The sequence below is a fragment of the Notolabrus celidotus genome, chromosome 3 (assembly GCF_009762535.1).
Source record: "Notolabrus celidotus isolate fNotCel1 chromosome 3, fNotCel1.pri, whole genome shotgun sequence".
Lineage (NCBI taxonomy): Eukaryota > Metazoa > Chordata > Actinopteri > Labriformes > Labridae > Notolabrus > Notolabrus celidotus.
In genome coordinates this window covers 10,355,702-10,830,701 of record NC_048274.1, presented here as the reverse complement: position 1 = coordinate 10,830,701, position 475,000 = coordinate 10,355,702, and the positions used below count along the sequence as shown (strand labels likewise).

Genomic DNA, 475,000 nt, shown 5'->3' with positions numbered 1-475,000 from the left:
GTTGTTGTTGTTTTTGTTGTTGTTGTTGTTGTGTACCGGTGTCCCAAACACCACGTCAAATTCCTTGTGTGTGTGAGCTCACTTGGCAATAAAGCTTTCTTGAATCTTGAATCTTCATGTGGTCATGTTCACCTTTTTAATTTACCATCAGTGGTGAAATGAACTGAGTAAAATAAATGAGGTGTAAGTAAGTAGTAAAGTAATTGAGATAATGTACAGCAAGCAGGTTGTTATAGTAGAGGAACCGCTTCAGGGTGAGACAAGACCCCTTTGCCCCCCCACCTGCCCACCCAGTCGAGGTTCCAGTCTGCTGTGACAACATGCCCACTATACATTATTCCTTATAGCTGCAACATATGCCTGACTAGATGTCAACAATCAAATAATTCACCAACTATTATGATGAAAACTCTCTGATTCAAGCTTCTTCAATCTGAAATGTACTGTTTCTTTACTCCTCCTCAGACTGGGGACAAAAACAGGATACTTGTGGATCAATGATATCCCCATTTTTCTCAATTTTCTAACATTTATTCACCAATTAATCAAGAAAATGATCAACATCTCATCAAACAAAGAAAATCGTCACTTGAAGCCTTTAAAGAAACACGCTGTTTTCTAATTGGAGGTTTGGAGGCTGTGGTTGACCTTCAGCAGCTCTGGTGTTTTGATATAAATTTAGCTTCCTCATCTGTCCCTGTTTTGGTCTCAGCTCCACTTCCAGCACAGGACTCAAATCTGAAATGTTTGGCTCTGAATAATTGATCACACATAAACCCAATTACAACACCTCGTAGTCTTGAGCTGGATCAAACGGTACAAAAAAATCCCTAACTCTTTGTAACGGCACTCTCCTTTTGTTGTTTTATTTAGGTTTATTTTGGAGGAGGAGGAGAACTAAGCCGATGTTTTGTGTTGGATGAAAGAGAAATCTTGTTGCGTTGGTTGTTGGCTCCACAGACGATGTGTTGGATTATGAAAGAGGAGATTGGGTTAATTTATGACTTCAGCGTTCATTTGGGTCCACGTGACGGCAGCAGCAGCAGCAGCCGGGTCTAACGAGATGGGACGGCTTCCCAGCAGCTCACAATTTAGGCTCTCTCCGCTGTTTCCATGGCAACACAATTACTTTGCCCTGGGTTGTGGGAGGTGAGGGTGATAATGCATGGAGGTTAAAGTGAGGAGAATGTGTAGTTTCTATGTTAGGAGAGCACAAGGAAAAAAATGTAGAGGGTGGATATATATTTTCATTTTACTTTTATTTATTTATTTATTTATCTATATATATATATATTTATTTATTTATCTATTTATTCATGTGTTTTGTTTATTTTATTTTATTTTTTTCATATATTTATTCATCTATCTATTTTATTGTATTTATTTATTTATTTTGTTCTATTTATTTATTTTATTTAATTTTTTCAGATATTTATTTATGTATCTATTTATTTGTGTTTTTTGTTTATTTTATTTTATTTTTTCATATATTCATTTATGTATTTTATTTATTTATACATTTTATTACATTCATTTATTTTATTCACTTATTTATCTAATTATTTATTATTTATTTATTTATTTATTTATTTATTTATTTATTTATTTATTTATTTATCTAATTATTTGTTATTTATTTATTTATCTAATTATTTATTTGTTTATTTATTTATTTTGCTCAAGTCTTTTGGTAAAAATCATGAAGACAGTTAATTTTGCTCCTCTGTTTGTGCTTGTGTTTCGACCACTATGTTAGGACTATGTGTGACTTTTACCATGACTATAGAGTCAGAGAGAGTGGTGCATAAGAACACAGTAACCTCATTGTAATCACACCCTATGAATTAATTAGATTAGACTCAGGTTAATTGATGGTGAGTGATGTTGAAATGGTTTTGCAGATCATAGCTGTTAATACTGAACTGAAAGAATGTGGAGACCATCTTTCATAAGTCCACATTGAAGCCTCCTGCGCCTCCTGCTCCTCTGATGTCTTATCAGATCAGAGCTAGTGCAGACTATAGTGTCACCTCTGTCGCTGTACTTCATCTTACCACCCGTGTATGTTGCCCTCTGTCAACAATGTCGGCTTCCTCGGTGCTGCAGGTGCACACAAAGATCTGTCTCTCTCACCTCTCCCTCCGTGCAGGCACCTCCAGGGGCTCTCATTTCACGTTTGACTTTTATTTTCCCTCTCGCCTGAATTGACCACCAGAAATGTGAAACTCTGTAAAGTGAACCGCCCTCAAGGGGGGAAGTCGTAATGCCAACCTGTGACCTGCCTTTGTGGCGTCTGTCTGCAGAGAGTGAGTAAAGAGAGTCAAAAACTGAACCAAAAAAAAAACAACAAGAGGAAATGGGTTAATCAGGGCCTGCGGGTGCTTGGAGATATGCGTGTGTGTGTTTGTGTGGGTGTGTGGGTGTGAGTGTGTGCATTCGTGTGTGTGTCTGTCACAGTGCGTGTGTCTGTCTTTGTGTGTGCATGCCTGAGGAGGAGAACTGCTTGCTCGGGGACAGGGGGGCTCTCAGGATGGATTCGTCAGGAGCCAGAGGCTGTGCTGTGCACCATTAGGATCAAGGTTGCTATTTCAGGACGCTACCTGCTGAGGGATGTACTCCGCTCACAGTTTTGATGGCCTCTCCGCCCAGGTCCATTAAACCGAGCTGAGGATGGCCTGTGCTGCTGCTGCTGAGTGACAAATACTGGACCTACTTTCAAGTTTCTGAACAGTTATTTCAGTCCAGATGGATGATAGTAGAAGCCAAATATTTCATGTTAAGAATGTTTTCATTTAGAGCTGAATTTATCAGCAACCTCCTGCGGGTCTGATTACAACATTTACGTGATAGTTCCCAAGGTCCTCAACTGAAACGACTGTTTTTGTTATGACCTTCAGTCTTTAATGTAGATAAGAGAACAAAAACACAGCAGAGAACATGACTCCATCTCTTGTAATAACTCTACGGTGACATTTTGCATTTTGGGGGGGACCTCTGATTTCAAGCATCCTCTAAGGGACGTGTGTGTGCATTTGTGTACGTGCATGCTTGTGTTTGTCTTTGAGGAAAATGAGTCAGCATTCTTTGCAGATTGTAGCCTACAGCACTGGGGTTTTAAGTGGTTTCTCTGGGGTCAAAGGTCACATGTAGCTGTATATAGGCTGCAAATATACCACGCATGAGCAGCTTGAATCCATATTGTTTTCATTTCGGCATCCAGGAGATACAGAAACGAGCATCATGTTGACAAAATTTACATAAGTTGAATGAATTCAAATGAATACAGGTATTAAATGATAATATCTAGCATCGCATTATGTTTCTATTCAGCTGTAACCCTTTAACCCTCCTGTTATGTTCGTTACTCAGGAACATCAATGATGCTCCTGGGTCAATTTATCGCTGGGCATATTTGATTATCCAAAAGTGTCAGAACCCCAAAAAATCCCAATAAACATGTTTTTAATCTCATTATTAACTCCATTACTAACCACTTAAATCAATATTTAGTGCAATTGTGTTCTTTAATTCTAACAGATCAGGGTTTAATGAGGATATCTCACTTGTTTTTAATGAAAATTAAAAATTAAAAGGGTGTGTGTGTGTGTGTGTGCGCGCATGTGTGTATGAGTGGGGTGAAATATGTCACACAGTTGTGATTTTATTATTTTTGAGATTTACAAATAATGACAGGTAGTCTCATCCACTGTTATAATCCCGTATGAGCCTCTTGAATTGATAACCTATATGTCAAAAGGATAGGCACAAAACAAGACCAGCACTATTTACCTGTATTTCCCTGACACTGCAGTACCCCTGTGTGGCCACTAGTAGTGCTTATGCCTTAGTAACAGCACTGGTAAGGAAACTGAATCTGTTTCCTGGTCAACCCGTCTTAAAAAAAGAAAGAAGTCAATGAGAGTGTTTGTCCTGCAGAGGGCAGAGTTTCACCACTAACCGTCTGACTCCTGTCAGCGGAGCAGTGACCTCCTCAGCTCTGGTCTCCATTTTAACCGTCTGAGCAGAAAAAGGAGGCTTTTGATCTTCAGCATGTCTGAGTATAATTTATATGTTACACATCTGACTGTAGAGCTTTGACATGTGTTTTGCAGGTGTTTGAATCCTCTCCATGCAGTTGTTGGTGATGTAATGTTCAGATGTGGATGCAGACAAGAGAGTCTTATTCAATGAACTGAGTATCTTTCAGACTCAAGAAGGATGGAGCTCTTGATTTGAATGGCTCTTTTAACCTCCACTCCTGTTATTGAGAACAGCAGAGGCTCAAGAGTTGAAGTGAGTTGTCTGCTCATCCTTAGGCAACACACCACACCTCTGATTACTCCTAATTGTCAGGCGAGCAGCTGCATCTGTGGAAACGACGTCCCCGAATCCATAGAGTGTGTGAAACTACTGTCTCTGAATCCACATAAACAACCACAGGAATTTAATTTGGGGGCTGCTTATGTGTATTCCTCTGACTGTAGAAGTTGTGACAGATCTTCTGCTGAGGCTTGTATTATTGTGGCTCCCTCTGTGACTTCATGGGCAATGCCAGAAAATTTAATTAACTGAAATTGACATTCCACAAAGGCCCACTGGGGATCTTGCAGCGAGGCAGAGTGGCAGATATGTAAAACATCAGAGAGGGGAAGAAGAGAGAGGATGGGCACAGATTCATCTGCACTGTCGTTATCTGAATATGTTGGCCAATAGAATGATTTCAACACCATGCCTTATCTACCAGCTGATGATAAGGAGTTAGAAAACACATTTTTCCTCTTAAGATTTAAAGAATAAGGATTAAGTTTGGATCTGTTGGAGCCAGACATCTACTTGACGCCCTAAAACAAAAGTTTAAGTGCAAGGAGCAGCTGAAGAAGACTGCAAAACGTTCAGGTTGTTTTGTTCTCGTTCATGAAGAGATAGAGATATGAACTTCCCTTGCACATGTTTATGAGGTGGTGTCGACTCTTAGCTGGACACATTTCATTAAGAATTAGAGCGGGGGAGGAGAGGAGAGCAGCAGGGGATGACTGATCAGTCAGGTGATAGGGATTTTATCATCCATGGGTCAGTGCCTTTTCTTGGAGCTTGCCAAAAATCTGTAAAACACACAAAAACAACTCTCTCTTTTTTTATTCTGATTTATTCTGTTCTCTTTCATTGCCCATTCCTCTCTGAGCTTCTCTGTTCCCTCTTTTAAACAACCTGAATGTAATCTGCCTGGTCTCACTTGTCCAAAGCTGGTTCTTCGGTCCAGCTGCAAAGAAAGTGTTAAATATTTTCCTCACCTTGCTTTTTTATTGAAAAGGGAAAACGTATTCTCCTGATTTGTTTTCACTGAAAGCTCCAGTGACGTTGCCAGCAGATTAACTGTCCTCATATCCCTGCATCCCCGCTTATTTCTCCTGCTTGTTTTCTTTTAATAAAGATGGCTCCCCTCCTTTGGCCTGAAGCAGGCAGACAGACAGACAGACGGACAGGCAGACAAGCTGGTGGGCAGAGATACAGGTGTAGAGGGTAGGGTGGTGGTGGGAGTCAAACAAGGATGTGAAGACGTGTTTGTGTGTGCGGGAGAAGGTCGGAGGAGAGGTTGAGGAACTTCAAACCCTGCTGTTTGCTGCAGACAGTCACAGTGAAAGTGACAACTGTGACAACTTTTGATCGTCTCTTCTTTGTGTGAGGCGCTGCATCCATGTCAGTGAGACTGGCAGCTGAACACACAGACACACACTGAGAGGCGTTGGTGTTGTCAGGAGGTAGAAGGAGAAAATCACCTGCTTTTGAACCAAAAAACAAACTTTAAGAATCACATCTTGAGACCATAAGTAAATGTTTGATGCAGTGATTGACAGGTTGTTGATTTATCGCCTGCCTGGTTGCAGAGAGATGATTTAAAGCATGCAACATGAAGTGCACTTGCTCATCCGATTCCCAAGGGGGGCAGCTGGATGTATTGGTGTCAAGCTCCACCTCTCGGTAACAGCAGCTCAGTCATCATAGCCGCTCATGGTCCATTCCTAATGGTGACCCATAAATAAAGCAGCAGCCAATGGAAAGAATTGATTTCCAGAAGCATGGAGGAGTGGTGGAGATTTATGCTCTGAGTCGGACTCAGCTGCAGCGCTGTATATCACTCTTTCTGATATGTTTTGCCCTTCATCTTTTTTTCCTGCCCATCGCTCTGCCCCAGCCAGAACACGGCGTACATGTGCCAACTATTTTTCTCCTTTCCTCTTTGATCTTCTCGTGGTTTATCTTCAGGTTTTTACTCACCCATGTGCAGCGCTCACCTGGCCTTTAGCGGCTTTATTTTTCTCTCTGCTCTGTCTCTCTTCCTCTCTTACACACATGTATGCCTTTTAGTTATCTAATTGACCAGGCTCTAATAGACCAGCTTCTGACTTTCTGGAATTTGCTCATTTTGATGATTTTCTGTTTGAGTGGCTTGGACAAAAGCTCAGAGAAGTCCAAGAGCTTCAGACTGCAGGTCATGCATCTAGAGAGGACTTCTGAAATGCCTCTCCTATGCATTATGTTTTATAAATCACAACTTTTTTCTAACTTGTTTTAGACATTGTAATCCTTGGATGCTAAGCACGTCTGATTGTGGCGGATCTGTTTCTCCTTAGATCCCATCATTTCCTCTAATCCAGCCCTCTCATTCATTTGCAGTGTAGTAATTAGTTAATCCAGCCACACAGCCACGTATAGATTAGCTTGCCCCAGATTTGCACATTATATGACAGATGTTAGCCTGCATGCATTAAAGAGTGTGTTCCTGTGCCTGCGTGCATGCATATGTCCATCCTACTGTGGGCATCAAGGTACTTCGAGCACAAGGAGCCATAACAAACCTGAGTTTATTAATGTTGTTCATTTCCTCTCGTCTGACCGCCTCCGGCCGCCTGGCTACTCAGCTCTCCAGTCCAACATTCCACACACTCCACTGGAATTAAGGGAGAGGCCTGTGGCGAGGCAGGGAGCGAGCTCAGGAATGTCTCTGTTATCACAGGGAGCGAGGATGGAGGGAGGAAGGGAACAGGAGGTCAGGGCAGAGGGCCCCAGCTTTGTGAGGTTGACTTCAGTCAGGTCTGCTGGACTTGTAGGGGCTGTCCATCACCACATCTTTGATCACTACACAGCTCTGCCCACAGCCTCATGTTCCTGCTGAGGTGCGTGCCCCGGGCCCAATCAGAATACATAGAATCTAATTTTAGAGCCACTGCTTTTTAAATCAATATCTCCTCTCCTATCAGTGACAGTGTCATGTAGATTATCTCATGGCTCTCACAGATGTCACACCAGGTTGGCTCTGCTCTCAGTCCGCAGTGTGCGCTGCTGAGGATCACCCCGTATACTCACTAGTGTGGGTCGTTGCATTCACTTGCATGCTGCTCGTGCATGCAGAGGGACACATACGTGGGCAGAAGCATCCGCCTGGGTTAACCGCTGCCAGGGCCAGACTGTGCGCCAGCATATGCATGCATGTGTGGTGAGTGATCATGAGAAATTGTTCGACATTGTAGGATGAGCACTCTGCATGTCTCATGGCAGATTTTGAAAGGCTCTTGTTAGGGGGTTGGTTTTGTTTTGGCGGCTTCGTATGTTAGATGTTAGTGTTTGGTGTCAATACACTTAACGTCTGAATGTTTGATCTCCTGGAGGAAGATGAGAGGACATACTTTCTGAAGGTTAATTGCAACATCAAAAGATTTATAGTTTTTGTTGTTGATGATTCTCTGCTCTGAACAAGTGTCACCCAGAGGTCAGCTGTCACTGCTCTGTGTTTGTACGAGGCGAAAAGTGTAAACAGACTTTGATTCAGAGTGTTGATGTTGAGTTTGCATTCTGCGCCGACTGATCTGGATCATCTGACAGGCATCTTGTCTGCGTTGAGGGATTAGGTGATGGCTGTAATTTAGATGTGGAGAAAAAGGATGGAGGAAGTGTGGAGCTGATTAATAACAGGGATGAGTCCAGTAAAAGTGAAGACGACATTCCAATCTGGTGAGAGAAAACCAAAATGTTTTCTAATTGTCTCACTAAAGGCCGGAGGAGAACAATTTTACACTTAAGGTCTTCTACAATTTTGAAGCAGAAGAAGAGTTTGTTGAAAAGATTAATGGATATAATCTTAATCTTTGACCTCTGACAGGGAGGAGAGCTCAGCTTCTCTGTGAGTCAACAGTTGGTCAGCAAAGTCTACTACAGTTCAAACACCTTGTTATGATCTGTTCATGGTTAAGTCCTTGTGTGTCTGCATGGGTTTCTTGCAGATGTACTTGATTCTCTCCACCGTTAAGATGTGCAGGTTGAGTTTAACATGAAGGCATAGATGCTCCGAGTGGTCTTGAGTCCTCATTGTTCAAGTCTGAGACAAGTCAGAGTCCAAAACGGGTCTCCATCACCTGAGTTCGAGTTAATTCCTTATTATTCATTATTAGAAAGATTGCTGTTTGACTGCAAAGTATTCACTGTAACAACTTTGATTGACTATGTAGTACAAAACTCATTTCAGTTATTAAGTAACAATGTTGTGCTTTATGTGAAAACACCTTAGGAGACTAACTCATTGATTCTTCTTTAGGTGTCTAATGAAATTAAAAGCACCTGCAGCCCACCTGCTGTTAATCAGAGCTTGAGCTAACCAGACGTCTTAGACCCAGATGACTGCTTGCTAACAGTAGCTTAATCAGCAGTCAAAATAAATCGAACATCTCACTTATATTTCTGACTTATGTCAAGTCAGACTTGAGTCAATCAATCAATCAATCAGTCTTTATTTATAAAGGGCCAAATTACAACAAATGTTATCTAAAGACTCTTTCCAAACAGAGCAGGTCTAGACCGTATTCTATGAACGACCAAACATCAAGACAGGATCAGATCCAGTCCCATCTTACAGACAGGACTAAGTCTGATCTCATCTTAATCCACCATGAGCAGAGCACTTTGGAGCATTTAGCAAGTTACAGTGGCAAGGACAAACTTCCAGCAGGACCAGACTCATGTTAGACACACATCTGCTGAGACCGAGTTTGAGAGAGGGATAGAGGGAGATGAAGAGAGAGAGAGATGATAGTAGTAGTAGTTGTAGCAGCTGGAGTCTGGCACGTCCACAGCAGCAGGCCGTCTACATCAGCGACTCAGTGGACGAGACAAGGGAGCTCAGGGACTCCAGAAAGGTCTATGGTTAGTAACTTTAATACATTGTGCTTGTTTCACATTTCTGCACTCATTTATTTCATGAAAAAGAATATCTTTTAGTTATTGACCATGACCCAAATGTTGGAGGACACTATCCTTGGCATGGGGAAACACTGACTGACAGTTTTCGACTTGACAGTTCAATTTAACATGAACATCAGTGGCAGCTTCATATAATGCCCCAGCAGCTCCAGTCACAGTGCTGTCCTATAAAGCTTGTATATAATGCCCATGATCCGGTGATTGAGTGTGAACTTCATGCAGGGATTTTAGGATGAAATCCATTTAATCTTGTTCGTGCATATAGAGTTGTGTAGTCTATATATAAATACATGGGGATTATTTCCATCTTTCCAGTATTGCTGCTGTTGAGACGAGGCTTACCATGTGAGATGTCAAGGATTTTTCCAGACCCCTGAATATGTGTAGTTTTATGTAAGGTAGATTACCCTACATTGTTCTTCATGTGGCTGAACTTTAGACAAAAATAATAAGCTTAGGTAACATTAGATATATTTGTTTCTCTGTGTTCAGAGTTAAGTGTTGTGATTCAAACACACTCTGGTATAAAATACTGTTGTTCTGCACAGTCCTATGTGTCATATAGTCTGACCTTCCCGCAGGACTGCTGCTCTTGCACATTACACTCTGACTAACAGCATGACAACAGACCTAATCACAGCCTGAGAGCTGTGCTCTGCATAAGGTCCCCTCTGTTACACTCTGTGATTAAAGATATACATGTTCCATTAGTTTCACATTAGGGATGGACATCGACAAATCCATATGGTTATTTGATCTCAGTTTGAACTTGGTATTTGTTTTTGTCGCTGGGAACCACATTAAAAAGATTCAAATCACAGTGATAATGTCACAGTGTGCTGGAATTGCTTGGAAATACTGTATTTATGTGGTTCTTTGACTTGTTGGAAGACAGATAAAACCTGAAACACATGACTTGTAATTTATTCCATGAATTAAAACTCAAAGAGGAATATTCTAATGTAGAGAAAAGATGATGAACATAACCTAAATGAATGACCGCCGGATATGGCTTACCGTTAATCTAGATCCAGAAATATATTTCAGTCATTTCCACCAGACAACAATATTTAGCACATCTTTATCCCTTCTTTCTTAGCAGCTCCAAGCAACAAGCCTCTCATTGTTTTGAACATTGCCATTAAACCTTCATTCATATCTTGCAGGCGTATCTCGGTGTAGTCGTGTATAAATCCTGGAATATACATGAAAGCAGAACTTTACTGCCTCAACTGTGCAGTATAAACTTTATTGCATTAAGTGTTTACTTTGTGTTGTTGTCTCTGCAGCGTTGCGTCCATACGCTTTGTTTACCGTACATGTCACATGGTCAGACCAGTGGCACTGGTTCAACTGAGGGGCCCCGGGTGATACAAAAAACTGCAGGCAAATAGAGGCAGATAACATCTACACAGAGCTCTGTTCCCTGTTGGTGGTGCAGCAAAACAAATGTAACATATCCGCTTTACATTATTTACTTTTTGGTCATTTTTCTTATATTTTATCTTTTTTTTTGCCCTTTTTTAAGACATAAAACGAGCATCACAGTTGAATGTGAACCGAGGATGTCGAAGTCGCACATTCCTGCTATTTTTAAAGTCAAACCAGCACCCTTGCAACTCACTGCCCAGCATGCGAGAAAAGTCCGGGTATGCACATTCAATCTCTCCTCACGTATGAGCTCACAGGAACTGTCTATATGCTGCAGGAAAGGTCACTGTAAATCCCTGCCCAGCGCCCATATCAGTCCGGGACCCCGCTCAGGCCCCACAGCACCCAGCCCCAGAGAGGTGGCTTAGACCGGCTTTTAGGTCGACTCCCTTTCTGCTGAGTTCATCAGGCTGGTCCTTTGAGCAGGGAGCCAGCCCCACTGCCTTGTGGCCCTTTCTCTCTTTTCAGGCAACAAATGTGCTAAAACAGCACTCCATAATCACTTGGCATTAGGGGTCGTTGTGTTGGGCATTAGTGGTTCGAATTGACCAGTGGGACGTTATAAAAATGAGTCTGACAAGAGAACACCAAAGCTGATGAGTCTGGATCCTGGCACTGGACGGCTCGAGGATTAGTCAGCTAACACAGAGGCTGGGGCTTCTGCGGGGTCGGGTCCCATCGCATCTCATCACCACCAGGCTTGAAGCGGCCCCTCTGGCTGCCGTGTCTCCATCCGCCTCTCTGGCTGGCTGGCTGGCTCTGGTTCCCATCCTCCACCGCATCTCCTTTCTCTGTTCTAGCAGAAAAACAACATCATCTCCTCTTGTAGGGTTGTGTTTTCATGGGAGGAGCGAGTGATGTCATAGACTTAGGACAGGGAGGGTTAGGGAAGTTGCAGCGGGGGGTTATTATGACTCTGTAACATAAAGGGAGTTACATAAAAGATAAGCATGCTTATCAAACACAAGCATCATGCACATATATTCATCACAAGTCCAGCTGCTTACACCCGATGACTCCACTTTGAACTCACACGGCAGTTTGATGAGATGACTGAATGAATAAAAGCTCTTCAGTTCTTATTTCTTGATCTACTGTCTTTTTATCCAGCACTACAAAAACTCGATTGAACACTGACAGAACTCAAGGGATGTTACCACCAATTGGCCCTTGTCTGATTTCATCGCTGTTATTATCTGCCAATCAGCGCAACAGTTACTATAAATCAATTTGTCTCATTATCGCTCAACCATTAAATCACATTTACTGCACAGCAGCTAACCGCTGCTTTGCTTGTGGAGTTAATTTAATCGATTTTTACAGAATATCTGCTGCTTTTGTGTGACAAGAGCTTCTCTCCAAGGGAGCCGAGTTCCTGCTGCTTTCACTCCTCTCCTCAGCGAGAGCAGCGTCATGCTGTTGGAATTCAGCAGTAACAGGCAGTACCATGGGAAGAATCAGGACCGGGCTGGGGGGGCGTAGGGGTGAGATGCATGTCCTTTCAGGCTGATGCCGAGTTCACTGGACTTGAAAACATTCCCTCATTTGTTGCTACTTTGTGAGTCAATATGGTGTAGTTTATCTCTCTCACTGTTTCTATTTTCTCTCCTCTTCTGCCTCTGCTGACTTCTCTGATCTTCTTTCCTGTCCTTTTCTTCACCCCAAACCTCTCCTTATTTTTTCTTCTTTACTTTTTCTATCATCTTATCACCCTACTGTATTTTCTTCCTCTTTCTTCTCCCTCACTCACACTTTTCCACCCCCTTTCCTTTGTCCTATAATCCCTTCACCTTCTGTTCTGCTCCTTTTCTGCCCCTGTCTTCCTGTTTTTCTTCTCCTTCATTTCCTTCCTTTTATCATCTCCTTTGCTTCTGTCATTACATCTCTTTATCATTTTAAGGCACTCTGTACACCACTGACTTCTGTGCTGTTATTTTTCGTCTCTTTTTCATTTTACTTTATACCTTTGAGGTTACAGACCTTGCCTAAAACACACAACGCCTGCAAACTGAAAAGCTGTTTGATACCGTAAAAGCCAATTCATAAGATGTGACGCTATTATTCTATTTACAAGAGCTGAACAAGGCCATCGTCTTTAGAATTTCACACTGTCCTGCAAAAAGAAAACATTTCTCACTGAATGGCTGAGCCTGCATTTTATATCTTCTCTTATCAAACCTGTCTGTTCCTCATAAGACAAACTGTAGCTCTGATTTGTTAAGGGGACAGTTTGAAACTCTGTTTGTCTTAATTATCCCGAGAAGAGATTGAAACGTCCCTGAGATGATTTATGAATATGTGTTGTCTTGAGGTGATTGTTTAAAATTCCAATGCGACATTTTCATGTGTGTTTTTATTATATATCCTTTCTTTAGTGGAAGACAGGTGTTCAACACACTGCTGGTCAAATATGAATAAATATGTAAAGTCCATTGGTGATGCAACCTGAGAGAGAACAGAAAACAGTCCTCTTCCTGGCTGTCATAACATATGCACTCACAATACTGCTCTCTCTCTTTCTCTCTCTCTCTCTCTCTCTCTCTCTCTCTCTCTCTCTCTCTCTCTCTCTCTCTCTCTCTCTCTCTTTTGTCTGAATGAGAATATGCCATATTTTTAACAGACAGATAAACTCAGCTATGTAACATATCCCATGCCTGTGAAGGGGCTTATCATTGCATGTGTAGGTGTGCTGACATCACGGCTAAACCTCTCACACATAGTAGACAGCAGAGTTGTTGTCACTGCAGTGTTTACACAGCAAACAGTGCAGATAACATTGTGTAACTGCACAGGATTCCTTTTCCTTTGGCTACCTAATAAAAGTGAATGTGAGTCATGTTAAACAGTTGTCCTGAATGAGTCAACATGTGTTGATCCACTCGTTGATGCTTGCATAAGTGCAGCATGAAAGGGTTGTTAGGATCCTGAACCGTATTATCATCACACTGACTCTGCAGGCTGTAGTTGTTGCAGTAAATGATAGCATTCTTTTTTTATGATTGTAACATCGTCCACCTCAGACTCACAGTTTCTCCTTCACCTTTGGACCTGGGCGGAGAGTTTTCTATAACATGGAATGAATTCACGTAAGGTGGAAGAAATATTTAATTTCCTTCACTGAAACACACTTTCATCTCTGTGCTTTCAGCACAAAGAAGCCTTTAAAATGTTGCATTAATAGTTTGGACAAGTCTAAGGTTTATTAAAATGGATATCATATGTCTTTTAAAACCTCACAAATATGAAAAGGGACATAGAGATGCAAAATAAAACAAGGGCTGTTGTAGTCAACCATTTGTTTTCTTATTAAAATTCCTTTTTCACATTTTTATACAATTAAAAAAATATGTATTTATTTATGTATCTATCAATTTTTTGATTATTATTATTATTGTTTATTTTATTTATTTATTTATTAATGTTAATTTGTTAGGGACAGATACAGCATACATAGACAAACTGAGAACAGCAGTCCCAAGCAAGTATCATAGTATTTGTAATGGATGCTAATTTGCAACATCTGTCCTAGGAGAGCTTTTGAGAGAGTAAAATATTAAAAAAGAAAATGTAATATAAGTACAGCAACAATAAAACACATATTTGGTAATGACAAAACATGCAGAAAATCAGACATGATTTACACATCTTGGGCGTTGCACCAGCTGAGATAGTGCCAACGTCAGCCTAAGTTACATCTTAATTCTTCGCACTTCGCTCCTAGTTAGTGTTAAGCCCTTGTTGCCATGGCACGTCGTTTTGAAAAGTCGGACGATTTGGAGGATGAGGAGATACAGAGAGTTCTCCCCGTTAGATTACGTCAGCAATGCGTCATCCACATAGACTGTAAAAATATGGACGTAGTATCCGTGACGTCACCCATCTGTTTCTGAAGAGCTGTTTTGAGACCAATCGGCTGCGGCAGCCATATTGCTTCTGTCGAGCCAGTGTGACGTAAAGAGGCGGGCTTTGAGCTTCCTAGCCAACAGCTGCAGTGTTCCCACAGGCAGCTGTGCCTCTCATTGGAAGACTGGTAATCTCAATATCTTCGAAATTGCCGAATTAGAAAAAAATTCACCCCCCTCACAGTGAGAGGACATCGAGAAATTAGCTATTCAGACTACACTCATCTTTTGTACCAGGCTGTAAACATGTTTATTAATGCTGCAAAGATCGTCTTTTCCCCATTCATGTGTATGTGACTTCCGGTACTTCCGGAGCCAGCCTCAAGCGGATCCTCGATGAACTGCAGCTTTTAACACTTCCGCATTGACTCATATTTTTAGACCGGAGGTTGCCGCTTGGTCATCCACAAGCGGTGAAGACCATTGTGTTGTGTGTTATTTTGTCACGGTTTCATTTGCCAAAAAGCAACTTACGCATACCTGGTGCAACAGGCTGCAGAACTACAAAACAGAGAACACAAGACAAGACTAAGAAACACAAGAAAGTACAAAAGAGACACGGATCACTAAACACACAAGGGAGACAAAGGATAGTTAATAAAGAATAAACACGGGGAGGAACCAAGGCATGAAACACAAGGAAAAAACTAAACTAATCAAACCGACTCAAATATACTTCAGGGTCTGTAAGTTCTCTGTGGCATCAGTGTGGGTGTGTTTACAGGTGCACAACGTCAAATGTCAATACACCTAACTCTTACAAATGATTCAGGTTATGGTTCATGGTAACGCTGTGGAGTACACTAAATCCCCTTTTAATCACAAAAGTTAAGAGCTAGATCTGATTCTTCTGTGTTGTTGGTACGCTGAACTCTTGAAATCATCAGTTAAACCGGGACCTGAAGTGAGTCCGGACTTCTGAGATGAGAAATGTTGCTGCACCACTGGACAACTGCAGAATGAATCTGCTCTTTGACAGAAGTAAATCGTGCTCACACAGCATGGCAGGCTGAGTGCTACAGTTGCTGTCTGTATTAGACTTGTAAATCCCCACTCTTCCCTGAAAATCAATTACATGCCACTTACATTATGTGTCAAATGGCATTTTAGAGCCTGCCGCATGCTGTCGACACTGTAACTCGAGCTGCAGCTGTTGGACTTACTGAGACATAATTCTGTCTCTCAGTGTGAGCGGGGCGGCTTTGGAGAGCTTGTGTCTGAAGCCTATTCATTAAGCTTTAGATTCACAACATGCCTGGACATTCACACATTGCCTGCACACAGAGGAAGTAACAGATTCACAGGAAGAGAGGTCATGCCCCGGAGAGTCCCCATCCTGGTTTTATCAGTTACTGTTAAATCAAAGTAAAAGGTATGCTGACCACAATACTTTATTTTATAGTTTAAGCTACACTAGGGGGGATAAAACATTGGATTTGACATTAAAGTCAATAACTACAAGGTGTGCATTTCAGCTTTAAGAGTGTTCACTTTTATATTTGCTTTACAGTCAGAACTCGAATGCTTTTTTACAGGATTTTGTTACAGACTGCCCCGAGTAGAGGTGTGAATTAAAGTTTAAGGGGATAGAGATTGGAGAGAAGGGACTGCTTCTCATTAATGGAAAATAGGAGACTGGGTCAGTTCACCTGCACACTGTTTTTTTTTTTTATTTGGTTGGGTTCAATTTAAAAGATGAAGACTGATTCTCTGAAAGTCATAGGTATGAATCAGTTGGTTGAGTCTTGTCTTAGTTATCCAAATCGTCATCATATTGAAGCATCAGCATCACCTCAGTCTTGTGACGTCATTTAAAGGAGAACAAGGACCTTCTCTGTGCGCACCTCAGGAAAGGTGCGTTTAAACCAAGCGGTAACCTCCGGTCTCAAACGATGAAGCCCATCCGGAAGTGTTATAAACTGCAGTTCATCGAGAATCCGCTTGAGGCTGGCTGCAGAAACACTGAAAACCACATAGACACCAATTCAAAAAAGACGATCTTTGCAGCAGAAATAAACTATAGTTTAAACTATCGGACAAACCAGACACGACTGAACCCATTCCTTGTTTCCCACGTGAGAACCAGCCTGAGTACAGAGAAGAAAAGACAAGATGAGGAGGCTTAAAGTACCCATCACTCCTAACAATATACTGTCATTTCTTTAATGTGAGATAATAATTCTACATTTTAATATCTTAGATAATCAAGGTGATTTTGGGACTTAATTAACATAAATATAACTGAGCATTTGTTAAATCTGTAGACGTGTGTGGACAGAAACATTCCTCTTCAGTTGAGCTCAAAAAGTAAAAAACATCTCTCTCCTGAACCTTCTGATTGAACTTCATTTCTACTTGACGTCCATCACTTTGGATTACAGCGCGTGATTGTGATTCATGATAACTTGGAAGATAAGCTGCGAGGTTTCATCTGCCAAAACGTATAGATTGTGTCTGCACTGTTATTATAGCCTCAGGTGGATATCTATTGTAAGTGCTGCCAGACAGTTTAACTGCTTCTTTTATTACAGCCTCTCACACTCTGTCTGAAACCTGGGAGAAGTAACAGCGCAGCATAATGGCTGTGTTTATTAAGGGGCTGGCTAATATGTGGAAAAATTACCCTTTTAATTACTGGTGACAGATTATAGATTCATGAAATTTGTGGAAAAATATCATGTATGTTTGATTCTGGCTGAAAGAGTTGGAAAACATCGTCCACATGTCAGTCTTCTTCTACAAGTTTTCAGACTGCTGCAGTAAAGCTTGCACTGCGTCCGGTTCTTGCAGCTGTGGTGGTTTTACAACATTCTTGATATCACTGACAAATACTTGGGCCATTTGCAATCACACATACTGCACATGCATGTTAGGTGACACTCTCAGTAACATGTGCATCACTCATCAATCAATCAATCAATCTTTATTTGTATAGCGCCAAATCACAACAAATTTTATCCCAAGACGCCTTACAAACAGAGCAGGTCTAGACCGTACTCTATGTTCTATTATCAACAAAGACCCAACATCAAGACAGGATCAGATCCAGTCCCATCTTACAGACAGGACTCAGTCTGATCTCATTTTAATCCACCATGAGCAGAGCACTTTGCAGCATTTAGCAAGTTACAGCGGCAAGGACAAACTTCCTTTAACAGGCAGAAACCTCCAGCAAGACCAGACTCATGCTAGACACACATCTGCTGCGACCGAGTTGGAAAGAGGGATAGAAGGAGATGAAGAGAGAGAGATGATAGTGGTGAGACAGGTAGTAGTAGTTGTAGCAGCTGGAGTCTGGCACCTCCACAGCAGTGACTCAGTGGAACCTACAAGACAAGGGAGGTCAGGGACTCCAGAAAGGTCTATGGTTAGTAGCTTTAATACATCGTGATTGTTTGCATGCAGAGTTCACAACCAGCATCTGTGTGTGCAGAGTCACATTAGTGAATACAGAACAGTGTATAATCATAACCTGCTCTCCCCCTCTGGATGCTCAGTGACATGTGACTGTTAACCTCTAATTAATTTGCCTTAAAGGGAGTTGATGGTCTTCCTTTTTCCTCTTTTTCCTCACAGCTCCTCAGTAAAACATAATCACAGCAATTCCCTGTCTCTTGACTTGTTTAAATGTAGCTCCTACTGTATATTGATTTCTTGTACTCACACGAAAACAGCTTAGCATTGCTCATCTGCTTACATGCACACGGTAAAAAAACTCAGTCAAATCAATAAGTTTTAATGAATACACCACAACAGCTTTGTTTCTGCTCTATGCTCTGACCTGTAGCCAAATTTTTACATCTTCTCATTATTTTTAGAAGAACAGAAACTCCTTAAAGTACTTATTATTTTATCTGTTTTTAAAAGAGGGCTGAATTGACACTGATTACAAAAAAGTAAATGTTGTTTAACTTTTTTTTTTCTTCACTTTCTTTGTATTGATTTTTAGCGAGAGATAAAACAAAAACAAGGCATACATGAAGGACGTAATAGAAATAAATAAGCAAATAAGAATAAAAGAAGGATGCTATAATGCTGACAGTAATTGTAGTGTGGAAATTTACAGCACAAATAAAGGAGTCATACACAAGCGTCAACCTATGGTCTCAAACTATGAAGCCCATGACGATCTTTACAGCAGAAATAAACATGTTTACAGCCTGGTTCAAAAAACGGCTTGGCTCTACGTAGCTAATTTCTCTATCGGCACACACTGTACAGGGGGTGAAATTTTTCAAGATTCAAGATTACGAGTTTTCACCCAGATGAGGACATGACTGACTTGACTGAACACATAGCTGTTGGCTAGGAGGCTCAAACCCTGCCTCTTTAAGTCACACTTTGATTGGTTGAGTTCCGCGTTAGCAATATGGCTGCCGCCGCCGATTGGCTTCAAAACAGCACTCAGGAACAGATGGGTGACGTCATGGATACTACGTCCATTATTTATACAGTTTATGGTCAGCGTGTTACAATGTGGGTTGGTGGCAGCTCTAAAAACATAAATGTCATCTGAGTTACCATTAGGAGAGTTCAAGCGCAATGCAAGGGGGCTTAAGAGGGAGGTATGTTGGAAGTGGTCGTCCATTTGTCCAAAAGGGGCTTCCATATTTTCATGAAAGTGTTTTCTCTGTTAGCCATTGTTATTTAACTTTCTATGCAGTCTGTACTTATTTCTCTCTTTTCTCAACTGCTTTAAGTGCAGTGAATTTAACAGATTAAAAGAGTGCACTTTGGTGTACCTGAATGATAGAAATCACACACAAGTGCAGCCTGGTCAGAAGTTATTTAACACGTCTCTGTGACCCCAGAAGTTTTCCCTCCTCCTGAGATTCCTTATTCTTTATTCCATGGGAGTTTTTCTTCGGTCTGTTTTTTGCAAAGGTTGCTGTATTTTGTTATCAGTTGTAGAAAATGGACCATTGCCACAGGGAGGAATAACATTATTATGCAAAAAGTTTGATGTGAAACTTTGGAGGACAGTCTGTACTTTCCTCTTTGTGTTTTGAGTTGGAGGACACTCGAGCAGAGCACAAACACATTTGTAATAACAAGTTTATCTTCATAACAAATACGACTGGGCAGTTACAAGATGCTGCTGAAGTTACATTTGCATTATGCGCCATTCAGTATGCAACAATAGAGGGAAAAGGTTGAATTGCTTTTCATGAAGTATTTACTGGAAAAGCACAAATGGGACCGTGCAAACACAGTAACACACAGCCACACAAACACACACACACACTAGATTGAGCTGAGTGCCATGTGTTTTGTAACTTGGGATTTGCATTATTTTTAGTTTACAGTTTCATTCTGCAGCAAACAATGGGTCGGTCATGTGGATGGAAAGCATGATGTAATGGCTACCTTTTCCCCCACCAGATTCATACAGTGTAGTGAGTGTTAATGGGTGTGGATCTTACACTACACACAAAAACCAGATTAAACACTCAGGACTCAGGTTTGGTTGGAGGGAACAGGCTGTTTTCTTTACTGAGAAATCACCAGACGAGTAGAAAAGTGGTGGAATTTCAAGTAGACCTGCTCATGGTGCTCTGCAGCCCGGGCCGTTCCTTGTTAAACTACTTGAGATAGTGCTCTGTGGAGTTCAGTCCGGTTCACAGCAGCAAAGTCTGTGTTCTGTTGCTGAAGCATGTGCAGAAATCCTTGTCTTTCGAGAAAGGAAAAGGGAGAGAACGAGGAAAGTGAGAGGTTTTATTTGGTTGGCTGATCACAGGCTGCCTCTTGGAGTAAATGTCCTCAGAAGATCAAAAGTAGCCGCTTCACTGAAGACACACGGCGGTAAATATAGCACACTAAAAGTTTTTTTCTTCATCACAGGAGCTAAATCGCCCTGATTGTCTACCAATAACAAGACTTCATGCTATTCCTGCAAGAGCTTCTTTTTCTTTTGTGGTAGTGAATGAATGAAGGCAAAACAAAGGTGAAAATAAAGGAGATTGTCAACTCCAATACTAACAAACCACTTTACACCGTGTGGAAAATCTATGTATTGCATGCAATTTTTAACTTTTAGCCAATAGTTGTCAGCTTCATCAGACTTTCAAAGTCATACATCAGCAACTCTTAAATGATTTCAACCATATGTTGTTCAGAAACACATGGTGTGTAAAGGATTACTGCTGCTGACTTTGATAAGGCCAAGATTTACCAAGAGTGCAACCAGCAAGTTCACATTTTCTTTTTTCTTTTTTTTTAAAAGGATGGATTGCTATATTATTTATACATGCATAATTCTCAAAAACAACTTCTCCAAGTTACCAAGAGATTTTGAGTTACCTCAATTGTTGTAGAATTTGGTTCACTCAGTCAGATCTCCTTTAGGATGACTTGTTCATGAACAACTGACCTTTTCCCATCGACATGTCATCAGGTAAAAATGTAAATGTTTCAAAAAACTTGCGTTGCATGCTAATATGCTAACTTATGATGAGTAAACAAGATAAACGTTATATCTGCCGAAAATCATCATGCTAGCACTTTAATTGTGAGTGAGTTAGCATGCTGGTGCGGGCATTTAGCTCAAAGAGCTTCAGCCTATTTAAAGCCTCTATGCCATTAGCACAGCTGCAGATATTCTTTTTAGGACCAGTAATTTAATCCATCCATATGTCGATCATGCAGCAGTTCTCAATTCACACAAAGATGCTAACCAAAGTTGTAGGTTAAAATCTTTGGACTGATTTAATGGTGTTGCTGGAACTTTTTAAGGGACTCTTTTTGTTACCTACAGTGTAGAATAAATACTTTTCTTAAATGTAGGGTTTTATTTTGAGGGCATTAATATCCTTTTAGAATTAGGATAGAGACCTTACAGTTTCCCAGAGTTCACGGGCGGATGAAACAAACCACAAAACTTAAATCTTGTGTGGGGTCTCTCACATGTTGAGTCCATGTTTCTTGAATTCCTGACACCACATTTGTGTTTACGGTTCAAGTCTCCACAAAAGCCTGAATAATACTGACCTGGAAAGTACAGGGTCGAATTTAAGAGATGGCTGCTAATCCGGTAATATGATACTAATCTGGTCACAAACCTCTTGGCCTCTTAAGCAGAGATGTGACTTTGTATACATATCATTAGTGGGTTATGGTGTGACCCTTTCATTTGTGGTTTCTACTGAACAGAAAGCAGAAAACTGTCCATCAGTGAATGTTTTTTTTTTAATCCCTGTGAAATATATTCAAAGTGTAATACTTAACATATTACTGACAGCGGATCCAAGTATTGAACCGAGGAATCCCTAGTAAAAGGTTTCAGTACCGTCCAAAAACATGTTTGAATATCATCACCTACATGACAACTCTAGTTCAGTCCATCAAGTCAAGCTTAAAGTGTTTCTACTTAAAGTATGACTGCTCTGAGTGTGTCTTAATCCTGTGATGAAAATGAGTCTTCAGTCCTGCTTCGCCTTTTTCTTTTTGGGGGTTTGAATAAATAGATTTTTAAAAGATGTGTGTTTTAAATGAGAACAAACTGGTAGGTAGAGAAAAGGGGTTAAAGGGTTAAGATGGACTTCTTGTTGTTCTTTTGGTCTGTTCCTAGGTTTTTTGATGGTTCAAAATATTAAAAACAGCAGACTCCATTTTTGAACAGGTGTAAAAATCTGCTAAATAATTCATCAATAACTTTTTCACGCTAAAGGACAAACTGTTATACCTCCTAACGAGTGGCTCTACCTGGTCTACAGATATGTGACAAGGACTGATGATTACTTTAGTCTCCAGAAGGTTTTTATTAGGATGTAGAAACAAAGAGCCCTTGGACCTGAGGGGCAGCCCTGAGTCAACAGATCACACCGCCCTTCACACCCCTAACTCAGGACAGATGTAACAAGAGAAAAACATCTGTTTAAGAACATTCACCAACGCAAAAGAAAGCGCTCACATCAAACCTCACATTCCTCTTTATACATCAGCACATAATTGTGTGTCAGTGAACGCCTTTCTGCGCATCAGAAGCCAGCTTCACTTTTTTAGGATGTGCGCATTATGCTGTTTCACTCTACATTAGCCTTTTCGCTGCAGGAGAAGCTAGGTTGACTGAACCTTGTGATGTGCTCCAAACCCTAATGTGGGCCTGCATGTTCGCCTTTGTTTTCCATGTGCCTGCTCTTCCATGAGCGCACCTGAGCTTTGAAGCTGTCCGCTGCATGAAAGAACGTTATCGCTTTGCTTGTGTGTGTGAGAGGGATAGAGAGAAAAAGAGAGATGGGAGCAGAGATGCAAGCGTAGAGGACAAAGATAGCTTTGATCACATTTGGAGTGTCACTAATGTCCTGCTCCTCTCTGTAAGAACATCTGAGGTACCATCACAGCTGTGGATGAGAGCGAGTGGCAAGCAGCAGCAGAGCAAATGCTTCTCTTTCTTGTCTGTTTTAACGGTGATAAGCAGTATTTTCTAGCTGAGTTTTGATTATTTTCATTGAATTTTTGAGCATTGAAACCTAAGCGATCATGTTAAACATCCTGCTGTCAGCTCTGATCGATCCTGATAGGCGTTTGAGGAGCTTCAGAAGGAGCGAGAGGCTTGCATCAATACTAGTATGTATCCTCCTCGAGGCATGTTTGACAATGTTGTGTCTGTGTATATATATTCGTTATACCTCTGCTCTTATACTACTAAGACTGCGGTGAACCCTTGTGGTGAAATCTGTATGTCCCAGTTTGTACTTTCCCCAGACACTCTTAAGAAAAGAGTGTTTCAACAACTGAAGTATGTCTGCAGGTTTTAGAGTTGTTCATCTGTTTTGATCCTCTTCTCGTCGTGACCTGGCCTTTCCTTGAGGTTATCCTCTGCTTGCAACCCTCAAAACAGGTCTGCTCCTCCTGACCGGCTGTATTTTAGTCTTTCAGGATTATGTCTGGTGGGAATTAACCCCTTAGACCACCTACGCTGCAGCCAAGCCAAGCCCTCTTTTGCACACAGAGAGGAAGTGATAATTAGGACAGCTAGATTGAGAGTATGAGATTGCTCAGTTTGTTTGTAAAAGATAGGGTAAAAAGATAAGATGTGTCTCTGTGTCACATGTAGGTGACTGTAACACTTGCAAATGAAAACTGTAATACTCTAACACTGCCTCCTCATTTAGTGCTTCTCCTGTGGCTCTCTTCAGTATTGCATGTATTGTTTGCTTAAAACAGAAGTAAATTGTAAAACAATACACGCTGAGATTGTTGCATCCTGTGGGTGGGGTCTGGTTTGGGAAGTCCTAGGAACTGCACTGAATGGCTTTTGTGGTTTCCTGTGAGGTGAATTATCAACCACAAGCACTGCCAATTTCTCTCTCCGGAGGAATGTTTTCAATTGAGGGATGTATGTTTAGTTTATTCTCTCATTTTGTAATCTACCAGGACACAACCACCTACAAAGAAGCCTCCTCACACACACTAAATAGTCTCAGTCATTTGTTATGCAACTAACTTTTTAAATATTCTGCTCACATACTGCTATTCTTTTGATTTGTTTTAAGGTCAGGCTTGGTGTAGCAAATTCTGTTTTCACTTGCGTTAAAGGGTATTTCGGCAGAATACAGAGAGAGGCTTTTATTTTTTTTAACCCTCCTGCTATGTTCGTTTCTCTGGAACAGCAATAATGTTCCTGGGTCAATTTGAATGTGGGAAATTAAATTACCCCAAAGTGTCAGAACCCCAAAAAATCCAAATACACATTTTTTTAAATCTAATTTTAATTCCATTACTAACCATTTAAATCAAGATTTAGTCCATTGGTGTTCTTTAATTCTCACAGATCATGGTTCAATGAGGATAACTCACTCGTTTTTCCTTAAAATTAATGTTAAAACTTTTTTTTAAGTACATCGGAAAGCCCAAAATATAAATACAGTGGTTTTACATGACATAGATTTTTGTTTATTTTATTTTACATTTTCATTTTTTTTTTTTTAAATGAAGTGATTTTGATAAATTAACACGAGACACTTCTACTGTCACATGCTGCTCAGATTTTTATACTGTATTTAGCTAGTTTGGAAGGCATATATTGCCTAAAATAGATTTTGAAAAGGGTCAAATTTGACCCGCAATATAACGGGAGGGTTAAAGTCTCCTGTAATCCTTGTGCAGCGACCAAATACAACATTCATCATCATCTCTCAGTGAAAGTGAGCATTCAGCATCAGTGGGGACAGCGGCGTCGCTTCTCCTTATTGTATCCCGGACGCTTTATTTCACGGGATGGCAGGGGTGGACGCTTTTTTAGCACTAATAGAATAAAATAGAAAAAAACAGCATCTTTTTAAAATTTTCTAATGTAGTGATTTGAATTAAGAGAAAGAGGAAGAAAAAAAAATCTGTTTTTTAAGATTAGTTTCTTGATAAGTGGACCATGCCCTCGTTTTTTCCCCCCGCCGTGCACCCCCGCATGCCTGTGATGGTTCAGTCCTCACAGAAACAACACGGCCGTTGCTCGCAGAGCGGAGAGCAGGGAGAGGTTTCCACAGCCTGCCATTGCTGTTAGAACACCGTCCGAGTGATGCCTGCTGTTCCCAACTTTTCATCCAGTGGTTAGCGACGAAACACAAGAGCAAAGGTGGCCTTCATTTGCCTTTTTTTTCAAGTCGAGTTTCTTCCATGACTCGATCCCTGAATGGACTAACGTGAGCTTTCCCAGGGCGACTCAGAGAAGATAATGAACTTTGGACTTTCCAAACGGCTTTCCGTGACATGTTTCCCGTCGTCCTGGATCAAATAAAATAACATCGTAGCCCGGCGTGGCGGCAGCTGGGCGAAAATACAACTGGGAGGGAAAAGAAGCGCACTAACCTGAGCGATTAACACAGCAGAGACCCCAGCAACTTTTAACCTGACACTTTCGAAGAGGAATAGCAGAGGGAAATGTCCTCCAAGGCTTTGAATAAGGTGGGTACCTGTCCGGGTTAGCACAGCCGCTGGTGTACGATATGGGTGTTATAAACTGAAATGCTAACCCTGGCTAAAATGGAAACACAAGGGAATTTCCTCTGCTTATATAACTTTGTAGACCTTTGGTAGCACCAACAGTACTACAGTATGTGTAATAGTGTGTTTATATATTTTGCTTTTAAGTCCTAAATAACACAGCAGAGTACTACTAAGCTAGCTTTAAATATATGTAGCTTTTAATGCTGATTAGCTTCCATACACAAGTACTCAAGTTGTGTTCATGCTGGGTCTCAGCTCAACTACCTGTTGATATCACCAGTTTTAATGGGTGGGTGAATCCATACGGCTGTGGAGGAAGGAGCATCCCCTTTCAGAGTACAGTAGATTACACTACATCTCATCAGATTAGCACAACTGAAGCTGATTTGAGGATATTTTGGACTCATGTTTTGATTACTTTGCAAACGATATGTTCATTTATGAGCTATTCTGCAAAGGTCTATCTAATGGAACACACACCTCTTTACTCCCTTATGAAGCCCCAGATGAGGTCCCTCCATCTCCCTAAGTTTACATCTATGTGTAACTTCAGTCCAATCATCAGTACCCACCAGAGTACTACTATGCTAGTTTTAAATATGTAATTTTTAATGCTGATTAGCTTCCATACATAAGTCCTCCTGTTGTGTTCATGCTGGGTCTCAGCTCAATTACCTGTTGATATCACCAGTTTTAATGGGTGGGGGAATCTATATGGCTGTGGAGGAAGGAGCATCCCCTTTCAGAGTACAGTAGATTACACTACATCTCATCAGATTAGCACAATTGAAGCTGATGAATATTTAATCTCCCAAGTTTACATCCAGCTATGTGTGATTTCAGTCCATTCACCAGTACCTGCCAGAGTACTACTATGCTAGCTTTAAATATGTAGCTTTTAATGCTGATTAGCTTCCATACATAATTCCTCGAGTTGTGTTCATGCTGGGTCTCAGTGATATCAACTACCTGTTGATATCACCAGTTTTAATGGGTAGGTGAATCCATATGGATGTGGAGGAAGGAGCTTCCCCTTACACTGTAGATTGCACTACTTCTGATCAGATTAGCACAGATTGAGAATATTTTGGACTCATGTTTTGATTAATTGTAGGCTTTGTTTGCAAAAGATATGTTCACTTAAGAGCTATTCTTTACTCCCTTATGAAGCCTCAGATGGGGTTCCTCCATCTCCCTAATTTTGTATTCAGCTATGTGTAATTTCAGTCCATTCACCAGTACCCGCCAAACAAAGCATACCTTTCTGAGTTTTATCTGATGTAGTCACATTTGAAGGTGTCAGATTAGCTGAAAAACTGGGTCAAATGTGAAAAGTAGCATTTGAACTTATATTAGGCTGTAAGAAATAGCTGAGCTCTACCTTTCCACACATGCACCATGCGGTCCCAACATATATAAGAAGAAGAATGAATTGAGAGTGAAAGTTTGATATGATTTAACTGGGTCAGTTCTTAGAGACCTGGATGTGTATGGACAGTTTATTCAGCAGTTGTGTCAGTGAGAGGATTTATTCTTTCTTTCAGTTTGACAAGCTAGGAATGTGCTCTGTTAGTCTAATAGAGGTTGTGCTATTCAGGTTTGGTAGGTTGTTCCAGTCAGACGAAACCAGCTCCGTCATGTCGATGACGTTATGAGGGCCTCGGTTACACCTTGACATAAGGCTTACTACTACACTATGGTCACAGCTGGGAGTGAGCCAAGAGTGTTACTTGTACTTAAATGTTGTTGTTTGTTTTTAACAGAACAGTGAAACTAAGAACTGGATGTTACTGTAAAAGCTTTTCCTTCGGGCAGTGAAGTTTTGCAGTCACACAAACAACAATGAACAGTGTGCTGAACAGTGAATCTATCTATCTATCTATCTATCTATCTATCTATCTATCTATCTATCTATCTATCTATCTATCTATCTATCTATCTATCTATCTATCTATCTATCTATCTATCTATCACATTTACAGGTCAACAATTTGAGTTTCTTTAAGCTGCAATGAAAAGAGACCTTATCCCTGACCTTCTCTTGTATGATCAGCAAAGTTAGTCAGAAGACTGCTTTTGTAAACAAACAACTTTAAACAATATTTGCGGTACAAACATCTCGTTCTGGTGCAAACAAGCGGTTGTGATGCAATGCTAAAATCATTGTTTTTTATCTGACAATTAGCATCCTGATACTAATATGACTGTTAGGTCAATATATACAAGCAATATTGGCAAATCAGCATATATGTCTGGCTTTACTATATAATAGTTTTTTTTTTAATATTCCACATCACAGAGACTGACATTTTTTGGTTTCAGTCAGATCAGTTGTCCTCTTATTTTATTTTTAACAATCTGGTAATAAGTCTTCATGGAGTGTGGACAGTTTTTGTATCGAGGAGGGAAGACAAAATCATGTTCAATTGATAGCTCAGTAAAAAAAACACACATTATATTATTGTTCATCTTTCTGGTGCTGATCATGAGAAGCAGACGGTTATCGGTTTTAGCTGAAAATCATGTACTGCTAACGGCCAAATTCCACCAGATCCGTGTCTGGTCCGTCTCCGCTCCGTCACAGCACCAGATCTGATAGGTTTGGTTTGCTGGATGCCGGAGCACGACGCATCGATCTCAACAGATTGGATCGAGTGGGACAGGAAGTCAGGCACCAAAACAAAATGAAAACATCCGGTTAATTTTCAGAATAAAACACTCACAGATCGTATTTCACTTAACTACAACAACAAACCGCCATGATGAGCGGAGCCAGGCCTGGAGTCAACAGGTCAGGTTTTCAGAGGACCATAAAGACAACATGGATGAGGAGAGGAGGAGGAGAATCCTTGATTCAGTGATTCAGTGAAACCTTGGTCACATGACTCCAGCTGCCCGGCGGTCCTGCTCTTTGCTATGTTCTGAAATGCAACCGGTGGGTGTTGACGGACGAGAGGGCACGGAGCAGGACCGCAGCAAATCTGGTGGAAGTCCTGTGTAAGTGAAAGCTTTCCTGCTGGATGACAGAGAGATGACAGCCGAGCAGAGGTATCAGTTTGGTTAAAAAGCAGGAATGTAGGAGTGGAAGAAGAAGTTATGTTGCCTGATAGTTGATGAGCAGGCGTGTTAATATGGTTGTGATATGTGCTTGCTGACAAGGGGAAGACATTTGGATGATGAATTATTGTATCATTCCTTTAAATGTGTTTTTTTTTTTTGTGGTTGGGGAAACCATATTATAGATATAACCAGATCATGGTGCACAGAGGGTTTCTTTGATCAGATCCTAAAAAGCAGTGTCTGAGGGTTGTTGCTCATATTCAGCTGAAGCACCCTAAGGCTTCTGGGGGATTTTCTTACATAAATGCATATCTTAAAAATGTCAATAACAGCAGAGAGCGCTCTTTGTTTTTGTTTTTGTGTCCCAAGCGTAACAGCCTGGTGAACTGTGTCTCCTTTAAAACAGAAAACCCAGTGACTTCTCTTTAGGGGTCAGTGCACCGATTAGCTAACAGTGCAAAGACAGTAGACACATGAAGAGCTGCTACCAGTGACAAAGATGTGCTTTTACTAAGTTTTGTGGCAACAGGTTCCACCGTGCTTCCTGTAAAACAAGTCCAGCCTCCTCTACGGTTTGTTGTTTATACTAATGTCTACCAGATGAGGTGAGACTCTCTGCTTGAACACCAGTATTAGTCACACACCAAGGGAAGCTTCGGTTAATGATAAATAGGAATAGAATGCGGTGGTGCCGTCTTTCAGGAATAGAGTAACAGCTGTGGGTGTGTTCTCCACTCCACTCCACTCCACGTCCCTCAGGTCAGTGGTGCTAATGTAGTGCAGCAGTGTCATAGTGTGTCATTAGGTTAGTGTGATGTGTTGGTAAGTATTAAACATTCACTCAGCTGTGACAACATTGGCTGGAACAGTAAAGCACTTGGTCTAACCAAACCGAAGTGAAGCGGGTGCAGCAGTCCGGGTTGTTATCATAGAGCTACATGCAGAATAACAGTTTGTGTTAATTGCTGTTTGGAGGAGAGTGTGTTTCTGCAAAGTCGGGAAAGGAAAGGATCTCTCTGTTTAGTGCCAAAGTTCCTGTTCTGGCACAGGGAGGGGTGGAAAAGAACAGGGTATTCAAAGTTTGGTTTAGTCCTGTTCCTGGACCGTTAGTCACAGCCTGGATTGAAAATAATGTCACGCTCTTCATGATTTGGGTACGTCCGGAAACATTCAAGATATCAGACTGTAGTTTTGCAAATCTGTATCACAGTCAGGTTACTCAAGAAATCTTCAATATATTTTTTGGCTTTTACACCTTTATTGATCGTGGAGAGGACAGCTGATAGAGTGGGACACAGGGAGAGTGGGGGAATGACATGCAGGAAAGGGGCCGCAGGCTGGAATCGATCCCAGGCCGCCTGCTACATGGGCGCGCAACTTAACCATCAGACCACGTCCGCGCCCTCTTCAACATTTTTAAAAGTGAAACACAGGACTTCCACCAGATCCACTCACTGCGGTCCGGCTCCATGCTCTCTCGGAGCAGCACCACCAGACAGCTTGAGTCATGTGACCGAGGTTTTCCCGCTGTAATTACTGAATCAAGGATTCTCTTCCTCCTCTCCTCATCCATGTTGTCTTTATGGTCCTCTGAAAACCTCTGACCTGTTGACACCAAGCCTGGCTCTGCTCATCATGACGGTTTGTTGTTGTAGTTAAGTGAAATATGATCTGGTGATAACACAGAGTGTTTTATTCTGAAAATTAACCAGATTTTTTCATTTGTTTCATTTTGCCTTCCTGTCCCGCTACATCTGCTCTGTTGAGATTGATGCGTCGTGCTCCGGCATTCGGCAAACCAGAAGTCTTGCGTATCTGATCCAGAGGGCTCTGACCTGCCGGATCAGAGGTGCAGTCGGATCCAGTGAGAGTTAACACATTGACTAGAATAGAAACCTATCAGAACCGGTGCCGTGACGGATCGGAGACAGACCGGACACGGATCTGGTGGAATTTGGCCGGAAGAAGACACAGAGAAGACAGACTGACAGTCATTGCTATGATGACACATGAGCAGAGAAATAAAGTATAGCTTAAGTTACATTGGTGCGCTCATCATCTTCAGACACTTAAATAAAACTGACATTTTTATTAACTGTAGTAATCACTGTGTCATGTTTTTCTCCATCAGTTCAGTTGTGAATTTGTAAAACATTTCATCCACCCTTTTTAAGAATTTCCTCATCATTTGTCTGATTTAAGACGAGCCGGGAAGATCTGAGTTAACTCTCCTCACTCTCTGTATTTGGCTTTCGGTTGTTCCTGCTCACTTCTGTGAAAGCAGCACAATTCAGAGCATCAGCAGTCCCTCCAGCCTTTTTCGACTCCTGTTTTGAGAAAGGAGGCTGGAATAAGTGGAAAACGCATTTGGATGAAGGAGGTTGTATTAATTAGAGCTGCACAGCGGGCCAAGAACTGCCTCTATTTTGCTTTGATGATTACACATAGCCATTTACATCAATGGAGGAGGGAAATGTAATTAGAGGAGCAAGTGCTACGGAGAGGAAAAGAGTGCGGGTGATGTTTTTGTTCTGTGTCCTAGGCTCCCCGTCCTTTTTGGAGAATCAGTGCTGATGTGGAAACTGATAAACGGAGTGTGGAGCAACTCATTTTTTGGCGTCTGTGACTCGAAGTTACACCACCGGTTTCTCAATCTTCTGTTGATACACCTCCCAAAGGCTTCACATGCCTACATTTCTATCCCCCGTGTGGATGCAGAAAGCACAAACAGGGCCAGAGAGGAATTCTTCTCCAGTTGGTCAGGCCAGCATGTTGGCAGTCTAAGGAGGAGTTATTGAGTGGAAAAAAGAAAGACTTAAGAACATAACAGCTGGGTGAAATGTCACATCAAACGCTTCTGGGAAGAATCAAGTTCATTTTAAGAACAGCACATGCGGTCTGTGCAGTCTGGGTCGCTTTAGACAGCATTTTACGTCCCGACAGTCTGAAGGATGAGGCGATCGGTTGTGCAAAGAATATGCGACTCAAGCACCTCTAACATATTCTGCACACAAGCTTCTTTAGTCACACAAACAGGGGAGTCTTTGATTGTAAGCTCTTGATGCAGCCCCTCAGGAGAGCAGGTGGAGGAGATCAGAGGGCTGCCAGTTGTCCATTTTGAAAACAGAAGCCGTGACCCTATTGGTTTGAAATAGGGATGGGCAATGATTTTCAAATATTCGTTCACTTTGTAAAAATCGAAGAGTTACTTTGAATATTTCCTCATTTTAAAAGTACAATTTTCCATCGTTTGTACCAGTGCCTGGTTGTTATACGGTATTCCCACCAGACGGTGGCTACAGAGCGTCTTAAAGCTGTTTGCTAACCGCATTAGCAAACAGAAGAAGAAAACATTTGCAACAGTCACAGCGATTTTCTCCGTTTCTGAATCTCACACAACTACACACGTATTTCCAGAGACTGAGCATGGCTATAAAATGTAAACACACACGGCGCGCTGCGTCACAAAAACACCGACATAAAGATCGAGACAGACGCGGTCAGTGCCCGCTACTAGCAGCACCTCGTCCTGTTCCTGGTTCACGCAACTGCCACACAAACGGGCTGTTAACGGAACAGGTGTGTGTGTTTGTGTGGTAGGGTAATTGTTCTGATAATAGACGAATAGATGCCAATGATTATCGAATAGTATTTTGGCTTGAAATGCCCATCCCTACCAAAGTATATGTTTATGCCAAGCGGCAACATCCGGTCTAAAAATATGATTCAAATGCGGAAGTGCTAAAAACTGCAGTTCATCGAGGACCCACTTGAGGCTGGCTCCGGAAGTACCGGAAACCACATACACACTAATTCAAAAAAGCCGATCTTTACAGCAGAAATAAACATGTTTACAGCCTGGTACAAAAGATGAGTGTAGTCTGGATAGCTAATTTCTCGATCGGCTCACACTGTGAGGGGGGGTGAACTTTTTTCTAACGTGGCAATTTTTAGATTACGAGTCTTCCAATGAGAGGCACAGCTGACTTGATTGACAGGCGGGAACACTGTTGCTGTTGGCGAGGAGGCTCAAAGCCCGCCTCTTTACGTCACAATCACTCAACAGCAGCAATATGGCTCCCGCCCTTCAGAAACAGACGGGTGACATCACAGATACTACATCCATATTTTATACAGTCTATGTGTTTATGCTTGTGTTGTTTTGGTCTAATAGAGGCTAACACTCAAAACAAACATGCAAAGTAAGTGTAATGTCTCTACAACACGATAGATTAGATGAGCACCTTGTTACCTTCGTATCACTTCCTGTCAGAGTCGAGATAAAAACACTGAGAGAAAGCAGCTGTTTGTGTTGTTTCACAGCCAGGAGGACTCTGGAGAGCGGCGGTTATCAAGGACATCTGACCCGCTTATCTTTTCATCCCCAGAGTGATATGCAGGGCAGACACACACAGCAGGAGGCAGGTGGAGAGCAGGGGGAGGAAAAAAGAAGGGAAAACAGAGGACGTCTTCTGAGTGAGGAGGGGTTATCGGAGGGATGCGATGCAGAGAGGAAGAGGTGGGAGGAGGGGATGTACCGGCTGTAATCTGAGTCACATGGCAGATCTTAAAAAGACAGCCTATCTTTCTTATAATCACAGCTTTATAGGTCTTTGGCTTCTTCATGTTATAAATCATATTCCAAAGCGCTATGTAATTCTATTTCATTCTAATGCAGCAGCAGGAATGTGTTGTGAATGACCTTGCCTTGTGTGGGTCAAGGAGTGTTTTTGGGCTCGGTTAGTGTTCAACAGAGCTAGCAGGAGGTATCTTGGTTGTGGTTGCTTCTTACACTTCATTGGTAAAGCACAACCCTTGCATGGAGGAGGTTGAATTGTTCTCATAGGTCTCAAAAAGGCACAAAGCTTGAATTATGTAATCATCTTTCCTGTCAAATCAGTCATCTTGAGTCGTTTCAAACAAATGCTTTTGTCGTATTTAAATCTGACTGAGATTAATCTGTTTTCAAAATCCGAGCTTTCTAGAAAGGGTGTAGCTGCTGGGACTCTAAAACCCAGACCTGATGGCATCTAAATATTGTATTGTGTTGGTTCCCTCAGGAAGACCTCACTGGGGTTATGCTTTTAAGTTTTACCCTTGCTTTGCAGAAAGAAACACATGGCTGCTGGCATGAAATGATCCAGCTCTTTGCCTAAGATGGATGCATTATAATAACGTGGAATAACCCTCAGTCTCGGTTTTGTCCCTCGCTCCTCGTCAAACAGTCACTACTTCAGCAAAGAGAGGACACTCCTCGCCAAGCCCTGCATCCTTTCTGTCAGGGCAGGGCCGGTCTCTGCAGGGATTTATCATTCCCACTGCAGGCACAGGGGATTTGACACAGGGTGTTTTGTGTGTATTAGACAGAGAGAGTGCACGAGATAGACGGTGAGAGAGAGAGGGGGCAAGCGGGGATGGACAAGAGAGAGTGCATGTGGCAGTCGTGGCTCAGCTGGTTAGGGAGGAGAGAAAGAGGCTGGAACAGATTCATCCCAAGGCTTGTTGCCCTACATGCCTTTACACACACATACTGACACTCACTCACACACACACTGCTGCATGTTCATTTGCTTATCTCTCCTTCGCTGTGTTGGGAGTGCAAAACTGTCTTTTCTGTCTGGGAAACAGAGTCATCAGCCTGTGGGAGACGTTGTCTGCTGCCTCAGATGATGTGAAGCAGAGTCATCTCTCACACTATATGGGTGTTATTTCTCAGAAGTCAGACTCCTGATAAGGGACTTTGCCTCTCTTAGAGACCTCTACAAGAAATGCAGAGTGTTTAGTTCATGATGTATAATCTTTTCTGATAATTGAATTCCTCCCCTGCTAAATATAAACCTACTTCACATGCACATGTTGCAGATAACACAGCACATCATGAGTTTCTAAGAGGTTGTCTTGATCTCCTATCTCTATCAGTTCAACACCTTTTCATCTGTGTAGCGTCTTCTTCACTTCTGACTCTGTTCCTCTTCTTTAGTTTTTAAGTTCTGTGTAAATATCAGCACATCAACATCAGGAGCTGTTTGTTTTCTCGCAGTGTACCAAAAACTGTCATCATCTTAGCAAATCTTTAATCTGCTGTTTTCTGCTTCGCACGATGGTTTGCTTAAGCCTGTAGAGTTGAAGCGTTGCCTGCAGGCTAATAAAGTGCAAGAGCTGTAATCCAGTGTGCAAATACTCTGCTTTTTTTCCCCTTTTTCTAAATCTGCTTTACTGTACCTCACCTAAATATAGTTGTGGATGTGCACTCAACTAACCTTTAGAGTTGATCACCAGAAACAGAACACTATACAACAGACGGAATAGAGGAGCACACACACAGTCATTATATGATTCTTTTAGTATTTTATTATAGAGCAGTGGTGTTCCCCAATGGAAACAGTACACTTCTTCTCATACTGTGTTGAAATTGGACTCTTTGATGTTGGTTCAAGAGTGCCAAGGATGAAACACATTATTTTTGACTTAGTCTGAATTCAGTTATTACAGACAGTGTGCTCTTATAAACAGTATGTAAATATCAAAATATAAATAGAAAGAGGGAATAAAATGAGATCCATAAATACAAATACAATAAAAAATAATTTAAAATAAAATACAAATAAATTTAAATTAAATTAAAATAAATTAAAAGTAAAATAAAAATAAACTATACACTGTAGAGCAGAATAATAAAAATTATCTATGAACAAAAGTGTTGGAAATGAAGGTGATAAAATTATTAGTGTGATTATTTTCTACGTTTTCAACATGTATTCAAGCATTTAGTAAAAAACGGCAAAACACATCCCCATCACAGAAGAGTTAACTTGAGCTATTGAGCCCAGACTGAATCTGGCACAACCAGAAAACTAAAATCACACTTAGGGCTTGGGAAAGACCAATATCCATAATTGTCCCCAAGTGTGTCAACCAGGACTTTTCAAATACACTTTGAACTGAGCCAGACTTGAGAACCAGGACCGGAAATCTTCAGAAGGAAATTTAAAATATTTGTCTCTGCTCTTGCTAAACACAAACTTATAGAAATGCAAATTAATGTAGCAAATTAGGAACGATTTGTGAATATTTTTCAGATTTGCAGTAGAACAGTTTTTGTCACATATTTGGTAGAAAATCTGACATGAATGCACAGTTATGCCGTATTAGTTTGGTCTGTGCATTCATCAACTGCTATAGGCATGACGTCTGCCTCTTTCAGTTCATCTAACAGCCTTTCAAAAACATCTGTAGCCAGATTCTCATCCCTGTCAGATGGGTCCATTTTTAACAGCAGATGCCACACTAACTTTAAGTCTGGAATCATCGTATAGCACTTCATCCACAACGGCCAGCACTCATTGTCTTGGTACTTTGGTCAGTGTATGGCCACTTAGTCTCTTTGAAAGTCCATAACACACAGGAGAAATGGTTGTGTCTCTCTGTTGGGCTGTGCAGGACGGCAGCGGGGTTATACGTCAGCGTACATTCGCTGTAGATAAACTCTGTACTTTCAAATTTGGTCTGGAAAGATAATACCCTCTCACTTTCCTATTCTTCACGTACCAGTCCCTCTAGACAATGTTCAAGCCCCTGATTATAATGCCTCCATACCTTCAATGTAAGACATGTCATCCCAGCAGCCACAATCTGCTTACTCGCATGTTCAAACCCCCAATGTCATGGATCTAATAAGCCTCTGCTTATGGCATACCAAGGCCCTCACTTCCTGAGGGTGTTTTTCAAAGGAATGCCTCCTAACATAACATTCTTTCATTACTGCAGGCACTCATTGCAAATCATACATCATGTTGTCCTTGCGTTTGGAGTTGGCAGTAAACAAATAAAAACTTGCAGTCCAGTCCACATCAACATTTTTTTAAATCAGGCCGCTAAGCATGGTTTGAAAGTTTTGAACACGACTACTTCTGTCAACCTGCGCTCTGATCGGGTATTGTGCATGTGCAGTTCTCGACAAAGATAAGAATGAAGTAGGAGGGCTCACTCGCAAGCTACTTTTGTGCAACTGGTCAGGTTGGGGCCACTTTGAAGTTGTCAGTGGGCCACATTCAGTCAGATTGCCACCAGTTGAATAGCGCAGGTGTAGACGGATAGGTATGGGTACGAATACTCAAGTACTCGGGTACTCTCCATTGACCCCATTATTCGAGTAGCATTGTGTTACTCGCGCACCTGGCAACATAACTTGAACTCATACAGCGTTACATGTGTGACCATGTGTTTTTTGTTTTCGCCTAACTGAATATACTAGGTAGGAAAATAATTAACGGGATATAAACGTATGACTTCTCCGGCCACGGCTTCAGCTTTAGTACACACCAAGCCAGATTTCAGCAAAAACAACTGTTTTACGGCAACTACGGCAACTCTCTAGGAATATGTTATTCCCATAGACTGTATAAAATATGGACGTAGTATCCGTGACGTCACCCATCTGTTCCTGAGAGCTGTTTTGAAGCAAATCGACGGCAGCAGCCATATTGATAATGCGGAACTGTGACGTAGTGTGAGCCTCTTAGCCAATGGATGTGCGTTCCCGACCGGGAGTCACGTCAGTCATATCCTTATTTGGGCAAAACTCGTAATCTTAATATCTTCTGAACCGTCACGTTACAAAAAAATTCACCCCCCGTACAGTGTGTGCCATTAGAGAGATTAGCTTTGTAGGGCCAAGCCGGTTTTTGAACCAGGCTGTAAACATATTTATTAATGCTGCAAAGATCGTCTTTTTCCCATTCCTATCAATGTGGTTTCCGGTGTTTCTGCAGCCAGCCTCAAGCGGATTTTCGATGTATTGCAGTTTATAGCACTTCCGCATTGGCTTCATCGTTTGAGACCGGAGTTTGCCGCTTGGTTATTCCACCGAAAACAAAAGCAAAACAAATACAGAACTGTATGCAACACCTGCGACATGTCAGTTAAAAAAAGTGATGTCTGGAAGTACTTTGAAAAAAAACGATGAAGTTCATGTGCAGTGCAAGATATGTGGCGTTTAACTTGCATACTATAGAAATACTAGTTCGATGCTTAACAACATACGCTTAAAGCACAAGGAGAAAACAGCGGGGACATTTAACAGGCAGTCTGGCATCACGTCTTTTGCTAGCTGTGTTAGCACACGTCATTGTGATGAAACCAGAGCAGAGAAGGTTAGCCTGCTAATAACCAAAATGGTAACTGGAGATATGCTCCCATTAAGCTTTGTGGAAGGAGAAGGCTTCAAAGAGCTGATCGCGTTTATCGAGCCAGAGTACAAGCTACCATCACAGAGAACAACAACTATGAGAATGGAAAAGATGGGAAAAAATTATAATTGTGAGTACTCGAGTAGTCGTTCATTAGGTAATTTGAGTAATCGAGTACAAGGATTACTTTAAATTCCCATCCCTAGTATAAAAGAGCCTCAATGTTTAAGGCCTATTTATAGTATGCTAGCTTGCAGGTGTTGATGTTGTGGCTCAAAAACAGACAGTGCAGACTTGTTTAGCTGTTAGCATTTTAGCTAGTTTGCAGGCCTATTTAAAAAGGATTTTACTTTACTGTTAGCATCATAAGCTACACTTTAAGGATTTTGACAATTAGAGGATCTGTTTCCACTTTAATGTATCCTAATGATTCCATCCTTTTGAAAACAATGTTAATGTTCAGTAATTTGCTATAGGTACACTGATATAAGAAGATAATAAAGCTACATTATAGCACAGCAGCATTCATTCACTGCTCATTGTAGTTCCTTCATTAGATGCACTGGAGTGTGTAAAGCTTCCTGTCTCGTATGGGTGCTGCGGATCCTGTTTTGGATGTCATTAGAAGTCATTTATGTATTATCTCTCTGTGCTTGTGTATCTGGTTGAAGAATGCATGCACCCCCCTCCCTGTCTCTCATCTCTTGGGGGGATTGGTAATTATGTCGCCGGTTAAGTGCTGGGAAAATGGTTGCTCCAACAGTAACTCATTAATTCACTATAGATTCTGTTCCACAACATGCCTATTGTAGCTAAGTCCTCAGAAGGCTTGGGAATGCCATTGAGTGGGTTTGGCCTCTTGTTTTATGGCACCACGTGACTCGGCAGACTATGAGTTGTGGTGCAGAGTTGCGTAGTTTGAAAGTTGTTGTGCAACTTGAAATGTGATAATGTTTTTACTCCAGTGGTAAATATCCCCACTGCGTGCTCTGACTGGAGCTTGAAAACTCACATGGTGTCGTCTCTTTCAGCAGAATCTTTGTATTTACAGTTTCATTGTGGCGCTGCGTTTGTCCTTGCTGGTTGTGGCTAATTTGGGCTCATCCTGTGTGTACTGTAGAGACAGGCAAACAGAATGCTGCTCAGAGACCCACTGCTGAATCCCCCCTTTGTTTAGCATGTATGTGTGTATACATACCTGCCTGTCCATGAGGTTCAGAGAGTTTCACCCCAGTCTAACTCACCAAGATCCATTGCTTTCTCTGCAAAACACACTTTTCTTTAACCTTTGGAACACTGCTTGTTTAGCTCACTTAGTGTGCAGCAGTGTATGTTTCAGTCAGAAGTCTGGTCCTTTCCATGTCTATACTTGCTCTAATTCATGTTTAAGGTAAAGTAAACCCCCAAAAAATACACATGAAGAGTTTTGCATGGACCATACTACAGCATTCTTTTATTTGCTTTGCTCTGAAAATTTTAAACCACATGTTCGTTCAATTCCAAAAACAGCATTTTATTGTTTAAAGAACATTTCTAGAGTGAGGCCATTTCTCTCTCTGCGCACCACAGAGAGACCAATACATGCCATAAAAACAACTGAAAATATGTTCAATTAAAAAAAAAGATATATATAGAAATACAAATGAAAAGACCCCCAGCCCTGATCCCAACCCCAGCCTAACCTCAACCCCACCCCACAATCCTAAGGGTAAGAACACAATATATGCAACAATAATAATAATAACAATACAAATAAAATGAATAAATAAATGAAAAATAAAAAAGAACACAATAAACAAACTGCAATGAATACAAATTGCAGCAGCAAGAGTTTTAATGAAGACCAGAAGGAGAGCACACATTACGCCTATTTTAAAATCTTTACACTAGCTCTCTGTTTCTTTTCATCTTAATTTTAAAATGATTTTACTAGTTTTTAAGGCGCTGCATGGCCTCGCATCAGACTACATCCCAGAGATGTTTTTAGCGTATAAACCAGGAAGTCCTCTCAGTTCCTTTGGCTCCTCTCTTTTAGCTGTTCCAACAAGCAGAACATAAACTTTCAGTGACGCTGCTTTCAGCCACGTCGCTCCTAGACGATAGAACAGCCTGTGAGGATCTGGGAGGAGTTGATAGATTTATTGAGACTTTTAAACGTGAACTAAAAACGTATTTGTTGGCTTTAATGTAAGGTTTAACAATTTTATTACTTAAAGTTTTAATTTTATGTGGATTTTAATGTTGTTTTATTATTTTATTTGTTTTTTATTTATCTACTTGGTTTTATTGATATTTTTATTTTATTAATTTTTCAATTTATTTATTTTAACTGTTTATATTCTTAATGTTAATCTGATGCTTTAACTTATTTTACTTACACACATTTTATTATTGTCCGTGTGCATTAGTGTCTTTTAAAATACTTTTTTCAAACATGTCTTGCCATTATTTTATTTCTGCTTCTTTCTTGTTTTCAATCGCTATAAAGCACTTTGAATTGCATTTGATTTGTACGAAAGGTGCTCTATAAATAAAGCTTGATTGATTGACTTATGTTAAAGGTGACATATCATGCAAAATTGACTTTTTAATGGTTCTTTACTTGAAATATGTGTCCCTGGCATGTCTACAAACCCCCCGAGAATGAAAAAAATCAATTCTGCCCCTGTTTTGATTTCTCCACCTTTCTGTAAATGTGTCTAAAACGAGCCGTTTCAGACTTCCGTGTTTTTGTTACGTCAAAACAATATCCGGTCTGTCACGGAGTCAGAGCTCGGAGCTTGTTCAGCCCATAGACTGTATAAACTAATACTGAATCCCCCCCCTGTTTTTCAATACCTGCACAAATGTGTGCTAACAAGGAGCTTAGGAGGGAGGCATGCTAGTTGTAGGCTGTCTTAATAAACACAAAGGTCGGTTTTACTCCCCATGTCTGCAGATTTGAAGATATAGTGGATGATTTTTATTTGTCATGGATAAGTGCTAGCGCTAATTAGCATAGCCACATAGCTATATGTTCATAGCTGTAGCTGTAGCTGTAGCTGTGTACCAAGACACACGTCGACATACTGACAAATAAAACAACAAGAAACACAGAATCTGTGACCAATCCTTCATAAAAGGTCCTGCTGCCTTTCTGGCAGAGGTCGGTTTTACTCCCCACGTCTGCAGATTTGAAGATCTAGTGGATGATTTTTATTTATCATGGATAAGTGCTAGCGCTAGTTAGCATAGCCACATAGCTACATGTTTGTAGCTGTGTACCAAGACACACGTCTACATACTGATAAATAAAACAACAAGAAACACTAAATCTATGACCAATCGTTCAGAAAGGTCCTGCTACAGGCGCCTCTCCGTCAGGATCAGATTCAGAGGGTTGAAGTAACGCGATCTCTGAGCAGCCGTGTATATTCAGCCAACATGTAAACATTAGATCAACGTGCTGGAGAGCCGAGGCACATCCACTTCCGGAGGGGGCGTGTTCAGAGGGAAAACAGAGTGTTCTGATGAGGAATGAAGAAGAGGACTTTTCAGGCAGACCAAAATCTGATTTCAAAGTGGGTTTTTTAGCATAAACTTTAAAGACATGTTTTGGGGACCTCTTAGACCAATATATATTGATGAAAAAAGCGTGATATGTCCCCTTTAAACGTAACTGTGTGGCTTGTCAGATATAAAACTGACTCACTGCAACGTTGTGGGTTGAAATTCTATGTGATCACAAGTACATTTAGTGCGTCTTTTTATCAGTAGTGTTGATAATTAAAGGAGAAAGCTGTTTGTGGTCCGTCCTGAGCTACATCTTCTCATGATTAGTGGAAAAGTGTTATACAGCACATAGTAAAATATGGCTTCTGTTAGTCGTTCCCTGTTATTTACACTGTGGTAATCTTTCTGGAATTTAATATACCGCATATATTAGTAATCGCTGTTAGTGGACCATAAATCTTTTCACATTGCCTGCACAGTCGAGAGTGATTCCAACTTATATCGCCTCTGACAGTTCGTATTTTACTTCTGTGAAACAACATCTCCCCACTCCCAGTCACCTCATATTATCTCTTTAAATGTGTTTGTGTCTGTGAGAAAGTAAACAACTAGAAACAGAGAGGGGGGATTAACATAGAAAGATCCAGAGTGTGAGCCGAGGAAAAGGTGAGGGAACTGTTTGGAATGAGAAACAGGCTGAGAGAGAGAGAGAGAGAGAGAGAGAGAGGGAGAGAGAGAGAGAGAGGGAGAGAGAGGGAGGGAGAGAGAGGGAGGGAGAGAGAGGGAGGGAGAGAGAGAGAGAGAGAGAGAGAGAGAGAGAGAGAGAGAGAGAGAGAGAGAGAGAGAGAGAGATCGTGCCTCCTTATCTGCACATTCCTGTCGAGTGTGTGTGTGTGATGGGAGGGGTAGGGTGGGAATACTGATAGTTATGTTTACAGTGATTGGCTGGATTCAAAAGTTCCAGGCCTGGTTCTGCTTATCATTCTCACTGCGCTGGCTTTTACAGTTTGTTTCTACAGACACAAAAACAGATCGAGCGTACACCTGCAAGTTCTTACAGCTTTCAGTAAACACTACCAGTCAAAAGTTTGGACACACCTTCTCATTCAATGGTTTTTATTTATTTTAATTATTTTCAACATTGTAGATTAATACTGAAGACATCAAAACTATGAAATAATCTGGTTTTGCCATAATATGGATTACAACAGTAGTCAAATAGGGCTATCCATTATGTACTAACCCTACCTCTGAACAAAACAACTGATGGTCTCAAACACATTAAGAAGGCAAGTCATTCTACAAATGAACTCTTGACAAGGCTCATGTTAATTAGAAACCATTCCAGGAGACCACTTCATGAAGCAGACTGAGAGAATACCAAGAGTGTGCAAAGCTGTCATGAAGGAAAAAGGGGGCTACTTTACAGAATCTAAAATATAAAACATATTCTGCTTTGTTTAACACTTTTTTGTTAATTAAATAATTCCATATATGTTATTTCATAGATTTGATGCATTCAGTGTTAATCTACAGTGTTTCAAATAATTGAAATAAATACAAACCATTGAATGAGAAGGCGTGTCCAAACTTTTGACTGGTAGTGTAAGTCAGCTTCTTCATATCAAACAACAGATATGCTGATACCAGTAGATAAGTAGAAGTGTGTTAAGCCAATAAATGCTGATAACAGTGGCTGACTCTCATCATGATGCAATTTCTTCCCACTCCCATTATACTCAATACAGAGTTATCACCTCATGTGATGCTTGTAGTTGAATTTAATCTATATATTTCTTTTGCGTTTTGCCCAAATAAGGGCATGGCTGACTTGATTGACAGACGGGAACACTGAAGCTGTTAGCGAGGAGGCTCAAAGCCCGCCTCTTTACCTCACACTAGCTTGATAGACGTTTGTTTGAGTTCAGCATTTCCAATATGGCACCCGACCATGATTTGCTTCAAACCAGCGCTTCAGAAACATATGGGTGAAGTCACGGATACTACATCTACAGTCTATGATCTGTACGTCAAATTAAAAAAAGAGCAGTGAACGTCTTCATAAAATATCCTCCCGTTCTTAAAAACACATCCCTCCAGTCCGGGGAGTGAGCCCCTCTTTCCGAGCGTCCCTTTGAAACTTTGATGCTTGTTTAAAACCCACAGCTCAAACTAAGCAGACAGGAAGGATCGGGGGAAAAGCAGAAAGTCAGTTTCTCCTCTCCTCTGTGACCTTAGTGCTGCCTGTCTCTCTAGGCACAGAACTCAACGTGTAGTTGAGCTGCAATGACTTTGCTGCTGGATAAGCTGCACATGAGATGCTTGCCTAGCTCAGATGTGTGTCTGGGTGAGAGAACAACCCGCCGCACAGCTCTGTGGTCAACATGGCCAGAGCCTGCTGCACCTGACTCAGAGGCTCCAGTGAAACGGATATTACTCACTGGATTAGAAGTTGATAGTGTAAACATTGATATCAGGTATCAAGTGTTTGCACTGTTAGAGACAATTCAGTCTTAAATGGAAGTCAAGAGAGCATGCTGAGTAAATGACTGTTCATTGGGTTTCAAAACGTAGAGCATCAAGTAGTTTTAGCCAATCATCTCCTTATAAGCCTCTTCCAAAGATCCTGGATGCACATTTCCTTTCATAGTTGCTTTTTATTCTAAACTCCAGAATCAGAATCAGAAATACAGTATTTATTCCGAAGGGGAAATTCAGTCATTACAGTTTTTCCTATACACATTAAGTAAGAATATCAAATAATATTAATATAAGGAAGTAATTAATAAGATATAAATACAAATACAATGAAAATAATGATGATAAAAGTATGTACAGAAGACACAATAAGTTATGTAGAAAATACATGGTTGAAGTCCCTGTAGATCAGGAAGAGGGCACCCTGGTGGTCTGTCTAGAGTCTGGCTATGGCAGCGTTGAGAACGTTGGCCGTCGTAGTCAGGTTGGCAGAGGGGGGATGTAAACAGCTACCGGTACGACATGTGAGATCTCCCTGGGCAGATTACATGGTCGGAGGCCCACAGCGATCTCAGTTCTATCCCGGTTCATTGGACAGTCTGGAAGCCGTCAATGGAGACATTGTGGGAATATCCCGATGCAGCCACGTTTTTGTAAAGGACACAATGCTACATTCCCGAAACTCTGTCTGACTCCTGGCTAGTCCTGTTAGCTCGTCCATCTTATTAGCCAGAGATCTCACGTTGCCCATGATGAGAGCTTACGATGCTAACAAAGTGAAAAAACAATTTTCATTCTACTTTCTCAATTAAAAATCTGCGTATCCCGCTGCGTGTTCCTGATTTGGATCAGCAATCCCTCAAAGGAGGCTAGTGCTGGATTAATTGATTAATGGAGTCACTTTAAGGCTTCTTTTGAAATTTTAATTTAAATGGCTTCTGTAGTAATCCATGTGAAGTCCTACAGGAGTCTCAAAGAGTCGTTTATCTTAAAGATAACTGGAAGGTTTTTCAGATTGTAAAGGTGCAGACCTGGTTTGGAACTTTGCATCTATTCGGGTTGGAAGTGATTGAATCAGGAGCTGTGAATAACTGCAGTCATGGCAGAACATTTTATTACAATAGCCCACATCTGTCTTTGAAGGTGTATTCATCCGTCCCTCTATCATTCCCCTCTGTCTGCTTTCATGAGACAGCAGCAGTAGTCTTCAGCGAGAAGCATGGCTCAGATTAACATTTTAATCCAAAAGCCTGGATTATAGGTTTTTTATTTTATTCCTACCCTCACTATTCCAGCAGTGACTCTGTGTCAGATAGTTTTCAGTGTGAGGTGTGTTTGTGTATCCTGTGTGTCACGGCGAGGAGAGCTGTGATGGAGATGTTTTCAGGGAGCCGTGTGAGAGAGTAGGGCTGCTGTTTGAGATTAATTAACTCAAGCATATTTGAGCATGTCAGCACAACCGTACATCGCTGCTGACTGAGGCTCTGCATCATCATCATCATCATCGTCATCTGCCTATTGGCTACTTGCCCTCATCTGCACAACCCATGTGTGTGCACACAGCCCTCTCTCCTCCCATCCCTGTGACAACCTGCCCTAAAAATGGCTCCTGCTGAATTCATCTGTTTGGTGTGGAAGGTGACAGCTGATGTTTTTGTAACATAGCTTGTGCTTGATGAGGTAGTACAGTACACATTCATCTGAGACGCTTGTCTCTGCATGTGTTTACTGTTGACTGCATGCCCTCCAGAAAGAGCATGTGCTTTTGTCTCTAATTATGTTTTGTTTGAGTGTACGGCTGCCCTGCTTTCCCCTTTGGGTCCAGTTAGAGATACAGTTGCCCCAGTGTTGAAGCGAGCCGGTACAGGATGGTGTTTCTATCAAATGTTGATTCTGAAATGTTGGCGTCACATTTTTGTGTCTTCCCTTACATGCAAATTGTTAATATTTGCAATAAAGGACTCAATTTCTATCTTTTACATCAAATTAAACATTTGTTGTCTAATGTGTCGGATTAAAATCGTCCAGGTAACAATGAAACTCGAAGAAATTGGGGAAAAACAAGAAAAACAAAGACTGATGACTGACCAGAGAAAACAGCGTGACCCTGGTGTTTTTATTTGTTATTGGTTTTTTTTATTTATATTTTTGGGCGTTCATGCCTTTATTTGATAGGACAGCTGAAGAGGGATAGGAAGTGTGGGGAGTAGAGAGTGGGGGAAGACATGCAGCAAATGGCCTTGGCTGGGAGTCGAACCGACGACCTCTGCGATGAGGACTGTGGCCTCTGAAAGTGGGGCGCTTAGACCACTAGGCCACCAGAGCCCCGACCTTTGTGTTTTTGAATAAATACACAACCATACCTTTGGAGGAGGGATCAGACATGATACAATATATTACTGCCTTCGAATGGAACTTGTGAAGTCGTGAAGTCGTGTGAATGAGTGGCTTGGCGTTCAAGTGGTAACACAGTTATCAGGCAACGGCTACATGAATGCCAAAAGTTTGATTGTTATACTCTTTGCTTTATAAGTTTGCTTTTTAAAAGCCATGCAGAGGAACAGCGAACTCCTCTTGGTCCTGTACGTGGCTAACTTTAATCAAATCATGTCGTACAAGCTGTGCTCTCGCAAGCTAATTTTGCTCCTCTAACTACAGACCCCACCAGTTACATAATAACTTCACGTATTTGCATGAAACTTGAGTCCATGGGCTCCATATTTCCTGTGGACGTCATCAGACAGACGATAGAGTGAAATCTTTTTAGAAGGCCTGTTTTTCATGAGAAATATCAACATTTAGGGCTTTACTGTATTAATGATGTCCCATCCCTTCTTTTGAGTGAGTCTTTCTTTGGGTTGGAGGATGCAAGGTGAAGCAAGCTGTACCAGCAGGTGAGCCGTTTAACACAAAGTTAACAGAAGGTTAACCCAGGTTGTTTCTCTGATGACTAAAATCCTTTGTCTGGATAAATCATATAATAATGATGATAATAATAAACACTGGACCTGGTCATACTGAGCATTAACATGTGTCGTGGGATATTCAGTCACTTTAAGTACACTTGTTGATGCACCAGGAATCAAATGTTGATACAGAACTTTGTGAATAAAGATCCTCTTAAAAAAGCAGGCTGAAAATGTGTAAGTGTCCATCTGGCATGCATTGAAAGCTCAGATTAAGAAGCCTTTAAGTTGTGAAACATTAGAACCACGTCGGCTCATATCTGGGTTTTATGTGGCACTCAACCTAAATAAATGACAGCATTGGATCTTTGGATGGAATAAGCTAAACTCATTCAACCGTTGAGATCCGTGGTTGGGTTCAGACTTCCAAGGAAGAATTTTTCAATAGTGTGCGCCGTGATTATTCTGGAAGCTTAAGCTATTTCCTGCAAACAGGAAGTGGAGTGTTTTCCTGTGGGTGCTGTGGCTGCTCTCGCTAACATCCTGCCTCAGGCTATCAGAGAGGAGCAGGCACACTGACCTAAAGCTTTGTCAGGGTTTTACCTCACACTAGTCGTCATCCAGACTCTGCTGCAGCTGCTGTTAGCCCTGCTGCTCAGTTTTTTCCCGCTTTAGCTGTGTGAACAATCAATCGCCCTCTCTCCAAAGAGAGAAATGTCAGTCCCCACCACTTTCTTTCATCTTTTCTCAACTTGCCCCATATTTTCCTCCTGTCTGTGTTTGTCAAAAACAGTATGTTGGATTGAGTTTTTAATACGCCCACTGTACTAACCGACCCCTCCACCAAGACGGATTCCTGTGGTTCAGATGAAGGGAAGCTGGATGAGGAGAGGTGGTGAGTAATGGACCGCTGGACAACAGTTTCATTGGTGAAGAACTGATAAAGAGCTCGTGTTGTTCTTCTTCAAAACCTCCTCAGAGCATGTAACATTACTCACAAGATGACCTCGGTGTCAGCTGTCATTTCATCAGCTTCCTTTTTTTGGATTTGATTTGAAAGTGTTTATTTCGAACATGTAAAAATAAACAAAAATACACCCTCCCAAAAAAAAGCAAACATTAAAACATGCAAAAAAATTTAAAAAACAAAGCTGTTTCATCACTAAAAGCATCTTTCGACCGCAGGAACTTTACCCCGGAACTAGGGACTTTACCCCTGAACTACGTGCGTTTCGACTGGAGGAACCAGGGTCTAAATTTAGTTCAGGGGTAGAACATCTCCCCCCTGCTTGGGGGGTGGTACTTTTCAAAGGTCCTGGGACTTTTGGTTGAACGTAACGGTGTTTGTGGAGTTTACACAGTTGTTGAAACACAGAGGGAGTTCCTGAGAATGCATACTAGTTTAGTTTTTTATTAAGATTTTATTTTCTCCATACGTCACTGGCCTGATTTTCACAATCAACCCGGGGCTTCAGCCCACGGTCAAAATGCAGACAACAAGGGGGGCACAGGAACCTTTTAGTCAGTGGGAAGTAGTTCTGGGGGCTAAAAGACCCCGGAACTCTTGATCGAAATGCACCTTTGATATGAATTCTGTATAGGGATGTACATTTAAAGTATTTTCCATGATCGATTTTTGGAAATGTTAACGATCAATTATCGATTAATTGATTAAAAAAACATTATTATTCTTACGTCAAAAACAATGCCAAATACGTTGTTTTACCCCTAATTTGTATTTTCTACAGCAACAAAATGCATATAACTGACGGGATTGAATACGGGTACATGTTTGACACGCAGAATATCAACGAACAGGCTCATTAAAATATTCTCCGCGGACATAGTCTTATAAAGTGAAGGCTGAGACTACTAACAGAAAAGTACTTTAGACTCACAGAGTCCAGTTTTCTGTCTACTCGTTCTTATTGAGAAAAATAAACATGTGTATTCGATCAGGTGTCAGGCAGGAGCGCAACCGGGTCATAATCAGTCCAGCTGCAGAAAAGCTCAGATGGCTCTGATGTTGCTGCTCTGCAAACATAGCGTACCTGAATTTCCCCCAAGTCTGTTGCCTTCGTATCCAAAGGTAGGAAATGTCCTGTGTAAAGTTGTCAACCTTCGTGTCCGTGTCGTTGTTGGAAGCAGTTTTGTATTGATCCACTTTAAAAAAGTGCTTGTGGAGACCTGACGCGCAGCCGCAGCCCCAAGCTGAGCGTCTCCGCTGTGCGCAACACCTTTAACAGCTGATTCACATCCAAACATGCTTTAAACTTAAAACACCTCCCTGATAGCTGAGTGTAATATGAGACCACATGATGTTTGTTCCACGTGATGGAAAATTGATAACAAAAATTCGTGTTTTGAGTAATTTCTTAACAATCAATTAATCAATACTCGATTAATTGTGGTCATCCCTAATTCTGTAACATCTCCAAAAAGGAGTGGGAAGAAGTAACACTTATTAAATCCCACCCCTGCTCCATAATTAATTAATTAGTCATTATTAATCAAGTAAGCTTCCCTTTTATATGCAAACATATCCAATATTCATCTCTTTTTAAATCTGATAAATGTACATTATTTGATGCTTTGACCGCATGTTTCTCTGCTGGATCATCATTGTCTACTTCGTGCTGCCTACTTGGGTATGTGACCCTGACACACATATTTCTGTTACCCAAAAGTTCAGTTAAGCTTATCAGCTTACTCTTCATTCTGCAGCAGAGTGGACGGGCTTACAGTGCACAGATTTCATCAAATGTTGGCAGTGTGTGCTCAGGTTGTGCCGTTTTCTGTGTAACATATTTGATGACTGCACAGAGTCGGAGGTATGTGTTGACAACTTGCATGCCTGAGCTAACCCTATTTAGCAAAGCTTTCTGCAGAGGGGTTATTATTGCTCATCTCATCACTCATTTATTCAGTCAATTCATCAGCATGCCCAAAAGAACAGGATTAGTTTCTGCCTTTGAAGAGCCTGAGCGAGCTGTTATCATTTGTGTGTTATGGTGGGCCAGGCAGGACCAAGCCAGGCTGGCTGTGGCCTGAACAAAGAGGGACTGTACTGGTAGATCATGGCTATGTTGTGTGTGTGTGTGTGTGTGTGTGTGTGCGTGTGCGTGTGCGGGGACAAGTGCACATGTGTGTGATTGGTGGCTGCTCTTTGTTTCCCAGCCCTGGGCCTAGCTGGCTGGAGCTCAAGCCTGACTAATATGGATGTATAAATACACTGTGCTGCCGTCAGTTTGTGCAACATCAAGCACTCCATTGTTTCCCACAACTCTGTGACTTCAGAGATAAACCTCATCCTTTGTTCCAATCAGTGTTTTTATTGTTTCTTTTAACACCAGAAAATAAGACACACTTGTGTTCTTGTTAGTTTTGGCCTTGGATGTTCTCTGATCTTTTCTTTGGCATCATCAGAAATCTTCCAGTAACAATGACGAACAGTGACCATCTGACGCCGAGCAACAACTTTCACACCCATTACATTTAAATGTTGTGGACTTTGGTCTACTAAAAGATGAGTCATCATAACCTCTCTAATCCACATCTTAATACACGGATTAAGTCGGCCAGCTTTTGTTGACTAAGTTGCTCAGTCTCAGTCAGACTAAGCTAGCAGCTAACTTCTGCTCTGTTACTGTCTTCTTTCTGCTCAGCTTGTAACTCACACTCAATCAGCCGGGCTGTTAATCATCACTCCACATTGCACTGATTAATTACAGTAATAATCTCATCTGAGACACTGAGCCGTAGTCCCAGTGGTGTGAATATCCAAGCAGCAGAAGAGAGAGACGCTTTGTAACCATGGCTGTCACCAGTTCACCAGATGTGTTTACAAGAAGAAGCCCAGAGTAATTTAATATCCGGACTAACTTCTGACCCAATGAACCCATAAACTACTAGTTCATTATGAATCGGTCAGGGGCAGGCTGGAGTTGTGGGTTAGCAAGGTATGTTTATGATGCTTTATAGGACTTGACTTAGAGAATAGAGTGTAACAGTTGTGTTGCATCTGGAGATCAATCTTCCACTAGTACTCCTGTTGAAATGCAGAAGCTGACTACACACATAGCCTACTAGAAATCCCAATTATGACACATATTGAAATGCTTGGTGTACATAACCAAATACTGTTCTTTATAGTAGCATATTAACTCAACTTCTCTTTATTTATAAAGCACATTTCATACATTAAATCATGCAGCACAAAGGGGTTCACAAATGAACAGAGAGACAGAAAACAACAGCAAGAGGTAAAATTATACAAGGCTAAGACAAGTTGGAGGAAAGTAAAATTAAATACTTAAAAAAAATGAAATAATTACAGTAAAAATCAATAAAATAAAAGCTGATAAATACCAGAAAAATAAAAATCAATTCCAGTAAAATCAATAAAATAAAGTCTGATAAATACCAGAAAAAAATAAAATAAAATCATTACAATAAGATCCATAAAATAAAATCTGAAAAATACCAGAAAAAGAATCATTACAATAGAATCAATAAAATCAAATCAGATAAATACCAGAAAAATAAAAAACAATTACAGTAAAATCAATCAAATAAAATCTGATAAATACCAGAAAAATAAAATAAATCATTACGATAAAATCAATAAAATAAAGTCTGATTAATACCAGAAAAATAAAATAACATACAATAAAATAGAATAAAATAAAATCTAATAAGATAGAATAAAAATAAAATTTAAAAAATACGTATAACAGTTATAATGGTTATAATGTAGTTCACGGCTAAAAATAAATTACTCCAAATAAAAAGGCAGATTAAAAAAGTTTGTTTTTGGTCTTCTTTTAAAAGCACCCAGAGAGTTCGCCATTTTATTGTCAATAGGCAGAGCGTTCACAGTTTAGGGGCATAAAGCAGAAAGCTCTCTGGCCGGCACTTGTGAGGGACACATGAGGAACATTTAAAACTTATCACATGTTTCCTTCATATTTAGTGCCCATATATTCAAACATATTATATTCTTTGAGTTATTGTTCCTCATGTTGGTGTTCTGCGTATTATAATAAACATGATCCACATCAGTGTTACTGCTCAGATGGACACTAAGCTGCTAACTACATGAGTTTCTGGGTCTTATGGATTCTTCGGCATAGCTATCAGCTCTGAAATATGGGCTCAACAAGATTCAACAGTGACCTGAAGGTGAAGAGTCAAATTAATTTGTAGAATTATGGGGCCCCTAAATCCAACAAATTTCCAGTCGCAGCGGGAGGAAGTGTGACTGTGTTCAGCATTTAAAAGAAAATTCCAGCTTCTCTAATCCAGCCACAAATCGAGTGTTAAAGAGAAATTCGATTGAAGCATAGCTGTTAATCTGTAAACCGCTCATTTGTCTTTTGACTCACTTTCCTGACCGTGGCGTCTTACTCATGGAAGCATGTCTACGCCCTGATGACTCATGCTGTATGCCCTCCACTGCAAGGCTAATGGTCAATGTGTGGGAGAGCAGTTAGAGGTGAGCAAGACTTAAGTGTTCAGATTTGGTGCAGTTTGTCTCGTTGATTTTTAGGGTAAGAATTAGAGAGGGAAGATAAAAAAGGATGCAGAGAATAAACAGGAACATGTCCCTCTCAGCAGCCAGGCACTCAGGTCAATACTGTACATGCAAGTTGTATAATCAACCCCCAGCCTCACTCCCTTCCTCCTCCTCCTCCTCCTCCTCCTCCTCCTCCTCATCTCCCCCTGCCATCAGTGCAATCCACAGTTCAAGGACAAGGCCACCTGCCCGCCTGACCGCCTGGTCACATGACCCCAGCATGTTGTTGTTTCTCATGGTGTAGCCCGCCTCTGGACTGTTGAGCAGATGAATGGATGGATGAATATATCACAAAACACTTTAGAGGAATGGATGTGTTTGGGAATGTCGGGGGGAGCCTCGGTTAAATGGGTCAGGTCTCTTCACACAATAGTGGCATTACTGTGGGAGTCGTAGGGGCAGACAGGGGAGGGGGGGAGAGATAGAGAGGGGGGAACACCCAAGCCCGCTGCGCCAATTATGGACATAAATAACATCCACACAGAGCTTCCATGGAAATTAGGGTCAAAGGGTTAACTGTGTATTCTTGAGGTTCAGGCTGACTGACGTGAACAGGGTGAAAGGAAAAGATTGAAGCACCACCCCAGATTAGGACCTACAGTAAGTGCAGTTTATGTGACTGCCCACTGTGCCAGAGGCCTGTACTTAAGTGGGGGATTTAGACCCAAGGAACTTGTGTGAAACAGTGCAGCAGGCTGTGCTGGTAGGGTGGTGCTGCTGAGGTACCATGAGACAATGAAATGCGATCCAGGAAATCCAGTTGCTCCAACAGACTGATGTGTTAAAGGATTATCAGATGTCAAACTGCTGCACTACAGTCTGAAATACTAACAGGATTTCAGATCCCTGGAATTCTCATTCGACTATTTTTTTTTATCATAAAGACCGTCATGAGGTAAAAAGGGGAAATACAGATTAAAAGTAATCTGCTAGGAATGTTGCTTGTGATTGGCCGGTGCAGCTGCCTTTTTTTGCACTACGCAATGTTTGAGCATGGTGCAATCTTTGTGGCTTGGGCAACCCTGTGTTGTTTACTCGATGGCACCCAGACTGCATCGATTCACTTGAAACAAACTTGGCATTTGAACTCTCTGGCACAGGTGTTACATCTCTGATGCTTGCTGTATTCTATCAAAAGTGACACGTTTCAGATTTTTCAAAAAGTCTATCTTTTAAGCAGAAATAAACATGTTTACAGCCTGGTTCAGAAGACGAGCGTAGTCTGGATAGCTCATTTCTGGATCAGCACACACTGTACAGGGGGGTGAACTTTTTCTAACGCAGCAATTTCAAAGATATTGAGATTATTCGTCTTCCAATGAGAGGCCCAGCTGACTTGATTGACAGGCGGGAACACTGTAGCTGTTGGCTAGGAGGCTCAAAGCCCGCCTCTTTATGTCACAATCGCTCGGCAGCAGCAATATGGCTGCCGCTGACGATTGGCCTCAAAACAGCGCTTCAGAAACAGATGGGTGACGTCACGGATACGACGTCCATATTTTGAAATGTCCATCCCTACTACTACTACTACTCGTCTCATCACTATCACCGCTATCTCTCTCTTACTTTCCTCTATCCCTCTTTCCAACCCCAACATGGTCTCAGTAGATGTGTGTCTAACATGAGTCTGGTCCTGCTGGAGGTTTCTGCCTGTTAAAGGAAGTTTGTCCTTGCCACTGTAACTTGCTAAATGCTGCAAAGTGCTCTGCTCATGGTGGATTAAGATGAGATCAGACTGAGTCCTGTCTGTAAGATGGGACTGGATCTTATCCTGTCATGATGTTGGGTCTTTGTTAATAATAGAACATAGAGTACGGTCTCGACCTGCTCTGTTTGTAAAAGCGTCTTGAGATAATGTTTGTTGTGATTTGGCGCTATATGAATAAAGATTGATTGATTGATTGATATTGCAAAAGACAACAAAATGCATGTTTTGTAAATTTTTGAAATTTCTTACATTAATTATTCATAACATACAAAAGTTTTTAAGGAAACTTCTTGTTTGAAAGTCAACAACACATTTTTTTTTAATGTTTATCTCCTCTTCTGTGTTCTGTTGTGTTTTTCGCAACACGCCTGCAGTACTGTGTGTCTGGGGAGGTCAACAAACACCAGACGCTCTTTCTCTCAGGTTGCTTTTTGCTCTGCGTCCCGATCATATGCAGCTGGCAGCATCACAGTATTAACCTTCCACTGTATACTTACTCTGAGGGAAGGTAATGACAGTAATGATCTGGTTGGTATTGAAGATGATGGGTGAAATGGTTTGGGGATTAGGTGTTAATGAAGGGGTGAGGGACTGAGATTATCCCAATGACAGGGTGGACGGATGATATGGTGTGTCATTTTCAAAAAGCTGATCTTAGAAGTGGTAGTAAAATGAGCACCCTGGCACGTGTAGTTGTGTTTATGTCTTCCTTTCGCTGCCACATTAGACTGTGCTCAGCAGTCTGCCACAGACAGCTGCAGCATCACATCCCCGCAGGCAGGCAGGCAGGCAGGCAGGCAGGCAGGCAGGCAGGCAAGCAAGCAGGCAGGCAGGCAGGCAGGCAGGCAGGCAGGCAGGCAGACAGACAGACAGACAGACAGGACAGCAGTATGGCTTCATCAGCTGGAGGGAAGCAGAGTGAAGCTGTGATCTAAATCTGGGTACACAGGACTATCAAAAACCCAGGCTTTGACACACAAAGGGGAGGCTGTCTGTTGAGGATAGTATTAAATGTAACATGTCCTCTTTGTTTAACATCTGGTGTTTCTGGCTCTTCTTGTGGATGAACCAGCAGAGAGGAATCAAACTCAGACAGACTTAAAGACGCATGAGTATAGTAGAATTACTTTCAGAGGAATCATGCGTAACTGAATGTAACTGAATTAGAGAACGAGTGATAGCGAAAGATGCCTCCCTGGCATCGCTTTAATCCATTGTGTTGTGGGTCAAAGCAACAGCTAAATACTGCCTTTGCTTCAGCTCTCTCAGATGACCCAGCGAGGAATGATATAGGCGTGCTGACTCCTGCTCGTCACTCAGCCTCCCTGCCGACTCTTACTCACGTCACTGTCATTCATAATCTTTTCACATGTGGACTTTTCAAACTACAGGACTCAGTCGAGCCTACCTGGCGAGGAGCCAAACAACAATCATGTCTGCTGAACCTGAAGAGACTATAGAAACACTGTACATGCAGTCTTTGTACTCAGTAACCTACATTGTGTTTGCAGTATTTTATGGATGGGGTACATTTTGTGTGAGTTATTGAAGTTCCTCCTTCAATATTTAAGTCTTTGTAGGAACAGAATGACACGCACTGAAATAAATACATGCAGAATAAAATCAGTCAGTGGTTTTGCCCTCACTTCTCATTGGTTGAATTATTATTATTTATTTTTTTTTTCAAAGATTTGTTTATTTTAATTTTTATCATATTCAGAATATCAACGTAAACAATTAAAGCATAAGAAAACAAAACAAGAGAAAGCATGGAAAAACAAATAATAATACTAAATGATAATAATTTTAGATAGAGAGAAATTATAAATGATAGAATAAATAATGGGGAAAATATAATAAAATACAATTAATAATAATAATAATAATAATAATAATAATAATAATAATAATAATAATAATACATTTTATTTGTTCTGCTCTTTACATTCAGAAACAAATCCCAAAGTGCTAGATAACACATTAATGAAACAAGCAAAAGTAAAAACAGTGTGGTTAAATATAACAGATCAAAGCAGCAGGTAGGTCAGATAAAAACTAGGGAAATGCCCTTCGAAAGAGAGGTTTTGAGTTGCTTTTCAAAGGAGTCCGTGGTTTGGGGCGCTCTCGGGTGGTTGGGGAGAGCTTTCCACAGTCGCGGGGCAGCAGAGTGAAAGGCCTGGTCTCCCATAGTGCAGAGTCTGGTTCGAGGGCAGCGGAGGAGGTTGGTGTTGGTTGAGAGGAGGGTTGTTGTGGTGGTCCGGGCAAAAGGTAAAAAAAACAATACAATAAAAATAAATAATATCGAAAACAAACACCCCGTGTGATAATCTACATCTACAGAACTGAACTAATTTCAAACCTTACTCAAACATGAAACATCCATAGCGAAGATGTTTCCTTCTTTTTTTAAACTTTTATTTTTGTACTTTTGTGCCGTTATTAAAAAAGAATGAAACGATGGATAGAGCAGGAAACTAGGAGAGACTGTGGGGAGAGACATGAGGCCATTGAACAGAGGCCACCTGCTTTGACGACTACAGCCTCTCCACACGGAGCGTGACAGTTCACCCATCAGGCCTTGTCACGTTTTCTTTACTCATTTGGAGAGTTGTTGAGCTCTTTTTGAGGCTGGCTTTTTCATGTGTGTAAATGGCAAGACATTAGACCATTCAGTCTAATGCAAACAAACACAAACTCAGACTCTCTTCCAAATTTCAAATCGTGCCTCAAAACCCACCTTTTTAGAACAGCCTATTCTCTGTAAACTCCTCACATGTACCTTTTTATTGCATTTCACCCTTCCATTCATTGTGTTCTTTTCATATTGTATATTTTTTTGTTTTATCGAGCACTATTTTCGTATTAAGTGTGTTTTTATTATTGTTACATTTGTAAGGTGACCTTGCGTGTCCTGAAAGGCGCCCATAAATAAAATGTATTTTTATTACAATACTACTAGCTGATCATTTGAAATCACCTGAGTTCTGTCTCAGAACTTTGAAGTCTCAAATCCCCCAAAAATAACATTCCTGATCACCATATTTGTTGCAGGCTCGTAGTGATGTATTGCGATGAACATGTACTTTAAAAATGTGTTCAAAGTCACTGATTCTCGCCCTTTTGTCTTACAGAGTGCAGCCATGGAGGAAACGGTTATATGGGAACAGCACACAGTGACTCTTCACAGGGTAAGTGTCTACGATTTTAAGAAACAACCCTCCACTTTTTACTTTTTTGTCTTCCCTCCTCACTGACAGTCTCTGGCATCCCAATCCTGAACCATGTCTTATACGGTCTTGATTTTTTTCCCCCTCAGTCCTGTGCCTATCTATCTTTTTTTTGCTTCTCTGTAATAAGCGGGCCAGCTGTAGCAGCAGGATGTGTGGTACTGAAACAATAGTCAGGGAATCCAGATGGCAGGAAACAAGGCCGAGGAAGACAGAAATCAGCATCCACTTCCTTACTACTTCATTTCACTTCCTTCCTGTTGGCAACACACTCCTCTCCTTAGCACAACTCGAGGGAGGAGCAGGACAATAGTTTCACTCCTTGTGCTTTTTTACCTGTGTGGCCACTTTAAGCTGCAGTAGATTGTGTGTCCAGAAAGGCCCATCTTTTGAAACACCATACAATTCAAACCCACAGTCCCAGTGTAGATGTCTGACCTGTGAATATTCACACTGTGTCCTGTACTGAATTTCTGAATGCGCTCTGCTCTGAGACAGTAAACTAGTTAGCTGATGGCGTTGTGCCGTGGGATTGTGGGGAGCACCTGTCTAGACTGGCCTGCTTGATGTAATCTAATTAGTAGCGGCTTTATTGAGGCTGAAGGAGCGGCCCAGGGTGCCTGCGGTCCTTAGTCTCTTGGTCTCTTGTGTTGTTGTGGTAGTAAGATTAGCCATTTACATCACATAGCTTTCTCTCTTGTGTTTAGCTTTTGCATAAAATAAATCCAACCCTCCATGGGAAACTCTTCAAAATGTTACAGAATAAGTATGCATGGCTTTGTTCTTATCTACAGTGAGTGTCCCCGTCTTTAAAAACCTTCATAAATTGCATATAGCACATTACAATATTTTACTTAATTAACAATTTACATTATAATCAGCCTGCAGAGAGCTTATTAGCCTGTTTTTGTTTACAGCAAAGCCTTGGAAAAGTTCAGGGTATCTACAATTTGTGCCATATGAATCAGTGCTGTGTGTCTCTCTCTGTGTGTGTGTGTAGGCCCCAGGTTTCGGGTTTGGAATTGCCATTTCAGGTGGGAGAGACAACCCTCATTTCCAGAGTGGGGAGACCTCCATCGTGATATCTGATGTGCTGAAAGGAGGCCCTGCCGAAGGACTCCTACAGTGAGTCTTTAAGCTTTTCACATCTCTTCATGTTATCATCACAGAGCAATGAGTTCAAAAGTCTACCATCTTATTGAGTGATGGAATAAATTCATGTAGAGTGCTACAACTTTTTTCATGAAAGCTCTTTGTTTTTTTTCAATCGCTACAGAGAAAATGATCGAGTGGTGATGGTCAATGCGGTCTCTATGGACAACGTGGAACATGCCTACGCTGTGCAGCAGCTCCGAAAGAGTGGCAAAAATGCAAAAATTGTGAGTTTACAATGAAGATATTTAACAAACATTGACTTATATTACCAGTCAAAAGTTTGGAAACACCTTCTCATTCAAGGGTTTGTATTTATTTTAATTATTTGAAACACTGTAGATTAATACCAAAGACATCAAAACTATGAAAGTACATATATGGAATTATTTAATTAACAAAAAAGTGTTAAACAAACCAGAATATGTTTTATATTTTAGATTCTGTAAAGTAAACCCCTTTTTCCTTCATGACAGCTTTGCACACTCTTGGTATTCTCTCAGTCTGCTTCATGAAGTGGTCTCCTGGAATGGTTTCTAATTAACATGAGCCTTGTCAAGAGTTCATTTGTAGAATGACTTGCCTTCTTAATGTGTTTGAGACCATCAGTTGTGTTGTTCAGAGGTAGGGTTAGTACACAATGGATAGCCCGATTTGACTACTGTTTTAATCCAGATTATGACAAAACCAGATTATTTCATAGTTTTGATGTCTTCAGTATTAAACTACAATGTTGAAATTAATTAAAATAATAAAAACCTTTGAATGAGAAGGTGTGTCCAAACGTTTGACTGGTAGTGTATGTGAACTGAATCACAGTGATCCCTGATGTCTGGATCAAAGATTGCAGTTCACTCGCCTTTAAATGAGAATATTTTTGTCTTGTTTACTTCAAATGTCAGATAAAACCTGATATTTTCCTCTAACGCTCAACCATCTTGTGTCTTTCAAAGACTATTCGTAGAAAAAGGAAAGTACAGCTCCCCGTATCTCGGCCAGGAGACAGGGAGACGATGTCAGAGCACGAGGAAGAGGACAGCGATGAGGACGATGGTTATGAGCCCCAGCATGGTCGTGGTGGGCAAAGTGCCTATGATGGAGCAAGCGCCGGCACGAGCTCAGGCAGGCGTCACGATCGCGAGCGTAGCAGCAGCGGAAGGCGGGATCACAGTGCCTCACGGGAGAGGAGCGTCTCTCCGCGCTCTGACCGCCGGTCACAAGCCTCCTCCGCTCCCGTAAGGCCTGCCAAGGTCACCCTGGTCAAGTCCCGCAAAAACGAAGGTGGGCAGCACAATGTCCGAGAACCCAAGAGGTCGTCTGTGCACATATTGGCTACATTAAGAAGACAATATGTGCTGTCTTGTCTGTTGGTGTCATCCACAACTTGAATTGATATGCCTCATTAATATTACATCCTTCTGTTTATTTACTCTGAAAGTAGAATATGGACTGCGGTTGGCCAGCCACATCTTTGTGAAGGACATCTCTCCTGAGAGCCTTGCAGCCAGAGATGGAAACATTCAGGAGGGGGATGTCGTACTTAAGGTGAGAGTGTTTTCATGAATGACAGTTTTTACAAGATGGTAAAACACTCTGATTGGATATCGGACTGATCAAATGTCAATGAGTAGAAACATTACAGTCCCATTCATAAAGAACAGCTGAGGTGACATGGAGGTGAAGAGAGGTTTAAGAGTGTTTTCTTCCAATGAAAACTTTTACTAGTCTGGTTAACAGTGAGCTGCTGAAAGCTGTTCTCAGAGTGAGGTCACAGTTCATTGTTATGCAGGCTCACCAATGGAAATACCACACATTCCATTATTCCTTTGAATTTTTATCCACTCCATCTCTGAAGAGGGATGAATCCTTTCTTCACAGCAAGGAGACGCATTCACAATCCAATTTAGTGTATCCATTTTTCTGAAGAGAGGCAGAGACATTTTCTAGTGCAAATGCAATTTCAGAGCAAAGACTTGTGGATATAAATGCTTGAACAATATGAAAGCACCAGAAGCCTAATTTTGATATGTTTACACTTCTTAATAACTTTTTGTTTATTTTAATTCTATTTATTTTTGTATTTACCTTTTCCATTATACATATATACACATAACAAACAAACAAACAAATGAAACAAAAACAGACAAATAAACATTTAAACAAAAGAAAACAGAACAAACAACACAAAAAAACAAGCCCTCTTTAAATAAAAGTAAGCTGATAGAAAATCAAAATAACATACATTTTTCATTCACAACTCAAATGATGCATCACTGCAACAATAATTTCATCAACAAATATGTGTATTTTAATATATAATTATTTCTTAGTCATTTTTCAAGAAGAACTGCATCATAACTTATATTATAGGGCCCTTTAATACAGATATTCTTTTTATTTTAATTTAATTTTTTTCCTTCTTTCCTTAATTTTTCCAAATTGAGGCAGCACACGTTCAGACACTCACAACAAAATTCTACAAGACAAAGACCGCAACAGAGCAATATGTGTCCCCAGACCAATGCATATCCATATCCACCACTATATGTTTCCTCTAGAAACCCTCCGCAAGGCTGGAGGGGAGCAAACACCAGAGGTCTTGAAAAATGTGCCCTCTGTTTTGTCTTCCTGTAGTCAGTTTTTCTAGGGGTAAAAATTGTGCCGATTGGTCGTGGAATATCTTAAAGATTGAGGGAGATTGACTTTTTCAAGATAAAAGAATACATCTTTTGGCAAAATATGTTATTGTAATTAGTAATCTGCGATGTTTTTAATCTAAATAAAGATTTGGCATATCATTTAATAAATAAACACAAGGTTTTTGATCAAGTTTCACTTTTAAAACTGATGAATTGAGTGAATTGAGTTCCAAAAATGTGTCAGCAGTTCACACTGCCCAAACAGATGCAAAAATGTTCCTACTTTAGTTTTGCATCTTGGATAATTTGGTGAGTTTTCTTTGGAGATGTTATGCATCTGTAAAGGAGTTAAATGCATTCTTTAAAAAAAATTTGAAGTTAGCCTCCTTCGTTTTACTGCTTGTAAATGGAAAATGTATCCTTTCAAAAATGTGTTTTCATTGAGGACCATCTCCCAGACCTTTACCAAGGGCGCTAAAGAAGACTGACACTTTTTTGAAAATATTTCATACAATTCTTTAATCTTACCTTAACTTAGTAACCTCTTTTCATTTTGCTGGTTTTAGACACAGGATTGTTTGTGTACACAAGAACAAGGTCACTCTTTCCTTGTGGTACAAAATGGTGCTGCATATTTAACCTGTCTGTTCAGTTGTTGTGCTGACATGCTCCTTTTGCCCTCGCAGATCAATGGCACAGTTACAGAGAATCTATCACTGATAGATGCAAAGAAGCTGATTGAGAGGTCAAAGGGTAAGTTGAAGATGGTAGTGCAGAGAGACGAGCGAGCCACACTGCTTAACATTCCAGACCTTGATGACAGCATCCCATCAGCCAACAACTCAGACAGAGATGGTGAGAGAACAACCCTGTATCATTTCAAGCAGTTAAGCTTCATCATTTAACTTAATCTTGACTAATATAAGTATTTCATTTAAATTCAACAGACATTTCAGAAATACACTCACTGACATCAGACCATTCCAATCGATCTCTTGGGAGAGGTAGTCGATCACGATCGCCTGACAGGCCTGAAACATCAGACCATCTCCGTCACTCACCTCGGCAGATCAGCAACGGCAGGTAAGCGAAGCACACACGCACACACCTCTGACCGCAAATCTGGTGACGGGACACAGCTGTCACACATGCCAAAGTCATACATCCACACACAACCCCCCATCTCTTAACTTCATACATCATGTTCACAGCCGCAGGTTAGTGGGTGCTGAGTAAGTACCTTGCACCACTAATGCATAAATCAATGGATAAAGACATTGCATGCATAAACCATTACACTCCCTGTGGAGCCATCTCTGAGTTCCAATAATGCCTCACTCTGGAGGGATTGATCCATCTCCTCCTGGGGGAGAATGAGGCCTTGTTGTTAGAGCATCTCAGATCTTTAAAGCATTTTCTGAACACAGAATCATCATCAAACTCCAGAACTGTGCCTCACTTTATACATGCAAAATATAGTCCTACTAAATAAGGTGTTATTGATTAATAAAGCACAAGAGGTCAACTCATCTGTACCTAATTATGTATACATGTAACTCTATCACGTATGTGCTATTCTTTCTATTGATTTCATGTCCATGCTGTCCCCCCTCCCCCTTTTTAATACCAGCTGGAGCTTTCCGTAAGTGATCATTCATGTAGCTAGCTTTTTATGTGCCTAGCTTGTTGTAGCTGAGAAACACATAGATGGTAGACGAGAGGAAAACATGCTGTAGATATAGTTCCCCTCTGTTTGAGCATTTCAATGTTTTCAGTGAAGAGCAAGGTTCTAGTTTTGCTGGATGAGTCTTCCAGGCTTGAGTCCAATTTGTAATCAGTCCCATCATCAGGGATAGGCCCATGGTGTATCTGTTATTAGCCTGAATGAGAGAAGACGCAGGGTAGGCTGCTGGTTTCTCTTCGCAGAGAAAGTTTCTGTTTGATGTGTGAAGTAGCGGTTGGTATGAAATGAGAGTCTCAGATCCGTGTTGTCTGTGCAGATTGTTCTGGATCAGCCTGTCAGGGTCTCACATAGCTAGACCTTTATTCTTCATGTAAGTGTGGGCCTTGAAGTGCAGACGGTGATCTGTCTTACTCCAAACAAACAAACAAACATAAACGACAGTGCTAAAGAGACAGGGTGGGGAATTAGCTCCAGACAGCAGGTCATAGATTTTACCCCACCAGCAGTAATGCTCTGCTGAGTGGCTGACTAGAATTTAATGTTAACATCAATGAATATTTGGATGTCGGACAAAAACAGGAACACAGTTCTCACCTTGTGTGTGAACTTGTGTATAAGCAGATAAGAGAACAGATCAGTGGAGGTGTTTCAGGAGGCTCTAATTTTCAGACACATCGTTAATCAGATGTTGTAATCTTTCCCCTGAGATCTTGATGAGATTAAACTCATACTATGCAGGATATAAGAGGCATTCATGGCTCACTCTATTCCAAAATCTTTCACTGGGACATAGGGATGTAAGGATACACTCAACTCACGATTCAATTCGAATCCGATTTTTGGTTCACGAAACAATTCTCTTAACGTTTTAAAAAAAAAACTGGTTGAACTTAAAATTTAAATAACTATTATTAACAAAGTAATCATTTTTCATTTTTAAGGTGTAACTCAAATAAAAGCACTGCACACTTTTTTTCAGCACCTTCCAAAAAAACTGAAAATGACCGTACAAAAATACATTGTTGAAAAATTTCAGAACAATTATAAAGAAATGGAAAGTGAACGATTCCCCAAATGATTAAATATTAAAACAAACAAGGTAAATCTCTATAAATAAACTGAAGTGCAGTTTTTGCTCCTGGCTTGGAATTGACATGTTTTCTTCAGGAATATCAGGGAAAGCCAAAATGCTGCCGTACCTCAGACTGTAAACACAAAGGTGCATCCTGAACTGCTCGGTCTTCACCTGCTGCCGCCATGTCTGTTCTGCTCGACTCAGCAAGTGACGAGAGAGCAGGGCAAGAGACTTAATGATGTTGAACAAGTGGAGTGAAATGCAGATAGCGCCTTCTACTGTTTGAAAATAATATCAAAATACAAATTTTGTTGAATCGATTTTAATCCACCCTCCATTTGTATCGATTTTTTACCATCTTGTCATATATCCTTACATCACTGGGACAGGTCGATAGCACTCAAATCTAGCAGCAATGCGTTCAGCCTTACTCGGATACGACTCACATTGCTTATTGTGCGTAGAGCCTTAGACTGAACCCAACAGCTTCTGTAGTTGATAGTATAGCACACTGCTGCTAGTCTAGTCTTGTGTCTCACTAGTTGCTTGTCCGTCATGACATAGGAGTAGATTAACCTCCAGTGATTCCACTTCTAGTGTCAGCGTGTGAAGTAACCATACTTGTTTCAATGCAGGATGAGGGCAGGTTCACTGTTGCAAAGATTACTCCCAATGTAAGTGAATGCATTCCTCTGATTACAGGCTGGTAAATGTGTCTCTTGAGTGTATCTCTGTGACTCTTGATGCCCATACTCTGATTCTTCTTTTCACACATTTGAATCAAATACATCCATAAATGAAAAAACTATCAGAGACATTCTTTTTGAACACCAGTGCACATTTTGGTCAAGCCCGCATGTAGGTGTGGTTTTAATTGTTAACTGTGCGACTGTCACTACACTCTGATGTCAGAGAAAGTTTTCATTATCTCCTGGTTTTGGAGGGGGGTGGAAGAATTTGACATACTTCCCACAGTGCTTTGCCCTGAGCCAGATGGTTCGCCAAACTTGATTGGCTGTAGGGCTTAGAGGAATTCCTCTGCCCTGGGCCCGATGCTGTTTTTGAATACAACAGATCTTGATGAGTTTTAGTACACTTAGTGCATTGAAATAAGACTGCTGCTGGTAGTGGTGTCTTTTAAGGGACTGGATTAAAAAGTCTTCCATTAAGATCATGGTTCAAGCTCAGGATGCATTTGTGTGAGTAATGTTTATACATCTTTTAAATCATAAGACTTTTAGTTTCTTGAAAGTCTTCTGTTGGACTTTTTTGCAAAACAATGCAAATGTATGTAGTCAGTTTTTATGTGACATGTTTTAAATAATCTTTAATTACAGAAATTGTAGCCACGAAATTGTAATTGTAACGATCTGACAGCCGTTTGTTGATGTCCGTGCAGCTACTCGCTCTCTCTCGCCCGAGCTGCAAGAATGTGTTAGAGAGGGAATTGAACAAAAGCTTCTGTCAAATGGTGTTTGTCAGTGCGAACCCTTTTTTTAGAACCATTCTGCAGCGAAGAACAGCAGATTTAGGCCACAACACTCTCTTTCTCACTTCTCTCTCTCTCTCTCTCTTTCCGTCCCTCGCTTTTTATTTTGTTTGACTCTGTCCTTTTTCACTCTATCTCACACTCTCGTCCCCATTCATCTTTAGCATCGCCTTTCTCTCTCTCAGACACACAGACGCACTGTCTCTCTCTCTCAGTCCCATTACAATTCTGTTATTTATTCTCACGCTGCAGCTCTCAAATACACGTCTCTCTTCATAACAAACCCTCGTACACTTCTTTCTGCTGACATAAGAAACAGCACGGATCAGATTCATGTGCCAAACTGAATTGTGGTCAGGAGAGCTCGAAAAAAATGATGATCACGCCTTAACCTCAGGGATTAGTCGTATGTGTAAGTCTGTGTACATTGTCTGTGTTTGCATTCTTGACTGTGTTTCAATGTTTGAATATGGGTGACTGACTACACTCTGTAGTTCCACAGTGCATGACCGAAAATAAATGAACGGACGTAGGAAAAGTTGCCTGCTCTGGGTGGCAAAGCCTGCACCTTCACATTCTTCTTGGAAAGCCTCTGAAAACAGCTCAAGTACTGTGCCAGCAGCCAGTCATGTGACCACATTGGAATTTAAGCATTGTTTTAAGCAGCAGAGCCCTTTCTAGTCTGTTAGACTTGGCCTTCTTGACTCAAACACACAGTTTCACTTGTATATTTTATCAAACGGGAACGGAGACGGTACAGTGTCTGAACTCAGAGGTTTATGTTTGAGGACTCGCTTTTCTTTGTTGGCTTTCAAAGGAGAGGTTTTTCAATGAAGTGGGAGTTTCACTTCACAGGAAAAATGTGATTCGGCAATGAAAACTGAAAGTCTTTCTTCTTCAATCAGATGAAATATTAGTCTCTAATTGTTGATTATGTGGTTTGTGATTGACACCACTGATTACAGGATAGAAAAAACATGAATATCTTTTAATCTTTTTCTAACTTTATTGTCCTCCCATGCATTTCCCTGTCCACATGTCCTCATCATGTAATAATGCTCCATGCTTTTTGTTTTGGGTTCTTTTGAGAGTCTATATTTTATTGGACATGTCAAAATTTTGCCCAAATAAGGACTTGACTGACTTCACTGACAGGCGGGAACACATAGCTGTTGGCTAGGAGGCTCAAACCCCGCCTCTTTACCTCACACTAAGTTTGGTTGAGTTCAGCGTTACCAATAGGCTTCAAAACAGCGCTCAGGAACAGATGGGTGACGTCATGGATACTACGTCAATTATTTCTTCAGTCTATGGCAGGGGTTCCCAAACTTTTCAGCCTGCGACCCCCAAAATATAGGTGCCAAAGACTTGCGACCCCCACCGTCTCTCAAAGTGATTTAATGTGGCTTCATTTAGCTGGTCTGCAGAAAAAATTAGCCTACCTATATGAGCATGTGGCTGTGTTTCCTGTGACGTTATGCATTGACCTACTGCTGCTCACTAACCCTAAACTTAGGAGTCATCTGGCAAAAAGAAAGGCAGAAAACTCATTACATTTTCTATTTTCAAGGTTTCATTTCAAGTTTAGCTACTATTTTTGTCCATATGTTTTATTATAATGGGTAAAATGTACTATTTTTAGATAACTTAAACAAAAATATTCTGAAAGACATTTCACGACCCCCTAAGGGGTCCCGACCCACACTGGTCTATGGTATGAACTCATCCAAGACATGTGGTCATACTGACATATTAATGAGCAAAGATGTTGCACTAATTAAATTCAATATGAATAGCATTAGCAGTGTCCTGATATTGTCTTGAACTTGAAGTGTTATTTTTGTTTATTTCAGCCATCGAAGCAGAGATGAGGAACGCATATCTAAACCTGGTGCCATGTCCACACCAGTCAAGAGCTCTGATGATGGCGTCCTGTCACAGGCCAGCGACCAGGCCAGCTCCAGAGATGACAAACTGTTACCTCCGCTGCCTGGTACAGAAACCTCAGCCGGTCATCCTTCAGCTGTTATACTGTAGTGTTATGAACTCAGCATCAAGATAGATCATTACAAAGACAAAGAGTGGCTTCATTCATGTCAGCCAGTGTTGTCAGGGGTTGGTTAATCTTTACACGAAACTCAAATGTTACTCCATAACCACGAAAAACAAACAGTGCAGTGTTGTGTATTGTGTAAATTCTAATCCACAAATTTGTGTTTATATGTAATTTTCAATTGCAAATATTTTTTAGTTTACTTTCATAGTTGGTTTCCCTCTAAGCCACCACTTGCCTCCTTTCTTTGCTGAACAAGATGCTGCTCTGTTCTGTTAAGTGTGTGTACTTGAGATTAACAGTGTTTTTCCTCTTCCTGTGTTTCTTTGTGTGTCAGAACCAAAGCCAGTTTATGCACAACCTGGTCAGCCTGACGTTGACCTGCCTGTTAGCCCCTCAGACGCCCCCGTACCCAGCGCTGCTCACGATGACAGCATCCTCAGGTAAACGTCCTCTGAGCCCGCTGTCCCAGCTGCATACCTGAAAACAAGCTGGGCAGAGGTTGTGGTCGGCGTTTGTTTGTCATGTTTGTTGCACCACACTGTGCTTGTGTTCCTTACAGGAGTGATGTTTTCTTGGATCCTGCTTTGCTGACCTTTTTGCTAGATTTGACCTGTCTACCTTTGTTTGTCTGCAGGCCAAGTATGAAGCTGGTCAAGTTCAAAAAGGGGGAGAGCGTGGGTCTGCGGTTAGCAGGAGGGAACGACGTGGGGATTTTTGTGGCCGGGGTTCTCGAGGACAGTCCTGCAGCCAAGGAGGGGCTGGAGGAGGGGGACCAGATTCTCAGGGTATGCTGCACTCTTTCACTAAAACAACTTGATTATCATTTTCCCTCTGGAGTAGGACAGCTTATTTTACAGTATGTTACATGAAATAAAGTTTACAGAATCCCAGTTTACTCAGCTGCGTGTTTACTGGAGAACCCTGACTCGTTGGTCATGCACAGTATATGCCTCACCAGGTTTAAGATGTGTGAATATACATGACAGATACATCTGAGAAGCAGAGCATCAAAAAGACATTAGAGCAGAGGGTTAAAATGAAGGAGCTTTATGCGTGTTGGGTTCAAGAAATAGAACTCAAAGTGTGTCTAAAAACAGAAACTGAGATAAGAATATCTGAGCTGGGTTTCACAGCTGAAGTGGACTATTTATAGCTGAGGCTGTCCTTTCTTTGCACCGTCAGTCAAAGCGCTCCAAGAAAAAAAGTCCTCAGGCTGCGCCATCATTTATCAAACATGCCAGCCTTGGTTGAGAAATGGGCATCGGTAGGAGAGGAATCTGCTGCATAGAAAACCCAGAGGTGTGAAAATGAGTTCTCTGGTTTCTTTTTTTGACCAGAATTCTTACAGACTTGAATTTTTTGCACTTGTGAATGTGTTTCTTGTAGATATCTGAACTGCTCCAGGCCAAAGTAGATTTTAAGCTTCTGTTTTGTCAGTTGCAGTTTGTTTTTCTGGTATTTTAGCAGCTTTTTAAGAAGATTTGAACTCATTGTCGCCTCAGTGAGTTAATTCAAGTTTTTGTGTTCAGAAAGTACATTTTTGTACATGTCACATGTGGGAAGAACATCTGGTGTTATTGTCAAAAAAGTCCTGCAGCAGCAGCCCACACTAACTTAGATAACCCGTGGTGAAAGTTTGCAAACCCATGACCACAATAGTTTTATTTCTGTGTATGAAGATCTTGGGAATACAGCACAATGTATCCGTCAGTCTGTGAGTCATCCCGGGATCAGCCTTGTGTCAAAACTCCCCTTGTTTCCAATGTGAAGACACAATAGAGGACGTTCTTGCTCTCTGACCTTGGAACAGTTGAGTGTCTGTTTTGTTGAACACTAGAGTAACATTGTTGGAGGGATGATGGAAACCCTCTTGATGTCAGTGTTGGATCCATTGTGACATGGTTGTTCACCAGCCAAGGATTACACCTGCTATGTTTAATGCTGCGACTGTGCAGCTTTGTAAAAGTGCTCTGTGTAGAACGGGGTGAATACTAAGCCACACACACACACACACACACACACACACACACACACACACACACACACACACACACACACACATAGTTTTCTTGTGACATTGAAATTTATGGACTTCATTGATCTGATAAACAAAGCTGTCCATTACCTTATCTCCTCCTCTAAATGAACACACTCTGTCTTGTGTCCCTCCCTCTCCACATCATATATCTCTTGTTTTCATGCCTGTGTGTTTTCTCTGCTGTACAAACACACCTAAAAGACTTCCAGGACATTGTTTTCCATCCTTAGAAGGTTTTCCTTTGGTCACGGTGTGCTGGTTCAGATAAAGACGTCAAAGCACTCCTGTTTCTGGGAAGGATAAAGGTGTCTTTCTTAGATTCAGTGATTCAGCCCATGTGTTTCTGGTTCCCCCGCTGCCCCTGAAGCAGAGTCAATAAACAGACATTATTGTGTTTGGGAAAGAAGCTGGAGACTAGTAGGAGGCTGCACATTGTAAGGGGAATAGATCGCCCTGCTCCTGTTTAGGAAAACTTTTCTTTCACTTTTCTTCTTATTCTGTAAGAAATAAAAAGACGTAAAAGACGCTTTTTAAATCAAGAAAATACAAAGAACATTGTTGAAGCCTTAGATTATTCTTCAGTTCAGTATTAACACAACATCAGATTATAATTTGCGGTATTAAAGCATCTTCTGTTCTGCATTTGTAGGTGAACAATGTGGATTTTGCAAACATCATCAGGGAGGAGGCTGTGCTGTTCCTGCTGGATCTCCCCCGAGGAGAAGAAGTTACTATTTTAGCCCAGAAGAAGAAGGATGGTGAGTGATAGCAGCAGTATGAAACACTGTACAAACTAGCACACTTTAAAAAGCTGCTGGACTCATCTCTTTTTTCCCCTTCTTTTCTTTAGTGTATCGGAGGATAGTGGAGTCAGACGTGGGTGACTCCTTCTACATTCGGACACATTTTGAGTATGAAAAGGAGTCGCCTTACGGGCTGAGCTTCAATAAGGGCGAGGTGTTCCGCGTAGTAGACACACTCTACAACGGCAAGTTAGGCTCCTGGCTCGCCATCCGTATCGGCAAGAACCATCAGGAAGTGGAAAGGGGAATCATCCCAAACAAGAACAGGTAAAAGAAGTTTCAGGTCACACCTTTTAATACCTGTGCAGCTTGTTCAGGCACTTTATGAATGAAAGAGGGCGGAGGTGAAGGAATACATGCATGCAGTTTATCCGGGAGTAGTAAGGAGAGTTTCATCTTCTGTTTGACACATTATCAACTTTAATTCACGTTCCTGCGATACAGTGAAAAGTTGGGTGTTTCTAAAGTAGGGCATATTTAATACATCCCATGTGTTTGGTTAAGTGTTTTATAAGGATCTACCGTGTGGGGTTTATGAGGACTTGGAGAAGCCTAGTGTGTTGGACCATATGTAGTACAGATCTCTTCAGCCTTCACTAGCCTCCAGCAGTGTTTACACAGAGATTCCTCACTGTCCTGTTGACAAAAAGACAGCTTTCCACATGCTGCAGGCGCTCTTATCACATACATTAACCATGGTGAAATATATCTCAGCTCCCTGGCCAAGTTAAACCGCCTCCCCAGATACTCCTATAAAACACTGAGCCATAAAATCACACTCGGGATTCAACAATATTTTTCATAAGCACACATCAAAGGGAGACTGTTATTATTCAAAACCACCAGGAATGAGTTGTTCCCCCTGTAGGCCCACTGCCTTACTTACTGACTGCCGTACTTACTTCTGTTTGTCTTTTTTTTCCAGGTATTTTAAGGCATTAGCAGGGATCTTAATAATAACAGCAATATTAATAATATTAATACAATGATAAAAATTATAAGAACAATATAATATTTTTATTTCTATAGCACGATTCTAAACAAAAAGATAGAATAAATAGAAAAATAGTAAAAACAAAGTAGTAGTTATAATGATAATAATAAAATAAAAATAAAAAAATAAAAATAACAATAATAATAAGAATAATGATGATGATAATAATACATAATAAAAAAATAACAATAATAACATACATACATACAAATAAAAATACCTCATAATAAAAAATAATTGTAATAATTTTGTGCTTAAAAAATAGTTTTAAAAAATGCAATAAAAGTAGAGAGGTAAAATGTAAAAATCAATCCACAGAATAAAATCTTTATTATAAAGGTTTGTCTTGAGTAGCGAAATAAAATTTGGGACTGATTCCGCGAGTCTGATCTCCTCTGGCAGGCTGTTCCATAATCGGGAGGCTTTGACAGCAAGGCCCTGTCCCCTTTAGTTTTCAGTCTAGACCCTAAAAGTCACCTGAGCACTGCCAGAGGACCTCAGACTGCGTCCTGGCTCATAGGAGGGTAAAAGCTCAGAGATATATGGAGGGGCCTTTAACGTAATTAAGAGTATCTTAAAATCAATCGTTAAAAACAACAGGTCGCCAATATAGGGATGCTTAGATTGGGGTGATGTGGGACATTTTTTAAGTTCTAGTTAAAAGCCCAGCTTCTGCATTTTGTACTGTCTGAAGGCGATGGACAGATGTCTGATTAGGACTGGTGTAAAGTTAATAACAGTAGTCAAGGTGAGAGGAAATAAAAGCATGAATGAGTGTTTCTAAATCTTTAGATGAAATGATGGACTTAACCTTTGTGATATTTCTGAGCTGTTGAAAACAGGACTGGACAACTTTCTTTACTTGTAGCTCAAAACATAAGTCTGGATTAGTCCTGATTATTAGCAACAGATGCTGCAATTATCGCCTTTCACACAAAATGACAGTGTGCAAAGCTGTAGAGATGACAGTAAGTGTATCTGCATGAAGAAAACCACAGCTTAAATGTGTTAATCATACAATCCTGGGTTATGTTGGAAAGTAACTGTGGAATCAAGATTATGACCCTTTTGCTTTACCACTTCTAATGAACATTTTGTACTCCATACTGCATGATACTGTTGCAGCTTTGCTGTGTTTTATACTTGTCATAGCATGGTAAGCTGAAGTGTCTTAAATCAGCCTTGCACGCTAGGCTAACAGAAGTCTTCTCTGTCCAGGGCTGAGCAGCTATCCAGTGTGCAGTACACCCTCCCCAAAACCCCAGGAGGCGACAGAGCAGACTTCTGGAGATTCAGAGGACTACGAAGCTCCAAGAGGAACTTACGGAAGAGCAGAGAGGACCTGTCCGCCCAACCAGTTCAGACCAAGTTCCCTGCTTATGAGAGGGTGGTGCTGAGGGAAGGTCAGTGGGCACGTGATGGCATGGACAGTGATAAACTGGAGAATCCCACTTATGTATACAGAATAGTCAAATGTTGTAATTTCATGACTACCTAACCTAACCTACCTTTAGTATTCTACCTGCTGTCACGTCACTCCTCTTCTATATACGCTCAGTGTAAGAGGTTTAAAGAAGCTACATGTGTGCTCTGCTTTTTAGCTTAAAAATAACGTATTTGTAAAGAATGAATGATGTGATTAAGTATTGGATTTTTGAGGGTTGCATAATGCTAACATTTTTGTGTAATCTCCATGACATGGTCTTGTTCTGGTGCAGCTGGGTTCCTGAGACCTGTGGTTATTTTTGGGCCAATCGCAGATGTGGCCAGAGAGAAACTGGCCAGGGAGGAGCCCGACGTTTTTGAACTAGCAAGTAAGTGAAAATGTACCCATCTGTTTTAATGTTTCATTCTCTGTGTGCGTCACGTCCTGCTGTGTGTCTAAACTCACAGGAGCCTCTGTTACTTTTTGTACATCTTTATTTAACCTCTCAGCTTCCTTCAGATATTCATGTTAGTGGGCAGCATCTTCTTCACATTTAGTTAACTCTTGCATCAGTTATTCTGTTCTGTGTCCTGCAGCTTTTAAATCATAAAGTAGTGCTACACCTCTGAGAATAACCTCATAGAGAACTCTTCAGAAGCTCTTACGGCCAAATTCCACCAGAATGCGTGTCCGGTCTGTCTCCGATCCGTCACTGCACCGGATCTGATAGGTTTCTATTCTAGTCAATGTGTTAAGTCCCACTGGAACCGCTCCGTTGCGTTCCGGCTGCGTCTCTGGTCTGGCAGGTCGGAACGCAACGGATCAGATACGCAAGACTTCTATTTTTGCAGGATGCCGGAGCACGACACATCAATATTTACAGAGCAGAAAGAGCGGGACAGGAAGTCAGGCACCAAAACAAAATGAAAACAGTCAGTTAATTTTCAGAATAAAATACTCTGTTTTATCGTTAGATCGTTTTTAAGTTAACTGTGACGACAAAAACTTCATTTTGAGTGGCGGCAGGCCTGGAGTCAACCGGTCAGAAGTTTTCATAGGACCATAAAGACAGCATGGAGGTGTAGAGGAGGAGGAGAATCCTTGATTCAGTGATTGCCCCGGGAAAACCTCGGTCACATGACTCCAGCTGTCCGGCGGTCCTGCTCCGTGCTGCGTTCTGAAAACGCAACCTGTGGGTGTTGACGGATGAGAGAGCACGGAGCCGGACCGCAGTGGATCAGAGACGAACCGGACAGGGATCTGGTGGAAGTCCCGTGTCAGTGAGGTTAGTGATACAGGGGGAGACTTCAGCTCATTGTTTACATCTTCACAGTCGAGCGAGCAGCCATCGTTCTCTGGTAGCCGAGCAGATTCCTTTAAAATATATTTTCCTTTGGCTTCCTTATTTATGGCATCCTGCTCCCCCCCCTGAATGTGACTTCTCTATAACTACTCCTACTTTTAAACATGTCAGGTTTATTTTAGTAAGTCAGTTATTTCCTCTGTTTGTTTACAACCCTTCTCTTCCCATTTCTCTGTTTATGTTTCTATTTTCCGAGCAGAGTTACAAGCTCCTCTTATCTCTGCTCTCTTCCACTGCGTCTCACTTCTTAATTCCTCAAGCCTCTTTAGTGTGTGTCTTTATTTTAACACTCAGTATTGAATTCCAATGACTTTAAGTGCTCAAACACACATACCAGCCGCAACCACACACATTTTCATTACACACCCATAGAAAACAAAGTGTTTCCAATCGATGATGTTTACTTGCATAACTCCAGTGCTGTTTGTGTAACTGTATTTTCTTTTCAGAAACACAGCAACAACAAGGAGGGGAAAGTATGTTACTTAGTGCATCAACATTATAACTGTATTCTTTGGTCCTGTGAATGGCAGATACTGTGAAAGTTAGTGGTTGTTGGCTACCTGAACTTCAAATGTACAATCCATGTGTATCGGGGAATAGCACTTGATTAATGAATTCACATTTGCCTTTAAAATTGGCAAAGAAACAAGACCAGTCAAAAGTTTGGACACACTTTCTCATTCAATGGGTTTCAATTATTTTAATTATTTTTGACATTGTTGAATAATACTGAAGACAACAAAACTAGGAAATAATATGGTATTACAATAGAGGTCAAATAGGGCTATCCATTGTGTTCTAACCCTACCTCTGAACAACACAACTGATGGTCTCAAACACATTAAGAAGGCAAGTCATTCTACAAATGAACTCTTGACAAGGCTCATGTTAATTAGAAACCATTCCAGGAGACCACTTCATGAAGCAGACTGAGAGAATACCAAGAGTGTGCAAAGCTGTCATGAAGGAAAAAGGGGACTACTTTACAGGATCTAAAATATAAAACATATTCTGGTTTGTTTAACACTTTTTTGTTAATTAAATAATTCCATATATGTTCTTTCATAGTTTTGATGTCTTTAGTATTAGTCTACAGTGTTTCAAATAATTAAAATAAATACAAACCCTTGAATCAGAAGGTGTTTCCATCTTTTGACTGGTAGTGTACATTCAGATTTGTTTGACAAATGAGTCTACCTTTGATTTTATTCTACAACTCCTGGCATTACAGATTAAATTCAGTGGTATTCCCCTATTAATGGCAGGTTGCATCCTTTTAGAAAGACAAATGCAAGGCAGCATGGGGAGCTGTGTAGTTAATATGCCATGAAAACTCAGGTGTAAGAGCTGCTGTCAAACAATTAAGTTTATAATAATGCAGAATTATCTGGGAGTGTTTAGTCTACTCAGGGTTCAGAAAGTTGGCACCAGTTATTACTTTTTTTGTACTCACGTTGTGCCCAACGCCACATGCCATCATGGAGGTTTTGCTCATTCACATGGATAGATTTCTATGACAAAATAAAAAGCCTGTTTAGCATCCATTTTAACACAAAGCACATAGTTTTCATGTAATGAAATCAAACAGCAGATAACCTCCTCAATCAGCTGACAAACTAATCATTCACACCTCAAATCAAATCCTAACATACATTTCACCACCATGCTCTCTGAAGCTCCTCTACATGACCATGAAACTTATTGTGCACAACACAAAGCTAACAGCGGTTTGTTTTAGAGTGCCTCTGTTTAACTTTTCATAATACAATGAAGCGCCTAAATTTTGTATAAACAGGGACAGCACTGAATCCCCAACTTTAAATTTTTTAAACCGCTGCTGCATACGCTTGAATCTTGACTTGTTGCATGGCTATATTTATCTGCTCCTAAAAATGTTTGTGGGGTAGTTTAAAGCAGAGTGATTTTAGATTATAGATCATGTCTGGGTGCTAGAAATGCAGCCTTGTCATATGATGGTTTTAGTTACCCTTACGCTAAACACCCTTGTGAGATGACTGTCTTCTTTCGTGTTTCTAGGCAGAAAACCTTTGCTTATCTTTATGTGAATCATAAACCCCCTCCGCACATCCTTGCTTAAATCCCTGAGGCTTATGATGACACTGTATTCTCATTGATGCCAAATGACGCCATGCTCTTGTTTGTGCAGATTCCATGTCAATGTTTCTCACATAACACGTTTTCTGCACCCAAATTTATATCCTCACTGGCAAGTGCACGCACACATTCTTCTTACACGGATTTGATTCCTAAATCGACCCAAAATACCTGATGATTACTGCATGAATTGGCTGCTGTCCTCATCTTGCCTTTACTATCTAGCTGTTGTAATGAACGTACACTTGTCCTCTTCTATATGGAGATCATTACTCTGTATTTAACTGCTCTATTTATGGGAGTCGACAACTGCACGCTGCAAGGATGTCTAATTGGGGCACTGCTTGTGTTTGTTGTTGTTTGTCTCGTGCTGATGTGATGCAGTAACCCCAGTTGTTTGTTTCCCACAGAGAGTGAACCGAGGGATGCAGGAACCGACCAGAAGAGCTCCGGCATCATTCGACTGCACACCATCAAACAGATCATTGATCGGGTGAGAGAAGCCGGAGATGCAATCTTGTTGAACATGCAGACAACATGAATATCTTCTGACTGATTTGTTATTGTAATGAAAAGATGGCAGCAAGCCACAGTGAGATAAACGGCTCACTGCTGCCCCCTGGTGTACTGCACTCTCTAATGCTGTTAGATCTGGCTTTAAGACTTGCTGCACACACCTGAAAAACTCAACTCAACTTTATTTATAAAGCACCTTTCATGCATTAAACTTGCAGCCCAAAGTGCTTAACAAAATAACAGAGAGACAGAAAACAACAGCAATGGTAATAAAAACAGAAAGCTATAATTTAAAAGGGAAGCATTCGAGGACCTCAGTGATCGAGCTGGGACATAAAATGACAGGAGATCAGTGATGTATAGAGGAGCGAGGCTGTTAAAAGCTTTAAAAACAAGTAAAATAACTTTAAAATCAATTCTAGAAGAAGCAGGGAGCCACTGCAGAGTTTAGAGAAGAGGGGTTATATGATCAGTTTTCTTTTTTCGTGTTAAAACTCTGGCAGCAGCGTTCTGATCAAGCTGCAGTTTTCTGAGAGATTTTTTGGGCAAACTGGTAAAAGGGGAGCCACAGTAGTCAATGTGGCTGGTAATAAAAGCATGTGGTAACATTTCGGCATCTTTCCAGGATAAAAAAAGGTCTGACTGCTATGTCTCTGAGATGATAAAATGAAGTACTTACGACCTTGTTAGAATGAACATTAGAATTAAAATCTGAATCTAAAACTACTCCCAGGTTTGTGACCTTTGATTTAATCTGCCTGTTAAAATCTCTCAAAGTAGTTTAGAGTTGTTGTCGCACATCATCATGTTGCAGCCAGACAAGCTTATACTCGCTCTCTAACAACAGATACCTGCTGTATGAAACTCACAGCTGTGTTCTTGTATGTTTTCTACACATTAGGACAAGCATGCAGTGCTGGACATCACCCCTAACGCAGTGGACCGTCTGAACTACGCCCAGTGGTATCCGATTGTGGTGTTCCTCAACCCAGATGCCAAGCAGGGCGTCAAAACCATGAGGACCCGCCTCTGCCCCGAGTCCAGGAAGAGCGCCAGGAAGCTCTACGAACGAGCGCTCAAACTGAGGAAGAACAACCACCACCTCTTCACCAGTGAGTCCGCAGGGAGAGAGGGAGGAAGGGAGGAAGGGAGGAAGGGAAGGATAGATGGATCTTTCTGTCAGATTTTTTTTTTTACAGATGCTTTTTCAGCACAAACTGTCACATGGGGGCACCCCAAGGTCCTTCTCTTATCAAGCAGTGTTCCTGTCAAAGGCTGCGGGGACAGCGGTTCAGGAGCATCGTTGGGAATAAAGATATTGAGCTTTGTCCTAGCTTCACATTGAGTCTCAGTCGCACCCATGAATTCTTAAAGCCTCTTGAAACGTATAAGGAATATTTAAAATTCACATAGAATATCAAAATTAAATGTGTAATTAAGTTTCAACAAAAATCGGATTGAAAATAAACATCCATAACTATGAAAAAACTCTGTTCAAAAACAGCTTATTTTCCAGGTCAGAGTATTTCTCAGGACTGTGTGGGCGTGTCCTAACTCTTTGATTGACAGGTCAAGAGAGAGTTAACAGCCTGCGTGTTTGAGCCGTCTGACTCTGAATCTGAAGACATAAAAACTTCAGAATCTGAAAATTATTCATTTCATACGGTCTCTGAGTGCTGAGTCACAAAATACTTCAGAATCAGAACTTATATCATTTATTAGTTTTATCACTTCGTAATCTCTGGAGCATTAGGACCATGGGACACCCGGCGCAGCGCAGGCTGAAATGTAGCAGGTGCACGCAGAGGAGCTCGGCTCCGGGTGTCAGACGGAGCTGTTTGTCTCTAACGCTGAGCTGTTTGGGGAAAGTTAGTGAACTGGTCCTGGGGAAAGTTAGTGAACCGGTCCTGGGGAAAGTTAGTGGACCGGTCCTGGGGAAATGAGCCGAGCATGTGAGGGACTGCCTTAGACCCTCGGCCGCACGAGCACAGCAGCGCAAAGAGCAGGGAGACAGCTCTACAGACAGATTACAGGCAGTACGTGATTAGCAAACAATGGAAAGGGGGAGCTGGCTGAGACGTCAGGAGACGGTCTGAGCAGGAGTGGAGTAGTTTTGTTGAACATGTGTGCATGTGACTCAGTGTTTCATTCTGATTGTGTGGATATTTATTACGTTATAACAATCAGGTTAAACCAGCCCCCTTAAAACCCAGTGTGCATACGTGTTATTAAACGGAATTGAACATATTTGAAAAATGGATCAAAGTTGAGTTCTAATATTTTTACATAGTTTTTAGTATTTACATATGGTCTGAAATATCATAGATAGAACGTTTTTATTGATTTGGGTTACCAGAGGCTTTAACGTTAACTACCTTTTAGAAATTACTCAGTTTGCTGTATCTGTACGTCTGTTACTTACTGGAATCTTTCTGAAAGTCAAATCGTATGTGAATGGAAAACTTGCGCAGTGATTGTATGACATTAGAGAAGAGAACACAGAAAGTCACAGCAGAGAAGACGAGGCCACTGAGCTGCTGTGTCATCTCCTTCTTGAGACTGATCGCAGGTATTCACTAACCTTGCATTCAGCCTGGTGTTCTTGATTTGTAGATTTTATGTGAAAAGAAGACGCTTGAGAACATTTAATCTTTGTGCCTCATCTGTCATTGTGGCTGCTGTTATTCACACTTGAGCAGCACTCATAACAGTTTCTGGGCCCCGAGCGGCAGGTTTGTAACGACTTGAAAATTACTGCTCAGTCCCCAAAGACATGATAGCGGAGTGTTTATGAGCTGAAGTTGATGTCTAGAAGGCATTCCTTGTCATGATTGTTGGTACCTCTCCGTTTGGACGGATATTTCTTATCCTCTTCTTTTTTTGTGTCCAGCAACCATTAACTTGAATAACATGAATGATGGTTGGTTTGGAGCGCTGAAAGAGTCGATCCAGCAGCAGCAGAACCAGCTGGTGTGGGTGTCAGAGGGCAAGGTAAGAGATGCAAATACACACACTCCACTCCATGATCCTAGAGTTATCAAGTCTAACTCTGTCATGCTTTACCTTTTGTTCTCCAGGCTGATGGGGCAGCTGAGGATGACCTGGATATCCACGACGACCGCCTGTCCTACCTGTCGGCGCCAGGCAGTGAGTATTCCATGTACAGCACCGACAGCCGCCACACCTCTGACTACGAGGACACGGACACGGAGGGCGGAGCCTACACCGACCAGGAGCTGGACGAGACACTGAACGACGATGTTGGTCCACCGGCGGAGCCTGCCATCACCCGCTCCTCCGAGCCTGTGCGCGAGGATCCGCCCGTCATCCAGGAGCCACCGGGCTACGCTGCCTACCAGCACACGGTGCAGCCAGACCCCCTGAACCGCATCGACCCGGCGGGATTCAAGGCCCCAGCGCCGCAGCAGGTAGCGTTTCTGAGAGCTGCACGTCTTCCCTGTTGTCTGGAGGACGTGGTGTGCGTTAGAAGGGTTTTCTGGAAGCGCTATTGAAGGCACTTTTATTTTTGCAGTAATTCTATCTACTGTTAAACAATATCGGTGGTAAAGTTACACCTTTCGTGGTCAGGTATTTATCGCAATACAGTATTATTCTACATATGAAATATAAATCTATATTTATTATAATATATCAATTTGCCTTATGTGTTTGTTGATTGATGTTTCTGAGTGTGTGTTTTTTATTTTTAACGACTAGAACAACTTGAGAAGTGTTGTTGTTACTCTTGTACTCTGTATTATCACAAGCTGTCTTATTGGTGTGACTGTTGCTGATGTCACTGGGAAAAGAAACTTATGTTGTCTTAAGTGTCTGTACCGGTACTCTACTACTCACCTATGTGCACTTCCTACCTTTGTTTCACCTGTGATTGGGACTTTGATGATACAACACCAAATAGTATTATTTGCATGTTTGAAATGCCAGTGTTAATCCAGTGTACCTGTGAAATGTATTTATCAAATCCGATTGGCTGTTGTTATTCCCCACTCCAAACATTTGTCGTCCACTGATGTGTTCCTGACCATAAAGGGGAAAAACGACTGTATTGTATCCATAGTATTAAAACAACTTAGTATCCTCTAACATGAAAACTTGTCCTGCTACTAATTCCTCACTCTCACACGCCACTGTTTGATCTACAGCTGTGGTTAACTGTAGAGGTGGGTGAGTGGCCGTTTAAATCCGTGTAAGCTGTAGGCACAAGTGAGGAGCAAACTGTTGTTGACGGGCTGTCGAGGAAGTAGCACTTGTAGGTACTGCACCATGGTGTGTCAGTCCCTGTTATTAAACATTTCTGAACCACTTCACAGAAAGCAGAGGCCGCTGCCGTCCCTAGCATCCCCCAGCAGCCTGAGCCCCTGGCTGAAACAGTGCCCCCTGCTGTCGACGTAACTGTAAAAACTGTAGGGGGTCTGAGCCCTGACGAGGCTCCTGCAACTCCCCAAAGGCAGCCAAGCCCCATCCCAGAGGCTGGCTCCCTTAGGAGACCCACCCCTGAGCTAGCCCCTCAGAGCGTCACGCCAGAACCTCTACAGTCCGGACCGGACAGTTCAGAACCAAAGGTATCCATCTGACCGTCACCGGATGCTCCGTGAGCCGGCCCAGCTCAGTTTGGTCTGACCTGGCTGACCTCCTGTGCTGCTGCTGCCGCTGCTGCTGCCTGTCTACCTACCTACCTCCTGCTGCCACGCTTCTCTCTCTCTCCTTCCGCCCTGCATGTCCGCTGACCACAGTGTTGCCCAGAGGAGACAGAGATGTTTGTGTGTGTGTGAGAGAGTGTGTGTGAGTGTGTGTGTGTGCACGTGCCAGGGTGTGACTAAATGCTGGTAAACAACAGTGAGCTTGGAACGTAATGGCTGCGATGATATGCCTTCATGTAGAGGAGCGGAGGAAACGCTGCGGCTCTCACTGTTGCTTATCTTCTTTGCATGGCTCTACATGTTTGCCTCATTCTCTGTTAACCTCTCGACCTAAATCTGTTGTTTTATTTATTAGTGCAGACTGAAGTGAACAGTTTCTTGTAAAAGCAGCCATTAATTCTCCACCCATTTTATTCACATGTGGGCCTCAGTCCCTCAGAATACTTAAACAGAACATTTCTTCACGTTTGGATGGACAGTTAATGGTTTCTTCTTAAATATAAAGATTTGTTTTTTTGTACAATGAGTATGTGCTTGTAAAGTGAAACATTATTTTGGATGTTTAAGTTGGCCTTCATGACTGCAACAAGACAGTGGGAGACATTTCCCCTTGTACAGCATTGACGAACGCAAATTAACGCCAGTTAAGGATAGATCCTCCAAACGTATTTGATTTATATTTTTGATTAGCGATACTTCCATTCGCTTGATCACAAGAAAAATGCATCCCATTGTGTTGTTGTACATTTTTTATCGACTCTGTTCTCCTTTATTAATGTAGTCATAGTGTTAGATTTTGGAGTTGCAGTGATGTAGTGTGGTTTTTTTGAAGCTGCAGTGGGTGTCTGGCTTTGCTGTTGTTTCTGTTTGATCTTCTTTATGATCTGACCAGTAACCCCTCCCTCTCAGTTTCTCTATTTCAGGTCTGTCCCTTCTCGTTTCCTCTTCTGCATTAATTTCACACACCTGTTTTAATATTCTCCTCTTCCGTGCTTTAACTGATTTCTGTGTGTCCAGTTTCTTAAATCACGTGTTTTATGTTTGTGTAGTTTCTAACCTGGTTCTGTTTCTCTGCCTTTTGTTCGGTAGATGTTTCAGAAGGATCCGTACAGCACAGAAATCACAGGAAGAATGGGACACAGCATGAAGCCTGTGACTTACAACCCCCAGCAGGGATACCACCCTGATCAGCCATACAGAGATTACGACCACCCACCCAGTCGGTATGATGTCAGCAGCAGTGGAGTCAGCAGCGGAGGTGGTTACCCAGATCCAAAGTACCGAAACTATGACTCTAACCCGCCCTTCGAGAACAGTGTGCCTCACTACGACCAGCAACAGTGGAACCCTTACAGCCAACCGCTCTCTACTGCCAACTCCCAGGGCTACGATCCCCGACTGCCATATGGTGACGGCCCTGACTCCCAGTACACCCCTCCGCTCCGCTACGACGAGCCCCCACCTCCGCACGGATTCGACGGCCGACCTCGCTACGGTAAACCGACCGGTCCAGGGCCAGTCCGTTATGATGACCCTCCGGCTCCTGCTCCAGGGCCTGACATGCACTACAACCAGGATTCTCATCTGAACACGTACCCCGTGGCCGCTCGCTCCCCCGACCCTGCTGCCCAGCGGCCTGCCTATAACCAGGGACCAACACAGCCACAGAAGAGCTACAAACCTCAGCAGTATGACCATATTCCTGTGAACTCTGAAACCAGCCCCACACCACCTCCCAAAGAGGCTCCTTCACCTTCCCCTGCAGACGCTCCAAAGCCTGTCGCAGCCAGAAACGAGGCAGACAAGGAGGACCCGGCTCTGAGGCCGCAGTCAGTCCTGACAAGGGTCAAAATGTTTGAGAACAAACGCTCTGTGTCCGTGGATCGAGCCAGAGATACAGTGGAGCCATCTGGAAACAGGGCAAGTGCTTACACTAACTGCATATACATTCCATTAGGCTGTTTATGCATTTACAGCAGCTATTAGATTACTTCTAAGTGCTCTTATTCTTCTTCAGAACTGAGCAGTGTAGAGGTGACAACTCCTACTAACAAGGTGTATTCTTCTGCATCTACAGGCAGCAGACTTGCCATTAAAATCAGGAGGAGTCATCCCTAAAGCAAACTCTCTGAGCAACCTGGATCAAGAGAAGACTTTTAGGTAAGACTACAATGCTGCTATCTTTTTATTTACCTGATCAAGATATCATTTTAGATACATTTGCCTTTAATAGTCTGTTTTAGTAAGGCATCAACAACGTGAACTTTGCTCAGCTCTCACCATCCCTGCCTTACATGTGACCTGCTTGTCTGTTTCTCACAGAGCTCCGGGCCCTCAGAAGCCTCACGCCGACGACATTGTACGCTCCAACCACTACGACCCAGACGAGGATGAGGACTACTACAGGAAGCAGCTTTCTTACTTTGACAAGCTCCAGACTGGTCCCAACAAACCACAGCCACAAGCACAAGCACCCCACAACTACCCCAGGTAACACTCGCCCACGTACACGATCTGTAGCACTCTAAATATAAAGTCATCCTCCGCAGTTTTTAAGATGACATCTTGGTGTCTCTACTGTTAATCTCAGAACTGATTGTTTTTGTGTCGTGATGCAGGACGGAGTCACTAGACAAACCTACTCCAGTGGAGAAAAAGTATGAACCAGTCCCCCAGGTGACGCCTTCTCTGCCACCAGCGACACTGCCCAAACCTGCACCTGAAGGTAAAGGTTATAATCCCACTGTAATCAAGTGAATATGCATCTATGTGTTGTTTACCAAGAGACACTCCTCTGCTGTTTTATCCAAAATGCTCTAAAAAATCATGCAGGCATCTGAAAACTCATTTTGTAGACGACTTTGACCGACCGCCATGTTTCTTCCACAGCCAAGCCTCCTGGGCGAGACGACACAATCCAGACCAACTTCCTGCCTCACAAGAGTTTCCCTGAGAAGTCTCCAGTCAACGGCACAAGTGAACAACCTCCAAAAACTAGCACTGGGGCACCACCAGCATCCACCTACAACCGCTATGCACCCAAACCTTACACAACGTCTGCCAAGCCTTTCGCGCGTATGTTTGACAGTCCCAAATTCAACCACAACCTTCTTCCCAACGACAAGGTGGACATCGCCCCCAAGGTAAGAAGTTTTTGGCATTAGATAAAGATGTTGTCAATGTTAACAAGGTTATCTAGGGGGGGGTTAAGTTATATTTTGGGGCTTTTACACCTTTATTGACAGAGGATAGGACAGTGGATAGAGTAGGAAACCAGGAGAGAGTGGGGGAATGACATGTGGGAAAGGGGCCGCAGGCTGGAATCAACCAGAGTCGCCTGCTATATGGGCACACAACCTAACCATTAGGCTAAATCCACGCTCCATATCCCACTTTTTGAATGCAGTGTTTATGCAATGAGCTGGGAAAGTTAAAATAATCTTTTTTAAAACCAGGTTCAGAATTTTGTTGATGTGTTCGTTACATACATATCTTTAAATCATTTTCTTCTGTTGCTGGAGGTGGTTGACTAAATCAATCCTGTAGCACTATGCAGCTGTTTTCATGCCCACAGTTACGATAAGATAATATACTACTTTATTGATCCCTGTGGGGAAAATTGGTTATTGCGGCAACCCAGACATAAGTACAATCAAGAATACGTTTAAATAAGTAAAATAAAATAAGTACAAATAAAGTAGATAAATAAAAGAAGACAGATTTAAGATATGTACAAATGTTACAAATGTTTTAAATAGTGGTAATTACAGGCAGTATTTGAAAAAATTGTACAATAATACAATACAATAATAATAACAATGATTATTACTTTTATTTATATAGCACCTTTAAAAACAAATGTTTACAAACGGCTTTGACAAACAAATCGTGGTAGAATTCAGGAGGATGACAGAATAAACCTTTAACAGACGGAGTGTGAAGTGTAGAGAATTCTAATGCAAAGAACAAAATACAAAGCAAAAGGTTAAAAAGAAGTGATGAAACAGTAGACTAATAAATCATTGTTAGAGGTTTTTAGAAAAGCATTAAAGGACAATAAAAAAAGGTTTTAAGATGAAGATGACATCACATCAGAGAAAAAGATAAATTAAGAGAATTAAAATAATGAATGAGAAAATAAATGATAAAAAATATATAATCAAATAAATAAATTCAAATTAATTTTAATTTTAATAAAATAAAAATAGATAGATAAATAGTTGTCTACCAGCTCTCTAAATTTCTGGTTGCACATTCAAGCAGAAAGCTGATCTACAACTTCTAACCAATCAGCACTGAGAGTTTTTCCATAGCCATCGTCTGAATTAGTGTATAACACTGAAGCCTCTTGTGTTTACAGCAGGTCCGAAGCACCAGCCCAGTGAAGTCTGTGATCCCCCCGCAGCCCCAGAACACAGACCACGACAGCGGTTTGGACACGTTTACCCGTACCATGGACAACCGCTCTAAACACCAGCACAACAACATCAACGCTATTCCCAAGGCCATCCCAGTGAGGTAAGAAAAAACATCACCCTGATTACAGATCACATCTAAAGTTTAGTGTTGAACGTGCAAAGTGTGACGGTCACGGTTTCTGCCTCCTAGCCCGAGTGCCCTGGATGATGACGAGGATGAAGACGAGGGTCACACAGTGGTTGCAACTGCTCGAGGTGTCTTCAACGCTAATGGTGGCGTCCTGAGCTCCATCGAGACAGGTGTCAGCATAATCATTCCACAGGGGGCCATCCCTGAAGGTGTGGAGCAGGAGATCTACTTCAAGGTCTGCAGAGACAACAGCATCCTGCCACCGCTCGACAAGGAGAAAGGTAACTTAGTAAAGACGGAGGGAGGAAGGTAACTTAGTAAAGACGGAGGGAGGAAGGTAACTTAGTAAAGATGGAGGGAGGAAGGTGACATAGTAAAGACGGAGGGAGGAAGGTAACTTAATAAAGACGGAGGGAGGAAGGTAACTTAGTAAAGACGGAGGGAGGAAGGTAACTTAGTAAAGACGGAGGGAGGAAGGTAACTTAGTAAAGACGGAGGGAGGAAGGTAACTTAGTAAAGATGGAGGGAGGGAGGTGACTTAGTAAAGACGGAGGGAGGGAGGTAACTTAGTAAAGATGGAGGGAGGGAGGTGACTTAGTAAAGACGGAGGGAGGGAGGTGACTTAGTAAAGACGGAGGGAGGGAGGTGACTTAGTAAAGATGGAGGGAGGAAGGTAACTTAGTAAAGACGGAGGGAGGAAGGTAACTTAGTAAAGATGGAGGGAGGGAGGTGACTTAGTAAAGACGGAGGGAGGGAGGTGACTTAGTAAAGACGGAGGGAGGGAGGTGACTTAGTAAAGACGGAGGGAGGAAGGTAACTTAATAAAGACGGAGGGAGGAAGGTAACTTAGTAAAGATGGAGGGAGGGAGGTGACTTAGTATAGATGGAGGGAGGGAGGTGACTTAGTAAAGACGGAGGGAGGAAGGTAACTTAGTAAAGATGGAGGGAGGGAGGTGACTTAGTAAAGATGGAGGGAGGGAGGTGACTTAGTAAAGACGGAGGGAGGGAGGTGACTTAGTAAAGATGGAGGGAGGGAGGTGACTTAGTAAAGACGGAGGGAGGGAGGTAACTTAGTAAAGATGGAGGGAGGGAGGTGACTTAGTAAAGACGGAGGGAGGGAGGTGACTTAGTAAAGACGGAGGGAGGGAGGTGACTTAGTAAAGATGGAGGGAGGGAGGTGACTTAGTAAAGATGGAGGGAGGGAGGTGACTTAGTAAAGACGGAGGGAGGGAGGTGACTTAGTAAAGACGGAGGGAGGGAGGTGACTTAGTAAAGACGGAGGGAGGGAGGTGACTTAGTAAAGACGGAGGGAGGGAGGTGACTTAGTAAAGACGGAGGGAGGGAGGTGACTTAGTAAAGACGGAGGGAGGGAGGTGACTTAGTAAAGATGGAGGGAGGGAGGTGACTTAGTAAAGACGGAGGGAGGGAGGTGACTTAGTAAAGACGGAGGGAGGGTGGTAACTATAAGTGCATTTCGACCAAGAGTTCTGGGGTCTTAGACACGTGATCGTTTAACTCAAAAAGCTGTGGCAGAGATCGGCCGATGTTTTGGTTTAAACAGCGACCCTGTTAACTGCCGACTTCAACTGGATGCATCCCTCATAAATGTCTTTAGACAATAATTAAATATCTGATAAGGATATTTTGAAATCTTAAAAACTAAACTAGTTTGCATTCCCAGGAACTCCCTCTGTGTTTCAGCTTCTGTGTAAACCCCACAAACACTGACACGTTCAGCTGAAGGTCTCCTGTTTACAGGGCCACTTTTGAAACTGTAACACCGGGAGAGACGCATTCGCGGTGGGTTTGGAGAAGACCACTGTTATAAGCTGCTAAATCAGGGAATCACAGCTTTTACAGCTTTGTACTATAAAAAGTACACACAAATACAAAAAAAGATAGAAAAAATAAAAAACAAAGAAAGAAAGAAAGAGAAATAAAGTGAATCACAGATGTGTGTGATTTTATTGTGGCCGGCGGGGCGGAATAAAAACACTGCAGGTAATCTACCAATCAGACACGTTCAGCATTGCAGGTTCCGCCCCTCAAAAATCTTGGGACCTTTGAAAAGTACTACCCCCCACGCAAGGGCATGGACTTTTCAGGGGGGACATTAACTACCCTGAACTAAATTTAGACCCTGGTTCCTCCGGTCGAAAGGCACGTAGTTCCGGGGTAAAGTTCCTGCAGTCAAAAAAACGCCTTTGGTAAAGCTGGAGGGAGGAAGGTAACTTAGTAAAGATGAAGTGAGGAAGAAAGTTGGAATTCATAACTGTGTGCCTTTTGCATGTTGACTTATTAGACTCGAAAGCATGATAGGGATGACTTTATGCTTGAAGATGATACGTTTGATTAGTCACTGATAAGAGATGCACAATTACTTCTCTAAAATGAACTGAGGCTTGTGTTTTTTTTACCAAACAAAAGTGACCAAATTTGCACTTTCAGGTGAATCAGCATTGCTAAAATATATTACAAGAAGAAGAATAACGACAGCCAATCAATGCTAGATGATAAATTCTTATATTTTCATTAAGCTCAAGTCTGCACCAGTTTACTCCAGCTGTCATGTGCAGGTTGTATTATTGTCAGCCTCTGTTGTTCTTAAAGAGACAGATCAAAACATGCAAAGTGCCACATGGTGCCATATTTCTGACAGTAACATTAGTGAGGATCATATAGACTCTGTGTGAGCATGCAAGCACACATTATAAAAGATTGCACAACCCTAATCCAGTGATTGAATCCACAAAGACTCTGCTCTGACGTGTTTCATGACATTCCCAGCAATACAACACATCAGCATTGTCTGGAGAACTGCTCGTGTGAGCTCACTTGTTATTGTCCTGCCTGAATGTATAACCACTCTGTTCTGTGTTCTGTTCTGTGTTGTGTTACAGGAGAGACTCTGCTCAGCCCTCTGGTGATGTGTGGACCTCATGGCCTCAAGTTTTTGAAGCCTGTGGAGCTACGCTTACCTCACTGTGCGTCTATGACCCCTGATGGTTGGTCTTTTGCTCTAAAATCCTCCGACTCCTCGTCGGGTATGCTGTGCTCTCTGTTCTTCCGGGGTCGTTTGGGCTGGCTGTGTGAAAATTTGAGGGTTGTGGGTCACTTTTTTAATCAGTTTTTTCACCTGGGATTGTTTCTCTTTGTTAGAAATCAATTGAGAAAACTTGAAAAAGAAATTGGTGTGAGAATCAATCCAGGGGGGAAACCTGTCTTTTTTCATGATTATGATTTTGATTTGTTCATTTTCATCATTTGTTTGGTTCATTCACTCACTCAGTCTCTCATTCACTGTATCACTCTTTGATTTATTCGGTGTGTAGATAAAAGTTCCTCTTCATTCTTCTTACATGCTTTAATTGCAGTTTTTCTTGATTTCACCTCTAAATCACCTCAATAGGTTTTTTTTCTGATTTCATCTAACACTCATGCACCAAATGCTTGGCTGAACACTTTAACTTCATGATGTAGACTCGTAGTGCATGCTGCTCTGCTCCATGAATTTTCTCACATGGCCGCCCAAATCCTGACCTGAAGAACAGCTTTAATTGAAGCTGCTCCTGGAGAGTGGAACGCTTGATGTCCGCCATTGTCCTGCAGAGAAGTTGTCACATGACAGCTTGAAAGCATGTCAAAACATTACTCTAAATTATCTTTCTCATTATGTCTTGAGGAAGCTCAGTTTTCCTTTAGACCTGATCTGAATTTTAGATTCAGGAACGCTTAAAGCTGAAACATGCAAAGCTCTCTGTGGCTGCAGGAAATGCTTCAGTTATTAATCTTTTACTCACCATTTGGTGTCTAACACTAATTCCTGTATTTGAGATGTGATATTCAGGGGGCGGGTCAAAAGGTACAAACAGAGAACCAGGTAACAAAGGAGCTCCTGTAAAGCCACAAACAGACCCTTGAGAATAGTGTTTGTGAAATCTAAGCTTATTTAGGGCATGAATGAGACAAAGAGAGAACACTGCACTTATCAGGTCAATGGAAATCAGATCTGCTATTGGATTGTCTCCACTCGACTCGATCTCATCCACTGAACAAGAATCCAACACAATAGAAATATCTAACTTTGAACTCCTGCCAGGAAAAAAGTGATTAAGAAAACAAACTGAGACAGAAGCTCCTCTCCTCTTTCCAGTTTCTAGAAGCAGGCTTTCTCACACCCTGTCTTCAAAGACAGTGGTAATTTTGGCAGTGGTCAGGATTAGCAGTTAATTAGCCTCATTTTAAGGATGAGACTTGCAGGGCTGAATGAGTAGGGAGCTCACTCCGTTGTCCGGCTGAATTGTGGGGGGATTATCAGGCTGTGTTGTAATCCTCTTATTGTAAAGCAAGGCCACTCTCTGGCCTCCGCCTCCTTTCCCCTCTCTGTGCTTTTCTTCTAACTCTGCTTTCCTGCTTCTCCTCTCTGCTCCGACATAGAGTTTGCTGCATTGTGTTGCTTCTCTCTCTCTCTCTCTGATTACATTAACTTATACATGGAAATAGGATCACTATAGCATGGATAAGCACTGTAAAGGGTGGATTTCTGCTCTCGTAGAAAATAATTTGATACAATATGAAACAACTCAAATAGTCCACACAGCATCTCAGATTTATTTTGAGGCTTTATCCTTGAGAGCTGGAACATTTATCTTTTAAAGGATCCCAGAGGACTTGCTGTTATGTTCTGATGAGAGGGGTCCTGGTCTTGTTTACATTGTGCACTCCATTTTATTATAATAATAATAATAATAATAATGTTTATTTACATAGCACTTATCAAAACAACCCAACTTAACTTTATTTATAGAGCACCTTTCATACATAAAAACATACACCCCAAAGTGCTTCACAGAATAACAGAGAGACAGAAAACAACAGCAATGGTAAAATTAAAGAAGGCGTGATTATAAATAAAATACTCAAAATAAAATAAAATCAATACAGTAAAATAAATAAAATAAAATCAATACAGTAAAATTATTAAAATAATAAATTGTGGAAAAAGAAGTTAAAAATAAAGTAGCGTTAACAAGATCAGATGAACACAAGAAATAAATAGATTAATAAATAAGATAAATGTATGTTAAAGCAATGGTTCAAATAATAGTGGTTCAAATAATAATAAAAACAATAAAATAATAAAAATAATAATAATGCAGTCCAGTGCTAAAAATAAATTACTCCAAATTAAAAACTAGATTAAAAAGGAAAGTCTTAAGTATACTCTTAAAAACACTCTTAATGTCCAAAGGCAGAGAGTTCCACAGCTTAGGGGCATAAAAACAGAAAGCTCTCTGGCCGGCGTTTGTGTGAGACACACGAGGAACATTTAAAAGGGAAGCATTCGAAAACCTCAGTGATCGGTTTGAAACAGACGTTACGAAGTGCTTTACATCATAAAAACCCACAATAATAAACACAGCAGGGGGGAGACGATATATAGAACGAGCAAGACAATTTAAGAGGAACAGCTGAATAAAAGAGAGACAAAAAGCAATTAAAACAATGAAATATTTAAAATCAGTAAAACAAATAAAAACAAGGAGTGAATAAAAGAAAATACATTAATAAAAGTAAATAAAAAACACTTGTAGCATCGTGGATAAAAACGATATTATAAGAAGGTCTTTCAATAAAAATAGATTTTCAGCAGTGATTTAAAAGAAGATACTGATGCACCCTTCCTGTGTCTCCAGGGGGCCACATTGTGCTCCATTTGCCCTCAAGAGGACACATATGTTCCCTCAAAACATGCAGATTCTGATAAAATGATGATTAAATTAAGCCGTTAGAGTCCTAGGATACAAAATGTTAACATCCCCTCAGGATAAATCACTACATTTAATATATACAAGAATATATTTCATTGTTATCATTCAGAGAACGCCAAATAAGTCTGCTTTACACTGAATACTCACCCTGTGACCTGTGCTCTCTGAACCTGAAGGACTGAAGGTAAATGTACACCTCTTCCTGCAAGCAGACATGAAAGAAAGGAGAGGAGAGCCTCACATTCATAATCTAGATTAGGGTTAATCTGTACTTCTGTCATTTGTTACCCTCTCAGGCTGTGTGTGTCTGTTTCTGTGAGAGAGGGAGAGGAGAGAGAATGTGGATGACTAAAAGGAAGCATTTGAAGTCTGGCTGGCAGTGGCTTGTTTTGGGCTTACCTCGAGGCGGCATCACTTGCTTGCTCATGCAAAAAGCCCCTGAGCGTCCGGCCAGAACTGTGTTCTTGTTCAAGTTTAGTTGTAATGTGGTTCTTCAAAAAAGGAAACAGGCCTCGGGGTGGATGGAGGTAGATGTGTTTAACTGGAGGGCCACACTGCCTTCCTCTACCTGTGCGTGACCACGACTTCCTCTTCGGCCTGCTGCAGTGATGTCATCGCACACATTGTTTCTACTGCAGTGCTGTTATAACCAAGCCTGTCTATGTTCCCATCAATGACCATCAGTACTTTGAAATTAGATCAACTTTCTATATGGTTGTTGATTTGGGGGTGCCGGTGGGCTAGTGGTCTAAGCGCCCCATTTACAGAGGCTGTAGCCCTCGTTGCAGAGGTCGCCGCGACCATGCCCTCCCTCACTCTCTACTCCCCATGTTTCCTCCCCCTCTCTTCAGTTGTCCTGTCATAAAGGCAAAAAGCCCCCCCCCTCAACAAAAAAAACCCCCATCACATTGATTTGATTTCATTTAGTTTAGACATAAATCCGGAAAGATAACAGGAAGTGTTGAGGTTAAAGTATGTATTTATTTATTCATTTTTGGGCTTTTTGCCTTTATGATAGGACAGTTGGAGAGACAGGAAATGTGGGGAGTAGAGAGCGGGGAAGACAAGCAGTACATGGTAGCGATCAAGAGTCGAGCCGATGACCTCTGCGACAAGGACTACAGCCTCTGTAATAGGGGCGCTTAGACCGCTAGGCCACCAGCGCCCCAAAATGTGTATTTCTCTCACGTCTGCTGCATTTTATAGACACTATAATAAAAGGCGTCAGATAGAGTTGAAGCAGCACTGTTCAACATCAAACATTGTTTGCGTTAGAACCACAAAAATTACGGCCTCTGAGTTATGATTTTGGCGTTCTCTGGTTATCCTCCGCTCTCCCTCTCACTCTCTCTCACTCTCTCTCTCTCTCTCTCTCTCTCTCTCTCTCTCTCTCTCTCACACTGTCACACTGTCTCTGCTGCAGTGCTGCTATAATCAGGCCTGTCTCTCTACTATGGGTTTGCATTATAGAAAATGACCATCAGTACTTGGATGCTAAACTAACTTTCTATATAGATGTTGATTTGATTGAGTTTAGACATAAATCCTGAGCGAATAGAGGAAGTGTTGAGGTTAAAAAAAAAAAATTTCTTATGTCTGCTTCATTTTACAGACATGGACGCTCTCACTGTAATGAGAGGCCTCAGATAGAGTTGAAGCAGCACTGTTCAACATCAAACATTGATCTTTAGAACGGCCTCTGAGTTGTTTTTGGCGTTCTTACCTGAACAAACAAAACATCGTCCTCTGGTTATCCTCCGCTCTTTCTCTCAGCGTTAAGCACCAGATTGACAGGAGGCTGTATTTATTCTGCCACATGTACAGTCCGCCCGTGGACGCTGGACCTCTGCCGCTCTGGCTTTGCTGATACTCTGATTGATTACTGGATTGCTCCTCTTGGCACAGACCTCTATGTTTATAATTGCAATTATACTCAGACCTCCCAGTGACTTGAGGTTTAATTTGCAGTCAACAAGAGGCCGGGGACATTCCATAAAAAATATTCAATTGCTTTTACTAGTGGGTGTGTGATTGTGCTTGGATAAAAGCCACAAAACCATGTGATACTTAATACAGCTTTACAAAACACACACAATCAACTCCTCTGCTTCATGCTGCTCTGGGATTGAATGAGTCGTTCATTGATTTGTTGTAGAATACATTTTGCATCGCTGAGAGGCTGTCGTAGGTAAATAATGCTTATGAAATGCGTAACAGCTTGACTCTGACGTGGAAAACATCTGTTCTCACTCACTCACTCACTCCCCGTCTGTCTGTCCGCAGGTGACCCTAAAAGCTGGCAGAACAAGTCTCTCCCTGGAGACCCCAACTACCTGGTGGGAGCCAACTGTGTCTCTGTGCTCATTGACCACTTTTAAGACGGACCAGCAGGTGTTACTGAATGTGGAATCACGTCAGGTTAAAAATGAAGACGATGGACACACACTGACACACACATGCATTTACACACACACACACACACACACACACACACACACACACACACACACACACACACACACACACACACACACACACACACACACACACACACACACACACACACACACACTAACACACTGACAGATGCACTCCAAACACATGTACACCACATCATGGAGTATGAAGAAGACCCAGTCAGTGCTGTTTACTGCACCCGCGGATGAAGGCGAGACACTGATGAAGGTTGCAAGCTGTTCTTTGAACTCTTCCCCCGATGTTGAAGTTTTGATGTGAAATGAAACCAATAATGCATGCAACGCCCCGTGCCACTAAGCATTGACACTATACGTCATAAGGCAATGTTTAATGTCGTTTTTTCATGAATATAGATGGATGGATTTTTGAGGCAGCGTAAAAGGCTTCAAAAATCTGTGTGGGTATATTTATGCTATATATGCATATGGTGTATATATAGTAGTATAGAGAAGATCTACTAAAAACTGAACTCATGAAGTCAACTACCGGTCAACATCTTGTTCTTTTTAAGTTGAAGTGACTTGAAACAAACATGTTTTCCACATTTGAATGAAGGTTTGAGAAAGACTTGATGTAATGATGTTTGCAGGAACCCGTTGAAGGAGCTGTCAGAAGCTGGATGTGAACCCAAGCAGCACACTTTTAGAGACGTTCTTCCTTCATTCCTTCCTTTTTATTCTTCCTTTTTCCAGAAGTGATATCTTGTAGCTTAATTTCTTACTGAGTCTCTCCTTCCAGCCTGAGGGAGATCTATGCATGTTCTTTACTCAGGTCCTCAGTTCCTTCCTCACTTATCTCTCTCTCTCTCCTCCTCCTCCTCCTCTCCCTCTCTTGCTCTTTCGGTGCAGTGTTGCACTCACACACAAATAAGCAGTGATGCCTTATCTACAGATTATTCACTTTTCATTACAAAGATAAAAAAATAAGTTATGATAAATTATGGTATAATGTCATTTGTTTTGCCATTTCTTTGTGAACCCACTGTATAAATGAACTTGGGTTTAGCACACAGTAACAGTTGATAAAGGATAACAAAGGTATGCTCTTCTTTTATCTGCTATGCATTACTGAAAAAAAAAAAAAGACGAGAAAAGAAGCAGCTGTAAATAAAGCTAGCATATTGCCTTGTTTCTTTTGTTTGTAAATGAACTTTTTGTATGTCTTTCTTTTTGTATAAAACTTAGAGAAAACATGTTTTAAAAAGTGGAAGAAAGTGACCGTGGTTATCTTTGTATTCTGGATATACCCTCGAGCCTTGGGAACTTGTAACCTGACATTAATACATCACACCTTTTCTACCGATAAATTCACATCATGTTGAGGTCACAAAAACGGTCTTTTTATGGCGCTTTAAGGATGAGGGATGTGCGCAGGCTGAAACAGATTTAAAACATGTTCTTTTGAAAGGGTGTGCTCTCAAAGTGTCCCCCTCACTGATTTGTGATACTGGATGCTGTATTGTGTGCCCTTAAATGTATTTTTGTACTAATAGACAATATATTATGTATGGCACACCAGTACCATTTTATTTTTTAGATATAACACGGCTTTAATTGGATATTAGCTCTTCACGTGTGGCTGACTTTTTTTTTTCTTCTGCAACACAATTTTAAGTATACCACTGTATTAATAAATAAAATCATTTTTAAAGTAAGGGTGTGACAAAGTTCTTTATTTCTTCTGTCTTTTTCTTAAGTAATAATCTATTGCTTTCAGATTATACAGCCTTTCTTGGGGCTGTACGTCATGGCTCAGGTGTCACAGCTAGGGGGAGCAGGTGAGCCAAAAATGACTCAAACAAGGGGATAAACATCAGACTCAGCTGATGTTTAAATTAGACTACTTTTATAACACCTCAGTGGTTCTGTTTTTAGTTCTAGTCCCTGATTATACTGACAGTCTTCATGTTGTCAAGTTAATTAATGTTAATATTTTATTCATCTTCAGAACCTTTAAGTGTTGGTCTTACATCACAAGCCCACAGTGTTACTTTTAAATACAGGTCTTCATAAAAGTGCATGATCACTGCCAGTTTAGAAATGATCCGAACACTAATGATGACATTTTTGTACAATTAAGCAGGCATCCAGAATGTAGACTGCTACTTCTCTTTTGAGATGTCCCAGGATGACTTGCAAACCCACAGGTTATTATAAAGAAAGGAGAAGTCTTCATAGTTCAGTTTCACTTGGGTATCTCTTGTGAAATATTAAAAACTTTCACCTCTTTAAACCTCCAAATATTCTTTAAATGTAACCCTGAGAAAGAAAAGTCCCTGTTTGAATACTCTCATCTTGTGTCCATCACTCATGAGCAGGAGGGTGAGAGGATGCCAGACAGGCCCTGAACTACTGAACCAGACAGTCCCACCCCTGTCAGGACACTCTCTAATGAGCATTATTATTTAACTAGAGTATTTGCATTTCAGAAGCAAAAGATGTGTGTTGCCAGCAGCAGGCTGTTGCTACCTCAGTTTTCCCAGTGCCTTTCATAGTTGTTTCTTAAAATTCCTCAGGATCCTCAGGTATAGGGGAAATTATGGAGGCCCATTTCTGTCAGGTTAATAAAAATAGAGACCTTAATAAAAAAAATCCCACATGTTAATTCATGACATTGAGGTTGTAAGTCATTATTTTGAGATACATGTTTAAAGGCTTCTCTCCAGAAGCCGTGAAACTTGTGAACTCTCAACCCAAGTCTGTCCTCTTTACCGCTGTGACAGCATGCAAATACTACTGCACTTATCTTTTTAATGTGCTGGGTTTTTTAAACTATTTTTTATTCATTTACAATGGGCTTTTAGGTTATGTATTTATTTTTTCATTTATTTATAGGGTCTATTTTTTAAGCTTGTTATTTATCTTGTACGTAACGTTTGTGTTCCTTCCTGTCATGATTCAATGACAGTAAAGTGAACCTTGAAATTATGAGAAAGTAAGTCATAATTATAAGATAAAAGACAAAATCATGAGATAATCATAGTGAAAGACATAATAATAATGATGGGAAAGTCATCATTATGAGATAAAAGTCATATAAGTCTACATTATGACATTATGAGTACGGCATAATAATGACTTTTTACTATCTCATTATTATATTCATGCTTGCTGCTTGTTGTACTACTGGATGGTGGGTTGAATGCATGGGACAACATAAACATTACTCTGACAGATTCTAGTCGATGAATTATTTAAGGTTCATAATCAATAATTTATAATACGTTTGTGTTAATTAGCTGACATCAGACACGTGTATGCCTTTTTTCAAAGAGACAACGCAGTGGCTACAATCACAGCTAGCTAATTCAAGCAACGGATGCTAACTGCTAATGTGGTGGAGACGAGCACATCTCACAGAAGTGATGCCAAAAATGCTTTGTATGTGTTCCAGAAAAGAGCAATTGGACTTATAAATAAGGTGAATATTAGAGAACATACTAACAGTTTGTTTACCAGCTCCAATTAGTTGAAATTTAAAGATCTAGTTAACTTTAAAACATTATTATTAATGTTTAAAACCAGAAACAGATTATAACCTGAGAACTTACAGAAGTTGTTTGTGAGTAAACAAATTTGATGTTTGGTGAACAGAGAATGTGATTACCAATGGGTTAGCTGTCTGGTTTAGTGGTAGATCATGGTGTGATTAAGGGGAGGGTCAGGTACTATAAGTTTTTCTTCTTCCTACTCCTGTTTGTTCATGGACAGTGTATACTGTATTTTGTGAAGATGTGTACCGAATATGTTGTGTTGTCAAACACTGAAGTGAGCAAATACAATTCTTATGAGTGAATGAATGAAAATATGCTACAATATTTGGATGATGAAGACGACTGCCAGATCAAGCAGCATTAATACTGTTGGTTAGTGTCTTAATTTTAAAATTAGCTTAAAATAAGCAACTTCACCGGAAGTGTTCTGTACTTCCGGTCTACTTTAGCCGGAAGTGTTCTCTACTTCCGGTTTACGTTAGCGACAGGTGGCAGTTGAATGGTTGTAGCTAGCATGAATTGTGTGCAGCTGTCACCAAAATAACTCAAGATAAGTATGCTTCTATGTTATTATTACCCTCAGATTAAATTTTCATGTTATAGCTATACATTTATACACTAGATTGTTGTTACATGTGCATTTTGTAACTTTCATAACACACGAAATAACCCATGCTAGCATTTGTAGTTCTTAAACATTAGCCTCTTTATAACAGTCCAGCTCCCTCATTGTAGTCTCAATTACATTTCCCTGCTGCTGCTGTTTGATGAACGACTTCAATTTGTAAACCTAAATCTCTCTCATGTCCAGATGGTGGGGCTATTGATGCTAACTAAGTGCCATAATATGTAAATCATAATGCTATAATTGTGAATCATAGCTATTTGCTGATATTGTGAAGCATGTCTGTAGTTTTAAAGCCTACAAGGTGTAGCGAAAATGAATCAGTTAAAAAAGTAATAATGATAGCAATGATAAGAATATGAAATAAAGGGGATAAGAGCAAAAAAAAAAGGGGAGTCCAACTTCACAGTGAAAATTAAAGAGAAAACAAACAATAATAACAACAATACAATACAAAACAAAAGAAAAACTATATATATATATTATTTAAAATAATTATATTCCTTTAGAGTTCTTTTAGGGGAATTTTCTGTCTTTTAAAAAACGTTTTGTTTCTTTATCTTGTGTGTTTTTATGATCTGCCTGTTTTATTTTGCTGCTCATGTAAAGCACTTTGTAACCTGGTTTTTGAAAAAGTGCTCTACAAATTAAATTATTATTATTATTATTATCATTATTATTATTATTATTATTATTATTATTATTATTATTATTATTATTATTATTATCTCACTCATACCTTCAGGACTCATATTTTAGATTATGGTGATGCTGGAGTCACCTGAACATAGCTGAACTGAACCCTGACTCTTCCTCAGAGATCATTGTAATTCTGATATAATAAAAGAAACCTCAGCCTGGAGCTTTCCAACCCCCCCCCCCCCCCCCCCCCAAAAAAAAGATCAGCCTCATTAAGTCCTCCTCCTCCACGCTCTCATCCAGAACTACATCACCAGCAGCGGTGACAAATCACGCGCAGGTTTGCAGCCCACCTCCCCTCCTCCACTCTCGTAGTAAAACACGCTCCGTCCGCGCAGCGCGTCGCCGAGCAGACGCGCAGAGTGGCACATCTCCAGCAGCAGGCCTACGCAGTGTGCGTCTCCTGTCCGGACTGTTGGATCTGCTGTCGTTTGTGAAAGCACGGCTTGTGCCTCACGCTGAACTGAACGGAGATCTTCATAGTGACGCGTTTTTCTTTCTGCACCCCCCCCCGAGGAGTGCTTGCGTACCTTTTCCCTTTCATACACCCTTTCTCATCTGTCGCTTTGAGTTGTTAGAGAGCCCGCAGAGGCGAACAGGACAGCATGGCAATGGTGCAAGGCTGTCTGACGGCAGGATGATGCGTTCCTTCCTATTCCCCCTCTCTGCGCTTTGACTTTGGAGGAATGGGCTTCTCTGTCGGAGCTTTACCTGAAGCGTTTTTTCTCTCATATTTGGACATGAGCATACCCCGGCTTTCTTTCTGTGTGTGTTATGGGCAGCATCTTGTGCCTTCTGGTCCAGCTCTCACCTTCCTCCTCTCATCCTCCTCCTCCTCCGCGCGTGTCTAATTGGAGCGACTGCGAGCATCTTAATTGAAGGGAATCACCCACGTCGGACACAGACCTCTCATCACGCTCTTTTTTGTATTGAATCAGCGACACACACACACACACACACACACACACACACACACAGACTCTGCTCTTTGTGGATGTTTTTGTCTACTATAGGTGCTGCTGTGTTTCTCGGTTCTACCCTTCAGTGACAATGCCGGTGCACGCGCTGCCCCGCGGTGGCGGCGTTGGCAGCAGCAGCCTCGGCGGCCCCGGGTCCCTGAGCCCGGCGTCGCTGTCCCGCAGCCTGTCCCGGCTCAGGGAGTACCGGACCCGGACGAGGATCATGCTGGCTCTGGGAGTCTCTCAGATGGTCCTGGGGAGTCTCATTCTGGCCGTCAGCTTCGCCGCTCTGGCTCTCACTACATCTCCCAGAGTCCGTCACTCCTGTCCTTTCTGGGCTGGCTTCTCTGTGAGTACACAGCTCAATGATGATTTATTGAGACAGCATGGTAATATAATGTGCTGATTATTAATTCATTGCTTTTATAGCATTCATAAACTGCAATATGTATCACTACAGAGGTCCCAGTGGAACTGCACTGTGCACAGTGACTGCTGACTCAACGAATATTCACTTGTTTAGTGATTTATGGATTTTAAAGGAGTCCAGGTTATTGATTCTGCTGCAGAGTTCATCTAATTATCATGAAAATATGTCTTTTTTTAATGAATGTTTGAATGCATGGCCAATCTAAGGCAATTAGTGGTGAGGATGGCACCACACACGCATACAGTAATCCACCCACTAACTAGGCTACGCTGTGCTCTTTCTGCTAGTACAGTGGGATGTGTTTTGAACAAACATCTTTATGATGCTGTTGTTTCTTCATGTGAAATTTTCATGGCTGTTCCTGTAAATATTCATGAATGCACACTTCCCTGATTTTTTCTTACCAGAGACCCAAAGTCCATGAATTATAGAAGCCTGAGGGCAGAGTGCAGGGGTTAGGGGAGGTCTGTGGCATGGGGGGGGGGTGATGTGTGTGTGTGTGAGAGAGAGAGAGAGAGAGGGGGGGAGGCAGGAGAGAGAGGATGCATGTTGGTGCCTGTTTGAGTAGGAGTGTATGGTTACAGGGGGGAATAGTAAGCAACCACAGGGGTCAGAGAGGTGAAAGGTCAGCGCACATTCACGGTCCACATCTTGAGCTTATCTCGACAGCATCAGGACTGCCAGGCTGCATCTTACCTGCGGTTTGCTTCCTGCAGCAGAATCTGATGCAGCCATCTGTGTGGCCTGATAGAGAACAACATCTGTGCACATTTGATTCAGTATGTTCATGCAGTGTTCAGTTTTACATTCTATCATGTTCATTCATATTGTTATCTAGCTCTCATGGACCCAGAACGACGAAACATGCAGCTGCAGCAGTTTTTTAGACAAGAATGGTTCGTGTGAGGTTTATTAAAAACAAGGTAACCTTCCTCAGAGTTGTTATCTAGAAGAAGCTCAAAAAGAAATGTCTTTCAGTCGTATATTTTCTTGGCATAAACTTAAAGCTGTTGATTCTTGTAGCTCTCAATAACGCTCCTCACTGTCAACAACATGTTTGTCTTTAGATTTGCACCATGAGTCAACAAAACTGGGACATAAGGAGTACATGAATCATTCAGAATAAAGGGTTTACTTTACTAATCCAGGGCTGTCATTGAACTCCTCCATGTCAGTGATACATAAACTGTAAACTAAGGCATGTTTAGAAAAGGCTTAGGGGAGACAGTAATGGTAAACTGAGGTTTAGTACAGATACCTGAGACTGAGTCAGGTGCTGCTAGACTGTCTTGCAGAGATGCTGAATCCCAGATAATGTGGAGTCCAGTTCTCCATCTGCAGAGGAGAGGAGAGGAGGAGTTTTGCCCTCGAGCAATCAGACCGTGGAAGTCACTTTCTGTAAAGTCACAGGCTGAAAAACTGCTGAACACATTTATCAAGTTCGGACAGAACGATGGAGTTTTTTGTGTTAAACATGGCCTGATAGAAAGATGGCGTCCTGGCACCTGAAGTCAGATTGTACTTCTGGTCTTAAATGGGGACATGAAGAAGCAGAAAAAGTAGCATCTCTGGTTATGTGGACAAAGCGACATTACCTTTTCTTCAGTGGTGTCCTTCACCTTCAGGAACGTAGTTAAGTTAAAAGAGACGTCTTTGAATGCTTTCTGCAGCTCCTCTCTGTGATTCAGTAGAATAAGAAGAGTGTATGGCCTTGTATAGCTTCACCAGCCTATTCTTTGCATTAACATAGTGTTTGTGTTCAAGTGGAAGCTCTGATTTCCTGCTGACAGATGTCCTTGAAGTATCCACCTCTTGACTCTGTTCTTCTCTGAGCTTTTAAACATAGTTAGAGTAGTAGCATTGAACCCTGAAGCTTTGGTGTTGAGCTCTCTGCATATTCATGAGCTCAGCTAATGAAGAAGGTGACAACATGTCCTCAGCCTACCTGCTCGTGCATGTGTTTGTTTCTATAGGTGTGTGTGTGTGTGTGTGTGTGTGTGTGTGTGTGTGTGTGTGTGTGTGTGTGTGTGTGTGTGTGTGTGTGTGTGTGTGTGTGTGTGTGTGTGTGTGTGTGTGTGTGTGTGTGTGTGTCGGCCACTGTGGGATGTCATTAAGGGTCTCTGTGTGATGACAGGTATTGTGGGATTTCATCACAGTCACAGCAAGAGTAGGTGTAATCTTTCCTTCCTATGCAGAGCATCACTGTTGAGCCCAGCCTGGTTCCTCCTCCTCCTCCTCCTCCTCCTCCTCCTCCTCTTCTTCTTCTTCCTCCTCCTCCTTTAAAAACACGCTCACGCACTTAGAAACACATCAATCAAGCTGTCTCCCCCATCTTGATTTTCCACAATTTTCTGCATTGATGTTCTGGATGTGTGTTTGGTAGCCAGTGTCAAAAACTGCAGTACCCAAAGTGTCCACTTGAGGCTGGATCCTAAAGCGAGTCAACCTCCAGTAGGTCCCATATTAATAAGGATAACTTTACAGGAGAGTCAAACAGGTTTACAGCCTCAGAGTTTTAGTCTCTTTAGCTTTTTACTCTATGTATGATGATTACCAGCTTGACTTTTTATATTGCCAACTATATTATATTAACACTAATAATCAGAAAGTTAAAGGGGTGAACCTTCAAACAGTCATTAATCTATAAAAAATCTAATTGTTCATTCGAATAATGATATTACCTTAAGAATGTATGTCCTCCATCAATTTCTCGTGTTTGTAATGATTTGAAACCCCAAGATGGTGGCTGCAGTTCATCTAAAAGCTGTTTGCCAACCACAATTAAATAGCAAAGGAAGAAGAAAGCACAAGTGCTGTTTTGAAGTTGGCGGGAGCCATATTGAAAATAATGAACTCAACCTAACTTCTGTCGAGCTAGTGTGAGGTAAAGAGGCGGGCCTTTAAGAAATCCCCCCCCTCCCCCGTACAGTGTGTTCCGATCGAGAAATGAGCTATCCAGACTAAACTCATCTTTTGTTCCAGGCTGTAAACATGTTTATTTCTGCTGTAAAGATTGTCTTTTTTGAATGGGTGTGTAAGTGGTTTCCGGTGTTTCTGCAGCCAGCCTCAAGTCAACGCTAGAGGAACTGCAGTTTTTAGCACTTGGGTAAAACCATAGACTGTATAAACAATGTAGTATCCGTGACGTCACCTATCTGTTTCTGAAGGGCTGTTCTGAAGTTAATCGTAGGTGGGAACCATATTGGATATACTGAATTCAACCTTACTTCTGTAGAGCTAGTGTGAGGTAAAGAGGCGGGCTTTGAGCCTCCTAGCCAACAGCTACAGTGCTCCCCGCCTGTCAATCAAGTCAGCTGTGCCTCTCATAATGGAAAACTCATAATCTTAATATCTTGAAATTGACGTTTTAGAAAAATAATCACACCCTGTACAGTGTGTGCCTATCGAGAAATGAGCTATCCAGACTACACTTGTTTTTTGTACCAGGCTGTAAACATGTTTATTTCTGCTGTAAAGATCGTCTTTTTTTAATTGGTGTGTATGTGGTTTCCAGTGTTTCTGCAGCCAGCCTTAAGTGGACACTAGAGGAACTGCAGTTTTTAACACTTGGGTAGAACCATAGACTGTATAAATAATGGACGTAGTATCGGTGACCTCACCCATCTGTTTCTGAAGCGCTGTTTTGAAGCCGAGCAGTGATGGGAACCATATTGGATACGCTGAACTCAACCTAACTTCTGTCGAGCGATTCTGACGTAAAGGGGCGGGCTTTGAGCCTCCACGCCAATAGCTACAGTGTTCTTGCCTGTCAATCAAGTCAACTGTACCTCTTATAATGAAAAACTCATAATCTTAATATCTTCAAAAATGACACGTTAGAAAAATATTCACACCCATACAGTGTGGGCCAATCGAGAAATGAGCTATCCAGACTACACTTGTTTTTTGTACCAGGCTGTAAACGTGTTTATTTCTGCTCAGAAGATCGTCTTTTTTTTAATTGGTGTGTATGTGTTTTCCAGTGTTTCTGCAGTCAGCCTTAAGTGGACACTAGAGGAACTGCAGTTTTTAACACTTGGGTAAAACCAGTATAGCCTAAGTCTACAACAATTAAAAATGCACCCTTGTGGTCAGTTTGAGGGAGATGTGGGACCTGCTGGCTGTCATTTATTCAGTCACTTCAATGACTCTCTTCTATATTTGTGCATGTTGGTGTTTGCTTTCATGCTAATATTGCACATTGCTGTTGGTTTGGTTGTACTAACGGGTGCTCAGAGAAAGCTCTGCTCCACCTGTTTCCCAGAGTGGAAACCTAGTGTTATATTATTTACATGTCGGCACTAATTAGCGGATATCAGTGTCTGCGCTGATTACCTGGCTCGTAGCTCGCTCACTGTTTTCACTGAATAACTTCTGTGTGAAGTAAGCGGTGAACAGGAGTGTTATTGTCTATTTTAGGTGACCCTGTTTGTGTTGCTCACCTATTACTTGTCATTCTTATGTAGATGGCAACAAGAGAGCCCACACAGTCTCTTAGCTCCTTTATCTGATATAAACACCTTCACGCCGCTGCCTCCACTAATAAAGTTTAATTCTGTGGAAAATACAAGACTTAGAAAGCTCATTAGCCGGCTAATGAATTAACAATAGACATAGATTGTATAGCTCTGAGAACTTGGTGTTTGCCAACCCCTCACTGCTCTCCAGCTCCAGCTCTAGTATACATAAGGTCTCCTCTGCACAGAAGAATAAAGATGCCAGACGTAAGGCTTCAGAACACAAGATGACCAATAGGTGAAGTCACGGTGGCTGCTGAAAAAAGAACAGTCATGTATTAAAGCGCTCACACCCTCATTTGCCATCATAGACGAGTATTGGCATCTCTCTCACACCTACCTGAGATCTGTCGTCATTCCAGAGCTCTTCTGTCGCACACGAGCCGGCCGCCTCCGGCTCTTTCTAGAGAGAGTTATAAATTAGGTGACCAAAGATGATGCAATGCTCTACCGCGGAGCCATGCAGACTCGGAGGCTGCAGACTGTTTTCGAGGCCTGCTGCACAGTCACTCTTACTTTGGTCCATTCAGCCAGGTTACCAGCAGGTTTGGCAGTGAGTCAAGCCGCACTGCTGGGTTTTATGGATGATAGATGAGGCATCGTGCCCGTGTCAGCCACAGGGCTGCAGCAGCTGTCAGCAGCTGACATGCAGAACAAATTACCGTTCACCTCACATCTCCACAAATTAAACTCGGAACTGATTCAAGTGTCCAAACACAAACACAAGACCGGCTCTCCTTCCTGTTCCCATTTCCTGTCACAGCGAATAAAAAGAAAATACGTGAATATGTAAATCCATCAGAAGGAGTTATTGCAGGCATCATTTACACATTCATATTAGTTTCTGATATCTGTATCAGTGTGATATTTCCTCTCCTCCTGATGCTCCAGAAATGGATTATTCCTCCTTTTTTCCCTCCCCCGCTCTCCTGGCTGTGTGGAAGAAGATGACTGTGGGTTTTTTTGTGTGTGCAGCCTCTCTAAAAGTAACACTCCCAACATCCCAAATCTTCAAACTGTGCCACAACAAAGACAGCTTAAGACCGTATTCTTGGTTGTTTGTTGTGAGGCAGCTCTCTCCAACGGATTTCCAGCACAAACTGTCAGCAAATTCTGCAGCGAGCGGAGTGTGTGTGCGTCTATGTGTGTTTGTACTCAGGACTCTACAGTGTTTAGTTTGAGGTTGTTGTTCTGTGGGGGCTCCTGTTGGATTGAGTGTGTGTGTGAGTGTTCAAGAAGCATTAAAGTCCAATTATTTTGGCAGAAAGTTGAAACACAAAAAGAAAACATGTGAAAAACTCTTGCATATTTGCATTGCATTCTTCTGGAGTGTGTGCAGCATCACTGTTAGGCAGGAAAGTGTAATTTAATTGTTCAGAGTCTTGGTTTTGCTGTTTTTGCTGCTTCTGCTGCCTTTTAGCAGTCAGAATGTGAACCATCATTAATTATAAAGAGCTTATTAGGCTTAGGTTGTATCCTGGCAACAGGTCTGGAGACAAACACAAACATGTACATACGTAAACTTCTAATTTAAGCTGCAGTCTGCAGCTCTGAGCAGACTCCCATCTGTTGAATATGAATGAAGTAAATAGAGATGTGCTTGTTGTGAGAGAAAAACGAGGCAGTTATCTCTGCTCTCAAGGTGAATATCAACACTTCTAATCCAGCCTCACGATAAACCGGCAGTGTTAGCTTTACTACACCAATATGCACATTCAGTCCTGTTGAAGTGGTTTACCATCACGTCCCTTTGTTTTCACTTTCGTTAGAATTTATTTTCTGCACAGTTCTTGAGAACATTTCTTCTCATAAAAGGTTTGAGTCAGAGGATTGTCATGGAGAGATCAGTGCAGGAGTCATCTCTTTTCTATTGATGCTACTCTTTTTATTTTACACATCTAGTGACTTAACTTGGAAGCTACCATCACAGAATCAAAATACCTTCTTTTTATTGTCCACCGTGTGTTTAAAGGTTTCTACATTTATAATTCAGCGCAGTTTTTCTAACAAAATCAATGACGGGCTCGGATTTTGAGATGTATGAAATATTCACAAGGCTGCCGGGAACCAATAAAGGGCCAGTTCTCCCCCAAAAATGCTGGATCTAGTGTTGTTTAGCTGCACAGACAGTTACAGTTGTATTCACCCAGGTTTTCAGCTCTATCCTTAAACTTAACCCTGATTGCTGGGAACAGCCTCATCAACACTTGTAGTACTGCAGTACTGGATTCAAGAGGGCATATTGGTTGTAGGATGCAACAACAACACCCTTGTCTTACACTGTGTAACCATAGACTGTATAAGCGTGACGTCACCCATCTGTTTTTGAAGCGCTGTTTTGAGGCCAATCGTTGGTGGCTGCCATATTGCTGCTGTCGAATGATCGTGACGTAAAGAGGCGGAGTTTGAGCCTCCTAGCCAACAGCTACAGTGTTCCCGCAGTCAGCTGTGCCTCTCATTGGAAGACTCGTAATCTCAGTATCTTGAAATTGCCGCATTAGAAAAAAATTCACCCCCCTCACAGTGAGAGCACATTGAGAAATGAGCTCTCTAGACTACACTCGTCTTTTGTACCAGGCTGTAAACATGTTTATTTCTGCTGTAAAGATCGACTTTTTCCCATTCATGTGTATGTGACTTCCGGTACTTCCGGAGCCAGCCTCAAGTGGATCCTCAATGAACTGCAGCTTTTAAAACTTCAGCATTGGACTCATATTTTTAGACCGGAGGTTGCCGCTTGTGTGTAACACATGTTGGAAATGAAGCTTGAATGCAATATAGCTTTGCTTTACTAACGCAAGAGATAGTGACCTTTGACCTTTGCTGCTTGTTCTGGGATTAGATTTTTTGTATTCATACCATTGCACATAGGACATTTGGAGATGTTGCTCCAGCAGTTTGAAGTTAAGTGTTACTACAAGATAAGATAAGGTAATCCTTCTTTGTACCACAACGGGGACATTTACAGTGTTACAGCAGCAAAGTGGAGAGTGCGAACATGACAAAAAAGAGCATATGAAAATAGTAATTAGTACAATTATTATTAATTAAAAAGTAAATAAGTGTGTCTTAAGAAAAATATGTATCAAACTATTAAGTAAATTGACAGTATTTACAAAACCAATGATACAAGTAAGAAATGAATTGCACATTAATTAATAGACAGAAGAGATTATTGCACTTGTGTCTGTTTTGGTGAGTGTCTATCGTCTGTTAGAAAGTCTGACCACTGCAGTATAGCTCTGTAAGTTCAATGATATGCTGTTATGGTGGAGGTTGGGTAATACCAAAGATGGAGTGAAATGACGACGAAATGAAGATTGTCCGACTCCGAACACGCTGTATGACTTGAATGCTGGAAGCTGGTGTCATCAGGGGCGGCTGTGGCTCAGTGCTAGGATCGATCATCTGCAATCAGAAGGTCCAGGTTCGATCCCAGTTTCTGCTGTCCCCATGCCGAAGTGTCCTTGAGCAAGACGCTGGTGGTGTGTGAATGGTATTAGTCAATGCTGATGGGCTCTTCATAGCAGCTTCTGCTATCTGTGAATGGATGAATGTGATGTGTGATGTGAGGCTGCTTTGAGTGGTCAGAAGACAAGAGGAAGCACTTTATAAACACAATCCATTTACCATTTACCATTAGCTGCAGCTACCCCTTAATCTGACTAACGTTAGCTGCAGCTGGCAGTCAGCTGCTAGCTAGCAGGAGTTGAGTTGTGCTGTTTTAGTTGAAATGTAAGATGAATCTGATGCTAGCAGTGCTACAGTCGATCAGTCAGATTTTAATCCGGATTGTTCGTGGTTGTTCCTTTTCGGATTTGTTTTTTGTGTTTTAAAGTAGATATGTACGTAATTAATTACGGTTGTGTTGTACGTTTAAAGACATCAATTTTAATCTGATACCTGTTGTAACTTAGTCTTAATTTCCTTGAGTATTTACCTGTTATTGAATTTGTGTCAAGACTCCGATAGAAGATGCCAATACCAATCCTCTTGTAGCTCCCTGAAGCACTATTCTCAGGCCCTGCTGTTGATCAAAACTGAACATTATGTCATTTCAACAGCCACAGTATCCCACTATCTGATGATCGTCCAGTAGCAAACCTTGTGACGATGCATCTCTTGGACTGAACACATCACTCTCCACCGGGCAGTGTGTTGTTTTGATGCAGCCATTCATTCCCAGCTGTCAATAGAAGCCGTGGCTCCTCAGCTGCTTCCCTCATCTCGTGAGTTTAGATTAAATGGACAGAATAGTCGGCGTGTCTTGGCCAGACCAGCCTGTCTTAAACCCTATATTGATCAGCTAATTAGATGGATTCCATCAATCATGAGCCTGGTGTTTACTTCAATTTTTAATCGACCCGCTGGTGCTTTTTTCTACTATCTGCACCGTGTCCTCTCTCTGGTGTTTAAAACAGACCTGCAGTGCGATGATGTCATGTAGTGTTCGGCGCTCGGTGCATCCCGAGGTGTCACTGAACAGTTGTAATTCACTTTCCTGCTTCACCTTTCATAATAAGTAAGTAGGCACTCAGCCTGCTGCTCCTCATTACTCTGAGGACCCTCCAGAGCATCCTGCCCCCACTCCAGTGCTACCAGTGAGCTCCAGAATGGTGGAGGGAACAGTTTGTCCTTGCTCACAAATACACACACACACACACACACACACACACACACACACACACACACACACACACACACACACACACACACACACACAGCATTCGGAGGAGGCTATAATATTTCAAGTTGTCCTCTCCACTTAATTCCCTGTCTCCGTGTGCTTTGCTGTTATGCGATGGATCCAGACTTTCTGCCTCATGTCGGTCCTCTGTCCACCCGTCTCTGGTATTTCTGGGTCTTTTCATGATCCGTGTTCAGCATCAGGAACAGAACGGTCCGGGCTTCATCTATGAAAGATTCCTTTTCTTATATGTCGTCCTCTCCTTATTCCCTGTCGCTTTGCTCTGACCTGATGCATCAACAAAGAAACATGGACAGAAAAAAAGGAAATGGTTGCACAGCTAATAGACAAACCCTTCATGGGTGAAATGAAAAATAAAAGACGGTTTTTGATTGTATTTCTGTGGAAGATCTGACCGAATGTTCTGTTCTTTATAGGACAGCTTAAGAGAGACAGGAAACATGATGAGTAGTGAGCGAACATGCAGTAAAAGGTCAAGGCTGGAATCGAACCTGCAACCTCTGTGACGAGGTCTATAGCTTCCATACATGGGGCGTGCACTTAGATCACAAGCTTCCCTTTTAGGATGTTTTTTTTTAATGCAAACAGAGTTCAACTCACTGCAAGTGTTGCCTTTATGCATCAAGATCCTGCAGAGTATTCTCCAATTTAACTGGTAGAGCATGTTTGTCTTAGATTTGGTCCATCAAACTTCAAAAATAATGAATCTCAGTAAAATCTTTATCTATATAGCGCCAATGCACAAAAAATAAAATGTCTAGACCCTACCTTATGTTCTATTATTAACAAAGACCCAACACCAAGACAGGATAATATCCAGTCCCATCTTACAGACAGGACTCAGTCTGATCTCATCTTAATCCACCATGAGCAGAGCACTTTGCAGCATTTAGCACGTTAGAGCGGCAAGGACAAACTTCCTTTAACACGCAGAAACCCTGAGTAGAACCAGACCATAGACTGTATAAATAATGGATGTAGTATCCGTGACGTCACCCATCTGTTCCTGAGCACTGTATTGAAGCCAATCGTCTGCGGCAGCCATATTGGAAATGCGGAACTCAACCAGGCAGAGTGTGACGTAAAGGGGCGGAGTTTGAGCCTCCTAGCCAACAGTTGTGTGTTCCCGACCGGGAGTTAAGTCAGTCATGTCCTTATTTGGGCAGAAACTTGCAATCTTAATATCTTCTGATCCGTCGCGTTAGAAAAAAATTCACCCCCTGTACAGTGTGTGACGATAGAGAAATTAGCTACGTAGAGCCAAGCCAGGCTGTAAACATGTTTATTAATGCTGCAAAGATCGTCTTTTTTGAATTGGTGTGTATGTGGTTTCCGGTGTTTCTGCAGCCAGCCTCAAGCGGATTTTCGATGAATTGCAGTTTATAACACTTCTGCAGGGGCTTCATAGTTTGAGACTGGAGGTTGACGCTTGAACCAGACTCATGTCAGACAGATATCTGCCTCCATTGTGTTGACAATAAAAACTACAAGAAAATTCAATTATTATATGATTGATCCCCTCTTGAACACTGCTAAACGTTGACGTCAGGCTCAAATATTGTCCATGAGAACTTTCTTGTGTCGTAAAGCGTCCTCTCATCAGCGTCTAAAGCAACATATCTGCGCTTAGACAGAGCAGCACTCATTATCACACTCTTTGCACTTTGCTGATGTGTTGAATCAGATGAGGATGTTCATGACTGAGGTGTTCATGTTGATGCATGAAATGTATAAATGGCTAAACACTGTGAAAGCTTTGTGGTGGTTTATTGTTAACTCATTTAAGATGTTCATCGTTCACATTATCTGTTGCTCTGGGCTCATGTTAAGTCTGAGTTTAAAATCAGTTTATACCTGTTTATGTATAAACCGGATGAAGTTCAGTTTTCTGCTTTTCAGCTTATCAACCAATCAAAGAACCAAAAAGAAAACAGGATTTAAAATCAAGTATTTAACAGTTATTGAAAAACCTGTTCAGACACAAATTGTCATTCCAAGCAGAAGTTCGTCTTTAAAAAATGTCTGGATAGGATGTTAAAATACGGCACAGTGATCAAACACGTACCAGTGCACATGAACATCTCTGTGCACTTTGCATTCAAAGACACTTTTATTCACGCTCTTACACACACACACACACACACACACACACACACACACACACACACACACACACACACACACACACACACACACACACACACACACAGATGCATCCACATCAAAAAACAAACAGCCTCTATTATACATCATTTTGATGTTTCAAGAGTAAAGCTGGTTGATGTGTGATGAAAGCTGCAGGTTTTCGTGTGTTTTCTTTGGACGTTTTCAGACCTGAACTCGCCCTGCGAAGCCGTTTGGGAGCACGCAGAGAAGAAAGGGACAGACAGGGTCATGTGTTTGGGGGGAAAGTTGTGAATTTTGAATGCATGATGTATATGCATGTGCATACATCATGGATCTCTTTCTCTTATAAAACCCTCTTTCTCTTTCCTCTGCCGGCTCTTGTTTGTAGTGCCGCTGTGTTAGTGTGACCCACGGCTCGGGACGTGTCTGACAGAATGCTTGATGCTGCACTTCTTTACAAACAGCCTCGACCCGGCCGCCAGGAGGTCTGCCTGCAGACTGTTGAATAGAAAAGGCCAACAGGGTTGAACTGAGCTCAGAGGGGAGGGATGACAACGAGAATGCAGAATATGGAAGACAACCACAATATCTGTGTTCAGGTTTACTTCCTCTGCAGTTTGATGTCACCGGAGCTGCGACTGTACAGCACATCACCTGTGTTTACATTCAGTCTGCTGCTCTGTTCTTCTTTAAACCAACAGGGAAGACAATGTGTGTGAATCAGACTCATCTTTTATTGGGACTGAATGGCGGCTTAGTGTTTCAGACAAAGTGACACCTGCTTCCTCCTCCTTGGCTTTGACCTGTGTGGAGATGTTTCTGCTTTTCATCAGCATGCTGCGACATGCCTTCATCAGAATAAAGGACTATATCGCAGACAGACAGACAGACAGAGCTTTGTTTATGTGTTTGACTTGCATCCTTTACCTGCCATTGAGCTGTATCTTCTTCCTGCATTAACAAAGCGACTGTCGACCCTCCCCGCTGCCTTCCACAGCTGATCAATGGGAGAGCCTGCTGACTGCAGCCTCCTCTTTGTTCTATGATTAGCAACTGTGTTGTGTTGGAGGGGGCTTTTATGTGTGTACACATGTGGGAGGGCAGGTCAGGGGGCTGTCACTGTGTGCTCTGTGCTTATTTGTCTATATGGAGCCAGTAGATGTATAGAGAAGCTGGTCGTGTACATCCTCCATCTTTATCTGTGTGAATGCAGACCACAGGGACATAAAGACAGCAGAGCGCCAAGGTGGTGATTTGTTTTATAAAGTCAGGCTCAGGCTTCAGATTCACCTCTGTAATATAAAGCAGTGGAAGCACAAAACACTTCTTTTATACTTTCTTTTGATCTCTCTGTGTTTGTCCTTTAGAAAGTAGCCACCACTCTGCTGAAAGCTGAGCTTAATCAGGCAGCGAGGAAGAGAAATCAAGAGCCTAAGGACGAATCTGAGAGGTGTTTAGCTCTTATATAAACACTGTTGGCTTTTCAACAATACAAGAAAGTTCCTTTTACTCTAAGCTGAAAAAAAAAAGAATGAAATAAAGCGCTGAAGTAAAAGTGGATCATTCAGGTAGGGAGAGGAAAGAACATTTAATCAACAATAGTCTGCTGTCTAGACTGCTTTTGTGATTCTCTTTAAAAAGGTTTTTAATCTCAGGTTTTGAATAAAGCCCTCAACAAAGACAACTCACATTAGTTTAACACTGTCCCCAGTCAAACGTCATCTTAACACACATCGAAGTGTTGGGGTAGAAAGCTTTGAGTTGAAGATATTACAGATTGAATCAAAACGCAGAAAGGAGAGCATCACTGTTACAAAGGAAGGAGAAACAACCACAATGAGAGCTGTAGCTTCCTGAATGCTAACAAATACAGTGTTGTTACTTACTGTGGTCATTATAGGCCAGTTCAACAAGATGTAACCTATGTACTTGTTTACATCCTGGTAGTAGAGCTATACAGCATCAGGACAGAGGCCATCAACCAGAACCACAGCTTTGGCAACATACACTGCCTGCCCCCCAAAAAAGTCTCCACTCTAATATTTCGTTGGACCGCCTTCAGCTTTGAATACGGCACGCATTTGCCATGCCATCGTTTCTATAAGCTTCTGCAATGTCCCAACATTTATTTCCATGCAGAGTTGCATTCATTTTCTGCTAAGATCTTGTATTGATGATGGGAGAGTCGCGCTGCTGCGCAAAGTCTTCACCAGCACATCCCAAAGATCCTCAATGGGGGTAAGGTCTGGACTCTGTGGTGGCCAATCTATGTGTAGAAATGATATCTCATGCCCCCTGACCCACTCGTTCACAATTTGTGTCAGATTAATCCTGGCATTGTTATCTTGGAATATGCCTGTGCAATCAAGGAAGGAAAAACTCCATTGATGGAAAGACCTGGGCCTGTATGCACGTCCTGCCATTACACAAACGGGACCGTTAGACTTGACGTACTGTTATGGAACGGCCTATTTGACTGTAGCGTTAGCCGCATGCACGACTGCAAATAATTGGCCAATTAACTAATTACGCCATGAAAGCGAGGCTGGTGCAAAACATCATATGTCCAGGGAACCTCCTGGAAAACCCCTGTCCAACAAATCCAAACTGTGCATGCTTACTAAACATAAAAAACAATAAACATGGCGAGCGGTACCAGTGGGATTCAGAGAAGATCAAGAAAAAACTAATTTTCAGCGGAAGAAGAAATGCACATTTTATTACAAGAATATAGAATGAACAAACCGCTATTATCAGCAAGTCAATCATCAAAGATAACAAACAAGGATGAAGGGAAAGTTTGGCTTCAGATCTTGAACCGGGCAAATGCGTGTGGTGTTTCTGAGCGCACAGTAGAAGACCTTAAAAAATAAAATAAGCAACATGAAAGCGGCTTTACGCAACAAGCACCGCCACCAACGTGGTACAGGTGGAGGACCGTAGCATAGCATCCCAAGCCTGTAGTCATGAAAATGTGAATAATGAGTTTAACTAACTAGTCATTTTGGTGCTGAGTAGTGATGGTGATGACATGAGGTCGTTTCACATCCCTAGTTTGGATGAATGAGCCGTGAGGATGAATTATCCGGGATAAAGGTCAGAGTTTTAACAGCACTTAATGGTGAACAAAAGGTCAGCAGATCAGCTGTCTAGCAGAACAAACACACACGCACATGCACACACAAACATACGCTATCATTCAACATCTGCTAGTGATCAGATTTGTCACCTGTAATGTAGTCCCAATTGTCTCCTGGTGGAGTCCAGCAGCATAATCTAAAAGCCATTTTTCACCGGTAATGGCCTGAATGATACATTTCCTCCTGCTTTTCCTGTTGTCGCATCAATACAGACGGGACAGGCAGGCCAAAGGATGCATCACTGGACCCTTTCCAAGGACTTAGAGTGTGTGTGTGTGTGTATTTATGCCCCTCACTGTGTGTGTATTTGAGTGAGAGCGAAGAGAAAGGAAGAAGGGGAGAATAAAGTACGGGACTGATTGATCTGGCTGTCTAACTCAGCTGCCTCACAGCAGCCTCAGTGGGAGTTTAATAAGAGCAAAAGCCTCCAAAAAAGATAAAGGGGGATTTTATTCTCTCTCTGCAGCTGAGGTTCATCTGTTAAAACATCATCCTGCTTCTTTACTTTACCTCTGGCTGAGTCTCTGTTAGCACCTCTCTGTGCAAAGCTAACGTGTTGATGTTTTTATAATGATTACTGAATCAACTGTGATTTAATTTCTGTTCTCTCAGATGAGGAAATATATCTTCTATCTATATTAGGGCACATTTTGCATCTTTCAGTGTCTTTGGTTGGAGCTGTAGTGCACTGGAATGACACTGCACATTCTGCAGTAAGAAAAATCAGTTTTCCTTCTCTGTTTCTTGCTGGAGGGAAGAGTACTAAACGCTCATTTATCTCTAACTGTCCCGGGGCTGAGAGGATTGTGGGAGTTGCTGTTTTTTCTCTTTGAAATCACAAGTAGGGTTTTCTCTGTTTTTATTCTGTTAAGTTATTTAACTTAGAGAGAGAGAAAGAGAACAAGAATATATACAGGAATTAGGAAAGGAAAGAAGTGTTAAGTAAGACACATTGCACACTTATTTGGATCCTTCCTGAGCTGCAGAGGATGAAGAGGAGAATCTGTTGGTGTTCGCTCAGTGCGAAGCAGGCCAACAACCCCCCAGGCCATCGCCTCCTCCCTCAGGTTGATATTTCATCCTCCCCCTCCTCTCCAGCTCTCACTGTTTTCTTTTTGCATGGCTTCAGCTTGGTAAGCATGCCTAGTCTTCCCCCACCCTACCTCTCATAATCGACACTCTTTTTGATCTGACTGGCTGCCTGTTTGTGTCTCTGGAGGTTACGTCTCTGTTGGATCCATGTTTCAGCTGTGGCTCCAGGAGAGCGAGCACCTCTGGGATTGCACTTAGATTTCAGGAGCATGCACATGTCCATCACAGAAAATAGGAAATGTATTTTCAGTGGTCGCGTGGTCCCCTCTGACTGTCTTAGAGGGCAAAACAAAGGGTAGATTTCAGACCTGAGACATCACCTCCTTAATAATGCAGTGTTTCCCTTCACATTCTGTACACAGGTTACGTTTATTGTCCATTATTTAACTTTTTCAGGACTCTTTAGCTTTATCCTTTCTGAAGGATTGGTCACAGATTTAGTGTTTCTTGTTGTTTTATTTGTCAGTATGTCGGCGTGTGTCTTGGTACACAGCTACAGCTACTAACATGTAGCTATGTGGCTATGCTAACTAGCGCTAGCTCTTTTCCATGAAAAATAAAAATCATCCACTAGATCTTCAAATCTGCAGATGTGGGGAGTAAAACCGACCTTTGTGTTTATTAAGACAGCCTACAACTATCATGCCTCTCTCCTAAGCTCCTTGTTAGCACACATTTGTGCAGGGAATGAAAAAAGGGAGGAGGAGTTGAGTTGTATTTTATACAGTCTATGGGCTGAACAAGCTCCGAGCTCTGACTCCGTGACAGACCGGATATTGTTGTGACGTAACAAAAACACGGAAGTCTGAAACGGCTCGTTTCACACACATTTACAGAAAGGTGGAGAAATCAAAACAGGGGCAGAATGGATTTTTTTCATTTTCGGGAGGTTTGTAGACATGTCAGGGAAACATATTTCAGGTAGAGAACCATTAAAAAGTGGATTTTGCATATGTCACCTTTAATTTAAAAAACTTATCTTATTATTATAAGTTATATATTATAATAATACATTATTATTACTATTATTAGTAAGGGAAGACCAGAACCAGGAAGCGCTCTGTTTGAAAACTGTTTGTGTCCAAAGACCGACCATTCTACAGAGATTTCATCTGCAACCATTAAGATAATTGATTCATCGTTTCAGTTGTTTCTTGAATGAACTGAGTATCTTTTTGGTTTTGAGCTGTTGGACTCTCAGAGCGTTTCGATGTGCTCGTTTTTTCTTAATTTCCTGGCGGTTTGCACACTCCAGGAGAATACACTCCGCAGATTAACGGTGATGAGAGGATCATTAGTTTCAGCTCTAATGCATTTATGTGTAACATTTCCTCACTACATGCTTCAGTCTTTGATCTCACCCAAACACAGAGAGAGAGAATATACGTTCCATAATAAGCACATTAATTATCAGTGCTGGGGAAAAAAATAGCGTTTGAGAAGCTATTGAATGTTTTCATTTTTATTCTCCAATTTGACTACGTGATAGTACGATGTAGACTCGGCTGTTACTACAAAGGAAGTTGTCAACATGTAATTGGAGTTTTCTGAGCTCACAGAATATTAGGTTATTTTAAACATGGCATGAAAATCATCTGACAATAGACTGAGATTCTTAATCAAGAACTCAAAATGTCAACTGTCTCTGAGGACAGCTTTCAGATAACAGGTTATTTTTTTGTGTTGCAAAAATAAGGATTTCTTAAGTTAACCTGGGGAATTTTGGAAATATTCCAAATTGGAAACTTTCCATGGGAATTATGGGGATTTATAGGAATGTATGGGAATTAACTGGGAAATGAGGGTAAATTCATGGAAAGGTATCATATCCAAGCATAAATAAGCAGACATCCATTGTTTTGTAAGCAGACATCCATCCAAAATAATACAATTAAAACAGATTTATTTGTAAGTAGAACTTTATTAAGTGTTACATATTTTATTGAACAATCAATTCTTTCATTGAAGAACAAAAACATGAATGTTGAGTTAAATATTACTCATCCCCCCAACCCAACCCATTCAAAAATTAACAAAAATGCAATCCCATCAAAGTCCCATTCAAAATGTTAAATGAAAAGAGCCCTTTCCCTCCAAAAAGTCCCAACATGCAAATAAAAAAGCATCTTCCCTCAAGCTTCTCAAGCCTAGCCTCTGCAGGATTCTAGAAATCATGTGTGCATGTGATGGAGGAATGCACAGTGCATGTAGGGGGCGTGGTCTCAATAGCCCTGCCGTAAGCAGTGTGCTTTGTGTATTTGATTGAGGAACAGCATAGATATTCAACTGTACTTGCATGAAATCTGGTTGTTTCAGTCAGGATTATGCTAAAATATATTTTCCCCAACTATATTTAAGTTCCATATTAAGAGCCAACCTTCAATTTAGTAAATTCCTGGTTTATTCCCATAAATTCCTGTTAATTCCCATGGAAAGTATCCAACATTGAAAATTCCCGGAATTTTGCAACCCTAATCAAAATGCAGATGAAACAGACCTTGCATATGTCTTTTTAAGGAGAGCTCTGATTAAGGAATTGAAACCTTTTTTCGTTTTCACCTGAAGAAGTCATTGATTGGATGGCAGCATATGTTTCTCCAAAACAGGAATGTATCATTCAGGATTAATGGTGCCTTCCGGATGTGAATAGGACACAGCGTCCATGATTTCCAAAAAGAAAGTCACATTTGTACTTATCAGACCACAGGACAGTTTTCCACTTCCCCTCAGTCTATCTTAAAAGGACTCAGGCCCAGAGAAGTTGCCGGCTGCAGTAGAAATGTAGTTTGGTGAGATCTGAAATAAAGACCTAAACACTGAATTGTCATTTTAGAGATTTATTCTTTGCAAAGAAAAACAGTCATCACAGAGTGCTACACAGCTCTGCAGAGTGTGACGCACATCAGATGAAATGAGCTTCTTTTTATAATGCAGAATGAGTCAATCAATAGTTATCGCTTCCTCTTTTAGAGAGGGTCAGGCGAGGACCAACTCGCCCACACCAGGTCTGCAGTCAGATTTAGACAGTGCTGTAGACATGATGATCCTGTAATCTGACTGAACATATGAAGAACAGAAAGTTAAAATGGTCAAAGCAGATATAGAAAAGTAAAAGTAAGGTCAGAGGAGCAAACTGCACTGAGCCATTGAACTTCCCATTACACCAGCGTCTCTGGATCATGTCTATAAATGACTTCCTCTTTGCATGGTACAGTTTGAACCTGCATTTATGGATGCAGTGACAAACTGTGTTCACATACTGATTTTTGGAAGTGATTTTGAGCCCATGCAGTGATTTCCACTACAGAATCATGTCTGTTGTTAATGCAGCGCAGCCTGAGGGCCTGAAGCTTACGTCCATCTCAGTATTGGTTTTATTGGTGTAGTAGAGAATTTCCCAGACTCTCTGAGGCTTTTAATGATGTTCATCACTGTTGGATGATAAAACCTCCCAAATCTTTTTGATTTCAAGCTGAGGGACATTATTTTGACGATTACAGTCCCTCACAGAATTTACATCTGAAACACTGAACCTCTCTGAAATGCCATTTTTATACCATGTAACGTTGCTAACCTGATTCAAACTATCCTAATCAGCTGGGAGATATTCCTCTAGGTGCTTTTTAGTATTACACAATTACTTCTCCTGTTTTTGTTATATTTTTGGGGATTCATTTACCTTTAATTGATAGGACAGCTGAAGAGAGACAGGAAATGTGGAGAGTAGAGAGTGAGGGAAGACGTGCAGCAAATGGTCGCAGCCGAGAGTCGAACCAGTGACCTCTGCAGCTAGGACTTAAGCCTAGTTGCTAAAATATGCGCAGTCATCACATTTATATATGTATATGGAGCGCCATTGGCCCTAGCGGTCTAAGCCCGGCCCACATACAGAGGCTACAGCCCTTGTCGCAGAGGTCCGAGGTTCGATTCCAGCCTCGACCATTTACTGCATGTCATCCCCCACTCTCTACTCCCCACATCTCCTGTCTCTCTTCAGCTGTCCTATCAATTAAAGGCAAAAATGCCCAAAAATATAACTTTTTAAAAAATGGGCATATATATTTTTCAATAAGACGTTTTTTTTTCTTTCAGTTTCAACATTTGATACGTTGTATTTAGCCTACTTTCAATTAAATACAGGGTTTCAATAATTTATGTATTTGTATTTATTTAGTTTTTGATTTGGGTTTTTACACCTTTATTAGAGAGAAGAGGTCAGTGGATAGAGCAGAAACCGGAAGAGAAAGTGGAGAATGACATGCGGGAAAGGGATCACAGGCTGGAATCAAATCCAGACCGCCCCCTTTTAATGATTTTAAAACCATCAAAATATGTTTTTATCAACATTTGACACAGCGTCTCAGCTGTTTTGGAAAAAGGGGATTGACTTGATGGTGGAGAACACCTCTCATCCTCCAAATTAACCCCGTCTTTCTAAAGGCAACCAGTATTTTACTGAGGACTTTACACCTGCTAAAGCTGGTGTAAGATGTAGGTTGTACCATCCTCAGCTGGTGCAACCCCCAAAATGTTGGTGGAGTGTAGACCCCGTCCTAAATTAGAAGCTACATTCAGACTAGGATACGTTTGAAGTCCTGCAGAGCTGGTGCAATCTCAACAAAAGTGGTGTTAAAACCTTGAAATCACCGGTTGCAGTCGTGGCGCACTGTAAGCCTCCAACTCCATATGATGATTTCACGCTTCCTCTTCGCCTCACTCGCTGCTTTACAGCCAGAACATACTGCAGTTCTCTGACAGACGACATCTTTGATCCAGGAGGGTAATGGAAGCATCTCCACTCCATCCATCACTGAGAAAATAAAAGCTGTGTTCTTAGTCAGTGTTGACTTTGATTAGTACCTCTTCAAGGTTGGTTACTATGGCAGCCAGAGACAGTTACTATGGCTTTGTGCCACTCAACATAATTTGAGGGGGGGGTTGGGGTGTGCTTTCCTCTTTCTGTCACCTTAAACGAGCTGTAAGGAGCACGTGTGTGAGAGAGAGGAAGAGCTTGCAGCACATGGAGTTCAGAGCGCTGAGAGGCTTATCGTGTGAAATGACAGACGGGCTGCAAGCGAGGGAACAAGAAGTATGAAAGCGAGGGAACAACAAAGGGTTGAGAAACTAGTGACTTCTATTAGCACAGCGAGGAGGGGGGGTGAAATGTTTTGGTTCAAGTCAATTACAGCTGCGGCTCCGAGGAGTAATGAGTCTGGCCTTGTCTCAGGCCTCTGTGTGCTTCTCATTAGCTGCTACGGGAGGACAGAAAGCTTGTTTTGACAACTGTAGTTTCTACGTGTGTTTGTGTACATAAAGGAGCAGAGGTGTGACGGGTTCACAGGCTGTACTTTGTGCAGATCATGGACAGCAGCGAGAGTGGACAGGATAATAAGTGTTAAGCCATGTCTGTGTTGTGAACCGTCTCCGGAGCGGCTTTTCCTCCCCGCTTTGACTCATTCTGCTGTTCTGTTCCCGCTGTCTTGTATCTGTGTCTCTCTGCTCATGTTCCTGCAGCACAACTGAGTCACCATTGTCAGCAGGGAGGGACTTGTTGGTTGCTCCCAGCAACACAATCAAACTGAGGGACATTTTGTTAGAAGCTGCACAGAAGAAGACTTTTAAGGAGCCGGGTTTGTGTGGTGCGTGATTTCAATCCAAGGTCTTTGTTTAGGAACAGATCAGGAAGTAGTGTTTCTACTGTTATTGTTGAAGCAAATAACAAGGGGTTAACATTTTTACGTTACACCAAGAATTTATTTTAAAGTATGTCAGCCATGAGGGCTCAATGCACTCTTAAAACCTAATTCGGCAATTTCGAAGATATTGAGATTACCAGTCTTCCAATGAGAGGCACAGCTGCCTGTGGGAACACTGCAGCTGTTGGCTAGGAGGCTCAAAGCCCGCCTCTTTACGTCACACTGGCTCGACAGAAGCAATATGGCTGCCGCAGCCGATTGGTTCTTCAGAAACAGATGGGTGACGTCACGGATACTACGTCCATATTTTTTACAGTCTATGCTTCTACCCAGAAGGTGATGCTTTAAAGCTGGGGTTGGCAGTCTCGGAAAACTAGCATGAATTTGAATGTAGCATTTCCTCAGGACTCCGTCTAACCCCTCCCTTCCTCCCTCAGAGCTCCGCCAAAACGACGCCCCCCAGGCACCAGTAAAAACGATGACACATTTTACTTTTAAAATGAAAAAATATTCAAAATAACTCTTTGATTTTTACTAAGTGAAAAATCATTGCCCATCCCTACAATTTACGTCTCTGTGAATTGTTTGCAGGCAGTGGGTCAGAACCCCAGAACTATCTACGATACCACAAAGGGCTCAAATACCATACTGGTAGCTAGCATGGTGATGAAAACAGATGGTAAAAGAAAGAGCTACACGGCTGCACATAAACTGCATGTTGCTGAACGCAAAGGAAATCATCACACAGGAAGAGTTTAACCAATTTTGCCCCTGGAGCCTTCAGAAACAAGATGATTCTTTTTTCCATCGAATGATAATAAGTTATTCCCCTTACCAACTGATCATTTATCTGTGCATCTCTAATCCAAGGTGATGAGTATCAGGAGGATGAATAGAAGACAGTTTGTCTGGCAGAACAAAAACAAGAGTAAAATACTTTGTCCAAAACATTACTGACTAATTTGGAAAATCATCCAACATTATCTTTGTGCAGAGGGAGAGTGCTGACCAGAACATATGAAAGGAGACCTCAGATTGTGTTTGATGAGTCTATGTGTGTGTTGAGATGACACAGCCGCTGTCTTTGAACAGCTGGTCTTATGAAACAACAGACCCAGCAGGCTTCAAACATGGCCAGGACACAGTCCTTTGAAACATGACAAGTGAGGATCTGATCAAAATGTCACTGAGTCAGAAAAAGCCAGAGTAAAGTTAAACCTCTGAGATGCAGGAGCAGTAACCCATAATGAACTTTGTGCAAGATGCAACCTGGAACAAAATAAACAAGAAGGAATCATAAAGATGCATCAGTGAGGAAATGATCATGATATTATTTTCTTCTTTTGCGTTGGATGATTACCTGATCAGAGTGATCGCTTCTGTCAGCACTGCAGTTCAAACCGCGCAGTAAAGACAGACCAGCTAGAACGAGCCAGTAGTGCCTCAACAGAGTCTTGATCCCACACCAGTGAACAGGAATAATTGTGTTTGATGAGGCTGGAAGCTTCACCGCTGAGAACTGAATCCCGGTCTCTGCAGTGCTCTCTGCAGTGATGCACCACCTCCTGGCCTTTCAGTCATTGAGCTACAACTAGTTCAAATGTCAACACTCTGTGAAGGTCCACAAGCTGCGTTACATATTCCTCACTGGATCCTGTTTGCTGTTAAGAGCTCCAGTTAAGCAAAGGTTCACCTCTTGTGCTTCAAAGTCACATCTGTGAAGGCTCCAAGTTTGTTTTCTCTCTGAGCGCTGCATTGTTTACAGTCCAGTTAGCAACTTGAGATGCAACTGTGTTTCCAGATCAATCCCCTGAGTTATGTCTGCATTAGGGATGTAAATTTCAAGTATTTTCCGTGATCGATCTTTGGAAATGTCAACGATAAATTATCGATCAATCATTAAAAAAAAACGTTTCCATGTCAAAAACAATGCCAAATGCATATTTTCCCCTGAATCAAACTTTCCTTCATGACACGATGTCCAGTTGTGCTCATAAGTTTACATACCCTGGCAGAATTTGTGATTTTTTTTGGCCATTTTTCAGAGAATATGAATGATATGAGAAAAAAATATTTTCACTTATGGTTAGTGGTTAGGAAAATGAAGGCTCAGACTTCAACATGTGGATATACTTCAACAAGAGAACCGAACAGAAACATATTTCAGACTCACAGTGTCCAGTTTTCTGTCTACTCGTTCTCATTGAGAATAATAAGCACGTGTAGGTGGTCAGGTGTTAGTCGGGAGCGCAACCGGGTCATAATCAGTCCGGCGGCAGAGAAATAAAGCGCTCGTGGAGACCTGTCACTCAGACACAGCCCCCAGCTGAGCGTCTCCACTGTGTGCAACACCTTCAGTCAGCTGATTCACATCAACACATGCTTTAAACTTAAAACACCTCCCTGATAGCTGAACGAAATATGAGACCACATTATGTTTCTTCCATATGATATAAAGTCGAAACAAAAAAATGTGTTTGAGTAAGTTCTTCACAATCAATTAATCGATACTTGATTAATTGTTTACATCCCTAGTCTGCATAGAAATCATTTTTTCATTACATGCCCAAGGTGCGTTTATTTGTAATAGGTCTCACTTTCACTGTTAATAGTGAGTTACACAGAGTATTCCCTCTGGCTTATTTTTGGTTATAAAGACAAAAATAAAACACATTTTGTTGTGGTTTACTTTTAATTTAGGGTTCTGAAGTTTGCCAAATAACAACATGCAGTTCAGGAAATCTAGACACTGATTGGCTTTCAAAAAGTCATCTTTACGCTGAGCTATTCAAGTCTGGAAACTGCAGCTCTGCTAGTTGGTGCAGATGTGCCGACATTACTCTTGTTTTTTCTGCTTAGTCGGAGAGAAGCCACATCTTGAAGAACAGATTTGTGTGCATCCTCAAACATCGTGCTCTGGTTTTAAATGAGCAGACAAAACAAGGAAACAAAAAAATTATAATTTTCCACAGCAGGTGTCTCTCTCTCTCTTAGTGCTGTCACATCCACTGAAAATATTCTTCATTAGAACTGTAACTGACTGTCAGGTGTGGAGTTACCACTGCGTGTTAATGTGAGGGATGAATAACAGGAGAGTACAACAAGTGTCGACAGATCCACCATCATTAGCATCCTCCTCTCATTGTGTGTGTGTCCGCCGCTCACGCTCCCCACTGGGTCACTGTCCAATGTCAGCCGATGATCGTACTCGCACACAAACATCAGAGCAGGAGTTTCAATTCCCAATTTGTGTTTGCCATGTTTGAAATTTTCCCTCCAGTGAGGAAAAAATGCCTTTCCTCCTTTTCTTCTCAGCCTCAGTGTGAGGAGTGTCAATGAGGAGCAGCGGGTCTCAAACATGAATGCTTGATGCATCGATTCTCTTCATGTGGCATCGACCTGTGTCTCATTCAAGGCTTTGCCATCGAGTTTAGCGCCGTGGTGGTGCTCCAGCATGATACAAGTCTGTGTTGTTTGTGTGAGGGAGTGAAAAACCAGGGCGAGGAATGTTTGAGTAGGCATACTGAATAATGTGGGCTCTAATGTGATCGATATTTCTAAAGAAGTAAAGAGAGGAGAGCAATTTTGTTTGTTCACGGTACCAGAGTAAAAAATATGTCCATTGGTTTTGTCAAATAAAATGAATGTGAGGAAAAGATTGCATCTGCCCAGTTAAATCTTCATCACTATCATTGCTCTCTCTCTCTCTCTCTTATTCTCCTCTATCCCTCTTTCCAACCCCACTCAGTCTCAGCAGATGTGTGTCTAACATGAGTCTGGTCCTGCTGGAGGTTTCTGCCTGTTAAAGGAAGTTTGTCCTTGCGGCTATAAGTTGCTAAATGCTGCAAAGTGCTCTGCTCATGGTGGATTAAGATGAGATCAGACTGATATCTCCCTTTTTCTCCCAGTACCATTAAAGACTTTTCTGGAGTCCCTGAGCTCCCTTGTCTTGTAGGTTCCTCTATATCTCTTCCATAGATGGCCTGCTGCTGGGGGCTTGCCAGACTCAAGCTGCCACAACTACTTCTTGTCACATCTCACCACTTTCATCTCTCTTTCTTCATCTCCCTCTATCCCTCTCTCCAACTCGGTCTCAGCAGATGTGTGTCTAACATGAGTCTGGTCCTGCTGGAGGTTTCTGCCTGTTAAAGGAAGTTTGTCCTTGCCACTGTAACTTGCTAAATGCTGCAAAGTGCTCTGCTCATGGTGGATTAAGATGAGATCAGACTGAGTCCTGTCTCTAAGAGGGGACTGGATCTTATCCTGTCTTGATGTTTGGACTTTGTTAATAATAGAACATAGAGTACAGTCTAGACCTGCTCTGTTTGGAAAGAGTATTCAGATAATGTTTGTTGTGATTTGGTGGTATACAAATAAAGATTGATTGATTGATTGAATGATTGATTGATTGATTGATTGATTGATTGATTGATTGATTGATTGATTGATTGATTGATTGATTGATTGATTGATTGATTGATTGATTGATTGATTACTACAAACTACAAACTTGGAGGGTGGCTTAAACTTCTGGTAAAGACAGATAAGAGGAACAAATCTGTACACTCAATGTGAAGCTAAAGTTAGCTTAGCCTCACGGGAGAAACAGCTGATGTGGCTCTAACAGGAGGTAAAAAAAGTCAGTCTAGCTCATTGCGACATTATGTTGCTTTTGTTAATTTGTACAATGACCAAAAGAGAAAAAGACTAAATTAAATGTTTGCACAGGGCCTAATCTGCCGGACTGCTTCTTGGCTGGGAGGAATCGATTCCTGGAGTCTCCAGTGCTTCTCTGGCACCCGCTCAAGATTTAGTTTGGCACACACGTCTCCCTAAAACAGTGTTTGGTTGGTTATAAACTGCAGCTTTTCTACTTGTAAAACAAATGCTACACAACGTTTTGGATGCCAGGCTGTGGAGGTGATTGTGGGGGTTATATTGTCTGACAAAGCAATCTGCTCATGAAACTGTCAGCCAGGAGTAAATAAGTACATTTCATAACATTTCCAACTTTTCCTTTCAGGCTTAAAAGCACACGTTTGGATTACTCATTTAATCTCAATTCAGAGGATGGTTGACGCTGTCACATTTCCCATCCCTGTAGCGTGGAGGCAGCTGCTCCGTCATGAGACAAGGTGACACCCACCGCTGTGTGGTAGGTGTTCACCGTTTGGATTACAGCGATAATCCCTTTATTATTTGACAATATGTTACCTGAGTCTGGTCTGACCTCTGCAGGGATGTGATTGTGTGATCAGTGTTTGTGTAAAGGTTGTGTGTGTGTGTTATTATCCACACAGAGACGATGGTTTTTCCTTTGCACTGTATTTGAGTTATAGCCTAAAGTAAGACACGCTTATCTGATCTTTGTCTGTGATTTGATCAATAGACAAAATTACCGCTGCCTCCCAATAGGCCAATATTGTTGTGTGGTAATGGAAATGCACTGACACATGAGCAATGCTTTCTCCCAAAGTAATCCACATTGATTTGTGGGGCCACTTTGATAAATTGAGGGGGGTTTTAGGTTTCGCGTTGGTCCGATGCACAGTGCACAGCTCCTTCTGTGCTGAGTGGCTGTTTGAATTGATGCCTATGGATCTGTCTACAATACGAACCAGTTTAGAGCCCTGTGAAGAAGAAGTAGATTAACATTTTTTTCGGGTTTTTGTTTTCTGAAAGTTTCGACAACCTCCAAACAAACAGAAAAAACCCCAACCCAAATTAAAGCCACAATCAGTGATGAACAGGTCTTTGCACCCTTCCAAGAATACCTGATGCACAGCAGGATCTGCATGTGAAACAGCCGTTAATGTGCTGCGGTAAGAGGTGCAATCAATAAATCCTCAACAATCCTCTATCCCTCTTCCCGATCTTAACTCAGCTGGTCCTGCTGGAGGTTTCTGCCTGTTAAAGGAAGTTTGTCCTTGCCACTGTATAGGCTGATTTATACTTCTGCGTCTCCCCTACGCAGCAGGGGCTGACGCGGACATGAGCCCCACATACTTGTGCGTCGGTGTGTCTGTGTCGCACAGCAATTGTCCGCCGAAACGCCTGAGGGCAGTGCGGTCTCTCTGATAGCTGGCCGCCTGCTTCCGGTCCCGCCACGATCTCTGTTTACTTTTCCACAGAGTTTTAGAGCATGTTATGTTAATCTACAGCAGATACATGTTGCTGTTTATCATACAGACATGATTACATGAAGAATAGAGAGGAGGAGATGAAACACACGGCCGATGTGCGGCCGATGTCCGGGATCCCGGAAGTGTTGTAAATGTGGGAAAGACAAAGCCGCCGAGCGGACCAATCACAGAGCTTGCGGTCCGCGTCGGCTCTACGGGGAGTTACATTTTGGAGGAGGTGCACGTCAGCTACGTGCGTAGGCCACGGCGTAGGTACGGGAGCTATGCGGACCCCCGGCGTAGGGTACGCCGTTGATTCAACGCAGAAGTATAAATCAGCCTTAACTTGCTAAATGCTGCAAAGTGCTCTGCTCATGGTGGATTAAGATGAGATCAGACTGAGTCCTGTCTGTAAGATGGGACTGGATCTTACCCTGTCTTGATGTTGGGTCTTTGTTAATAATAGAACATAGAGTACGGTCTAGACCTGCTCTGTTTGTAAAGAGTCTTCAGATAACATTTGTTGTGATTTGGCGATGTATAAATAGAGATTAATTGATTGAATCAACATGACCTTAATGTATACATCAATGAGGCCTTGACTCAAACTGTGACCATACTCATGCAGTTGTAAGTACATTGTAGTACTGCCTTTCACTAGTAGGTGGTGCTGTGACTTTTATGAAGGTATGATCTTAAGGATTGTTTATCACATATCATTTTAGAAGCAGTTCAGATTACAAGCATGTTAAAAAAAAAGCTGATGTGAGTAAATACCGCTTGTGTCCAATAGGTGGCACTATTCTTATGACCAACATGACCAATCACAAAATTTGGAACAGATTGGAGATTGTATGTAAAGGTCAGCAACATGTATTCCCAGTGAGTGGCGCTATGACTGTAGAAGGGGTGGACCTTGATCATGTATATGCAATATCAAACAGATTGAATACTGTATGAAGGAGCTGTAATTACTTCCTGTTTCATAGCGAGATGTCAAAGTTTGAAGCGTCGTCAGAGACACACCCTTCAACGACAGGTCACAGTCTGACCGGTAATGCTTCATGTAGGTGTGAAGGCCATTTTCTTAGCACATTTGAAAAATAATTGCATGTAGGTTAAAGTAGCTGGATGGGCTTCACCTTTAAATCCTTAGGGGGCGCTATGGAGCAGGTATTGGCACAAAACCAATGAATTCATACATTCTTCAGGACTACATTTTGGGCAAAGTTTGGTGATTTTTTTTTTTGCCAAGTTGAAGAAAATTTAGGATTCAATAAGCCGTCACCCTTATGTGACTGTTAACCAATTATTTCCATATTGTAAGGATTAGCCCGTGGGTGAAAATCCCCATTAATATTTATGAAAGTGTGGGGGTTCACTCCTGCATTCATTGAACAGACTGACAGTTAGCAACACTCAGGTCGTTACTCAGAGCAGCAGGATTAGAAGAAAACGCCCTTTATCTGTACAAGTAAGCAAGAAGGGGATGTGTGTTAGGGTGTTTGTTTACGTGCAAGCCTGTATCAGTCTCTTGGCAGCTTATCTCTGTATACTACTGAAACTGTATGCCGAATATTTTTATTACATATGTATTCCTGTGCACACAAGGACCTTCATTTAAAAAAGGGCTGCTCTGGTTGATGCAGTCATTAGCAGTTCTCTCTAAGTTGTGTCTAAATACTTCAGATAGGAAACTTCAGTGACACAGCAGTGAACATCATAGCCTGCCTTGACCTCGTGTTGTTGTATGAGGATACTTTTGTTGTCATTTGGCACCTTGTGTAATAAAGAAATCTCTGTTTGTATCACCTTTGCCATCGTCCTGTAGCTTGAAAGGACAATACAGTGAGATGTAAGTCGTCTTTGATTCAGGGAGGACAAGGAGGACGAGAAGATGCTGTTCCCTGTAGATATAACCTTCTTCTTCTTCCCCTTTTTTCCACAGAAGAAGTGAAGAGAAGAGATCTTTTCAGTTGGATACATTTCATCATGAGTGCAGGGAACGCTGAAGAATACTCCTTTCCATTAGCAGGAAGGTGTCACTAAAGATGAGGGGATTAGACTTCTCTCTAATGCAGAGTATGTGTACAAGTCACCTGGTGTTCACCTCATGCATTTTAATTCTTTATTCAGGTGTTTTGCAGACAACATTGCGGCGGGACAGAAATTAATTGGGGCACAAATGCCCTTGAAAGTTAAGCACACAGCCGTGAAATTAAAAAATGAGAGGGCAAACAAAGCAGAGCTGCACAGGGCCAGCAGTAGAATAAAACGCTGAGTCCACACTAAGCCACCCACTGCATCAACAGCAAACACAACAATTACTGCAACTCGAACTGGGGCTGAGCGAGGGAGGGGAACAGGGCCCATCTTTTCACATAACGAGTGAAATGTACAGATTAGATTACAGTTCTAAACATTACAAATAATATCCATACAAAGAATTAAACAAGAGTAAGTAATGAGGATCAAGCTGAATGAACAAGACTGATTACAAACAATAATATTATTTCACTGTCTGTTGGTCCGTAGCTTGAGTTTAATCACAGGGAAAACTGAGACACAGTCTAGATACTCACTGAGTTCATATTTATATACTTACTTCCTACAGAGGTGAGAGTAAACATGCTGTTTTAATCAATCAATCAATCAATCTTTATTTATATAGCACCAAATCACAAAAAAAATGTTATCTCAAGACGGTTTTACAAACAGAGCAGGTCTATACCGTACTCTGTTATATTATTAACATCAAGACAGGATAAGATCCAGTCCCCTCTTAGAGACAGGACTCAGTCTGATCTCATCTTAATCCACCATGAGCAGAGCACTTTGCAGCATTTAGCAAGTTACAGTGGCAAGGACAAACTTCCTTTAACAGGCAGAAACCTCCAGCAGGACCAGACTCATGTTACACACACATCTGTTGAGACCGAGTTGGAGAGAGGGATAGAGGGAGATGAAGAGAGAGAGATAAAAGCAGTGAGACAGATAGTAGTAGCAGCTGTAGTCTGGCACGTCTACAGCAGCAGGCCGTCTACAGCAGAGATCCAGAGGAACCTACGAGACAAGGGAGCTCAGGGATTCCGGAAAGGTTTATAGTTAGTAACTTTAATGGGACAGGGAGAGAGAGGGGATAGATTAGATTAGACTGGAGTAGATAGATCTTAGTCCACCATGAGCAGAGCACTGTGGAGCATTTAGCAAGTTAGAGCGAAAAGAACAAACTTCCTTTAACAGGCAGAAACCTCCAGCAGGACCAGACTAATATTAGACAGACATCTGCTGAGAGAGCGAGAGGGATAGAGGGAGATGAAGAGAGAGAGATAATAGTGGTGAGACAGATAGTCTGGAGCGTGCACAGCAGCATGCCGTCTTCAGCAGAGATCAAGAGGAACCTACGAGAAAAGGGAGCTCAGGGACTCCAGAAGGTCTTTGGTTAGTAACTTTAATGGGACAGGGAGAGAGAGGGGAGAGATAAGATCCCAGTGTGTCAGTTCCCCTGGCAGTCTAAGCCTATAGCAGCATAACTAAGAACTGGTCCAAGCCTGAGTTGTACACACAAGCTCACAAAATAAGTCAGTTTTCTCTTGTTAAAACAGCCTTTATGTCACATAATTTACAGTTTCAATAACCAATGACTAGCTAACGATAAAAACAGTCAGAGGTTGTGGCCCTACCAGTGATAATCTAAATCTTAATCTAAACTCTGTGTCACCCTCATCCCCTAAACTCTTGCTGTTCTCTTTGTTTACAGGTTTGTCTTGTTGTTGTAGCTCAATAAGTAATTAGCTGATATCGTGTATTTGCAGGATCATAACACTTAATTTACTGGCTCTAAAGTTTAACCAGGAAAACGAATATGAGTTCTATAAATGGAAAGTTTTATCTTCTACGTCTCTATAAAACCGAGAGTGGGAGAGAGGGATCATAGCCTTGGGGCACTCTTAGAGCAACATGATGTAGCAGAATTTTTTAGGAACGTTTCTCTTTGGTGAACTGAAACCTTTGCAGGAGGGTAAAACACCGGTAATTCAGTTATTCTCAGAGGACGTTTGAGATAACGCTCCTCCATCCCTAACATGCATTATAACTCTTCATCACGCCTCTACCTCCGAGCAGATTAAACACAGAAATAATTACGAGGCACTGATCTCACCTGCAGTCACTGAACACAGCGCTGAGGTTACACCGTGAATCTGCTCGTTTGGTTTCAGCTGCTCTCTTTGCTTTGTTTTAATCCTCCTTCTTCGTGTAATGCTGCATAATCACATATAAGGTGTAATTAGAGTTCTTGTGTGATAATTGCTCTCAGCCACACTGGAAATTTTCAGCTAGATGGGAGTCAGCGTGGCTCGTTTGTTTATGCTCTCCTTGATGAATTGATGAATGTGCTGCGGTCACATGTGTGTTCATTAGGTTGATGCATGCTTTTCTTGGGCGTTGTCGTACAGTCGTTCCAGTAATGAGCTGGGGAAACATCATCCCTCCTCTCTCAGAGGTTGCTGTTGAAACTAAGGGCTTCATTGTTGTGCCTTTTAAATATGAACTGTCCTGGATGGGGTGTCAAACTACTGCACGCCTTTGTGGGTATTTCCCTGTCTTATGTTGAGCAAATTGAACCGTGTTTGAGTAGATGATGGTATGACTTCAGACCATCAAAGTTTATGATTTGATATTTCCCTCCTGAGGAAAAAAACAGAACCAAACCCAGCGTCCTCCCAAACCCTCCATCACTTTGGGACAGTGATCTCATGCTGTGAGGTCAAGGTGTTTCTCCCTGTCTCTCCTTATCGCAGTGATCTGACTCAAATAAACAGCTTTAGTGTAGATATGCTGTATATATATATTTTTTTTTAAGGTATACTTTTGTGCATATTCGCCTTTATTGGATAGGAAAGCTGGCGATAGACAGGAAATGTGGGGAACAGAGAGTGGGCGAAGACATCAAGCAAAGGGTAGAGGCTGGGAGTCGAACCTGGTACTGCTGCAACGAGGACTAAATGGGGCCTCCACTGCTAGGTCAACGGCACCCCAGATATGTTGTATTTAAGTGATGCGCTCATAGACTGTATAAAATATGGACGTAGGATCCATGACGTCACCCATCTGTTTCTGAAGAGCTGTTTTGAGGCCAATCGGCGGCGGCAGCCATATTGCTTCTGTCGAGCCAGTGTGACATAAAGAGGTGGGCTTTGAGCCTCCTAGCCAACAGCTACAGTGTTCCCACAGTCAGCTGTGCCTCTCATTGGAAGACTTGTAATCTCAATATCTTCGAAATTGCCGCGTTAGAAAAACATCCACCCCCCTCACAGTGTGAGCAGATCGAGAAATGAGCTTTCCAGACTACACTTTTGTACCAGACTGTAAACATGTTTATTTCTGCTGTAAAGATCGTCTTTTTCCCATTCATGTGACTTCCGGTACTTCCGGAGCCAGCCTCAAGCGGATCCTTGATGAATTGCAGTTTTTAGCACTTCGGCATTGGACTCATATTTTTAGACCAGAGGTTGCCGCTTGGATGCACTCCATGATTGTATTTGTAATTGTTTGCCTTATTTTCCATCCATATTTTCTCAGTATATTCGAGCAATATGAATCAGGTCTAATCTCGTTTCATTAAAGTGTTAGGCTGCTTTGTCGTTTACCAACAAAGTTAACTTGATTGCAACCTTTGTTGTATGTCATTCGCCTATCAATCTTCAGTTTCCTACTTTGTCTGCTGTTCTGTGTGGCCCAAGAATGAATACAAAAATCAATCCATCCATTATCTTGACCGCTTATCCCATTTGGGGTCGCAGGGGACTGGAGCCGTTCCCAGCTGACTTTGCACGGACAGGTCACCAGCCTTTCACAGGGCAAACATAGAGATACATGACAACCATTCACGCACACACTCTAGGGCAATTTAGAGTGACCAGCGAACCCGATGAGCATGTCTTTAGACTGTGGGAGGAAGCCGGTGTACCTGGAGAGAACCCACCCATGCGTGGGGAGAACATGCAAACTCAACACAGAAAGGCACCAGCTCGACTGAGGATTCGAACCAGGAGCCTTCTTGCTGTGAGGCAACAGTGCTACCCACTGCACCACCTTTCACCCCTAATACAGAAATACAATTAAAAAAAAACCTTAAACATGAACAAAAAATCCAGATTCCTGAGGGCTGAACTCACCTGGACTTTTTCCTGCGAGCCGTCTTGTGAAATTTCTTCAAGATGTTGGGATAAACCAATGTTTGAACATTGCAGGTTAAAGTTAGGAAATGTGATCTCAAGTAAGTGGGCAGGGTTTTCAACAACAGCAGAGTTTAAAGGAGGAGAAATACTGAATAGTTTGTTTTGAAAGTTGAAGAAACCCCCACCTTTACATGGACATTTTAAAACCACATCTTTGAACCCTCTGCGGACGGCATGAGTGAGACATTGAAGTTCGTACAGCGGGCTGTGAGAGCTCTGAACAGTTGTGTCCATGGTATACCTGACATGAATTAAAGCTGACCCTCGCTGCTGTCAGCTGTAAAAGAGGAGGCTATAAAGTTTTAACATCCAGCTTTCAGGGGTTGAGAGTTTGATACACCAAAGATGGTTGAGCTTTAAATCACTCGGTCTTTATCCTGGAGAGGAGGTGGTGCAGTTAAGTCCTCATGGGTTCCTGGCCCTGTCTCTTCCACTCCCTTCAAACTTTGTAAAAGGTCGTATTGTATGAACTGCGCTCACCCCAGGCCTCAAGTCTCGGCTGATATGTAAGTGAGAGCATGAGCCAGCTGCAGGTCTGTGCAGGGGAGACCAGGCTTTACAGGAAATATTCAAACAACCAGAAAACTCTCTCTTTTATGAAGTGATTTACCCCAGCTGATTTAAGAAGGGAAGTTAGAGTCTGAAAATAAACCTGGAGGTTGTTGCACACAGTTTATATTTTATTTCTGTAATGTAGAGTTACCAACAGGCCACACACGTGCTGCTAAAGGATTGGTTAAATCACAGTCACAGTGGCAGTGAAGGCCATGGCTTTAATCATACTCACATAAACCAACAGATGCCAGCTGCCACAGCTCAGAACAGGCGTCACCGTTTAGATGCGTTTCCTCTTCAGTGGGAATGTGGGGCATCGAAATAAAGCATCTGAAACCCACCATCCGTCTCCGAGTGTCACCCAAAATAATTTCTTTAAAGTCACGGCTGATGACACTCAGAGAGGAGGCCTGCTTTAGATGAGCTTAAGGAAAGTCTGTGTTTCAGGGAGATCTTCGTGTCTGTGTGTGTGTTTTTGGTTGGTAAATTAGAAGGCTCTGACTGAAGCTTGTGGCTGTAATCATTCACAGAGGCCTGTCTCAGATTTAATTGCTTCTTGACATAAAAGTGTAGTTCAGTCGCCTCCCTGTGAATGACAGTTTGGTGTGTGTCTTAGTTTCTTCTAATGACTTGCAAAGTTTTGTGGCTGCAGAGATGGAAAGATTTCCCAGCAGATCTCAGAATAGAAGTGGAGTGTGTGATGAGACGGTCTCATTAGGGGGTTAAGACTCTGCAGCAGATGGAAAACTCTTTTTAGATCCTGTAGCGCATGGCTAGGACTGACCTTTTTCTGTTTCTAAAACCTGGAAATCCACGTGTGTTATTATGATTATTATATAAACAGGCACAAATTGGGGAGAATACAGCGATATCTCTCTCATCGTGGGTAACGTGAGATATCTGGCTAACAAGATGCACGAGCTAACAGGACTACCTTAAGATAAGATACTCCTTTATTCGTCCCACAACGGGGAAATTCATGGAGTTACAGCAGCAAACAAGAAGGTGTACAGTACAAGAATACATACAGAAAAAAAACGTCCATCAGAGACGACAGCTTGGCCATAATTCTCCTGTCAGCCACCACCTCCACAGGGTCCAGGACTGAGCTGGCCTTCTTCACCAGTTTGTTCAGTCTTGCTCTCCTGTATCCGCCCACAGCAGGTGAAATCCTTCTAATGTGGCGTTCGTGTCCGGTGTTAGCTCTGTTAGCATGATGCTACTCTGCCAGTATTTTACCTTGGAGTCAGAAGGAGTTTCAGGAATGTAGCATGGTGTGCTTTACGGAAACGCGGCTGCATCAGGATATTCCCGACTACGTCTCCATTGACGGCTTCCAGACTGTCCGATTGACCAGGAGAGCACCCAGAGCGTTGTGGGCCTCCGACCATATTATCTGCACAGGGAGATCTCACATGTCATACTGGTAGCTGTTTACACCCCCCCTCCGCCAACCCGACTACGGCGTCCAACGTTCTCAACGCTGCCATAGCCAGACTCCAGACAGACCACCGGAGTGCCCTCTTCCTGATCTCCGGGGACCTCAACCATGTATTTATTTTCTACATAGCTTATGTAACCTTTAATAGGAAAGACAGTTTGGAATTTGAGTTAAGATTAAAATATGTTTATATTATTTAGATGGTAACTAATTACATACAAGTTTATGTAAGTTATTATTGGTGTTGTACGTTGTTATAATTATTTCTACAGCATCTTCTAGTTGAGACCAAAACATGTCGAATGTACTTCTGTGGTTCTAATTACATTTACCTGGAGCTCGGTCATCTTGGCCTCTCATTGGTTGGTTCTGTGACATGTGATTGAGGGACAAGGAAGTGTTGTTATGCCGATCCAGTGTGCCTAAAGTAAAGTGCTTCGAGAAAGTTATCCGTCTCCGTCCTGCTGTTTCTTATTAATAGAGTTATCCAACTACCGCCCACGGAACCCTCACGTTACACTTGTTATTGTATTTGTAGAACTTATTGTATATAGAGCAACTATAATGACTGAATTTCCTTCCCCTGGGATAAATGAAGTATTTCTGATTCTGATTCTGAATGTGCAGATGATGTCATATTTTACAAACACATGCATTAAAAGAGTTAAATCCTGACCTCCCTTCCTGTGGATTAGAGGCAAAGATTTATCTTCTATCTTTTATCCCTCTGATACAGTCATATAAAGAACGTTTTCCAAGATCTAATCCTCCAGTTTTTATCATTCAACAGTCTTTATTATGACTCTTTTATATTTTGCTTCAGAAGGTTTTAATGAGTCATCATGAAGTCGAAAGACTTGTGGTTACATGCTGACACTGCCAATCATTCTCAGTGAGAAAGCAGGCTTTTATTTGGATCTGCAACTTTGCTGCAAAGACTACATGAGAGGTCGGAGACGTGCAGCCGCAACACTTTGGTTTATGTTCCTAACTTTAGTTTGAAATATTTAAAAAAAAAAAGCTTTAGGAGTATTTTGGTCAGATCCTGAGCCAGGCTTATGCAGATGAGTGGATACAATTAACACACCCACCAAACCTCAACTCGACCCACACACACTCACAAAAGGACACACACACACACTCTCTCTCTGTGTTCGCTGCACTCTCCTCTCAAATCTGGCCGGCTGCAGGGCGAGATTATCCTGTCAGCACAGGACTGAAAGCCTGATTCAGCTGTTGGTGTCACTGCAGCCGTATCCAGGATAGATGTATGGCTGCTCACTGCTGCACACTGCTGCAAAGTGAGGCCCTTTTAGCCCTGAATTATGACCGCTGAGGCCCGCAAGTGCCCATCAGAACTTTGAGCAAAAGTTTACGGTCAAAGTTTAGTCACCAGGTGTCATATTCAGGTGAATCGATACCTTCTGTTGTCTTATATCACACATAGAAGCACTGCAGTGTGAAACTGGTGGCTCTTTAAGAAAACCATGCTCCTGCATTAATAAGCGGTGTAATTTTCATGCATGGAAAACAGTTTAATGTGACCCCAGAGAGATGTTTGTAGTGGAAACCAGACTGGGGAAGTATAGCAGGAGTCAGACTTGTCACTGTTTCATAACAGGCACTCAAAGTGAAGTATAGATTACAGACCTCCTCCTGCAGCCAACCATGCATCAAGAGGGAAAATGTAGAGGTATCATCATCTGTCCGTCATTCAGAGCTCTTTTGTAGTCATGCAGTAAGTCCCCACGAGTCGATCTGTGTGAGTTTGTTGTGCGTCTTGGAGCTGATTTTCTCTGCCGGGGGAGGACTTAACATCCGAACGTAACACCGACTCTGTCATGCGTTGAATTTCATTCCAGGGATGCAGCCAGCAGGGTCCCACGGTGCAAACATATCTTTGTAATTGAAAGGAAAGCATTGATGTTTATTCCCTTTTTTCATACTTAATATTCATTTGTTGCAGCATCAACATATGCCTGTGAAATGAGAAGTGGCAACCCATGTGGAATGGTGTGTGTGTGTGTGTGTGTGTGTGTGTGTGTGTGTGTGTGTGTGTGTGTGTGTGTGTGTGTGTGTGTGTGTGTTTGTGTGTGTGTGTGTGTGTGTGTGTGTGTGTGTGTGTGTGTGTGTGTGTGTGTGTGTGTGTGTGTGTGTGTGTGTGTGTGTGTGTGTGTGTGTGTGTGTGTGTGTGTGTGTACAGGGAGTGTGATGGTGATCTAAATCAGAAAGAGAAGCCAGAGACACGCAGAGCTGCCTCTCCTCTTTTGTCTCTCTTCCTCCCTCTCGGCTTGCTCACAACCAATCAGACCTGCTGTGGAGTCACACCACGTTTGTGATGCACAGAAACAGGTCAAGAGGTTTCTCACCCTCACCAGTCGCTCCTTTCTCACTTCAGTAACTCCGTCTGAGGGGAACCTTTTACTGCAGTGACACTGTGGCTTACAATGCAGAGATGTACTTGAATCTCACGTCAGAAAGCGATGCAACATATCCATCATAGGTTTAAGACTATTCTTTATGCTGTTATAGATGTAAATGCATAAAAAAAGCAGCTGTAACCCAAGTGGTGATGTCCACACATTGCTGTATACCTCCTGTGTGTCTGAGAGGCATATCAGGGTTGCTCTCTGCTTGGCTTTCACATGCAAATCTGCCCTCTCTTTAACACGCATTGTTTATGCTGTAAGCATTTCACCATGTGACTGAAACTGAAAAAAGGCTTTCTACTCTTTGCCAGAGGAGCGCCTTGGTTTCGTCTTTTTTGAAATTTTGTGTTCTCCAACAAAGCGCACTTTCATCACATTTTCTTTGAACCTCCAACGCTCCTTTTTCCTTCTCTTCATATATGTTTCAGTGAGGATGAAAAACTACAAAAATTCCTTAGCTGGATGAAAGACAAAGAAGTGCTGGTTGCAAAATTAAATCCAGGACTTTTAGAAGCAGTGTTGGGCTGAGTGTTAAAACTTCTGAAAGATAAAGATATAAGGTTAAGATGAAGATTTGCTTTAGAATACCAAGTTAGTAGAGATCTTCTTTACCTATCCAATCTCAGTTTTAGTGATTTGATGATCTGAGAGAGATCTATATTAAGGCTTGAAGATCATGTAGGCTTTCTATTTCCCAGTATGAGATAGAAGAGATTTTTGTATTTGATCCAGGTATCTACTCGATCCAGAACCATGTTCATACCAATCTTGGAACCCATTTTCAATCATGGTCTATCATCCTCTGACAACGATGGGCTACATGCCTCTGTGAGTGGATGCCAACTTCTTGGTAACTGCGGCATAACCAGTAATTAGCGTCAAACAACTTCCAGTCAAGACTCCCTTTTCTGTGAAGTATTTAGGTTGCTTATGAATATATGAAAGTGTTGTCAATTCTAGGTTTATTTTATTCCCAGGAGACGCGCCCGCCTTTCTGTTTGTGGTGAGTCTCAGATAATAGATTACAGAGAGGCTTCTCTCTAGCTTATTGCAGCAGCAGGATACAAAGAAACAGATTTTCTTGAGATTTACTTATAATTAAATATTTTTGAATTTGCCAAAACGAGCATCATGATGCTGATTTGTAAAAATAAAAATGCAAAATGTGTCAGCTGTGTCCTCAAGGGGAGAAGAAAACACCTTTTAAAGCTGGAGTTGGTAGTCAGATTTAGATACACTTTTTGTTATACTGGTTAAAATTATCTTTCCCAATCCCTGCCATCAGGAGCCAAATTATGAAACTAATCAAATCCTGTCTTGTCGTTCTGCCCGCCTCCTGTGTGTACATTTCATGTTTGGGCACGTATAAGATTCTTCTGGTATGCTAACCGTAAGCAAAAAAGTATAATGGTAGCAGTACAAGCTAGTGGCTAATGATATACTAAAGTAACACTCTTGGTGCCCTGAAAAGTCACCAGGTACAGCGGTTTCTCTCTTTGTTCTCATACACTGCTTATTACTCTCTCCTCCTTGTAACAGCCCTACAAAGAGCTAAATGGACCTTCGTAGCGTGGCAGCCAACTGCAGCTAGCATGCTAACACACTTATTTCCTCATGGTTTCTCTGCAACATGCAAGTTCACTAACCTAACTAACCTACAAATGACTGATGGGGGCTGACCAAGAGTTTTACCCCAGGAACAGTAGCACGGAACATATAAGTGGTTTTGAAACTGATTTTTTTCAAGCCATGGCATACTTTGACACTGGGTACGGTTACATGATGTTTTTTAATTCTGAATTAATAATTCCGAATTAAATGATTCGGAATTAAAGTTTTCTCCTTCGTGTTTACATGAAAATATTAATTCCGAATTGAGGTTAACATGGAAAACACGTTTAATTGCTTGTATTCAGTTCCTCTGAAGGTCTGGGGGTTGGGAAGGGTTCTGATTGGACAGGGGCGGCGTGGCGTATTTACGTTTACCGGAAGAAAACAGACTCCAGTTCCTGCTTCTTTCATTTTCGGTTACAACATGGAAGACCACACAATAAGTTCAACTTTCGCTTTTGATTTTGATTATAGTTTTGAATAAGCAGCTCGACACAAACATACTGCTTCACTTTCATCAGCTGAGGAGGAGAAGAGAGATAGAGGACCAGAGAAGGGAGGCGGAAGACCGGACTTTGGGAAATCAAAGCCGGTTAGTGCAACAGCTGCTCTACCTCAGCCTGAAATATGTGCCCGCCAGCGCGGAATATGTGCGTCATCGCGACAGGACAAGGGAACGAGCATGCGCAGAACGACCGGAATTAATTTAAAGCGGAATGAACGTATACATGATCGAGGAATTATTCAATTCGGATTTAAAATCAGAATAAACCAGCCACATACATCAGATTTAAGTTTAATTCGGAATTATCATTTTCATTCGGAATTAGGTGTTTACATGGTAATTTTTAATCTTTTTAAAGAGGATTTAATCTTAATTTGGAATTAAAGAGGAATTAAAAGTCTCATGTAAACGTAGCCACTGGTAACCCACGCCTACTGGTTGATGATGGGTCAATGCTACTCGGACTACAAACATGTTGTAAACTAAGATCAGAACACTTCCCATCATGAAAATCTAGACCTTTGCGTAGAAAAAAAAGAGGGCCTAGATAAACATATCTAAATATTGAAGTTTACTTTCTCTTAACAACCATTTCATGCCATAAAATCACAAACAGATTTCTATCTTCAGACATTCTGCACTCCTACAGTTTTATGGCTGACAGTGGTCACAACTCCCTCTGTTGCAGTCTCACTGTCCCCCTTTATGGACCATCTGTTCATCCATAAAATGCAAAAAAACACACGTGGGTAATGTGGGCATATGCATCCATTACTTAGATTTGCACCGTCCAAAGAGGCCTTGCAGGAAAAAATGGAGGAAAGGTAGAAAATGGGTTGAAAAGGCTCTTGTGCATGCCTACAGTGCGAGTTAATGCAAGCTGTGATGCAGCCTGTGAAGACAGCTGCTTTGATCAAAAACAGGAGTGTAGCTGTTCCATTAGACTCGACTGAGATAAAAGGAGAAAAAATGCATCTGAACGTGTCCTGTGTTGACAAAGACGAGGATGATGAGGATGATGATGATGATGATAGTGATAGCAGTGCCTCCTCTGATGTAAGGGTTGTGATCCATGCAGTAGGACTGATTCAACTTGCGCTGACAAGCTTTTGGTGTAAACATAGATTAAACATTATGACACTGGGGTTGTTTATGTTTCTTAAAACCAGGGACTCATTCTTACTCGCCAAACCACAAATAAGCGTCTCTCTGTGCTTGAATCTTCGTAAATCTCGTCAATGGCTCTCTCCTTTCTTCTCTTGTTGTTGTGGCCGATTCACATTCAGACAAACATCTCCGTGTTGATTCATGGATTCAGAGGAGGTACTACAGACCTCCATGAGTGAGCCGAGAGGAGCAGAGGGTGGTTGAGATGCCACGCCTCCAGGCAGCAGCAGCCAACCTGCTGTTGTTCCCCTTGTTTCCATGGAAACACTAGCGAGGTGCTGCTGCTGCTGCTCTCAGCAAAGTGATGATACAGAAGATGGGGGAGGGGTTAGGAGGGAGGGGCAGGTAGTGGGTGGAGGGAGAGGGAAAGGGAGAGGGGGATTCTGTAGGAATCAGATGTTGTGGAAGAAAAAGGGGGATCTGGAGGAGGGCAAGTGCACACGCCTGTTAGCCGTGTCAGGATCAGCCTCAGTCAGGCAGCGACATCAAACACCTCATGATCCCTGTAGGGGGTTCACATGCACTGTTTGTGTTCCTGCACCTATACATTAATACACCAGGCTGCACACACTCATACACACGCTTCTTACTGTTCATTTCACAGCCAACAAAGGTTTCCTGAAGGTTACTTGAAGCTGAAATTGTCACACAAGCATTAGGAGATCAGCTCCCCCGATGCTACAGCTCACCTTCATTTGTCTTTCATCTCTATCTCTCTCCCTCACACACACACACACACACACACACACACACACACACACACACACACACACACACACACACACACACAGAGCTACAGAAAGAAGTCCTCTTTACGTTAATACACTGAGTGATTTTTCTGTCTTATCCACATTTAGAGCTCCCTTCAGAGTCGTTGCATTGATACTAAAAGAATGTCCTCAGGTTTTTTTTTTTTGGATGGGGATTTATTGTTACTTGACCAATTGAGTGGATAAAACTAACTGTCTTTAACTTTGTCATTAACAACCATTGTAAATGATTAACTTCTCTGCTTTCCAATTTCTAAAGGACAAGTATAAGGACATTGGCACAATCATAGCATAAATAATAACAAGGGATGTGTGTGTTTAGTCGTCTGAGCCCAGAACAACATCACTCTTGCTAGTCAGCACCAGAATTACTAACCCGTTAAATAAGCTAGTGATGATTTTATTATCATAACACTTAAAATCAGCTCTTGTTGTGTCTCAGCTGTAGCTCAGCCACCTTCCACAAGCCGGTGCTGCAGCTCCAGTTAACAGCTGCCGCCTTAATGCTAAATTGCTCTGTAACACCGATGTAAACAAGCACAGATGACAGATGGCATCTCGTATCTCGGCACACTTTGATAGTATTGGACATTAACAAGCAAGGCGGACTGAAGGCTGGTGGTGCTAGCTCTGCTAACCTTAGCCACACTCTGTAAATTAGTTTGATGTCTTTTACTTGCATGGATTTTAGAGGCCTTCCTGGTTCATACACCAAAAGTGTCTCTAAGATGTAGTCTGGTGTGAGTCCAAGCAGTGCGTTAGATAAAATAGACATAATGAGTGCTCTCCTTGGCATAATCGGACTTCTTTCTAGCTGCCAGTACCCTCTTCTGTCCTCTCCATGTTACACTTTGTCTTTGCAATTCTTAATACCTCCTATAACACATTACCCATGATTCATTACGTGACGCTGCCATCCTTTTGCAGGTGTCATATGACCCTCACCTGTCTGTATTCCCAAACAGCCACTGTCCTCTCTCATCCATGTCTGTCTCTGTTTTGAGATGGTAATGGAGGCAGCTTATTTCGTCGCTCTCCAGTGCAGTCAAAGATTTCTTTGTACCACTTTCCAAAGCTCTGAAGTTTATACACACGCCAATGAGTGAATAATGGGAGTACTGGCACCAATGTTTCAAACTTTAAGCACTGTTAGTACGTCGCTGTAGAGAAATAAGATTGATTGGCTTAAGTATTGGAGAGAAACTTTGAAGATGGAATGGGATGAAAAGTTAGGAGGAAACTTATCACAACTCAGTCTGAGCGCTGAGAGAGAGACGTGTTGAGACGTTTAACTCAAAAGTAAAAACATCAACACCACAGTGGCACTGGAAGAAAAATCCAAGGATTTCCAAAGTCTTAAGGATTTATCCCGCTGGGAGCCTTTATATCTGTTTGAAATGTAATGGAAAGGTGGAAAGACATTTGGAAGAAACAAAAAAAAAAAAGGCTAAGCTGATCAAGTAAGACTGAACAGTCACCGGCAAGACACCCTTCAAACCCGCTTTTTCATCGACATCCTTTTAATCAGCAGCTCCTCGTTCCACTGAAGGCCAGACGTGCGAGGCATCTTCTACAGATTTACATTCCTGCTCGTAGAGACGCGTATAGAGCAGATACATACACATGCACTCACATAAAGCCGTGCACACTTTATAACACGTGTCAGATTATTGAGCGCTGAGAGGCTTCAAGACGAGCTCAGAGAGAGTTGAGTTGACTGTGGAAAGACTTTCTTCTCGTGTCCAACGTAGAGCGAAAGTGAAAGGAAACAGAGAGAGATGTTTCACTTGGAGAACAGCAGGAGAGGAAGAGGGATTCGGGCAGTGTGTGTTTTGTGTACATGTGTCTGTTTGTGTTTGTGTGTGTTGGTGTGTGTGTATGTTTATTTTGGCTCCTGAGTTACGTTCCTCCATGTATGACAGGCTTTATGAGCGTGTGTGTGATGTTGTGGGGGATTCTGAGCCAGCGTGCCTCCATGCTCCTCTCAGCGAGGCAGCTGATGGGAAATCATTACGGCTCCTGGCAAATGGCCAGTTCAGGGTTACCACGGCAACCGCACTGGCTCCATCCATCTTGGCGGCGATGATGTTTGAGGAACGGACCGCTTTGCAGACCCTCGCTTCCAGTAATGGCTTCTTTGATTGGTGCCATGAATTTATGAATAAGAATAAGGTCAAGACTTTGATTTAGGCAGAACCTATAACACTTTCAGCAACCACATGTCTGTTTCTTTACACACACCTCCTCTGATACACAGTCAATTATTGAGATCCAACATGAAGAAGTTTCACCTGGAAATTGACTCTTTTTTTGGATCTGAAAAGAAGAGAAATGACGAAGGTTGGAATAAAAATGTACGGCATAGGAACAAAATGTTCGACTCTTCGGGAAAGAGTTCAATATTTCATACATTAACTATTTTCCATTATTGGTCAGTTTTGTTTGTATCTGAAGGAGACATCAGTCCCCAAGCTTCATTTTATTCATTTTCCACAAAGTTAAGTCCATTTCTGAGAGTATTGTTCTCCATATTGAGGGTCTGACATCAGACTTTCACCAGATCCGTCTCTGATCAGCTGCACTCTCGTCCATCAACCCCCAGCGGCTACATTTTCAGAACGTAGTACAGAGCAGGACCACGGACAGCTGGAGTCATGTGACTGAGGTTTTCCCACCATAATTACTGAATCAAGGATCTCCTCCTTCTCTCCTCATCCATGTTGTCTTTATGGTCCTCTGAAAACCTCTGACCTGTTTACTCCAGGCCTGGCTCTGCTCATCATGACGGTTTGTTGTTGTAGTTAAGTGAAATACGATCTGGTGATAACACAGAGTGTTTTATTCTGAAAATTACCAGATGTTTTCATGTTGTTTTGGTGCCTGACTTCCTGTCCTGCTCGATCTCTGTCGAGATTGATGCATCGTGCCCTGGCATCCGGCAAAAATAGAAGTCTTGTGTATCTGATCCGGAGGGCTCAGACCTGCCGGATCAGAGACACAGCCGAAACACAACAGAGCGGATCCAGTGGAAGTTAACACATTGACTAGAAAAGAAACCTATCAGATCTGGTACTGTGATGGATCGGAGTGAGACCGGACACATATCTGGTGGAATTTGGCCATTTGGGTTTCTTAAGCTACATTCATTTTAACCAATTTGTGTAAAAACTTACAATTATGGCAAGAAAAAACTTTCATTTCTGATAAAGGACTTCTGTCATCTTATCTAATCGGCAATGATTCCATCAGATTAACAAACCAGCCAGAGCATCAGAGCCCAGAAACCTTTTCCCCCAGGAGATACTGCAGGGGCTTTCTTAAGAGCTTTCCAGGCAAGCTGGAAGAAACAAACTCTCTGCTATGTCCTGAACCTGCCTCAGGGTCTCCCTCCAGTCAGCAGCTCCCAGAACATTTCAGTGAGAGGTGTCTGACCTAAAGCCTTAACAAGTGTCTGAGGCATCTCCACTAACTCCTGTTGAAGTCGCTGCAATGTCAACATCTTTCCACATCACGCAGCTCTCCACCATCACAATCACATAAACGAAGACGAGAGAAGCTCACCCGCTTATTTCTCTGATTTCAATCTTTCAGTCCGAAGTTTAAATCTGGATTCATGAAGCGCTTTATTTTACAGCCTAGCTTTCACCCTTTGATTTCTTCCTCACATGTGGTTCCTCTCATGATCTTTTAACTCTTGTTTCATGATGCCTAAACTTATTTTAAAATCAATATTGTTGTTTTAATCTGGACAAGCTTGAATATAAACCACTGCAGCGCCATGAAAGACAGCAAACAATGGTTCTTCATGGTGTACATTGGAGCGGCTGTGGCTCAGTGGTAGTTGGTCGTCTCTCAGTTGGAAAGTTGGCAGTTTGATCTAGACTTGAAAAGCTGTTTTAAACATAATATCCAGACTGGACTACTGCACCAGCATCCTTTACAGCCTTCCCTTACCGACCTCCAAAAACTACAATATGTTCAGAACTCAGCTGCCCGGTTACTCACCAACTCTTGCTCAAGAGCTCACATCACACCCATCCTACAGCAGCTTCACTGCCCCCCCATACAGCACCAAGTCCACTTCAAGATCCAAACCTCGCCCTCTCATACCCGACCAACCTCGCCACTCCCCATCTAGCCACCTCAGATCCTCAGATGCCAACCTTCCTGTCCCTCATTACCAAGACCAAACATCACACCTTGGGGGACAGAGTCTTCGCCATCGCTGCCCCAACTGTCTGGAGCTCCCTCTGGCCAAACATCCACAACTCTGACTCACTTCTCTCATTTAAAAAACAACTCAAAACCTACCTCTTCAAAAAAGCCTTCAACACGTGACCTCTACTCCCATCTCTGATCTGTCCTTCTGTGTCCCATACTTTGCTTGTTTTGCTCATCATGCAAATAGTCTTGGAGTAATTAGAAAAGCGCTTTATAAGTCTTATCAATTATTATCATTATTATATATATATTATATTTGCCATTCATCATCCACAAATAAGGGGCGCCGTTGGCCTAGCGGTCTAAGCACACGCCCCGTATACAGAGCCTATAGCCCTCGTCGCAGAGGTCACAGGTTCGATTCCAGCCTCGACCATTTATTGCATGTCCTCCCCCTCTCCTCTCCTCCCCACATTTCCTGTCTCTCTTCCGCTGTCCTATCCGATAAAGGCGGATAAAATGCCCCCCAAAAAATAAAAAAACAAAAAACATATCATCCATAAATGAATTAACACTTGTGCTGTCACTGAAGTCTCCAGTCAGGGAGCTGAGAGCAGCCAACGCTTTCAAAGGGTGAGATCAAACTTTAATTATAGTGCTAAGTCAGCAAATAATATGTGATAAGTAAAACTCGTTCCTTCCAAGCTTGCATAGATTTTTTTTGTTCACCCCTTTAAAAAGCTTTCATCTAGTTATTTCAGATCAGTGTGCGCCCATTATTGATCAGCCACTTCAATCACAGTACATTTATAAATCCTCTCTGACAGGAATCTCCATCGCTGAAATCATGTGTCACTGATTGAACCGGACAGCCATGCTCAAGTCCGTAATGATTACCCAAAGATTTGAAGAAAACTCATTACTTTCCAGGCTTATTTTAGCACTTATTATAAGGAACAACATTGTTGTCTTAATGATATGACCAACTCAGTGTCGAGGACAGAAATAATTTAATGTGAGAGAGAAAAACATGTTTTCTCCTTTGATTTTTTTTCCCTCGTGTGGGCTTCAGTTCTCACAGGACGGGAGAACAACAGCACGCTCATTCACACCAACGCCTACACAGCGTGTTGATTAGTATAATCAGTTTTAAATGCAAACAGTTTTTGTACATACTTCTAAAAAAGCACATCAAACATGTATTTTGTGTACAGTTGTGTGTAAGTGACTGGAATTTGCTGCTGCCGCTGCTCAGACTTACTGTTAACCTGTTAGCGATCCAGCGGGCTCACCTCTAATTTATTTTGCCACAAAGCAGTTTGTGTTCAATCTTTTCAAACTGACTTCAACAAAATTTAATGATTTGTACAAAATAATTCTTATCTCTGTGTATTTTTAAAATGTTAGCTTTGTGCTGGGCCTCTGATGACATGATACAAAACCTCTGGGTTTTTGTATTCATGAGTGTGTGTGTGTTTTTTTGTGTCCCTGTGTAGGTGTTGTTGTCCTTGTCAGAGTATCAGAGTAATGCATTCTTTCATGGCGATGACACTGGCTCCTCTAATCCAGCCCCGTGAAGAGCCAAATCCTTGCTTTTATCTCTCCATTCCCATTTACACTTGTCAGTACTCTGTCTCTCTGTGTGTGTGTGTGTGTGTGTGTGTGTGTGTGTGTGTGTGTGTGTGTGTGTGTGTGTGTGTGTGTGTGTGTGTGTGTGTGTGTGTGTGTGTGTGTGTGTGTGTGTGTGTGTGTTGTAGTGAATCTGCAAGTCAGAGTGTTGTGTTTGTATCAGAGGCACGCAGAGAAACCCTCGTACTTTCACATTAGTCAGAGAGAGTTGTAGTTTTAAAAATTAATGGGAATGTTTTTTGCTCCGTTTATCATATTATCTGTCATATTAAGTTGTTTTCATGTAGCTGTGTGTCACTTAAGCTGATTTGCTTAATGAAGTGAACATCCTGCTCTGCTAAGTTACAGCTGTCAGAGATTATATGTCTGGATATGTTATTTAACTCTACAAGTTTCTGCTTTTTCGCCAGAATACATTTTCCAGCTGCTATGTTGGGGATCCCTCCAGTGAATGAGAAAGTTTGAACCCTCCATTAGGTCAGTAGAGTCCTCGAAGGAGCGTGACTCGTAGGAACAGCCTGCCCAATCAGAACCAGAGTGATGCTTTGTCATTGGACTTATGTGCAATCTATGGATTTGGGAACACTTTGCAGGGGTCTCTCTATCCTTAAAGGTTTTCAAAATTGCTCTTGCATCCAGGGAAAGTTTCAGGACATGGAATCTGAGTGGGCCATGTTTAATGCCACCGTTGTGGTAGTGGCTTCCAGGAGTTATGACCATTGATGCCTGTCGTGGTAGCAACCTAACAATCTGCAGTGAAAGAAGTTTTTGAAGAAGGCCTTTTGCGCTTCTTGACAACGGTCTCATGAAGCAGCATAGAGGTACCAGGTGGCTAGAAGGGCCAAGGTTTCTCTGCTTGCAGAAGCAAAACCTGGGTGTGGAAGGAGTTCAAGTAGGCTTTAGAGAATACTTTAGGTTGGCCCCGAGGATGTTTTGACAAACCCCTTGATGGCTCAGGAAACAAAAGCATGGATTGGTTCAGGCTGATTTCAGCAGGGGTGAAGAACTCCTGACTCATACTGGAGATGTTGGTTCTTTAGATTGTGGAAGGACACATGGAGGAAAAACTTTAACACAACCGGCACATTCTCTGATGAGAAAGCAGAGTTTGAAGGTCTAGGGAAACACTTACCCATGTCTCTGACAGAGGTCCTCCAGGTTGTCAAGAAGCTTCTTGGTGACAGGGAACCAGGTATAGGTGAGAGTCGTCCTGAGATGTTGAAGATTTGGGACATTATTTGGCTCTCCTGGCTGATACCCTTTTTTTTTCGCCATATAGAGGTCTAGGACAATGCCTTTGGTACCACAGACTATGGCGGTGGTTCCCATTTTAAAAAGGGGGAACAGAGCATGTGCTATAGCAAATGGGGTATCACACTATTCAGCCTCCTGGGGGACATTGATTCCAGTGTGCTGGAAAAGAGATTACAGTTGATTGGGGTAATCTCCAAAACAGGAAGAACATTGCAGATTTTGTTTTGTTGTAGAACTGTGGATCAAGTCTTTACCCTTGAAGGACTACTGGGGAGGCATGGGAGTTTTCCCTTCCTGTTTAGATGTTTTATGTGGACCTTGAGAAGGCCTTTTATCAAGTTCCCTGGAGGGTCAAGTGGGGGATACTGGGGGAATAAGGAGTACATGACCATAGCTACAAACCATCCATTCCCTCTATAACCAAAGTGAGCACTGTCTTTGCATCCTTTGTACAAAGTCAGACATGCTCCCATTGTGTGTTGGCCTCCACTTGGATCTCGAGGCCCAGCGAGAAGGAGAGAGGTTTCCAATTTTGTGGGCTTTAGGATTTCATCTCTACTTTTTGCAGATGATGTGGTTCTGTTGGCTTCATCAAGCTGGGACCTCCAGCAGGCTTTAAGCCAGTTTGTAGAGTGTGAAGAGGCTTGTATGATGGTCAAATACTCCAAGTCTGAGGCCATGGTCCTCTCCTGGGAAATGATGGATTACTTGCTCCAGGTGGGGAGTGATTCTTTACCACAAGTGAGAGGAGTTCAAAGTATCTTGGGGTCTTGTTCACTAATGAAGGTAGAACGGATTGTAATTTGACAGACGGGTTGGTGCAGCATCAGCAGTATTGCAGGTGTTGTATCAGGCTGTTGCGGTGAAAAGGTAGCTGGCCTCAAGGCAAAGCTTTTGATTTACCTGGCAATCTAAGTACCAATCCTCACCTGTAGTCACAATTTTTGGTTTGTGACTGAAAGAATGAGTTCACAGAGAGAGAGGGGCTAAAATTAGTATCCTCTGACGGGTGGTTGGGCTCAGCCTTAGAGAAGAAGTACAAAGCTCATGCATTAGAGAACTAAGAGTAGAGCTGCTGCTCCTTTGCATCGAAAGGAGCCTGCTCAGATGGTTCAGGCATTTGATTAAACGCCTCCTGGGTGCCTCCATTTGGAGGTTTTCCCAGCACGTCCAACCGTGAGGAGACCCCGTGGTAGGCCAAGAGCTTGCTGGGGGGATTATATTATCCATCTGGCCTGGGAACGCCCCGGAATCTCCCAGGAGGAGCTTGAAAACGTTGCTGGGGAGAGGGACATCTGGGTCACCTTGCTCAGCCTGCTGCAAGTGCGATCCTCGCCCGGGGGGGTGGAAGAAAATGGATGGGTAGACATTTATCACACTAAACCTTGTTTCCTGGAGCCTTTGGCTGTAAATATAAAACCTACAGTGAGAGATATTTGCAGCTACTTCAAAGTTGCTTAAAGATAATACTGGATCAAAGTATTTGCTTTTCCATTTCAATGTTTATAATCCAGCATCTTAAAATGTCTCATCTCTCTAAATGCAAATCGTCTGATGCAATATTTCACTCACTTTTGACACAGAATTTTCTTGTAAATGTAAATTTTTTGGGAATCATTTAATACCATTTACTGCAGTGCACTGTGGTCCAGGCTGTGAAGATTTGAAGTGCCTGTTGAGAGGTTGTATCTCTTTTTAAAAACGTCCTGGAACAGACTTTTCGTTTCATAAATTGATGCTCTGCTACTCATGGTTTAATGTTTTTTTGTTGCTTTCACTGAGCTTTTTCATTGGTCCATGCCAGAAAAATATATTTAAAAGATGCTTCAGCATTTTTTTCAGTATGTTAGTGGGTGTGTGCTGCCCAGGTTTCAGTGACTAATGCTGCTAAGTATTGCATGTTAATCCTGTTCTGGCAGCAGCCGAGGGGAAAAGCCTCCAGTGACTGACAACCAGCAAAGCTCTCACATGGCTCCTGCTCTCACACCATTTCTACCCTGGAGGCACAGGCACAGACACACACATACGCACAGACCACAGGTACACACATAGTACTTCACACATGTATATATGGGCACAGAGACATGCAGTGCACAGTGGAGGAACAGGAAGGATGAGATAATGGGAAAAACAGGAAAGGACAACAGAGAGAAAGTGTATCCCAAATGTCTGCTGCAGTGAACTGTGTGAGTGTGTGAGTGTGTGTGTGTGTGTGTGTGTGTGTGTGTGTGTGTGTGTGTGTGTGTGTGTGTGTGTGTGTGTGTGTGTGTGTGTGTGTGTGTGTGTGTGTGTGTGTGTGTGTGTGTGTGTGTGTGTGTGTGTTTATTGTACCCTTGATATCTATAACAACACGACCTGAGTGTTATATAGGTGCCCTTGAATGTTACATTTGTTTCTCTACTTTTTAACGGTACACCAAAACACAGGGTCTCTGCTCTTACGTCTATTTTTGAACTCCATTTAAACACCATTTAAGACCCGTTTTCCCAAACTCGTTGGATTTTTGTGCACTTCTCCTAATTGATCAAACTCCGGTGCTCAACACTGAAGTGGTTGGAGAAGTGACTCGGAGCTGCATTATGATGGGGGGCTCAGTTCAACCTTGGTTGTGCATGTTGCAGTGCGCCTTCTGTCTGCTGCCAAGACTAGCACCGAGGCGAGAGGGAGAGAGGGAGAGAGAGAGAGAGGGAGAAGGAAAGGGAAAGAGAGGCTTGTAACAGAACACAACCTCTCTGGACACTTTGTCGCAGTGTCCTGACACCAGTATAAAGAGGGTGAATGTTACCTGCAGTATCACAGAGTAACACAAGCCTCAGTCCTCTGCAGCCGGTGTGTAGCAGCACTGAGCAGAGCAGACACAGTAGAGACATTATCAGACACTGTCAGCCTGATGTCTGCTTGATGTGGATGCTTTCCAGTTGTACATCTGCATCTTAGCTGTAATTCAATATTTCCAAACAGAGTGTATATCAACACATTTGCTTTTCTGTTTCAAATGTTTGGCTGTTTCCACCTCGGTCACATTGATTGAGCACCAGTTTTTTAAATTTACTAAGCAACAGTGAAATTAAAGCCTCTGGTAACCCAAATCAACCAAAACGTTCTACCTATGATATTTAGTCACATTTACATACAATTTTATTTATATTTAGAATATTAAAACTGAGCTTTAATCCATTTTTGAAGTATTATGGGTTACGTTTTTGATACCATTCTAACGCTAGGATAAAGAACGCGGGGTTAACTTGGATATTTATGATGAAATAAATATCTAACCAATTAGAAATGAAACACTGAGTCACGTGCACACATGATCAACAAAACTACTCCGCTCCTACTCAGACAGTCTCCTGACGTCTCAGCCAGCTCCCCTCAGTGTAGCCTTAGCTGTTAGCATGTTTGCTAATCAAGTACTGTCTATATTCTGTCCGTATATCTGTCTCCCTGCTCTTTGCGCCACTGTGCTCGTGTGTCCCTGTCTGCACATCCACCGGTGAAGATGACAGCTTGTTGTCATTCTTTTATTTCCCTAACTGCGTTGGATTTGAGGAAACTTTGGGATGCAGTTGAGTTGAGCTGCGTCCGAGTGGTTAAACAGTCCCGCACATGCTCGTCTCATTTCCCCAGGACCAGTTCACTAACTTTCCCCAGAACCGGTCCTCTAACTTTCCCCAGGACCGGTTCACTAACTTTACCTAGGACCGGTCCACTAACTTTCCCCAGGACCGGTTCACTAACTTTACCCAGGACCAGTCCACTAACTTTCCCAAGGACTGGTTCACTAACTTTCCCCAGGACCGGTTCACTAACTTTACCCAGGACCAGTCCACTAACTTTCCCAAGGACCGGTTCACTAACTTTCCCCAGGACTGGTTCACTAACTTTCCCCAGGACTGGTTCACTAACTTTCCCCAAACGGCTCAGAGTTTAGCCAAACAGCTCCGTCTGACACCCGGAGCCGTGCTCCTCTGCGTGCACCTACTACACTTCAGCCTCCGCTGCGCCGGGCGTCCCATGGTCCTAATGCTCGAGAGATTACGGAGTGATAAAACTAATAAATGATATAAGTTCTGATTCTAAAGTATTTTGTGACTCAGCACTCAGACTATTCTAAATGAACAGTTTTCAGATTCTGGAGTTTTAATGTCTTTAGATTCAGAGTCAGACGGCTCAAACATGCAGGCTGTTAACTCTCTCTTGACCTGTCAACCAAAGAGTTAGGCCACGCCCACACTATCCTGAGAAATACACTGAACTGGAAAATAAGCTGTTTTTGAGTTTTTTCATGGTTGTATTTTCACTCAGATTTTTGTTGAAACTTGATTACACATTTAATTTTGATATTCTATGTGAATTTTAAATATTCCAATTACATTTCCAGGAGTTTTAAAGTATCTTTTTTCCTGCTCAACTCAACATGCAAAGAGTTACAAGAAAAGATGAGTTGTTTTGCTTTAATTTAATCTAACGAAAGGCATCATTTGAATTCAATAATCTGTAAGTAAAGGCATCCATATACATTCATTAGGGGACATGACATTTCAGATGCAGGGGTTGCTTTGGCAACAATAAACTCAGTCTGTAAAAACAATGTAAAGATAAAGGTGACAGTAAACATCAGCACAGAGCTCAGAGTCGCTTCAAATTGTCTCTTGCAGTCACAACAGAGACAGGCAGGGACGTAATTGCGCCTGATGGACAATTGAGTTTACAGACTCTATTATGGTGTTATTAAAGCTCGACTGCAGATCAGACCACAACTGTAAACATCAGACAACCATGACAACCACAACAACATGAGAGAGGGGCAGAAAATGACTATGAAAGCAGAACATGATCGGCTGTTTGGCCTCTAATGTTAAATCAGCAACAAAGGAATCATTTTAATGCTTTTCAGTTGTGCGCTGTGTGAGAACATATACAGCGTGTGATTAATGTGTTCAATATTAGGATACTAATATAAATCATAATAACTACTCATATATTAAAAAATGCATATTTACTATAACTCACAGTTTCTATGTCCTAAAGGCATGATGATTATACTTGGGTAGAAATGAATTCATGCAGAGTGAAAACTCCATTCACTACAGTAAATTCAGAGCCTTAATGCTTCTCAGCTAAGTACGTTTGTGTAAACAATTATTGTTATCCTACCTTTTTTTAGTAGTCAAATTTCATTTAACGGTAAATGTGTTTTCAAAGTAACAAAAGTGCTGTCTTTGGAGGTTTCCTGTTTGCTTTAGTAATGGTGTTGTTGTCTTCAATATAATTATAGAACTCCTGTGAGGAGTTCTTGGTACCATAAAAGAATTAAACTTATCTTTGCTGTAGACGGCCTGCTGCTGTGGACGTGCCAGACTCCAGCTGCTGTTACCACTACAATCATCTCACCACTATCATCTCTCCGTCTTCATCTCCCTCTATCCCTCTCTCCAACATGGTCTCAGCAGATGTGTGTCTAACATGAGTCTGGTCCTGCTGGAGGTTTCTGCCTGTTAAAAGAAGTTTGTCCTTGCTCTGCTCATGTTGGATTAAGATGAGATCAGACTGAGTCCTGTCTGTAAGATGGGACTGGATCTTATCCTGTCATTTTTTTTTAATTTTTTTTTTATAGATATGTTTATTGATTTTTCTTATCCTTTCAAAAACAAGCAACAACACAGGGACAACTCCCTTAAAACAAACAAACATGACAAACAAAATATAAAACAAAACAAAACAAAACACTCGGCTCACAAATCCAGCACACAATTGACATTTGAGAGGAGACCCGGGTAAGACCTCACCCTACAAACATATGTACAGTCAAGAGAGACATATTCAAGGATTAACTCATGCCACTGTGTTTTATTAGGGACTTTGTCTGTTATCCAGTTCAAGAGTATGCACTACCTTGCACAAAATGTTAAAATATTATAAAGATTTTTTTTATATTTGTTAGTAATATTTCGATTGCGTGTTCCAAGGAGCATACATAATGGGTCATTTTCTAGATTGGTGGCTAAGATATTATTAATTTCTTGACCTATGAGGTGCCAGAATCTTTGTATTTTGGATCTTATCCTGTCTTGATGTTGGGTCTTTGATAGAACATAGTGTACGGTCTAGACCTGCTCTTTTTGGAAAGAGTCTTCAGATAACATTTGTTGTGATTTGGCAAGATCAGCAGAGATCAGTCATATGGTACATTTTGTCCACAGGGGTCACCAAAAATGTCATTACCTTAAAATAAAAAAAAAATCCACACTGAAGTTTTAAAATTAAAACTGTTGCATTTAAGTTCAGTCGGCAGGAGAATACGATTTTTTACTTTTATGTGTTTTTGTATATTTTTTTTTGCACAAAGATGAAATCAAGTGAGCATAGCTTGTTAGTTGGATACATCTATCATGGGTTTTGACAACAGACACACTCCAACCTATAACACTTTCATCCAGTTGTTGATCAGCCTTGCGTGTGTGAATGTGTGAGTGTGAGCTCGAATGAAATATTGACATCCCCTCGGCCAGGTCCTTTGGGTATCGAGGTGAGTGTAAAAGTGGAAGATATACCAGAGATGAGAGCAAGATGGACAGGGAAATAGAAATGAGGCTGGATCGAGAGTAGAAAAAGTGTGTAAGTGCAGAAATACACCGTGACTGTGTGGGCGCAGAGCTGGAGCAAGAAATACAGAGATGGAGGTTGATACAGAGAGAAATTGGAAGGGGAAGCATGGCAGAGCTAGAAGAGAGGGAGAGAGAAAGAGAGAGAGAGTAGATACCAAGAAAGTCAGAGGGGAGGGTAAAATGGGGAAATGGGGAGAGCATGTTGGTGTTTAATGGAGGGTGAAGAAAGGTGAAAGGCAGAGAGAGACCATGGAGGAAAAGAGCACCAGGGGCAATGAGTACCCTTTGTTCACACATATTTTGACGATAGGCTAGTTCACACCTACAGTAAAAAGCAACACCACACCCAGAGTGATGCATACTGAAAGAATCAATACGTGGTGCTTCTTTTAAAATTTACTTTTGATCCGGCAACTAATTAAAGAACATCTGCAGTTTACAGTGACGTCTTTATGAAAAACAGACATTCAGCTATAAAAAGAAGGACTTTGATTTATGATGAACAGATGGATAAATAACTCGATGGAAGTGATGAATATTCGAGGGAGCAGACATCACAACAGGATGCGTCCACAGAGCTTGGATTGTTTCATTAATGCCAAAGCATCAAGCTGCAGCGTGACTGGTTCCAGGTAGCTGGAGCACAAAATCACAAAGTAAATCAGGGCTAATGGAAAATCTGGAACACCAATAAATCCAGAGAGACGAAGGCCTGATGAAGTCCACATAATAGAAACATAAAATGTTGAAGTTCTCAAAGATAAATAACACAATTTGATCTTTTTTGATGCTCCAATCAGTGGGACGTTAATGCTTTGTGCCGTCCAAAATCTACAAAACACATCAGCCAATTAACGAGGTTATGATTAGAATTTATTAGGGTTGGGTTAATGATGATCTGCGTTAATGAAGCGACTAATTTCCTTTTCATTTAAATGGAAATTTGAATTCAAATTAACCAACTGGTCTAAAGATAATTAAGGGAACAATTAATTTATCATGACTTAATACAGGATCACAGAGTCTGCAGGGGAATTTGATAAAATTGGTTTGCAGAATGTGGCTATGGTTAGCAGAGTTAGCACCACCAGTCTTCAGTCCTCCATTGCAGTTAAAGCTGGGGTTGGTAGTAGGATTAAGATACACTTTTTGTTATACTGGTTAAAATGATCTTTATGTCCCGATGGCAATCAATACATTATTTGTTCTTAAAAAAGAGCAGCAACCTCCGGCCCTGAGAAGTGTAGCCAATACGAAAGTGTTAAAAACTGCAGTTCCTCGAGTGTCCACTTGAGGCTGGCTCCGGAAGTACCAGACCACATACACACCAGTTGAAAAAGTAGATCTTTACAGCAAAAATAAACATGTTTACAGCCTGGTACAAAAAATAAGTTAGCTCTGAATAGCTTACTTCTTGATCGGCACACACAGTACGTAAGGTGTTTTTTTTTTCATAAATCAGCAGTTTAGAAGATTATTAGTTTACGAGTTTTGCATAATTAGAGGCACAGCTGACTTGACTGGCAGGTGGGAACACTTTAGCTGTTAGCGAAGAGACTCAAAGTGTCACGACGGGGAAAAGACTTAAGGAGGACCAAAGTGCAGATTTTAAAATAAAATGGTTTTAATAAACAAAAGGTACCAACAAAACTTACTAAAACAACCAAGAATAAATCCAAATAAAACATAGGGATCACAAGAAAAGGAACACAAAGAGAACACAGGGAAGACATACAATGATCCAACAAGGGACAGGGGAAACAGGAGCTAAATACACGGAGTAATCAACACAGGTGTGGAACACAGGACAAACTGAAAACAGAGAACACAAGACTAAGAAAAACAAAAAGTACAAAAGGAGACATGGATCACAAAACACACAAGGGACATAAAGAATAACTAATACGGAATAAACACAGGATAAATCAAGGCATGAAACACATGGAAGAACTGAACTAAACATAGACTCATCACACAAAGCCCGCCTCTTTACCTCACACTAGCTTGACAGTAATTAGGCTGAGTCAGCATTTCCAATATGGCACCCACCAACGATAGGCTTCAGGAACAGATGGGTGACATCACAGATACTTTATCATACAGTCTATGGTTAAATCACATCTATGTTAAGTGGGCTTTCATCATCGTGGTTAAAAATAAATCCTTACATTGTCAGATGTAAATGTGGAACAAGCAACATTCTCCGGTGGTAAACACTGTTGTTTCTGTAACACATCCCTCCACCACCTACATGGACTCTGTACCTATAGAACAATCACACTTCCTCCTGTGTTTTCATCATCATTACCATAGCTGCTGGAGGCCTTTATCACTTCATTGTCAACATATGTTGTGTGTGGGCAAACGCTGGGACAAACAATGCTGTCATTTTTTTTATATGTTTAGTGCACAGAATTATCTTCACATTATAGCTGCAATGGAGCCAAATCAAATGTGTGCTGGATTTGGCACCAGCTCAGTGTGACTCTTCACATCATATGTGGTATAGAAAACTGATAGATGGATGAAGTGAAAGGGACGGAGGCCAAACAATAAGACAGGCGTAGCTGCTAGCCTGGGGGCGTAAACACAAGGAAGGTTTGATGCTTGCATGGCAACCCAAATGGCACTTTATTGCCCTCGATCATGTTGAATCAGCCAAACATGCATCTAAGAGAAGAGGGCGTATTGTAGATGACTGATAATATCAAAGTGCATCGTTTATGTAGTCGATGCAGAGCTTATCAATGCTTTAAACTCAACTTGCAGAATACCCACGGACTGTCAATCCAAATTGGATCATTTAGTAAGGAAGAATATTTTCCCTGTCATCCTGAGGATAACATTTGCAGTTGAAGCAGTCTTCAGAAGTCTGCACTCAGCAGCATTTGTATTATTTTTTAGTCAGTAGCAGTAGTTTGAGAAATAACCCACACTTAATAACGCCATAAGCACAAATGAAGAGCTACCAACTGTAGGAAGAAAGTGGCATCTCTCTTTCAGTTCACCACGCTCATTTTTCTACTACCTCCTCAGACAACAGGATCATGTCGTTCACTTGTTCTCGGCTTCTCGAAATGGAAAAGAATCAGTGTGAGAGTGAGCCTTTCAACACGATGATGCTGTTGACAAAGAAATCCACATCCATACCGACGCTCAGGCGAGAAATCTGATGACAGATGGGCACAGAATTGCCAAACAAGAGCGACAACTCCCACCTGATCCGTGTATTACTCAACCCAGCATGTAGAGGATGGCGCTACTGGCAGAGTGTATTTGCAAAAGAGCACTGCTGAAAAACATCCTAAATGGAAAGTCTGTTTTGTGTATCTGGGGGCAGTTTTGCTGTGGACAAAATGAGCAATTAAAACATTTTCCAAACTGCTTCAATTGGAGGTAAAAGAAAGTAATCATTTCTCATTTCAGCATAGTTGTAACGCTTAAAATGTTGAATACATGGGGGGCTAAGTGAGGTGGTTTATATTCCCTTCAAAACTTCAAACGTTTCAGTTCCACTTTATCTCAATCAGACCGAACTGAAAGATGCAAGTTAGCAGCTTTGCTAGCATGGCTATTTCCAATGTTGTCAAGATCACAGCCACATTAGAAACAATGAACAGACACATAGTCATTCACAAAACAAAAGATTACTGTTGTAGAACTCAAGACCAGTCTGGGTCTCGAGGCCGCTTATTTCAGGTCTCGTCTCGGAATCGACAGCATTTTTACTCTGTCTTGTATTTTATATCAAGACCGGTCGAGACCACCACTGATGCACTCTGTGTCCCTGTCATTACTGTGATAAGAGATAAAACTAAACTTAAGGAGTCAAAAGAAAGGCAACCAAGACAAAACCAAACCTTGTTTGTTGCTGTCAATAGTATTCAAAGCAAACTTAAATAAAATAAACAGAAGTCTTTTATTTTGTTAACTCATAAGGATTTTCCATTGATATATATGGTCTTGGTCTTGTCTCTGTCTTGGTCTTGACTCGGCCTCGACCCCTAAATGTCTTGGTCTTGTCTTGGTCTCGGTGTACTCTGGTCTCGGACATGTCTTGGTCTCGGTTAATGTGGTCTTGACTACAACAGTACAAAAGATGAATTAAAACAGATACAATTTGACACAGTGGTCAGAGATCAAATTCTTAAGAGGGATACATGTTGGAGGGTATTCCATGAGTTGGAGGTATCAATGGAAAATGCTAACAGAATTCAGTGTACTACAAACAAAGAACAAGTAATGTAGTATCCATAATGTCAATCCAACAAGTTTGCAATGTAAGAGGGTAGCTTTCCAGTGAGGGATTAAAAAATATACAAATACTAATGTTTGTTTTGCCTCTTCTCATTATGAAAAGATTTGTGCTCACCAATGTTACATAAATGTATCCCCCTGCAACCTTGAATGTGCCTACAAATACCATGACAGTCCATCCGGTTGTTGATATTTACCTGAAAGCGAAACATTCTACCACATGGTAGCAGAAGAGGAAATATGTGTAGCTCAATCAAGTCTGTTGCCCTTATCCCCAGGACCATGAATATCTGCACCGATACAATGACATTTGATGCAATTGATGATGAGATTTTTTCAGTCTGGACCAAGAAGTGGACTAACCTGTCAAATGAAGCTCAAATGAAAACAAGATATACAACCTGACGCAGGTGCAGTTGTGCCATTAGGCATGATTTTAGATATGTGGGCCACCTAGATGGGATATACAAAAGTGAAAGTCCAAGTGACAACTGTAAAACGTCAGCCATCATCACCTGTATCGTCATCTTGCTGCAGAGTACTTGCAAAATGTATTTTTAATAATATTATGTTTTTACAATACCCAGTTTTCCAGGTGTCATAATGAGTCAACATAACTGAAAGAAAGATGCTCAAATGTTCACAAAAATATACTTCCAACTAAATGGAATTGTGAATTTCTCATGAATCCGTCACCATGGTCAAGTCAAGTCAAGTCAACTTTATTTATATAGCACATTTAAAACAACCAGTGTTGGCCAAAGTGCTTTACAAGGTAAAAAGTAAAAATTACATGAAGACAACAATAAACAACAACATAACAGGATATTAATGTTGAGAGATGGGTCTTCAACAAAGATTTAAAACATTAAACAGTTGGGGCCGATCTTAATTGGAGTGGCAAGCCATTCCAGAGCTTGGGGGCCGCTGCTGCAAAGGCTCGGTCTCCCCGGGTTTTAAGGCGACTTTTAGGCACATCCAGGAGCAGCTGGTTTGTTGACCTCAGTGCTCGGGTTGGGTTGTGAGCATGGAGAAGATCAGCCAAGTAGGATGGTGCCAATCCATTTAGGGCCTTGTATGTTAAAAGTGCAACTTTAAAATCAATCCTGTGACAGACTGGGAGCCAGTGGAGAGCACGCAGCACAAGTGTGATGTGCTCCCTCTTTTTCCTGCCAGTCAGGAGGCGAGCTGCCGCATTTTGTAGAAGCTGCAGGCGCTGAATAGACGCCATGTCTAAGCCGACATACAAAGAATTACAGTAATCAAGCCTAGCCGTAATAAAGGCATGTACAACTCTCGTATCCGTCTTTGTCACCACGTCTCTGTCAGCATCACTCAACCTCTCCTATCCGTCTCCTCTCCCAGGTGCTGCTCTCTGGACTGATTGGAGTGGTGTCATGGAAGAGGCCTCTCTCTCTCGTGGTAAGTGCCTGAACGCCCACTCTCATCTGCTAATATGTCAACTCTGAACAAAGCAGTAATATACCCAAGAGGCTGCCTTTGTTGTGATGATGGGATGACGGAGATGTGACACACCAGACATGTACCTACAAACTGAAACAGATGCTGTGTTTCTCTCCTGCTGGGATCAACTCATGTCGACACACTGTACGAGAAGACGTAGGATGTTAGAGCATCAGACTTCATTAGTGTCTGTATGTGATCGACCTGAGATGAATGAGTTTTCAAAGTGTGCTATATTTATGGTATTTAAGATATATTTGGTTTTGAGAGTTCCAAACTTTGTCGCTGGTCTCAGTAGTTGTGGTTTAGCCGCAGTGAAAAGCTGTAGCTGTCTGTAAACACAGTTCAGGGCATGTTCAGGTTGTGTTAGAAACCCTGGGATCACAGCTGCAGTGTTTTGTTTTCACAGCAGCTGACCTGGAAACCACAGGACCAAAGTCAGTCAGAAGTCTCAATAGTTTCCACTTTTCTTTTCTCTGCTTGTACAAACAGAAATCATTCGACTGTTACTCTGTTCAAACACGGAAAACTTTGCAATGCTGAGTACACGAAACTCTCTGAACCCAGATCACAGGATGTTTGTCAGAGACTCATATTTATCAAACAAATCAAAGAGATCTTTATGGAGAGACTGATTTTATTTAATGATCTTGAAACTTCCGCATAGAAAGAAAAGTGACGCACGCTTTTTTTAAATGTTCATGACTTTGGTATTAGATTCCCCTTAATCTAATAATTACCCTCATATATTCCTTTGTGTATTCGTCAGCCAAAGTTCTCTGATATAATCCCTTTCCGGACATTGATATTATAAATGTTTCAGCATTTACCATAGTATTTACAAGTTCAGTTGATACAGGCACATAAAGTACAGGGGCGAATCCTTCGAACGCCTAACTTAATACTGAAATAATTTTTTTTGCAGAGTGAGTAACAAGGCACGTTTTGCTATTTAGCTTAAGCTGTGTTTGTAGTTCATAGCAAAAAATTTAGACTTGAAGCTGAATTCAAAAGTATCTCAAACCAAATCAACTGTTTAAACCCTTAATGAGAATATGATAAGAACAGGGTACAAATCTTATGAAAGGTTCAATTCACATGCAAACAACAGACTTTTCTGAAAAGAGAGCATATTGCTTCTTCTAATGTATTATTCATCATGACCAACAATGCTTTTGCAATCACTCCTAAACATGTTTCAGGGGCGCTGGTGGCCTAGTGGTCTAAGCGCCCCACATACAGAGGCTACAGTCCTCGTCGCAGGGGTTGCCGGTTCGATTCCCGGCCGGTCAACCATTTCCTGCATGTCGTCCCCCACTCTCTACTCCCCACATTTCCTGTCTCTCTTCAGCTGTCCTCTCAAATAAAGGCAAAAGGCCAAAAAAAAAATATATATAACATGTTTCAACAGAGAGTAAACTTTAATGAGATTTAACTCATAAAAAGAAGGGAAGAAAACTTTTGTGAGGATTAAAGACCCTGGTGTTGCCTCATATCTGAGTATTGAAATGTCTCTTCTTGTTGGGAGTTCCAGGAAACATCTTTCTGCTGTAATAGAGCCTGAAAACCTTTAATTGACTGTCATGTTGTGCACGCTGTAACCAGCTCTCCCCTTGCTTGAATGAGTGTTATTTCCCTCCTCTTTTGTTCCGCAGAGAGAAACACAGATGCATTATGGTTTTTACTTGTGACTGAGGACGATGACCTCTGTCTGCATGTCTTTCAGTCTTTCTGTCCGTACGGCACAGAAACGGTCCCCTATTCTGCTTCATGCTGTCTGACTGTCATAAATAATCTCATCGCATTTATGCGGCAGTCCCCCCCCCACCAGCTCTAACTGCAAATCACTTGTCTCGCTCCCTTTAGTTTTATCACCTTGCTTCCCTGCTGCACATTCCTGCTTCCTCTTTCTTCACATTTCTCTCCTCCCCCCACCTTTCTTTGCCTTTGTGTAATGTTAAACTAGAGAAAGAGATCTGAATCTTTTATAGCTCAAGGGGATCAAAGAAAATATCCCATCATTTGAGGTGTGAGCAGAAATTGGTCACACGTTCTGCACTTTAAAAGAGTGAAATCCTCTCACCTGTCTTTCCTGAGAAAGCAGGACTAATTTATTGGAATAGTGTGTTCCTACCAGGACAGTCTGCGGCCATTGAAAGTGAATATCTGCTGTGGTTTTTAGCTGTAGCATGTTATGTTTATTCCTCACTGTCAAGCTTTCCCTTTTCTGGAATCAACCCAGCTATGACTGGCAGGTGACTAATACACCGGCTGGACGCTCGCAGGCCTGGCAATGCAACACCAACCCATCTGTGAACTGTGGGTGTCCCTGATCTGCATCGTGATCCCAATAACTGGAGTCTCTCCAGACGGTTTAAGTTTGAATGTTAAAGACCTGTTTTTGTTTATTGCTGACTCAATCGAGATTTTTTTCTTCAGTAATAAAGTTTAAGGTTTAAAGGATATTAATTATGTCATTCAGACAGTTTTAGATTTCGATCAAAGCTACAGGGATTATCTTTTAACCAAAGCCTGGTTTATACTTCTGTGTTTACTCTGCACTGTAGCTACACCCCAATGGACTCCACCATTGTGAGCACCACATACTTCTGTGCTGGAGTGCCTGTGTCGCTCTGCAAAACTCTACTTAAACGCTAGTCAGCAGTGTGATTTCTAAACTATTGCCAGTTTCTGTTTCCAGTACATTCTCTGGTTATTTAAGCACAAGAGAATATGGCGACTCAGAATGTATTATCAATCAATCAATCTTTATTCATATAGCGCCAAATCACAGCAAACGTTATCTCAAGACACTTTACAAACAGAGCAGGTCTAGACCGTACTCTATGTTCTATTATTAACAAAGACCCAACATCAAGACAGGATAAGATCCAGTCCCATCTTACAGACAGGACTCGGTCTAATCTCTTCTTAATCCACCATGAGCAGAGCACTTTGCAGCATTTAGCAAGTTACAGTGGCAAGGACAAACTTCCTTTAACAGGCAGAAACCTCCAGCAGGACCAGACTCATGGTAGACAGACATCTGCTGAGACCATGTTTGAGAGAGAGAGAGAGAGAGCGATGACAGTGATGAGACGGATAGTAGCAGTAGTAGCTGTTGCCACTGGAGTCTGGCACGTCCATAGCAGCTGCAACATTATCAAATAATTATGTTAAGGGTTGTAATCTGCATCATCTCGTCATTTGAGGGGGGGCATGTCGGGCTAAGTAGACAGGGTTCTGTGTGAACACAGGGCTACATGGACCTACAACATATCAATTAAAACAACTGTATTAATCCCTCTATAGGGGAAATTAGTATGGAGCAGCTTGTACAAAAATAATACTAACATAAATACAAATACAGAGACATACAGACAACAATGAATTATACAGAGGAGCTACAGTATACTACTGGTATCAATCAGACTGATAAGTAAAAGATAGGCAGGATAAAATCAATAAAAGATCAGTGTAAGAACAGATAAAAGAGTCAGTCTGGTAAAAAAGATATCAAGTTCATAACAAATATCTAATGAATCTAAGGAGCATTTAACAATCTAATTGCAGAGGGGATGAAAGATTTAGAACAATGGTTATTTTTCTAAACAGGTAAAACATAGCGATGCCCTGAAGGCAGCAGAGAGAGTTCACACAAAAGAAAAAACATGACCGAAGAAACTAAAACACTTTAGGGGGGGCGCTGGTGGCCTAGCCGTCTAAGTGCCCCACATACAGAGGCTATAGTCCTCGGCGCAAAGGTCGCCGGTTTTATTCCCAGCCACGATCATTTGCTGCATGTCTTCCCCAACTCTCTACTCCCCATGTTTCCTGTCTCTCTTCAGCTGTCCCATCATAAAGGCAAAAATGCTCAAAAAACATAACTTAAAAAAAAAAATATATATATATATATACATATATATATATATATATATATATATTTTCAGGTTTCATTTTTAGTGTATGGCGTACATTCCACGCAGAAGTGACTCCCTCTTGAGAAACTTACAACAGAGTATTGACAAAACTTCTATGTGTATGCCGAGCTAAACAAAGCATGTCGTAGTATCTTGATATTGAGAGAAAATAAAAGAAGATTAGAGTCATTCTAAAAAGAAATACCTGTTTTTTAAAATTAATTTATTGTTTATTGAAGTTGAGATGTGCATTTTTTTATTAATTGCATTGTTTTTTAATCATTTCATCAACTACATCTTTATATGATAGTTCAAAGTTGTTACTGATGTTGGTGAAGAACTATTATTAAAGAGTTCAAAATGCCAGATGGAGATTCTCAACTTTAATTCTGCTTTATTCTGAAAATAAAGTTCTTTCTCTGAACTTTTAAAAGACAGATTTGAGTGATAAATAGAAAAGGCGAGACAGGTTTTAGAAAGTTAAACTTGATTTTGACACGTTTCAGTCAAGTCAGTGAATGACACCTCTTGCACTTTTTGCATGGATGGATGTGAAAATATATACCCGGTGTGGGGCGAGAAGAAGTGTTGAATATTTTTGAATCCTCTCAAACCCAAACTTTTCTTGTAAACTCCACACTTTAAAGATGCTCTGAATGAGAAAACACGCCGTGTGGAAGGAGGAAACCCCCGCTTTCCACCTTATCTAAAATAACTTCTAAACATTGTACTTTTTATCCAGTCAAGTTTGCTGTACTATTGCCCTGGCAGATTTACTCGGTATCATTCAGAGGCAGGAGAAGAGACAAGACTACCTGCAGTGCTGTGCTGTTTGTGGCTGTTTGTGGCTGTGATGGATTATGTGTTTAGAGAGAGAGACAGACAGAGAGAGAGAGAGAGAGAGAGAGAGTTGGAGGGCAGGAAGTCTGTGTTTGCTCCGCTGGAAACAAGATGGAGAGTCTGCAGCACAGCGTTTGTCTCAGAAACTATTGGTGCTGTTTGTTTGCTTACGAAGTTAGTAAATATAACACACACACAATACATATCTCTACTTATTATATTCAATATGTCTTTGTGTCAGTCATAGTCTGTGCAACTCCAATGCAGCTGTTTGCAGCACCTGAAGACTTTACCTGCACTTTATTTATATATATAGCGCCAAATTCCAACAAATGTTATCTGAAGATTCTTTCCAAACAGAGCAGATCTAGACCGTACTCTATGTTCTATTATTAACAAAGACCCAACATCAAGACAGGATGAGATCCAGTCCCATCTTACAGACAGGACTGAGTCTGATCTCATCATAATCCACCATGAGCAGAGCACTTTGCAGTATTTAGCAAGTTACAGTGGCAAGGAAAAACTTCCTTTAACAGGCAGAAACCTCCAGCAGGACCAGACTCATGTTAGACACACATCTGCTGAGGCCGTGTTGGAGAGAGGGATAGAGGGAGATGAAGAGAGAGGGAGATAGTGATGAGACGGATAGTAGTAGTTGTAGCAGCTTGAGTCTGGCACGTCCACAGCAGCAGGCCGTCTACGGCAGAGATCCAGAGGAACCTACAAGACAAGGGGAATCAGGGACTCCGGAAAGGTCTATGGTTAGTGACTTTAATGGGACAGGAAGAGTTAAAGTAAATGACAGACGGACAGCGGGGAGAGAGGGAAAGACAGGATCACAGTGTGTCATTTCCCCCAGCAGTCTAAGCCTATAGCAGCATAACTAAGACCTGGTCCAAGCCTGATCCAGCCCCAACTATAAGCTATATCAAAGAGGAAAGTTTGAAGCCTATACTCTTAAAAGTAGAGTGTGTCTGCCTCCGAACCTGAATGGTAGAGGATTCCAAAGGAGAGGTGCCTGATAACTGAAGGCTCCACCTCCCATACTATTTTTAGAGACTTTGAGTACAATGAGCAAGCCTGCATGTTGGGATCATAGTGTTCTAGAGGGGTAATAGAGCACTATGAACTGTTTTTACTGTTCCATTCTTTTATAATCCTTAAACAAATGTTAAAGTGGCTGCAACTATGTCTTGAATATAACAAACACCTGTACTGTACCATAGCTTGATCTCTGAGGTCCTGACGAAGGGTTTAAAAGAAGTGTCACACTGTTGTTGGTCTTCTCTAACTTTCAGCAGAAATCAAATAATCACATATCTTAAAATGTTGAAGTGTATACTCCCCTATTCTCCAAATATGTGGATCTTCATTGATAAAAAGAAAGCAGCGCTGACTCTGTCCTGACCTCATATGTCTCTGGATTGAAGTGGAGCCTGGAGAGAGATTTTAATAATGGAGACTCAGAGCAGTCAGAGGTGAAACAGTCAGTGCACTTGTGAGGTGTCAGACAGAGAGCGAGTCAAACATGTGCAGCTACTTTACATTCGTGTTTCCACGGGGATAAAAGAACAAGATGTCCTCTGGTGACAGGGTAAAGGACCGGAGCAGGGCTGTGAAGGTGAACCGTGGCCTGAATGTCACAGAGTGCTTTCCTGAACCAGTGACTATTTATGTGGACTGTTCAGCCTTCCTCAGTAGGAAGATGTTTCTGAACATGCTCTGCTGATGGCGATCAGAGTTCAGTTCCTGTCTGTCACAAATAGAGGAATGAAAGAAAGAACATTGTGTTTCTTCTGTGTCTGTTACTACGGTTTACCAACTGAAATGATTTCTGTAATGAGATGCTGGAAATGCAAGTTTAAGCTGGACTAGCTGTGTGACTTTAGTTGTATGTAGAAGTATGAATAAATGCAGAAGCCAGCCCTAACCTGAAGGGTGAACCATAGATACAGGAGATAGAGATTGGAAGGAGGCGACTGGTTCTCATGAATGCAAACACAAGACTGGGTTTAACTCTCCTGCACGCCGGTCTGCCGGGCTGCTCTGGATGGTGTGGCTGTGAGCGGCGAGCCCAGACTTTGTCAATGAGTTCAGGTTCCTTTTTTTTATTTGGTTGGGTTTAAACATAAAAAATTAACGGGTTCTCCAAAGCTTATTGTTGTAAATCACATCACAGCTGCAGCCACTCACTTCAGTCTTGTGACGTCATTTGAAGGAGAGAAGCAACTGTCTGTGCACATCTCAGGAAAGGTGCATTTAGACTATCTGACAAACCAGACAAATACACGACTGAACCCATTTCTTATTCCCCCCATGAAAACCAGTCCAAGCAAACTGAAGAGAAAGGAAATAAGAGGAGGGTTAATATACTAATCACTACTAACAGCAGTTAAGTCTTTACTGAAGGTTCTGGGGCACAGCGTTAGATTCTCCCTGACTTTTCCTCTGGTTCTTTGTCATCTTGTGCATGATAATGCAATGGCGTTACAGAGTAACAGGTTGGTATTTCGTGTTTCTCAAGTGATAGAGGCTGATTCTAACATCATGTCTGACATTGGATTTCCACCACATCCGTGTCTAGTCAATCTCCCATATGCTGTGGTCTGGCTCTGTTCTGTAGTCCGTTAACACCCACTGGTTGCATTTTCAGAATGCAGTACGGAGCAGGACCGCCGGACAGCCAGAGTTAGGTGACCAAGGTTTTCCCGCGGTAATTACTGAATCAAGGATTCTCCTCCTCCTCTCCTCATCCATGTTGTCTTTATAGTCCTCTGAAAACCTCTGACCTGTTGACTCCAGGCCTGGCTCCACTCATCATGATAGTTTGTTGTTGTAGTTAAGTGAAATGCGATCTGGTGATAACACAGAGTGTTTTACTCTGAAAATGAACCGGGAGTTTTCATTTTGTTTTGGTGCCTGGATTCCTGTCCTGCTCCATCCGGCAAAAATCTGATGCCTGATCCTGAGGGCTCCGATCTGCCGGATCAGAGACGCAGCCGGAACGTAACAGAGCGGTTCCAGTGGAAGTTGACACATGGACTAGAATAGAAACCTACTAACTCTGGTGTCGTGACAGACACCGGAGACAAATCCGGAAACTAACTGACCTAGAAGTCCGGATTAGACAAGCAAGTGATGTAACCACGTTTAAAACACTTTGAAAGTATTTCGTTTTTATGCAGTTACTGGGATTTTCCAATATTACAGAATATGTTCATGTCTTAGTCAAACACTGCAAACTTGCCAGATTGTTGGAGGTTGTGGACAATTTACAAAAATATTTGCTACGACTGACTTCAATTATTGAATTTTCCTTAAAATGAGAAAATTAATTTATCTTATTGCCGCTGTTGCCCTCCATCATAAAGCATGAATCACTTGAGCTGATTTCCAGAGACTTCAGCTCGTACTCAACCCAAACTAAACGTCCTGAGACAACTGAGTGGCATCTCTGCTCCGAAAATCTCTCCTAAGTGCTGGCCTCTTCTTCTCATTGTTTTTCACAGAAATGAGACCCTGTTATAGCTTCCCATGAGGGCGTTAATCTACGCATGTTTACAGCAGGAACTCTTTGAGAACACTTCAGTTATCGCAAACAGAAGCTATGATCACTGCCGCCTGAAGTTGCACAAATCTCCTCATAGCCAGTCACCTCTGTGTGGTGGGATTCAGCGATGCGTTCACTGACCTTTAGAGTGGCAGGTTGGAACCCGAGCATGTTTCTGGCCTGATCCGAGGGATATTCTCATCTCTCTGCTGCCTGCTCTCACAGGCCTGGTGCACTGAAAACAATCAATCACGTTTGATCTGCAGAGATTAGAGGCTGTCATTGTGTTCTGTTCTGTCACTCCCATATTTTTAAACCATTTATCAAAGTTCATGTAGCTTTCCTCCCCTATGATGCTGTATCAATACACATTAACATGCTGGACATACAGGCCCCTTGATAACAATGTGAATACTCAAGTGTTGACACAGCAGATACGCCTGCTAATGAGCAGTCTTATGCACATTATTCACTAAAAATAGAAGAAGTGTTACTAACGGGCCAATCGTTTACAGGTGTTTGCTCAATACTCTTGATTCCAGGAACATTAAATATGATTTTGACACACGAGTACTGCAGATAGGAAATGTCTTGACACCCTGACACCGCCTCAGCATGTCGGGTGGCAGCTCGTAGTCACTGAGGCAACCCTAGGGCAAAGATCTGTGCGTAGACACTAACAGCTTTGATTCAAATGTGAGATGTCCCAAAATAGTGCTCAAACCTGTCAGCTCACTGAGACAAAGACTGATGAAGATGTTTAACAGAATAATGACGAGAGAAATCAGCCAATCAATAACAAACGAGGTGATTTAACAGAAAACTGAACAAGTGATTACATTTACTCCACACTGTACTCTTCTCATTATCTTTCTTTCATTCATACTACTCCATTTCCTTTCATCCAGAGATTGTGATTTCCATCCATCTGAAGTTATTATAACATCACAAGGTGAGATAGTTGTGTACAAAAGGAGCTCATAAGATTGAACTTCAAGCTGTAGTAATTATTCACCTGACAGGGATTTGATTGCAAGTGCTTTGAGAATCATCAAAAAGAGTCGGTCTTAAAACGAGCTGTGACCTTTGTGTGCATTATGTATCTGACACTATTACAAGCTCATCATCAGAGAGGTTTGTTAGCAATTTCAGAGCATCCTATTGTCGATGTCTTGTCCACCCTGAAGGGATTTTATTTCCATAACTATCTGCTAACCATACATGATCCTGCTTATTGCCTGGCTACAATCTTAAAATAAAAACATGTCGGACAAAAAGCCTCGATTTAAAAAAAAAAAAAAATTTAAACAATATCTTTATTGACTTTTCCATGTACATTGTGCATTACACAGACAAATATTACCTCATCATTTTGTACAATACAAAAGTAATTTTTTGTTATTTTCTCCCAAACAAACAAAACACCCCTTCCCACCCACATTCATTTCTCTCTCAAAGTCTGTTAAGTACACAAGACAGAATCTCTATTACATTTAAAGGTACCTTGAATAAAGTAAAATATACATCCACATATCCAAAAATGTAAGTTACACCAGTTCTCTTCTCCTTCTAGTCCATATAAGTATCTCATTCTGGGTAAGATTATTTTATTGATTTAAAATGATTTATGTATACAGTTTTACAAAAAATAGTCCCAGTGATTCCTCATCAGTTGGCGTTCCATGGTTCAATGGATTCTTATCTGCCTGTTGCGGTCGATTTAACGTGAAACTGTCCTCATCCAGCTCTCCTTCTTCTCTGACACCTTTAAAACAAAACGAGGCAAATGTCACAGCTCTGAACCCTGCTGCTATCATCACCACCGCTCATGGTTTAAGCTTCTTTGCACTTACCGGCTCCGTTGACGTCGCTAATATTGCTGGACAGAATCCAATATAAAAATGTCTGTTGCTTGCCGATTTGGCATGCTAACCGAAACTAGCATTTTAGCCACATTCTTTTGATGCTAACGCAAGCTAAGGGTTTTACCTCACCTTACGGTCTATGGTGTCTACAAGCAGAAGTAAAATGTGTCAAAACTCTTTTCTGCAGTTTATGAAAGTTAATAACCCTCATCAAGGGGTTTTGACCAATCAGAATCAAGAATCTTACACAGCCAGAAGATCACTAAGAGAGCCGGGTAATGAATGTAGTTATCAGAATCAGAAATACTTTATTTATCCCACACAGGGAAATTCAGTCATTACAGTTTCTCTACACACAATAAGTTATATAAATACAATAATAAGCTATGTAGAAAATAAATACATGGTTGAAGTCCCTGTAGATCAGGAAGAGGGCACTCTGGTGGTTTGTCTGGAGTCTGGCTATGGTAGCATTGAGATCGTGGACGCCGTAGTTGGGTTGGCAGAGGGGGGATGTAAACACCTACCAGTATGACATGTGAGATCTCCCTGTGCAGATAATATGGTCGGAGGCCCACAGCGCTCTCGGTGCTATCCCGGTCCATCAGACAGTCTGGGAGCCGTCAATGGAGACATTGTGATCGGGAATATCTAGATGCAGCCACGTTTCCGTACAACACACCATGCTACATTCCTGGTATCACCTTTATGCATGTTATGCTGTGAGATGAATTCATTTTAACACCATACGCCTTGAGCTTTAGCTTCCTTGAGCGTCAGAGCTTGTGAGTTTTAGTTGTAAGGGTGAAGTACACACAGCTAGATATACTCTATATGAAAGAGATGTTATGATTGTTTTGGGTTTCCTTGCAAATGAACAGTTAGACTGAATTTAAGCTTCAAGATTGAGTTTGAAAATAGAGGTAAACTTTTAAAACATGGCAGGGTTCACTCTACATTTCATTTTGTGATTTGACCCAGAGTAAACCTGCATGTTAGGGAATATACTATCGATACAGTGTGTGTCCGGGGCACATCTGCACAGCCCTCAGATTGCTGGGACACACACACAAACACACACACACCACTTGTGCACACTGCATGGTCAAGAGGGTAGCAGCCTCCTTCTTATTTTAACAATGTCCCCCACATCTTTAAATATGCAGCTAACGATGCACACAAATCACAGCACACACGCACACACACTTCATAATGTTGGACTTTCCATTACGATCACATAACTGCAGCAGGGCCACCAGGACACCGGTGAAAGGCTTTATGAGGTGCTCTATGTGACAGCCTGCGACCCGGACCGGCCATAAATATTACTGTTGCTGATGAAAGGCGCTGGCGGAGAGAGAGAGAGACGGAGAGCGGGCTCACTGACTGATTGCATTGAGGAAACTAGCTTTTCTACTCTGATGCAATAAAGATTAACAGTCCAACAGCACAACAACAGAAAATCAAAGTGTCACAGATCGTCCACTCCATTTTTCATCTTTCAATTAATGAATGATTAAAAGCCTGTGCATTAGAGCAGAACAGACGGAGACAGTCGTTCTGTCCATCCCAATTTTCCCCTGAATTGTGGAGCATTTTTCATCCAGACCTAAATGGACGTATTAATCCTTTTAAGTAGAAGTGAAATCGCCCATTAGCAGCCTCACTTCTTGCTCTGCGGCCAGCAGGGATCGGTTTGTGTTTTTTTCTCCGTCTGCCTAGTCTATAAGACGTCTAAGTTATTGCTTTGGGCTGCCGGTTTTAGCCCCCGATAGACATTGTTGGACTCCTCCTTAATCCTAAATCATTTTGATTTCCTTCTGTCGGCTGTTTCTGTGAAAGCATGGTCAATTTAATTATTTGTGACTCCTAGAAATCTCATGGAAACAACTGAGCTGTGTTGTGAAACCTTCTCTTGCTTGGATGTTTGTGAACATAAACTAAGGATTGTCTCTGGTTTTGACACCCACCACTTTCATGCCCTCTCCGGCTGGTTTTAAATCTTTAATTAATGAAGAGATAATCGGAAACAAAAGCACAATGATGAGAAACCGCAGCTTTTAATTTTAAGTGGTTTAGTTGTCTTTGATTTTAATGATCCCACAGTGGATTATTTATAGTGAGGTTTTTTTTTAAGTAGTACTCGTACGCTGTAAATATGAACGCAGAGATAATTATTCAGCTTTACAGTTAAATTAGTCTTGAGCTGTTTTTCTGTTTGAATGTCTTGAAGTGTGAATATACAAAGGAAACATGATCATAATTGTAGCTCTTGTTCTCTCTGAGCACAAATGTATCATCCTTAAATCAAACCAATCTTTCCTCATGAGCTGATAGGCTGGAAATAATTAGGAACAGCAGAGGAGAGAGAGAGCCTAGCATGAAGGACGTTACATGCTGCCATTTCAAGGCGGGATATTTGTGCAAAGTGTGTCGCAAGGAGGCGTAGTGGTGGGGCAAAGTCTTTCTGTCTCAGAAGTAATAACAGGCAGAATGGAGGGAAGAAGGTGGCAAAGCACTTTGGGATGGGCAATGATTTTCGAATATCCGTTCACTTAGTAAAATTCAAAGAGTTACTTTGAATATTTTCTCATTTTTAAAGTAAAATTTTTCACTGTTTTTACCGGTGCCTGGTTGTAATACGGTATTCCCGTCAGACGGTGGTTACACAGCATCTTAAAGCTGTATGCTGACCGCATTACCAAAAAGAAGAAGAAGAATGCTAACTGCATTAAATAGCAGAACAAGAAGAAAACATTCAGATTTTGTCCGTTTCTGAATCTCACACCGCCACACACGTATTTCCAGAGACTGAGCATGGCTGTAAAATTTAAACGCACGCCACGCCGCTTCACAGAAACACCGACATAAAGATTGAGACAGACGCTGACTGTGCCCGCTACTAGCAGCACCTCGTCCTGCTGCTGGTTAACGCGACTGCCACACAAACAGGCTGTTAATGGGACAGGCGTGTGTACGTGTGTGTGTGTGGGGGGGGGTTATTCGAATAATCGTCGAATAGATGCCAATGATTATCAAATAGTATTTTGGCATCCCTATTAGCACTGTGTGTATGTGCATGTCAGAGTGTGCATGTGGTGTTTACAAGCCGTGCCTGTTGCGATTCCACAACGCTGTAATGCGATGTGTAATCACCAAGTGGCAACCTCAGATCTTAAAGTATGAAGCCAATGCGGAAGTGTTAACAACTGCAGTTCCTCGAGTGTCCACTTGAGGCTGGCTCTGGAAGTACCGTAAACCACATACACACCCATTCAAAAAAGACGATGTTTACAGCAGATATAAACATGTTTACATCCTGGTACCAAAAATGAGTTTAGTCTGAATAGCTCATTTCTCTATTGGCACACACTGTACGGGGGGTGAATTATTGACTTGATTGACAGGCGGGGACACTGTAGCTGTTAGCGAGGAGGCTCAAAGCCTCTTTACCTCACACTAGCTTGACAGAAGTTTGGTTGAGTTCAGCATTTCCAATATGGCACCCGCCGACGATTGGCTTCAAAACAGCACTTCAGAAACAGATGGGTGACGTCACGGATACTACGTCCATTTTTTATACGGCCTATGGTAATCACACAAAAAGTGACCCTGTAATGAAACAGTGTACATGTTTTCAGTCCGGCTCATTCAACAATAAAAACACACGGCTTTATCAAACACAACCAGCTTGTGTCTGTAAACCTGTTCACCTTTTATGCTACACCTTTAAAGCGTAACATAATTCTGTCCGTGCTAACCTGCATGACTTTACTGTCGCAGCTAAAGTCAAAATGACTGCAATGTCAATGACTGCAGCTGGGTCCCTTCAGTCAGCTTCTATTCCTCTGCAGCCTTCAGTAAAACTTCTTATCACGCCGGTGTGCAGCACAAAAGAATGCATTTCTCACTCGCTGTCAGGAAAATAAGTAAGTGTCACGCTGGACTCTGTGGCTCGTTAAGTCCACCCATAGCAGGTGAGTGAGGCTCTCTCTGCAGACCTGAGTGCATCTTCCAGCTCCCCTCTCATTTCAGCATAAGAGCTTTTTCTTTCTTTCTTTTGATTTTCAAAAGCGGCTAATGTATCTCTTAACTTCTCTTGCTGACATCTGACCTTACCCTGCTGTCTTCTTCTTCTTCTATCACCCAGCTGTTGATTTATTCTGCAGCCAGTTAATGTCTATTCTCATTCCCTTCATAAGAGACACCATAAGGAGTCATGAAGTAGTGGCATAATGATTCAAATTGTTCGGTAGTCATTGTTACAGTAAAATATGGACATGTGCTGCTGCTGTATCGATAATTCAGTCACACATGTCAGGATAGAAATGGTGGTCTGTGTGTGAATCCAACTCCAACCCCCTGAAGGTTAGTTTATACACAATATGTGTCACTTACTAGCCAAAACATCTCCTGAAAAACGTCTTTGTCTGTGTTTTGTTGCTCTTGTCCACCCTAAATTTCCAGCTGCCACGCTGAAAGCATGAAATAATAATGAAATCAAAGCCGAGAAATTCCCTGCAGTCATTCAAACCACAATACAAAACCACGCTCGTGCTTCTCTTTCAGCTATTGTAAAGCCTCACAAATAGGCTCCACTCTGCTCTCCCTCCTGTCACCCTGGTGCCAATCCCTTTCTGTGGCAAATGGCTAGAACTGTGTGTGACATCGCAGTGATTGTGTTTTGCGCAAATAGAGGCATTAGAAGGAGGGTCCACCAGTTTATTTTTCACAGTTGAGTGAACAGCTCGTACTCTGTGGTCACTTGTCAGGGACTCCAGACGTAATTGTGGTTTGCACACAATCATGTCAGCCATATTTCACAGCTGAGTGAGTTGATACTGCGGCATGACTTCAACTACTACTGCTTTGAAGTCCCGGCAGGCTTTCTCACTGTGAGTCACTCTGTAGCTGGGTGCAGGAAACCAACTTCCACACGTGTGACCTTTGATGTCAGGTGGAAGAAAGGAAGAACGGGGACAGTATAGAATCTCACTGTTTATTTCTACAAAGACATTATTAGCACTTTTAAATCGCCTGCAGTTTGTACGACAAGTCCAACTTTATGTGCAGGCGACATGCCAATACATGCACGCCTCAAACTGAACAGCATGCCAATACATGCACGCCTCAAACTAGTGGTGCAACGGATCATCGTTGATCCGTGATCCGTACGGATGCCTCTCCACGGATCGGCACGGACGTGGTCCGCGGATCGGTTGATAAAAAAAGTTGCGCGTGTTCACGTGATGACCGCATGTTCAATCCACACTCACTCGTCAAGCGCAGCGGTAGTCATGGCAAGTGAAGGAGCAGAGGAACTTGAAAACCCTCCTGCAACTTTTAAGTCACATGTATGGGAGCATTTTGGTTTCCCTGTGAAATACAGTGAAGGCTGAATGTGCTTGAGCCACGTTATGAAATTCCGTTGCGTACCCACTAGACCAGAGGCCGTCAATACGCGTCCCGCGGACCGCATCCGGCCGCCTGTTCATCGCCCCCGAACTGTTATTCCTTCACTCTGTGTTCTGGTCGTGTTTACCGGGACTTGTCTCCATGTCAACGATACGCAGACAGGCTGTTACTGGGTCACTTAGAGTCCAATGCTGCAAGTGCAATTTTTAACTTTCACTTTCATTTATGGAGCAGTTCGCATATTGGCACTTTGCCAGCTGTAGGACTCTAGAATGCACGAAAACGGTGTGTTCAGTTTGCATATCAAAGAAAAGTGGACGGTGAAAATCAGCAAATGAAAGAAGAATGGAGTGAAACTTTTGAAGTTCCTCTGGTCCTTCACTTGTCATGACATGAAATGCAGCGAATGAGCCAGGACTGGGCCCAGAGTAAATTTTGAGTTGATGGTTGTTTTTATTTAATGGGCAAAAGTTTAAAAGTGTTTTACAAAATAAATGGAGGACAAAGTTATATTTGTCTTTTTATTTTTTTATTTTTTTTTGCTGATCCGAAAAATGATCCGATCCGTGACTCAAAACCGTGATCCGATCCGAACCGAACCGTGAGTTTTTTGATCCGTTACACCCCTACCTCAAACTGAACAGCATGCCAATAGCTGATGTTGCATTTTAGAGATGGGACCTGCAGAAAACAGGGTCAAACTCTGAGATGGTCTTTTTCAGGGGTGGTACAAAATATGTGTTATGATACCCTTTCTATCTAGACTTATCATATCTACTTTGACCACTAACATGCAAATGTCCACAGATATTATACTCTTGTAAAGTTACTCAAAAGAGCTGAAACATTTAAATCTTCTTAAAATCTCAAGGACTTCTTGAAGGACTCAAGAAAAAGTTTGTCCAAAGTCACAATATAAAGTTCCTACAAAAGAAAATGTACATTGAAATATTAACGTCCAAATAACACAGGGAGCACCTTGCCCCATCTCATTTCTGGAGCGTTCACCCGCTCCACTCCACCAGAAATATGCGCCGAGTCTATTTTTGAAAGAGCCGGTGCCCAGCATGCATCAAGCTGAACAGAGAAGCTCTACCTGGACAGGAAGTCAGGCTCGAAGGTGGCATGTAACATCCCCTCAATTTCAAAATAAAACACCATAAACAGATTCCCGACCGTTTAAAAGAACTGATCAGAAATAAAGAGATCAGAAATACTCTTTGATTATGGATGGAATTGTTCACAGCTACAGAACAGCCACATATCCGGGATCCATGTCGACCACAAGTGGACTTTAATATGATAACTGTGTCAGAAGGTAACAGGACAACAAAGTAGAAGAAGAAGAAAGAAACCTACTTTATTAATCCCCATGGGGGAAATTCAATTTTTTTTCACTTGTGTCATTTTTTGGTCATGCTACACACAAATTTTTGGTATACATACAATTAAGCACACACATGCAGTGAGCATGCACTTAAGGAGAGATGTCAGTGAGGATGCTGCCATCAACTAGCGCACCCCGAGCAGTTGGGGGTTCGGTGCCTTGCTCATGGGCACCTCAGCAGTGCCCAGGCAAGTGAACCAGCACCTCTCCAGCCACCAGTCCACTTGCCAAACTTCGTCCATACTGGGACTCGAAACGGCGACCCTTCGGTTCCCAAGCCAAGTCCCTATGGACTGAGCTACTGCCGCCCCAATACGATAAATAAAATAGATAAAATAGAATAGAGCAGAATTATTAATATGAAACTTAACCTGCAAAAACTAAACTCTATAGTTATGCAGCATACTCAGCAATTATAGAAGCACAAAAGTAACAGAATACTATTCAAATGATTCAACCACTGAAAGGCTCTGTAACCTGTTGTTTGTATGTCATTCTCTTTGTACTGGACCCAGCTGCTCCAAGCTGCATTACATTTCAAACACACTTCCTGTGCAGCAAGGCGTGCGCTGTCGGATGGAGCGAACCTGCAGTGCTGACGGTATAACTTGGACGTAAGATGTTTAGCAGCCTCTTGCCCCAAAAGTAGATTTTAAAACAAGCCCCACCTCTGACAAGGAAAGAAGGTAATCATAGGTGAGAATGTTTAAGGCTGATTTATACTTCTGCGTCGAATCGACGGCGTAGCCTACGCCGTAGGTCCGCGTAGCTCCCGTACCTACGCAGAGGCCTACGCACGTAGCTGACGTGCACCTCCTCCAAAATGTAACTACGCGTAGAGCCGACGCGGACCGCAAGCTCTGTGATTGGTCCGCTCGACGGCTTTGTCTTTCCCGCATTCACAGCACTCCCGGCCTGGACATCGGCCACACATCGGCCGTGTATTTCATCTCCTCCTCTCTATTCTTCATGTAATCATGTCTGTATGATAAACAGCAACATGTATCAGCTGTAGATTAACTTAACACGCTCTGAATCGATGTGGAAAAGTAAACAGAGATCTTAGCAGGACCGGAAGCAGGCGACCGGCTATCAGAGAGACCACACTGCCCTCAAGCGTTGTGGAGGAGAATTGCTGCGCGGCACGGACACATCGATGCAGAAGTATGTGGGGCTCATGTCCGCGTCAGCCCCTGCTGCGTAGGGGCGACGCAGAAGTATAAATCAGCCTTTAGAGTGGCCAATCACATTTTAAGGGAAGGGCACCCTCGCTGCACACTGGATCCAGCCCTGTTAGGAAAAGATTATGAACAGGATATATTTGCAGCAGAATTATCCAGAGATTGTCCGTTGTGACCGAGCTGAAGTCAGAGTGTCTTTATTCGTCTGTGTTGATTGCAGTGTGTGTAGGTCTGTAGTTCATGTCTGCAGGTCTGAACACCTCGTTGTGGATGTGTGGACGGCTGAGTCAGAGTTTGAGAGCACCAGACAACGTTTATACCTCACTACCATGAAGAACCTCCAGTTTGAGGAGTGTTGGCTCTCTGTCAAAGTAGATGCAGAAATAAATCAACGTACTTCATACTGGACCGGAGAGAATGAAAGCTGAAAGCCCTGAGTGTAAATTAATGTAAAAGCTGATCTGCCATGAACTGATAGTTTTATTGAGCAGAGAGAGGAACATTGTGAGAGTTATTAAAGTGAAGCAGGCAAGCTAACCTGCAAACAGTCCTGAAGCTGATGAAGTCTCTGTCAGGTTAAAGTGGATATCAGAGCAGCTTCAACATCTTTTAGAAGAAGATAGTATAAATATGACTTGTTATGTCTTCATGTGAAATAGAGACATTTAGTTGAAGGCGCTGAGCTTGGTGTACATATTGAAAATGCTTTTCATATTTTGTCCTCAGATTGAACTGAAACAATGACGAGAGTTGCTTGATGCTCACTGACAAAGCCAAACTGTCTCTGTCTTGTTGTTTTGCAGGAAAACAAATCATGCATCTACATAGTTGGTGATTTCCCGAGATTTCAAAGCTGCAGATACTTTAAGTTCTCCACTCCGGCTGAGAAATCAGCCTTATTGCGTAACTTTGAATGCTAACTGTGTCCTGTCCAGTGCAGCCATTCAGAGTTCACTGACACACCAATGGATGATCATAAGTGCCTTTATAAGGGCTGTGTTTGCTAACTAAACTATTCAGAATTACTACTAATAATACTTAATTTACTTACTTTCAATACAGGTAACAAAGTGCTTCACAATGGGCAAAAAAAGCAAGTAGAAATGCAAACAAAAATGAAGCAATATATATATTAAATAGCAAACACACTTAAAAAAACAAACCAATAAAATCAAAGTTGAAATTAAATGAAATCACATAATTAAAGCTTTTCTGTAAAAATGTGTCTTGAGTAATGAAATAAAACAAGAGACTGACCTTTGGTTCTCAGTCTAGACCTTAAAACAGCTGGCAGATCATTATGAGAGGATCTCAGACTGCGTCCTGGCTCATACAGGGATAAAAGTTCAGGGTAATATAATATAAAGTTGAATTTCACATAATTCATGTATTCCCCTGGAAATGTCCTCTCTGGTTGCCCAACAGTCTGAAAGCTGGCAGTGTCAACTCCCATTCTGTGTAATTAAGAAGCTGTGAAGAGACTATTGTTGCTCAAGGATTTTATTACAACGACCAGTGCACACATAGAGCTGCAAATGCACAACACACGCAGACATAAAGTACAGACAAATACATAAACCCAGCCTCTCTCAGACACACAGACAGAATCCAAAACACACACAGTTTCAAATCTGCCGTTGTGTTTGTGCGTTTTGTGTTGTGTCTCCCTGTTACATAGAGGTCTGTTATCCTCCGCGCTGACCCAGATGGAGAGGTTTATGTGGGAGATGTTGCCCGCTGCTAACAGAGAGTGGCCCCTCAGGACCACCTGTCAGAAACTGCTAAAGGAGAACAAAGAGACAGGAAGTATGTGTGTATCAGACGGACAGATGGACAGACATGTAAACAGAAGTGCATACGTGTGTGTAAGTGTGTGTGGAGGGGTTTGAGGTAGTTTGGGAGGGAGAGGAAAATCTGCTGTGACTCTGCACTTTTGATTTTAGAGGATATCTCGTGTTCAGATGTTCTCTGAAGGACTTTATGATTAGTATGATTTAAGTTTCCTCACCGGTCTTTTGACTCATTTCTCAGAGCTGGCAGTCGACCAGGAGCAGGAGAATCCTGGGCGAGAGCGAGCTTGAGTATTTTTCTCTGCACTCACAGGGAGACACAAATAGAGGAGGTTTTAACAGCTTCTGATTTGTATCCCTGCACATATGTAGATAAAAGCCTCTTCTTTCATTGTGATGTTTCTTGTGTTTTCACTCAGGTTCATAATTTCTTGTAAATGCAAGATGTGAATTAAAAACAGGCGAATAGAAGAGCATCTCTCCTCTTCCTGTTTTTACCTTGACTGAGCTTTTAAGAGTCGAGGCAGAGGGTTGAATGAACATTCTCTTTTTTACATTATGTATATTTCACAATAATTTTAATGAAACAGCTGCAGGGACTCTAAGTATGGGACATAAAAATACCCCTTGATGCTTGCATAGTTCTTGATGCAATACAAAAGATTTTCTTTTACAATGTTTCTCATGTATCCCTCACAAATGCAAGCCAGATAGCTTTCTGTTTTTATGCCCTTAAACTGTGGAACTCTCTGACCCTGGACATTAAAACAGCGAGCTCTCAGGGAGTTTTTTAAAAGTAAACTAAAGACTTACCTTTTTAATCTGGCTTTTGGCTTGAAATCATTCATTTAAAACCATGGACTGCATTATTAACATATTTTTTTATATTTTATTTTATTTTTATTTAAGCTTTTGGATTATATTTCAGTGATTTTGTTTTGTTTTTATTTTATTCTTCAGGTTTTTATCCGTTTTTATTTTGTTGATTTAATGTTATTATTTTTTATTGATCTGATTTTGTATTATTTACTTTATTTTATTATTTTTTCAGGTATTTTTTTAATTACATTTTTCAGGTATTTATTTTATTTGTTTTATTTATTTTATTTGTATTTTTAAGTATTTCATATTACTTCCCATATTTTTCAGTCTTGTATCATTTTATCTATTGCTGTTATTTTCTACTTCTCTGTTCTTTTGTGAAGCACTCAAGGCTGGATGCTTCAATGTATGAAAGGTGATACATAAATTAAGAGGAAATGATTTGAGTCCCTAAAATGATTAGTGGACCACATTTTAAAATGTATCCATATGATTCACCCCAAAAAATTTTTTTAAATCAGAACCAGAAGATTGTATATTTAAGTATATCTCCATGTGGTTGAAGTTACTGCAGGAAAGCCTCGCCCCTCCTACAAACAGAAGCCCTAGTTTTACACAGGTTTGCTGTGGTTGATGTTGGAGCATCTATCTCAGCACCGTCACATTCAAATTGTTTGGTGAAAATAAGAGCAACATATTGAAAAAAAAATCCGATTCCTACCATGAAACAGTGAATGCTGTGTTGTGGCTGTGAGCACAGGAACGTAGGCAGCGAGAGGAAGCTCGAGGTTTCGTTTTGAAAAGTTTTCTTTGCGCTGTGGTCAACAAAAAATATCTTCCTGTTTCTAAGCAACATCTTTTCAGCATCCTTTGTAAAATCTGGACACTAATTTTGGCTCAATGTGTATTTTCATATGAACGAGTTGAAGTTTATCTCATTATCTCTGACTGTGTTTTTGTTTCTTAGTTACAGAAATGTTGGAAAAGGAGGCTCATTTCTTCATAACAGGTCCAGAAACTCCTAATTTAGAGCGTTCTGTGCCCTCTGCAGACAACACAATCTATCCTGATTTGTTTCTTTGTTGCACTGGAAGCTGCTTGGCGAGTGCAGTTTATTTAATTTGGTTAATTAAGCGCGAATAAAGGAAGGACACCCTGCTCAAGTACTCAAGCATAAGTACCTTTCTATGATTATAAGCTCCTGTCGAGTGGCTCCCGTCCAATCACAGCACAGAATCCGCAGCAAATGTTGCATAATGAACCAGCCCTTAATGTGAGCCGGGTTAACCTGCAGCACGGAGCTCGAGTGGTCTTGCTCAGGGACACTTCAGCAAGGTGGGAGTCTGCCAAGGTGGAGGCTTCACCCTGAGTGCTCCTGTTGAAGAGCCGCCTCTCTAAAGCCACCTCGCTGCCAGCCTCAATAAAGGCTGTGTTATTTCTCTTTACGCAGGGCGAGCTGAAGAGGGAGAACAAGGGTGTGTGTGTGTGTGTGTGTGGGTGAGTGTGTGTATACTTCTGGAGTGTGTTCCCTCTGTTCACAGCTTGCCCGTCACCTCTGGTCAGTTTGCATTAGCACTGCCTCTCTCCATCTCCCACTGCTCCTCAGATCACCTCCTCTGTCCTCTCATGCTGTGGATCTACAGAGAACACATTTGAATGAGAGGGACAGTCTTCGCCGTGATAACCAGCCTCTCTGTTAACGGCCGAAAGGAGGAAGAGGAGTGTGATTAAAGGAGATTCTTTGCAGCAGTGATTCCCACAGAGGGAGGCTTCCTCATTCAGACCTCCTCGGTAGTTTAACTTTGGCGTCTGAACTGTGTCAGCTAAGTGACTCGGCCTCAGGCGATGTGGTTCTGCTGATTATGAGAGGGTGCTGCTTCTTTACAGTTAAATGTTTTGATGACCGCTCGTTGATCCTGAGCGTGGAATCCAGAAGGGGGCGGATTGCTGTAGGATTTGTTTGTTACTTGTTTTCGTTTTCTTTGTTCCTCCTCGTTTTGTTTGTCTGTGTGTATACATGTGTGCATGTGTGTGTGTAGTGGAGTTGTGGCTTTACCATGGAAAAGAATGTTATATTTCCCTGCTTCCAGTTTAGCTTTTTCCAATCATATCTAAACACCCACGACAACAATGATCCCAAAACTTAGAAATGAGCTCGACCAGCAAACCACAATGTTTCCTGGCATCACACCAGGTTGTACCTACTAAAAGCCGACACTAACATCTCACATCATGAAGGACCTGTTGGCCTTGGAAGATGCAGGATTAACTCAGAAGTTCCAGGCCTATCAGAAAAACCTTCATCGTGCTAAAAAACAACAACATACTGATGCACAGCTCTCTGTTGTGGCTCAACTCAACTCAACTCAACTCCGGTCTCTGAGTCTCCTGGATCTACCACCATTCTACATTATCTGTAATTTAGCTTTAGTGTATGATCAGGTCTCAAAAAACACATCTACGTCTCAGGACAACATAAAACCAACACCAGGACCTCAGTACTATGCACTGCTTTTGCAACTGGAAAACAACGCGCCACTGTAGAGTAAGGAATCAGGAGATATTTAAACAGTGTTTGCACAGCGGAGAGCAGCGTTGCGGAGGGTAGTTTGTCCAACTTAAGGCTAAACATTTGTATAATGTTCAAAATCAAACCTGAACCAGCTAGAGGGTTTTTAAATCTCTTAACAGTACCTTTTAAAACAGTCTTTCATCGCGTCTTTGTCCGCTTGAATCTTTTCACATTGTACGCGAGGAAAACCATCGTGTTTACGGGCAGAAGTGCGCTCCTTGCTTTGTTGACTGTAAATCCTATCTTTGAGAATATCCTCTCTGATGGCTTGGAGGTGGATGGGATGCTGTGGATTGTTTTTGAGGCTTCGGACAGCTTTGGGTATACCTCCTCATTCTTTTGGCCCCGTACAGATTTTGTGTGGTCCGGTAATCCTTGATCTCACAGCCCACTTCATGAAGCTGCTCCTCATCTTCATCACTATTTTTTAGGATCAACTGAAGTTTTATTTCCTGACATTTTGAGCTACCATGAACGTAGAATGATTTAAAGGCCAGCTGAGGTACGTCTGCTCGACAGGTCCCCACTAAATGGTCCACCTTTAATTACCAGGGGAGATTTAATTACCACTTTAAGGAGATTTAACACTTCAAAAGCTGTTCTCAGAATTACATTAAATAAGTCTATATTTATATAAAAATAGGATATATGAGACACTATTTTTACGGGAAACAGGAAAATAATGTAAAATTAGACATTGAGCACCCCCATGGTTTGAATGGAATGATCCACATTTCATATGCAAATATTCGACTAAGAGATTGGCAGTCGACTAAGGCTCGTTAGAACGAATCGTCGAATATTCGACTATTTGGGATCACCCCTAACAGGTATCCTTGAATATATTACTTTTAATTCTCAGCGCTTTTGTGCATAGCTTCATCTAAAACATTATTTCCTTCTGTGCTTACTTTTTAGTGTTATTTTTAAATCATCAGTATTTCTTTCTCATTTTATTCCTTCTTTTTATTAATATTCTGATATTCTTACTTATTGTGTTTAAGAGCAACTGTAATTGGTTTGCTGGTGTTTGTCTAACATTAGCAGAAATAGCACCACCAGTTGTTGGTCCTCCTTGCAGGTAAATATCTACATGCCTGTGCTGGACCTGGTGACACGTTGTTCCCGTCAAGTGGTCATATACAAGTTTAAACAGACACAGTCTATGTACAACTTTATTTCAAGATCCTCATCTTTAAGGCCCTCCATAACCTCGCTTTTCCATACCTCTCTGAACTTCTGTACATCAACACACCCATCTGCACTCTCAGGTCTTCTTCTTACATTCGCCTCACTACATCACCGGCCCGCCAGACCACCATGGGATCTAGAGCCTTCAGCTGGTCTGTCCTCCCACCAGACATCCGTAACATTGACTCTCTTTCTATTTTCAAATCATGTCTCAAAACACATATTTTTAAACTAGCAAATCACTCTGATTACACCTCTTCATTGCACTGTACCTTATCCTACTATGCGAACTGTAACATGTCTTTTTGATTTTACCAATCTTATTTGTTGTAAGTTTTAAACTATGCTTTTTAAGGTGATCTTTAGTGCTTTGAAAGGATCCTATAAATAAAATGTAATATTATTATTATTATGATTAAGATCAAAACACTGCCAAACCACACCTTGGATGCCATCTGTCATCTGTGCTTGTTTACATCTGGGTTGTAAAAGCGTTACAGGATTATGGCAGCAGGCAGTAACTGGAACTACAGCTTAGACACAACATATGACTGCCATATTAGGCCTATAATATAATAAAAAAGAACATTTTTTTGTAGCAGTCTAGTTATTCTGGTTCAAACGAGCAAGGGTGACAACATTTGATCGTTGAGCCAACCAAATGTGCACGTCCCATGTTGAAACAATGAGACTTTTTATGGTCTTAACTAGTTGTGGGTTTCACTGCAGGGGAGCACAGCATGTTACAATAATCCCTCATCCTTCCTCATTCCTCCTTACTTCTGGGAACAGAGAGGGAAGAACACAAAGTATTTCCTGAAGAGAGAAAGAAAGCTTGTAGCATACGAGGGTGACATGATTATAAATACATCTCCAGGCTTTATTTCCTGATTGTTTGGAACATCAAATCACAGGGCTGTTGATGCACAATCATTGGAACCAATTTCCAAACTTATTTATACTGAAGTCACACAAATAGGCAGAATTAATTTCACTTCTCCTCCTCTCCTGTAATAAGACTTGAATATATCTCACAGCTGCATGTGTCTGCTCTGAACACACCCTTCTTTTATTTTGTTTTTATTTCATCACGTATCAAAGTCAGGCTGTTGAACTCATTTCATTCCACTCACGCACTGACATTAACGGAGCTGTATGGATTTGAATAAAAGGAAACAATATGAGATGTGATTTGAGCCACACTGTGATAAAAACAGAGGAACCACTTTGCTGTTCCCCACATGGACTAAAAGATGTCTCCCTGGAGGCAATTTTGGAAGCTTTTTTAATCCTGCTGCCTCCTCCTTTTTTTTTTACTCATGATTCATCTTCTATGCATTTAAACCACATTGTTTGTCTCAGCATACAAAAACACACCTATAGTCTCCATCTTTGATCCTTTCTCTGCGTCTTCCAGGTGCTCGTATTATGTATGAAAAGACAGGAAGTGACAGGTAAGGGATCGGACAAAAGGAGGAGCAGAGTGAGAGGAAGCCAGGGCTGCTTGTGAAAGAGCACGGTTGGCTGAGTGAACAGGAACCTTTCGGCTCGAGATAATGCCCGATGAATGATGTCGTCCCCTAAGGCCCTGAGAGGCAGGAAGTGTGGCTCCATATTAATTAGAATATGAATTAGATAGACCCCCTTATCTGATGGCTCAGAGGAGCGAGAGCGGCATAATCCAGGCAGCAGCGGCAGCAGAGGTGTTTCCAGCTCAGGTCACGTTGCTCTCCTTCAGCTATTATGACCACTTTCAGTCTCAGTGCTGAGAGACACTTGTTTTAGGGGTGGATTGATGGCTCTGTTTATCGGTCTATTGTACTTTAAAGACGGAAAAATATGGATTCATCACATTAATCAGAAAACAAAAGAACAGACATTGCCTTTTATGTAGTCTGAAAAACATTTAAACTGTGTGTGAATGCAGTGTGTCTCAGGAGGGCACAAATGCAAGCTGGTTTGTGAGCATCTATTTCAACACCTTGTAACAATATTGCAGATGTACACTCGTTGCAATCAGACGACGACTCACATTTCTATAGACTGTAGAAGTGTTTCCAAAAATGTACGGGCATAACTATGTTCCACAGTTAAATAGCCCCCAGTCAACGGGGAAGCTCAGATGGCTACAGTTAGCATAGCTGCATAGCTACATGTTGGTAACTGTCTACCAAGACACATTGAGATACTAAAAAGTAAAATAACAAGACACACAAAATTAATAGCCAACCGTTCAGAAACTTCCTGCTACAGTCTTACAGTTTGAGCAGATGCCACTCCATCAGGATCACATTCTGGATCAAAATCAGAGGGTTGAAGTTAAGCGGTTCTGTTAGCAGCCATAGCTATGCGGCCACCGTAAACATTAGATCAACATGCTGGAAAGCAGAGGCCACGTCCACTTCCAGACATTAATTGTATAAATAATGAACATAGTATCTGTGACGTCACCCATCTGTTCCTGAGCACTGTTGTGAAGCCAATCATCGGCGGGAGCCATATTGGTAACGCTGAACTAAACCAAACTTAGTGTGAGGTAAAGAGGCGGGCTTAGCCAACAGCTACAGTGCTCCCGCCTGTCAGTCATGTCCTTATTTGGGCAAAACTCGTAATCTTAATATCTTCTGAACAATCACGTAAAAAATCACTCCAGTACAGTGTGTGCCGATAGAGAAATTAGCTACGTAGACCTAAGCTGTTTTTTGAACCAGGCTGTAAAATTTTTTATTTCTGCTGTAAAGATCGTCTTTTTTGAATTGGTGTCTATGTGGTTTCCGGTGTTTCTGCAGCCAGCCTCAAGCGGATTCTCGATGATTTGCATTTTATAAAAACTTCCGCATGGGCTTCATCATTTGAGACCTGAGGTTGCCACTTGTTTCCAGAGTGGCAGGCCAGACAGCTTGTTGACATTTAAAGCTACAGACACAGAAACAGCCTGTTCTGAGCAGGGCTGAAACAGAGGGATTTACAGGCATGCCAAAATCTGTGTTTTTTGAGCAATAAAGTTCAGAGACATGTTTTGGGGACCTCTGAGACCAATATAAAGTTGATGAAAAGGAGTTTTAATATGTGACCTTTAATTGACAATTGAACATTTTTTAACATTTTACAGAGAGCAAGAGCAAACAGATATCTTTCTGCTTCTGCTGATATGCATATGAACTTTTAAAGAATTTGAGTGAACCAGCTGAGCCGGTATTATATCACTGAACAAGATTGCTCCCATGTTAGCAGCTTTGTGAAGATTTACTGAGAATCTTATGCTTAAATAAGTCTGAAGTCATGTCACCTGCTAATTAGCTCTGAATGCTAACTAGAGACAAGGTTGACTGGAATAATATAAGTTTCGAAGGTATCATCAGCCTTTTTGTTGTGGCGCTACAAGAAAGGTCAGTCATTAGTCTTTATCATCAAGAGCTCATAAATGATTCTATAAATGTCAGGCTGATTCATTAAATAGTCAGATACACCTCTGTGGACCTTTGACTGAACATTAATATGGACACTTTGCCTCGATGCTCCTCCCACTGTGGGATGTGAAGCCAAAATTCTGCCTCAATGGGCGCTGATATATCGAGCTAGTGGAGCATGTGCAGGAACAATCTGTCTGGTAAATCTGGGGGAGCCGGCATCACACCCCCTCCGCTAACCAAAACACATATTTAACTCACAGAGAAAATGTCAGAGATCCCTCAGGTCAGTACAGTCCACCGCAGATCAGATTCTTTTGAAAGGTCATGGAAAGTTCAGCGACTCTTGTGATAGTGTTTGTCATCATTCTTCCTCGGCAGCTGATCCGATAAAGAACACTGCAGGAGCCCGTCAGTCAATCATCTTTTTAACATCCAAAAACTAAAACTTAACTTCTCAGTACTCGCATAGAGTCAGCATGATAAGAACTGTGATGACAGAAAGCATGTTTCAAATATATGTATTTGATGTGTATTTGGATCTGTAGTTTGACCCAGGTTCCATTTGTTTAAATGGAGTAGGTGGAGTTTCAGACCTGTACTGCAGCTAGTCACCACGGGGGAGCGCTAAAAGTTATGGCTTCACTTGGAGTAGTTTTTTGTTTGGTCCGTGTTTTTTACAGTCTGTAGTCTGGTGGACAAAAACACACAAACGTAGAAAGTTAGCGACATTATCAGATTGCTTCAGTTGCTGCAGCCCCTTTCAAGAGCCACTACACCAGCTCCACAATCTGATACTCTCATCTCTCCTGCTTGTATTGCTTATATCTCAACAACAACATTTCTTGGTAAATGAAAAAGTAAGCCGGAAACCCCCCAAAACCTCCAAAATGTAATATAAACAAAGAGAACAAAGCCCCTATTTTTAACCGCAATAAACAACAGGTACTGAAAGAAGGGGAAGGGCGGCTCTTCATACCTGGGGGAAGGTATGAAGGCAGGTATTTTTAAAGTAACAAGTGTGCCCAGAAGGTAGACGTACAGTGAATAGAGTTAAGATGTTTGCTGAGTTTGGTTAAAGATAAGATCAGATAAAACTTTATTGATCCTTGGGGGGAAATTCTGCAACACAGACATTGTAGGAGCCATGAAGGATTTGAGTGTTTATAGTATCTTATTTTGAGGATTAGGGTAGTTTATTGTTTGTATATTTTTTGTGGTGTTATTTTTGTTGTTTGTTTACGATATGGTTTATTGTGGGGTCAGTTAATTAGGTTATTTCCGGGTCATGTGTTAGAGGCGGGGATATTCAGTTCACACCTGTTTTATTTTGTTTGGAGGTTGGAGAGTGAGGTCGAGCTGGGTCTCCATGCTTTTTGTTGACCGCTATATTGCTATATCACTTTTATCATCTGTTTGTTCACTTAATCATGAGTTGATTATCCTTTTTCCTTAATAAAAGGTTAAACTTATTTTTTGTACATCAGCGATTTTTGCTTTTAACCCGTCAGACACTTTATTAGGCCCAACCTCAGCCTCGCAGCAGATTTTGGCTCTTTGTAGTTGCTACAGACATGGTAGCAAGAGTAGTACAAGAATAATAGAGCACAAATAGAGAATATATTTAAAAGTAAACATAAAAATGAAAATAGATAAATTAAATAAGAATACAGTTTAAAGGTATATACTGATGTTACACATGGTGAAAATATCTGTAATTGACTCCGAATTAAAATTGCGTACCCTGCCTTTAACTTTGGGGAAAGATTTTGTAACAGTTCCTTACATTTCAAACTTGATTTAACATGTTTCAGTAAGAAAAAGTGTCACCACATTTTGTCCCTCAGTTAAAGTGATGATTTAAAGCTCTTGGAAAACTGGCCTTCAGTTAGGAGTGTACTTTGTCCCTTTTGAGCCCGCTCTGTAATCTTTCACAGAAATCACTCTAGATCTCCATCCTTGCTCTTTCAATGTACTAATATAAGCAGCTGCATGTTTAAAAAGTTCCTGCTGTACTTGAGGGGTGGTGTGGGAGTCCACAGGGACCATGGTTCATTATAGGCATGTCTCATTACAGCCGCCCCTCCCACCAGGAGCCCGCGGGGGAGCGGAGAAGGCAGAGCCTCCTTGTTTTAGCTCTTTAGAGGTCAGTGGTTGATTAAAATGTTGAGAAGTGGAGGTTAATCAGCTGCTGAACCTCAGGGTGATACTGTCTTTCATGGTGTGTTTTAATCAATACGTGTGAGCTCTGGTGCCCTGATGAACTACTCTACCTTCAGACAGAACACAACACTACTACTTCCCTTTTACGCCGATGTACTTCCTGTTTAATTAGCTCCAACATCCCTTCTGGTGTGGAGGGCTGTTCTTGAAGTGAAAATTGGCAGTATTGAAAGGCGTATCGTTAAATTAAAGGATGATTCTGCAAAACGTCTTTCGCTCAGATAGCTTTTTATGGGAAAGGAAGAAATACTGACACTCTGAAACCTGATTACTTGAAACTTCACCACTTATAAGCAGTTGAATCAGTCCAAACAAACAAATAATTAAATAAATAAATACATAGATGGATAAAGGACCCTCATATGTAAGATGCAGTCGAGCGCACTGGATGTAGGTCTGACGTCTCATCTGCCAATATAAGGTGTTGGGTCGCAGCGTGTCCACATGATGTCTCTAACCACAGGAACTAATCCATCACAGCCTGTGGAGATGCAGTCTGACATGCTGTCAACATGACTGCACATCAAAGCCGACAAGAGGAGAGCCGGGTTTGTACCTCTTCTCAGAGTCAAGTAGTAAAGAAGTAGAAGAACATTTGGAGTTCCAGACATGAAAGGAAAAGGAAAATCTGAACAGTTTTTTTAACTGTTTTTTCACTGTTTTATTACGACGTCTGTAAATGTCGTAGTTCTGAAAGTGAGGACTGTTGTACTTTAATTATCTTACTATGATTCCATAAACGTCCAGTTAAACAGGAAATCTATCAACTCAAGGAAGCAAGATCCTCTTTAAAATGCTGCTTCTCTAATTAAATCTTGCGTCAGTCTTTTACCGTGTTAATGAAGACAAAGTGCAGAAGTCTAAAGATTTGTTTGCTGTGTTCAACTCTGTTCTGATGCTCGATAAATGTGTTGTTCTGCTTGCGGTTGTCACTTGTCAGAACTCACTTCTTATCAGGCATGAACCATAGCTCTTGTAAATGTACGTGTGCACAGGTATCTCTGAACAAAGTGTGGAGGTTTTGGAGGGATGTGATGTGTGCTCCTGCGGTGAGGCTTTGTCCCAGCTGGATTTGGGGTCTGTGGAAGTCGTTACGTCTGGTTTAGTGCAATGTCCCCCGGGTTCTGCTGCTCAGAGTCAGTATCAACACCTCCACTGTTTATTTGGACCGCCGCTGAACCTGGGGTCACTCAACTTGTATCACCACTAATCCCCGTGATGTGGTCTCAACAGACCCCTGCACACACACACACCCACACTCACACACACATAAATATACATCAGGGCCCTCGGCGGTCGGTGGGGGCAGAAAGGTGAGAGTTACCTCAGTCAGCGGTGTGAGCCAATGAGAAGCAGCTGCTGCAGCTCTCTCAGTGTGTTTACAGAGTCAGCAGGAGGGGCATCATGTGAGGCACAGTGTTGTCTTTACTGATTGTATCGTCGCCTCTGGGTTTTGTGCGGTTTAAAAGTTTTTGCATCGATTTAAATAGCAGCATAAATGAGGAGGTTCCTGATGCAAATATCTGACCCTGTTTCCTCTGAATCAGTATTCAGTAAAGATCTGGTTCTGTCCTTTAAGTGGGTCTTGTTCACAGATGTTGGAGCCCCGCAGAGCTCGGAGGATTGATGTACAGTGTCGGAGGGAAACTGAATCAGAGGATTTGTGATCTGCTGAGCAGAGGCAAAAACAAAGCGACGCTGCTTCCGCCTCTCGTGGCTCTGGGATAATTGAAAACAAACAGCCTTGTGTCGCAGTGCCGCTGCAGACTAAATACTAATTTGTGCCGCATTCAAAGGACGCTAACAGTTTCTCAAATTCTTCTTTCATAGAACAATCACCAGAGATGTCCTGTCTTCAGTTACTTTGCCCTGAGGCCTCTTTGAAAGGGTACCACGTCATGTATTGTCATGGAGGCTCATCCATTTGCTTGTTGGACCATTGTTTACAGTAATAACTTATTGTCATGCTGTATTAGCATTGTCTCCTGCTTTGGGACCTTACTGCTTTGTTTACCCCAGCCATGGACGCCAGTCTGTACCTTCTATAAATACTTTGAATGTTGAGTTTTGTGAACATTAACATAGCTTTGTCTTACACATAACATAGAGACACGCTACAGGACAGATGAAACAAGAGGCTGCTGATGGCAGGGATTGGTTGGTGTTTTCCCAGGTTTACTTTAGCTGTAGATAGCAGCTTTTTTTGGTTCTTTTTTAAGAACACATTATGTATTGATTGCCATCGGGACATAAAGATAATTTTAACCAGTATAACAAAAAGTGTATCTTAATCTGACTACCAACCCCAGCTTTAAGATGTCAGATTTTACTGTTCCATACCTAAAAGTGTTTTACGTGCATTTAAAATGTAGAAATCCACATTAAAGCTCCCTCTCACATCACTTTTTTTCGCTATTGATACTTTGCTATTGACCAGATAGCATATGTTCTTTGCACATTATCACAATTGTGCTACAAATGAAGCCCAAAGCTTCAGTCTTTATAACCTTGAACATCTGCACATGCACATTGTGTAATCTGTGCATTCTGCTCCTGTAAGTAAGCATGTGTTTAATGTCTTACTGCATCATGTCATAGAGATGCAGTAATAACATGCATGTTTGCCAGCCTCAGGTTACATCATCTAAATATTAAAGTATTCATAAAGCTGGGGCACCGTGGGCCTAGTGGTCTAAACACGCCCATATATGGAGGCTATAGTCCTCGTCATAGAGGTTGCCGGTTCTACTCCCGGCCGCGACTTCCCCCTCTCTCTACTCCCCACGTTTCCTGTCTCTCTTCAGCTGTCCTATCAATAAAACGGCAAATAAATGCCCAAAAACTTGAGCAAATACACCATTTTAAAATATGCATAAAGTTCTGCTTTGACAAACTTTCTGCAATCTATATTTTCTGATAAAAAAATTAACAAAAAAAAATCCTGCTTTATTTTAACAGTCAGATGTATCACTCATCATGAATACTTGCTTTGCTTTGGGTTTTCCTTCACTGTGCTGTAAATCGCCTCATTCAACAGCAGCCCCCTGCAGCTGTTTCAGGTATTAAAACTTACAATACAGCGATGTAACTCATTTTGGTAATGGTCTTGTTTGCTTTTGTAGCTCATAAAGAGTCCTCATTGTTAATTTCGGTCTGTTTCATAACCTGTTTAAATGTCCTCACAGCAGCTTTAAATCCTGCTGCTATCATCAGTTTAGTATTAAAGGTGACATATCACGCTTTTTTCATCAATATATATTGGTCTAAGAGGTCCCCAAAACATGTCTGTAAAGTTTATGCTCAAAAAAACACTTTGAAATCAGATTTTGGCATGCCTGAAAAACCCTCTTCTCCAGTCCTCCTCAGAACACTCTGTTTTCTCTCTGACCACGCCCCCTCAAGAAGTGGATGTGCCTTGGCTCTCCAGCACGTTGATCTAATGTTTACATGTTGGCTGAATATACACGGCTGCTCAGAGATCACGTTACTTCAACCCTCTGAATCTGATTCTGATGGAGAGGCACCTGTAGCAGGACCTTTCTGAACGATTGGTCATAGATTTAGTGTTTCTTGTTGTTTTATTTATCAGTATGTTGACGTGTGTCTTGGTACACAGCTACAAACATGTAGCTATGTGGCTATGCTAACTAGTGCTAGCACTTATCCATGATAAATAAAAATCATCCACTAGATCTTCAAATCTGCAGGCCTGGGGAGTAAAACCGACCTCTACCAGAAAGGCAGCGGGACCTTTCTGAAGGATTGGTCACAGATTTAGTGTTTCTTGTTGTTTTATTTGTCAGTATGTCGACGTGTGTCTTGGTACACAGCTACAGCTACAGCTATGAACATGTAGCTATGTGGCTATGCTAATTAGCGCTAGCACTTATCCATGACAAATAAAAATCATCCACTAGATCTTCAAATCTGCAGCCGTGGGGAGTAAAACAGACCTTTGCCAGAGAGGCAGCAGGACCTTTTCTGAAGGATTGGTCACAGATTCTGTGTTTCTTGTTGTTTTATTTGTCAGTATGTTGACGTGTGTCTTGGTACACAGCTACAGCTACGAAATGTAGCTATGTAGCTATGCTAACTAGCGCTAGCACTTATCCATGATAAATAAAAATCATCCACTAGATCTTCAAATCTTCAGACGTGGGGAGTAAAACTGACCTTTGTGTTTATTAAGACAGCCTACAACTAGCATGCCTCCCTCCTAAGCTCCTTGTTAGCACACATTTGTGCAGGTAATGAAAAACGGAGGGGGGATTCAGTATTAGTTTATACAGGCTATGGGCTGAACAAGCTCCGAGCTCTGACTCCGTGACAGACCGGATATTGTTGTTACGTAACAAAAACACGGAAGTCTGAAACGGCTCGTTTCACACACATTTACAGAAAGGTGGAGAAATCAAAACAGGGGCAGAATGGATTTTTTTCATTCTCGGGGGTTTGTAGACATGCCAGGGACACATATTTCAGGTAGAGAACCATTAAAAAGTCAATTTTGCATGATATGTCACCTTTAAATTACCCCTCTCTTCCCTTTGTTAAGTATTTGTTGGTTAAAAAAAAACAACAACACAGTGAAAGCCTTTAACTGTGTGTTTCTGCATCAGTCCAGCTCCCCTGCTGAGATTCTTATCTTATCTGTGACTCCTCCTCCACACAAATAAACAGAGGTGATGAATGAGCTTGTTTTGTTGTTGGTGGCAGCACAGACGGACAGGAGGAGATTCACTAAAGGAGGGATGTGTGTGAATAACAGGCGTAAGCAGCTATTTCCAGCTGCACCCTGTGACGTGTTTGTGTAGACACCTTTTACTTCAGGGGAAATGTTAATGCGGATGTATAAAAATTGTGTTAACTGTTACATTGAGTCTGTTTCATAAACAGCAGACATTCAGCCTCCTGTTGCAGAAAGACTCAACCAGAAGCTGGTTCTGTCCTATAACAAAATCCTCCTTTAAGGATCCGTTATTGAAAGTGGTTGATTCATACAAAAGCTCAAAGTAGGAAAGAACAAGGTTTATTGAAGCTCTGAGTGTCTGTTAACATGCAGCACTGACTAAAACCTTGAGCTCACAGAAAATGTTCCTACAGCGATGATCTGAAGTGTTCTGTATCCTGTGCAGTGTTTACATCCAGATAGATACTTGATGGAAGTCATCTTCCCTCTGCCCTCATTGACAAACTGCTGAGGTTTGTTTTCAGCATGAACACCATCTGCAAATCAGTCGTCTGAGAAACTGGAGGTCGATGGATATCAGTTTTTCAAATGCCGATTAAGGAATGTCTGATGTTGATTTGTATTGCTGATGTCATGTTGTTGTGTTTTTTGTATTTATTAGAAGACAACAAATTAATAATAACATCCGTTATTTTATTTTATTTTTTATAATGATTTATTATTTGTGAATATTTGTTTATTTTTCTTTGTAATGCACATTGAGACCTCTGTTTTTAAATACAATGATTATTATTATTATTATTATTATCATTATCATTATCATTATTTATTGTATATTTAATATTGATTTCTTTATTGATTTTTTATTTAGTATTATTATCATTATCATTATTATTATTATTATTATTATTATTATTATTATTATTATTATTATTATTATTATGTATATATTCATTGATTTGTTTATTATTATTATTATTATTTTATTAATATGTAATTTGTATTATATTTTTATCATTATTTTTATTATTAATATTCCATGAACATTACAATCATATATGCATGGTTATTTTAGACAGAAACATGCTTTAGACGAATTTTCAAATAATTAATGTTGAAAAATACTTAGGGTTATGATATAGATCTAAGAACATGACTGATTTTATTCTATAGAGCACAACATCTATATTAAACACGAGTTACTTAATCAATTAGAAAAGATGACACTGACTGAGGAAATTTAGATGTAGAATGCAGAGCGGTAACATCGATATAAGGGAAAGTGCCAATATTGCTTGACAGCAGCCACAGTGACGAGGCTGCCTGCAGTGTCTGCAGACGTACACTCTGACCCTCTACCTCGCACTGAGCATGTGCACATGCTGATGTGCTCTCTGGTGCGTGAGGGACACACTGAACAGGAAGCCGGTTGTAAAAACATTGCCTCATAGTGCAGCTTGTTTCACAGACATCCTTTTTCTCTGCAGCATGAGAAATTATGGGACATGACGGATAGGAAGAAGCCAAACGATCCTCCCCTCGGTGGCAGTTATGGAGAATTACAGTGATACACCTGAACCCCAGGTCTCATTGTAATCTATGAGTGTGTGTCACAGAGATGAATGCTGATTGTATTGTGCTGTGTTGTCCTCTGCAGCGAGCGCTAAACGATGTGATGATGACACGCAGCGTAAATCTGCCTCTCCTGTTACAGCGAGCGGGTGGCGAGTGTGTGGCTTCTTGTGCGTGTGTGTGTGTGTGTGTGTGTGTGTGTGTGTGTGTGTTTCCTCTTTGACATGCAGAGGGCAGCGCAGCAGTAATTAATGACTGACTAAATGGTGCTATGTGATCATACAGGGTAATGAGACGGCTTTTGTGCAGGGCCAGGCATGACTATCAGCTCAGCAGGAGAGGAAGCATGACGCACAGGTGACACGTACAGGCCTGGAGATGCTCAGATTGCAGAGGGATGTGTTTGGGGAACTTTTCTATTATTGTTTCATAAAAACACAACTTAGTCAGCCAGTAGTGGTGGCATCAGCTGTGTTGTTTCATGCTTGTGTGCTTTTAATAATAGCTGCAGATTTACGATAAAGAGCGAGTGGGAGATTTATGCAAATGCACACTACAAAAATTTAAATATCCTTTTAAAGCAGCATGATATTTTAGCAGCGTACTCCAGCACTCTCTTGAGCTTTGATAAAAAGAGTCATTGTCTGAGGCGCAGCATTGTTTAGGAGTGGCTCAGCCCGCATCAAGCAGAACCCAGAGAGGTTTCATTAAAGTAAAACTTATAGCCTGAGAGTCAGGGAGGGAGCTTTTACCGTCACTGGTTTGTGCTTTACAATATAATCGCTGTGATAGTTACTGTCAGGGCATCATTCCTGTTAAACGCTCCTGCACTCCCCGCTGAATTAATGAAAAGGCTTTCTGTTTGTTGTTCTTTTCTGCAGCACAGCACTCCAACACATTAACTTCTCCTTTATCGCTAGTAATCAATACAATATGAGTCAGTCTGGATGCTCAGTGGATGACAGGAGAAGAGTTTTTCCTTTACAACACCAAGCTCACCTCAGAGAGCTCTCACATTCACCTGTTGTACAGTTGTGCTCATAAGTTTACATACCCTGGCAGAATTTGTGATTTTTTGGCAATTTTTCAAAGAATATGAATGATAAGAAAAAAATCTTTTTTTTCACTCATGGGTAGTGGTCAGGTGAAGCCATTTATTGTCAAACAACTGTGTTTACTCTTTTTATATCATAATGACAACAGAAACTACTCAAATGACCCTGATCAAAAGTTTACATACCCTGGTGATTTTGGCCTGATAACATGTATACAAAGTTGACACAAACGGGTTTGAATGGCTATTAAAGGTAACCATCCTCACCGTGATCTGTTAGCTTGTAATCAGTGTGTGTGTATAAAAGGTCAGTGAGTTTCTGGGCTCCTGACAGACCCTTACATGTTTCATCCAGTGCTGCATTGACGCTTCTGGATTCTGAGTCATGGGGAAAGCAAAAGAATTGTCAAAGGATCTGCGGGAAAAGGTAACTGAACTGTATAAAACAGGAAAGGGATATAAAAATATATCCAAGGACCTGAGCATGCCAGTCAGCAGTGTTCAAACTCTGATAAAGAAGTGGAAACTGAGGGATTCTGTTGAAACCAAACCACGTTCAGGTAGACCAACAAAAATTACAGCCACAACTGCCAGGAAAATTGTTTGGGATGCAAAGAAAAACCCACAAATAACTTCAGCTGAAATACAAGACTCTCGGAAAAAAAGTGGTGTGGATGTTTCAAGATGCACAATAAGGAGGCACTTGAAGAAAAATGGGCTGCATGGTCGAGTCGCCAGAAGAAAGCCATTACTATGCAAATGCCACAAAGCATCCCGCTTACAATACGCCAAACAGCACAGAGACAAGCCCAAAAACTTCTGGAAAAAAGTCATTTGGAGTGATGAGACCAAAATGGAACTTTTTGGCCACAACCATAAACGTTACATCTGGAGAGGAGTCAACAAGGCCTATGATGAAAGGTACACAATTCCTACTGTGAAACACGGAGGTGGATCGCTGATGTTTTGGGGATGTGTGAGCTACAAGGGAACAGGAAACTTGGTCAAAATCGATGGCAGGATGAATGCAGCATGTTATCAGAAAATACTGGAGGAAAATTTGCACTCATCAGCCCTGAAGCTGCGCATGGGACGTACGTGGACGTTCCAACATGACAATGATCCAAAACACAAGGCCAAGTCCACCTGTCATTGGCTACAGCAGAATAAGTTGAAAGTTCTGGAGTGGCCATCTCAGTCTCCTGACCTCAATATCATTGAGCCGTTTTGGGGAGATCTCAAATGTGCAGTTCATGCAAGACAGCCCAAGAATTTACAGGAACTGGAGGCTTTTTGCCAAGAAGAATGGGCAGCTTTACCATCTGAGAAAATAAAGAACCTCATCCATAACTACCACAAAATACTTCAAGCTGTCATTGATGCTAAAGGGGGCAATACACGGTATTAAGAACTGGGCTATATAAACTTTTGATCAGGGTCATTTGGGTAGTTTCTGTTGTCATTATGATTTAAAAAGAGTAAACACAGTTGTTTGGTAATAAATTGCTTTACCCAACCACTAACCATGAGTGAAAGAAAAGTTTTTGTGTTATCATTCATATTCTCTGAAAAATGGCCAAGAAATCATAAATTCTGCCAGGGTATGTAAACATATGAGCACAACTGTATACTGCATAAAAGGAAATACTTCCCATGGCCTTGCTAACCTATCTGAATGTTGTTTAGTACATAAACATGATCGTATTAGTGATATTTCACACTCTAAACACCTTCAGTGTGATTAAAGAGAAACACAGTTAAGCTAATCTTGTCTTTGGTTCCCTTTAAGTGTTGCATAGAAACCTGCGCATTGATACTTTCACACCTTATTACAGTGGACAGAAAATCAGTAACATGTGTTACATAAAGCAGCATTTAATCAATAAAGTGAAATCACCGCTCTGTCTGGATGATTCATCAGAGTCCCTGTAGGGCCCTTTGGTCCTGTTTTCTTATGCAAATTCAATCTACATAACAGAAAGTATCTCAATTGACACAGATGGGTTAGTGACACACTGTAAATCTGAAGCTCAATGTTAAAAAAGACGGACACACCCTTTAGTTACTTCTGTACTTAAAGCCCTGAGAGCTCATTTGTCTGGTCATGAATCATAATATAGTTTCAGCCTTGTAACCTCTACTTTGGTGTTTCTGAAGATTTTGCTTGTTTTCTTACTAAGGAGAGAAACATTATTGCTTATGACTTTCTTGTTCCCCGAAGGCATATTTTACTTCACTGGATTGATCAAAAACCTAAGACATAAAGTCCTTCCTTTATTTGATCATTTTATTAAGACCTGAGGTTCTATTCTGTGCTTTATTAATTATATTCCATCTTTGAAGGACTAACGTAACATATCTGATTCTTTTATAGAGCAAGTTGGACTATTTCTCTGTATAGCATATTCTTTTATGTATTTATTATGTTAATTAATATTACTCTAAAATGTGATTAAATTTTCAATTTGTTTCTAAAACTTCAAGAGGAATAGTTACTGGATTGATGCAATGTAAAATTAATTAATATTTAATTACTTCATTTATAGTCAAATCGTGTTGAAAATGTGTGTATCAAAATTGATACAGCAGGTACATAAGGTCATTTATTTGCAAATCTGTCAATCATAATTTTATTACATTTCATACATTATGCATTCCATAAAGCAACATGCACTATTTTTATTATTTAAGTTTAAATGACATAATTAGGTATATTTGGAGTAGAATTGAGATATTTATAACATATATTGTATTTTTATATATGCAACCTGCTGTATCAGGATGATTGATGACTGGTTGAATGTTACCATGACTCCCTAGTAAATAATTGTTGTTTGCTCATTGATTTCTACTAAAAATTAAACAATTCAGAGGAGTTATATACAATAAATACTTTTTTTTAATCTGTGTAGTAGATACAAAATATGTATGACGTTTAATGAGCTAAAAATTGTATTTTTGTATATATTATTAATTATTATTTAAAAAAGAAGAAGCTTTGAGCAATAAGTTTGCACCAAAATGCCTGATGTATCACATGATACAAATTAAAACTCAAATATGAAAACTGCTTTTTAGTTTCTTTTTTTATTATTATTTGTCAGAAGGTCCAATAAACACTCCATTTTCTGAAAGTTATAATTTTCAAGCAATGATTTGATGGTTCAGGCTTTAAATAGCTATTTAAGGTTTTGACTAACTTCTCTCAGAGATATTTATGTTTTATAATGTTGAGTACGAGTCTTGTCCCTTGATCTGCTGTTTCCCTGTCGTTTATAAATCCCCTGCAGCTGAGGGCTCGCCTCTGAGGTGATCTTACTCTCATGCAGCTGATCTACGAGAGCAGCAGATAGCTGATATCACATTCAAATGATATGCTGATTAATCAGATCTGCACATCATCAGCACAATGCACCACGGGACTCCAGAGTTTTGCTCGGTCTGTCTCTCCGTCTGCCTCCTCTCCTCTCCCCCTCCTCTCCTGTCTTTTAATGACTGCCCTTTTTCTCACTTTGTTGCATTTTTCTTTATTCTTTCTTCTGATTCTCCTTTAAAACATTTCTGATCCATCAGCCTCTCAATCTTTCAATTTTCCACCGTGGTGAAAAGCACTTAAACTTATCCCTCCATCTGTTTATTACATGCCACCTCCAGTTTCTCCTTGTCCCCTCCCCCCGCGCCTCTCTCCTCCTCTCCATTTGTGTATGCGTGTTATTGACAACCTTTATATGCGTCAGTCTCCTCCTGCCAGTGCCCTTTACGTCCTCCCCCATCACCGTTCCAGGGTTACTCTCTGTAAATGCAAACTTTGAAAGATCTATGATGAATGGATCAATCTGGAGCCTGTGAGGTCAGCAAAGAAAATGCCAGTTTACCCGCTTTGCAATTTTGTGGACATGGGAGGCTTTTTTTATCAATTTCCAAACTCTTTCTTCACACTTGAACTGCAATCTAAAGTCAAATGAAGGCTTTACTTCAGAATTGATGCCAGCTTGGATAGAAGAAGAGCCTTTGACCTGAGAAACAGGGAGTCAAGGGCGGTGTATGAGAGTAAAAGGTGCATTAGATCTGGAAAATGTTATCCATGTTGTGGCTCTTCTTGCAAACAGGACTCATTTTTGCAATGTTAAAGTATAGTTCTTTAATGTTCGCTCCATAGACGAGGATAGCACATGTTGTGATGCATTCAGGTACCGTCGGAAAATTAAACATCTACCGAGTGTGTTGTCTGTGTGTTTTATTCATAATACTTCTAATGAATAGGGAACTCAACCCTGCAGAGGTGGATGGTTGCACCCAAGTGTTGGTGATGGGTAGTGCATGCCTCTATAAATTTAGTTGGCTGTGACAAGCCAAGGGGAATCAGTGATTAAAGGATACCAGGATCTATACTGTTATGAGTTTAGCTATTCCTAGTTCCCTACATAAGTTCAGTCAGAAGACTCACGTTACTTTAAGCCAGGGGTTCCCAAATTTTTCAGCCCATGACCCCCCAAAATACCGGTACCAAAGACTTGTGACCCCCACTATCCCTCAAAGTGATTTAACGTGGCTTCATTTAGCTGATCTAGAGAAAATTAGCTTACCCATATATGAGCATGTGGCCATGTTTCTACTGCTACTGATGCTTTTGTTAATTAACTGCTCACTAACCCTAAACTTAGGAGTCATTTGGCAACAAAGAAAGGCAGAAAACTCATTACATTTTCTATTTTCAAGGTTTTATTTCAAGTTTAGCTACTAATTTTGTCAATATTTTTTAATATAATGGGTTAAATGTACTATTTTTAGATAAAAAAAAAAAAAATACATCTCAGGACCCCCCATTTCTGTCTTGTGACCACCCAAGGGGTCCCGGCCCACACTTTGGGAACCCCTGCTTTAAGCTAAAGTTTATTTTTAAAGCAGATGTATATGCAGAATTTGAGGAGTAATGAGATTGGACTAGCCCCCTCAAAGCCTACAGGTGGATTCTGGGGAGGGGGTGGGTTTGAAAGTTTGCACGCAGCCCTGAGCAGGGCAGCAGTAGCACTGACAAAGCAGAGGCAAAGACAGGAAGACTTGCAGCTTAAATAGACCGCCAAATGAGAGGATGTTGAGATCAGCTGATACAGAGGATGACGTGTCAGTATGAATCAGTGCAACTTGAGTTGTGATGCTCCATTTGTTGTTTTTATTCTTTTTGTTCACATTTTCTTTTTTCAGATGCTTGTAAATACGTACCCACTGATGGAACCTTCATTTAAGTGCTCTTAGTCTGACTCATACTTAACCATAAACCCTCTGGTTTAACTATCTTACTCAGACTATGATATAATTATAATTACAATAGTACTATTGTTCAGCTGTTGAGGTAGAAAACTTTCCCAGCAGGTCAATAAGTCACTTCCTACCGATGGGTGAAAATCCTTTCTGTGATTATGATTTCTCTCGCCTTCAGACTTTCCAGAGAAACACATTATTGACTTCTCTTGACATCAGTTCATAAGTGAAGCACACTACGCTTCTGGTATTACAGCTGCTTTCACATACAATATATGTACGATGTAAGAAGTGAAATAGAATTGCAACAGTTTGACATCATGTTGTCAATTTCCCCTCTCACCCTCTCTCTCTCTCTCTCTCTCTCTGTCACAGATCACGTTCTTCATGCTGCTCTCAGCTGTGTGTGTGATGTTAAACCTGGCGGGCTCCATCCTCTCCTGCCAGAACGCTCAGCTGGTCAACTCCCTGGAAGACTGTCAGCTGGTGAGACCAACTGGACCTCAGCCCATCATCACACACTTACACACTCCCAAACACAGCCGGCGACGATGTCTTTACAGACACACGTCTGTTTTTCTTTAAGCTTGAACAGTTTCCTTTGTTTCTCTTACGGAGTAAAAATTATGCAGAGCGGCTGAATCAAAAGTTGAACCTGACTGATGCAACTGTTTGACAAAAGTCCCGCCACTTCTCCTCAGTAAAAACCACAGACACTATATATATGGGGGATGTAGTCTGGCCGTCTGAAAGTGAGGCAAATGTGGACGTGTTTTCATCCTGCATTCTCTCTAATTACACCAAAGGGTGGTTTCAGATTTGAGTCTGCAAAATTAAGTAAATGAGCTTCTTCTTGATTAATTTTCTTTGAGAGTTTAAAGTCTCAGTTGCTAATTCAAGTCCTGATCAATACAGCGTGATGTTAATTTTGTTGATGATGGTACCGTTTAAAATAAAACAGAAAGTGAGGATGCTTCAGGGCAAGGCTACTTGTGATTGACAAGCTCCTTCCACAGCGATCTGTCAATCAGCAGAGAGGCGCAGTAAGTGTACGCACACTCTCATCCCAGTATGGTTACTTCACATAATTAACAAATTCTTGACTGATGCCAACTCAACGCAACTTTATTTATATAGCACTTTTCATACATACAAGCATGCAGACCAAGTGCTTCACAAAAGAACAGAGAGACAAAAAACAACAGAGATGGGTAAAATAATAAAAAACAATCATAAAAAAATCATCTGAAAAATAAGATAAAGTAAATTCAGTAATAGTAATCAAATATATAAAGGTAGAAAGTAAAATAAAAAAATGTGCTCAAGTTAAAAAGATAAAAATAAATGGATAAATAAAATAGATAAGATAAATACATGTAATTAAAATAATGTTATTAATAATAATAGTTATTACTATTATAGAGTTCAGGGCTAAAACTAAATTTCTCCAAATTAAAAGGCAGATTAAAAAGGTAAATCTGGAGTAAAAATAATGAAAGACATCCTATTTAATAACATTTAAAAATAAATTAAAATCAATAAAATAAAATAAATAATGGTCGAAAGCAAAATTTAAAATCAGTTAAAGTTGAAAAGATCAGATACATACAAGAAAATAAAAGAATAAATAAGTAGGATAATTAAATGTTGTTAAAACAATGATTATAGTAGTTATAGGAATAATAATAATAATTGACTTGCAGTGTTATGTCAGTATATTGGACTTTCGAAGGTGCATTAAAACAAAATTTCAAACAGAAGGAAACAGGAGCTTAGGCCACTGAAAATCAAACACATTTAAAACAAGCTTTTGCACCTTCAAAATATTGTTTTATAACAGTGTCTCTTAATGCATCATCAGCATGATCATCATGTCACGAAAATGTCCTGCTGTATGCTTAAAAAATTGAAGAACATTCAACCCAAAATATCTGCAGCCTGAAAAAACTTTTATCAACTGTATTTTTTTTATTAAAATGATTCCAAGTCATGCGTTTTACCAGTCATGTGGGCTATTAGCCTGATTTAAAATAACTTATACAATGAATCATACCACAACCCTTCATTACTTACATATGTGCCCATAAATAAAGGTGAAAACAGCCTCTGGTTCAGAGGATTGATGCTTTCAAAGCTGTCGATCATGAAGCTGAAAGATGTGAAGTCTCATTGAGACTCATTTTATTATTACTGTTAGGATTAACTGTGAAAAAGTGGAAGTGAAGCCAGATTGTAACAGACATGCATAGGTAATGTATAAATTCATGAGTGTGGGTGTGTGGTCGTCTGGCAGGCAGCACTTCTGTCCTCAGGCTGTAGAAGTGAGTCAACATCATAAGTGAACTGAAGTAAAGCGAACTGAAGTAATTTGTCTATTAGTGAGTAATGCCTCGTTATTATCTCGTCAATCTTTGCAAGAAACTAAGACTGAAAATACACAGAACAGCAGCCGAGACTGAGCACTCCAGAGATTTGGTATCACACGGCCTGCAGGTTTAAAACAGGCTGGACAAAATCAAAGCAGCAGACTTGGAACTCACAAAGCAGCAACGCTAACAGACATAAATGAGGCAGACCTACATACCTTTCTAGTGCCGTTATCAGTGGAGGGCTTAAAAGTTGATGTCATCATGACTATTTCTATACTACATTCCTTATCTTCCTTTTTCAGATGCCCCTTGTTGTACCTATAGACCGTTTAAAACATGGGATTAGGCTCAGTGACGTCACTCATTGGTTTCTGAAGAGGCATTTTGAAGCCCTACGATGGCCACTGACCTTTTTAGAGTTGCCGACTCAACCTAGAAATAAGCAGAGAGGTGGAGCCGAGGCATGTTTTTTGGGCTTCCTGGCACAAAGCAACGATACACCCGCCTGTCAGTCAGATCAGTCTCACCCAAAATTATACAAAGCTATGCAGAACTCTTATGTTGCATTCACAGACAAAACACTAACCATTGCTTCATTTGCGCAAATATGAATCCCAGAATGTTTTGTGTTTACTCACTTAATTTGCAGCTCAAAACTGCATGTAAGCAAGTGGCCAAGATGAGAAATCTCACGAGGGGGGTGTTCTAACGCCACACAAGTATGTTGTTATCAAACCATGTTGAGCTTGACTACATTGAATGGGGAAGCCGTCAAGCTACAGGGCGTAGTGCTAACTTCCTAGTACAACCGATAGCTGGAATCAAGTGACACACAAAGGTTTTCACAACGATTTATTCACTTTCCTCAAAGTTAGCTCCCGTTTATTCCTGATTAAAGGTAGGTAGTGTCACAAAGTTCGGGTGAAGGCGCCCAAAGATATAATCAATTTGTCCGTTATATTCCAGATAGATGAATCTCCTCTGGTCCGTATGTCACATCATACCTCACTGGAGGAGCTATACGCTGATTGGCTATCGGGCGTGAATAATTTGCTGAAGTTCTTATTTTCCACCTCTTGCAAATCTATTTGTGTATATAATTTCATTCCTGTCACTCGAAAAATAACTCACATCAACTCGCATCTTTACATTGACTGAACATGGAATTCACTTGCGCGATCGTACAGTATGTACTTTTGGTGTAAACGCCCCATTAGCTCGATATAATCAAAGCAGATGAGTTATAAAAACTTTCTTCCCTTGTACAGTTTTCATAAATAGAGAAATTAGCCAAAGAAACCCAAACTGTTTTTTGAACCAGGCTGTAAACATGTTTATTACTACAGTGAAAACTGGCACTTTAAGATGGACGCAAATGGAGCATACTGGGCTTTTGGAGCCAGCCTCAAGTGGACACTCAAGGAACTGCAGTTTTTGCACTTTGCACACTCGAGACTGATGCTTGGCTACACCCAAGTATTGTTTTCTTTTTTTTCTTTTTCTGGATTCTTGACTTCCATAATCTGATCAATTGCGTCAGTATGTTAGACTCTCTTTTTTATTGTTAATCCCCCTGTTCTTCCAATTTGTAATCCACACAGGCTATCTTTTAGAAATTTCTACAGAAGTCAACAGAAGCTGTGTTTACTTATTTGGACTCATCAGACATGATGGCACTCCCTCAGCTATAAAAGTCAAAATATAGCTGTTTTCATAGGATGAGTGGAACTCACCTGTGTAAAAGTGAATTGAAGTGGTTCCCAAAATGCTTTCTCACTTCACTTCCCTACTGCCACTTTTGAAAGAGGTGTTGAAGAGAATCTGGCTCCCTTCTCAATAAGTGTGTTAAGCCTTTTCCGCTTGCAGCTGCTGATCAGAGTTAGTGTGTGAACACTGTCCTTACATTTTCATTATGCTAAGCAGATCTTGTTGAGCTGAATATTTTATTGCCAGAGGTACCTATCACAGTCATGACAGAAGAATCCCCTCATGACTCATCCTGCTTCCAACCCACTAACCTCAGAACTTCCACATAAGAAGCAGCTTTTCTGCTTTCAAATGTAGGACCAGCAGAGTACACCAACTTCACTGCTTTCCTGCATCTCCCCAGAGGTCCCTCCCTGTACGTGACTGAAGCGTTAACGTTCCTCATCTCCTCTCCCCAATGTAATTAACCCATACTTGTTGGGTTCATGTCCTGCTTTCTCCCAAATTGGGACACACAGCGGAGGTATGCTCTACCTCCATCCCTCCCTGGAGCTCCTCCTATTTCTCAGCCGCTCTGCTTTTGTTGTACACTTTTCATCAGCCTTGTGCCAGAGCCTGTCTCATCAATAGGATTGTATTTGAGCCTTAAAATATGAAGCTCACGCTGAAGTGCTATAAACTGCAGTTCATCGAGTGTCCACTTGAGGCTGGCTGCAAAAACATTGGGAACCACATACACACACTTTCAAAAAAGACGATCTTTACAGCAGAAATAAACATGTTTACAGCCTGGTACAAAAAACAGTTCAGTCTGAATAGCTAATTTCGCTCGCTTCACACACTGTATGGGGGGTGGCTTTATTTATAACTCGTAATTTTTGAAGATGTTAAACTTAAGAGTTTTGCCCAAATAAGGGCATGGCTTGCTTGATTGACAGGCGTTAACCCTGTAGCTGTTGGCAAAAAGACTAAAGGCCCACCTCTTTACCTCACACTAGCTCGGATGAAGTTAGGCTGAGGTCAGCATTTCCAATATAGCACCCTCCGACGATAGGCTTCAAAACTTGGCTTCAGAAACAGATGGGTGACGTCATGGATACTACGTCCATTTTTTATACAGTCTATGGTTTCAAGTCTATTTATTTATATTTCCTAACATTCCCTAAAAATAAAGCTCACATCAGGAGTAAAAAGTGATGTAAGGACGATACAAAAAACCACCAAGCTCAAGTCTAATCGGTGCATGTTTCTCTGTGTGTATGTCCGTATGCTTGTCTTCTTGTGTGTGTGTGTGTGTGTGTGTGTGTCTCTGTGTATGTGGCGTGCATGCATGAGTGTGGATGTATGTTCCCTCCTCCTCCCCCCCAGCTCAAGTTTGACAGCGATGGAGTGTGTGTGTGCTGCGAGCTCCAGCATCAGAGTTCAAGCTGCAACAACCTGGGAGAGACACTGAAGCTGAACCCACTGAGGGACTGCAACACAATACGCCTCCGTCTCAAGGTGGGTGGGAGCAAGCATGTGTCTGTGTGTTGCTGATGATGCAAGCTATCATCTTCTAGCAAACAAACAAATCTGTTTAAGTTGCTCTGTGTTTAGGTTGCTGTTAATTTTTAAAATCCAGCCCTCAGAGGTTTGCAGTTGATGTGACTGTTCATTGGTAGTGATGGTAATGAAATGGTGTTCCTTATGTGCTGACTGGTGTTGCTGTTCTAATAGCAGGAACATTTCATCACTGTACAAAGTTGTCTTTTGCACCCAATACAAATGATAGATGATTCATACAGGCATGTTTTAAGATGCTATCTTTGCTAGCCTGAATTGGGGATGATCTACAGTGACAAAAATGTAATTGGCAACTATTAATGTACAGGGGAGAAAATGCTCTTAAACAGTTTATTTAACATGGCATACACTGGATCACAGAGTCTGCAGGTAAACAATGAATGTGTGCTGAATGTAGCTAATGTTATGAAAGCTAGCACCACCAGCCGTCAGTCCTCCTTGCAGGTTTAACGACACACAGCCTGCATACAATGTAATCTCCATTTTCTACATCTAAACGCTGCCTTACCATGCTGTACTACGAGATACCATCTGCACTTATTTACATCCAGGTAGCAGAGCATCATACTGTCAGGTCCAGGAATCGTCACAGTAGAGTCAAGGAACACACAGACAACTTTTCAGCTATTAGCTCGCTTTTGCAAAAGGGAAGACTGATCCATGGTTCACCACAGAGTGTGGTACATCATCTTCAAAGTCTCCTCTATTGCTCAGCTGTTTTGTTGAAAGCATAGGCGTGATCGTATTACAAAGGGCATGATAATATTTAATTGGTTTGCACAACAGTAAGTCACAAGTTGCTGGGCAGAATCACCTTGAAGTTGTTTTTCAATGTGCTGCTACCTCTTATCATATCCTGAAAGAACACAAAGTGCTGGCAGATGATAAGAAGTTTGCACAGTTCTCACACATACGATTATGGCAGGAACCATTAACTGGAGCTACAGCCCCTGCTAGTGGTGGGTGGCTGGGCTACAGTTCAGACACAACATATGACTAGTAACTGTGTAACTCTCTAGCAAAGGTGACAACTTTTAATCGTTATGTCGTCTAGACGAGCACATTCTTAGCTACAACCACTCAATTAATCGCAATGTCATCATTATTGTGACACACAAAATGGTGCATGTCTAAATTTAATGCAGTAAAAAAGAAAAATTATTTATCTAAACAAGCGATGCTTTCTCCCTCAAGGACACATTCTCCCTATTGTAAGGATGTGTGTGTTTCCTGTGTGTGTGACATAGAGCTCAAACCTCAGATTATTAATTTATTGGTTAAAAATGGGGGGGCCTTTTTGCCTTTAATGGATGGGACACCTGAAGAGAGACAGGAAACATGCAGAGTAGAGAGAGCGGGAAGACACGCAGCAAATGGTCGACCAGCCGGGAATCGAACCGGCGACCCCTGCAATGAGGACTGTAGCCTCTGTATGTGGGGCACTTAGACCGCTAGGCCACCGGCGCCCCCACGTTGTTTTTTTAGGTTAAATATCTGAATAACTATTTTGCTTGTATGAAATTATTTTCATCCGTCCATGTTCCTCTTAGTGATCATTTAATGTAATCATTTGGTCATTTTTCTTATTACCCTGAGATTTTTTTGGAGCAAATCCCTGAAAAAACAGCATTCCCTCTTGCAGCTTTTATTCTTTGTGCTCATTTTGCAAATTTTAGAATGTTAATACACCAAATTAAGATAATTTATAAGGTAAACAGTAACTTTTTAACATTAATACATTGTTAGTGTGGGCATGTTTGCAGTCTGACATTAGAATTTAGTGTAAAGCGATGATGTGGCCTCACAGAGTTCCTAGCAGATTCCATCAGACTGGTCTTGAGACTTATTTTATCTTTCATTTGAGTACCAGTCAGTTCTTCATCGAAATATAATCTATTTTAAATTGCTAAAACCCCCAAGCCTCTGCTGATGTCTCAAAGACGATTCTCTTGCAGTAAGAAATATCCCATATGAAAACAGTCTGACATGAAACTAAACACAAAAACCCAAGTGTTCACTCTCAGATTAATTGGGCAGGAAGAGCAGAATGGCAACAGCATTTGTCTTCCCCAAGAGGCAGACCGCTTAGTATGCAGCGTGGATCTGCCTCGGGCCAGCTTCAGTTTGCAGTGCATGATCCCTGTAGATTATCTCGACTTGAGTGTCCGCAGGAATGATATACTGTACGTGCTACTGTGCCTTCATTGGATAACGACAATCATATCCATTCATTTAATGCCCCTGATTGATTATAAAACATTGATAACCAAATAAAAGACTTCAGAGGATGAAGCATGCTGATGAAAAGAGGAAAGATCAGTCACATTTGTCATTTTGATCATGGCTCATTAAAAGAGGAATGGAGATTGGTGCCGTAAACCTTTAGTAAGTGCCAAAGCAGCGGGACATGTTGAATTATGTGTCGGAGGAAGCTGTCATGTCCGATCCCCAGAGTCTTTGGCCATTTCAGAGGCTGTCACCGGTCCTAATGAAGTCATGATGCAGCTGCCACATAGTTCCTCCATCACTTAATGGTTCAACACATGGGGAGTAATGGATTATCACAGCAGGTAGACTTAGCATTGAGCCACCCTTTCACTCGTTCTATCTCAGTTGTAGTTTTTCAAAAGTTTTATAGTTTTTTTAAATCAATGAGCTTCACAAACCACGTCGCTTTTAATGCCATTCACTCTCTCCATGCAGACATACTACATTTCCATCTTGTTTTTCCTTTCATGCACTGCCTGAGGCTGTAGATGATCAGTGGGAGGGAGCATTGTGAAGTTTGCTGCATGTAAGGGGATGGATGTGTAACCTTGTTGTTTAACTCACTAACCTGATTGGCTCGGGGCGAGGTATCTCATCGAGGTTAAACGTCTGGTGAGCTTGCATGTTAATCTGTTTCTCTGGAGGTCTTATTATGAGAATTTATTATGTCATTATTTATTTTAATGCCACAGGGGATGTTAGCGAAACGCACTGTCTCATATCAGTTCAGCAGATGTATTCCCAAAACAGAAACTCAGATGAAGCCATCATAAATATCCCTTGTCAATCTCGATGCTTATAGCTGCTGATGTACAACCTCTCTGCTCAGAATGGCTTTGAAAAAACTGCAGTTAGTGTTGTAAACCCACAGAACAGAGTAAAAACAAGCAGTCGTTCACAGGTTGTTGTTTGTGTCCTGCTGCACTGTAACATCAGCTTTATCTTGAGAAAGAGTTTCTGTGTTGGAGCTGTACCGCAGGAAAGATAAATGATCGACAGGGAACATAATTCAGTCAGCCAACTCACATGAAATGTATTTTTTATGTGAAAAGAGAGGAGAAAGTTCATATCTCATCGCTCTCTGCAGGGATGCACGCTGATCAAACCTCTGCATTGCTGCAAGTCGACAGTGTGTGCAGCTTTTAGGGTGCGTAAGGTATGCTTTGTTTGCTCTAATTTTGGCAAAACAGAAGATATGATGCCGATCTGCTTCTTCTTATCAATCTCACAAACTTTCTCTGGGATTATTCTGCCTCAGAAATTACTGCAAAACACACACTGACGTCTGAACACAGTAAAGCATGATTTAGAGATGTCAGGTTTGCAGGGAAAGAAGTGGACTTTTTATCAATCAATCAATCTTTATTTATATAGCGCCAAATCACAACAAACATTATCTCAAGTCTCTTTACAAACAGAGCAGGTCTAGACCGTACTCTATGTTCTATTATTAACAAAGACCCAACATCAAGACAGGGTAAGACTCGGTCTGATCTCATCTTAATCCACCATGAGCATTGCACCTCGCAGTATTTAGCAAGTTACAGTGGCAAGGACAAACTTCCTGTAACAGGCAGAAACCTCCAACAGGACCAGACTCATGTTAGACACACATCTGCTGAGACCGAGTTGGAGAGAGGGATAGAGGGAGATGAAGAGAGAGAGAGAGAGAGATGATAGTGGTGAGACATAGAGTGGTAGTTGTAGCAGCTGGAGTCTTACACGTCCACAGCAGCAGGCAGTCTACGGCAGAGATCCAGAGGAACCTATGAGACAAGGGAGCTCAGGGACTCCAGAAAGGTCTATGGTTAGTAACTTTAATGGGACAGGGAGAGTTAAAGTAAAGGCTGATTTATACTTCTGTGTTGAATCAACGGCGTACCCTACGCCGGGGGTCCGCGTAGCTCCCGTACCTACGCCGAGGCCTTAGCACGTAGCTGACGTGCACCTCCTCCAAAATGTAACTCCCCGTAGAGCCGAAGCCCTGTGATTGGTCCGCTCGGCGGCTTTGTCTTTCCCGCATTTACAACACTTCCAGGATCCCGGACATCGGCCGCACATCGGCCGTGTATTTCATCTCCTCCTCTCTATTCTTCATGTAATCATGTCTGTATGATAAACAGCAACATGTATCAGCTGTAGATTAACATAACACGCTCTGAAACTCTGTGGAAAAGTAAACAGAGATCGTAGCGGGACCGGAAGCAGGCGGCCGGCTATCAGAGAGACCGCACTGCCCTCAGGCGTTTCGGCGGAGAATAGCTGTGCGACACGGACACACCGACGCACAAGTATGTGGTGCTCATGTCTGCGTCAGCCCCTGCTGCGTAGGGGAGACGCAGAAGTATAAATCAGCCTTTAGTTATGGGGGGTGAGATCCCAGTGTGTCAGTGTGCCAGTTCCCCGGCAGTCTAAAGAGCATAACTAAGAGCTGGTCCAAGCTCTTTTAGGTTCATTTGGTTCATAAAGAGCATTTTAATAAGTTTGCACAATGCAACAAATCACATTTTATGGTATTTGGGGTCAGGTTGGTACTCTCCTGTGAGGCTGTCTTCATCTGGAGGTTATTTGAGGATCATCATATATCTAAGTTTGCTGCGAGGTCAGATGGGATGTCAGCGCTCTGTAGGAGTGATTAAAGTATTTTCCAGAGTCAAAAGTGAGATTACAAAGCTACAACTTAAACTCACTGCTGTCGTTCGGGGTTAGAAAAACCCCTGGGGGGCTTTCCTGACAGCCTGGAACAGCTTCCTGAAACTGCAGTAGAGCTTTACATAGAGAGCGCTGTCACACGATGTAAAGAGCTGCTTTAGGAAGTTAAAGGACGTGGAGATCGGCGCTCCGACCTTCACAGAGAATATCATCCTTTGTGAGCCTGAGCCATAGTCTAAGACGTGGAGGTGTGTGTGTGTGTTTTATTCTGTTAAAGTACTTCACGGTTCAGGAGGCAACACTTGATTATCAGTGATGCAAGAAACCAATTAAGCCTCCTGTAAGGCCCAGTGTGCTGCACAATCTGCCACCATAAGGTTCAGTCTGACAAGGCCGCAGGAGAGTTGAAATGTAACAGTTGTCAGTGTAGAAACAAATAATCAGAGCAGTGTTCTCGTGTGTTTTTATTCATATTTAACAGAAATGTGAGGTTTACATTTCCTCCTGCCGTTAAAGGTTTAATCTCTAAGACCTTGGCTTTGTTCTCGTCTGCTGAATATGTGATGAGAAGGAGATGTAGGAAAGTAATGATGTTTTGGGACATCGCATGACCTCGATTCAAAGACATTTTAAAAATAGACCTGCAGAGACCTCGACTTGTTCCTGTGTTTTTATGAATCATCACGGTGGTTGTGTTATATTATCCTTGGGTGATTCAGTCATAGATGCACATTGTCTTTCTGCACGACATGACTTCATGCTAAGTTTACTCGACAGCGGCAAATAGCTGTGCAGTCATCACAAATAAAGCAGTCATCTCTCTACGCCAATACACGATCAGGACTCCACTTTCTGTGCTCACTGAAAAAGATCAATATGAAACACCATCTTTGTTTTAACTCTTCAGTCTTTAATAAAAGGTTTAGTCTTCACTTCTACACCTGCATTTAAAACTCAAATACTCATTCACACAGGGTTAGTATCACCTAGGGACCTCTGATGATCTGTGAGTTACCCCTGACATCAGCATTCAAACTCTATACCGGACTTTACTGACAAATCAACGCATCCTTCATCATTTTTGATCGGAAAGGAGCAAAAACGTTTGCGTGGACCTTCTCAAATAAATCACTACAACAATTTACTGATGTACCAATTGAGTTTCCACACTTACAACAAATGATCTGTCACATTTTGGTCTGTTCTTTGCTTTCTCTTGGTGATTTTTGGTTAGTCTTGTCTCTGTTCTGGTGTGTTTAGTTTCTAAGGTCTTTTGTTTCATGTGTTGATTTCCCTTTTGATATGTTTGCCTTTTTTGTATACTTGTGTGTATTCCTTGTCTGTGTTCTGTCTTTGCTTTCCTGTGGTCTTGAGTTGGCTTTCAGTGTTTTATTTTGTAGAATATTCTTGTGTGTTAAGTTTAGTTTTACTTCCTGTGTTTTCCCGCCTTTGTGATTGGCTGTTTTTCGAAACAGCCTTCTACACACTACCCACAAATGTACTAGGCAGTAGGTACTGCCTACTACATACTGCATTTGAATTTAGTATGTAGTATGTCTGTTCTGTTGGATCTGATCCGCAATATGCTGAGCCAGAGTTTATTAAATCCTTTTTATTTTGAATCTGTACCTGGGTCCTCCCCCTCGTTTCTTCGTTTGTGACATGATCAGAGGACAACAGGTGATTTTTAGCTTGTGTGAATAGAGCTACAGTCTAGAAATATCAAGTGTGTAATTCTGAGCTAATGGGGTAAAAGTGATACGAACAGTTAATGTGTCTTCACTTGGAGCTCAAAAATCTGCCTGTGTATGTAATCTTTATTTAACCATGTTGGTCCCATTGAGATCAAAAATCTATTTTTCAATGGGGACCTGGAAAAGACAGTCAGCAGCAAAAAAAACAAAGTTATAGACACACAGAGAGCCAAAGTACAATTCACAAGGACAACATTTGTCGCTGAAAGAGTAATTATCTAGGAAGCAGTTGTGTAACCAGGTGTAAGCCTAACACAGCGACATCCAAAAGAATCTGAATCGAGGTCTTTCATTTTAGTTTTTAAAAACATTTAAAGACACCAGCTCCCTGAAGCTGAGGGTGCAGAATACACAACAGCCCTTTTCCCAATTTCTGTTCAAGATTTGAGGACGGAAAGCATAAAAAAAAGTCCTGCAAGCGCAACAAATACTGCCCTGTGCAATAAAAACACAGAGATAGTATGTTAGCAGACCAAGAATAGCCTTATATATAAAACTAAACTAATGTATCAGCCTATGGGTCGCCAGAGATGGCCATCCAACCTGGGAGCACAACATTGAGTCAGAGGTCTACAATAATGAACCTCAAGGTTGCATGTTGAGCTGTATCAACACTATATGAAGACACTGAGCAGAGGCATGCATGAACAAGAGATCACCATAATCCAGAACAGATTTAAAGAGAAACAAGATTTGATTCAAAAGTAAAAACTCAATTTTAGCCTCTGCTTATACGGGTACAGCACATGTTGGAAATTAAGGGAGTCCTCATTACCCACAAAATACTCTATTCGAGCTGCAGGTTTAGGATAAGGGTTAGGGTTAGGATTAGGATTAGGGTTAGGATTAGGGTTAGTGTTTGGGTTGTGATTAGGGTTAGGGTTAGGGTTACGATTAGGGTTGTGATTAGGGTAAGGGTTAGGGATAGGGTTATGGTTATGGTTAGGGTTATAATTAGGGTTAGGGTTAGGGTTAAGATTAGGGTTAGGGTTAGGATTAGGGTTAGGGTTAAGATTAGGATTAGAGTTAGGGTTAGATTTAGGGTTAGGATTAAGGTTAGGGTTATATTTAGGGTTATGGTTAGGGTTATGATTAGGGTTAGGGTTATGATTAGGGTAAGGGTTAGGGTTATATTTAGGGTTAGGGATATGGTTATGGTTCGGGTTATGATTGGGGTTAGGGTTAGGGTTAGGGTTAGTGTTATGATTCGGGTTAGCGTTGGGGTTGGGGTTAGGGTTGTGACTAGTGTTAGGGTTATGATTAGGGTTAGGGTTATGATTAGGGTTAGGGTTATATTTAGGGTTAGTGTGAGAGCTAAGCAGCGAAAGGAAAAAACTGGTAGCCGGCTCTCTCTCGATGCGAGCCGGCTCTTCTGATTCACTATAAAGCATCGGCTCACAGAGCCGCAGCTTTTGATCATGACACATCACTAATGTGCTTAATCTGTGTTACAATTATGAGGGGGTCCTTGGACAATTTTCTCACCTGTAAGGGGTCCCTGGCTCCAAAAAGTTTGAGAACCCTTGATTTAGACAAACCAAACAGAAGTACACGAACAGTTTACGGTCTTTGGGATCTGATTTCAAAAAAGAAAATACATTAGCTGACTTCAAAGCAAAAGTAGAGAGTAACTAGAGCATTGATAGGAATGTAGTGGAGTCAAAAGTATGATATTTGTCTTTCAAATGTAGTGGAGTAAAAGTAATAAATTCCCCAAAAATAATAGTAAAGTAAAGAACAGATACTCAAAGCTGTACCTAAGTAAATTGACTTTGTTACTGTCCACCACTGTACGTGACCCAGTCTTAGAGTTTGTAAACAGCATCAGCTTTGTATTATCTACATTTAGAACAAGCTTCAGTTGAAGCACTGCAAACGCGTCCTGCAAATATTCAATTGCCTGTACAAGAGTTTTACTAAATGACTAAACTCTCTAATAATGTCATCTGATGTAGTTGTCACCAAATCGAAGCAGCTTCGGTCTCCCCTCACCAGTTGTTGTGCTTACTGTCCATTTGTTACTTTCCATTTTTAAAATGTCAGACAGGCTGACTACGCTCCGATCGCAAGTCCCCTCCTACACAAAACCTGTTCCAAAACTGTTAGCTTCCAAAGCAAACATGCATTAGACGGATTTTATAGTTGGCACTGCACAACTTTAACTTCAAGGCTTCCAGCTCACACAGACTTGATCTTTGGCAACTAGTTAGTGGATATCAAACATGTTTAAAAAACAGTTGCAGGGCTGGCAGCGCTGAACATCCCAGATGCCAGCTTGTGCCATTTAATATCACAACCTCAAAAGGAGAGGAAGTGAGTAATGGGATGTGGTTGGCAGGAAGTTGTTGCTTGCTAGCCTGAAACTCTTTAAAAAGTCAAGGTACCTGCACCCCAACAACAAACTGATCCCTGAGAGATCTCAGCGGGGGACGACTGTCCTCTGTGCAGATTATCAGCGGCCATATACAGACGGGGTTTGTAATGTCAGAGGTAATTATGTGCCTCCTGAATCTGGTGAATAATCTGCGCGGCAGGCTGGAAATCACTTTGTGTTGTATCTGAGGATCTTCATTCATGTAGCTGTGTGCACAAAACAAGAGGGAGGTATAGTAAAACCAGAGCTGGGTCTTTTTTTTTATTCACTGCTGGAAATATTTAGATAAAAACATCAGGAATCAAAGCCTTTTCCACACGTCGCCCTCATTTCCTGCCCTCTCCTCTTCAAACTCATCTTTTAACGTCTGAAGCTGAGAGAGTAATCACCCTGATTATCATTTTAAAATGAGTTTTTTCTCATGCATTAGCCTTTATGATTTATTTACAGAATGGATTTTGTGATTTCATTCAAACATGTTGATGAAGCGCCGTCTCTTGGACCCATTTTACATGAACATGATGTTTAGATTCTCAGTTTTGACAGCATAATCTTCTCCTTCTCCTTCTCCTTCTCCTTCTCCTTCTCCTTCTGTGTGCTTTAAAGCTTCAATCTCCAGGCAGGTGACATTGCTGTCCATGCAGTAATGAATCCACATGATGAAGTTATTATAGAATCAATAAGAAACTTCATGTGGTTTTGAACTGGAGCCACTCATGGGTGATAATTTTCTACCTTTTATGAGATTAGCACAAACAGCATAATATGACTGCAGTCATAAGTCTCTCTGATTCAGGATGCAGGGCTTGTATTTCACCAGCATGCATTTTTATTTTTTGCTGACAGATTCAATACAGATTCTGCTGCCAGAGTGTCAATGTGAATATATTTAACCTTGGATGTTTATGAGGTTGTTTTCCTCTTTATTGAATTTGTTTGCCCGGCTTTCGTGTGAGCAGAAATCCTATTTCTTTTTTATCAGCCTTTAACCTTTTTCTAACTTTATTTATAGCATGTCAGTGTGGGCAGGACTCTTGTTAGTGCTGTTTGGTTGCCTTTGATATTTGTATAAAAGCTCTCTCACTCCAGTCTCACCCTCCTGGGCCTTTCTACAGTCATGGCCAAAAGTTTTGAGAATGACACAAATATTAAATTTTCACAAAGTCTGCTGCTTCAGGGTTTTTAGGTGTTTTTGTCAGATGTTTCTATGGTATAATGAAATACAATTAGAAGCATTTCATAAGTATCAAAAGCTTTTATTGAGAATTACACAGAATTCATGCAATAAGTCAATATTTGCAGTGTTGACCCTTCTTTTTCAAGACCTCTGCAATTCACCCTGACATGCTGTCAATCAACTTCTGGACCAAATCCTGACTGATGGCAGTCCATTCTTGCATAATCAATGCTTGGAGTTTGTCAGAATTTGTGGGTTTTTGATTGTCCACCCGCCTCTTGAGGATTGACCACAAGTTCTCAATGGGATTAAGATCTGGGGAGTTTCCTGGCCAAGGGCCCAAAATCTTAATGTTTTGTTCCCCGAGCCATTTTGTTATGACTTTTGCTTTATGGCAAGGTGCTCCATCATGCTGGAAAAGGCATTCTTCATCACCAAACTGCCCTTGGATGGTTGGGAGAAGTTGCTCTCGGAGGACGTTCTGGTACCATTCTTTATTCATGGCTGTGTTTTTAGGCAAGATTGTGAGAGAGCCCACTCCCTTGACCGAAAAGCAACCCCACACATGAATGGTCTCAGGATGCTTCACTGTTGGCAAGAGACAGGACTGATGGTAGCGCTCACCTCGTCTTCTCCGAACAAGCCTTCCTCCAGATGCCCCAAACAATCGGAAAGGGGATTCATCAGAGAAAATGACTTTACCCCAGTCCTCAGCAGTCCAGTCCCTGTACCTTCTGCAGAATATCAGTCTGTCCCTGATGTTTTTACTGGAGAGAAGTGGCTTCTTTGCTGCCCTCCTTGACACCAGGCCTTCCTCCAAAAGTCTTCGCCTCACTGTGCGTGCAGATGCACTCACACCTGCCTGCTGCCATTCCCAAGCAAGCTCTGCACTGGTGGTGGCCCGATCCCGCAGCTGTAACACCTTCAGGAGACGGTCCTGGTGCTTGCTGGACTTTCTTGGGCGCCCTGGAGCCTGTTTGGCAACAATTGAACCTCTCTCCTTGAAGTTCTTGATAATTCGATAGACGGTTGACTGAGGTGCAATCTTACTCTCTGCTATAAACTTCCCTGTTAGGCCCTTTTTGTGCAATGCAATGATGGCTGCACGTGTTTCCTTGCAGGTAACCATGGCTAACAGATGAGGAACAATGGTGTCATGCACCATCTTCCTTTTTAAAGTGTCCAGTCACTCAATCATGACAGATTGATCGCCAGCCTTGTCCTCATCAACACCCACACCTGTGTTAATGTGTGTGACACCTGTGTGTCATTGAAATGATGTTAGCTGGTCCTTTCGTGGCAGGGCTGAAATGCAGTGGAAATGTGTTTTTGGTGATAAAGTTCATTTTCAAGGCAAAGAGGGACTTTGCAATTAATTGCAGTTGAGCTGATCACTCCTCATAACATTCTGGAGTATATGCAAATTGCCATTATAAAAACTGAAACAGCAGACTTTGTGAAAATTAATAGTTGTGTCATTCTCAAAACTTTTGGCCATGACTGTACACTTGTTACCCTGCAGGTGACGTCAGTGCTGTTTGTGTCAACTCCAATTTGTTCCACATTTAGCCCTCTTTGTTCCCCCGTTTCTCACCTTAAACGTCATTTATGTTAACTTACTTCTCTCTCCTCTTCTGCACCATTTAGTCCTTTCTCTCTTTCTCTCACACTCCCTTTTCTTCTTTTGTTCCTCTAACAGTCTCCTCTCCCCCTCTTTTCCTTTAGGAGCTGCTGTTCAGCGTGTGCGCCCTTAACGTCATCTCCACCATTGTGTGTGCTCTGGCCACAGCCATGTGCTGTATGCAGATGGTCTCCACTGATGTGCTGCAGATGGTGAGTCTGTGCAGCTGACTTAATTTTGTTTTCTCTGACCACCCTGCAGTTAAAGAAAGAAAGAAATTCAGAGTCTGAAGATTCTTATCATCAGTTTAGGTAAACACATGCAGCTCAGGGATGCTGTGCCAGCCTCTCCATTTTAAGATAGTGAAGAGAAATGTCTGGGTTTCTGTTGAATCATCCTTTTTGGTAAATACAATATAATGCAAACACACACAGTGAAGGTCAATAACCTCGCAAGCCTTTTTCTGCTTCCTGCTGCATTTCAAATTTCAAAGAAAAGGGCCGAACTTCTCACTGGAATTTTTCCTTGTGTGTACCCAGTGTTCAGTATGACCCCCTTTTGTCTCTTAATGTGGAACAATGAAACTATTACCAACAGCTAAATGCTTTCAGTCATGAGGGAAATTAGCATGGCCAAGCTCCCTTTGTGTTTCACACCAGCAGTGGTTATTTCATGCCTCCATAAACACATCAACAACAGGAAATGTAGAGCAACACTGCAAACATGACACCAAATATAAAACAGCTTTCCAGTAATATCTAATGCAGGAACCTTTTACTCGTTTTATGAAGCATGCTGTAAATTCTTCTGATGCTTTAATGTGTCTGGGTGTTAAAACTGTGCTCTTTGCTTGGTTTGATAAAAGGTTGAAGTGACAGGAAATCAATAGTTATCTCTCTACGTAGAAACTGGTCAAATAAATTAAGTTGAAGTGAAACTTTCATTAGTTTCATCTCTATGTGAGTCACAAGCCAACAAAGATCCACATTAAGCTGGCAAGATGACTGCTGCAAATTAATCTCTGCTTTGTGTGATATCTGTTTATGGAATGGAGGCATTCATGCTCCCTCTTTAAAATCATTACATGTGATCACAATAAAACAAAGACCTGACACGGCCATACTCAGGCAGGTTTTTAGTAAAAGCTGCTTTCATGAAAATAATTATGACCGTGTGTAAAAATGATTGCTCGTAAATACTCCACAAACGCACAAACTCCAGTGATCTGCTCAGTTCTATGAGCTTTTGTTGAGTTTAATGTTAAACAGAAAAAAATCAGCACAATAAATGCCCTTTTCAAATATTTAATCCGGTCAATAGCGCAGACCAGTAAAAGCAAGGGATGTGTTTCAGCACAAAGCCTTCTTCAGCGTTGCAGGTAGCAGCCAGACATCCGCCTTAAATACGGGAAGTAATTCTCATATTTAGATGGCTCCTTTCAAAATAAAACTTTCAGGGGAAAAATCAAAAATGCATAGAATCACAAATCCAAAGAAGGGAGTCAGTAACACTTCCCAAACAGACCATACAGGACTTCATATATAACCACAAGAAAACAATGGAAGAATTTTTGGTCCTTAAGGATCAGGGTTCCCACGCGTCCTGGAAAACCTGGAAAACCTGGAAAACCTGGAAAACCTGGAAAACAGTTGACCAGTTTTCCAGTACTGGAAAACACCTGGAAAATTGGAGAAAAAGTAAAATGTCCTGGAAAATCACATATTGTCCTGGAAAATTATTCCAACATGGCTGCGCTCGACCTGACCCGATTAAAAAAACAGATCCCCATTAATTGAAATTTGAGCGCACGCTGTGCTGGAAAAGACAGCGACACTGCGCAACTTTTTTCACATCTTTTCTCCTTCACTTCATAATCATGCATTCACAGAAAACGGGGGTATATTGTCTAGTTTTATGGTACATTTGGCTCAATTACCGTACTCTAGCTCAGTTGTTCTCAAAGTGGGGTCCTGGGACCCCTGGGGGTCCGCGAACCATAGCGTGGGGGTCCGTGAAATAATTTGAATAAATTTCTAGTAAATTATAAAATTGTGCTGTGTCATTACAAAACAGCATACACCATTGTTATGATACCATTTGGAGGCTCGAAAGGATATGTGAGTCTTGTTACTGTTAATTTTCTGAAAGTGTTTAAGATCAATTACTTGAAAAGTATAAATGCTGTCATGTTGAGTCCACAAGGAATGAAATGACCCTCTGTTTTAAAGTATACAAGTGGTATTTACTTGATTCAAATTGAAGTGTTATCTGTTTATCACTATGGTAAAGGTCTGAAGTATTAACATTGATACGTTTTACAATACAAATAGTTCCAAGGGCAACTAAGAGTGCAAATGGTAGTAAGCATGTGCTTTAGTGATGGGAAGTTGGGCTCTTTTCAGAGAGCCGGCTCTTTTGACTCGGCCCCCAAAGAAGAGCCGGCTCTTTCGACTCCCGAACGGCATTTAATTTAGGATCATTTGTAGCCGTATATTTTACCTTAATTTTGCAAAAACTAATGGCTTGTGTGTTGAAACCACTTTTACGTACAGTGTTTTTATGAGAAGCCTTATAATTGCCCAATTGTGTGCATTTATTCTGTTACAAAACCATCCTCACCCTGATTCTAGGGTTATGATTAGGGTTAGAGTTGTGATTAGGGTTAGGATTGGGGTTGCGATTAGGGTTAGGGTTAGGGTTGTGATTAGGGTTAGGGTTAGGGTTGTGATTAGGGTTAGGGTTAGGGTTAGGGTTGTGATTAGGGTTAGGGTTGTGGTTAGGGTTAGGGTTGTGATTAGGGTTAGGGTTGTGATTAGGGTTAGGGTTAGGGTTGTGATTAGGGTTAGGGTTAGGGTTGTGATTAGGGTTAGGGTTAGGGTTGTGATTAGGGTTAAGGTTATGATTAGGGTTAGGGTTGTGATTAGGGTTAGGGTTGTGATTAGGGTTAGGGTTGTGATTAGGGTTAGGGTTAGGGTTGTGATTAGGGTTAGGGTTAGGGTTGTGATTAGGGTTAAGGTTATGATTAGGGTTAGGGTTAGGGTTGTGATTAGGGTTAGGGTTAGGGTTAGGAATAGGGTTAGGGTTAGGATTAGGGTTAGGTTAGGGTTAGGGTTAGGGTTAGGGTTAGGATTAGGGTTAGGGTTATGATTAGGGTTAGGGTTGTGATTAGGGTTAGGTTAGGGTTAGGATTAGGGTTAGGGTTAGGATTAGGGTTAGGGTTAGGATTAGGGTTAGGTTAGGGTTAGGGTTAGGGTTAGGATTAGGGTTAGGGTTAGGATTAGGGTTAGGGTTAGGATTAGGGTTAGGTTAGGGTTAGGATTAGGGTTAGGGTTAGGATTAGGGTTAGGGTTAGGGTTAGGATTAGGGTTAGGTTAGGGTTAGGGTTAGGATTAGGGTTAGGATTAGGGTTAGGGTTATGATTAGGGTTAGTATTAGGGTTAGGATTAGGGTTAGGGTTAGGGTTAGGTTAGGGTTAGGATTAGGGTTAGGGTTAGGATTAGGGTTAGGGTTAGGTTAGGGTTAGGGTTAGGGTTAGGATTAGGGTTAGGGTTAGGATTAGGGTTAGGGTTAGGGTTAGGATTAGGGTTAGGGTTAGGATTAGGGTTAGGGTTAGGGTTAGGATTAGGGTTAGGGTTAGGATTAGGGTTAGGGTTAGGGTTAGGATTAAGGTTAGGGTTAGGATTAGGGTTAGGATTAGGGTTAGGTTTAGAACCAGAACTAAACTTAAGCATACAGAACCAGAACCAAACTCATGCAAACAGAACCAGAATCAAACGCAACCAGAACCGAACCAGAACCGAACCAGAACCGAACCAGAACCGAACCAGAACCGAACCTGAACCGAATCAGAACCGAACCAGAACTGTACCAGAACTGAACCAGAACCGATCCGGAACCGAACCGGAACCGAACCGAACCAGAACCGTACCAGAACTGTACCAGAACCGAACCAGACTTGAACCAGAACCAAACCAGAACCAAACCAGACCCGAATCAGAACCGAACCAGAACCGATACGGAACCGAACCGGAACCGAACAGAACCAGAACCGAACCAGAACCGTACCAGAACTGTACCAGAACCGTACCAGAACCAAACCAGAACCAAACCAGACCCGAACCAGACCCGAACCAGACCCAAACCAGAACCGAACCAGAACTGTACCAGAACCGAACCAGACTTGAACTAGAACCAAACCAGAACCAAACCAGAACCGAACCAGACCCGAACCAGAACCGAACCAGAACCGAACCAGAACCGTACCGGAACCGAACCAGAACTGTACCAGAACCGTACCAGAACAGAACCAGACTTGAACCAGAATCGAACCAGAACAGAACCGAACCAACTCAAGCAAACATAACCAGAACCAAACTCGAGCAAACAGAACCAGAACCAGAACCAAACTCAAGCAAACAGAACCAGAACCAAACTCAAGCAGCAGTAATTAATGTCCTCAGGTTGGCATTGAGAAAAATCAGATGCCTCAGCTTGGATTGGCTAATCTGATTTCTCCTCTCAGTGAGTATTTGCCCTGTCTTCAAGAAGACTCTCTCTGAGATGAAGCCAGGATACACAGCCTCCCCTCCATCACCTGTATCCTATATCCTCACATGTGATTGGCCACATGGCCGCCATGCTGGCCAATCAAAACAAAGTTCTGCTGTGAGCAGAGCTGGGGTTGAGCACTGTGAGAGCTAAGCAGGGAAAGGAAAAAACTGTGAGCCAGCTCTCTCTCGATGCGAGCCGGCTCTTCTGATTCACTATAAAGCATCGACTCTCAGAGACGATGCTTTTGATCATGACACATCACTAATGTGTTTAATCTGTGTTACAATTATGAGGGGGTCCTGGGACAATTTTCTCACCTGTAAGGGGTCCCTGGCTCCAAAAAGTTTGAGAACCCCTGCTCTAGCTAGCAGGAGTGCAAACTCCCGATAGTAAAAACAAACGGAACAAAAAGAGCGACACAGCTGCACAGAAACTCCACGTTGTAGACATCGCTGATCATAATAGACATCGCCATACAGGAAGACAGTTTACATTTTTTAAATATCTGAGAGATCTTCACACCGGTGCGATTTTTTCAGAGTTTACGGTAACTCAAATAAAAAAACGTGACATTTGCTTTGTTTTATATCGACCACTTAGCAGGATGAATATCATGATTAAGCAGGTATATTTTGAGTTTGAGTTTGAGTTTGAGTTGAGAAAAATTTGTGGCCATTTTTGTCATTCAGTTCTATTTAGGTCATTAAAGCACTGATCCTCTGATCATTATTATTATTTAATTATTTCAGTAAGGCAGCTTCCTGATTCCTTTGCTGGCTCTTTTGTTTTTTCTTAGCTCATTTTATATTTTGAGAAAAGAGAAAGCTGAGATGTTGCCCATCATTGTTACTTGGTTGCACTAATAAAGTGAAGTGCTGTACATCTGCGGTTGCATTATTCTATTATCAGTTTGCCATAATTTTTAAGTATGTAAGAGATGATTTCATTGATAGCCATAGACTACATGTCTTTCAATGTAGACTTCCACTGAGAAGAACATATTAGACTATTTAGGAACTAAATTAGGAACTAAATTTAGACGGTCATACCAGCTTGATCATCAATGAAAATGTCCTGGAAATGTCCTGGAAAATTATCTCTGGAAAAGAGTGGGAACCCTGAAGGATAATTTGGACCCAAAATGGTTAAAATCAGTTTCATAGAAAAAGGTGAAGTTAAATAAAAAAAACAGTAGATATAAAATTATATTTTACAATCAGTACAAAAATATGTTTACCAGTCAATATACACTAACGAATAAACATGGGTTTAGGAAGAATACCTGGAATCTCAGAGCCCTAGAATAAAAGAGTTAATTGTTTCGTTATGTGTAGGTTTTACAGATCCATCTTTTGGTTTCCTGTCCTACATCATCACAATATTCGCTCACTTGTACCTCTCTATCCAGCCTGGTAGCTTTTCCTTACAGGGACAAAGTTAGCAACCAGCTGGTGAACATATTTTAGCACTGAGAAGCTAAGGCGCTAAAGACAATTACAAAGTCAGCCTATCATCACCTTAAGAATGTATCAAGGATTAAAGGACTTATGTCTCGGCAGGATGCAGAAAAACTGGTCCATGCATTTATCTTTGGCAGACTAGACTACTGTAACGGGGTCTTTACAGGACTCCCTAAAAAGTCCATCAGACGGCTGCAGCTCATACAGAATGCTGCTGCTCAAGTCCTAACAAGGACCACAAAAATAGACCACATCACTCCAGTTCTTAGATCCCTACACTGGCTTCCTGTCTGTCAGAGAATAGACTTTAAAATCCTGCTGATGGTTTATAAAGCACTGAATGGTTTAGGCCCAAAATACATTGCTGATCTGCTACTACTTTATGAACCACCTCGACCTCTGAGGTCATCAGGTACTGGTCTGCTTTCAGTCCCAAGAGTCAGAACGAAACATGGTGAAGCAGCGTTTAGTCATTATGCACCACATATCTGGAACACACTCCCTGAAAGCTGTAGGTCTGCTCCAACTCTCACCTCTTTTAAATCAAAGACTAAGACTTTTTTATTTGCCACTGCCTTCCTATCTTAGCTCATTTTAACCCACTTTAAATTAAAATTTGAATGTAATTTTTAATATATTTCTAATTTTCCTTTTCTTTTCTGTTTTATCATATTTGTCATTTTAATTGTGTTCTTTTATGCCTGTTTGAATGTCTCCAATGCTTTTAATGTTTTAATGTAAAGCACATTGAGTTGCCCTTGTGTATGAAATGTGCTATACAAATAAAGCTGCCTTGCCTTGCCTTGCCTTGTGGTGGGTGGTGGAGACCAAAACTTAGCAACATTCACAAGAGGCTGTATCTGCATTTCTTTTATGTGAAGCACTTTGTCACTTTAAGAAAGTGAATAAATAAATCAAGTTTATTGTTATTATTATTAGCAATATCATTATTATTAAATTTACTATTATATTTATTTATTTTTACTATTTTATTAGTATTGTTATATTGTAATCATATACAAGTATACAAGTTATTCATTTTTCATACTGTCTGATGACCAGCGATATGAGTCGAGGCAATGGGATTTAAAAGCAGATATAAATATTAGTTCAAATGAATAAAAGTAACAATAATAGAAGATAAATTTGGCTGAAGACAAATACATCAAACAATACAATGAATTAAGGTTAAATAGCCCCATCTTATATCCGTCTGTGTTGCAGAGTTTTCAGTTACCATCACAACAGATGTAAATAAACAATAATAATATTAATAACTGCTTCAGAAAACTGCAGGGTGCTGTGAAGAGACAGACACTCAGTCACGTCTCCCTAGATAACTTCTGCTCTTAAATGCTGAATAAATATTTCATTACTTGAATAACAAACATCTGATGACGCTTGTTTCATGCTGTGTTTCAGTTCATGCCGCACCGAGCTCGAGCCCTCAACGCGGACTGTATGACCCCCCATGGAACCATCCTCCACCAAACACTGGACTTTGATGAGTTCATTCCTCCCATTCCTCCACCGCCGTACTACCCCCCAGAGTACACCTGCACCCCCTCCATGGACGGACAGAGGTGAGAGGCGCAGTACTGATCATCTGCATGGTGTCTTTCTTGGCACTGACATAAAGATCATAATGATTTTAGGGAATACAGAAATGTTGAACTCAACTTCACTTCTTTCGAACCAGTGTGAAGTAAAGAGGCGGGCTTTAAGCCTCCTCACTAACAGCTACAGTTTTCCCACCTGTCAATCAAGTCGGCTGTGCCTCTAATTAGGCAAAACTCATAATCTTAACATCGCCAAACTGCTGCGTTATGAAAAAATTCACCCCCCGTACGGTGTGTGCCGATAGAGGAATGATCCATCCAGACCTAAATAGTTTTTTGAACCAGGCTGTAAACATGTTTATTTCTGCTGTAAAGTTGTCTCTTTTGAATGGGTGTGTATGTGGTTTCTGGTACCTTCGGAGCCAGCCTCAAGTGGACACTCGAGGAACTGCATTTTTTTGCACTTCTAAATGGGCTTCGATTATTTCGCCCAGGGTTGCCGCTTGGATAAAACTTGTAGGTTTTAACAATTAATCACAGAATAGAAAGAACAATCTAACTTTATATTTTACATTAGTGTTTAAAAGTGTCATACCTGTCAGATAAATACTCTCTGTAAATATACATGTAGATATACAATGCAACAATTCTCAAGCAGAATTCCATATTTCTATTTTTTGTATTATTTAACTTCTATTTTATAATGTAAAACTACCTCTGCAACTCACCACTGCACTTTATCATATTATTTTAGCCTGTACATATTAGTCAAGCCTATTTGTTGTTTCTTTGTATTTATAGCTAAGGTTATTGTTATTATATTTTCATTTTATTTTTTATTGTAGTTCTTATTCTTATTCCTATTCTTATGCCTTGTACAAAGAGAGCACAGTTTACCAAAGTCAAATTCCTTGTGTGTTCAAGCATACTTGGCGAATAAAGCTGATTCTGATTCTTCTGATTCTGATTCTGATTCTAAAAACACATTAATGACCTCCAGAATCCCAGGCTCATGTCAGGTCAGTGCAGTGCAGTATGAACCAGGAAATCACAGGATATGTCATATTAAGTGAAGCAGAAACCAAAGGTTCACTGCAGAATAATTGTGTTAAAACAAACCTATTTTCAGAAGAAGGTTGTACTAACCATCTCCCAGAGGGCAGCAGTTCAAATTGGGTTTCAAAGCATTCCCAATTATCGCAAAGTTGTTAGAAAAACGTCTGAGGGGGAGGGCTTGTAGGTCAGGACCTGGAGGGAAGTTTTGGAGGCAAAAGGCTCCCAAGAGGAAACATTAAAGACAGGAAACAAGAATTCTGATATCAAAAGAGCCAAATGACAAAAACTTTAAGATCTTCTTCTCAGTATTGAACAGTAAAACACTTAATTAAGGCACTTTGTCAGGTTGCATTGTGCCTCAGCTTCGTACCTCTAGACTCTCCTGTAAGATGAACGGTGGTGTTATCATATGGTCAGCTCAGAGCGTTCCCATTCATCTGGCCTCAGGGATAACAGCCCCCCTCCCCACCTTCATCACTCCCTCCATCTTCCTTCTCCGTCTCACCAGAGAGAGTACTGCTGATACACCCATTTTGCCGGACGCCACGCGTGTTTGTCAATTATGCCATAAATATCAACAAGGCAGATGAAGCATTTATGGTGTCCCTGCTCAGGGCCAGGGATGTGTCATGACATCATCATGCCTCTGATGATTGGTGGAGCTCTCAGGTTGTATTTCATGCTACGCCACTTTAGAGGAGAATGGGGTTGTAATTATGGGATATGACTGAACGCATGACTGCTCATTCTTAATTGGCACCATATGAAGAGTGGAGGTGCTCATGGAACTGTGCACCACCCGAGTGTGTCACCTGGTTTATAGTGTTAGCGACAAAAGGATGAAATTCATCCTTTCTTTTTTTAATGCTTTCATTAAAAATGTGCTTTTTTTACTCAAACAGGATGTATTCATACTCTGGTGTGACTTCTTTGTGACATGTTCATTCTACTTTGTGTCCCAGTTATTATATGATCTGTATTGTTTGTTTGTTTGTTCATTGTTTGGGTTGAAACTCTGCCTTTCTCCCCTAACAGAGGCCTGCACCTGGACTTCCCACATTCCCCTTTCAGTGCCATCTATGGGGTTCCCATCAACAGCCCAGGAACACTGTACCCAACTGACCTGCCTCCTCCATACGAGTCTGTGGTGGGGCAGACTCCGGCCAGCCAGGTGAGAACAATAAGCCAGCTCTGTCTTTAAAGTAATACTGTCAGGGGCGCCGTTGGCCTTGTGGTCTAATGAGCGCCCCATATGCAGAGTCTACAGCCCTCGTCGTAGAGGTCGCAGGTTCGATTCCAGCCTCGACCATTTGCTGCATGTCCTCCCCTGCTCTCTACTCCCCACATTTCCTGTCTGTCTTTAGCTGTCCTGTCAATAAAGACAAAAAGCCCAAAAATATAACTTAAAAATAATAATAACAATAATAATACTGTCAGTTATTTTCTGTCATCTTACACTTTAAAAAATGTGTTGGGGTGCCATTGACCTAGTGGTCTAAGCGTGTGCCCCATACACAGAAGCTATGGTCCTCATCGCAGCGGATGCAGGTTCGACTCCCGGCCTCTACCATTTGCTGCATGTCTTCCCCCGCTCTCTACTCCCCACATTTCCTGTCTCTCTCCAACTTTCCTATCCAATTAAGGCAATAATGCTACAATAAAAAACATGTGTACGAGCAATTACAATAGCACAAGGCTACAGCTATGCTAGCGGTGCTGTGGATGTGTATTTTGGCACATCAATGCTTTTAGCTAGATGCTAACAGGAGAGTATGTTCACGTGGGCCAATTTAGATACACTCTTAAAGCTGCTGCTGGTAGTCGTGATATAAACATCAGTTTGGAGGGAGATTTCAAATGTCAACACCACCCCTCCCCTCTCTGCTCCCGTAACCCCGCCCACAAAAGATCGTTGTGTGCGTTCTATGAGGAAGTAGTGGCTTCCCAGCTAATCAGGGCAACGTAGTGGGGCCACCACTCGACCAATCACGACAGAGGATTGGAGATTAGTTATGATCTGTACGTCATAACGAGAACAAGGGGAATAATACATAGGCATTGGAAAACACAGAGATTTCGCGATAGTCTCAAATTACTTCACTTACCGATGAGTACCGATGGGTATCATGACCTTTTCTCCAAACCCAGCAGAAAAAAAGTAATGATTTTGACACCATTCCTACCAACAGTAGCTTTAATATGACACATCATGGGGATCACTCAAACAGTTGCATGTTTTAGTAATGTTTCGCTCCTGCTATTCCGTTTCATGATCAAATCATCAACCTACCGCTCACAGCCCAACTGTGGTTTATTTCAGTATGTATTTAAAGTTATATAAGCAGAGAGAGAGAGAGAGAGAGAGAGAGAGAGAGAGAGCAGATTAAATTGAATTAAATTGGCTGCATGAAACAAACATTATCTGAATTGAATTAGATGATGAAAAGACTGAATGCTGTTGAAATGCTTATAAAAGTGTTTGCTGTGAGGTTTTGTTGGTTGTTACTGTTTTGTTTTTGTCTTTGCATGAATGGTGCTTTATAAAAAAGTTGCCTGTTAGCCAGATAGTTTTCAACCCTTTAAACATTATTTTCACTACTCACAGTAATAAAAGCATCCATCTCCTGTTCTTCCTCTGCCTTTCAAACTGTAAAAACAGTCCTTACCTGAGGAGACAGTGGAGACCCCCATGCAGCATTAGAATACTAGCATACTCTCTAACATGCTCTTAATCTCTGTGCAAGCATGCTGATACCAGGTTAACCATCTAAGCTAGCTAATCTTAACAATACAACATGTTGGCTCGGAGTAAGAGCCGGCCAGAGAGCTTTCTATTTTTATGCACCAAAAATTGTGGAACTCTCTTCCTCTGGACATTAAAACAACAAGCTCTGTTGGTGTTTGAAAAGTGAACTAAAGACTTACCTATTTAATCTGGCTTTTAATTTGGAGTAATTTCCTTTTAGCACTGGAATGCATTATTACCACTATGACCATTGTTTTACCATCATTTTTATTTATTTTATTTTATTCTATATTATAAAATGATATCATATTTTTATATCATTTTATTTTTCTGGTATTTAGCTGATTTTATTTTATTTTATTTTATTTTTTTCTGATATATCTCTGATTTGATTTGATTGATTTTATTGTCATGATTTTATTATAAGTATTTAACATCACTTTCTCTGTTATTTTGTTTTAGTCTTGAGAAGTCTGGTAAAATAGCCTTAAAGGGTGTTTCAAGGTCGTCAGATTTTAGTATATAAGTTAACACATCCAACCAATTTCTCATATTTTTTGGCGTTCTTGTTCTTATTTCAAAATGCTGCTTCTAACTATGTGTACTTATCTTGTGCACCAACCTTTGACTTTAACACCTCCATTTCTGCTGTTCATGCAAACCTCAGAGCTCCCCTTAGAAAGGAATCATCACATGTTTCTCATCTGAAATAGATTAGCAGTGGTTGTTAAGTAAATAATGAATGAAACAGGTAGTTATAGATCGGTTGCATGAGGGGAAAAAATACAGGACGATGGAAACCCTGTTGGTAGTTTGAGGCAGAAGGTGTGAAGCTTTCTGATCATGTCTTGTCATATGTTGTACCTGTGAAAGAAAGCTTAATCTTATTAAACCTTCTTATTTGACTCTGCATGATTTCACTGCTTCACCTGCACTTCACAGAGAACTGTCTGTTTGTATATCCCGGTGTTATAGTGCCCTCAACAGATCAAAATATGCAGGTGCAGTGTGCACAGCTTTCACAGACAGTATTTAAAAATATCCTGCATGGAGTGATATAACTTCTCTGCGCTCCTTATTCACTCTTCTTTATCCTCTCATCATGCTCTCCTCTGCACAGGTCACCACCAGCAATGAGCAGCAGGCCACTGAATCCAGTCTGTGTGAGAGGAACACCACAGCAGGACTCAGCACTCAGGGTAACAGCAGCAGCTCTGCAGAGGATTCTTTCATGTCTCATTCTTCTATAAGTCATATTAATGATGCTTCATCTTCTTATTACCAGCCTCCGTGGACAGTGCGTCACTGATGGTGTCAGAAGTGGCTGATCAGGACCAGACGTGCTCCTCAGAGGACTTGTGCTCCCTGGAGGTTCAAGGTTCTGACTCCTCTCCCTACGGCACACTTCACACAACCGCCATCAATGGAAGCTGCCCCAGCCTGGAGCTTTGTTCCAGAGCCCCGTCACGCAATCATCGCGGCGTACCCAACACTGACACTCGACCAAGTGATACAGGATACAGCGAGTCCTCACACACTCAGGACTCTTTGGAGCGCTCCCCAGACTGGTCTTCAGAAAACTACAGCAACCTGGAGGACTCTACAGAAACACAGCCGTGTGAGGACCACAGGGCCGCAATGCACATATGTGACGAGCTCGCATCAGCCAAACATATTCCAGAGGAGCCCCCTAAAGCGTCAACTCACTCCCTCATTAAAGCCCGGATGATGAGCCGGAAGCTCACACTCCCCGTCACTCTCCCCCCGCCGCCTCAACCCTGCTCCCCCACCTCTGTGGCCTCCTCTGGGGGGACTTCCGCCATCAGCCCTATGGCTCCTTCTCCTTCCCCTTCCCCTCCCAGCAGGCCGCGCGGCCCCAGGCTGTGCTTCAGTGTTTGGTCACCGTCATCCGCGTCACAGCCTGCCTCTACCTCAGCTCAAAGCGGTGTCTCGCCCTCAGAGAAGCCACGAGGGCTTCGAGCAGCAAGGAGGTACCGCAAACTGGCACGCATTGTCCGCTCTACCAGCGACCCCATCTCCTGCTCCTCTACGACAGGAAGTGAGTGCAGCAGGAATTTCACTCAAATTACACTTGAAAAACTTCAGTACTCAGCATCTTTATGCCTCACAATAATTCCACTTATACAACATCGCTTTATCTCTCTTGTACCATTGTGAATTTAACCTCTCCTGGGGCCTGACTGTTGACCAGACAAATGAAAACACTTGAAAAGACAACACTAGACTCTGTAAATTGAGACCACAAAGTTGTATTCATGACAGTAATTGGAATGAAAAAGAGAATTATCATCAGATGTATTGAAATGAATCATCAGTAGCTGCACCGAGCGGTGTAGGAAGACAAACGTTAACATCTACCATCATTTAGATGCTGAACACTAAGCTTTCTGTCTCCCTCTACAGGAGAAAATTTAAGCTGCGCTTCTGCAAACAACCCTGCTGCTGAGGATTCAACTCATGCATCACCAGAGCAAGGTAATGTCACAGAAATGATGCATTCATGTAATGATGGGAAATCTGCAAGCTCATAGCGTTCTCTTCTATTTTTCAAAAGAATCAGATGTGAAGGACAAACTGTAAGTCTGTCAGAGAGGAGAGGAAGGAGAGAGGCGTTGTTGCTTAAATCTCTGTGATCCTTACGTTTTTAAATAATCAATTTTTCAGAACCAAATTCATGTAATTCTAGAATCTATGAAATTCCTTTTAGCAAAGCCGGGAAAAAGAAATCCTCATTAGTGTTTTCCTGATGTGACCATTAGGATGTGTCTTTATGTGATATCTGTTGTTACATATGTTTTTTAACACCTCTCCTCTAATTTCTTCAGAGCAAACAAACATCACAGCAGATGTAGTCGCAGCGAAACACATATCTGCGAGGAAGCAGCAAAAGGAGGGCAGGAAAGTCGACATCCACCTCAAGCCCCGAGCCCTGCACACGCACTCCTCCCACGAACGCCCGCACTCCCTGGCTGATCTCAAGATGTACAAAGACACCAAAATACTGGTGGCAAAGTTCCTGGAGCACTCCAGCTGCAGTCTACCTCCTGAGGTCCAGCAGGTCGTCAACAACATCAAGTGTGTCATCAAGTCGGATGAGAAGCACATGGAGGAGGCTATTTTTAGTGCCAATGTCATAGATCAGGTAAGTGAACTACTGTGGATGGATGATGATGTTTACCTGGAAAGCAGCAGTTTGAAGGTTTACTTCTGTGTTTTTTGTGTTCAATAGTTTTTAATGTTTTTTAGACCATAAAGAAAAGGACTCCATCTTACATGAATTTACACTCATAAACATATAAGAAATGAGAAATAAACAAAAAACAAAACCACACACACTATTTCCCATATACTGAATATACGTATTTTAAATCCAGCTATTAGATTGACCTCTTAAGTTGCAGAAATAGACAGCCAAGCTGTGTAAGGGCCCCATATGAGCATGTATTGGTCCAGTTTGTCGACTAAGCAATATGTCACTCTTTCAATAGCAGCAAGTTGAGCCATGGTTGTTGCCCATTCTTCATAAGGAGGTGGGCTGTTGTTTGGCTGTTGTTAAAGCCAGGATCATCAGTCTCTTATCCAAGGGAAACAGGTCAGAGTCTTTGAGTTCACAAGTAGAGCCTAGAACAGTCAGTTTAACAGAAACTTTACATTTCTTCGTCAGCACTTCATACAGAATTTGTTGAATATTTTCCAACCAGTTTTTGAGTACAGGACACGTCCACACTATATGAAAGATGGAAGCACCAGTCTCATCGCACCTCCAGCATGTGTCTGTTGGTATTAGTTTCCATTTATGTAACTGATGAGGTGTCCTATGCCATCGATGTATAATTTTCAATTGAACTCATTTATTTCCAAGCTCCTTGTTCATAGTATTGATATTATTAATGTATGAATTCCAGTCTTCAGGTGATATGTCTGGAGCCATATCTACTTCCCACTGTTTTTTAACTTTCAACAAAGGATCGCATAGTTGTTCTCAGGTTCAGGTTCAGGCAACTTTATTTGTACCCATAGGTAAACTTGTTTGGCAGCCAGTGAGATGTTGGGTCATTACAGAATTACAAGAAAGAACAAACTACTTAATGATCAAATGAATAGACATGATAAAATGATAAACGTGCTAAAGGTTCCATTTAAAAGGCTTATCTGAAAACAATCAACCAATAAAAACTATAAAATCACATGAATAAATAAGAAAAGAAAATCTGGACTTCAGTCTTAAAATTGGAGTTTGAGTCTAGATGAGAAGCGAAATGCTGTGACTTGTTCAGCTCAGTAATAGCAGCAGGAACAAAGCTTGTTTTGTACCGCTTTGTCCTGCACCTTGGGACTAAAAACCGTCATCCAGAGTGAAGGAGCTGAAACTCGTTGTACAAATGGTGTGAGGCATCATTTAAAATAGAGGTCGCTATCCGCTGTCCCTGTTTACTGTACAGGTATGCTGGGTATACCTGTGGCTCACCAGTCAACTTGCTTAACCATTTAACAATCTGGTTTAATGAATTCCTTTCCTTTGGAGATATTTGGCCGAACCATGACACTAGAGAAAAGGATAGAACAGATTTAATAAACGCACGGTAAAACATGGTCATGGTTGTTCTTGCAGTAAAATATAAATCTTTGAGGTTATGCCTCGACAAGATAGGGATTTAGTAAGCAGCTCTTCAATTGGGCTATCAGTAGGGCAGATAAGAGGGCTTCCTAAACATTTCGATAAGGAACTCTGCAATTGGACATACCTCCAAAATTGGTTAGTTGCTAATTTTTACTTGTTGGCTACCTGAGCAAAAATCAAAAGCTGTTTATTCCTGTTTTTATTTATCAGCATCACAATAAAGTAGGGATGGTTATGCACCAGAAATCTGGCTCAGGTTCGTGTTCAGCTGGTCGACATGCCTACATTAGCTCACCTGCTGCAAGCATGCATGTTACAAGAAAACATTGATGTTGACCAGAAGTAGGTAAACTGAGGCTCTGCAGGTGTTGCTTAACATGACTTCACTTGTGGCTTGGTGTCATTTTTGATGAGGAATAAAATGTGTACTATACATCTTTTAAAATAGAGTTCTTATGAGTGTTGCTGTGTTGTTTTGGTGTAATAAAATAAAAGAAAGCAACCAAAAATAAAAGACAAATAGTAGTCTGAACCACTCTTCCACTCTTGGCTGTTTTCACAGGTGATGACTCAGCGCATCAGTGGCAGTCCCAGGAAGCGTGGACACGAGGATCTTCACCTTCAAAGCTGCGGCGCTTTAAGTTCATCCCCTTCAATGCGCCGTCCAAAACACTTTCAACAAACAACCAACGCCTCCACCAACCTCCTGGACTCCCCATCCTCTGAACAAAGCCTTGAGTGCAGAGAAACTATTCTCTGACCCTTCTCCCAACAAGGACTAGGTTCAAACCTCTGAGGGCATTTCACTGAGTGGGTGTTGCAGCCAGGCTTGTGCAGTGCAGCACATGTCTGTAGAGTAATGAATAACTCATACGGCGCTGAAAGATCAGATGTTTTCAAAGTGTGACTGCAGCACAGGCAAACTGAAATGATCTCACATTGTATCTCTTAGTGCCCTGTGAGACCGTGCCAAGTCATCAGCAGAAACGGTAGCAAACTCGGACTGAGCCTGCCAGTGTCTGTAGTGGCTTCTTTCTCATCACAAAAACAAAAGAATGTTTCTCCCTCAGGGGATCTTTTCTACTCAGCTTCATCTCATAAAAAAGAAACAAACACACAGCGGATCTGTCACAGAGAGACGAGCAAGATTGTGTTATCAGTATTCCTCTTGTCCTCATAAGAAGCAGAAAGAAATATGTTTGTATTAAACTGTGAACTGAACCGACTGGGCGTCACTTGCCTTTGTTTGCAGAGTTTGTGGAGCTATTACTGATCGTTTGGTGAGTATTTTGTGGTGCCGCTGGTTCAAGAACTTCACAGATGTGGATTATTTAACTTACCTCATTGTGTTACAATTCTTATCAGTGTTACAATAAAACATGAGTTTGTACGTTGTGGTTTATTTTATTATTAATGTCAATGCATCATGTATGTCGCCAGTCTGCAGGGGTTAGTATTTAAACATACAGTCATCTAAACTAATACTGCTCACAATAATATACAGACAATTAAATCCTAGTCATAATTAAGTCACTTAAATGATCTTCTACTTTGCAGATATTTCAACTCTTTGCTTTCTGAAATTACAAGAATCAGATACATGTCTCAGGGTTTGAGTGAACTACAATTCTTTCTTTCTTTCTTTTTTTCTTTCTTCTTTTCTTCCTTCCTAACACACTCTCTTTCTTTATTTCTTCCTCTCTCTTTCTTTCTTCCTTCCTCCCTTCCTCTTTCTTTCTTTCTTTCTTTCTTTCTTACTTTCTTTCTTTCTTCCTTCCTGCCTCTTTCTTTCTTGTTTATTTCTTTCTTTCTTCTTTTCTTCCTTCCTTACACACTCTCTTTCTTCCTTCCTCCCCTCTTTCTTTCTTCCTTCCTCCCTCCCTTTTTCTTTGTTTTTTCTTTCTTCCTTTCTTACACACTTTCTTTCTTTCTTCCTCCCTATCCCTCTTTCTTCCTTCCTCCCTTCCTTTTTCTTTCTTTCTTTCTTTCTTACTTTCTTTCTTCCTTCCTGCCTCTCTTTCTTTCTTGTTTATTTCTTTCTTCTTTTCTTCCTTCCTTACACACTCTCTTTCTTCCTCCCTCCCATCTTTCTTTCTTCCTTCCTCCCTCCCTTTTTCTTTGTCTTTTCTTTCTTCCTTTCTTACACACTCTCTTTCTTTCTTCCTTCTTTCCTTCCTTCCTTTCTTTCTTCCTTCTTTGCTTCATTCCTCTCCTTCTTTCTTCTTTTCTTCCTTACTTACACCCTCTCTTTCTTTCTTTCTTCCTTCCTCCCTCTCTTTCTTCCTTCATCCCTCTTTCTTTCTTCCTCTCTTTCTTTCTTTCTTTCTATCTTTCTTTCTCTCTTCCTTCCTTGCTTCCTTCATCTCTTTCTTCCTTTCTTCCTTTCTTCCTTCCTTCCTCTCTTTCTTTCTTTCTTTCTTTCTCTTTCTCTCTTCCTTCCTTGCTTCCTTTGTCTCTTTCTTCCGTCCTTGCTTCCTCTTTCTTTATTCCTTTCTTTCTTTCTTTCTCGTTCATTGTCACCTGCAGCTTTAATTTCTATGATGCCTTCATATCAAAGATTGGTTTTAAGCAGCTGAACTTTTGTTAACTCAATGCACCAACTCAGGACTCAAGACTCAGGTAAGCCAATCATAATACAGGGACAAATGTTAAAAGACATAATTATTTTGAAGAAAACTTTAACTGTAGCCTGTTTTAAGAGGCATTAATGCCATTAGATTGCATTAAAGATGGGTTAGGAATATGAAGGCTATAGGGCCCCCAAATGTGTTCCTCCTTATTTTTCTTAAGTTATATTTATTGTTATTTTTATTATGATGATTATTATTATCAGCATGTTATTTATTATTATTATAATAATAATAATAATAATAATAATAATAATAATAATAAACATCCGTAAAACATTAGTTGGAATAAGAAAACTGTGTTTGGTTGGAGGATAAAGGTATGTTCACTATGTGTTTATATATTTAGTGGAGATAATATCGTAGAGATGTATTTGTATGCTCTTGTTTTCAGGACTCACACGCACCACTGATTTTATACCCCAAATATGAATAAATTATGAAATCTCGACCTAATATTCAAGTGTAACTGTGAAGTGTTCGTACACACAGACAAGCTTCCGGTCCCGGGTCACCAAAATAAAAGACGATGCGTCTGTAAACATCTTAATTGCGTTCATCACCATAAACGAATTGTTTTATTTTATTATTCTCGTTAACTGTGATACTCTTGCAGAAGGCTGTAAATTAAATGACTGCTTGATACATGTACGCCTTTATTGTCCTTTGTGGTGATTTATGGACAGTGGTGGACAAAGTACACATATTCATTACTTAAGTCAAAGTATAGATCCTCCATTTCAAATATTACTCAAATACAAATGAAAGTTGCTCTGACAAATTATTACTTGAGTTAAAGTACTGAAATACTTGCTTTTAAAAATAAGTATTGAAAGTACTTCTTAAAAAATCTCAAAAATTTGTGTTCTCAAAATACAAATGTGCAGTCGAGAATACATAGAAGTACATTCTGTTACATTATGTTTATCTAGAAACCATTACTTGTAATCTCTGAAAACTATACCATGGAATTAAAACAGCAACAGTGTTCATCTGGAATTAAACAAATGTTACGTAGCTCAACACGCTTTCTCAGGTTGGACAGTGACTTTTTGTATGTTTGGGAAGAGAGGGAAACAGGGAGAACATTTCATACGATATGATACATTCTTCATTTCAAAAACCTCTAACACCGGCTGAAGATATGGCCATGGGTTCTCAGGTGTTAGCCATCATTACCACCTCCAAATCAACTGTGAAGTGAAATTTGCTCTGTGTTTGATATACAGGTATGACTAAACCACTGAGACAAACAGAACCACACAAACACATTTTACTGTCTTAGGGATCAGAGTTCAGAAAAGAGAAGGAAAATCATGAGCTGACTTCAAAGCAAAAGTAGTGAGTAACTAGAGCATTGGTAGAAATGTAGTGGAGTCAAAAGAACAATAATTGTCTTCTGAATGTAGTGGAGTAAAAGTTATAAGTTACCCCCAAAAATAACAGTCAAGTAAAGTACAGATACTCAAAAAATGTACTTAAGTACTATACTCAAGTAAATTTACTTTGTTACTGTCCACCACTGTTTTATGTCATTACTCAAGACACATTTTTACAGGAAAGCTTTTATTGTGTGATTTTATTTAATTTTAGCTCTGATTTTAAGGGTCTGTTTTATAAGTTTGTAGGTTTTTAAGCTTTTATTTAATTCTATTTGTTATCGCTTCATTTTGCTTTGCACTTCTTGTTTTTATTGCCCACCATAAAGCACTTTACCTGTATTGAAAAGTGCTATTTAAATAAAGGATTATTATTGCTATTATTATTATTATTATTATTATTATTGTTATTATTATTATTATTATTATTATTATTATTATTATTATTATTATTATTATTATTATTATTTATGGACTTTTATTCTGAGATGTGTGTGAGCTTCAGCAGAGACCGGAAGTAGCACAGGGTACTGACGCTAGCTTCACAGAGCAGAAATCACGTTAGAGAGGCAGAGAATCGAGTAGTGATACAAAGCGTAGGTTATTTCTGCTCTTTTATTTTCTGGAGTAATATCCCAGGGACTCCTCCCTCCCTCCGCCTGCAGAGAGGATGTGTTCTTTCACTCTGTAGTGGCTGAGATCTCTCTCTCAGCGATGCTAGCAGTGTGAGGCTGTTAGCTGGACGTTAACTGAAGCTAACGTAAACGTCAGGTCGGGACTGGAATCATCAGGGTTGGTGTTCAAGACGGTCCTGTGATCCAGAGAGCTGCAGTCCTCAGTGTGTGAGGTCTCTCTGGGCTGACTGGGACCTCCACATGTAAAGGCAGCTCGAGGCTAACGTCATAAAGCTAACTGAGTGTGATGTGTGTGTGCACCGTGTAGCTGTCCACGTCCACGTCCCGTCTCGTCTGCCAGCTGAGCTAGGCCACGTCCCTGCGGGCGGATCTCACCCAGCCTACTGACACTGGAGGAGTCGTGGAGAGGATGCCGAGTGTGCGGAAGGAGGAAGGAGAGTAAAAAAGCAATATGAAAGTCTTGGACGTTCATGAGTGAGTAGTGTTTGCCTTTCTGAGTGGTAATGTCACGTAGACGGATGTGTTGTGCAGAATCCTCTCAGTGAGCGCTGAGGGTAACAACCTAAGGTGACACTTTAAATTTGAAATGGTTGGATTTGGTGCAAACCGACGGGGAGGCCGTCTCCCGTCCTTCATCCTCATCTTCTTGATGGTGATCATCGCCATCCTGTCGTTCAACTACTGGACGGTGTCCACCAAGCACGGCCGCTTGATAGATGAGCTGGCCGAGGTGCAGACGCAGGTGAAGCGCACGGACGCAGCGCGGAGCCGGCTGGAGAAGAGGAACTCCGAGCTCATGATGCAGGTGGACACGCACAGGAAGCAGATCGACCAGAAGGATGGGGATTACAACGTCTTGGAGGGCAAGCTACAGGCCAGAGAGGGCCTCATCAAAAAGTGCACTGATGAGAAGGTACAGTAGCAATGTCTGCAATGTCTGATCCCAACCCAGGTCTGCTGCAATGAAGTTAAACCTCCTTTAACCCTCCTGTTATGTTGTGGGTCAAATTGATCCCTTTTAAAGTTAAAAATCCTCTTTTTTTGGTATGAAACGTCTTTGCTTGGTTTAATAGGTGAAATCAACATATAAAATCAAATGGTTCATTTCACATTTTAGGCAATGTATGCCTTCTAAACCAGATAAAAGCTAAAACATATGGGCAGCATGTGACAGAAGAGGTTGATTTATCAACCTTACTTCATAAAAAAAATATAATTCAAAATAAAATAAAACAAACTCTATGTTATGTAAAACTATTGCATTTATATTTAGGTCTTTCCAATGTACATTCAAAAAAGTTTTAACAAGTATTTTCATTAGATATCCTCATTGAAGCATGATCTGGGAGGATTGAAGAACATTATTGCACCAAATATTGATTTAAATGGTTACTAATGGAGTTATTTTTTCGGATTCTGACACTTTTGGATAATTAAATATGCCCCCAGTTGAATTGACCAAGGAACATTATTGCTGTCCCTGAGAAACAAACATAACAGGAGGGTTAAAGTGCAGCACCAAAGGAGAAGTGGTCAGTAGGTACACGTTGCACTACAAGCAAAAATAGGAAGCTAATGCTGCAATACAGAAAAATGTTCTCACTCAAAACTAGAAGACAGTAGTTTAACACTCAATTACCTCTGTTAGTTGTGTTTATATAAAGTTCTCCTAGAGAATGTATTGTTCTCTAAGAAAGCAAATAGTTACTGGGATGTGATGATAAGGTGAAGTAGGGGTTAGTTTACTCAACTATTCAAAGCTTGATCTGTCAGACCTGAAGAAGCCTTTCAGAGGAGAGGTGAGACGTCCTCAAGAATTTCTACCAAGTCCAGTCCGCCTTACGGATCAAGCTTTGAATCACCATGACCCGGATGACTGAGAACCTTCACAGACATCTTTAATGCACACAAAACTCACATCACATCGCTTTTAATGTCATGTAATCTTGAGAAGTAAACTAACTAATCGAGGAAGAAGCAGTCTAATTTTTTCCACCATAGTGAAGCAAGCCATTAGAGTTATTCATTAATCACAAACAATACTGGTGTGTCTTTTACATCAATGAGTGTTTGCTGTGACTCATGAGCTTTGAATCCACATTCCTCTCACAGATATTAATAATGTAGCTCTCAGTGAAACACGTGATCACATTCACTAGAGCATTAAAGTCAGATTTCTAACACTGTTGTAGCACATTTTGAAACCGTATCGTGTCTTTCGTGTTCCCACTGAGAGTGTTTCATTGTCTGTGTGTGCGCTCCAGAAGGCAACTCCTCAACCTCTTGTCCTGATTCAGAGTGTTGTGTCCAGCTACCCTGAGAGACGTTGAGACAACAGATGGGAGGGAGGTTGTCCTGTAATTTGCATCAAGCCATTCACGCCTGTTTCTCATTGACAGACTCACATTTGTTTAGCTTAAATGTTAATCCTGGTGACTGCAATGTTCAACCGGTGGAAGCAAACTAGGACGCATTGTGCATGGAGTCTCAGGAGTTGTGGGACCGACAGAAAAGAAATCAGTAGCATGAGGAAGGGTTTGAAGGCTTGGACTGCATAAATGAACACCTATCTGAGAGGGATAATTCCAAGAAGAGTCCAAACTCAGCTTAATTGGGATATATTCTATAAGACTTATAATAGGGAACTTTTCTCCTGCTGACCATCACACACTGTTACTTTGTCAAATCCCTTTTCTGTGGCCAAATCAGATCATACTGAACAAAAGCCCTCTTACAGTTAGTCCTGTTTAGTTATTTGTGAAGCTGGCGCCGCCTAAAATCCCTAAAACTGTTTTCATTCTTAAAAAACGCCAGCATCATTTTTAAAGTAAAACCTCTGAGTTGTTGATTGCTGCTTGAAACCCATCTAAGAACTGGAGGTGAGTTCAAACAATGGAGTTATTAATTTCCAGGTAGTGACTCCGGGATCCACTCTCTGTTTTCCAGATAAGAGGTGTGAAGTGGCACAATCTCCACTCCTTTTCCTTTGTCAACAGCCCAACCCTGTTTCAACAGACACATCCTACTTAAAGCGAGGGCCCTGCAATGCAGAGGAAATAGTGACAGTTGAGTTTTACCTGGCTCCCACACAGCACAGTAAATATGGTCTCATACCTGATGTGATCCTGCTAGTGTGAGTGTGAGGAAAAAAGGAGTTAACCACATGTGAGGGGGCGAGAGCATGAAGCGTCGGTCTTTACAGCAGTTTGCATTTGACTCGATTTCTTATCCACTGCTTCCTATCTCAGTTAACTGAGAGTCACAGAGAGATGAGAGTACTCGATGTGTGTCCAAATGTACGTCTGTCCCTTTCCTCAGATGTGCATTGTGTGTTCAGCCACTGTCTTTCTGATATACACTACCAGTCAAGAGTTTGGACACACCTTCTCATTCAATGGTTTTCATTTATTTGAATTATTTTCAACATTGTAGATTAATACTGAAGAGATCAAAACTATGAAATAATCTGGTTTTGCCATAATATGGATTACAACATTAGTCAAATAGGGCTATCCATTGTGTACTAACCCTAGCTCTGAACAACACAACTGATGGTTTCAAACACATTAAGAAGGCAAGTCATTCTACAAATGAACTCTTGACAAGGCTCATGTTAATTAGAAAACAATTCCAGGAGACCATTTCATGAAGCAGACTGAGAGAATACCAAGAGTGTGCAAAGCTGTCATGAAGGCAAAAGGGGGCTACTTTACAGAATCTAAAATATAAAACATATTCTGGTTTGTTTAACACTTTTTTGTTAATTAAATAATTCCATATGTGTTCTTTCATAGATTTGATGCCTTCAGTATTAATCTACAGTGTTTCAAATAATTAAGACAAATACAAACCCTTGAATGAGAAGGTGTTTCCAAACTTTTGACTGGTAGTGTATGTCTACATCCACTTTCTTTTCTGTGGTTTCTGGACCATAACGGGGCAGTAAGCTTTTATGGACCTTTACGGACTTGTCACCGTCTAATATAAGATAAGATAAGATATTACTTTATTGATCCCGGGGGGAAATTCGGTTGTTGCAGCAACCCTGACATAACATAAGTACAATCAAGAATAAGTTTCAATAAGTAAAATCAAAATAGATAAATAAAGATAGAATACAAATTTAGATTGTTACAAATAGTAGTAATTACAGGCAGTATTAAAAAAAAAAGATTCAGTAGTGGCAGGTTGACATGGTGTGATTATGGTTTGGTTATAATAGCAGATTAAGCAATATAATAAATAAGTATGGGTATATAATATGACTGTAAGTTGTAGTAAACAATAATTATGTAATATAACATAGTATAATATAACAAAGATAATTATATAATATAATGTAATGTCATCAGGCCCATTCAACGTCGCCCCAGCTGCTGTGTTTTTGAAGGATAACCTGCCATGTTTCAAACCTGCATGGATCAAGTGTTTGTCAACGTGAAGACAAATCGTTGTAGTCCAAGGTTTCTGCTCCCTCCCTCCCTCCTCTCATCGGTGTATGCACACATCCGTGACTTTTATTAAAACTGAAAGTAAAGAGCAGCCGACAGTTTCTTGTAATAACATCGCAGAGAGCATCTGTGTAGTCTGCAGGTAGAGATTCATGTTACAAGTCAGGCTGTTTTATTGGGTTGTGTTACACTGCTCAGGGGTTTCTATTTTCCTTTCCTTCAGTTCCTGCTTTAAGAGGACAATACCTGTGTGATCTTTCAATTTACATACAGAGTGTGACACTTAATTTTCTTGTATAAATATAAAGCATTATTCCGCAGCATGAGGCCTGCAATAATGTCTTAATATCCCTACATGTATTATGATAGGCAGGGATGTATTGCTATGTATCGGTTGCGTAAATAGGGAGTCAAACTGGGTACCATCTGTTTGTACTGTGAAGCCTTGTTACATAAAAAACAAGACAAACCTGTTCCCTCGGGAATGAATGCTGGGACTGTTTGCTAATTAGAGAACCTGTTGCACAGTTTATTTAAATATGGCTCCATGGAAATGGCTTCAGGTGTAGAAGAGCCGAATAGTTGGCTGATGATAATGATATCTCCTCTTACCTGTTTTCTCTCTCTCTTCCTGCACAGATGAAACTGCAGGCGGAAAACACAGCCCAAATGACAGAAATCCAGAGGCTAAAAGGTAGGCCACTGTCCTCATCTGGCCAGTAGAGGGCGCTCTTAAGCACACCTCACAATACTCCTTCATTAAACAGACCAGAAGTTGACCTCTCCTAAATGTCATATATGAACAGTGTGTACATTTTGTGTATTTTTTGGGTGCAACAGAGCAGCTGAAGGATCTGAAGCAGGAGTTCTTGAAACAGGAAGAGCAGATGAGGGAGGTGAAGAAGAATAGCACTACCCTTGAAAGAAAACTGGAGTATGAGAGGTATGTTAAACCTGAAACACTTCCTGTTGAGCTCAATCACCTCTCCTTGGGGCGGTCAGCACTTCACTGCACTGTGATAAGATGTTTAAAAATGTGACTCTTCTGCTTCTCAAAGGATTCTTTAGGATGGCTGCACCTATGTGTAATATTTACCATACTTATGCACCAATGATCGTTATTTTAAAGTGCAACTTGCAGGTTGGAGTGGATCCTAAGTGTTTCAATGTGTAGGAAAATTACTTTTCAAGTTTTTATTAAATTCAATTAAGGAATTAATACACTACAGTGGCTTTTGTAAGTTTTATTTTACACATGTCAAAAGCAAACAACCAAATGTGACATAGCATTTGGGAGTCTCACTGATTAAGCTAATGTTCAGTATGAATAAATATGGATCTAAATGCCAGTTTATTTGATAAAGAAGAAGAAATTGTTTAAATTTTCATTTTATGGACCTCAAGCTTTTAACTCCGAGCTTGTTGGAAGTCAAAGAGAGCAGGAACAGGACAGAGTAACGACCACAGGAGTGACTCTAAGTTGAGGAGCAATGAGACCCAGTGGAAAATGCTGCAGGCATGGTGCTGAGAGTGGCGTTAGTGACAAGCAGATATAACATGGATCTGTCTGTGTAGCTCTGGTTGTCATGCTTTGAATCTCACTTTGTAAGGGGCTCAATCTCTCCTGTAGTTCTTTGTCAAGTCCACTAGAGGATTTACTACATGATCTACGTTTCCATTTGCTCCCACTGATCTGATTGGGATATGAGACTCACGAGCAGTTCTTAAAGATACAGACATTTATAACTCTGTAATCAGAGACTCCAGTCTGCAGTTTAGTCCTTATTTTAACATAATGACCTCCTGGAGGAATCATCATGCTTATGAATATGTTTTATTTTACTTTGTCATGTCAGTCTGTAAGTATCCTCCATGCTGCCCCTCATGCAGCTCTCTCTGTGTGCGTCTGCATCTCAATCATCACCTTTTTTTTGTTGCGTTTTTTTAAGGCTGATGAAGTGAGCGCTAGAGACAGACAAAGAGACAGAGTGAGGACAGCGTCCCAATGCTTTGTTTTATAGGTGTTTGTGTAGGCAAAGTCAGCCGGTAGTTTCAGCGTCCTACTAGCACTCAATGAATGGAGGCAGAGTGAGAGAACCAAAGTCCCTGATGTGACGTAAAATTACGAGATGCCGGGAAAAAAGACGTTTTTTAGTAGCTTACCTGAAAGAAAAAAAAGCTTTTCCTCTAAATTCCAATAAAGGCAAAAATGCCAAAAAAGTATAACTTAAAAAATTATAATAATATTACATTTGCATCTTTGTGTAGAACATTAAAAAAACATGAAAAACATAAAAAAGGAAACAATTATTCATTTTATCAGCAGTTATTTTCAGACAAAGTTTTGGATTAATGTAAAAAGATGAACCTGCAAGCTGCAATTTAATCTGCTTTTAACATTTCTCTTAATGTTATATTTATAATCTCTTTGAATTTTGATTTTTCATTCATATTGCATATTGTGAGCTTTTAGAATATATTTATATGTGGCCTACTTTTTCATGTTTTTCAATGTTTTTTAAATTTTGCCTTTCTGCACAAATCTGTTTTATTATACAAATGTGTGAAACTTACTTTGAACGTGTGTTATCTAGTTTACAGTGTGGACGTCAGATCGCACAACTGAAGGAGGAGTATGAAGAAGCAAAAAAGGCTCTGGAGATTGAAGCATCCAAACTGAGACAGGTGAGTGTCTGTAAAACTAAAACAAGAAGACGTTTGTCTTCTATCTTCTGTCTTTCTTTATCGATTTTAACATACCGGTAGATGTACGAGTAGCAGCCAAACTCAGTTAATCCTCTCTCTTCAGTTCCCTCATTGTTCTGATTCACCTCTGACATTTTCCAGGGTGCTGTCGAACACCACAAGGGTATAGCAGCAGGTAGAAATGCAGAAGGAGGGCTTGGCGTGGACATGGTGAGAGAGCGCCACACTGTGGCCAATCATCAACATGACGGGCAAGATTTAAAAGGTAGAGTGAGTCAGTCAAAGCTTACACTGACATGAAAGGTTTTTTGAAACCTGCTGTGAGATTAAATGCTAAATGTGTTAGATTTAAAAACACTTGCACAAATTTTTTCCTCTAAATCGTTGGCTTTGAAATTCCACTGTATAAGTTTGATGTTTTTGTGGCTCCTGTTAATTTAGCTGTAGAGAATATGTAAAAGTACTTATTTTTTATAGGATTTTGCAGCTTTCATTTCTATAAAACTATCCACCTAAAGTCTCTTTCCCTCTGGTCTGTTACAGAGGAGCTGGGTAAGCCTGGTAGTGATGCTGGTATGCCAGGAATTGAAGACAGTGAAGTGGGGAAGGTTGATGACGTGCAATTTGGTAAGAAACAAACTTTGAGAGCTGTTATTAGGTTTGCAAACCCAGGGAGTAATGAAAAAACAGAGCATAATGTATGCATTTATTGTTAACGAAAGCATTGAATGCAGAGAAGGGTCAAATATAACAACAACAAAAATTATGTAGAGAGATTTATAAGGTTTAAAATATAGATTCAAACAAATTTGCTGCCTTGTTATAGAACCTGCTAACATTCAGGAGTGAGAGATTTAAAATCAGCTGATCAGTTTAAGAACGAAAAACTCTGAGACTGAAAACAGAACTTACTAAAGCACCACAGATGTTACTGTGGCGGGGTCAGGAAATGCCACTCCTTACAAGTCACTGAACATGATGTAAAGGTAAACAACTTCTCAGGATGTGGCTCCAAAGGCTTGCTGTGTTTTCTGCTCCCTCACATTGCCTCCCTCTTTTATCTCCAGCCTTGAAGAAACCAGCCATCACTCTGAAGCAGGACGAGGTCCCTGAGGTGGCTGTAGGAGCTGGTGCCGGGCCCAGAGTTGGGGCAGCTGATGGCCCTGGGGTCCAGGCCCTATCCTTGTCCTTAGACCAGCCCAGGCTCCAGGACAGAGTGGAAGGCCGAGCTGCGGTGGTTCCTGCCCCGGCCATTATGAAACAGGTGGACAAACCCATCGTGTTTGAAGAAGACAACAAGGCTGGTATCAAAGCCGATGAGCTGGGAGAGCAACAAAGACAACTACAAGGTAAAGAGTACCACGCTGGTCTTAATCAGTGGTTTAAAAATAATTTAACTTCATTGTGAAATAGTTATGATGTTGCTTGTGAGATTAAAGCTAGGGTTGGTGGTCATGGAAAACTAGCATGAATTTGAATGCAGCCTTTCCTCAGGACTCCATCTAACCCCTCCCCCCTCCCCTCGGAGCTCCTCCAAAACGCCCACTCTCACATGCATGAGCGCCGCTGATTCGCGACCATATGATCGTGACTGATTCAAAATAAGCTCAGCACATTGTTTGGGTTTTGCACTACATCAACTCATGTCTACGCGCAGGAGGCAGGCAGAACGGCAGGACAGGATTTGATTGGTTTCATAATTTGGCTCCTGATGGCAGGGATTGGTTGGGGTTTTCCCAGGTTTACTCCAGCTGTAGATAGCGACTTTTTTTTCGCTCTTATTTAAGAACACATTATGTATTGATTGCCATCGGGACATAAAGATCATTTTAACCAGTATAACAAAAAGTGAATCTAAATCTGACTACCAACCCCAGCTTTAAATTTTCTTTGAAGCTTTTGTGCTGTTTGATTTTGGTCACACAATACCAAGCTTTCTTTCTTCTCAGTTCCTGATCATGTCAAAAGTGACGGCGAACACTTGAAGGGGATTCCTCTGCCCAACAATCCTGCACAGGTGCCCAACCCCATCCAGCCTCACCACCCCAAAGACCAGGCTCCAGTGGAAGCAGTTCACCACCGCCAAAGTGAGCATCGACCCCACACTCTGTAAAGTTTCCACAGGAGGTTTTTTTTTTTATCAACCTGTAGACCGATGATTAACTTTGAAGGTGTGCAGACAGATAACATGAAAAGAATCGTACTCCCAGCTGTCCTTAGCTCTGCCTTTGTGCTTAGCTGCTGCCCCCCTTTTTGACTATTTGGATTTGTCCCTTTGCTAACAGGTAACACTCCTCTGTTTACATGAGAGTTAGAGATATGAATTAAGTTTGATTGTAAGTCATGTCTGAATGTAGGCAGGAGCACTGTCAGGGAGCAGAGACAGAGCTCAGTTGCAGAGCAGAGGAGACAAATGACACACACCTGGCTCCCAGATGATCCTTTCCTGCTGCCTGCTTCTGCTCTGCTGCCTTTCTCTCTCCCTCCTCCCTCCTCTGTTTTCATATGTTCTGTCCTTTCATCTCTCTCTCACACCCACCTCAGCCCCTGCAGCTCTGCTGCTTAAAACACAGACTGTATTCAGCTCACGTCTTCAATTAGTTTTGATCAAATCTTCTGCTTCTGGTCTTTTTATACTTGCATCCTATTACGGCAAATTAACACTCGACACACACCAGATGTCTCGTTTTTGGCAGCGTCTGGTGCTCACTAGACGCCAGCAGCGCCAAAACATGGCATGCCTCGGTGCATCGCCTGTCACCTCCCAGAGCCTGAGCAACAGTGCAATCTCAAATCTCTGTGATGTGAGAGAGTAAAATAAACTGCATTAGATACATGTACGATTTAAAATCAATTACAGTGGAGGCATTACGTTAATTTGTATCAAAAGTTAAAATTGGTGCGTGATTAACACAGTTTAAGAACAGACACTCCCGATATCTATTACCTTCAAAATAAGTGTTTAGTTAAATCAACTCTTCTCACAGCATCCACAAAAACTAAACCTAAAATTGGATTTACAGCCGGGCTATTGTGTTGTATGATTGGATTGCACAGATGATTAAACCCGTAACTCGATTAGTGCCGAGTGCTGTCGTGACTTTTAAGAGACGCTCATTAAAAGTGGACACCATTTGTTTTCACTTGACTCTGCTTCGAGCCCGTGATTGCTTTCTGTTCTCTTCAGAAAACACTTGTCTTCTCTTTACTCTGCAACCTTGTACTCATTCCCCTCGTCTTTTATCCTCTGTAATCCTCTACATTCGATCACTCTTTCCGTCAGTGCGTTCATTATGCTGTGTTTCACCCATTCCTCTCATCTCCCTACAACTGCCTTTGCTTGCCTTCCTTCCTGATGAGGCCCTTCTCTGCCTCCTGCAGGCCGGTTCTTTGATGAGAACGAGTCCCCAGTAGATCCGCAACACGGCTCTAAGCTGGCGGACTACAATGGGGATGATGGGAACGTGGGTGAGTATGAGGCCGACAAGCAGGCCGAGCTGGCCTACAATGAGGAAGAGGATGGTGATGGTGGGGAGGAAGACGTTCAAGGTGAGCCAGGCCGGGGGACTGGACTGCCTGTCCAGATGTATATCCACCATTCCTCCCTTGCTCCCACCCTCCACCCGCTGACCCTCCCCTGCATTTGTTCAGACGTTAGAGTCGCTCACAGCACCCTGAGTTTGCTCCTTGAATCTGTAAAAACATACAGATGGGTCAAATCGACATCCTGGGTCAAAGCAGGACTGCCATGTACAAAGATTTTCAAAAGTACCTGAACTGTGTCGGCCATGATTTTCATGTGTAGCCTTGTGAAGTGTTGACCCAGGAACTTATGGTTCTGTGAGAGTAATACAGTTTCCATCTAGTGTTTTCTGTCTTGCCTGTGCTTCATTTTAGCTAAACCACCTGTCTATGCCCACCAAACATCTGACCCACATCCAGACCAGTAGATAAATATAGCTCACTGTGTTTGTGAATGTGTGTGTGTTCTCTTTTAATTATTGAAACGCATGTTTGTTTTTTATTCCTCTGTTATAGTTTCCTTCCACTTTAAGAATTTGAAATGTGATTACTTTTATTTTTTTTATATACATCATTTGTAGAGTTCTATATTTGTGTTCATAATATCAGTCATCATATTGCAGCGATCACAGTATGACCATGATTGTTATTTTTCAACTAACGTATTTGTTGAAAAGTCTCTGGTCATTTATCATGGCCGATAAAGAAGCTAGTGTATGCCGTGTTTCCTCACAAAATTGAACACCTAAATCACGATATAAGATCGGCATAAACACCGTTAAAAACTGTTAAAGCTGAAGTCAGTCATTGTTTACAAATTACATCCTCTGTGTTGATGGAAGAAGGAAGGAAAAACTATTCTTGATACTTACTGATAGTACTTTTTGAACATTCTTTATGGATCTGAACTTTGACTGATTTGAGTTCAGCTATTTTTTTTGATGAATTCAAAGTGAGGACACAGTTAATATGCAGGAACGTAATGCATCAGATGTCTTAATGAAGTGTTGTGACTGCCTCTTAATCTCTTTGTGTTGCTTTCTTTTTCCCAGATGACGAGGATCGAGACATGCAGGGAGACCGAGCTGTGGATTATGGGAAAAGACATCAACCCAATGACATTCTTTGAATGGGAACTTCTGCTGCTGTGACTCATTGACAAATATTCATGCCTTCCTCTACCACCAAGGTCGTTCTTGAAGCATCAGAAATTTATAGGACGCATTCTCAATGTCATGGACTATTTTGAAAAAAAGAAACAGACACTGCAACTAATGATTTCTGAATTACATAACATAATACACCAAGAAAAATCATGGGTTTGTTAGCTGCTGTTAATTTGCTAAAGATTCTAAGTTATGACAGTAGAGATGATATCCTGTAGACTGACAGTCCAGTTTTGTAATTTGATAACTGCCTCAGTGTGAAGGAGAGAGGTCTAATGAAGCCTTGTTGACTGACCGCTCATCTTTGAAGGTCAAACTTTTGTTTTTGTTAGTTTTCTTTTCAGGTTACTGTTGCTTGATGTGGACAAACTCTTCACCTGAGCTGTTTGGCAAAGAGACTTTTCTGGCATCCAGCCTTTCTAACATACTTTTGGGACTTTACATGGATTTTTCTTTCTCTTTTTTTGTCCAAGAAGTGGGGATGCTTTGCAAATGCCAAGGACTATACATAGACCTACTGAACCAATTTCCTTTTCTTTCTGATAGACACTCCAAAGTGCGCCTCATTTTTTTCTAATGATGCCATTGCATGCATTTGAACCTTTTTATTAATCAAACTGAGCAAAATACTGAAGCTTAAGCAATACTTAAAGTGATGTTAGCGTCCTCCACAGTGTGCAAAAATTAACCAAGCACATATGGAACCAACTGTACACATGCTTCCGTCGATGAGGTCTCTTGTACATAATGTAGTTGAACTGTTACCATTTGTACCGAGGAAATCGAGTTCTTCACCTTTTGGGGAAATCCATGAACCTAAAATCAGTTCTGTTTGTGCAGCCAGGAAAATAGATTTTTCTCATGGAAAGGCACAATGAATGTAATTTAATTTTATTAAAGGTGATGCTTCATGTTATGTGTCTGTTGTGATGGTGCTATAAAGCAGGGGTTCCCAAACTTTTCAGCCCGCGACCCACAAAATATTGGTTCCAAAGACTCACTCAAAGTTATTAATGTGTCTTCATTTAGCTGGTCTACAGGAAATTAGCCTACCTACATGAGCCTTCCTGTGCCGTTATGAATTAACCTGCTGCTACTGATGCTTTTGATAATTAACTGTTCGCTAACCCTAAACTTAGGAGTCATCTCATTTAATTTAATTTGAGTTTATTTGATTAGGACAATGCACATTAATCAACATTTCAACAGTGTGCCTAAATGTAAATATGCCGGAATTAGCACAATAGCTAAATTTCATCCGTAGTCCTAAGGCAGGTACTCGCATAAAACATACAACAAGTTTTAAAACTACAGGAAGTCACAAAACAGTCAACAGGACACTACACAAACTGACTTACAAACAGATTTTACATACAAAACATTTGTGACATTATAAAAGCAGGATGGAAGATGAGGCCAAAGCCCCCAAGTGAGAAAACAGATTATTCATGAGTACATGACTGGGTTTTTTTGTTTTTTTAAGTGTTTTTTTAAAGGTACAGTAGTTCTCAAGTTCTCTAATGTGAGCTGGTAGTTTGGACTGTGTGCCTCTGACAGACACTACCCTTTGGCTGAATTGGTTTTTTTGTCTCGGTACATCACAGTCCCCTCTAGTTTGTGCTCTAGCATTTATCATATTGTGTTGTTTTTTTTATAAAGTTGAGCAATGATGGAGGGGCATGCCCATTTAAATCTTAAAAACCAGACAGATTCCTGGCAAAAAGAAAGGCAGAAAACTCATTTCATTTTCTATTTTCAAGGTTTTATTTCAAGTTTAGCTAATATTTTTGTCTATATTTTTATGGGTAAAATGTACTATTTTTAGATAACTTAAAAAAAAAAAAAATAAATAAACATTCTGGGAGGCATCTCACGACCCCCCATGTGTGGCTTGCGACCCCCCAGATGGTCCTGACCCACACTTTTGGGAACCCCTGCTTTAGAGTAAAGGTGGCTGTAGAAATGAGCATCTGTGTGATGCCAAATATTATAGATCTATTGAGAATATACAGCAAAACCACTCTGAATGGTCGACCCTTGAACTCAGTCATTATTTGTAAAAGAGGAATCACAAATGGGAACAGTCATTCTTTCATTGCAGATCTGTGAGGAAAGAAGAACTGGTAGTGTTGGCTGCAGAAGACTGAGGTTGGTGTTTTTGAGAGGCAGAGGGGGTGTGTCTGTGTCCCATACGGGTATCTGCCTTGGAGAGACTGAGCAGAGGCGGGAAATGGCGCCTGGTAACACAGCGATGTGTCATATCGGAGACGGCCCTTGAGCAGAGAGAGAGATAGAAAAACTCGGATCTGATCACGAAAACAACCTCTGCCTCTGCTGTGATGGTTCAATGGTGTTGAGTCGTTATCAGCAGACACTGCGGATCACCGTAAAGTAAGTGGATAGCAAACCTTGAAGGTGCATTTGTTGAATCTGTCTCAGTGTTTATGTAATGTTCAACGACTAGATAAATATTTTCCTTTCCTGCCTTTTTCTGCCTGTGCACATCTGTTAGCCTGAGGGGGTTTCAAGCAGCCTAGGTAGGGTCTGCTAAGCTAGCTAAGCTGAATGGCTACGGCTAGTAAAAACACGGCCTACAGCGGGTCTGGCTAATTCCTGGTCGAATAGGCGTTTTGACTATCTGTAATGTGCATATATTTTTGTATACAGCGACATTACATCATTAAAAAATACGCATATGATACAATAAAACAAACTGCATTCATTACATGTCGTCGAAACAGGAAAGTTAACATAGATAAATTTGTCCTAAAAGTAGCTTTGAAGCTAATGTCCCTCACGGCATTCCTTAACACAAGTTTGCTAGGTTTACCCCTTAGCTAACATTAGCTAACTCTGTTTTAATTTATTTGAACCCCCTTAGTTGAGTTTAATCAACCCGTATCAAAACGTCTGAAGTGGTTGATTTAATCCCATCATTTGCTTTGTGAGCTAATAGTAACGCTAACTAAATCAACAGTTCATTTGAATAACATTCACACACAGCGCCTGTTCACAGCTAGCTAGTTTGACTCTCAAATAACACAAGCGTTAAGACGACTACAAATCGAGGAGACAGTGGAGTCAACTTGTTAAACATTCAGGACACATTTATCCTAATAATGTGCTTTATTTGAGTGAGTCGTTTTCACGTTATTTTGCTGGAGTTACCATGTCGGACTGGCTTGCTAACGGTAAGCTAGCATGTTTTGGGCCAACGCTGCTATTCAAAAACGAACCGAGAAACCGGTGCTTTTCCTTTCGATTTCGCCTTTATGCCACTTTTATGATGTTATAGAGTCAAATTATCTTAAATGTAGTAAAACAAATGTGTCACAACCCCTGACCCCTTTGCTTCGTTAAACTAGCATTAGCTTAAATCAAGCTAGCTGCTGCAGTCGTCTGTTTTTGGTGAATATTTGGTGCAACCTCTCAAACGTGTCTGAGGCCTTCACGTGTTGCCTGCGTTTAATGTTTTTTCTATAATTATGATCATGACTTGTTTAGCCTCAGATTCATTTTGCCGAGTTGACTGGTTATGGAAGGGCCCGACTTGTGTTTTTTTTTATTTATTTTTTAGCTCTGTTAGCTAACCTCATCCAGTCCCAGTGGCATGTTCTTATTTCCCGCTCACTCACTCGTACCTAGCTGTCTCCATGATCCTTGGTTAGAGAGGCAGATTGTTTTGAATGGTGGATGTATACCAGCTGTAATACCACCATTGTTAAGGTTTGGTCGTGTAGTATCTATAAAATACATGGTTTAATTTGAATTCTCATTAACAGGGGAATCCTCATATGACCTGTGAACAATATTTTGCACAAATTGAGAGAATAGAGTAGCATAATGTTCAAATACAGGCATAATGTAACAATATCTCCTGTTAAAACACTAAAAAAAATACATGTATATATGATAGACCTAAGCACAACACAGGGGCAATCTCACTGTAGTTTTAATTTGGAGTAATTAACTTTTAGTTCTGGACTGCATTATTATTTTATTATTTTAATCATTGCTTTAACATTAATTTATCTTATTTATTATTCATTTGATCTTGTTAACGCTACCGTTTCTTTCCACTATCACTTATTTTTTTTAATTTTACTGTATTGGTTTTTATTTTACTTTTAAGTATTTCATTTATTATCATGCCTTCTCTAATTTTACCATTGCTGTTTCCTGTCTCTGTTATTCTGTGAAACACTTTGGGCTGCAGGTTTTTATGTATGAAAGGTGCTATATAAATAAAGTTGAGTTGAGTAGGGGAGAAGTGCCAGTTTGAAACATCAGTCAGTTTCCCTGTGAAATTGAATGAATCAGGAAGTCAGCTGTAGTTGGAATTTTTGGTGCATTTGTTATAAAAGTAAAGTAGTGTGATGAAGAGGAAGTGTTCAACCTCATAGTATTAGCAAACATAACCATTGAATCAGCTGAGTGTCAGTGGCCTCATAGAGACTAATGGCAATACTATTCTGTGACAACCTGTGAGACGGTCTTCTCCAGGATTTTTGAGTTGAAAAAAAAGGACAAAAACATGAGAATTATTCTGAAGACAAAAGTTGCTTTGAGGGAAACAAGGTGGAGAACTAGTAGGTTTTGATCTAACACAGGATTGGACATGGTACTCAAACTTTACTCTCTGGCTTATGACAAAGTGATGTGAATAATGTCATTAAGTGTGAAGAGATAATTAAAATCACAGTAAAGGAAAAACAAAAAATATTTCTCCAAGCTAACTTTTGAATAGAAGTCACAAAGTAATTTGGTGGAACATTATGTACTATGTAAAATAAAAAATTTGAGTGGGAAGTTAAAACATTTTTTGGAAGTGCTTTCACATAGTGCACTCATTTGGCAAACTGTTGTGTTGCATGTCTTAAGCAGTAAAAAAAAAGAAGATTGCTCCTCGGGACGAATTAAGTTAATTTTTCTAATTGAAAGTGCTAAAATTGAAGATTGAAAATGATCAAATTAATCTTCACAATCTTATTTTTTCAGCTTTTTAGGGGTCTTTGCAGCTAGCATGTATTTTTTTTATGTTTTCTTAGTGTTCTTTTTATTGTTTATTTTTAAATTACTTTTTTAAAGTCTTTTATTATGATTATTTTATTTTATTGTATTTTATTTTCTAACAGCGTTTACTATTCAATGTGTTCTAACTTATTTTACCACACCGTGCTGCCCTTTGCTAAACTTGATAGTTTTTTTAAATGTGCTCTATAAATAAAGTGGATTGGATTGGATAGCATAAATGCTACAGAAGGAAGAAGTCTTGTTTTAGTTTTCATATTATTTAAATTGGTGTCATCTTGCCACAGAGTCAGTCACTTCCTGTTAATCTAATTTCTTTGAGGTGCAGTGAAACCAAAGCTCAGTGACTCATCAGTTATCAGTAGTAGTTTAAGCTGTATTGTTAAATTCACTTGCATACAATGTAATCTGCTACTCTATTTGATTCCATCAGCAGTCACGGCTCTGAGGCTCTTCCTACTTAAATGTTACTCTCTACTCCTACTCTGTTCGTGATTAAGCAAAAGCAGTAACCCTCTGTAGAGGTACAGTACTGCTCGTGAATGACACTTAACAGCATGTGGGATACTGTACTGTGTGTATTAAGAGCGTGCCGTTGTGTGATTAAGGTTCCTGACAGGTTTTGGATATGTCCAGACACATTTTCAGCCAGCTGCTGTTATGTAAGCGCGCTGGGCTGGCATGTTTGACTCACAATTTGTGTTCACTGTGGACAGTTTTTAAACTCAAGTGCAGTACATGCTGACATAAGTCCCTCTGATCTACAGAATATGAAGCTTATTTCCTTCAAATGATGTTTGTTTACATTAAAACATCTTTCCCTTTTTGCAGTTATTGCATGGTGAGGTTCATTTAATGATTGTGTTTGGACAAAGTCGATAAAAGGAACTCTTGTGAGGAACAATCCTGTGCAATGTCTTTTTTTAACTTCTCAAATGGAAGTAAAGCCAGCTGTGGCTGCTGAGATCCACTGTGATGTAAGTGAAATGGGATCTTGAATGCATCCAGATGTTAGCAGCAAATGCACCAGTATTACCCTGCTGCAGAACTCTGGATACCGTCAATACACTTTCAAAAAAGCAGTTTCAATAACCTGTTTTTCTCCTTTTTAAGTTGAGTATTTGTTTAAATATGTTTCTCTGACTGTACACTCATGTTGATTCCCCTCTCTCTCTCTCTCTCTCTCTCTCTCTCTCTCTCTCTCTCTCTCTCTCTCTCTCTCTCTCTTTCTGTCTCTGCCATCACTCCACGTCGGGTTTCCTCAAACAGCCTTACATGTGACTGCAAAAACAATGAGGCTGAGAATGCGTAAGGCGTCTCAGCAGCCGAACCCCAGCCTGGCGAGCCGCCCATCCCGTACCAAGCGGAGGCACTCCGAAGTCGAAGAAGACACTCCTACGAGTGGAGGGAGGGGCTTGTTCTCGACCATCAAAAAGTTCATCAGAGGAAATGCTGTCAAGGTAACGACCTCTGTACTCGCATCACATGACCCTGCTGCTTTTTAATTGAGTGATCAGATGTGAGCGAGATGCCCCTTCAGGAAACACTGAATCATTGCAGCTGAAGATCCTCTTTTTCTCACCTAAGCTTTCAGGCACATTTGTGGTTTTTAAATCTCTATTCATCACCGAGCTGCTCTCCAGGTCCCTGAGTTAAACACAGTGTTTCTAGGTGTGGAGTGTCATGTTTCCCAAGAAATGTCCGCTGGAATGCAGCAGCTTGTCTGAGAACTCGGACTCTGCTCTAATTTTAGCGTCTGGCTCAGAGTTGGTGCGCACAGGCGGAAGATAGTAACAAGTGGAAAAAGTCAAGTCAAGTATGTTAATGTTTAAATACAAGCTCCTGCACACTGCTTAGATTTAGTTTGCTTCTTAACTTTGAAACAAAGTGGTAACAAGCAGTATTCTGAGATAACTGCCTTTTATTATACTTTATATTTGATGGTCCTTTAAATGATATGACAGCCTGGATCTTGTAGGTTCTTGTGTATCACAGGTGTAAAATATATTTAGATCTTTTTGATGTAATGCATGTAGAATAAATTATAGTGCTATGTTTTAAATAGAGATGTAAATTTTAAGTAATCTCCGTAATTGATCTTTGGAAATGTTAACAATCAATTATTGATTAATCATTAAAAAAGTTAGACGTTTTCATGTCAAAAACAATGCCAAATGCGTTTTTTCCCCTAAATCAAAATTTCCTTAGCGACAAAATGTATATAACTGACGTATTAAATAGCTACAGATCATATTAAGGCGTACAAAATGTTAAACACGCTGAATTTCAACGTGTGGAGCAGGCTCAAAAATGATCTCCATGGACATACAGTCATAAAAGTGAAGGCTCAGACTACAACATGTGGATTTACTGCAACAAGAGGACTAAACAGAAACAGATTTCAGACTCACAGTGTCCAGCTTTCTGTCTACTAGGGATGTAAATTTCAAGTATATTCCGTGATCGATCTTTGGAAATGTTAACCATCAATTGTCGATTAATCATTAAAAAAACTTAAATGTTTTCCATGTAAAAAAACAACGCCAAATGCGTTTTTTTTTTCCCTGAATCAAATTTTCCTTCATGACACAATTTATATAACTGACAGTATTGAATAGCTACGGATCGTACTGAGGTGTTCAAAATGTAAAACACGCTGAATATCAACGTGTGGAGCAGACTCATAATCTCTGCGGACACAGTCATAACAGTGAAGGCTCAGACTTCATCAAGAGAACTGAACAGAAACATATTTTAGACTCAGTGTCCAGTTTTCTGTCTACTCGTTCTTATTGAGAAAAATAAGCATGTGAATGTGGTCAGGTGTCAGACGGGAGCGCAACCAGTCATAATCAGTCTGACGGGGGAGTAAAAGGGCGCTCGTGGAGACCTGTCACTCAGCCGCAGCCCACACCAATTTTGACACACCCTTTCCTGTGTTACAATCATTTTTTGCTGACTCATTGATGGATGATTTTAGGTCACCATTGTGGATTAACAGCCAAAGATTTCACTGTTTCTCTCATGATTGTCTCGTTTGTTCATCTAAGTTATGTGTTAAGGGGCTTTTTTAATAATTTGATGTTGTCTTCTTGCGTTAAGGTTCAGCAGGAGAGCCCAGCCAAGAAGACGCGACTGCATTGTGATGTTGACAACAACCTGATCACCTCCACAACCCCGAATGCCAACACCCCTCGCAAGACTATCAGCAGGGTCGGCAGGAGAAGCTCCCTCAATGGACGTGAGTGTAGTGAGAAAGTTTCAGCAATAGTCCGTGTTCCTCACTCGTCTTCCGTAACTCTATTAAACCAGATACTTCTCTTGCAGAGGCAACCAATCATGACAGGAGTAAGGAGAAGCCCAATGGCAGCCTGGGGGAGACGACAGCTGTTGAGCTGCCCACTAGTCCTCCCAGGACCACCCTACTGGGAACCATCTTCTCCCCAGTTTTTAACTTTTTCTCACCAGCTAAAAATGGTGAGCACACACAAGAACTGTTTATGTTTACATCTTAGTGCTGAGGTGTGTCCTTGTGTCAGATATGTCAGGATAGCACACAACAATAAGACTCTTCTGTGTGGTTTTCAGCCCCCTCTGGCTCAGACTCTCCAGACCAGGCGTTGGAGGCTGAGGAGATAGTCAAGGAGCTGGAGATGGAGCAGCCTGTGGAGACACCCACCAGCACAGCCACATCCACGCAGGAAGTGTGTGTCCCCACTAACTTCTACTCCAGTGTAACCCAGCTGCCGCCTCTGCGACCGCCGCACATCCCTGAGGTGTCTCCCATGGTGGTGGAGGGAGAGCTCGCAGCTGATGCAGACCTTCCACCCCTCACAGGTAGATACTGCACGATCACCTTTTTGATCCTCAGTTTGCTCCTGTTTTGTACTTCTGTGTCTCATCTTGTCCCCTTTGTGGTCCAAGCTCCAGGTTCCAGTCCTGAAATGGCGTACGTGGACTCCCCGCCTGCCGCAGTGCCACCTGAGGCAACCTATGAGGAGGACTGGGAAGTCTTTGACCCGTGAGTCATATACTGCAGCCCTGAAATGATGTTCTGACCTAACTTATGAAATGATGAGCAAGAGTGGACTTAAGTTAGATCACTTCTTGCAGATAGGCGTGTTTCTAGAATGCTAAGACACTTGATTCAACCAGCTCACAGCCAAGCGGCAACATCCCGTCTTAAGATATGAAGCCCATGCCGAAGTGTTAAAAACTGCAGTTTATCGAACGTCAGCTTGAGGCTGGCTGCAGAAACACCTGAAACCACATACACTACATTGCAGCAGAGATAAGCATGTTTACAGTCTGGTTCAAAAAACAGTTTAGGTCTGGATAGCTCATTTCTCTATCTGCACACACTGTTCGGGGAGTGAATAGTGCAAAGCTCTTTATTTTTTTAAGCTATTAAACGTACGAGTTTTGCCCAAATAAGGGCATGACTGACTTGATTGATACTACGTCCATTTATTATACAGTCTATGGTCACAGCTTAAGTTGAGACATCCCAGACCACAGTGATCCAACAAGTTTGATCCCAATGTTTGTATCTCCAGTTTATCAAATATAAATAGGACAGCAGGTGGTTAGTTATAAGTGCAATTCAGTGATACTAGTGATTTAAAATTTATGTCAATTACTAATAAGATAGTCTCTTAAATAATGACTGTCATATGCCTTTAATAATAATTATAATCATCTGTGTTTATATAGCACTTTTCAAAACATGTTTACAAAGTGCTTTACAAATCAGAAAGAAACTAAAAGACAATAAAAGAGAAATTTGACGAAGACAAATAAAAGGAAATGAAACAGTGTTGGACAAATAAAAACAAAAGATAAAAGATTGAAACAATCAAAAATCAGAAATATAAATTATAAAAATATAAAATAAAATGATAAAATCCTGTCTAAAATTAAAAAAAGAACTTCTAGTTTTGTCTCATTATTTATAGCTGATGGTTTAAACGGCTTGTGAGTCTTTGCCTGTTTTAAGTAAGTACTCTGAAAGACTTAATTAACAGTAGACAAAAGAACAGTTACAATTAATGATTTTGAGAAAACTGATCCTCCCTAGATTTTGTTATTAGTGGTGTTTCTGTGTTAACTTCAAGTGCACTTATTTTCAAATCAGGATGTCCAATGTTGTTTTTATTACACTAGATCCAAAGTGAATAAACAGTGAAACCTTGTCCTGCGTCATCACCTGATGTTTGAATTGACCGTATTTGTGATATTCTGATCCGTAGGTATTTTTTCATCAAACACGTCCCTCCACTCACGGAAGAGCAGCTCACCCGTAAGCCAGCCCTGCCTCTAAAGACACGCAGCACGCCTGAATTCTCTCTGGTCTTAGACCTGGTCAGTGGAACAATTATGGCTTCTTTATTTTTGTTTATTAAATGAATGAAATACTGTTAAAATTTCAAAATAAGTAGAGATTATTAAGCCATTCATTGTGTTTTATTCTTTATATTTTTAAGGATGAGACGCTAGTTCACTGCAGTTTAAACGAGCTGGAGGATGCAGCACTTACCTTCCCTGTTCTCTTTCAAGATGTCATTTACCAGGTGAGTGCTGTGCATGATGATCTTTGAACTCAGACCACTAGAGGGAGACAAAACCCTGCATGTTCAAACCCTTACCTGTGAGGAAGGTTTGCTTTCAAAGTGAAAATAAATAACTTTGTGAAACTTTCAGACAAATGAAGCGGTGAATGATCGATTCTTTCAGAGTATAAAACTATTAATGACAGCAAACTCACATCAATCACTTAGAAAAATGTCCTTATCTAGAAATGTAAAAGTGCATTTATCAACATTGTGCATTTCTACTGTCATAGTAATAGTTGTTTGTGTTGATCTTGAATGTTTGCTCATTGGTGGTCTGTTTTCTGTGCAGGTGTATGTGCGCCTAAGGCCGTACTTCAGAGAGTTTTTGGAGCGTATGTCTCAGATCTATGAGGTAAGTAGAACAAAGTCCCTGCTGGTAATTAACCCTGATTGCACCTCCTTTTGATAATTCTGACCTTTATTTTCTTCCCTCTCTTCTAGATCATTCTCTTCACAGCCTCTAAAAAGGTGTATGCAGACAAACTGCTCAACATCCTGGATCCTAAAAAGCAGCTAGTAAGGTACAGACTTGTTTTAGTTTCAGTCCGTTATAATTAAACGTCATACAGATAAAAGCCTGGTTGAAGCAGCTCTCTCAGCCGTGGGCAGCTCTGGTGTTGTCACGTGCTCCTGTGAAGGTGTCAGTGTGGTAGTTTTTCTGAATTATTGATTGCTCTGACCTTGTCACTGATTGATTTTTCTCTCTCTCTCTCCTCTTTTCTTTCATCCTCTACTGTAACCGTAGACACCGGTTGTTTCGGGAGCATTGTGTCTGTGTCCAAGGAAACTACATCAAGGACCTCAACATCTTAGGCAGAGACCTGTCAAAGACCATCATCATCGACAATTCACCACAAGCCTTCGCCTATCAGGTAAACGTGATAAGCACAAAGTAGAGTTACAAACCAAAGGAAAATAAAAGGAAAACTTCTTTTGAGAATGAGTCTTCACAAAAGCATCCATTCAGAGTGTGTGCTCCCTGAATGAAAACCAAACTTACCTCAGCGTGGCCTCTGACTGCAAAAGTATTGATTCATTCATTATAAAGACCCATTATGTCTTAACAGAGTGATGTCCTGATCAATCAAAGCAGAACAGATGTAGGTTAAGTAATCACTGTAACAAGCTGAAACTGTAACACATACGCCTACTCTGGACCTCTTAGTCTATTTACCAGATAACCATCGACCATCCTCTTGACTCATCACTTGATGTTATGACACAGGAATCTGCATGCTTACATAAGCAAGCAATATTTACAGGGTTCCCACTCGTCCTGGAAAACCTGGAAAACAGTTGACCAGTTTTCCAGTACTGGAAAACACCTGGAAAATGGGAGAAAAAGTAAAATGTCCTGGAAAATCACGGTTTGTCCTGGAAAATTATTCCAACACAACTGCGTGCGACCTGACACGGTTAAAAAAACATATCCCCATTCAACATTTGTGGCCATTTTTGTCATTCAGTTCTATTTAGGTCAATCAATGCACTGATCCTCTGAGTATTATTATTATTATTATTATTTTTTTTTCAGTAAGGCAGCTTCCAGATTCCTTTACAGGCTCTTTTGTTTCTTACTTAGCTAATTATATATTTTTTGAGAAAAGAGAAAGCTGAGATGAGAGTTGGCCATCATTGTTACTTGGTTGCACTAATAAAGTGAAGTGCTGTACGTACATCTGTGGTTGCATTGTTCTATAATCAATTTGCCATAATTTTTAAGCATCTAAGAGATGATTTCATTGATAGCCATAGACTGCACATCTTTCAATGTAGACTTCCACTGAGAGGAACATATTAAACTATTTAGGAACTAAATTAGGAACTAAATTTAAACTGTCATACCAGCTTGATCATCATTGAAAATGTCCTGGAAATGTCCTGGAAAATGATCTCTGGAAAAGAGTGGGAACCCTGTATTTAGTCTACCTAACCCCCAAACCTGACACTCCTTATGAAACTGTTGACCCTACAAGAGAAGTCCTATGATGCACACACATTTCTTGCACAGTTGATTGGTCAAAAATGCCACATCCCTGGTGTTTTATTAAGCAAAGAAAGGCTTCCTACAAATAATCGGTAGTGTTTCTCTACTCTCACTTATCCCAGTAAAAAAACATTCACCTTCCCGGTGACCGCCCCTTCTATCTTACCTATCTATATGTGTTACAAATGCCAAAATAGAAACAAAAGGGATCCAAAACTCTGGAATGATTAAGCCCTTCCTGATTTTACCTGAACTTAATTTTATGTTTTAATTGTTAACTATTTCAAAACTGTATTTTAAAATAATTGTTTTCCCTCAGAGTTCTTTTAAAGGAATTCTGTCTTTTAAAATATGACTTATTTCTTGATTTTGCTTGGAGGAGTTTTTATGTTGTGCTTTTATTTTGCTGCCCATTATAAAGCAGTCTGTAACCTGGCTTTTGAAAATTGCTCCATAAATACAATTATTATATACAGTTGTGCTCATAAGTTTACATACCCTGGCAGAATTCTTGATTTTTTTTTGGTAATTTCTTTAAAGAATATTAACGATAATAGGAAAACTTTTTTTACCACTCATGGTTAGTGGTTGGGTGAAGCCATTTATTGTCTAACAACTATGTTTACTCTTTTTATATCATAATGACAACAGAAACTACCCAAGAAATTATAAATTCTGCCAGGATATGTAAACTTATGAGCACAACCGTACATGTCACCCAGTGCAAAACTACCAACCTATCAAAGTGAGTATTGAAAAATATTAATAACACTTAGGGCATCAAACTTAATCCTATATTTACCTTACATGAAATAATACATTAATTAATTAAAGTAAAATAATCAAGTATAGGAAACAATGGAGAGTGCTCCAATAGCCTGTTTTCTTATGATCTGGGTGAAGTAGAGGTTTTGATCTCTGGAGTCTGGTGGCTTTGAGGTTGTTTGTTCCCGCTGGTTAGAGGGGAGTTGATGGCTGATTGGACATCTATTGTGGTTTTATATGCTGGGGGTGTTATGGAACATTTATTGGCAGTGAATGTTGTTTAACTTGTAACAGTAGAAAAATATCACTGATCTTATTTTACACGTTCTTGTCTCAACAGTTATCTAATGGGATCCCCATAGAGAGCTGGTTCATGGACAAAAATGACAATGAGCTCCTGAAGCTGGTGCCCTTCCTGGAGAAGTTGGTGGAGATGGTAAGATGTGGATGCATTACACATTGTATCTATCATATGATCTACTTTAACAACTACATCAGGGTAATATTTAACCATTGTCTCCTCCCCCATGTGATTGTCCTCCCTGCTAAGAACGAGGATGTGAGGCCCCACGTTCGGGAGCGGTTCCGTCTTCATGACCTGTTGCCCCCGGACTGAACTGGACCACAGTCTCTCAGAATGGGACTCCACAAACAGACTGAAACAACATGCGTGTAAAAAGCCTTTCTTTGGATTACAAACTACAACATTGCCATTACAGTTGAAATTTGGCCCTATTTTTCTTTATTTTTTCTTTTTTAAACCCACCATTGCTTTTTAAAACTTTAAAAGAAAATGTTTTTAAAACGTCTGGGTACAAATTTTCTTAAAAATCTAGATATGTGGATGAAATGACTCTGTCAACACGCCCAGGTAACTCCTCTTTGTGACTGACTCTCCAGCTATGGAGACAGACATTGTCTACACACTCTCCTGCTTGTCTTGGTGCTGGTTTAGTGGATCTGAAAACGCCCGCCAGCAAAGAGGAAGTCTACCCTGACCGAGTTTCTGACCCTAAACCAACCCCCCTGGTGCTCACGCTGTTGACACTGACGAATAACGACACTCTGGCTACAGACCATTTTCGGCAGGAATGACTGGCCTGTAAATGAATCTGTGCATGTGTGTTTGTTTACTCCTAGCCACACACAAACACAAACACACACACTGATTTGGTGTTTGGCAAACCTACAATCTGTAGCCTTTACATCATATGCATTCCTCCGTAGCTGAGTCAAGTTTCTATTGTTGGTTGCAGTTTTTTTTTTCTGGTAAAACTGGTGTTTCATTGTTTAAAAAAAAAAAAGATAGCGTTTCAAGGTGTTTTACTTCTGTTTGTAAGATATGATGTTTTAAAAGGGGTTATGTACGTTTTGTTGTAGGCCTTTTTCCTGCAACAAAACACGGGTGTGTGTTAATCGACAGTCCGCTGCAAATGAAATGGAATCAATCCAGGACTTAAAAGAATAGTTTGTTCTCTTTCTAACAAATAGAGGTGTGAATGAATGTGTTTGCTTCACTGTTGACATCATGGCTCCTTAATTAAATGTTAGGAATAAGAACCTTCTTATCTGTAAATCTGACACATTGTAAAGGTTTGAGGGCATTCATTTTTAAAGTGATCCATGTCAACCTTTCTTTAAAACTAGTATTCGATTTATTTTTTTCATTCGTCTATAACCAGTATTTTCTTTCTCTCCTAATCAAACATACTGGCGAAGTCAGAGCAGTTTTTTTTAGTTTTAATGTGTAAGTTGATGGCTATATCAGTAGCATTATAACTAATGTAGCACATCTCTGCCAGTGTGTCATGAAGTCTACCCATGGTAGGAATCTATGGCCAGACCTTGTACCAGCCATAACTGGCACCAGCAACATACTGTTCAGTCGGCTCAGCTGGCTGCTCCTCTACCTGTTTCACATGTTTTACTTTGTACTCATTAGCTTTTGTGTTTTTTTCTTTTTTTATGTTTAGCACGGTTTAAAGCGTTGTGTTTAAGAATGGTAACTATATGAATGTGTATCTGCCCAACTTCAGCCTGGAACACTCAACGCCAAACTGACATATTACTCCTCTTTTGTTTCAACCTGATTTATGTAATAATGAAACAAACAGCAGGCAGAGACATGGATGCTGAGTGAGCGTCCTTCGAAGCATAAACCTGATAGAAAAAGACAAAAAAATCGAGTTAACTCAACCCTTAAAAATTTGGCATGCATTGTTGAACCTTTTTCAGATCAATTTGAATCAAAGTGCATTTTATGTTGAAGTAAATGTGAGTGTTTGGATTCGTCTGGGTTGCCTGTACAGTGCCATAAGATTCTCCTCCTCACAAGCCCCTCCCCCAAATCCCCACCCCCAAAAAAAGCTGAGATAGAAAGAGACAATCAGACCTCAAAGCTCTCGCAGATACTGAAATAAGAACACACCCACCTTCCCCTTTTCTTTCAGTGTGCCGTAAGTGTTGTGTACTGTGATTCCATTGAGTTGCAACCACCCATGAGTTCTCTGCAGGTGAACCCTGCTGTGCCCGGTCCAAACAATCCCTGCCGCTCACTTTGAACGCAGGTTCTGTTCAGAGATGGTTTCCATCCGTTCAGCGTCGGTTCATCTTTGCCTTTTTGTTGTCACCAGAAGTTCGTAGCTCTACAGAAATTAGAATTAGTTTGTGTTCAAGTAAAGTTGTTACAGGGCACAATAGTGTGTGTGCTCTGACGTTACGTTATGAGCACACGTCCAGACTATGAATGTAAATTGTAAATGGGGGTGATATCTTAAGTGTTTTCTAAATTCCTTAATGTGTTCTTTCCTCACAAACAAGAACAAAACGACGAGGCACGACGGCAGCTAATCTCTGCTGTTCAAATGTTGAATAGGAGGCGAGGACAAAGTGTATGGAAGAGGAAATGCTTAAAGTCCCACCATTGTTTTCCCCTTCCTTGCTCCCCCCCCCCCCCCCCCCATTGCCCTCCCACCATCCTGACTGCCAGCTTTCAGTATGCAAGCCTCACCCTGAGTGTGATGCAGCCTGGGTGTGCTCGTCTCCTCAGCGGGCTGTGCCATGATGTAAGTTATCAGTCATGGCTTGTTTTTGAAGGACCGGTGTGAGGCGTTTAATACTTGTCATCCAGCTCATTTTTATGTGCATTACCTGTTTATTGTACACTGAGTGTTGTACAATACATGCAGCTTCATGTTTAAAAAATCCTTAAAATAAGGAAAATCTTTTGTATTTTTGATTTCAAAAGGCATGTCATATCTACTTTTTAAATGTATTAATGAAGATTTAACTTTACTTCAGATGGAGTGTTTTTTTTCTTACAAATATCTGTATGTTTAGTTTAGCGCAAATGTTACTGAACTGTTAAACTTAGCATGTAGAGAAAACAGCCTGCTTAGTAGGAAAGTCCTGAATTAAATTTTAATCTTGGCACTTTTCTGCAGAAAAGAGCAATCGTGTTAATGATTTTTTTTTTCAATATCCGTTAAGCCATTTTACTTGCAAGAATTGCTATTTGTGCTGAAGATGTATTTAAAATGTTTTAAGACATCTTTGTTAGCCGTCGGGCTACATGCTATTGTAAAGTGTATATACAGTTACATTGAATTTCTGAAACAAAGTTTTAAAGTTAAAAACCTCTGCATGCTCTTTGTTTTCATTTCTCTTGAATTTGGAGATGAAGTTTGAGATGTGGGGATCAGGGAAGAAGAACTAATCAGGGAAGAAGAAAGGAGTGGTGCACAATTTATATTCTTACATCCGAGCTATTAAAGCACGAAAGAGTGAAGGTAACACTTAATCTAATTCTCAATCTTTCACATAAAAGTCAGTTATTGTGTATAGATACGAGCATTAAAAAGTAGGCCATAAAATCTTAACTACTAAATGCTAGATTATTTATTTCACTAAGGTTTGTGGGAGGAAACGTTCTAATTTAAAATATATAATTGTTTTTCTAATAACAGATCTAGTGAAGCTGCAGTTGGTAGGATTGGGGTAAAAATAAAAAACGTTACTTATGTTGTGCTGACAAAAAAGTTCTAACACTCATCAACAGCCATAAATAAATGAGGTAATTTGAGATTATGGGGAGATCTCTGTATTTGCCTCTGCCTCTGTATCCAGCAAGCTATAAATTCCAATTGCTCCCGTCAGCTCTGACCAATCAGAGCCACTCTCCTGATTGGTCCTCAGAGAGGGGAGAAGAGGGGTTTAATGAGAGGGAAATCTGGTGCGTAGGGGTAGTGTTGACACTTGAAGTCTCTCCCTGAACTGATGTTTATTCAAGGACTACCAACAGCAGCTTTAAGTATTTAATTTGGACAAAACAGAAAGTTATAAAAGATAATTCATCTTTGTTTAACTTTCTCCATTAGTATTTCAGAATAAAAATTAAAGCTGCTGTTGGTAATCGCAGAGTAAACATCTGTTCATAGAGAGGGAATACGAATGTCAACACTATCCTCCCCAACCACATTTCCTGGAGATTAGCTATGATTGGTCCGTCATAACGGGAACAAGGGGAATAATAACATTGCTTGATACAAAGGCATTTGAAATCGCAGAGATTTCGCAATAGTCTCAAATTACTCCACTTACCGATGAGTACCAATGGGCATAATGACCTTTTTAACAAACTTAACGTTTTTTTGCACTTTGAGTTTTCGCCTCACTGCCTTGTTGTCGTGACATTAAAATCAGACTCTTTACGGGTTAAATGAAGACATTATCGAACACACAGATATCCATTCCTCTGTCATGGACGTGTGTAATATGAATGTCTTGAAAGAAGTCTTTAGTTGCAGCTGCAGAGTCGGGATAAAAAGTATACTATATAAGTATATAAGTAATATATAAGTGACAGACTTCTTCACCCGCGGTGTCTCATGGAGAGATACCACAGGTCTTTTCTTCCTGCAGTGGTCAGACTCTATAACCAATAATGTATATATATATGTGTGTATGTGTGTGTATATATATATATATATATACTGTATGTGTGTATGTGTGTGTAAGATATGCTAATTTTTCACCTCTTTAATTTTAATTTTAATTGCTAATAACTTTTTAATAATTGTTACTTTATAGGCTCTTGTTTGCTTTATATATTTCTTTTGCACTGTCTACTTTGTTACTGTGACACTTAAATTTCCCCGTTGTGGGACGAGTGAAGGGCTCTCTTATCTCTTAATTATCTAGATTAGATCATTCTTTGTGTTGTGAATCCAGTTTAGAGAAGTCATTGTGTGAGATGTTACACTGCAGCTCTAAAATTATGTTATTGAGACTTTAAAAAGCAGCATTCCTTCATTTCAGGTTATTTTCAGGTGAGGTGTTAAATTCATGCTTTTTAAAAATTAAAGATAATGTTTGATTTAATCTTTTAATTTGGCCAAGTTTGGAAGTAAATTGATAAATGTGTGCTGTTTTTTAAAGGTTATTGGTTGAATGAATTCCTCTGTCCAGTCTGATTAAACCCCCTCTCAGCTCTATCAGGCGCTATAATAAGGTGTGTAGTGTTTGCAGCAGATGTCGTGTAAATCCTCCTGCAGTCTGTCTGCTGTCTTCTGGCTCCTGGTGCGGGACTCGGGTTTCACGCTCAGGAGTTAATCAACACACTCCGTCAATAATTCAGCAGCGACGGTCGGGCTTGTTGCCGAAATCCCTTCTGCGTTTCACAGCCCTCATTTCGCACCTACTTTTTCCCCTTTACCGCTGTCCTTAATTACGCTGCTGCAGACCAGGTGTAGAGTTCCTGCAGGTGGAGCGCAGTGACGTAAGAGGGATCATCACCCCCCAACCTGCTGGGCAAAGATGGAGCTTGAAGGATGGACGTGAAGACGGACTCTGTTCAGTTCACAGTTATGAAGCCTGTTCTCGGTCCGGTTCTCCTGCCTCAGCTGAACATCTTTACTACATCAAAAGGATAAAAACAAAGAGGATTTGTTATTTTTATTTTATTATCTGGAGGTTTAACTTGCTCGGATTTAAATGAAGACACTTAAAATGCAGTCGACAGCAGCTCTAAGCATCATGTGCATCATATTTGGTAAGTATGAAGTCTGACATAATTTATTAGCAAAAAAAAAACAATGTAGTACTACATACATTTTACAATTAATATGTTAAGTTTGAAGAGAAAACTATGGGGTGCCGTTTGTAAAGTTGTGCACACTGAAAATAACAGCAACATTTCTCCAAATTTAGCTCCAAACGTCATAAAAATGTAGAGTGCATTTTTAAAAGTCACTTTTTTTTAATCACATTTAGAGGAATTTTTGTAATCTTCTTCACATTTAATTTTGTTGTGAAAAATAAATTAAGTTAAAATAATTGTTAGATTTAACATTTAGATTTAGATTTAGATTTAACATTTAGATTTAGATTTAAGATGTATATTTAGATTTAATATTTAGATTAACATTTAACATTTATATTTAAGATTTAGATTTAATATTTATACTTACATTTAACATTTAGATTTACATTTAACATTTATATTTAGATTGAGCAATTATTTTAACTTAGTATATTTTTCACAACAAAATTAAATGTGAAGAAGATCACAAATATTCCTCTAAATGTGATAAAAAATGTGACTTTTAAAAATGCACTCTACATTTTGATGACGTTTTGGAGCTAAATTTTGAGAAATGTTGCTCTTATTTTTAGTGTGCACAACTTTACAAACAGTGTCCCATAGAAAACTCAACATAACTCCAGCTTTATTAATAGAGCATGTCAGGGGTGATTCTAGGATCAGATGTTTAGATCTGCAGAGCACTCAGAGAGCTGCCCGGCCGGGCAAGATACATTTCAGTTTTGTACGTTTTAATGCAATTTCATTCCCACATTTGTGAAAGAAAAGTCTAACACTTTTTGGGAAAGTCTGTGACTAAACCATCAAATCTGATAAAAGTTATTTAAATGCTGAGCCACAGCAAAAGATACATGGATTTGAATCATAAAAGAAACATATGGTAAGCCTAGTTTCTGTGGAAATACAACTCATGTTGATACAGCAACTCCTCAACATATACATAAACAGTATGTATGTTTCTGGAGTAAACTAGTCCCCTATAGTGAGTACATAAAATACCAAAAGTTGACATTGGAGTTATTTTTTGGACTTTCATTTGAAATGCAATGCACAACATGTAAAACACATTAACATAAATTTACTTTTTCAATGTTTTTCTCTGCATTTTTCCTTCTTGTCTGTATTATATCATTTGATAAGTTTTGGGTGCCACTATTCTCTGTTTGTTTTCTTACCTGGTTCTTCCTGATGCTGCTGTATTTTTGTTGTTAAGATATTACATTTCAACCAAGTACTGTATGGGTTTGAAACTTTTCTAGCTTGTTAAAAAGGACATACAGTAAAAATAAAAATAAAAACTCTCAAATTTTAGGGGTGCTGTGACTAAATATAGGGTTGCTTCAGCACCCCCAAAAATGGGCTAGAAACGCCTATGGAGCATTTTTAAAACAACCGGGGTTGACCAAAGTGCTGTACAGATTAAAAAGCAGCACAGATGACAAACATAACATAAAATACAATACTAAAATACATAAACACAGTGCAAATATATAATACAATAAGATAGAATAAAATAAATTAAAATTTGATTAAAATTATGCCACATGACATTCTTGTTTTAAGACTTAATGCTTCAGGTGCTCCTTTGTGCAAAACTCTATTAGAATTTTTAATAGTAAATAGCCTGTTTCATTTGTTGTTTGTTTTATTTATTACAGGGATCTTATGTGATGCCAAACAAGTGTTCTCACAACCCAAATTGATCCAAAGAAAGACTGACAAGACTCCTGATGACGTGGCCTCCAACATAAAGGAAGATATCCAGAAAGTCATTGATGAAATCCACGCTCTGTCTGCTGAAAGCACAATCACACGCAGCTTCAGCTCCTCATACTCAGTCGGAGGTTTGGACTTGAATGCATATTACCGTGCCGTGAGTGACTTGTACGCTGTCTTTCAACCTCTGCTGAGAGACAGATTTATAGACGACCTTCCCAAAACCTTCGTGTGTATTCTGTCCGGCAGACAGGATTGCGGCCTGGAGGCAGAGCTAACAAAGACAGTGTCTCTGGAGTTAGGAAAACCGCTGCTGAACCTTGTGTCGTCTCTGCGCTCAGAGACCTGCACCCCTCTGAATCATGATGGAGGATCACCCAGCTTCTTTAATGCTTACCTCCGGGTCGGGGACTCTTCATCAGCAGGATTAGATGGTTTTCAGAACATGTTGATTAATATACTGCATAGTTTCCCGCTCTCTGAGAATTTGATGGGTGCTGTGAAAGGGATCGCAGATGCAGCTGTGACTTATGTGTCAGGCTTCATGGCAACTTTACTCCAAGCACCTATGGACTATATCAGAATAGCTCTGCAGTTTGGTATCAGGATACCGTCTTTAGAAGGGAAAGAGACCTGTGATCAAGGTAAAACCATCATCTTTTATAAACATATGAGTATAGTTCCATATACATATGCATTACAAATTCTTTACTCTACGTTTTGTTTTCTTGTTTTGCAGGAGATCTCAAGCAGCTCATTATGTGGTAAGTCATCAGTGATATATCAATCAATCTTTATTTGTATAGTACCAAATCCCAACAAATGTGATCTGAAGACTCTTTCCAAACAGAGCAGGTCTAGACCATACTCTATGTTCTATTATTAACAAAGACCCAACATCCAGACAGGATAAGATACAGTCCCACCTTACAGACAGGACTCAGTCTGATCTCAACTTAATCCACCATGAGCAGAGCACTTTGCAGCATTTAGCAAGTTACAGTGGCAAGGACAAACTTCCTTTAACAGGCAGAAACCTCCAGCAGGACCAGACTCATGTTAGACACACATCTGCTGAGACCTTGTTCAAGAGATGAAGACAGAGAGAGGATAGAGGTGAGACAGATAGTAGTAGTTGTAGCAGCTGGAGTCTGGCCCGTCCACAGCAGCAGACCGTCTATGACTCAGAGGAACCTACAAGACAAGGGAGCTCAGGGTCTCTAAAAAGGTCTATAGTTAGTACCTTTAATGGGACAGGGAGAGAGAGGGGGAGAGACAGGATCCCAGTGTGTCAGTTCCCCCTGCAGTCTAAGCCTATAGCAGCATAACTGAGAGCTGGTCTTTTTACTGTGTCCTTTTAGGGGAATTAACAACAATGTGAGCTGGTCCTTTGGTGCCTCCATCATTGACATCTTCCTGGATATCTTCCTGGCTCCTGATCAGCCTTTGTGTCCAGGACCAGAATGCACAAATCCTTCTAGTGTCCCTTTCCAGCGCAGTACCTCCAAGGCAAAGGACGACACAGATATCCACCACGACATCCTGCTAAAGTGTGATCGCCACAATCTGGCCAGGCTCAATGAAACACTGTGTGCCGACATCCTCACAGGCTCCAGGGTGGCATCCTCAACATCTGTGCCCATCTTCTGCCGGGAACTGAGCGCTCTCAGTGCTGACCAGATAGAGCAGGTGTGGAGCAACATGTGTTATGTAATTCAAGCATTGATGTCACTGCTCCTTAGCAGGTCATCTGACTGCACACAGCCTCCGCCTGCATTCACCCCTCCCTCTGAGACTGCCCCCCCTCCTCAGGCTGCACCTCCTCGAATAGCCAGAGAAGCCTTCAACCTCAAACTGCTGGCCTGTAACTACAACAGCTGGTTAGAAAACGAGGTGGTGGACGCCGTGCTTGTGTCGCTGTGCAGTGATAACGAACGTGAGGAGTTTGTGAAGCAGGTGTGTGACAATGCTCTGCTGATGAGGAAACTGCTGACAGACCAGATGAACAGCTGGCTGTATGGGTACTGTGCTAACTCCTCTGCAGACTCAGGGTACCTGGTGAGTCAGTTCTGTGTCTATGAGCAGTGGATGGAGCAGCCTTCGGTCCCTGTGACCCCGCCCTTACTGGAGTTCTGCATGATTTTGGATGGTGTCCGACTCACTGCACTCACCTGTGAGCACACTGGGTTCTTCATGCTGATATTCTCCAACCCTGAAAATGGACGGTTCATGCCTAACTGCACCGCCATGCCCTTTCGGCCACCTTTCCCTGATGTGGATTCATTGATGTCAGAGTCCTGCCGTTACTCAGAGTGGCATGATCTGACACAAATTACCATAGATGTTTTGTCAGAGTGCATCAGTTTAGATCACATTGGTTTCACCGAAGAAGTTTGCTCTAACAAAACTTTTCTAAACAGCCTCCTGCTCAATGAGGAAAACGCCTGGCTTGAGGATCACTGCGTCGCTTCTCTAAATGCGGTACCTCCTGAGCCGACTCAGCCCTTCAGCATCGCCAGCTGGTGTGACTACCACACGTGGGAGAACCGACATGTTGACGACTCTGTGATTGGCATCTGTTGGCAGCACGATCAGCTGGCTTTCCAGAAGAATGTCTGCTGCATAGCGTCATTGTTTAAGAAGCTGTTAGAAAACCCTCAGAACGAATGGCTGAAGTCTGTCTGCGAAGACAAGGAAATGGAAGACATTGCTGTGCAGCCACAGGTTAGTCACTTTCTGTAACAGCAAGAGCAAACGTGCTCAAAGGACTTCCAAAAATTATGAAGATTCGAAATCCAAACGAATGCAAAAAGAGATATGTGCTGTGCAAAAAAAAATAACACTAAATACCAAAATACATGCACAGATAGCAACCACTGTAAATATTATTTTAATGCAAAGTCAAAGACAAACAATCACGACACATGCAAAAAAAGGTACGGGGTGCTAAGTCCACAAAAAATAGACGTCACTGCTTAACCCAACTTTTTTTATATATAGCACCTTTCATGCATACAGGCATGCAGGCCAAAGTGCTTCACAAAAGAACAGAGAGACAGAAAACAATAGAGATGGGTAAAATAATAGAAGACATAATTATAGAAAAATATTTTCAAAATAAAAAAAATCAATACAGTAAAATTAGTAAAATAAGTAAGATTAGAAAGCAAAATTAAAAATCAGTTGTTGTTAAAAAGTTAAGATAAATTAAATACATAAATAAATAAATAAATAAATAAAGGTCTTGCTCTCAATGGGTTTTCATGTGGTTTAGTAAAGGTAAAAATTTAGAATTAAATAAGTACATCAAAATAAGATGAATAAATGTGCTTTAAAACATTTTTTATAATAATGCAGTCCAGTACTAAAAATAAATGACTCCAAATTAAAAGCCTGATTAAAAAGGTAATTCTCAGGTCACTAGAGCACAGTGTCTATTTTCTGTCATATTTCTTTTGCATTTGTTTTTGAATTTGCAGCAAGTTTCTCCTCATGGAACTCTTAGCAATATGTTCTTGTCAATCCTTTGTGCAAAAAATATGAAATGTTGTGCCAAATTATTTTATTCTAATGTGGGACTGATAATCTGTTCTTTAGGTGTGCAAGTATTCAGAGTGGACCCGCCCCATCATCGTTGACATGACCGAGCTCGCTCTCTGTTCTGAGAGCGACCCACGTAACTTCACCTATAAAGTCTGCTCCAATGAAACAGTCCTCAAGAACCTACTGGCCAATGAGGACAACACCTGGTTACTACAGCACTGTGCCAATCATACAGACTCAGGGGTCCCTCCTGGTGGAGACGGGAGTCAGGGAGGAGGCCTGCCTGGATTCAACCCTGCAGGGCAGTGCCTGTACTCCAGCTGGAGCCTTTCTCTTCCTGACGTAGCTCTGCTCACCCTCTGCTGGGAGCACGATCAGACCAACTTCATCTCCTCTATCTGCCCTGATGCTGGGCTTCTCTTCCTGCTCTCCCAGGAGCCTTCCAGCAGCTGGGTGAGCAGCATGTGTACCACCTACACCAACTACACAACCAACAACAACAACAACAACAGCTCCAGTCCAGAGCCTGACCTCTGTCTTGCCAGAGACCTGGTGAGTCGGTTCAACTGGAGCTGCTCAGTTGACCTCACCTCTGCATGCCAGCCGGGGGCCAGCCAGAATATGGCCCTACAGATGATGGTGCGCTGCTGGGTGGAGAGTCTGAGGTCCAGGGTGGGGGATCTGCTGGCTCCACCTGTGGCCACAGTGTTGGAGCAGGCAGTCAGCACCACCGTAGTGTTCCTGTTGGCTCTGGAGGAGGTCCAGAACAGCTCTCTGCATGTCACAGAGAACATAAGACTGAGTGTGTTGGCATCTGTGGTTCGCTTTCTAGAGACGGAAAACAACTTTGACAAAAAGGGAGTCTTGCTGCAGTGCTTTGGGGTAAGTTCTCAGATCCTTTAACACAACTGCATTTACAACTTACCTGTTAGTGTTATACTAATAAGTCTTGTTGTTGTTACTGATGCGTTAATTTGTGAGAAGCAATTGACGTTGGACAAGGATTTGCAAATCAAGAGATAGATATTCAAACTCTTTGTATTGCATTGTGTATGTTTTGTACAAGCACATACTTTTACTCAGGTACAAGTTGTGGAGATGTCGAGTAAATGTACCCCGATACTTTCCTCCATTCCTACTTCATATTTTTCACACTTCTTGTTCTTGATGAGTGAGCAGAATTGTGCTCTGGATAACTCGGTTTCATCCTGCTCTTGCAAACCTACCTGTGGGAAAAATCAGTCTAATATTCTGAAATCCTCCTTCATCTTTTATTCATAAAGGCTCAATCTGTTTCTGCGAAGAACTGTTCATCGACTTCACCGTTTTTCCAATTATTCATCCAGATCAGTTACTATTAGTGTCATTGCATGGAAGCGGACCTGCAGAGTAGGACCCACTCACCGCTGGTGTACAGTTACACTCCTGTCATCGATAGTGACATAATGAATCTCCTCTGCAAGGTGTAATCTCTACAGGCTTACACTTGATTTAACAATCACAGTATTGTGGCCTCTCACAGATCATATGATACCATTAGGACCTGTGTAAACGCTGCTAAATCCCTGTGTGTGTTTCCTTTTTGTAGAGAGTGTTAACCAGCTTGATGCAGACAGCAAGAGACGTGACCAGCGTTGAATCCTCTGTCATTAAGGTGAGTTATACCAAACCATTAAAAAAACATACTGGATAGATTTTCTTGAAGTATTTTTAAGACACTTATGTTCCCCAGAGCTTGAATCTTATCGACTCTGTTGGTCTTATGATTACCCAACATCAAGACAGGATCAGATCCAGTCCCATCTTACAGACAGGACTCAGTCTGATCTCATCTTAATCCACCATGAGCAGAGCACTTTGCAGCATTTAGCAAGTTACAGTGGCAAGGACAAACTTCCTTTAACAGGCAGAAACCTCCAGCAGGACCAGACTCATGTTAGACTACAGCAGAGATCCAGAACAACCTACGAGACAAGGGAGCTCAGGGATTCCAGAAAGGTCTATGGTTAGTAACTTTAATGGGACAGGAAGCGTTAAAGTAAGTGATAGGCGCAGACAGAGGAGAGGGATAGGATCCCACCGTGTAAGTTCCCCAGGAGTCTTAGACTATATCAGCAAAACTAAAAGCTTGGTCCGAGCCTGAGCCAGCTCTTACTATAAGCTTTTTTCAAAAAGGAACGTTTGAAGCCTACTCTTAAAAGTAGAGAGGGTGTCTGCCTCCTGGACCCTGACTGGTAGATGATTCCAAAGGAGAGGTTCCTGATAGCTGAAGGCTCGACCTCCCATACTATTTAAGGTTAAGGTTAAGGAACATCTTTTAACAACAGTAAAATTATTGAAATGCAGGTGACTACACAGATCATGCCCCTAAGGATGAACCAAAATTCTTTCACAACTTTCATTTCCTGTTTTTCATTATAACTTATATTTCTCATTCTTTATGTATCCAGGAGTTCTTCAGTATACCACTGAACAGACTGAGGTCAGTGCTGAGTACAGCTCACAGTACCACCGTCAGACTGATCCTCCAGTATTATAGCAGAAACAAGGATACCCTGCAGGTGAATAAAACCCATACCGATCACATCGACCAAACGTTTCCTGATTCTTGATATTCATTAGATATTATGAAATAATGATATTCTGTTCATGCAGAATTTGTATTTTTTCTTTTTTCCAGTTACCTGATGGATACCTGTCCACCATGGTGTCAGTACTGTTCCAGACACACCTGGTAAAAGATGGTAGTCTGTTCTCTGAGCTGGCTCCTCTGCTGGCTGCAGCTACACCTGCTGACATCCAAGCTTTGCCTCCACTGCAGAACAACATCAACGTGTAAGTGACGGTGTCAGCTCGTCATTTTATAGACTTCATTTTCATTGTTATTACACTACCGGTCAAAAGTTTGGACACACCTTCTCATTCAATAGTTTTTATTTATTTTAATTATTTTCAACATTGTAGATTAATACTGAAGACATCAAAAATATGAAATAATCTGGTTTGGCCATAATATGGATTACAGCAGTAGTCAAATAGGGCTATCCATTGTGTACTAACCCTACCTCTGAACAACACAACTGATGGTCTCAAACACATTAAGAAGGCAAGTCATTCTACAAATGAACTCTTGACAAGGCTCATGTTAATTAGAAACCATTCCAGGAGATCACTTCATGAAGCAGACTGAGAGAATACCAAGAGTGTGCAAAGCTGTCATGAAGGAAAAAGGGGGCTACTTTACAGAATCTAAAATATAAAACATATTCTGGTTTGTTAAACACTTTTTTTGTTAATTAAATAATTTCACTTATATTCTGATGTCTTCAGTATAATCTAGTGTTTCAAATAATTAAATAAATACAATCCCTGGAATGAGAAGGTGTTTCCAAACGTTTCACTGGTAGTGTATATTCATATTGTTGATGATAGTGTGGTATTGATCCCAACCACACAATTTGTTCGCCCTTTTTGACAGCTTATTATTGATAATTGATTCCTGCATTTCGAAGCCTCTATGGTCTAATCTGTGATGCTGCTTAAATTCATTGTGAGCTGATTTAGTTTAAATTAGTTATTCTTCTGTAGCAGGGCTTTCCTTCATGCAGATTCCTTATCTGGTCTTGACAAACTGTGTGATTTGTTTGATAAAGTGTTCTGTAAATTCAAGTTAGAAATAATAATTCATGTTTAGGGGTTCCTTTAACATAGCAGTCACTTCAAAGATGTCAAAAAGATCACCCCTAAAGCTGGTAGAACTGCACCCAGTACCAAATATCTATCACAGCCTTTCACAATCAAAGTGATTACCACTTATTTCTAAGTACTGTATCTGTGGAGCTTTAAGTAAACTCCATGATTTATTTATATTTGTCACAATAGTGCTGTTTCCTTACCTGTAAATGCTGTGCTTCTATCTGGACAAAGCACAGGTGTAAGACGTGTGAGAAGTGGTGTGTCATTGCACCCTGAGGTATCAGAAGCATGCATTATACATAGAAAGTAAAAGAAACTGGTTCCCGTACTAGATTACATTCTTGCGGGGGCTGACGAGGCGTGTAGGTATTTTCCGCCTGCTAAAAAATTAGTCGTTAAATATAGAACAGAGCAACAAAAAAGTCTTGACTCTGTTACATAACTACAGCTCTGTTTTTGTCTTCTGCTTATGAGAGATGTTCATGTCAAATTTGATAATCTCTGCTGAACAGTGAGCACATAATCACTGCAACACTCATCTGAAAAGCCTGACACAGGACAGGGGATTACATCTTTGGTTATATTCCAAATAATTGACAGCAAAACTGTAACTGTTTTTCAATGCCAACTTAACTCCTCATCTTTTGATATACATGTACATATGATTCGGTGATTCAGCACCCCTCATTCACTGAAAAGGTTGAATAAATCTTTAATAGTTGCATTTTATTTTCTGTAGAAGAGAGACCATCAACAGGAACTTGGAGCACATGACCCCGGAGCAGAGACGAGCTTTTGGTTTGTGGTACAGCAAAGTTATGTCCCCCTCCGACATCACTAAAGGTCAACAGTCACTCATCAGGGACACCGGAAACCTGATCGCTTACCTGCCCTTCCACAACTTCCAACACCTCTCACCTGCTCAGGTAACAGCCCTCTGAGCTCCGACACCTGGCTGGGCAACCTGAGATGCCCAGCGTCTTTCAGTGCGGTTAGCCTCCGGGCACAGCACAGCTACCTGTCACCCACTGGTGAAAAAGCACAGACAGCCTCTTCTCTCGCTGTCAGCACCATCCTGTATCATGTGCTGGTAGCTAACGTTCAATAAGTAAAGACAGGAACTCATGACTTATGTATGATCATAAGATAAAAGCCACCTGAGCCATTAACTCTCAACCCTGGATTCTTCCAGGGAATGTTGGGTAATTCGCTCATTTGCCGCTTTTATTGCAAGTTTAGAAATATATTATATACAGTCTAGTTTTTGTGTGGATTAGATAAACAAGATGTAACATCAATCAATCAAGATTTATTTATAGAACACCTTTCTTACAAATTAAATGCAATTCAAAGTGTTTTACGGCGATTGAAAAAAATAATATACATATATATATATATATATATATATATAGTGACTAAATATTAAACAGAAATGGATTTAGAAGTAGAGACCAATGCACACAATGGCAATAAAATGTATAGAAATAAACAATAAAGGGAAATATTTAAGAAATAAGTAAATAAAATAAAACCAAACAGTTGAGAAAATAAAAAAAGGTAAATATTAAAGTCTCAGATAAATAAAATAGCAATAACAATTAGTATTTGTATAGATTAAAAATAAATAAAACAATAGAATATTAAAATAAATATAAAGTGACATTGAAATGCTAAATTATATGAAGTTGTTAAAAAAACCTACACAAAAGCCAGACCGCACAGACACGTTTTTAGGTTACATCCAAAAGTCTCAATATCTCCAGCTCCGCTCAGATCCTCCTGCAGGCTTTTCCATCATCTCGGAGCGTCGTGGCTGAAACCAGCGTCACTGAGAGTTTCTCTTCTGCTCTGAGGAACAGCTAAAAGAGAGGAGCCGGAGGATCTGAGGGGCCTTCCTGTTTCAAACACTTTCTGATGCGAGGCCATGCAGCGCCTTAAGAACTAGTAAAAGAGTTTTAAAATCAACATGAAAAGAAATTGGCAGCGAGTGTAAAGACTTTAAAATAGGCGTAAGGTGTGCTGTTCTTCTTGTCTTTGTTAAAACTTGTGCTGTTGCATTCTGAATTAATTGCACTTGGTTTATTGTTTACCAGTGAGGAGAGCATTGCAGTAGTCTCGCCTGCAAGTTATAAAAGCGTGCATTAGTCTTTCTGTGTTGCTCAGAGAGAGAAACAACAGAAACATGTACACTTGTCAGCTCTAAAGGTGCTTGAACAAATATTTGTTACCTTTGGACAAAACAAGGCTAGCTGTTCCCCTCCTTTGTGGTGCTTTAACTATGCTAAACTAAGCTACAAGGGCTAGTTCCATATATAAAGTGTGGATTAATAGGGTAACTATTAATTATTTTGTGGAACGCAGTCATTTATAGAAAGTATTCCTGTTCCTGGAAAGAATACAGTGCAGCATTTTTGTGATGTGAGGACAGGTTAGTGATCTCTTTTCTTACACTTTGTGATCGCTTGTTAGACTCTGTCATTTTTGGAATTGCTGTGTTTAATTAATGTAATAAATGTTTAAGGAAGTATTTAACATCACTGAGTTATAATCATATAACAATAACTTTTATATACATAGTACCTTTAAAAACAAGTGTTTACAAAGTGCTTTGACAAACAAGGCACGGCAGAATTCAGGAGGATGACGGAATAAATCTTTAACAGGCAGGAGGAGTTCAGAAAATCCTAACAATGCAGAAAACATAGTACAAAGCAAAAGGTTTAGAAGAATGAATACATTAAACAATAAAGAGATGAAAGAGTAGACAAATAAATTATTAATATAGAGGGTTTTAAAAAAAAAAAGCATTAAATGTCCATAAAAAGGTTTTAAGAAGAAGACGACATCACATCAGAGAAAGTAGAATAAGAAAGATTAAGAACATTAAAATTATCAATTAAAAAAACAAATAATTAAGCCATAAATAATCTAATAATAAAATTCCAATTCATGTGTAAAATGACATAAATAAAATAAGCAATACAAAGGAAATAATAAAACAATAAATAATTAAATAACTAAATTCAAATTAATAAGTTAAATAAAAGAAAAATATGTTAATATAAATAAAAAGCAATTACAAAGGTGAAATCACAAAAAAGCCAGTCTGTAATAGGTGTCACTGACTCTGATTGTAACTTTCTGTTTCTTTGTAGCTGTTGGACGGTCTGGACGTGCTGCAGAGAAACACGCTCACTCCTTTGAAGCAGAAATGCATCTCTCACAGCCTCATGAGCAACTACAGGAACCTGACTGCTCAGGATTTCACCAGGTGGGAGATGACAGTCAGACATCTCTGTGTGTGTAAACTGTTTTCAGGACTCTGACTCCACATTCATATATGTTTCTCTGTGGGGACTGCTATTAGTTGATATTACAAACATGTGTTGTGCATGAGTTATGTTGATGATTTTCTGATTTTGCAGACATATTTAAGAAGAAATTTCAACCATAAGAATATAAGGTATAAGGTAGCATAAATAAATGTACTAGCTTACTAGAATTCATATGTTAAATGATCTGCATACTGACCTTTCCTTCCATGTAATACATGTCTAGCTGTTTATCATGCTGTGATTAAAACAGTGTTTGTATTTGCAGGTTAGGTAATCTGTCCTGCCAGGCAGACCCAGAGGACCTCCTTGTGTACAAAGACACTGAGGTCTTCAGCATCATCCAGGACATCGTTCTGAACTGCACACGTGAGGGACTGAGTCTGCCCAGTCAGCTGGTAGGCACAAAAAACTCCACTTTCATCCAACTGTTAAATTTAAGGTGAGTATCTAATATATGAGCTGTCCTGTGTTTGTTGTGAACCCTCCATCCAGGTCTCCAGTTTGTTACTGAACAGCACAGAACTAAAGAACCCGTCCTTGCTGAGCTCCGATCGACTCGCAGAGCTCGCACATCTCCTGCCCTCGCTTGGTGTTCCCTTTCTGCAGGGTCTCACACAGTCCCAGCTGCAACCCGTTCTACCAGCCCTCAGCTCGATTTCATTCAGCCCTGCACAGGTAGAGGAGTGCACTCAGCCTGTGATGCACATTTAATGTTTTAGGAATCATCCTTTTATTTTACATTCAACATTAACAGTGTGTTAACTAATGAGCTGATCCGTTTGTGTAAACCAAACTTCAGGTGTCATTGAGTAGAGAGATTAGTTAATCCCTTTCGCTAGACTCTGTTTGTTACACATGGTTGGTTTGCTGGCAGCTGGTGGGGCTTGTAGCCCTGAGGAACAGCTGACAGGCAAGTCAGTCTTCAGCACACTGATCCCTGAGGTGAGATAGCTCATGAGGTAAAGACCTGAGCTTAACTTTACTCTCAGCTATCATCTGAGCTGAAGCCTTTTACTTTCATTGCAGCTCCACAGCTGTTGTCTGGCTTTGTTTGTCACTGTGAGCCTTGAGAGGTATCTGTATTCAAACCTATAGAAAGTTTGGCAGGTCCATTACTTCAGGCATTATGAAAGGCATTTCAGTATTTCAAAATTACCACTTAAAAAGGAATGTATTATAATTGATTTGCTGTTTTCCTGTATTTTTTCAGGCTTCCATCATCATAGACAAGCTGTCAACAAGTAATGCAGTAAGTTGTTGTTAAAACATATTACAGTGTTAATTTAATTTAGAAATGTCCTCCGTGTTTTCACGACTTGAGCCCCAGATCTTCCTCCCCTCTGAACAGCTGACCTCAACAGATCAGCTGCAGCGGATCGGCTCCCTCATCGTGGGTCTTAGGACTGAGGCATTGTTGACCATCACCTCTGACAGGCTGCTGTCATCTCTGCCTGCCATGATGCTATACACACCGGACCTCAGCCCACCGCAAGCTAATGCTCTTGCCACCAAGCTCTGGGTACAACACAAACTCACCAACAGCGAGGAGGCACATAGAGATTTGCATGAAGATTCTGAATATTCAAATTCTGTTAATCTAAATATTTTCAGTTTCTTTGACAAAATTGGAAAGAAAATTGAAGGAAATGTACAAAATTCTACAATCAACATAAAAGAAACATTGTAATATGATAGTTCCTGCTACATTGAATACTGGTGTCTGTACAAAATGCATTTAAAAGAATGAGCCCTCTCTTGTTCACAGTGATGCTTTCTTCCTTTTTGAGCAGGGCTTCCCTGAGGTGGTGGGCTGGTTGGACATCGTCAAGCCGTTGCTCTACTGCACTCCTCTGCTCAGCATTCTACCCAGGACCCATCTGCTTGTAGACAAAATCCCCACTGTGTCCACAAAGTCATGGAACACACAGCAGGTATCAAACAGCGTGTCATATACCAACATGTATTTGTTAACATGGGGCAGCTAAATTGTGTTTGTTAAAGAATCAACATGTCTTTCTGCTTTTGAGAACACGTATGTTGCTATAAAATGTGGTGAAGTTTTTAAAATGTATCAATCTTTATTTACATAGCACCGAATCACAACAAATGTTTGTGAAGAGTCTCTCCAAACAGAGCAGGTCAGAGAATGTTCTATTATTAACAAAGACCCAACATCAAGACAGGATAAGATCCAGTCCCATTTTACAGACAGGACTCAGTCTGATCTCATCTTAATCCACCATGAGCAGAGCACTTTGCAGCATTTAGCAAGTTACAGTGGCAAGGACAAACTTCCTTTAACAGGCAGAAACCTCCAGCAGAACCAGACTCAAGTTAGACACACATCTGCTGAGACCGAGTTGGAGAGAGGGATAGAGGGAGATGAAGAGAGAGAGAGAGATGATCGTGGTGAGACAGATAGTAGTAGATGTAGAAGGGGGAGTCTGGCACGTCCACGGCAGCAGGCCGACTACGACTCAGAGGAACCTACGAGACAAGGGAGCTCAGGGACTCCAGATAGAGCTATGGTTAGTAACTTTAATGGGACTTAAAGTACATGACAGGCAAATAAAGGAGACCCCAGTGTGTCACTTCCCCTGCAGTCTAAGCTTATAGCAGCATAACTAAGAGCTGCTCCAAGCCTGATCCAGCTCTAACTATAAGCGTTATAAAAAATGAAAGTTTGAAGCCTGCTCTTAAAAGTAGAGAGGGTGTCTGCCTCCCGGACTCTGACTGGTAGATGATTCCAAGGAGAGGTGCCTGATAGCTGAAAGTTTGACCTCCCATACTATTTTTAGAGTCTCTAGGTACGATGAGCAGACCTGCATGTTGGGAGTGTAGTGTTCTAGATGGGTAATACGGCACTGTGAACTCTTTAATATACAAAGGTGAAGCAGAAGAGACACAGATATGGATGCTGATCAAAAGAGACAAAAGTGAAAGAAAATGCCCACAAACATACAAACAGGCTTCATGGTTTGTACTTTGTGTTATGATCTCTTTGTGCTTCCTCTAATTAGAAATGCTTCCTCAGGTTGTCATGATAAGGTGTGTATGACGGTATCTTGATAAGCTGTTAAATTATTAAGTGAAGAAGCAAAAGCAACGCTTCATCATCACTGACACTATGAATGGACTTCTAACAGAGAAACAAACCCTCTCATCATATCAGATTGCTCTTTTCTATGCACAGACTGTGAAAGAAAGCGACACAGAACTAGACTGTAATAATAAAAAGCATTAACATCTTCTCCTCAGGCCAAAGCTATTGCCACAGAGATGTTTGATACTAGACCAGAACTCATCAGCCTAGATCTTCAGTAAGTACGAATTCTCTGCCTTTTTTAAAAATCTTTAATATATTTTTCTGTCTGTGTGTTTTATACAAACGTTTTGACACTCATCTCTCTGTATAACCAGGAATCTAGGAACAGTTGGTCAGGGTGTGAGCTGTAAGGTCTTACAGGAACGTTTTCGGTTGGATTCATCCCCCTCTGCTGTGAGAAGAATCCTGTTCCTCCTCAGACAGCAGCCCAGTCCTCTTCACACAGCACTGGTACACTTGGTTTGACTGATCCTTGTACTGTCTTTATTCTTGTGATGAATTTGGTTATCTATATACCTTTTGTCATTTGTTATTGATCCTCTGGACAGAAAAGGTGTGTGATCGAGGAGCTGTACCACTTTGAGTTCTTCTCTGAGCTGCTGCAAGATCTGGGAGCTGAGATCGCTCTCTCCATGCCGTGAGTGCTCATTTCCTTGTAATGAAAATGCTAACACTTTAATATTGGGGTGATTTAAGTCAATCTCTAATTAATCAGTCCATTAAATATGCAAATCCTCTACATTATTATCATATATATATATACAAATCGGCAGGGAAATGGCCATCTTACTATGAAAAAATAAGAATTAGATATTAGAAACTTTGAGGATTTGCCTTTGACATGTTTTCTTGTGAGGATTTTTTCACAAAGACGAAAGGTGAGTGATGCATTTGACAGTTATAAGACAGCAGTATGAGATTGTTTGGTAGGAAACAACACTTATGCAGCTGCAGGCCAAGATCAGCAAAGAGATAAGATGTACGTCTTTGTTCACAGATTCTGTAAAGAGTTTTTTCTCATGTCGTCTCTCTCGCTCGCAGGGTGAGCACCATTAAGAAGTTTCCTACAGATATGTTGGACACCCTGAGGAGGATGATCATTAACGACCCTCTTCACTTCCTCATGCTGTCGAGAACCAAACAGGAGCTGCTGGTAGACAAAATGGTTCAGAGGAAGGTCAGTAGAACTAGTTTAATGAAGCTTAATGAAACTCTGAGTCGATAGATTGTTTGTCATTCTTGCAGCTTGACCAGTATTTTGTGGACTCTTTCTCTGCAGGGCATGTACACAGGGTTTTTTACTGAGGAGGAGTTTCGTTCTTTGGGCATCATGGCGACGTTTGTGGTGGATGAAGTTTTCATTCAGCTGGACCGCAGCTTCTTCACTGAGAGTCTGGATTCCCTCCAGGAGCTCTGCTACAGCAGCAGCAAGATGGACATTGTGGCTCGCATCCTGCAAGATCCTGCAGCCTTTGGGTAACAAACGTCTCAGTTTAAAGTTTTCAATGTTAGAGGCAAGGAAATCAAAAAGGTTGTTCTGCGTTGTTGAACAAAGTATTATACAGTAACACAAAATATGAGTATCAAAAAGGTAAATTAAAATGTAAAATGCAAAAGAACAATCCCCAAAATGCGGTGTAAAAACATTCAAAGACTGTGTTTTGTGTTATTTGAGGCAAACAACTCACCGCATGAAATCTTCTTTGTAAGAATTTACAATTTAAGTTTTATTTGGAACAGTTTCAAAAAGTGAGTTCTTTATTTTATTCATTTTTATGGAAGCATGTTGCATTCACATGAGAAAAAAAATCTGCTCTGTTTTTCTGATTTATGGACATACCGCATAATGTTTAATCCAGTTTCATTTACTTTGGGTTTGAGACATTGGGAGATACTCGTGTCTGTAAGTAACATGGAGGGTATTATTAGTTTGTCAGCTTTGCTCAGCACCTGAGGACTTTTCAGTTGTTTGGACGTAAGGCCTGTTCTGATCTGCTCCATGTTGCAGCATTTCTCCAGGATCAGCTGATCAAATATGTCATGCTTCAGGGATATAAGACGATGCATCTGTAATATTCACAGTTCCAGATAAGCTCCACAGTCATTGGTTTTGTACAGTATGTTAGCCGGTGCATCTGAAATGCATTCAAGCTGGCTACGTGGTGACTCAAGAGACAATCAGATAATTGCTGAAAATACTGGATCCTCACGGAGTGCAACTGAGGCTCCGGTTAGCTCGTTAATTCAGAAAAACAGGGCAGTGTTTTGTTTTTTTTTGTCATGTGAATGCAATACACTTTTGTACATTTTCAGGTGGGGGTCATGTATGATATCAAAACATGGTCAAAAATGTACAGGAAAGGTTTCATAAAACTGTTGAAAGAGCATGACGTTGTTTTCTTCTGTTTCCTCAGTCCAGTCAAAAACTGGAATAAAACCACAATTAATCAGGTGGACCGCTTCCTCTTCTTCCTGCCTGAGGCTACACTGCAGGAGATTTCTCTGGTGAGTCCACGTCTGCGTTTTCACAGATTCATCTGATGTCCAGAATTCCACACTGAGGTGTTTGGATTGTTACTCGATCTCATGGCTGGTTAGGCCAACAAAGGCTGTAAATAAACCCTCAGGTGTCACATCGCCTGCAGGTGTCAGGATCAGGTGGTGAAGTTCCCGTCTCTCCTGCAAAGTAAACCATCAGTGTATGTGTGTGTGTTTGTTTGTATGTGTGTGCGTGTTTGTGTGTTGCTTCAGGCACTAATGACTGTGGGGGGTATAGAGAAGCTGTTCATGAGCCAGCATCAGTGGGAACGCAGCGGTGTGGGGATCCACTGTTTGGATGAGATCGAGAGGAGGAAAGTTTTTGAGAGGCAGCAGTTTGTTCTTCAGTTTTTCCTGGGCTTCCTCAAAATAAATCCTTTATCACGTGAGCATCCGTTGGTTTATAAAATCTCTGACTTATTAACCCTTTAGTGACTTTGAAGTGTAAAAATTAAATGCTAAACATCAATTTGTGGTTGAAAGGAAAGCTTTTCCCTGGTAGTAGTTCACAGAATCTCATGATCTGATTTTTGTGTCCGCATCCCTCACCAGCGGCTCCAATGGTTCCTACCTGTGAGATCCTGCACACAACAGCTCCCTCTGTCTGGACCTCCAGCAGTCTAACTAGCATGTCTCCATCAGCCTTCTCCAACTGTCTGGAGCTGATAGGTCAGGACCCGTTTCTCGCATCCTACCAGCGCAGCCAGGTGCTGAAGAGAGTCAAACAGGTGAGAGTCATCTGAAGCCCAAGTAACCACCTCTATGAAGTGAGGGATTCAAGTCTGGAAAGGGGACTTCTTCCTCTGTAGTCCTGGTTCCATCCTGTATTTCTACTCTATCTTCACATGGTTCTTGTGGCGTGACTCGATGCAACATGTGTGTGTGTGTCCGCACAGATATACGGTCCAGTTTCCACCTTCTCCCAGTCTGTGATCGCTCAGCTGGGTGGGACAGCGACTGAGCTCTCCATGGAAGAGCTGAGCAGCCTCAGACTGACTGAGCGAAGGAGCATTGCTGCTATGGGTGCTCTCAGTACCTGGAACAACAGACAGGTAGCTGCTTTGGTTGAAGCTGTTTATCTATTATTGGAATTTAGGACTAGATCTGACATTTTAAAGCTTTTTGTTTACATCACACCATATTGGCGCGAATATAAGACGACCCTGATCTACATTAAAGTGCCGGGGCGCCGTTTGTAAAGCTGTGCACACTAAAAATATAAATATTATCCATTAAGAGTTTCCACAATGTGCAGAATCAGTACTGACTGACTATGGTTGGGATATCTGTATCAATTTATGAAGCTATTACTTTAGTACTTCAGCTGGGCGGCAGTGTGAATTTGAATATTAGCTAAATATTTAGGATCACAGAGCAATATTTGACATTTATATCTATCAATCAATCAATCTTTATAGCGCCAAATCACAACAAACGTTATCTCAAGACATTTGTATTTAACATTTTACATTATATTTAACATTTATATTCAACGTTGAACATTAATGTTTATATTTAATATTACTGTAACATTTATTCATATTTAAAAATGTATATCTAACATTATATTTAACATTTATATTAATATTAAACATTTATATTTAACATTGAACATTGATGTTTATATTTAACATTAAATGTAACATTTATATTTAACATTCATACCAATATTAAACATTTATATTTAATGTTTATATTTAACGTTTCTACCAATATTTAACGTTGAACATTTATGTTTATATTTAACATTATATTTATAATTTATACCAATATTTAACATTTATATTTAACATTGAACATATATATTTAACATTCATATTTAACAATTATATTTACATTTAGCATTTAGATTTAACAGTGATTTTGTCTTAAATGTATTTGTCTTGACAAAAATAAATGTGAAAAAGAAATATGGCAGTAAATGTGATTTAAAAAAAGTGACTTAAAAATTCACAACGTTTTAAGACATTTTGGAGCTGAATGTGGAAAAATGTTGCTGTTATTTTTAGTGTGCACAACTTTACAAAAGGCAGCCCATAGGTTTATAGCTGCTTAGTGAGACCTACATAAAGTTAAATTTCCCAATTCAGTCATATGAGAGAGGAACCTTTAAGACTTTTGGCAAGTGGCAAATGAGTATCATTTATTGGTATCCATCATTCTTCCAGGAGACCAATAGTTGGAAGCAAACCTCTTTATTTATCCTTTGTCCGTCCTTGTTAGGGTTATACCTTTCAGTATTACTCAATGTGATTTAAAGGCATTACATACAAGAGCTTTAAAAGAGCCATGAAGTTAAATCAACCTCTCACTAAATAATAAAACCATCATGAGTAGGGAATTTTGCAAGGCTGTTGTATCAGACTGTGTTAAACCAGACCACACCTACACTCATGAGTAATGGGTGTATGATGAAAACTCATGTCTGGATCATAACTCTTGTTTCTGTCCCAGCTGGCTGTACTGTTTACCATCATCTTGAACTCCACAAAGCAAAGTCCCAGCCAGCTTGACTCCAGTACTCTGGTGGCTATGGGACACATCGTCTGTGGAGCTAAAACCACAGAGATCAATCTGTTCAATGCTGTAGAGTTCAGGTGGGCAGATGTAACTATTTCATGTGCACATTCTGTCTGATTGTTTGACTTTGCACTGTGATAATAAGTTGTCCTCCCTCCTTCTCGGTGCTGTGTCTCTCCCTGCTGGCTGCAGTAAGGCGGTGCTCTGGCTGGGTCAGCTGAGGTTAGCATGCTCTGAGGAGCAGCTGCTGGCGTTTGTCGGGCTGCTGAGTCACAGCCTCGCTTTTGGACCCATGAGTCAATGGGGAACTGATGTGTTCATTGAGATAGGAGTTCTTGCAGGTAGCAGTTTCTATTATGTCACATGTCGCAATGAAATAAAAAAAAGTCAGTCCAGCATGTATGGATCTGTCAAATCCCATATGTGCTCACAACTGTAAATGACACTCCCTCATTTTTGGATTTCTGGATGTATTTTTGGCTCAGTTTGTCCTTCTTCACTCTTTTATTCTCATTCTGAACTTTTCACAGCGGGTCTCCCGGACATGGCCATGTCAGCCCTGGTGAAAGAGCAAATTGAAGGAATCAAACCTGTGGCTATCTCATTGATACCTGCTGAAAAGTTTGCTGTAAGTTAAGCATTCAAATGACAACATTTTCAATTCACATTCACAATCATTACAGTCTATCACCAGGGTTCAAAATGTGTTCATCTTTGCGCATATTGGTTTATTCATTTATTCTCTTTAACTCTGTGTCCCTTTATTTTCCTGTTACTTTCATCTCTTGAAGGTGGTGTTCAACCAGAGACACATCAGCATGTTCTTTTATGAGCAGGCATCTGCTGTGACCAAGGAGCAGCTGTCTGCCATGTCAGATGTTCAGAGGACAGCTCTTGCTCTGGTGCTGACACCCTGGGAGGCACGACCTGTGGACTTCAGAGGTGAAGCACTAAAATCTTTGTCACTCTTGTTGTCTCTTGTTGTATTCTGGTAATGGGTGTCATGACCAGGCTCACAAGGTTACAACAGAAAGACAGACACCACCGTGTGAAAAGTTCAAACTAAGCTTTATTTAAACAAACAAAATTGCCAAATTAAATATTTAAAGTATGAGGTGTGGACATCAGTAAAGTCAGGGTTGTGTGATGTACACGAGTAAAGGATGTACTGTATATGTGTGTAGATGTTTTAGGAGGCAATCAAAACAAAAGGTAAGCTTAAGTTAGCATCATTAAATCAAACTGTAGAGTGCCTGTGTGGAGGAGGAACGAGAGTGATTACTGCAGTAAACATTAACACCAGAGTCACTGCCGATCAGAGACACACCCCTGAGCTGAGGGGTATCACTTAAGATAAAGGTGTCAATTTTGATTTGATTTGATTTCATACGTCAAGAAAAAAACGCCAATCCAACAAATCATCTGCATAAAAATTAAGACACATGAAAAGGACGCCTCAGATAAGCTTCCAAAAGCATTTGGTCGGGGGCCCAATATAAAACAAATAATAACAAGTAAAACACATCACACAAATGAGACGGCAAACAACACAATCATCTCTAAAACTTACATTAGTCCAACATCAATTCCATGGCATGGAGTTTATATCACCGTAAAACACCTACAGATCCAAAAAGAAAATGTTAGATCAGGCGCCTTCGGGCTAAAAATCCGTTCAAGCCTGAGCACACACAGTGACCGGAGCAAACAGAAACAACAGGTAATCACCTTCCAGCTGTCTATATACCAGCAGCATGTGATTTACAAATACATAGGTTCAATTCAGAAACATGAAACAAGGAGAAAAGTCAGGAGAATACCCCGATGGACATGAGTACGCACAGAAACACCAGTTAATCATATAATGATAACAACTGCTTCTTAAAGGTTGAAAACAAATGGGATATTTTTGTGTTGTCATCAAGCTCATTCCCTAACTGTGTTCCTCTGCATCACATTCATACATTACTTTTAACTGTCATTGCACAAGCACAAGCACTGAACAACGCAATGCAGTTTAGCATCTTAACAGAAGAGCAAAACGAGTATTGATAGAAAAAACAGACAAATACAGAATGTGTAGTATTTAAAAAGTAAGTCATCATCTACACATTTTAACATTACATACACAAATGCATCTACTTCTATATTTGCATACACAGTACATGCATATATTTGTACATTAATACACACATACACATGTACTAAATACAGAGAGGTGAGTATGAATATGCTATGAGACAGATATAAATATATAGGAGCAGAAGCATGATTTTGTATGCTAACCAAATATCTCTGACACAGATTTTAGTTCACCTGGTGACATGAGCAAATGTCTCTTAAAGCTCTTACCGTAATGTAAACAATACGTTACATGTTGATATCCAAAGTGCTTTATCTTTTAAGCAACTATATTGTTGAGGAATGATGCATGGAAATCACTCAAGACTTTGGTTTATTTTTTCAAAGATGAAACACTTCAAGAATCAAGAATCAAGAAAGCTTTATCGCCAAGTGAGCTCACACACACAAGAAATTTGATGTGGTGATTGGTACTTATCAACAAGACAGTACGGACAATAAATATAGAAACCTAAATATAAAGACTCTAAGTAAATTTACTATCTGTACAAAGAAGTATAAAAGTACTATTTAAAGACATAAATAATCGGCCTAAGCCAGAGTGCACATTTAGCAGATGAATTTAATGATAAATTAGGTTATGGATTAAATTACAATATTTCACATGGTTATTGAGGTATTGCACCAGAAATCAGAGTATTGCAAATGTATGTGATATTCCACAGCAGTCTTTAGTGATTAGTGACTTATGGTTTTGTTTTTTGTTTTGTTTTTTCTCTGAAATCATCCAGAACGTATATTTTCTTCTGTCAAAATCTTGTTTGCGTACTACGGAGCCCCTAAAGTGACATGTGCAGAATTTTTTTTTTGGAAAGTATCTCGTGCGCACCAGATACTTTCTCGTGCGCACCAGATACTTTCTCGTGCGCACCAAATACTTTCTCGTGCGCACCAGATACTTTCTCGTGTGCACCAGATACTTTCTCGTGCGCATGAGATACTTTCCAAAAAAAAAATTCTGCACATGTCACTTTAGGGGCTCCGTAGTGTTCTTTATGGTTCAGCAGGATATTCAAAAATCAAGATAAATTATAATGCAGACAAACATCTTTGAATTTTCTCATATAATTGTCACATTTTAACAATATGCTGGTGGCATGATGTGTACCTGTAGAGAAGATAGATAATAAGATAAATGGAAAAAATCACAATAATGTTGGGTGATTATTGGCACTTAAGGCTACATTTTACACAAACACTTTTCCTGTTTGTATTTTCATTTGAATTCATTCTATTTACACAAAACGCGGTCAGAGTAGTGAGTGTTGTGAAATTTGGAAGCACTATAAGGATACAATCTGGGCATTGTTATTGCCTTGGTGTCTGATGGATCCCTAAGTTTGTAGGAGCTTTATTTCACAGCAGTCTTTGGATACTAAACCTGATCATGTTTGTGAACCACATTTAGATGAGCTTCCTGTCTTCCCTGGTCACAGCAGTTGTGAGGCAGAATGAAACAGCTAATGGTTGAGTTTTGTGTTATGATATCTAAAGACTGATGGATCATACTTTGCACGGCTCTACATTTGTGATGGTTTCACTGTGTCTCTGTAGGGAAGTCACTGGGGTTGGCTCTGAGCCACAGTCCTCTGTGTCTCATTTCGGGACTGCTGATTCTGCTGATCATCCTGCCGTGCCCTGTCCTGATCTGCCCGGCAACATGACCCTGCTCACCCCTGCTGGATCAGGAGGCATCATCTAAATAACTAAGCTCACATTTATCTGTGCAATACCAAGAAGCACTTCATGATGTCTATATACTGTATTTAATAAGATTGTAATTTATTTTGTGCAGCTATCACTTTGAAACATCAACATTCAGCACTGAAGAAGCAAAATGAACAGCACATAAAGAAAAGCAAAGACCCATCTATCTATCTATCTATCTATCTATCTATCTATCTATCTATCTATCTATCTATCTATCTATCTATCTATCTATCTATCTATCTATCTATCTATCTATCTATCTATCTATCTATCTATCTATCTATCTGTCTGTTCGTCTGTATGTCTTAAAACTGTACAAACCTGTCCTACTCCCATATATCCTCCTCAGGGATGTGACGCCATACCCACAAAGGCAACCAAATATCATTATTAAAAAGCTTTTATGAGAAATATACAAAGTTATATGTCTCTATTCAAAGTTATATATTTTCTTGAAATGACACTATTTTTGAAAAATGAAATTCTCTAAATGTTTGCTATATTTATATTTATGTTTTGAGTTTGAATTATAAGATAAAAGGTACAAACTGCTCATAAAGACCTGATTATATTACTATTGGTCATCTGCAGCCTATTTTTGCTGTGCGTTTTGTATTGTTGTGCACACTTTTTGGTGTAATAAATATAATCCTATGTTACTAAATTGAACCACTCTGCAGCTGACTGTCTTTTTTATTTTCGTTTTCAGCGCAGTTAAATCATTCTTTATTATTATATCTTAACATTTATCACAAAATGGGAGTATGTGTCAACATCTAGCTCAAATTGTAAAGTGCACACAAAGCTGTCTAAGTTGTATTGTTCTTGCATCCATGGTGTTGTGTTATATGTGCCTCTGTATGGGTAGAGGTGTACAAAATGATTTGGATTGGCTGAGGTAATTTTGGCTATGCAGCAGGGGCAAATCAAGGGTGTGGAAAGGGGGCCTTATGCCCCACTTGAAATCTGATTTGCCACCCCAAAATGCTTTGAACTGTGCTGCAGCAGGCTTTCTTTGCATTTCAATGAAGCAGATTTGTTTTTTTTGTGTTTTTTAAAGTTATATTTGGGGCTTTTACACCTTTATTGATAGAGGAGAGGACAGTGGATAGTGTAGGAAGCCGGGAGAGAGAGGGGGACCGACATGCAGGGAGGGGGCTGCAGGCTGGAATCGAACCAGGCCTGCCCACTATCTGGGCATGCAACTTAACCATTAGGCAAAATCCGTGCCCGTAGAGTTGTTTTAAAAAATTGAAAGTCGATACAAGGATTTTAAAACTTGTTAATTTTGATTAAACTGCCTTTACTGTGATTAATCATGATTATTTCGATTGACAGCTTTCTTTTTTTTTCTTGCCTGCACTTATTTTTGATTTGGGGGCGGCTGTGGTTCAGTGGGTAGCGTTGGTCGTCTTTCAATCGGAAGGTTGGTGGTTCGATCCCAGCTCTGGCAGTCACATGCCGAAGTGTCCTTGAGCAAGACACTGAACCCCAAATTGCTCCTGCTGTTGTTCATCAGTGTGTGAATGTGTACGAAAGTGCAGAAAGATGCTGCAGATGTTTTATCAGTCTGTGGTGGCAAGTGTGTTCTTCTATGCTGCAGTCTGCTGGGGAAGCAGTATAAAACACAAGGAAGCTGGCACTGTGATTGGAACCAGGGTGGACTAACTGGGGGCTGTGGTGGAGAGATGCACAAAGAAGAAGCTAGAGGCCATTCTAGATTTCACAGATCATCCACTTCACAACTTCTTTGTGGACCAGAGAAACAGCAGCATTGGACGGCTCATCTCTCTGCGCTGCAGGACTGAGAGATACAGAAAATCATTAGGCTTCATAACTCTCTAGCCAATGGGAGATGAGCTGACAGACACCTGAATTACTTGTATTATGTGATTTTTATAATTTTATCTGCCAGACACCTGAATTTCCCTTCAGGGATAAATAAAGGACATTCTAATCTATTCTATTATTCCACAAATTATAAGAAAACAATCATATTTCTTTGTTACGTAAATATCAAATACTAAGACATATACTTATTGGTAAAAGCACATAAGTCTCTGTAAGGTGACATATTTTGATACGGAAACATAACACCTTTCACCCCCATATGTTTGCCTAAAAGTCAGGATTGTGATGAATAAAGTACATTCTATTCTATTCTATTTTATATAAATATTCAGTAGATAAATTAGCTTTTCAGTGAGTAAAGTATGGCAAAAAGCATCTGTAGATTGTCATACTTCTTTAATAATTATACCTTATTTAATAGCATCTGTTATTTTAATAAATTCCATTGATTGTCACCACTGCTGCCTGAACCCCCCCTGAAGTCCTGACATTAGATAAGCCCACAGAGTGACGTCCAGAAGGTGGGAGCTGATTCTGAACGTAGCCAACGGGGAGCAGCTCTGAATCCGAGCCTGTCAAACACAACACAGCCAACATGGCGGACTGGGGTGAGAAACTAAGTTGGGAAGGATAGCTGTCTGTAACACCATCCTGCTCCCACAATCTTTGGGGTTTTATTATACAACCATTTACACTCGATTATTGTCAAACTCGGAGGTTAGATGTGGATTGGCCTAACGAAATTAATGTTGTCCCTTTTACAGACTCTGAGAACTTCGAGCCGGACGAGCCGCTTAAAAAGGCGGCAGCAGCAGCAGCAGTGGTGGACAAATGGGAAGGCGAAGACGAAGAGGAAGATGTTAAGGTAAATATACGAGTTAGGAGTGAGGTCAGGCAGCGTGAGTCAGGATTACTTAGCAGGCCCGGTTAGTGTCAGGCTAACCTCGGGTGTAAGCAGAGTCGCCCCCCGCTTTGATGCCATGCTTCCAGGCTGCTTCTGGCTGCCTGTCAGGCTGCTCCATGCTAGCTGACGGCTAACTCATGTGGCTGTCTGGAGCTAGCTAACAGTGGCTAACGTAGCGGTTTTTAACGGTCGAAACCAACAGTTGACGTCGTGTATACAACCATGGCAGTACACTTATATTTAATACAATAACCCCCAATATTTGTTTCTTATCTGCCACTGAAAACCAGCCACGTAGTTAATGAACAGCCGTTATAATGTATGATAATGTAGCAGGAAGCTAACCGGGCCATTCGCCTGAAAATGAGCACGACGATTGTGTCTTAATCTAACCTTGTTATGAGCTCTAAGTGGACGTGTTGTTAAATTACACTCTTATACAACCATTTCATTAACTTGGTAGTGCTTTACAGGGATTAGCATCCGTGTCTTGCCCTGAATTCCTCCAGCTTGTATTCAACATGAGGCGGCGTTAGCTTGCTCGACAACTTTAGCCACAATCAGATGAAATCATCATCTGGGTTGATGACTCAACTCAAGCCAAGAAACAAGGCCCAGAACTTTCCAGGCGTGTATTAGGGAACTGTTGCTCGGTTGACACTCCGGTACAGGTGGTTTTTTGCCCGATTGTTGACATGCTTACTGTCCAGAAACCTCAAATAGAAGAACCCAGGGAAAGTTCGAGCAGAGGCCTCTTCGATTGTCACATATGGAGCCCAACCAAAGGAGCTGATGGCATCATGTCCTCCATAATACACACTGTGGGGCTGACATGGGAACATGTTTGAAGCTTAAACACAATATTTATGTAATGAAATGAGATATTCTGCTTATGTATAGCAGGCTGAAAGACACCACCTAGCTGGTGAAGGTTATTTTTAGCATCTCTACGTGGAAAGTGTAACAAATAATGAAGTGTGAAGTATTTAAAGAAACTATTGAATTCAGATAATTAACACTAATCATGGGCTAATTATTATATTGTAGTAACATCACAATCCTGGCTTTTAGGCAAACCTATGGGGGTGAAGGTGTTATGAGAAAATGTGCCACCTTAAAGAAACTTATGTGCCTTTACAAATAAATACGTGTCTTAATATTTGATATTTATGTAACAGTAAAATATGATTGCTTTCTTATAATTTGTGGAATAATAGAATTATACATTTCTGTCAGATCTCACCACAACTAGATAAACAAGGATATTTAATGTGTCCGGTAATCCTGAGTATTAAGGTCCCATGGTTCTTTTTCTTTTAGTTCTATTTTTGGGGGCATTTTTGTCTTTCTTAGACTAGAGAATATAGAATAGCCTTTATCTGTGTATTAGGGAACTGTTGCTCGGTTGACACACCGGTACAGGTGGTTTTTTGCCCTATTGTTGACATGCTTACTGTCCAGAAACCTCAAATAGAAAGACCCAGGGAAAGTTCAAGCAGAGGCCTCTTCGATTGTCACATATGGTGCCCAACCAAAGGAGCTCATGGCATCATGTCCTCCATAATACACACTGTGTGGCTGACATGGGAACATGTTTGAAGCTTAAACACAATATTTATGTATTAGATTGATATAATCTGCTTATCTATAGCAGGCTGAAAGACACCACCTAGCTGGTGAAAGTTATTTTTAGCATCTCTGCGTCGAAAGTATAACAAAGAATGAAGTGTAAAGCTTGTGAAGTATTTAAAGGAACTATTGTATTGAATTCAGATAATTAACACTAATCATGGGCTTATTATTATATTGTAGTAATATCACAATCCTGACTTTCAGGCAAACATATGGGGCTGAAAGGTGTTATGTTTCCGCAACAAAATATGTCACCTTAAAGAAACTTCTGTGCTTTTAGCAATAAATACTTGTCTTAATATTTGATATTTACGTAACACAAAAATATGATTGTTTTCTTTATAATTTGTGGAATAATAGGATTATACGTTTTCGTCATATCTCACCACAACTAGAGAAACAAGGATATTTAATGTGTCCAGTAAACCTGAGTATCAAGGTCTTTATAGTTCTTTTTTTATCATATTGTTTGGGGCATTTTTGCCTTTTAATGGACATGACACTCACCTAGGGAACTAGAGAGAGGGGGAAGACATGCAGCTATTGGTAGAGACTGGAATCGAACCTGCGACCTCTGCGACAAGGGATATAGCCTCTGTATATGGGGCGTACGTGCTTAGACCGCTGGGTTTATAGTTCTGTATAAACTTAAGCTGTAAAAGTTATGTGCCCTAGATTCCTGCAGCTTACATATGTTTTTCTCTAAATTGATTTAAGCTGTAAATCTGTCAAAATAATCTTTCATTCAATCAGGACAGATTGGTATTGAAGAGCTAGAACTATTTGAACAATGAGTGTTACTGTATATACATATGAAGTGTTTTTTTTAGGTATTTTTGTGATACGTTTTTACTTATGATTCTGATGCTTGTATTAATTTGCAAGTTACTTTTTTTCCCACATAGTAGTATAATTGAGTAAGTTGCATAATGAAACGACACCCTTTCCCCCACAGGACAACTGGGATGATGAGGAGGAAGATGAGTCAAAAAAAGGAGATGTGACAAAAACAGGTATGTATTTAATGTCCCTGTTTTACATGAATAAAATGCATTGTATTACATGTTGATGATTATTCATTACTCCATTGTTAACATTTTCAGAAACAAAAGTTTCTGAGAAGAAAAAGTTGAGTGAGAAGATCAAAGAGAAGGAAAACCGGCTAAAGAAAAAACAGCAGGAGCTCAAGGAGAAAGAGCTGCAGGATCAAGTGAGTGTTCTTTAACAGTTTATATTACACCCATTACTTTCTCTTTCACTCTTATCCACACTGACCTGTCATTCTTCAACCTTTTATCACAGGATGAAGATCTCACACCTGAGGATCAACTTGCAGAGAAGTTAAGAGTGAAGAAATTACAGGAAGACTCTGACTTGGAGCTAGCAAAAGATGCTTTTGGTAAGGCAGGAGCAGCGTAAGTTATAGAAATGAAGTCTTATTTTAAATTGCAGACGTCCTATTGGTCATACAATCTGCACAACCTTTCCCTCTATAAATAATGATGTATAGCTACTTCACTGTTTTTTAAGACCGTGTGTAATATTTATATATATAATTGCTTAATTTGACCTTGGATAGTTAGTCTTTGCTTGATAGCTTTTACGTATTGCAGCGCATGATCATTTTAAACCATCTGCCCTTGTTGTTTACAGCTGTGTCGTCCACATTATCTTGAGTTTGCATCTAAGGCTTTTTTCTTTTAAAACCTTAAAAATATAAAGGATACTTATAAGAAACCTCTCTGTTTTTAACATGCTCACACCACAGAATATTTGAAGTAGAGACACCTTTAATTTGAAATTAATTTATTTTATTTCTTATCATTTAGAATTTTATCCACTACATATGCTGTGCAAGATAATTCGCAGTTGTAAAATGATCTTCTAGGTGACGCTGTTGTTAAATAATGATAAGCTGATCTATACTTTTTTTGAAACTACTGCCATCTCAGCATCCTTTGAATCCAACCCAACTTAACTCTCTTCTGCTAGATTATTGGTATGAACACAAACAGTGCACATCTTCGATTCTTTCCAGTACGTTCTTAGATATATTGAGGTTTCATCTTCTTTCAGGTGTCAGCAGCGCTTCTTCAAACAGTGTCACTGGGATCGACGCCATGTGCCCCTCCTCCAAAGAAGACTTCACAGAGTTTGAAAAGTTGCTGAAAGAAAAGATAACCCAGTTTGAAAAATCTGTGCATTATTCAAGTTTCTTGGATTCATTGTTTCGGGAACTCTGTATTTCATGTAAGCAGCATCTTTTACTCTTACTCACTTTATGAGTGTTTGAAGTGAAAGCAGGCTTGTTCATTAATGCATCTCTCTCTCTCATTACAGTGGAAGTAGAGGACTTGAAGAAAGTCAGTAATTCCTTGACAGTCCTACTTAGTGAAAAACAGAAACAAGAAAAAGTGAGTAACTGCATGTGTGTTCTCCTACTGATGAATTCAGACCTCAGGTGAAAGTAAATACTCAGAAGGGGGAGCTGTTCACCTCACCCTGTCACCAGATGTGTGCTCATAGAAGAAAGGGACTTTGCCTAGTCTGTTTAGACTTTTCTGAAACATTAACGTGTTTTTTATGAAGTATAACTAGTGTAATACCAGTTTACTGACTGTATTATTATTAATTATACATCACATTAATGAATATGCCTTCTTGCTGTAAATGTGTCATCAGTGCATCTTCTAAAATGACCCTTAATTTGTCTTTTGCAGCAAAACAAAGGAAAGAAAAAGAAGAAAGGAGTCGTACCTGGAGGCGGTTTAAAAGCACAGATGAGAGATGACCTTGACTATGCAGAGTTTGACGGTGGCTACGCCCAAGACTACGAGGACTTCATGTGACACTGGCTGCATTGCCACTGCCCTTTCCCCTTCTCCACCCTCAGAAATGCAGCTGTACCTTCTCATGCTGTCCAGTGCCATCCTGGAAAATCTGAACTATGTGTTGCCCCCATTCATTTTGCTTCAATGACCAGAGAGACTATACCAGGGAGCATCCAGTTACATCAACTCTTTATGTTCATACATATGGAATTGCCTTTTCTCTGTCTCATTCAGCCTCAACTCAAACACGCATAATCATATAGTATCTGTTGGAAGACCAAGCTTCAGTGAAGAGCTCATCATGACTGCTGTTGTCTGAGTTTTGCAGGTCTCATTTTTATTAAATGTTGCTCCTGTTAAAATGGCAGATACAGTATTGCAGTTATAAGTGTAGTGACATAGAAACACAAGGTTCTATGCAAATCCTTTAACCAGAATGTCATGTATATATTATAGGTCCGACTTTCCTGTGGATGGTTTTCCAACCAGGAGGTAAAAAGTATCTAACTTTGGTTGCCAAATTCAGAACGATTATCCAATACATTATTCATCTTTATTTCTGGACAGGTTGCGATGTGGGCAAATTGAGACTGAAGCAACATGTAAGTAGTAGTTGTAATTTTACAGAGAGCACATGACATTCATTGTAAGGTAAAAGGGATAGATGAGTAAAATAAATGTGACTTTAAAAACCTAACAGCCATTCTCTTGATACATCTCTGGATTATCCTTGAAAACATGGAGCAAAGAGTGCTTATAGGTATTTTCTGTGCATGACGAATATGTAATTTACTTATTTGATTTCTACTAATGCAGAAAATTATGGATCAGGCAAGTGGACTAACTTGCTACAACTGGTCTCCTAATCATTGCTTCTGCAGGCTTGTATCAAGTGTGATGAGGAGCGGGGGCTTATTGGCTTCACCCCACCATGTCTTCATATGGGCTACAGTCGAAAAGGGTTCTTTTCTCCTTTTCTTTCCTAGCACTTGACCAGTTTCATTGCTAAATGGACAATTGGATTCATACAATGTGGAAGATACAGCATCTGCAATGTTTTATAAGCATCTAATTTAATAAATCACTGGTCAAAAGGACTCGTGTTTCTGTTGTGTCAATGAGCAAGACTTGAATGTAGTAACACAGCACCTCGTTCACTGATAACTGATTTTAAAGCACATGTAATAAATACTCTATTTACAGTCAAGTAAATATTTACCACAGTACAGATGAAACAAGTAGTACAAAGTAACAATGCCACGGATGGAGCTGTAAAAAAAAAAAAAAAAAGTATACATTTTGTTTACATAGTTAATTTGAAAAAGTCCAGACAAAATTTTTGCACTGATTTATGCCATCCAGTCACTTCTTTATTTCAGGTGTTGAATTGGTCTCCACGACGTTCAGTGTTGACATTTAGCTCGTTGCTTTAGTGCGTTTCCCTAGAGGGTTTCTGGTGCTACGTCTTCGACTGCTGCGGGGTGTGTTTGCCCTCTGCCGACGTCGGTTCTGTCTGCCTTCTCCCCTCACCACGCTCGTCACTGTCTGACCCTGAGTATTCTGAAGGGCCTGGAAAACACTCTGACGATTCGCCTCACGATCCACGCATGTGAATGTCAGCGCTACGCCGTCATTGCTCTTCATGACACGAGATGTACCGTCAGAGGTGCCGTCGAAACAGCGTCCAAGTGCGATCTCTTTGGCCGTGCGGGGGTCCTGGTCTGTCACTGTGTAAATTCCGTAGTTGTGGCCGAGAGGGTCAAGAGGTGCTAGCATGGTGAACTCATTGGTGTCATTGTTAACGGCCAGTGGCAGGTGGTTGACCAGATACTCTTGAAGCATTGAATTGACATTATCCCTCTTGCAGCTTCCTTGTGGGATCACTTTCACCAGGGTCCGATCTACACGTTCCTGATCGTACAACATCCCGCTGCACTTGAACTCCAGGCAGACTGCCGATACAGCTGTCTGGTCCATGTCACGGATGCTACGAGTGTCTCTGAGGCCGTACAGCTGGCCTACTGTCTTTGGGTGAGTGCCTCCCATGTTGCGTGATCGCACGTTGATCTCATGTGGGCTGTTCATTTTGACTTTAATATAGCAGGCTCGATATTCCATGGGTTTGGGCCACCAGCTCAGGTAGTCTTCAGTCCAGCTCATGGGGTCATCTTCATTGAACGGCACTGTGTTGTAATCGTAGCGGTCTCCTTCTACTCTTGAAAAGCGGAAGTGTGGGGCACTGAATGAAGCCTCCTCACATTCCTTTAAGTTCTCAAATGAGTACACCGGTCCGTTGCTTTCCTCAGCTGTGTTAGCACTCGGTTTCGCCACATTGATGCTGAATGCTGTCTTTTTCACTCTGGGGTCCTCGTGGTCAGTCCGCCTGTAGTTCAGCTTACCCAGGTAAGGTTGTGGCACTCCAACAAGGTTAGGGTTGAGTTTGGGAGCAGAAGGGACGGCCTCCAGCTCCTCTCCGCCGAGGTTTGCCATGACGTAGGCGGAATAGGCATCAGCTTTTTGTTCATCACAGAAGGCAGGAAGACAGGCTCCATTGGAACCGGTGACGACACTATCAAAGCGGCCCCAGGCACGAGGGTTAGTTGAATAACCAGCTGTCGGCTCCATGTTTATAAGACTGATCACAACTCCCTCCACCTGCTCGCTGGGCATGAAGCGTTCACTGCGGAAAGCCCTCACTTTAACATAGCACCTGCGGTTCTCTGGGACATCTAGGTTAAAAAGACGCCTCTCTCTGATCTCCATGTTCCCAATCAGAAAGGTTCGCTCTTCCCTTTTACCTCTTCTTTTCTTCTCCACTTGCAGACTCCCTTCCTCCTCCCACAGGCCCGTATCAGGGTTCAGTGACCACAGCTTCATGTTATCGAGGTGTTCTGACATTTTCACCTGTGCAGAATCCAAGAACACCTTCACTTCACCTGCATTCAGGGGCTCATTGTTCTCCTCACCCCTAAAGTCAACTGAGAACATCCCGTAGGTTCTCAGGGGCAGGGTGTCTCCTTCATCTCCTACAAAGTTGAGATCACTTTGAGCTGCAGCAGCTGTGGAGACGTCTCTGGGGTCAAGGAAGGTCACACTTGCATTAACGTTACCCGTGAAGACCTCCCCTTGCTCGGTGTAGAAGGAATTAGGAGGAATCTGGAGCTGAACCATAGCCTCCTGGCCCTCCCCCTCTCCAAGCTCCAGTGTGTTAGTTTCTGTTGAGCTGATGGTCACAGGGGCTGTCTTCCTTAGAAGTTTGATCTCATGGTAAACAGCTCCTCCTTTGGAGTTAAACGGGAGTACCTTTGTGGTGTTGATGAACTTCTGCATGTTGTCCACAAACGTCAGGACGAGCCTCTGTGTGTCTGGAGGAACCTGGATGGAGAAAGTGCCTTTGTAGCCTGTACGACTGATTCGGACTCCATTCATAAAGATATGGCCAAACCTCATTGGCTCACCATTGTCTGCAGCAATGGCCCTACCGTGCACTATGGCCTTGGTGTCAACACACTTCTGGCAGCCGCACTCGGTCACCACCATGGTGGGCAGCTGGTAGCCCTGGCAGGTTAGCTGCCTCTCCTCCATCTTTTGCACACCACAGCAGTACGCCAGTTTGTCTTTGCACCTGATGCCATTATCCAGCTGTCCGGCACATGACCTTGAGGGACACTTGCCCACATCATAGTAGAAAGAGTCTGTGCTGTTTTGGTAGCAGTCGTGAGGAAGCCGAATGAGGTGGGACTCCGGGTTGGGATTACATGACAGCTCCTCTTTACCTATTAAAGAAATATAGTCATCAAAATACAACAAATACTATACAAATGATGCATTGCTTTGTATTTCTATTTATCAATTTATTGAGAACTCACCTAAGACTTTGAGTGTAGCTGGTTTGGTCTTGATAGCCCCAGACTGACTGATCGCTCTGCAGTGGTACTCCCCATTCTGCTCAGGACGCAGATCTTTCAGGACCAAAGTGCTCTCAGAGTGCCTCTCCATGAGACTGTCGTTATGAAACCTGTTGATTCAAAAAGAAGAGTTATTGAATGTACCATTTTATTTAAACCCTAGAATGAGACTCCAGACTACTTTTACAGGCCTTACCATTGGTACTTGTGTGGTTTTGGTGTTCCTCCCACGTTGCAGCAGAAGGCAGTAGCTTGTCCCTCCCGCCTGACCTTGCTCTCAGGGTTGCTCAGCACCTGAAGCTTTTCTGACCAATCACACATGACACATCACTGATTAGCTACCTGAAATGCTAAAAAAAGCTAAACAGTGATATGAAACTCAGAAAAATGATCTGTGATACCTTGTCGTTTCATCTGCACACTGAGGACAGAGGTACGTTCAGCACTGTGAGGCACGATGACACTGAGGGTGGTATGACCCTGCAGGTTGACAGTCAGCGTGGTGTTGCCATCCGGGCAGATTCCAGGGATTCGGAAATGCCCGTTGTGGTCGGTAAGGGTGAGAAGTCTACCAGAGCGCAGGATGGTCGCCCCCTCAGCTGTGAGACCCCCAGCCCCACGAACAGAACCAAGCAGGATGTGATCTTCACACGTGCATGCGTCACACTCAGCATTCACCTTTCCTATCACACACTGCAGAGAGCAATCTGGAGAGGAGAATAAATCAAGGTAAGCTTCTTTCACCTGATGAGTAAAGTCACAGTTTGGTTGAAGGTCTACTTCACCTGTTTCTGGGCACTCGGGTCCATCGCAATTTCTCCCTTCCACTTTAGATCCAACGCAAGGCATAGATTGAGATTGGCAGTTTCTTGAGCGCAGTTGGACCCCGACCTGACCACAAAGGGCCGGGCATTGGCTCCAGTCTGACCACTGACCCCAGGTACCCTGAATGCTCACCAGGTTTTCTGTTAGACAAAGGAGTGCAAGGGACAGTCAAAAAAACTGTTTAATTATCAAATAAATCCTCGCTCATGTTTTGTTCCGGTGTCAAGTCCAGTGCTGCTGTTTCACTAAAACAAGCTTTTAGAGACTGAATCAGAGTAAAGGTTTATCAAATTGAACCTGTAGGACAGAGGAAGCGGACTGCGTAGTTGGAACAGTTGCGATCAGGACCCTGCTCCTCGTTGAGGCACCAGAAGCCAACAGCGGGGTCTGCATGGACCTTCTCCCCAGATTCACGGGCTGGAACCCATTCAGTGGTCCTGGCCTCTATCGCCCGAGGGGTTTCGCACACTCGGGCACGGTAGTAGAAGCGAATGGCTTCCAGCTGTTCGTAGTCCCCACGGCCTCCAGGATGATCAACATTGAACCATGTGGTCCACTCGTAGTTATCTGGAGTGTAGAGAAACACACAGCCTTACTCCGAGCTCATACTTTGTTCAAATTACTGTGTCAAGAATAAAGAGACAGATGTGATGAAGTCTTTGTTTTTAAATTTCAGAATGAACTTTACCATCAGAGTTGTACACTGAAGGGCTCGACTCTCTGTTGTCTCTTCTCCATGGTCCTAAAGGAGACAGATAAGTAAGTGAGTCGCATTTACCCAAACATGATGCACACCATATGCACATGCAATTATGGGAGATTTACTGAGACCAAAGTTGCAGAACCGGGAAATAAATCAGGATATAAAAGAAGTTCAGATCAGTTTGTCCAAAATCTTCTCTTACACGGTGGCTGTCTTAAACAAAGTGTGGGTTTTTCAGGATTTTACACACTAAACATCTCAAGTATTGTAACTCTGAGGCATGAAATTTCTGAGAGCTCTGGTTCAGAAGTCTTCTAAATGGGAAGATATGTATGTTTGCATGGGATATTGTACATTTCAGTGGCAGCAGTCTAATACAGCTTCATACAGGCACACAACTCTGATAGGGGAAACATATTCAGGGTCATGGAAACACAGCAGGGGGTGGCCCTCATTGATTCAGAAAACATGACCCACAAACATCCTTGTTAGGTTCAGGTTGGCAACATACTTTAGCCCAATGTTTGTAGGAAATAATAAAAAAAACCCTCACATTAAAATTCTGTTTAATTTGACTGTATTGGGGTAATGTCAGGAATGAAAGTCTGCTTCATTTGTTATGCACATCTCTTCAGCCTTATGTGTGTAAAGTTTCCCCATCTTTAACTGTTTCTTCACAACATGCATGCTTGTAACAAGACAGGAGCTTTGAAAGTTACCTACCTTGAGCTGACACAACAGCGGTCACTGTTATTCCAATGATGAGAAGAAATCTCAGCGACATTTTCACACACCGCTGCTGTTTGATCTTTGAACTTTCACCTCTTCTCAAAAGGAAGTAGAGTCCAAACAGAGGAGCTTCAGTAGGGTAGAAAAATAAACAGGAAAATATATGACTTAATGCATTATTTATTATTTTTAGTAATATAACATGTACCTTGAAACTTGTAAATATGACTCAGTTTGACAACCAAAATGTCTCATAACAAAACATGATTTTTGTTTGAATTAAGCAAAACAGAATATAAGAATAGTTTAAATCTTTTAGTTTGAGGGTGAAAAAACACGGCTGGACAGAGCCCCCCACTCGAATTACACATCTGTGTTAGCCATCACCATTTGTCACTTGAACGCTAAAACATCCTGCATCCACTGACGAAACATTGGCAACGCAACCCAAACACCCACACACACAGACTCACACTCACAAGGTTTGCATTTGTACATCTCTAGTTTAAAAACACTGACAACGTGGATGCAAATATCAGTGTATTATTTAAAATTGGGTGAGATTGGTGGCATAGATGAGGGTGCATTACTGACAATTACAGCAATAAGCAGATTTGTAAGTTAGCAACTGTAATCTGAATCAATGCAAAGGCTTGTTTTGTAGATGATACTTGAGAAATTACTATGATACTCAAATTACACACTTTAAAAAAGCTTAATGATGTTCTGTATACATGATAAGTTGTTTAGTATTATTCCTCTGCAGACAGTTTAAGTAATAGCGTATTGATTTTGACACTTAAAGATAATTATCTGTGTCTCTCTTACCTTCTTGCCGAGCACACTTTTCCTGCTCTGAAGTCCTGGATTCAGATTTTAAACGCTCTTCTTTAATCTTCTCCTTCCTCTTGTTTCTTTCCTCACATTTCTCTCCTCCACCTCTCGCTCTTCACTCTGCCTCAACACTTCTTCCCCGTCTGTTTTATACCCCTCTGGCTCCGGCCCCCCTCCCTCCTCCCTCGGCAGTGTGCCACAGTGTCTTTTGATTACACCATTATACTCATAATCTATCACTTACATTGTACAAGCATGACACCTGATGGTTGTTAAAAGTGATACATGTGGGGAAAAGGGCAATCAGGAGGTGTGGTGTTAATATATTGATCTCACAATGTCCAAGGTAATTGCTGTTGGAAGTGAAACTGGGAATCTGTTCTCTCATCTCCTCTCAGTTTGTACTTTGCATGACTTAGAATATAAAAAGGTACCCCAATACATGATGAGCCACTTTAATTGTGCAATAGTTTCTCATGCTTATTTGTTATAGATCAAATCAGACTTATGAACAGAGAACATCATGACAGTGGTTGTTAACAAGTTAGATTAAGTTGAGTGGGAGCAGAAGTTCTGCACAACCTCAGTTTAACATACTGAATTCTGCTTACATTAGATTTATCTCGCAGGCATGTTCATATGCTTCTGCACTTTGTTATGTAATGTTAAAAGACCACCAACAGTTGGCAGATGTAAGAGTTAGAGGCCGTTCTTACAGTCTGTGATTACTCAGTGGAAATTTGACATTGATTTGTGCTGCCAGCATCACAAACCCCCGAAACCGACCTGAGCCTCATTATGTAGATATGTGCAACAGTCTGGGTGTGGGTATTAAGATTATGAGTTTTCCAATGAGAGGCACAACTGACTTGGTTGGCAGGAGGGAACACTGCAGCTATTGGCTAAGAGGCTCAAAGCCCGCCTCTTTACCTCTCAATCGCTCTGACGATTGACCTCAAAACTTCAGAAACCGACGGGTGAGGTCACGGATACTAAGTCCAGATTTTATACAGTCTATGTGGTAAATCCACTTATACTTTTGTGTTGGTCATGATTTGTATGCAATTGTTTGTGTTTATTTTTATTTTATTTTTTCTGTATTTGTTTATTAATTTTTGAACATATAACATTTAACATTCTACAGAGATAGCCCCCCTAAAAGAAAAAATAAAATAATTTAAAAATACAGATTTAGTAAAAGGAAATAAAAAAAAGTATATACAATAAAAAACCTAAACTATCTTATTTATTATATACATATATATATATATATATATATATATATATATATATATATAACATATATAATAAATAACAAAATAATGGTGGTCAGAGGTCCATAAGCTGTTTTCAAAAATACGAACCCTTTATTCCTATAGATTTGTTTAAACAAATTAAATGTTGGAGGTCTCTGCTGATTACAATAAAGTAGAATGCATTTCTTTCATCTTTGTGGATACTAGATCTAGCACATTGTCCAGTTCTCCCGAAAAGGTTTTTTACTGGTGTCATTACAAATGTTAATTTCAAAACCTTAACAGTCAGGTTGTGTACTCCCCTCCAAAACAGAAAATATATTAGATTTTTTTGTTCCCAGCATACAGAATTCACTAGGCTTGGGTTGTACATTCAAAAACATGCAAAGTCCTTTACCCAGAAAAAGGGAATCTTGTTTTTCTTCAGAAATATAACGGCATATTTTATTTTTTTCATCCAAAATTGTCATGGTGGTCCCTTATTAATTTCCAAATGTCACATCATTATGGGCTCAAATCATTCTTTCCTCTCCGTTTTCTTTCTCCAATAACTAGACAGACAGACCGAGTGAGGAGGCTGAGCTGCAGATCCTGAAAATACACTTATGTCAGTCATGTCTGCTACAGATCCTGTCAGTATTTGTTGTTTTCCACACAGCATTCATTAGCTGACCTCATCGAGTCAATTACAAGGCAAAGAACATCCAGCAGGGAAAACTATAACCTGGTCCTGCCCCTCACTGTTTCCTGACTGCTCCCGGTTCCCAGGCCAGGTGAGGGGACGAGTAAATGGCAAAGTTAGGTCACTACCGGATACACAAAGACCACCAAAGACATGAAGTTAAACCAATTATGTGTGACACATCCTTGTGTCAGCATGTTCACCTTTTACCAATTACTGTCAGCATGAGGTGGCTCGGTGTGCTTAAAAGAACACCAGTGTGGTAAAACCAGGCAGAACCAAAGCAAAGCTGCTGGTGAAGTCACACACCTTTAATTCAGTTTTTGGTTTCCTCAGAACAAGTGGTGGAAAAACACTTACTCACACTGCTGTATCCATATTACATGCGTGTCCCGAGGGCTTGTGAGCACAAATGTTTTCATTAAAACGGTCGATTAAGTCTGGTAGGCTCTCTTCCTGAAATCTGAAATCAACAAAGCTAATTGTTCAACATTGTTTCATAACAGCTGAATAGAATTAATTGTACGACACTGTTTACTGTCCTCCTCCGGAAAACACATTCATATCCCGCTTCAATAGAATTCTTTGTAAACTCATCAATATTTCTGACATTAATATAAATAATATATTCGCCAAAATCATGCGTCTACAAACCCTCACGTCACAGGCTCCAGATGTCAGCGTCTTTTCCTGTCTCATCCATTCCCTTCAGAGTGGACAGTCGCTTTCTTCAGCCTCCTATTTTTCTAACATTTACAAGCTGTTTAGTGAGGACAGCTTTATGGCACGTTTTCACTCCTCAAAGGACTTTATGTCTTTGTAAACACGGATGACAGAGGTGGTGGGTGAAAAGGAGGAAAGTGAGGGAAGTGAGAAAAAAAGAAGTACACACAAACACACAAAGTTTTGTTCCTTGGCAACAGGAGAGGACACACAGACAACTTTTTGACAAACTGGATTCCTGACAGGTAGTTCATGCCGGACAAAGTGGAATCACATCAGAACAAACAGGAACTTTTTATAAAAGTGTTTTTTATTCATTTCCTTGTTTGGCTTGCGTTTAGGAAGCAGCACTTCTGTAGGCTGTAGGTCATCAGGCTGGTATTCACCAAACCTCTGGCATCATCTATCATCATGAAGTAACACTTTTCTTTTCTCAGTTTGATTTTATTACAAGGCTTCAGATTATAGATGGATTAAATTTAGTAAGCTTAGTAAGACTTGATGATGACATTTTCTTTAATGCCTCTGTGCACTTCTACTCCTCAGCACCTGAGGGGAGAAATACTGATTAATACTGGATAAAGCAAAATCCTTATGACAGCTACAGCTACTTAATATTCTACAGATTCATATATTTAAATTTAATATATCGTATATTGAAAGTTATGCAGATTTAACGAGTTACACCTACGCTAAGGGATTTAAAATTAAGCTTAAATTCCACCCATATTTATAAGTTCCTTACATAATTATAACTCAGAAATCTAAACTCATAAGATATAGATAAAAACAGCATTCAAAAGAAAGTTCTGCTGCATATTGTATAAAAAAACGTAATAATTAACAATTAATATTAGTGAGGAGTGTTGTTGATATGGCTTTACATTTACAAACTGCAGTTTCACAGTTTAGTGTTTATAACCTTTATTTTATCTGTAAATAAAGTCCCTGTGAGGAGTTTTTAGCTGGTTATGAAACAGATTCAAATTAAAAGTAATGCCTCTCTCTGTCTGATTAAAGCAAACAAGATTTACAATTTCTTTATTATTTTATTTTGTTTGTTTGATTATTTATTTTTTATCATTTCCCCTTTCATTTATGATTTTTTGCATTTATTCTTGCTTTTTCTGTAAAACCACTTTGTAAACATTTGTTTTTAAATGTGCTATATAAATAAAAGTTATTGTTATTAAATGATAGCCATTTTAAGCAACTATAACTGTTGCAAGGTGGTAGATGTCAGATGAATTTTTTTTTTTAACTATTTCCAACAAAAAAAATTGATTGGAGGGTGAGATTGAAAAAACAACAACAAAAAAAACATTTTTTTTTTTAAATCTTTATTTTGAGATTTTAAAAAATGTTAATAACAACTAAGAATTTTATTTTGCTCATCTGCTCTCCCTAAAAAATGTTTTTCAGTGGCACTAATGCGCTTTCATAGAAAGATGATAATTCTACTAAATGTTCATTAGTGAATGGGCATTGGTTGGCCTAGCAGTTCAATCAATCAATCAATCAATCAATCAATCTTTATTTGTATAGCGCCAAATCACAACAAACGTTATCTCAAGACGCTTTTACAAACATAGGAGGTCTAGACCACACTATGTCAAATTATGAACAGAGACCCAACTTCAAGACAGGGTAAGACTCAGTCTGACCCCACCTTAATCCATCATGAGCATTGCACATCGCAGTATTTAGCTAGTTACAGTGGTGAGGAAAAACTTCCTTTTAACAGGCAGAAACCTCAGGCAGAACCAGACTCATGTTAGACAGCCATCATGCCTCAACCGAGTTGGGTCTGGAAAGACAGATAGAGGGGAGTAAGAGAGAGAGGTGATAGTGATGAGACGAGTTGTAGAAGCTGTTGCCGCTGGAGTCCAGCACGTCCGTATCAGCTGGAGTCCAGATCGTCCGCAGCAGGAGGACGTCTACAGCAGCTCAGAGGAATCTACGAGACAATGGAGCTCAGGGACTCCAGAAAGGTCTATGGTTAGTAACTTTAATGGGACAGGCAGAGTTAAAGTAAGTGATGAGGGGGTTGGGGGGAAGGGGGTGAGCTAGGATCCCAGTGTGTCAGTGTGCCAGTTCCCCCGGCAGTCTAGGCCTATAGCAGCATGACAAAAGCTGGTCCAAGCCTGATCCAGCTCTAACTATAAGCTTTATCAAAAAGGAAAGTTTTAAGTCTACTCTTAAAAGTGGAGAGGGTGTCTGCCTCCCGGACCCTGACTGGTAGATGATTCCAAAGGAGAGGGGCCTGATAACTGAAGGTTCTACCTCCCACACTACTTTTAGAGATTTTAGGTACAACTAGCAAGCCTGCATGTTGGGAGCGTAGAGTTCTAGAGGGGTAACACCATCAATTACCAGTTAAGATGTGTACCTCAAGATCATAGTCCTAAAATAAAAAGCTTCAAAAATAACTTCAAAAATATATTATTGGAGTCATAGTGGATGTTGGCATACCAAAGTGAGTTATATTGAAAAGTGTTTCTTGTATTTTGTCCCCTTCATGATTCCCTCATCAATGAAGAGGGAAAAATACAAGCAGGGTTTTTCCTGCATATAAAATTGCAAGGCCATTTTGTACCACGCCCCCGCTCTCATCAGAGTCCAGCAACTGTTTTCACAAAGACCACTGTTTTCAGAGGACAGTGATCCTACCTTAATACCTTAACTGCAGTTATGGTATTACACCAATGTGATGGTGGCGCTGTACCAAGAATCAGTGCTGTGCATGCAGGAACAGCCAAAACTACCAAAGAGGAAGAAAAGTTATTGTATTCCACAGAGACTGTAGACCCTGTAGACAAGGCTGCCCCTAACATGTAATTTGTCAACGCCATATGTAGTAAAATATACTGAGTGGATCTCTGAATGCATGCTCAACCTGCAGATAATCATACAAGACTAGATCATCAAAGATAAGAGGTGTCACTTTTTCCACAGGGTGTGCTGAAATCGATGCGTACAGAAAGTTTCTCATAGGAGATTTAATGATGTAGGAATACTTTGTCCACAGCTGCTGTTAAGTCTTGCTGGCTTCATCATATCTTTGTGAAAAAAGTAAAGGTACATAAAGTCCTCGTCTTTTCAGTTTGGAGCACTGAAATGTGTAAAAATATTCTGTTACAGCTCTGTCGTTTAGAGTAACTCCATTGACAAAGAACAAATTCCACTGATGTTTGTGGTTGACGGTACACAGGGGCTACCTGCCAATCACACTAATGAGGGAGGCAGGCCGTGTTCCTTCCTCTCCTGATAATAAATACGTACACTCTTATTGACAGCTCTACACCGTTGTTACATGAGCTCAGAGCAAAAACAACAATAAAACCAACACCCCGACCTGACACACCATCAATTACCAAACTGGAGTTAATCCCAGGAGAGAGGCTGTGAAGACTGGACTAGTTTAGGAGAGACAATGCTGAACTTCAACCACAAGAGGTGTGTTTCCCTCAACTCGTGTGTGAAACATTTAAGTCTCAATTTATTGTGGTCAGTCTTTACTTGAATGTTTCCACTAAAGGCTATTTTATAACTCCATCACAGCTGTTCATTATTGAGTTAATATGGAGTCATAATAGAAAGAGTATTTGAGTGATAAATTCTGTTTTACTGGAGTGCAGGGAAAACGTTTCACAAGCTGCAACATTAAAGTGATGCCTGCATTAATGCATCAATAGATGAAAGCCATAGCTCTGAGATAATTTTGTCTTGCAACTTTAAAAGGATGCCAGACTTTTTGTACCTTCAATAACAAAAGAGCATTTCTTCACTTTCCGGTCACTAATGTTGGGAAGTTACACTGGATGTCGTGACGTCCTCCCTCAAATGTCAAATGTGGTGATTTTTAAATGTTTTTGCTTATTCCTGGAATCTGAATCAGACTTATTCACCGTGAACTCACCTAAAGGAAGTAGAGCGGACTCTCTCCCTGTGTGTGATCCCGGGCCCCTAATGACAGTAGCAGAAGTTGCTCTGCATACTTTCACTGGTAGAGCCATTAAAGAGACCAACAGCAACCCCCCCTAACACACAAACACACAACCCCCCCTCAGTGGTCTCAGCCTAACCTCTGTCTCTGCACCTAATCTGCTCTGCAGAAGCATTTCATGTCTCCGTATCTCCGTCTCAGCAACAAGAGTCATCTCTGTTCAAACCACAGTCACAGACACTGAGGCTCTATATGCTGTTTGTATCTCAGCTCTGCAGGGTGAAGCATTCGTTTACATGTTTTCAAGTCTGTCTTTGAAGAATGCTGAAGTTGATACATTGAACAGAGAATGCACATAGACTGTTTAATAAATGGACTAATATCCGTGACGTCACCCATCGGTTTCTGAAGCGTTGTTTTGAAGCCTATCATCAGCGGGTGCCATATTGGAAATACTGAACTCAACCAAACGTCTGTCGAGCTAGTGCAAGGTAAAGAGGTGGGCTTTGAGCCTCCTCGCAAACAGCTACAGTGTTCTCGCCTGTCAATCAAGTCAGCTGTGCCTCTAATAATGGAAAACTCGTAATCTTAATATCTTTGACACTGCCTCGTTATGAAAAAATTCACGCCCGTACAGTGTGTGCCGAAAGAGAAAAGAGCAACTTACACTTATTTTTTGCACCAGGCTATAAACATGTTTATTTCTACTGTAAAGATCGGCTTTACTGAATGACTGTGAATGTGGTTTCCGGTACTTACTCAAGTGGACACTCGAGGAATTCAGGAATTCGAGGCTTAATTTCTCACAGCCGGAGGTTGCCGCTTGAGAATGCATCAAATCCACAACTTATGTATGTAAGACTTTGATCAGGTTATTAGCCTGCAGAGTATTGAGTTTTTTTGTGTGAGTACTAAGAAGACTTGATTTGTAAAATCAAAACTTTTGAACCTTAATTGAAGTTTGAACTAAACTTTGGGGTTTACCTTTTGTACATTCTTTATCACCCATGTGTTATGTTTCTTTAGAAAGCAATAGCTTTAGGGCAAATGGTTGAAGCAACTTAAAACTGTTGCACTACTTATGCATTCATTGGAGCATCATATAAAGACAAAATTGGAATCATGCAAAGCCTTATTTAGTGATTATTTTAATTATTTATTGAACTCGCATTTATTTCTTTTGCAAATGACTAATATTAAGTGAAAACTGTCCTGTCCAAACTAGTCTAGAAATGTTTGGTTGCAGACTTTGGGTCCAAACTCAGTACATAAATGATGCACTGATGTTAAATAGCAGGTAAACATCAAATCCTCACAGGGGAGAAGATGGAATTAGCTCAAGTTTTATGATTTTGCTGATATGATTAGAAAAATGGAGGTCAATTCCATTTATGTCAAATGATTTACTACATTTCACCTCAAAATGATATCAAACTGCTCTGGGTAAAGTCTTGTAGAGCAAGTCTTCCGGATAAGTTTTGTTATGACTTGTAAACCTTATTATTGGACTTGGACACATTACTCACAGTCTAAGCTGATAAAACAGAGTCGGTTGTGTTTGTGTCTCTGTGGAGGGATTGTCTTAAGAGGGAGTGGCACTTTGAATAAGGTGCTTATTTACTGTTAGATAAATCACAGAGGAAGTCAACAAGCCCATCAGGCTGCAGGTCGAAAGACTGTTACATAACATTTAATGGTTATGATGAGTCAGGTAAACACTGTTTTTTTTTCATGTTATGGTAGAACAGCTGTCTCAGGACATGAAGTTATCACCAGGTATGCTAGTACAAGCTTCACCTGAAACTCTGTTGTTTCTATTAGCCGGGTAACTTAAAACAAAAACTCAACATCTCCAAGGCTCTGTGAAACATCGCTTTATCTGTTTTCAACTTGATCATCCTGAAAGCGTCTGCAAAGAAAATTTAATACCAAAGAAATGTCATCAAAATATTAATTTCCACAGAAGCCCTAAGCTGACAGGCATCCATCCTCTCCTTTGTGTGTTCTGACAACGAGAGAGCCTCAGCTTATCAAATATTCATCTGATGACTAACACAAGGATTCTCTTTTGCTCAGGAAAGTCGTAAAGATTGAACCTCTTGACACGAGCACAAACCTGTGTCCACGTACATGGCTGTAAAGACTCTGTACATGCACGTAGATTTCCCGACAGTGTGGAAGGACGTGTGCTTTTCTGCTGACACATTATAGTACAGACAGCACATGTAAAGGTTACAGCACCTCCTTCATGTTTTCTGGCTGGCTCCGGCTCAGTAAAGCATGAAGACATGCAGAATTAGGAGCTAGATTAGAAACATGTGGGCTGACCTGGAAGACAGATGATATGTGCTCAACAAGGACGTCCATTTCCCTCCCAGAGACCCTGGAGACCTCAGAGCTGAAGGTCTGGAGGAGGAGGAGGAAATTTGAGGAAGAAAAAGTCTCCTCAGAAAACCTTTTAGTCTGCACATTTTTGAAAACTTAGTTTTCTTGAATCACACCTCAGTCTCAGTCCTGAAAAAAAACGTAGAAAAAAGCAACATTTTAGAATTTGAAGCTGAAATGGATCTCTTGAACAAACTGATGATGAGGCTTCACCAACGCAATGTGTATTTCCATAAATTGCCAAATGTTTGAACCAGTTAACCAATTGACAATGAATCTTCATAATAAAGGACGGGTCATGTGCAGTAACAATAGAGAGGATTGCACACTTTGATCAAGATCATAGAAGAGACGATTTTATGTGAGGAGAATCTTTTATTCATGCTTTCTGTCCCACGATAAAAAGACAGGAAGCTCAACAGATGGAATAAATGTACAGAGCACAGAACACCATGAGACTTCAGGAGGTTCAAGTCTTTAAAAATCTGGCTTTGGAAGAATGTTAGATGTTGCATAAGGACGTATTCCCAAATCAGATGACTCACTTATAGGCAGAACTGTCTTTTTAGATTCAGACCAAGAAATGCAGAATCATTTTTCTAAATGAGAGACACAAAACGGATCCTGCTTGATTTAAATCCTGTCTTAGTTCACAAATCTTTTTTAACATGTCTTCATGAATAACACAGAAAACGCTAGACCTTTGAGATGTTCTGTCTGCAAGAACAAGGCCTGCTCCTTTTGGCCGAACAATCTCTTGCTGGCTCTGATCTACAGGCAGACAAATAAAAAAAATAATGAGGGGAAAACCACATCTGCTCCTTTGTCCATGAGACTGATGGATTTCCTGACAGTAAATGTAACAACCAAATAAGAGTCTATTTTGTTTCTTGTCATGTCAGATGCTTAGCTTTGGATATGCTTACTGCTCATCTGGTACAATTCTACAATATCTAAAGATGGTTTACCCTGCAGTTCCCAGACAGACAGAGGAGGCAGTCATGTGACTTTGTGTCATTTACTGAGGATAACATTTTTGGTCCCGAGGTTAGATTCCTTCATAACTCTTGGGTGCATTGCCATGAAACTTGTATTCTACTTCTGGAAAACCAAGAAATATATGTGACTTTTTCCTTTAGCACCACCATGAGGTTGCATTCTATTTAGTAAACAAACAATTAGCTTAACAATCGAACAGATCTTTGTGCTGATTAGCGGACAGTGGCTATCATAATGGCTGTGAACATATAGTCTTGTTTTATTGGCATGTGAGGTAGCCTATAGGAAGCAACTTTAATGAGCCAAGCTTTATATTTTCATGAAGTGTAATCATCGTGTTCTTTACCTTATCCACATTATTGTTGAAGTCTTAAACTTCTGTAAAAAGACTCCACATAATTTACTATCACCATGGAGTTCAATCTTGTTACTACCTGGCTGTCTTACTGATCTTCCGGTTGTGTAAGATGCTTGATTCTGATTGGTCAAAAACCCTTGCAACCCCTTGACAACAGTTATTAACTTTCACTAACATGAGCAACGCCAGAGGCAAACTGATCACACGTCAAGTCAAACCAATCCATGGAAAATAGTTCCGGCACATTTCACGGACATTTTCATCTTGGATCCTGTTCAGCAATATTATCAACAGCAGTGGAGCAGGTGAGAGAAACTTTAGGTTACTGACTGTTACAGAGAAACTTAAACCATGAGCGGTGGTGATGATAGCGGCAGGGTTCAAAGTTGTGACATTTGCCTTGTTTATTTTTAATTTGTGTGTGATCCGCAGAGCTCAGAGAAGGAGAGCTGAATGAGGACAGTTTCATGTTAAATCGACCGCAACAGTCAGATAAGAATCCATCACCATGAAATGCTAACTGATGTGGAATCCCTGGGACTATTTTAAAAACTGTTTACATAAATCATTTTAAATCAGGAACACCTCTTCTTCCCATGACCACCTGATAACCCTGGATTATCCCTTACTTATGAATGTACTTTATTTTATTATGGCAGGTTTTCTTAGAAAGGAAGTAATTGGCAGAGTTCAGCATCTGGCAGATCCGTGAGAGAGAGGAAACATGAACACAGGAGGTACAACGCTCATCAACATGGTATGAGGGAATAATTATACTGTACTGGACTACAGTGTTGCATAATGAGGAAAACTGTAAAAACCAGACTATTGGTCATATTCCTGCCAAGATTAACAGAGAGGACCAGTTTGAACCAGAGCTTCAAGTCATCCTGTGAACCTCCAAGTAAACTAAATAAGGCTTTTTGGCTAACCTTGCTTTGGTCATGTTTGCAAATCAATCTTTAACCCATCATTAGCACATTGAAATGTTCTGCAGAGTGGAAATAGCAATGCTTCAGCAACGACAGAAATCTCACCATCACTGCCAATATGTGATGTTTTGCTTCAACTTATGAGTTTGGCGCTCAACTGCTCAACAAATAGTCACGCTGAATGAGAAGTAAATTACATAATGTTATCAAAGGAAGCCATTATATCAGCCCTGGATTGCATTATAGAAGTTCATTCTTTACACCTCATCTGTTAAATATGCAGTGGCGGTTCTAGACCAATTTTACTGGGGGGGCCAGGCTGGGACCAAGGGTATTGTCAGAGGGACACATTTAACCCTGACAAAAGAGACTGAGAAGGGCGAGGACCGGCTGAGAACAAACTGGCAAAACATCAGTGCATCCCTTTATACTAGACATATATACTACTGTGTACTATATCAAAATGCAGACTGACAGCAGCTGTTTGGCTGTTTACACTCAACATGAGTCCCTTAGTGCTCTAAGGGACTGCAACCAAGTGCCACATGTATGTGTTCCTGTAACATCGGCGTGATACCGAAGCTTTTTTTATTGTATAATATTTGTTTGGTGTGGAGGGGGGGGGCACAGGGGGGGTCCAGGTTCAGTTTTACAGGGGCACTGGCCCCTGTTGACCCCTCCCCAGAACCGCCACTGTAAATATGGTAAACAATTTAAAGTAGCTAAAACGTCCAGACAGAACTCCCAGCAGCCTCCGATTGTGCAATCACTCCGGGTGCATGTTTTTTTATTTTAATGTATGACCTCAGCTTCTCGGGGCTCCATCAGTTCCTTCCCTCTGTCATCAGGACTTATCAAAGCAGCCACAGTCGCAGTGGAAACTGATATTCCCTGTTGGACAGCGATAATTATTCAGTCTCACAACACAAACAAGCACTCAGTCAGAAGTGTCGGAGTTTCAGTGAAGTAGTCAGAAACGTTTCAGAGCTGGTAACGGTTAGAGTCCGTTGCTGCTTTCATCTTCTCTCTGATTAAACGTCTCACAGTTTGCCGTAATCATTCAGGGACGACGGCACTGAAGTGAAGTTTCTTGGAAAATTGTGGGCATGAATTATTATCTCCATGTTACTAAGTGTAGCCCTGCTCTAATGTCTAATTGGAAACATAAGGCTGCAGAGATAATGTATTGTTACCTTTGAATCAACATCTGGTTGTAATCTGAGCTCCAGACGAGGCTACTGGATGGAGACAGTGTGTGTGTTGTTGATCTGATGAGAAGGGAACACAGATTTATCGTATGGCTTTTGATTGATTTCTTTAGAGGAAGGAGCATTTCAGAAAAATGTGAGTACGTCAGATGTTCTTCATGCAGACAAAACTCTTAAAGCCGGTGTATTTTTACTTCCCTAGGAGTGTTTGACAAGGATTTAGTACAATCTGCTGGAGTACTGTATCCTGGCATGTAGGAGAAAGTTATAAAACTCTGACATGGGAGGATGTGGCCTCATTTCTGTTTCTTTTTTCCCAACTGTTTCATGAAACCAGAGTATCCAACATCCAACATCCAACATGTGTCTGAGTCAAAGGGAAAACCCGACCAGACACAGTTTCAATATAACTAGCTGTTATTATAATTTATATTTATATATTTAAAAAAAAAACAAATGTGGCAGTTTTTTTATCACTTCAAAAATAAATTGTATAAAATGTTATTATTTATTATTATTTTAATGTTTTACACTGATTTTAATGTTTTTTTTTATTGTTTAATTTATTTCAACTACTTGTTTTTATTATTTGTCTACTCAGTTTTATTGATATTTTAAGGGCCTTTATTTATCTTTAACCTTCTTTTTATTTATTCATCTTAACTATGAATATTATTCTTGTTATTTTGATGTTTTAACTTATTTTTTTTAAACCTAATTCAATTTTTATTTATACATATATTATTGTTGTTCGTGTGCATTAGTCTCTTCTTTCAAATTAATTTTAGTTTTTATTCTGTAGTTTGTTTTCCATTATTTTACTTCTGCTTCTTGTTTTCTAATCACTGTAAAGCACTTTGAATTGCATTTAATTTGCATGAAAGGTGCTTTATAAATAAAGTTGGATTGATTGAAATCTCAGCTTTTCTATTAAATATCCTAATTGTGAACTTTTCACCCTTTAAGTCATGTTTTGAGCTTCAAAAGGCGAATACCTCTTTGTATAATATCTCTTTGTAGTTTATGCTGTAAAATAGTCGGTCAAAAGAAGACCTCTCTGTGCTCAGACTCTAAAACACGAAAAGTTTTCCTTAGCAGGCAGGAAACTCTGAGACTGGGAAAGCCATCAGGCCCCAAGTCTGCAACACACACACACACACACACACACACACACACACACACACACACACACACACACACACACACACACACACACACACACACACACACACACACACACCATTATACATGAATACACACATTTCCTTCTGTCCACATCAGCATTGACAGTGAGCAACAACAGATACTTCACTTGAGTGAAACAGCAGACTCTACACAGAACACATGCTAGTGTCTGAGCCTTCCTAAGTTCAATTTTATAGGTTGAATTTGTGGATCGATAATCACTGAAATGTGCAGAAGATTTTCCTTCACAAAGTTAAAAGGGGTTACATGTCATAAATAGTGTCAGAAGTTGCTTTTGTTAAGATTTCTTTATCGTTCTTCCTGTGTTGTTTATAGTCTTTCCCCTGTGTTTCATATCTTGTGTTATTACTGTTTTATTTCAGATACCTTGTTCCTTCTGTGTCTGCTTTAGTTTTACTCCCTGCCCTCGTGTTTCCCTCCAGTTTGATTGCACTCATTTGTTTCACCTTTGTCGTGTCACACCTGTATTGATTGCCCTTGTTAGCTCATTGTGCGTCTTATACCTGTACATCTTTCCCACCGTTTCCCTGTGTGTAGTTTTCCCGGTGGTTGTCGTGTTTTCTGGTGAACAGTTTTGGATTTCGGACATTTAAGTAAGTTTTTGTTTCAGCTTTTGTCTTTTTGTTCTTTCACTTCTGCACATTAGTCCCCCCCCAAAATCATACAGTTGGTCTTTGAAGTTTACAAACTTAGAACATCCAGTGAAGTATAAACTGAGATTAAGATATTGTCTTTATAATGATGAGTTAACAATCCTTTACAGTATGTTCTGTATTTCTGTTCAAAACCCTTTATGTGTTGTGGTTCAATGACCACTAAAATTGAGTGTTTTTTCAGTTCATTATGAATTACAGTGCCTTTAGGTTTAGTACTTTAGTTGAAGATGGTGTCCTTTAATGGTGTTTTACAGGCGTACTAGGGCTGGATGTATTGTTTATGAATTACACAATAATACAAAACAGAAAATAATCGACTATTCAGCTTACATTTTTCCATTCCTCAGGCAGTTTGCAATCCATGACACAACCTCTGCCAGTGAAGACTGAACTGTGAGGAATTTTTGCAACTGATTCAAAATCCTTTTTTTTTCTCTTTCTTTCAAAGTTGAACTCCAGTTTAGTCCATCCCGCTCATATACCACACTGCTGCTCTCTAGTGGTGGCCTCGTTTTGATCTCCAAACATCAAGAACCGAATCGATCACTGAGGTGAGTCTAACATGATTCAGTTTAACTGTTGGGTTGATTTTATTTGCTCATCAGTTCTTGTTTATCACAATTGTGGCTGGACTGAGAAACATTTGTAATCCTGACATATTTTAAAGGTCACAGAGAAAGTCAACAAAGTGAAGCAATTTTGATGCATTTTTCAACACTTGAAGCGCTCAATATCAAGAGTGTTCATTTATTATGAACAGCTCATAATGAACTTTGATGTGAGATCATAAAGTAGATGGATTTATTTTAATTTAATATGAAGTGCAATGAAGATAAGATAATACTTTATTGATCCCTTGGGGGAAATTCGGTTGTTGCAGCAACGCGGACATAGTAGCAAGAGTAGTACAAGAATAATGGAGCACAAATAGAGAATAAAATTAAATAAAGTAAAAATAAAAAACGAAAATAGATAAATAAAAATAAGAATGCAAATTTAAAGGTATATACAAGTGTTACACATGGTGTAAATGGTTATAATTACACGCAGTAAGCAAAATGTTATTCAGTGGTGACAGGTTGACATGGTGTGGTTATGATAGATTGTATGCAATATAAATAAATAAACATATATGGGTATGTATATATGTCTGTATGCAGAGATAGAGAATAGTAGAAAGATGATCACAAGATGGTGTTGGTAATATACAAAATAGAAGTAGGTAGTAATAGATATTTGCCTGTAATTAATGCAGTGGTAACTAAATGTTTTTTGCAGGCATCCCTCTGGAAGATGAAAGTAATTCATCTACTGAAGATGAAACTATTTTCCCTTACCATGCCACTGACACAAACATACAGAAGTATCACTGGAAAGAAACTACCAGACATGTCCGATACTGAAAAATTCCTGTGTCTTCTGATTTTTTTTAAATTATTGTCTGCATAAATACTCAATATTCAAAAGTTGCACGGCTACATGGTACATGGCTACAGGCGTTTGAGTCTTTACAGGCTGCTTTTAATGTTATCCAGTCTCGTCTGAATGATCTAAAACTGGTTTTAAATACAGATAAAACCAAGTTCATGGTTTTCTCTCACTCAAAGGCGCTACCACAGACCACTACAAACATTGTTACATCCAAAGGAAATCCTATAGAGCAGGTTTTAAATTACAAGTACTTGGGTTTTATCCTAGATCAGGAGATTTCAATAAAGCCCATATTAATAATTTGCGTACTAAACTTTGTGTGAAGCTTGGGTTCTTTTTTAGGAACAGAACCTGCTTCTCTCATAGGGTCAGAAAGAAACTAGTGACAGGGACCTTCTTACCCATTCTTGACTACGGGGACGTGCTTTATCTGAGTGCGTCATCCAAATGTCTCCAGTCTTTGGACACCGTTTTTCATTCGGCACTGAGATTTGTCACTGGCTGTAGTCGTCTCACCCACCATTGTGATTTGTATGTGAAATCAAATTTGCCTTCTCTGAGTGCACGTAGGTATAAACACTGGCTGACCCTAATCTATAAGGCTCTTTTAGGCTTGATTCCTCAATATGTGTGCGCTTTAGTGCAGAGAAAAATCAGTTCCTATACCCTGCGTTCCAACACTACTCTTGTTTTATCTGTTCCTCGGGTAAGGACTGAATTCGGAAAAAGAGCTTTCAGCTTTGCTGCCCCTATGGCATGGAACGCTCTACAGACTACATTGAAACTCTCTGAACTTATGACTCTTGGAGCCTTCCGTTCTATCCTGAGGGACAGACAGCGTGAGAGCACGGAACAGTGCCTGTGTTTTAAACTTTAAATTATTGTTTGTTGTTTTGTTACAGCTTCCACTCCTCTTATTCATACTGTAAAACACTATGTATTTATAAATTGTACGTTTTAATTTGTGCTGTCATTTTCGTGTGACTTTTTTGTGACATGTGCTGCTGACCTCTTGGCCAGGTCACCCTCGTGAAAGAGATCCTGATCTCATTGGGTTTTACCTGGTTAAATAAAGGTTAAATAAAAAACATGCAACTTCCAAATTTCGACACATGCTGGTAGAGGTGAGGCTGAGAGCGAGACATGACTCATTATGTCTTCTTGTCTTTGTGTCTGTAGGTGGGACTTTCATTGTCAGTCTTATATACAGCCGAAGGTCCTTTCACAAAGCTGGCCATGCTTTGCGAGCAGTGTGGAACTGTGCATTGCTTTTGTTTAGCCCCTGTCAGAACACTGAATTCATGGTTGAACCACTAACATCTCTCTCTCTCTCTCTCTCTCTCTCTCTCTCTCTCTCTCTCTCTCTCTCTCTCTCTCTCTCTCTCTCTCTCTCTCTCTCTCTCTCTCTCTCTCCCTCTATCCCTCTCTCCAACCCCAACACAGTCTCAGCAGATGTGTGTCTAACATGAGTCTGGTCCTGCTGGAGGTTTCTGCCTGTTAAAGGAAGTTTGTCCTTGCCACTGTAACTTGCTAAATGCTGCAAAGTGCTCTGCTCATGGTGGATTAAGATGAGATCAGACTGAGTCCTGTCTGTAAGATGGGACTGGATCTTATCCTGTCTTGATGTTTGGGCTTTGTTAATAATAGAACATAGAGTAAGGTCTAGACCTGCTCTGTTTGGAAAGAGTCTTCAGATAACATTTGTTGTGATTTGACGCTATATAAATAAAGATTGATTGATTTGATTCAACCAATCTGTAAAAATGTTTCCCCTGATACGTGCAAAAAACAAGATTTTGGTTTTGCAAGCATCATTTTATTTGTTTAAAAAAACATTCTAAGCAATATTAAATTCAGAAAAATTGCTGCACTTTTTACATTTTTTAACATCTGAGTATGAAAAATGAAGAAAAAACATTCCCCTTTCTTTTTCCACCAGGGTTTTTTTTTCTTTCAGGTAGAATTTCTACCAAACCGATTCAAAATTGGGATGACAAGTTCTCCCATAACACCAGTAGGTGTCACTGTTTGGCAGTGTATTTCCGTGACGGCTCATAACAACGACCACTAAATGACAAATGAGAGTTCATATGAGATCCATCATTCAAACAAAAAATCACTCCCAGCAGAGCTCGGACACGCTGAAAACAAAAGGTTGCACAGAGTGAACACAGCAGCCAGCTGCTCTTTTTGGTGTGCAAGTTTACATTAAACCATAATGTGTTTTTTAAAGGTTAGCACAAATGACTTTAAAGGTCAAAACCTGCATTTCTATGAGTGGAAGTGTTTTGTTATTTTCAAAGAAATGTCTGTTTCTTTGAACATTTGTCAAAAAGGTTTTACTCTGTCAACTACAGGAATCAATCACTCTTCTAAAATGGCTGCAAGAATCAGTGTGGAGGAGATAAATGACTCAGAACAGCCGCCTCCGAGTGCAAACACATGTCACCCCTATGTATGAATGTTTACGTCACAGCAAACGTGACTGACTGTTCCTCTGTGTGTGGTTGTCTCCAGGTTGGAGCTTCCCATCCTGTCCTGGGTAATGGATGTAATTATCTGGTTACTGTAGCATAGAGTCTTTATATACCATAAGTAATAGTCAAGCCAGAGCAAATCACCACGTAATGGGCAATTCTCTTCCCAGCAGGGATACTAAATGTCTCATCCCGCTTTCCCTAATTACCCAATTAAAGCTTATGTGGCAGATATGCTTTTCCGTATTGTCTCCTGCTTGAGCTGACGGTATGAGAGCCTTTCAGCAATCATATCCTGTTAACAGCATGAAGAACAAGAGTGTGAAGGAGCAGCACAATGTGGAAACTACATATAGAACTACAGAAATGTGTTTAGGGTGAACACATTCCCGAGGAGAGAAAGGCTTGTTTCAAATGAAAGAATTGCAAAGCAGCAATAAGAAGGTGTAAAGACAATGGAGAAAGAACAGCAAGGGTAAATGTTCTTTACTTCAAGATACATACCCACTACTGAGCCTGGCTATAGACGGTCCTTTAACAACCACAATTCTCCAAAAATGGAAAGAGAGGTTACGGATATCTGGTGGGAGGGAGTTCCAGAGGCGGGGGGGGGGGGAGACCAGCTGAAGGCTCTGGACCCCATGGTGGTTAAGTGGGTTGGTGGTGTAGTGAGGTGAAAGGAAGAAGAAGACCTGAGAGAGCAGGTGGGTGTGTTGATGTGCAGAAGTTCAGAGAGGTATGGAGGAGCGAGGTTATGGAGGGCCTTAAAGGTGAGGAGCAGGATCTTGAAATTGAAGCAAGTTTTGACCGGTAACCAGTGAAGCTGCTGAAGGATAGACGGATGATGTGATTGATGGACGGAGTTCTGGTGATGATACGAGCAGCAGAGTTCTGGATCAGATGGATTTTATGGATGGATTTGAGAGGGAGACCAAAGAGGAGGGAATTACAATAATCAATGTGTGAAGTTACCAGGGTGTGAACAAGAACAGCAGTACTGTTGGGTGTGTGAAGCAACATTTATGCAAAAGAACGTAACATAACTGTAATCAGTCCATCCTGGATTTAACCAGGAAGTGGCTAAAGGAGTGGCTACCAGTCTTTCAACACTTAAACAAGGATACATAATCACATACAAGAAGACATGGAGAACATCATTAATTATAAGGGATGAACTTCACTTTAGTTTGAAGTTGGTTTAGGGCGATCATGATGAAGAAATGATCACATCAGAGCAACAATAGAGCGGTGCAGCTGTCCGCTCCGTAGCTCTCCAAACATATTAAAGACACTGTAAAAGAATGCACTCTGATGTTAATAAAGCATTGTAGACCTAAGGGGTCCAATATTTGGAATATCAGGGATGTAAATTTGGGAAATTGGCGATGCCAGTGGGAAGGTCGCAGGTCAAACTTTGCAGAAAGGAGACAGGCCAAAACTACAAGGTCACAAAGAAGGCAAGGTAAACAGTTGAATTTGAAGAATCGTAACTTCACAACCTCACAACTCCCTGGAGGGACTTATGAATGTACCCCCTGGGGTCACAAGAAAGTGGCTGGGTGGCTGTTGAGCGTTCAAATTGCAGGAACATCAAACCAGAGTCCAGGGTGATCAGTTTTAGGCAACAAAAGTTAAAGGGACCGTTTGCTACTTGTCACAGGGGATCCTTGTCTGCTCAACCCCTTTGTTGAGAAACAAGCTGGTGAACCAGAATACAAGCAAGGTTATCAACCACTTCAGATGGACTTAACTTTACCACCTAATTTAACTGTTTTTAAAAATAAAATTTTTGTTGCGAGTGAAAACTACATTTAGTTTAGTACTATTTGCAGACCTAACATATGTGTGTTCTTGTAGTATTTATCTGCCACATTAAACTGATGGTGATTCAGATTCAGTGTAAGCTTAAAGGGATCAATTGTCAGATAATCCACAAAGGAGGTGGGTTCTTTCCAGAGCCAGCAATGTTTCTACAAGCACCCACAATGTAGAAAACAAATTCAGAGCAGGCCTTCTCGGATGTTTTTGCAAGCTTTGTAGCCTATGTGGCTTCTCCTCCATGCTTGGAAGTGGAGCTTTATGGAACTAAAATGGCAATAAATCTTACAGTGGTCCTTGAAGACACAAAAACAATAGAGGAAAGGCTGAGAGAGGGATGGGATTGTTGCACCTGTTGTTGACGTGTTGGATTCTGGATGTAAAAATGGCTTAGTTTTGTTTAAGGTACTACTTCTTAAATACTCAGATGAGGATCTAAAATGTTTATATGAAAAATTGTTGACCTTTCTATGAAAAAAACAGGGACATAACTGTTTTCCTGTGGTGAAGTGTGTTTATGAATAATCCACCTTGAAGAAGTGGGACTAGCACAAAGCCCTGTTTCTCTTTACAAGAAAAATAATTGGTCTCCATGATAATCACACGCTGTACAATGAAAGCCTCAGTCTACCATGAAATAATGGACCCTTTTCACTGATCTGTGTTGCAAATGAACATGTGAAACATTAAAATATATGTGTATGTGTATCTGTCTGAAATAGGAAGTATTGCTTGTACAGCTGATGCCTGCCCACAGAGGTGCCTGAGAAACTGAAGAGATCCCACATGTTGCAAGCTTGTTACAAGGTGCATAGTGAAGTGTGTGCTGCCTGTCTGTCAGCGATAATAGATGAGCGTGGACCTGCGGGGCAGGGGGCTGGTCTGCAGGAGGTCTGAGGTGTTCAGGGGTTAGATAGACTGGGTGGGTGCACCTGTGTAGCAGTGAGGAGTGTGAGGAGAGGAGCAGCTGGCAGATAGTAGTTCACGGTCAGCCGGTCAGAGGCTATAATGATGAAGCGCTCTGTGTCACTTTGATCATTTCAGGCCTGACAAGATCGGGGTGGCAATCCTTCAAACAACAGTCAGAACAGATCTGCTGTGGATGAAGAGACGTGGTAGTTAATCTGTGAGGAAAGATATTGAAGGAAAATCAAACAATACCCAGTTATTCAGTTATTGTATGAAAATTACTAAGAGTGTAGTATGTTCCTGCTCTGTTTTTTGTGTCATGGGAAGACTTTTGTTCTGATTCACGATAATATGAGTAAAACTGGACTGATTGACTGATTGAACCAGCATGTGTTTGTACCTTAGATTTTATAAGAAGATGGAAAAAGTGAAAGCAAAACATTGGGAACTCCCTCTACTGACAGGCTGCAGAGGTGGTGATAGAGAACACCTCCTCAATTTAAGCAAAAAAGTTTAAAATGAAAATAAATATTCACAATTTTCTCCATCATTGTTTGTGTCAAAACAGTTATTTCTTATGCTGGGGTTATGATCAGGGTTAGCGTTATGATTAGGGTTGAGGTTATGATTAGGGTTAGGGTTATGATTAGGGTTAGGGTTATGATTAGGGTTATGATTAGGGTTAGGGTTATGATTAGGGTTAGGGTGAGGGTTAGGGTTATGATTAGGGTTAGGGTTAGGGTTAGGGTTAGGTTAGGGTTAGGGTTAGGGTTAGGGTTATGATTAGGGTTAGGGTTAGGGTTAATGTTAGGTTAGGATTAGGGTTAGGGTTATGATTAGGGTTAGGGTTATGATTAGGGGTAGGGTTAGGGTTAGGGTTATGATTAGGGTTAGGGTTAAGATTAGGGTTAGGGTTATGATTAGGGTTAGGTTATGATTAGGGTAAGGGTAGGGGTTATGATTAGGGTTAGGGTTATGATTAGGGTTAGGGTTAGGTTAGGGTTAGGGTTAGGGTTAAGATTAGGGTTAGGGTTACGATTAGGGTTATGATTGGGGTTAGGGTTATGATTAGGGTTAGGGTTAGGGTTATGATTAGGGTTAGGGTTATGATTAGGTTTAGGTTTATGATTAGGGTTAGGGTTAGGGTTAGGGTTAGGGTTATGATTAGGGTTAGGGTTAGGGTAAGGGTTATGATTAGGGTTAGGGTTATGATTAGGGTTAGGGTTATGATTAGGGTTAGGGTTAGGGTTATGATTAGGGTTAGGGTTAGGGTTAGGTTAGGATTAGGGTTAGGGTTAGGGTTAGGGTTATGATTAGGTTTAGGGTTAAGATTAGGGTTAGGGTTATGATTAGGGTTAGGTTATGATTAGGGTAAGGGTAAGGGTTATGATTAGGGTTAGGGTTATGATTAGGGTTAGGGTTAGGGTTAGGGTTATGATTAGGGTTAGGGTTATGATTAGGGTTAGGGTTAGGTTAGGGTTAGGGTTAGGGTTAAGATTAGGGTTAGGGTTACGATTAGGGTTATGATTGGGGTTAGGGTTATGATTAGGGTTAGGGTTAGGGTTATGATTAGGGTTAGGGTTATGATTAGGGTTATGATTAGGGTTAGGATTAGGGTTATGATTAGGGTTAGGGTTAGGGTAAGGGTTATGATTAGGGTTAGGGTTATGATTAGGGTTATGGTTAGGGTTAGGGTTAGGGTTATGATTAGGGTTAGGGTTAGGGTTATGATTAGGTTTAGGTTTATGATTAGGGTTAGGTTTATGATTAGGGTTATGATTAGGGTTAGGGTTAGGGTTATGATTAGGGTTAGGGTTAGGGTTAGGGTTAGGGTTATGATTAGGGTTAGGATTATGATTAGGGTTAGGGTTAGAGTTAGGTTAGGATTAGGGTTAGGGTTATGATTAGGATTATGATTAGGGTAAGGGTTAGGGTTAGAGTTAGGTTAGGATTAGGGTTAGGGTTATGATTAGGATTATGATTAGGGTAAGGGTTAGGGTTAGAGTTAGGTTATGATTAGGGTTAGGGTTATGATTAGGGTTAGGGTTAGGGTTAGGGTTATGATTAGGGTTAGGGTTAGGGTTATGATTAGGGTTAGGGTTATGATTAGGATTAGGGTTAGGGGTTAGGGTTATGTTTAGGGTTAGGGTTTAGGGTTAGGGTTGTGTTTAGGGTTAGGGTTATGATTATGGTTAGGGTTAGGGTTGGGTTTAGGGTTAAGGTTGGGGTTAGGGTTAGGGTTAGAGTTAGGTTATGATTAGGGTTAGGGTTATGATTAGGGTTAGGGTTAAGATTAGGGTTAGGGTTAGGGTTAGGGTTATGATTAGGGTTAGGATTATGATTAGGGTTAGGGTTAGAGTTAGGTTAGGATTAGGGTTAGGGTTATGATTAGGATTATGTTTAGGGTTAGGGTTATGATAAGGGTTAGGGTTAGGGTTAGGATTAGGGTTAGGGTTGGGTTTAGGGTTAGGGTTGGGTTTAGGGTTAGGGTTCGGATTAGGGTTAGGGTTAGGGTTAGGGTTGGGTTTAGGGTTGGGGTTAGGGTTGGGGTTAGGGTTATGATTAAGGTTGGGTTTAGGGTTAGGGTTGGGTTTAGGGTTAGGTTTGGGGTTAGGGTTATGATTAGGGTTGGGTTTAGGGTTAGGGTTTGGTTTAGGGTTAGGGTTAGGGTTGGGTATAGGGTTAGGGTTGGGATTAGGGTTAGGGTTAGGGTTATGATTAGGGTTGGGTTTAGGGTTAGGGTTGGGTTTAGGGTTAGGGTTAGGGTTGGGTTTAGGGTTAGGGTTGGGATAAGGGTTAGGGTTAGGGTTAGGGTTAGGGTTGGGTTTAGGGTTAGGGTTTGGGTTAGGGTTATGATTAGGGTTGGGGTTAGGGCTAGGGTTATGATTAGGGTTAGGGTTATGATTAGGGTTAGGGTTATGATTAGGGTTAGGGTTATGATTAGGGTTAGGGTTATGATTAGGGTTAGGGTTGGGTTTAGGGTTAGGGTTGGGGTTAGGGTTAGGGTTATGATTAGGGTTATGGTTATGATTAGGGTTAGGGTTATGATTAGGGTTAGGGTTATGATTAGGGTTAGGGTTAGGGTTAGGGTTAGGGTTGGGTATAGGGTTAGGGTTGGGATTAGGGTTAGGGTTAGGGTTATGATTAGGGTTGGGTTTAGGGTTAGGGTTAGGGTTGGGTTTAGGGTTAGGGTTGGGATAAGGGTTAGGGTTAGGGTTAGGGTTAGGGTTGGGTTTAGGGTTAGGGTTAGGGTTGGGTTTAGGGTTAGGGTTTGGTTTAGGGTTAGGGTTAGGGTTGGGTATAGGGTTAGGGTTGGGATTAGGGTTAGGGTTAGGGTTATGATTAGGGTTGGGTTTAGGGTTAGGGTTGGGTTTAGGGTTAGGGTTAGGGTTGGGTTTAGGGTTAGGGTTGGGATAAGGGTTAGGGTTAGGGTTAGGGTTAGGGTTGGGTTTAGGGTTAGGGTTTGGGTTAGGGTTATGATTAGGGTTGGGGTTAGGGCTAGGGTTATGATTAGGGTTAGGGTTATGATTAGGGTTAGGGTTATGATTAGGGTTAGGGTTATGATTAGGGTTAGGGTTATGATTAGGGTTAGGGTTGGGTTTAGGGTTAGGGTTGGGGTTAGGGTTAGGGTTATGATTAGGGTTATGGTTATGATTAGGGTTAGGGTTATGATTAGGGTTAGGGTTATCATTAGGGTTAGGGTTAGGGTTAGGGTTATGATTAGGGTTAGGGTTATGATTAGGGTTAGGGTTAGGGTTAGGGTTAGGGTTATGATTAGGGTTAGTGTTATGATTAGGGTTAGGATTATGATAAGGGTTAGGGTTAGGGTTAGGGTTATGTTTAGGGTTATGATTAGGGTTATGATTAGGGTTAGGGTTATGATAAGGGTTAGGGTTAGGGTTATGTTTAGGGTTAGGGTTTATGATTAGGGTTAGGGTTATGATTAGGGTTAGGGTTAGGGTTATGATTAGGGTTAGGGTTATGATTAGGGTTAGGGTTATGATTAGGTTTAGGGTTATGATTAGGGTTAGGGTTAGGGTTATGATTAGGGTTAGGGTTATGATTAGGGTTAGGGTTAGGGTTATGATTAGGGTTAGGGTTAGGGTTAGGGTTAGGGTTATGATAAGGGTTAGGGTAGGGTTAGGGTTATGATTAGGGTTAGGGTTAGGGTTATGATTAGGGTTAGGGTTATGATTAGGGTTAGGGTTAGGGTTAGAGTTAGGTTAGGATTAGGGTTAGGGTTAGGGTTATGATTAGGGTTAGGGTTAGGGTTGGGTTTAGGGTTAGGGTTAGGGTTAGGGTTATGATTAGGGTTAGGGTTATGATTAGGTTTAGGGTTAGGGTTAGGGTTAGGGTTAGGGTTGGGTTTAGGGTTAGGGTTGGGTTTAGGGTTAGGGTTGGAATTAGGGTTAGGGTTAGGGTTGGGTTTAGGGTTGGGGTTAGGGTTATGATTAAGGTTGGGTTTAGGGTTAGGGTTGGGTTTAGGGTTAGGGTTGGGGTTAGGGTTATGATTAGGGTTGGGTTTAGGGTTAGGGTTTGGTTTAGGGTTAGGGTTGGGTTTAGGGTTGGGTTTAGGGTTAGGGTTGGGATTAGGGTTAGGGTTATGGTTAGGGTTGGGTTTAGGGTTAGGGTTGGGGTTGGGGTTAGGGTTATGATTAGGGTTGGGTTTAGGGTTAGGGTTGGGTTTAGGGTTAGGGTTGGGGTTAGGGTTATGATTAGGGTTAGGGTTATGATTAGGGTTAGGGTTGGGTTTAGGGTTAGGGTTGGGGTTAGGGTTAGGGTTAGGGTTAGGGTTAGGGTTATGATTAGGGTTAGGGTTATGATTAGGGTTAGGGATTAGTATTAGGATTAGGTTTAAGGTTAAGGTTCACTATCTGCTACCAACTCTGCATATCTAAGTTTTTACCTTTTATAATCCTCCACTGAATCCTCCCAGGGCACGGTCAATATTATTATATATACTGTCTGCTGATTGATCGACCAAAGCATCACATCAGGTCTCAGATTAGTACAGATAATCTCCTATGGAACATGCTTTCCTCCCAAATTTGCCTGGATTTCCCATTAGCAGCTTGTAGATGATCATGTTTTTGTGATTGTGACTGTGAGGTACATTAATTAAAAAATCTGTCTTTGGTTGGAACTTGATGTTTTCTAAACAACATCAACAAGTAGTTACATCATGCTTGTATGTTTTCCCATTAATTCTTCACATACTGTCATGAGTTAGTCTCCACTTGCTGGTTTAAAACACCTCTTATTAGTCAGTCTTCCTGTCTCCCTATCCTCCCTGTGGACCGTTAGCGATGCTGTGCGTCTGTCACATTCCCAGCAGTACGTTGCAGACACAGAGGAGAAAGAGAGGAGGCCATCTGGACTGGGTCACACTGTAGCAGCGACCACACGGGACGCAGCCAGAACTCCACTCCAAACCAGAATAACCGTCCGGGTGGGAAAAAATAACGACAGCGACTATGGGAACGCTTCCCCTCTCTGCTTACAGTGGTGCTCTTTCTTCCCCGCTCACCCCCCTCTTCTCTGGCTCGCTCTGGATCTCACTCTCTTTCTTCACACCTCTTGAGATAGTTCTGCTAACATGAGTTGATAAATCCTGTTTTGTGTTCCCCCGTTTATTCACGCTTTGTCTTTGCACTTCTGGCTTTGCTTCATTCAAGAGGCAGAGTGGTGTATCTGCAGAGAGCGAACATTTGGGAAAGAGCCTTTTGTTGCTGGTTTGAAAGAGCAGCTTCAAGTCTGACAATTGGCAGCATACCGATCAGGGGACAAACAGCGGTCTGTACGCATTCCCTGACACACAATTTTCAAACACATACCCATGCTGTAACAATCCCTACACACACATACAGAGAAGGATCAACTTTGCTGCTTAAATGTGTGTTAAATGAGACAACGAATCTCCTACAAAAACAAATGCACGTTTCTGAACGCACATTTCCATAACATTGGAACATGTGCTGGTACAATAGGTCCAACTCTCTTTCCTGGAGGTGTCTGGCTGCCTTGATTACCATGCTGTGTTTGGACCAGCATCCCTCCTGCTCTGTCTTTCAGCTCAGAAAAATTCTCTGCCACGTTATAGACCTCCACTGAACACCTCACCGTGTCTCTTCCTCCCTCGGAGTATAAGATAATGGACTCTCAGAAGAGACCGGGTGACCCTATTTTATACGCTCTCCATCTGTCTTGGCTCTTCAGCAGAGAAAGGAAGAGAGAGAAAGGACTGGCAGTAATATCATAGGGACAGAGATTGAAACCATTGGACTCTGCTGCTCTGCGTCTCGTCTCGATAATGGACGAGGTTAGACGCAAGTGGCCTCATCTCTAGAAAATGAAGAAGGAAAACGTCTCTCTCCTGGCCTGCCGGGTCCAAGCCTAGCATTGATCCACCGCTGGATGGAGCAGGAGTCTATTATCTTGGAGATTACTTTCAAAGCTTTTCATTTTGACCTTGTGTCTGTGGATCTTCCAGGCACTATAAGGACTGATTGAGTGCCCTGCAGCCAACAGTCAAACCTGAATGGACCCTGGACATCAGTCTCAACCAACTGCATTCTCCAATTCTCACCTGCTCTCACCTCTCTGACCTCCAGTCTCTCTTCTTTTCTTTTTTTTTTACCTCATTTGTTGAAGCTCCTTCTTCCTCACGTTCGCCTCCTCACATTGCTCCTGCCCTTTGGCCTTCTGGCATCTCACCTATTTCATCTGAACTCTCTTTCCGCTCAAGCAGATCCCCACTTCATGAGCCAGGTTTGTCTTTTTGATCATATCGATTTAAAAAGAAATCACTGCAATACAAGAGCAGGAAACATGTTAGTATGAAGGAAAACAGAATCAACATCCATTTCCAGTTCGAGCAGAATCAGATTGATGTTAGACATCTGCTGAAACTGAGTTGGGGTTGGAAAGAGGGATAGAGAGAGGTGAAGAGAGAGATATGATAGTGGTGAGACTGTTAGTAGTAGTAGTTGTAGCAGCTGGAGTTTGGCACGTCCACAGCTGAAGGCCGTCTACAGCAGCGACTCAGAGGAAACTACGAGACAAGGGAGCTCAGGGACTCCAGAAAGGTAGGCAGAGAGAGGGGAAAGACAGGATCCCAGTGTGGCAGTTCCCCCGGCAGTCTAAGCCTATAGCAGCATAACTAAGAGCTGGTCCAAGCCTGAGCCAGCTCTCACTATAAGCTTTATCAAAAAGGAAAGTTTAAAGCCTACTCTTAAAAGTAGAGAGGGTGTCTGCCTCCTGGACACTGACTGGTAGATGATTCCAAAGGAGAGGTGTCTGATAACCTCCCATACTATTTTAAGAGACTTTACGTACGACGAGAAGGCCTGCATGTTTGGAGTGTAGTGTTCTAGAGGGGTAATAGGGCACTATGAGCTCTTTAAGATACAAGCTAAGCTAGCATAGAATTAGCTTAAACGTTACACAGTTCAGGGACACACTGTGCTGTGCGGCACCAACAGTAGAGCTTAACTAAATTTGTGAAATAAAAATTAAGTCAAACATAAACCTAAAGTACAAAACAAATGTTCCTGTCCACCGTGTTCCAGTTCCTATCATCTATCAATAAAGACGACTAATCCAAAAATGCTAGCTTGTCTGTTACGTTGATGTCTGCCTTTAAATACACAAGGGAGGTAAAGTACTGATAAGCCTTTAAGCTTTTCAGATTGTTTATTGATTCTCCGTCAGCTGCAACGGGATCAATGCAAGGACTAAATATGCTACTGTATGTTATCAAAGGCAACTTCTTCCGGTTGTCTGCCCAATCCTTGGTGCTATGAGGGAACTGTTTGATCGGTTATCCTAATGTGAAAGGTGTTACACATTGTTTACAAGAATAAAACAAATTTCCATTTATCTTCCTCACATTTTGCTTTTAATTTCTTTTAGTTGCTATATAAATAAAGATTATTATTATTATCATTATTATAAATGTTTCCTGTGCTCTGTCAGATGTAGCTTAGGCATCCATAAACTGCCCAGAAGCATTCTGGTCTGTTGGAATTGATAACGCCTCTCAGAAACTGAACCAAGAGGCTCTGGGTTTGTATTTTCAGATTAGTTTGGCTAAGCCAGGATGTGACAAAATGTGCTCTACAGCTACATTTCCTCACCTTGCCTATACTATTAAGTGATATTACCCTCTTCTTTGACCTCACCTTGTTCACAGGAAGGTCTTTGGACTGTCAGCCAATAAAAACACACAATCTGTCTTCATTACAGTTGTCATTAGCTGTAAGAAGAACAACAGTAACGGTCTCAGTAGAAGTCTGTCTAACATGAGTCTGGTCCTGCTGGAGGTTTCTGCCTGTTAAAGGAAGTTTGTCCTTGCCACTGTAACTTGCTAAATGCTGCAAAGTGCTCTGCTCATGGTGGATTAAGATGAGATCAGACTGAGTCCTGTCTTGATGATGGGACTGGATCTTATCCTGTCTTGATGTTGGGTCTTTGTTAATAATAGAACATAGAGTACGGTCTAGACCTGCTCTGTTGGTAAAAGCGTCTTGAGAAACTGTTTGTTGTGATTTGGCGCTATAAAAATAAAAATTGATTGATAGATTGATGATAAAAAACTGACTTCAGAATCAGCAAATGATTGACTTCATTTAATTTTAGTTGGTTCTTTAATTTTTCTTTTTACATGCTTCCTTCCTTTTTTTAAATTAACTTTTCTCTCTTTTCCTTCCCTTGTGTCCTCTTCTAATCTGTTGCCTTCCCTTTCTACCTTTTATTTTGTCCTTTCCCTTTGTTCCCCTACTACAGCATCCTCCATCTTTCTTCCATCAGTGGTTTTACTTTCCAATTTTTCTCCTTTCTTAGTCTTTTATTTTTCTATAATACTCTTCCTGTTTGACTTTTTTTATCTACATATCCCTGTCATTTTTCTCTTTTGTTATCTGGCCTTGAAACCATCTCCTCTCCTATCTTTCTGCCCCAGTTTTTCAGGCCATTTGTCCATCCATCAGCGGGGCCTCTTAGATGGATCTTCCTCTAAGGAAGAACATTATTGGAGTATTCCTCGCGGCTCTGTCAATGGCTAAATCCGTCCATCACTCCAGGTGAAAGTGTCAGGCTATGAAGGAACATGATGACTTAACGACTACCCTGACTGACCTGTCATCACTGACGGTTATGGGTATTGAGGATATAATTAATTGCTGTGGCTCCTCCGCCTGTGTTTGGTTGGCTTTTAATTTTTCTAATTGATTTAAAGTGGATTTTGCAACTCAGCAGTCGAGGGGGCTAAAATTAGTTTGGTCAATTCGTGTCTTCCCATGGTGTGGGCCAATTGATTCTACGATAAGGTTATACTCCCTGGACTGTGCCTATCAATTAATCATGATGGATTTCCAATTGTCAGAGGCCACAGTTTGTAAGATCCTCCTTTATTACCTTAGGGAATGATAGGATGACCTCTGCAGGTCTTGAAGAACCACGAGGAATAAAGAGTTTTTCACACCATAAACACAAAGCAGGGACGATGAAATATGAAAGAGTTGAAGTTGGATCAGTTTTAGCGGAGAGAAGTTAGTTTTACTGTAAAAAGAATAATTTGACACTGAAAGTCGACTCTATAAAGATCCTCTGAGAGAGGCGTGTATCTGATGTGACTGATAAATGATGAGTGAATGATGGGCAGAGACAGTGACTGTGTAATTGGTCCCGGGCGCACCATTAAAGCAGCATACATTGAGGAATATCCCTGACACCTCATTAAAAGATACTGCAATATTTGTTCCACATTCTGGGGAGTCAAATCAAATCTCCATTGCTTTTATCTAATAAAAGGCCCTTGAGCAGGCAGAGCATGGTAAAACAAACCAGATTGTGCTCAGCACTTGATGAAGAGGCTCCTCCTCTTCTTTGATTAGTGTCTGAGTGGTTCAGATGAAGGGCAGAAGGTGAATTGATCGGGAGTGGTGTCCTGTTCATAGGCAGCAGCTAAGCTATTTGATGGAAGTCAGGAGGGGACAGCTTGTCCGTCGACAGGGACGCACAAGACTGAATGTCAGTACTGCGAGGTGGGGGAGGGGAGAGATGGAGGGATGGAGAGAGAAGGGAAAGAGGGAGAAGGGATCTGTTGCTCAGCCATGCTGTGACCTTCAGGAGACATTCACAGACAATAACAACCTGACTGCCACGCCTCCTTCTGCTCCTCCAACGCTCTATGCTTTCCTAACCCCTCCTGGTTACACAAACACGTATCATTTCCAATTATAGCTCTGACCATGTGAGAGTCTGGAGCTAAGTCACATGGAAACCTGCTGCCACCTGAATTAAATTCTCATGTTTGACATTTTGGAGAATATGTTTTGTTATTTCATCAGCCAGAGTTAAAGCTGAGAAGATCAATACCACTATGAGGCAGTGTGGTAAATATGAAGCATCCAGTTGAGTGGAAAACGTAGAACTGAGAAAACAGGAAACATGTTGACAAAGTGCATCTTTAAGCTCATTTATTAACATGTTTTCTGTAAAAACAAACTTATAAAAACATCAAAAGAAGAGTGTCCACTGGTCAAACCACAAGACTATAAGAAGAGACTGACCACACTGATGGTCTGGTGGAATATACCAACCCTGTGACTTCAACGTCTCTTTAATTATGTTGAAATGTTTCCTTCAGATGGATTCAGGATAACTGTTAGCTTCGAGTCCCAGCCTTAATGCTGAGCTATGCCAACCAGGTGTTAGTTAGAACCAGCCTCGTTTTTACCATACAGTTATCAGAGAGGTATTAATTTTCTCATCAAAGCCTGAAAGCAACGTAAATAAAGTGTGGGAATGTTGAGAAATCACTGAAATAAACCCTGTGATATCAAAGTTGAAATTTGGGTTGAAACATGACATTAAAGCTACAGTGTGTAACGTTCTGTCTGTGACAATTTTGTAGCCCCCTGTGGACTAAAGCCTGGTTTGCACTGCTGCATCAAATTGATAAAAGTTGTAGGTCTGCTTAGCTCTTTTTCGACGCAGGAGCCTGCGCCTGTAGCCTGACATGCACCTACTCGTAATGTAACTAAATGTTAAAACGACACAGACCTCAGGCCCTGTGATTGGTCCACTCGAAGGCATTGTCATATGTCAGTAGGTGCAGAGGCAGGGCGTCGCACATCATGGAGGACCCTACCCATCCAGCACACGGACTGTTCACCCCCCTCCCCTCAGGCAGAAGGCTGCGCAGCCTAAAAGTCAGAACAACAAGGCTAAGGTGTAGCTGCTTTCCAGAAGCTGTGAGACCAAGCGGCAACCTCCGGTCTAAAAATATGAGTCCAATGCGGAAGTGTTAAAAGCTGCAGTTCATCGAGGATCCGCTTGAGGCTGGCTCCGGAAGTACCGGAAGTCACATACACATGAATGGGGAAAAGACGATCTTTGCAGCATTAATAAACATGTTTACAGCCTGGTACAAAAGATGAGTGTAGTCTGAATAGCTAATTTCTAGATGTCCTCTCACTGTGAGGGGGGTGAATTTTTTTCTAATTCGGTAATTTAGAAGATATTGAGATTACTAGTCTTCCAATGAGAGGCACAGCTGCCTGCAGGAACACTGCAGCTGTTGGCTAGGAGGCTCAAAGCCCGCCTCTTTACGTCACACTGGCTCGACAGAAGCAATATGGCTGCCGCAGCCGATTGGTCTCAAAACAGCTCTTCAGAAACAGATGGGTGACGTCACGGATCCTACGTCCATATTTTTTACAGTCTATGTGTGAGACTTGTGAACTCTCTTTAGGTCTGTTCTCTGCACTTTACCGCTGTGACTGCATGCACACATTACTGCACTTTCTTGCTGGTTTTAAACTACGTTTTTATATTTACTTACTGTAGGCTTGAGGTTATGTATAAATTATTCATTTGTAGAGTCTACTTTTAGCTTGTTATCTATTCTGTATGCTGCTGGACCTGAGTAATATGTTTCATTCCTCCATGTTTTTAAATATGACTGAATGACAATAAAATGAACCTTGAACCTTGAGCCATGTATTTCCTGCGTTTAGAGCACTTTCAGAATTGCGGTTCAGCATTTCATACCCACCGACGTGTCCTCTCTGTTCGTACATGTAATGATTGTATGATAAACAGCGACATGTATCAGCTCTAAATGAACATAATACGTTCAGACCCATTGTGAAAAGGTAAACAGAAACCGTAAAAGGACAGGAAACAGGCGACCAGACTATCAGTGGAACCACACTGCTCACGTCCACGTTGACCACTGCTTCAATGCAGAGCTATAAACCAGGTTTTAGTGGTCTATCTAGTTGCTGATCTTGTTGTATACATTTGTAGGTATTGTTTCCTATGATTGTAGACAAGGGCTTACCGATCTGCTAAAGCCAGGATGATCTTCAGTAGGAGAAACATGCTGTAAATTCAGAAACCTATAGAGGCCTGGAGTACTTTTGTTGTCATGTCTCCGTTTGAAGAAGCATTTTTGGATTTCAGTCGTTTATGTATTTGATGTTAATGCAGTTTTTCTGTCTTTTTGTTTCATTTTGTTCCATTTACAGAACTTTTTCACTGTTTCAGTCATTCTGCCTATTTGTTTCATTTGAAGAACTTTTTCACTTTTTTTAATGCCGTTTTTTGAATTTATGTTTTTCTGATTTTGCAGCGTGAGTCTCCCGACAAAGACGGTTTTCTTTTGCAGCTCAATTAGTCTTATTGACCACCATAGAAAACAGTCTATAACAAAGAATCTTCTTCTACTCTCCTTTGACAGCTAAAATGTGTCACTCGTTGTAGGGCGCCATTGGCCTAGCCGTCTAAGTGCACACCTTATATACAGAAGCTATAGACCACGTTATAGCCTCGACCATTTGCTGCACGTTTTCCTTCACTCTCTGCTCCCCACATTTCCCGTCTCTCTTCAGCTGTCCTATCCAATAAAGCCAAAAATGACCCTCAAAAAGAGGCTGTTTCTTCAGTGGGCTGTAAATTGTCCTATCTGACCCCTATCCTTTGGTGGCAGTCACATGCATTAATAATAACAACACAAGTGAGTCTTGTTGCTGGTTGGTTTTGTGTGTTGTAGTAAGTCATAAAAAGACAGTTTGTTTCTTAACCTGTTAAAAACACTCACATGAGCTTTAAACCAAGACCAACAAAATACAACAACTTGTCTTTGTCCTGCCCTCTTAATCACAAATGGGATTCCTATTCTCCAATCTGCATTTAAGTATTCATTGCCATCCTGTCCTGAGCATCAACCTGGCAGTATTCATTTAAAATGAATCACACAGAGCATGTGTTGTGAATAAATGATTAATTAATTGATTATCTAATTAATTAATGTGAGATAATTTTGTGTATGAAGGCATTGAGAGTGAAGGGAGGGAACAATGGCCTCTGAGATCACAGCACCGTACACAAAGACAGTGGAGCTCTTATGAAACAGAAAGACACACACACGCACACTCACACACATTTGTATCATTCATCAGTCATATTCAAATCAATGCTCAGCCCGGCCGTGAAACATTAACCACTAATTGAAGACTTGGTAATTATGAATGCTCATACATACTGAACAGCAGCAGACAATCCCCGGATGTGTCTCCAGCTGTGGAATCTAATCCGACAGTTTAGTGTCTCCATTCAGAACCTGAGTGAGAAACCAGAAGAGGAAGAGTCCCTCATTCAACATTATTGCCGAGTGCTTGACAGGCATTATCCCTCCAGAAAGTACATGTGGCACCTCCATCCACTATTGAAATGCAAATGTGTAAAAACACTACAGGGGTGGCAAACATCAGCATATTTCTCATATTAAAGCTGCGACGCTGCAAGGCTGTGTGTTATTGTGATCTTGTAGGCATCCAGCTGTGTAACAGTGATGTGATCTAAATCAGCGGGCAACAAACACACACCTCATACATTCAGCCAAACGCTTCACTAAAAAAAATCCATGATTGCATTTGATGGTGAGATGAAGGGGGGGGTAGAAGAATGGGAGGCTGCAGAAAATGAAGAGGAGAGGGAGAATAAACAGAGAGATGATGAGGTCAAAGAAATCTGAGTGATTGAACTCAAACATACAGACAGAAAAAACACCCTCTGAACATATACCCAAGTTAGATGACGATACTTACCTGTGCAGATTTACCACATTATTTGCACTCTAATGAGTTTGATGATTTTGCATTTTAGTTGGAAAATAAAATATCCTGTTGGCATTTGAATGTGGACACCGGACTTGCCACTCATTGTTCCACAAATGCAATTATGCACGCTAAGAATTAACAAGTTAAATCCACAGAGGAAGCTTTCAGATTCTCCTGCCTTTCCATCTCCATATGAACAGATCTGCCAATGTTATGCATAATGAATTATTCACTAGAAATGTCCATGTGTGTGTGTGTGTGTGTGTGTGTGTGTGTGTGTGTGTGTGTGTGTGTGTGTGTGTGTGCATAATTGAGAGGAGATAGTTATGACATTTGAATAAAGGTGGAGAACCTTCAGTGTTATTGTAAACGATGTGAGGGGAGGGATGATCTCACTTTGTACGACTCGACATATTCACACAATCTTTAATGAAAATCACTCTACTATTCTGAATGCATGCTGACACACACACACACATGCACAGATACACACACACACAAACACACACTCTCATTTTGTATGCTTAATTGCATTCATGCATACATGTTTGTTTACGCCATCATTTAATTACTTACAGTGGATGATTTTTTTTGGCCAAATGAGGAAGTTGGACTGCATTTTTCGTGATTGTGTTCCTAAACAAAGCTGAGAGACAGAGAAGAGGAAACATTATGATTATGGAAAAGGGGTTTCTTGTTAAACTGTGATGCTAATATTGACATTATCATCTGAGGGTGACTGAAGCCCAGACACGTACAGTGTCAGCAGATCATGCCCAGTGGACAGACTTTAGACGACAGCAAACAGCAAAATATCAACAGTCAGAGCTCTGAACACTCTCAGGGCACTGCCCTCCCCTCCGCCCTCCCCTCCTCCTCGTCTTTCATGGGGATATTAATGCTTCTCAAATGGCACCTTAATTTAATCGCACTCTTTTAATGCATTTTTTAAATACATTTTAAAGCAATACAAATATTTTGACCTCAACACCTGCACTTTTTTTGTAGCTCCAAGTAGCTATCTATGTATTGTCTTGTTTGGTCTTTTTAATTTATCTTATTTTATTTTATGTCTAATGTGTGGGGCACAATAATTTGCCTGCTAATGCATGTACTTGGCAGTGACAATAAACTGATTCTGTTTCTGATCATGATCATTATGTTGATATTGTGCTTCAGTCCTTCTGAACTTAAATTGCTCAAGTAGAAAATGGAAAAACTCTACCTAAAAGATTCCGCTGTAGATGTTTGAGCTTTTTAAACCCACTGTTTCCTTTCTGCTCAGAGCCAAACATCTAACAGAAACAGCAGGTGTACATACAGTGTTCAACAACCACAAGGCCAGATATTCAATAGTTGGAGGTGGAGACCAAAACAGAAGATGAAAGAGAACAAAAAATCAGGTCAAATTCATGAGACAGGATTCATTCATGACTCTTGAGACAGTCTGAAGGAAAAAGATTTTACTTTAATTATTCTGTGACTGCTGGATGTGTGAACACCTGACATCCTCCAATTATTATTATTATCATTATTATTATTTATTTATTTAAATTATTTATTATATTTTTGTTTTATTTGCTGTTGTTTCTCCTTCTGTGTTTGCTCATTGTGTGGATGTACTTATTTATGATTTCTTGTTTGTATTTGGAGAAAAGAAGAAAACCCCAATAAAAATAATTTTGATGATATATTTTCATTGTGTGCATTTGGACCCATCATTTTGTTAAACACAGCAACACCACATGTGTGTTTGCTACAGTTTGACTACACAAGTGAAAAAGTGGTTAGGTTGTGCAATTAAATCTTTGAGAGATGGAGGGATAAAATGTATGGCAATAAAAAAAGAGAAAATGATAATAATACTGTCATATGCTTCTTCAAGTTTGACTTCAGTTTGGAATATCTTACAGATAATGAAATGCTGTAATAAACTTGGAATTGGGTTTCATTATATTAAAAGCTGCTGCTTTAATAGACCTCCCACATGCAACAGTATTGTCCTGAACAACATATACAATGAGAGTTACCTGCAAAGGATGGGTTCATGCTGCTGCCCTGAACTCTACAGGTCTTAGGTATGGGGGTTAAGTCTGGGATGCAGAATGGGGGCAGAGGGGGGCTGAGCAGCTTCTCAGGGGAGTGTTGACAAATCCCCAGATATTGATTGGACGCAGTAGCTTCTGGACACATACATCCGAACTGATCCCCTCAAAGCCGTGGTGAGACGGTGTACACTGAAAGCAGAAGAGGAAGCTGCAGGGGTATTAAAGGTTGTGACAAAGATGTATGTCCTGCACAGAGAAAGCCTGTGTCTCTCTGACAGCCTTATTGCTACCAGGTTCACTGTACACAGCAATATGCAGCACCCGATGACTGATTGCCCTGCAAGGGTTTATGGTTGTTGCAGTTGGGCGTTGGACCCTGGAGTGTGTGTGCGTGTGTGTGTGTAGGTGTGTGTGTGTGTGTGAGTGTGTGTGTGTGTGTGTGTGTGTGTGTGTGTGTGTGCGTGCTGCCTGGCTAGTCCATGAGATACAGGTCTGTTTGTATCGACATGGTAAAGAAACTGCACCCTCGTCAGCAATACTCAGCAAGACAGTCAATCACCACCCCTACGACCTGCATGCTCCCTTCTCCTGGAGTTCAATACACACACACACACACACACACACACACACACACCCACACCCACACCCACACCCACACCCACACCCACACTACTGCAGGATAACAATTATTTACAGTGGTTTGAAATGGTCTTATATCTTATATCAACACACCAAATCACAACGCAAACTAATATAGACTACAAGTTGTTGAGGCATTGTCTTACATTCATGATGGCTTTAATTTCTTAGAGTTTCAAACCCTTTTTAAGTAATTTGTCCAAAGATAACTTTTGTTATGTTAAAGTGCTATGTAAATAAAAAAGAGTGATCAATTGGTTGATTGATATGATAATAAGCTTGTTGTCAGCAGCAGGATTTTTAATCCACTGTTTCCTTACTGCTCAGAGCCAAACAGCAAACAGAAACAGCAGGTGTACATACAGTGTTTAGCAACTACAGGGCCATTTATAGTCATTCATTGGAGGTGGAGACCAAAACAGGAGACAAAAGAGAAGAAAAACTCAGGGTAAATTCATGAGACTTGATTCATTCATGATTCATGAGACAGTCTGAAGAAAAAAAGAGTATACTTGAATTATTCTGTGACTGCTGAATGTGTGAATAAGCAACTGTTGGCTGACAAGTTCAAATTCACTCCAAACGTACATATAGACCAATGTTGTATTTGTAACATTCCAAACTTTAAGATGCTAAAACTAATCAGGCAAAAACTAAACTATAGATGAGTTGTTTAAAATCAATAGGTCAGAAAATATATCTCTCATGAGCATTACTACCCCTCTCTTCCCTCCTAACCTCATTAAAAAACAACTTGTTGAAAACAAGTGATCACTAAATCCAGAGATGAGCATTTTACAGTGTTGTTACATTGAACAAGGTTTACATTATCCTGGGACTTAAACATGAACACTTGAGGGTTTTAATGCCAAAAAGACTAAGAAAATATATATATATATACTCATTTTTATCATACACAGAGATGCTGTTCAGAACCAAACAGCTGACATAAACAGCAAGATTACATACAGTGTTTAGCAACTACAGGGCCAGATATTGGCACTAGTTGGAGATGGAGACCAAAAAAAGCGATATGTATGTGTGTATATATGTATATATATGTATATTTATTTCATTCTTTTGGGTTATTTATATATGTATTTATGTATTTTCAAATTTGAGTTTTGATTATCTTTATATAACCTTCTTTTCTATTATATTTTTAAATGATTATTATTGTTTTCTTTTTCCTTTTTTTTATTTTCTATGTCTTTATAATTTACTTTCCAATTTTGTATGGGTGGAGGGTCACAATGTCAAAAAAAAAGAAGTGTTGTGTCAAAAAGGTTGGAACCTGTAAGAAATGTACATCATGTATATATAACATTGACGCAATAAAGTATATATATATATATAAAAAAAAAGCGATAAAAGAGAAGAAAAAATCTTAGAAAACATATCAATCAAAAGCCTAACTCCCCTTTTCTTCTCTTTTAACCTCATTAAAACACAATTTGTTGAAAACAGCTACAACCTCATGTTCATTATAAACTGGACATTTGATCACTAAATCCAGAAATAAGCAATTTACAGTGTTGTTACATTAAACAAGGTTTCCACTGTTTATGTGTTTTAAAGCCAAATAGTCTTACAAAGAAATACACACATTGTTATCGTACACAGAGATGCCACTTCTGTTTGGGATAAATTAGACCCAAGAGGGTCTTGACTCTCTGTTATAACACTCAATAACAGAAATCCATACAGACGTATTTGGGGTCTGAGAGGGGCAGTGCTGCAGAAACAGAGCTGACAACACCAATTAAAGATGAAGAGATCTCGGCTATGTGGAGCGTGGTTTACAGCTGGGGTCTCTGAGAGCCCAAACAAGAGAAATGCATCACTATACAGCCTCTGAAACATCATTACCATCAATTCAAACACAAATCTATTGGATTTTAGAAAGTCGTGGTAGTATAACATTAATAAAATAACGTTTTCTAGTGTTTAAAGGAACAGCTTTAACTAAACTATGTACGTCCATCAGCCAAGTGGCTTTCCAAATTTGCGAGTCTCTTTATTGATACATGATAAAATAAATGGGATCAGTGCACCAAAACATTAACTGTGCGTACTCAGACTGTAATATTTTACAGATAACTCCAGAATATGTGGACATTTTCATCACAGAGGATGGGATGCAACACAAGGCATTCATGCTGCAGTAACTACAACAGACCATTAGGTGGCAATGCTTTTCTTTCCTGAGCACTGGCAGGATTTGGGGTTCTCCACATTGTTTTGGTGTGTGTGTATGTGAGTGTGTGAGTGTGTGTGTGTGTGTGTGTGTGTGTGTGTGTGTGTGTGTGTGTGTGTGTGTGTGTGTGTGTGTGTGTGTGTGTGTTTCGTCATCCATACATTACCAAGCATGCGGACCAATCCAATGGCTGTATATGCGGAGACAACAAAGGGAAGGCCACTGTAAAGAGTCTCTGTAATGGCAGCAATGATGGGAACAAGGTCAGTCAGGTTCACTTAGAATATTTCTAAATAAAAACATGAAACAAAAGATGAGTTTGTTTGTTTAGAAATATAATCATAAAGTATGCATTAAAGGCAAACAGTGTAGGGTGTTATTCTTGTACATGCTGCCCTGTTAATGCAGTCAGGTGCTGTGATTCAGTTAGCGTTATGTTCTTTATGCTAATAGATCCCTCTGGTGAGCTCACTGGTATTTTATGGTCACCTATTGATCGTGTGATTAGCGGCCCAGCAGGGTCCACCCACTTCATGTCCAGTTGAGAGTAATGGTTATTGAGTGAGCTGTCAATGGTAGAGAAGGACATTGACCAAAGGAGCACAGTGGTGGTGGCGGTGTTGGTGGACGGTGGGTTGAGGCACTGACCTTCACCTCGCCTCCATTCCAGCCCTCTAATTTGATAAGACAAACCAGCGACCATGCCGACCTCCACCTGTGACCCGAGCATGCACCCATCTCTCCGCCCCTACCTGACTCTTTATCACATGGAGGCAGGAAATGCGTCCTGTGTTTCAGCCCTGGAGAAGGTTTGTCCATTAGGTCGACTGTCCTTCATCCTGCGGGTGATGATGCAATTTGTGAGCAATGCAATCATTCCACATGATCCAATCTTGGATACAACCACAGGATTAAAGTGGACCCTCAGGCCAGTCCTCATTTTTATATGTTTCTGTCATCGATAAAACAAGAGCAGCAGCCTCATATTGGTATGTTTGTGGGCATAAAGCTTCAACTACAATCCTAGTATACATGAAAATCCTCCCATGAGGGGGTTTGCATTTTCTTTTGATGCAAAGAGGATTAAAAAACATAAACTCTGATGCTAATAGAAGATACAAAAGGATCTATAAAATACCAACTTTAGGTCGTTAATAGATGACGTCCTCTGTCCTCTAACTTACATCTAGTCCAAATTCTGAATCAAACTCTGACATTAGGGTCAGAAAACATCTAAATCTAACAAATCTAATTATTGTGTCCGTGTTTGATACAGGATTAAGGATTTATGTGTAGCAGGCTTGTTTCACAGGATTTGGTTATGCGGATGAAGCGGTGGAAATGAATTCTCCTGGGACTCCTGAGAGGGGGTGAGGGCAGCGGGATAATGGAGGGTAACTTTGAGAGGATTGTTCTGATCGCAGATGTTCAAGGAAGGAAGAATATCAGAGCAGTGAACATAAAGGATCACATATTGAGCCAAGAGACAAGAATTAAGCAACACATGGCTAATTTTTACTTTATGGTTTCTTGTTCTTAATACAACAAGCTGAGCCATACTGTTGATACACATGCACACAATTAGATTTTCAGTTGTAAAAATGCAGCTTCAAGGAGAACCAGAGGGGTAGGAACGCAAATCAGACAGTGAATAGATCTGGGCTCTTTCTAACCTTATATCAGTTTTGCACATCATTAGTTTTATTATTATTATTATTATTATTATTATTATTATTATTATTATTATTAATAATAATAATAATTAGTATTATTAATTATTACTATTATGCAAAAAATCAATAGAGAGCTCCATGGTCCACCCATTCAAACACATACTGTATTATGATCTTCATTATTAAAGGTGTTTTAAATGTAACTGACTGCTAGTAAGGAGACTCCTGACTCTGTGATAACATTTCATTAAGATATAAATAATGTAATTTTATGCTTAAGATAGATAGATAGATAGATAGATAGATAGATAGATAGATAGATAGATAGATAGATAGATAGATAGATAGATAGATAGATAGATAGATAGATAGATAGATAGATAGATAGATAAAAAATCACAGGTTATATACACAGTACAGTTCACAGTAGCAGCAATATACAAGTCTAAAAAGGAATACCGGTGCAGGTTTATAATAAAATAGCAGCAGCAATAATAAATAAATAGATAATTAACTATAAATACTGAGTAGTGTAAGCTTGTTTAAATTGTGTTGTGGTCAGTTCAGTTAAGACTATTTTTCTCCCCCCCAATCCTCTGTCCTCCTCCCTCCAAGTGAGGAGTTATACAGTTTAATTGCATGAGGAACAAAGGAGATTTTGAGTCTATTTGTGCTGCATCTTTGGAGGAGCATTCTGTCACTGAACAAGCTTCTCTGGTTGCTGATGACAGTGTGCAGAGGGTGGCTGGTGTTATCCATGATGGCCAGCAGTTTGTTCATGGATATCTTCTCTGCCACTGTCACCAGGCAGTCCAGCTTCATGCCGACCACAGAGCCGGCCCGCGTGATCAGCTTGCCTGATCAGCTTGTCCAGTCTGGAAGAGTCCCTCTTTGATGTGCTTTTACCACAGAGTAAAAAAGGACACTGGTGGCCACAGACTGATAGAAAATCCACAGGAGTTTCCTGCAGATGTTAAAGGAAAGTACATTCTGCGTTGTCCCTTTCTGTACAGATGGTCTGTGTTGTTTGCCCAGTCCAGTTTGTCATCCAGCCACACACCGAGGTACTTGTAGGTGCCTACAACCTCCACTTCAGCCCCCTCGATGGACAGAGCTTGGGGGCATGGCCTGGACTTCCCAAAGTCTATGATCAGCTCTTTGGTTTTTGAGGTGTTGAGCTGCAGGTGGTTTGTGTGGCTCCAGGTGACAAAGTCCCTCACCAGACTCCTCTTGGTCACCCCTGATACATCCCACGATGGCTGTGTCATCAGCAAACTTTTGGATGTGGCACAATTTGGAGTTATAGACGAAGTCTGAGGTGTACAGAGTGAATAGGAGAGGGGCCAGCACAGTTCCCTGGAGCGCCCCTGTGCTGCTGACCAAGATGTCCGACGTGATGTCCTTCATCCGTACATACTGTGGTCTGTCAGTGAGGTAGCTGGAGATCCAAGACACCAGATGGGGGTCCACTTGCATGTTAGTCAGTTTTTCCTGTAGCATAGGGGGCTGAATTGTGTTAAAGGCACTCGAAAAGTCCAGAAACAGGATCCTAACTGTGCCAGATGCGAGTGGGCCCGGTGTAGAAGGTAGAGGATGGCATCCTCCACACCAACCTCTTTCCGGTAGGCGAACTGTAAAGGGTCCTGAGCACTCTGCACCTGAGCCTGGAGGTGTCTGACAAGGAGCCGCTCCAGAGTTTTCATCAGATGTGATGTGAGTGCCACTGGTCGGAAGTCATTCAGCTCGCTGGGTCGGTTCTTTTTTGGAACCAGGGCGATGCAGGATGTTTTCCACAGAGTGGGCACTCTCCCTAGTTGTAAGCTGAGGTTGAAGACATGATATCAATAATTAAAAATATCTTGTCATATTAACCGATCATACTTTTTACAAATCTGCTCAGAAACTATTGCAGTAAAATGTAGTAATTGAGTATAACATTGCCTTCTGATATCTTAAAAATAATTAAAGGGGAACCAGCCATCCAAACACACTTGTCATCAAACATGCAACACTTAAAGCAAATTGAACATTGTACATGTACGAGTTAATACTGGATCCTACCACTTGGGGGCGCTGTGACTTGGAGCAAATACATATTAGTAGACATTCTCCAGTAAGAACCCTTATCAACTATGTTTAATTTGGAGCAGAAGTTACGTTTAATGTTGCAGTCATTACCATTTGCTTCCACTAAGAGGTGCTATAAATGCTGCAGGTTTTTATTTTGAATCAAGATCTGAAATTAATGTTTACTCATTAAGGGTTTTAATTGGCTGATAATGTTTGACAAAGACTAGGTGAGACTTTGGATGAGACTTGTGTCTACAAGTATGGACACTGTAAACAACCAAATACATACCAAATTGTGAACTTCAAATCAAAACGGCTGACCTCTTGGATTTTGAGTATGGGTCCCCGAGTCTTTGTTGTACTTTATTTAGTCCCGTCTTGTTTTGCCACTTCAGACGTGATACCAAGTTTCTTTTCTCAAAGGTGCGTTGTACAATTATCTTAATACAATACTAAACTTACATGAAATACTACTTGGGGGCAGAGGGAACAAGCGTACTACTACACTATGATATATTATCACCTTAAAGTTGCTACATGTTTGTTTGTTCGTGTGACCTTGATGCCAACCCAGCAGATCTAGAGCAACACACCTCACCCTTTTGGCAACATTCATTTTCAGATTTTGACACAGTTAGCAATGGCTGGTAAACACAGTCAAGCATTTAGCAGAACAGAGGCAGATGTTCTCAGAAGCTGGTGGCAACCAAAATAGAGCTAAAAAAAAACTCCAAAAAGACTAGAAACATGACTCTGAATAAAAGTCTTTGCCCATATTTCCTTTATGCATTAATAAGAAACTGTTTGCATCAAGTTTAGCAAGATTGACTCAAAAGGTTAAGGTTGGTATGTCATTGTTGTTTTAACAGCTTTTTTCTGCGTTGCCCAAGTTGCCAACAATCAGCTGCTGCAGCTTTGGAGACAGGTGGAAACATATCTATAACACAAACAAATTAAATCCCTGACTTAAATGTATTCAGACATTTTTGGCCTCAATAAACACAATCACTGGAGCCCCATCTCCACCAACCAAACCATCTCAGGCCAGTTTAACTTCCTTTTCAGCTGCCCAGGGGACAGCTGGGCAAACACTGACCCGTATCTGCCTCTTTCTCCATGAACCTTTAAGCTGACCTCACCCCCTAGCAGCTCCCTATTTAGCCCCTCCTGCTCCCTCTGTTGGCCCCTCAGTTCAAGCGGCCCACCTCGCCAGCCAAGCAACTGGACCTGATGCCCACCCAGGTCTACGGTCCCCTAGAGGGAGCGATGTGTGAGACCCGAGAATTCACAACACTTAAGAGTTTGGGCAAATACAGGAGGTCACTTTACACAAGAAGCAGGGTCAGCTTCTTTAGACACGACCAGCAAACCAGACACTCCTGCCAACTCTTCCCCTCTCCTTCTTTCCTTTATTCTTTCTTCTCTTTTCCTATATGCACATAGCTGAATATGCTAACTTTTATTCCTTTGTTTTCCTGTGCTGTTTTCTGCCGTGGCCTGATGAGGGATGGGTGAAGCTTAACTGAACCTATAGGTTCCCTCTCTTTCAGTTATTTCTGTTTCTCACTCTCCATCTCTTGTTCTGTTTTAAACACACACACACACACAGTCACACACACACACACACACACTTGCACACAAAGACCAAGAACAACCCTCGCCTGATTTATTCCCCAGTGAGTGCACTCTTTAACCCTTCCAAGGTTCAGGCAGCCTGTCTTATATAATCTGTAGAGAAAAAAAGTGATCTCTCATTCTTACAAAACAAATAAAAACATCTCTTTAGTTCAAGAGAGGAAGTGTCTGAGCAGCATATTCATTCAGCATTATTGTAGAACTTGGTGTACAAACATTAAAAGGACATTTTGCAGATTTTAACCCTCATCTTTATCTGTACTAGGTAAAGTTTTAAGGCCATTATTCATCTGTTTTTTCAGCCACTGGCCTTTTTCATTTCATGTAAGTAATGACACAGAAAAACTACATATTCTGACAGCTTGGTTTTGTATTCCCATCTTGCTTTTATCTTTGGCTGCAAAGTTGGTGAGAGTGCCGCTAAATTGCAGATCACTACAAAAATACTTAAACCATAAGTGGTGGTTAATCGATGCTGACTTGTAATAACACACAAACTATTATCCATGCTTTTATTTCTTCTAGATTAGGTTACTGTAACGATCTTATAACAGGTATAACTCAAAAATCCATCAACTGTCTCCAGTTGGTACAAAATTCAGCAGCAAGACTTTTAACAAAAACTAAGAAGATAGAGGACATAACTCGTGTTTAATGACCTTACACTGTCTGCCCATTGCTTTTAGAAGAGATCTTAAGGTTTCACTTTTAAAGCACTTCATGGCCTGGCCCCAGAATTTATATGTGAATGGCTACCTCATCCTCAGGCAGGAACCTCCTTAAAGTTCCTCTCGCAAACTTAAAAACTAAAGGTGACTGAGGGTTTGATCTTAGGTGAGCTGCATCAACATCTTGTTTTAAATCACGTCAGAAAACATATTTTTTATTGGAAGACCTTCTTGTAATATTATGTTTTACCATGCTGAAATATTTCTTATTCAATCCTTGTTTTTTTTTGTTATATTGTTTTTTATTTGATTTATTGTTTTAATTGTTTTTAGTAGTTCCTCTTTTTACTCAGCTGTTGCTTTAAATTGTTTTTCCTAAATTCTGTATGTATTGCTAGTTCAACATGACTTCCTGTCTGGATTTGTTCATTATTGTTAGTTTTTTATGATGTTAAGCACCTTGTAACATCTGTTTTGATAAGTGCTATATAAATAAACATTTTATTCGTATTATCATTATTATCATTATTTATGTATTATTATTTCAATAATCATTTTTATTATTTAATTTATTTTTATTATTATTATTAATATTATTATTGTTATTATTATCATCATTATGAAAGTTGTGATCTTTATGTCATTAAGGTTTGTCAACTGCAAAACCCTGGGAACAAGGAGCAGTGAATGAGGACTCTGAGATGTCAACGTAAATATTCCCGAAGAAGTTGTGTTCCCCTTGTCCAATGTAACCCTCAATGGAAATGTTGAGTTTAATATGAATTATAACAAATAAGTAGGCTAATATTCTGACTTGATGGCGAATACGTTTGTTTAGTTTAATGTTCATTCGTCCAACAAGGAGGCTGATATAAATCGGTTGCTTGGAGATGCTTTTAGCTTAATATTTTTAGCTGTAAAAATACTTTTTTTTTTTTTGTCTTTGGTTTTCTTTTGTCTTGCAAATAAAATAAAATAAAATAAATAAATAATCTTTAAATAAACAAATCATCTTTAGATCAATATTTGGTGTCAATTTGCTCATGTCTGTTGGTAGCTAGGAAATTAGCAGGATAATGCCCGGGTCCTGCATTCCCTGTTGGGACTCTAATTTGTATCGCCACCTGTTCACTATACATTACATCCCTTACTCAATCAATATGGCTCATTACAGGCGAGAGGTAATGCTCTCAGACATTAGGCATGGTACTCTTCTCATATGTCTGTGTGGTTGGTAGATTGTAAGAGCAGATCACAGTTTTTCGTAACACTTCTAAGTGAACTTCTAATGACTGGAAACACAAGAATCTTGGTTGTGTCATGTCAAGACACTTTTCAGTTTTTAATCATGATTATGATCAAATTTTTAGTTTATTTGCTGAATATTTAAAAAAGATAAAAATCAAAGAAGTTCCTCTCTTCCTTTCTATTGGGAAGCTACAGATCATTAAAAAAAGAAGTTAATCTATTTAACCTCAGATTTTCTTTTACAACTGAGGGGTGTTGCAAATTGTAATCAGCTTAATTTGCATTTAATAAAAATTGGCTTTCTAAAAACACAGGAAAATCTAAACAAAATTAATCTCAAAATCTATAAAACAGTCTGATCTCGCAGCCAGAGGAACACAACATACTGTATTAAAACAATAGAACTATTGAAGTAAGATAACATAATTAGCTAAAATTGATTTAAGATTATTTTCTCTCGCTTGAATAATTTAACAGTCAACATTTGTTTTCTTCTTCTCTTGTCTTGTTGCTCCAATACGCTGGTAGCAGGAAGCCAAATCGACCATGTCAACACATTTAATTTGAGGCCAGATCTAGTCTCCATCGCTCAACATAACTAAGACAGATCTGTTGCAGCTTGTGACCCCTCCTCAGCTCACCTCCTGCATCTCCATCCGTCCAGTGTTTGCTGGGAGGTGGATTCGTTCTCCCAGCATAGCAACTGCTTGAGTCACTCGGGTCCCCGGTGTGTGGCCACGCCCTGGGGTATAATTAATACAACACACTGTGCATCCATATGGCTCTGTGTGATTAAACAGATAGAGAGAGGAGGGGGGTTACAGGGGGAGAAAGACAGGAGAGGAAGGGGTTGGGGTGCAGGCGGGGGAGCATCCTCCATGTTTTCTTCATTGATGGATCAGAATATATTGCTGCATTAGCTGTTTCCCCTCTGCCTGCAACAACTGTACTCTGTTCAGGGCCATGAAACAGGAAGCCGACCTTGGCACAAAGAACATGATTACAGCCTGAAAAATCAATACCTGAAATGTTTGAGTCAATCAGAAAGACAATTAATACCATCCTTTTTTTTCATGTCAAACGCTATGAACGTTTTCTAGTGTTTGAACAAAGCCCTGGACCTCTTGTTAAGACAAAACCAAGTCTGTAAAACCACAATCCCCAGGTGGGTTTGCTCCTGAGAATGGATTAGAGACAGGTGACGACGGGGTTAATGGACAGGGACAGGCCTGGGGCAATGACAATTTAAACACCAGGAGAAGAAGAATAAATGTTTGAGGGAGCAGTGCTGGAAATTATGAACTACTGTATCAGTGGAGGCATAAAATCATCTCTCTCTTTTCTTTAGCGTATCCACATTATTAAAAACATCACGTTTTTTTAGTTTATCGTCAAACATGAAGAAATGTTTGTATTTTACCAGATTATTCACAGATCTGCCGTTTTCCCCTGATGTAAAGCTCAGAATTGGGGGCTATAATGCAAAAATTCTTAGCTATTTTAACATGACAGCTAACTTTAGCTTTTAACCACTCTCTACCTAGCATTGTCATTAGCTAGCGATGTATTCTTAGTTGTTTTTAGCTAGCAATGTATTCTTGTTCAACCATAACATGTAACATTTACTTTAGCTTTCAGCCACTGAAATAATATTAGTTAAACAGAATAGATATTAAAAACACAATAGATAACACAAAAAACCCCACAATAAATAAAGCAAAATAAAATGTTGGGATGTCTTGCTCAGCAGGTGTTAAAAGCCAACGCAAAGAGGTGTGTTCTAAGCAAAGAGCTTTGTGATGGTGCTAAACTAGAAGTTGTAGAAGGACCGGGACATTTTGTGAGTATGGATACTGGAACAAAAGCAATGCATCTTCAGATATGGTGTTCCTCTGGATAAATCCCAGACCTTAGTATGAATGCTTTAGGAAAGAATAGCTCTGAAAGAAATAGTCCTTAATAAAACTGATGAGGCATGGTGGTCAGAGTTGTTCTATATAAAATCAAAGGACTCTCTTGTGTTTTTTTTAAGCTGTTTTTAAATACTTTCTTGAAGACTAAATTCACAGCAGATTAATCCAGAAGAATGTACTTTTAAAAATGAAGGCATCAAGTGCACAGATATCTCAACGCTATGTCTCATATCATGCCTGTACCTTCTTTGCTTTGTAGGTAAGGAAATGTTTTTTAAATTATATCTCATGCACCATCTTTTCAACACCTCCTGGTTTGACATCCTCACACCTATCCCCATTCGTTGTCACCTATAGCATCCTTCTTTTCCCTCAACACCACATCTCCATCCCCTGCTCTCTTTGTCCCACCCTCCATCCTTTCTTTGTCCTGCTCCACACATCGCTGCCGCTGCGCGCACAGGGGATGTGATGTCTCTGCCGCTCCCCCTCCCCCTCCCCCTCCCCCACACTCTACCCCCCTCCTCTCCCCCTTTTCCCTTTCTTGAGGGCTCTTGGATGCATTGTACGTGTTCGCCGTGGAGTCTCTGCTCAAACACAGAGTGTGTGCATGCATTTGAGTGATAAATGAAGAGAAACTTGAGGAACTGCAGGGGCTGTGTCACACATGATGACTGCATATCTCTGCATATGAGCCCGACGCTCACTGCCGTTGCAAAGGCCACCAGATTTATCTCTCAAATACATATAAATGTGTTATAAGGGCAGCTACACAGCCTGTATGCCGGGCTTCTGCAGAATGATTCCCCCGGCACACATTGCAATCACATCAGCCCTCCTTTTCTCAGAAACAGTCACTCCATTAATGCTTTCAGTGCCACGTCTCCTGTGGCCTCAGCATGTTAATGCCCACATTCTCCATCAGTCACCCTCCACCACATGACACTCCATCTTACCACAGGCGAGAGCACAGAAGAGGGAAAAGTGGCAGAAATGATATTTCACCTGCGCTGGTATTCTCATAAGAACACCCTCAAGAGCAGCACCGCAGTATGAGAATATTATGCAACAGGAAGTAGTTTTTCTTAGTTACAAGTTATTTACAGATATTACACAAAAACATCCCATAATATATGGACTGTGTAAAAAGCACTGTTATCCTGAAGACAATGTGCCTCCTATTTACTCTGATGTAGAGCAGCACTGGTCTAACTGTGACGTACTGAGGTACAATATGTTGCTCAAGGACACTTAAACATGAAGACAAGAGGAGCCCATTATCAAAGGTAATCATTATATATGCATTTATTTATATATATAACCTTTCAAGGATACATAGCATAATAGTTAAGTTATATAACCATAAGACTACAATGTGATAATAAAATACTCAAATGGGGACTACGTACTTTAGTGATAAACCTACTCAACAGTTTTCATCAGACACTACACTACTATCCGTCTCACCACTATCATCTCTCTCTCTTCATCTCCCTCTATCCCTCTCTCCAACTCGGTCCTGCACGAGGTTTCTTCCTGTTAAAGGAAGTTTGTCCTTACGGTCTAGACCTGCCCTGTTTGTTAAGAGTCTTCAGATAACATTTGTTGTGATTTGGAGTTATATAAATAAAGATTGATTGATTGATTGATTGACCACAGTCTTGTTCAGCTCCATGAAATTTTCTTTTATTGCTATAGGCTTAGACTGCCGGAGAACTGACACACTGGGATCCTGTCTTTGCCTCTCTTTGCCTGTCACTTACTTTAACTCTCCCTGTCCCATTAAAGTTACTAACCATAGACCTTTCTGGAGTCCCTGAGCTCCCTTGTCTTGTAGGTTCCTGGATCTCCACAGTAGACGGCCTGCTGCTGTGGACGTGCCAGAGTTCAGCGGCTACAACTACTACTATCCATCTCCCCACTATCATCTCTCTCTCTTCATCTCCCTCTATCCCTCTCTCCAACTCAGTCTAACATGAGTCTGTCATGGAGTTTTTAAAGGAAGTTTGTCCTTGCCACTGTAAACTCTGCAAAGTGCTCTGCTCATGGTGGATTAAGATGAGATCAGACTGAGTCCTGTCTGTAAGATGGGACTGGATCTTATCCGGTCTTGATGTTGGGTCTTTGTTAATAATAGAACATAGAGTACGGTCTAGACCTGCTCTGTTGGTAAAAGCGTCTTGAGAAAACGGTTGTTGGGATTTGGCGCTATATGAATAAAGATTGATTGATTGACCACAGTCTCGTTCAGCTCCATGGAATCGTTTTGGTTGCACAGCGTAGTCTTACATATTTTTGTTAACTGTCTTTTCATCTCTGTTGATTCTCAGTTGTTAGAATAACCAAACAGTGACAAAGAAATGAGTAATGAAACCAACGCAAGAACAACAGGAACATTTCATCTGACTTTTAGCATTTCCAGTCAGTCTTTTCGCACTTTTCATCTTCTCTGCCACTTCAGTTTCTAATAGATGGTGTAAGAAAATTCATGTGTTGATCTAAGGGGGAATAAACTGCATGAAAGAATCCTCAAACTTTTATTGAAATAGACAAACAAAAAAGGTTTTTAACATTTCAAATTGAAAAACAAAAAAAATCTGTTTTCATGCTTGAATTATTTTCTTACACTTTTTGTGAAAATAATGCATGCTTTAGTTTACCGCTCTATTTGCAATTCTTGTGTGAGGCTACAAAACTGCATCCTCTGAAAGACATCTGTAGCAACAAGGAGAACGCCTTCTCAGATTTGCAACTACAGACTGCAAATACATGACAGGCAACTTCTGAAAGACACAGATCAAAAACTAAATTTAAAGTGTGTTTATGCAACAGAGAAACATTTCATCTGGATTAGAATACTTACCTGTTTTAACTGAAGCTTGATTGGAAAGCTTTGATGCATGAGTCCTTTTTGCAACGTGGTCTCACTTAGTAAAGACTGCACATGCATACATAGCTGGGACCATCTGAAACACACACACACACACACACACACACACACACACACACACACACACACACACACACACACACACACACACACACACACACACACACACACACATGGAGGAGAGCATTTAAAAAAGAAACAGGAGCTGACATGACGGTTTTGATTATTTGCGGCGTGAGGGGAGGGATGTCACCTGGGAAGAGTGTTACGGCTGGGAAATCTGGAAACAGTAAAAAAGAAGAGGGAAAAGGGAGGAAAAAAACGGGGAACATCAGAGGTAGGCGGGTTTGAAGGTTGGCTGCTGTGACCTCTGGCCTCCCTCCCTCTTGGCTGCTCCCTTTGAGCCTCTAAAAGGCGTGTGGTGTGAGAAGCCAGGAGACAGCTGCACCCCCCCTCCTCCTCTTCTGGGCTCTCTCTGGGAAACTGAGGTCCCCTTTCTCAACTTGCTTTAAATGCTGTGGGGTCAGGAGGAGCCGGGGCCCAGTTGAGGTGGTCCAGCCGGGGATAAAGTTTCACTGCTTTACATGGCCAGTCTGGACTGTTTAGTGTGTGTGTGTGGGTGAGTGTGTGAGTGTGTGTGTGAATTAGTGAAAAAAGGGGTGCTGGGTTGCGTGTAGAAAACCACTCTTCTGTTGTGTCCTTATTAAAACCTAAAATAAGGAAGAAACTCGCCGTAATGATCACAAACTTCCTCTCCCTCTCATGCATATACATCTCAGCCCACATGAATACACATATTTACCCATCACAGTGTGTGTGCGCGTACACATGGTCTCCAGAGAAACTTAAACTTGCAGCGCTGGAGTCTGTAGTGAAGAACATAACAAGCCTGGGGACACAGTATGATTAGATCAATTTTTAATCCGATGTTTACACGTTAATAAACAAAGGACGACTAATTTTATCTCCACAGAAACAGACTCATTAACGTTAACTGGAAGACACAAATCACATCATCCAGCCAAGTAAACAACTCCATAACTACATTTATACCTCCACCTTCTCTGTTTATTCACCGTCTGATGATTTTGATTTTGTCACTGATTCCTTTTTTATTTATTTATTTATACATTTATTTATTTATTTGTATTCTATTGTATTTATTTATTTTTATCTTATTCATCTACTTATTCAACTATTTATTTTTATTGTATTGTATTGTATTTATTTATTTATTTTTTATATAATATAATAATATATAATTTTATTTATTTACTTAATTTTCAAAGTTTTATATATATATATTTATTTTTATTTTTTTAGGAATTTTTGCCTCTATTTTAATATGTAATGAATATATATGTAGTGTATGTGTATAAATCGTATGTGCTTTGGCAACAACATGTCTTTGTTCATGCCAATAAAGCAAATTGAATTGAGTTGAATTGAATTGAATTGAATTGAATTGAAGTGAATTGAAAATTGACAGGAAATGCAGGGAGCAGTAAGTGAGGGAAAACATATAGCAAGTGGTGGAGACCTGGAGTCAAACCAGCAACCGCTTCAACAAGGACTATAGCCTCTGTATACGGTGCTCGCTTAAACCAGCTGATGCCTTTTTTATTTATTTATTCATTTATTTTAATTTATTGTATTTATTTGTTCATTTATTTATTTATTTATTTGTATTTTATCCATTTACTTATTAAACTATTTATTCTTATTGGATTGTATGCATTGTTTTTCTATTTATTTATTTTTTAACCTTATCTAATTTTATTCATTTACTTAATTTTCAAAGTTCTATATATATATATATTTTTTTTTTAGGTATTTTTGCCTTTATTTTGATAGGACAGCTAAAGAGAGACGTGAAATGCAGGGAGCAGTGAGTGAGGGAAAACATGCAGCAAGTGGATGAGACCTGGAGTCAAACCAGCAACTGCTTCAACAAGGACTATCGCCTCTGTATACGGTGCTCGCTCAAACTAGCTGATTCCTTTTTTATTGTTACTGTTATTTATTTATGAATTGTATCTGTTGTACTTGTTTTATAAAGACATCATGAATTGGGAGGTAACACTAAATTTAGGCAGATTCCAAGTCTTGGTGATAAACGTTCAAGGCACAAGGAAACTGCACAAGGTACAACAGGTCAACTACAAAAGGAAGAACAATGAGGACTTCATAGTTGGGGAGTAAACGTTGATGGATAGTTTCAATCTGGAGGGCAAAGTGTCAGGCGCTGTCCCATTTCTCCATACTTAGCTGAGTGCGCTTGAATACGCACACACTTAGGTGACGTTTTGCAGCGTGAAGGGAACATTTGCGCACAGTGTTTAAGTACATACAAGGTGTTGAAGTGTGCAGAGATTTTTAAAAGCAATTGGAACACACTTGCCGACCCCTTTTCATCGTGCAGAGAAGATAACCTCAGAAAAAGCAGCTGATTGTGCTGCTGTTGTTTGGCGCTCTGCTTGGGTCATTTCATAAAAAGAGCCACCAGTGATTAATGGTAAGACATAGGCTTAGAGAGTAAAGGTTGTACTTTAATCAACGGGTTGTTTTTCTGTTAACACATCAACTGTAATAAAATACTCCATATTATTATTGATAATGAAGTATCTGATAGTTAATAAGTAACTGACGTAAAACAAGTCAAGGAGAAACCTATGTTCTCCCAGACTTTCAAGGAAATTAGATTGAGACCCCCTTCCAATTTAGCGACATGCATGGATAAGTTTTGTAACCCTTAGGCTAGCAGAGCCCAGGAGGGTAAAATAGATAACTAGAGATCAAGATAAGTTTGGGCTTTGCAGTAGGCTATGTCATTGGTTGGCAGACCTATAAAAGGTGCTGGTCAACAGCATTCTGGGAGTCAGCAGATTTGCAGAGCTGTTCTCCCAAGCATTCCGGGTGCTTGTTCGATACTGGTATTGTTTTCTTGTAATAAACGTATTACTATGCAAGCAAGCCAGTGTCACGAAGATTCCTTCTGCATCTACACATCACGGGCGGTCAAGATACAACAATAACAACATCTTAGCATGTCAAGATACAAGTAGTGATACTTAGGTAGCCACGATCTGATCAAATGACAAAGGATAAAACTAATCAAGGCATTCATTCTTTACTCTCAATTTGATCAATTGTAATGTTATTTATTGATGCCGACCGGCTCCAAAGTACGATTATAAAATCATATTTGTATGATATGAATATAATATAAAGTTACAATATTTGCATCTTTCTTACACTGAAATGTCTTTGGTGGCATCCAGCTTCAACCTTGAAGTTCTTGATAATACCTTTGTGGGAATAACTTTCCCAAACGTGATGCATTGTGGGAGTAATACTTGGGCTAATACCAACCAGCTGCAAATCAAGTGGGCTGCGCACTAACACAAACCGGCAAACTCCAGTCTCAAAATATGAAGCCCATGCAGAAGTGTTATAAACTGCAATTCATTGAGCATCCGCATTAGGCTGGCTGCAGAAACACCGGAAACCACATACACACCAATTCAAAGAAGACGATCTTTGCAGCAGAAATAAACATGTTTACAGCCTGGTTCAAAAGACGGCTTGGGTCTTCGTAGCTTATTTCTCTATCGGCACACACTGTAAGGGGGTGAATTTTTTTCTAATGCACCAGAAGATATCAAGATTACGAGTTTTTGCCCAAATAAGGACATGACTGTCTTGACTGATAGACGGGAACACATAGCTGTTGGCTAGGAGGCTCAAACCCCACCTCTTTACCTCACACTAAGTTTGGTTGAGTTCAGCATTACAAATATGGCTCCCGCCGACGATTGGCTTCAAAACATGTGACAAGGTGACATCACAGATACTACGTCCATTATTTATACAGTCTATGACTAACACTAAGCACATGAACGCCAAGTGTGATTAAGTGTGCATAATGGGACAGCCCCTCAGTTTCATCTCTGAGGTCAATATGGAAAAAAAGTGTTAAAAAAAATGGAAACTTGAATATCAATCACGACATGAAGTGAAAACTGGATGTCTTATTGTCTCCTGTAAGCAAAGTAACGGTAATAAATCAGAGTTTACAAAGTTCTGTTGTTTTTGTGTTACATTAGCCACTCATCCATACGTTACCTTGTCACTCTGCATCCTGCAAGATCTGTTGTCTATTCATTTGACTCCACAACGAATCCACGCTTCGGCAGCGACAGCGAGCGATGGTGCTCATGGGAAATGCAGTCTTCATACTGAAAGGGGGTCACCAGAAACAACACAACATGAAAGTTCTTCACTGTGCCTCTGATGTCATGTGCTTTCACAGTTATGCAGTTTGCTCTCTCTTTGTGTTCATCAAAATGATGATGAAGGAAGCTGCAGGGAAGACAACACGGCTACAGGAACAACTTGAATTATCTAGAGAGAGAGAGAGAGAGAGAGAGAGAGAGAGAGAGAGAGAGAGAGAGAGAGAGAGAGAGAGAGAGAGAGGGAGGGAACCAGACAGAGGGACAGACTGGTGAAACAGGAGGTTGATCCATATCGGTCTCCCTCTTTGTCTTGAAGTTCAATCAAGCATTGGGATTCTCAGTGATTAGAAGTCCGGCACCAACCCTCATCGACCAGCAGCTGTAGGCCTTGTGCTCAATACTCTTTGTCTGTTCAGAGGGCCATGAGTTAATGTGCTGAACAGGAGAACAGGACAGGGAAGTCAGGAGGAAGAGGAGAAGCCTTCCTCGGATTGATCTGCTGCATCTCAGCGGACCGCAGGAAGCAGGCGAGGAAACACTCCTGTGTGCTGTAAATTAGGATTCTTTATCCCATAGCTCAGGGTCTCTCTCTCTCTCTCTCTCTCACACTCACACTCACACACACACACACACACAAAAACACACACACACACACACACACACACACACACACACACACACACACACACACACACACACACACACACACACACAATAAAGACAGTCTCACGATGTATTTGTACTAGAGCTAGTTTATTATCACTGTTATTGTTTTTTCTTCAGTTTTGCACAACAAACCCTAAAACAATACAAACCACTAAAAATGGTCTATTTTGCCTTTGAATACACACACACACCCACACACACACATACAGTACACACTGTATATGTAGGCGTGTGTACAGATTTATAACGGTGACACCTTGGTCTAAAGAGAGTGTAAAACACAGCTTTGTGGAAACATAGAGAAGTGATCCCTGACAATGCTCTGAGAACGCTTTATTAAATCATCTCATATTGACCTGAATTCAACTGTGGGAGGAGACAGACAGACGGACGACAAGACAGACAGGCAGGCAGACAGGAAGACGGACAGATCATGGGATGGCTTTTCCGATGTGAGCTCCCTCCAATCCAACCAAACGCTGGATCGATAAATGAATCAAATGCAGGTAACACTACACATGAGGCTTATTTGTGACATTAAAAGTGGAGTGACACGTCTGGTTATGCATATGGTTTTTGGTTTCAGGTTGGCACCATGTTTGAACCCTGCAGGAGTTAGAAAAATAAATAGAACTGCATAGATCTCCAAGAAGTTTTACCCTTTTTTTAACGAGCTGTTCCAGTAAAAGCGACTCTACTGAAGTCTGAGGAAAGTGGCGAACACTGTTTCCCCTCTCTTGCCCTTTGTGATGGTTGGATTATCTACCAAGATTTACTCCAAAAACTGAGACATTTTAAACCCAATTAAACAATTAAACCAAGTAAGGTGCCGTGTCCACCAAGGCGGTTATTTTGTGCTGGGATCGCTTCTCACAAGGTTTCTTTTTGTTTTTTGTTTCCCTAAGTGACTGTTGGGTCTGTTTTAAATGCTCTGTATGCTTCATATTTGCTTTCATTTAACAGCGTTTTAACAAGAAACTGTAAAAATTATTGGCATAAATCGTGTCATAGCATTAGCAGCAGCTCTAAACTCAGAAATTGTACCTCGAAAAAACAAGTGTGATCACTTTTCTCCTCCGTACGGACCTCCGCCATTGTTGTTGACAAAGCTGATATCATAAGCCCCGCCCCTTCTCGATTCTGATTGGTCGGTTATCAAGAAGTGGCATTGATGAGCGCGACGGTGTTCCAAAAGCAAAAAACAGCGGTAGAGGACATGGCACCAAATCATGAGACCAGTCCAAAGAGACATTAAAAATATCTATAGTTTGATGTGGATTTTTTAAATTTCCACAAACACATCAGGACCTAAGTGTTGTTTCGCATGAGTGTTTGTGATCAGATCAATGTGGTGTAGTATCAGTTACAGGTAAGGTTTTCAACCATGTGTCTTAAGTACTTGATTCTGATTGGTCCAAATTCAACAAAAGTGAGGGTTAATCCTCACCAGCAAAATCAATCAGTGGAAAAGAATGTGGCCTGTTGACACTGTGGCAAAAATGTTAGTTTCCAGGCTGGTTTTGAAAGATGAGAATTGATGACTAGGCAAGGATGTAAGTTGGCCTGAAGAGCTAGTAGGCCACAATCATCTTGGACAGAGGGGTGGAGCAAGATGCTGTCCTGAAATCCAGGCAACCGAAGCAGAGGAAATAAGTGCGACAAAAGTAACTTTGAGCGCAGTAGTATTAGCTTTTACAGAACCCGAACCCTTGTAACGAACATCCTGACATAAGGAATGAGGTGTGGTGTGTTTGAAGGGGCACAAATTAAGTGTTATGAAAAATGATCTCACTTTAGTTCCTAGGTTTCATTCATGGGTGAACTTCTCGGTGGAAACCAGAAACACCAGGCAAGAGAGGGTCAGATATTCTGCCACCTACATAGTTTGACATGATAACACTTGTTGGTGTAGTTTTCCCTTTAAGACTTCACTCCTTGTCTGCAGATTTACAGGACTGAAGCTGAGGCTGAGAATCATTAACATAGACACAAAGCTGATCTGCTACTTGATGCTCTTTACAGGAAGTATATTTTTTACTAAGAAGCTGTTATTGACCTCCATGTTTGATGCTAACGACAGAGAACAGGTGAGGAGAGGTCAATCACCTGCAGAGCACACAGCTGCAGCATGCGTTAACAACATCAACACAGATAACAGATATTCTCCTCAAGCAAAGACGGCGCGTGAGGGGAGATGAGTACGATTTTAAAAGTAGCAGGACTGACAGGACCTCACCCTGAGCCGCGCATGTGAGGATGGAAACAGGATGAAGATGAGGTGATCATCATCAGGCATCAGCTAGGGCAGGACAGCGTCCCATTGGTCAATTGGTCGACCTATTTTTCATCAATACACACCATCAAGACAGAATGACCGACAGTGTGAGACAGGACCATCAATAGCACCATATTGAGATCACAACATTATTCTGCCATCAGTCGGCTAAATATCACAGTGTTACCATCACAAGTCCATTAGGGAGTAACTAACACTTTTCGTTTCTCATGCAGATCTACACTGCCTACTGCCGTTAAACACAATGGATTCAATCTGCTGCATCGACAGAGAGATAGATAAAATATAATACTGATCTCAAACATTTAAGTACAATTACATTAAGTCACCATTTGACTAAACTCAGCTTTTTTTTTACATGTACAGCCGTTGGGGTCTCAGAGCGGAACACCACAGAGATAAATGCATCAGAAATGTAATCAATACACAATCATTGGATGAGCATTTGGTGCCACAATCATCAATAAAACATTGTTTAGAGGAAACTTCAGGAAGAGGCATCAGGCTTTGGACTTTTGGAGAAGCCAGAGTCTGAGTTACAACATTGTACCTTTAGATTTAATACGATGTCAGCCAGCTTATCTTGCCCTGACTTTGTCTGGTTACCTGTGTTCATTTAGTGCATAACAAGAGAGATGACCGTGGTGTGTTTCCACAGCTAGAGCCCAAACTGGCACCATGAAATGTAGAATAAATTCTGCACATGCCGAGTCTAGGATGCCTTCTTTGTGAAAACCTGAGGGTAACAAGGGGTCAGAGATCACACTTCTTATCCACTGACAGCTACAACTAAAGATTTGTTTCATTCTGGATGAATCAGGCAAAAAATTTCTCAGTTAATCAACTCTTTTCTTGGTTTTTAAAGCGGCACAGACTCGGAAAAGATGGCAACTTTTCACTGAAGTCCAGGCTAACTTTTTACAATCTTTGTTCTGCTTCACTAAAGGTCCAAACCCACAAATTTTCAGATTAGTATCACAAATAATAAAGGTCAGCAGCAACATTCTTAAATCTTTAAAGCTTAAATATTGTTATTTTTTTTGTCATTCTTGCTTGAAAAATTAAAAACAACTCATCAATTTAGTTCCTGATTGATTTCCTGACAAGTTTGAATCTTGAATTTCTCCCTTTGACTGTGATTTTCTTACATTTTAAGCAGATTTTGAAAACTGCACGCACATCCTTGAACTCTGTTAAACTACTTCTTTAGAAATCTTCCCTTTGTGTTTCTAGAAATGTGGCCATCGTTATCACATCATGCAAGAACTTTCTCTTCTACTGAAATGACAAACAAAGAAGGCATCCCCGCCAGCAAATCCGCCTCAACTCGGCACAAAGCAAAATGTAAAGACAGCTATGATATACAGTACAGAAGGCCGAGCGTGGCCGGTTAATACGTATAAAACATGAGGATCAGAGAGTCCCTGAGCACACACTCTCCCTGTTTGAAGGTCAGGAATCTTGAAAGAGGAAAAAAGGAGGCTAGCTTATTGACAGGAGCTGAGTTTGGTGATGTAGCACTTCCCAAAGCTGCTAAATATACAAGACAAAGGCCTCTTTTTCCATCAACTGTGACCCTAAAGGAATCATCTGGAGCCTCCCTCTGCTGACGGAGCTCTGAGGGCTCCTTTAAATCACGCGAGTTCTGATATTATACAGCAATATGACAAACTGACCTATCAAGGTATAATCACGTAAACATGATCGTCATTGCACCACACTCCCTGTGAATCAGGTTAAACAGTATGGCACTAAAACCTGACACATCCACGGGTGAGATGTGGGCAATTTCCTGCAGGAGGCGATTAACCCTAAATTACACCAAGGGACACAGGAAGGAAGAGAGGGAGGAAGGAAGAGAGAGGAAGGAAGAAAAACATGACTTGTTTCCCCAGTGAAATTACTCGGAACAGCAGAAGTAAGAACACTGATTACAGCCGCAGCAGCACTGAGAGAAGATATCACATTGGGCGTTAATAAATATGCAAGAAGGAGATATCGGGGAGGAGCATTTGTTCTGCTTTGACGAGTACCATTATCGTTTTTTCCAACACTTGCAACATGATATCAACACCAGAGTGTACAGTTTAATACAAGGAGTGGATGCATGAAGGGAAATAAACAAAACAAAGAGTTTAAAAGGCAGAAAATACAGTACATTAGATAACCACTGAATGGAGACTGTATATTACACAGGTTTGTAGTGGTGACATGTGGAACCCTCGTGTGTTATGATGTAGAGGATGATACTGTTTAACTAAGATAACAAAATATGAAGAATAATAGTTAAAATTATTTCAATTTTTTCAATATGTATCTGAAAAGTATGCTGCATTCAGGTAATGTCTGGGAAAAACTTTAAAGATGTTTTTTTATCAGAGTTTGGAATGAGTATTTGTGAGCTAAAATGAGTCAAATAAAAGTGTTTGAGATGTACTGTGAGGAAGAGTTTTTTTGTCAATACCATAGATGAGTAAAAACATGTGTTTGTGCAAAATATTACACTAGCTTGTCTCTTAAAAGGGAGGAAGAAATCTTGAACAACAGAACAAGGTTAAAAGAAGTTTAAGTGGATTTGTACTTATTATCTTAGCATTAGCCCGACTACGGTGTCCAACGTTCTGAACACTGCCATAGCCAGACTCCAGACAGACCACCAGAGTTCCCTCTTCCTGATCTTCGGGGACTTCAACCATGTATTTATTTTCTACATAGCTTATTGTTGTATTTGTATAACTTATTGTGTATAGAGCAACTGTAATGACCGAATTTCCCTCTCCGGGATAAATAAAGTATTTCTCATTTCTGATTAGCAGTAGTTTGTTGACTTCCTGTATTGAGGATTCTGCAGCTGTTACAAATTCTTAGCACTACTGATTTGGAAATACAACAGAGATATCACATGAATGCAGCATCGTCAGGCAGTGGCGGTTCTGGGGAGGGGCCAACAGGGGCCTTTGCCCCTGTGAAACTGAACCTGGACCCCCCTGTGGCCCCCCCTCCACACCAAACAAATATTATACAATAAAAAAAGCTTCGGTATCGCGCTGATGTTACAGGCGGAACACATGCGTGTGGCACTTGGTTCCAGTCCCTTAGAGCGCTAAGGGACTCATGTTGAGTGTAAACAGCCAAACAACTGCTGTCAGTCTGCATTTTGATATAGTACACAGTAGGATATATATGTCTAGTATATAGGGATGAACTGATGTTTTGCCAGTTTGTTCTCAGACGGTTTCCCGCCTTTCTCAGTCTCTTTTGTCAGGGTTGAATGTGTCCCTCTGACAACACCCTTGGCCCCAGCCTGCCCCCCCAGTAAAATTGGTCTAGAACCTCCACTGCCGTCAGGGTCATGAGTCAGGTTTTGGAGCCCTAAAAGGAAAATCCCTGACCTTGTGTGTGTGTGCGTGCATGCATGCGTGCATGTGTGTGTGTGTGTGTATCAGAGTTGCACATGTCACCCACTTTGCTTTCATCAGTCCATTACACTTGTCTAGTAACTTTTTTCACAGAGGATAAAATTCAAACACTGTGACACTTAAAAATGTTTGTGATATGAAAACAAATCTGACCAAAGTAACAAAGTCACATCCACTAAAATCTATCCATGAACCGTTTTAATCGTTAGTGCACGGGGTAAAGGTCCTTTAAAGTTCTCCCTCCATGTAGTGTTTGTCTCTGTCCAGCATGTGAATTGCAATATATACATTTATATATAGATATATACGCGTATGTGTGTATATTCCTCTACGCCATATGTCATAATCTGTCTGTTTCCTTCATTAAGACCTGAGAAAAAGGCCAGATATAGAGTTGAGGTAGGTAACCATAACAATGCATCACAGTATGTGACAGCACAGAGCAGAGAGCTAGAGAGAGAAGCCCTGCAAGTCTTTCTCCCTCAGCCAGCTCTCTGTGTGTGCGTGTCAGCACCCAGCGTTTTTTTAAAACAAGGTGTTCCTGAAGCACCTTAACTAGTCAGTGTTGACAGGAGGGAGGAGGCTGAGCAGCAACTGTGGTTTTGGGAAGAGAGGAACTGTAGTCAAGCATAATCAACGACTGTCATGTCTCCTGGGCACCAGATGTCTAAAGGCTAACACTTTTAAAAGGAGACAGGTAATGTGACGAGGAAATCAAAGTATAAAGAGAACTGCAATAACAAATGTTCAGAAGGAAGTCAGAAATACACTGCAGCCACTTTAAATACAAAGAAGAGCTGAGCATTCTGGGAAATATGCTTTTTATTCTCCAGTTAGAAGTTTGAGGAGAAAGATATCTCTCGTGTATCTGCAACAGCTGAGTGTAAAATCAACTCTCCATTTGATGGCGAATTGACAGTTTTACACTTCGTTTGATAATTTGCAGATAAAATGTGTGAATTTATATCATTTAAAATATTTAGATTCTGTTACTTTTGGATCCCCCTTTCCAGGTTTTAATGCAAAGCTACATTAATCAATGGCAATGCTTCATTTTTAACATCAATTAGCTTAGCTTAGTAAGACATTATCTGAAAAAGAGGGACAGGTCTAACTTTGTTTTGTCAAAAGTTTTAAAAAATCTGCCTGCTAGTGCCTCCAAATCTCATCAAGTTACAGGTCTTATCATCAAGAACGCCATAAAGCACATTTCCAAAAATGTCAGACTCCTCCTTTAAGTAATTTCATCAATCATAGTGGAATATTTGGGCATATTGGGGGAAGATTTGTGCTTAATTTCCTTAATTTCTTTTACAAATATCAAATACATGAACACATTCACTCAGTCAATAAAAAAATCTGCACACAAAAAAAACAGAATCATCCATAGCACTCATTTTTGTCACATATATAATGACATTGTTTTGCCTCTTGTCCAATTCAAAGTCTCTCTTCTGGAGTCAAAAGCACTGCAGTGTATTTCTAACAGACTTCTCTGAACTGAAGCATCTAAATAAAAAAAAAACATCATTTGAGTGATATATAAAATTTAAAAAAAGCTTATAATGGAACAGCACAATCCCAAAGTATCTCTAATAGACTGTAATTCATACAACAGTGTTATTAGTCTGTCAACTTACATGAGGTACTGACATTGTATCTACAAATAACATATTCATCAACAGAAGGAAGCCAGGATTTCACAGAGGGAAAGAAGAGGGGTTTTCATTATGCAACAAACAGACAAACAACAACAACAACAGCGACAACATTAACTTTGTTATCTTGAGGTAGAACATTAACTTCAGCATTTGGAAGTGCTTTATGTTGGATACTCATTTTCTCTTTTTATTCCCTTTGACAAGCAAGAGAAGAAGGGACGATTTTTGACATCTGAGGTAGTGCGGCACCTGATCTTGTAATCTTCAGTTCCTCCGCATGTAAAGAAGTAAATTGTGAGAACCGGGGAAGGTTATGTCCCTAGAAGCTTCCCGTAACACATTCATTCCGGCTGAGGTAGGTTTTTGTTGAGTCGAAAGGTTCACACAGCCGAGGCTGGAGCCCGTATGAAGGCCGAGAAATCATAAAAAAAAAGAGTTGATATCACTGAAACTGTGTCCTGAGACAGAACTGATCCAATCCCTGGACGAAGGCTGAGGTCTTCTGTGAGCGAGAAGGTGGAATCATTGGTAGGTGAGAGTAGGCAGCAGGAGTCTTTGACATCCACAGAGATGTAGAGATAAGACCAATAACTTAAATCCACTTTGACATATAGGTAATAAAGATATATATGTATATAGATTTATAAACTTAAAAATAAAATCAGCATTGTATAACAAGGACATTCTGGGGCCTCTATGCTGTGTGCTGCCCAACACCAGAAAATTAAACCAAATTGTACAAATAACGACCATAAAACCGGCCCGCGGGATCCAAACAGCCATCCATCACGGGACGACTCTCGAAACGCCAGACCAAAAAAAACCTCTGATACACAGTCCTAGATCCTCTACATAATCTTAACTTACTGATAAAAAACATCTTTGCAAAAAAAGAAAAACTACTTTGAAAGGAAAACTTGTCAACCTGAGTGAGAGAAGAGTCTAAGTGGACACTGTGGACAGCGTCGTGTGAATTGGCCTTCATACGTGTTTAGCCTTGGTCCTGCCGACTCGCACCGGCTGCAGGAGGCTCCTGGAACTGCGTCTCTCGCTCCACCGCAAACTCGTCCAGCGGTATCGTGGACAGCTGGGTGTCGTTCAGCGCGTAGGAGTCGGACTGAAAACAAACAACAGTCATTCAGAGGAGCTAGACAGAGTACATTAAAGGCTTCAATAATCATTTCCAAGTCCTTCATTACGCTTTCAGGAAATAAAGCATTAGTCATGGTAGGCGTTAAAAGCTGCATCGTCTGCCTACACACAAACACAGCCTGTTTCATCCTGTTGAATTGTTTCTGCAGCAGCTGCTGTGTTTAGAGTGATTCTTTGAACATTACATTACCTCATTCTTTTTTTTCAGATGTGAAATGTATTAGTTTCTATAAAAATTCAAGTTAAGAAATACAAATAATGGCCATAAAAAAATAATAAAAATAAAAAAATACATAGATTATTTTTTTTTAAATAAAAAAGTGTAAAAAGTAAAAAAAGAAAACAGAAAAAAACAAACAAAAAAAGAATTAAATAATAATTAAAAAAAAAAAAATGGAAAGGAAAAGTTATTTTACAAAGTTTAATGTATCAGTTTTTTTAAAGGGACAAAAAAATATGATTTATAGGATTATATGGTAAAAAATTTTCCTCAAAAAGGTGAGATTTTTTAATTAAATGAAATAAAAACAAAAAATATTTTTTCACATAATTTGTTGGAGTGTTGCAAACTTATTTATTCATTAACTTATTTTATCATTTTTTATTTGAAGTTATGTTTTGGAACCTTTTTTTCTCCTTTATTGGATCTGAAAGCTGAAAATAGACAGGGAATGTGGGGAGTAGAGGCCTGGAGTTGAACCTGCAACCACTGCGGTGAGGACTACAGCCTCTGTACATGGGGGTACATGTACAGAGGCTTAGATCGCTAAGCTAACGGCGCCCCAAACTTTGTTTTTAGCTCCTTATTCAAGTTGTTACAAAGCTTTCTGTGATAAAATAGTCCCACAGCTTTGCTTTTTTACAGCTTCATTCATTAGTAATATCTGCTATGATAACATTACACTTGTGAAAATAACTTCTGAGATGATAGGAGTGTTGTCAATGTTTTGCACAGACAGTTAAAATCAGAATTCTGTCCTCCACGGCTGCAAAACTCTTACCAAAGTTTCAAACCAGCGCTGAATGGGTTAATAAATGAACACTTATCTGGTGTATCTCACTCTCAGGACTCACCCTGCATGTGTCTTGTGTGTTTGGTCGAGTGAAAAGTCTCTCAAGCTCGTTGCTGTCAACTACTTTCTTCCCTGCTGAGCTGCCATTGACCTCCATCTCTCTCCTGGCAGCTCCGTTCATCCCAGCTGCCCCCTGGGAAGAGGAAGAGGATTCCAGCACGGCGCTGTGTCCCGCCTGAGGGGTGGCTTGAACCGTCTTACACATCATTAGCCTGCAGATTACACCAACACCCACACCCACAAGACACTCGTCAGCTGCACGCACGTTACAGATTTACAATAACTATCAGCTCTTTATGTCTTTTGTTGTCACCGACCTGCCGCGATAGCTGAAGGCGAGGAAGAGCACGCAAAAGATGATGCAGGTGACTCCGATGTGGATGCCGATGATGATGCCTGTTGTGGAAGTTTTGCTCTGTTCGTCTTTTGCACAGTCACACGGGATGTCCAACACTGAGGAGATAAAGCACACACAGACACAGAAAGATGTCAGGGAGAGGTGCATGTGTGTGTACCTTGACTTTGCTTCTAACATGAGATGACATGTGTGACTCTGTGAGACGCATAGAACTTTAATGCACTGCGCCGACGAGGGAGTGTGTGGCTATATGTAGCTGTCGATAGGTGTGTCAGATAGTCACCTGATTTCTCCACAGCCTCGCGGAGAGAGACAAAGCGCACAGTGGCATTGCCGTCTCCATGTTGGTTGTATGCAATCAGCTTTATCTCGTAGACGAGGGAGGAATCTGGACAAAGAGACAGACAGAGATCAATGAGGTGGACAGGCTTTTATAAAGAGAGCATGTGTGTGTAAAAGGATCTTAGAAGGAGACACTAGCCAAAGTTTGTCAGAGTGATACATATTTAATCCTTCATTGAGCCCTGAGAAATGTCTTCACCTAAGAGAGTGCACCTTTTTGTGTCTTTTAAGAAAAGTACTCCTTACTTTTTGCTGAAATCAAAGGTAGGAAGTTTCAAAAAGGACTGTTAGGTCATTTTTTTTCCACAAGAGGCTTATCTACATTATTTAAAGGCCTCACTGACAGCATCATATTTCTTAAAAACAGAACCACCTCGGTTGGTAAAAAAAACAAGCGTTTTTTGCGATGACACATGAAGTTGTAATCCTGTGAATCTCACCCAGCTGAGTGATGTTGTACTGGGTGACGTTGCGGGAGAAGTCAATGGGACCAGTAAACAGAGGTGTGTGAGCCCGTCTGTAGAACAGCCTGAAGCCTTGGTGCTGGCCCATCTTAGAGGAAGGTTCCCACGTCGCTTGTACAACACTGCCGTTCACCACCTTCGTGAAGAGGGAAGGAGGAGCTGGAACTGCAACACAACACAGACACTTTAAACCAAAGTGGTACAACAACATTATAGCAGCAGCAGCAGCAGCAGCAGCAGCAGCAGCAGCAGCAGCAGCAGCAGCAGCAGCAGCAGCAGCAGCAGCAGCAGCAGCAGCAACAAACAGCTAATGAGAAAGCTCTTGTTTGAATGGATGTCACAAAACTTTTTACAGCTCAACCAGGACTAACAGACGTACCTGTCATTGGTTCAAAGGCTCAGAGAGAGAAACTTTTCAGACTTTTAAACCCAAACCAACAACGTATCCATTCAGACTGCATTTTATATAGGGTTTCATAATTGTATTACTTTTATGTGTTTCTATTGATTTTAATGTTTTTTTTCTTACTTTATATATTTTTCATTATTTGTGTACTTTGTCTTATATTTATATTTTTAGTGCCTTCATTTATCTAAGACTGTTATCCATCTATTAAGTCTTAAACTTCATATAATTTATAATTTTAATGTCACTTTATATTCATTTCATTATTCTGTTGTTTTATTTATTTGTAACGCTTCAATTTGGATTCTGATTATTTTTTGTATTTTTATTTACCTTAGACTTTTATTCTTTATTTTCTATTGTCTAAACAATTTATATGGAATCTTTAAAGTACTTATTTCTTAACAATTCTCCTTTTTATAAATTTATTTAAATATTATTTTTTTTGCAATAAGTGTGCATTCGTCTCTGTTTCTTAATATATTTCTGTTTTAGGTTTAATCATTATATATTTTATTTTTATAATCATTATTTTTTATCCTTACCCTTATTTTATTTAACTATTCATATTCTTATTGTTATTTTGATGCTTTAACTTATTTTTAATTACATATATTTTATTGTTGTTGGTTTGTCTTAGTCTCTACTTCAAAATACATTATTGTTTTTTAATATGTTGTTTATTTTGCCATCATTTTACTTCTGCTTCTTTCTAGTTTTCAATCACTTTAAAGTACTCTGAATTGCATTTGATTTTTATGAAAGGTGCTCTATAAATAAAGCTTGACTGATTGATTGATATTTTGTAACTCCAGGGTGTGATATATGACCTAATGTGGACTAACACACAGCAGAGGCAGTAGATTATAGAAACAGGGATGCACAAAAATATATAAAGCAGAATTAAACTAGAGGAATCTATAATAACAAATCCAAATCAACAGACACTTCCATCAAAAGCAAATAAATTAACCTTAAATGAAGATATTTTGTCACTAATAAAATTATGTCTGCATGCATTCATAAAAAGCAATAAAAATGGGCAAATTAGTTCAAAGTTATCCCTCTTTCTTTTTTTTTTTTAAGCTCATATTCTTGTGTTTTCTCCCCTGTCTCTATCTCTTTGCATGTGTATTGCAGGTAAAAGCAATCCTCATGGGTAACCCTGTGTGCGCTCTCAGCTCACCCTCCCCGTGAGTGCTCTCGGTTGCACTGTCCGATGGTTTGCTGGCCCCATGGGATGTGTAGGCCTTGACGTAGAATGTGTAACTGGTAGAGGGCTCCAGGTCCCTGATGATCTGCTGTAGCGTCACCTTGCTGACAGCCTCTTCATACTCCATCTCCACTGGGTCTGAAGAGGGGATGAAGGAGAAACAGAGAAAGAGGAGGTGGTGGGAGAAAAACAGGAGGAGGCAGGAGGAGGAAAGAAAGGGAAGAATAAGGAAAAGGCATTAAAGTGATGGAAAATAACACAAAGAGGGGACACAACAAATACAATCCATTTTGGTCATGATTTTATGGTTATTGCCCATTTGGCTGGTTTTATCAGAGCAGCTCTGTTAGGTAATAGCTAATCGAGTTTGGCCCTGGGAGCCTGAATGACGACGGTTGGCTGAATTGCAGGGGAGGAGAGAGGAGATGGAAGAGGTAGAAGAGGGAGTTATAAAGGATGTGTTAAAGCATTTTATTGCTCTTAATCCAGAGACAACCAACCATAACCACTATCTACCTCCAACCCCCAACCCATCGGTCCATGCCATCCTGGAACAGTAATTACAGCAGATCCTATTGGTTGGCCCCCGGGGCCCTTAATTATCCATCCAATAGAAGTACTGAGGAAAGCCAGCAGCTGGCTCCATGAGACTCTCACCGCACACAAAAACACTCCCATCCACACACTCGCCAAAAGCTATAAAAACACACTGCATGCACGTAAACAAGGAAGCACAGGAGCATGGATGATCACATGGGGAGAACCACCTTCACAGATATGAACCCCAAGGTAGGAAATATGAACTGAAGTAGGCTTTAAAATCCTCCATTATATCTCTCTTAACAGCAGAGACTTGTTCATTAGCAATAAACACACTTATAGTTGATTGTTAGGACAGTTGGTCTTCAAATTCTTGCACATGTATAGATAGATATATTTCTACTTCCTCTTCATAAAGAGTTTTAATGCACTTTAAACTACAACAAGAGGGAAGTGTAAATGTAACAGGAAACACTGTTTTTATGCGCTCTGCAATTCAGACAAGCTGATGACTGGCATCTGTTTGGGGCCTCTGTAATCAAAAAGAACCAATACTACAAGAACATCACCTTCCTGATCACCTCACCTGATTTCACATGAAAATACAACTTATTTCGCGCCTCTGTATTACAGTAACTTAACTCTTTGTAACCTATAGTAACAAAGCCTTTAAGCTTTTCGGTGCAGACCCACCTGAGGTCCTGCGAATGTGCAGCACGTAGCCAATGATATCCTGAGTGTTCTGATCCGGCTCCCCCCAGGACACCTGGATGGTTGTGGGTGAGAGGGCCTCGGCCTGAACATGGGTGGGCAACCCGGGCAGACCGTCGGCCCACAGAACTGTTAGACGGGCGCTGCCCTGCGTGGAGCCGGCGCTGTTCTCTGCGATACACTGATAGATCGCCTCATCGTCCTGGCTGAGACCGTAGATCGTCAGTGTGCTGTGAGTCGAGGAGGAGGAGGAGGAGGAGGAGGAGGAGGAGGAAGAGAAAAAGGAAAGGAGGAGTTGAGTTTTAAAGACATCAAAGTGAAACTGTGTGTGAAACATTATCAATCAATCAAGCTGTGTTTATAGAGCACCTTTCATACAAATCCAATGCAATTCAAAGTGCTTTACAGGGATTAAAAAAAAGCAAACAAATATATTTAATGACTAAATATTAATCAGAAATGGATTTGGAAGTAGAGACTAATGCACACCAATTGCAATAACATATACATAAATAAACAACAAAGGGGAATAGAAAAGAAATACGCAAATTGAAAATAAAACATAAATAGTTAAGACAATAAAAAAGGTAAAGATAAAAGTCTTAAAAAATAAAAGCACTATAAAAAGCGATAAAAATGAGTAGTTACATAACAAAAATTGAAGAGTTGTAATTAATAAAAAAAAAAAATATTAACATATTAAAACAAATACAAAGTGACATTAAAATAATGGCTAATTTAAAGGTGTAAAATACTCTACATAAAAGCCAGACTAAATAGATGGGTTTTTAGTTTGCATTTAAACTCTGGCAGGCTGTTCCATCGTTTCACAAAGTCGTGCCTGAAAGCAGCGTCACCGAAAGTTTATGTAGAACAGCTAAAAGAGAGGAGCCGGAGGATCTGAGAGGCCTTCCAGGTTCATACACTAAAAGAATCTCTGATATGTAGTCTCACTGTAAAAATGAAAACTTAAAATTGTTGGCCTGAAAATGATTTTTTTGGTTAAAGCTGGGGTTGGTAATCAGATTTAGATACACTTTTTGTTATACTGGTTAAAATGATCTTTATGTCCTGATGGCAATCAATACATAATGTGTTCTTAAAAAAGAAGGAAGAAAAGCTGCTATCTACAGCCAGAGTAAACCTGGGAAAACACCAACCAATCACCGTTTTTTGGGTGCCAAAATTTTAAACCATTCAAATCCCGTCCTGCCGTTCTGCCCGCCTCCTGAGCGTACATTTCCACGGTGTGTACTCCTCGTCCCTGTCTCCTGCCTCTGCTTCCCCTGACTCTACTGGCTGCCCCTCTCGCTCAACCTTGGGCCTGTCCCCTCTGACCAGATGAGGTGCTTTGCTCAGGACTGTAGTCCGGATCAGAGTCTAAAAAGCTCTCACCACGGGGGCTCTGACAAGCAGAAGAATGAATGACATTTACTAAGTCCTACAGAAAATGTATATGTATTGTAGCGTCCGTCCGGACACTGTAGGGATGACGAGCCGATTCGTGAACACGTTGAGCTTTAATAACCGGTCACTGTCGGCCGTGATCACGACAACCAACAAAGCAACAATCAATGTTTGAATGAATGAAAAAGTTTTCCTCTTGTCTCTCCTCTCTCCAGCTCACACACTCTACACCTCTCCTGATGCCTTCACTGACTGTCAACACTGTAGGAATTAAGAGCATCTACACTGAACACGTTTAACAAACAGTAGAGCTGTTACAGTATTATATATGTTAGAACTTATCTCCTGATATCGTGTCACCAGTACAACTGGATAATGCTAGCATGACAGTTGTGAGTACTAACAGCAGCAGCCATGTTTGTTTGTGTTTTTAACTTTCACTATGATAATGTTTTGGTGAGGACTGGTTTTGAGTCAGTCACGATCATATGGTCGCAAGTCAGCGGCGCTCGTGCATGTGAGCGGGGTCAATTTTCTTTTTTCCATTCTGTTGCAAAATACATCAAAGTAGTTATCTCAACTACCTAGATTAAGTTTGTTGTGTAAAGTTGGTCTCGTTTCACAAGTTAGGTTGGCAAAACTTAAAATTAGGAGTTTGAGGCTCGGCTAAATTATTTGAGTATGCTTCAGGCAAAGAACGGGGTCTCCAACTCAAGTCTACAGGGGTCTTCCACACTTTCAATTTCCCACATGTGGCGCCATCTCTCCTGTCCTGTGTGGATTTTATCGCCTTAAAGGTGAGTATTTTATTTGAGTATTTTATTGAAACTCTAGCTTTACAGTTGGTCAATTGATGGTGAGTTGATTATGGGTTAATGTAACTTTAATTTGTTTAGTTAGTTAGTTAGTTAGTTTAATAAGTCATGGTCATTACCAATAGTTATCTGCCTTGAACATTAGCTAGCTACCTTGCAAGTGGGAAAACGGTTCAGTAACATGCAGTAACAAAGGTACATTTTCTGAACAAACAGTAATAAGTTGGCACAACTTTCACTTCTTAGTATGTAGAACTCAAAACTTTAAGTTACACTACATATGAATGATACGTTATCTCAACAAAAACTAACCAGTTGGCTCAAATGTAAGATTTGTAGTTAGCCTCAAAACTCAAAAATCTAGTACAGACAGTTGACTTTAAATTTGAGTTTTCACAGCTTTTTCGTTTTAACAGTGCTGGTGCGAGGGCATGCAGTGCCTTGAAAACTAGCAAATGAATTTCCAAAAAGGTTAATTGTACTTTGAAACAGTATTCTGTAATTCAATATGTCATTAAGGTAAAGGTTTTTATGGCTAAATGAGCCAAATATATATTTTTCAAGCACATTTTTAAGCTATTGTTCAGCTAAACACAGACAGTGATTTCACAGCTCAGTCACTGGAGAGACACCAGCAGCACTGTGCATTTCAAACCTGCACTGAAGCTGTGTGTGTCAGAGAATATCTTAATCCTGTTGGAGCTTTGTTCAGGCGAAACATCTTTAAAATTTCAAGAGACTCTGACTCGTGACCACTGAGGTGTGACGGTTAAAATCCACTGTGATGCTGTGGAGTCACAGGTAGCAGAAATAACATCTAATCATACAAAACCTGGCAAGCAATCATTGTTGTCATGCTCATCCAACTGTGTCACACACCTACTGTGTGAAAATCAATTAAAATGTTGAAGAAAACTATAAATAAATGTGTGTGCACGGCTAACTTTACATTCAGTTAAGAAAATATTAGCTTTTTTTGCTATACTGCTTACAAACAACACCGCAAGCTCGATCACTGACGGCTCACTGTGTCTAAAGTGGGCTGATTGCACCCTTCAGATGCTGATATGTCAAAGCACAATAAATTTCACCCCTGGTGTAAAGTCTTCCTGAATACCTGAATAAATGTGCATGATGTATCACCTCCACATTCAGCACAGGGCTGCATATTACACAGAGGATGATTGAAGACTGTGTGTGTGTGTGTGTGTGTGTGGAGGAATCCTCACACTCCCTCTTCGAGCAGAGAAATCTATTTCTGAGTTTCAAAAAATGACATTTTTTTGCATCAGTTGGATCTTTCATGCACACACACACACAAGCTCCCACGCTGAGTAAATCTTTTCTCAATAACTTCCCCCTCTCTATTCACCTCCATCACTACACTCTCTCATCTTTCCACTGAATCTTCTTCTTCTCCTCTCCAACCCGCTCCATCTTACGAGAAATACAAGAAGGGCTTTGTGTTTGTAAGACTTGTGTGTGCATGTTGAGTAGGTGTTATTAGAAGAGAATACTTAATACATCTTCTCTGTTTGTCCCATGGCAAGATGAAAAATTAAACATCTAACGCAGTATGGAGATGAGGCCTTGTGGCGCAAAACATTTCTTCATGCTGTTTGCACACCGAGGCAATTCCTGCTGTGTTTAAGGTATAATATGTGCAGGAGAAAAGTGGGAACAAACACAAATAATGACTGCCTTGGGAATATGGAAGGCTTGAGTTGCAGCTCTGTCCGTTCTTTCTTCCGTGAGATGGCCTTCAGTCACGGCATTTTAAGAGATCAGAAGCATTTTTCAAGTAAAGGGATAAACCCCCCCTCGGCAGCTAGTTGTGAAGCCATGCCTTCAGCAGGAACAGGAAAATTGAATGCCACGGGAGTCCAACATATCCTACAGCATTCTGATAATCTGTCAATCTCAGTTTGTAAGGCCCTGTCACACAGGCTGTCATCGTTCTTTGACTGACAGCTCGGCTCCCTCTGTGTATTAAATCTAAATTAATTAAGAAACGTCAGGATGAATCCCAGGAGGAGAAACATGCAATCTATTGAAGGAACACCACATGAGCCCTGAGAGGTGTACACGGCCTGTCACGGTCACCTTCTGGAGCGGTGAAATGGGACATGAGGAAAGTGGCATTTCAGCTCTGAACATACAGCGCTGACCTCACAGCATCCTTGGCGTGGTATGTTCGGATGGATGTGTTAGGACAGCGGAGAACTCCTCCGGGTCAGCGGGCAGGATGGGAAGTGAATCATTCCATTTCCTTTTCAAAATTGATGTGCCGGGATACAATTACTGTACCTTTTCTAATCTGGGTCAGCACAAGGCTGCCAGGTGGAGCAGTTATTATTCTCCCCCGTCTGTCAGGTGGATTCAATCTGGATAATTATCAGGTCAAAGAGGCCCTCTGTATTTCACCCTCTCTGAGCCAATCTCACCTCTGACCCCTGAGGTGGCAGCAGTCGCCAGCCCTCAGCTCGCTACTCAACCATCACGTCTCTGACAGCCTTTCATATCAGCGATGGATGGAGTGTTTGCAGACAGGCAGCCGCGCCAGACGCTGCAAAGAGGCCCCCAGGGACGCACTTCCCCCCGGTGCCACCGGGGGCCAGGATGGGCCCCCTGAGCGTGTGAGAAGGGAAGGCAGGGAAATTTCACAAGGCGTTGCTTGTTTCCGCAGGTACAGTAGCGCTCAAACCACATGTATGCTGAGTCACCGACAGATCCTGCTGACATGAAGGTTATGAAATTCCACACCTGCAGTCAAACTTCCTCTCTAGCTCACAGAATAAAAGTTCTAGTGGTTTCAAAAGTCTGAAGAAAAGAAGAGAAACATGTAACACAGGGGTTTGATTAGAGGATGTCATTCTACAGATCCGATTTTACTAAGATACATGTGTGTTTACTTTATAACGTTAGGTCAAATTATGAAGAATTAGGGCTTTCTTTCAATTTGGGCTGAAAAATAATTTGATTCTTTGAAGCTCAGCAAACACAGTGACATCTGGTGGCTTGTTAAACTTATAGCAGCTCTGTTAATGAGTCTGAAGCACCAACACACCTCTCTGATATTCTTAGTTATACTCTAATGTTTGAGAAATAAAAGCCTGTGTGACGAGTTATGAAAATATCTGCATAGTTTACTTTTGTTCAGATTCAAAGCGTTGCCACAAAATCTTAATATTTAAGATTTTCTGCAGATGTGAAAATCAAATATCTGTTGGGTAGTTGCATGAGTACTATCATGTCTTTTAGCTTCGTGATTGATGTTTGCATAAAAGTTCATAGTTGCAATGTGATGCAGTTAAGTTTATAGTCAAGCCGGATTTTCATGAAGTTAAATTAACTGAATAATTATGGTTTTATGCATCATTTTGGTTCTAAAATAATCCCCTACTTCTTATCTTATCTAAGGTGTGTCTTTGCTTAAAACACCCCTCTCTGCTTTGACTTGATTTATCTCACAAATACCAATCACACATTTCACACATGGATCTTTGAAGCTGTGTGAGGTGTATTTCTAAGCACTGGTGGCATCGTCTTTGATGCAAACTTTGACACTGTGCACTGAGGCAGTGTGGTTCACTCAAGTAGCTCAAGTTTACAGCTTTAGTGTCATCCACCAGTCTCCAGGTAAAAGATAACAGCAGACTTACAATCCCGCCAGTTGAAGTGTTTTTGCTTAACTTTTCAGCTGAAGTTTCTAAATATCACTTTATAGAAGACAGATTCTGTGTTTCAGTTTTCTTTGGCATCCTCATGATTTGGCAAAGAAAGAGCGCTGTGTCTCTGTTTGAGGAGGGTGTAACTTCAGTGACTCTTCTGTTGCTGCAGCCTGAAATTTAAACCACATTCCTGCCTGTGCAGGGATACATCCTGGGAAAGACCTGGAGGATGATGGATGTTCCCAGGAATTGGTTTCAGGTTGAATCACGACTGTAATGACTTTATCCCAAACCAACAGGGACTAAACCTGCATAAATTGAGTCAAATCCTTTGCACTGCCAAGTAACTTAAGCTTGATTTCATGAAACCTGAAAGTCTGCAAGATCACAAATGTTTAGAGTATTTCATCTGGACAGGTATCTTATTTAGAAGAAGATAAAACCTTAATATTTGCTTATATGAGTGAACAAATCTCAGCCAAGAGGATCTCAAATGTCTCGGAGCTGATCTCAACTTTTCTGATCAGTCAGTGTGGTCTTAAGTTTTAGAACAGATCAATCTTCATTGATATGCAGCGGCGGGACAGGACCACCACAGATCCGAACAATGAGAGGGGAAAAAGGGAGAACAGAAACTGAGTAAAGACAGAAGAAGAGGTCTGGGAGGTACATGGCCTGATTTTGGGCTGTTTGCTCGTCTTACATGAGCTCCAAAGCCAAGCTGTCCTGTCTTGACAGGTTGACACCATCATTTACTCATCAGTTCAAGGTCATTTCACAGATTGATGGATAAGGCCGAGGGCCACGGGAGTGGCTGCCAGGGGAGCCTTTGGGCCTGTTGTTTGGCTGCGGAGGCTGTGTTTACTCTCCGTTGTCTCCGAGCAGCGCCCCCGTCAACAGCCTGCGTGGCCATTCTCGATCGGGCAAAGGGGAGAGGGGGAAAAAAACAGGGACAAAGAGAGAACAGGAGGAAGAGGTGGGAACGAGGGGGGGAGGGGAGGAGCGATGAGCTGTCTGTGGCCTGTGAGGAGGGAAGGGCCCAGGGATATGACTGATTACAGGCGGGGTCAGAGTTCAAGGCCAATGCCCAGGCCCCAGCTCGCTGTAATGGGGGGGCAGGAAAGGGGGGATGTGGGGCACAGAGAGGGGCCGCAAACAAGAAAGGAAGGTCTTGGTGAAGAAAGTGGAAAAAAGAGAGGAGAAGAAAAGAAAAATTCCCTTTGAAAGGATTTTGCAACGAAACGTCCAGATTTGTGTGGCGGTCTGTTCCCTCAGATGTTTGCCGTTCATTATAAAACAGAACCCGGAGCTCCCACGCTTTACCAAAGTTTACTTCTTTACTACAAGAGTTCAAGTCTTTACACACAAAGACTACAGGTTCAGAATTTTTCTACAACATTAAAGGAGAGTAAATTCAAAGCATATTCCTCCTGTAGCTTCGTTCACCTCAAAAGACGTTCTTTTTTGGTCTTCAACATCACCTTTAACACAACACAGGCAGGCTTTGGACCTCATCATTATACAGTACCTGGTGTGAGATCACAGCTTGTACTTGTTGGATGATTACACGTGTCAGCTTTAAAGACTTAAGAGCGAGGCGAGTACTTATGCATAATTAGCAGCAGCTCTCACAGAGGCTTGGAATAGCCATGAAAGCATGTTTCACATGAGCCTGGTCAGCACGGGCCAATAATGAACCAGGCACCAATAATGTGTGTGTGTGTGTGTGTGTGTGTGTGTGTGTGTGTGTGTGTGTGTGTGTGTATTAAGATCAGATGTGAAAGAGAGCAAACACACAGCGTCACCCCGAGCACCAACGTCCATTTACAGAAGCAGCCAATCAGCTCCTCTCTGACATCATCTCATCCTACATGGCGTTTCACGTAGCTTTGTGTGTGTTTGTGTGTGTTGTGTTTTTTGTGTGAGGAAGAACGGGCAACACGTTTGCACATTTTCATGTTTTATATGCGTGCGCACAGAAACGAATGCAGCACGCCACTGTTTGTGCACATACGGCCTCACTTGCTTTTTGATTAATGTGTGTGCATGCGTGTGTGTGAATGAAATGTACAATCGATTCCCCTTCCTTCCCCTTGTCCGTTTGGCTTCTGAAGGTCAGCATCATGAGAGATGGCTGAGGGGAGAAACCTCTGCATGTGCATGTGTGTATTATTACAGACACAGATACAGACACAGATACACACACACACACAAACACACTCCAACAGAGTCACTGCTGCTACACACATTAATTAACATCCCTCTGCTAGGTATTTTGTGCTCACTGTATATCCAGCTTCTCTATCAGATAGTCTATTGTATATGTAAGAACAGCATCACTGTGCAGCCCCGAGCTCTTGAATATCATTTGCATGTCATTACGTTTGTTTGGGCTTGGTTCCGGGGGTGAAATGCGGCCCATGCTTCACTGTTTTTTACATCTCAGCTTCCTTTCTTTTAGTTCAACCCCGTCGCTTTTTGGGCCTCAGGTAAAACCCGCCGCACTGTGACTCTCCCTTTAATACATTTTTGAATACACAGCTAAAGATAAACAAGGCTGCAGTAACTTGGTATGAGAGTATGCCTGCATCTTAACATGGAGGATTGGTGGTTTTACTCTGACCCCTTCAGTGTTTACTCTCTTCCTCTGGACATCAGAACAACGAGCTCTCTGGGTGTTTTTATTTGTTAAAAGTAAACTTAAGACTTACCTTTTTAATCTAGCTTTTAATTTGGAATAATTTATTTTTAGCCCTGGACTGCATTATTATTATAATCCCTGCTTTTACATTTATTTATCTAATTTAATTAGTTATTTATTTATCTATTTATTTCTTATATTCACCTGATTTTGTTAACGCTTCCTTATTTTTAACTTTTCTTTCCACTCTAACTTATTTTATTAATTTTACTGTATTGATTTTTTATTTTATTTGTAAGTATTTTATTTATAGTCATGCCTTTTATAAATTTACCATTGCTGTTGTGTTCTGTCTCTCTGTTATTTTGTGAAGCACTTTGTGCTGCATGTTTATATGTATGAAAGGTGCTATATAAATAAAGTTGAGTTGAGTTGGGATCATGTACGATTCTTAAATAATGAAACAAACGTGCAAGCAAATTCAACCAAGTCTAACTAAACTAACCAGCAGAGAGAAATTCATTTCATGGGATGTGTTTTTATTGACAAAATAAAGAAGCCTTTATAATAAATTAATCAAAAAAATAAAACTACTGAACACTATTTATTGATTTTGAGACTCTACTTGGTGAAAGATTATACTTTTGATAGATACAGGATGAGTTTTTCAAGGATTTTTTTTAAACACTCAAACCAACCCTTTTCTCCACTTTAATCAATTGTTGAACTACACTAAGGGTGTGTGTCCACTTATGGTGTTTTTTTTGCTCTGGCAGCACACATCTTTCTTTAAAAAACAATACTGCTCAGCACTCAGCGTCCCAAGCTCAAAAACGTCCTTGATCTCAGCTTATTTTGCTCTGAGGGCTCCAAGTTCAAAATCGTTCACTAGTGATGCAACGGATCATCGTTGATCCGTGATCCGTACGGATGCCTCTCCACGGTTCGGCACGGACGTGGTCCGCGGATCGGTTGATGAAAAAAGTTGCGCGTGTTCACGTGATGACTGCATGTTCAATCCACACTCACTCATCAAGCGCAGCGGTAGTCATGGTAAGTGAAGGAGCAGAGGAACTTGAAAAAACCTCCTGCATCTCTTAAGTCACATGTATGGGAGCATTTTGGTTTCCCTGTGAAATACAGTGAAGGCTGAATGTGCTTGAGCCACGTTATGAAATTTCGTTGCACACCCACTAGACCAGAGGCCGTCAATACGCGGCCCGCGGGCCGCACCCGGCCGCCTATATGTGGTCCCCGAACTGTTATTCCTTCACTCTGTGTTTTGGTTGGGTCACCCCGTGTTTACCGGGACTTGTCTCCATGCCAACGATACGCAGACAGGCTGTTACTGGGCCACTTAGAGTCCACTGCTGTGAGTGCAATTTTTAACTTTCACTTTCGTTTTTGGAGCATTTCACATGTTGGCACTTTGCCAGCTGTAGGACCCTAGAATAAAACAGTGTGTTCCAAGTTTGCAGCTCAAAGAAAAGTGGACGGTGAAAATCAGCGATTGAAAGAAGAATAGAGTGAAACTTTTGAAGTTCCTCTGCTCCTTCACTTGCCATGCCATGAAATGCAGTGAATGAGGCAGGACTGGGCCCACAGATAGGGTGCTTTGCACATGCAGTACATTTTGAGTTGAATGTTGTTTTTATTTAATGGGCAAAGGGTTTTACAAAATAAATGGAGGGACAAAGTTATATTTGTCTTGTCTTCTTTTTTTTTTTATTTTCTTTTTTCTTTTTGTTGATCCGAAAAATAATCCAATCCGTGACTCAAAACCGTGATCTAATCCAAACTGTGAGTTTTTTGATCCGTTGCACCCCTATCGTTCACATTCACTCACTTCTCCATTACAAACCAATCAAAACAAAGAAGAGGCGGGACTTCTAATGGCAGAGGTCTTCATGGAAACAAACTACTACAGAGTACACAGAGCATTTTAAAACAGACTTAACGATCACAAAGGGAAGCAGATGACTGCCAAGGGACAACTTCTGTAACCTTGCAGCTGTAATCGTCGGTGTTAAGTGCTCTGAAATTGAGGTTGACGACAGTGTTGCCAACTACCCAGTACGGAAAGTAGCTATTGGCTGTCCTAAAAGTCGCTAGAAGTCACTAAATGATGTCATCACTTAATTTGAATAATTGAAAATGTGCTTGAATTTGTAATGGACGCTGCAGGAGAGACAAGTAACATTGGGGGAGAGACAATAAGTGAGTACACTTTCTTCTGTCGATTCTTGTTTTTTTATTAATGCAACAATTCTAACTCTCCTCCTTTATCCAGGGCCGGACTAGGACCGGAAAAGTGACCCAAAAGAGACTCTCTCCTCTCTCTTGAGGAGTTGCTTAGGTTTTTTTTATCATTTTTAATTTTTTTTGTTAAGTTTGTTAAGTTTTGTAAGTTTCATTTAGCTAGTGGCAGCTTCATGCATGTACAATTAATTTGGTCCAAATTTGGTGATTCAGTCAGATGCGTGTCTAGCATTAGTCTGGTCCTGCTGGAGGTTTCTGCCTGTTAAAGGAAGTTTGTCTTTGCCACTGTAACTTGCTAAATGCTGCAAAGTGCTCTGCTCATGGTGGATTAAGATGAGATCAGACTGAGTCCTGTCTGTAAGATGGGACTGGATCTTATCCTGTCTTGATGTTGGGTCTTTGTTAATGAAAGAACATAGAGTACGGTCTAGACCTGCTCTGTTTGGAAAGAGTCTTCAGATAACGTTTGTTGTGATTTGGCGCTATATAAATAAAGATCGATTCATTTGCAGTCTGGAAGTGGAGGGTTGAACATCTCCTGCTCTGACTGCAGCTAGAAGCGACTGCTGCATGACTAGGACTGTGCTTTGGGATGAGGGAGGGACCTGCAAGCAGCACCCACTGCTCGTTGAGAAGAGTAAGAACAATAGGTGCTTTCACATCAGCACGTCTCCAACAACACCAGAAAAGGTTACTAGATTTGTTGTTAGTTACTTTTTTGAAAAAGAGTCTGAAACTTGCTTGATATAGTGACAAAGTCCCTAAGATGGTAACACTGGTCAGGGACGCTGTCAGTGCAGAAAATGTTGGCAGTGGAAACAGGCCCTAATGTGAGCAACAGAGGATTAAAGACACAAATCCTGGTCTCTGTTGTCTTTTACTCTCTAACAGCACACTCAAATCTCTTAAGTCTTTTAGTTAAGACGAGCACTCAAGGTTGGACAGATACTCAGACTTGATGAAGATGTGTCCTACTATAGATTGTGATAATGGATCAGATTGTAATGTGTTCTCTCTCTCCTCTGTATAAAGTCACAGGGTTCACATCCAGCTCCTCTGATCTTCAGATGGCTGACTGCATTTCCTGGTCAACCAGCTGAGTTTATGGGCTAATTAGCTAATGGTAGATCTCAGCTGAGGCCTGCCTCCTTAACCAATCACAACACATGCCTTGTGATGCATGAGATCCATATTACAGCAGGTCTATAGCCTTCACTAATGGTGGCAAGTGGAAACGCTGTGATGCTCTGACTCCCTGCTCTCTCTCTTGCTCTCTGTCTCTGCTCATTTGTTCTTCCTGAAGACTCATCATTTCTCTTTTGACCACCCGTTCATTTTTCTTATCATTTTTTTTACATCTACGTCTGGCCTCTCATTTATTTCTTCCCTCTCCTCCTTTGTTAGTCTCCCCCTCCATCTCTCTGACTGATATAGACTAGTGGGGGCAAGTGGGAGTGGACCAGTGCGTGTGAGCGATGGAGGTGTCTGCCCTCTTCAGTCAATGCTACGGAGTGCAAGTATCGATTTTTTTGGTGCATATCTAATGTATTCACTTCATATTTCTCTCACTGAATGATAACAACATACGCGGTGGTTGGCTGCCAGGGTCAACTGGAAAAATTGAACTTGCCGTGTGCAGTTATGCTTGACAGAGTTTTACTCAGAAACACATTTGCTGGATGGAGTAAAGTAGTTTACAAGCACACACCCAGGCGGATTAGCAACAGCTGAACAGATATTTGTGATTTATCGTTGTCAGTGTTGCTGCAAAGCCAGGAGCAGGAAATCAGTGGAGACCTTCTCATGATGTTTTCGGCTATTAGTCTTTTGCTTATTTTAAAAACATGTCAATGGAGTTCCTCTGCCTAAATTATAATATGAAACAGAGCAAAAAATAGTTCCAACATGGCTTTCTAAAACAATTCTCCAGTGCCTCAGACAGCACTGTGCTTTACTGTTAGAATTTAAATATTCCTCATGTGTCCCTCATAGGTGCCAGCCAGAAAGCTTTCTGTTTTATGCCCCTAGACTCTGATCTACCTGCCTCTGGACAATGAAACGGCGAGCTCCTGGGTGTTTTTAAAAGCAAACTTAAAACTTACCTTTTGAATCCGGCTTTTAACTTGGAGTCATTTATTTTAAGCCCTGGACTGCATGATTACCATTACTACCATTGTTTTAGCTTTATTTTTATTTATTCTATTTTGTTAATTTTGATTCAAATTTTTTTATTTTTTCTGATGTGTATCTGATTTTGTTTTATTGATTTTATCATAATAATTTAATGTTTTCGATTTTATTATAATGATATTATTATAATTATGTAATTTGATTGATTTTATAGTAATTATTTTAATTTATTTATGTTATTGTAATGATTTTATTATATTGATTTAATTGTATTTTTCTGATATTTATCTGATTTGATTTTATTGATTGTATCGTATTTATTGGCTTTATTGTAATTATTTTATTTGATTGATTTTCTTGTAATGATTTTATTTCTGTATTTAAATTTTTTTCTGATTTGTATCTGATATTATTTTATAATTTTTATCGTAATAATTTTATTTTATTTATTTTATTGTAATTATCTTATTTTATTGTAATTATTTTATTTTCATTGTTAAGTATTTTATATCACTTTCCTCTATCTTTTTTAGTTAGCCTTGTATAATTTTACCTTCTGCTGTTGTTTTCTGTCTCTCTGTCCTTTTGTGAAGCACTTTGAGCTGCATGCTTGAATGTATGAAAGCTGCTCTATAAATTAAAATGAGTCGAGTTGAGTCAGTGCAACAGGATGCCTTTCCCATGTGAGTCCTAACTACTGGGCTCGTTGTGGGGTCCTCCTCCTCATGACATTCCTGGGGACTGGCATGGGAAAGCATCCAACATCCAGTCAATACGCTGCTCACATACAAAGGCACAAATAAATTGAAGCCCACGTCTTGGCAGGCGTGAATTCAAGCAGCTGCCGTGCGAGCAGCGACAGAGGCAGAGAAATTGAGCATGTGATGAAGCCAATGATCAGATCAAGGCAGCAGTGATTATCACTGACATCAATGTTACTCTTAGTGTGAGGGATCCAACTTTGTGAGGAGGCAGTGAGTGCTGAGATGATTTGTAAGGGCTCCTTAATGTTTCTAGAAATGGATTCTGATCCAGAGTCTACAGGTTTTTCCAGAAGGTTAACTATCTATCAGAGACTCCTGACAAATGTAAGAGCTGGAGACCAATTTTTTTTACAGCCTGAAAGCCCAACACCACTTTTATTTGTGGTTTATAAATGATCTGTAAAATAATTAATGAATTTACCAATAACAAACGTTTTATATGGGACTAACAAAGCATTATTGGTGTCATTCATCAAGTCTTGTAGGAAACCTGGAGTTTTATGAATTCATGCACAATTAACTTAATACAACTACTTTCACTAAAACTATTCAGACTCTTTTGAACAGCTATTCTTATCTATCCTGAAAACTGGATGATGCTTCCTGTTTGAATAGTTAAAGTTGCATGATCTGTATGAGTTGTTGTTTTTAAAGTTATATTTTTGGGCATTTTCGCCTTTATTTTGATAGGACAGCTGGAGAGAGACAGAAAATGCAGGGAGCAGAGAGCAGGGGAAGATGTGCGGAAGATGGTCGTGGCCAGGAGTTGAACCTACGAGCACTGTAACAAGGACTACAGACCTTGTACATGGGGCCTACGCTTAGACAACTAGGCCAGTTGCAGTTTTTCTTTTTCTTTTTTGTAATGTTTTAAAAAATAAAGGTAAATATAAATTTTAAGACCTGCAGACTCAAAAATAAGGATGCCAAGAGAGAAGCTGTTGTAATACGAAACTGTCATCACATGCAGAATTTCTTTCCTTAAAGCTCCTGTGAGGAACTTAGTTTACGTTGAGGACAAAGTGTTACATACTATCTCTTGTTAATAAAAAAATCTAATGCTGTTTCCTTTTTCAAAGTAAAACTCAGTTAAGTTGTTTTTTAAATGTAAATAAAAGTCTGTTTCAGTTGCATGCTGTTTATCTCCTTGTTTGACGCCTGCCCTGAGGCACAGGTGTCATTCTGGTGTTTATAGCTCTATAGAGGTAATCCAGCTTGTCAAAGATCGTCTTGCGTTCTTTATTGAGACATAAAGAGGTATCAGTGCTTATTTTAGTCTGCTCTCTAACCACAATAAACCCTTCACAGGAGCTTTAACAACACTAGCAATTACATTATTTCTAAATATCAGTCTCACCAAATACAATGATGGGCTTATTTCTTCTCTCACCTCTGTTGCTATTCCATTCATAAGAAAACATCTCCAATAAATACAGTTTTTGTTTTTGTTACCTGTTGTTGTTCCTGAGTTTGACATGCCCTCCAGGCTCCAGAATCTGCCCGTTCTTCAGCCAGGTGAGCTGAGGCTCAGGCTCGCCCTGGGCCTGGCAGGTGAAGATGGCGGTGGTGCCGACAGGGCGAGCGATGGACTGTGGTGCCTGAATGAACTCTGCAGGAGCTGCGGAACAAAGGAAACAGAGAGTCAGATAAACTAGCAATCCAGGGGAAGGAAAAAGAGGAAGAACAAACAGAGGCACACATGATAGCCTGCAGGTAATCCCAGCAGCCGCCATTTATTAATAAAAAAGTGATGAACTGGATTGTAGGTGTGGTGTAAATACTGCTGTGAATCTATATTTCAGGGTCAATTAGCAGGATTATAAGAGACACCAGATCGATGTAGATTCATGGAAACAAGAGAGAGAGAGAGAGAGGGAGAGAGAGAGAGAGGGAAGCAGAGAGTAATCAGGATGCAGTGAGAATAAAAAATGCTATCTGTAACTAATGTGCTTTAAAACAGCAATAAGAAAATAAACTGATGCAGTTTATAGCTTCATCACATCTCGTCTCAGCCCGTGCTCCAGGCCTCCAGCTACGGTCAATTAGTGGTAATAACTTATTCAAACGCTTCTCTTAGCAGAGCAGGTACTCGCCTTCAAATTGCAGAGTAATTAAAGATACATCCGCCAGAGTTTAATTCCTGGGTTGGTGTTTTTTTATTTGAACAGGCAGACAGAGAGGTATGGTATCATCTCCACTGCACTCATTATTGTCCCAGTGGTTATCAGTGATTTGATAACCTGAATTATTTATGCCGTTATTAACTCTAGGAAAATGTTATGGTAATTAAAATATCTCAGAGTCATCACTAGAGGGGAGGAAGCTGGAGCACTAAGCATATCATATTGCCTGTTGTAAAAAAAAAAAGCTTTTATCTTCATTCACTCCCCATCATTTAGCTCTCTCACTCATTACCCAGTGGGACCCAGAAACTAGATTTAAAATTAAGACTCTAACGCAGATTTAAGTTGGAGGAAGAAGAATTATCTTATTGAGTGGAACTGAAAGCAGAGAGAAACCTAAGTCGGTGTAAATTGAGACTCTTGTTCATACAGAACTTAAAATAATGTCTGGATATTTATTTTTGTTCAACATAATTAGAAATAAATGCTACATTTATTTTAAAAAGACTGGGATGCTTTAAGAGGGACAGCAGAGAGATGAAACAAAGACTGTCTGGTGTGATGATGTACAGAAGAAAGCTGATAAAAACAAAACAGGATGTGTGCATTTAAACAATTAAACATTGTCACTCTCCCTCGTCAGCCAAGAATTACTTTTTAGTTATAGTATATTATCAATATTTGTCTTATTTAAGACCTGAATTAACACTCCTATGTCGTGTCTTAACTTCAGCACAGCCACCTGCCACTGGTCAGGGCTGTAGCTGCTTCGATAATTCTATCATGCTTTACTACCTGGATGTAAACAAGCACAGATGACAGCTTGCGTCTAACAGTGTGGTGCTGTTTGTTGTGTTTAGATCTTGAAAATGAAGATAACGTTTAATGAAGGTTGTTTCTGATTGGATTGATATGTAACCACACAACTGGAGTAATGGCTAACCAGGACAGGGATGTGGATGTTACCCTGCAAGGAGGACTGACGGCTGGTGTTGCAAGCTGCTAACACTAGTCACATCTGGCTAACCAATTTGAACATTGTTTACTGGCAGAGTTTGTGGTCCCATAAGCCTTTCAAGTCAAGTCACGTCAACTTTATTTATATAGCACCTTTAAAACAACCAGTTTTCCATAGTGGTTTACAAGTTACAAGTACAAGAAGAAAACAATAAACACTACAACATATTTTTTTTAAATAGTACATTCCAGGAAAATCAAGTAAAATCTGACGGGAAGTTAATGTTCTCAACTCGAGGAGAAGGCCAAAGAGAAGAAATAGGTCTTAAACAATTATTTAAAACATTCAACAGCGGACCCATCGTATTTGAAGTGGTAAGAGCTTAGGGGCCGCTATAGCAAAGGCTTGATCGCCCTGGTTTAGAGGCGATTCTTAGGCACATCCAGGAGCAGCTGGATGCCTTTGTTTAATAAACTGTGTTCCATTTTGAGTTGTTTGACCTTTTGACCATTTAGAATATAAATTTCCATTTGAACAAATAGGAAATCTCCCAAACATCCCTAAAACCTACAGTACAACAAAGATTACCCTTGGTGCTGACACTTCTAAGGAACCTGAAAGAAGAGCAGATTTTACAGCGACTCCTCAGTGAGGAAATAAGAGAGAAAGAAAACTTAAATGTATATATAAATTAATGTTTTTAGGTCCAATCATTCTATATGATTTCATTATGTATTTTGTTTGAGTTTGACATTGTATCGCAGATTTGTTTCTAGACGCTGATAAAAACTGTGACAAAGAGATTTAGAGACACAGTATCTGACTCACTGCTGAATATGTGTCTTATTTTTCTTATGAACTTCCTCTCGTCTTTAATCCCAACATGAACTTATCATTAGTCTGCCTCTCGCTGCCTTTAACAGTTGGGCGCTATAGTTTTTAGAAGTCACTGGAATAAGTGGAGACAATTGTTTTTAGCTGGGGTTAATATTCTCCATGTTGAAGTAAGTTTTGATGGATGCAGAGTTTGTAGAATTGACTCAAAACAAATTACAGCGTTCTGGTTTGTGATGTGTGAGCTCTACGCCACAGAGGAGTACTTCATATCTGCATGGACAGGAGCAGCATTGACCTGTTGTTGCTGTTGGTGGATCTGCCCACTTAGTGTTTTATAAAGAAGATAAACAATATGTCAATCCAGCTTCATTATTTCCCTCTGTTTTTCCTCCTGAATCGTTCTCCCACCTGTCCCCACCCTAATGGACAAAATGCTGCCTGACACTTTCTCAATGTAAGCATTTCAGTTCTCCCTTTGGAAAAGCAGAGACCCTTAGGCTCTTGAATGGAGGCTGCTGACAGCATGTGATGGCCCTTTCATTTATCTCTCTCTCTTTCTCTGCTTCTCTGCTTCTCTCTCTCTCTCTCTCTCTCTCTCTCTCTCTCTCTCTCTCTCTCTCTCTCTCTCTCTCTCTCTCTCTCTCTCTCTCATTTGCTGTGCTCTGTGCGGGCTGTCTTAAAGGTGAAGGTCAGATGGAGCAGGGGAAGGTATTGATTTGCACCTGTATAGGTGTGGGTTAGATTATCAGCACCATCCATCCATCTTGCTCTTGTTTTTCCCCTTTGGCTTCTCACACTTCGACTCCTGCTCCAATCTTTGTTCCCCTTGTCTCTCTTTTTGTTCCCCAAAGGAGCCAAACTGAACTTAATTGATTTACTGTATCAGAGCATTTGTCTGATGCGCGATGGGTTCATAAGTGCTCTTGACTGCATTCATTTGGAGTTGGAGTTCCTGACCGTTGTACTCCTCATCTGAGTTGATAGCCATTGACACCCTCTCATATTCTCAGAGGTGCAAAGTGGCTTATTAACACCACACTAAATACACCAATCCCTCAAGGACATGCAGTAAAGACCGTTTTTTACTCTCCTGATAATAAAACAGGCCTAACATGCATGTATTCAGTACACAATTATTTACGTTTACTCTGTCAAAGTTGGGAAAGGTACCCAAACTATTGTCCTACTTTTTTGGCACTCCCTTCTGTTGGGGTACCAAGCATACCTTGGTACTAGTGATAATCCTTTCCTTGGCAGTAATAATGGACAAACACACAACTAAGCTTGTTATCTTCTTTTGATAAACAGCCACACGTCGAGAAGAAAGAACACAAAATGCTAGACATCCTCCATTGTCACCCTTTGTTTACTGTGTTGTGTTCTTCTTCTTCTTTTTTGAATTGATTGGCAGGCTACACATGCTGCTCTGATGTTATGCTATAACATAACTGACGCTGGTACCAAACTGTACTGAACCAAACTGGACTGCTCAGTGTATACGCATCCCTCCATCCCTGCCTTTCATCTTTGTCCCTGTCAGTGTAGGGGGCCTTGTCTTACATTTGACAGCCAGATAAAATGAAATATTGATTAGGATCAATACTGCCATGGGCTGAAGCTAAGTGTGGTCCATCTGATCAATATATGAGTGAGGCAGACGCAGGATGTTTCCTGCTTGGTGACAATTAAAGCTCGGGGCCACCCACCCGTGGCCATCCTCAGTCCGTCTCTCTATCCTACGAGGAACTGACGACAGTCTTCATGTGACAAAGAAACTTGGAAATGAAAAGATCTCCTTATAGAGAAACTTTTAAAGATCAAATGTGGGAAAATCTCCCACAACCCAAAGATTCACAGGACTTAAAGCAACAAAAGGTGCTTTTTCGATCACAGGAACTTTACCCCGGAACGACGGGCTTTTCAGCCACAGGAACCAGGGTCTAAATTTAGTTCTAGGGTAGTTAATCTCCCCCTGAAAAGTCCCTGCTTTGGGGTTAGTATTTTTCAAAGGTCCAGGACCTGCAATGTTGAACATTTCTGATTGGTAGATTACCTGCAGTGTTTTTATTTCACCTACCGTCCACTTAACATCACACACATCTGTGATTCACTTGATTTCTCTTTCTTTCACGTGTTTTTATTTGTTCTATCTTTTCTGTATGTTTATGCGTCCTTTTCAGTTTGTTTATTATTGTGTCCTTATTGTTAAAAATCAATAAATATATTGTCCCAAAAAAAATTCCAAAACTGTGATTCACTTGGTTTAATAGCCATGTAACAGTCGACTTCTCTGAGCACACCGCGAATGCGTTTCTGTCAGCTCCTGGTGTTATGGTTTTAAAAGTGACCCTGTAAACCGGAGACCTTCAGCTGCACGTGTCGGGTTTGCTGAGTTTACAACAGCTGTTGAAACACAGGAGGAGTCCTCAGTAAAGCATCCTAGTTTAGTTTTATTCAAATGTCAAAATATCTTCATCAGATAAGAATTTAATGATCATCTAAAGACATTTGTGAGGGATGCATCAGCTTGAGAGACAGCAGTTTTACAAGGTAGCTCTTTAAAGTGAAACACTGGTTGATCTCTGCCATGGCTTTGTTGACATGTTGAAACTACTTTGCTACTCCTGCTTGTCTCGGTGAATCAATCTGCAATGCAATCAAGCGCGATCTAAAGCAACACAAGTTGAGTCTCCTCCATGCTTACAGGCTAACTCTTGTGTCGCTCATGATCGATTAAGATCGCTTCTGAATCTTACTTTTGTTTTACTGATGTTATATCTGTATTTTAATGAACCTTTGAGACCGAACAAAAAGATCCTGAACCTCAGTTCACTGTAAACCCTTTACAGTAGCAAACCGGTTTCATTCTGGGGTTGGGTTGAGGTTGGTTAGTTTCTTCAGAGGAAGAAGACTCATAACCCTCACGCAGAGGAAGCGGATATAAATAGTCTCCTGTCATAGAATTTGATAAGCCGTGGAAGCGTTCAATATTAAACCTGTGGGCATGAAGCACGCACCTTTGAGGTGAGAATACCCTGAATAAAAATACACACATGAACCCCTCAGTCTGTGAGCTTATAACAATACTATTTCCATGCGGTTAAAGAAAATCTGCATTTTATTGAAATTCTTATATCGAGTGACTCAAATTCAGAAGCTGTAAATATATATTATGATATATTCATAGTTACTGAATTCATGCCAACTTGGTCTTTAAAACAGACTCTTTTGAGCCCCATCAGTGCTCACGAGCTCCTCCATGGCTACTCTTCTCAGCGTCTCTTCACAAAAGCAATCTTTGTCAACCTGTTTTTATGACGGTCGAGGCTTTTGTTATTAATATTAACGGCGTAACACAAGGAAACACATTGATTTTATCAGTCGTAATTCTAAGTACCTCCAAGTCTGAGGCCATGGTTCTCTGCCGGAAAACGCTGGATTGCTCTCTCTCTGTAAGGAGCGAGTCTTTGCCTCAAGTGAAGGTTAGGTATCTCAGGGTCATGTTCGCGAGTGGGGGTAAAATGGACAGTGAGATCGACAGGCGGATTGGTGCTGTGGTTGTTGTACAGGACAGTTGTGGTGAAAAGGCTGAGAGCTGACCTGGATAGCAAAGCTTTCAATTTACTAGTCGGTCTACGTTACATACCTCACCTATGGTCATGACCGAAAGAATGAGATCGTGGATACAAGTGGCTGAAATGAGTTTCCTCCAAAGGGTTGCAGGGCTCAGCCTTAGATAGGGTTAGGTGCACAGATATTTGAGCTCGGAGTAGAGCCGCTTCTCCTTTGCATCGAATCGAGTCAGCTGAGGTGGGCCGGGCATTTGATAAGGATGCCTCCCGGACGCCTACATTTAGAGGTGTTCCGGGCACGCCCAACTGGGAGAAGGCCCCAGGGTAGACCCAGAACTTGTTGGTGGAGGTTATATATCCTACCTGGTCTGTGATTGTCTGCTTGGACTGCTGCCTCCGCGACATAACCCCGGATAAGTGGAAGTAAATGGATGGATGGATGGGTTAGTCCAAGAATGCTGAGCTGATTTAATTTAGGATTCAACTCATAACACTGTGTTTGAGCTTCTAAGCTATTTGGGGATCACTGAATATCTTGTTCCAGTTCTTGTTGTACTCTGATCATGGCTTGATGTTATTTTTTCCTTGGTGGAGGTGAAACAAAGTGCTTTCAGTATCAGGCTGATGAACCTCAAACATTTTGACAGCTGCTTGGCAGGAACTGAAAAGGTTTAAAATGCTGTGGTATTCTTTGTTTGGCAAAAGCTCCAAAATAATTATGCAAGCTGAAATCAAAATCCTTGAGCCTGACATGTTTGTACCACCCACTAGTTCGGAACTGGGGATTTAAATTCAAGTCCACCCACATGAAGCACAGAAGTGATTCAGGTAGGAAACACAGAATGAGAAACTTTACCTTATCAACTGAACACGGCTGCTCAGTGTGCTTTAAATCCCCCCTACACACACAGAGTAACTCCTACCTAACCTTTCAAACAGAAGCACTCTTTTATTCACTCACCTTGGACCACCAGGCGTCCCTGAGCCGTCCTGCGTACCCGAGTCCCTGGTTTGTTAGCAGCACACACATATACCCCTGAGTGCTGAACGCCAACATCCGAGATCATCAGGTTCCCCGTGCCGAGCACCTGGATTCCCTCCACGCCGATGGGGCGGCCATCTTTGCAGGGAGGAATAAACAGAGCAGATGAGAAGGATGGGAAAAAGTTAACTGGATATAGAGCAACAAAAAAGGACCTTGTACAGTAAAGATCAGAGTGGGCCTAAACTGCCTGCAAGAAACACTAATTAAACTCAATCCAAGTTTACGGCCACAAGTTGACCGAGACGGGTCTATTTCTGTCCCTCCCAGAGGTCAAGGCTGCAGCTTTCACAGTGAAGTGTGTGATTCTCAGAATTGTAATAACTTGCGACACGGCTGCCAGAACAGCAAACAGGAAGATAAGACAGAAAGGTCAGTGAGGTTGTGTTTGTTTTGTGAGTGTTGTATGTGTTGTAATTAGACGTCTTTAACGGACGAAGTCAAACCCTGAAGAGTGTATTTCTCCTTAGAAAGAATCATCAGATTTTTCATGTTATATAATAAATGAATGTTTTATCATACAGGCAGCTTCTCTAATGGATATTCTGTTAATTAAAGCTTTCACGCCTGAGTGGGAAAATTCTTCTTCATGCCTTTGTCTGACAAAGCCTTGGAGTACATTTTCTTTTTAACAGGAGATGTTAACAGCCGTCACCAAGAGAGCAGAAAGTCTAACTGCAACTTCTAATCTCCTATCTCCTTACACAATCCATAGCTTCCTCCTCTCTGTACCTACACGATAAGCTCACCCTTTCCTGTGCTCCCTATCAGCAGTCTCAGCCCCGACAATGACTTCAGTCTGTCTGTGATATTAGCTATGGGGCCAAGGGGGCATTTTAATCCCGTCTATGACTTCCATCTGTGGCTTGTAAACCCAGTATGGTCCAGATTTGATGTGTTAAAAGGGCAGGCAGAGAGGCAGGGAGATGGGCACCATGCTGGACACATGCAGCGGCAGGAGCTCCAGGCAGAATACGAACCATATGGTTACTCGTCAGCAGAGGATACTGTGAGCACTTTTATATCATAAAGCAATTATCTCTGCAAACACACAAGATAAACATCACCCCTCTCTAATAAAAACAGTGATTAAATCCAGTGTCCAGCAGGTAGTCAGAATGATTCTTATATATTTTTAATGTGCAATATGAGTTCTTTGTGGATTTTCATCTGTATGTGCCTCTCTGTTTGAAAGTGGACTAATCTAACTTGGATGTTTCATTAATATTGAAGAGGCAGCTGGAGACATGCAGCACTTGATTCCAAAAGGGGGAAGTGTAACATCTTATCCTATCGTATTGTATTATAACATACCCCATTGAACTATAATATACTGTATTGTATCGCATTGCATTGCATTGCTTAAAGACCCTACAATACCCTTTTGTATCCGATCGTATTGTATCATATCGCATCGTCTACTTTCGTTTCGTATCCTAACGTATCGTTTCCTATCGTATTGTATTCTAGTGTATCGTACCTTACCTTACCACCATATCAAATTGTATCGTATCGTAACGTCTCATATCCTACCCTACGATATTCAATCATATCCTATCGACTCGTATCCTAATGTATCATATCCTTGCCTAACCTCCTACACTATTGTATTGTATCGTATCGCATCCTATCGTATCATACCGTATCGTAACATATCCTATTGTTTCGTACCCTACCCTGCCCTACTACAGTATTGTAGCGTATCCTATCGATTGTACTGAATCATATTTTATCATATCGTATCGTAACGCATTGTACCCTTAAGTACCATATCCTATCATCCAATCATATTGCATCCTATTCTACCGTACCCCATAGTATCGTATCCTGTTGTATTGTGTCCTATCGTATCATATCGTACCCTACTACACTATCATATCTTATCTTATCGTATCATAACGTATCGTAACATATATCCTATTGGTTGTATCCTACCCTTCCCTACCCAATCGTATCATATTGTATCGTAATGTATGGTATAGTATCATATGCATCATACCCAACTCTACCCACCTACCCTATGGTATCCTAATGATCATATGTTATGGCATCATATCCTATCGTAAAGTACCCTATCATTGTATGGCATCATATCCTATCGCATCGTACCCTACCATTGTATTGTATCCTTTCCAATCACATTGTATCGTACCCTTCCCTACTGAAGTACCTTCTCGTAGTGTATTGTATCTGATCTTATCATATCTTATAGTATCGTGTTGTATCCTATCCTTACTTACCTTACCCTACTACCCTATCGTATTATATCATATTGTGCTATACTGTTCTCTACCCTCCCCTACTGTATCATATTGTATCCTATCATAACTTATCCTATAACCAGAAGATTCAGAATCGGAATACTAATCCGCTTTGTTGGCCAAATATGTACGCAAACAAGGAAACTGACTCAAGTAAACTTTGTTTTCTAAATACAAACATTACACATAAAATATTAACAAATATGTACACGCCTGCATTACACATTACAGATGACATATTAATAGAGACATCATCTACAACCTATGTGAGAAATTAGTGCAACGATTATGAATGCGAATGATGCTGTAATTAATAATGGTATGGTATCGTCTTGTATTCTTCTTGTCAGTTGGTATCAGCAGCGAGTTTGACATGAGCTCTACAGTTGTTGTAGGAAGTCTTGTAAATCTTGAGATGATGGATTATGAAGCAACAATATGACAAGTTATTGATATGAAATAAATCTCTCCAACCACACTGCCATGTGTTTTTGCTCAACATTTGTCATTAATATGTTTTTTATTGCCTTTTCTGCATTTTCCATTATCACTATCTAACTCTCTTTGACAAGAAACCCTCCAGTGAGCTTTTGTCCTAACAAAGCAGCCTTGTTCTTTTCTTGCCTTGTTTTACTTTACCTCTCTCTCTCTCTCTCTCTCTCTCTCTCTCTCTCTCTCTCTCTCTCTCTCTCTCTTGCCCCCTCCATCAGTTTCTCTCTGTCAGGCACTAATTAACTTAGTGTCAGAAAGAAAGAGCACAAGCTAGCCGGCTGTGCTTCTGTTCGATGAATAGCAGCAAACAAACTCTGGCATTAAGGAGTGACTGATGTGAAACTATCAGATTCATTATGCAGCTTATCCCAGCCTCCCTGCTGTAATCTAATACATACAAATCCCATCGTGTTAGCATTTCATTCTAGCAACATTGTGTAAGGCAATACTCTCAATCTGATTATGCCTGACTGCTTGGGAGGGGCAGCAATTTACATTCGGGACGGAAAATCAGATCGGATAATAGGTAAAGAAAACAGATAGCAGATTGAAAAATTGGTCATGACAGACTCTGAGTGATAGTCAAGAAAAAGTGCACATGGAAGGAAGGGGAAACTAATCGTATCTGTCTTTGCACCTCAAAGCAATTAATCAGAGGCTCTCCGGAGCTATGAAGGAGGTTCAGCTTCAGAAGGAGATGAAACATGCATTCATCAACACAGTCATCCACAATGTGTAGCCCCAAGGCCTAATGTTGAATCCCTTTGCCTCATGTAAACACAATAGATACTCTGCTGGATTCTATGTGTTCTGTGCACACGTATGTTACACAATGCCAAAAACATACAAACCCACGAGGATACAAAGAACATACAACCCACACAAAACACAACCACATGCATGAGAGCCCACTGTGATAGTACGTCAGCTCAGTGACACCTATGCTCAGATATTTATACACACACAGCCACGCACCTTCTACCTCCTTTGGTATTATTTGGATTTATTCTCACCTAATCTGCTCCAAGAAACGATAGGTCGAGGGTATCCAGTAGCCACACACTCCAAGATGGCTGTTTGGTGGACAGTAAGGGTGAGGTTTTCTGGACCAACCAGGATCATGGGTTCTTTGTAAACAGATGCCTGGGAGCCTGTAAAAAAAAAAAAAGGAAAAAAGAAAAACGGGGAGCATAAGATGGGAATGAACATGATGGATGGCCTCCTTTAATTGGATTTCTCCAAGGTGCATTAGCTCGATATGCTGTATCTCCTGGATCGGGAGGAGGAACAATAGGTTTGGGAAATCTTGGGAATATGCTCGGAAGATAAACAGAGGAGGAAGCAGTGGTTGTTTTAGAGCAGTGATGGCGAAAACAAAAGGCCAGTACACAACACAAGTTAATCTACGGAGGGGATCGCCGCTTCCATGTGACGGAAAAACAAAGGCTCAATACCCGATCTCCGCACTCACTGACTCTGAGGTGTGAACAGAGGGCTTTGAAGCAGACTTACAATGCCAAATTACACGCTTGACATGAGTCCACATTTCTACAGACCTTCCTTCTGGACTTACCCAGAGAAAAGAAGCATGGACCTGATGGGACAACCACATTTATCTGAAAGTACAAACCTGTATCTAATCAGTTTTGGAGTTGTTTGTTGGACATTTGTTCATGTTATTCAGTTAAATATTATCTACAGATTAACATAACTGGCTTTCATGACCTCTGATAGTTTAATAAAAAATACACATGCACTTTAATGTAAAAAAAAAAAAGGTACATACTAGAGGAAAGCTTTTTTCTTATTATCAAAAAATGCATTTTCTTTCAGGGCTACATGTGAAGTCATGACAGAGTGTCCCATCCTCTCTTGCCATGAACATGCACGGCACCCATAACACCGTTCAGTGCTCATGCATTAGCGTGGAGATAGGGATTGAGCCCGTATGCTCATGGCACATATATGTGAGACTCATTAAACATAAGTACCTGAGACTGTGAGGAGCGCCTCGGTGCTGTGTTTCACTCCCGCACTGTTATGGGCCACACAGCAGAACTTTCCACTGTCCTCGTCACGCACGCCTGTGATCTGCAGAACACCTGTAGGCAGGAGAGTGAACCTACAGGAGGAAAAACAAGGATATGAATACACATGAGTCCTGCTCAAGCGGCAACCTCCGGTCTCAAAATATGAAGCCCATGCAGAAGTGTTGTAAACTGCAGTTCATCGAGTGTCTGCTTGAGGCTGACTGCAGAAACACCGGGAACCACATAAACACCAATTCAAAGAAGACGATATTTACAGCAGAAATAAACATGTTTACAGCCTGGCTCAAAACATTTTTTTTCTAATGCGACGGTTCAGAAGATACTAAGATTACGAGTTTTGTCCAAATAAGGACATGATTGACTTGTCCTTATTTGGGGAGCGGGAGCACATAGCTGTTGGCTAGGAGGCTCAAACCCCGCCTCTTTAGTTAGGTGGAGTTCAGCATTTCCAATATGGCTCCCGCCAACGATTGGCTTCAAAACAGCGCTCTGGAACAGATGGGTGACTACGTTCATTATTTATACAGTCAATAGTCCTGGTGAAAGACTTATAAAGGAGAGTTGTCTGTTGTGACCCTCAGGCAGTGATGTGCTTTGATTTTACCTCTCGTCCTTAGTGTCCACAGGAAGTCTGTCTTTTTCCCAGCTGATAACAGGCTCTGGCAGGCCGTGGATCTGGCACTGGAATCTGGCCACACCAGACTCCTCGACATGGACCGACTCGGGTTGGACATGGAAGTCTGCCATGGCTGCAGAGGGAGGGAGAAAAGGGGGGATATTAGGTCATAACATTACAACACAGCTGCAGAGCAACAAGCCTGGCTGCTCACATAAACATTCATACAGTATTTATCGAGGACGCAAAGTATGGAGATGTTCTCATGACATGTTTATGCTATTCTTCATTATGTCTGCAAGGGCAGAATAAAATAACTTTACTACTACAAGCCTTAACGTGGATGCATTCATTAACACATACCATGAAAGATAGGTGAGGGTGATTTACTGGAGGAGGATACTGACTGACTGGTTGAAAAACAGCTAAACTCAATGCAGAGTTTGATTTAGGACACATTCATTGTCTTATATCTGACATATCTCACTGATTATAATGCTGAACAAATAACTAAGAGGACACATAGTGATGAAAGGGAGGTGTAATAAAGCTGCCAGCTTTAATTCAGCGCTTGAAGGAAGTTTCTCTCATCTGTTTCTGAAGAAAAAACACTTTCCAAACAACAGAAGACCTCCTGTGGATTGGACACATATATAGATTGTGTGTCTAAAGGTGTGCCAGTGTCTTCATAGGATATATGCTTTGAATGAAATGTACACACTAAACTTAATGAAGCTTCGATTGAAGCTATAAGTATAAAAATAAAAGGTCAGTGAAACACTACAGCTTGATTTTCGATGTATCCGGTGTGGTCATCTCCTCACACTGGAGCAGAAGAAGAAGAGAATGGAAAGGAATCAGAATACCTAACTGATGATATCTTTAAATCAAAGCGTTGTATTTGTCTAGTGGGACAGAAAATCTTCCCCACAGATTCCCTCTTAACAAAATATGTTTAAGTACTATGTCTGTCATCTCTCCTCAAAAGAAGACATTGCTGAAAAGTTCTGCAAAAACATATGTAAAGTACGTCGCTGGCGTATGTAACTCCTGCCATATGTTGTCATTTAGTTTTTGGGTCATGCAAGTTTTTAAAAATGCATGCTAACAGAAACACAACAACATCGCCACATAGCACAACAAGCGTCAGTACCCCTGAAGAGAGCCTCATTCGGCTGCACTTCACATATCTGCAGAACAAAGACGGCATCAAAGTTGGAGCCTCAGACAAACTCAATTTAGAGAGAGGCCCTCTTCTTCTTCCGCTCTCCCACCTTCTCCTACACAAGTGTACTCATTTAAATGGCAACCATAATTAACTTTGACGCAGGAAGACTCATCTGAACACTGTTAGCATAACAAGAGGGATTGACCCCTTATTATTTCATAACCTCCTGCTCTTCCCAACCTGTCGCCTGCATTAATTCATTACATTCAAGATGAGTAAGGAGTAAGCAGCACCTCTCAGAGGGTTTATATCGTGCGCGTCTGAGACATCCTACCTGTTCTCTCCTCTTCTTCCTCGTTTTTGTTGATAGAGACTCTAATTTGATACCGACGTATCTTCTGTTATGTTGAATATTTTCCTCTAACATGTCAGTTTTTATTTCCTGTTATAACAGCTTGATAAAGAGTCATAGATAGCACTTTTTAAAAACGACTATGTACTAATGTAACTGCAAACATTGCAGCTAATGCACAGGAGATATGGAGAGAGGCAGAGAGAGATGCTTAATATAGAGTGGCAGTACTTTACAGCATCGTGGCTGCATCAGTTGTCTAACGCTGTGATTATTCCATTTCAGAGCTTAATGAGAAGGGTGGCATTCTCCAACACGACTTGACCTTAGATCTCTGAATGGATATACGGAGCGCTGATGAAAATTTAAACATGCTAATTTAGTATTCTTCCAGTAGTGACAGTTCTCTGTAAGCCAGGAGTTCTCTGTGTGTCGAGATAACACAGTCATTTTCCATTACTCTGTCTGAAGATAAAAACGCCTCGACAGTCGGTCGGCGAATTTCAGACTTTTACTTTCAGCACTTTACAGTAAGGCCACACTTAATACAAGTGTGTATTTCATTGGGTTATTCAGGCAAAGTGCTTATCTCAAGGGTCCCACTGTAATTTTTCCGCCCGAGGCTCGCAACCTTGCAGCTGTAAAGTGTTTCAGGTCAACTTCACTCCAGCGCAATAGACCAGAAGAAATCACAGAGCTAATAATATTTTCATTGGTTATCTATTTTTGAGACCGAGTGTTGACTGAAGCTATCAGCAACACTTTCTGTCTTGCAGAATGGAGCTTTGGGGCAGACACTGCGTGCTGATTTAAAGCCCTGAAGACACTGTCACTGCTGATGCAGAAAGGTTAGGTACAGTACGACAGCCCCGAATCCATCAGGACACAATGCAACGAAAACAAGGAGCTGAGAGAGACTAATGAGATCAAAGAAGCTTGGAAAAACTGTCTCAAATTAAGAGATGCACACACACACACACACACTGCTGAGTATACTGGGGGCACAGCAAAAGAAACAAACTTGCACTTGAATGCGAAGAACAAAAGAGAACCAGTGCCTATAGGAGCTTTATGTGCATCTTTGCCAAGTAGTCATGGTGTCCGCTGATCTGGCTGTTGTGTGTGTCCGCCGACATCACCCCCCTAACGGGCCCCACCCTTGGCCCTCCTCATGCATAAAACATGGTCTCTCTAAGAGGCCCACACCCCTGCCAGTATCGACAAAGTTGTAGAATCAGACACAATCGGGAAAATCACAACAAGGGGGACAAACGCTGATTAACAAGCGGAGTAAGTTGTTAACCAGACGTGTTTTATGTAAAAAGGAAAGAGATAATCCACGTTTGTTTTTTACTTTTATCATGTGAGAGACTGCAGAGCCTAAATAAACTGATATAGCGGAGCTTCAGCTCACATAAACACTGTACATGCAAAGAGCTGCTTCAACAGAAACCCACAACTGTATTGATCTCCCGTGATGCTGTTGGAAAAAGACACACACACACACACACACACACACACACACACTCACACACTCACACACACACACACACACACACACACACACACACACACACACACACACACACACACACACACACAAGGCAATGAGGCACTCTCACTTATCCCAACACTCAGACACAACAGACAGGTTCCTCTATTGTTTTTCACTCTTCCTTTACTAAGTGTTGACAGACACTCACACATGATTAAAGACTGTCCACTACCAGCATGATGCTGCTGGCTTAAATGGAGCAGGTCTAATTACTGTAACAAGGGGGAGAACGGCCGGGGTGCATACTAAAAAGAAATCCATACACAAGTGCACGGGGAGAAGATTGCCCCTCGCACACATGTTTGACGGTTCCTCGGTGCCAACGACAAAAGACGAATGAGTGAGGGAGTAATGTGACTGAAGGTCAATGACAGGAAATGTGAAGCGTGGTGATTTAGATGAGAGGCTGAGCTGTAAATCAGATCCTGTCACAACTCTGGTTATCTAATAATCCCCAACAAGTGAGGGGAAATGCCCCTGAGATGTGCGTCACAACTCAGAGAGCCAAAGCAAAGGTAGAAATTTAGAGGTGGAAATTTCACATGCTTACATTGAGTTCAAGTGCAGATGTACGTCTACTGATTATTGGTTCTTAGGGTCAATAACCAGCTAAAGGGCAGTCAATATCGACGTATTTCCCCATCATTCAATCTCACACTCCAAGACGACAGAAATTTGGCGAGTTTTCAGTCTTCTACCATTTTAGGAGATCAGATCCATCTAATGAAGAAATGTAGATGAAATGGTGATTATCTGAATGACCCCTAGCTGATGTATTTTTTTGCCTAATGGTTTCAAAGTAATGATCCATCTCCTCCCTGCTCGGTTAAACACACCCACACACATACATGCAGAGAAACGCTCATCAGAGAATAATTAACAAGGCAATTAAGAGCCAAACTGTGAAATTCAGACTGCGGTGACCAAACCAGCCAATCTGATGAGATGTCCATGTTTTTAACGGACTCGTGGTCACATGTGTGTTTTTTCTTCCCTGCGTGGGGATGATTCATTGATATGACAGAGGTAATGATGCCAGGAGAGGGACAGCCATCCTGCAGCAGCACTCAAACCTGCAGCAATGTGAAAGGCTTCAGTGAACCCCCATGTTATAATATCATCGGCCTCCCTCCCATCTCGCCTCCATCACCATCACCCTCCCACCTCCCCACCCCACTGTACAATTTGAACCGTTTGCTGGGCTCTTCATCACACACCCCTCTCACCCCACCTCCCCCACACGAGTCCTCTCAAGCCTGTGACATCATTAAGCACATGTTGTTCAAGCAGTGGCGCTGATGACTGCCGTAGCCGCCCCTCCCCCCATCTCGGTAAACCAGTAAAATAGAGATGAGGCCCATAAATAATGGAGATGGTGTACGGTGCTATTTCAGCGTGGAGAGCCCACACTTCAACAGCCTTTAAATAGGAAACCCTGAAATAGCAGGCCTCAGTACTGGGACCCTAGAGATGGCATTTTAATGCAGATGTGATATTTTATTGGCTCTGTGCCCCGAACCCCCCCCCCCTCACAATCCACCTGCAAACCCACCCTGCACCAGAAGCCTGGGCACTCCTGTGATCAATCTGCTGCTTGGTGGTGCATGCACCTGCAAGAGAGGGGCTGCATGTGCGTGGGCTGTACCCCATCTTCCTCTGACACACACTCATTCCCTGTGTTTAATGCTTTGGCACATCAACACCATCCTGAGTCAGAACCTGCACCAGCATGAGCACGAGCCGCACAGCTTCCAGTCACGCTCAGCTGGCAGATGTGTAGATGTGTAAAGCAAAGCTCAGAAACCAGACGTATTGACCGTTTATATTAAAAGCTTTTCTCCTAGTACACCAGTAATATGATTTATATAGGGGGACCTTAACGGCATGCTTACGTTTTATTTTTCAAGCTCTCTTTCTCTTAATCTTCTCTATCTCTCTTTCCAACCCCAACTCGGTCTCAGCAGATGTGTGTCTAACATGAGTCTGGTCCTGCTGGAGGTTTCTGCCTGTTAAAGGAAGTTTGTCCTTGCCACTGTAACATGCTAAATGCTGCAAAGTGCTCTGCTCATGGTGGATTAGGATGAGATCAGACTGAGTCCTGTCTGTAAGATGGGACTGGATCTTGTTCTGTCTTGATGTTGCGTCTTGAGATAACGTTTGTTGTGATTTGGCGCTATATAAATCAAGATTGATTGATTGAAGCTGCACTGCTTTAAATCAGATATCCTGTTCCACCTTTAAATGAGAATTGCACTTCAAATTTTGTGCATCTGGCTCAGATCAAAGTTACATCTATATTAGGGATGGGCATTTCAAGCCAAAATACTATTCGATAACCATTGGCATCTATTCAATGATTATTCAAGATTCGATCAGCATTCTTCTTCTTTTGTTTGTTAATGCGGTTAGCAAACAGCTTTAAGACTCTGTATAGCCACCATCTGGCAGGAGTACCGTATTACAACCAGGCACTGGTAAAAACAATGAACAATTTTACTTTTAAAATGAGAAAAAAATCGAAGTAACTCTTCGATTTTTACAAAGTGAACGAATATTGGATGTTCAAAAATCATTGCCCATTCCTAATCTATATAGCAACAGGTATATGTGGTAGTTCAGTTTAAAATATGCATTTAAAAAACATGGTTCGGTCAGACAAAAAGGAATAACAGAGACCGATTAGAGTATCATTGTTTTGGTATAAGCTGGGATGTAATGGAGGCCTAAATGGCACAAATTTACAACACAAAATTAAACTAGATTAGATTAACCAAGCCACATCCTGATAAAGAGATAAATACGTGCTCCACAATTTATGGTAACCCATCAAATTGCTGCAATATTTCTTAAAAACACAAATGTTTTACTCAGACTCTAAAGAAGGAGTCACCAAATCAAAGGGTTCTTTATTCAGGAACTATGGACGTCTAGATTTAATCCTCACTCACTCAACCGTTGGTAAATATTCTGCTGTGGAATAGAGAGTAAGCAAACAGCTGGAAACTGCCTCCATCTGCTACACACAACTTACAAGATCCCATAGATGGTTTTCAAGTCATAAATATTGCACGGGGCTCCAGATGCAGTGATGCTGAGAAGATTCTGGCACCATGAGTCATACAACATACAAGATCATCAAACACCGGGGCGGGCACGTATACTGCTGCAACAGATGGAAAACAAACACACAGAGAGATCGTCTAAATGTCGACCTGAGAACGCTGATTCTTCTCACTGCTTTCTCTTTTCTCCTGCACTTGTCTTTTTTAATTCTTCATGTTTTGATTCTCGCACACTCATGGCTTCACCTGACAGATTTCCTGACTCAAGTGCATTTCCTGCATTATAAAACTGTTTTGACTGGACTTTAATTGCCTTTTCTGCTCGTGTAGCGGGCTCGTTTGCATTAGGCCTTCCATCGGTGTGACTGTCCTTAGTCTTCTGTGTTGATCGATATTGTGCAGCTTGTGTGCACTAAGTTAAATGTAGTAAGATTGATGGCTGCTATTAAAGCTCCCTGCAGGGGTTGGAGGGGGCAGAAATGCTACAATAGTTATCACTTCAAAAAATGCCTCTATATATAGAGAGAGATTTTCAATGGCTGTTTGGAGAAAGAAAAACATTCAGATCATTTCAGCTTAGATATTTGTAAAATTGGAAGGTCATTTTTTTTTACATTTCCCTAATTTAATGAAACAAAAAAATCATGAAAACAATATATAAAATAAGATATGTTTTTTTTTTGGTGATAAAGCTTATAGTTAGAGCTGGCTCAGGCTTGGACCAGCTCTTAGTTATGCCACTATAGGCTTAGACTGCCAGGGGAACTGACACACTGGGATCCTGTCTTTCTCCTCTCTCTGCCTGTCTCTTACCTTAACTCTCCCTATTCCATTAAAGTTACTAACCATAGACCTTTCTGGACTCCATGAGCTCCCTTGTCTCGTAGGTTCCTCTGGATCTCTGCTATGGACATGCCAGACTCCAGCTGCTACAACTACTATCTGTCTCACCACTATCATCTCTCTCTCTTCATCTCCCTCTATCCCTCTTTCCAACTTGGTGTCAGCAGATGTTTGTCTAACATGAGTCTGGTCCTGCTTCAGGTTTCTGCCTGTTAAAGGAAGTTTGTCCTTGCCACTGTAACTTGCTAAATGCTGCAAAGTGCTCTGCTCATGGTGGATTAAGATGAGATCAGACTGAGTCCTGTCTGTAAGATGGGACTGGATCTTATCCTGTCTTGATGTTGGGTCTTTGTTAATATTAGAACATAGAGTACGGTCTAGTCCTGCTCTGTTTTGAAAGAGTCTTCAGATAACATTTGTTGAGATTTGGCGCTATATAAATACTATATAAATAAAGATTGATTGATAATCATCAATTGCAGCCTTGATCTGAAATTAAGCTTCACAAATGTTCAAATATCTGTATTAGGGAGCTTTAGAAGCATCTAATTTTCTTTGGAAATTGAAACTGATAAACTGAGTATTTTAAAGGTAAGAAAATACCCAGAAGTATGTCAAAGTTGACATGGGATCACAGAATCTGTGGGTAAACATTGCTAGATTGGTTTGCAGAGTGTGGCTAACACTGGTAGAGCTATCACCACCAGACTTTGGTCCTCCTTGCAGGTTATCATTTCATGCCTGAGCTGGTTACACATTGTTCTGGTCGTGTGATGCCGCCAACCTACAAATTTGTATCATTTTCAAAGTCCAAATACTGCCAAACCGCGCTGCACTACGAGATTCCATCTAGCATCTATGCTTGTTTACATCCACATGTATTGCATCATAGCATTAAGGCAGTAGGTACTGTATTTCGGTACAGCTTAGGAACAATATTTGACCTTACAACAATATAGATATTAATAATTAGTTTTCCCAGATAGTAATTCTGGTGCCAACTAGTGAGGGTGACCATCTTTAATTGATCAGTATAGACAAACTGTCACACTCCTAATCCATACAGTTGTAATTGTATGGTTCAGTTTTTTGTTTACTCTGGTTAGTTATAAATTAAACTTCCTGCCAAAATTATCAAAGCTGAAAAACCATTGAAACAGAATCATTAGAGAGTGAAAACAATATCAGTGTACACACAAACCCAGCTATCAGCTACCATTGAAGCCAATAAGGAGAAGATAAGCTTTTTGGTTGCACAAAGAGAGCATGATGGGAAATATGCACGTTGCTCACTGTTGTTTTATCCCCCCTTGCTCTTCCTCACCTCTCCCCCCAGGGACAAAGCCTGGGCCTCCCCGGATGCCCTGCCTGTGCCCCTCTCCCCGCCACACCCCCTTTACTCCTGCCTGCCTGCACCGCCACCACCACAACCACCACCTACAGCCCCCTTTACCACACACCACACCCACACCCAACGGTCCCTCTGGCCCCTGCTCCTCCCACTTCTGTGCCCCCCTGCACTCCTGCCCTGCCCCTGAAGCCCCAAATCTGCACACTAAGCCCCCTACACTCACTTCAGCATGCAGAGCCTAATTAAAGAGGGACCCATTAAAGCACAACAGATGCTGAAAATTAAGGGATTATTTAAATGATTCCCAGTCGCAGCTTTGGTTAGATTAGAGACAAGCAAGGGAGGAAAGGGAGAGTGAGAGAGATGGGAGGGGGGGAGGACAGCAGAGGGAGGAGGTTTAAAATAACAGACACCATGAAAGGTAGTATTTGATTTGAAATTAACCACCAGTGTTTCCTCTCATCGGTGCCAAACTTGTTGATATTGTTCCTTTTTTTCTCAGTAAAAAAGAGTTACAGAAGTGTTGCATGGAGAGGCAAGAGGCAACAAAGGAGGGATTTAAGGTGTGAGGACAAAGAGGGAGTCTTTTGTATCACTTACAGACTAACTGGGCGTAAAAGTGAAAACTCATTAAACAACTCCAAGACAGAAGAAAGATCTGATAGCTTCAAGAGGATGAGAGAGAACAGGTGTCATATTTAACTCCAGCGATCACCTCAATGTCAGCTATCAGGTTAAAGAGAAAAAACATGCCTCTTTTAAAAACACAATAGCTTCCCTTTGTAGTTTCCTGTGTGTACACTAGGGACGCAGCACTGCTTCGGCTGGGATTGGAAAACACAGAGAGATAAAGAGGATTTGAGGACACAGACAGCTCAGTGAATGAACAATTACAGCGGCCGGGAAAGAATTTGAACTCCTCTTAACTTGCCCTCTCCCCAGTTTGTCCCTCTGCCAAATTACCACCTTATAAAGGATGTAGCCTGTGGGATTGCCCCCAAAAGCTGAAGGCCCTTCAACATTTCGAGCGTGCACTCTGCTACCCCGACACAGACAAAGTTTCTTTCTGAATGCTTAATAATGGTACTGGAGTTCAGGCTCTGTTTTACCTCACCTAAGTTTTTCTATTGAGCAGAAGTTGCTTATGGACTTATGGGAGTTGGAGTATTTACTAAATCACTTATTTTATGTGGTTAAAAAAGTGAATTATATTTTATTTATTTTTGTTTTCTGTCTTTTGTATTTATTTCAATTACTTTTCTATTATTCCAATAAGATTTTTTTAAATTATTTTTATGTATTAATTTTACTTCTTGTAATTTATCTTTTATTTTTATTTGTTTATTTTGTATGCATTTTTAATTTTTAGTTGTATTTTATTTTTCTCTTTCAAACTGTGTTTTTTTTTATTCAAATGTATCTATTTTGTATACATTTTTATTGTTTTATTTCATTTTTACTCTTCTCTTTAAACTATGGACTTTTTTATTTTATTTATTTATTTTTATTTCCTGTTTATTGTATATTTCTTAATAAATGTTCTACTATTCTAATAAGTTTTATTTTTAGTATTTTTATCAATTAATTTAACATTTTGTAATAAATTTTTTCTTTCAACTTTCTCTTTATGGACTTTTAAAAAAAATCTTTTTTCATTTATTTTGTATGTTTTTTAATTTTTAATTTAATTTCCACTTTTTTTTCTTGAACTTTGGACTTCTTTATTTTATTTTTTTCCTTATGTTTTTTAATTTTTAATTTATTTTTAATTTTTCTTTTTCAAACTATGGAATCTTTTATTCTATTTTTTAAATGAAATACTTGGACATGAGTCTTTTGGCTCTATTGTATTTTTTCTGTTGTGTTGGCTGAGTCTTATAAAAAAGAAAAGAAAAAAAAAAGCAGAATTATTGATACACCTTAGAAGTACCCTCCATCTTTATGTCCAGTAAAGTGTCAGACATCCCTCTAAGCAGATCATTTTCACATAAAGCATTCTTTCAGACGTAGAACTCAAAGCACCCTGATGCTCACCTGTATGTGGGTCATGAATTGAGATCTCTCTAGACTGCTGATTTCCTACCTTACCTTCCTCTTTAACATGCCAGGTAGCAGAGAGAAAACCTTTAAAGTTAATGAAATCCTTTCCTCCTGAGCATTTCAGCAAGCTTTCCTTAAGGGTCCATGCTCAAAATCATCCGTCAGAGAAAAGAACAAATTTACCTTCTTTGTCCACACGTGCACTCTTCCTATGCTTACACACACTAAACACAGCAGAAACAAGACAGGACGAGACAAAGTAATTTGTAGCATGTTTGATATTTTGTGTCAATTTGAGAATCTTTCTGTTATAAAAAAAAAACATTCTCCAGGCGTTTCTTGACGACTGAATACACCTGAAAAGAAGCTGTCACTCTTCTTTTTCACACCTGATTGTTGCTGAGGAGAGGCTATATCTTCACAGTGCCATTCTCTGCGTGCCCTGAGGCTACGTATCTAATTAATACTGCCAATACCTCAGCATGCAACCGCCTGCTTTAGAATTCAAATGAGATGCCTCTCCCATCACCCGACCAGTATATATGAGCTCATATCCACATGAGTTATGGGCTGTCCTTTTCATTCAGCCTGTTCACTGTATGCTCCCTGCACAAAAAAACAACCCTACCACCGCTTTATCCCGTCCTCTCTTGTCTTTTCTCAGTGTTGGAGAGTTTGAAATATCTCGAAACGTTTAGGGGACATCTGTGGTAAAAATAACGTTTATATTCAAATGGAAATGCCATTAAATTCTTCTTTGGCTCGTCTCCGCCTCTTGTTTTGTGAGGCCAGGAATAAGCGATGCCCACAGACAGCAGAGGCGCTGAATAACAACCTGGATGGACATTTGGCATCACAATTCTCCTCAGTGCAACACGCATTACTTCCCCCTCATTAGAGGACAACTGTTGGCTAGTGACGCCAATCTAGGGAGGCAACGATGAATCTCGTGCTAAAAGTCTCCCCTTTGTGCTCCTGTTTCTTCACCACACGTTGATGGTGGAAAAAATAAAGTCTGATGAAGTTTTCCTGAGATAGATAAACCGTCGTATATGTGCCTGTTTCTTCCTGTGAGAGCAGCGTGTAGTTTAAAGTCTGCATCTGACAATGATTTTGAGGGGGGCTGGTCTGAATCAGGGGTAGATGGATGACCCCACATCTGGCACTCCCACGGGACATCTGAAAGACGCAGGGCGGGTCCGGCCCATGCGCTCCACTGCATCTCACTAAACTGGGCTCCCCAAATGGCTGAAACACTGCTTTGTAAATCTTACCCCTTCTTCACCCCCCACCGCACACACACACACACACACACACTGGTAGCTGTAAAAGGGAGATCTATGTGCCTCAGCTGCGTCGTTCCCATTGGTAATTTATCTGCTCCTCTGTGTCCCTTTGGTTTCAAAACTGTCACATCACCATTTCCTAAAGTGCGTCCTAAACCTTCAAACAAACCAATTCTTAAAGAGTCAGAAATCTTACAACATTAACTGATCTACTTTAAGTCTTTAAGCACAAGTCAAAGATAAACCAGGCTCAAGAGATTATAAGAGATTAGCTGCCGAAAAAATAATATTTACTCGACTGCCGCCAATGTTTCTATGACTCTTTGGATAATCTGTGTTTATGTTTAACCCTAAATGTCTTTGCACTAAGTAGCCGACTCTGCATGTGATAAAACCTGAGACAGAAAACCTTTGACAGGTTTACTTTCAGTTATCAGAAGAGAGGCATCTGTACTGTCAATTTCGCTACATCTTGAGAACAACAGTGTCTCGATACTAGGGATGTACATTTTAAGTATTTGCCGTGATTGATTTTTGGAAATGTTAACGATCAATTATCGATTAATTGATAAAAAAAAACATTATTATTCTTACGTCAAAAACAATGCCAAATACGTTGTTTTCCCCCTAAATTATATTTTCTACAACAACAAAATGCATCTAACTGACGGGATTGAATACGGGTACATGTTTGACACGCAGAATATCAACGATCTGGCTCATAGAAATATTCTCCACGGACATAGTCTTATAAAGTGAAGGCTGAGACTACTAACAGTAAAGTACTTCAGACTCACAGAGTCCAGTTTTCTGTCTACTCGTTCTTATTGAGAAAAATAAACATGTATATTCGGTCAGGTGTCAGGCAGGAGCGCAACCGGGTCATAATCAGTCCAGCTGCAGAAAAGCTCAGACGGCTCTGATGTTGCTGGTCTGCAAACATAGCGTACCTGAATTTCCCACCTGTCTGTTGCCTTCGTATCCAAAGGTGGAAATGTCATGTTTATAGTTATGAACCTTTGTGTCTGTGTCGTTGTTGGCAGCAGTTTTGTATTGATCCTCTTTAAAAAAGCGCACATGGAGACCTGACGTGCAGCCGCAGCCGCCAGCTGAGCGTCTCCACTGTGCGCAACACCTTTAACAACTGATTCACATCCAAACATGCTTTAAACTTAAAACACCTCCCTGTTAGCTGAATGTAATATGAGACCACATGATGTTTGTTCCATGTGACGGAAAATTGATAATAAAAATGTGTGTTTCGAGTAATTTCTTAACAATCAATTAATCGATAATCGATTAATTGTGGTCATCCCTACTCGATACCATCAGGACCTGTGACGATATAAAACAATATGTCCTCCAGGTGAAAAGAGTAGTTTTATTTTAGCCACAGAGTAGCAGAGTGGAGGGAAGATGGAACTACAGAGCTCGTGGTCCCATGTGTGCCCATCATTGAGCTGCCTCAGTTCCATTACAGCACATGAATGTTAAGTCTAAAATATTGAGTTCATTGAGATATTTAGACTACATATTCAACAATTACTCTCAGTTAGATCTGAGTTTTTCAGAGTGCAGATAATGTTAGAAATAACAGCTTTTCAAAAACTCCTATCTGTCACCTGAGAACCATACATTTATTTTTTTTGTGCAATTTTTACCAATTTCCTACCAAAGTAGTGACACACATTTGTTTGAATTAGAATTTGCCAAAAGAATATGTAGAGAAATATACTGTGAAATAGTATTTCAGATTTCAAATCAACATGCGATTGGTTTCTCAGTTTCAGCATCTTCTGTGAAGTCATGATGCTGTGTTTAAATGTCCAATGAGAGGGTGCCTCTTCCACATTCTTCCACAAAATTGAAACTTTCTCTCCTGGATTGGAAGTCTAAACCGGTTGTAACGGCAACTTAAAGCAAAAATCTTCTTTTCCACTTCTGCAGTACGTGATGCTTCTGACTCGTACTTCCAAAACGGGTTTATGTGAATGTATTCTAAAAAAGAAAAGGATGCCACCATAGAATTAAAAAAACTGTGAATTTCTACAAAATTACGACTCCTACCAAACAAAACGTCCTTCTCTAGTCTCTATGAACTTGTTTACTAAAGAAAGATACTTCTACTTCCCTGAAAAAGTACAAAACTACGAAAAACGAAGCAAAGGTACCGTCAGAAAATCAGTTGTTCCCATAGTTTGTATAATAAATGGACGTACTATTCGTGACATCACCCATCTGTTTTGAAGCCGATCATTGGTGGGTGCCATATTGGAAATGCTGAACTCAACCTGACGCATATCCAGCTAGTGTGAGGTAAAGAGGTAGGCTTTGAGCCTCTTCGCCAGCTACTTAGTTGCTCCTTGTCCTACTCCAATCAGAGACATCTTTTCAGTGCACATGCTCAGTTGTCGATTTACTCCAAACAGCATCAACAATTAAAGCTGCTGTGAGGAACTTTTGTTTTGTATCGGTTCTGGCACCCCCCCGGTGGACAAAATGATACCTCTTATTTCTTGTCCTATACATGCAAAAGTAGTGTTTTCAACAAAAGCCTCATCCTGTAGTCTTCCACAGTCAATTTTATCAGGCAATGTGATTATTGTCCATGAAAACAGTCAAATAAAGGCTGTTTCTGAAGCGTGATGTCCATCATGTGGTCTGACACCTACCCCCTCAGAGCGGTTTCAGACATTAAAAATTACAACAGAGAAGGTGTCAATGTTGCTGCTGATGGACTTGTTTGCTATTGAAGGTCATAAAGAGGCATCAGTATCATTTTCAGTCTGTTTCCCAGCCAGTTCAAAACTCCTCACAGGGCCTTTAACTTCAGCAGGACGATTAAAGGTACAGATGTTCTGACCAGCTAGACGTACATAGAAAGACATTTAAGAGAGAATATAAAATATATTAGAAAGAATTCTAAAGAAAAGTAATGACTAAGTCTCTTATTTCTACAAAAGTAGTTCAATAAAGCACATAGACTCAAATTAAACTGTGGTCTGAAACTCTACATGTACCACCTGTTTCACTGATCTTCATGTGTATGAACTTTTTAAAGATCTTTGCTCAATTCTGGCACTATAAATGCTGATTACAATTTCACTCTATTAGCTCTATTAATTAGACTGCTTTGGCCAAACTTCTAAATAAGAATATTCTTCTATCAGTCTCTTAACTTCCATTAAGTAATAAAAAAATGATCAAAAGGAGGTCTGGCTACAATTTAACATCTATCTTTTTCTACATTTTCAAAATGCAGGTGCCTGACGCTTTAAAAAATAAAATATTTATGAAAAAAAAGACTTTATTTCATGCATTGTGCTAAAAAATGAATAAAACATGAAATTAGATTTATCTCCATGTCTCTTCAAAGCCGTGTACAAAGCTGCTTTACATATGTAGCATGTATATATGTCCTCAAATCGTCATATTTGACTGGCTATGTGGTGACAGTGAATGTAGATAGCTATCTGTCACACATCTCTGCTTATCCATACCGTGCAGGCCTACTTCTTTTTAAACTGCTTTCTCCTCTGTCTTTTCTCCGCTCTCCTGTGCCTTTCAATTTTTAATAAGAGCAGACAGGCAATTATTGTGTTCAGAATGAAATCTCTCCATTAATTTCAGGAGAATTGGCTTTAAGTTGGAGTAATATCCTGCTGTTCTTACCTTGCAACTGATAAGAGAGGGTTTATCTGTGAATGGAGGATGGGACTGTGTAAAAAAAAAACAGATGAATAATAAAAATCCTTATCTTCCAAACATATGTAGCACACTGTAGAGCGGGATGATTGTAGTCGTAAAGCAGCAGGGTGTACGCAGGTTATCCATTAAGAAGTTGGGATGTTTGTGTGTGCAGGGCGCTGACGGAAACAGGCTCATGCATTTCTGAGAAATTATCGGAGTTACTTGGTTACCAGCCTTGGGCACACTGTCACTTCGCTCAGCTTAACATGTGGACACATTTATTCATGCATGACGGCTCCAACGCAGCAAAAGGTGGTCAGACATGTATGTGCTTACTGACAGGCATGAGTGAGTTCTCTCTCTCTCTCTCTCTCTCTCTCTCTCTCTCTCTCTCTCTCTCTCTCTCTCTCTCTCTCTTACTTTCTGTGTCATCCACGCACACACGCAGACACACGCTCTATCACTCACACCCCTCCCTGCTCCGTCAGCTCAACTGACAGCAGTAATGAGTTTCTTCTCTGCGTAAGCCAACTGGCAACCACTCAAGGGAATTTTTCAGGCTGAATTGCGGCCATTAATCACAATCCCGGGCAACACGGTGCCATCACGTGTGTGGCAAACAGGGATGCTTTCGCAGGCGTGATGACACTAAAACATAGCAGAGGAGGAGCTTGAAATTGTGACACAACAGAAGGAGCGGACTGGTGAGGTAGGAATGCATCAGAATGACTGTATTCAAAAGGTTCATGAGCAAAATATTGAGTTATTGGTTAATTATAGCCGTCTTGTTGAGGGGAAGTCTGGCACTCTGCTCACACTGGGCTAAATGAAGGATCCAGACAGGCAGAATCAAAAGCACAGATGCTCTATTCTGTAAATATGATCTAAATGACTGGGAGGGGAGAGGCTGCAACATCAATCATGACCAACAAGATAGGAGGGGGCATATTCAGCCAGACCCTGCACGCCTTAGAGGAACTCAAAGACCCTCATTCATGTGCTTAGAAACACACATGAGAACTGGAGAGGTGCTGAAGACTCAACAGTAAATGCAAAACAGAGTCAAAAGAGGCAGTGGAGTTAAATCTGGAAAATACAACTCTGCACCATAGACTGCATAAATAATGGATGTAGTATACGGGACGTCACCCATCTGTTTCTGAAGCGCTGTTTTGAGGCCAATTGTCGGCGGCAGCCATATTGGCATTGTTGAACTCAACATAATAATAATAATAATAATAATAATAACAATAATAATAATAATAATAATAATAATAATAATACATTTTATTTATAAAAGCGCTTTAAAAGATTCTCCAAGACACTTGGAGACACACTACAAGAAAATAAATTATACAATAGAAAAGCAAAGGAAAACAGTGCAAAAAAGCAAAGAAAAGCAAGACAGCAAAATAAAACAAAACAAGACAAAACAAAAATCAATCAATTATAGGTTAAAAGACTTTCTAAATAGATGGGTTTTGAGTCCGGGCTTCGTAGGTGATGAGAAGGATCTTGGACTGTATTCGGGAGGTGATGGGAAACCAATGGATGTTCTGGAGGACTGGTGTGGTATGGTCTCTAGAGCGGGAATGAGTGAGGAGGCATGCAGCTGAGTTTTGTATGTATTGTAATTTGTTGAGGAGGTGGTTGGGTGAACCGTAGAGGATGCTACATAACTGCTGTTGAGCTAGTGTGACATAAAGAGGGGGGCTTTGAGCCTCCTAGCCAACAGCTACAGTGTTCCCAACTGTCAATCAAGTCAGCTGTGCCTCTCTTAATTGAAAAAATCGTAATCTAAATATCTTCAAAAATTGCTGCTTTAGAAAAATTCAACCCCCGTACAGTGTGTGCCGATCGAGAAATGAGCTATCCTGAGTAAACTTGTTTTTTGTACCAGGTTATAAACAGGTTTATTTCTGCTGTAAAGATCATCTGAATTGGTGTGTATGTGGTTTCCAGTACTTCCGAAGCCAGCCTCAAGTGGACCCTCGATGAACTGCAGTTTTTAGCACTTCTGCATTGGCCTCATATTTTTAGACCGGAGGTTGCTGCTTGCTCTGCACAAGCATGAAGCATTTAATACAATAACAAAGGGAGCAGCAGCAGATCATGTACAGTGAGTTGCCTCGTATTGTTACGTCAAGACATCGTCCCCACCTCTGCATCCTCATGTTGAGACAGCTGGAAATTAAAAAAGTCAGCCTCCTATTCTTCTCCGTTCCCTCCCTCCTTCCCTCCATTCATGCTGCCAGCTGACTGCGGTCACCAGGGATATAACTGCCCCTCACTGATCTGAGGAACCCAACCCCTCCTCCCTACCTTCCTCCCTCCCTCTCTCTCACCCCCCCACCACTCGCGTCCAAAACCAGCTAATCCCAATGAATTTATGCTAATATGCAATCAGTAACCCCCGAGCTCTTTTTGTGCGCACATGTGTGACTCCTCGACCACGCCCACTGCATGATGGAGTCTGGTTCACACCAATTCACGTGGAGGAAAAATAACCAGTGAGGAAGAGGAGTGCAGAAGGAGGACGAGGGAAGGCAAGAGCAGGCCCTGTCATAACCACTTAGTGTTACATGACAGTGGGTGAGAAATGAAAGCCCTTTGTCTCTGCCTCTACCTATAGTGAGTGCAAACAAAAGACTGAGCAGATACTGTATTTGTTACGATGGCATATCTCCTCCATCTGATAATGAAACACCATTTTCAGGATTTAAGTAAACAAAGCGCAGCTCTGGATTTACATAAATTGAAAGATTTTTTCTTTCTATAGAAAAAAATCCCATGGCTAGAGCTTATGAACAATGGAATAAAATATGGGCTTTGTGTAGCGATCCCTTACTGCACATAAAGTTCCTGTCAATTAACAAGGATTATAAATTTAGTTACTGTGTTTCCACGCAGCTCAAAGAGACGATTTCTATGTCTTTGTTTATTTGCTGGGTGTTATAAATTGTTTAGACCCTCTCAGGGCGAACAAAAGTTATTAATCTTTTAGATAAAAAGTGTAAATTAAAAGTACTTTTTAAGATTGTCTGATTTTGTTTGACCAATTTGTTACCAAGAATCTCTCTCAAAGAAGCAAATCCTCTCTAGTTGTCACCAATCATACAAATTATTAGTATTTCTATGATGGTAGGATGGAAACGCTGGTCAGATTTTGCATCTGTAGCAAAACCACATCATACTAGCTGAAGCTGCAGTTCCAGTTAAAGGCTACTACCATAATGCTATACTACCCAGGTGTAAACAAGCACAGATAACAGATGGCATCTTGTTGCACAGCATGGTGTAGCAGCTTTGTCTGATTAAACCATAGACTGTATAATCAATGGATGTAGTATCCGTGATGTCACCCATCTGTTTTGAAGCCTATTGTTGGCGGGTGCCATATTGAGCTGAACTCAACCTTACTTCTGTTGAGCTAGTGTGAGGTAAAGGGGCGGGCTTTAAGCCTAACCGCTACAGTGTTCCCGCCTGTCAATCAAGTCAGCTGTGCCTCAAATCAAGCAAAACCCATAATCTTAATATCTTCCAGACTGCTGCGTTATGAATAATTTCCCCCCTGTACAGTGTGTTGCAAAAGAAATGAGCTGTTCTACTATACAATTTTTTTTGTTCCAGGCTGCAAACATTTTTATTTCTGCTGTAAAGATCGGCTTTTTTGAATGGGTGTGTATGTGGGTGTGTATGTGGGTTTCCAGTACTTTCGGAGCCAGCCTCAAGTGAACACTTTAGGAACTGCAGTTTTTAGCACTTCAGCATTGGCTTCAATTCTTGCGGCTGGACGTTACCTTGGCTTAAACTGGCATATAACCATCTTAACGTAACTATCACAGGCATGTAGATGTTAACCTGAAGGCTCGTGGTGCTAGCACTGCTAACTTTAGACACACTGAACATCAGTTTGACGTTGTTTACCTGCAGATATCGTGGTTCCATGTTAAGTCATGTCAAATAATTGCACTGCATTCTGACCAATATTAATTTATAATGCAGAGAGAGAGAGAAAAAAATGTGCAATATCAGTTTCATCCAATCTTGTTCAGCCCTGGTTGCTGTGTGTTTGTGTGCCTGTGTCTATAATATACTGCAGTGTTCTAGAGTGAAATGCTCATCCTTAAATTTAACGACTGTTATTACAACAAATATATAGTAATACGTCTCATACAGTAAGTGTTTGCCAAGCCCTTAAGCTCTTCATTCTCACATAAACATTTCTGTCCACTGTTGGTAGATATGATGTAATATAATGTCCCTAAAACACAAAGGCTAACAGCCTGTAGTGGTGTTTCTCTCACTGTCATACTCTTCTCTTGACGATTCCCTGCAGTGGATAGGAGGAGCACTACTGGAGGCTGTCAGACATAAGCACATATCACAGGCTCTTCCAACCTGCCATCAGCCAGCTAACCCTCTAAAACTGTCTTCCCACTCACAAATAATGCCTATGCTGGCAAATGGAAAGGGCTATTACACTACTAGCATCGTGTTTCATCTTTTCACGCTGCGGCAATGAAATGGTCGGCCTTACAACTCACTAACACATGACACGAAACCACTTCTATGGGGAAAAAAAACACGGGGGTACATTCATAAATATGATTAAAGGCTGCAGTCGGACAGATGATACAAATACTTTATGTGGTTATAAAATAAACACATCTCATCCCCTGAGCGGCTTCAGAAAGGAGGCCTGCTGAAGTGTTTCTTATGATGGATCCTAAAATTGCTAGCACATCTCTTCAGGTGGGAATTAAATTAAATGTTTCAATTGTGCTTCCAGGGAGGAAAAAAGCCCCCAGGAACATACGTGTGCTGCCTTTTTTCACATGCAGTGTCAAGATATGTACAGTCACTGACCATAATCCTGTGCCACAGTGCGCACATGTCCATGTCAGTGCATTTATTTGATGTTAAGCGCAGGTAATGTGCATGTTACAGTGAGAAATTATGAGTCTGGGGTCAGGGGAGCAGTTTTCCGGCATGTTCTAACAGCAGAGGCGTGTTTCTTCAAGCTAAGCGAGCCTGCCGCCGTTGCTCTGCATCCTGCTGCCTGTCGAAAGCTGCCCCTGAAACAAAGCTGGCGGGGTCAGGAGGTCGTGGCACAGCATTGGAATGGAATGTTCCTTCCTGGTTCAAGGTCCAGTCTCCAGAGCTGGAGGGGCCCAGGGATCATTTGAGACCACCGACACATGCTTCATCTATTTTACTCCCCACTTTTCTCCACTTTCATCTACCCCGGCCTGCTCTACCGATGGCCGCTTATTTGGCTGTGACCTACTTGCTCTGCCACTTTAATCACCGAAATTAATGCTGCCAAGTCACCTCACGTCTGCATCCTGATTAAATTAACTCTATTATCCAGATAACTCCTGGCATATGTTTGCAAATAAAGCGATTAGAGGACTAACAGAATGCTTTATCATGCATTTCATATGGAATCAATGTGGATGATACTTCAGGGTGATCATTGTTATTATCAAAGGATTACCGTCCTCTGAAAAAGCAGTAACTTATGGTTCAAACAGAAGTTAAAAACAAGCATAAGTTTTGATTGTTATATTATTAATAATGAGTTTCATGTTATCTCTGGTGGCTGAACAATGTTTGGTTGCACAAATATTTCCAGCACTGTTTTTCTGATGCACACAGCCGAGAACTTGAATTTGTAGATTCCCAAAAGTATAGCCAGCTAACAAAACTACAGACTTTACAAATAGGTTGTCAGGAGGAAATTGGTGATCCCAGAAATATTTCATCCTATGCCAGCAGCTACCTCTTCTAATTGGTTCCTGTGGAATTCATTTCATCCCTGGTGACCGACTCCAAATACTGGAGCCTGGCAGGCTTTTAACCCTGCACACTTCAGGAGCTCCGTCTCAGCGTGACAAACACAGAGTTAAGATTAGTTTTTCCTATTGTGCTGATGCCAATACATCAGTCTTTACAGTTAATTATTTATCAAAGATAGTGATAGCAAAGTTGATAACAATGCATGCACAAGCAAGTCCACTCTGAGGATGTGACTTCAGAGATGTGTGTACAACAATGCTTGGATATTTAACAGAAGCTGGATGGAGAAACGGATGAACAGCATTCTTACAGAGCTGATAGAAAACACATGACAGAGACAAATAAATGTCCTTTCTGAGTGAGTGAGAATGTGCTTGTTTTGCTCTTGTTCCTGCAGGCTGCTGAGTTGCTTGTTTGTAAAGGGCAGGGTGAGAGTCCTGATGCTGTGGCAGGTTTGGGCCACCTTATTTCACTGCCAAAGCCAAGGTCACTGCCACGGCCCGGGGCCATCAGACAGGGGGATGGGCCCCCACAGGGAAATGAGCAGGAGGCCGAGCGCTGGAGGAGGGGGGGACGTAATGGGAGGGGAATTTAAAAAAAAAAAAAACGGGGGGAGGGGTATTCTGCCCTAGTGCACACAAAAAGGTCACCGTTTCCCAGATAGATCCCCCCCTCTCCATCGTCCAGCCCCTCACAACCTCTGACCCCTCTATTTCTGAGTCAATGCTGAAACAGAGGGAGAAGAAGGAGGAGGGGGAATGCACAAGGGGAAACACACCCAACTGGAGTCAGCGGCGACAAAAGGGGGCCTCAGCCACAGCGAGCCGAGTCGGTCAGGAGAACAAACGCTCAGGCCACCGGCACAAAGCAGAGCCACCAGAGGCTGCACATCTCCACTGCCTCTGCCTGTTCCCAGCCACTCCACTGCCCTGCATTTCACAACTAACAATAGGTGCTGCTCTGCTCCGAGAGGTGCCCCAACACACACAAGCTTACACACAGGATGGAGATGGGAGAGGTGGCTGAGGCCCAAAGGAGAGCCACTGCCTGCCCATCACTGACTGGCCTTTGTCTTCGACTCTTCTGCTTATTGGTCACCGCAGGGAGATTTCCTGATCTCTGCTGCAACAAAACGCCAAAGTGGACTGAGGGCCCGTGTGTGTGTGTGTGTGTGTGTGTGTGTGTGTGTGTGTGTGTGTGTGTGTGTGTGTGTGTGTGCGTGTGCGTGTGTGTGTGTACCTCTGAGTCTGAACAACTGAGGGTGCCACATTTTAAGATAACTATCATGTTTATCTCTTCCTCTAATAACACTAACTCATATCCACCCCTGGCTCCACCTCACGTCTGTCCTCATCTTTATTACATCTTCACACATGCAGAGTAAAAATGTCTGCCAAAGGAGAAGACAGGAAGAGGGAGTTTTGGTGTTTTTATTGGTGGATGGTGCAGACCCTGTAAAGGATTTTAACTGCACAATCTGGCCATAAAGGCTCTGTTAAGTGTAGTGAAGCGCGGTGACGGGGCAGCAGCGAGAGTTAGCCCAGCCCCTGGTGAAGGCAGGACTCATAGGAACACCAACACACACTCACACACCCACATTTCCTTGTTGTGCCACCCTTCAGAGGACCTTCTATTGACAGAATTGATCCTGTTAAGTTAAAACTTAAAGTAGTGGCGACTAAACCAAATGCTTCCTTTCTGTGTACTCTGGAGGATTAAATTCAAACACCTGAAGAGGAGATCAGAGTGGGTTTGTAAAAATCAAAGCAGGATCTCTGAGTTGAGGTTGTGAGGCCAGACTCCAGCGTTTTGGAGACTGGTCCGCCCCGTCCAACCTTTGGCCTGGCCTCTGATCTCTTTCCTTTCACCTCTCACCTCTATTACTGAGGAATTCCTCCCGAGAGCCTTAAAAGTAGGCAGCAGGAATTTTCGGCCCCCTTTTCATTTGTTTGTTTGAGAATAGCCGGGGTGGTCCGGAGACATCCGGAGACCAACGCAGACTTCATTACTTTACCCAACGGACACGTTCATTGACAGACACACGGACAAACACACACACACGCTCCACAAACTTCAAACAAAGGCTCCATCCTAACATTGAACTTGAATCTCAACCAATGCGTGTACAGTTAACAGGTGACGGATGGATGTTTTAGTCACTGTACTTTGAATTCTTTAACTTTTAAAAAACAGATTTCCGAATAAGCCAAAGTATTTTATTCACCCTTTCAAAAAAACTGACTTCTAAATTCAAGTCAGTTGTTTTCCAAAGTGACCCCTGCTTTGTGTAAAGCATTAAAAGATTGATGGTACGACAGCAGATATGAGCCACTTTAAGGATGAGAATAGTTGAGATTTCAAGACTAATGTTGTGATATTAGAATAATTTGAAAAACATAATTTAAAAGATTGTTTGTAAGAGAAAAAAAGTTAACTTCAAGAGTTAAAAGTCATTAATTAACAAGATCAAAGTTGTAAATGTATTAAAATACAGTGGTGAAGTTGTAATTTCATGAGAAAGGAGTTGTGATTACATGCTATATTTAATGTATAAGTAATATAACATATAGGAGTATATCAGAAGCCGGCATCCTGCTGTAAAATGAAGAACGTGGATCATCTAGTGTTGTTAAACTCAACAGTTAAGGACAGACAGCAGTTGCAGAAGCGTGCACAGGTTGACTGTCAGCTAAACCTAATTGATAACTTCTTGCACAATCTATTCATAATCCAGTTTCTTATGACAATGTGGCTTTCATGTGCTTAAAGATTAAGTATTTAAGTGAGTTTAACTACACAGGATACTCAATGATCCTCATTTTAGCGCAGGCGACTGGGAGCTCTTATCTTCCCCTTTAGAATAACAATAAGTTTACTGTAAAGCATTAAATTATGACTTTTTTCATAAATCTGTAACCTTATTCCAGTAAATGTATGACTCTCTTATCTTGATCTAAATTTCTTCTTCTACAATGATGGTTATCAATGACGGCTGATCGGAAAAGTTGGAACAGTTACAGGAGGGAGCGTCCTGCAATACTTTATAAGTTGTTTAGGATAAGAGTTAAATGTCTGCTTGTTGAATAAAAAGCACAAGTCACAGGTAGGAATAACACATTTGGATTTGGAACAAATAAATCCAACTGAAAATGAATCAGTGTAAATAACATGTTTTTAGGACCAATGTTTCTTTTGTGCTTTGAATTGATCTTCTCACATCTTCAAACAAAGTGAGTTCTATAACTTAAGCTCAGCTTAGTTTTTAATTTACTGTTTTCTTAACATCTTCATAACTCTTGAGTAGTTTAAATCAGTCCTCACAGCATTTTTGAATATGGTCAATATCTCTCTTCTTGAGCCACATTACAATCTAAATACTCACTGTTATTACACGCGGGATCCCTCAGGGTTCAATTCTGAGTCCCCTACTATATCCTGATTACATACTACTAAATAAAGGTTACGGTGCCGTTTCCACTAACTCTGCTTTTTGTGCTGGGAGCACCCATGACATTAATTTCAGAGCGCTTCTCATCAGCATTTATTCTTCCAAGTTACGAAAGCCGTCCTGCAGCAATTCCACTTACCTCAGTTGTGAGCCTTGGGTTTCTTTTGAAATGCTCTGTATGCTTCATATTTGCTTTCATTCAATGCAGTTTAACAAGAAACTGTAAAAACTATTGATTTAAATCATGTTTTAGCATTAGCAGCAGCTCTAAACTTGGAAATTGTACCTCGAAAAAACAAGTGTGATAACTTTTCAACTTCTTACGGATATCAGGAGTCCCGCCCCTTCTTGATTCTGATTGGTAGGCGATCAAGAAGTGACATTGATGAGCACGGCGGTGTTCCAAAGAATAACTGTTTTAAACTGAGGACGCTGAGACAGAAATCAGCAGATGTTTGAGGACGTCTTCTGAGGACGCTGGAAACGCTGAATCACATTTGCTTGAGTCGTATATAGACGCTGTCAGCACTGAAAATGTTGTTAGTGGGCACAACACCTAATGACTCTGAAAAACATGTACAGGTCAGTTGTTTACTGTATCAGTTGCATGTAAAAACAGCTCATGATAATCTATTTTCTTCATCACTTTGGTGATGAGAAAACAGATTTTATTTCCTCTTATTCATTTGAAATCAATATTTGTTGTTTATTTTGTCCTGAATTCTAATTTCCTGGAGGTTGTTCTTCTTCCTCTTCTTCCTATTCTTCCTCTTCTCCTCTGTGGGTTTCATGCATCAAAAATGTATGTAGGTGGTTTAGCTATATGTGTTCATACATTACACTTAAAAGTGGCTCATTCCCTTATCCTATAAGCTCCTGTATGTGTTCTCTGTGTAAGTGAGCACACATATGTGGTCTGTACATAAATAATGCAGATGTGTGTATTGTATTTCTGTGTTTTTCTCTTGTGTGAAAAGCACTTTGGCACAAATCTGTTTATTTTTTTAAAGCATTATATAAACAAACATGTAACGCCGAAGCATTTGTTATTATATCACTCGAGGAAATACATAAATAGGATTAAAGCCATGTCAAACATGGAGACATTGCGCCTGAAGGAATAAGCAAAATGCTTGTTTGTGCGGTTCAATATATCCATGACCCAGCTGTTTCACTACTCTTCAGTATTCCTTCCCCTGTTTAGAGGATTGATTTGCCAAGTGATGTTATTTACACAGGCAGATATTTTTAGAGCATAAGGGTTCCTATTCTGCTGCACACAGCAGCTCATGCCTCATGTTGTGAAGCAGAAAGGGGATTGTTAGATTGGCTGTTAATGCATGTGTGTGCATGGCTCAAGTCCCATCATAGTTCGAGATTAAAACACAGCATCGACCTTTGTGCGGCTGAATTTAAGCTCTTTCATTTGTACGTTTGGAGATAGTGGAGAAGAAATACATGCAATTAATCGGGTGCATGTCTTCGATGTTTTCAACCCTGCAGGATTAGCAATACAGTCAAATTGTTTTGACCACTTGGGATGGGCAATGATTTTCCAATATTCATTCACTTCGTAAAAATCGAACTTTGAATATTTTCTCATTTTAAAAGTACAATATTTCATTTTCATCGGTGCCTGGTTGTAATGTGGTATTCCCGCCAGACGGTGGCTATAGAGCGTCTTAAACCTGTTTGCTAACCGCATTAAGCAACAGAAGAAGAAGAATGCTAACTGCAATAAATAGCAAAAGAAGAAGAAACATTTGCAACATTTTTCTCCATTTCTGAATCTCACACTACTACGCACGTATTTCCAGGGACTGAGCATGGCTGTAAAATGTAAACACACATGCCACGCTGTGTCACAGAAACACCATCATAAAGATAGAGACAGACGCTGTCAGTGCCCGCTACTAGCAGCACCTCATCCTGCTGCTGGTTAACGCAACTGCTGAACAAATGGGCTGTTAATAGGACAGGTGTGTGTGTGTTTGTGTGTGTGTGTGTGTGTGTGTGTGTGTGTGTGTGTGTGTGTGTGTGTGTGTGTGTGTGTGTGTGTGTATTTTGGCTTAAAATGCCCATCCCTATTAAATACATCTTGAATCTGTCATGAATAGGAAAGTCACTTTGAGTTTGACGTAATCTGGAAATAAAGAGAAGAGCAAAACACACTAAATTCATCATGTCCACCATCTTGAGTAAACAAAGACAATAAGGCGTACCATGGGCAGTAGTTTATCCCTTGGGTGATTTTCCGCTGCTTCAAGGTCAATGACGTGTCATCTTCAGAAATAATAGCGATTCGCGCAGCCCCTTCCCCACAGGAGTGACGGACCTGCTTTAGCATTTGTCAATGCAAATATCCAGAGCTGCCTTCAGGGACATTCAGTGTTATCTATTCAGCTCTGAGACAAAAAAACAACTCATGGAGGACAAACATCATCTTCACGGACATAGGAGGGAAAGAGAGAGGAAGACAATGAGACCTGCAGTTGATTACTTGCTTTTGTGTTGTACACAGTAAACTGACCTGTTTCCATCAACACTGAGGAGATGATCGTCACCGGATGACAGGAAATAAAATATCTTATACACACTGCTGATTCTGAATCAAGTCAAACTAAGCCAGCAGAATGAGGCAAAGAGATCAGAGTGGTTGGTCTGTAGGTGTACAGTAATAAACGGGTTTCAGGGTAATTACACAGCAGAGGTCAGAGCTCTCATCCCTTCAGCCCACCTCATCAGAACAGAATCAAAAAGCCCTTTCTTCTTCAAGCTTTTTGACACAGTGGCAAACAGATGGAGGGGCACTGACCACACAGCAGGAGGGAACACTCTGATCTAACATCAGCCCACATACCTACCCAAAGGAAGGAACAGGGCAGTCATAGGCCATGTCCATATGCAGTATTACGATGTGATATTTCCAAGACAGGAATATTAATGAGAAAAGTGATATCAGCCAGAGGAAGACAGCAAGGTTTGTCTATATTTGCTTGCAGCATAAATAGCAATGCCATGTGACATTTGCTCAAAAATGGTGACAGATGAAGTCACAAATGCTCTGATGTCAAACATGCAGGAGTGTTTTTCTTTTTTTTTTTTTGCATGACCTGATCTTGATTTTGCAAGGATTAAAGGAAAACACTAAGAGGCTTTATGTTCAAATGTCAAAACAAGCCTGTGTGACATTTAGTTGTCTAATCTGTGATGGAGGGATGACTTGCTTTGTGGCAAATGAGCAGAGAGGAAGCAGGAGTAAGAGCAGGAGCAGGAGCAAGGGGGGGGCAGATCGAGGGCGGGGTTTGGCTGGCAGACAAAGGGAGCGACGAGGAGATGTAAGGATGGCGCTTCAGCGTTCACCCAGGCAGGAGGCCGTGAAAGGGGTGGGGAGCTGGAAGGTCGGAGGGTGATGGAGAGCTGAAGTCGACCACTCCAAACACACGCGCATGCACATGTACACACACTCACACGTAGGCGTACATGAGCCTGCTATAAATCACTCTTACTAACTGCTCTCTGAGTCGTCCCCAAAGCTTTCACATGTAGCATGGTGCAACTTCTCATCTCTGGACACAGCTATGTGTGCACTCTGTATGAAACACTGCATGGTTGAAAACACACGTCTATACACCTACTTCCCTTGACAAGAGTTAAATTCACACAAATGAGCAGCATGGGCTTAAAGTGAGACACTTTTACAGGCATCCTCTGTCTTCTCCTATTTCATCCTTTACAGCCCCCTGGGTTCCTCTTTTTCATTAAAGTCTCATTCAGAAGTCGGCCATTATAACAGCCACACAATTCACCGTGACCATCTGAGGATTAAACAAGGTGGGAATGATCATCCTGCAGTCGAGGGGGCTAAACTGTAAGCAAGCTATAAAATAAATAACTGCTTAATGCACAATTATACGTGTTTTCACTATTTGTGTTCTCCCTCTCCTCTTGTTTGCACTCACTTTGCCTTTTCTCAGCACACTTCATATTGTGTTTGCAAATCTTTTTGAACAGTCCGTGGGGTCAATTGCTGTCTCCACATATGAATGGGATTTGGGGAAAAAAATAAATTATTTCCTAACAAAGCTTCAACTCTTTCCAATTAATTCCAGACAAACAGACAAAAGCAAGTCATTTCAATTGATCCTAAAAGCTATTTTGTAACAGGGGGGCCTTTGTGGTGCGTTGCCTGGTGACACGGGTGTGCAGTGGGGGAGGGGGAGGAGCCCCGGCCGGGTCCACTGTACCAGGCTTGTCATTCATCCGAATGATGAAAAGCTTCCTGAACGTAAGCTAATGAGGAGGTCCGAGAAAACGGTGGAAAGAAGGAGAAATGGAGAGAGAGAAACCGACCATCAAAGAGATAACATTGAGGAGGGGAAAAAAAGAGCTTCCTGGACCAACCGCCGATTTAAAGGGTCAACAGGGAGTCCGTCCAACACCAGCCCCCGACAGTGAGCTCACACAAATGGTTGTCAAGCAAATAAAAAGTGAAATATACAGAGGGAGCTGGAGTGGAGGTTTAGGATGGAGGCTTTATCCACTGGGAGGGCTATAAAGAGGTTTCAGTAATCACACCACCCATTGCATCACAGTGGTACAAGTTAGAGCTCTGTTGTGAGAGGAACTATGCCACAGCAAATTACCTCCAAAACACAAAGAAAGCAACAACATTAACAAACACTTGGAACAGAAAAAGAAACAAACAGCAGTCAATGAGCGGTGTGAGGAGAGCGCGCACTTGTTTTGGGCCATTTCTCTTCATAAACAAAACCAAAACACTCCATCCTGAACCGTTTGTGAAGAAGTCTGGCGAGCCAGGAGAGAATGAGGAACAGTTTGACAGGCTGAGGCTCAGTCAACAGGGGGTCACTTTTATACTCAGTCTGGTTCTGTTTGAGGTTTCTGCCTGTTAAAGGAAGTTTGTCCTTGCCGCTGTAACTAAAAGCTGAAGAAGAGTAAGGCAAAATAAAAGAGCATTGATATTATTACCTGCTCCAAAGAGTTTGTCTACACCACTATAATCTCTCTTTCTCTCTACATCTCCCTCTATCCCTCTTTCCAACACAGTCTCAGTAGATGTGTGTCTAACATGAGTCTGGTCCTGCTGGAGGATTCTGCCTGTTAAAGGAAGTTTGTCCTTGACACTGTAACTAAATGCTGAAGAAGGGTAAGGCAAAATAAAAGAGCATGGATATTATTACCTGCTCCAAAGAGTTTGTCTACACCACTATCCTCTCTCTCTCTCTCTCTCTCTCTCTCTCTCTCTCTCTCTCTCTCTCTCTCTCTCTCTCTCTCTCTCTCTCTCTCTCTCTCTCTCTCTCTCTCTCTCTCTCTCTCTCTCTCTCTCTCTCTCTCTCTCTCTCTCTCTCTCTTCATCTCTCTCAAACTCGGTCTCAGCAGATGTGTGTCTAACATGAGTCTGGTCCTGCTGGAGGTTTCTGCCTGTTAAAGGAAGTATGTCTTTGCCGCTGTAACTTGCTAAATGCTGCAAAGTGCTCTGCTCATGGTGGATTAAGATGAGATCAGACTGAGTCCTGTATGTAAGATTGGACTGGATCTTATCCTGTCTTGATGTTGGGTCTTTGTAAATAATAGAACATAAGAGTACGGTCTATACCTGCTCTGTTTGTAAAGAGTCTTCAGATAACATTTGTTGTGATTTGGTGCGATATAGATAAAGATTGATTGATATTAAACAGGGCCCTGCAGAGATTGAAGGGTTGAGGAGCACATATCTGGGCATCAAAGCATGAAAGTGATTTTTATGAATGTGAAATAATATTTTTTATAGATAGCCATAAGCAGAAAAGCTGTTACCCCTACTTAGGGGGAAAGCTTTCTGTATAATGTGGTTTAAGTGTCACGATAAAATCATCTAGGATAGATTAATTATCACAACATATGGAGGAATAAAAGGCTTATTCATCTGAGTTTCAAAATAATTCACTTTCAAATCATAAAAACTCCAAATCCACAGTGAAATACCAACATTAGTTGTTTTTATGACAATTTTCCAAACTACTGAAGGCATTAGCAAGCAATGACGGGTAACACAGGGACATCTCCACTGAGAAGTTGTTATCTTTCGAGTCCCTTTGAAGGCTCTCTGGAGGATTATTGCCTGTGCTGGCTTCTGGCTGTGTTGATAGAAGCAAGACTCGACTGAAGAGGGACGGAGTGCAGAGCTCTCGCTCACTCAACACCTCTCCAAAAGACCGATCAACAGAACCCAGAAGGTCAGGAGGTCAGGGGTCAGAATGTGACTTTTGGTAATCCTCAATATCCCCATTTAATGAATACAGAGCAAAAGCTGGAGAAAGTCTGCAGGAGAGCAAAGCCCAGTCACAACAGAACACTTCCACCATCAACATGTGCAGCAGGTCAGGTTCACTCACTGAGGTTTCATCTGTATATTCACTCTGTTTCAGCAACAGATGGATGACGGAGGATTGCGCTTCTCTTGCATGATTCTTCATTTCGTATGTTGATGCATTATTGAAACATTGGATTAAGAAAGAAGATGAATTTGCTGAATATCACTTTAAAGGCTACTTAATGAGATCTTTCCATCCATTGCAACTATTACAACCTATTTCAACCATTCCTTAAATAAATGAGTGAGACAATGGTTTGTGGTTTGGCTAGGAGAAGAGAGCACATGTCTCTTTGCAACTTCCACTCTCTGAATGTATTCAACAAATCCACATTAAATATTCAGAGCATGACTTACTCTTGATTCCCTCTACTATTATTACTCATGCATGCAGTATGTGTCTCACGATATTGTAGAAATCCATTTATAGTCCACCTTTGAGACCGGTGAATACCAGTTAAATCATCTTTTCTCTGAAAACTTAAAGGCACAGTGTAGAAATGGAAATATGTAGTGATACCTAGCAGTCAGATTCTAGGAACGCTCCCTTGCTCACCCCTCCCATTGGTGAAGTGATGGTGGCCTTGGACAAGAAGCACCCGAGTGCATGATTAGAATGATCCAGGATTTGTCAAGTTTTCATCCATCAAAAACTTCTCTTCTGCTCTTTCTTCTTCCTACTTGTGCATTTAGACAGCCACTCATTAAATACTAAAACACATATGGCCCAGTCTAGTTCATCCCTTCTGTGCTACTGTACAGTAGAAACATAGTGGGGCAAAATGGCAGCCTCTGTGGAATAGGACCCTCTTCTTATGTAGACAAAAGGCTCATTCAAAGTGAAAAACGAAACAATTTTAATATTCAGGTGCTTATAAGCTAATTTAAACATACTTATGGATACTAAATTCCACTTGTACCATATCTGTACTGCTAAGTGCTGCTAAACATTACCCACTGTACCTTTAATACATGCCTGAAACCCCCAGAGCTGAAAAATAAGCTAATGCAAAAGTGAAAAAAAAACAGCAGTTCCTTGTGTGTCCACTAGGGGCAAGCTCCAGAAGCTCAGGAATCCCCATTAACACCCATGTTAAAAGCCCATTTTTCTAGCAGAATTCAAAATGTGTACAACCTGATAGCAGCTCATTTTTGTATTCTTAAACACTGCATTGGGGTTGAATTGTTCTTATAAATCATCCGTTTTGACGATATAACGACTGAGAGTCATGTATTTACTTGCATAATTCGGTACGTGGCTTATTCCACTGACAGGCAGTGATGTAGCTATTTGCAAGGAGGCTAAAGAGCCACCGTTACCCCACCTTTTTTTTTTCTAGGTTTCCTCAGTAGTTTTTGATAGGTTGAGGTCTTCAAAAAAGGTGGGTTAAGTTACTGAGACTTGTCCATGTTTAATACAGCCTATGATATGTTATAAAACGCACATATAAAGCTACCTAACATCAGCCTGGCTCTTAATCAGATTCCAGTTTTTCAGATTCAATTAAATGAAGAAGAAGAAGAAGAAGAAGAAGAAGACGCTGAGAGCAAGTGTGCAACAAGTGAATTCTTTCAGATTTTGAAGCCGTAAATACAATTCTGTCCAATCCTGCAGCATAAACCATCAGGATAGATGTTTTTCTGCAGTATTTAGGAGTTGAACACTCAGTCCATAAATCTAAAGAATTACACTTTTCTTTTGCTTTTACTTTTGCTGCCACTTTGTCAAAGTAATTCTGTGGAATAAAAATACATGGGGACCAAACTTGACATGATATTTCCCTGATGCAGAATAAAAAAGGAGCTCTAGCTCCGCACTGACCTTTTAAAAGAAAGACCCTATTGGGTACCTTAAAAGGCTGACTGTGTTAGACAGCGACAGCCACTGAGCTGTAGTGACTTTTCCCTTCGGCCAGTGAGACGTCCATGCTAACCTCCCTATCCCACTGTGTAGTAAAGCTGCATTGGCCACAACAGCACAGCAGTGTGCTGTCTACACACGGCCCGGGGATCAACAGGCTTCTGTGAGCCTTTGTCCATCGCTGTGTTCCTGAATATATATAACTGAGCGTTCAGAGAGTCTTAACTCAGCACAGTGAGGAGCGACAGTATCTGCTGCAACATCTCAGCGTGTTCACAGAGGAATGTGCACATCCTCAATGACTTTGATTTAAAATAAGTACAGACATGCACTGTTTGTGTGTGAGAGAGAGGAAAAGAGGGAACAGAGCGTCACATTGTCTCACTGCGATGTGATAAAAACGTTGTAAATTAACCATGGCAACAATGCTGAGAACTAAAAGTTGAACTAGACTTAAAATACGAGATTTGTTGGTCAGGCAGGCCAGGGAAAATCTATCTTGATGCCTCTCCAGCGAGCGGGCTGCTGGGCTGCTTCGAGCTTATTGCACTCTGACAAAGCAGCTTGGAGACTCCCAGCATGAGCGCTTGTTAATGCTAAACTCAAAGGCTTGCATTTCTAAGCAGCTCTGTAGATGAGCATCAGAAAGTTCATTACACAGAGAGAATGATATTAAAATATTCAAATGACTCCACAGCCGGGGATATTAAGTGCATTTACAGCGCAGCGATAGCCCGATGACTGGGACCACACTGTAGAGAGATTACTCAAGGCGAGATTCAATTACACTGTTTACATTTGTAGGGAACACAGATAACAAGAAATGCTTGTGTCATATCTGCAATACTCAATCACTGTCTGACACTCAGATGTTTGCATACTGACAACACAATCAGGCCCGGACAAGTTGCTGAGGGGTGTCTTAGTAATAAAACGAGAGGTGAAAAGAAACAGGCGGAATTAAAAAGGGAAGGGAAAACAACAATATTGAAGACAAAACCCCTTAGAGGTAATCTTAGCAAAATGTTAAATGTGTAGTTCATCATGTGACAAACACACACACACAGACTCAGAAATGGACTAAAATTAAACCTATTATACATATTTTTAAAAGACTAGTTCAATGAGAGGAAAAAAACCTCTTCCATGTGAGTCATAAAATTAAAGCTAGTTGTCGTTAAGCTGCTCCTACAATAAAGACTGCTAGCTTGCCTCAGCCTGATGCTAACAATGTCGGTCCTTCAGCATCTTTGAAACTCAATTATAAGCCCATTAAAGCTTGATTCTTTTAATCTATACAAATTCTGAAGTGTAAAACAAATGTGTGGTGAATTTGGCATCAAAGAAAAATGAGAATTGGAAGCAAACATCATAATAACAGACAAACAATGGATAGAATCATTTAGAGCGGGATACAACTTTACTGAAAGGTCAAAATGTGTGGTCGCAAGACACAAATGGGGGGTCGTGAGATATCTTCAAGAATGATTTTTTTTTCAAGTTAATTAAAAAATAGTACATTTTACCCTTTACAGTAAAAAATATGGACCAAAGTAGTAGCTAAACTTAAAATAAAACCTTGAAAATAGAAAATGTAATGAGTTTTCTGCCTTTATTTGTTACCAGATGATTCCTAAGTTTAGGGTTAGTGAACAATCAATTATCAAAAGCATCAGTAGCAGTAGGTTAATTCATAACGACACAGGAAACACAGCCACATGTGCCTGTAGGTGGCTAATTTTCTGCAGACCAGCTAAATGAAGACACATTAAATCACTTTGAGGGATAGTGGGGGTCACGAGTCTTTGGCACCTATATTGTGGGGGTAGCCGGCTGAAAAGTTTGGGAACCCCTGCTTTAACCTATGTATGGATATTGTGACATAAAATGATAAGAATGTATTAGTGAAAAATAATTTAGATATGTAAAGACGTGTAGAAGTGTAAGTGGAATACATCTCCTGTATGTCTGCTTGTTGTGTTCGGATTAAAAAATATAACAACAAATGAACGTTGAAAAAAAAACAACTGTGTGATGTGTTTGAAGAGAGGGAACGGGGGTGTTAATACTAGACTCTATCTGAACTGATATGATGAACTGAACAGATATGAAGAGTGGAAATGATCTCACCTTCCTTGTCAGTTTTGTGTTTTCACTAATCACTCTATTCTTAGGAGTGAATACATTCATTTCATTTAAAACATCGAATGACTAGGACTGAAGAGGACACTTACTGGCTGCCTGAATCCGGGCCTTGCGGCTCACCACCAGCCCAAAGGAATTCTGGGCCACGCACTCGTAGTCCCCCTCGTCGGACGAGCCGTCAGATTTGGTCTTCTGGAAGTGACGGATGAGGAGCGAGCCGTTGATGAAGGTGGTGTGATGCTGATCCTGAGTTAAGAGCAGGCCGTTGTGCCTCCACTGAGTCGTGATGGGGGGGATGCCGTCCACTTGGCAGTGGAGCATGAGGGGCTGCTCCTGCACAGCGATGATGTCACTGGGCTCCAGGGTGAAGGAGAGCTCTGCTTCACACGTGACACCTGAAGGCAACAGAGACGTTATTAGTAACACGACCGTTGAGGGTTAATGTAGAATACTTCTAATATAGCACAGTTTAAGAAAGTAATCTGACTCAGGATGCTCTCACTAGCTCAGCTCTCCTCAGCAGATGAAGCTGAACAGTTCACACGGTTAACAAACTTTATTAAGGCTCCAGGAAAGCTAACACGCAGACAGCACTGATAGTGTTATCTCTTTACCACTCCCTTTCATTTCTCCCTGCTGTCACTTTCCATTAAAGGTATAAAGTGTTTACATAAAAATAACCTTATAAGGATGTGTATAAATCTGCTTTACAGCTACATTTAAACTCTGCAGTCTGCTCATATGCTCACTTTAGATATCATACAGTATCTAACATTAGAAAGTTAAAAAAGACATTTCTCTGAAACAAAAAATCATGCTTCTTTTAATGAAAGAGTTTAACTATATCACACTCTGACCATGTTGACACCATGGCTGTCTTTGAAACCGCCTACTATACTAGCAGTACGTACTGATTTAGCCTAAATTCAGTATGTAGTATGTCAACAAGAGCAAAATCTGCAGTATGCCACAACTACTCGTACTCATACTGATTCAGGAAAATTTCTCAGTATGCAGTAGACCAGTCTCCCTCCCATACTGTTTCCCACAGACACTGTATAAAAAATGGACGTAGTATCCGTGACGTCACCCATCTGTACCTGAGTGCATCTTTTAAGTCAATCGTCGGCAGGTGCCATTTTGGAAAAGCTGAACACAACCAAACTTGGTCCGAGTTAGTGTGAGGTAAATTGGCGTGTCTTTAGCCTTTTCGCTAACATCTACAGTGTTCCCGCCTGTCAATCAAGTCAGCCATGCCCTTATTTGGGCAAAACTGGTAAGTTTAATATCTTCAAAAATAATGAGTTATACAAAAATTCACCCAGTACAGTGTGTGCCAAGAGAGAAATTAGCTACTCAAACCTAACCTGTTTTTTGAACCAGGCTGTAAACATGTTTATTTCTGCTGTAAATATCATCTTCTTTGAATGGGTGTGTATGTGGTTTCCAGTGTGTCTGCGGCTAGCCTCAATTGGACACTCCATGAACTGCAGTTTTTAACAACTTCCTATTTTAAGACCGGAGGTTGCAGCTTGAATGCACAGCGCTAACTTTCTGCTTCTTTTTCTTTTCTCCATATATGGGGGCTGGCACACTGGGTTTTTAAGTTGCATTAGCACCACCTACTGTGTTGGAGTTGTATGTGAAAATTATTAAATTCCATATAAACCACTTCTTAACTTTTCAAATCATAAGTGATGCTAAAGAAGCAGTTTCGCGATCAGCTTGGCCGTTGTTTACTTCCACTTTCTGAAACCGGAAATCAAACAGCGCCTGACCCAGCATCCTTCAGAACAGATCAAATAGAACAGTCAAAGTACATACTACCTTCAAATGCAGTATGGTTTTGGAAACCCATGTTTGTGTGCTTTTTCATTGCAATCAAAACATGAAGACGGCGCTCCAGAGGAAGGGAGCGAGGAGAATCATAAGAAGAGTTTTAAGACCTGAGGTGAAGTTTGTGTGCAAATAAACTTGAGTTCAATTCAAAAGTTCAATTGTTCCCTCTTTTTGCTTTCATTGATACAGAAACTGTGATGTTCAGAAGATTGTGAAATAGGTGGGAATAAATTACTTCTTGCAAAACATGACATGACTCAGTCTTTTGCTCACAACATAATGTTCATTTCAAAAGTCTCTAACTAGTTTTTGACGCTTCTCTTTCCCTTCACTCCTTTTCCGTATTTATTCGCAGTCCTGGGTCTTGATAAATGCAACAATTGCGGCCTAAATCAAAGCGTACATTTAATCATACATGAAGAATGCACCTTAATGTCATGTCAGCACCACACCTCGCCTCGCAGCTGATGAATAAAAAGCCTCGACTGAGCTTCCTCCAGGCTACAGTCACAAGGGAATTCATAGGCTATAGATTGAACCGGCCAGAGCACGTGTACTCATGTATTATGGACACACACACACACACACACACACACACACACACACACAGACACACATGCATGGTCTTATATGTGCTTTACCAGTTGACAAGTGGCAGCAAATTTGTCTCCATGATATCTGTTTCTTTTACACAATATGATGCTAAAAGCTGAAGATTCATCATGTGAGTTTTACTGATGCCTCCCTCTTTATAAAGACGTGTGGAGATATGATGTTTTATATTCGTGGTTTCTGGGGTACAGAGCGGGGAGCAGGAGAACAATAAATAAAGGATGTAAACAGCCTGACCTGACTTGGTACTATAAAAGAGGAGCTTAGCGGGCTCTCTTGGTATCACATTTCAGCCGCTGATGGACTAAGCACTACCAGTCTCTGCCCCAGGCCCTGGAATCTGGTGCGAGGGGGGCCAGGGGAGGGCAGCGGAGGGAGGCAGAGGGGGGCCGGAGCACAAGGGTCAGCACAGAGAACCTCCTGCTTCATCCCTGGAATTCCAGCCGAGGAATATTTTCCCGTAGGTGCAGACAAGGAATTCTTTGACACACTCCTGCATGAAGATCACGTATGGAGCATAATGCAAAGAAACGTTTCCTGTTCCCCTCTTTTTTTGCTTGGTATTCTTTCTTTATGTGTCCCCCCCCCTCCTCCTCCTCCCCTCTTTTTTTTTCACTCAACAAGCACGGTAAGTAAATGGCCATGGGACCAGAGAGACATCAGTGCTACCACTTGTGAAAAACGAGGGGGTGGTGGTGGAGAAATATTTAACCCTTAGCTGGCAGGCGGTGATCCCATTGCCTGCTGCTCTCCCCAAAATGATGCTGCCTCACAGAGCTCCCTCTCCTCTGCTCCAAAACAGATCACAAGTTTTCACACAGCAGAGATAAAACAGCAGAGGAGGAGCCTGCAGCCGCACATCCAACCAGTCACACTTTCTGTTTTTATCAACACGATGATGTTTGTCAAAGTAAAGTGGGATTTTAAACACAGAGCAGCATGCCTTCGGAGAAATCTGAGCATGTAAAAGACATGAAAGCATCAACATTCCACACTTCATTTTTCAGAAGCATCCGATGGCATTAGTCAGCGTTATTAAGCCAAACAGGATGATAACAAATCAGCTCTCAGAGTGTTACCCTGCCATTGATTTGGGGCTAATTAAGCAGCTTCATTGATGTTGTATACTTCCTCATGACTTCAATTAAACAGAGTTTTCTTCCATTAGCTAAAACAATGTAAGCTTCCTGGGCTTTGGCTTTCCTAATGAATAAAGGATGTTGCTAGAGTGAGTGGCTAATGCAATCCTGACCTCTGGGTGGGTACACGGTTACAAACAGGTAAGAGGAAATTGTTAAGAGAGGGCTGGCTGGTTGTTTCCTAGATTAAATGTCGTTAATGTGAAACTGTTGCTGCTAGGTGTCACATGAAGGGATTTCTTACATCTTCAATGGCATGAAACATTTGAAGAAAACATGACAGGAGTGTTTGTTAAAAAAAAGCACTCAGCAAAGCGACTAAGGGGAACTCACAAAGAAGTAATAGCACCAAGAATTGCACACCATCTGACCCGCGATCTGTCCGTCTCGAGATCTTATGCAAGAAGCAAGTATTGCACCTGATTGTGACGAAGATGAGCTGCCACATCTCCACTCTGTGCTGCACAGAGCTGCGCTGTGTGCTCTCATCCTGACAGAGCTAAATTCTCCATTCTCTAAATATCTCCATATATGTTTCACTGTTTGCAGAGGGGAAGTCCTGACCATGTGACCATGTGTCCATGAGTCGATTCATGACAGATGTGACACAAATGTCACGGTTTATATCCAGCTTACTTCCTGAAGCGAGCTAGGAAGAAGAGGCTTGTTGAGGTCGTGCCTCATGGCACGGACCGTACATGCGAGGGGGTTGAGCCTCAGACTGCCAGACTGATTTCATCCCTGATTATTATATAATGATAGTAATGTCAGGGTAATATTAACAGACTTTATATACAGATATGTTATTTTTAGGTTATCCAGAGGTGGGGTTGTTGCTACGATCACTGAAAACTGAATTTCACTAACTGCTTGTGGCTGTTCACGCCAGTGTAAGTGAATTAAGTGTTATTTGAAATGAGGCTGTTTTTGACCCATTTTTCCTCCAAATTAATGCATAATGGATTGTTTATATTTATGTAAACACTGGTGCAATTTGCTCTCCAGTGCAGTTTTTTGAGCATTTAACCCTTAACCCTCCCTATCCCATTAAAGTTACCAACCATAGACCTTTCTGGAGTCCCTGAGCTCCCTTGTCTCGTGGGTTCCTCTGAGTCGCTGCCGTAGACGGCCTGCTGCTGTGGACGTGCCAGACTCCAGCTGCTACAACTACTACTACCCGTCTCACCACTATCATCTCTCTCTCTCTTCATCTCCCTCCATCCCTCTTTTCAACACAAACCCGGTCTCAGTAGATGTGTGTCTAACATGAGTCTGGTCCTGCTGGAGATTTCTGCCTGTTAAAGGAAATTTGTCCTTGCTACTGTAACTTGGAAATGCTGCAAAGTGCTCTGCTCATGGTGGATTAAGATGAGATCAGACTGAGTCCTGTCTGTAAGAGGGGACTGGATCTAATCCTGTCTTGATGTTGGGTCTTTGTTAATAATGGAACATAGAGTACAGTCTAGACCTACTGTATTTGGAAAGCATCTTGAGAGAACATCTGCTGTGATTTGGGGCTATATAAATAAAGATTGATTGACTGATTCAAAAAGAAGAGGAGAAAAGAAAAATCTGATAGCAGGTTGTTGCACTTTTTGTGGTTTCAGTTCAGGTCATCTGTGAACGCCGAGCATCGACAGAGTGAGCACAGACAGCCGAGTGCAGCTGTAGAAACCAGAGGCAGGAACACGCCTATCCACAAAAACACATGTTCCCAGACATTAATCTATACAGGCGTGGATTTTACGGTTAGATAAGGAGACCGACACACACATGGAGGCACACACACAGACACTGACACATAGCCTAATGCCATTTCCATGCAGAGGAAAGAGACACTGGCTTTCAGGATTACCGGCTGAGACCAGAGACAAGTGTTGGCTAAGTGTGGCTCATGCTCTGGCTTACCACTGACAGATAAGTGTGGCTGGCTGGCACTAAGGTTTACTGCTGCCACAGAGAGGGGAGGATCTCGCTGCAGCTACTGACACACAGATGTGGTTAGCAGACTGATGGAGCTACGGTGAGTGAGCTTAGGACACACCACAGCGTTCTCACAGGCAACAGGATGAGGGATGGCATCACACAGCTCTATTAATAAGATTTAGCCTCCTAATAGTTAAAGAATGATCCTGCTTTAATAAGCGAGAGCAGAATATTTTAAGACAGCAGTTTTAATGTGACATGACTTTCTCTCCTCACTCATTAGCATCCATCTGTTGCGGCTGCATGGCCATCAACTCCTATTCATCAGAACAATAGTACAACTTACTTTTACCAACCACGACGACACTGCACACACCTTACTGATGCTTCCTCCGTTAACGCAGCTGAAGTGCAGAATGAAATCTGACGTAACATTTCTACTTTGAAGAAAATGATGCCACAGATTCATTCCCTCACATGCTGGGTGAAAAAGGAATATATGAAGATATTAAGTATTCCTTTAAAGGTGTCTTCCAGCATGCATAGGAGAAATCTCATATTTGCATTTAGATTTGTGCATGTATAAAACACCTGAGAGTCACACAGTAAATTAAGTATGACACAGAGCAGACCCTTTTTACCACACCTTTACGTTCTTTATTAAGTGTGCAGGAAAAAAGCAATATTTTCAAAGGAGAGTCTGCATGCAGCATCAATACTTCCTCCTATAGGCTTGATAAATTATTAATCAATACTCTTGTTTTCAACACATGAGCATGTGATTTTAAGTGTACACTGGCAGCGGATCAGGGACGTTTACACAAAAAGGACAGTAATGCAGGCGACAGGAGAAATAGTCGTGTGTTTGCATGGCAGCTGTTGCTCGCTCCAACTTTCTCAAGCATTTGCTCCACTTTCACTCACACAGGTATCCACCTGACTTCACAAAATACCTGCCTCGTTCACTAAATGCATAAAGCCAACTCATTCAAAACAAACACCCTGCAGTAATTGGTGTATCATGATATCTTTAAGAGGATCTCAAGCGTCTAAACTGAGCAGAGTTTGAGCTCCCAGCTCATCAGAGATCTAACACAGATATTCTTTTACTTATTGCTTTTTTCCTTTCTTATCACCTCGTCTCATAATGTCATAAAAAGCGTCGCTATCTTAACAGAATCTAATCTCTGATGCAGACAATCACTTGAAAGAGCTTCACATCTTTAATGCGAAGGCTAGATTAGAGCTCCATCCATCACTGAGCCGTGTTTCTGAAGTTTTTGTTCCCATTCCCCTGACTGAACATGTTATGAACCACTGTGTACGAGCCTTTATGGTTCCAGTGGGGGCCTTTGTCGGCCCCTGTGTGGTATGCTTTGCAAATACTCAATACTCTCTCCTGCCTTTGAATTACGGGGGCCTCACATAGAGAGAGAAACTGTCTATCATGGCGAACAAAGGGCCAAAAAAAGGGGAAATTTGAAAAGGAGGAGAGGGACAGTCTTGACATTTAATCTGTACAAATATTCTCCCCAGCAGGCAATAACCACAGTCTTTTAATCTATCCCCAGAGCAATAACCACTGTCATCTCAGCCTGCCACAGGGCCATGTGATGTTAGGACTGACCATGCAGGAACTCCATCTATTTAAAAAGTCCCCTGGTATCAGATAAAACTGTAGGCGCAGCATTAAAAGGTTACTGCGGATTAAAGAAGGTAGTTTGATGACTTTTTAGACACACAGGCAGAATTTAATTACAATGTGAAATCCTGGGAGCCATAAAGTTTCAGAGTGTTACAGCATTTTGTCCTAGTTCTTCTCAGCGCTGATTTGTGATATTGAGACCATGTGATTAACAATAACAGAGAGGAGAGTGGCTCCAGCTCTGCAGCCTCTCTACTGCTGAGACACCTGATTACAAAAAGGAGATTATAGTGAACTACATCTCACAACAGATGTGAGCAGATAGTGTTTCCTGCATGAGTATCAGCTGTTTTAATGCAAAAGAAGACACATTTAAGGCATCGAGTGGAAGAAAACTCAGCCACACGTCTTCTAAATCATGTCCAGATGAAAATAAAGTTTAAAACAGAAACTGCTGATACTTTGCACATGGCTACAGTGTGATATTTCGGTGCTACATGCACATCAAACTTGATTTGAACATAATGTGTGTGTATAAAGTCGGTGAAACAACACCTAAAGAGTGCAGAAACAATCCAAGTTCTGCGTATGCAAAGACTGAACTTTTTACGCATGCCTCGTGGATAATGTGTAACCAGAAGTCATGCATTCTGCAGTGCGCAAGCCTCAAGCTCAAATCTTCACGTTGGCATTTACAGCAGAAACATTAACAGACACAGGAGAGGGGCCAAGTTCAGGGCTAGTGGTCAGCAGCGCAGCCCTCTCCGTCTGCAGCGTGCACCAAGCTCCGGAGTGCAGCACACCACCACCAGCAGCAGCACCAGCAGCAGCCCGTCCTCCACAAAGCTCTCACACTCTGCACCTTACTCTCTCCTCCGGGTGCCAGATAACGCCACTTACCGATTAAAGCATTCAGGAGGATCCCCAAAAAGCACGGCACAAGGCGGCGGCGCCTCGTCGATGCCATTTAAAAACACTTCAAGAAAATAATCCAGCACTTGCAGAAAAACCACGTGAAGCAAGACGGGGGGTAAAAAAAAAAAATGAAAACACGCGCAGATATATCCAGATCCAGATCCAGATCCAGCTACGACATGGTCCGACCTACTGTGCTGCAGTTTGGAGGCTCGCTGGGGTCCAACAAGCTTTCGCCATTTTAACCATCTATCAGGAATCTGTCAGCATCCCGCTCTCTCTCTCTCTTTTTCCTCCTTACTGACTCTGCTGTATCTTACAGACTCTCTCTCTCCTGCTCGCTCTCAGATACTCTCTCTCTCTCTCTTACACACACAGAGAAAGAGAGAGAGAGAGAGAGAGAGAGAGAGAGAGAGAGAGAGAGAGAGAGAGAGAGAGAGAAACACACATACATGCACACACACACACACACACACACACACACACAGAATCTGCTCTCAGAACAAAAGAGCCGACTCCATGTCAATAAACAGCTACTACAAGAATTACTTTTATTTCTCTATGAGCATAATTTAATCTGAGATAGTAACCTAAGTGGAGCCTTAAACATAACAAAAATAAAAAAGTGTTATCAATTAACTATGATGTAATAACACATGATTATTGTAATCTGCATGTATTAATAAAATAAGTGTAAAATGTTGTATAATTTCTGGTATTCTCTCTCTATATTAGTAGCCTATGTGGAGCCTTCAGCCTAAATAAAACCCCTCTGTTGCTGTTCGCAAAATAAATAATGACAAATGACAAACCCCAGCCATCAACAGTCTGTTCATGCTGCAGGCTCCACATGGCAGCAGTGAGGGTATTTCTTTAAGGAGGTTTTAGTTTCATAAAAAACATGGCAATAAAAATCATGAAATGAAAATGTGAAGTGTTTAATTTAACGCTGACAGATCGCCACATGTTTACCTGGTATGATAAATAAACACGGAGAACCTCCAACACTCAATTACAACAAAGCCAGGCTGTTTCAGCTGTACTCGAGCTCCCCCTAGTGGACGAAATGTGTCATTTCACACTGGAAACAAAAACAACAATTTGATGTTTTATTGTCTGTTTTTTTTTTTTCCTTCTATGTTTTCAGATAAACAAACCTTACTGAAAAACAAGGAGGCAACCAGAAAACTGCAGCCTGACTTCAAACGCAATAAAACCATATTTTTCTCCCTATGTAATCTGACATAATTATAATTAGGACTGTCAATCAAGATTGGTAATCTGCCATCATATTAACTCATCTATTTTCATCTTAGAATATCAGAATTTACTTGGAAGGTAGGAAAAGACGATGATAAGCAGCCACCAGCTCCTCTTTCTTCAGACTCAAATAAGAACTGGTAACTCATTTTATAATCCCCTATTACAGCTGAAATCCTTTATGTCCATTATGTTCGGTCACATTCAAATATATGATTTTACAAAATATAAAATCTTATGTGAATAAAAAATACTTGGTTTAAAGGAAACAGCAGTGATACCATATAAACTCATCTCAATATCAACATCAACCTTGAATCTGTTGGAGCTCTGCCAATGAGCTGAACTGATGCCAATGAGCAAACAGCTGACACTGGAGGGAGGCTTGAAAAAGCTTGACACTGCGAAATAGCCTCTCTTTTGTTTGTTTGTTTGTTTTTATAAGTGACAATCGTGTTTGATTTTTTCTACCTTTTGGAAGAGATGTTAATGCAGCTCAAGTTTCAAGTTTGATATAAATTAAAACACTGAACTGGTGGTGTTAATGTTGGTATTTGGTGATTCAATCTGAGGCTCATGTTGTTTATGAACGTGCTATGAGAAGTAAACAAAGCAAACATCTTCCACCAAGAAGCTGTGTTGTTAACTTGTACTGCAGCTCCACCTAGTGGACAAGACATTAACTGCATGTAAAAAATAAATAAATAAATAAAACATTATTTCTGTGATTGATTATTTGTCTTTTCAAAATGGGAAGACTGCCCCTGAATTGCAAACAAACATTTGATCTCTTGTATACCAAAGGATCTTTAAAAACCTCCCTTTCTTCACAGTTACAGATGTTCTGCCAAAAGTTAAAGAACAATTTAAAAAGAACATAATTCTTACAGGTTGTAAGAATGACATAGAAATGTAGCATTATTCCTTTCTTGTTACGCTTAAACAATGAGTAAGATTTTCACAGAAATATTGTCTCGTGATCCTTTTCAATTACATCCCTCCGGGGAAAACTAAACCATAACAATTAAGTGCCTCTTTCATTTTGAAGTCGGCTAACTATTTTCCCTCCACCTCACATCTCAATTTGATTTTTTTTACCTTACTGCTTTTTATCTTGCAACATTTTATTTATTTATTAATTTGGAGGCTTTACTTGGTACTAAAAAAACATGTTTAAATCTGAATAAAGTCAGGCCAACAAAGTTTTAAGTACAATTAATTTTTCCTGCACATTACATGTCTCTAAAGTTAGTGGTTAGTTTTATTATTGAATGTACCTGTTTTATCTTGGCTCACGTTATTAAGCAGTAAAGTTTTATTTTGTTCTATTATATATGCAATACAATAAAAAGCTGAATGAGAGAATACCAAGAGTGTGCAAAGCTGTCATCATGGCAAAAGGGGTCTGCTTTACAGAATCTAAAATATAAAACATATTCTGGTTTGTTAAACACTTCTTTGTTAATTAAATAATTCCATGTGTGTTCTTTCTTAGCTTATTTTAGCTCGCTTTAGATACAAATTTTAATGTAATTTTTAATATATTGTAATTTTCCTTTTCTTTTCTGTTTTATTATATTTGTCATTTTAATTGTGTTCTTTTATGCTTGTCTGAATGTTTCCAATGCTTTTAATCTTTTAATGCAAAGCACATTGAGTTTCCCTCGTGTATGAAATGCGCTATACAAATAAAGTTGCCTTGCCTTGCCTTGCATAGATTTGATGTCTTCAATCTTTAATCTACAGTGTTTCAAATAATTAAAATCAATTAAAAAAACATTGAATGAGAAGGTGTTTCCAAACTTTTGACTTTTAATACATTCTAATTTTTCTTTTCTTTTCTGTTTTATCATATTTGTCATTTTAATTGTGTTCTTTATGCTTGTCTGAATGTTACCAGTGCATTTACTCTTTTAATGTAAAGCACATTGAGTTTCCCTCGTGTATGAAATGCACTAAACAAATAAAGTTGCCTTGCCTTTCATAGATTTGATGTCTTCACTTTTAATCTACGGTGTTTCAAATAATTAAAATCAATAAAAAAAACATTGAATGAGAAGGTGTTTCCAAACTTTTGACTTATATTATTTTGTGATTTTCCTTTTCTTTTCTGTTTTATCATATTTGTCATTTTAATTGTGTTCTTTATGCTTGTCTGAATGTTACCAGAGCTTATAATCTTTGAATGCAAAGCACATTGAGTTTCCCTTGTGTATGAAATGCGCTATACAAATAAAGTTGCCTTGCCTTGCCTTTCATAGATTTGATGTCTTCACTTTTAATCTACGGTGTTTCAAATAAATAGAAAACCATTGAATGAGAAGTTGTGTCCATACTTTTGACTTATATTATTGTGTGCATGTGTGCACTGGTGGAATCGGCCACAAGGTGTCCTCGTGATATTGAAGCCCTTCCTGTGCAGCACCTCGTGTTTATGTCTCTCTTCAGGATAACACAGGTAACATGCTGCATTCAAGTGTCTCTGTACATTACCAATCTGACTCACTAAATTCACTTCACGTGCAAAAGAGTTTCTAAAATCATGCAAGACATATGTTTGATATCTTGCATTGAACCATTTTCTTCAGCTCCCCCTCTCTCACACTCATAATTACACCACACACCATTTTGCCGACGTAAAACCCCCTCGCCCCTCCCCTTTATGTGTGCCTAGTGTTCTCGGGTAGCGCCAGGGAGCCCTGCAGGGTACAGTCTCAGAGAAGGAACCGCTATAATGTAATTATTCCTCATGTTTCTCACACCACTGTCACCCGGACTCTGTGATTCCAGTGTGTGATCGGCTCTTTTTCTTCCATGGTGGACTCTTCCTCGCGGCATCCTCACACACACCGCCCCCCCTCATCGTCCTGAGAAGAAGGTGAAGCCTTCATCACAACACCCGAGCCGCTATGAGGAGAATAACGGGGAAGGAGAGGGATGAAACTTTGATCGAGCTGCAGAGCGCCACGGACTCACAGACTGGAGGTAATGAATTAAAGATACACTCGGTGAGCTTTGAGGAGGTCTGGAGGGTTTTTGTTTATTGCCATGCTTCTGCTGCTTGTAGCAAGTTTGGCGAAGACGCCCACTACAGCAGATGATCCGATCATCCCATTAAATCAAGCATTAAGGAATTTAGCCCAGTGCTGTATTAAAACCTAGAAGTGTCTATTTAAAAAGCATAATCATTAGTGTAAAAACATTTATTACATCATATTTATGTAAATGCAACCCTGCAGATTTCAATGCCATTCAGTGTAAGCAGAATGCATGCAAATTTAACATTAGAGTGACCCTCTATATTACATATAGGGTGACATCAGCTAAATTGAGCCACTGTTTGGTTAATTGCTTAGGAAATTAAGAAAAAGCAATGTATGACACTGAATTGTGTTTTTATAGTTAATAAGGACTGTTTTTGATATTTTTGTGTTGAATTGATGTAATACAGTATAATTGTTTAGGTCTTACAGCTCTTGAAACATCAGCTGTCCCACATTTTTTAACACTGATGATCAGTATTCAGGTAAAATGGGCCACTAATCAGCTAAAATGAGCCACTGAAACTGCAAAGCAAAACAGAGTCATTTATGATAAAACAATCAGATTAATTACATACAACAGTTCATGAATCATGTCAGTAAATGTTAAAAATTAATAATTTTGGAAGTATTATGTGTGTGTATGTGTGTGTGTGTGCATGTGCACTGTGTCTGTGTGTGATTGTTTTTCCTTGTTTATATCACTTCTTATCAGATTTCAATGACATGTATGCGGTACCATGAACTTCTCACTTCTCAGATAGAGTGACGTCATAGTCACGCTGAATGTGGGCAGACTTTGAGATCCAGGACTTTGTTTGATTAGGATCATCTCAGTCAGGGGTGACTGCTGCTTCAGAGGGATGAATCCACACAGAGAGGTTTATTCAAGCTGGTTCGAGCGTCTCTGTAGCAGCAGCAGTGATCCCATGACGAGCCGGGGGCCAAATAGAGACAGAAAGTAAAGCAGGCTGGTTGTTTGAGTTGTGTTGTGATTCTCTGCTCACTGGAATGTCCCTAATAACATTTGACTGAAAGGTCAAGTGAAGTAACTGGCAGGTATTCCCCAGACTGGGACAGATTACAGTCGGACCTGTGTTGATTAAAGTCACACTGATCAGGCGTCATCTGGTGCAATCTCATTACTGTAGCAGACGAAACAAGCTAAGAAGAAGCCTCTTCTCTTCAAACAGTAACCTTGGATTAGAAAACTATCTTTCCTCCTCTTGAGGTCTGTCAAGCAAAATCTGCATGTCCACGTCTAATGGGATCAGCTCCTCTGAGATAGTCAGGCTCAACAACAAACCCTGCACAGTACGGCTTCAGACAGCTCGGTCACATTAGTCCATTTAGGTTGGAAACGTATAGCATGTTATTGAGGCTGTAGAAGTGCTGTCAGTCATGAGTATGATGGAGTCGAGCTGGTTTGCTGACATTTGTTGTTTCCATGTGCATCAGTCCCCCGAGGATGGCAGAGAATGAGCAAAGATTAATAGTTCCCACTTCCGTGCGGCTCCATTTGTCACAATAAAGGCGGATTGTGTTCTTTTGAGTCCTGCATTATGCCTCCCAGAGCTCCAATAACACAGCACTAAATTACTATGTCTCTATTACCAAAATAACTGCCAAACAGAGGAAAATATACATTTAACTTTAACGTACTGTTAAGTACATTTAGCTATAAGGCCTTTGTTTCTTTCTTCTCTTATAGTCAGAACAGGATAATAAATGGTTGTGTTGACCCACATGTTGTCTTGTTGTACATCTACAGTAAAAGGGAAAGGAAATTGAGTGTGGACAAATGGAAATGACCACTCTTTGTGGTGACAGATTGATTGTTCCTCAGTACTCTGAGGAACACTTAGATGTTCTAATTAGCAACACATAAATCCCAAAACTTGCTTTTAAGTGGACTTCCAGAGGAGCACATTAATGAGATCATAGCAATCAATCAGGGACTCTGCAGGGTTTCTCAGCATGCCCGTACGAATTCTTAACAATTGTGTATCATGTTGGAGAAGCATAGAACCAGTGATTATAAGATGTCAGAGCAGGAGATGTTATGGTGCCAAACAATCTCTCAGCGTGGGAATCAAAAAGCTTACAGCAAACAAACAGTGCGCTACATGATGCTGATCGTCTCCTGACCCACGTTTGTTCTCTTCTATTGTATAAAGTTGGCAGCTCGTGTGATAACAGCAGTGCTGCATTTTAATGAAGATGAATCAGAGACTGAATCATCTTCAAGTAGAATAACTTGGTTTCAACAAACAAGTCAAAACTACCATCTATCCATCATTATCACCCGGCTCTCTTACTGATCAAGTAACCCCTGGTCAAAACCCCTTGACTATGGTTATTAACTTTCACTAACATGAGCAACACTGAGCAAACTGATCACACGTCATGTCAAATCAATCCACATAAAAGAGTTCCGGGACATTTTGCTTCTGCTTGTTGACACTACAGACCATAAAGTGAGGTAAAACCGTTAGCTTCCATTAGCATCATATTGGTAAATAATGTGGCTAAAACGTTAGTATCGGTTAGTATGCTAAATCGGTAGGCTAAACAATACGGACATTTACATATTGGATTCTGTCCAGCAACCCTAGCAACGAGCGGCGCAGGTGAGAGCAGGGTGAGACAAGACCATCGACTGTATAAATAATGGACGTAGTATCCGTGACGTCACCCATGTGTTCCTGAGCGCTGTTTTGAAGCCAATCAATGGTGGCAGCCATATTGGAAATGCGGAACTCAACCAGGCAGAGTGTGATGTAGTGTGAGCCTCCTAGCCAACAGCTATGTGTTCCCAACTGGGAGTCACGTCAGTCATGTCCTTATTTGGGCAAAAACTCATAATCTTAATATCTTCTGAACCATCACGTTAGAAAAAAATTCACCCCCCGTATAGTGTGTGCCGATAGAGAAATTAGCTTTGTAGGGCCAAGCCGTTTTTTGAACCAGGCTGTAAATTTGTTTATTAATGCTGCAAAGATGGTCTTTTTCCCATTCATGTCTATGCGGTTTCCGGTGTTTCTGCAGCCAGCCTCAAGTGGACGCTTAATGGACTGCAGTTTATAACACTTCCGCATGGGCTTCATAGTTTGAGACCGGAGGTTGCCGCTTGGACGAGACCCACTTGTCCCCTAGCGGCAACCCTCTGATCTCAAAATATATAGCCCATGCTGGAGTGTTATAAACTGCAGTCCATTCAGCGTCCAGTTGAGACTGGCTGCAGAAACACCAGAAACCCCACAAACATTATTCCATTTCCACCAAGTTTGCTTTGCAAAATGCCACTAAATTCTACACTGCACCTTTAAAGGCTTTGGTATCCTTAAAGTGACGAATAAAGTATGTTCAAGAAGTTTCAAGCGTAATATCTCCTGATTGTCTGTCTGTCAGAGTATTTCTAAAATGACTTTAAGAAAACTGTCAAAACCCTTAAACGAAATTGTTTGTATTACTTATTTTCCTTTACTTATCATTTTAGTTAAAGAGTGGATTCAGTATTATAACATGATTAAAACAGGTCAGCTATGTGGATGTAATAGAGGCATTAAAGTGGGTTTATCAGAGGGCATCACTGATCATTCTGGTTCAATAAGAGAGTTATACCAACACTTTGTTGATTCACAGCATGTTGATTAAACATCATAAAATCACAATCACAGTTCTTCCTTTATGGTTCCTCACTTTGAACCGTTTCAATCAGCCGCTTGTTGATAAAGACACTTTCATTCAGGCTGAGCTGTGTGTTAATACACTGTCGTCTCTGTGTTAAAGCTTTGTTCGGCTCTTATCAGCGCAGACCTTCAGCATCATGTGAGTCAGGGAACAGAGAGAGAGACGAGGACGGGGTCTGTCCTCACCTCGTTTTTAGACGTGTTTGGTCTGACTGACCTTGTTCACAGCTGCACAAACACTGATTTATAGACAGTCATGACTGATGAAGGAACACCTAATGCACTGAGAGTCTATCAACAGTTAAAGGATGGATGTCTGTGGAGTGACTCCAGGCTTTATACGAGGAGGTGTCCTGTTTATATTTCACCATCTGTTTGGGACAGTGTCATAATAATTTTAAATTAACCCTCTTTTAAAAGCTCTTGTCCATATTTTCAGGTTTGTTTCCATTTAAGGCGATCTGGCTCTGATATCTACAGTCCAGCTGATGAAGTCATCCTCCAGTCAGAGGTGAAGCAGAGCCAAAGAGTTGCTATGGAAACAGGCCTTGTAATTGTATTACCCCTTTGATGGATGCTTGATACTAAATAAGTCACAGACGGCTACCGAGATTTCCTCTCAGCAAACTGAAGGAAAAGTAGAGTAGAGCCTGTTGTTTCTTCGTCGAACTCTAGTGTTTCTTTTTTCTGAAAGTGTTCTCTTCTAAGTTTAGAAAATTGGTTTCACGTGCCTTCCCCTTCCTCGGCTTATTTACCCAGCATGAGTGCATGCATGGACATGAAACACTCAGAGGAGGGAAACAAACACTCTAGTAGTCCATTAGATCATTTTTTATTGAAAAGAGCTGTTTATAGAACAGACTGTAGAACTATATTCACCAGATGGTACAGTTTCTCTTCTATAAACACCCCTGAACTGAAGCTGACATCTCTTGTGAAGCAACTAGGCCAAAGGTCGTGAGCAGGAGAGTGACTGAGTCCTAATCTGTGCTGACTAAACCTCTTTCTTCAAACATGCCTTCTTCTACAAACTCCTAAAGATGTCAAACATTGTGTTTGAGGTGTTTTAGGTTCCTATCGTTGGGCTCATAAACTGTGTCGTAGAAGCTTGTTTGCTTTGCTCTGTTTGAGGTTTCCCGGTATCATTTCAATATCTCCCCTCAGGAGCTGTAATATCCTGACAATAAGAGAGGATATTTGTATTCACCATAACAATAAAAGTCTGATTCACCACAAAGCACAACTCACGCTAACAAATACACCAATACGTATAAAACATGAAACATGCACTTCATATAGTGAGCTGCACAATCACTCAGAGTGATGTTGTAACCCCAGAATGGCCAAGCACATGATGTAAGGGATAATGTATGGTTAGCAGGTAGTTAAGGGAAATAGAATCCCGACATTGACATAAGACAGTGACAGTGACAGTGACACAAGACCCTGATGTGACTGGGGACTTAAAGTTTCTCTCACCTGCTCTGCTGCCGTTGTTTATATTGCCTGACAGGATCCAATATGAAAATGACTGTAGCCTGTGGCTTTAGCATACTAACAGAAGCTAACGGTTTTACCTATGGTGTGGACAAGCAGTAGCCAAATATACTGGCACTCTTTCGGCTGATTGATTTGACGTGACTTGTGATCAGTTTGCCTCTGGCGTTGCTAATGTTAGTGATAGTTGGTAACCATTGTCAAGGGGTTTTGACCAATCAGAATCAAGCATCTTACACAGACAGAAGATCAGTAAGAAAGCAGGGTAACAGTTGAATTTAATGGTCGACCGATATCAGTTTCAAACGGCCGATGCAGGTAATTAGAGAGCAGGTTGGATGATGATCGATATATAATGTCGATATCACATAGTTGTTGTTTTGCATTTGGTAGAATACAACAATCTAATAATAACAAATGAGGAACATAATGACTCAACTTGAATGAACATTTCATTAAATAAATGGTGATGGCTCATTTAAAGGTGACATATCACGCTTTTTTCATCAATATATATTGGTCTAAGAGGTCCCCAAAACATGTCTTTAAAGTTTATGCTAAAAAAAACACTTTGAAATCAGATTTTGGCCTGCCTGAAAAGTCCTCTTCTTCAGTCCTCCTCAGAACACTCTGTTTTCCCTCTGACCACGCCCCCTCCGGAAGTGGATGTGCCTCGGCTCTCCAGTACGTTGATCTAATGTTTACATGTTGGCTGAATATACACGGCTGCTCAGAGATCGCGTTACTTCAACCCTCTGAATCTGATCCTGACGGAGAGGCGCCTGTAGCAGGACCTTTCTGAACGATTGGTCACAGATTCTGTGTTACTTGTTGTTTTATTTATCAGTATGTTGACGTGTGTCTTGGTACACAGCTACAGCTACGACATGTAGCTATGTAGCTATGCTAACTAGCGCTAGCACTTATCCATGATAAATAAAAATCATCCACAAGATCTTCAAATCTGCAGACGTGGGGAGTAAAACCGACCTTTGTGTTTATTAAGACAGCCTACAACTAGCATGCCTCCCTCCTAAGCTCCTTGTTAGCACACATTTGTGCAGGTAATGAAAAACAGGGGAGGGATTCAGTATTATTTTATACAGTCTATGGGCTGAACAAGCTCCGAGCTCTGACTCCGTGACAGACCGGATATTGTTGTTATGTAACAAAATCACGGAAGTCTGAAACGGCTCGTTTCACACACATTTACAGAAAGGTGTAGAAATCAAAACAGGGGCAGAATGGATTTTTTTCATTCTCGGGAGGTTTGTAGACATGCCAGGGACACATATTTCAGGTAGAGAACCATTAAAAAGTCCATTTTGCATGATATGTCACCTTTAAGTAACACCGCAAAGGACTTCTCATTTTCTGTCCATATTAAGCTCCAGTAAAGGTATTAAGTCTTTCTGTTTTCACTCAGCTAACATCAGATGAAAGCTAGCATTAGCACGTCTCCCATGATTCAACAGCACCTGAGCTCTTCTGGTAAGAATGCAGAATGACCAAATTAACACAAAGGGGGGGGTCGCTAACATTCCTCGACAGCAGGCGCACTGACGAAGATGCCTGCAGTGTCTGCAGATATTATGTTTATCTTTTTTAATTGGCCTCGAGAGCACAGTCATTCACTGATGCATATTATTTCACAATGCCACAAATCGGCCACATTAATCGGTCCATCTCTATTCAAATTGCAAAAGCTTCATGAGGTACAAATGTGACAAAGCAGCATTATAATAGCATGCTGTAGTGCTGCAGAGAATCCCTGGCCTACCAATCTTGTTTGCTGTATATAGGAAAAACATGTTTGTAAAGGCAGCAGGTAATGCTTTTTTTAAACTAATTGTAGATCATATTGAAACTATAATATCAGTCAAAATAATACCAGTGATTTGTGTTTTCAAAGTGTAAGCAGTAGTATTTTCTACTAGAGTTGTGTGGCTGTTCTGGAGCTATTAATCAAATCATGTGATTCTCATTATCAGCTGTAGCGTGTCATATTGACACACTACAAACTAATTTAATTCATAGTTCCTTTTAATGTAACATGCAGTGGTTTCCTCAGTGGTTTCCTCAGTGTGTAACATGCAGTGGTTTCCTCAGTGTGCTCAGAAAATATGTACATTTGAAAACTGGAGGTGATGTGGAAGTGCTGAAAACTCAGTTTTTGCCTTTATTGATTTACAGCTGAAGAGAGACAGGACATGTAGGGAGTAGAGAGAGGAGAGGAGCCAAATCAGTGACTGCTGCAATGAGGACTATAGCCTCTGTACTGGGCACACTTAATCTGCATGATTTTCCCTTACACAGCTGTTTGGATCATATGGAGGAAGACTTGTACATGACTACACGTTAGAAAGCATGTTGTAGCTGTTTGCCACACAGAAAGGCTTTGGACCTTTTGCCAGTTTCTAGATTAGCCTGAAGGTATTTGGAGTCAGCATTTCCAATATGGTGATCACCATCTTTGGGCCTCAGAAACCAAAGAGTGACGAAGCCGAGACTGTCCACGTTTGATACAGTCTAGGATTTGAACATCTGGGCAACATCATCTTACTAATGAAGACCATGTGATATGATTCAGGACATAAACAGACACTAAATAGACTTGGAAGGAGTATTTTTGTTGATTGCTATTTCCAAGATAGAGCAAGAACTGATTCATCTTTTAGTTTCATTAAAAAATGATGCAACAGTTTTCATTTTCCTCAGTTGTGTAAAACAATCCTGCTCGGCTGGAGCAGTTTATGAATTTTTCACTTTGTACAGAGTGAGCTGACTTGACAGGAAATGTGGAGAAAGAGATAGACAACATAGAAGACGTAGGCCCCGGCTGTAGCTCAGGATGTGGTGGTTTCTCTCATGTCATGGTTTGTACCACCCCTGCTAGACTCTCAGGCTCATTTCTTACATGTTTTGGTCTCACATTACATGCAGGAGTATTCCACATTTACCTAATGCACCCTCAGAATCAAGACAGACACTCTGGGTCTGATACAACATAGTGGATGACTTTAACCCTGACCTTATGTTTATACCAGAGGCCAGAATATACACAGACCGTTATCCCATCAATATTTCATACACATCTACACTCCCCTCCTGCCTACAGGGTGCACTTGTAAAGCAATCTATCGTAGGTTTTTCTCTTTTCCTCTGAGAAAAGCTCTGTGTTGCAGAAAACCCTCAGCCCTGGTTTGTCAGTCTGCACTTGTTAAAGAGCAGTGCAATGATCTGAAGAGGTTTAAATCAAGTACAAAGTACCGTAGGTGTTTGTGTTTAAGAGGAGTAAGCAGCAGGGCGGTGCAGCGGCGTGCCAGCCTCGTGGAGGAGCTACAAAGATCTGTTAGACAGCCGGCTCCTACACAGCTCGCCTGAGTCATAGTGAAACACAATTTGGTGTGTGTGATTGAATCAAATGTACATGACCTCTTGCATAATGTTCAGGTTATGTTTGTTTGTTGCGCTGCTGCTGCTCTGATTGTTAAAGTGATAAAGAGCTCTGCTGTGCTGTTAGGCTGTGTGTTACACTGTGTTTGACCTGAGTGGGCCCCCGGGCGCTACTTTACAAGAGGGAGTCTGTGTTTTCTTTGAGTGTCTGAGCAGCACTATAAACAATTACACTCACCTCCTCTGACCCGCAATCTAAGACTAACCTATGTTTATGTGTTTGTCCTTTAAAGATGGTCCTGCAGTCCTGACCGCGTTCAGGATAAACCTGCACTCAGGTACGGGCAGATCAGAGGCTTTATGTGACGCCTGTCTGTCCGTCCTCTCATCCTCATCCTTTGCTTTCTTTTGCTTTATCCACTTGCTTTCTTATTACACTCAAAGCTCCTCTATAAAGGAGCATAGTTCTGTTTCTTTTCCATTCATCACACACTACTTCCCGCTCTCTGCTAATCAGAGCCAGATATCCGTGTGTCTGCCGCTTGTTCAGCTTCCGTCTCCTGTGCAGAGTCTGGCTCCTTGTGATAATGTGCACTGCATCATGTGTTCATGGCTGGAGTGTCAAATCTGCACTGATGCTTGCACTCATATAATGCAGAGAGGCATGTGCACGTGGTAATGTGTCAGCTAAGGCTGGATGATTTGACAGAGTGCAGAGTACGGTAAGAAGTTACACAATTGTACATCATCAAAGTTACATAATGTTCTCTAGATGTATTATTTCATCTTGACTTAAGTTGTAATGAGTGAGTTGGGCAGCTTCATGTCAGTATTTGAGTTTTGTACCTTTATTTATAGATACATCAAGGCCACATTACTTCTTCGTAATTCATTATGTCAGTTTTTCAAATGAGCTGAGATTTGATGTATTTAAAACATTGCAAGTAGTCCCTCCCTATCCCCTCTTTTAGGTCCTCCTTAAATTCTCACCGGAACAAGTCTTACAAACTCAAACAAAAAAAGTCTTTCTGTCATGTTTGGCCATGAAACCAAACCAAAGGTTGTTCAACAGGTGACTTTCTGCCCTCTCAAAACCACCTCCCAAAACAGCTGATTGGGATTATGTGGCTGATGTCTGTCAACAATGCAAATATCAGCCTATACTGATGTTCAATCAATACATTGATAAATGTAGCTCAATAGAATCAATCAATCCATCTTTTATTATATAGCGCCAAATCAAAACAAATGTTATCTGAAGACTCTTTCCAAACAGAGCAGGTCTAGACCATACTCTATGTTCTATTATTAACAAAGACCCAACATCAAGACAGGATAAGATCCAGTCCCATCTTACAGACAGGACTCAGTCTGATCTCATCTTAATCCACCATGAGCAGAGCACTTTGCAGCATTCAGCAAGTTACAGCGGCAAGGACATACTTCCTTTTAACAGGCAGAAACCTCCAGCAGGACCAGACTCATGTTAGACACACATCTGCTGAGACCAAGTTGGAGAGAGGGATACAGGGAAATGAAGAGAGAGAGATGATAGTGGTGAGCAGTAGTAATTGTAGCAGCTGGAGTCTGGCATGTCTACGGCAGAGATCCAGAGGAAGCTACGAGACAAGGTAGCTCAGGGACTCCAGAATGGTCTATGGTTAGTAACTTTAATGGGACAGGAAGAGTTAAAGTAAGTGACAGGCAGATGGAGAAGAGAGACAGGATCCGAGTGTGTCAGTTCCCCTGGCAGTCTAAGCCTATAGCAGCAAAACCAAGTGCTGGTCCAAGCCTGAGACGGCTCTAACTATAAGCTTTATCAAAAAGGAAACTTTGAAGCCTGCTCTTAAAAGTAGAGAGGGTGTCGGCCTCCAGGACCCTGACTGGTAGCGACTCAGAGCAACCTACGAGACAAGGGAGCTCAGGGACTCCAGAAAGGTCTATGGTTAGTAACTTTAATTGGATAGGAAGAGTTAAAATAAGTGATAAGAATTAAATGTTGTCATTCCCCTGCTCTGTCCGTTGTCAGTGATACATTTGCACAAGTACTAGATTGAAACAATGAATTTTGAGTTAAACACAGGGTACTTGTGCTGAAAGAAAGGTTGAGCGCTCAGTGAGGACACCCGGCCCACTATGCCCTCTGCTGATAAGTTTAGTAGGCTACCACATGGCTTCATGTGTCCCCCAAAGCCTGAGGTAGAACGGACAGATGGGCAGCGAGAGCCAGTACATCACAGTGGGCTCCTCCCTTCACTTCCAACTACTTTTTATCAGTGAGGATATGAGGTGTAGTTTCATTTGTTACTACATTATATTTTGTAAGCTTGTCGTACTTTTATGTATCTGTCAAATAAATATCCATCCATATTTTATTCATACAGTGCCAAATAACAACAAAGTGTACCTCTGGAAACTGCAGAAAGAGCAGGTCTACACCGCACCCTGTGTTGAATTATTTAAGCATACCAAACATTATTCCACCAAGCAGCGAGCACTAAGCTGAACTACTCATTGATAAACAGATGTCTGCAGCGGCCTGATTGGCCGAGAAAGGAGGATAAACAAAGGGAGAGTCAGAAATGAGCCTGATAAGGAATCTAAAGAGGTCTTAAAACCCACCCCCCAGTGACACAGGAAGACCTTGTATTCAACTGAAGTAGTGTAGTGAATCACTTTGTCATACTCCAACTGCTGAAGGTATTATGTGTCAGAATGAAATGAAAAGTTGATGCTAACTTACTGATATTGAAAGTTATGCGCCATGATGTTTGTGTGTATGTGTGTGTGTGTCTGTGTGTGTGGGTTGGAGTGTGGCTCAGGTATCCTCTCATATCCTCTCGCAGACAAACACTAGACCCTGGATGTTGGTGAGAGACAAAGGTTTTCTTTCATAACATTTGTTTGGATGACTCAGTTGTGGATACACCTAAGTGGGCAGCTCTTCTCCCGGTTACACATGTAAAGTAAAACCTATACTGAGGGTCTTTTCATTTTAAAGGGAAGAGAAACCTCATTAGGGTTTTTGTGAGTTCGGTTCTAGCTTGATTTAGTCGGGGGAGAGTGGATTTGTTTTCATCCAGAGGGAATGTACCGCCTCTGCTGTTTTTGTTCTCTCTGCATGATCAGCACGTTGGCACCGCTGGCCTCCTGCTCTGATGTGCTGTTGGCCGGCGCTGTAAAAGACCTACGCTGGTTTCATTACTGTAATCACTCAGAGTGGGGCCTTCTGGACTCAGGCTAGTTGAGGACAAGAATCGTGGACCTGTTGATTTATGTTTTCCTTCACTGGCCTGACTTAGACTTGAAGAGGATGGGTATATCACTGGGTGTCCTTCAGCAGGTTCTTCACTTTACGAGAAGATTAAAAGGTGAAGAGGGGTAAGACTAAATAAAAGAGCATGGATATTATTACCTGCTGACAAGAGTTTGTCTACACCACTATCATCTCTCTCTCTCTCTTTTCATCTCCCTCCATCTCTCTGTGTGTCTAACATGAGTCTGGTCCTGCTGGAGGTTTCTGCCTGTTAAAGGAAGTTTGTCCTTGCCACTGTAACTTGCTAAATTCTGCAAAGTGCTCTGCTCATGGTGGATTAAGATGAGATCAGACTGAGTCCTGTCTGTAAGATGGGACTGGATCTCATCCTGTCTTGATGTTGGGTCTTTGTTAACAATAGAACATAGAGTACGGTCTCGATCTGCTCTGTTTGGAAAGAGTCTTGAGAGGATGTTTGTTGTGATTTGGTGCTATATAAATACAGATTGATTGATAGATTGATGAACCAGTTCCTGTGGAGCACCCGAGAAAAAGAGCTAGTGCAGTGTTAAAGCTGAGTTGTGACACCGCACATAATGGTAAAACTAATATTTGCTGTCTGTGCACTCAGATTGCGTCAGAGATTGCTCTAATTTCGTCCTTCAAAGCAAACTCAATCAATCAAGTGTCATAGTCGGAGGCCCTCATATCCTGAGGGCCTTTTCTCTGGCTTTAAGGAGAAATGTGTTGTTGTAAGCCTGAGTTACATACAGGATACAGTATAAAAGCTTAGTTTTAAAAACGTTGATGGTAGAGGAAGGCTCACAAGGGACTGGAGCTGCTTTATTAAAAATTTTGGAGCTGGAACTCAGACAAGGATCTTTATGTGAACTTCTCAGTTTTTAATTCTCACTACTTTAAAATAATCTGTGTTCTGTTGGTCACCCAACCTTGCAGAAGTTTATTTTATTTAATTGTATTTAATTATTTATTTTATTGACATATTTTTATTTATATCTATTTTTCTAGATGGAATTATGGTATTTATTTATTTCTTATTTTAGTGTATTTTATTTTGGAACTTCATGTAGTGTCTTTGACTACCTATGAAATTATTTATATATATATTTTTTAATTTATATTTATTCTATTTATATTATTTGTGTTTTTTTCTCGGTGGAATTAGGGGTTTTATTTTATTTTTATTTTATTTTCCACTTCATGTAAAGTGTCTTTGTGTACCTAGTAAAGCGAGTCTTATTAGTTATTATTATTATTATTATTCTTATTATTATTAGAATTAAAAATATCCCTAAAGTTATCTTCTTTGAGATGAATCTTATATATCCATGTGATCTTGTTCAATCTTGCTGGTTCCCATTTCTTACGACTATATTCCAAAAGATATGCTTGTATTTTATTTTCATGCATTTCTAGATTGAATTAAGGTATTTAGGAAAAGAGACTGTGTCCTTTGCTGAGCCTCTCTTACCCCTAGTCCAGGTGCTAGTTCTAGGCTGGTCCAAGTGCTGGTTCAGATATGATCCAGCTTGCTTTTCCCCAGGCAAGGACCACAAACGAGCTACATCATAACGTCACTGATCCACAGAGGAAACAACAAGACCTCTATGCTATCATGTTTGCTTATCAGAAGTGGCAGGAAAACGCTTCTCCATTGATTTCCAAAGAATGAGAGGAAAGGGGATAACGGGTGACTCCCATACTGGCAGAACAGTCCACCAGAGTATAATATACACAGAGAATCTGCATCATAGTCTCTCTCAGGGTGATCAGGGTGAAGTATGGAGAAATGATACAGACATTTTACAGTATGACGTATGCATTATAACAACAAATAAAACATGCAGTTAAATGTTTGGACAGCTCCATAACTCTACATGTGTGCAAACACTGGTGAAGGAATATATTTAGACAAGAAATACATTTTGATTCCTCCAAATACAGAACAAGTGTGCAGAAGTTACTGTGTTTGGATTGAATTAGTGAGCTATCTTCTGAAACATGTGAAGACCATGCACTTTATTTATTTCTGGCTTTCTTTTCAGCCACAACAAACTTTTAGGTGGTGTGATTTTGACCGTGATAACTCCGCCTCCAGCCCTTAACATAAGCGGTTCTGTCTTCTAGCCCAGTGAGGAGTTGGTGCTACTCTGGAGCTGTATTTTCCTGCTGAGGGTCAAACCCATAGACTGCATAAATAATGGAGGTAGTATCCGTGACGTCACCCATCTGTTTCTGAAGCGCAGTTTTGAAGCCAATCGTCGGCGGGTGCCATATTGGAAATGCTGAACGCAACATAACTGCTGTCGAGCGAGTGTGACGTAAAGAGGCGGGCTTTGAGCCTCCTAGCCAACAGCTACAGTGTTCCCGCCTGTCAATCAAGTCAGCTGTGCCTCTCGTAATAGAAAACTCGTAATCTTAATATCTTTGAAATTGCCGCATTAGGAAAAAAAAATCACCCCCCGTACAGTGTGTGCCGATCGAGAAATGAGCTAACCAGACTACACCCGTTTTTTGTTCCAGGCTGTAAATATAACAACAATTGGTGTGTATGTGGTTTTCCGGTACTTCCTCAAGTGGACACTTGAGAAACTGCAGTTTTTAACACTTCTGCATTGGCTTCAATTCTCGCGGCCGGAGGTTGCCGCTTGGTCGAAACACAAAGAACTGGTTCCAGATTTGGCGCTGGTCCAAACCAGCCCTAGAACTGTCTTGGTGGAAAAAGGGGCCCCACTGCTGAATGAATGGTTTTGCACTGTTCTACTGCAGTTTGGTTTGCAGGATTGTAATGGAAGGACATAAGATCAAAAGCAAAGAAGAAGTTATGCATCACTTTTTTTTTCCTGTGAATCAAACAGGCTTTTACATCAGCTCAGGGATCATTGGTGGTGTTAAAAGTGTCACTTTGATTCAGAGCTGCCAGCAAGGTTAACCGACTTCTGTTTTCTTCGCAGGTTGGCATTCTGCTGCCAGGCATGATCACAGGAGAGAAACTCAGCTTCTGTAAATAGACAGCCACTGAGATGTAATCAGTGTTGGAAAAACACAGTGCAAGAAGGTTTCTTTAAAACAAGATGTAATTCAGCTGATTTGTGCCTTTAGAAGCCAAAGCTATCAAGATCATTCTGCAGGACTGAATACATGTGGGACTAGGAGTTATTTTTATTGAATGGACATAAATGCCAGTATGTGTTCAGTGCTGCCAAGGGTTGTTAGTTGTGTGTGTATGACCCATTTCTCCATGTATTTGTCTCTGTGAAAGTAGACCTAACAACCTGCTGCCCTGTGCTTCTGTTTGCCTAAGCACTGCTCTGATAACTGGCTGTGCACAGTTGGAGTCAGACCAACAAAGTGAGACAGAAAAGGAAGACAGGAAAAGGCTGTACAAAGAGAAAAGTGAAATATGGCTGCATGGTGGCTTCCTGTGAGTCTGGTTTTAAAAAAAGCACCCCGTCATTTGGATTCCTCAGGGACTCCAATGATCCGACTTATATAGCATATTTCCATTCCTTTCTGATGAGTGTCCTGGCCTCTCTCTGAGCTTCCACATGGAAACACCACATCTCTTCTCTGATTGGCTCCCTCTGCTGTCTGTCAGATCGTGGTGTCTTATCACAGAGGGCTGCCTGTGTGTGGAAGCTGAAGGAGGCTGGAGATCTCTGTGTCCTTTGTGTGCACTGGCTTATGTGGCGGTGAGACTTCTGGTACAGGAGCGACCCCAGCCCCCTCCGGGTCCCCTCCCCCCTCCCTCTGATGTGTCATCGTGCACGTTTCAGCCTCCCCCACAGGAAGTGCTGCTTTTCCCACCACTTGGAATTAACAGGGCAGTCTGCATAGCAATGCTACATGCGCACATTCCCTGCACAGCCTGCCAGCCTGCCCTGAGAGGGAGGCTCTATGGAATGCTGTGTGTCATTGTATTAGGGATGAAGAGGAGCGTTTGTGTGTGTGTGTGTGTGTGTGTGTGTGTGTGTGTGTGTGTGTGTGTGTGTGTGTGTGTGTGTGTGTGTGTGTAAGAGAGAGTCTACAGCTGCCTTTGTGTGTCTCATCTCTCTCTCATCTCCTATAAATGCTTGTCAATATGTCAGGATTCAGTGTCTGCTCATGTTGCCAGAGACTGCAGGATTTTTATGGGGCTCTTGTTCGGTAGTTTGTCTGAGATGCACGAGAAGCCATAACAATTACTGGCCGGCTGATTACTCTTAAAGGGATTGTTGGGTTCTGACTGCCTTGTTATTATCCTGCATGGATATAAACAGAGCTCAAACTGGCTTAGCTGAACTACTCTGTCAGTTGGATAAGAGAGCAGTTTAACACTCTCCTGTCTGCTTCTTAGCTTTGCAGGAACATTTGTCTTGAAGTTTGCACACATGCGGAGTTCCAATGATAGCATTAGTTTGGGTATAAGTGTGTGGGTGCACCAAAACAGGAAGGAACGGGTCATTTGCTGATATAAAATCAGCAGCTATGTGACAACAAGTGTTTCTAAATGTCCTGAAGTTTGACCTGCCAGCTGACTCTCTGAGTCCCGACTATTTGTCCATATTTGAGATTAGAAACTGCTGATCATGCAGCCATCACTGACTGAGCTCATGTCTAAAGCTGGCATGCAGCTTTAACACAGTTTAACAGTGAAGAAAAAGTTTCTCTGTCAGTTATTATTTGAAATAACGAGACGTAAAACTAAATTCTTGAAAGTCATTAGAACAAACTTTTGCATGTGCTCAAATTTCTTAAATGGCTTAAACACATCAAACATCTAGGCTATAATATATCCTATTTAGCAAGAAACAGCAGGGTTATTGAACTTGATTGTATGAAACCCAGGTAAACATAATTCAGCTTTAATTTGTGCGCTATAAATGTCCTGCTTCTGCATATCAGACTGTTTTAAAGTCTGTTTTTATTCTATTACACACAACTATATTTATTTATTTGAATTTGTTGTGTTTCTTTTGCAGATGAGACCAGTGGGAACGGTGTTTCCTTATCTGAACGAGTCAGCCTTCCTGGACATGCAGAGGTAAGACTGTGCTGGAAGTTTAGATGAGGATAAACTCATACAGTGCAGCTACAGCTAGTCGTGATG

The 475,000-nt window shown here is 40.9% G+C and overlaps 9 protein-coding genes and 2 long non-coding RNA genes across 32 annotated transcripts in view; 8 read left to right on the top strand and 3 right to left on the bottom strand.

The window, feature by feature from the left end:
* The first annotated feature begins 25,026 nt into the window (after window positions 1-25,026).
* Window positions 25,027-95,092, top strand: tjp1a (tight junction protein 1a). 14 transcript variants are annotated; one of them, XM_034679594.1, is made up of 30 exons: window positions 25,027-25,487; window positions 57,068-57,124; window positions 58,164-58,288; window positions 58,440-58,542; window positions 59,269-59,596; window positions 59,757-59,860; window positions 61,641-61,809; window positions 61,902-62,037; window positions 67,056-67,195; window positions 67,593-67,698; window positions 67,893-68,043; window positions 69,946-70,054; window positions 70,147-70,366; window positions 72,312-72,496; window positions 72,812-72,907; window positions 74,332-74,358; window positions 76,411-76,493; window positions 77,418-77,628; window positions 79,407-79,507; window positions 79,594-79,944; window positions 80,848-81,099; window positions 82,267-83,097; window positions 83,255-83,337; window positions 83,500-83,667; window positions 83,796-83,902; window positions 84,067-84,320; window positions 85,538-85,695; window positions 85,786-86,006; window positions 88,626-88,769; window positions 93,780-95,092. In XM_034679594.1, exons 1-30 carry the CDS (start codon window positions 25,464-25,466, stop codon window positions 93,872-93,874), a joined length of 5,139 nt encoding a protein of 1,712 aa, XP_034535485.1. In that variant the 5' UTR covers window positions 25,027-25,463; the 3' UTR covers window positions 93,875-95,092. The 14 variants fall into 14 exon arrangements, with proteins under 14 accessions (XP_034535485.1, XP_034535490.1, XP_034535486.1 ...); XM_034679599.1 differs by having other exon boundaries at window positions 59,754-59,860; window positions 85,541-85,695; window positions 88,626-88,730; XM_034679595.1 differs by having other exon boundaries at window positions 59,754-59,860; window positions 85,541-85,695.
* Window positions 95,093-97,937: 2,845 nt separating this feature from the next.
* On the top strand, window positions 97,938-239,311 carry fam189a1 (family with sequence similarity 189 member A1). Of its 3 annotated transcripts, none has more exons than XM_034680750.1 (13): window positions 97,938-98,021; window positions 99,805-100,099; window positions 161,577-161,633; window positions 204,798-204,908; window positions 209,834-209,998; window positions 222,012-222,119; window positions 229,341-229,501; window positions 231,569-231,704; window positions 234,400-234,478; window positions 234,565-235,338; window positions 235,704-235,775; window positions 236,126-236,442; window positions 238,484-239,311. In XM_034680750.1, exons 2-13 carry the CDS (start codon window positions 99,842-99,844, stop codon window positions 238,679-238,681), a joined length of 2,436 nt encoding a protein of 811 aa, XP_034536641.1. In that variant the 5' UTR covers window positions 97,938-98,021; window positions 99,805-99,841; the 3' UTR covers window positions 238,682-239,311. The 3 variants fall into 3 exon arrangements, with proteins under 3 accessions (XP_034536641.1, XP_034536642.1, XP_034536643.1); XM_034680751.1 differs by lacking the exon at window positions 97,938-98,021 and adding an exon at window positions 98,993-99,717 and having other exon boundaries at window positions 99,837-100,099; XM_034680752.1 differs by lacking the exon at window positions 97,938-98,021 and having other exon boundaries at window positions 98,993-100,099; window positions 209,867-209,998.
* A 3,120-nt stretch (window positions 239,312-242,431) lies between these two features.
* On the top strand, window positions 242,432-255,323 carry golm2 (golgi membrane protein 2). Of its 2 annotated transcripts, XM_034680186.1 has the most exons (10): window positions 242,432-243,475; window positions 247,653-247,707; window positions 247,854-247,956; window positions 249,608-249,698; window positions 249,861-249,984; window positions 250,263-250,346; window positions 250,787-251,068; window positions 251,669-251,806; window positions 253,101-253,268; window positions 254,294-255,323. In XM_034680186.1, the coding sequence occupies exons 1-10, from the start codon at window positions 243,149-243,151 to the stop codon at window positions 254,368-254,370; spliced, it is 1,449 nt and encodes a 482-aa protein (XP_034536077.1). In that variant the 5' UTR covers window positions 242,432-243,148; the 3' UTR covers window positions 254,371-255,323. The 2 variants fall into 2 exon arrangements, with proteins under 2 accessions (XP_034536077.1, XP_034536078.1); XM_034680187.1 differs by lacking the exon at window positions 253,101-253,268 and having other exon boundaries at window positions 242,434-243,475.
* A 1,007-nt stretch (window positions 255,324-256,330) lies between these two features.
* On the top strand, window positions 256,331-271,441 carry ctdspl2b (CTD (carboxy-terminal domain, RNA polymerase II, polypeptide A) small phosphatase like 2b). 2 transcript variants are annotated; one of them, XM_034679840.1, is made up of 13 exons: window positions 256,331-256,798; window positions 260,708-260,898; window positions 262,541-262,679; window positions 262,766-262,915; window positions 263,027-263,275; window positions 263,363-263,459; window positions 264,688-264,799; window positions 264,922-265,008; window positions 265,340-265,402; window positions 265,492-265,571; window positions 265,796-265,922; window positions 268,143-268,238; window positions 268,353-271,441. In XM_034679840.1, exons 2-13 carry the CDS (start codon window positions 260,731-260,733, stop codon window positions 268,416-268,418), a joined length of 1,434 nt encoding a protein of 477 aa, XP_034535731.1. In that variant the 5' UTR covers window positions 256,331-256,798; window positions 260,708-260,730; the 3' UTR covers window positions 268,419-271,441. The 2 variants fall into 2 exon arrangements, with proteins under 2 accessions (XP_034535731.1, XP_034535730.1); XM_034679839.1 differs by lacking the exon at window positions 256,331-256,798 and adding an exon at window positions 257,413-257,598.
* Window positions 271,442-273,779: 2,338 nt separating this feature from the next.
* Window positions 273,780-298,877, top strand: strc1 (stereocilin 1). The gene is made up of 29 exons (XM_034679583.1): window positions 273,780-273,851; window positions 275,561-276,262; window positions 276,358-276,382; window positions 276,980-278,342; window positions 279,216-280,043; window positions 280,750-280,815; window positions 281,612-281,722; window positions 281,842-281,996; window positions 283,597-283,783; window positions 286,013-286,128; window positions 286,458-286,587; window positions 286,685-286,867; window positions 287,403-287,441; window positions 287,541-287,711; window positions 287,983-288,123; window positions 289,451-289,512; window positions 289,613-289,748; window positions 289,847-289,935; window positions 290,340-290,475; window positions 290,578-290,774; window positions 291,713-291,803; window positions 292,050-292,221; window positions 292,389-292,564; window positions 292,733-292,888; window positions 294,291-294,433; window positions 294,549-294,697; window positions 294,887-294,984; window positions 295,148-295,298; window positions 298,053-298,877. The coding sequence occupies exons 1-29, from the start codon at window positions 273,794-273,796 to the stop codon at window positions 298,160-298,162; spliced, it is 6,141 nt and encodes a 2,046-aa protein (XP_034535474.1). The 5' UTR covers window positions 273,780-273,793; the 3' UTR covers window positions 298,163-298,877.
* A 1,655-nt stretch (window positions 298,878-300,532) lies between these two features.
* eif3jb (eukaryotic translation initiation factor 3, subunit Jb) lies at window positions 300,533-306,523 on the top strand. The gene is made up of 8 exons (XM_034680122.1): window positions 300,533-300,667; window positions 300,824-300,924; window positions 303,551-303,608; window positions 303,699-303,805; window positions 303,898-303,994; window positions 304,672-304,845; window positions 304,936-305,009; window positions 305,316-306,523. Exons 1-8 carry the CDS (start codon window positions 300,655-300,657, stop codon window positions 305,442-305,444), a joined length of 753 nt encoding a protein of 250 aa, XP_034536013.1. The 5' UTR covers window positions 300,533-300,654; the 3' UTR covers window positions 305,445-306,523.
* Window positions 305,322-311,646, bottom strand: cilp (cartilage intermediate layer protein, nucleotide pyrophosphohydrolase). The gene is made up of 8 exons (XM_034680123.1): window positions 311,586-311,646; window positions 310,848-310,901; window positions 310,457-310,726; window positions 310,120-310,299; window positions 309,736-310,041; window positions 309,531-309,639; window positions 309,296-309,444; window positions 305,322-309,202 (listed from the first exon to the last, which is right to left on the bottom strand). The coding sequence occupies exons 1-8, from the start codon at window positions 311,644-311,646 to the stop codon at window positions 306,843-306,845; spliced, it is 3,489 nt and encodes a 1,162-aa protein (XP_034536014.1). The 3' UTR covers window positions 305,322-306,842.
* Window positions 311,647-364,265: 52,619 nt separating this feature from the next.
* LOC117810909 lies at window positions 364,266-368,756 on the bottom strand. Its single transcript, XR_004630875.1, has 3 exons — window positions 368,644-368,756; window positions 364,492-364,594; window positions 364,266-364,411 (listed from the first exon to the last, which is right to left on the bottom strand). It is a non-coding gene; the product is annotated as an uncharacterized LOC117810909 (long non-coding RNA).
* A 731-nt stretch (window positions 368,757-369,487) lies between these two features.
* igdcc3 (immunoglobulin superfamily, DCC subclass, member 3) overlaps window positions 369,488-475,000 on the bottom strand; it is a 167,959-nt gene continuing 62,446 nt past the window's right edge. The window contains exons 1-15 of one of the 2 annotated variants that reach the window (XM_034679785.1): window positions 453,734-453,960; window positions 445,762-446,067; window positions 410,682-410,826; window positions 410,018-410,148; window positions 409,040-409,177; window positions 405,193-405,351; window positions 398,194-398,359; window positions 383,037-383,284; window positions 381,777-381,941; window positions 380,161-380,349; window positions 379,662-379,766; window positions 379,338-379,473; window positions 379,022-379,232; window positions 377,783-377,912; window positions 369,488-371,756 (exon numbers count right to left, since the gene is read on the bottom strand). In XM_034679785.1, coding sequence (XP_034535676.1) covers window positions 377,787-377,912; window positions 379,022-379,232; window positions 379,338-379,473; window positions 379,662-379,766; window positions 380,161-380,349; window positions 381,777-381,941; window positions 383,037-383,284; window positions 398,194-398,359; window positions 405,193-405,351; window positions 409,040-409,177; window positions 410,018-410,148; window positions 410,682-410,826; window positions 445,762-446,067; window positions 453,734-453,800 — 2,292 coding nt within the window. In that variant the 5' untranslated portion in view covers window positions 453,801-453,960 and the 3' untranslated portion in view covers window positions 369,488-371,756; window positions 377,783-377,786. Of the gene's footprint in view, window positions 371,757-375,000; window positions 377,298-377,782; window positions 377,913-379,021; window positions 379,233-379,337; window positions 379,474-379,661; window positions 379,767-380,160; window positions 380,350-381,776; window positions 381,942-383,036; window positions 383,285-398,193; window positions 398,360-405,192; window positions 405,352-409,039; window positions 409,178-410,017; window positions 410,149-410,681; window positions 410,827-445,761; window positions 446,068-453,733; window positions 453,961-475,000 lie in introns of those variants that run through there. The other variant, XM_034679784.1, reaches the window with a different exon arrangement.
* On the top strand, window positions 393,351-398,489 carry LOC117810150. Its single transcript, XR_004630724.1, has 3 exons — window positions 393,351-393,805; window positions 394,360-395,379; window positions 397,432-398,489. It is a non-coding gene; the product is annotated as an uncharacterized LOC117810150 (long non-coding RNA).
* Window positions 457,394-475,000, top strand: part of ano5b (anoctamin 5b) — a 39,359-nt gene continuing 21,752 nt past the window's right edge. Inside the window, exons 1-4 of one of the 4 annotated variants that reach the window (XM_034679780.1) lie at window positions 457,425-457,466; window positions 457,799-457,993; window positions 466,928-466,972; window positions 474,873-474,934. In XM_034679780.1, coding sequence (XP_034535671.1) covers window positions 457,918-457,993; window positions 466,928-466,972; window positions 474,873-474,934 — 183 coding nt within the window. In that variant the 5' untranslated portion in view covers window positions 457,425-457,466; window positions 457,799-457,917. Of the gene's footprint in view, window positions 457,994-466,927; window positions 466,973-474,872; window positions 474,935-475,000 lie in introns of all 4 variants that reach the window. The other 3 variants (XM_034679783.1, XM_034679782.1, XM_034679781.1) reach the window with 3 other exon arrangements.

What these genes read in the sequence shown, in the direction of transcription:
- tjp1a (XM_034679592.1), top strand. Translation starts at nt 25,464, where the DNA reads ATGTCCTCCAAGGCTTTGAATAAG. An exon ending in CAACCACCACCTCTTCACCA is followed by an intron (nt 77,629 to 79,406) that starts GTGAGTCCGCAG and finishes TTTTGTGTCCAG; the next exon opens with CAACCATTAACTTGAATAAC. An exon ending in GCACCCCACAACTACCCCAG is followed by an intron (nt 83,668 to 83,795) that starts GTAACACTCGCC and finishes GTCGTGATGCAG; the next exon opens with GACGGAGTCACTAGACAAAC.
- fam189a1 (XM_034680750.1), top strand. Translation starts at nt 99,842, where the DNA reads ATGCCGGTGCACGCGCTGCCCCGCGGTGGCGGCGTTGGCAGCAGCAGC. An exon ending in CTTTCTGGGCTGGCTTCTCT is followed by an intron (nt 100,100 to 161,576) that starts GTGAGTACACAG and finishes CTCCTCTCCCAG; the next exon opens with GTGCTGCTCTCTGGACTGAT. An exon ending in CAATACGCCTCCGTCTCAAG is followed by an intron (nt 209,999 to 222,011) that starts GTGGGTGGGAGC and finishes CTTTTCCTTTAG; the next exon opens with GAGCTGCTGTTCAGCGTGTG.
- golm2 (XM_034680186.1), top strand. Translation starts at nt 243,149, where the DNA reads ATGGTTGGATTTGGTGCAAACCGACGGGGAGGCCGTCTCCCGTCCTTC. An exon ending in AGAAAACTGGAGTATGAGAG is followed by an intron (nt 247,957 to 249,607) that starts GTATGTTAAACC and finishes TGTGTTATCTAG; the next exon opens with TTTACAGTGTGGACGTCAGA. An exon ending in TGGGGAGGAAGACGTTCAAG is followed by an intron (nt 253,269 to 254,293) that starts GTGAGCCAGGCC and finishes TCTTTTTCCCAG; the next exon opens with ATGACGAGGATCGAGACATG.
- ctdspl2b (XM_034679839.1), top strand. Translation starts at nt 257,577, where the DNA reads ATGTCGGACTGGCTTGCTAACG. An exon ending in TCAGAGGAAATGCTGTCAAG is followed by an intron (nt 260,899 to 262,540) that starts GTAACGACCTCT and finishes TCTTGCGTTAAG; the next exon opens with GTTCAGCAGGAGAGCCCAGC. An exon ending in TTCAAGATGTCATTTACCAG is followed by an intron (nt 265,009 to 265,339) that starts GTGAGTGCTGTG and finishes TTTTCTGTGCAG; the next exon opens with GTGTATGTGCGCCTAAGGCC.
- strc1 (XM_034679583.1), top strand. Translation starts at nt 273,794, where the DNA reads ATGAAGACACTTAAAATGCAGTCGACAGCAGCTCTAAGCATCATGTGC. An exon ending in GTACCTGGAACAACAGACAG is followed by an intron (nt 292,889 to 294,290) that starts GTAGCTGCTTTG and finishes TTTCTGTCCCAG; the next exon opens with CTGGCTGTACTGTTTACCAT. An exon ending in ACGACCTGTGGACTTCAGAG is followed by an intron (nt 295,299 to 298,052) that starts GTGAAGCACTAA and finishes GTGTCTCTGTAG; the next exon opens with GGAAGTCACTGGGGTTGGCT.
- eif3jb (XM_034680122.1), top strand. An exon ending in ACGAAGAGGAAGATGTTAAG is followed by an intron (nt 300,925 to 303,550) that starts GTAAATATACGA and finishes TTTCCCCCACAG; the next exon opens with GACAACTGGGATGATGAGGA. An exon ending in GCTAGCAAAAGATGCTTTTG is followed by an intron (nt 303,995 to 304,671) that starts GTAAGGCAGGAG and finishes ATCTTCTTTCAG; the next exon opens with GTGTCAGCAGCGCTTCTTCA.
- cilp (XM_034680123.1), bottom strand. Translation starts at nt 311,646, where the DNA reads ATGTCGCTGAGATTTCTTCTCATCATTGGAATAACAGTGACCGCTGTT. An exon ending in TTCAGTGTACAACTCTGATG is followed by an intron (nt 310,727 to 310,847) that starts GTAAAGTTCATT and finishes TCTACACTCCAG; the next exon opens with ATAACTACGAGTGGACCACA. An exon ending in TGTGCAGATGAAACGACAAG is followed by an intron (nt 309,640 to 309,735) that starts GTATCACAGATC and finishes GTGATTGGTCAG; the next exon opens with AAAAGCTTCAGGTGCTGAGC.